Raw genomic sequence first — 439395 nt, 5'->3', positions numbered from 1 at the left:
CCCCTCCACCCTCCAGCTCCTCCACCCTCCGCCCCCTCCTCCCGTCTCCTCCCCCCCTCCTCCCCTCCCCCTCCCCCTCTCCTCCCCTCTCCTCCCCCCTCCTCCCCTCTCCTCCCCCCTCCTTCCCCCTCCTCCCCCCCTCCTCCCCCCTCCTCCCCCCTCCCTCCCGTCTCCTCCCCCCTCCTCCCCTCTCCTCCTCACCCTTGCACACCTTACTTCTCCTGATTGTCTCCCCCGGTCCTGTCTGCCCTGCCTTTCCCTTGCCACCTGAGACCCAGCACTCTGAGAAAACAAACCTGCCCAGTGGGGGCAACAAGCAACAATGCCCCTCGATCGGTGTCCCTGCGAGAGTCTGCACGCCCTCGTTCTGTGTGTGAGAGTCTGCACGCCCTCGTTCTGTGTGTGAGAGTCTGCACGCCCTCGTTCTGTGTGTGAGAGTCTGCACGCCCCCTCGTTCTGTGTGTGTGAGAGTCTGCACGCCCTCGTTCTGTGTGTGTGAGTCTGCACGCCCTCGTTCTGTGTGTGTGTGAGTCTGCACGCCCCTTGTTCTGTGTGTGTGAGAGTCTGCACGCCCTCGTTCTGTGTGTGAGAGTCTGCACGCCCTCGTTCTGTGTGTGTGTGAGTCTGCACGCCCCCTCGTTCTGTGTGTGTGAGAGTCTGCACGCCCTCGTTCTGTGTGTGAGAGTCTGCACGCCCCTCGTTCTGTGTGTGTGAGAGTCTGCACGCCCCTCGTTCTGTGTGTGTGTGAGTCTGCACGCCCCTCGTTCTGTGTGTGAGAGTCTGCACGCCCTCGTTCTCTGTGTGTGAGAGTCTGCACGGCCCTCGTTCTGTGTGTGAGAGTCTGCACGCCCCTCGTGCTGTGTGTGAGAGTCTGCACGCCCCTCATTCTGTGTGTGTGTGAGAGTCTGCACGCCCATCGTTCTGTGTCTGTGAGAGTCTGCACGCCCTCGTTCTGTGTGTGAGTCTGCACGCCCTCGTTCTGTGTGTGTGAGAGTCTGCACGCCCCTCGTTCTGTGTGTGAGAGTCTGCACGCCCCTCGTTCTGTGTGTGTGAGAGTCTGCACGCCCCCTCGTTCTGTGTGTGTGTGAGTCTGCACGCCCCTCGTTCTGTGTGTGAGAGTCTGCACGCCCTCGTTCTCTGTGTGTGAGAGTCTGCACGGCCCTCGTTCTGTGTGTGAGAGTCTGCACGCCCCTCGTTCTGTGTGTGTGAGAGTCTGCACGCCCCTCGTTCTGTGTGTGAGAGTCTGCACGCCCCTCGTTCTGTGTGTGTGAGAGTCTGCACGCCCCTCGTTCTGTGTGTGTGAGAGTCTGCACGCCCCTCGTTCTGTGTGTGTGTGAGAGTCTGCACGCCCTCGTTCTGTGTGTGTGAGAGTCTGCACGCCCCTCGTTCTGTGTGTGAGAGTCTGCACGCCCCTCATTCTGTGTGTGTGAGAGTCTGCACGCCCCTCGTTCTGTGTGTGTCAGAGTCTGCACGCCCTCGTTCTGTGTGTGAGAGTCTGCACGCCCCTCGTTCTGTGTGTGTGAGAGTCTGCACGCCCCTCGTTCTGTGTGTGAGAGTCTGCACGCCCCTCGTTCTGTGTGTGTGAGAGTCTGCACGCCCCCTCGTTCTGTGTGTGAGAGTCTGCACGCCCCTCGTTCTGTGTGTGAGAGTCCTGCACGCCCCCTCGTTCTGTGTGTGTGAGAGTCTGCACGCCCCTCGTTCTGTGTGTGTGAGAGTCTGCACGCCCTCGTTCTGTGTGTGTGAGAGTCTGCACGCCCCTCGTTCTGTGTGTGTAAGAGTCTGCACGCCCCTCGTTCTGTGTGTGTGAGTGTGCACGCCCCTCGTTCTGTGTGTGAGAGTCTGCACGCCCCTCGTCTGTGTGTGAGAGTCTGCACGCCCCTCGTTCTGTGTGTGAGAGTCTGCACGCCCCTCGTTCTGTGTTTGTGAGAGTCTGCACGCCCTCGTTCTGTGTGTGAGAGTCTGCACGCCCCTCGTTTTGTGTGTGTGAGAGTCTGCACGCCCCTCGTTCTGTGTGTGAGAGTCTGCACGCCCCTCGTTTTGTGTGTGAGATTCTGCACGCCCCTCGTTCTGTGTGTGAGTTTGCACACCCCTCATTCTGTGTGTGTGTGAGAGTCTGCATGCCCCTCGTTCTGTGTGTGAGAGTCTGCACGCCCCTCGTTCTGTGTGTGTGAGAGTCTGCACGCCCTCGTTCTGTGTGTGTGAGAGTCTGCACGCCCTCGTTCTGTGTGTGAGAGTCTGCACGCCCCTCGTTCTGTGTGTGAGATTCTGCACTCCCCTTGTTCTGTGTGTGAGATTCTGCACGCCCTCGTTCTGTGTGTTTCTGCACACCCCTCGTTCTGTGTGTGTGTGAGTCTGCACGCCCCTCGTTCTGTGTGTGTGAGTCTGCACGCCCCTCGTTCTGTGTGTGAGTCTGCACGCCCCTCGTTCTGTGTGTGAGATTCTGCACGCCTCTCGTTCTGTGTGTGTGAGTCTGCACGCCCTCGTTCTGTGTGTGTGAGAGTCTGCACGCCCCTCGTTCTGTGTGTGACAGTCTGCACGCCCCTCGTTCTGTGTGTGAGTCTGCACGCCCCTCGTTCTGTGTGTGAGTCTGCACGCCCCTCGTTCTGTGTGTGAGATTCTGCACGCCTCTCGTTCTGTGTGTGTGAGTCTGCACGCCCCTCGTTCTGTGTGTGAGTCTGCACGCCCCTCGTTCTGTGTGTGAGATTCTGCACGCCTCTCGTTCTGTGTGTGTGAGTCTGCACGCCCCTCATTCTGTGTGTGTGAGAGTCTGCACGCCCCTCGTTCTGTGTGTGTCAGAGTCTGCACGCCCTCGTTCTGTGTGTGAGAGTCTGCACGCCCCTCGTTCTGTGTGTGTGAGAGTCTGCACGCCCCTCGTTCTGTGTGTGAGAGTCTGCACGCCCCTCGTTCTGTGTGTGTGAGAGTCTGCACGCCCCTCGTTCTGTGTGTGTGAGAGTCTGCACGCCCCTCGTTCTGTGTGTGTGTGAGAGTCTGCACGCCCCTCGTTCTGTGTGTGTGTGAGTCTGCACGCCCCTCGTTCTGTGTGTGAGAGTCTGCACGCCCCTCGTTCTGTGTGTGAGAGTCTGCACGCCCCTCGTTCTGTGTGTGTGAGAGTCTGCACGCCCCTCGTTCTGTGTGTGAGAGTCTGCACGCCCCTCATTCTGTGTGTGAGAGTCTGCACGCCCCTCGTTCTGTGTGTGTGTGAGAGTCTGCACGCCCCTCGTTCTGTGTGTGAGAGTCTGCACGCCCCTCGTTCTGTGTGTGTGAGAGTCTGCACGCCCCTCGTCTGTGTGTGAGAGTCTGCACGCCCCTTGTTCTGTGTGTGAGAGTCTGGATGCCCCTCGTTCTGTGTGTGAGAGTCTGCACGCCCCTCGTTCTGTGTGTGTGAGAGTCTGCACGCCCCTCGTTCTGTGTGTGAGAGTCTGCACGCCCCTCGTTCTGTGTGTGTGAGAGTCTGCACGCCCTCGTTCTGTGTGTGTGAGAGTCTGCACGCCCTCGTTCTGTGTGTGTGAGAGTCTGCACGCCCCTCGTTCTGTGTGTGTGAGAGTCTGCACGCCCCTCGTTCTGTGTGTGTGAGAGTCTGGACGCCCCTCGTTCTGTGTGTGTGATTCTGCACGCCCCTCGTTCTGTGTGTGAGAGTCTGCACGCCCTCGTTCTGTGTGTGAGAGTTTGCACGCCCCTCGTTCTGTGTGTGAGAGTCTGCACGCCCCTCGTTCTGTGTGTGAGAGTCTGCACGCCCTCGTTCTGTGTGTGTGAGAGTCTGCACGCCCCTCGTTCTGTGTGTGTGAGAGTCTGCACGCCCTCGTTCTGTGTGTGTGAGAGTCTGCACGCCCCTCGTTCTGTGTGTGAGATTCTGCACGCCCCTCGTTTGTGTGAGAGTCTGCACGCCCTCGTTCTGTGTGTGAGAGTCTGCACGCCCCTCGTTCTGTGTGTGAGAGTCTGCACGCCCTCGTTCTGTGTGTGAGAGTCTGCACGCCCCTCGTTCTGTGTGTGAGAGTCTGCACGGCCCTCGTTCTGTGTGTGAGAGTCTGCACGCCCCTCGTTCTGTGTGTGAGAGTCTGCACGCCCCTCGTTCTGTGTGTGAGAGTCTGCACGCCCCTCGTTCTGTGTGTGTGAGAGTCTGCACGCCCTCGTTCTGTGTGTGTGAGAGTCTGCACGCCCCTCGTTCTGTGTGTGAGAGTCTGCACGCCCCTCGTTCTGTGTATGTGAGATTCTGCACGCCCCTCGTCTGTGTGTGTGAGAGTCTGCACGCCCCTCGTTCTGTGTGTGTGAGAGTCTGCACGCCCCTCGTTCTGTGTGTGTAAGAGACTGCACGCCCCTCGTTCTGTGTGTGTGAGTGTGCACGCCCCTCGTTCTGTGTGTGAGAGTCTGCACGCCCCTCGTCTGTGTGTGAGTCTGCACGCCCCTCGTTCTGTGTGTGAGAGTCTGCACGCCCCTCGTTCTGTGTTTGTGAGAGTCTGCACGCCCTCGTTCTGTGTGTGAGAGTCTGCACGCCCCTCGTTTTGTGTGTGTGAGAGTCTGCACGCCCCTCGTAATGTGTGTGAGAGTCTGCACGCCCCTCGTTTTGTGTGTGAGATTCTGCACGCCCCTCGTTCTGTGTGTGTGAGAGTCTGCACGCCCCTCGTTCTGTGTGAGAGTCTGCACGCCCCTCGTTCTGTGTGTGTGAGTGTGCACGCCCCTCGTTCTATGTGTGAGAGTCTGCACGCCCCTCGTTCTGTGTGTGAGTCTGCACGCCCCTCGTTCTGTGTGTGTGAGAGTCTGCACGCCCCTCGTTCTGTGTGTGAGAGTCTGCACGCCCCTCGTTCTGTGTGTGAGAGTCTGCACGCCCCTCGTTCTGTGTGTGAGAGTCTGCACGCCCTCGTTCTGTGTGTGAGAGTTTGCACGCCCCTCGTTCTGTGTGTGAGAGTCTGCACGCCCCTCGTTCTGTGTGTGAGAGTCTGCACGCCCTCGTTCTGTGTGTGTGAGAGTCTGCACGCCCCTCGTTCTGTGTGTGTGAGAGTCTGCACGCCCTCGTTCTGTGTGTGTGAGAGTCTGCACGCCCCTCGTTCTGTGTGTGAGATTCTGCACGCCCCTCGTTTGTGTGAGAGTCTGCACGCCCTCGTTCTGTGTGTGAGAGTCTGCACGCCCCTCGTTCTGTGTGTGAGAGTCTGCACGCCCTCGTTCTGTGTGTGAGAGTCTGCACGCCCCTCGTTCTGTGTGTGAGAGTCTGCACGGCCCTCGTTCTGTGTGTGAGAGTCTGCACGCCCCTCGTTCTGTGTGTGAGAGTCTGCACGCCCCTCGTTCTGTGTGTGAGAGTCTGCACGCCCCTCGTTCTGTGTGTGTGAGAGTCTGCACGCCCTCGTTCTGTGTGTGTGAGAGTCTGCACGCCCCTCGTTCTGTGTGTGAGAGTCTGCACGCCCCTCGTTCTGTGTATGTGAGATTCTGCACGCCCCTCGTCTGTGTGTGTGAGAGTCTGCACGCCCCTCGTTCTGTGTGTGTGAGAGTCTGCACGCCCCTCGTTCTGTGTGTGTAAGAGACTGCACGCCCCTCGTTCTGTGTGTGTGAGTGTGCACGCCCCTCGTTCTGTGTGTGAGAGTCTGCACGCCCCTCGTCTGTGTGTGAGTCTGCACGCCCCTCGTTCTGTGTGTGAGAGTCTGCACGCCCCTCGTTCTGTGTTTGTGAGAGTCTGCACGCCCTCGTTCTGTGTGTGAGAGTCTGCACGCCCCTCGTTTTGTGTGTGTGAGAGTCTGCACGCCCCTCGTTCTGTGTGTGAGAGTCTGCACGCCCCTCGTTTTGTGTGTGAGATTCTGCACGCCCCTCGTTCTGTGTGTGTGAGAGTCTGCACGCCCCTCGTTCTGTGTGAGAGTCTGCACGCCCCTCGTTCTGTGTGTGTGAGTGTGCACGCCCCTCGTTCTATGTGTGAGAGTCTGCACGCCCCTCGTTCTGTGTGTGAGTCTGCACGCCCCTCGTTCTGTGTGTGTGAGAGTCTGCACGCCCCTCGTTCTGTGTGTGAGAGTCTGCACGCCCCTCGTTCTGTGTGTGAGAGTCTGCACGCCCCTCGTTCTGTGTGTGAGAGTCTGCACGCCCCTCGTTCTGTGTGTGAGAGTCTGCACGCCCCTCGTTCTGTGTGTGTGAGAGTCTGCACGCCCCTCGTTCTGTGTGTGTGAGAGTCTGCACGCCCCTCGTTCTGTGTGTGTGAGAGTCTGCACGCCCTCGTTCTGTGTGTGTGAGAGTCTGCACGCCCCTCCTTCTGTGTGTGCGAGAGTCTGCACGCCCTCGTTCTGTGTGTGTGAGAGTCTGCACGCCCCTCGTTCTGTGTGTGAGTCTGCACGCCCCTCGTTCTGTGTGTGAGAGTCTGCACGCCCCTCGTTCTGTGTGTGAGAGTCTGCACGCCCCTGGTTCTGTGTGTGTAAGAGTCTGCACGCCCCTCGTTCTGTGTGTGTGAGTGTGCACGTCCCTCGTTCTGTGTGTGAGAGTCTGCACGCCCCTCGTCTGTGTGTGAGAGTCTGCACGCCCCTCGTTCTGTGTGTGAGAGTCTGCAAGCCCCTTGTTCTGTGTTTGTGAGAGTCTGCAAGCCCTCGTTCTGTGTGTGAGAGTCTGCACGCCCCTCGTTTTGTGTGTGTGAGAGTCTGCACGCCCCTCGTTCTGTGTGTGAGAGTCTGCACGCCCTCGTTCTGTGTGTGAGAGTCTGCACGCCCCTTGTTCTGTGTGTGAGATTCTGCACGCCCCTCGTTCTGTGTGTGTGAGAGTCTGCACGCCCCTCGTTCTGTGTGTGTGAGTGTGCACGCCCCTCGTTCTGTGTGTGAGTCTGCACGCCCCTCGTTCTGTGTGTGTGAGAGTCTGCACGCCCCTCGTTCTGTGTGTGAGAGTCTGCACGCCCCTCGTTCTGTGTGTGAGAGTTTGCACGCCCCTCGTTCTGTGTGTGAGAGTCTGCACGCCCCTCGTTCTGTGTGTGTGAGAGTCTGCACGCCCCTCGTTCTGTGTGTGTGAGAGTCTGCACGCCCTCGTTCTGTGTGTGTGAGAGTCTGCACGCCCCTCGTTCTGTGTGTGTGAGAGTCTGCACGCCCTCGTTCTGTGTGTGTGAGAGTCTGCACGCCCCTCCTTCTGTGTGTGTGAGAGTCTGCACGCCCTCGTTCTGTGTGTGTGAGAGTCTGCACGCCCCTCATTCTGTGTGTGAGAGTCTGCACGCCCCTCGTTCTGTGTGTGAGAGTCTGCACGCCCCTCGTTCTGTGTGTGTAAGAGTCTGCATGCCCCTCGTTCTGTGTGTGTGAGTGTGCACGTCCCTCGTTCTGTGTGTGAGAGTCTGCACGCCCCTCGTCTGTGTGTGAGAGTCTGCACGCCCCTCGTTCTGTGTGTGAGAGTCTGCACGCCCCTCGTTCTGTGTTTGTGAGAGTCTGCACGCCCTCGTTCTGTGTGTGAGAGTCTGCACGCCCCTCGTTTTGTGTGTGTGAGAGTCTGCACGCCCCTCGTTCTGTGTGTGAGAGTCTGCACGCCCTCGTTCTCTGTGTGTGAGAGTCTGCACGCCCCTCGTTCTGTGTGTGAGAGTCTGCACGCCCCTCGTTCTGTGTGTGTGAGAGTCTGCACGCCCCTCGTTCTGTGTGTGTGAGTGTGCACGCCCCTCGTTCTGTGTGTGAGTCTGCACGCCCCTCGTTCTGTGTGTGTGAGAGTCTGCACGCCCCTCGTTCTGTGTGTGAGAGTCTGCACGCCCCTCGTTCTGTGTGTGAGAGTCTGCACGCCCTCGTTCTGTGTGTGTGAGAGTCTGCACGCCCTCGTTCTGTGTGTGTGAGAGTCTGCACGCCCCTCGTTCTGTGTGTGTGAGAGTCTGCATGCCCCTCGTTCTGTGTGTGTGAGAGTCTGCACGCCCCTCGTTCTGTGTGTGTGAGAGTCTGCACGCCCTCGTTCTGTGTGAGTGAGAGTCTGCACGCCCCTCCTGTGTGTGAGAGAGTCTGCACGCCCTGGTTCTGTGTGTGTGAGAGTCTGCACGCCCCTCGTTCTGTGTGTGAGAGTCTGCACGCCCCTCGTTCTGTGTGTGAGAGTCTGCACGCCCCTCGTTCTGTGTGTGAGAGTCGGCACGCCCCTCGTTCTGTGTGTGTAAGAGTCTGCACGCCCCTCGTTCTGTGTGTGTGAGTGTGCACGCCCCTCGTTCTGTGTGTGAGAGTCTGCACGCCCCTCGTCTGTGTGTGAGAGTCTGCACTCCCCTCGTTCTGTGTGTGAGAGTCTGCACGCCCCTCGTTCTGTGTTTGTGAGAGTCTGCACGCCCTCGTTCTGTGTGTGAGAGTCTGCACGCCCCTCGTTTTGTGTGTGTGAGAGTCTGGACGCCCCTCGTTCTGTGTGTGAGAGTCTGCACGCCCTCGTTCTGTGTGTGAGAGTCTGCACGCCCCTCGTTCTGTGTGTGAGATTCTGCACGCCCCTCGTTCTGTGTGTGTGAGAGTCTGCACGCCCCTCGTTCTGTGTGTGTGAGTGTGCACGCCCCTCGTTCTGTGTGTGAGTCTGCACGCCCCTCGTTCTGTGTGTGTGAGAGTCTGCACGCCCCTCGTTCTGTGTGTGAGAGTCTGCACGCCCCTCGTTCTGTGTGTGAGAGTTTGCACGCCCCTCGTTCTGTGTGTGAGAGTCTGCACGCCCCTCGTTCTGTGTGTGTGAGAGTCTGCACGCCCCTCGTTCTGTGTGTGTGAGAGTCTGCACGACCTCGTTCTGTGTGTGTGAGAGTCTGCACGCCCCTCCTTCTGTGTGTGTGAGAGTCTGCACGCCCTCGTTCTGTGTGTGTGAGAGTCTGCACGCCCCTCCTTCTGTGTGTGTGAGAGTCTGCATGCCCTCGTTCTGTGTGTGTGAGAGTCTGCACGCCCCTCGTTCTGTGTGTGAGAGTCTGCACGCCCCTCGTTCTGTGTGTGAGAGTCTGCACGCCCCTCGTTCTGTGTGTGTGAGAGTCTGCACGCCCCTCGTTCTGTGTGTGTGTGAGAGTCTGCACGCCCTCGTTCTGTGTGTGTGAGAGTCTGCACGCCCCTCGTTCTGTGTGTGAGAGTCTGCACGCCCCTCATTCTGTGTGTGTGAGAGTCTGCACGCCCCTCGTTCTGTGTGTGTCAGAGTCTGCACGCCCTCGTTCTGTGTGTGAGAGTCTGCACGCCCCTCGTTCTGTGTGTGTGAGAGTCTGCACGCCCCTCGTTCTGTGTGTGAGAGTCTGCACGCCCCTCGTTCTGTGTGTGAGAGTCTGCACGCCCCTCGTTCTGTGTGTGAGAGTCTGCACGCCCCTCGTTCTGTGTGTGAGAGTCTGCACGCCCCTCGTTCTGTGTGTGTGAGAGTCTGCACGCCCCTCGTTCTGTGTGTGTGAGAGTCTGCACGCCCTCGTTCTGTGTGTGTGAGAGTCTGCACGCCCCTCGTTCTGTGTGTGTAAGAGTCTGCACGCCCCTCGTTCTGTGTGTGTGAGTGTGCACGCCCCTCGTTCTGTGTGTGAGAGTCTGCACGCCCCTCGTCTGTGTGTGAGAGTCTGCACGCCCCTCGTTCTGTGTGTGAGAGTCTGCACGCCCCTCGTTCTGTGTTTGTGAGAGTCTGCACGCCCTCGTTCTGTGTGTGAGAGTCTGCACGCCCCTCGTTTTGTGTGTGTGAGAGTCTGCACGCCCCTCGTTCTGTGTGTGAGAGTCTGCACGCCCCTCGTTTTGTGTGTGAGATTCTGCACGCCCCTCGTTCTGTGTGTGAGTTTGCACACCCCTCATTCTGTGTGTGTGTGAGAGTCTGCATGCCCCTCGTTCTGTGTGTGAGAGTCTGCACGCCCCTCGTTCTGTGTGTGTGAGAGTCTGCACGCCCTCGTTCTGTGTGTGTGAGAGTCTGCACGCCCTCGTTCTGTGTGTGAGAGTCTGCACGCCCCTCGTTCTGTGTGTGAGATTCTGCACTCCCCTTGTTCTGTGTGTGAGATTCTGCACGCCCTCGTTCTGTGTGTTTCTGCACACCCCTCGTTCTGTGTGTGTGTGAGTCTGCACGCCCCTCGTTCTGTGTGTGTGAGTCTGCACGCCCCTCGTTCTGTGTGTGAGTCTGCACGCCCCTCGTTCTGTGTGTGAGATTCTGCACGCCTCTCGTTCTGTGTGTGTGAGTCTGCACGCCCTCGTTCTGTGTGTGTGAGAGTCTGCACGCCCCTCGTTCTGTGTGTGACAGTCTGCACGCCCCTCGTTCTGTGTGTGAGTCTGCACGCCCCTCGTTCTGTGTGTGAGTCTGCACGCCCCTCGTTCTGTGTGTGAGATTCTGCACGCCTCTCGTTCTGTGTGTGTGAGTCTGCACGCCCCTCGTTCTGTGTGTGAGTCTGCACGCCCCTCGTTCTGTGTGTGAGATTCTGCACGCCTCTCGTTCTGTGTGTGTGAGTCTGCACGCCCCTCATTCTGTGTGTGTGAGAGTCTGCACGCCCCTCGTTCTGTGTGTGTCAGAGTCTGCACGCCCTCGTTCTGTGTGTGAGAGTCTGCACGCCCCTCGTTCTGTGTGTGTGAGAGTCTGCACGCCCCTCGTTCTGTGTGTGAGAGTCTGCACGCCCCTCGTTCTGTGTGTGTGAGAGTCTGCACGCCCCTCGTTCTGTGTGTGTGAGAGTCTGCACGCCCCTCGTTCTGTGTGTGTGTGAGAGTCTGCACGCCCCTCGTTCTGTGTGTGTGTGAGTCTGCACGCCCCTCGTTCTGTGTGTGAGAGTCTGCACGCCCCTCGTTCTGTGTGTGAGAGTCTGCACGCCCCTCGTTCTGTGTGTGTGAGAGTCTGCACGCCCCTCGTTCTGTGTGTGAGAGTCTGCACGCCCCTCATTCTGTGTGTGAGAGTCTGCACGCCCCTCGTTCTGTGTGTGTGTGAGAGTCTGCACGCCCCTCGTTCTGTGTGTGAGAGTCTGCACGCCCCTCGTTCTGTGTGTGTGAGAGTCTGCACGCCCCTCGTCTGTGTGTGAGAGTCTGCACGCCCCTTGTTCTGTGTGTGAGAGTCTGGATGCCCCTCGTTCTGTGTGTGAGAGTCTGCACGCCCCTCGTTCTGTGTGTGTGAGAGTCTGCACGCCCCTCGTTCTGTGTGTGAGAGTCTGCACGCCCCTCGTTCTGTGTGTGTGAGAGTCTGCACGCCCTCGTTCTGTGTGTGTGAGAGTCTGCACGCCCTCGTTCTGTGTGTGTGAGAGTCTGCACGCCCCTCGTTCTGTGTGTGTGAGAGTCTGCACGCCCCTCGTTCTGTGTGTGTGAGAGTCTGGACGCCCCTCGTTCTGTGTGTGAGATTCTGCACGCCCCTCGTTCTGTGTGTGAGAGTCTGCACGCCCTCGTTCTGTGTGTGAGAGTTTGCACGCCCCTCGTTCTGTGTGTGAGAGTCTGCACGCCCCTCGTTCTGTGTGTGAGAGTCTGCACGCCCTCGTTCTGTGTGTGTGAGAGTCTGCACGCCCCTCGTTCTGTGTGTGTGAGAGTCTGCACGCCCTCGTTCTGTGTGTGTGAGAGTCTGCACGCCCCTCGTTCTGTGTGTGAGATTCTGCACGCCCCTCGTTTGTGTGAGAGTCTGCACGCCCTCGTTCTGTGTGTGAGAGTCTGCACGCCCCTCGTTCTGTGTGTGAGAGTCTGCACGCCCTCGTTCTGTGTGTGAGAGTCTGCACGCCCCTCGTTCTGTGTGTGAGAGTCTGCACGGCCCTCGTTCTGTGTGTGAGAGTCTGCACGCCCCTCGTTCTGTGTGTGAGAGTCTGCACGCCCCTCGTTCTGTGTGTGAGAGTCTGCACGCCCCTCGTTCTGTGTGTGTGAGAGTCTGCACGCCCTCGTTCTGTGTGTGTGAGAGTCTGCACGCCCCTCGTTCTGTGTGTGAGAGTCTGCACGCCCCTCGTTCTGTGTATGTGAGATTCTGCACGCCCCTCGTCTGTGTGTGTGAGAGTCTGCACGCCCCTCGTTCTGTGTGTGTGAGAGTCTGCACGCCCCTCGTTCTGTGTGTGTAAGAGTCTGCACGCCCCTCGTTCTGTGTGTGTGAGTGTGCACGCCCCTCGTTCTGTGTGTGAGAGTCTGCACGCCCCTCGTCTGTGTGTGAGTCTGCACGCCCCTCGTTCTGTGTGTGAGAGTCTGCACGCCCCTCGTTCTGTGTTTGTGAGAGTCTGCACGCCCTCGTTCTGTGTGTGAGAGTCTGCACGCCCCTCGTTTTGTGTGTGTGAGAGTCTGCACGCCCCTCGTTCTGTGTGTGAGAGTCTGCACGCCCCTCGTTTTGTGTGTGAGATTCTGCACGCCCCTCGTTCTGTGTGTGTGAGAGTCTGCACGCCCCTCGTTCTGTGTGAGAGTCTGCACGCCCCTCGTTCTGTGTGTGTGAGTGTGCACGCCCCTCGTTCTATGTGTGAGAGTCTGCACGCCCCTCGTTCTGTGTGTGAGTCTGCACGCCCCTCGTTCTGTGTGTGTGAGAGTCTGCACGCCCCTCGTTCTGTGTGTGAGAGTCTGCACGCCCCTCGTTCTGTGTGTGAGAGTCTGCACGCCCCTCGTTCTGTGTGTGAGAGTCTGCACGCCCCTCGTTCTGTGTGTGAGAGTCTGCACGCCCCTCGTTCTGTGTGTGTGAGAGTCTGCACGCCCCTCGTTCTGTGTGTGTGAGAGTCTGCACGCCCCTCGTTCTGTGTGTGTGAGAGTCTGCACGCCCTCGTTCTGTGTGTGTGAGAGTCTGCACGCCCCTCCTTCTGTGTGTGCGAGAGTCTGCACGCCCTCGTTCTGTGTGTGTGAGAGTCTGCACGCCCCTCGTTCTGTGTGTGAGTCTGCACGCCCCTCGTTCTGTGTGTGAGAGTCTGCACGCCCCTCGTTCTGTGTGTGAGAGTCTGCACGCCCCTGGTTCTGTGTGTGTAAGAGTCTGCACGCCCCTCGTTCTGTGTGTGTGAGTGTGCACGTCCCTCGTTCTGTGTGTGAGAGTCTGCACGCCCCTCGTCTGTGTGTGAGAGTCTGCACGCCCCTCGTTCTGTGTGTGAGAGTCTGCAAGCCCCTTGTTCTGTGTTTGTGAGAGTCTGCATGCCCTCGTTCTGTGTGTGAGAGTCTGCACGCCCCTCGTTTTGTGTGTGTGAGAGTCTGCACGCCCCTCGTTCTGTGTGTGAGAGTCTGCACGCCCTCGTTCTGTGTGTGAGAGTCTGCACGCCCCTTGTTCTGTGTGTGAGATTCTGCACGCCCCTCGTTCTGTGTGTGTGAGAGTCTGCACGCCCCTCGTTCTGTGTGTGTGAGTGTGCACGCCCCTCGTTCTGTGTGTGAGTCTGCACGCCCCTCGTTCTGTGTGTGTGAGAGTCTGCACGCCCCTCGTTCTGTGTGTGAGAGTCTGCACGCCCCTCGTTCTGTGTGTGAGAGTTTGCACGCCCCTCGTTCTGTGTGTGAGAGTCTGCACGCCCCTCGTTCTGTGTGTGTGAGAGTCTGCACGCCCCTCGTTCTGTGTGTGTGAGAGTCTGCATGCCCCTCGTTCTGTGTGTGTGAGAGTCTGCACGCCCCTCGTTCTGTGTGTGTGAGAGTCTGCACGCCCTCGTTCTGTGTGAGTGAGAGTCTGCACGCCCCTCCTGTGTGTGAGAGAGTCTGCACGCCCTCGTTCTGTATGTGTGAGAGTCTGCACGCCCCTCGTTCTGTGTGTGAGAGTCTGCACGCCCCTCGTTCTGTGTGTGAGAGTCTGCACGCCCCTCGTTCTGTGTGTGAGTCTGCACGCCCCTCGTTCTGTGTGTGTAAGAGTCTGCACGCCCCTCGTTCTGTGTGTGTGAGTGTGCACGCCCCTCGTTCTGTGTGTGAGAGTCTGCACGCCCCTCGTCTGTGTGTGAGAGTCTGCACTCCCCTCGTTCTGTGTGTGAGAGTCTGCACGCCCCTCGTTCTGTGTTTGTGAGAGTCTGCACGCCCTCGTTCTGTGTGTGAGAGTCTGCACGCCCCTCGTTTTGTGTGTGTGAGAGTCTGGACGCCCCTCGTTCTGTGTGTGAGAGTCTGCACGCCCTCGTTCTGTGTGTGAGAGTCTGCACGCCCCTCGTTCTGTGTGTGAGATTCTGCACGCCCCTCGTTCTGTGTGTGTGAGAGTCTGCACGCCCCTCGTTCTGTGTGTGTGAGTGTGCACGCCCCTCGTTCTGTGTGTGAGTCTGCACGCCCCTCGTTCTGTGTGTGTGAGAGTCTGCACGACCCTCGTTCTGTGTGTGAGAGTCTGCACGCCCCTCGTTCTGTGTGTGAGAGTTTGCACGCCCCTCGTTCTGTGTGTGAGAGTCTGCACGCCCCTCGTTCTGTGTGTGTGAGAGTCTGCACGCCCCTCGTTCTGTGTGTGTGAGAGTCTGCACGACCTCGTTCTGTGTGTGTGAGAGTCTGCACGCCCCTCCTTCTGTGTGTGTGAGAGTCTGCACGCCCTCGTTCTGTGTGTGTGAGAGTCTGCACGCCCCTCCTTCTGTGTGTGTGAGAGTCTGCACGCCCTCGTTCTGTGTGTGTGAGAGTCTGCACGCCCCTCGTTCTGTGTGTGAGAGTCTGCACGCCCCTCGTTCTGTGTGTGAGAGTCTGCACGCCCCTCGTTCTGTGTGTGTGAGAGTCTGCACGTCCCTCGTTCTGTGTGTGTGTGAGAGTCTGCACGCCCTCGTTCTGTGTGTGTGAGAGTCTGCACGCCCCTCGTTCTGTGTGTGAGAGTCTGCACGCCCCTCATTCTGTGTGTGTGATAGTCTGCACGCCCCTCGTTCTGTGTGTGTCAGAGTCTGCACGCCCTCGTTCTGTGTGTGAGAGTCTGCACGCCCCTCGTTCTGTGTGTGTGAGAGTCTGCACGCCCCTCGTTCTGTGTGTGAGAGTCTGCACGCCCCTCGTTCTGTGTGTGTGAGAGTCTGCACGCCCCTCGTTCTGTGTGTGAGAGTCTGCACGCCCCTCGTTCTGTGTGTGAGAGTCTGCACGCCCCTCGTTCTGTGTGTGTGAGAGTCTGCACGCCCCTCGTTCTGTGTGTGTGAGAGTCTGCACGCCCTCGTTCTGTGTGTGTGAGAGTCTGCACGCCCCTCGTTCTGTGTGTGTAAGAGTCTGCACGCCCCTCGTTCTGTGTGTGTGAGTGTGCACGCCCCTCGTTCTGTGTGTGAGAGTCTGCACGCCCCTCGTCTGTGTGTGAGAGTCTGCACGCCCCTCGTTCTGTGTGTGAGAGTCTGCACGCCCCTCGTTCTGTGTTTGTGAGAGTCTGCACGCCCTCGTTCTGTGTGTGAGAGTCTGCACGCCCCTCGTTTTGTGTGTGTGAGAGTCTGCACGCCCCTCGTTCTGTGTGTGAGAGTCTGCACGCCCCTCGTTTTGTGTGTGAGATTCTGCACGCCCCTCGTTCTGTGTGTGAGTTTGCACACCCCTCATTCTGTGTGTCTGTGAGAGTCTGCATGCCCCTCGTTCTGTGTGTGAGAGTCTGCACGCCCCTCGTTCTGTGTGTGTGAGAGTCTGCACGCCCTCGTTCTGTGTGTGTGAGAGTCTGCACGCCCTCGTTCTGTGTGTGAGAGTCTGCACGCCCCTCGTTCTGTGTGTGAGATTCTGCACTCCCCTTGTTCTGTGTGTGAGATTCTGCACGCCCTCGTTCTGTGTGTTTCTGCACACCCCTCGTTCTGTGTGTGTGTGAGTCTGCACGCCCCTCGTTCTGTGTGTGTGAGTCTGCACGCCCCTCGTTCTGTGTGTGAGTCTGCACGCCCCTCGTTCTGTGTGTGAGATTCTGCACGCCTCTCGTTCTGTGTGTGTGAGTCTGCACGCCCTCGTTCTGTGTGTGTGAGAGTCTGCACGCCCCTCGTTCTGTGTGTGACAGTCTGCACGCCCCTCGTTCTGTGTGTGTGTGAGAGTCTGCACGCCCCTCGTTCTGTGTGGTGTGAGTCTGCACGCCCCTCGTTCTGTGTTTGAGAGTCTGCACGCCCCTCGTTCTGTGTGTGTGAGAGTCTGCACGCCCCTCGTTCTGTGTGTGTGAGAGTCTGCACGCCCCTCGTTCTGTGTGTGAGAGTCTGCACGCCCCTCATTCTGTGTGTGAGAGTCTGCACGCCCCTCGTTCTGTGTGTGTGTGAGAGTCTGCACGCCCCTCGTTCTGTGTGTGAGAGTCTGCACGCCCCTCGTTCTGTGTGTGTGAGAGTCTGCACGCCCCTCGTCTGTGTGTGAGAGTCTGCACGCCCCTTGTTCTGTGTGTGAGAGTCTGGATGCCCCTCGTTCTGTGTGTGAGAGTCTGCACGCCCCTCGTTCTGTGTGTGTGAGAGTCTGCACGCCCCTCGTTCTGTGTGTGAGAGTCTGCACGCCCCTCGTTCTGTGTGTGTGAGAGTCTGCACGCCCTCGTTCTGTGTGTGTGAGAGTCTGCACGCCCTCGTTCTGTGTGTGTGAGAGTCTGCACGCCCCTCGTTCTGTGTGTGTGAGAGTCTGCACGCCCCTCGTTCTGTGTGTGTGAGAGTCTGGACGCCCCTCGTTCTGTGTGTGAGATTCTGCACGCCCCTCGTTCTGTGTGTGAGAGTCTGCACGCCCTCGTTCTGTGTGTGAGAGTTTGCACGCCCCTCGTTCTGTGTGTGAGAGTCTGCACGCCCCTCGTTCTGTGTGTGAGAGTCTGCACGCCCTCGTTCTGTGTGTGTGAGAGTCTGCACGCCCCTCGTTCTGTGTGTGTGAGAGTCTGCACGCCCTCGTTCTGTATGTGTGAGAGTCTGCACGCCCCTCGTTTGTGTGAGAGTCTGCACGCCCTCGTTCTGTGTGTGAGAGTCTGCACGCCCCTCGTTCTGTGTGTGAGAGTCTGCACGCCCTCGTTCTGTGTGTGAGAGTCTGCACGCCCCTCGTTCTGTGTGTGAGAGTCTGCACGGCCCTCGTTCTGTGTGTGAGAGTCTGCACGCCCCTCGTTCTGTGTGTGAGAGTCTGCACGCCCCTCGTTCTGTGTGTGAGAGTCTGCACGCCCCTCGTTCTGTGTGTGTGAGAGTCTGCACGCCCTCGTTCTGTGTGTGTGAGAGTCTGCACGCCCCTCGTTCTGTGTGTGTGAGAGTCTGCACGCCCCTCGTTCTGTGTGAGAGTCTGCACGCCCCTCGTTCTGTGTGTGTGAGTGTGCACGCCCCTCGTTCTATGTGTGAGAGTCTGCACGCCCCTCGTTCTGTGTGTGAGTCTGCACGCCCCTCGTTCTGTGTGTGTGAGAGTCTGCACGCCCCTCGTTCTGTGTGTGAGAGTCTGCACGCCCCTGGTTCTGTGTGTGTAAGAGTCTGCACGCCCCTCGTTCTGTGTGTGTGAGTGTGCACGTCCCTCGTTCTGTGTGTGAGAGTCTGCACGCCCCTCGTCTGTGTGTGAGAGTCTGCACGCCCCTCGTTCTGTGTGTGAGAGTCTGCAAGCCCCTTGTTCTGTGTTTGTGAGAGTCTGCACGCCCTCGTTCTGTGTGTGAGAGTCTGCACGCCCTCGTTCTGTGTGTGAGAGTCTGCACGCCCCTTGTTCTGTGTGTGAGATTCTGCACGCCCCTCGTTCTGTGTGTGTGAGAGTCTGCACGCCCCTCGTTCTGTGTGTGTGAGTGTGCACGCCCCTCGTTCTGTGTGTGAGTCTGCACGCCCCTCGTTCTGTGTGTGTGAGAGTCTGCACGCCCCTCGTTCTGTGTGTGGGAGTCTGCACGCCCCTCGTTCTGTGTGTGAGAGTTTGCACGCCCCTCGTTCTGTGTGTGAGAGTCTGCACGCCCCTCGTTCTGTGTGTGTGAGAGTCTGCACGCCCCTCGTTCTGTGTGTGTGAGAGTCTGCACGCCCTCGTTCTGTGTGTGTGAGAGTCTGCACGCCCCTCGTTCTGTGTGTGTGAGAGTCTGCACGCCCTCGTTCTGTGTGTGTGAGAGTCTGCACGCCCCTCCTTCTCTGTGTGTGAGAGTCTGCACGCCCTCGTTCTGTGTGTGTGAGAGTCTGCACGCCCCTCATTCTGTGTGTGAGAGTCTGCACGCCCCTCGTTCTGTGTGTGAGAGTCTGCACGCCCCTCGTTCTGTGTGTGTAAGAGTCTGCATGCCCCTCGTTCTGTGTGTGTGAGTGTGCACGTCCCTCGTTCTGTGTGTGAGAGTCTGCACGCCCCTCGTCTGTGTGTGAGAGTCTGCACGCCCCTCGTTCTGTGTGTGAGAGTCTGCACGCCCCTCGTTCTGTGTTTGTGAGAGTCTGCACGCCCTCGTTCTGTGTGTGAGAGTCTGCATGCCCCTCGTTTTGTGTGTGTGAGAGTCTGCACGCCCCTCGTTCTGTGTGTGAGAGTCTGCACGCCCTCGTTCTCTGTGTGTGAGAGTCTGCACGCCCCTCGTTCTGTGTGTGAGAGTCTGCACGCCCCTCGTTCTGTGTGTGTGAGAGTCTGCACGCCCCTCGTTCTGTGTGTGTGAGTGTGCACGCCCCTCGTTCTGTGTGTGAGTCTGCACGCCCCTCGTTCTGTGTGTGTGAGAGTCTGCACGCCCCTCGTTCTGTGTGTGGGAGTCTGCACGCCCCTCGTTCTGTGTGTGAGAGTTTGCACGCCCCTCGTTCTGTGTGTGAGAGTCTGCACGCCCCTCGTTCTGTGTGTGTGAGAGTCTGCACGCCCCTGGTTCTGTGTGTGTGAGAGTCTGCACGCCCTCGTTCTGTGTGTGTGAGAGTCTGCACGCCCCTCGTTCTGTGTGTGTGAGAGTCTGCACGCCCTCGTTCTGTGTGTGTGAGAGTCTGCACGCCCCTCCTTCTCTGTGTGTGAGAGTCTGCACGCCCTCGTTCTGTGTGTGTGAGAGTCTGCACGCCCCTCATTCTGTGTGTGAGAGTCTGCACGCCCCTCGTTCTGTGTGTGAGAGTCTGCACGCCCCTCGTTCTGTGTGTGTAAGAGTCTGCATGCCCCTCGTTCTGTGTGTGTGAGTGTGCACGTCCCTCGTTCTGTGTGTGAGAGTCTGCACGCCCCTCGTCTGTGTGTGAGAGTCTGCACGCCCCTCGTTCTGTGTGTGAGAGTCTGCACGCCCCTCGTTCTGTGTTTGTGAGAGTCTGCACGCCCTCGTTCTGTGTGTGAGAGTCTGCACGCCCCTCGTTTTGTGTGTGTGAGAGTCTGCACGCCCCTCGTTCTGTGTGTGAGAGTCTGCACGCCCTCGTTCTCTGTGTGTGAGAGTCTGCACGCCCCTCGTTCTGTGTGTGAGAGTCTGCACGCCCCTCGTTCTGTGTGTGTGAGAGTCTGCACGCCCCTCGTTCTGTGTGTGTGAGTGTGCACGCCCCTCGTTCTGTGTGTGAGTCTGCACGCCCCTCGTTCTGTGTGTGTGAGAGTCTGCACGCCCCTCGTTCTGTGTGTGAGAGTCTGCACGCCCCTCGTTCTGTGTGTGAGAGTCTGCACGCCCCTCGTTCTGTGTGTGAGAGTCTGCACGCCCTCGTTCTGTGTGTGTGAGAGTCTGCACGCCCTCGTTCTGTGTGTGTGAGAGTCTGCACGCCCCTCGTTCTGTGTGTGTGAGAGTCTGCATGCCCCTCGTTCTGTGTGTGTGAGAGTCTGCACGCCCCTCGTTCTGTGTGTGTGAGAGTCTGCACGCCCTCGTTCTGTGTGAGTGAGAGTCTGCACGCCCCTCCTGTGTGTGAGAGAGTCTGCACGCCCTCGTTCTGTGTGTGTGAGAGTCTGCACGCCCCTCGTTCTGTGTGTGAGAGTCTGCACGCCCCTCGTTCTGTGTGTGAGAGTCTGCACGCCCCTCGTTCTGTGTGTGAGAGTCTGCACGCCCCTCGTTCTGTGTGTGTAAGAGTCTGCACGCCCCTCGTTCTGTGTGTGTGAGTGTGCACGCCCCTCGTTCTGTGTGTGAGAGTCTGCACGCCCCTCGTCTGTGTGTGAGAGTCTGCACGCCCCTCGTTCTGTGTGTGAGAGTCTGCACGCCCCTCGTTCTGTGTTTGTGAGAGTCTGCACGCCCTCGTTCTGTGTGTGAGAGTCTGCACGCCCCTCGTTTTGTGTGTGTGAGAGTCTGGACGCCCCTCGTTCTGTGTGTGAGAGTCTGCACGCCCTCGTTCTGTGTGTGAGAGTCTGCACGCCCCTCGTTCTGTGTCTGAGATTCTGCACGCCCCTCGTTCGGTGTGTGTGAGAGTCTGCACGCCCCTCGTTCTGTGTGTGTGAGTGTGCACGCCCCTCGTTCTGTGTGTGAGTCTGCACGCCCCTCGTTCTGTGTGTGTGAGAGCCTGCACGCCCCTCGTTCTGTGTGTGAGAGTCTGCACGCCCCTCGTTCTGTGTGTGAGAGTTTGCACGCCCCTCGTTCTGTGTGTGAGAGTCTGCACGCCCCTCGTTCTGTGTGTGTGAGAGTCTGCACGCCCCTCGTTCTGTGTGTGTGAGAGTCTGCACGACCTCGTTCTGTGTGTGTGAGAGTCTGCACGCCCCTCCTTCTGTGTGTGTGAGAGTCTGCACGCCCTCGTTCTGTGTGTGTGAGAGTCTGCACGCCCCTCCTTCTGTGTGTCTGAGAGTCTGCACGCCCTCGTTCTGTGTGTGTGAGAGTCTGCACGCCCCTCGTTCTGTGTGTGAGAGTCTGCACGCCCCTCGTTCTGTGTGTGAGAGTCTGCACGCCCCTCGTTCTGTGTGTGTAAGAGTCTGCACGCCCCTCGTTCTGTGTGTGTGAATGTGCACGTCCCTCGTTCTGTGTGTGAGAGTCTGCACGCCCCTCGTCTGTGTGTGAGAGTCTGCACGCCCCTCGTTCTGTGTGTGAGAGTCTGCACGCCCCTCGTTCTGTGTTTGTGAGAGTCTGCACGCCCTCGTTCTGTGTGTGAGAGTCTGCACGCCCCTCGTTTTGTGTGTGTGAGAGTCTGCACGCCCCTCGTTCTGTGTGTGAGAGTCTGCACGCCCTCGTTCTGTGTGTGAGAGTCTGCACGCCCCTCGTTCTGTGTGTGAGAGTCTGCACGCCCCTCGTTCTGTGTGTGTGAGAGTCTGCACGCCCCTCGTTCTGTGTGTGTGAGTGTGCACGCCCCTCGTTCTGTGTGTGAGTCTGCACGCCCCTCGTTCTGTGTGTGTGAGAGTCTGCACGCCCCTCGTTCTGTGTGTGAGAGTCTGCACGCCCCTCGTTCTGTGTGTGAGAGTCTGCACGCCCCTCGTTCTGTGTGTGAGTCTGCACGCCCCTCGTTCTGTGTGTGAGAGTCTGCACGCCCCTCGTTCTCTGTGTGAGAGTCTGCACGCCCCTCGTTCTGTGTGTGAGTCTGCACGCCCCTCGTTCTGTGTGTGTGAGAGTCTGCACGCCCCTCGTTCTGTGTGTGAGAGTCTGCACGCCCCTCGTTCTGTGTGTGAGAGTCTGCACGCCCGTCGTTCTGTGTGTGAGAGTCTGCACGCCCTCGTTCTGTGTGTGAGAGTCTGCACGCCCTCGTTCTGTGTGTGTGAGAGTCTGCACGCCCTCGTTCTGTGTGTGTGAGAGTCTGCACGCCCCTCGTTCTGTGTGTGAGAGTCTGCACGCCCCTCGTTCTGTGTGTGTGAGAGTCTGCACGCCCCTCGTTCTGTGTGTGTGAGAGTCTGCACGCCCTCGTTCTGTGTGTGTGAGAGTCTGCACGCCCCTCCTTCTGTGTGTGAGAGAGTCTGCACGCCCTCGTTCTGTGTGTGTGAGAGTCTGCACGCCCCTCGTTCTGTGTGTGAGAGTCTGCACGCCCCTCGTTCTGTGTGTGAGAGTCTGCACGCCCCTCGTCCTGTGTGTGAGAGTCTGCACGCCCCTCGTTCTGTGTGTGTAAGAGTCTGCACGCCCCTCGTTCTGTGTGTGTGAGTGTGCACGCCCCTCGTTCTGTGTGTGAGAGTCTGCACGCCCCTCGTCTGTGTGTGAGAGTCTGCACGCCCCTCATTCTGTGTGTGAGAGTCTGCACGACCCTCGTTCTGTGTTTGTGAGAGTCTGCACGCCCTCGTTCTGTGTGTGAGAGTCTGCACGCCCCTCGTTCTGTGTGTGTGAGAGTCTGCACGCCCCTCGTTCTGTGTGTGAGAGTCTGCACGCCCTCCTTCTGTGTGTGAGAGTCTGCACGCCCCTCGTTCTGTGTGTGAGAGTCTGCACGCCCCTCGTTCTGTGTGTGAGAGTCTGCACGCCCCTCGTTCTGTGTGTGTGAGTGTGCACGCCCCTCGTTCTGTGTGTGAGAGTCTGCACGCCCCTCGTTCTGTGTGTGTGTGAGAGTCTGCACGCCCCTCGTTCTGTGTGTGTAAGAGTCTGCACGCCCCTCGTTCTCTGTGTGAGAGTCTGCACGCCCCTCGTTCTGTGTGTGAGTCTGCACGCCCCTCGTTCTGTGTGTGAGAGTCTGCACGCCCCTCGTTCTGTGTGTGAGAGTCTGCACGCCCCTCGTTCTGTGTGTGAGAGTCTGCACGCCCCTCGTTCTGTGTGTGAGAGTGTGCACGCCCTCGTTCTGTGTGTGTGAGAGTCTGCACGCCCTCGTTCTGTGTGTGTGAGAGTCTGCACGCCCCTCCTTCTGTGTGTGTGAGAGTCTGCACGCCCTCGTTCTGTGTGTGTGAGAGTCTGCACGCCCCTCGTTCTGTGTGTGAGAGTCTGCACGCCCCTCGTTCTGTGTGTGAGAGTCTGCACGCCCCTCGTTCTGTGTGTGTAAGAGTCTGCACGCCCCTCGTTCTGTGTGTGTGAGTGTGCACGTCCCTCGTTCTGTGTGTGAGAGTCTGCACGCCCCTCGTCTGTGTGTGAGAGTCTGCACGCCCCTCGTTCTGTGTGTGAGAGTCTGCACGCCCCTCGTTCTGTGTTTGTGAGAGTCTGCACGCCCTCGTTCTGTGTGTGAGAGTCTGCACGCCCCTCGTTTTGTGTGTGTGAGAGTCTGCACGCCCCTCGTTCTGTGTGTGAGAGTCTGCACGCCCTCGTTCTGTGTGTGAGAGTCTGCACGCCCCTCGCTCTGTGTGTGAGAGTCTGCACGCCCCTCGTTCTGTGTGTGTGAGAGTCTGCACGCCCCTCGTTCTGTGTGTGTGAGTGTGCACGCCCCTCGTTCTGTGTGTGAGTCTGCACGCCCCTCGTTCTGTGTGTGTGAGAGTCTGCACGCCCCTCGTTCTGTGTGTGAGAGTCTGCACGCCCCTCGTTCTGTGTGTGAGAGTCTGCACGCCCCTCGTTCTGTGTTTGTGAGAGTCTGCACGCCCTCGTTCTGTGTGTGAGTCTGCACGCCCCTCGTTCTGTGTGTGTGAGAGTCTGCACGCCCCTCGTTCTGTGTGTGAGAGTCTGCACGCCCCTCGTTCTGTGTGTGAGAGTCTGCACGCCCACGTTCTGTGTGTGAGAGTCTGCACGCCCTCGTTCTGTGTGTGTGAGAGTCTGCACGCCCTCGTTCTGTGTGTGTGAGAGTCTGCACGCCCCTCGTTCTGTGTGTGTGAGAGTCTGCACGCCCCTCGTTCTGTGTGTGTGAGAGTCTGCACGCCCCTCGTTCTGTGTGTGTGAGAGTCTGCACGCCCTCGTTCTGTGTGTGTGAGAGTCTGCACGCCCCTCCTTCTGTGTGTGAGAGAGTCTGCACGCCCTCGTTCTGTGTGTGTGAGAGTCTGCATGCCCCTCGTTCTGTGTGTGAGAGTCTGCACGCCCCTCGTTCTGTGTGTAAGAGTCTGCACGCCCCTCGTTCTGTGTGTGAGAGTCTGCACGCCCCTCGTTCTGTGTGTGTAAGAGTCTGCACGCCCCTCGTTCTGTGTGTGTGAGTGTGCACGCCCCTCGTTCTGTGTGTGAGAGTCTGCACGCCCCTCGTCTGTGTGTGAGAGTCTGCACGCCCCTCGTTCTGTGTGTGAGAGTCTGCACGCCCCTCGTTCTGTGTTTGTGAGAGTCTGCACGCCCTCGTTCTGTGTGTGAGAGTCTGCACGCCCCTCGTTTTGTGTGTGTGAGAGTCTGCACGCCCCTCGTTCTGTGTGTGAGAGTCTGCACGCCCTCGTTCTGTGTGTGAGAGTCTGCACGCCCCTCGTTCTGTGTGTGAGAGTCTGCACGCCCCTCGTTCTGTGTGTGTGAGAGTCTGCACGCCCCTCGTTCTGTGTGTGTGAGTGTGCACGCCCCTCGTTCTGTGTGTGAGTCTGCACGCCCCTCGTTCTCTGTGTGTGAGAGTCTGCACGCCCCTCGTTCTGTGTGTGAGAGTCTGCACGCCCCTCGTTCTGTGTGTGAGAGTCTGCACGCCCCTCGTTCTGTGTGTGAGAGTCTGCACGCCCTCGTTCTGTGTGTGTGAGAGTCTGCACGCCCTCGTTCTGTGTGTGTGAGAGTCTGCACGCCCCTCGTTCTGTGTTTCTGAGAGTCTGCACGCCCCTCGTTCTGTGTGTGTGAGAGTCTGCACGCCCCTCGTTCTGTGTGTGTGAGAGTCTGCACGCCCTCGTTCTGTGTGTGTGAGAGTCTGCACGCCCCTCCTTCTGTGTGTGAGAGAGTCTGCACGCCCTCGTTCTGTGTTTGTGAGAGTCTGCACGCCCCTCGTTCTGTGTGTGAGAGTCTGCACGCCCCTCGTTCTGTGTGTGAGAGTCTGCACGCCCCTCGTTCTGTGTGTGAGAGTCTGCACGCCCCTCGTTCTGTGTGTGTAAGAGTCTGCACGCCCCTCGTTCTGTGTGTGAGAGTCTGCACGCCCCTCGTCTGTGTGTGAGAGTCTGCACGCCCCTCATTCTGTGTGTGAGAGTCTGCACGACCCTCGTTCTGTGTTTGTGAGAGTCTGCACGCCCTCGTTCTGTGTGTGAGAGTCTGCACGCCCCTCGTTCTGTGTGTGTGAGAGTCTGCACGCCCCTCGTTCTGTGTGTGAGAGTCTGCACGTCCTCCTTCTGTGTGTGAGAGTCTGCACGCCCCTCGTTCTGTGTGTGAGAGTCTGCACGCCCCTCGTTCTGTGTGTGAGAGTCTGCACGCCCCTCGTTCTGTGTGTGTGAGTGTGCACGCCCCTCGTTCTGTGTGTGAGAGTCTGCACGCCCCTCGTTCTGTGTGTGTGTGAGAGTCTGCACGCCCCTCGTTCTGTGTGTGTAAGAGTCTGCACGCCCCTCGTTCTCTGTGTGAGAGTCTGCACGCCCCTCGTTCTGTGTGTGAGTCTGCACGCCCCTCGTTCTGTGTGTGAGAGTCTGCACGCCCCTCGTTCTGTGTGTGAGAGTCTGCACGCCCCTCGTTCTGTGTGTGAGAGTCTGCACGCCCCTCGTTCTGTGTGTGAGAGTGTGCACGCCCTCGTTCTGTGTGTGTGAGAGTCTGCACGCCCTCGTTCTGTGTGTGTGAGAGTCTGCACGCCCCTCCTTCTGTGTGTGTGAGAGTCTGCACGCCCTCGTTCTGTGTGTGTGAGTCTGCACGCCCCTCGTTCTGTGTGTGAGAGTCTGCACGCCCCTCGTTCTGTGTGTGAGAGTCTGCACGCCCCTCGTTCTGTGTGTGTAAGAGTCTGCACACCCCTCGTTCTGTGTGTGTGAGTGTGCACGTCCCTCGTTCTGTGTGTGAGAGTCTGCACGCCCCTCGTTTTGTGTGTGTGAGAGTCTGCACGCCCCTCGTTCTGTGTGTGAGAGTCTGCACGCCCTCGTTCTGTGTGTGAGAGTCTGCACGCCCCTCGCTCTGTGTGTGAGAGTCTGCACGCCCCTCGTTCTGTGTGTGTGAGAGTCTGCACGCCCCTCGTTCTGTGTGTGTGAGTGTGCACGCCCCTCGTTCTGTGTGTGAGTCTGCACGCCCCTCGTTCTGTGTGTGTGAGAGTCTGCACGCCCCTCGTTCTGTGTGTGAGAGTCTGCACGCCCCTCGTTCTGTGTGTGAGAGTCTGCACGCCCCTCGTTCTGTGTGTGAGAGTCTGCACGCCCCTCGTTCTGTGTGTGAGTCTGCACGCCCCTCGTTCTGTGTGTGTGAGAGTCTGCACGCCCCTCGTTCTGTGTGTGAGAGTCTGCACGCCCCTCGTTCTGTGTGTGAGAGTCTGCACGCCCACGTTCTGTGTGTGAGAGTCTGCACGCCCTCGTTCTGTGTGTGTGAGAGTCTGCACGCCCTCGTTCTGTGTGTGTGAGAGTCTGCACGCCCCTCGTTCTGTGTGTGTGAGAGTCTGCACGCCCCTCGTTCTGTGTGTGTGAGAGTCTGCACGCCCCTCGTTCTGTGTGTGTGAGAGTCTGCACGCCCTCGTTCTGTGTGTGTGAGAGTCTGCACGCCCCTCCTTCTGTGTGTGAGAGAGTCTGCACGCCCTCTTTCTGTGTGTGTGAGAGTCTGCACGCCCCTCGTTCTGTGTGTGAGAGTCTGCACGCCCCTCGTTCTGTGTGTAAGAGTCTGCACGCCCCTCGTTCTGTGTGTGAGAGTCTGCACGCCCCTCGTTCTGTGTGTGTAAGAGTCTGCACGCCCCTCGTTCTGTGTGTGTGAGTGTGCACGCCCCTCGTTCTGTGTGTGAGAGTCTGCACGCCCCTCGTCTGTGTGTGAGAGTCTGCACGCCCCTCGTTCTGTGTGTGAGAGTCTGCACGCCCCTCGTTCTTTGTTTGTGAGAGTCTGCACGCCCTCGTTCTGTGTGTGAGAGTCTGCACGCCCCTCGTTTTGTGTGTGTGAGAGTCTGCACGCCCCTCGTTCTGTGTGTGAGAGTCTGCACGCCCTCGTTCTGTGTGTGAGAGTCTGCACGCCCTCGTTCTGTGTGTGAGAGTCTGCACGCCCCTCGTTCTGTGTGTGAGTCTGCACGCCCCTCGTTCTGTGTGTGTGAGTGTGCACTCCCCTCGTTCTGTGTGTGAGAGTCTGCACGCCCCTCGTTCTGTGTGTGTGTGAGAGTCTGCACGCCCCTCGTTCTGTGTGTGTGAGAGTCTGCACGCCCCTCGTTCTCTGTGTGAGAGTCTGCACGCCCCTCGTTCTGTGTGTGAGTCTGCACGCCCCTCGTTCTGTGTGTGTGAGAGTCTGCACGCCCCTCGTTCTGTGTGTGAGAGTCTGCACGCCCCTCGTTCTGTGTGTGAGAGTCTGCACGCCCCTCGTTCTGTGTGTGAGAGTCTGCACGCCCTCGTTCTGTGTGTGTGAGAGTCTGCACGCCCTCGTTCTGTGTGTGTGAGTCTGCACGCCCCTCGTTCTGTGTGTGTGAGAGTCTGCACGCCCCTCGTTCTGTGTGTGTGAGAGTCTGCACGCCCCTCGTTCTGTGTGTGTGAGAGTCTGCACGCCCTCGTTCTGTGTGTGTGAGAGTCTGCACGCCCCTCCTTCTGTGTGTGTGAGAGTCTGCACGCCCTCGTTCTGTGTGTGTGAGAGTCTGCACGCCCCTCGTTCTGTGTGTGAGAGTCTGCACGCCCCTCGTTCTGTGTGTGTGAGAGTCTGCACGCCCCTCGTTCTGTATGAGATTCTGCACGCCCCTCGTTCTGTGTGTGAGAGTCTGCACGCCCCTCGTCTGTGTGTGAGATTCTGCACGCCCCTCGTTCTGTGTGTGTGAGTCTGCACGCCCCTCGTTCTCTGTGTGTGAGTCTGCACGCCCTCGTTCTGTGTGTGTGTCTGCACGCCCTCGTTCTGTGTGTGTGAGTCTGCACGCCCCTCGTTCTGTGTGTGAGAGTCTGCATGCCCCTCGTCTGTGTGTGAGATTCTGCACGCCCCTCGTTCTGTGTGTGTGAGTCTGCACGCCCCTCGTTCTGTGTGTGTGAGTCTGCACGCCCCTCGTTCTGTGTGTGTGTGAGTCTGCACGCCCCTCGTTCTGTGTGTGAGAGTCTGCACGCCCCTCGTTCTGTGTGTGAGTCTGCACGCCCCTCGTTCTGTGTGTGTGAGTCTGCACGCCCCTCGTTCTGTGTGTGAGATTCTGCACGCCCCTCGTTCTGTGTGTGAGAGTCTTCATGCCCCTCGTCTGTGTGTGAGATTCTGCACGCCCCTCGTTCTGTGTGTGTGAGTCTGCACGCCCCTCGTTCTTTGTGTGTGAGTCTGCACGCCCCTCGTTCTGTGTGTGAGTCTGCACGCCCCTCGTTCTCTGTGTGAGATTCTGCACGCCCCTCGTTCTGTGTGTGAGAGTCTGCATGCCCCTCGTCTGTGTGTGAGATTCTGCACGCCCCTCGTTCTGTGTGTGTGAAAGTCTGCACGCCCCTCGTTCTGTGTGTGTGAGTCTGCACGCCCCTCGTTCTGTGTGAGAGTCTGCACGCCCCTCGTTCTGTGTGTGTGTGAGTCTGCACGCCCCTCGTTCTGTGTGTGAGTCTGCACGCCCCTCGTTCTGTGTGTGTGAGTTTGCATGCCCCTCGTTCTGTGTGTGAGAGTCTGCACGCCCCTCGTTCTGTGTGTGAGAGTCTGCACGCTCCTTGTTCTGTGTGTGAGAGTCTGCACGCCCCTCATTCTGTGTGTGTGTGTCTGCACATCCCTCGTTCTGTGTGTGAGTTTGCACACCTCTCATTCTGTGTGTGTGTGTCTGCACGCCCCTCGTTCTGTGTGTGAGATTCTGCATGACCCTCGTTCTGTGTGTGAGATTCTGCACGCCCCTTGTTCGGTGTGTGCCTGTACATGGATGGTGCGTGGCATGCTGTGAACACACACCTGTGTGAATGTGTGCACAGGTGACTTGTGTGATCACATGTGTGTTGCCTGGAACACAGCACACACGTGTGTCTTGTACATGCATGTCTGCCTGCCCGCGTCTACATGTCTTCACTCGTGTGTGTGCATGCACAGGCAGCGTGCTGTGCCACGCCCGGGCCAGCTGAGGCACATCAGAGGACTGTGTGTGGCGGGTGTGGCTGGGGTTCCCAGTTGGGCAGCCCCCTCTCCTTGGCATACCTGAGGAGCAGCGTGTGAGCAGACAGACCCCTCCCCGAGCCTCAGCCGCGGGATGGGCTGGTCCTGGCAGGCCGATGCACACTGGGTTTCCTGTTGCCTTGCTAGCCACAGGCCAGGGCCTGCAGGAAAGCCTGAGCGCAGCCTGAGCTGTCCGGTCTACAGATGTTCAGGCCCAGGCAGTGGTCCGAAAGCCCAGAGGCCCCAGCAGTCAGCCAGACAGAGGTCAGTGCAGCCCTGAGCCTCGAGCCACAGTCTGCCCAGCAGGCCTGGGTGCTGGGTGGACTGCAGCACATGGCTTCCTCCCATGCCTGTGTGGTGAGAGCGCCGGGTGCCGGGGCACTGGGAACAGACCAGGGAGAGTTCCCAGCTCCTTCCAGCCTGCTCCCTCTGAGGGCGAGGAGCACAGCGCTGGGATTCGGCCTCCCATGATTCTGCAGCCTGAGGGCTCACTCCCCTCCCCAGCCCTCAGCAGTGACCCCAGGGGAGCCCTCCCACCCCGATGTTCCCACCATGCTGCCCCCTTCCCACCACACAGCACTCCTTTTTTTTTTTTTTTCTTTTTCTTGCCAGTCCTGGGGGTTTAACTCAGGGCCTGGACACGGTCCCTGAGCTTCCTTTGCTAGCACTCTACCACTTGACCCACAGCGCCACTGCCCACTTTTTCTGTGTATGTGGTAATGGGGAATCGAACCCAGGGCTTCATGCATGCTAGGCCAGCGCTCTACTGCGAAGCCACCCTCCCAGCCCCACAGCAGTCCCTCTTTAAACTTTTATTACAATTTTTTTTTTGGTCAGTCGTGGGGCTTGAACTCTGGGCTTGGGTGCTGTCCCTGAGCTCTTCAGCTCAAGGCGAGCGCTCTACTGCTTGAGCCACAGCACCACTTCCAGTTTTCAAATGGTTTATTAGAGATAAGAGTTTCTCGGTCATGCCGGGCGCTGGTGGCTCACGCCTGTAATCCTAGCTACTCAGGAGGCTGAGATCTGAGGATCGTGGTTCAAAGCCAGCCCGGGCAGGAGAGACCGTGAGACTCCTATCTCCAATAAACCACCAGAAAACCGGAAGTGGCGCTGTAGCTCAAGTGGTAGAGCGCTCGCCTTGAGCTGAAGAGCTGAGGGACAGGGCCCAGGCCCAGAGTTCAAGCCCCACAACCAAAAAAAAAAAAAAAAAAAAGAGTTTCTCGGTCTTTCCTGCCTGGGCTGGCTTTGAACCGCAATCCTCAGATCTCAGCCTCCTGAGTAGGGGATGACAGGCGTGAGCCACCGGCGCCAGGCTCCTCTTTAAACTTTTAAAAGCAGATGGGCTTATCTGCTTTCTGTGAGGATGGTGAGTGACAGGGACTGGAATGAGTAAGGTACAGGAGTCAAATAAGCGTAGCTGGAGAAGAGAGCGTGGCAGAGGAACAGCATGTACAAAGGCCCTGTGGTGTCACCTCCCCAAGACCTTCACATGCACGGCTCTGGACTTGAAAACTGCAGGGCCAGAGCGAGGCCACCCACAGGTCCATGGGCCATCCATTGCACAAGGAAACCAGGGTAAGAAACCCAGCCATTTGCCACCCACACCTGCCTGGGGTGAGGAGCCCCTTTTCCCAAGAGTTTGTCTACCTTTCACGAAGGCATAGTATGGTCAGGCTCTGGCGGCCGCTGGGCTGGCGGGAACACACACCGTGTGCACCAGGAGGGGCACGCTTGCCGTAGTACAAGCTGCCCTAACCTGGCCATGTGCGATGGCGGGTCTCCGTGGCTGCAGGGCTCTGGGCCGTCCTTGTCCCGGATGCCGGCCACAGTGAACAGAGAACTGCTGGTTCCCACACACGCACTCACATCTCGCTGTAACACAGGGCGCCCAGCCAGGCCTAACCCTCTGGCCCAGACCGCTCTCCCCAAGGGAGGGACGGGTGGTATCTGGGGACAAGGCAGCCTCTGGGGTCAGTGCCATTCCCACAGACAACACCCACCTCCGCGGGTGGACACAGGACTGGAGGGAGAGGGACATGGTGCAGCCCAGCCACAGCCCACATTTACAAACAAAAGTTTCCATCCAGTGTGCCTCGGGTGGCCCCCGGGGCTGAGATAAAGAGCGTCGAGAGGGATAAGGAAGGGAGACAGACTGTTCTGGCGGCAGTGTGGGAGCCAGAAAGGGGATGCTGTGACAATGTGCCAACAACAAGCACCCGGTAAGCCTTCCACACACGGGGGGGGGGGGGGGGGGGAGGGCGTAAGCCTTCCACACACGGGGGCGGGGGAGGGCGTAAGCCTTCCACACACGGGGGGGGGGGGGCGTAAGCCTTCCACACACGGGGGGGGGGGGCGTAAGCCTTCCACACACGGGGGGGGGGCGTAAGCCTTCCACACACGAGTGGGGCGTAAGCCTTCCACACACGGGGGGGGCGTAAGCCTTCCACACACGGGGGCGGGGGGGGAGGCATAAGCCTTCCACACACGGGGGGGGGGGCGTAAGCCTTCCACACACGGGGGCGGGGGGGGAGGCATAAGCCTTCCACACACGGGGGGGGGGGCGTAAGCCTTCCACACACGAGGGCGGGGGGAGGGCGTAAGCCTTCCACACACGGGGGGGGCATAAGCCTTCCACACACGGGGGGGGGGTTAGCCTTCCACACACGGGGGGGGGCGTAAGTCTTCCACACACGGGGGGAGGCGTAAGTCTTCCACACACGGGGGGGGCGTAAGCCTTCCACACACGGGGGCGGGGGGGGTAAGCCTTCCACACACGGGGGGGGCGTAAGCCTTCCACACACGGGGGGGGGGCGTAAGCCTTCCACACACGGGGGCGGGGGGGGGGTAAGCCTTCCACACACGGGGGGGGCGTAAGCCTTCCACACACGGGGGGGGGGCGTAAGCCTTCCACACACGGGGGCGGGGGAGGGCGTAAGCCTTCCACACACGGGGGGGGGGCGTAAGCCTTCCACACACGGGGGCGGGGGGGGCGTAAGCCTTCCATACACGGGGGGGGGGGGGCGTAAGCCTTCCACACACGGGGGGGGGCGTAAGCCTTCCACACACGGGGGGGGGGCGTAAGCATTCCACACACGGGGGCGGGGGGGGGCGTAAGCCTTCCACACACGGGGGGGGGCGTAAGCCTTCCACACACGGGGGCGGGGGGGGCGTAAGCCTTCCACACACGGGGGGGGGGCGTAAGCCTTCCACACACGGGGGGGGGCGTAAGCCTTCCACACACGGGGGGGGGCGTAAGCCTTCCACACACGGGGGGGGGCGTAAGCCTTCCACACACGGGGGGGGGGGCGTAAGCCTTCCACACACGGGGGGGGGGGGGGGAGGGCGTCTCCAGACCTCAGGATGCCGCCCTGTTTGGAAGTGGTGTTTTCACAGATGTCACTAGTAAGATGTGGCCACACGCCAGTCAGGCGGCTTGAACCTGGCAGGAGATGCACAGAGCGAAGTCACAGCAAGCCGAGGCCACGCGCCCAAAGTTCCCAGGACCCCTGGAGCCAGGAGGAGTCAGAGGATCTTCCTGGAAGGACCTGGGCCCTGTCCACACCTCAGCACCTGAATCCCTCCTGAAAGACATCAGGCTTGGGGCACGTGATGATGACCCCAGACACACTAACCAACTAACGTGCAGTAGCCACCCCTCAGCAGTTAGGACCGGGTGAAGAGCTTTGAATTCAGTCCAGTGTGCTTATGTAAATTAACGTTAATTAGTACTTCAGAACAAAGTCCGAGAAAGAGAAAGGAGTTTACAGCTCTTCTCTCCTGGTGTGGGATGCAGCTCCTGGCAAAGCTCTTTGCCTAGCAAGCGCAACATCTCAGGTTCAATCCCCAGAACCAAAAAAGAAAACACTGAAAGAAAAAAAAGTACAGTTTTGCAGGGCACCAGGGGCTCACGCCTGTGATCCTAGCTACTCAGAAGGCTGAGATCTGAGGATTGCTGTTCAAAGCCAGTCTGGGCAGAAAACTCCCCATGAGACTCTTGTCTCCAACTATCTACTCAAAAACCTCTAACCACTCAAAAAAGCTCTGTGGCTCAAGTGGTAGAGCACAAAGAGGCTCAGGGACAGCGCCCAGGCCCTGAGTTCAAGCCCCACAACTGACAAGAAAAAGAAATTGTACTCCCCAGAACGTCATTACTAAAAATAAAAACACAGAGTTTATCGTGTTGAAGGTGGATCTGAGTCCTGATGCCCGGAGAAGTAGGGCTGCCTGGGCTCAGACCCCAGGCTGGAGAGAAAGGGCTGCCTGGGCTCAGACCCCAGGCTGGAGAGAAAGGGCTGCCTGGGCTCAGACCCCAGGCTGGAAGGAGGCAGGGCTGCCTGGTCTCAGACCCCAGGCTGGAGAGGAGGGGCTGCCTGGGCTCAGACCCCAGGCTGGAGAGGCAGGGCTGCCTGGGCTCAGACCCCAGGCTGGAAGGAGGCAGGGCTGCCTGGGCTCAGACCCCAGGCTGGAGAGGAGGGGCTGCCTGGACTCAGACTCCAGGCTGGAGAGGCAGGGCTGCTTGGGCTCAGACCCCAGGCTGGAGAGGAGGGGCTGCCTGGACTCAGACCCCAGGCTAGAGAGGCAGGGCTGCTTGGGCTCAGACCCCAGGCTGGAAGGAGGCAGGGCTGCCTGGGCTCAGACCCCAGGCTGGAGAGGAGGGGCTGCTTGGGCTCAGACCCCAGGCTGGAGAGGAGGGGCTGCCTGGGCTCAGACCCCAGGCTGGAGAGGCAGGGCTGCCTGGGCTCAGACCCCAGGCTGGAAGGAGGCTGAGACCCTTTTGTCACAGGTGCTTCAAAGCCGCTTTTGCCAAGAAGCACTGACTCCTCACTTGGCCCACGGAGAACCGAAGGCAGGACACTTCGGCCTCCAGCGCACCTGTGCGCTTAACTGGCCTCCCTGCAGCCACCTCAGGATCCAGGAAGGACAGGACTTCCTGATGATTGGACACAGCTCCCTCCCCCAGCCGGGGGCCCCAGGTTGACACCCCCCACCTGCACACCTGCCAATCTCCTGCTCTCCCTGCTGCCCCACCTTACTGCTCTCCGACCACCTAGAGGGCCCCAACCTCTGTCAACAAAGACATTCAGGGATCCAGTGTCTGTAAACTGGGAGATACACCGGCCTGGGTCATGCACTCCTTCACGTAATTTATAGCTGAGCCCCGGATTTCCCCCTGTGAACATTTCTCTGACAGAGCCTTCAGCCTTCAGGTATGTGGAGCTCCCTGCCCTCTTCTTGGCCCAGGCCCACAAGTAAGAGCAGGATAAAGCACGCAGCCCTACCTGCATTTTTCATGTTTCCTTTTGCTCTGAGTGTCTCCCCTCCTGGGATTCTGGGGATGGTAGAATCAGACGGAATGACTGAAACTACTTTCAAGGAGCCACAGAGCCTTGGGGGCAGACCCTCTTCACCCACATAAGGCCAATGACTTATTGTCCCCCGGGGTTTGCTGCCCCCTGGAGCTGGACCCATAATCCGGTTCAATCTGATCAACCAGACTGCTCCCCTCAAGTGATGAGGGGATCCTTCAGTAGAACCAGAATGGAAATCATTATTAACCTGGCCACAGGTTGCCTTGGCATTGCTGGATTATGTGTGCCTCTCGCTCCACGCCACCATCCTTCCCCTGTCTAAAGCTAAGACCAGCACCCTGAAGGTGGGCTGACAAACTTTCTGCCCTCTTCCGCAATCTGTTTTCTGCCCTTGGCCCCCATGCCACTCTTTCCTTGGAGGACTGAGTCACGAGGTCCTTGTCTCAACCAGGCCAGGCCTGTGTCCTAGGACACTGGTTAGACAGAAGCCCCACTCTCTCTGAACAGCCTGCCTCCTAGTCAGCCTCCTGGATTGCCTCCCACCTCTGACTCTGCCTGTTCAAGATACCGTATGTAAACAGACCCACAAGGTGTGCGGACTCTGAACCTCACACGTTTCCGGGCTCAGAACTCCCTTCCGTCTCAGGCCGAGTCTGATTCTCCTGGGGAGACCAGCCGGGAATCGTCATTCACCCAGGCCGGGGCACCTGGGGTGCCTCTCCTTTGGGCCACGGTGCTGAGGCTCCTCTTTGCACACAGCCTTCATTCCTCACCCATCCCAGGAGTGTCTTCGCTCAGCCTGAAGCATGTGTCTTCCACCCAGTGCCTTGCTGAGCCTCCCAACCGTGAAGGCCTTGGGAGCTTCCCGCCTCTGTGTCTTTGTCCCCAGTTCTCCATCCCTTCTGCCTCCGCTGGGCCACCCTCAATCACCACACGTGAGAACCAGCCCATCGCTTTCTTACCGTACATGTAGTACAGCAAATGCTAAGTCATATGCGGTAGCACCTTTGGCAAGGAGTGTGTTCTCAGCGATCCGATTTCACGAGGCCTCCCTGGCCACTGTCCCTCCTGTGGCTTTGAGTGTGGAATTATACCAACCTTCAAGACATTATCTCTGGGAACAGCAGGTTGGCACTTCAAAACATCCGAACCAACCCCCAAAAGCTCCGGCCCCAGAGGGCCTACGGACTTGTCCTGGTCAACATCACAAAGGTAAAGCTTGCCAAAGCACACAGCTACTGCACAATGTCTCCTTCCCGAGGCAGCCACTGGGGGCCGGTTAAGTCCCAGGAGTGTGGCTACAAAACCAGACCTGGGGACCACAGAGCATCAACTGCCCACAGCACCTGGGGAGAGGGCAGATGAGTAACCAACGTTTGCTTCTGGGTTTTGTCTGTTTTCTGACACAGGGCCTCATTATATAGGCCAGGCCAGCCTGGGACTGACATCCTGCTTCAGCCTTCCACATGTTGGGCTTGAAGGGCTTCGAAGGGAAGCCAAAACAAGTAATGCCCAGGAAGATGTAAACAAAACCTTCCCTGGGTTTCTTGCCTTGCTGGAGGCTGGAGGTCTAAGGCTACAGGGGTCAGGGCTGGTTTCCCGAGACTGGTGCTGCCCCAGCGTGGGAACCATGGATGGCCCCCGTGACCACAGGAGAGCTCCATCATCCTCTAGGACCCCAGAGCCAGAGATTAGGCTCTGCCCCTTCTCTGCCTAAAGCACAGGCTGCAACCAATAATCTCAGCTGTTGAGACTGGAACCTGCCCTGCAGGCAGGTGCGTGCTTCCCTGTCACTGCAAACCACCACAGAGCCCACGGCTGGTCCCCTCGGCCTGGCTCTTCAGCTTTTCACACGGCCTAGCAGAATGGTGGGAGATGGCAGTCTAGACAGGAGAGGAGCTTACCCTAGTCAGATTCCTGAACACATATTCCCCTTGCTTCTCTCTCTGGTCTGGCTCACTGAGCTAGAAGAGGCTAGTTCTGTCCTCATTCCCTGACTTTGGCGTTTATTGAGCATTGAGCTTCAGCTGTGTGCCAAGCCGTCACCAGTGAGTATCACGAGGGCATTTAGAGACTGTCATTGGTGTCTGAGGCGAACACACAAATGTTCAGCATCCTGGGGAAGTGCTCCTGGCTCAGGAGGGATGACAAGGGGCTGTCTCTGAGGACATTTCTTCTCTGAGAGCTGGAGTGTCCTTCCTTCCTTCCTCTCTTTCTTTCTCTCTCTCCCTTCCTTCCTTCCTTCCTTTCTTCCTTTCTTTCTTTTTTTTCTTTCTTTTCTAGTCCTAGAGCTTGAACTCAGGCCTGGGTGCTGTTCCTGAGCTTTTCTGCTCAAGACTGGCACTCTCCCATTTGAGCCACAGCTCTACTTCCAGCTTTTTTTTTTGATAGCTAATTGGAGATAAGAGTATCATAGACTTTCCTGTCTGGGCTGGCTTTGAACTAGGATCCCAGATCTCATCCTCCTGAGTAGCTAGGATGACAGGTGGGCCTACTGGCACTCAGCTGGATGCCTAAACACATACTCCCCTTCCTTCTCATCTTCCTACTGCCACATGACTGCTAAGGGACGAGCAGCAGCAGATGTCAGAGGCCATGACAGGAGTAGTCATGGTTCTTGAGTTAGCAGGTGCCTGACATGGGATGGGATCTGCCCGTCTTGGTGGAACTTGGTCCTTGAGTTAGCGTGCCTGACATGGGATGGGATCTGCCCGTCTCGGTGGAACTTAGTCCTTGAGTTAGCAGGTACCTGACATGGGGTGGGATCTGCCCGTGTCGGTGGAACTTGGTCCTTGAGTTAGCAGGTGCCTGACATGGGGTGGGATCTGCCCGTCTCGGCGGAACTTAGCCAGCACTGTGGCTGCAGCCTTCTGTCTGTCCCCATCTCGTCTTACACCTCCTGAAACCAGTGGTTTGGAGTGATCTGCCTCTCATGTAGTGGTGACAGTTCCTCAGAGTGCCTGGAGTCCCTCCAGGTGTAGCTACAGCACTCCCGTGTGCTCAGGGTGCCTGGAGTCCCTCCGGGTGTAGATAGATACAGCTCTCCCGTGTGCTCAGGGTCCCTGGAGTCCCTCCGGGTGTAGATAGATACAGCTCTCCCGTGTGCTCAGGGTCCCTGGAGTCCCTCCGGGTGTAGATAGATACAGCTCTCCCGTGTGCTCAGGGTCCCTGGAGTCCCTCCGGGTGTAGATAGATACAGCTCTCCAGTGTGCTGAGGGTCCCTGGAGTCCCCCCGGGTGTAGCTACAGCTCTCCCGTGTGCTCAGGGTCCCTGGAGTCCCTCCGGGTGTAGATAGATACAGCTCTCCCGTGTGCTCAGGGTGCCTGGAGTCCCTCCGGGTGTAGATAGATACAGCTCTCCCGTGTGCTCAGGGTCCCTGGAGTCCCTCTGGGTGTAGATAGATACAGCTCTCCCGTGTGCTCAGGGTGCCCGGAGTCCCTCTGGGTGTAGATAGATACAGCTCTCCCGTGTGCTCAGGGTGCCCGGAGTCCCTCCGGATGTAGATAGATAGATAGATACAGCTCTCCCGTGTGCTCAGGGTCCCTGGAGTCCCTCTGGGTGTAGATAGATACAGCTCTCCCGTGTGCTCAGGGTCCCTGGAGTCCCTCTGGGTGTAGATAGATACAGCTCTCCCGTGTGCTCAGGGTGCCCGGAGTCCCTCCGGGTGTAGATAGATAGATAGATACAGCTCTCCCGTGTGCTCAGGGTCCCTGGAGTCCCTCCGGGTGTAGATAGATACAGCTCTCCCGTGTGCTCAGGGTCCCTGGAGTCCTTCCGGGTGTAGATAGATACAGCTCTCCAGTGTGCTCAGGGTCCCTGGAGTCCTTCCGGGTGTAGATAGATACAGCTCTCCAGTGTGCTGAGGGTCCCTGGAGTCCCCCCGGGTGTAGCTACAGCTCTCCCCTGTGCTCAGGGTCCCTGGAGTCCCTCCAGGTGTAGCTACAGCTCTCCAGTGTGCCTCCATGGGCATTGGGCCATTTCCCTGTGCTATCTCTAGGATAAATCTAGGATTTAGAACACATTCAATCCAGAAACCTTATTATGTTTTCCATTACACCTGCCAAGGCACTATTTCTAGGTGAGGTTCTGGGGGCAGGAACTGAATATGCCCTTATGGGAGACACAATCATACCAGAGACATCCTCCTCCCTCTACCCATGGCCGGCACCTCAGCCGCCCAGTGGCTGATTCCACACTACCCCTCTACCGAGGCAGAGGCTTTTGTCTTCTCAACTGGATGCTGTTAGATTCAACCCAGAAGCACTGGTGCAACAACTTAGGGGTCAAGTAACAGAGCCTCAAAATGCTGGTGAGGTAAACTTTCACTCATTTTCATACCAAGGCATCTGAAGGTAGGCTGGTTTAGATGACCTTCCAAGCCCCAGAGCCTCCCATCTATCTGTTCAACCATTTCAGAATGTGGCTTTTTATCCTCAACTTGTTGCTGCATGGTTCACAAAGTCTGGTCCCTAGTCCCAGCAGGTGGCTTGGGTAGGAAGTCAATTCTCAAGTTTCAGGTCAGACTCAGGAGTGAGGAACTCCGAGGTGGCCAGAGAAGGATGGCTCTATTTCCCTCCTCACTGTGATCCTTCTCTCTCTCCCTCTTTCCTCCCTCCCTCCTTCCCTCTGTCTCTAGCACTCTTTCTCTCTTTCTTTCTTCTTTCTTTCTCTCCTCTTTCTTTTTTCTAGTCCTGGTGCTAGAACTCAGGGCCTAGGTGCTGTCCCTGAGCTTCTTTTGCTCAAGGCTAGTGCTATAGTATTTGAGCCAGAGCTCTACTTCTGATCCTTTGGTGGTTAAATGGAGGTAAGAGGCTCATGGACTTTCCTGTCTGGGCTGGCTTCAAACTATGATCCTCAAATCTTAGTCTCCTGATTAGCTAGAATTGCAGGTATGAGCCTGGTTTAAAAAAATTTTTTTTGAGGGCTGGGAAGGTGGCTCAGTGGTAGAGCGCTTGCCTTGCATGCTCGAGGCCCTGGGTTCGATTCCTCAGCACCACATAAGCAAAAAGAAAAAAGCCGGAAGTGGCGCTGTGGCTCAAGTGGTCGAGCACTAGCCTTGAGCTAAAGAGCTGAGGGATAGTGCCCAGAGTTCAGGCCCCACAACCGGACCCAAAAAAAAATAAATTTTTTTTTTGAAAGTCTTGGGGCTTGAACTCAGGGCCTGGGCACTGAGTTTCTTTGGCTCAAGGCTAGTACTCTACCTCTTGAGCTACAGCGCCACTTCCAGCTTTTTCTGTGTATGTGGTACTGAGGAATGGAATCCAGTGCTTCATACATGCTAGGCAAGCACTCCACCACTAAGCCACATTCTCAGTCCTTCTTTTTTCTCTTTTGGTGATATTGATTTCTTTCTGGTCTTGAGAAGCCAAAACATATTCATATTAAATCACAGAAGGAAGCCCTTCCTTCATTCCACTGAGGGGACAAATGAGGCCTAGAGAAGTTAAATCTTTGCAAAGTATTTTCAGAGGGTAGAACTTCTCCTTCCTGCCCAGTCCATGCAGAGGCACAAGGGAGTACCTAATCTTAGGTTGAAATTACAAAGTAAGATGTAAAATCCAGCTACCCACAAGTGGCTCATACCTGTAATCCTAGCTACTCAGGAGGCTGAGATCTAAGGATCTCAGTTCAAAGCCAGCATAAGCAATAAAGTTTGTGAGACTTGTATCTCTATTAGCCACCAAAAAAGCTGGAAGTGGAGTTGTGGCTCAAGGACAGAGCTCTAGCCTTGAGTACAAAAGTTCAGAGACAGTGCCCAGGCCCTGAATTCAAAGCCCAGAACTGGCACACAAAAGATGTATAATCTAGTTCTTCAGTCATACTACTGTTCAGTGTTGCAAGAACATGTGGCTGGAGCCATAGTCCTAGACATTTTGGCTCCTATTCCTCTCCAGGTTTGGGGAAGAAATGAGTGTGCACAAATCCAATTCAGAGCACGTCATCTAGGCCAGGAACTGCATAGAGAAGCCAGTGTGTAGGTGGCAGGATTATCACACAAGTTCCAGTGGGTCCTGGCAAGCCTCAGGAAAATTCAGCTATGAAGATGAGCTTCCACTGAGGTAAACCTGCTCTGTTTCATGCTGTCTCCGGTTCCAGTCTCCCTTCTTGCTGTATCCCAAGGACAGAAGTCAGCCCCAGAAGTTCTCTACCCACAAGGAAGATGCCCCAAAGCAAGACCTGTCTGGGGAAGGGTAGGGCTGTGGTCCCCAGAAATGGTGGCTGGTCCTCACAATGGTCACCCAGACACTTGGAAATGAACCAGAGACCAGGCACCTAGGAAAGTTAAGCATACTGGGAAGAAACTCCCAAAGGAAGTACCAGAGACCCTGTTCTTGGCTGGAGCTGCACAGTTGAGCATCTTTGGAGAAGAGATGAGCAAGGAAAGGGCCAATTTTTGCACTTGAAAACATTAAGAGGGCTGGGAAGGTGGCTCAGTGGTAGAATGCTTGCTTGGCACACATGAGGCCTTGGGTTTGATTCCTTAGCACCCCATAAACAGAAAAATCTGGAAGTGGTGCTGTGGCTCAAGTGGTAGAGCATTCACCTTGAGCTGAATAGCTGAGGGGCAGCACCCAGGCCGAGAGTTCAAGCCCCACGACCCACAAAAGAAAGCAAGAAAGAAAGAAAGAAGGAAAGAAAGAAAGAAAGAAGGAAAGAAAGAAAGGAAGGAAGGAAGGAAGGAAGAAAGGAAGGAAGGAAGGAAGGAAGAAAGGATAAGAAAAGAAAAAGGAGGAAGGAAATATCAAGAGCAGAGCTTCTGCCGTGGCTGGTTGCTCTGAAGGCAGTGGGAAGGGCTGTTAGAGGAAAGGCCTCAGAAGGCCCCAGAAGGCTGTAGGTTGGGCAGCCTAGAAGCTAGTCCCAAAGACCAGAAACAGACCAGTACCCTAACAACCAGAGGCTCGGCAGGCACCTCACCTACATTTTTGGGCCTAAGTCCCCCAGGCTGGAAGGGAAAACTGTTCTGCACCTTTCTCAATCAAAAGGAAGTTTACTCTGGAGTAAAAGGGTGTTTTCATAACAAAGCCTGGAGGGGTGGGGGACTCCGACCCCCGCCCCAGGGCGGGGGTTAGGGAGCTGCCTTCCCCCACCCTCCCCTTCCCTGGGGTGAAGAGGGACCAGCCCTGGTGTTCATGCCTTCTGGCTGTGTCCTCAGCTTGAACCACAGGTTCCCATCTCAGAGCCTGGGGCAGGGGCGCGCTCTGCGGTGCCTCCTCCTGAGTGTCTTCATCTTGGTAAGACAGGAGTTAGACGTGAGCAGGGGTCTCCACGCTGCCCAGGCTGAAATGGATCGGTCTTCACATGCTTGCAGGCTCCCGGACACGGGTGGACGCCGGTCAGGCTCCGCACAGCCCCGTGGGCCTGGGCGAGGGCCCGCGCCGCTGAGGGCCGCACAGCCAAGCCCAGGCTCGGCGCCTCTGGGAGCCCGCAGCTCCAGGCCTTCCGGTGGCCGCGGCTTCGCTGCCCGGCGGGCCTGGGGCCCGGAGCAGCCGGGGTGACGGGCGCGGGCCTGGGGCCCGGAGCAGCCGGGGTGACGGGCGCGGGCCTCGGCGGGCCTCGGGCCGGGAGCAGCCGGGGTGACGGGCGCGGGCCTCGGCGGGCCTCGGGCCGGGAGCAGCCGGGGTGACGGGCGCGGGCCTCGGCGGGCCTCGGGCCGGGAGCAGCCGGGGTGACGGGCGCGGGCCTCGGGCCGGGAGCAGCCGGGGTGACGGGCGCGGGCCTCGGCGGGCCTCGGGCCGGGAGCAGCCGGGGTGACGGGGCGGCGGCGCCTCTGCCGTCTGGAGTCGAGGCCCAGGGGACGTGCGGCGAACGGGGGCCTCGGGCCCCGCGCCCTCCTCCGGCCCGGGCCGCCCGGCCGCGCGTGCGGTGGCCGGCCCCGCACCTGAGCTGACCGGAAGCCGGCAGCGCGCGGGGCCTCCACCTCGGCCAGACGCCACGCTCTGGGTCTGAGAGTTCGTGGGTCGGGCCCGGCTGTCCCCTGCGCGGCGATGACGCCCCGTGGGCGCCGAAGCCCCGGGCCCGGAGGAGGCGGTGGGCCCGAGCCCCTGGAAGGCGGGAAGCCGAGGGGGCCACCGCGAGCTTGCCGCGGGTGGCCGGCGCGGTGGGCGTGGTCAAAGGGGGCGGAGCTGCTCGTCAAAGCCGCGGCGTCTGACCGCAGGGGCGGGGCCTGTGGCGAGGGGGAGCTGGCCGGAGCGGAGGGGCAGGGCCTGATTTAACGGGGTGGAGCGATTGGCTGATGGGCGTGGCCAGGTCTGGATGGGCGGGGTTCCGCGGAGCCGCCAGGACGAGGAGGGGCCTGAAGGTGGGGGCGTGGCCAGGTAGATCGCGGCCCGGTCCGTGGGGCGGAGGCCGGGATGAGGTTCAGGGAGGAGGACCGCGTAGGGGGCGTGGCCTTGCGGTGGGGGCGGGGTCACACGGAGTGAGCGGAGCGGGACCCAGCCGGAAGGGCTGGTCAAGGGCGGGGCCTGGGTGGGGCGAGGCCGGGCGGGCGGGCTTCTGCAGCAGCGCCCACTTCCTCTGGAGCTTCGGCCTGGCGGAAGTGCGTCAGTTGTTATCCGCTCCGGGCACCGCTGCTCCCGCGGCTGCCTCACGATCCCGACGCCCGGGAGCTCGGCCGCCCGCCGCCGCCGCCGCCCGCCGCCCACCATGGGGCGCTGCCTCCGGGGCCCGGCCGAAGGCCCCTGAGCGCCGTCCGTCCGCCAGCGCGTCGGGCCGGGGGCCCCAGGCCGCGCGGCGCCCGGGGCTGAGAGCCCGCGCCCGGCATGCCCGGCCCGGCCCTCCGTCCGGCCCGGCCCCGAGCCCGCGCGGCGACCTCGCAGCCCGACGGCGCGGCGTAGCAGGCGGCGCGGGGCGCCAAGGTCACCGCCGCGGTGCCGCCATGGAGGCCAAGGTCCGGCCGAGCCGGCGCTCGCGCGCCCAGCGGGACCGCGGCCGGCGCCGGGAGGCCGCCCGCGACGCCCGTGCGCAGAGCCCGTCGTCGGGCGACGAGCCGGAGCCCAGCCCCGGCAAGGAGAACGCGGGTCTCCGCGGCGCGCCGGCCCCGCGCCCCGCGCCCCGCGCCGCGCGGCCCCCGAGGCGGCGACGCCGAGAATCCAGCTCGCAGGAGGAGGAGGTCATCGACGGCTTCGCCATCGCCAGCTTCAGCACGCTGGAGGCCCTGGAGGTAGGTGGGCACGGGGGAGCCCCAGGCCGCGCGCCCCAGCCTCGGCCGGAGGAGTCCCGCGGCCCCGCCGCCCGAGCCGCCCCTGGGGTGGCGTTGTTGCCTGCTGATCTCTGCGTCCCCAGAGCGCGGGGCAGCTCGGCCGAGTGGGCTGGGGAGGCGGTGACTCCATGACCACTTGGGATCCTCCCGTTGAGCCCCCCTGGCTCTGTTCGGACTTCTCTTGTTGGGCTGCCCGCTGCCGGGAAGTGTTAGACGGGTGAAGGCTGTTGGTGTCTGGCTGAATTGTCCTGGACGATACTTGCGGAGCACATACCAACTGCCCATCTTGTCTGAACTCGGGTGGGCGGGAAAGGAAGTGAAGCGCTGCCAGGAAGATAGCAAGCGGGATGGGAAAGGAGCTGCTGTGTCCCACAACTCAGGTGGGCCGACATGCTGCCAGGCCCTGGGACACCTCGAGGCCTCTTCCTGCCCTGCTGGCCCCCAGGAACGCAGAGACCTCCATCTGGGTGAATACTTACTCGGGAGTCCTGCTGGGCTTTGGGGACCAGGGATCACTGTCCAGCCCTCCTCACTCCCTGGGGGCCTGGCAGGTGGCCAGGGATTCCAGTTTCCTGGGTAAGCTTTGGGGAAGGGATGATGCTCACTTCATGTCCCTAATGGAAGTTCTTGCCAAGCTCAGGCCGACTCTGGAGTCTTGCGGGGTCTGTAGAGAGCCACAAGATTAGGTGTGACAGTCTCGGGGAGTAATCTTGGGACCACGTTGGCACTTTCTGTCTAGACAGAGATGTGAGGTGCCTGTGAGTGGAGGACCAAGCAGGGTCTAATAGCTTGCACTCTCCATGCTATCCAGTGGTCTACACCGTGCACACCTTGGAAACGAGAGGGGTCCTGGACACACAAACCAGGGGTCCTGGGATAATCGGTGGGATAGCCCATCTCCAGTATTGACCCGCGCTGATCTGAACTGAGGAAAAAATGGCCCAGGGTTTTCTGCCTTCATGATAATTATGGTGGGAATTTCCTCATATTATAGCCAGACCTTGTGCTCTTTCTCTGTAGCTTACAAGACTGCCAATACTGTCCCATGCTCCACATGTGGGACTGCATACCTGCCCCACCTCTTTTTTCTGCCAGGAGGGGAAAAAATAAAAACTAACCATGGCCCAAGCTTTGGACACTCAGCACTTTCTCACCCCTTCTGCTCTTCATACATTATTCTCTGTTGGGTGTCTGGCCTCACAGCCACCTCACTTACTGTCCTGTGCCTGAGTACTGTCTTCTGTGGTTGTAGTTTAGCCCAGGTGTTGCTTTGAACCTCATCTGGAGTATCCCTCCATCCCTCCCATCCCATGTACTTTGTTCCTTGTCATCCCCATTCTGTGACACAGCACTGGTGTCCCCTTTGCCTCTCTCTATGAGAGCTCATTAGCTGGAAGAAAATAGACTCTGTTCCTGTTTCCTGTCAGCTATCAGTGTCCAGAACAGAGCTCAGTTCATAGGGAGTACCTTGTGCACATTTATGCAGTGAGGGAGGGTGTGAGAGAGGAAAGGAATTGCCTTTCAGGAAGGCAGGCTACTACTGTCGAAGGTCAAAGCACATCGTCATGAGCTGAACCCATTTGGATTTAAGTGCTCTAGCGGGGCGGCTCACCTGCTCCCCAGGCTGTGGACAGTTGGCCTGGGGGACTTCTGCAGGCTCAGACCAGCCATGCTCCATGCCTGTCTGAGCTCACTTCAGAAAAGTACAGGACTTCTAGGCAAGTCACAATGTTCATTTTGGCCAGAGGAGGCTTGGTCGGCCTTGTTTCTTACTAAAGTATAGTGATTCCCTGTCCCCCCTCACCCCACAAGTCCAGATAATGCATAATCACATTAATTGTAATATCTGAGTCAGTGATATTCACTCTGCCAGTCCATTTTTATCAACATGAATTTATTTATCTTTCAAATGACCCTAAAAGGAGGCTGGTCAGCCTCACTCCACAGATGGGAACATTGAGTCATAGTGCGTTGAGTGCTAAGTACACAGCCTGCACAGTCAGTGTGTGCTCCCTGCGGCACGCATGTGGGAAACTCAGAAGGAAGATGCCGGCTGCATGCCCAGGGGCCACAGTCACTCCACTTCAGGCCTAGGGGCTATTCTAACCTGTTGGTACTGTTTGAGTATAGCCCCAAAGGCAGCTCATCCAACCTTTCCAGGGACAGCGATAGGTACACAGCCGCAAAATAGCAGGTCAGATCTAGGAGAAGTGAGTCTTATGTATAGAAGTGTCTGTTGCCTTTGAGCTGAGTGGGTCAATACAAGCCCCTTCTTATGCAGGCCCCTTGCTCCGGGTTCCTTGAGCCCACATGGCCCTCATCCCTCTCCATACACCTGTGTTTGCCCTGTAGGGGGAGCGGTCCCTTTGTACTTGAGTGGAGGCCAGCAGGAGCTCCCCCAGTGTTATGGCAGAGGTTGTCAGCTGAGGGGGCCTAGGGTGGCAGTTTAGTTACCCACTGGCTCAGATCAGAGTGTTCATGGTGGTGGTACTGAGGATATGTTTGCAGGTAGATTTCACAGGTGCTTTGCAGGCCTGAGCCTCGTCCCTTTAGACCTTCTCCGTTAGGGTAGGAAGGTAATTCAGGACTAAAGTAAGGAAACAGGGACACTTGGCCAGTTTGTCCCTCTTTCCTGTGACAACTGTGTCCTAGTTGTACTGACAAGAGGTAACTGAGGGCCCCTGCTCTCCTCTCTCCCCAGGCAGTGGGAGTGAACAGCTGGAGCAGCCATTGCTCCTGCCTAGGGAGCACTTGTGCTAAAAGGAACTCCTAGGTTGTGCCAGACAAAAGGAGCTGACCTCAGGCCACAGAACGGGTTATGCTGGTACCTGTATCCCCTGGGAGGCAGGCCAAGCCCTGCTTCCAGCCCCAGGCAGACTTGTATCTTCCAGGCTGACTGGTCCTACATAGTGCCTCTCCCCGCCCCCCCACCCCCCCCTCCCCGCCTTGATTCACAGTGCTGTGATCCAAGCAATGGGAGGCAGCCATTGCTTGGGAGTACTTCTGCTACTGGCCTGGATAGAAACTACCTTCTAGTTTGACATTCCTGTAATTGTTTCTTAAAATTTTTTCTTCTTAATTGTTCTATTTCAACCAGCAGACTAACTCACCTGATTCAAAAGTGAAACTGTGGAAAGATGGATGAAAAGGTGACTTTGAGACACCTCCATAGAGTTCCTGTGTGGGGACATAGCCAGGTACAGCTGTACTCCTTCCACTTAGGGAAGGAGTCATTTCCTGTATCCTTGTACTGGGGGTAAAGTTGGAAAGGAAAATGCCTAAAATACTAGCTGTAGTGCATTTATGTATCTCTCCATTCTCAGGTCAGTATGTTACTTTGATAACCCACAAAAATCAGCACAAACCTCAAGAATTCCACATTAGCTGGATGTCAGTGGGTCACGCCTGTAATTCTAGCTACTCAAGAGGCTGAGCTCTGAAGATTGTGGTTCGAAGCCAGCCTGGGCAGAAAAGTCCCTGTGAGACTCTTATGTCCAATTAACCACTCAAAATCCGGAAGTGGTGCTGTGGCTCAAGTAGTAGAGCGCTAGCCTTGAGCACAAAAAGATTCAGAGACAGTGCCCAGACCCTGAGTTCAAGTCCCACAACTGACCAAAAAAAGAGAAAGAAAGAGTTAATTCCACATTAGCCTTTCCAACATGCATCCAGTCCCCACTTCAAGTCTGTCCTGGATGAGCTGGCTCAGGCTGTGACTAGCAGAGCTTATCATCCAGCAGCAAACGGGGTGCAAGCCAGGAGCCCACAGGTTCTTGAGGGGCTGCTGAGATTTGGAGGTGCCCTCCCTGGGCTGCGTTCTGGAGGTTCTGGGGGTGGGTGCTCTGAGGGGATGGTACACTGGAACCTGGCCATCCTACATGGACAGGAATGGAGCTGCAACATCAGGGTATCTGGGCTCATTATTAGTGAGGAAAGCTCTGGCAAAGGGCTGTTTTCCATTTAGGAATCTCAGTCTCCTGATCTCTAGGTGGGGAAACTGAGCCCCGTGAGGCAGTGTGCTTTGGCCACAGTCATGGAACTGCAGCCTACAGCCTTGCACAACCCAACCAGAGGAGCTGTTAGCCTCAGCCCCTTCAGAAAACCACAGTGGGTAGAGACTGGTCCCTGTATGTGTGTGTGTGTGTGTGTTAGTCGTGGGACTTCAGTCTGGGCCTGGGTGCTGTCCCTCAGCTCTTCAGCTCAAGGCTAGAGCTCTACCACTTGTGCTACAGCGCCACTTCCGGTTTTCTGGTGGTTTATTGGAGATAAGAGTTTTACGAGCTTTCCTGCCTGGGCTGGCTTTGAACCGTGATCCTCAAATCTCAGCCTCCTGAGTAGCTAGGGTTACAGGCGTGAGCCACCAGCACCCGGCTGGTCCCTTTTGAGAGAGTAAATGGACATGGCATGTAAAAGCCAGAGCATCCCTGGTCTCTAGATGGTCATTAATGCCCACCACACCCTGAGCAGCCATGTAGCACCAGATTCCCTGTTGGAGCCTGCAGCTCTTGGCCTGACTTGGCTAGCACTGTGGTAGAACAGGGCCTGCACCTGCTCTCTCCCCCCCCCCCCTTCCCTATGGCTCCCCAAGAGGTCTCACTCCCCCCCCCCCCCCCCCCCCCCCCGTGTGCACTGCATCCCCAGCAGCCCCCTGCCCTGTGTTGCAGCCTGACTTCTTGGGCCTATCACCTCTTGTCTGGGGTTTCCAGAGCTTGCTGGGTCCCTACTGTGGCCACACTGCCTCCTTATGGTTCCTCCTCACACTTGGGCCTTGGAATTGGTCTGCTGTGCCCTGAAGGTTCTTTCCCCAAGCGTGCCTGTGAGCTGCACGCCTGACTTGACTGCCTGTTCTACTTGAACTCTTCCTGTCAGGCCGTGGTTGCCTGGCAGCAAGCAACTTTCTGCTGTGTCCAGGGGACACTTCTGTTTGTAGAGGGGAGGGTACTGTGTTGCAGATACAGAAGCTCTGTATTTATGAGCTTCCCTAGCATCCTGGCTTGGTCACGTGGTCACTTGAGCCATTGCCTGAGAAGATGTGTATGAGATACACTCCAAAGAGAGGCGTTCCCTCTTGATTTTTTTTTTAACCTTTAGTGTATTTAATTAATCATTTTAAAAAATCTTTTTGTGCCAGTCCTGGGGTTTGAACCCAGCATCTAGGCACTGTCCCTAAAGGGCTTCTTTTGCTCAAGGCCTGGTGCTCTACCACAGCTCCACTTGGGGCTTTTTTTTTTTTTAAGTTTATTGAAAATTAAAGTGTCATTGACTTTCCTGCCCAGGCTGGCTTCAAACCACAATCCTCAAATCTCAGCCTCCTTAGTAGCTAGGATTACAGGGTGAGCCAAGAATACTTGGCTTGTTTATTTATGTATTTGTTTTCAGATTTATTTTATTTTTAAATTTGTGCAAGTACTCAGGGCCTTGTGTTCTTGCTGGCTTTTTCGCTCAAGGTTAGACTACCACCAGCTGAGCAATGCCTCCCACTTCTGACTTCTACTGGTTAATGGAGATACCAGCCTCCAGTTCATCCGATCTCAGCCTACTGAGTAGCTAGGATTATAGGCTGGAACAGGCTCCTGTTCACCTTGGTATTTTATGTGTGTTTGTTACTCTTGAGTAGAAACTTTGTTGCACTTATTTTCTTTCTTTTTTTTTTTTTGGCAGTAGTGGGACCTGATCCCAGGGCCTGGGCGCTGTCCCTCAGCTTTTCAGCTCAAGGCTAGCGCTCTACCACTTGAGTCACAGCACCACTTCTGGCTTTTTCTGCGTATGTGGTGCTGAGGAATCGAACCCAGGGCCTCATGCATGCAAGGCAAGCGCTCTACCACCAAGCTACCTTCCCAGCCCCGCTACACTTTATTTTCTAATAATGATTACTACTGTTCTTACAAGAATTCTATTTGCCTACGTGTTATTTGCACCAAAGTAATCCTCTGAATTCTCTTTCCTACTGATAGCTCCTAGAGGGTTCTTTCTCCCTCAGGCCACTGTTGGCCAGTACTGTAGTGCAGGGTTTCCTTCCATGTCTTCCTGTATTTGTTAGCACTTCCAAAGCTGTTTGTGAGCATCCATACATCTTGGTTGAAGAAGTCTTTCCTGCTTCTGGTTACAGTGTCTCCAGTGGACCTAGACAAGGAAGCCTCTGTCTGGGCCTTGCTCACTGAGCTGGGTTTTCTCTCCTGTGTCCGCAGCTACCCTCACACCTGGGGCATAGTTGTGTGTGGCCTGGAGAGCAAGGTCCCTCCCATTCCAGATTGCTGTGGCTGAAGTGTTTTTTTTTTTTTGGTCCTGAACTCTGGGCCTGGGACTGTCCCTCAGCTCTTCAGCTGAAGGCTAGCGCTCTACCACTTGAGCCATAGCACCACTTCTGGCTTTTTTCTTTTTGCTTATGTGGTGCTGAGGAATTGAACCCAGGGCCTCGAGCATGCAAGGCAAGTGCTCTACTACTGAGCCACCTTCCCACCCCCTGTGGCTGAAGTTTTGCCACCACATGCCTACAGAGGTCTGTGGCTATCTTGTTCCACTGGCTATCATATTCTTTTTTTTTTTTTCTTTTTTTTTTTGTCGGTCATGGGGCTTGAACTCTGGGCCTGGGCGCTGTCCCTCAGCTCTTCAGCTCAAGGTGAGCGCTCTACCACTTGAGCTACAGCGCCACTTCCGGTTTTCTGGTGGTTTATTGGAGATAGGAGTCTCACGGTCTCTCCTGCCCGGGCTGGCTTTGAACCGTGATCCTCAGATCTCAGCCTCCTGAGTAGCTAGGATTACAGGCGTGAGCCACCAGCGCCCGGCTTGGCTATCATATTCTTGTTGGGAGCCACTCGTTGTCTTTTGTTTGTTTGTTTTTTGGTCTGGTCGTGGGGCCTGAACTCTGGGTCTGGGCGCTGTCCCTCAGCTCTTCAGCTCAAGGCTAGTGCTCTACCACTTGAGCCACGCCACTCTTGTCTTTTGTTGTACTCCGTAAAAAAGTGTGACACACCTGCTTTCTCAGAACTGACCAGAGAGCTGGGCACTGTGGCTTACACCTGTAATCCTACTACTCAGCAGGCTGAGGTCTGAGGATCCCGTTTTGAAGCCAGCTGGATAAGAAAGTCTGTGAGCCCGGTGCCAGTGGCTCATGCCTATAATCCTAGCTACTCAGGAGGCTGAGATCTGAGGATCGCAGTTCAAAGCCAGCCTAGGTAGGAAAGTTGGTAAGACTCTTATCTCCAATAAACCAGTAAAAAACCAGAACTGGCACTGTGGCTCAAGCAGTAGAGCACTAGCCTTGAGCTGAAGAGCTGAGGGACAGAGTTCAAGCCCCATGACTGACCGGCCCCCCCCCCCCCCAAAAAAAAAAAAAAAAGGAAGTCTGTGAGACTCTTACCTCCAATTAACCACCAGAAAACAGGAAGTGGAGCTGTGGCTCAAAGTGGTAGAATGCTAGTCTTGTGCAAAAAAGCTCAGGGACAGGCCCAGATCCTGAGTTCAAGCCCCATAATCAAAAGCAAGAACTGGTCGGTGTTCTCAGATCCTGGTGTACAGCCTTGTTCGCTGGTGACTGGTTAAGATGATTTTTGGTGGAACAACAGATAATGGGGGAGACTGGAACATTTGGCCAGAACAGGTGAGGGCTGATCAAGGAAGGGAGAAACACAGTCTGGATTTTCAAGACCAGGAGGTCCCTTGAAGAGGGGATCTGTGGGCTGAAGCCAGGATGGAGAGAGTCCTGTCGTCTGGGCCAGCACTGTCCATGTGAAAGGCTCGGGTCAGTGCTGCCTGGTGCAGTCCCAGTCGTCCAGGAGGAGCCCCGTCTGCCCAGGATGTAGCGTGTCTCTTCCGTCTGGGCTGACCCTCAGCACTTCTCCCCTAACTCGTTCCCTCAGCGCCTGTGTACCTCAAGTAACCACAGGCCGCACAGGCCCTTCAGCCTCCCCAGGCCAGAATTCAGGCCCAGGGTTGGGCTCGGACCCACTCTCTCTCCTCTGCTAGGACAACCTGAGCCCTTCTTAGTGAGCAGAGGGCAGACTCTGACTCCTCCCATGGTGCCTGTGGCACCGTCCTTTCCCCCTGTGTAAGGGACAACATCCAGGGAGCCTCTGGGTCCCTGAGTCAAGGCCAGGCATTCATTGCATGTGTGTGTATGTGCATCTATCCTCCAGATACCTCAAGGCTGACACCACTGCCCAGACCCCAGGGCTGCAGGATCCTGTGATGTGTGGAGGGGGCACTTGGCACATGACAGGGGTGGCTTGTGGCTGACCTGCCTCCTCTTTTCCTGTAGGCTAGGTGGGCTGCTCTTTGTAATAACAAAGGTTATGTGACAAGGTGGGGTGGGGAGCAGAGGCCCCCAGCTGATAAGAGCAGCTTGGGCCTGCCACCCTGAATATCCTAGCTGCTTGTAGCTGAGCAGCTATACATGACCAGGCAGGCTGACGAGGCTAGCAGAATCCAGTTCTGCCCTCATTCCCTGTCTTAATTGTTCCAGGCCTACTCACCAGTGAGTGTCAGGAGGGCAGTAAGAGGCTGTCGGTGTCTGAGGAGAACACACAGATGCTCAGCATTCTGGGGAAGTGCTCCTGGCTCCGAAGGGATAGAAATGAGGCTCCCTGAGGACATTTCTCCTCTGAGAGCTGGAGTAGGCTTTTTTTTTTTATGGTGCCGTTGTTAGTTTGCTTGCTTGCTTGTTTGTTCTGTTCCTGGGGCTTGAACTCTGGGCGTAGGCCTGTCCCTGAGCTTTTGTGCTCCAGGTTAGCACTCTGTCACTTGAGCTTCAGCTCCCCTTCTGGCTTTTTTGGTAGTTTAGCGGAGATAAGAGTCTCACAGACTCTCCTGTGATTCTCAGATTCAGCCTCCTGAGTAGATAGGATTACAGACATGAGCCACTGGTGCCCAGTTGCCAGGAGCTTTTTGGTGTATCTGTGGAAAGCTGAAATGTGGATTTTTAGTCCTCAGTGCTGTGCTCAAGATTGAGGGGGCTAGGTGATAAGCCAGTGCTGGGGAGTGTGTCAGCTTGCTGTTTGCAGCATGGAACAGCACACATGTGTGCGTGCAGGCATCGGGATACCTGGCCAGCCTGGAAGATAGCGTCTTCAGGTCAGGCTATTCAGGGGGAGGCACAGTTTCTTGGCTTTGGGAGCAAGTAGCCAGGACGTGGAGCCACACATGCAGCTTAGCTGGAGGTGGTGCTTGCTCACTTGGCTTCTCCAGCTGTAAAGAGGACAGTGGCAGCGTTGTGTTGCTCACTCACAGCCTCATGGAATGGCTCCACCTCAAACCCAGGCCAGTTCCCCATAGACGATGCTGCCAGTTACAAGTGAGTGCTCAGATGGCAGAAACAGGAATGCTGGCATTCGTCGGATGTAGTACCACCCCTGGTGCCAGGTGCGCCTCTAGGACTTGGGATGTGTTAACTGTCGTATCCTCAGCAGCCACTGAAGAGGATGCTGTTATTCTCATCCTGCAGGCACATGTGAGATACCGTCCAAATCGACAGTGCTGGTAATTGGTAGTGTGAGAATGCAGGCCTGGCTCCCTCCCTCTGGGCAGGCCCCTCTCCCCACCCCACCCTCACGATGGCCCTCCATTCCCACAGCTTCCTTACGCTCACAGTCTGCGCTTCTCTCTCCCTCAGTAACACGAAGATTCCTCATAGGACCACACTGTCCAGTCAGAACCCCAGTCTTGGGCCTGAAGTGCTAATCATATCTCTAGCCAGACCTTGCTTTCCTTCTGCCCAACACTTCCTGTGCCCCACATTGCCTGTCCTTCCCACATCGGGGTTGGGATGCCCCTGAGGCCTGTACTCCTAGCCCAATCCCAGGAACCCCAGCCACTACTCAGGGGGAGCTGGCCCCAGTGTGGGTGGAGCAGCACGGTAGCCACACAGTGCCCCTTGGCATGGACGTGCCTTCCACAGCCTCAGACACTTCTTCCCTGTGAACTCCCGGAGGAGTCTGTCAGACACAGTGGAGGCGTATATGCCAGTTCTTTCCGTCTCCCTGGTCCATGGCTGGGCTCTGCCTGTGCTTGCCTCCAGGCTCAGGGAAGGCCTTAGTACATTTCCCAGCAGGGCAGCCATTCTTTCCCAAGCTCCTGGACTTCTCAGCTAGCTGGGCCTAGGAGACAAATGTCTCCTAGATGATTGTCTGTCTAGATGATTGGCTCAAATCTATAGGTTTCCCTTACCATACACTTGTATAGTCCTGTGTATCTCTGGGCCTTGGTTTCCCCATCTGTGGGAAGGATGAAGAGGTAAAAATATGCCTCCTCTCCTGCCTCCTGATGATGGCTCAAGGGTTCTGGAATAGTCTGGAATCCTGTTCCCCTACACCTTCCTTGTTTGCTCTTGCAGCCTTGCCCTGGGCTTCTCTTCTCTCTAAGCCGGTCCAGCCCCAGTCCTGCTGGACCTTGTGCCCACACCTTGCTGGTTAGTACTGGTGGCAGATGCAGGGGTGGCCCAGCTTCAGGCATCATCTCTGCCTGTCCCGTCCTGGCTCACCCTGAGTCTTGAGTGAGACACTTAGGTGGCTACCTCTGTGCTCCAGAAAGGCTCTAGGGAAGCAGGGTCGTCCACCCCTGGTGACACCTGAGCAGCAGCTGTGCTGTGATTGGGAGGGGCCTAAAGTGGGACCAGAGTCAGACCTGAGCCATCTCACTATGGGGATCCATTGCCTAGGGCCTTGGGGGTGTAGAGCGGCTGTGACTGCGGGCAGATAGATGGGTGTCCGTGGCCCCACCGTGGGCCCCTGCTCCAAGGCCAGGGATGGTGAGTCAGGTAACACAGGCCCCAGAGTGGATTCCCCGTCTCAGAAGTACTGATGTACAGAAAGGGCCTCAAGGGGCCCAGTTCCCAATAAACAGACATTGGCCGTATATATTGCTCTGTTCCATGAGGCCAGCTACTCGGAACCCAGTCTGCAGTCCCCGCTAGCCTCCTCTGGGTCTCCCTCCTGGGACCAGCCCTGCTTGTCCTGACTCCGCACCTAATGCGCTCCCGTGGATCATCTGAATCTAGATGATCTCATTTCTTTCTCTGTGGATCATCTGAATCTAGATGATCTCATTTCTTTCTCTGTGGATCATCTGAATCTAGATGATCTCATTTCTTTCTCCCGTGGATCATCTGAATCTAGATGATCTCATTTCTTTCTCCCTTTCCTTTTTTTTTTTTTTGGTTGTTGTTGTTGTGCTGATCCTGGGACTTAGCTTTAAACCATGATCCTTAGATCTCAGCCTACTGAGTAGCTAGATTACAGGCGTGAGCCACTGGTGCCCTCTGGATACCTAAACACATATTCCTTGGGCTCCACCCCACCCCCCTCTCGTCGATCATGGGGTTTGAACTCTGGGCCTGGGTACTGAACTCTACAGCTCAAGGCTAGCACTGTACCACTTGAGCCCCAGCACTACTTCCAGCATTTTCTGTTTATGTGGTACTGAGGAATCAAACCCAGAGCTTCATGCATGCTAGGCAAAGCACTCACCACTGAGCTACCTTCCCAGCCCTTTCTTTCTCTTTTTAGCTGTGGAAAAGCTCATGTGTTTAGATCATGCAGAACCTAGATCCACGAGAAAGCTGGGTAACATCATGGGTCAGGCCTGGAAGGCTACCTACCAGTATTCCACCCCTGCAAATTGTCACCCTTGGGGGATTTCCTTTGTCCTGCTCAGCCTTGAGCCAAGAGAAATTCTGCCAAAAGAAGATGCTGGGATTGAAGGGCAAGTTGGAAGTGAAAGAAAAAAAAACTACATTAGGCTCAGAGCACAGAGACTGGGCTCAGACCCCAGAATCACTTGCCTGGATGGACATTGACTGAGGCAGCAATCTGTAAAGGTCCCCGTAGGGCCGGACAGTGGCTGATTCAGATACCAGGCCACTGTCCCCTGTGTTGCCCCACCTGACTTTGGCTCCTGTCTAGGTAGCACTGCCTGTAGCCATCTACGTTTTCTCCAGGTGATCCCTCTAACCAGATGGTGCTAGGCACAGTGCAGGATCTAGACAGAGGTTTGAAAGAATGAAGGCCTTTCACAGGGCCTCGCGGGGGAGGTATGTGAGTGTGCAGTTTACAGCAGTACCAGCTATGCCTAGGCCTCTGACACTCTGATGTCCTGCCCCAGCTGGACCCCAGCCTAGTGGTAGTGTGGGCAAATGTGTCACTGCTTCATGTGGCAGCCCTGCTGGGTTGTGGGTATGAGGGTGAAAGCCAAGAGCCAACAGCAGAGTCCTAGAACTGGGACATAGCCAGCGTGGTCTGGCGCCTTTGGAGTAGGTGAGGGGTCAGTGAGGCCGTGGGATGTGACTCTGGAGTGCATATGACACATAGTAGCCAGTTGACACTGGGCGCATAGACAGGGGCCGCCACATGGTATGAGCCAGGCAGAGAGACGGGTTTGGGTGGAGAGCTGGGATTCATTCCACTTTGCTTGGCTGCGGGAGCACTTTGCCCCTCACCGGGGTGGTGGGTGGAGGCTGCCTTCGGAGCTGCTGTGCTGGGACAGGGGCAGATGAAGGCCTCCAGACATCTGATGGAGCATGCATGGTACGTTGTCTGAATGGAGGCACACCACAGTCCAGAGAAAAAGCAAGGGGGAAGGCAACTTCAAGTGAAGTGGCAGGTGGGGGAAGCCAGCCATGCGTGCGAGAACAGAGGCTAAGGCCCTAGGGGCAGATAGGAATGAGATTGGAGACTGCATGTTGTCCAGGTGGAGATGCATTTAGGCCAGGTAAGAACTGGCAAGAGGAGCCTACCAGGTGTGAGGGACAGAGGCCCTGAATTTCCTCCTGAGCTCAGAAGTGTGCCCCCCTCAGGGTCCTCCCAAGTGATAGGCTTTCCCTATCTCTCCCTGCAGAAGGATATGGCCCTGAAGCCACACGAGCGGAAAGAGAGGTGGGAGCGTCGCCTCATCAAGAAACCCCGGGAGTTGGAAAGCTGCCCATCTGCAGAGCCCAGCGAGAACAGGCAGTCCCTGGAGATGGGCAGCCCAGGGCAGGACTTGGATCCTCAGTGTGATGAAGGGGCCAGGAAGGTTCCACTACAGCCCTCCAAGCAGGTGAGTGCCTGGTCCCTCCCCTTGGGCACTGTGACTGGGTCTTCCCCGAGGCCGCACAGCACCTGGACACTAACCCATCAGAGTCTCACCTGCCTGGCAACACCCTCCATCGTTGTCAGGCTCAGGGCAGACAAGCAGGGGCTAGGCTGGCTGTAGCGGTGCAAGAACTTGCCCCGGCCCCGCTGGAGAGGCCTGCTGGGCCAGTGCTGCTGCCTTTCCCAGGCTGTCCAGAGTAGGTGACAGTGCCAAGTGGCTAGGCTGGCCCCGTCTCCCGCTGCGTCTGTCAGGTTCCGCCGACTAGGTATCCAGGGTGCCCAGGCTGTCTGTAGGAACGTGGAGGTTGGGCACAGTTCTAGGCACAGTTCTGGGTCCCAGGCTGTGCATGTTGTGCTGTCTGCCAAACCTTGGCAGGGGAGAAGGGCTGTTGAGGCACAGGACTTGTGGTTAGTGGTCCAGGTGCGACCAGGAAAGAGGGCTGTTTGCTGGATGGGTTAGGGCTGAGACCAGGAAAAGACTGCTAGGGAAAGTAGAAGCTGGGCTAGCGCTGCCCTGAGCCCTGGGCCAGGCCCGGGCACGACTCATTGCTGCAGCTGTGTTCTTCATGGAGACCTAGAGTCCACACCTTTTCTTCAGAGAGGGGCTCAGAGTGTTGCAGGCTCTACTTTGAGCTCTCTTGGGAACTGGACTCTGCCAAGGGAGCAGCATGTCTCAGGGACCTGGGCTGGACGGGGGGTCTGCAGGCACACCTGCCCAGGTGGACACATGCTCTTTCTTCCATGCAGGTGTGCTCCCCAGAAGGGGGGCCGCTCCCAGCCAGCCCTTGGCATCAGAACAGTCCGGCCCAGCAACAGCAACAGCGCCAGCCCAGCCAGCCCAGCCAGCCCCAGGGGCCCCTCCCAGCCCCGTGTCAGCGCTGCCAGCCCCGTCGGGCATCCCCGGACCCTGGGGAACCCTGCCAGCCACAACAGCCACCCCTGGGTCAGCACAGCTGGCCCCAGCGCTCACTTCTAGGCCTGAAACAGCCTGGCCAGCCCCGGCGGTCTCTTCTGGGCCCCGGTCAGCACTGCCGGCCCCAGCGCCTGGTTCCAGCCCCAGATCTGCTCTGCCAGGACCAGCATTCACGCCTGGCACAGCCCTGCAGGCCCCTCTGGGCCCTCCCAGGCCCTAGGCTACGCAGCCAGCGCCTGCGGTCCCTGTCTGCTCCCGGGCACCGCTGCCGTCCACTGCGGTCCCTGCTGACCACCTGTCACCTCTGCCGCCCACTGCGGTCCCTGTTGCCTCCCTGTCACCCTTGCCGGCCCCAGATGGCCGAGTGGCATTGCTGCCGGCCTCTGCGGGCCCCAGTGGCCCAGTGCCGGCAGTGCCGGCCATCACAGTCACTCTTCATCATGCACCCATGCCACCAACCTGCCAGATCCTTTGTCGGCCAGTGCTGCTGCCCCCGGCAGGCACTTCTAGCCCATCGTCGGCATAGCCAGCCCCAGAGGTCCCTCCTTGGCCACCCCCACCCCCCCCAGCCGTCACTGCTGAGCCTCAGACAGCCCCAGCAATCAGTTGAAGGCCCAGAGCAGACTATCCCTCCCAAACCTTCCCTAATGGGCCCCAGACAGTCACACCAACAGAAACGACCCCTCCTGAGCCCAGAGCAGCCCCAGACGCCCAAGCGGCCACTCATGGGCTCAGAGAATCCCTGCCAGCCCTTGCGCTGTCTTCTGGGCCCAGGCCAGCCCCGAAAACCACAGCCATTGCTTCCCATCCCTGATCGCCCTTCGCTTCTAGGACAGCCAGGCCTGTCCCGTCAGCCTCTCCTGAGACCCCTGTGCCAGCCAAGGCGGCAGTCCTTGCTAGACCTGGTGCCCACCCGTCAGTCCCAGCCTTCACTCCTGACTCTGGGCCATCCCTGTCGGCCCCTGAGGTCTCGGTGGACTCGATACTCTGCCCCAGGGGTGGTCCGCCATGCTCCATCTGTAAGCCCTGGAGCCTGATGCCCACAGGTACTTCCCTGGATGAATTTTGCAGGCCACCTTGGGTGAACCTTGTTCATGGGGTCCTTAGGGCCAGCGTCCCTAGCCCTGCAGGCTAGAGATGCTTTGCTGGACTGACCTGAGGCAAGGACCCCAGCTGTGCCAATCAGGAGAGAGGAGATGTATCCAGAATCTTACCACCCCCACCGCCACCACATGTCAGGGCCTCTTGGTGTCACCGTTTCCCCGTGTGTGTTGCTTTGTGATATACACCCTCTGGGAAAGGACACACAGCCACCCTCAGGGCTGGAAGCCCATTGAGCCCCTCAACAACTCTCTGTGCCTCTAAACTGCTAACACTGTCTCTGCATCTCTTGAGTCTTCATATGTGTGTAGGTATGCAGGTATGCGTGTGTGTGTCTGTGTGGTGTACCAGGGCATGTTGACATGTGTGATGGGCGAGTCAGCCCAGGACTCACTTGTCTGGGCCCACTCTTTCTGGCCTCTGCACCCTCTGCCTCCACGTAGAATAGCCTAGGTGAACTGGCCAACAGGTGAGCTCTGAGGACCAGGTTTCAGGCCACAGTGCTCTTCTGGCACCTGCCTGAGGAGGGTTCTCCAACTGCAAGATGGGCGGGACCAGGTCTGCCTCTTGGGGGGCTGCCTTGGCCCAGTGGGGCAACAGTAGAGCAGCTGCCGGAATCTTCAGGGCAAGTTCCACTCTCTCCAGACCTCGTCCTTGGCTGTGTTTGGTTCTGTTCTTGGCTGCCCTCTTTCAGACTGGCCTTACCTGTAAAGGTTGCTCCTCAAAAGACTGTCCTATACCTGCCTGTTCACAGCCTGCCACCTGTAGTGAGGGTTACCTACTCCTGCCCAGAGCCCTCCCCTGCCCCAGAGCTCCACTCAGGTCTCCTGGAGTCTGCAAGGGTGTGCTCAAGAGGAGCTGGTGTCCAGAGGATGGGGGGCCTTCCTGAGACTCCCCAGGCCCTGCGGGAGCCCACAACGTGCTGTTGACAGGCAGAAGACTAGGGATCCCCGGTTCTGTGCCCGTGCACTGCTAACGCTCAGCTTTTCCCTTCCCTACTTGTGAGGACGCTAGGCCCTGCAGCCTGGCCCCATCCCCCAGCCCTGGCAGCTCTGAGCCTTGCCCACCCTGGCTAGGTCCCCTTTCTGGTGCTCACCTAAGGCCTCCATCCCATGAATTCAGGGCTTGTTTTTTTGATTAAAGAGAATAAAAAGTGCCATGTGATTATTTTTAATAGTAGTGTTTGTAATTTAAAAAGAAAAAATTGTGTCCTCTTACAGAGGAGCTTCTACGACTAGATTTGGCTCCTGGCCATAACTTCTCAGCAGAGGAAGCTCCAGGGAGCCCGTCCTGTGCCCCTCTGGCCTGGCTAGGGAGGGCCGTCCACTCGGTGGTACTCTTACTTCAGCCTTGGGTGGGGGCACCTGTGAACGGTGGTGGAGCCCAGGTTCCCTCGGCGCCTGCCCCACAGTGGCCAGTTTTGTGCTGTTTAGCAGTGTCCACTCAGCAGGACTGTGCTCCCTTTGGGTGTGCATGGGGGAACCTAGGATTTGAATCATGGCCCTGGCAGAACCTGACTTGTCTGTCCATCTGGGGGTGGGCTGGGGAGAGTCTCTGGCAGCTGCCACTGACACAGTTGGCTAGCTCTGTTGTACCAAGAGTAGTGAAGCATGCACCGTGCCTGCCCCTCCCCAAAGACAGGGCTGGTGTAGTCTGAATGTGTGGGCCTGAATGACTCAAGAGGGCAAGGGGCAGAATGGCCACAGGCCTGTGCATTTGGGGCTGGCAGTGTCCCCTGGTTGCGACGGTGGACAGCTCTTCAGGGAGACAGGCGGAAGCCTCTGAAGCCTGCTGGGTCCCTGTGACCTGAGCAGAGTAAGCCATGCAGGCGCCAATTGAACCAAGAGCAACTTAAGAAGCTAGACCTTGATCACAGTGCTCATAGCTTCCCACTGCAAGGCTGGACCTTGTGAGCCATATCCTTGAGGAAATATTTCCATGTGACAACCAGTGACCAAAGCAACCTCCTGCCCTTGGGGTGGGAGTCGGGAGTAAACCGAACTAACGTGGTGGGGCAGGGTGTGGCTGGGCATGATGGTACATGCTTCTGGTCCCTTACACTCAGGGAGCCGAGGTAGGAGGATCGTGGTTTATGATCGCAGGCAAAGTTAGTGTGAGACCCCAAAAAACACTAAAAAAACAAAAGGCTCGGCTAGGCACTGATGGCCCAAGCCTGTAATCCTAGCTCCTCAGGAAGCTGAGCCTGAGGATTGCAGTTCAAAGCCAGCCCAGACAGGAAAGTCCATGAGGCTTTTTATCTCCAACTAACCACCAGAAAACTGAAAGTGGCACTGTGACTCAAAGTGGTAGAGCACTAGATTCGAGTGAAAGAGCTCAGGCACAAGGCCCAGGCCCTGGGTTCAAGCCCCATGACAAACAACAACAAAAGCCCAAAGGAGTAGCTTAAGTGGTGCCTGGCAAGCCCAGGCCCTGACTTCAAGCCCCAGTACCGCCAAAAGCAGCAGCAAGGAGGGTCGTGGGGCCAGTGGTTACAGGGTGACCCACCTCACGTAGGGCTCAGCACCTGAAGTCTAGGCGAAGTTGGATGCCTGTGGGGGACAGGTGTGAGAGTCAGCACTGTGCTAAGCATGATTAACAGAATAGACATGGAAAGCACCATGGTTAGGCCTTAGGGTGGCTAGGCCTGTGGGCATACCAGGCAGGCGGTTCCCAGCAGAATGGTGAGTTCATCCCTGTGCTGCATGAGACCTCAGGGAGGGAGCAATCAGGGCAAGGCCTAGGGCCCTGCACTCAGTTTGGTGAGGAGCCAGGCCGGCCAGGACCTGCGCTCAGCTTTGTGGCATCTGTGCCAGGGTTTAGAGAATACATGAGAAGTTGGGGCTCAGGCCTAGGAAGAGCAGGGTGGTGAGGCGGAGCAGCAGAACACTTTGGGATGGTCACAGCTCAGCTCCTTCCAACATCATGCTGCTTGGCCTAAGACGGGGGAGCTTGGGCAAGTCTCTAAGCTGCACTTCAGGGGTACAGCCCCTGGAAGGCTCCTGGTGGGTGACCATTGTCTATAGCAGGCCCAGCAGTCTCAAGTGCTCTCAGAGTTGGAAGCAGAGGTATGCGAGGAATGGCGGGGAGGCCAGAGCACGCGTGTCCATGCACGTGGAACATGTGTGTGCAGCATGCTGTGTTGTTTCTCTTGTGTCGCTCGGCCTGCTTAGAGGGGCTGTGAGGTCCAAGGGGCCATGTATACCCATGCAAGTGCACAGAGCAGGAGGGCAGATGCTAGAGGAACAGCGTGGACAACAAATGGTGTTACCCATAGATTTTATGGGCATGTATATGACGGTATGTGTGTACTTCGTGTGACTGGGTCTGTGATTGGGATTATTTCTAGGATACAAGATTCAGCTTTGCAGAATTGTATAGGGAGTAGGGCCTTCCGACAAACAGTCATCTAAGGAAGAGCAACAGTCCACAGCTCATGCCACCTGCAGGGCTCCATTATTGAGTCGGAGTAGGGACCTGCCTCCATGTCCCATTGGAGGGAGGGGGCCCCTCTCTGTACTGCGAAGCAGTGTCCTGCTAATTGTAGGAATGGGTATTCCGCTCATCCTTCCTCCCCTGTGTCCTTGGGCAGCGAGCAGCCCCGCAGCTGTACTCAGCAGCTTTGTACCAGATCTTTGGTGCATGTAGTGACTTTGGTCCAACCTTTCTTACCCCCCCCCCCCCCCCATTCCCCAGTCCTGGGGCTTGACCTCTGCGCCTGGGCACTGTCCCTGAGCTTTTTTGCTCAAGGCTAGCACTCTACTACTTGAGCCACTGTGCCAATTCTAGCCTTTTCTGTGTATATGGTACTGAGGAATCGAACCCAAGGCTTCACGCAGGCCAGGCAAGCACTCTACCACTAAGCTACATTCCCAGTCCTGGGTCCAGCTGTGCGGGTAATAGGCAGGAAGACCTTGAACATGACTGGCATTGCCAGGGTTAGCACTGGGGTAAGAGGAGAGAAAGCCTGGTGGGGTCCGGGCAGGGACAAGAGGAGTACTGGCTCCCGAGGTGGCTCAAGTTCAGCTGCACTCTGGCCTCTACCCTGAACACAGACCGGAATCTCTTCTCCCTGGGGCCCTGTCTGCGTCTGAACGGCTCTGGTTCTGTGTGGGCCTTGGCAGTCTGCCGGCCTCATGAGGAAAGGAGTGCTGAACTCCTGGAATCCCAAAGCCCTTGGGGGTGGGGCTGGGGGACTCTAGCCTGACCTCGGAAATTGGCAGACATGGGGAGTTCTGGCGGTCCCCAGCCAACCAGACTGGTTCCTGGATAGGTTTCAGGGCTGGCACGTGCTCGTGTCAAAATGACTGGACTCTGACCACAGACTTGGCCGAGCTCTACAAGTGGCTCTAGGGAGGTGGGAGGCGGCACCCGTCCTGCTCCTCCACATGGCCCGTAGTGTCTCTCTGGCTGGAACCTGTGCTCTCAGCATGTTTGTAAGGAGACCAAGCACACGAGAGTGCTCAGCCTCAGCAGCTGGTGACAGAGGCAGCTTGCTGTGTAAGTGAATGTCTGGGATGGCACATTCACACTGGGGCCTGGTATTTGTCATTTTCCTCACTTTTTTTTTTTTTTGGTCGGTCATGGGGCTTGAACTCTGGGCCTGGGCGCTGTCCCTCAGCTCTTCAGCTCAAGGCGAGCGCTCTACCGCTTGAGCCACAGTGCCACTTCCCTATCGCTTGAGCCACAGTGCCACTTCCCGTTTTCTCACAGACTTTCCTGCCGGGGCTGGCTTTGAACCATGATCCTCAGATCTAAGCCTCCTGAGTAGCTAGGATTACAGGTGTGAGCCACTGGTGCTGGCTCATTTCCCTCATTTTTGTGCAGGTGTGAAGTCATTTTCAGGTTAAAGGTGCACACAAGCAGTGCTCTGGGTCTAGCCCTGCCTGGCTGCTTCTCCTCCCCAGGCCTGTTTCCTGTCTATCAAGTGGAATTGAAGGGGCTGGGAAGGTGGCTCAGTGGTAGAATGCTTGCCTCACAGGCATGAGGCCCTGGGTTCAATTCCTCAGCACCACGTAAACAGAAAAAGCCAGAAGTGGCGCAGTAGCTCAAGTGGTAGAGCGCTAGCCTTGAGCTGAAGAGCTGAGGGACAGCGCCCAGGCCCAGAGTTCAGGCCCCACGACCAAAAAAAAAAAAAAAAAGGTGGAATTGAAAATAGGTTCTTGTCAGGGCAAGCGTTTACCCATGCAAAACACTGAGGCCAGAATATGCCATTCAGCTGGCCTCACGTGCTTGTGCCCACAGCACTGTGTCAGCTGTTTTACAGACAGCAGGTTGAGGTACAGAGGAGCCACCGTGAGGGGGTTGTAGTGCCAACTGAAGGAAACACTGGGCACTGAGTCTTGGTAGTGTCCTTATGACAGCTTCCTAGGGAGCTGACTAGGGAGGAGCTGCCCAAGTTGGGCAGCCTTGGCAGGAGGAGAGCCAGGCTGTCGTGGGGACAGGAGTCCTCATGGTCTACAGGATATCTTTTAAGTTAGGGGCTTGAGAAAATGAGAATAGCTTGAATAGCACCTTGAATACACTTTACCAAAGGCATTTCTCTCCCATCCCATCCCATGGAACCAGCCAGTCAGTGAGCTTCCCTGCTCTGTAGCGCTCTGCCCCTCTTGCTTTCCTTCCATCTGACTCCAGGTCCACGGCTTGGAGATGGGGGCAGGGGGCAGTGTCCACCACCCCCAACTGGCAGATTAGGCCCTAGAACCTGTTGGGTCCCAGTGGTTGAGGGAGGCCTGGGGATGGAGTAGGATCAGGTCAAGTGCAGTGTTGTGTGTGCCAGGAGCCCTGCTACAGATAGGTAAGGGCAGGTTTGCCTGAGGCTGTCTTTCCCTGTCCCCAGACAAAGGTTGCCATGTCCAGAGGGGGTGACCAGAACAGCGACGAAGACAGTGTCCTCGAAGCCACCAGCTCCCAGCGGAGCAGCTCCCGAGACCAGCTCAGCGACGTGAGTACCCAGTGCACCCCAGTATTACGGGTGGAGTCCTGCTGAAGGTCTCACTCCGGGCCCTAAAGTTACATGGAGGGAGCTCATGGGCACTGGCCATTTTGTGGTTTCGTACTGATTAGGGCTTTCCCACTGAAGTTATCCATAGGGACGCCAGTCTGGGACTGACGTTGGCCACAGCAGGGTGGAGGTCTGGCCGTCTTGTTGTGGGTGCATAGGTTGGAGGTATAGAGCAGAAACGTTCCTGCAGTGATCTCAGTTGGAGACACACCTTCAGGGTCACTGAGAGCCCGGGACGGCGCCCGACGAGCACAGCCAGGATTGCTAGGTTCTGACTCCAGACTTTGCACAGACCCCTCCAGGGCTGGGGTGGAGGCCGGGAGCTCTCCAACCCAGAAGGTAACCACGCTGACACCCGTACCTTGCTCCTGAAGATTGAATGAGACCAGTCTCATTATCATCTAAATGAGGGTCTGGGGGTGCAGCCTGCAGCCCTGAGGGGAGCATAATTGTCAGGCTCTGATCTTGTTGCCATAAGATGGGAAAATAGGCTGGTAATTGTCTAGGGCTGTGGGCTGCCCTAGTTAGCATGCCTTTAATTGCTGCCCAGGATGAATGAAGACACATTCTGAGCACAGCCAGCTTAAGGCTGACAACTCACCAGCCACAGTCCCACCCCCACCTCATTAGCCAGGGTCTGGGCCAGAGTGCCGGGGTTCCAGTAGACTCTGTCTGACAGCACCCCCTCCTCCCCCCGTTGGCCCGGCCATGGCAGCCACACGGTGGGATGGGCGGAGGTCCCCCGTTCTGCAGGGGTGGGGAGGAGGTGGCAGCTGAGCACGCCAGCCCTGCTTCCCTCTGCTGACCCTCCTCCAGCCTCTGCACCCTGTCCCCTGACATGCCTGCTGACATCATCCCTGCCCCTCCCAGGCACCAACCAGCTGCATGCCCCTCTACAGCTCAGCCCTTTGCCCATGCCCTGCTGGCCACAGCCTCTTCTACATGGCTGCATGTATGGCTTTGTCCCAGTGGAGCTTAAATGGCCACTCAGACCATGCTGCCAGGCCCTCACCTGGACCTCTCATGACCACCAGCTGCCTTTCAGCCTCCTATTGTGACCTTCCTTCAGAGTCTTGGTCCACTGCAACTCCAAGAAGCTTTTCTGTGGACTTAGGCAGAGAAGGGGCACTGAAGGAGAGCCCAAGTTCTCACCTTAGGCTGCACACGTGGGTGGGAGGTAGGGCCTGCCTTCCAAGGTCTTTTTGCTTCATGTTGGGGTGATGGTCAGTGTCCTTGGCCCCTGGAGGGGCTGAGGATCGTCCACAAGTGTCTCTGTGTGGCAACCTCTGCAGGATGGTGCCCCCTCCTGAGCCTCCTAGAGGCCAGGAACAGCTACAGGGGCTGTATTGCTTTCAGAAAGGTCCCAAGGTGGGGCTGGGAAGGTGGCTCAGTGGTAGAGCGCTTGCCTTGCATGCCTGAGGCCCTGGGTTCCATTCCTCAGCACCACATAAGCAAAAAGAAAAAAAAAGCCGGAAGTGGCGCTGTGGCTCAAGTGGTAGAGCGCTAGCCTTAAGCTGAAGAGCTGAGGGACAGCGCCCAGGCCCAGAGTTCAGGCCGCACGACCGGACCCAAAATGAAAGGTCCCGAGGTATCCCTGGTACGACAGCCAGCCATGCCTGGGTCTGGTAGTCGTGCCCCAAGTCTGCCGGCCTGTCTGAGGCCGCACTGCTGGAGCTCAGGCTGCGGGCGCTTGGGCTGGACATCAGCTGTCACTAATGTCTCCTTCTTCCTCCTGCAGAGCTCAGCACAGGCCGTTTCCGGGAGAGGCTACTCTGTAAGTCTCCCAGCTCCCCCTTCCTGCTGCCCTTGTCCCAGCCACGGGACCACCCCAGCGCGCCTGCCTAGCAGCTCTCCACCTGGTGCTCCACCACCCTGGGACTTGTCCTTCCAGAGCCTGGATGGTTCATACCCAACGGCTGTGGGGCCAGTGGCGGGTAGACATGTCTGGCAAAAACTGGCCGGGAGCATACTGCCCAGGAACACTCTGAGGGCAGGGCTCCCCTCACAGGTGCCAGGAGCTGAGGAGCCAGGCTACCTGTGGGTAGCAAGTACTGGCCTCGGGTTCCACGGGGACCTGGAAGGTGTTCAGTGTCGAAGATGCCATCTGGGATGACATCCAGGGAGTGGCACTACTTGTGGGAGATGGGTTGGAGATGGGCATGCAGCCTGAATGGTGGGCTGTGGCTCATGGAGAGCCAGGTGCATGCTTCCTTCATCTGCTTTGCAGGAGCTTAGTGTCCCTATATCTGCAAGCACACCCAGGCCCACAAGGGGCATGACACCCTGCTCATTTGCCGTGTGGATGGCCTCAGAAATGGGAGCTGGAAGCTGGGTGCCCGTGGCTCACGCCTGTCATCCTAGCTACTCAGGAGGCTGAGATCTGAGGATCGCAGTTCAAATCCAGCCTGGGCAGGAAAGTCTGTGAGACTCTTATCTCCAATAAACCACCAGAAAACCAGAAGTGGCGCTGTGGCTCAAGTGGTAGAGCGCTCGCCTTGAGCTGAAGAGCTGAGGGATAGTGCCCAAGCCCAGAGTTCAAGCCTTACAACCACCACCACCAACAACACCACAAAGAAATGAGAGCTGGGCTTGTCTGTTATGCTTGAGATGGCAGTGGCTCCTGGCACTGGTACTCATGGGCCTTCAGGAGTGGCCCCCATGCCTCCTCATGACTTAAAGTGTCAGGAGGAACATTAATGACATCATAAAACCCAGAGCTCCGTAAAAGCCGTTTCTGTAGATTTACAGCATTTTGGCTCTTTGCAGGCCAGGGCTTAGACCTGCCTGCCTCACCTCTGCAGCCTCTGGTTTACTGCCAGCTATGGGGCCTGCCTGGCCACTCTAAATCACACTGCTTTTATGGAGTATGTAATTAACCCATTAATTACCCAGTGGGACAGCCCCTACAGCTTCACCCTGGGGCTCCTGCTGGGTACTATAAAGGAGACCAGGGGTGAGCCAGAGTGGGGACCCTGGCTTACAAGCTTAGTGAACTCTACAGAGGCAACTTGCCTAAACCAAGAGTAGAGCTTCATCGGGTCCCTCCCTCCCATATCCTATACCCCTGCTCCCTAGTCTTGCACCCCTGTTGCCTTCCTAGGATGCATAGTACTTGGGCTCCTCTTAGACCCCAGCTGCGATGGGCCTGGGCATGACCTAGGGTGTGTGAACACCTCTGGGCAGTGATCCCTGGAGGTGGCTGTCCACGGGCACCTTCCTGGAAAACTGATACCCTCCTTGGTAGTGTGAGCCACAGGCAGCCTACCTCTGCCTGTACGTTGGGATGGCAGCCCCCTTGAGGGTGGTTGGGAATGCGCTGGCTGTGATGGGCTTCCCCCTTCGCAGTATCTACCGGGCACAGGTCTTGTGAGCAGTGCTGTGGTCCGAGCTGTATCAGATACTGGGCTGAACAGTTCTGACCCAGGCTGCTGTGTGGCAGCCTGACGCTGGCCCTACCAGGACAGGCCAAGCTGGCAGGAACCACCTGCAGGCGGCAGGGTCAGCCATCTGCATTGAGGAGGCTCTTGGGAGAGGCGGTGCGATCAGAGCCCCATCTCTGTGCCCTAGTTTCCTAGGGCCCTGGGGTTTCCGTGAGCAGGAAGCGTGTGTGTTTACATGACAGGGGCATGTCAGCTGACCCAAGCTAAATGAGGGCCAGCCTTGAGCCCTTGGAAAGGTGCTCAGTCACCGGGGGGTACATCCATGTTCTTCGGGAACCTCAGTGGTTCCCACCCCTCCCAGTCCCCCAGGATAATGGGTCTTCCAGCCCTGAGCTGCTATTACATCAGTCTATCTTAAGTCTCCATTTGTCATCCAGGTTGTCTCTCCCAAGCCCTGCTTTCCCTATGTTTTGAGCTAGCCAGCTGCTTACATTTTAACCCTGTGGCTGCTGTGCAGAAGTGACAGATGGTGGCAAGAAGGGACTCCTGGCTGATCTATGGCTACGAGTTCCATCCGAGCCGGGTGCCCTGAGGTGTGTACACACAGAACCCTGGCATGTGCAGGTGTGTATGTCAGCTCCTACATACGTGATGGGCCTCCAGGGTCCTGCTGGGAGCCAGGGCAACCCTGGCCCGTCACCAGTGATCAACGCTGGCCCTGTGGCCCTGACACCTGCAGGTTGTCCCTGAAGACATCTCTTGTCCTCTTGGCCTGTGGGCTCAGATGCGAGCCAAGCTCCAAGCAGACAGCAGGGAACAGTGTCCAGCCCTCCCTGATGGAAGCCCCAGAGGTGCTGGAGGACCCAGAATCAACCAGAATGATCTGGGCCTAGATAATTCTGGACAGAACCAGCTGGTCTGAGTTGAGGGCAAGTTGTAATTCAGCCTCTTGGTTAAGACTTCTTGGAGGGCCCTCAGGCCTGAGGTGCATGGGCGCTGACGGTGTGCATAGTTACACGTGTGTTTATGCCTGTGTGTGCGTGGTGGAGGGGCACCCATCCCTCTGTGGAGTTCATATGTGTCTGGGTATGACTCTGTGCCTGTTTGGAAGTGTCACATAACAGCTCTCTTTGGGTTCTATTTGTGAGATTTTCTCCGTGTGTGTGTGTGTGTGTGTGTGTGTGTGTGTGTGTGTGTGTCTATGTGTCTGTGTGTCTGTGTCCATCCATGTCTCTATGTCCTGTGGGCCATGTATTCCTGCATGTCTGTGTTTATGCACACACGTGTGCCCCTCTGGCTTCTCAGGGCTCTGTGTGTGTGTGTGTGTGTGTGTGTGTGTGTGTGTGTGTGTACTTGTGGTCCCATGACGTGTATTCCTGCATGTCTGTGTTTATGCACACACGTGTGCCCCTCTGGCTTCTCAGGGCTCCGTGTGTGTGTGTGTGTATGTGTGTGTGTGTATGTGTGTGTGTACTTGTGGTCCCATGACGTGTATTCCTGCATGTCTGTGTTTATGCACACACGTGTGCCCCTCTGGCTTCTCAGGGCTGTGTGTGTGTGTGTGTGTGTGTACTTGTGGTCCCATGACGTGTATTCCTGCATGTCTGTGTTTATGCACACACGTGTGCCCCTCTGGCTTCTCAGGGCTGTGTGTGTGTGTGTGTGTGTGTGTGTGTGTGTACTTGTGGTCCCATGACGTGTATTCCTGCATGTCTGTGTTTATGCACACACGTGTGCCCCTCAGGCTTCTCAGGGCTGTGTGTGTGTGTGTGTGTGTGTGTGTGTGTGTGTGTGTACTTGTGGTCCCATGACGTGTATTCCTGCATGTCTGTGTTTATGCACACACGTGTGCCCCTCTGCTTCTCAGGGCTCTGTGTGTGTGTGTGTGTGTGTGTGTGTGTCTGTGTGTCTGTGTGTGTGTGTACTTGTGGTCCCATGACGTGTATTCCTGCATGTGTGTGTGTACTTGTTGCCACGTGACGCTGTATATGGGTATGTTCATGTGCACCCCTTATAGGCTCAGGTCTAAAAGTTCCTCACAGCGCACAGTCCCCATCTTGCCCTTCCTTCAGTTCCATCACATGGGGTTCAGGCTGGGAGGTAGGGCCAGGCCGCTGCAGGCTTCCTGTAGTAGTGTGACTGGGGGCAAAGACCCTGTCTTAGGAGATACGGGGTATGAGGAGACAGGGAGGCGGGCGGGGGAGCTGAGAGACGGATGCAGTGGCAGGGAGCCTCTCGGGGTCTGCAGCGGGATGGATGTGCTTGGCCGAGGCCCCTGCCACACCTGCCAGAGAAGCACCTCTCACGCCAGGTGCAGTTAGCTGCGATAGGTTTGACTGGCTTTGAAGAAGTTATGAAGAGCCCGCTTACCTCCTAGCACGCCCCGGCTGCTCTGCTCTGCCCCTCGTGTGTCCCTGCTGTGCTCTGCACTCCAGCGTGGAGAAGTGTAGCAGCGTGCTGACCAGCCGTGTCAGCTGGAGACACCCTTGTCTCTCAGGCGGTGCGTGGGTAGGGGCTCTGCAGTCCCCACACCAGAGGCCTCTCAGAACAGAAAAAGAGGTTTCAGTTAGTGCACTGACTACCCCAGTAATGGCTCCACGTAGTGTGGGAAGTTCAGGAGTTCATGGCTGCCTCTGGCACCCGAGCCCCCTGGAGCCTACCGCTTAGCCCGGTACCATCAGTGCTGCTTTCCTGCTATAGCCTGTGTAGTGCACCGGCGTGGTCCTTTTCCCTGAACATGGGCCTCTCTATGCAGCCTCTCTTCACTGCCTAAGGAACTCACTTTGTGAAGGCTGAGCCTACAGCCCCCTCAGTACCTCCAGATGAGGGATTGTCCCTGTAGCAAAACCACAGCCTTGAGCTGGGAAGGTGGCTCAGTGGTAGAGAGCTTGCCTAGCATGCATGAAGTCCTGGGTTCGATTCTTCAGTACCACATATACAGAAGAAGCTGGAAGTGGCACTGTGGCTCAAGTGGTAGGATGCTAGCCTTGGTGGGCGGGGGGAGGGGGCGTGGAGAAGCACCTCAGGAACAGTGCCCAGGCCCTGAGTTCAAGCCCCAGGACTGGCAAAAACAAAACAAAACAAAAAACCACAGCCTGTGCACATCCAAGGTATGGGGAGCCGGCTGAGAGATTCGAAGCCTGTGAGATGGTCTAAAGGCCCTGAGTGGGCAGCCACACAGCTCCCTGTGAAGTACCCCTTGGGCTGAAGGAGGGGCAGATTCCATGTGCTCCTCACCTCCCCAGGCCTGTCAGGGTGAGGCTGGTGGGGAAGATGGGTGGGCAGCCAAGGGGAAGGCTGCCTCTGTAGAAAGGGGCGGCAGGCCTGTGGGCCCCAGGCAGGCCCTTGCCAGCCCGAATCTGCCCCGTGTGGTTGAGCCCCAAGGCTTGGAGGGGTGGGCCACTGGATGAAGGTGTCGCACAGCTACCCAGTGTAGAGTACAGACCTGCCAGAGCTCCGAGTGAGGCCCCATTGGTCCCTGACTCTTCACTCTTCCATCCCATGAGCAGAGCTCTGGGTGAGACCATCAGTCCTTAGCTCTTCACCTTGACGCCCCTTCCGTCCCCATCCCATGGCCTGTCCCTCCACTGAGGAAAGCCTCCACCCTTCCCACTGGTCCCATGTTGTCTCTCCAGCCTAGTTCTGGGTCAGGGAAGGGAGGAGAGGGGCTTGGGGTGACCACACACTGCCCCCTCTGCTGTCTGGAGCTTTCAGACTGAGGGTGTACCTGGCCTGCCCTGCAGATGGCTGTGCTCACGGCTTCCTGACCTCCTGCCTTCCATCAGAACCAGTTGTAGCCTGAAGTGCACATTCCAGAATGCTAGAGCACAGCTGAGCCTCTTTGGGCCAGGACTCCTGTGGGACGGCTGCCCTTTCCCATCCCACCATGTGGAACTGCATTTCCCTAGCCAGTACTGAGATCACGGAGGAGCAAGATCCAGGACATGCCTGGATCTGTGAGCAGCTGGGTTCCAAGCCTGGCTCTGTCCCTCTCTGCCAGGCCTGGGGCTCCACTCTGACCCCCAAGCCTTGACTTGCCCATCTGCATGCACCCTGGGAAAGCGCCTGCTTCCCCAGCACAGCTCCACTTACTGGCTGACAGTAGAGTCGGGCAAAGGGGCAGAGACAAGGCCTCCCTGTGTTGGAGAGAGGGCAGAGCCACATTTCCTGATAGTCTTGCTGCTGCCTCCCAATTTGTTCCTGAACTTGGGGCACATCTCAGAGAGGTGTGGTGTGCACTTAGGCAACTGAGATGTCAAGTAGGACAGCCTGGCTGGGGAGGGATTCTAGAGGCCATGCTACTACGGAGCCCTGACCAGAAGCATGGGGGAGCTTCCAATCTCCGCTCGCTCCTGCCCCTCAGCCATGTCCAACGGCAGAGTGAGCTGCCGCCGCCCTGGCTGTTGGTCACACACCCGCCGTGCAGGCTGTCTGCGAGGCAGGTTTGTGACATTCATTTTGCTGCTCCTTGGGACACTGGTGAGCAGTTGTAATTGGCACAGAAGCAGTGAACTTCTACTAGTCTCTCTGGAGCAGAGATCCACCTTCTCATCTGAACCTCTGCCACAGGGGAGCCCACAGGCTGCAGGGTGGCAGGGGTGGCCCTGGCACGCCCCGCCCCGAGCCGTCATCACCCCCGCGTGGCTGAGTGCCGCCCTGGTCGTGGTGTGGCAGACGGTAGCTCTGCCCTCCCACAGGGGCCTCAGAGGCCAGGAAGTACGCGCAGCCGCGTTGTGCTAGAGGACAGCCACCTCCAGGAGGAGCCAGCGGCGGATGTGGCAAGGGCCCCCAGACAACGCAGGCCTTTGTGTTCAGGTTCTACTGAGCGAGGGAGTGAGAGGGAGACAGGTGGTCGGGAGCCATGCGGGCAGCACCCCGGCCAGGCTAGGTAATAGAGACTGCACCTCACAAGGTAGGGGAATGGGCTTGTTCCAGCCGCCCAAACACAGCGGCATGGCTGGCTTGCCTCTGAACAGGCCCCGCTGTGGGCTCGCCAGGGACTGGGCAGGAACTGCCTGACCTAGGAGGGAGCCACTCCACCTCGAGCCTTAGGATAAGAGACTGTGACATGCAGACCTGTGTATTCCCTGACAGCACGGGGTGGGCACATTGTGAAGTGGAGCAAGTGTTCACACAGACACTCAACTTTTGAGGCATTTTCGGTTGTCTTTGGAAGCTCGCCGTTACCCTGTAAGAGCTGTTGCTAACTTTGCAGATGTAGGAGCTGAGGCACAGGTGTGAGCCCCTTTGCCCGGTCACCATCCTGGAAGTGGCATTTCCCCAGGACAGGCTGTCGTGGTGGGGCAGTGGAGCCGCCCTCCTCGGCTGCCCTACTTTGCCCCTTGAGACAGAAGTGAGCTTTGCAGGGACCGCCCCAAGCACTGACAGCCATGGGTGCCCTACGCTGTGCTGGGACACAATGGCTGCTTTTTTTCTTTTTTCTTTTTGTCAGTTGTGGGGCTTGAACTCTGGGCCTGAACATTGTCCCTCAGCTCTTCAGCTCAAGGCAAGCGCTCTACCACTTGAGCCAAGCACCACTTCCGGTTGTTTTCTGGTGGTTTATTGGAGATGAGTCTCATGGAAGCCAGGCGCCTGTGGCTCACACCTGTAATCGTAGCTACTCAGGAGGCTGAGATCTGAGGATCTCAGTTCAAAGCCAGCCCAGGCAGGAAAGTCTGTGAGACTCTTATCTCCATAAACTACTAGAAAACCAGAAGCGGCACTGTGGCTCAAGCGGTAGAGGGCTCGCCTTGAGCTGAAGAGCGTAGGGACAGCTCCCAGCCCAAGAGTTCAAGCCCCATGACCAACCAAAAAAAAAAGAAAAAAAGAGTCTCATGGACTTTCCTGGCTGGGCTGGTTTTGGATGGCAATTCTCAGATCTCAGCCTCCTGAGTAGCTAGGATGACAGGCTTGAGCCACTGACACCTAGCAAAATTGTTTTTATATTATGACTCGGCTTTGCCATTAAGTAACTTCTACCCCATGTTGCAATAAACGGAGACATTAGCCAGTGGCTGGACTTGAGCCTGCATGCCTAGTTCCTGGTCAGGGTCCTCTCTGTGGCAGCTTGAGCCTTCAAGGGGGTCTCCCAATAGGGTACCCCAGTGTCTCCAGGTTGCTAGAAACCAAGGTGTTACAGTCACCCCGCTTCCCAGGTCAGCCCAAGTTCAAGGAGAGTTGGAGGCTAGCCCTGCTCACGATCCGACCCCGTTAAGGACCTCTCCCTCTGTGTGCCCTGCCCTGCTCACCATCCGACCCCGCTAAGGACCTCTCCCTCTGTGCCCTGCCCTGCTCACCATCCGACCCCGCTAAGGACCTCTCCCTCTGTGCCCTGCCCTGCTCACCATCCGACCCCGCTAAGGACCTCTCCCTCTGTTTGCCCTGCCCTGCTCACCATCCGACCCGGCTAAGGACCTCTCCCTCTGTGTGCCCTGCCCTGCTCACCATCCAACCCCGCTAAGGACCTCTCCCTCTGTGCCCTGCCCTGCTCACCATCCGACCCCGCTAAGGACCTCTCCCTCTGTTTGCCCTGCCCTGCTCACCATCCGACCCGGCTAAGGACCTCTCCCTCTGTGTGCCCTGCCCTGCTCACCATCCGACCCCGCTAAGGACCTCTCCCTCTGTGCCCTGCCCTGCTCACCATCCGACCCCGCTAAGGACCTCTCCCTCTGTGTGCCCTGCCCTGCTCACCATCCGACCCGGCTAAGGACCTCTCCCTCTCTGTGCCCTGCCCTGCTCACCATCCGACCCCGCTAAGGACCTCTCCCTCTGTGTGCCCTGCCCTGCTCACCATCCGACCCCGCTAAGGACCTCTCCCTCTGTGTGCCCTGCCCTGCTCACCATCCGACCCCGCTAAGGACCTCTCCCTCTGTGCCCTGCTCACCATCCAACCCCGCTAAGGACCTCTCCCTCTGTGCCCTGCCCTGCTCACCATCCAACCCCGCTAAGGACCTCTCCCTCTGTGCCCTGCCCTGCTCACCATCCGACCCCGCTAAGGACCTCTCCCTCTGTGTGCCCTGCCCTGCTCACCATCCGACCCGGCTAAGGACCTCTCCCTCTGTGCCCTGCCCTGCTCACCATCCGACCCCGCTAAGGACCTCTCCCTCTGTGTGCCCTGCCCTGCTCACCATCCAACCCCGCTAAGGACCTCTCCCTCTGTGCCCTGCCCTGCTCACCATCCGACCCCGCTAAGGACCTCTCCCTCTGTGTGCCCTGCCCTGCTCACCATCCGACCCGGCTAAGGACCTCTCCCTCTGTGCCCTGCCCTGCTCACCATCCGACCCCGCTAAGGACCTCTCCCTCTGTGTGCCCTGCCCTGCTCACCATCCAACCCCGCTAAGGACCTCTCCCTCTGTGCCCTGCCCTGCTCACCATCCGACCCCGCTAAGGACCTCTCCCTCTGTGTGCCCTGCCCTGCTCACCATCCAACCCCGCTAAGGACCTCTCCCTCTGTGCCCTGCCCTGCTCACCATCCAACCCCGCTAAGGACCTCTCCCTCTGTGTGCCCTGCTCTCTGCTTCACTAGGCATTCCCTGACTGGAGCACTTTCCTTGTCAAATACTCTGGAACTAGCCACACCCAGCCTGCATGCTCAGGGCATCTACTAGTAGTAGTGTCCATGGGCACGTGCAGCAGCTCTCTTGGGCTGGAGGCTCTGCTGCTCCCCTGGGCATCCACAGTGTGGCTGGGCATGTACAGGGGGAGCTGCCAGGCTGTTGGGAAGCTTGGCCTCAAACCTCAGCCATGGTCACCTGCTGAGCCCACTTGGCAGGACACTGAGTGGTGTCATGGGGCCTCCAGCGCCTCTCACCCTGACAGCAGGGCACGGACCATCCGGTTCCATTTCAGCCCCGCAGATAGGCAAGAGGGTCACCAAGGAGATGGGGCATGCTTCCCAGAGCAGCTCTGACTCCCTGCTCCCTGTCATCATCGGTAGCCAGTTCCCCTGTGTCCAGGTCCACTCTGCTCACAAGCCCTGACACCACAGGCCCTGGTTACTCAGATCAGCCCAGGGCTGTCTGTGCCCCAGAGCCTCTGCCCTGACTCCCCCACCTCCAAGCAGCATGAGCCAAAGCTTCCTTCTGGTGACGGTTATAGGCTAAGACTGGAGAAGGCCTTTCTGTCCCAGCAGAAGCCACCGGGTGGTGGTTCTGTGAAGGTGACCCCATAGGAGAGGGAGTGAGGCCAGAGCTTGAATCTGCTGAAAGCTGAAATTCAATTATTCAGAACAGGCCAAGCTACCATGACACAGAAGGTTAGGGATTAATGTTAACAGGGTTTCTGGTTAAGGTTTTGTGTTGATAAATAATTCATGAGGTAGTTAGCACTCTGAGTCTGACAACATGAGAATATATTTAATACAGTCGACTCTGAGAAAGGTCAGCCACGTACAGCAGTCCTGGCCATCTTTTTTATTCATTCCCTGACACCAGCTCGTTAATTATCCCAGTCAGCCGGGGCTGCACAGAGAGGTGTTAATGAGAGAGGGGTGCGGGGAGCCTGGGAAATTCTGAAGATGAAGGCTGGTTCGTCAGCGATGGTGAGAGGACAGCCGGGCCTGGGGGGCAGGGATCCTAGCACGGGCCCTGCACATGGTATGGTTGACGCTGAGATGAGATGATCTGGAGGAAGGGATGTGAGGGAAAAGGGGAAGAGCATGAAGTCTATGCAAGTAGAGAGGGAGAAGTGGGGTGCAGAGAGCGCCACTAGGCTCAGCGTGCAGGGGGTGGGCCAGGCCGCGCGGGCCCAGGAGCCCACCTGCCTGTGATGTGTGCCGACAGCTGTCTATACAGATGACTGTCTGAGTGTGCCCGCGCATGCCTGTGACATCATGCTTGTATGTGCCCATGACTGTGTGCTTGTGCATGCATATGATGTGTGCCTGTAGCTATAAGTTTGTGTGCACACAACTGTGTACATATAGTTTTGTATGTATGTGCCCATGACCTTGTGACTGTGCGCCGTGTGATTGTGGGTGCGTATGACAGTTGGATGTGCATTCATACCTAACTACAGTCACATTGAGGTAGGCAAGACTGGGGGACAGTTGTTCTCAAGGGCTACTGTCTAGTAGCGTGAGGTGGACAGAGCTGGGACCGTAGGATCTCCAGGCAGGGCTGAGGAGCCTTGTGCCATTACTTAGGTTGAAACCCAGAGGTCATTTAGCCTACAACACAGAGTCAAAAAGAAGAAATGAATGGAAACAAGAAATGTGCTAAGGGAAGCTTCTTGTGTTCTGTGAGTGTGTCAACGCCAGGCCTGAGTTTAGGAAGCAGGGCTGGTGGATCCTAAGGAGCCGGTGGGCAAGAGCATCTGTAGCACGGTTCCAGGTGTGGCGCCTGCCACGCCTGTCCACATTGTCCTTGTTACCTCTGCAACTGTGGTCCAAAAAATACTAAAAATAATAGCAGTTGGGTTCAAGGATCTGGTGATCCTCCCATGTTTCCAGCTAAGAACATTCTAGAGTGGTGTGAGATGCGAGCTAGTCCTCCTTGTACAACTGACTGTCCCTGTGTCCCCGTCTGCGGCAGCAGGACTGCCCGCCCTTTATGCCGTCAGTGGGCATCATACGGCAGTTCACACATCGTCCAGTCCTGTTGTCCACTGGGCCCTTGGCTCGGGGGTGAAGCTGGCAGCATTGCTGGGAGGATTGAGCTTGGTGTAGGAGCTGAAGTGGATAGCATTGCTAGGCTGGAATCAAACCCTGTCTACAATGAATGCATGCACGGACGGGGCTCTCACTTCACACATAGCTCAGAAAGGCTTCTGCTGAGCACGGCGGAGAGAGAAAGGGACCAGACTGGCTGGGACTCTGACGGAGCTTTGGGGAACTGCCCATCTGAATATCTGGTCAGGCCCATTACCATGCTGACTGTGAGCTACGCGGTGTCTGCAGAAGCCACTGGAAAGACCAGGACCAGGGCTGGGAAGGTGGCTCAGTGGTAGAGTGCTTGCCTTGCATGCATGAGGCCCTGAGTTTGGTTCCTCAGCACCACATAAGCAGAAAAAGCCGTAAGTGGCGCTGTGGCTCAAGTGGTAGAGTGCTAGCCTTGAGCTGAAGAGCTGAGGGACAGTGCCCAGGCCCAGAGTTCAGGCCCCATGACCAGACCCAAAAAAAAAAAAAAAAAAAAAAGCATGAGAGGCAGAGGTCTGGAGTCCTGGGTGCCATGTGGGATTTGGGTCCTGGTTAGTCTGTGGAGCTGTTCTCACCCTATCTGGGGAGCCGTCCTGCCTGAGCGCCCATGGCCTCTGCTTAGCCGCCACATAGCTTCAGAACTACCTCTTCTGGGCTCACAGAACCTAGGAGGGGCTGTCAGCAGTGCTGCCCCCTCCAGGGGCCATCCCCTGGCCTTCAGAGGGCTCCCTCAACCCGACGCCACTAGGCCTGTTGCCAGTGATCTGTCCACAGTAAACCCCTAACTGCTGGGCATCCTTTTACCTATGAGGTGAGCCAGCAGTGCCAAGTGCATATGGCCACAGCACCAGCATCACCCAGCCCAGAGCATGCTAGGAGCTGACCTAACGTAAGTAAGTCCGTAAGTGCAACCCAAGGCCCCAGATAGCAGGTGTTGTGTCTGTTCTCAAGACAAGGCTCTCAGAGTGGAGACACCTCTCCATTAGGTGTGAGTCAGGATTCTCAGCCCTGCAACTCCAGCATAGCTTCTGGCTTCCCTGCCCAGGATGGTTATAAGCCCCCGGGCAAGCGCCAGACAGGGGGGCTGTACATGAGGCCAGCAGCAGTCATGGGCAGCATGCCCCAGCTGCAGAGAGCAAACACATTGTCCCCCAACCTCACTACAGTGGTTGACATTGCGGCCTGGCAGGAAGCAGAGGTGTGGAAGCCATGTGCTCCTTGCAGTACTAATTTACACATCAGGCATATGTAGAAAGACAAAAAGTGGGTATTGAGATGACCTCACAGTCTGGTTATCAGAGCATCTTGAGAGCTTGCCCTCGACTGAAGACCAGTCCTCTTCAGCTAGCAACGCAGCTGTGGGATGGACGCACAGGGAGTGGTGAGGGAGAAATAGGAACCCGCCTTGCCGGCCAGGTCGAGCCAGATCACCCTCACATCCTTGTAGTAAAACTCTAGCTGTCTTAGCTCTGCGTTGGAGACTGAGCCTATGTTGCACAAATGAAGGTGAGCACCTTAGTGGCTTATATCAGCGCAGGCAGTGGATCTCCTGGGACAGGGGTGGCTGTGGCCCTTGCTCCTTCCAGTGTCACTCCACCAGACTATTCAGGAGCTGGAGTGCACCTGTGGGAGGCCAGAGATAGCCATGCATCTGAGCAGCCATGTGTCCCCATGAGGCTAAAGCAGTCAGCAGAGTGCTCAGCGGGACGCGGGGAGGATGTGCAGGGAGAAGCCCTTGATAGCGAGACCTCGGCAGGTCACATACACCAGGCCTGGACGTGGGCTCGTGGCAGGCACACTAAGGTACTGCTACACACAAAGAAAGGGGCTGTACAAGCTCTCCTGGGTGGCCTTGTACTCGTTAGGAAATCCCCGTTCGTGTGGAGGGTGGAGCATCTGTACCCCTCAGCCCCACGGGCATGGCCCAGCAGGGGCGTGAGCACTGGATGTGCCAGGGGCTCAGGCCCCCCTGCCTGAGGACAGGCAAGGCTGAGTGGAATATGCCAACTCCTTCCTGCCCAGCCTTAGCCCTGCTGTGTTTGATGTTGCTGGCTTCTTCATGGTGTTTGGTATGCTTCTCGGACCTCTGCAGGGGCCCTGTGCAAGCCTGACCCTGTAGGCAGCAGTGTCTCTTACATGGGAAGAAACCACCCCACACTTGCCGCCTCCGCCACCATAGTCCTGCCCTGGCTGGAGTGAGGACGCTGGAGAGCCAGACCACCAGGACTGTCCTTCATCCCTGTGCCCCTGCCCGGCCTGTGGACTCATGGGGCCGGACGCCCCGCCCCCTCACCTCCAGGCCCAGCTGCTGAGTTGATCACTAGGAGTAGCAGACCCCAGCAGCAAGGTCCCCTGCTCATGAATTTTCATGCCTTTGTTTGAGCAGTGGGAGACAGGCAGCCCTCTGAACACAGCTTCTGAGCAGTAATTAATGTTCACACTGAGAAGAAAAGGCGTGTTTCTATTGCTGCTTAATAGCCATGCTGAATTGTGTCTCTTGATTTGTGGGGGTGACAAGCACCACCGCCACTCCAGCAAGCAGCTGGCTGAGCTTCTGTAGGGGCGTGGAAGCCTGGGCGGCAGAGACCAAATGCTCCTGACCTGTCTTACAGAGGTTTGGGGCAGGGGAGGAGCACCGTCAGGTGACAGGCTCAGATACCTGCAAGGGGAGGGTGTGTGTACACAGTGCTCTGAGCACTATCCAGACCATCCTAGTGCTTCGCACGGGTTCACTCCTTACACGAATCATCGTCCCTGTTAGACGCATACACGAAGCGCTCCAGGGACGGACCCACAGCTGCTCAGTGGGCAGCACAGCAGCGCCATGGCTTGGCCTCCAGCCACAGTACCCCTGCCCCTTAGCCTGAGGTATCCACATCCATACCCTGGTGTAGATCCCAGGGGTCACCTCCCTCAGGCAGCTCCCAGAGCCCTCCTCACCCTGGGGATTACTGTACTCAATTCCAGCGTCACCACAGCTGACTTATCAATTCAGTAGCCCGTAATCACATGAATTCAGTTCGGCCTTGCCTGGGCCTCAAGACCGTGTTGCCAGACTGGGGCATGTTCTGTCCTAGGCTCCCTTGTTGATGTATGTTGAACAGCCTCTTTAAGCTGCCTGTCCCAGCTGCTCCAGCCTTGGACTCAGAAGTCACGGGTGTGTTTCTGGCCTGGGTCTGTGTGTCCTGCTAGTTCATGGGGTCCTGGTACAGCCATGGCTGAGGCAGGACTCAAGGGCTGAGCACTGGCTCCAGGCACCCAGATGACTGGCAATCTTCATCCTGGCAGGTTAGTGGGGCTTCATTAAGCAGAGATGCTTCAGTTGGCCTCAGCTGAGGTCCCAGAATCCCGAGGGTCAGATCAGATAGAGCAGCCAACAGCCCCTCCCCAGTATCTCTGCTACAAGCTGCCTGCTCCCTCACCTCACCGGTCGCACATCCCTCCTGAGGGGCCACTCACGTCAGCAACTCCACCCTCTCCCCGCATGCCCACCTGTCCGGTACATCGCAGCCCCTTTGTCTCTGCCCTGCTACCTTCCTTCTAGGCTCCCGCGCCCCTTTCTCTACTACCCCACCCCACCCACATGCTGTTCTACCAAGTCTTGCCTGTCACACAGATTGAGGGACCCAGGGCACCTTCCACGAGCCCCGCACCTCAGGGACACAGAGGGACACAGAGCCAGGCTAGGGCAGGGACCTGCCGGACAGTGCTGTTTTTTTATCAGCTTCCTGGGAGAGGTGTGGCCAAGAGTATGGCCAGGAAAGACCCCTGCCACCTACAGCAGCCAGAGCTTGGTGCAAGGCTGTGGCCTTGTTCCTGGCCCAGCTGCTTCACATGCTATTGTTAGCCGAACTGGAAATGGTGTGTCTGGCTGCAGTGAGTAGCTGGCAAAGTGCATTTTTATACAACTCTGTGAACTTTGTCATTGAAAACATTATAGCCTTCAATTTGGGGGCCTAGTGGAAGGTAGTATAATTTGATTACCTGTATTAATCAAGTAGAGTACAACATATAAAACCAGCAGTGTACACGTCTGACTGGAGCCGGATCACCCTCTTGTGCGTCTTGGAGAGATTTATTTCCAGCAGTATAATTCATTTGACATGAACGTATCATAATTGCAGTTGCTGGGAAGGGTCTTTTTTTTTCTTTTCATTCTTTTAAGGGAAATTTCATTGTTCCTCTAGCACTGTGTCCTTTCCAAGGCTCTGCTTACTGAAAATGGAAAACAAAAATTGTTTTTATCCATTGTGATCTTGCATTAACCACTGACATGCAGACAGGTCCTCTGAGAGCACTGCTTCCACCCCACGCACTGTGGGTCAGGCTGCCTTTGTCCTCCACACTCACCTTCCCACCAGAGGAGCCTCTGGTGAAGTCCCTAAATCTGAGAACAGAAGAAGGAGCAAGGGCTCTGAGGGTGGCAGTGCCTCTCATCAGCCTTCCTTGGGCCTGCTGGTGTCTGTGGGGCCATCGCCACGCTGCCCTCTCCTCGAGCTGGGGCGCCCACGCCAGAGGGGCCCGCGGGGCCACCCGGGTCACGGCAGCTGTGCCTTCCATATCCTGTTCTAAGGGGTGCTGGCCACTACAGCCTTTTCCCTGGCCCATCGGAGGCAAGATGGCCGCTGGTGTCCCTTTGTGCATCCCTGTCCCTTCTTGCTGCCCCCGCTCAGCTTGCTAGCGTTTGCCTCTCCAGGAACCTGGTGAGGGCCCAGCTGAGGTGTGGCGCGTCCCCTGTGGTGTGAAGGGCCCTGGCTCACCCCTTTCTCTTTGTCTTCCCTACAGTGTGACAGCGAGAGTGGCGTGGACGACAAGGTGAGCTGACTCTTTCCTCCCCTCCTCCTGGATTCTCCTGGGCGTCCTGTGCATCCCTCCACCCTGACCAGAGCAAGCCTGAGCCCTGGGGTTCCCCTGCCAGAGGGGTGGTGTGGGAGGTGTGGCTCCTCCGGTGTCGGGGACTCACATGCTAGGAGGCGTGTGCCATAGGCAAACACCCAGGCTTCCCAGCGGCTCCCTGAAGAGTCCTCCAAGAGCGCCCAGGCCGAGCGCCGAGACGGGCCCCACCTGCGTGGGTAGAGGGTGGGGCTTGGCCAGGCAGCTGCAGGAGCTTCCAGAATGAGACTTGGAGAGGGTAGCCTGTGGGTCACGATAGGCCCCCTGCCTTTCAGGTCACTGTCAGGGTGACCTGCGGCGGTTACAGCTTCCTGGATTCCTGAGCCCTTCGGGTGGGGAGGTGAGCACCCCCTGGAGATCACACCCAGGGCCAGCCGGGGCAGCTGGGGCAGCCTGGCATGGGTTCTGGCTGGTGCTCTCTGCAAAGGAGGGGCCGGAGTGCAGGTGACCTGAGTGCATGCAGCGTCCTCTGGCAGGAAGGGGGACACAGCCCTGGGCACAGGAGAGGGTCAGGAGCTGGACGCTGGCTTTTGTTTGATGAAAACTGTCATAAACAGAGGTCTATGTGTTGTGCTAAGGTGTATGGCATGCTTGTGGTCACATGTCTGACCTGGGCAGGAACTGCCACAATGGAGGTCTTGTAGGACAAACACAGGGTGACCTGGTGGGCTTGGGTTTGGCAAATTCAGGAAGTCTAAGTTGCCCAAGAACAGGTACCCTGGCAATGCAGGGACTGCGGCCCATACAGTACCAGTGAAGGGAGCTGTGTGTCCTGTGCTGTCACCCAGCTGACTTCTGATCCCTCTGGCGGGAAGTATCAGGGACACAGCCCTGGAGGTCCCTCTGCCAGCGGGAAGCCATCAAGTCCTGAGCTGTGGCCCCTGCTACCCACAGCCGGTGCCCAGCGCTCCCCCTGGCGGCCTCCGCTGCCGCCTGAGGCGCTTGGACAGGGCTCGCGGTTCAGCAGGTGGGGTCCCTGTCCTGACCTTGTTAATGAGACTAGATCACACATACCTCGGAGGTGCTGAGCCAGCAGGTCCCTCAGCACTTCTTTCAATTTAAAACCAATTTTCAGAGCGTATGCTCTGTGCAGCTGGGGGCAGGGGGGAAGGGAGGGAGGGAAAGAGGGAGAAAGAGAGGCTCTGAAGAGAGCAGACAGGAGGCAGGTGCGGAGGGCTCAGTGACTCCTGCATACCCACTGGCTTCTAGAGGTCTCCTAGAATCCAAGCCACCACCCTGTGGAAGACAGGTAGCAAGGGTGCCACTCCTGCACTCAGCAGCCCTCGGTTCGCTGTCCGGTCCTGAGCCCAGGACTATGCCTGGGTGCTGTGGTCCCCTCCTTTCAGGAGGTTCAGGAATGCTCTGTGGGAAGTGCTGCATGTGTGCTGTGGGCTCACTCCTTACAGTCCCAGGGAGAATGTCGGGACAGCGCCCTGCCTGTCTCCAGGGCTGGCAGACATGCCCATGCATGTGGGAGGGGCCTCCTGGGCTCCTGGCTGCATGGAGGGACAGCAGTCAAGACAGGTGGGAGAGCCAGCCTTCAAAGACCTCCAGGAGGAAAAGCAGGGAGAATGAGCAGAGGCCCAGAGGGCGGCCAGACAGCTTCCTCCATGCTTCAGCGTCCCTTGTCAGTGAGGGCCTCACGGGGGCTGCAGAGAAGCTGACGGCAGACTCTGTGGGCTCTGTCAGGAGAGGAAACAGGCTGGAAGGGGTAGGGGCCCTCAGACGCAGGACAGCCTGAGCTTATGGGGACCTTGGAGGCTCCTCGTGACCAGGGAACTCACACTTTACATGCAGGCCAGCTGATTTCTTGTATTCCTTGTCACACAATGGCCCAAGAGAAGCTAACAGTGGACAAGGCCTTGGTGATGGTGTCTGGACCTGTAGTTGGGCAGAAAGCTCAAGCGTGCAGGGGCCCTGGCACAGACACGCTGGGCACAGGGACAGCCCTGTGATGTGAGGTGGAGCTAGAGACCCACCTGGGCAGGACAGCTGCTCTGCTGGACTCACTCCTCACCTTCCTGCCCAAAGAGCAAGGCTGCCTGTACCTTCCAGGCCACCCCACCCTGAGGATCTTCTTGGTTCTGCTCTGGCTAATATACAGACACTCTGGGGCCTTCAAATAGAAGGATGGATAGGAAACCTCTTCCCTGCACCTGCCCAGCAGATCTCCCCATCACCCAGCCCAGTGCCGTGGGGGCCACCCGCCCTTCCCACGGCTCTACCACAGTAACTAAAGGAAACGGGAGCAGTACCAGCAGGCTCAGAAGCAGGTGCCAGATGGCCCCTCTGAGAGGCAGTGGTTGGTATCTGATGGCTCTTTTATTGGGAAAAGTGTGGGTTAAAAAAAAAATGTGTGGAGCTCATCAGTCAGCCTGCTGGGCCTTCAGTCTGAGTGGCCCAGCCAGGTGCTGTCTGGCCAGCCTCCAAGATGTTTGTCCGTCTGCAGCCCATCTGCAGACACCCTCCAGGTGATGCTCTTGCTCTCAGGCTTGAAAGGCTCCCAAGAGGACCCCTTCCTGAGGAGCAGACCCACGGTGCCTCTGTCTCCCATCTGTAGAACTGGATCAGAGTGGTGCCTGTGGCCTGGACAGAGGCTAGGACATTGAGAGCAGACATAGGCCCTTGACCTCCGGGATTGCTGATAGTTATGTTGGGATAGACAGGCCCTGACCCCTCCCTCTCTGCCAGCTCCCCTCACCTTCCTCCTAACCGCCTCTCCCAGAGGGAGCTCTGTGTGTGATTAGGGTCTTCTCGGAATCTGTCTTCTCCGCTCTCAAGCAGGACTCGTCAGTCACACTCTCTGGACTCTTGTTCTTTCCAGCTACACAAGACAGGCACTGCTAGCTGCGTGGACACGGGTGGGCAGGTGGGCCCAGCATCTAGGGCGAAGGTCCTTGCAGTGCGGGCTTTGCTCCCCTTGCAGTCCCACTGGACGCTGTGGTCCCAGGGAGTGGCTGCGGTGGCTCCTCAGGAAGCAGCCCATGTCTCCATGTGCACAGCCCCGTATGCTTCTGAAGTGCATCTCCCAATGGAACAGGTGGGGCAGTGACCAATGCACAGCAAGTGACATGACACCTCCAAGGTGACAGTCTTACTGTCAGGAGAGACATCTGAGGAACAGAAGGTCCCCTTGGGAGCCCAGACACTCAGAGGAAGTGATCAGGTAGGGGAGATAAGGAAGGCCAAGGAGTCCAGAGCCAGGTGGTGACAAACCCCCAGCTCAGGTGGTCCAGGGGCAGAATCTTTATTGGAGAGAGGGCCCTTTCCTAGTGCCTGGATCCTTGAGTCCCGGGGGTGTCCTCACGAGCCTTGTGTGACTCCTGTCCCAGCCCTCATGGCTCTAATGGGCATGGACACCAGACAGGCAGTAGTTGCTGAGAGGGCTCTTAGGTAAGCACAGAGGTGCTCAGGCTGGAAACAGCCGCTGGCGTCCCGCAGAGAACGCTGGGTGGATGTACAGGCAAAAAAGACGCCAGGAGCCTCCCTCAGATTGGGGCATCCTAGGAGGGACTCTGGCCCTGCTGCCCTAAGCACATGAGTGATGAGGTAGGAGCTGGTGTTCACTCTGTGCTGTAGCCAGAAGCGGAGGCCAGAGAATTTAATTGTCACAAGTGCAGCCCTCAGGGGTTGAGGAGTGATAAGGCCCCTTGAGGGTTTTACACCGAGCAGGTGCTAGCAAGAGGTGGTATCAGAAGTCCCTAGTGTGAGCTGGATGCCAGTGCCTGGCTGCTCTTCTCCCTTGGGTTCTATACTGGCACCTTGAGTTGTGCGTAGTCCACACACTCCTCCAAGTGCTCTGCCCTGAAGGTGTATTTTTTTGTTTTTGTTTTTTTGGGGTTTTTTTGGGCGGGGGGTCCAGTCATGGGGCCTGAACTCTGGGCCTGGGCGCTGTCCCTCAGCTCTTCAGCTCAAGGCTAGCGCTCTACCACTTGAGCCACAGCACCAATTCCGGCTTTTTTCTTTTTGCTTATGTGGTGCTGAGGAATCGAACCCAGGGCCTCAGGCATGCAAGGCAAGCATCTACCACTGAGCCACCTTCCCAGCCCTGAAGGTCTATTTTCTAGTCTGTAAGTGGGGCGGGGCATGACTGGGTGCTGAGTTTCAGCTGGCTCAGTGAGTGACTCTGGCTCCTCTGTCCACACTCCGGATGTTGTTGGCAGTGAGCTTTTCCTGCCCTCCCACTAGCTCAGAAATCCACACCTATGGGACGCGCAGTTATAGCTACACTTCTCGCATGGCTGTTGACTGACAGACAGTGCGGTGGACAGGGAGTCCACACCTCAGCCAGGACTCCGGAGAGGCGTCAGCATCCCGGGGCCACTCTGCATCCGTTGCTGGTAGCTCACCTGCTAAGTGGCAGCCTGCAGGAAGTGGGCCCTGCTTCCAATGGCGGCAATAATAGAATCACGGGGCGTTGAGGACACCCAGTTACTAGCTGAGGCCACGGTGGGTTAGGGGCACGTCAGGACCATGAAAGTGGTATAGCCACGAGACGGCCATGTGCTCCCTGCATCCCTCTTTCATTCGGGAACCCACCGTGATGGCACAGAATGATGACAGATGCAGTTATAATGTCAGATGTTGAACTATAGGCTTTGGATAAATGTGCCTCTGAACACCACCCTGAAGTCCCTAAGTGGATTATATATATTTGGTTTGGAAGCCTGATATTTAATATCTGTGTGCTCTGGCGGCTGCCTTTATTTCTCTTGATAATCTATTCCCACTCCACTTCCTTCCCGATTTCTAACCTCATTAAATCTCTCATATCACAGCTACGTTCCTTCCTAAACAAGATTAAAGACAGGCTTGTCCTAGGTTCTGAGTCTGATTTTTCCTGACACCAGGGCAGGGGCTGTGAACAGGGCGCAGGTGGTGCCGGACCCTGCTGTGTTTTAGCTGCTTTGAAGCATCCCTTTGACTCAGGGCCTGAGGTGGTCTCAGGAGTGGCAGGAAATGAAAACTGTTTGTTACCCCGGGATTCTCCATTCTCCTGTGGTTTGGGTGTGTGGGTAGAGGCGCTCCCGGGGAGAGATGCGGCTTGCTGGAACTCGCACCGTGGTCAGAGCCATGCTTGGGCCTTGTGGCGCCTGTCAGATTGAGACCTTCAATAGAGGGCTTGCGTCTGCCCCCGGCCCCCGCTGAAGTGGGGAGAGGGGAGAAAGCCTGGCTGAGCCCTCGGGTTGCTGGGCTGTATGTCTGGCCTTCCATCTATAGAAGGAGCCTGGGGCCTGAAGTGTCAGGCCCAGACTTCAGGCTCAGAACTGTCCACGCCAGCGAAACCAGTACTGGGTAGGTGCATCCTCTCCCCAGCGCTTCCCTGGACGCCTGTCCTTGTCCAGGGATGGTGGAGGCTAGGAAGGCTCCAGGACTTGAGAGCGAGGCCCAGGACTTGGTTGGGGAGGGCACAGCATGATCTGGGATGGCTTTGCGTCCGCCTTTGGCTGTGTCAGATTGCGCTCAGCCTGGCACTGGTGGCCATGTTTTCTGTACTGTAGCGATTTCCAAAGGTGTGGCTATGTGCTGTGTGTGTGCATGTGTCTGTGTGCGTGCGTGTGCACATGGGTGCGTGTCTGCACGTGCATGTGTACATGTGTGCGTGTCTGCGCACACACGTGTCTGTGTCTGTGTGTGCGTGTGTCTGTGTCTGTCTGCGTCTGTGTGTCTATGTCTGTGTGTGTGTGTCTGTCTGTGTCTGTGCCTGTGTGTCTGTGTGTCTGTATCTGCATGTCTGTGTGTCTGTCTGTCTGTCTGCGAGTCTGTGTGTCTGTCTGTGTCTGCATGTGCGTGTATCTGTGTCTCTGTCTGTGTCTGTACGTCTGTCTGTCTGTCTGTGTGTCTGTGTCTGCATGTGTCTGTGTCTGTACATCTGTCTGTGTGTCTGTCTGCGTGTGCGTGTGTCTGTCTGTGTGTCTGTGTCTGCGTGTGCGTGTGTCTTTGTGTGTGTCTGTGTGTGCATGTGTCTGTACGTCTGTCTGTGTCTGTGTCTGCGTGTGTCTGTGTCTGTCTGTCTATGTCTGCGTGTGCGTGTGTCTGTCTGTGTGTCTGTGTCTGCGTGTGTCTGTGTTCGTCTGTCTGTGTCTGTGTCTGCGTGTGCGTGTGTCTGTACCTCTGTCTGTCTGTGTCTGTGTCTGCGTGTGTCTGTGTCTGTACATCTGTCTGTCTGTCTGTGTGTCTGTGTCTGCGTGTGTCTGTCTGTCTGTGTGTGTGTGTGTGTGCGTGGCCTGGTTTCCCCCGGGTCTGGTGCTGTGCCGGGCCCAGCTCCCCTGGGCTCATGGATGGCTGAACCTCCCAGGTTTTCGAGGGCTTCACAGGGGAGGGCGGGCCGGGCGGTCCAGTGCTGTGCTGCGGAGGGGGACCCCGCCCGCCCCGAGGGGCCCCCCTCCCAGTCCACTGCCACCTCCGCTTCTCCCCCCCTCCCGCCTCTCCCCCCCCACCCCCCCCCCCCCGCCAGCGCCTCTCCCCCCGCCTCCCCCCCCCCCCCCGCCGGCCCGCGCCTCTCCCCCCCTCGCCTCTCCCCCCCTCGCCTCTCCCCCCCCCCCCCGCCTCTCCCCCCCCCCCGCCTCTCCCCCCCCCCCCGCCGGCCCGCGCCTCTCACCCCCCCCCCCCGCCTCCCCCCCCCCCGCCGGCCCGCGCCTCTCCCCCCCTCGCCTCCCCCCCCCCGCCTCTTCCCCCCCCCCCCCCGCCGGCCCGCGCCTCTCCCCCCCCCGCCTCTCCCCCCCCCCCCCCGCCGGCCCGCGCCTCTCCCCCCCTGCCTCTCCCCCCCCCCGCCTCTCCCCCCCGCCTCTCCCCCCGCCTCTCCCCCCTCCAACCCCGCCTCTCGCGCCCCCCGCTCCTCCTTCTGGGCGGGACGGGCCGCTTGGGACTCAGTTTCCCGCTGTGTGAGCGGGAGCCCAGGCCGGCGGATCCGCGCCTCGGGGCTGGATTAGTCGGGCCTGCCCGCGCCCGCCCCGCCCGCCCGAGGCCCCGCCCGCCGGAGGCCCCGCAGCCGAGCCGGCCGGCCCCGCGCCCAGCCGCGCTCCGCCGGTCCTCGGGCCGGGCCGAGCCGCTGCGCCGCCCGCGCCCGTGCGGGGCCGGATTGCGGCCGGAGAGCGGGCGATCGCCCGCCGCGCGCGGGACGGGGCGCCAGGTCAGTGCCGCCGCAGGCCGGGAGGGAGGGCGGGCGCCCAGGAGCGGGGAGGGAGGGCGGGAGGGCGGGAGGGGAAGGAGGGAGGGCGGGAGGGCGCCCAGGAGCGGGACGGGAGGGAGGGGAGGGGAGGGGAAGGAGGGAGGGCGGGAGGGCGCCCAGGAGCGGGAAGGGAGGGGAGGGGCGACGGGAGGGGAGGGAGGGGAGGGGAGGGGAGAGCCAGGTACTCAAGAGCGGACAGGAGGGGAGGGGAGGGGAGGGAGGGGAGGGGAGGGCCCCCAGGAGCCCAGGAGCGGATGGGAGGGGAGGGAGGGGAGGGGAGGGAGGGGAGGGGAGGGCCGGGTACTCAAGAGCGGACAGGAAGGGAGGGGAGGGGAGGGAGGGCCCCCGGGAGGGGAGGGGAGGGGAGGGGAGGGGAGGGGAGAGCCAGGTACTCAAGAGCGGACGGGAGGGGAGGGAGGGAGGGAGGGAGGGAGGGAGGGTGGGCCCCCGGAGGCGGGCCCTGGTGTGTCCCCCGCCCCAGGCCAGGACGGGTGGGGTCCCAGTGTCAGCCAGCCCCCTGGGCCCGGTTGGGGCGGGGCGGGGCAGGCTTGGCTGCAGGAACATCTGCCCCCCCCCCCCCACTGGCAACAAGGCCGCTGTGATCCCAGCTGCCCGGGTTGGTGCCCATTCTCCACCTGCTTGCACCAACTACAGGCTGCCGCCTGAGGCCCTGGAAGTAGGTCCAGGAAGTTACCAGCACAAGCCTGGCAGCCCCTAAGGCCCCTGGTCCTTAGGGCCAGCCAGCCGGGCCAGCTCTGCGGTCCTGGCAGGAGGGCGCCCAGCAACGCCCAAGGCCAGCACCAGAAGAGGTGACTGCCTGCTTTTGGAGCCTTCTGGGTGGGGAGGACCACCACTGGCCAGGTGTCCAGGTCTTCACTGGTGAAAACTGGCCCTGCAGGGGTCCAGGGCCCTGGGCAAAGGCCTCTGATGTGGCCAGCCCGAGTCAGTGGGGTGGACAGAGGAGAGTGGGCTTTTCAGGTCCTGCCCGGTGATGGGCAGCACACCTCTCCCTGCCCTCACCTCTGCTTGGCAGGCTCTCTCCTTGTTGTCTTGGAAGCCAGGGCCCCATCTGTGGTTTCCAAGAGCTCAGCGTTGCAGCCTGGAAAGTTGAGCTGAACTCAAAAGAAGGCATGTCTTCCGTGTTGCCCCTGCCCCGGGTGTGGTGGGAGCCAGGCTGCCCTGGAGGCCAGGCACGTGCTGGTACTTGTTAGAGGCAGCTGGACAAAGGCCTCAGACTGGGCTGGGGACTTGGGCCCTCTTCCCCAGACCCCTCTCTGCTGCTGGGCGCCCAGGGAGCAGAGCAGGTACCCTGTGCTTTAGAGGCTGCCTTTTGTGTGGCGTGCTGGCTGTCAGCTCAGGCCGGTGGGCCGGTCTCCTCTGCTTACCCGGAAGCCTCAGAACCCCTCCTCTGGCTAGTGTGCAGATACACTCCCTTGTTGACTGCTGTGATAAGCTGTGATGTGAAACCCTCATTCTCTGGGACCTTCAGGGTCTCCTGTGCAGTCAGCATACGCCAGCGGCTCTGAGACTGTCCACTGCTGCAGATAATGAAGACTGGGCAGCCTTGTTAGAGATGATGGCTGCCATCTCCTAACCCCTTAGGGGCAAAGATGCCCAGCCAGGCTTGTGACAAGGATGATCAAATGATAGGGGCTCTCGGGTCAGGATCCAGGAAGGTCTTGGGTGGGGCTGAGGCCTGGTATGGAACAGGAAACAGAGAGATTGGTGGGTAAACCTTGGATCCAGGGTCTCAGGTTATAAAGCCCTGGCAGCTAGAGATACATTCAGGCTGTGGGCTGAGGTAAGGAGGAGAGTCTGGAGTATTCTCATTTAGGGGTAGCTTGTTCCCGTGCAGCAGCTGTTGTAGGGGAGTTTTGTAAGAGCTAACATCATCCAGATGTTCTCTGGAGCCTGGAGTGACACCAGTCACTCACATGAGGTGGGTCCAGGAATCCTAGGCGTGGGGAGCCCCGGCACACAGACAGCTTGCCCCCGTCCTGGCTCACATCCGATCGTGCCCCTCCTCACTCTCCTCACGGCCCTGAGGAGCATTGATAACCACGGATATGGCCAGAGGGGAATGAAGGCTCCGTCGGGCTGCCTGGACTCCTGCCTCTCCAAGAGCCCAGTGTCCCATCGTCAGGCAGCAGAGGCCTGCCCAGCACATCCTTCTCCTCCTTGGGTCTGAGTTGAGCAGGGGGGTCAGCCACCCCAGCCCTTGGGGTCCTGGGCTCTGCCGCCTCTCCTCAATCCCAGGTTAACTTCAGGTAGGGGCCAAGGGGAGAATTAGAGTTGGTAGAGGGGAGGGTCCCTGTCAAAGAGGATGGCATGAAGCAGGAGGGTCACTAGGCAGCGTGCTGTCAATAGGTGGGTGACCTGGAGACCACTGGAGGGGTCACCTCATCTGAAGTGGAAGTCCCCTCCTCCCTGCAGCAGCCCCTACTTCCCGCTCGGTGGCTGAGATTCACTTTAGATTAGAGCTGGAGATTGGCTGCCTCCTTCTGTGCCATGCCTCCCCTTGGAGAGTGGAGTGAGGACCGCAAGCCACCTACAACTCTGCCCCAGAGCCAAAGCCACAGTAAGTCGCTCAGCATATGTGGCCCCTGTCCAGTGCCCATGTTCTGGTGCTTTTAACTCACCAGTCAGAGAGCAGGAGATGGACCCTGGCTTATCTGCGTTCATAAGTGACCCCAGGGCAGCTCCTGCAAGGGCAGTGCCTGGGCAGGCAGGCAGCTCCTGTGATGTCATGGGTCTGAATCTGATGCCTCTTTACTGTGGCTCAGTCTTACAGGGTGGGTGGAGAGAGTAGGGTAGCAAAATGAGCACTCTCGGGGGCCTGTCACAGTGCCGCCGGTCTGAGCCTCATAGGTCTGTCTGTGGTCTCTCTGGGATTTTTTTTTTTTTTTCGGTCATGGGGCTTGAACTCTGGGCCTGGGCGCTGTCCCTCAGCTTCAGCCATCGCTCTGCCACTTGAGCCACAGCGCCACTTCTGGTTTTCCGTTAGTTCGTTGGAGATAAGAGTCTCATAGCCTTTCCTGCCCAGGCTGGCTTTGAACACAATCCTCAGATCTCAGCCTCCTGAGTAGCTAGGATTACAGGTGTGAGCCACCAGCGCCCGGCTTTTGTCTGGAATTTTTTGACATGGGAGATGAAGCAGGAATGTAGTTAGCTTTCTGGTTTTGTCAAGCAGAAGTGGCGTCCTATGAATGCAGCACCCCAACCCACACCAAGTTCCTGCCTCTCCCTGGGTCTAGCCTTTAAAAAAAAAAACAACCAACTAGAATACAGTAGTTGTATGGGGGTGTGGTTGTGACATCCTATGCATGTAAATGGTGTTAAAATCAGCCTCATACCTCTATCACGCTCCCTGCTCTCACGCCTCCCCTCCTTTTTGTGTTGTTGGTTGTGGGGCTTGAATCCAAGGCCCAGGCAGGCACTGTCCCTGAGCTCTTTTGCTCAGGCTACAGTGCCATATCCAGTTTTTGAGGTTAATTGGAGATAAGAGTCTCATGGGGACTTTTCCGCCTGGGCTGGCTTCAGACCATGCTCCTCGGATCTCAGCCCGCTGAGTAGCTAGGATGACAGGTGTGAGCCCCTTTTTTGTTATTACAGTGGTGATGTACAGAGGGGTAACAGTTACGCGCGTCAGGCAGAGTTCATTTCCTTTCATACCGCGTGACCTGTGTCCTCATCCTCTGCCAGTCCCTCCCTCCCATCTACCCACGGGTTGTTTTTGTCACTTGCTCCCCTTTTCCCCTCCTCCCAAAGATATACAAACGAATACACAGCCTACAAGGTAAAGAAGACAATCATCAAAAACAAAAAGTCTTTTGTTGCCCTTTCTTGGGAGTTCGCTTCGTCTGCATATTATTTTATGAAAAGGCGCGTAGGCATTGCACGTTTGTGCTTCTCTCCTGAGAGTGTCCTCTGTTGGTCTCACTGTAGGTATCTGGAATCCTGTGTAGTTTGTCATATCCATGTAGGTTTTAGATCTAACTTGGGAATATCAGAGAGAACATGCACCATTTGTCCCTCTGGTCTGGTCTTTCCTCACTTAACATGATTTGTTCTAGTTCCATCCATTTCCCTGCAAATAACATTACTTTATTCTTTCCTTTGTTTTTTTGGTCGGTCATGGGGTTTGAACTCTCCTCAGCTCAAGGCTAGCGCTCTACCACTTGAGCCACAGCGCCACTTCCAGCTTTTTTTGTTTATGTGGTGCTGAGGAATCGAACCCAGGGCCTCATGCATGCAAGGCAAGCACTCTACCACTGAGCCACCTTCCCAGCCCCCTATTTTATTCTTTCTAATGGCTGTGTAAAATTCCATTGTATATAGGTACCTCAGTTTTTGGATCCACTCATATATATGTGCTGTTTCCATATCTTGGCTATTGTGAATACTTTCCCCCTTCTTAAAAACTATTTCAGCAGGTTTCCTTCATGTATGTATTTAGCCTGTCCTGGAGCTTGAACTCAGGGCCTGGATGCTGTCCCTGAGCCTCTTTGTGCGTCAGGCTGGTGCTCTAGTTTATTGGAAATAAGAGTCTCATGGATTTCCCTGCCCCGGTGGCTTCAAACCATGGTCCTCAGACTTCAGTGTCCTGAGTAGCAAGGAGTACAGGCATGAGCTACCAAGACCTGGCTTTGTCCTTTTGTTCTTATATATGAGATTAAACTACATGGGCCATTTTCATCCTCGTTCCTGTTCCCTGCCCCACCCCCCACCCCATCCTCAACATCGCCTGACTCAGCTTCAGTGTGTACCAGCACACTCGCTGCCCCAGGTCTCATCTGGATCCTCCTTCTGTTCTTGTCTTTGCACCACACCTTTTTGTTGCTTTTCCGGGCTGTAATTTGCTATCCAGCCCGCTCTGGATGCCCTTCACTCCCTGGAGTGCTGGGAACGCCTCACATGGCCCCTCGCCCTCTTTTCCTGGGGCGTTGGCTCTTGTTGGGGCTCACCCCTATCGTGTGTGCATAGCTCTTCCCGGTCATGGGGATCAGGGCCCACTGTGGGCCTTAGCATGTTGTCCATCCTCGCTCCCTGGACGCTTGTGCTCTGGCCTAGCTACAGGGTAGCCCTGTGCCAGGCCCCTCCGAGGATTTGTGGAAAACTGTCCACATAGGGCTGGTCACTTGTGGATTCCAACACTGTCTGGGTGAGGCCAGCTGGAGTGCAGCAGAGGCGGTGCAAAGGCCCCTGCAGTGTCCTCCTTCCCAGCCTCCAGACCCAAGCTGAGCTGTCTACCCCAGTGACCGGCATCCCTGCTGAGGCTGGTGGCTACTTTTGCTATTACTGTATTTTGCTTTTATAAACAATAACTGCATTCATTCTCCTTCCTGTTTTGTTGTTGTTGTTGTTGTTGTTGGTTTGGGGACCTGAACTCTGGGCCTGAAGAGCTGTCCCTCAGCTCTTCAGCTCAAGGCTAGCCCTCTACCACTTGAGCCACAGCACCATTTCCGGCTTTTTCTGTTTATGTGGTGCTGAGGAATCGAACCCAGGGCCTCTGGCTTGCAAGGCAAGCGCTCTGCCACTGAGCCACCTTCCCAGCCCTCCTTCATACAATGAGAGTGGGAGCTCTGTCTCTGGTGAGCTCTCAGGCCCCACCGCTGCCCTTCTACCAGGTAGACTACTCCCTCCCCCAGCCCTTCCCTGTACTGACACGGACACACGCACACAGAATCGTGCACTCCCATATATGTAAACACATTAGCGCATGTTTGCACATGTTCCCACACGTGTACACATGCAGATGATTGTGCTTTTGTTACGTATGTGCCTTATAAGCATGTACCCATGTGCACATCTATCCACAGGCACTGTGTGTTGTCCTGGAGATCTGTCTAGCAGGCATGTAGCAGTGGAGTGGACCTGGAAATTTCTACTCAGTGGAAGAAGATAGGCTACAGGACAACAGGAAAGGCAGAGACAGTCCTGGACTATGGCTAAGGGAATCACAGGGTCAAATGTAAAATCTAGAAAGTGTGTGTGTGTGGCTGTGTGGCTGTGTGGCTGTGTGGGAGTGTGTCAGAATCTTACTTTGTGGCCCAGGCCGGCCTTGAACTCCATCTTGTCTCTGCCTTTTAAGCGTGTGTACCTAGTTTAGAGTCTATTTGAGGAGTGATGAAAAGGTTCTTACTGTTTATCGTGATGGACCACTGCTCCATGAGTGTCCCAACTTGCAGGAATTGTGTGTATGCTTTACTAGGTGTATTATATGGCATGTGGAGTTTTACTCTGACTTGATCTACCCAGGCTACCATAGTCAAATGCCCACAGGCTGGGCCCCTGTTCTCTCCTGCTTGGCGAGAAGTCCAAGCTGAGCACCAGGCATGCCTGCGTGCACCGCCTCCTGGTCCACAGAGAGCAAGAGCAGCCGGCTGGGCTTCCGTTCAAGGGCACTCACCTGTTCACCTAGGCGCCACCTCCTCTCTGAACCATCACTTTAGAGACTGAGTTTCAACATAGGTTTTCAGGGACACATTGAGTCCAAAACTCAAGGAAGCTGTTTAGCAGGAAGAAAGATTATTAGGGCCACTCTTAGTTAGCTAATTCTCTAAAACTGCCCACCCCTCCAGAGTTCCAGGTCCTCCACACCTTTGCATGCCACAAAACTGCTGTGGATACTCTGCCAACTGTGGGGAGGGGCGTCCTCTAGAGAGATGGAGAAGAGCAGAGCCTGGTCCTCATGGAGGGTGCTCTAGAGAGATGGAGCAGAGCAGAGCCTGGTCCTCATGGAGGGTTCTCTAGAGAGATGGAGAAGAGCCTGGTCCTCATGGAGGGTGCTCTAGAGAGATGGAGAAGAGCAGAGCCTGGTCCTCATGGAGGGTGCTCAAGAGAGATGGAGAAGAGCAGAGCCTGGTCCTCATGGAGGGTGCTCTAGAGAGATGGAGCAGAGCAGAGCCTGGTCCTCATGGAGGGTGCTCTAGAGAGATGGAGAAGAGCAGAGCCTGGTCCTCATGGAGGGTGCTCTAGAGAGATGGAGCAGAGCAGAGCCTGGTCCTCATGGAGGGTTCTCTAGAGAGATGGAGAAGAGCAGAGCCTGGTCCTCATGGAGGGTGCTCTAGAGAGATGGAGAGAGCCTGGTCCTCATGGAGGGTGCTCTAGAGAGATGGAGCAGAGCAGAGCCTGGTCCTCATGGAGGGTGCTCTAGAGAGATGGAGAAGAGCAGAGCCTGGTCCTCATGGAGGGTGCTCTAGAGAGATGGAGCAGAGCAGAGCCTGGTCCTCATGGAGGGTGCTCTAGAGAGATGGAGAAGAGCAGAGCCTGGTCCTCATGGAGGGTGCTCTAGAGAGATGGAGCAGAGCAGAGCCTGGTCCTCATGGAGGGTGCTCTAGAGAGATGGAGAAGAGCAGAGCCTGGTCCTCATGGAGGGTGCTCTAGAGAGATGGAGCAGAGCAGAGCCTGGTCCTCATGGAGGGTGCTCTAGAGAGATGGAGAAGAGCAGAGCCTGGTCCTCATGGAGGGTGCTCTAGAGAGATGGAGAAGAGCAGAGCCTGGTCCTCATGGAGGGTGCTCTAGAGAGATGGAGAAGAGCCTGGTCCTCATGGAGGGTGCTCTAGAGAGATGGAGAGAGCCTGGTCCTCATGGAGGGTGCTCTAGAGAGATGGAGCAGAGCAGAGCCTGGTCCTCATGGAGGGTGCTCTAGAGAGATGGAGAAGAGCCTGGTCCTCATGGAGGGTGCTCTAGAGAGATGGAGAAGAGCAGAGCCTGGTCCTCATGGAGGGTGCTCTAGAGAGATGGAGAAGAGCAGAGCCTGGTCCTCATGGAGGGTGCTCTAGAGAGATGGAGCAGAGCAGAGCCTGGTCCTCATGGAGGGTGCTCTAGAGAGATGGAGAAGAGCAGAGCCTGGTCCTCATGGAGGGTTCTCTAGAGAGATGGAGAAGAGCAGAGCCTGGTCCTCATGGAGGGTGCTCTAGAGAGATGGAGAAGAGCAGAGCCTGGTCCTCATGGAGGGTTCTCTAGAGAGATGGAGAAGAGCAGAGCCTGGTCCTCATGGAGGGTGCTCTAGAGAGATGGAGCAGAGCAGAGCCTGGTCCTCATGGAGGGTGCTCTAGAGAGATGGAGAAGAGCAGAGCCTGGTCCTCATGGAGGGTGCTCTAGAGAGATGGAGAAGAGCGGAGCCTGGTCCTCATGGAGGGTGCTCTAGAGAGATGGAGCAGAGCAGAGCCTGGTCCTCATGGAGGGTGCTCTAGAGAGATGGAGAGAGCCTGGTCCTCATGGAGGGTGCTCTAGAGAGATGGAGCAGAGCAGAGCCTGGTCCTCATGGAGGGTGCTCTAGAGAGATGGAGAAGAGCCTGGTCCTCATGGAGGGTGCTCTAGAGAGATGGAGCAGAGCAGAGCCTGGTCCTCATGGAGGGTTCTCTAGAGAGATGGAGAAGAGCCTGGTCCTCATGGAGGGTGCTCTAGAGAGATGGAGAAGAGCAGAGCCTGGTCCTCATGGAGGGTGCTCTAGAGAGATGGAGAAGAGCAGAGCCTGGTCCTCATGGAGGGTGCTCTAGAGAGATGGAGAAGAGCAGAGCCTGGTCCTCATGGAGGGTGCTCTAGAGAGATGGAGCAGAGCAGTCATGGCAGGCCCTATGGAGTGTGGTAAGGTTCACACCCCTGAGAACATGCATACCTGTATGCCAGGCCATCTCAGTACAGTGCTGGGAATGTGACCCACCTGGACCTTAGCTGGTCCAGGTTAGAGAATAACGTGGCACAGGGTGGATGGGCACCTCTTTGACCTGTCAGGTGGCTCTTTGACCCTTGCTAACTTGCCATGTCAGTGTCCTGGTCAGGCGAGAGACTCAGGCAGTGTTTTTCCTCTTCTGCCCCTAGCCTGCCAGGGTTCAGGCCCCGGGCACAGAGGTGGGCCACGCGCTGGGCAGTGACGTTCTCAGCTCAGACTGTGCCCTCCAAACGTCTCCACACTTGAGGAAGATTGGTGCTCTGAGCAGAGAAGACCCCATCTGCCACCTTGGTGAAGATACACAGCCCCAGACCTGAGCCTGTTCTCCCTTGGGGAGCATGCACGAGGCTCTTGGGGTCCAGCCACCACAACGTGGGTTGTGGGTATCGGTCACCCCAGCCCCACCTCTTTTATCTTCCCAGGCATCAGTGGGCTCCGAGAAGCTCTTTGCCCCAGTAGCAGACAGAGGTGAGTACATCCCTGACCAGCTCCTGGTCTCTGGCTCTACAGTCTGGCAGGAAGGCAGAGATGGAGCAGCCGGAAACTTAGGAGGGTCTTCTATGGGCAGGGCAAAGGAGAGCAGGAACAACATAAGGGAGCAGCTTCTCTTAACCACCTGGAGGCTTCTAGAAAGAGGAGGTAGGGTCTTAGAAACCAAGGAGATGAGCCGAGGGCAGGCAGGTACCAATCACTGACATACCTTGGTCGTATCTGTAATGTGGGTTTACAGCTGTACAAACCCTGCGATTCTGTGGGGCCTAGAGCGCCCCGGAGGCCCTGGCTGTGCATCCTTGCATAAAGCACAAGGCTTCTGGGGAAGATGGCGGTGTGACCACAGGAACCCCAGTGGGCTGCCAGGAGTATTGGTGGGCTTGGGCACTCAGGGGGCCAACCCAAGAGTACACCTGCCTCATCCCTGCCCTCCCTCTGCAGGTCCAGCAAGGGGTGAGGAGTCTGAGGCCAAGGCGGGAGCAGCGCCCAAAGTGTCTGGCCTGGAGCGAAGCCGCGAGCTCAGCGCAGACCCCTTCCTGCTGCCTGCGGCACCCCTGGGGCCTCTGCCCACCGCCCAGGCCGGCCCCCTGGTGAAGAGGGAGTCGCCCGCGGTGGCCCTCCACGGCCCGCAGCCCCAGTCCATAGCCCCGCAGCCCCGGGGCTCCCTCCCAACGCACGTGCCTCCCTCCCTGGGCGCCTTCTCCGGTCCCGGCCAGGTGGTGCCCGGCGGCCTCCATTTGCACAGCCTCAGGTGGGGAGAGGGCCTGGTCCTGGGTGGGAAGAGGCGGTGTGCCCGTGGGTGGGGGCAGGCAGGGAAAAGGCCTGCGGCACTGTGATGGAGGGAGAGGGAAGGCCTGAGGCCCGGGACCGGGGCCGGCCAGTCACCTTGAGCCCTGTGTCCCTCCGCAGGAGCAGCACAGGCAGTGGGGGTCCCCCGGGCCTGGCCAAGCACGTGTCACTGTCGCCGCTCGGGCCCCGCCCCCACCTCTCTACCTCACACCTGGCGCTCCGGTCCCAGGTGCAGCACCAGCACCACGCAGCGGCCATGTTCGCCGCCCCCCCAGCACTGCCCCCACCCCCAGCGCCTCCCACCAGCAGCCTGGTCATCCCAGGACACCCAGCCGGTAGGTGTCAGAGCCAGGAATCCGCTCCCCTGGGGCAGGGAGCGGAGCCCCTGGGAGGCCCTTAGTCTGAGCTGCTACCCACTCAGTCCTTCTTGGGGCGGCAGCAGGCAGCCCTCCACCGTGCAGCGGCCCTCCCTCCTCCCGTCGGGCGGCCTGCAGGGCTCTGCGCCCCCTCCCGCCTGTGACTGACTCTCCCCCCCCTAGTCCCCCCCCCCCGTGCCCCAGGGTGGTGCCCGCTGGGGTGTAGGACTAGTCCCGAGGGATTTCTCCCTTAGCCCCGAGAATCAGCCTGGGGAGACTGCCTGTGACAGGGACTCCGGGGCGCGTCCACTCCAACCCTCCAGAGCCCTTCCATGGAAGCAGAGGGACCCAGGGGCGGGGCTCACCAACTTCTCTCTTGCCTCTAGATGCCAGCCTGTTGATCTCATTCAACCAGCCAATCATGTATTGCCAGCCTCATTCGGGGATTCTGATTGGTACTTGGTCACAGGCTCCTCTCTTCCCTCCACCCTTGGGCCCGCACATAGGGAGCGGCCACCACGGCTTGGCCTGCCGAGTCCAGGTGACTATCCGCCTCGCCCGCCGGGAGCCCGCGGCCAACGTGCCTCTCTGTCTCTCTCTCTTTTTCTCTTGTAGATCACGAGCTGCTCAGGCAAGAGCTGAACACGCGGTTTCTGGTGCAGAGTGCGGAGCGGCCTGGCGCCTCCCTGGGCGGGGGGGCTCTGCTGCGGGCCGAGTTTCACCAGCACCAGCACACACACCAGCACACACACCAGCACACACACCAGCACCAACACACATTCGCCCCTTTCCCCGGGCTGCCCCCGACGCCGCTGGTGCCGCCGGCCGCACCCCCGCCGGTGCGTAGGCCCACGTGCCAGCAGGGGCGGGGCGGGACCGCAGCAGGCACACACAGACTCACACGCGCAGGCACGGGGAGCACACGCGAGGTGGGGCGCCCCCCCCCGTGGGTCTGTGTCCAGACTCCCTCCCTCCCCCCCCCCCCGGGGCCCTCCAGCCGGGGTGCCAGACCATCGGAGCTGTCCTGTGCTTGGACAGATGCCCGTGTCCACAGGTGGGGCCGGCTGCCCCCTTGCTGAGTCCCCAGCATGTACCTGCAGCCGGACACCAAGTCTGGAAGCCACACAAACTGGGCTTGAACCACCCCCATGTGCCAGGGGTTCACCCCCACTTCTGAGCAGCTGCTGTGAGGGGCCGTATCCTCGGTCGGCAGCCTGGGTGCATCCTGTAGCTTGTTCCCAGCCAGCACTTTAGGCCTTCCACTGCCCGTGACCTCAGCTGCCCTCTCCTGGGGCCTTGAAGGCTACCCGGCAGTAGGGACTGTGGAGAGGAGGACACCCCACCCCGGGGCATAGCTCACAGCTAGGGGCCAGTACTCCAGCCTGGAGACAGCTGGACATAGGCTGTCTACTTTAGAAGGCACAGCGCCCATGCAGGCTGCTGCCCAGTGGGTGGGTGAGGGGCCCACGGAGGGTGGACAGCAGGTACGTGAAGCCTCACCTCATCTTTTTTTCCCTTGCAGTTTGATAAGTTCTCACCCAAGCTGGACAACCCCTACTTCCGACATTCCAACGTGAGTAACCCTGTGCTTGGGCCCTGCTGGGGGGCGGGGAAGCTGCCCCTGGGCTCTGCCACCTCCTGGGTGTGGGGTGGGGTCAGGAGGCCTCCACGGGCCAGGAGCCCTCTGCCCAGAATGCTCTCTCTTTTTTGCAGCTCTTCCCGCCCTTCCCTCCCACTGGCCCAGGGCTGCCTGCCCTGCTTGCACACTCTGGCCCCTTTGGGTCCCTGCAGGGTGCTTTTCAGCCCAAGGTACAGGTGCTGGGGGTCCAGGGCGGGGCTCACGTGGGAGGAGGGCTAGGGACGCAGCACCAGCCCATCCTGGAGCTCAGATGTGTGGCTGCCAGGCAGGAGCCTGTCTACAGTCTGCTGCACTGTTTCTGAGCAGGGCAGGGTCCGAAGCATGTACCTGAGAAGACGGCCAGGTGGCACAGTGCCATTGCCGGGCCCTGGCGGGAAGGAGCGGAAGAGCCAGGGTGCTGGGCAGGAGGGGCCACAGCCTCTCCCGCACAGCCTGGGGGCCCGCCTCCCTTCAGCTCTCTCCAGGGCTCCAGGGAAGAGGACTAAGCCTCACATGGGCCATACTCCCTATGGCATCAGTACCGGGAGCCCCTTATCTGCCTGGGCAGAGGCCCCCTGGGCGAGCGGCCAGGCCACAGCATGGAGGACCCCACGGGAAGGCCTGGGCCCAGCCCGGAACCAGGAAGCTCCGGCTCCTGGCCTGGCGCTTAACTCCTCCCTCAGCAGAGGGGTTACTCACCCCCTCTTCCTCTCTGCTTGCCTCCTCAGACTTCAAACCCCATCGAGGTAACAGGCCGGGCCAGTGCAGTTCACACTCTGCTACAGAAAGCCCCTGGGGTAGGTGTCCCCAGTCATGCACCCCTGCCCCCTGCAGCCCTCCAGCGCCCCTGCACCTGTCCTGCTGCACAGCCTAGATGTGACCACTGCTCTCTCTGTCGACCACAGGTGTCCGACCCATACCGGACAGCAGTCAGGGTAAGTGTGCTCACCTGGGGAAATCACACTGGACCCTCCTGGTTGGCCTTGGGTGGCTGTGATGGCAGGACTCGGGAAGGAAAGGGCTGGGAGAGGCGCTGGCCCCACTGAGCACACCCCGGTCCTGTCGTAGAAACCAGGGAAGTGGTGTGCCGTGCACGTGCAGATCGCCTGGCAGATCTACCACCACCAGCAGAAGATGAAGGTGAGGCTAGGCCAGGTGGGCACACCGCTAGGGTCTCTCCAGTGGGACCATCTGGGAGGCTCCAGCCAGCATCCTGAGGCCATAGCAGGCAGCGCGTGGGACCGCCTGCCTGCAGCCTGGCTGGAGCCTTGCGCAGAGTGGTGGAGGTCAGGAGTGAGCTGGTGTGTTCACACGTGTCTACCCAGGTGTCTTGTTTGAGGCAGGCAGTTGGGGTGGGGTGGAGGGTAGGGAGACCCCTTCCAGGAGGCTAGCATGACCGTTGGGACCCCCGGCCCTGTTTTCACGATGGTCCTGTGGTTCTCGGAGCCTCTGGGTGCATCTCCTGCATGGTATGTCCTAAGTGCACTTTGAAAAGTCGGTGGAAAGGGATTTGTCACAGAGTACTGTCTGCATATGCAAGGTGGAGGGCTCCCTCAGGGGGCTGGGGTTATTGCCTGACTACGTCTCTAGTGATGGCAGTGGGGGAGTAGCCGTGGCCATCTCCCGAGATGGGGAATGGGCTGCACAGCCCTCCGGCCTGACCCCCACTTCCTCACGGCCTTCCCCAAGCTGCAGGGCCTCGCAGCCAGCCCCGGGGACAGCTGGTGCACCTGCCAGCACCAGCCGGTGCGGCTGCCAGAGCGGTCGTCTCCGTTTTACTTAATCTTAATAAATTCAGCTTTTAAAACACAACTGTGTCCTTGAAAAAATCAATTATTTGGAACAACAGGCCTGTGCATGTACATTTTCAACTGAATTTTACAAAATCTAAGTTCAGGTAGACTTTTTCATGATCAGTACTTCCAAATTAAGGTCCTAAACATAAGGCACATCCTTATGTTATAAAAAAAAAAAAAAACATTTCACAGGTAATAGAAAAGGGCAGGCATGTTGGCTCATGTCTGTAATCCTGTTTGGGAGGCAGAGATCAGGAGGATGGTGGTTTGAGACCAGCCCAGGCAAGACGTGGCACCCCATCTCAACAAAAAGGCTGAGCATGGTGGTGCACATCGATTATCCCCACTCTGTGGGGGGCCTAAGTAGGAGGACCTGTCAGGAACTAGGCCTGGGCATAAACATGGGACCCCACTTAAAAGTAACGAAAGCAGAGTGGCCTGGCACGTGCTAGGCCCTGCATTTGAACAGAGTGGAGTGGGAAATACCTCATTATTGGCTTTCCATTTTGTTCTTATGGTAACATTTGAGCTTTCTGTTCTTTTTTTTCCGTTTTTTTTTTTCTTTGCCATCAGTCGTGAGGCTTGAACTCAGGGCCTGGGCACCGTCCCTGAGCTCTTTTTGCTCAAGGCTAGTGCTCTACCACCTTGAGCCACAGCTCTATTTCCAGTTTTTTAGTGATTAAGAGAGTCACAGGGACTTTTCTGCCAGGGCTGGCTTCAAACCACAATCCTCCGATCTCAGCCTCCTGAGAGTGAGTAGCTAGGGTTGCAGGCGTGAGCCCCTGGCACCAGCTGGAGCTCTCTTCTTCCGACCATCAGCCCCCTGAGCCCCCTGTGAGCCCTGGCCAGGGCCCCCGAGGTGGGCCGGCCTCCGCAGGTGGTCCCTGCCCATGCTCTGTCCCTCAGCAGATGCAGCTGGACCCTCCCAAGCTGGAGGTGGGCGCAAAGCTGGACCTGTTCAGCAGGCCCCCAGCGCCAGGCATGCTCTCGGGGTTCCATTACCCACAGGACTTGGCCCGGCCCCTCTTCTCCGGCACAGGTAAGACCTCTCCTAGGGCAGCCTCCAAAGATAGCTTTCCTTTTAGTACAGGGAGCGGTTCCCCATACACCCCTCTCACAGAAACATGTGCTGTCCTCTCAGTGATAGAGCAGTTAGCAGAGGGGAGGGGAAGGCAGAGGCAGAGGGAGAGGCGGTGGGGGTAGACGCCCTGTCGAAGGTTAGGGGCAGGCACCCGCCCGGCATGCTCAGCGTGAACACTAGAGGGCGCTGTGCGGACCAGGTGTGGGCACTGTTCCTCAGCCATGGGTGTGGTGGGAACCTCCTGAAACCCAGAATCTGAGCCTGCGTCTCCCAGAGGAGACATCTCCCTCGGGCCTTGCCGGCCAGATTCTGCACCTGCCCTTTCTACAGGAGCCCTCTTCCACAGTCGGGTCCCTAACCCAAGGCCTGACCCACGTCTGTCCCCACATCTCCCTTGCTCAGGCTTCCCAGCTGGCGGCTCTCTGCTGCCAGATCAGATAGACAGTACACAGGATGTAGGCAGGTGTATCTGTTCACTGGACTGATGCATGCTGGCCCCTCTTAGCTCTCTCCCACAGAGAGCAGGAGTATTCCCTGCAGCCTGGCTCAGGCCCAGGACACCTCCCAGTGCTCTACCAGGTGTCCTGTTCTGCAGCTGCCTTACTCCATCTCTGACAACTGCCTCCTTCTAGCTACCACGTCCCTTGTGCCACTTTGCTTTCCCGCAAGAACTTGAACCCACCTCCTAGAGTCACTAAAAACTCAGGGTTCTTACTGGGACTGGGTTGAACATATATATGGACTTGAATTTATCTTCCTCGAATGTCTTCCTACCTGTAAGCCCAAGCCCCAGCTACACAAGTAAACTTAAGTCACGGAAGAAGAGAAGAACCCCAGAGTAGGACTGGAAATTGAAGTCTTTAGTGGATTGTTGCTAGAAAGCAAAGGTGCATGTCGATTTTGAGGGAAGTGTAGCTGTCTCTCTCCTGTACTTCCCAGCCTTGCTAACCCTGATCCCTACAGTGTACAAACCTTCTCTCAGCCTGAGAGACCCAGTAACCCTTAAAAAAGAAAAAGCTGAGCCGGGCGCCAGTGGCTCACGCCTGTAATCCTAGCTACTCAAGAGGCTGAGATCTGAGGATCGCGGTTCAAAGCCAGCCCGGGCAGGAAAGACCGTGAGACTCCTATCTCCAATAAACCACTAGAAAACCGGAAGTGGTGCTGTAGCTCAAGTGGTAGAGCGCTCGCCTTGAGCTGAAGAGCTGAGGGACAGCGCCCAGGCCCAGAGTTCAAGCCCCATGACCGACCAAAAAAAAAGAAAAAGCTTTGTGAATCTGCATGTCACCCTAGTGAGGGGCCATGCGAGTCCTCTCTACCACCCCAGTGTTCCTGTCCATGTGCTTTGTTTCCTTGCTACAGTCTGGTCTAACTGGAGGGGGAGCTCAGCCATTCTCACTGTGTGCACTGATGCTTATCTCTGGATTGATGATAGGCTGGGTAGGCTGTGCCCATGGCTAGTTGGGGAGTATGGGGACACATCCCGTGGGTGCCCTGTGCAGAGCGAACCTCTGCCATGGGCGTGCGTGGCGAGAGCCTTCCTCCTGACCTGCGGAACACGCGCCCCATGTGCGGATGGACTCAGGCCAGTAGCCCCAGCACTACTCTCCATACTTGGTTCTGGGTGCCTCAGCGATTGGTCAGCACGGTTGCCATTGGGGACCCTTGTGGGCTGGACCCTGTGTACAGGGTCTCTCAAACAAGACAGACATGTTGCACACACAAGACCAGGATCCAAGATCGGGCCCTTGCCTTGAGTAGCCAGGATCATTTCTGGCTGGTGGGCTAAAAGCTCCGGTTACTGGCCTTAGGAGCAGCTGTATTGGCTCACTCGACTTGGGCCTTTGCCCTCAGTCTCTGCCCCAAATCCCAGCACTTTGAGGGAGCCTTGGCACAGTTAGCACCCTTGCTGCACCCCCCCCCCCCAGGTCCCAAATAGTTGTCACCAAAGTCATGTCAACTCCGGCTCTGGGGAGGGGACTGACCTCTGCCCCTGCCCACTACCTTCACAGGGGCTGGGGGGCTTGGGGCAGAGGGGCCAGCTTCCACCAGTGACTGGCACTGCAGGCTGGACATGCCAGGTACACCTTCTGGGGTTCTTTTAACCTGGCTACCCAGGGGCTGGGAAGGTGGCTCAGTGGTAGAGCGCTTGCCTTGCATACATGAGGCCCTGGGTTCGATTCCTCAGTACCACATAAGCAAAAAGAAAAAAGCCTGAAGTGGCGCTGTGGTTCAAGTGGTAGAGCGCTAGCCTTGAGCTGAAGAGCTGAGGGACAGCGCCCAGGCCCAGAGTTCAGGCCCCACTACCGGACCCCCCCCCAAAAAAAAGATTAACCTGGCTACCCAATACTCAGGTGCTGCCCATCTGGCTACTGATCCATTTGGACCTTCGACCCATCCCAGCAGCTTCCTGCCAGCTGGTCACCTGACAGGTGGGTGCCGGACCCCGTGCAGCCTGGCCGGGGGGTGGGGGGCTCTAGGAGGTGAGTACCGGTGGTGGTACCGGTGTCCCTGCCTGCCCAAACCCTCTGGGGCCACCCCTGCCGGCCTTGGCGTCCTCCTGAGCCCCCTTTCCCTGCAGACCCCTTCAGTAGAGCAAGCACCTTCGGGGGCCTGGGAAGCTTGGGGAGCCATGCCTTCGGCGGCCTGGGCAGCCGTGTGCTGAGTGAGTGACCGGGGTCCCCCGCATCCTCCTGCGTCCTCCTGCATCCCGTGTCCCCTGTGTCCCCTGCGTCCCCCCGCGTCCCCCCCGCGTCCCTCCCGCGTCCTTCCCGCGTCCCCCCCGTGTCCCGCCCGCGTCCTCCCCCCGTCCCCCCGCGTCCTCCCCGCGTCCCCCCCCATCCTCCCCGCGTCCTCCCCGCGTCCCCCCGCATCCTCCCCCCGTCCCCCCGCGTCCTCCCCGCGTCCTCCCCACGTCCCCCCCCATCCTCCCCGCGTCCCCCCCCATGTCCTCCCCGTGTCCTTCCCACACCTGTGGTTGACCCTGCTTCCCCCTGGTCTCCCCTGTGCCGCTCCTGTCCAGGCCGCACCCCTATGGGGTCTGGAGAAGCTGCCCCGGGACAGGAGCCCCACACTCACCCCACCCGTGCCGTGCCCCTCCCACTGCAGCTCCCGGGGGCAGCCTCTTTGCCCCCAAGGAGGGCTCCGTGCTGCACGGCCTGCCCAGCCCCCACGAGGCCTGGACCCGGCTACACCGCGCCCCGCCCTCCTTCCCCACGCCGCCCACCTGGCCCAAGCCTTTGGACGTCTTGACCAGCCCCGACAGAGAGCTGGACAAGGGCAGAGAGGACTGCGAGCGGTGAGTGGGCTGCGCCTCCTCTGCCCCGCACCTCCCCTACCTCCCCAGCTCCCCTCCTCCCCCTGTGCCTCCCCAGCTCCCCTCCTCCTCCCCCTGTGCCTCCCCAGCTCCCCTCCTCCTCCCCCTGTGCCTCCCCAGCTCCCCCTCCTCCCTGTACCTCCCCAGCTCCCCTCCCCCCTGTGCCTCCCCAGCTCCCCCTCCCCCCTGTGCCTCCCCAGCTCCCCTCCTCCCTGTGCCTCCCCAGCTCCCCTCCCCCCTGTACCTCCCCAGCTCCCCCTCCTCCCCCTGTGCCTCCCCAGCTCCCCTCCTCCCCCTGTGCCTCCCCAGCTCCCCTCCTCCCTGTGCCTCCCCAGCTCCCCTCCTCCCTGTGCCTCCCCAGCTCCCCTCCTCCCTGTGCCTCCCCAGCTCCCCTCCTCCCTGTGCCTCCCCAGCTCCCCTCCTCCCTGTGCCTCCCCAGCTCCCCTCCTCCCCCTGTGCCTCCCCAGCTCCCCCTCCTCCCTGTGCCTCCCCAGCTCCCCTCCCCCCTGTGCCTCCCCAGCTCCCCCTCCCCCCTGTGCCTCCCCAGCTCCCCTCCTCCCTGTGCCTCCCCAGCTCCCCTCCCCCCTGTACCTCCCCAGCTCCCCCTCCTCCCCCTGTGCCTCCCCAGCTCCCCTCCTCCCCCTGTGCCTCCCCAGCTCCCCTCCTCCCTGTGCCTCCCCAGCTCCCCTCCTCCCCCTGTGCCTCCCCAGCTCCCCTCCTCCCTGTGCCTCCCCAGCTCCTCCTCCCCCTGTGCCTCCCCAGCTCCCCTCCTCCCTGTGCCTCCCCAGCTCCCCTCCTCCCCCTGTGCCTCCCCAGCTCCCCTCCTCCCCCCTGTGCCTCCCCAGCTCCCCTCCTCCCTGTGCCTCCCCAGCTCCCCTCCTCCCCCTGTGCCTCCCCAGCTCCCCTCCTCCCCCTGTACCTCCCCAGCTCCCCTCCTCCCCCTGTGCCTCCCCAGCTCCCCTCCTCCCCCTGTACCTCCCCAGCTCCCCCTCCCCCCTGTGCCTCCCCAGCTCCCCCTCCTCCCTGTGCCTCCCCAGCTCCCCTCCTCCCTGTGCCTCCCCAGCTCCCCCTCCTCCCCCTGTGCCTCCCCAGCTCCCCTCCTCCCCCTGTGCCTCCCCAGCTCCCCTCCTCCCCCTGTGCCTCCCCAGCTCCCCTCCTCCCCCTGTGCCTCCCCAGCTCCCCTCCTCCCTGTACCTCCCCAGCTCCCCTCCTCCCCCTGTGCCTCCCCAGCTCCCCTCCCCCCTGTGCCTCCCCAGCTCCCCTCCTCCCTGTGCCTCCCCAGCTCCCCTCCTCCCCCTGTGCCTCCCCAGCTCCCCTCCTCCCCCTGTACCTCCCCAGCTCCCCTCCCCCCTGTACCTCCCCAGCTCCCCCTCCCCCCTGTGCCTCCCCAGCTCCCCTCCTCCCTGTGCCTCCCCAGCTCCCCCTCCTCCCTGTGCCTCCCCAGCTCCCCTCCTCCCTGTGCCTCCCCAGCTCCCCTCCTCCCCCTGTACCTCCCCAGCTCCCCTCCTCCCCCTGTGCCTCCCCAGCTCCCCTCCTCCCCCTGTACCTCCCCAGCTCCCCCTCCCCCCTGTGCCTCCCCAGCTCCCCCTCCCCCTGTGCCTCCCCAGCTCCCCTCCTCCCTGTGCCTCCCCAGCTCCCCTCCTCCCTGTGCCTCCCCAGCTCCCCTCCTCCCTGTGCCTCCCCAGCTCCCCCTCCCCCTCCTCCCTGTGCCTCCCCAGCTCCCCTCCTCCCCCTGTGCCTCCCCAGCTCCCCTCCTCCCCCTGTGCCTCCCCAGCTCCCCTCCTCCCTGTGCCTCCCCAGCTCCCCCTCCTCCCCCTGTGCCTCCCCAGCTCCCCTCCTCCCCCTGTACCTCCCCAGCTCCCCTCCTCCCTGTGCCTCCCCAGCTCCCCTCCCCCCTGTGCCTCCCCAGCTCCCCTCCTCCCTGTGCCTCCCCAGCTCCCCTCCTCCCCCTGTGCCTCCCCAGCTCCCCCTCCTCCCTGTGCCTCCCCAGCTCCCCCTCCTCCCTGTGCCTCCCCAGCTCCCCTCCTCCCTGTGCCTCCCCAGCTCCCCTCCTCCCTGTGCCTCCCCAGCTCCCCCTCCTCCCCCTGTGCCTCCCCAGCTCCCCCTCCTCCCCCTGTGCCTCCCCAGCTCCCCCTCCTCCCTGTGCCTCCCCAGCTCCCCCTCCTCCCCCTGTGCCTCCCCAGCTCCCCTCCTCCCTGTGCCTCCCCAGCTCCCCTCCTCCCTGTGCCTCCCCAGCTCCCCTCCTCCCCCTGTGCCTCCCCAGCTTCCCTCCTCCCCCTGTGCCTCCCCAGCTCCCCTCCTCCCCCTGTGCCTCCCCAGCTCCCCTCCTCCCCCTGTGCCTCCCCAGCTCCCCTCCTCCCTGTGCCTCCCCAGCTCCCCTCCTCCTCCCTGTGCCTCCCCAGCTCCCCTCCTCCCTGTGCCTCCCCAGCTCCCCCTCCTCCCCTGTGCCTCCCCAGCTCCCCTCCTCCCCCTGTGCCTCCCCAGCTCCCCTCCTCCCTGTGCCTCCCCAGCTCCCCTCCTCCCTGTGCCTCCCCAGCTCCCCTCCTCCCTGTGCCTCCCCAGCTCCCCTCCTCCCTGTGCCTCCCCAGCTCCCCTCCTCCCCCTGTGCCTCCCCAGCTCCCCTCCTCCCCCTGTGCCTCCCCAGCTCCCCTCCTCCCTGTGCCTCCCCAGCTCCCCCTCCTCCCCCTGTGCCTCCCCAGCTCCCCTCCTCCCCCTGTGCCTCCCCAGCTCCCCTCCTCCCCCTACCTCCCCAGCTCCCCTCCTCCCTGTACCTCCCCAGCTCCCCTCCTCCCTGTGCCTCCCCAGCTCCCCTCCTCCCTGTGCCTCCCCAGCTCCCCCTCCTCCCCCTGTGCCTCCCCAGCTCCCCTCCTCCCCCTGTGCCTCCCCAGCTCCCCTCCTCCCTGTGCCTCCCCAGCTCCCCTCCTCCCCCCTGTGCCTCCCCAGCTCCCCTCCTCCCTGTACCTCCCCAGCTCCCCTCCTCCCCCGCCCTGAGGTCACAGAGGAGCCCAGGGGGAGAGGGATGGCAGCTGGCGCCACTCTAAGTGTGGAGAAGGTGGACGCCCCGCCCCGCCTCGTGGCTCCGCCCCCTCCAGCCCCGCCCCACCCGTGGCCCCGCCCCGTCAGGCCCCGCCCCCGGCGTGCTCGCGCGGCCCCGCCCCCGGCGTGCTCGCGCGGCCCCGCCCCCGGCGTGCTCGCGCGGCCCCGCCCCCGGCGTGCTCGCGCGGCCCCGCCCCCGGCGTGCTCGCGCGGCCCCGCCCCCGGCGTGCTCGCGCGGCCCCGCCCCCGGCGTGCTCGCGCGGCCCCGCCCCCGGCGTGCTCGCGCGGCCGCCCGCATCCCTGCCCGACGCGGCGGCCCGGGTCACCCCCATCCGCGGCCCCGATGACCCCTTTCCGGTCGCGGCCTGACCCCCGGCCTCCGCCCTCCGCCCGTCGCGCAGGGAGCTGCTGGAGAAGCCGCGCCTGCTGAGCCGCGCCGCGCCCGCCGCGCCGGGCCGCGCCCTGGGCGGCCTCCCGCCGCGGGTCAAGGAGAGCCTCTCGCCCGCGCTGGAGCCCCGCGCGCCGTCCCCGCGCGAGCCCCGGGGCGACGTGAAGGTCAAGGAGGAGCGCGGGGAGGAGGAGGAGCCGGCGCCGGGCCCCGCGCGCCCGCGCCCCGCGCCCGCGCCCGCGCCGCCCGGCCTGGGCCTGGGCCGCGAGCGCCTGGGCCCGGCGTGGGAGCCGCTGCGGGACGCCTTCCGCGGCCTGGAGGCGCCGCGCCGCGCCTTCCCCGCGCCCGCGCCGCGCCCGTACCGCGACCGCGAGCCGCTGGACCGCAGCCCCGAGCGCCTGCGGGAGCCCGAGGCCGCGCCGCCGCCGCCCGCCCGCGCCGCCGCGCTCGGCGCCCCCGCCGCCCCTGGTGGCCGCCGCGGGCCCCGCGCGCCCCCGCGCCGCGCCCGACTTCTCCCCGCCGCCGCCGCGCAACCCGCAGGAGGTGGAGGCGCGGTAGAGCGGCCGGCGGGGGGGGGGTCAGCGGCGGCCCGGCCCGCAACGCGGGAGGTCAGCCGCCAGGCCACCCCGCAAGGCCGCCCCGCAACGCGGTCAGCGCCCCGCCACGCAAGGCCGCCCCGCAACGCGGGAGGTCAGCAGCCAGGCCACCCCGCAAGGCCGCCCCGCAACGCGGGAGGTCAGCGGCGGCCCGGCCCGCAACGCGGGAGGTCAGCGCCCCGCCACGCAAGGCCGCCCCGCAACGCGGGAGGTCAGCGCCCCGCCCGCCCCGCAACGCGGGAGGTCAGCGCCCCGCCACGCAAGGCCGCCCGCACCGCAGCGTTTTTAACGTTTTGTATCTTTTGTTAATTTCGGGCTCCTCCGACGCTGAAAAGAACCAAAAACACCCCGGCGGCCCGGGCGGCGGCCCCGGGGCTCGAACCCGCGGCTCGGGTCCTGTGCCTGGGAAGATCTTGTGTCCCGCGCGAGGCCCGGCCGCAGGGAGGCGCAGAGGCTCCGCCGGAGTCACCAACCCTGCGCAGGGCAGCGGCCGCCCTCCCCGGGACGGAAGCGGAAAGGGCCTTTTTGTTTGTTTTTAATGATAAACACGTGTAAATAGTCTGTTAATATAAATACAAAACATTATTAAATTCTTAACCTGGTAATCTTTTGAGAAGTTCCCAGGCACCGCGCTGGTTATTCCGTGACTCCTTCACAAAGAAACAAACACCGGGCCCAGAGGCCCAGCCGCCACCCAGCTGCTCAAGGGTTAATCACAGGAAAAGCCAGAAGAGCAAAAGATGCTCAGAAACCGTGCTTAGGCCCAGAGTTCAAGCCCCAGGCCTGGCAGAGAGAGAAGGAGGGGAGGAGAAAAACAGGGTTGCTAACCGCAGCAACCACCCTCGAGGATGCCAGGCCGAGTCCTCTGCCCTGGGAAGAAAGCTGCTGAGGGACTTCAGCCCCTGCTGCACTAGCTCACGCTGCCCGTGAAGGACGGTGGTCCTCCAGGCTTGCCCCAGTCCACCTGAGCGTGTCAGGTCTACAGCTCATTAGAGTGGACTTCGGGACTGGCCAGCTCCCGTTACAAGGACAAGTCTGTGGACTCTGTGCTCAGTGCACTGTTCTCCAAATGCGTCTTCCAGACAGAAGCACAAAAGGCTTCCAGAAGGATAGGAGGCTGCCCACCTCAGCGCTCTGCCATCGCTTTTGCTCACACTGCTTCTAGAGTGTTCCACACGAAGATGCCCACTTCTGCTTGCCAGGCTTCTGGTTCAGGATGGCCGTCTGCTTTGTTCTTATTTTCAGTTCTATCTACATTGTGTTGTCACTTTTTTTTTTTTTTTGTCCATCATGGGGCTTGAATTCTGGGCCTGGGCGCTGTCCCTCAGCTCTTCAGCTCAAAGCTAGCCCTCTACCATTTGAGTCACAGCATCACTTCCAGTTTTCTGGTGGCTCATTGAAGATAAGAGTCTCTCAGACTTTCTTGCCCAGGCTGGCTTTGAACTATGATCCTCAGATCTCAGCCTCCTGAGCTAGGATTATAGGCGTGAGCCACTGGTGCCTGACAGTCCTGGGATTTTTTTAACTCAGGGCCTGAGCACTGTCCCTGAGCTTTTTTGCTCAAGGCTGGCATCTACCACTTGAGCCACAGCTCCACTCCCAGCTTTTTTTTTTTTTTTTTTTTCCTGAGTAGTTTCTTGGAGATTAGGGAGTTTGGGATTTTCCTGCTGGGGCTAGCTTAAACTTTGATCCAAGGATCTCAGCCTCCTGAACAGCTGGGATTACAGGTGTGAGCCACCAGTGTGAAGCCTAGCTTCACTTTATTTTAGATCAGTTGATGAGGACAAACACAGCCTTGACTTGAGTGAAATGTGGTCCAGTGTGATGCGGAGGTTGATGATCATCCTGCAGGTCCAGCCACCGCCGCCCCCCTTCCACCCCCACCCCCCACCCCCCGCATGCTGCTGCTGCGCTTGGAGGCCCTGCCGCTCGGCAGAGCGTGGCAGGAAGGAGTTTGTCCTTGCTCTGTGGTTCGCTTTCCAGCTGTGCTAAAAACCTGGCTCCTTCCTGTCTGTGGGGGGGGCCTGCGACCACGTCTGAGCAAGTCAGCCCAGGTTGACCCGCCAAGCCAACCCCGGCCACCGCACAGCCGGCTCCCCCCTCAGAGCCTGCTCTTCCACTGCCCGGTTGGTGCAGGTCGGTGGGGTGCGGGACAAGGGGGGGTCTGCCTCCCGCCTACTGCCAGAGAACCCTCCCTGAGGAAGCAGAGCTGTCCCTGGGCGGGGAGCAGCAGCCATCACCGCCTCCACACACGGGGCCCAGGACCCCCTGCATCTGACTTCCATCTGAGTGTCACCCCTGTTTGATCTGTGTCCGAGGTGGGGTCTGATGTGTCCCTGGGCTGCCTGAGCCCCAGACCAAAGTCTCGTACCTGCAGTGATGTTGCAGAGGGGGACACCCCCGCACCCCAGCAGATCCGTGTCCACGTTATCTGCATGGCTTTGCTGCAGGGCCTGTTCCTGGGTCAGGAAGCCAGGCCCTGTGTGCAGCTGCTGACAGTACCTGCCTGCCCCGGTCTTCCTTTCAGATTTGAGTCACCTCCATCTCCGAGAATGCCTAGGTCCCCTCGTGTTCACCAGTAACCCGGCCGGGCAGTGTGCAGGCCGCTCGCAGCACACAGGGCCCTACAGATGAACAGTTCAGAGCTTATCCTGTGGATGAGTGGGTGGCAAGCCGGGTTCACCCTCACTCAATGCCGGTGGGAGAGCAAATTGCCCAAGTCACCGCACAGAGCCCTGCTCCCCAGGGAAGGGGCAGCACGGACACCGCACTGCGGAGCAGTGGCCCCTGGGCAGTGTCTTCCTGTGGTGGAGCCATCCGAGCAGGGCTGAGATCCTCGGTGGCGGCTACATCTTGGGAGCTGTGAAGGCCCTGGCCAGGGTCACAGCCTCCAGCTGTAACACAGCCATGGAGTGGACTCGACACAGTGTCGAGAAACAGGACTGGCCACCAACACCTAGGATACACAGCACAACTCAGCTTGCCTCTGTGCTGCAGGGTCCTAGATCTGACCCACCGGCATGGCTTCCCCGGCACGGCCTGGCCCCCACCCACGTCCTGATCGGCAGCCACCAACCCCAGTAAAGATAGACTTCCAGGCCAGGGACCTGGCCAGGGAGGAGGGGGCCAGCTTCAGGGGAAGGCAGAGCCAGGAGGGAACATGGCACAATTTGGGGCCTGTGGGCATGAGCAGGGGAGGAAGCCAGTCTGTGTGAGGAAGTGAATGTGGCCGGAGCAGAGGGGCTGTGGCCTGTGGGCAGGGGGGCACACCCGTCCATTCACGAGCCCCCTGTGGATAGCTTGTGTCCTAAGTCCTTCGTCTGAGACGAGGACTGAAGTGTGTGAACCCTGGGATGCACCCTGGAGGCAATGTTGGTGACCGCTGCACAGCCACCGGAAAGAGGTCAGCTGTGAGCTAACACAGGGCTGTGTAAGGTTGCCATGCAATGGGCTGGGGGCAGTAGCGCACGCCTGCGATCCCTGCACTCAGCAGGCAGGGATGGAGGATGGCTGAGCCCCAGGGCAGCCTAGGATCACACACACACACACAGCCCCCGCAAGGCAGGACGATGTCCGTGTGCGCTCCCTCAGCAGCACCTGGCATCCACGTGCCCCGCTGCAGCCCTTGCTGCCCTCCAGGAGGACCCCACACTCAGCTGTGGCTCCCTGGACACAGAAATCTGGACAGACAGAAATCTGGTGTCCAGCTTGAGCACAGGTCCCAAGCTGGTTTGGTGGGCACCCCCAGCCCTGCTGGGGGCCGCCCCGGCCTCTGCCGGCCAGGCACCCTGGGAAGCCTGTGCCCGCTCCGCCGCAGGTCAACTGCTGGTCAATGGCTGGTCCTGCTGGGACAGGAAATGTCGGGGCTCAGGTGCCTACAGCCTCTGCGTTCCTGAGGCCAGGCCGCCCTCCCGTGGCTGGCCACGGAACTGCATGAGCCCAGAGCGCTGGCAGCCCTGGCTTTATCCCATCCCGCAGTTCTCAGAAGACGGCCTCCCCCCCCCCCCCCCCAACAAGTTCCCGAGGTATTAACTGCTTCTCTGGGGTATTCCAGAAACTGGCAGTTGGCCGCAAAGCTGACAGGAAGCTTGACAATGCTGCCCTCGATAGAAAAGAAAGCCCTGGGGCTGGGAAGGTGGCTCAGTGGTAGAGTGCTTGCCTTGCATGCTCAAGGCCCTGGGTTCGATTCCTCAGCACCACATAAGCAGAAAGAAAAAAAAAAAAGCCAGAAGTGGCACTGTGGCTCAAGTGGTAGAGCGCTAGCCTTGAGCTGAAGAGCTGAGGGACAGAGCCCAGGCCCAGAGTTCAGGCCCCACAACCGGACCAAAAAAAAAAAAGAAAAGAAAGCCCTCCCCATGACCATCCCTGGTTTTGATCTCCAGCCGTGACCCTGATCTGGTCCTTGTGTAAACACTCCATGTACCCCAGAACTGAAGCAGGCCTCAAGCCAGAAGTCCTCTGGGGGTGGCCAACGCCCTCAATAAAGTCTGTCCCCCCAAGACTCATCTGTCAGGTAAGAGCTTTTCTAGGGTATGAGTTCAGGGCCTTAGTTCATAACGAATATACAAATATGCTGTGAGCTATAAAGACTTAAAAAATCAGTTTATAGGGCTGGAAAGGTGGCTCAGTGGTAGAGCGCTTGCCTTGCATGCTCAAGGCCCTGGGTTCGATTCCTCAGCACCACATAAGCAAAAAGAAAAAAGCCGGAGATGGCGCTGTGGCTCAAGTGGTAGAGCGCTAGCCTTAAGCTGAAGAGCTGAGGGACAGTGCCCAGGCCCAGAGTTCAGGCCCCACAACCGGACCCAAAAAAAAAAAAAAAAATCAGTTTGAAATAATTTTTCTGTGAGTATGGGGTCTTGAACTCAGAGCCTGAGCACTGTCCCTTAGCTTTCTTGTTCAAGGCTGGCATTCCACCAACTATCTTGGGGATTAAATGGAAATAGGAGTCACTGTAGCTGGCTTCAGACCCTCATCTTCAGATCTCGGTCCCCTGCGCTGCTGGGATTATAGGCATGTGCCACCGGTGTCTGTTGAGAAGTTAGTTTAAAGCTGGGAAGTTTAAATCTCTCCTCTTAATTTTCCACGTTCTCAAACACGTTCACTTAGACCTGTGACGGAAGGAATCTGTGGTGTTTTGCTGCCTGTATCAGAGCACCTGGGAGTGAACTTCTAGTTCCTGATATTGGTCACAGATGGCGTTGAGGCTTGGAGAGAAGAGCCCCGCGCCCCCTGCAGCCGCCACCCCGGGAAGGGGGGGTCACCGCCAGGCTGGTCAGTGGGACTCGGTGTAGACTTTCTAGGGGAGCTGGGGAGGGGAGACACACACAGTCAAGTTATAGCAGAGGAGAAGAATGGGTTCAGGGGTCCTCAAGGCCTGCCTGGCCCTGCTGAGCTGTGTGGAGTCCCTTGCTCAGCCCTGCCGGGTGCAATCAGCAGCCACTTCAGGGCAAGGGCCTTTCTAGGGCAGACGGGACTGGGGGTAAGGGAGGTGACACCTCAGGGATTTCTCCAGACAGGTACACATGCCAAGGTCATGGTCCCTTCTGGCTCCTCCCTTGAGCGTTGCCTCTCCTCCATCCTCACTTCAGCCCTGGGCTCCACATGGAGGCTCAGCCTGAGATCCCTGCCTCCACCTCTACTTCCAGAGACTTGCAATGAGTCTCAGGGGTGACCGGAGACTCGGGCCAAAGGCAGACTCCCCTGCAGGCAGTAAGTGGAGGCCAGGCCAGGCCCTGCCCGGGCCAACCGTTCTCACACTGCTACCAGTTAATCACATGCACAGGAGGATGAAGAAGCCACTTCCTGAGCCCACCAGGAAGACAGAGAAGCAGGGAAAGCAGCTATGGCCCGGTATGTAGCCAGGAGGTGTGGTCCACTTCCCGTCCTGAATTTGGGCCTGAGCGATGAGTTCAGGGAAGACTTCTCCATATGGAGCAACCAAGTGACCATTTTTATCTGCAGTGACAAAAACTGCAGAATTGGTGTGGAAAGTCCCTCTCAGGAGGGCTCGAGCCTGGGGCCTCACACAGCCCTGCATCCCGGCCCCTCCGCAGGCTTCCCAGGAAGGAACTGCAGTTCAGCCCGCCCACCCTCTCTCCCTTCTTTTTTCTTTCTTCCTTTCTCTCCTTGCTTCTCACCACCTGGTTATTTTGGAGACTGCCCAGGCTAATTTCCAACTAAGATCTCCCTACTTCAGCCTCCTTAGTAGATGGAATTTGAGGCATAAACCACCAGTACCTAGCAGTCTTCAGGTTTCATAGAGTGCCATGACTTTGGTGGGGGTTTTTGTTTGTTTTTTTGGTTGGTCGTGGAGTTTGAACTTGGGACCTGGGTGCTGTCCCTCAGCTCTTCAGCTCAAGGCTAGCACTCTACCACTTGAGCCACAGCGCCACTTCCGGCTTTTTCTGCTTATGTGGTGCTGAGGAATCGAACCCAGGGCCTCATGCATTCAAGGCAAGCACTCTACCACTGAGCCACCTTCTCAGCCCATGTTTGTGAAAAACAGTGTTTGGACTCTGGTTCATTCAGCAAGTGGTGTTTATTTGTATGCAGTCATTGTGGCACCTGAGCCATTTGTTCTCACAGGTGTAAGGAATACATCTCACAGAGTTCATATCAACAGCAAGCAACAGGTGTCTGTGATGCCCACAGCTTTCCAGAGCCCCGGAGAGCAAGCAGGGAACAGAGCTCGACCCCTGTCAGGTCCTCCAAAAATATCTCTGCAGTCCAGGTCTGTGTCTCTTCACTAAAGGACATGACAAAGATTAGGAAATGGTTGTGCGGGGTGGAGGGACGGAAGCCACCTCCCAGGCAGGTCGGACCCCTGCGCACACCGGACGGTGCTCCAGCCCCACCCCCTCAGAACAGCCGGTGCTGACCCCCAGTGGGGCAGAAGGGCACTGGGGGTACCAGGGTGATGTGGGGTCTGAAGAACCGCCTTTCACCAGAGAAACCTGCCGGGGTCCCTGGAGCTAGAACTGCCAGCAGGCTGTCCTGACCCTGGGCCTGTCCTGAGCTGAGGCCTGTCCTGACCCTTGGCCTATCCTGACCCTGGGCCTGTCCTGAGCTGGGGCCTGTCCTGACCCTGGGCCTGTCCTGAGCTGGGGCCTGTCCTGAGCTGAGGCCTGTTCTGACCCTGGGCCTGTCCTGACCCTGGGCCTGTCCTGAGCTGAGGCCTGTCCTGAGCTGGGGCCTGTCCTGACCCTGGGCCTGTCCTGAGCTGAGGCCTGTCCTGAGCTGGGGCCTGTCCTGAGCTGAGGCCTGTCCTGACCCGGGGCCTGTCCTGACCCTGGGCCTGTCCTGAACTGGGGCCTGTCCTGAGCTGAGGCCTGTCCTGAGCTGGGGCCTGTCCTGACCCTGGGCCTGTCCTGAGCTGAGGCCTGTCCTGAGCTGGGGCCTGTCCTGAGCTGAGGCCTGTCCTGAGCTGGGGCCTGTCCTGACCCTGGGCCTGTCCTGAGCTGGGGCCTGTCCTGACCCTGGGCCTGTCCTGACCCTGGGCCTGTCCTGAGCTGAGGCCTGTCCTGAGCTGGGGCCTGTCCTGACCCTGGGCCTGTCCTGAGCTGGGGCCTGTCCTGACCCTGGGCCTGTCCTGAGCTGGGGCCTGTCCTGACCCTGGGCCTGTCCTGAGCTGGGGCCTGTCCTGACCCTGGGCCTGTCCTGAGCTGGGGCCTGTCCTGACCCTGGGCCTGTCCTGAGCTGGGGCCTGTCCTGACCCTGGGCCTGTCCTGAGCTGGGGCCTGTCCTGAGCTGGGGCCTGTCCTGACCCTGGGCCTGTCCTGAGCTGGGGCCTGTCCTGACCCTGGGCCTGTCCTGAGCTGGGGCCTGTCCTGACCCTGGGCCTGTCCTGAGCTGGGGCCTGTCCTGACCCTGGGCCTGTCCTGAGCTGGGGCCTGTCCTGACCCTGGGCCTGTCCTGAGCTGGGGCCTGTCCTGACCCTGGGCCTGTCCTGAGCTGGGGCCTGTCCTGACCCTGGGCCTGTCCTGAGCTGGGGCCTGTCCTGACCCTGGGCCTGTCCTGAGCTGGGGCCTGTCCTGACCCTGGGCCTGTCCTGAGCTGGGGCCTGTCCTGAGCTGAGGCCTGTCCTGAGCTGGGGCCTGTCCTGACCCTGGGCCTGTCCTGAGCTGGGGCCTGTCCTGACCCTGGGCCTGTCCTGAGCTGGGGCCTGTCCTGAGCTGGGGCCTGTCCTGACCCTGGGCCTGTCCTGACCCTGGGCCTGTCCTGACCCTGGGCCTGTCCTGAGCTGGGGCCTGTCCTGAGCTGGGGCCTGTCCTGACCCTGGGCCTGTCCTGAGCTGGGGCCTGTCCTGACCCTGGGCCTGTCCTGAGCTGGGGCCTGTCCTGACCCTGGGCCTGTCCTGAGCTGGGGCCTGTCCTGACCCTGGGCCTGTCCTGAGCTGGGGCCTGTCCTGACCCTGGGCCTGTCCTGAGCTGGGGCCTGTCCTGAGCTGGGGCCTGTCCTGAGCTGAGGCCTGTCCTGAGCTGGGGCCTGTCCTGACCCTGGGCCTGTCCTGAGCTGGGGCCTGTCCTGACCCTGGGCCTGTCCTGAGCTGGGGCCTGTCCTGACCCTGGGCCTGTCCTGAGCTGGGGCCTGTCCTGACCCTGGGCCTGTCCTGAGCTGGGGCCTGTCCTGACCCTGGGCCTGTCCTGAGCTGGGGCCTGTCCTGACCCGGGGCCTGTCCTGAGCTGGGGCCTGTCCTGAGCTGGGGCCTGTCCTGAGCTGGGGCCTGTCCTGACCCTGGGCCTGTCCTGAGCTGGGGCCTGGTCTCCTGACACCGCTATGGGTCTGCTCAGGGAGCAGGATGGCAGGTATGGATGTTGCAGTTGCTCCCTCCAAGAGGGACCCACCCCCCGTGTGGTGGTTGGGGGCCCGCAGCTGCACTTACCAGTGGCAGGCACTGTGCCAGGAACCCTGTCCGCGGCCAGCAGCGCGTGGGGCTGGACTCACCCACCTGGATGCAGCACAGGCTCCAGCACTGGTTGTGGCTGCTGCACAGGTCTCTGTCGGGCTGTGGGGAGGCTGGGTCAGGGGGACCGAGGCCAGCTCCCCCGGGCTGCCCTCCCCCGCCCCCCTCCCCCGCAGCCCACCTTGCGCCAGGCCACGCACTGCAGCATGGTCTTGGTGTTGCAGAACATGTCTGGCTGCCTGCCAGTCTGCACGCAGCAGTCGCTGTAGCAGTCCTTATGGCTGGAGCACCGATGTCCGTTGGGCTGCGGGAGTGGCCACACCAGCTCCAGATGCTGGGCCCAGGCCAGCCTCACAGCCCCCTCTCCCCAGTGGACCCCCTCCCCCAGTGGACCCCCTCCCCCGCCAGACCTCCCCCTCCCCCTTCAGGCCCCCACCTTCCGCCAGGGCAGGCACTGCTGGAAGAGGTTCTGGGTGGTGCAGAACTTCTGCGGGTTCAGGCTGGTGCGCACACAGCAATTGGTCTGGCACTCGGAGTGCTGTCCGCAGGCCTCCCCATTCTCCTACAGCGGGGCTGGGGTGACCCTGCTGCCACACCCGCCACCCCAGCCCCAGAGGACTCGGCCTGGGCCCCGGGCAGCTGCCCCAACCGTCGGGGCCCCTCCCCCCCATCAGCTGCCCCGACCGTCGGGGGCCAACCCCCCAGTCAGCTGCCCTAACTGTCCAGGGCCCCCTCCCCCCCCCCAGTCAGCTGCCCTAACTGTCCAGGACCCCCTCCCCCCCAGTCAGCTGCCCTGACAGTCCGGGGCGGGCACTGCCCCAGCCAGGCCTGGCACTGTGGGCTGTGTGGGGAAACGTCAGGGAGCCGGGGGGGGGGGGGGGGCAGGCTCACGCACTCACCTTGTGGGACAGGATCGCAGACCCTTTCCTGCTCTGCAGGGACGCGGGCGCCTCCTGGGGCAGCAGCAGCCCCAGCAGCAGCAGCAGCATCCCCGCCGCACCAGCCATGGCGCAGCCTGTGGGGCACGGACGGCGTCACCTGGCATCCAGGCCTCGCAGCTGTCCCATATCCTTCCTTTGCAAAATAGGTTTTAACTAAAACAACAAACTTTATTTTCGGAACAGCTTTGAGCTACTTGAGGAATCACACAGAAGACACAGATCTCTACCTGGGGCTCCCTTGCCGGCTCACTTCACACTGGCAGGGCATCTGCTCGCCAGACACAAGGCGCGCTTGTGCAGGACTTGCTGGGTTCGGGCAGATGCAGAACGCCACGCTCACCAAATCCCACACAGTGCCACCCACTCGCCCACCGCTGCAGCTCCTGGCAACCACGCATCCTCTTCTTGTCCTCAGTTTGGCCTTTGCCAGATGTCATGGAGGTAGAACTACAGAACCTTTCAGACAGGCTACTTTCACTTGAAAATATGCAGCCAGGGGGCTGGGAAGGTGGCTCAGTGGTAGAGCGCTTGTCTTGCATGCCTGAGGCTCTGGGTTCGATTCCTCAGCACCACGTAAGCAAAAAGAAAAAAACTGGAAGTGGCGCTGTGGCTCAAGTGGTAGAGTGCTCGCCTTGAGCTGAAGAGCTGAGGGGCAGAGCCCAGGCCCAGAGTTCAGGCCCCACGACCGGACCCAAAAAAAAAAAAAAAAATAACTAAAACAATTTCTTTTTTTTTTTTTTTGTCAGTCATGGGGCTTGAACTCTGGGTCTGGGCGCTGCCCCTCAGCTCTTCAGCTCAAGATGAGCGCTCTATCACTTGAGCCACAGCGCCACTTCCAGTTTTCTAGTGGTTTATTGGAGATAAGAGTCTCACGGACTTTCCTTCCCCTTCCCCTGGCTGGCTTTGAACCATGATCCTCAGATCTCAGTCTCCTGAGTAGCTAGGATTACAGGCGTGAGCCACTGGCGCCTGGCTACTAAAACAATTTTTTTTTTTTGTTTTTTTTTTTGGTCCGGTTTTGGGGCCTGAACTCTGGGCCTGGGTGCTGTCCCTCAGCTCTTCAGCTCAAGGCTAGTGCTCTACCACTTGAGCCACAGCGCCACTTCCGGCTTTTTTTTCCTGCTTATGTGGTGCTGAGGAAGCGAACCCAGGGCCTCAGGCATGCAAGGCAAACCCTCTACCACTGAGCCACCTTCCCAGCCCCAGGATTCTGTATTTCTAAAAACAAGTGTTTGTTCATCTTAGTAAGCAGTTTTGGGATTAGACTGTCCCCTTCAGGAGCAGGGGGCCAGCTGATGCTTGGCCCTATCCTGGCCCTGAACCAGGGTGGACAGTATCCTCTCAGATGGGGAGCCTGGCATGCCAGCAGGGGCCACCAACTCTGGGAAGAGAAACTGGTATAAGATCCTGGAATGGGGGGCTGGGAAGGTGGCTCAGTGGTAGAGCGCTTGCCTTGCATGCATGAGGCCCTGGGTTCGATTCCTCAGCACCACATAAGCAAAAAGAAAAAAGCCAGAAGTGGCGCTGTGGCTCAAGTGGTAGAGTGCTAGCCTTCAGCTGAAGAGCTGAGGGACAGCGCCCAGGCCCAGAGTTCAGGCCCCATGACCGGACCAAAAAACAAAAAACAAAACAAAAAAAAAAAAGATCCTGGAATGGGGAAGTGGCGCTGTGGCTCAAATGGTAGAGCGTTTGCCTTGAGCTGAAGAGCTCTGAGCCCAAACCCAGAGTTCAAGCCCACGACCTACCAAAAAAAAAAAAAAAAAGATCCTGGAATGAGCTTCGGGAAGGGATGGCTGAGGTGGAGGAGCAGAGCACACAGGAGCTGGTAACACTCCCCCTGGCACCAGAGCTAGGACCCAGAGCCTGGAAATGCACAGACGCCCCTCCCCCGCCCTGTCCTCGGACTCCGCAGGGGTGGTGAGAACCCCCCAGGTCTGCTCTTGTTCTCACGTCTAGGTGCACGGTGTCCTCTGTGGACTTAGGTTATCTTTATTAGAATCTGCAGAGAGAAGAGCCAGTCCAGGCAGTGCAGATCAAAGGCTGGGAAGAAAGATGCTGTTCCCAGGCTGCGCCACCCACGGCGGGGGACAGAAGCTCCCAGACAGCGGCCCACCTGGAGGTCCTGGCCCACCAATGTGAAGAGGGAGCTGTCCGTGGACCCCAGGGGTTTTTTGTGGCCTGTGGCCTTAAAGATGGGACAGCGGCCACGTGGGTAGAAGTCTGTGGCAGCACTGATGCAGCAGACAGACCTGGTGCAGCAGAAAGGAGATTCTCCCTGCATGCTGCAACCCAGGTGAGCTCCGAGGCCATTGTGCTACACGGAGGAAGCCAGCGATGCGTGGATAAATACCTGTAGTCCCACTTAACTGAAGTCTCTAGAGTCATCCAATCTGCACCGCGGTAGACGCCCCTGTGCCCTCAACATTGTGAAAATGGTCAGCTTTATGTGCACTGTATTTTATGAAAATGGACCAATGCCGTCAGCAGTGCCTGAGGCAGAGTTTGTACTTGGAGAGCCTTCAAGCTGCCCCTCACATCCAAACGTCCCTGCAAGAAGGCTCTCCTTTGTAGACGACCACGACCCCTTAGAGCACACTTCTCTTTTCATTTTGCACCAGCCTCAGCTTGATCCAAAATGACCTCAATCTTCTAGCAAAAGTGGGATGCCAACAGCATCACAGTCTCAGTGAGTGGAATCTGCGCGTTCCTGCCCCGCGAGATCAGCACGGCAGCAACATCGGGTGCCACCCACGGGGACTCAGCTCCTGGTACCCCTGCTGGTGACCTCTCAGATGCTTATATCCAGAAAGTCAGGGGGGAAGGTCACCAAGCACTTGGGGCGCACGGTTGTTTCCCAAGCCATTAGAAGGGGAAGACCCACAGCCCTCACACCAGGTCACCGGGATCACAGTGGCCTTACCTTCTCTCAGGTCCACCTGCTCCTCTGTGTGAGCATAAGACTAGCCCTGCTGCAGCTGCCGGAGCAGACACCAGCCTGGCTCAGAGAGACCTTAGGTTAGCTGGGGGCACAAGGTGGCCCGCGGCCCACGCCGCCGTCTGTGCTCTCTTCCATCCAGCCTCATCCTGTGTGACAGCCAAGCGCGCACAGCCACGCCAGCACACACACCCCAGGGGGCTCCGGCCACCTCCCAGTCTCTGCAGCAATTGCCGGTGCCACGGATGGCAGCTTCCCTGGGTTCTGCCCCATGTCCAACTCAGGACCAACCAGAGGCTGCCAAGTGTGCTGCTGACCCATTGCACGCAGCGCCCTCCAAGGCACCTGTGGTCTGCTTGAGATCTGCAGGTGTGAGAGCGCCTCCGTCCTGTGGCGTCTCCGACAGACACACGCGGCCCTTGCTTGCTACTTTTCTTTTTGTGTGAGTTTACACTGGGGATGAAAACCAGCCTTGCAGATGATAAGCAGGTGCTCTACCACTTTAGCCAGGAACACGGGGCCCGGAGGGTGCTCAGCGGTAGAGCGCTAGCCTTGAGCTGAAGAGCCGAGGGATGGCGCCCAGGCCCAGAGTTCAAGCCCATGAACAGAGGGAGAAGAGAGAGGGGGAGAGAAGAGAGAGGGGGAGGGGGAGGGAAGGGGAGGGGGGAGGGAGGGGGAGAGAAGAGAGAGGGGGAGGGGGAGAGAAGAGAGAGGGGGAGGGAGGGGGAGGGAAGGGGAGGGGGAGGGAGGGGGAGAGAAGAGAGAGGGGGAGGGAGGGGGAGGGGAGGGGAGAGGGGAGGGAGGGGGAGGGAAGAGAGAGGGGGAGGGGGGAGAGAAGAGAGAGGGGGAGGGGGAGAGAAGAGAGAGGGGGAGGGAGGGGGAGGGAAGGGGAGGGGGAGGGAGGGGGAGAGAAGAGAGAGGGGGAGGGGGAGAGAAGAGAGAGGGGGAGGGAGGGGGAGGGGAGGGGGGCGGAGACCCGACAGGCTAGGAGGGGCGCGGGTGATGCGGGCGGGGAGGGAGCCGCCCCGCCCCTGCCTCTTCCCGCACACGCGGCTCCCGCCGGTCGCGGGCGGGCGGGGCGGGCCACGCCCGGGGCGGGGCGGCTCCTCGGGCGGTGTCCGGCCGCGACCTCCGCACCGGGCGCCATGGCCGCCGCGCAGCCCGAGCTCCCCGGCGGGGCGGCCGCGGCGCGGGGCCGCTGGCCGCCGTTGCGGGGGCTGCTGGTCGGCCTTCTGGGACTACGAGACGCCCAAGGTGGTGGTGGTGCGCAGCCGGCGCCTGGGGCTGCTGTACCGCGCGGCGCAGCTGCTCATCCTGCTCTACTTCGTGTGGTGCGTGTGGCGCGTGCCGGTGCGGGGGTGCGGGACCGCGGGGCCGGTGCGGGGCGCGGGGCCGGTGCGGGGCGCGGGGCCGGTGCGTGCGGGGCGCGGACTGCGCGTGGGCCCTCGGGAGCCGCCGCCCGCCCCCGCCCCGCAGGTACGTGTTCATCGTCCAGAAGAGCTACCAGGACCGCGAGGCCGGGCCCGAGAGCTCGGTCATCACCAAGGTGAAGGGCGTCACCGCGTCCGCGCGCCGCGTGTGGGACGTCGAGGAGTTCGTGAGGCCGCCCGAGGTGCGGCCCGGCCTGGGGCGGAGCCCTCCCCCGCGCCCCGCGCCCCGCGCCCGGGCCGGAGTCACCCCCCCAGCACCCCGCGCCCAGGCCCAGGCCGGACCCCCCCCCCCCCGCGCCCCCGCGCCCAGGCCGGAGTCACCCCCCCCCGCACCCCGCGCCCAGGCCCAGGCCGGAGCCAACCCCCCCCCCCCGCACCCCGCGCCCAGGCCCGGGACGGAGCCACCCCCCCCGCACCGCGTGCCCAGGCAGGAGCCACCCCCCCCCCCACGCACCCCGCGCCCAGGCCCGGGACGGAGCCACCCCCCCCCCCCACCGCACCCCGCGCCCCCGCGCCCAGGCAGGAGCCACCCCCCGCGCACCCCGCGCCCAGGCCCAGGCCGGAGCCACCCCCCCCCCCCACCGCACTCCGCGCCCCGCGCCCAGGCAGGAAGCCACCCCTCCCCCCCGCACCCCGCGCCCAGGCCCGGGACGGAGCCACCCCCCCCACCGCACCCCGCGCCCCGCGCCCAGGCAGGAGCCACCCCCCCCCCCCGCACCCCGCGCCCAGGCCCGGGACGGAGCCACCCCCCCCCCCACCGCACCCCGCGCCCAGGCCCCGCTCTCTGCGCCTAGGGGGGCAGCGTGTTCAGCATCATCACCAGGATCGAGGTCACCAGCTTCCAGACGCGGGGCACCTGCCCGGAGGTGAGGCGGGGCGGGACCGGGGTCGGGGATTGGGGTCGGGCGCCGCGCAGGCCCCGCCGACCGCAGTCTCTCCCCAGAGCCTCCGCGTGCACAACGCCGCCTGCCACACGGACGACGACTGCGCGGCCGGGGAGCTGGACCCGCTGGGGAGCGGTCAGCGGGGGGGGAGCGGTCAGCGGGGGGGATTGGTCAGCGGGGGGGAGCGGTCAGCGGGGGGGAGCGGTCAGCGGGGGGGAGCGGTCAGCGGGGGGGAGCGGTCAGCGGGGGGAGCTGGGCCCGCTGGGGAGCGGTCAGCGGGGGGGGGAGCGGTCAGCGGGGGGGGAGCGGTCGGCGGGGGGGAGCTGGGCCCGCTGGGGAGCGGTCAGCGGGGGGGGAGCGGTCAGCGGGGGAGAGCTGGGCCCGCTTGGGAGCGGTCAGCGGGGGGGAGCGGTCAGCGGGGGGGAGCGGTCGGCGGGGGGGAGCTGGGCCCGCTGGGGAGCGGTCAGCGGCCGGTCGGTGTCCGGTCGGCGTCCGGGCCGAGCCCCCGCGGCGCGCGTCCGCCCGCTCACCGCCCCGTCCGCCGCAGGCCTCCGCACCGGGCGCTGCGTGCCCTACTACCGCGGGGCGGCCCGGACCTGCGAGGTGGCGGCCTGGTGCCCGCTGGAGGATGGCGCCGCGGCCAGGTGCGCCCCGCCCCGCCCCGCCGCGGCCCCCGTGGGGTGCGGGGCCGGGCGCGGCGTTGGCGGGACTCAGCCGTCTGTGCCTCTCAGCCAGTTTCTGGGCGCCACGGCCCCCAACCTCACCGTGCTCATCAAGAACAGCGTCCGCTACCCGCGGCTGCGCTTCTCCAAGTGAGCCGGGGCCGGGCCGGGGCGCGGGGTGTCCGTGTGTCCGTCCCGCGCGCACGCTGCAGCCGCCCCTCCGCCCCCAGGGGCAACCTCGCGGGCCGGCGCGGGGACTACCTGAAGCGCTGCACGTTCGAGCGGGACCGCGACCCGTACTGCCCCATCTTCAGGCTGGGCTTCATCGCAGACCAGGCCGCTTCACGGAGCTGGCGCACGGGGTGCGGGCCGGGGGTGGTGGGGGGTGGGGCCGGGGGGTGGTGGGTCGGGCGGGGGGGGGGGGGGGGGGGGGCTGGTGTGCGGGCCGGGAGCGGGTCAGGCCCCGGCCAGGGCGGGCCCGTGGCCGCGTGAAACGCCACCTCCCCTCTCGCTACCCTCTGACCTGCGCCCCTCCGCCCTCCCGGCCTTCCTGCAGGGCGGCGTCCTGGGCGTCCTCATCAACTGGGACTGTGACCTGGACCTCTCGGAGGCCCAGTGCAACCCCCAGTACTCCTTCCGGAGGCTGGACCCCAAGCACGCCGCCGCCTCCTCCGGCTACAACTTCATGGTACCGGCCGGGCCCGGGGGACAGCAGGGGACAGCAGGCCCCTGGCTGCGGCCGCAGGACCAGCGCGGGCTCTGCGCCCAGGGACGGGAAGCCTGGACACGGCCCCTCGTCCCTTCCACCCTAGGTTTGCTAAGTATTACAACATAAACGGCACCACCACCCGCACGTTGGTCAAAGCCTACGGGATTCGAATCGACGTCATTGTGCACGGACAGGTGCTGGGTCCCTCCCTGCGGGGTGGGTCCCCTGGCCCCCCATGCCCATGCCCCAAGGTCTAAAAGCAAGCCTGTCCTCCACAGGCAGGGAGGTTCAGCCTCATTCCCACCATCATTAACCTGGCCACCGCTCTGACCTCCATTGGAGTGGTAAGGGGCCCGCGTGTGTGCACGTGTGCGTGTGTGTGTGTGTGTAAGGGTCCTTCCAGGCTCTTAAGCACTGGTGTCTGCTGGCCTTAGGGCTCCTTCCTCTGTGACTGGATCTTGCTAACATTCATGAACAAAAACAAAGTCTACAGCCGTAAGAAATTCGACAAGGTGTGTACACCAGGCCCGGAGGGCCAACCTCAGGACAAGGGGCAAAGCTAGGCCTGTCCCCACTTTGTCCCATCCAAGCAGATAGTGGACACTCTCGGCCAGCATGTACGGAAGAGATGTTCCACCTGTGAGCACCCCCAACAGGACCCCGCACCCACAAACCCCAAAGGTTAAGCCCAACTTGGACCTGCCTGGGCCCAGTAGAGCTCAGAAACAGCCTTAGCTGCCCCGGCAGCTACAAGGACCTGCACACCCCCAGTAGCCAAGTGTCTCCATGTAGGGGAGGGAGAGCCCTGTGGCCTCCAGGAGTACCTTCCCCCTCCCCAGGGGCCACAGGCAGAGGCAGGCTTCCCAGGCCTTTCCTGCTCCCTGGGCCTCAAGTGAAAGCAGAATGCCACCCCACCCCCGCGCCCGCGCCCGCGCCTCCCGTGTTTATAGCTGCTCAGACCTTTTCCTTAGCTAAAGCTCAGAATCCAATAAACACATGACAAAAGACCTTCTGGCTGCTTCTTGGGGAAGCTATGACCCCAGGAGGGCATAATGCAGGGTGCACATCCAGACAGGCCGAAGGGGACTGGGCAGACTTGGTGATGGAGAGTAGGCACAGCTGAAGCCAGGGCTGGAGGACAGCCGGGCGCTGTGTCCTTGGCGGCTGCCGGGGGGGTAGTGCTGCCTGGGCAGACTGCTAGCAGCCCAGAACTTGGTGCCCAGGTGCGGAAGCACACCTGGGCAGTGCTGTGCTAGACTCCAGAAGGCATCCCGTGTACCAGGCCAGCGCACCGAGTCTCAGGATGCCCAGTGGGAGCTCCTGGTCTTGTCAGTGAGTGGAGTTTGCAGGTAGCTTAAATGCTGTCTCACAGCCCTTACCGCCCCCCCCCCCCCCCCCCCGGCTTCCACAGGTCACAAACACCTGATCTCTTTGGGTTTAACACAGGTATAGCTCTAGTTTTGCAGAAACCAGTCTCTCTAGTTGGATTTCTGGACACAGCTAGGCTCTGGTTTCTTATTTCAGTGCCTCTAAGCTGGTCTGAGTGAGCCCAGGCCTGTTGACGCCAGGGGCTGTGCAGAGCCACTGGGCAGCCTTGTTGGCTCCCCTCCCCCATCCTCTGCTTCTGCTTCCAAGAAGCCTGGTGAGCCAGTGCCTTCCACCTCCCCACCGCCTGATCTGATCTGCGCTCCACTCAGAGGTCCCAGCTCAGTCCACATCCCAGGCAGGCGGGTCCTAGTGGTGTCCAATTTCTCCCCACAGATGCTTCTAGAGACTAAAGATCACAGTACAGACAACACTGGCATTCTAAGCTACTGCAGGGTCTTCCGAGTGAGCTCATGGTGTCTCTGTCTTCTGAATCTGTGATACACGCATTTATCTAGTGTCCTGCTAACACTGGCCTAGGCCAGTAAGGAAGTGAAGGCCAAGGACCACATTTAGCTGAAAGTGAGGCGTGTCGTCTCATTTCCAGGGACCTGAGGGGCACCAAAGGGGACCCCGCAGAGACCAGGAGGGCTCATGGTAGCTACGTCAGCTACCAGGTTCAGCCCAGCCAGACTTCCAGGCTTTACTGTGGACGTATGGAGCAAGCAAGACACCCCCTGTGACTGCTCTGAATGGGTCCAGAGATAATGAGAAGAAAACGTCTCCTGGTATCCCCCCCCCCCCCCCCCCCCCCGATTTTGGATCTGTACTTCCTGGGAAATGACTCAAATCCTGTTCTCACAAGGCTGCAGAGAGGAAACATTTCTCCATAGAACAAGTGCGATTCCAGCTCCTGGAGGGCCACTTCGGCACCCATCCTCATCCACTACCTTACCTCAGGCCCAGTCTGAGGCTCTGAATGAGAGGAAAGAAAGCTGGGATGGGGCCAGGGTATTCTGGTGACTATTCTAGGTGACTTTCTGTCACCTAGCAGGGTACAGAAAGCAGATGCCTAAAGCACGTTTATTTGTGGGAAAAGACCTTTTAGACGCTTCTTCCCTCCGCTCACGGACGTGCTTCACAGACGTCTATTGATAGAGCCACTCCCTACTTCTGCGCTAGTTGGTGCCCCATCTGAGCTCCCTACATTGTTCATTGTCTGGAGTCTGGAAAGCCAGGTGGTCAGGTACACAGCCACTTGGAGCACAGGGTCCCTGATGCAGATGCCAAGATGTCCTCAGCGTGGGCTTGCTAAGAGTTGGACAGAGGACCTGTCTGCAGTAGCCACTCCAGGGTCTCCTGGAGGTATAACATGCCATAGTGCTGGGCAATGTTCTGGAAGATTCCAATTTGTTCCATGAAGATCTGTGGGAACAAAGAGATAGGAATGATGCTGGTCCCACCTAGAGAGGAACAGCAAATAGCATGTATTCTAACAGAGAGAACCACCCACCTGAGTGTGGATGGTGAGGGCGAAGTCCCCTGCACAGCTGCAGTACTCAGGCATATGGGTCTCCTTCACACCACGACACTTCAGGCAGATCTGAAATGAGGGAGCAGCACGGTGAGGGCCGTGCTGTGGCCCTGGGGCTGTTGAGGAGGAATACATCTCCTTGTGTAGTGCACTCTCTAATGGCGCCTGGGCATGTCCTGCAGGCTTTTGCTTAGGGGTCCACAGCAGGACTGTCTTGTGGCTGGCAACACTACTCTTCTGCTGCTCTCTTAACTGTCGCTGTGCCGTCTACTTCTCTCTACTGGATCAAGTGCCATGAGCCTGCTTCTGCCCACAGTGCAGGTGCCAACAGGCGTTGACAGAAGGAGTCGGCAGGGCACGTGGGCAAGAACACTTTCCTGCAGCACTGGGCCCCCGAGCCCCGGCCCACTGAGGGAGCTTACAAGGTCCTGCAGAGTGAAGGCCATCAGCTTCCTCTGCAGAGCTTCTACCAGAGCTGACTCAATGGCAGCTGAGTCGTAGGCAGCCTGACAGTTGGAGCAGAACCACTGAGGAAGAACGGTTCCATCCTAGAGGTCAGGGAGGGGTAGCCGGTCAGTGTGTGGAGTGGACACACCACACACCACCACAGTTGGCAGCATTTCCAGTAGGGGTGCTGGGGCCAAAGGAGAATCAGCACTTACGGCTGCACCCATGCTGACCTTCATCACGCCAGCCAAGTGGCCAAGGGAAGGGAGCAGGTACAACTCACAGGGTGAACACAACAGGCGCTGCATGGCGGCCCCACCTGCCTCGGCTTTGCAAGTGCTGAGCCCAACCTGAGAGAAGGAGGCGTCTTTGCACAGGTCCAGGTCTCGGCAGAAATTACAGCTGTGGCAGATCACCTCCGGGAGCACGTAGGAGCGGCAAGGGTCTCTGAACTGCGCTTCCTCAGAGAACTCGCCAACGTCCACCAAGCGAAGCAAGTCTCTGCTCAGCTTGTTCACCTGGTTTGTGATGTTTGTGTCCAAAGACAGTACCTGTGAAGACCACAGCCCATCAGGGAGCATCGCCCAGGGCCCCCGTCCAGATTGCACTCCCTCACCCCCAGGCCCCTCCTGCCCTCTCCTTCCAGACTGCAATCCCTGCCCTCCTTCCAGACTGCAATGCCTCCACCAGGACGCATCCCCCAGCCTCTCCCTGGGCTTAATTCGGACTGGAGCCGCTCTGTAGGCTCCTTGTTTCTCAGTATCACTTAGTTTCTTCTTCAAACCCCTTGGACTATCAGGGGCCACTGTTTCTATGTAGTACAAGTTCCCTGCTGGTGGGTGGAGGATTCACTACGGAATTTACCATTTATCAAAAGAGACACCACTTAGTCTACACAGTATCTTCCAGAAATTAGGGGACCCTGACTCATCCTACAGGCACTAGCCATAAACACTGGCAGAACTCACCAATATACAAAGAAGTACACAGTTCAGAAACTGACTTGCACAGAAACGGACAACCAAGTTTTGAAAATGATGCAAAGATCCTTCAGTAGAAAAATCTGGAATCCTCGGCTTATGGCACGCACATAGCACAAAGATGAATTAAAAATGGACCACTGACTCAGGGTAGAACCCAAAATGATAAGACTTGAAGAAGAAAACTAGGAAAAAAAATCTCTGTGTCCTTAAAGCCCAAACTACTGAGACATGACCCCAGAGACATATATGATAACATAAAGGAATATATAAGGGACTTTCAAAATACAAAACAAAACCACAAAGAACTTTCAACAGCAAGAAAAACAAAGGGGCAAGAGTGTGGGCAACGTCCTAGTTAGATCCCAGCAGCACAAACACAAAAATTCCCCCAATTTTTAAAAATGGAGAAAAGATTTGGACAGCCACCCAGGAAATGGACAACCAAACCCAGGAAAAATTATGCTCTGCACCATTATGCATCAGGGAACTACAAATCAAAGCCATGAGATTCTACTACACAACTATTGGAATAGCTGAAACTTAAAGCCGTAATAGCACGCTCTGGTAGAAGGCATGGAACTCTAGTCATATACTGCTTATGAGAGTACAGCACCGCAGCCACTGCAGAAAAGTCAAAGTCAAAATACACTTTCCATACTACTCGGCAGTATGGGGGAAAAAAAACCCAATGAAATTTATGTCTACACAAAGACTTATCCGTGATTGTGTATCGTATCTTTGTCATTAGTTATCAAAAAATGCGTGTAATTGATGTCTTTCCCCTGGAGAAGGGGCCAGTGTGGGCGCTCCTGTACCACACACTACCATGCAGCAGGAGCTGGCCCACGAGTGCATTCTGCAAGGGGAAGAAGTCTACATAAGGTAGGGTACGTGCATATGACATTCAGTGTCTGAGCCCTGAGGGGATCAGGGCACATTCAAGTGCAGCATGATATGGCAGTTCCACCCACTCTGAAAAGCCTACAACTGTGACTGCGACACAGACATACTCCGGGGCAGAGGACAGATCAGAGGCTGCTAGGGACTGGGGGAAGAGTAGGAAATGCTCTACCTCTAGATTCTGGTAGAAGGAGAGTGGTCATGTGCCTTGTCAATCTCACAAATGAACAACTATTTTAATAAAAATAAAGCATTTTAAAGCAAATGGGACTTAACAGTGAGCTGAGAACGAACCAACCTATCTTTTTTCCTTTACCTCCCTCCCTCCCTCTCCTTTCTTTCTTTTTTGGAAGTACTGAAGTTTGAACTCAGGACCTTATATTTGCTAGATCGATGGTTTAACACTGAGTTACAACCTGTGTGCTAGGCACATTTCTTCCCCACAATCAAACCTTAAGCAGTCACATGATCTTTAGCAATCAGGTGTGAAGGCTGAGCCGTTCAGGTAGCGTGATGGCCAATCTACGCGCTAACAGGTATGGCATGTGTTTACTGTCTGGTAGTATGAGTCCCTCACTGAACTTCAGACCTGCCTTTCCTCCTATGGTGTTGGAGCTCAACTGTGGTTCTGTGCTGCTTCCTTTGTCTTCTGCCTGTCACAGCCGTCACTCACACACCAGCTCTCCCACCGGAACCAGGCCCTCGGAGGCCTTCTCTGCACAGCACCGTCTGAGCGGGCCTGCCCTACTGGTGCCCAGTGCCTCAACAGCATGTAACAGGGAAATGACCCACGCGAGGGGGGGACTGAGGGACACAGGTGGCTCTCACCTTGCAGACATATTTGACGAACTCCAGAGCAGGGTTATTGAGCAGCAAGTGTGAACCAGGCAGGACAGGAAACATCTCTGAGGGCTCAGTTGAGTTCCGAGAGCCGGTGATTTTCTTTTGAATCTTCTGAGTGATGGTGAAGAAGCTGTGAGTGAGCTCGTTTGCCACATAATCTTGAGAGAAAGTGATCATTCCTGGGAGAGGTTAAGAGTGCAGAGGGAAAGATTTGACACTTGGAACCTTCCACCCATCAGCGATGCGTAGCAGGGTCAGGTCACGGCACAGCAGGGACTGTGTGACTGACAGGATGCTCACCAGGAAGGGCTCCTGCTGCCACCTCGGGCTCCTGGGAGAATTGGCTGGCCCCCCTCCTCTTCACAGGGGTGCTGCCTGGGGCACTACGCCTCAGCTCATCCTTCATGCTGTGGTACACAGCCACAATATATGCTGCAAAGAGAGACAGCACAGGCCACAGCGTGGCTAAGAAATGCTCCAGAATCCAAGGGAGCCCCAGGACTAGTTTGCTAGCTAGACATGGCTGAAATGTCAGTTTTAGAGACAGCTTTATTTGCCCTCAGATAAACCCAAAGTCAACTGAAGAAATAGACACAAGAGGAGAACTTGCTGATATCTGAGTTCATGCTTAGAAAGAGCAGTGGATAACTTCATACTGGACAGTGAACAAAAGTGACTCCCTTCAGCAGCAGAGACTATTGTCTGAAAGGGCCTTGGAGCCCACATACCTGCAACACTTAGGAGACAACTTGGAAAGACTTAAGGAGGGAGGTAAAGATATAAGTAATCAGTACAGCTGTGGGGGTACATTCAAACACGTGTGTGTGTGTGTGTGTGTATCTGATGACAACTTAACTTACCATGCTCAACATTATTTAACAAATGGCCCTGAGTTACAAAGGGGTCTAATTTATATGCTCCTCCTATAAGCTAGGTAACTTGGTTTGCAAACACCAAACAAGACCCCTTAGCAAAAAGTGAGGCTCCAGAAGCCAGCATTGGGACTGGCTTTGTTACTTGAGTGTATGCACACTCCTGCCGGCCCCCCCCCCAGGAATGTATGCCGCTGTGCTACTGGAAACAGACCTTGGGAGAACTGAGAAGGCCCCTCGTGAAATCCCCGGGGAGGCTGCTCCTGGGGCCTCCAAAAGGACTAAAAGGAGATCAGAGACCTCCACTGTTTCTGTGATGGACCCCTACACTAGAGCCTTCCTTTCCACATCTCCCTTTTTCTTTCTTTTTTTTTTGTGGGTTGTGGGGCTTGAACTCTGGGCTTGGGCGTTGTCTGTGTTCTTCAGCTCAAGGTGAGTACTCTACTACTGTTTGAGCCACAGCGCCACTTCCAGTTTTCTAGTGGTTTATTGGAGACAAGAGTCTCTTGCCTGCCCCCGGGCTGGCTTTGAACCGCAATCCTCAGACCTCAGCTTCCTGAGTAGCTAGGATGACAGGCGTGAGCCACTGGCGCCCGCTACACCTCCCTTTTTCTACATCCTCTGGCCAGAGCTACTTTCATTAACTTAGTCAGCTGCCCTGCCACCCTGGCTCTGGGCTTACCTGAGATGATCATGAGGAAGTAACTTTGGCAGGACGCTGCCTGTGGCAAAAACTGCAAAATATTCCAGTTGCTTTCCAGTAAGTCTTCCACCTCGGATTCCTCCACCCCCTCCTCTTCCTCTTCCTCTTCGTCTTCCTCCTCATCCTCCTGCTTATCCTCAGCTCCTTCCCCAGCCTGGGAGTCTTGCTGTAACAGAGACAATCCCAGTATGCACCGTGGCATCAGCACTCAGTGGCAAGACACTTGGGTCACAGGACCAGAGTCTTATCAGCACTGCGAGAACCAGTGCTCTGCACTTGCTGGTGGTCTTGAGTGGTTGGTGGACTATGATTCTCATTTGCCTTCTCTCTTTTTGGCGCCAATCCTGTGCCTTGAACTCAGGGCCTGGGCACTACCCTGAGCTCTTCAGCTCACAGCTAGCACTCTACCATTTGAGCCACAGCACTACTTCTAGCCTTTTCTGTGTATGCGCTACTGAGGAATTGAACCCAGGGCTTCATGCATGCTAGGCAAGCACTCTACTGCTAAGCCACATTCCCAGCCCTCATTTGCCTTCTTGGAAGACACTTGAATCCCTTCCTCAGCCAGGTATGGTGCCATGTATCTGTGGTCCCAACACTCAGAAGGCTGAGGAAGGAGGATCACTTAGGAGCTCAGGACCACCTAAGTAAGGACCTATGTCAAAGGGAAGAGAAAACCTTTTTTCTGGGATGGGAACAGTTCTGCACAGGCCCTTGTACCAACCACAGACATCCATTCAGCATGAGGTCTTCCTGACATTGTAAACTCACCTCCAAACGTAGCTAGCAACACCCCTGCTGTCTTCACTACCTGCAGTGACTGACTCTAGGCTGTCCTGTGCTGTCATCCTTTCTCCCTACCTTCCAATCAAGTCTGTCCCCTAACCTAACCCACCCAGAGCTACTTCTGCTGAGGCCTCTCAGGAGCTGTGGTGTCCAGTGCTGCTTCAGGTCTCACCTCCTACCAGGAAGAACTCTCCCTCTGTGTCCTTCAGGAGGACACAGGCTGTGTCCTAAGCCTGCTCCCTGGGAGCTGTGCTGCCAGATGACTGTGTCTCAACTCACCCATCAAACGTGACTTTCCCCGCCATGTGCCTCCTGGAAGTTACTGCCATTCACCCTAGACATACACCCACCTGGTCATTGTCACACAGAGCAGCCCCCCCCCCCCCCCCCCCCCCACCGACCCAGGTCCTCTTACCAACCCCCTACCTGGAGTCCTCCCCTGAGCTGACACTGATTGGGTTCTACCTGTCTTGGTCCTCCTGTGGTAGACTATCCTCACAGGAGCCAAGTGGAAGCTAAAACCTTCTATCCCCAGTAAATCTGAGCCCATCCTGGGCAATGATGCCCACTCACTGGCCAGTGTAAGCTCCTGACTCCCTGGGAGCCTGCTGTACTGCAGGAGGGGCACAGCTACTGCATACTTCCTTCCCTGCTGTGCTGCTGTCTCTCAGGGCTGGTGTTTCTCTTCCTCCTCCAGGTTTTGCTGGAAGCCCATTCTGGTACACTCTGAGCAATCAGGACACACAGCCGTGTTTCTACTGCTGCTGGCAGGATGACCTGCGCACATACTCCATCACAGGGTGAACATGGCCCACAATCACTTCAGAGTTGACTCAGCTCTCTTACCTGTCCACAGTGAATACTACTCGGAACTTTCCCTTTGATTCCACCATAGTTAGATGGATCCATCCAGAGAAGAAATTCCCAGCATCGGGAGAAAGAAATCGTCAGGGAGTGGAAGATCTCTTTAGAATGGATGCTGCAAAGAAGCAAACAAAAACAAAAAGCCTGCTTAAGGGGCTGGGAAGGTGGCTCAGTGGTAGAGTGCTTGCCTTGCATGCATGAAGCCCTGGGTTCGATTCCTCAGTACCACATATACAGAAGAAGCTGGAAGTGGCATTGTAGCTCAAGTGGTTAGAGCGCTAGCGTTGAGCTGAAGAGCTGAGGGACAGCGTCCAGGCCATAGTTCAGGCCCTACGACAAACCAAAACCAAAACCAACAACAACAGAAACCTGCTTAAGTGTCTCTTGTTCTGCATTTCCCTTCCTTTTCTTTACAACCATCTTTTACCTCCCCTCTTACTTTCTTCTTCTTCTTTTTTTTTTTGGTTAGTCATAGGGCTGTCCCTCAGGTCTTCAGCTTAAGGTGAGTGCTCTGTCACTTGAGCCACAGCACTACTTCTAGTTTTCTGGTATTTAATTAGAGATAAGAGTCTCACAGATTTTCCTGCCCAGGCTGGCTTTGAACCGTGATCCTCGGATCTCAGCCTCCTGAGTAGTTAGGATGACAGGCGTGAGCCACCAGCACCCGGTGGGGTCTTATATGTTTTATTCCAAGGCTGACTAAATTTAGACCATGAAATGCCTACCTGTGCCTAACGCGTATGTGGGATCACAGTCAATAAGACCCTATCAGGCATGATGGATGAGATAAGGTTTTGATAACTAGGCCCCCTAGAAACAATCTTCCCGATCTTTGCCTCTGAAACAGCTGGGGTCACAGATGTGAGGGTCTCTCTCCAAAGTCACAGCAGCTGCATTGTAAGAAGCCCTCTACCCACCTATTGGTAATGTACTCTACATAGGCAATGGCGTCCTCAGTCCGGCGCTTCTTTGTACAAAGGATGATGCGGTTAAAATTGGCATAGATGACTGATGACCCCAGGCGCTTGAATTCAGCAACAAGCCTGTGGAGCAAGTTCATTATCAATGCAGGAGGCACCATGGTCCAAAGTGAAGCCAGAGAAGCCATGAGGCACTCTGGTGGTCTTGAAGCCCCGCACTTAGAACCAGAAGCAAGAGAGCGCAGAGACTAACAACTAGAAGCAATGAAGAGATCTCTTTTTTGTTTTTTTTGGTCAGTCATAGGCCTGAACTCTGGGCCTGGGGGCTGTCCCTCAGTTCTGCAGCTCAAGGTGAGCGCGCTCTATTACTTGAGCCACAGTGCCACTTCCGGCTTTTTCTGATTATATGGTGCTGAGGAATCGAACCCAGGGCCTCATGCATGCAAGGCAAGCACTCTACCACTGAGCCACCTTCCCAGCCCTGAAGAGATCTCTTTTATTTTTTGGGATGGGAGTCTGACTATATTGTCCACACCAGCATTCAACTTCTAGAATGAGGAGATGGTCTTGCCTCCATAGGTCCATGCCAGCATGCCCGACAGAGCAAAGGTTTCCATATGGCATAAGAACCCACAAAAGTAAAAAAACAAACAAAAAAAAAAAAAACAAGGGAAAAAAGTGCAAGTTCTAAAATGGCCAAATCTCACACAGAGAATTAATTCAATGTTTAATGACAAAACTGAACAAACTTAAAGAAGAATGGGCAGAGTACATGAAGAAGTTTGACTTCTTAAAAAGCCATAAAGTAAGCTGGGTGCTGGTGGCTCACGCCTGTAATCCTAGCTACTCAGGAGGCTGAGATCTGAGGATCATGGTTCAAAGCCAGCCCGGGCAGGAGAGACCGTGAGACTCCTATCTCCAATAAACCACCAGAAAACTGGAAGTGGCGCTGTAGCTCAAGTGGTAGAGCGCTCACCTTGAGCTGAAGAGCTGAGGGACAGCGCCCAGGCCCAGTGTTCAAGCCCCATGACCGACCAAAGAAAAAAAAGAAAAAAGCCATAAAGTGAGTGTAAGGACCATTCCTGGATGGTGAACAGACCCTGTCTAGTACCTGCGTTACCTAGGCAACTGGGACACCTGGAAGAGGTCACATCTGCATCCGCAGAGACACTCTCTTTTTGCCAGCCTCGTGGAGTGCCAACCTTGCCTGGTCTCAGCTGGTATACTAAATAAACCTACCCCTTACCTGAATACCACATGCCGTGGTGTGGTTCTTACTCGGCTACCTCTTTTTAAAAACCTAACAGTGAGGACCTGAGAATATGGCTTAGTGGTAGAGTGCTTGTCTAGCATGCATAAAGTCCTGGACTTGATTCCTCAGTATCACATAAATAGAAACAGCCAGCAGTGGCGCTGTGGCTCAAGTAGTAGAGTGCTAGCTAGCTCCGAGCAAAAGTAGCTCAGGGACAGTGCTAAGGTCCTGAGATCAAGTCACAGGACTGGCAAAAAAAAAAAAAAAAAAAAAAAAGTGAGAAGAAACTTGCTAGGTGCCAGTGGCTCATGCCTATAATCCTTCAAAGCTAGCCCAGGCAGGAAAGTTTGTGAGACTCTTATCTGATTAACCACCAAAAAGCCAGAAGTGGAACTGTAGCTCCAGTGGCAGGGAACTAGCCTTGAGCACAGAGGCTCAAGGACATAGTTCAGGCCTCTGAACCAGCACATGAACGCACACACGCACGCACACACACACAGATACTGAGATATCATTTTCATCCTATAAAGTTGGCACATGGATGGTGTCAGAGGTGGGACAAATATTGTCACTCACAAGCATCTAGAGGAGCCCCCTTGCAATACTGAACAAATTGTGCTGTCCCTGAGCTTTTCTCCTCAAGGCTAACACTCTACCACTTTAAGCCACAGTTCCACTTCTAGTTTTTTGCTGTCACAGACTTTCCTGCCTGGGCTGGCTATGAACTGAGATTCTTAGATCTCTGCCTCCTGAGTAGCTAGGATTACAGGTGTGAATCACCAGTGTCTGGCAACAGATTGTTATTTCTAACAGTATAAGACTAGACATAGTATGAATGTCGATTAGTATGTTACATCCATGTATAGCTCTCTAACATTATTATTATGATGATTACTTTTTTTTTTTTTGAGGGGGGGGGTCCAGTCATGGGGCCTGAACTCTGGGCCTGGGCGCTGTCCCTCAGCTCTTCAGCTCAAGGCTAGCGCTCTACCACTTGAGCCACAGCGCCACTTCTGGCTTTTTTTCTTTTTGCTTATGTGGTGCTGAGGAATCGAACCCATGGCCTCAGGCATGCAAGGCAAGTGCTCTACCACTGAGCCACCTTCCCAGCCCATGAAGATTACTTTTTGTGCCAGTCCTGGAGCTTGAACTCAGGGCCTAAGTGTCTTTAAGCTTTTTTAGCTCGAGGCTTGTACTCTACCACTTGAGCCACAGCTCCCCTTCTGCCTTTTGGATGGTTAATCAGAAAAAAGTCTCATGGCCTTTCCTGCCCAGGCTGGCTTTGAACCGTGATGCTCAGATCACAGCTTCCTGAGTAGCCATTGTTATCCAGTTTCTAACATGCATTATCAACTAGTACAAACTAAAGCAAGGAAGTGAGCCATAACACACAGAGTACCACGGAGAGGTACAACTCGATGCATGGCCAGACCTCTGGACAGAAGTCTGTGCAGAGCCACTGGGCCAGCTGAGCTGCCTTTCAGCGTCGTGCGCCCGAACCCAGAGTCGGGCTGGTGTAAAGCACTCACTGCAGGAAGAGCTTCTTCATCATGCCGTGCAGCGTTCGGTGCAGGGCAGGGTCGTGCAGCAGGGAGCATGGAGACCGGAGCCAGCGGTAGAAGTGCATCACCTGGTTGTCTGCATAGATGTTGTGGTACTGGGTGATCTCCTTCACCCAGCCGACCACCATGCTCTTTAGGATCCTGAGAGGAGTAGAAAGACATCTCACTGATTTCACTACTGCCACCATCCAGAATTCACCCACTGGCCCAATGCTTCGTCAGCTTTTGTGTCCTATTAGGGTACAGCTGTCAGCTGCTCTGGCAATGGAGCCCCAGTTCAGTGATGTTTTCAATTTTCTACAACTTCACCACGGTCAGTAACAGACTTGCAACAGAACCTACACGAGCATAGTGCAGTGCTGAGGCCTTATTTGTTGCAGTTCCCGCAGCTACATGAAGGCCAACCTTTCCCTTGTGTGACTGTCTGTCTAACCTCATCTGTCCCTCAAGATTGAACCATTTATGCCATTTTCTGCCACAACCATATGCCCCTTACTCCGCCCTTCCTAGATCTTGCTCCAAGCAACTCCTTTTACCTATCCTTCCATGCAGAGGCAGTAGGGCTATGACTGAGGCATACATTCTAGAATCACTCACCCACTCGGCAATACATCAAACCTTGGCCTCTCTGATCTTGTTCTCCCTATCTCTAACAGGGGTGGTGACTGCACTGCTGTGTAGGGCTGCTACGCCTGAGTCCACAAGAAGCTCTCTACATGTGCACTGTTTTCCTGACCACACAGGAGTTCCTACAGACAACCTCTCATCATACTGAGAAGCATCTGTGTGTCAGAAACTGCTTTGTAAGAAATGCCTCTGGCTGTAAGAGCGTCAGAAGGTGGCACCCGGACCAGTCACTGATTTCTAGGGAGGACACCTCCTTGGGGTCTGCAGACACTGACTAAAGTAAGAAACATGGCATCACAATGGCTTGCTGTCTCAAGCCTTAGTTTCCAAAGTCAGGGAAGATGTTAAGGCCTCTCCATGGTCCTGTCTGAGAGGTGGGTACCTGAAGGCACTGGAGCAGAGGGCGGTCTCATCGTAGCTGGCTGGAGCACTGGAGGCCTGATTTCCTGTGACCATGTCTTCCAGAGAGGCCTGTTGGATCACGTCAAAGCTGATGCCCATGCTGCCAGCCCCTTCCATATCATTGATGTGGTGAGACTGGAGGATGGTGTTGACTGCCAGGTTTTGGATGTCCAGCTCCACACACACTGCAGGAAGACACTGCTTATCCACACATTCCAGCATCATCTCCCAAGGCCTCCCTGTGTGGCCAGGACAGGCCCGGTATGCGCCCAGTCAGTGCCGTGCAGTCAGGGGAGGAGATGGGAGGAGGTCAAGGAGGGGCTGAGTTTAGTCAGGGTATATTGTAGCACATAAGGAAATGCCATAATGAAATCCCCTTTGTAGAGCTAATATCCTAAAAACTAACATCCTTCAAAAGAACCAGTATCCTTAAAAAAGAAGGGCCAACCTCACTCTGTCTCCTCTTACCAGTGGAGTAACAGCCAGAATTGTTGATCTCTACAGTGGCTCGGTCATCAAATTCCATGACAAGGCGGCTGTCATCTGCCTCCTTCCCTCCCAGGTCAGGACGCGAAGTAGGGGACAGCCAGAGCAGGTGGTTGTGGCGTTGCAGGTGCCGTGCAAAGAAGAGGTCAGAGCCAAAGGTGGAAATGTCTTCTGGCAGATTTCCAATGGGGATGTGGAAATACCTGCACAGAGGCACAGGGTCAGCCTGCGAAGACTGGTTAGCCTGTGCACTGTAGGCATTGGGCCTCGGCCTCACCTACTCATCTCAAAGGCCTGTGACAGGCAGGTGTCAAGGTTGAGGTAGTGCTGGATCATGCGGCGGGCTCCATGGCGCTGCCAGTCCAGGACTCCGTAGCTGATCTTTTCGGCCACTCGGACAGGCACTAAGGGGAACTCCTCCAAGACAGGGACCTCACTGGCCAGCCTTCGCAGCTCCCAGTTGGAGTGGACAGCAATGAGTGTGGGCCCCCGGCGTTCCTCCTGGGTTATGTAGAAGACAGAAAGGCCCCGATGAAACCCAGCTCAGGGTGGTACTCCCACAGGGGGTCCCAACTTCCCTTACCTTGTAGGCCAGCAAGAAGCGCTGAATGGCTCTGCAGATGGTCTTCAGGTTGGTTTCAGCCCGAACTTCAAAGGTATGTTTGGGGGGAGGCAGGAGTTCAGGTCCCATCTTTTCTAGAAGCTGGCTGTGCTCTGCTGAGTACAAAGCACTGAGGCTGGGCATCTGGTTGCTACGTACCTAAGCAAATGTCAGCCATGTGAGTCCTTCCAGGTGCAGGACCAAGTAGGGTGATCTCACCATTTTGTCCCCAATTCATGCAGGAAGAATTCTCCTTCCCAGGATCTTGCCCAACCCATACACTCTCACATCCTCTGTGCCCAGCAACTCACAGTGTCCAACACAAACACAGATGCTCTGCGCTGTGAGGGGATGAAGATTCCGAAGAGGGCTTTGTGGCCCTGTGCGTGGTGGTACAAGTAGATGTGGCGGATACTCCCTGCAGAAGGAAATAAACTTATCACCTCAGATGCCTGAGTGCAGAGTGACTGAGAGGGCTAAGCTAGCAGGGCTATACCTGGTTCCAGGTAGCTGAATTGAGCCAGAGAACGCATCTCCAGGTGTTCAAGGGCAAAAGTTTCAGCTTCCCAGCCTGAAAGGTGCCTTACCAGCTGTTTGTTGACCACACACACACAGCCCAGCTGCACAAGAGCTCGGAACAACAATGGGACCTGAGGAATGGGTAGATGGGTGAGTTAAGGCCAACTGGAGGGCTCTCGAACCCGTGGCTCACGCTGCAGACCCAGCATCAGCAACCCACGGGCTGCCTTTGGCAGAACTGCTGCTGAGACCCACGTTCCCATGGGACAGAGCACACAAGAGACCCTTTGCCCATACTCAGGTGGGCTTCTCTCCTCTACCATATCTACTCTGCCCTGGCTTGTCCCCATATGGGCTTCTCTCCTTTGTTATCTGGATCAACAAGTGGCTGAGAAGATAGTCACCTGAGTCTCATACACGCCCTCGATGTCTGGTGCGGACAATTCTGTGTTGATCTCATTGATGTGTTCTTGGTACATATCTTCCGGTACTGAATACTCATAGAGATTGTAGACCATGTTCGAACGAGGGAGAGCCCGATTTACCTAAGAACAATGAAGTGGGGGCTGGGAAGGTGGCTCAGTGGTAGAGCGCTTCCCTTGCATGCATGAGGCCCTGGGTTCGATTCCTCAGCACCATAAGCAAAAGGAAAAAAGCCGGAAGTGGCGCTGTGGCTCAAGCGGTAGAGCACTCACTTTGAGCTGAAGCGTGCAGGGACAGCGCCCAAGCCCAGAGTTCAAGACCCACGACCGACAAAAACAAAAAACAAACCTGCTAGAGATATGTCACAAGGAGCTGAGAATCATCCAGAGAAGCCCTACTGGTCTAATAAAATGAGCTCAAAAGACAGTGACTGCCAAGTGTTGCAGTGCCAGCCTTGAGTAAAAAGCTAAGGGAGCAGGGCACAGGAAGCTCACGCCTGTCATCCTAGCTACTCAGGTGGTTGAGATCTGAGGATCGCAGTTCAAAGCCAGCCGGGGCAGGAAAGTCTATGAGACTCTTATCTCCAATAAACCACTAGAAAACGAAGTGGTGCCGTGGCTCAAGTGGTACAGCGCTCACCTTGAGCTGAAAAGTGCAGGGACAGCGCCCAGGCCCAGAGTTCAAAGCCCCACAACTGACCAAAAAAAAAAGCTAAGGGAGAGTACCCAGACCCTAAATTCAAGTCCCAGTACTGGCACAAAACCGAACAAATCATACTAAGTGGAAGACTCTTAGGTGGATAGTTTCATTTTAATTAACTATCTAGAAAAGGCAAATCTCCAGAGGGTTTGAAAGTAGTTGCCAAGGGCTGGGGGGAGGGCCAGTGGTGGTTGAGGGGTGTAAGGCTTTTTTTGAGAGGGTAATGAAAATGTATTGAAATTGACTGTGGCTCTAGTTCTGCCACTGAATTCACTAAAAGTATTGAATTGTACCCTTGAAATACATATGTTGTATGGAGTGTGAATTTATATCCCAATGAAGCTGTTAATAACAACAGTGCCTATGGAAACAATTTGCAAGCTCTAACAAAGGTCTGCGTGGTTCCACTTGTACTTCACAGACAGCACAGATGACCACAGTGCTAGCTTACCAGTGTAGCGAAAGCAGCTGCTGTCCTGAGCAATGGCTCTGACCAGGTTCTGCTCAGCATTCATAGGCTTTGTTATATAACTCTTTTAAGGGCTCAATGAGACACTGAGACCTCGTGCCTACAAAGCCTATAAAGTCTGACCAGCTCTCTATATGGCATCCATTGTATGGAGACATCTCAGAGGTAGTTAGCAACTTCAGTAGTCCCCTACCTTGCGATATGAAGGTCCCTCCTCCACTTTGGCCACCCTCTGGTTCACGTAGAATACTCGAGGGATGCTCAGCTTGATGCAGTGCAAGTCACTGCCGATGATGGCCCATAGTCTGAACAGGCCAGCCTGGTTGGTCTCACTGATCTGAGAGGAAATACAGAGCACACAGCTGATCATACACCATGCTGACATCTGTCAATGGCCACTTCCCAATCCTCTTCCCACCAGCAGCAAGCATAGGGTCTCAGGACCCCAGAGAAAAGTAGGAAGCCAAACACCTATTTCACCATCCAGCCCAGGGCCAGCCTGACATCCTCTCCCTGGGCCCATAAAGGCTATGTATGCCTCCAGAGAGACTTCCTTCTCCTGGATCAACGTCCCTACCTGCACAATCTGCCACGGAAGGTCCAGGATGCTGCGAGCAGTTTTTCTTAGGAAGCTCCCCAAACCTGTGACAGGCCCCTCTCGGACGGTTCCAGGCCTTAGTGAGCCCTCTGTCAGTTCCAGACGCTGTCTCTTCCTCCGGACCACACGTTGCTGGGCCTGTAGCTGCCATTTCTTCTTGTGGAACCCAAGCCAGACCAGCCACTCTTCCTGGAACAGATGGTAACCCAACCCATGGCACAAGTTTGAACATAAACCCTCTCCAAGTGCCTACTTCCTGACCCTCAGCAGCCTTCAGGTGCTCTGTGATGGTTGGGTATTTTCACAATGAACAATCCTGGGCCAGGATTTGTTTGTACATGCAGTATACCCTTTGGAGCCAGACAATGCTACAGCAATCTTCCAGTCCTTCTGGCTTCTTCCACTTCTCACCTGAGTTGTTCCGAGGATAGGAGGCTGACCCAGGATCTCCTTCCAGGGAACTGTCAGCTCAAGGTCCTGAGAATCCTGTTGGCTCTCCCAAAGAACTCGCTTCCTCTTAGTAGCAACTGGAATTGCTGAGTGGATTTGTTTTGTGAGACCAAAGTCCTCCATGTCAGGAGCAGTTGGCCTTGGGCTGCCTTCAGGGATTTGGGCCGTCACAATCTGGAAGGACCCAAACAAGTCCTCAATTCAGGATCTCGTATCTGCAAATCCTACCCTTTAGCAATTTAACACAGCGTATCACCTGAAGTGGAACAATTTACAGACTGAATTAAGTTAAAAGATCAAACAAAAAGTTCAGAAAATGTCACTCAAGCTATCACAAGTAGGCAAAGGTCCACATTTTGCCATGACTGCTGAAGAAGGCTCCTTTTTAAATAAAAAGTGAGCTTCAGGAAGTAACAGCTGTCTTCCTCTCTCCCTCTATGTTCTTGTTGGCAGCAGCACCATTCTCCGCACTGTTATACTTTAACTATATGACCGTAAAAATATCATTTTATAATAATAGTTTCTGGTACACATCTTCCTGCAATATTCAGTCACAGAGTAGCATGGTCTATTCATTTTTAATTGTCATAAACTATTCCATCATACAAATAAACAGCCTACCATTCATTACTTTCCAAATAAAAAGTCCATTATAATGGACTTTTCTTCCCCAGCTGGCTTCGAACCATAATCCTCAGCCTCTTGAGTAGCTAGGATTACAGGCGTGAGCCATGGTGCCTGGTGCCTGGCTTCTCAACCTTTTTCCTGTGCCCTTATCTAATAAGTATAGCTCTTCCAAGAAAGACACAGTCAAAAGACAAGGTCAAAAAATCCAATCTTTACATTGAGTTGAAACTCCCTGGAGCAACTACTACCATAAGGAGAGCCTTTCTGCTGCCCTGGCTTATAACTCATTTTAAAATCTTCTTTTTCCTCTTCATAGTGATCCAGTCCAGGTCACTCAGTCTAACTCACACAGTCCAAATTTATCAATAATACTGTTCCTCACCATAACCTGACGACTCACAAAAATCAGTCTTGGAGCAGTACAAAATTCACTACAAATAAAGTGCCAAGGTGTACATTAAGGGAAAGAAAAACCAGAGGGGAACAAAACAAAAAAAACTCACTTTAGAGGCAGTATTCCAACATTAAGGAAAGCAACTCATAGCCCTGAGCACCCTGAATATTCTGGGTCACCCATCACCTGTCTCCTGCCCTCAAGGACAAAGAGGTCACTGATTTTCTTCTGCTTGTAGACGTCGTTCTTCTCCAGTAGTTTTCTGTGCAGCCAGTCTGGGTGCTTGACACGCGGTACTGGGTTTCTCACCTGCAGGAGGGTGATCTGGCTTAGGGAGAGCCCGGGCTGACCTGCGCTGTGCTGGCTCATCCATGGGCCTCATGCTCACCTGCTGCAGAGCTGCAGGGATGGTGATGATCTTCTGGATGGCACTCCCCAGTCTTTCAATGTAGTAATCCCAGTCTAGAATCTGACCGTGCAAAAAGAAACAACAGACTAATTCTTTGATACATCTTAGTCTGTGTTGAGCACTGCTAAATGCTTATATCTTATTTAATTCTCAAGAAACTCCACAATATATAGTGCCCATTTCAGAGGAGAAACATGGAAGACCTTAAAGAACCCCAACGACCACAAGCTAGCAGGTGGTTAAGGAGTACTTCAGCCTCATTCCAGGCAAGAGAGCAGCTCAGGGTCCTCTCTGATATGATCTTTCCAGTGCCCTAGAGTGTCAGTATCTCATTTACTTAGAAAGGACGGTGTCAGCACTGAAGCGCTGGACAAGACAGACGATTCAAATGAAATGCACTCCTCTCTGACTAGCTCTCTTTCTTAAACCTTTTTTCCCTCTAATGAATTTCTAGAATTCATTCTTTCATCATCCTCCTTTCCTAAACTTTTGATAGTACAAAAACAACTGGCACTCACCGTCCGTATATCAAAATCTTGAAGGGACGAGCTCTTTAGCCATTTTCGAAGGAAGTGTTTCCTCACTGTGGGCTCTGCTTGGAAAATGGCAAGTGGGATGGCTCTGAAAAGAAGAAGCAGAATCACAAATAATCAAATGTACATTTAAGTAACAGTTATAGCCTAGCTTGTAACTTACACTTTAAAAACTGTTATTTATTTTGTACAAATCTTAAGCCTATTTTGTTTTGTTTTGCTCGTCCTAGCACTTGAACTCAGGGCCTGGGCTGACTCTGAGCCTCTTTGTGCTGAAGGTTAGTGCTCTACCAGTTGAACCACAGCACTACTTCTGGCTTTTTCTGAGTAGTTTATTAGAGATAGGAGTCTCACAGACTTTCCTGCCCATGCTGGCTTCAAACCACAGTCCTCAGATTTCAACTTCCTGAGTGGCTAGGATTACAGGCGTGAGCCACCAGCACCTGACTACAAATCCTATCTTTTCTAAGATGGTTATAATGTTCAGTGTCTAAGTAGTACGCTATAAAATACACATTTACTTACATGTGTACAAGTAGACATTCCTAATATACTGCTCATGGGTAAATTATGTAAGGGTCAAGATGCTTTCTTTCTAGGAAAAATAAACAATTCTTAGTACCTCTCTTTAATGAACAAAATAGATTTCACTGTAAAGTATTATAAACATAAACTTGTGAAACAAATACCTCTGCACTTCACTCAGCTTTGGTAAGCTACAGCGCTCTGCCACTGGCACTTTCTGTAGGAATACCTAAGATGAGTAGTGGACCAGCCCCGTGCAGCCCCAACCTGCTTGTCCTCATACAAAAAGCTACATGACCTCCACTCTGGTGGGTCTTGGTCCTGTACATGTCACTATGCTATTCTCATTTGGATGGACTTATTCAGAAAAGGCAAACCAGGTGTCAGTGGCTCACGCCTGTAATCCTAGCTACTTAGGAGGCTGAGATCTGAGGATCACGGTTCAAAACCAGCCCGGGCAGGAAAGTCTGGGAGACTCTTATCTCCAATAAACCACTAGAAAACCGGAAGTGGCGCTGTGGCTCAAGCAGTAGAGTGCTTGCCTTGAGCTGAAGAGTGCAGAGACAGCGCCCAAGCCCAGAGTTCAAGCCCTATGACCGACCAAAAAAAAAAGAAAGAAAAGGCAGCAGCCAACATTTTTAGGCTTTGCAAAGATCTCAAGCTCCTGTATGGTCATCTGTGCTATAGTTTAGTCCTCTGAACTCCCAAGTATTTTATTGCTTAAAATACATTTATCCAGCGCTAGTGGATGGACATTGATAGAGCTGAGGGATAGCACCCAGGCCCAGAGTTCAGGCTCCACAATCGGACAAAAAAAAAAAAAAAAATGTGTCCCCTACTTCTTGTGTACTACTGTTAAATCTCCTCTAAGAGCCTGACTTTGATAATTCACAGCCACGTGGTATGTCTGCCAGTCCACCTATTCCCCAATTGTTACCAGCACTATATTTCTAACCAAATAGATGCTAATAAAGTCTACATCTCAATCTGGGAATGTGTCTTAGTGGTAGAGTGCTTGCTTAGCATGCATAAAGCCCTGAGTTTAATTCCTTAGTACCACATAAACAGAAAAAGCCAGAAGTGGCTCAAGTGGTAGAGTGCTAGCCTTGAGCACAGAGAGGCTCAGGGACAGAGTCCAGGCCCTTAGTTCAAGCCTTAGGACTGACAAAAAATAAATAAATAAAAATAAAATCTACATCTCCATGATTTCTATAAGCTTGTCTATCTTCCCGTGTACTGGGAATTGTCTATTCACATCTAAGGCTTACTCTTCTGAATTCCTTTCCTCCTTGATATGTGGAAACTTTTCTCTATATATGTTTTAGCTTTCTATCAAATTTCTTCTCCTTTTGTTAAGACTCTTGGAATTTCTCTTAATAGAGATATTTATAAATATCTAGATAGGTGGGTGTCACAAGCATTATCAGGTACTTAAAACCATATAACCACCCAGCACTCAATGGACTCAGATATTAACTACTTTCTGCTCATGAGCATATATATAACCTGAGTGGTCTTAACTGTGGTAATTTCTCTTTTTTTTTTTTTTGGGGGGGGGGGGGTAAGGGGAGGAGGGTTGGTCGTGGGGCCTGAACTCTGGGCCTGGGCGCTGTCCCTTAGCTCTTCAGCTGTAGTCTAGTGCTCTACCACTTGAGCCTCAGCCCCACTTCTGGCTTTTTCTGCTTATGTGGTGCTGAGGAATTGAACCGAGGGCCTCATGTATGCAAGGCAAGCACTCTACCACTAAAGCCAGTTTCCCAGCAACAGTGGTAATTTCTTTTTTTTTTTTGTTGGTCGTGGGGCTTGAACTCTGGGCCTGGGCGCTGTCCTTCAGCTCTTCAGCTCAAGGCAAGCGCTCTACCACTTGAGCTACAGCGCCACTTCCGGTTTTCTGGTGGTTTATTGGAGATAGGAGTCTCACGGTCTCTCCTGCCCGGGCTGGCTTTGAACCGAGATCCTCAGATCTCAGTCTCCTGAGTAGCTAGGATTACAGGCATGAGCCACCAGCGCCCGGCTAACAGTGGTAATTTCTGTAGACAAATAGCTTCCTTGATGGGCAGCCGCTGGTGGTGTTGGTAGGTCTTTCCTCTGTAGAAGCCCTCTTAGCCACCATACCACCTCGGCAGGAAGAGAGCAAGCACACAATCTTTCTGCCTCTGATGGCTGGGGTTTCGTAGTCTCTTCCAGTAGGTCCCATTGGTCACTAAAATCATAGGCAGCTCAGTCTCCAACCAAGGACAGCAGACGCACTTCTCCGTGAAAGGCCCAGTGACACATTAGGAAGTATCATGGCGACACTGGAGGCTACACTGATGGGACCACAGACTAACAATCCTGTCTCTATCACTGGCTCTCAAAGCTCCCCATAGAGATGAGACAGCTTAGAGGGACTGACCTCTCCCGGCAACACTGGCGAAGGAGTTAAGCACAGCTGAAACACTGTTAAATATCATTAATCACTGTTAATGAAAGGTCTTCAGTGTACACCACTATTTCCAGCTTTGTGTTGGTTAGCTGGAGGTAAGAGCAGCACTGACTTTTCTCTGTGCAGGCTGGCTTCAAACCTCACTCTTAAGATTTCAGCCTCCTGGCTGGGAAGGTGGCTCAGTGGTAGAGCGCTTCCCTTGCATGCATGAGGCCCTGGGTTTGATTCCTCAGCACTACATAAGCAAAAAGAAAAAAGCCAGAAGTGGCATTGTGGCTCAAGTGGTAGAGCGCTAGCCTTGAGCTGAAGAGCTGAGGGGCAGTGCCCAGGCCCAGAGTTCAGGCCCTACGACAGGACCCAAAAAAAAAAAAAAGAAAAGAAAAGATCTCAGCCTCCTGAGTAGCTAGGATTATAGGCATGAGCCACTGGTGCCCGGCAATTTTTCTGGCAAAAAAAATTTTTTTTTAAAGAATGCATTTTTCCGGGCTGGGAAGGTGGCTCAGTGGTAGAGTGCTTGCCATGCATGCATGAGGCCCTGGGTTTGATTCCTTAGCACCACATAAGCAAAAAGAAAAAAGCCAGAAGTGGCGCTGTGGCTCAAGTGGTAGAGCGCTAGCCTTGAGCTGAAGAACTGAGGGACAGCGCCCAGGCCCAGAGTTCAGGCCCCACGACCAGACCCCCTCCCCCCAATTTTTTTTTTTAATTCATTTTTCCAAGTTGTCTAGGCTGGCCTGAAGTCATACTACCACAGACATAACAATCAGAATACTGGGTTATAAGCATGGACCACATGCCTAACAGGTAGCATTCAAACCTTTAAGGGAGCCTTACCTCTCAGTAACAGGGGAGCCCTCGGGTTTGCGGGAGATGATATAGCGACAGCTCAGCCCTGCATCTTTGACCATCTGGTCTCCAAGAAACTCAGCCAGGCGCTTTGCTGTGCTGATGGATGTGGACTTTTGCTCCCCATAATCTTCTAGCTTCCGAGACATGGAGCGGTTTTCTGAGATCAGCTCAAACAGCTCGGAATCAGGCATGTTAGCTGCCTAGCAAAAGGTAATGGGTAAAACACAACACAGATGTCAGAATGATCAAACCACAGACTTTGCTCTTGAGATCATTTTTGTCTGAGAACTAAAGCAGGCTCTGTGCTTCTGGAGAATGCTCATATTTCCATACAATAGTGACTTGAAACCCAGTGGAAACTGTAGGGAAAAAAAGGGTAGGAAGATATAAGTAATAGAGTAAGCAATATGTATATGTGAAAATATCACAATAAACCTTTTTGTAAAATTGACATGTGCTTAAAAAAAAGTATAGCCAGGCACAGTGACTCATGCCTGTGATCCTAGATACTGGGCAGGCTGAGACCTGAGGATCATAGTTCAAAGCCAGCCTGGACAGGGAAGTCCATGAGACTCTTATCTCCAATTAACCACCAGAAAACAGAAAGTGGTGCTGTGGTTCAAGTGGTAGAGCATTTGCCTTGAGCTGAAGCGCTGAGGGACAGTGCCCAGGCCCAGAGTTCAAGCCCTAAGACTGACAGAAAAAAAAAAAAAAAGGTACAGCCAGGTGCTGGTGGCTTATGCCTGTGATCCTAGATCCTGAGGATCCTGAGATCTGAGGATCACAGGTCAAAGCCAGCCTGGGCAGGAAAATCCGTGAAACTCTTATCTCCAGAAAACTGAAGTGATGTTGTAGCTCAAAGTAGTAGAGTATTAACCTTGAGCAAAACAGCTCAGGGACAGCACACAGGCTCTGAGTTCAAGCCCCACACCAAAAAAAGAAAAAAGGTACAAAGCCAGATGTGGTAGTATATACTTCTAATCACAGTACTGAGGAGGCAAAGGCAGCAGGTTAATGAATTTGAAGACTGCCAGTGCTACACAGTGCACAGCACATAGCTACTTAGCTTAAGCTGGCCTTAAGCTGTGTAGCAAGGGATAGGGATGTAGCTGAGCTTGTTGAGCAATGCATAAAGTCTTTTTAAGATGCATACAAAGTATAAGAAATACATATGAAGCTGGGCACTACTGGCTCATGCCTGTAATCCTAGCTACTCAAGAGGCTGAGATCTGAGGATTGTGGTTTGAAGCCAGGCTGGGCAGAAAACTCCAAGACTCGTCTCTAATAAACTACTCAAAAAATCCAGAAGTGGCTCTCTGACTCAAGTGGTAAGAGTAACCACCTTGAGCAAAAAGAAGCTCAAGGACAATGCCCAGGCCCAGAGTTCAAGCCCCAGGACTGGCAAAAAAAAATAAGCTGGGCACTGTTGGCTCACGCTTATAATGCTGTCTCCTCAGGAGACTGAGATCTAAGGATTGCGGTTCAAAGCCAGCCCAGTCAGGCTGACTCTCATCTCCAATATACCACTAGAAAACCAGAAGTAATGGGGTAGCTCAAGCGGTAGAGCGCTGGCCTTGAGATGAAGAGTTGAGGAACAGCGCTCAGCAGAGTTCAAGCCCCACAAAAAAAAAAAAAAAAAAAGAAAGAAAGAAAGAAAAAAAAATATGAGCAATAAATGCCAAGGCTGCAGAGAAATGTGTGCATGTGTGAATGGGGGGTGGGGAGTGAGGCGGGAGAGCTCATCACTTGGTCTTACCAGGACTTTAATTTAAAAATCAGGGTGCTTGGGGCTGGGAAGGTGGCTCAGTGGTAGAGCGCTTGCCTTGCATGCCTGAGGCCCTGGGTTCGATTCCTCAGCACCACATAAGCAAAAAGAAAAAAGCCGGAAGTGGCACTGTGGCTCAAGTGGTAGAGCGCTAGCCTTGAGCTGAAGAGCTGAGGGACAGCGCCCAGGCCCAGAGTTCAAGCCCCATGACTGGACCAAAAAAAAAAAATAAATAAAAATCAGGGTGCTAAAAAGAAATAAAAATTAAAAATAAATAAATAGAAGTCAGGGTGCTGTTGGCCCACACTTATAATCCCACGACTAGGAGTCAAAGATCTGAGAATCTCAGTACAAAGCCAGCCTGGGCAAAAAGTCTATGAGACTCTTATCACCAAGTAAATACCAGAAAACTAGAAGTAGCATGTGGCTCAAAGTAGTAGAGGACTAGCCTTGAGCAAAAAGATCTCAGGGACAGCACCCAGGCCCTGAAATCAAGCCCCATGACCAACAACAACAAAAAATCAAAGTTGGAACTGGAGACATGGCTCAAGTGGTAAAGTCAGCCTTAAGAAATAAAGCTGAGCAAGTGTGCAAGGCCCTGAGTTCAAGCCCCATTATAAGCAGACCTAAATAAATAAGCAAGTAAGTTAATGAAGCAGATAAGTTCTCTTATTCCTTTTATTATCATCCTATTTAAAGAAAAAAGCTCATGAAAGTGGCCTAAGCTCATCTGACACCTGGCTTTCCAAAAGCCTCAGGAACACAGGTCCCTTTCTATAGGAGTCAGCTGAGAATGTGGGTGGACTCTTACCTTACTGTACAGCACGTCTAGCCAGTAGTCAGCCACCTTGGCTACAGAGCCATACACCTCTTCTAGAGTACTACCCTTGAGGAAGGCCTCAAACACAGAAGACTGGAAAATTTTAATTAGCTGCAGCTCCCCACGGCGTTTGACCTCAAAGCCTTTTAGCTCAGCCAAGGATCCATCCTCATTGAATACAGCGTATCTAGAACAAAGATTTGGGCACTGCAGTCAGTCCTGGATGCCCGTGTTCTCTCTAGGCTCTGCCTTTCTATTTCCTTTTTTTGACCTTCCCTTCCTTCACCTAATAGGCAGCAAGCAGCACTCTATTCTCTCTCTCTTTTTTTTTTTGCTAGTCCTGGGGCTTGAACTCAGGGCCTGCCTGGGCACTGTCCCTGAGGTTCCTTTGCTCAAGGGTAGCACTCTATCACTTGAGCCACAGTGCCACTTCTTGCTTTTTCTGCTTATATGGTACTGAGGAATTGAACCCAGGGCTTCATGCATGCTAGGCAAGCACTGTACCACTAAGCCACCTTCCTAGCCCAACACTCTACTCTTGGATGCATACTTCAAAAATAGATCTGAGGATCACAGTTCAAAGCCAACCCAGGTAAGAAAGTCTGTGGAACTCTTATCTCCAATTAGCTACCAGAAAACTGAAAGTGGTGCTGTGGCTCCAGTAAGTAGTAGAGCACTCGCCTTAAGCTGAAGAGCTCAGGGACAGTGCCCAGGCTCAGAGTTCAAGCCCCACGACAGACAAAAAGAAAGAAAGAAAAAAAGGAAAAAAAAGAAATGACTGGCTGGGAAAGTGGTTTAGTGGTAGAGTGCTTGCCTAGAATGCATGAAGCCCTGGGTTCAATTCTTTAGTACTACATAAACAGAAAAAGCCTGAAGTGGGGCTATGGCTCAAGTGGTAGAGTGCCAAGGCCCCGAGTTCAAGCCCCAAGACAAGGAAGGAAGGAAGGAAGAGAAGAAATGACTTCAAAGGCCTGCCTGCTACTCTCAGAATCAGAATACATCAGGTGACAGGAAAACTGGTGCATTTCGTTCAAACTAAGTCAACGAAACAAACAACAACTCCTACCAGATCTGTTCTCATCCTGACTTCAGGTCCATTTCCCTGATTTGGGTTGTTAAGTCTAAGCCACCTCAATGCATTTCCTTTCAAAAGCACCAAGGCTCTGAGGTGCCTACCTCTTCTTCAATTTCTTTCCTTCTTCCTTGGAGGCCGGCAGGATCATGGCAAGATAGGGTCCATCAACCTCAAAAAAGATGCTGTTCTCTGAACGTGTGATATAGGTGAGTGAGGAAGGCTCTGCCAGTTCCTGGTACTGGTCATTGGTGAAGCCTTCCTGAGGACCAAGAGAGAAAAAAGTAGCCTCAGTTTTAAAGGTCACATCTGGAAACCACCTCATGTCGGCTAAGGAGCCGATGGGCCAGGTTCTTGACACAGAAGATGCAACTGGCAGCAGAAAGGAAAGTACTGCACATCAATATGTCTATTACCTTTCAGGAAAGGCAAAATTATAGCATAACACTGAAGGTTGCCCGGGTTTGGGTGGGGAAAGGGATTCCTGGGAGAACTGTCTCACTTCAGAACTAGAAAAGGGAAAACAGAAGATGAGGCTGGAGTGTTTTGAAGTACCAGGATGCAAAAAAGTGTTCCAAACACAAAGCAAAGCGTGTCCCAAGAACACATGGCAAAGATGTTCCCCAATGGCCAAGTGGATGGGGAAAAAAACTGAGGAACAAAACAAATGAGGATCACATTGGGTTAAAATACTAGGCATAATGAATGCCCACAAATCCACGCTGCTATAATTACTCAATGAGAAAGTAGGAGAAAATGTCACAACTCTTTGTTACAAAACTCGAGTAAAAGTGGAAGGAGTGAAACAGCAACACGTCACAGGCAGGAACCAGTTCCTGCAACCCTCAACGAACCACCAGTACCTGCCGAAGTATAGAGAGCATCTGACAGCAGCGTCTCTATGGGAGCTGCTAACTGCCGGGAGGTTCTAACGTATCCCCAGCTTCTCTCTGATGCTCACTCTTCCAGCAGAGCAGCTTCACCCTCCCTCCTCAGGTGTGGTTACTGAGTAAAGAACAGCAATGGACGGAAGCAGGCTGGAGGGTATATAGAAATTCTCCATACTATTTTTGTGATTTTTCTGTTAGTTTGAAAAATAGTCTGGGTATAGAAGAATCCATTCAGTCCTTTGAATCCAGCAGTCTGACCACAGACCATTAGGCAACAGGAAACGCCTGAATGGTTGAAGAAATTAGGAAGAAGAGTGCAGCATCAGGTGCTTGTGAGAGCTAGGCATCACCTATTATGAGTCCTTCCCAAGTGTCCACACTAGGGCTAGCCACTGATCAGGATGAGATGTGCCCAGACTCACCTTGACCATGATGTTCAACATGGCTCCAGGGTAGGAGATGGTCACCTTGGGCTTCTTTGTGTTGGTTGTCTTGATAACAAAATTTTCTGGAAAGCTATTGGGCAGAACACACCATATTCCATCTGTGTCCAGTTCTAAGGGCCTCCTTCATAGAAAGACAGAAATAAGGTCGGTCACATGTACACAGGTCAAACTCTCAAATATGACATCAAACCCAGCTCCATCTTCCCAGTGTGAGGGCTCCTGTTCACTCCTTCTGTGAGAGCCCTGCAGCCGACCCCAGGCCACACTCCTCACCCAATCTGTTCAACCAGCTCCCGGGCCTGGGTAATGATGTTGGCCCCAGTGAAGCAGACAATGCCAGCCATCTCCATGGAGTACCAGCGAGCCCTGGAAAGGAGACACAACCAGCAGTGGGAAAGGGTGCAGGCACCCACAGGGACAGAAGAGGAGGAGGGATGAGAGAAGCAAGCAAAACAAGTGGTGCTGTGGCTCAAGTGGCTGAGCGTTAGCCTTGAGCTGAAGAGCTCCGGGTCAGTGCCCTGGCCCAGAGTTCAAGCCCCACGACTGACCAAAAAAAAGAAAAAGAAGAAGCAAGCAACATACATTTGAAGCAGGACAGACCTAAGGTACAATTTGGATCTGTCCCTACCTCAAAGTCACCACTGAGGTTTGGGAAGTTCTGGAAGGGTCCATGTGCTACCTCACATCAGCCATAACTTCCATCACAAGATTCTCAATCCCACCACAGTCCTATATCATGTCTTTTCTACTTTCCTCATGGCTCCTCCCAAACCCCAGATCTAAAGAAACTCCAAGTTGCCCTCAGATCCTTGCCAGTCCAGCTGACCCTGCTCTGGGCTTAGCCCACCTCTCCTGAGCCTATATACCTGTCCACTCTGTCCTGATAGCACTGAACTTGTCAACACCTGCATTAAATATAATCTGCCCTTGGAATGAATCTAGGGTCCATTGCCTCTTCCTTTTCTCCAGAGCTCTAGTAGATGCCCTGTATCCTCCAGAGTCCCAACCCACAGAGATCGTTCTTCACCCTCATGTCACTGACATGGTTTCCCAAAGGTTCTGATAAGCCCTGTCCAACGACACAGCTCAGACTTCACCTACCTAATGCCTGTACTGCTTCCTGTTCTCTTTCTGAAACAGTCCCCACCCCAGCCAGCTCTGTGTTCCTTGTTGGCTGTTCCTCTATCTTCCCCTTAAATACTTCTGGACAAACTGAACCCTCTCCACATGAGTGATGGCAATCACGTTGAAATATATCTCTAGCCAATAATGCTCAGACAAGGATATCCAGCAGTGGGCATTTCAAGGACCAGATCCTTAAGTCATTAGGACCCTGGCCCCAATCTTCTGGCCTCATAGTCCCACCTGAACTTGTGCCTCCAGCATTCCCTGAGCGGATAATGCACCTGTACCTACCCATGTGCCCAGCTCAAGCCTCCAGGTGCCCTTTATTTCCTATTCCTGGCCCCTTGCTCATCCCTTCCACGTGCACAGGCAGCATTCTGTACCCCTTGCGCATGACGTAGCCATAGAAGGAGTTCAGGATGCACTTGTGAGCTAGCTGCAGTGAGTCATACAGGATCTCCATATTCTTGCAACGCTTCACCTCAGCTGCATCGCCTGCTTCCACTGCTGCCGAGAGCTTCTTTTTCCACACCTGGAACCACACAGGACAGTCTTGAGGAATTCTTAGGTTCTTCCATTTTTCTAGAAAGGTGATAGCTCTAGTTTTCAATATTTCCTATTTAAAAAATTTGAGCTGGGCACCAATGGCTCACACCTGTAATCCTAGCTATTCAAGAGGCTGGATCTAAGGATCACGGTTCAAAGCCAGCCCAGGCAAGGAAAGTCCATGAGACCCTTATCTCCAATTAACCACTAGAAAACTGGAAGTGGCACTGTGGCGCAAGTGGTACAGCGTTAGCCTTGAGCTGAAGAGCTCAGGAACAATACCCAGGCCCAGAGTTCAAGCCCTACAACTACCACCACCAACAACAAAAAATAGTATGAAGACTGACCAAACTGTTGGTATCTTGCCACATCTCCTTTATTCCCCCTCCCTTTTTGTCTTTCTCTCAGCAGATCCACTTGAGAACTGTGCTGTCACAACCCAAGGCTTCCAGACATTTCTGCTCACTTCCTAGGAATGAGGATGCTCTTGTAAGCGTGATTGATACTACTACCACAACCAGGAACTTAAACATAGGTATGACATTACCAAAGCACACATTCAGGTTTAAACGACTGTTTCTAACAGATCCCTAGAAGCCAGTCTAGCATGACATACTGTATTTGAATTGCCTTTAACCTACAACTGTCCCACATGGGATAGGAGTCCCAAAAGGAGTTGTTAAGATTAAGGACACATTGCACGTTTTCATCCTGTCTGATTAAGGACTCAGGGAATAATTATATCAACAATCCGCCTAGGTATCTTAGGCTTTGGGCTACTTTAATGGAATGCAGACCCAAAAATAAGCTGAATAAACACAAAATCAACATCCAAAGACAAGGATCTTCTTGGGGTTACCCAGTTGACCCCTACCCTAAACTTGACAAACTGATTTAGAGGTTGCAAACACCAGGACTGAGAACCTGCTGACAGGCATGTACTATCACAAACTTCCCAGAGCCAGGAGCTGATAGTTGATGTCTATAATCCGTGCTACTCAGGAGGCTGAGGTTCGAGGCTCCCAGTTCAAAGACAACCTGAGCAGACACATCCCAGAGACTCTTATCCCCAATTAACTAGCAAAAAGCTGGAAACAGAGGTATGACTCAACTGGCAGAGTGTTAGCCATGAATTAAAGAGCTATGTGAAATGCTCTGAGCTCAAGCACTAGTGCTGCCACAAATAAAAACAAAACTAAAACAAAGCAACCTACTCAGGCCTGTACAACAGACACGAAGTTAGCAAAACTGTTCCGTTCCAACTATGTGAAACATCTGGGGTGACGATGACACAACTATGTGTTTATCAACATCCACAGAACTACGGACCTACGGCAAAATCTGTCGTAAGTACAACTGAGGGAAGCTCAGCTGGAAGGTGGACACTGGGTAACAGCTGGAACTTGAGTCACACCGGCCAGAAGTAAGACTGATGCTGTGGGCATTTTTCTTGCCCAGGAAACATTTCTCTGATGTATTTCTAGTCTAGAAACTTGATAAATGCCCTGGTTCCTAAGACGTAATAGAACTTATGTAAGACCAGAAGCCTTCAGATCACAAGTACTAGGCCAGGGAGGACTTCAGATCACAGCAAAATCTGTGCTGAGGGGCCTGGGCCCACAATGTCATCTGGCCTTCAAGCTCCTATAGAAGAGGACAGAGGTGAGCTGAGAGCTATAGTAGCAGACAGAGCTGAGCTGAAGAAGAGTCCTTAGCCAACAACTAATGAAAGGAGAAATTCAAGATGGGTGCCAGTGGTTCATGGCTGTAATCCTTGTCACTCAGGAGGCTGAGATTTTAGGATGGCGTTTAAAGCCAGCTCAAGCAAGAAAGTCTGTGAGACTCTTATCTCCAATTAACCACCCAGAAAGCCAGAAGTGGAGCTATGGCTCAAGTGGTAAAGTGATAGCCTTGAGCAAAAAGGCTCAGACAGTGCATAGGCTCTGAGTTCAAGCCCCAGGAGCACCGTGTGTGCACGCATGCATGCACATGTATGTACGCGCTCACAGACACACTAGTAACAGTGCAGAGCACAGTGTACCGTGTACCATGGCAGCCCAGGACATGAAGGGACCACAGAGCAGGACCCACCAGGTCTAGGAAGGAGAGTCTTAGAAGAAAATCTGACCCAACATAAAACTACTATATTAGCCGGGTGCTAATATAGTACAGGTGGCTCACACCTGTAATCCTAGCTGCTCAGGAAGCTGAGATCTTAGGATTACAGTTCAAAGCCAGCTCAGGCAGGTGAGACTTATGTCCAATTAACCACCAGAAAACCGGAAGTGGCACTATGGCTCAAGTGGTACAGCGCTCACCTTGAGCTGAAGAGCTCAAGGTCCAGAGTTCAAGTCCACATGACCAACCAAAAAAACACAAAAACAAAAAACAAAAAACTACTATCTCTTGGTATCTTAACTTCAGTATTTAGATTGAAGGAAACAATTCATGAGCTGTCTGGTAAAAGCATTATTGTATTTGCAGATCTCTGTATTTCTTTTCATTAAACCACTTGAATCCCCTGCCCTCTTCTGATTTTTTGGATCATGTCTTGCATTTCTATCTAGGGCTAGCCCAGGTAGAGATCCTCCCACTTAAGGCCTCCCATTGTAGCTGGGCTTACAGATACAAATGACCATACTTGGCTTACTGGTTGACAATAATACTTTTTGCCTAGACTGGCTTCACACGGTGATCCTCCCCATCTCTGCCTCTCTAGTAGCTGTGACTATGAGTGAGCTACCAGGCCTGGCCCTCCATTTCTTTTTTGTACTTGCTCATTCTGAGGCTTGAATTTGAGGCCTTGCATGCTTGCTCAGCTCCTTCATGGCTAGCACCACTCCAGTCCAGGACTTTTTTTTTTTTTTTTTTGCCAAGGCTGGCTTTGAGTCTCAACCCTCAGATCTCAGCCTCCTGAGTATTTAGGATTATAGGCATAGACAACTTGTGCCCAGCCCCTAGATTTCTCTATAGGAAAGTTTAAGTTAAAATGTTCCAAGCAAAGGAGGAGGCAACAATGCTTGATAAGAAATGTACTCATTATCTTGCCCATGTAATTGTAACCCCTCTACCCCTCTGTACGGTATTTTCACAAAAAAAAAGTTTTTTAATTTTAAAAGCTTTCATTTGGGGCTGGAAATGTGTCTCGGCAGTGGAGTGTTTGCCTCGCATGCATGAGGCCCTAGGTTCGATTCCTCAGCACCACATAAACAGAAAAGGCTAGAAGTGGCAGTGTCGCTTGAGCGGTAGATGCGAGCCTTGAGCTGAAGAGCTGAGGGACAGCGCCCAGGCCGAGTTCAGGCCCCACAAAATAAAATCATTTGCAAAAAAAAAAGTTATCCCCATAAGAAAAAAAAAAAATGTTCCAAAAAACTTCACTTGTCAGTACAGTTGGTATAGTTTGCAGCCTGCCACTCTAAATAATTAGAATAATAATAATAATTCTAAATAATTAGAAATAATCAGAAACAATGGGTCAGGATGGCTCCAAGGCTACAGACCAGGGCAGATAACCTGCTTCCTTTTTAGTCATTAATTCTTGTTTTAGCAAGGTTTCACTTTAGCTTAAAGGGTTTAATGAATAATAGAGAAGAGAAACTTCCTTCTCCGCCATGCAGAACATGGGAGTTAAGGAGGCCTCTAGTCACTAACCTTTGACTGTCTACTTACTGCATGAGTATATATGCCTGCTCAGGGGACCCAAATCAACTTATGCCGGCTGGAGGCCAAGGACATCCAGACAGAACATGCTAGACCCTGACTTGAGGAACAGCTCTGCCTGGCTGGACTTCCAGTCCCCTCCCCACCTTGTGTAGCCCTTTGAACTCATAGCGCCTGTCCCGGAAAGCCCGCACTGTGTCCACGTAGAAGGAATTCTCCCGCTGGCAGATGGTAGTGAAGCGCTCCTCCACCTTGGTGACATGGACCTTCTTGTAAGCCTTCCGGCAATAATCTAAGACAATTCAGAATGTTAGGGAAAAAACGGGGACACTCTAGACACAAGTAAGTTGATTTCTAACAGAAAACTCAGATAGGCTAAGTTTATCATGGCAAAAACAGACCAGCCAAAAGCACTAAACTATGGGGAAAACATTTCTGAAGAAGTAACAAGGAAAGAACATATTTTATAGTGATCTGAAATAATGCTTGCCCTTGGGCTGCAAATGTGCTCTGCCTCTGGTTAGAATATGATCTGTAGTTGGCAAAGCTGTAGTTTTCAAAGCCAGATGCTCACCTGCCAGTCTCCGCTTTTCATACTTAGCCTGTTCCTCACGGGACAGCTCATGAAAGGCCCGGGTTGGCCCATCTGGGAACAGGGCAGGGAACTTCTCTGACTCCAGTTGGTGTTGGATCCGATGGTATTCACTGCGACTAGCAGGCACTGGGAAGGAGGTGGCGGGACAGGTTCCAAAGGAGACCAGCATCTGAAACCCCCTCCCCCACTGAACACCCTTTGGGGCCCACAACTCACTGAACTCGCCCCTCCACTGCCAGGCCATCTTCCTCTGGCAGTTTGCTCCAGGCTTATTGAAGTCACAGGCTGCACAGGTGGCCTCATCCACCATGGCAGAGGGCTGTGAAAGGAAGGGAGAGCCCGAAAGTAGTGTCTGCATTGTTAACTTTGATTCTGATGTAAGAAATGAGGTCTCACCTGTAGGCGGTTTGTAAGGATAATGTTGGGGTACATAGCCCCCACATCCAGGTGGTAGATAAGGGGACACTCAATTCGGTTAGGAACATCCTTCAGAGAAGTGAGCTTGGTCTTAATTTGTTCACACACCTACAAATTAAGTGATATTGACAGCCGAGTAAGAACTGGACACTGGAGTAACAAAACAGCAGAGCAGGACCTAAAAACAGTATGACAGCTAGCACACCAAGAGCTGAGGTGCATGAGCCTTGTAAGAAGGAACAGCGCCCAGAGCCCAAATACAGACATGCCCTTCTTGCCTTCTGGACAGCTACCTCATCAAAGTTGGTGGCTTGCTCCACCGGCACCTTCTCCTCTTCCTCAATGGCATGACGCATGGTCTTTTCAACTCGCTGCAGTAGGAAGTCAAAGGCAGCAGGATTCTGGAACGAGATAAGACGACACCGGTGGTAAGACAGGGACACGTACTTTGTGCCTCAGGGTGCTCAGAGGCCCCTGTGCACCATGCATAACGCAGAATACGCCAAGAAGTGCTTAGAAAGTACACTGCGGGACGCAGAAGCATGACTGGACTCCTGCCACAGGCTGTCCAGAGGCAGGAGCAGGCCAGAGAGACCACACTGGCAAGAAGAGCTCATGGGAGAAGAAACTATTTCAGCCCAACACTTCTGGGTCCAGCATAGAGTGGGGAGAAACAAGCTCAGGAAGACCTAGGAGGGAGGCGCACCATCCTAAACCGACAGGGGATGTCACTGCGAAAGACACCGGACTCCAGAGCTTCCACATGGCCCCCAACATAGGTCTCAGCATCCAGTACATGGCCATCCTCTGTCAGCTTGTTGAACTCCTGTTCTTGCTTGTTGGGGAAGATGATGTTGGCATGGAAGGCCTGCACCATCAGCAAGGCCTCACATAGTGTGCCAGAGCCTTTTCGAAGCACCTGCAGGAAAGAGGCCACCGTGAGCTACACTCCAGAAACCTGAGCAAAGCCCTGACTCCCAGGTAAGGTCCAAGTCACAGAAAGTCATCCAACAAGCCAGGCGCCGGTGGCTCACACCTGTAATCCTAGCTACTCAGGAGGCTGAGATCTGAGGATCACGGTTCAAAGCCAGCCCGGGAAGTAAAGTCCGTGAGACTCTTATCTCCAATAAACCTCTAGAAAAACCGGAAGTGGCACTGTGGCTCAAGTGGTAGAGCACTAGCCTTGAACTGAAGAGCTGAGGGACAGCGCCCAGGCCCAGAGTTTTTGGCCCACAACCAAAAAAAAAAAGAAAGTCATCCAACATTGACTGCCATGTGAAAAGAGAGAAAGCCAGTGGCTGCTGTCCCTACCTTCCTGAAGGACTTGAGGGATGCAACACACCCATTAGCCTTCTGGGACCAGCCACTGAGCACCAGTGCATGCAGAGAAAGCAGGGGCTCTGATAGGGGAAGCACAGGGCATACTGACCTCATCAGGTTCCATGGGAATAATGGTGCAAAGGGCGAATATGAAGGGATGGACATACTTCATGTATAGATAGTAAGTGGCGACAGCATCTGACACTGAATATGTGGCCAGAGTCTGTGGAAAGAACACCAGAGAACAGGATCATCAAGACCGGAGAGTCCAGGGAAAAGTGTGAAACAGAAGGAGGCTCAGAGAAGAGGCAAGACCTTGCCAGATGGCTCAAGCTCAGGGCAGGCACCTGTACAGGTCAAACAAATAAATGCATTCTGGAGAAAACAGCCCCACTGGGCCAGAGAAAGCTGGCAGCCATGTCCCAGGAAACACGGCTTTTCTGGTCAGGACTAGTGACCTTGCAGTTGTGTAGGACAGCAGATGATGTGGCTCACATGCCTGGGGCTGCTCTGTGGCCATCCGGCACATGTCTTCAGGGTCCAGTTCTACAGGGTCATAGCCAAGCTTGGCCTTGGCAGCTGCCTTGAGATTATGACTGCCCACCGGAAGGTAGCTGTCCCTCTTCACCCACCTGGGAAGAAGAGAATAAATGCCAAGAAATTATGCTAACAAAGGCTAGCAGAGCCAGACATGACAGAAAGATTACAGGTCCTGTAGGACCCCAGAGTGCAGGCCCCTCCCAAAGTCTGAGACATGTCTGAAATACAAAGAAATGCCAGGGCATCTTTTGGTCCCCTCATCTTATTTTTTTTTGTGCTGGTCCTGGAGCTTGAACTCAGCCAGGCTAGTACCATTTGAGCCATAATTCCACTTCTGGCTTTTTTTGAGTAGTTTATTGGAGATAAGAGTCCAACAGACTCTCCTCAGTCTCCTGAGTAGTGAGGATTACAGACATGAGCCACCAGCCCTCTGGTCTCCTCATCTTAGCTCCTATGCTCAGCAAAGAAAGTGGCCTGTCCTTTGAGAAATAAAAAGGCAAGCAACAGGAATTTGAGGGGCTCCTGCGCCCCACAGGCTTTGTTCCATAAATGCCTGGGGAGGCTCTCTCCCTCTTACACTGTCCCTTCAGCAGATCACCTTCTTTAGGAGGCCTATAGCTCTACTGTATCTCTCTAACCCTCTGCCTTTAGGTCCATAGAATTCACTGACCTCTGGAGACTGCAGCTGACCACTGGCCACAGCCTCTGTCCCAAGTGGGTACTCTCTCCCTCTGAGAACATTCCCATAGTCCCTTCCTTCTGTTCTACTTCTCACCTTGAGCATTTATCAGGGATTTGACTGAGAACCTAATCCAGGGTATACCCCCAACCACACCTGAAGTTCAGGAAGCCACACCTACCCTCTGGGCCCCTCCTTACATGTTGGAGCAGAACAGCTGTAGCTGAATCCCTTCCATCTTAGATTTGTTCTTTGACTTGCCCAAGTCCACCCACTCACCCACTGAGAAGGCCTCTATCACATATCAACAAGCCCAAGTCCCAACCTCCCTACCTACTATCTTATATCAAGACTGCCATCTGCCACCCTATGAGCTGGTCCCACCCATTTGGCCTCCCCGCTAAACCAAGTGCTAAAATAGCAGCATGAAACAGAACTGTGGTAAGGGTTCAACTGCTCCAGGGTGCCCCATGGTTGCTGATGGAGCCTGCCTCCCGTTTGCTCTGCATTTGCATATCCACACCTGCCCTCCCAGGTACACGGCCCTGAGCCACACCACCATGACGTTTCCAATGTTTGAGCTATCTTATCATATGCTTTCCTTCAGTCTGGAGCAGTGCCAAGACCTCACTCTACTGGTGTTTCTTTCTGATCTGCTTTTCCTACTCTTTTTTTTTTTTTGTCTTAGAGCCTGAACTCTGGGCCTGGGCGCTGTCCCTGTGCTCTTCAGCTCAAGGCTAGCACTCTTAGCACTTGAGCCACAGCACCACTTCCGATTTTCTGATGGTTTATTGGAGATAAGAGTCTCACGGACTTTCCTGCCCAAGCTGGCTTTGAACTGTGATCTAAGATCTCAGCCTCCTGAGTAGTTAGGATGACAGGCGTGAACCACTGGTGCCCGGCTTGCCTTCCCTAGTCTTACAGGAGTTTGCTGACTAAGCAGAGGACTAACAACCGTCAGAAAAAGCATATTCCTGGGCTGTGCCAAGCTACTTTCAAGTGACTGAGAGCTGCTGCTTGGAAGCCACTCCTATGACAGGTGTGTTAGAAGTCTTCGGAACTCTCTCCTGGGACCACCTGCTCAGTGGGAACCTACCTGAGGCAGTCCATGTGGATGCACTGTGGTGCCTTGTACTCCCCCTGGCTGTCCTTCTGGAAGCCTATCTCCTGGTACATGCTCAGGCCGTGAACTGCTGCCCTGGCTTCCACAAATGGCCTAGGGATGAAAGTGAAGGAAAACTATGGGGAAAGGTTTATCTCTAATTCTCTTTTCTTTGTTTTTCCTGCTGTAACACGGAGATTGTTCCCTGGAGACACAAGAGTGAAGCAGACACTCCTAACACCAACTTCTCTATCAGAACAGAAGGTGAGAAACTCAACTTCAAGGCTCTCCTCCCCTCCCCTCCTGGTTACCCAGATAGGAGGTTGGCTTACCAATCAAAAAAGTCCCCATTGTAGGTGACCATGATGGTGGGTTTGGTCTCCTGGACATGCTCAAACCATCTCTGGATTAGATGGACCTGGTCCCAACAAATCAGAGGTCAGCAGGTTCTATTCATTGCTCCCATCTTCTTCCAAATACTTCACCCAAGATGCAAAAAAAGCAGTTCCATGCCAGGCCCCAGCCGAGCTCTGGCCATGGAAGAGGTCTGTACCCTGAGCCCTGCCTAGGCCAATGCTTGAGTCTCAAAAGAACTCCACGTCACATGCGCCTTCCATCTTATGGCAGTCATGGAGCAGTTCCTCAGCGATGCTTCTTTACCTCATCAGGCTCATTGAAGACACAAAAGGGCCCTTCATACTCTGGCTTAGGGGTGAACTCGAAGTCTTCAATATCTTCTGACACAATCTCCCTGTTAGTGATGAGGTAGCCCTGGCAAAGTTTACGAGCAGACAGTACAAGTCAGAGACAACACAACCAAGCCACAGCCTCCTAGAAATGACAAAGGCCTTTTTTATACAAAACCACAGATCAATACGAAGGCATACGTGTATGTTTCCCAGGAGGAGGGCCTGCTCACCTGCCCATCAATCATGTAGGAGATCATCATAATCTGGTCTGTCTCAGCATCAGGAAACTTGAGGGGTAGTTTAGTTGTCTCAATGTCAAATGCCAATACCACAGGGTCCTGGAAGGATGGAACGCAGCATGAAGGCAGCTTCAAAGCCAGCCAGGGTTTGACAGCTCCTCTGTGGACACACACTGTCAGTCTATTACATCTCTGCTTGTGAAAAGCAATAGTTTAAAGGCTCCAAAAGATTCAAGAGATACACCAGGGTGACCAACTCATGTCAAAACAGGTTCTTTCGTGTGAGGGAGTGAAGACTGCATGTAAGGGACAAAGGCTAGAGCTGCCAACCAGAACACCTTCCAGAGTATTTCAGTCTTAGAGCTACTCAATGAACGGTGCTAGGCCAGACACACCTGTAATCTTAATCCCTGACACTCAGGAGGCAGAGACCAGGAGGATTGTAGTTTGAGGCAAGATTGAGCAAAAAAATTAGTGAGACCCCTATCTCAACAACGGAATATGGTAGCGAACACTTTTGTCCAATCTACAGGGAGGTATAGGTAGTAGGACTGTGATCTAAGGTTGGCTGGGAAAAAAAAAAACAACCCTGATATTCTATGGGAAAACAGGGATAGAAACGTGACTCAAGTGGTAGAGTACCTGCCCTGAGTCCAAATTCTACTACCCTTCACCCCAGCCCATCAACAAACACACTATACTACCTCAGCTAACTTTTACAATAGCCCTGGAAGGTAACTTCAGAAAAGCTGACATTTTCATATTGGAAATTTTGTGTTTCTCATTAGAAAAATAAGGACAACTTTCCCAAGCTGAGTACTGCTCAGGAGGCTGAGATCTAAGGATTTCGGTTCAAAGCCAGGCAGGAAAGATAAGTCCATGAGACTAATCTCCATTAAGCAAAAAAAAAAAAAAAAAGAAATGGAGCTGTGGCTCAAAGTGGTAGAGTGTTAATCTTGAGCAGAAAAGCTCAGAGACAGTGCCCAAGCCGAGTTCAAGCCCCATGACCAACAAAAAAAGAAGACTTTCCCAGGATCATAAAGCCATACCTGAACCAAGGCTTTTCAGTTACAAATAAACTTCTATTTATTATCAACATCTTGAGTCACAGATTCCTTGGAAGGTTTAAATCCATCTTAGCTCAAATACTATGTCACTATATATCGTACTAATGCAAAATGCAATTATACTCTCAAGCCAGAAACTAAAAAAAATAAAGTTCTACTCCACAATTCTTTTCAAAAAGTATCTGAGGAAAAAGAAATAAACTTCAGGATAAAGGAAATATGTCAACAAGTGCTTACGGGTCGTTCAACAAGGTCGTCTCTCCGAGTCATTTCCACTGGAAAGGCAGTTCCCCGGTATCTGACATTGTACCAGTGAGCCTGTGGAACATGTAGCACGTTAGCGAGAGTTCCACATGCAGAGAAGCCCACTGGGGTGAGCACTTCAGCACTGTGTCTCCTGGCTAAGAGCTTACCACGTGGATCTTAAGGTCAATGGAAAGGCGGATGTGGTAGGGAACGTCATACTCTCTCATGTCCACTATGTTTTCCAACTGGTCAGTTGTTTTCTTAGAGGTTTCTTCTTCATCAGTAATTACACTACCCCCTTGCAGAACACTGGGGAAAGAACACAAAGAGTTGCAACTACAATCATGCTCTGGGGCTGGGAAGGTGGCTCAGTGGTAGAGCGCTTGCCTTGCATGCCTGAGGCCCTGGGTTCGATTCCTCAGCAACACATAAACAAAAAGAAAAAAGCCGGAAGTGGCGCTGTGGCTTAAGTGGTACAGCGCTAGCCTTGAGCTGAAGAGCTGAGGGACAGCGCCCAGGCCCAGAGTTCAGGCCCACTACCGGACCCCCCTCCCCCCCCCAAAAAAAAAAAAGAAAAAATACAATCATGCTCGGCTAGGGGCTGGGTCTTTACTTTCCCAGAGTCTACACCAAGTAAATACAACAGGCAACAGGAGGCTGCAGTGACCAGGGTCATCCACCAGAGAACAGACCCGGGCAATCACTCAATTTGAGCAGTAGGCCAGAGACAAGGAAATTCAGAGAACACAAGATGTGTGTTTTTTCAGAAAAAGCTGGACGTGGTACTGTGGCTCAAGTGGTAGAGTGCTAGTAAAAGAAGCTCAGGGACAATGCCTAGGCCCTGAGTTCAAGCCCCAGGAATCCTACCTACTCAGGAGGCTGAGATCTGAGGATCACGGTTCAAAGCCAGCCTGGGCAAGGGAAGTCTGTGATACTCTTATCTCCAATAAAACCACTAGGAAACCAGAAGTGGCACTGTGGCTCAAACACTTGTAGAGCACTTGCCTTGAGCTGAAGAGCTGAGGGACATCACTCAGGCCCAGAGTTCAAGCCCCACAACCGACCAAAAAAAAAAAGTGTGTATTTTAAAGATATATTACACCTGGCATTAGTCAGGACAGCACCAAGTGTGGGCACTTCTGTAATGCTATCCCAGGAGGATGCACCAGGTAGGACTGATGAGAGTATATCAGGTTCCACACAGCCTGTGTATATGGTCTCTGCTGTGTTGACAAATGTGGCCCGATGTTGGGTCTTCGTCCGTCCCACGAAAGACGGACGGGGTCCGAGGAAAGGTAAGTGCGGCGCTCGCCCGTTCCCTAGCCTCCCTCAGCCCAGGAGACAATCAGACACAGCGGGGAGCCAAATCCAGCAGGTAGAAAAACTCTTTTATTAACAGAGAGCAGCCCCTTTTAAAGACAACAAGGGTGGGTGGTATGGTAAGGGAGGAAGAGGAACCAATCACTGTCAAGGTCACACCCTGTCATTCACCTGAGCCCTCACGGGCTGGTTAGGCACTGATCAGAAGATCAATTGGGGTCTGCCCACTCAACCCCTCCCAGAGCCATCTTGGCTGGCCATGTGCTCTCCAGTAAATTAGGCTCTGCCCACTCAACCCCCTCCCAGCGCCATCTTTGCTGCCCATGTGCTCCACAGCCCACCCTTCTTTTTTGGTCTGGTCTTGGGGCCTGAACTCTGGGCCTGGGCGCTGTCCCTCAGCTCTTCAGCTCAAGGCTAGCACTCTACCATTTGAGCCACAGCGCCACTTCTGGCTTTTTTCTTTTTGCTTATGTGGTGCTGAGGAATCGAACCCAGGGCCTCAGGCATGCATGGCAAGCGCTCTACCACTGAGCCACCTTCCCAGCCCCTGTGGCCCACCCTTGTAGAGCACTTCATTCAGAAAATGAGGAAGAAAGCTAGGTGCCAGTGGTTGATGCCTTTCAGGAGTCTGAGATCTGAAAATCACGGTTCAAGGCCAGCCAGGGCAGAGAAGCCTCTTATCTCCAAGTAACTACCAAAAAGTAAGAAGTAGAGCTGTGACTCAAGTGGCAGAGTGCTAGCCTTGAGCCAGAAAGCTCAGAGACAGTGCCCAGGCCCTAAGTTCAAGCCCTAGCAGTAGCATGAAAAAGAAAAAAAACGAGGAAGACAGTAACCAGCCCACCTATACCACCAAAGTGGAGTAACTACTAAGCAAAGCCAGCTTGGTATACAATGGCTGGTAAAAATCAACTATTACTGTAACAATCTCCTAGTCAAATGAGAAAACTTCTGTAGCAATAGCCACACCATTATTGTCCTACTCAGTTCAAAACTGAGTGGACGCCTAAGGAGAAAAAAATGGTAACCATTAAAGACAGATCAGGCCTCTATAAACCCAGGCTCTGGTGATGTCTTACAATATTCTGAAAAGTAATTCATGGCATCAAAATGGAGGGAAGGACTGAAAAAGGATCCAGAGTCTCAAACTCACTTCTTGTCATAGGATGTAATCAGTTCTTCTGAAAACATCCCAATTACTCAAGATTCTTTTCTTATGCTCTTACCATGTTTCTTCTTATTATACTTAAACACTTAACGAATAGTACTTGGTGTTCTGCATTTAAATTCCTCTGTATAATATCTTGGGGTTTACCTCGCAAGTAGGAAACCTTGAGTTCAATCCTCAGTACCAGCAAAAACAAAATGAACAAGCAGTTGGGCACCGGTGGCTCATATCTATAATCCTGGCTACTTAGGGGGTCTGAGATTTGCAGAATGAGGTTCAGAGTCCTATGCAATCAAATCTGGAGACTCTTTTGTTTTAATGCTTGTACTAGGGGGCTGAACTCAAGAGTCTAGGCATTGGGGCTGGGAAGGTGGCTCAGTGGTAGAGCGCATGCCTTGCATGCATGAGGCTCTGGGTTCGATTCTTCAGCACCACATAAGCAAAAAAGAAAAAAGCTGGAAGTGGTGCTGTGGCTCAAGTGGTAGAGCGCTAGCCTTGAGCTGAAGAGCTGAGGGATAGCGCCCAGGCCCAGAGTTCAGGCCCCATGACTGGACCCCCCCCCCCAAAAAAAAGAGTCTAGGCATTGTCCCTTAGCTTTTTTGCTCAAGGCTGGTGCTCGATCTCTTGAGCAACACCTTCACTAACAGTGGGTTTGGGTTTTAGGGGTTTTTTTTGTAGTAGAGATAAGAGTCTCTTGCCTGGGCTGGCTTTGAAACATGATCTTCAGGTCTCAGCCTCCAGAGTAGCTAGGATTACAGGCATGAAGCACAGTGCCTGGCTCCCTAAGACTCTTTTTTCTTGGCTAGTCCTGGGACTTGAACTCAGGGCCTGGGAATGGTCCCTGAGCTTCTTTTTGCTCAAGCTAGTGTTCTACCACTTGAGCTACAGCGCCACTTCCAGCTTTTTCTGAGTAATTTATTAGAGATAAGTGTCTCATAAACTTTCCTGCCTGGACTGGCTTTGGACTGCAATCCTCAGATCTCAGCCTCTTGAATAGCTAGGATTACAGCCATGAGCCACCAACACCTGGCTCCCCAACACTCTTATCTTCAATAATTAACAAAAAGCTGTAATTGGAGGTGTGGCACAACTGGTAGAGGCCCAGATGAGTAAGAACTTAAGGTTCTGAGTTTAAGCCCTAGCACCAGCACAAACAAAAACAAAAATCTGGGATCTCTGGAGGAGATATACTATGTAAAACTTGCACTTAATAAAAGTTGTAGATGGATTAAGGAGAGAGAAATCTCTTTAAAACATTATTTTATTGTCATAGCAATTCATCCCCTATGCAAGCCTACTCACTACACAAGAAAAAGAGGGCTAAGACATAAAGATATAACCTTGGGAAGCCACTGTGTATTTAACATGAAACATGGAAATTTCTATGTAACTGCTCCAATGTTTCTTCATTGAATAGAGCCAGTCATCACTGAAGCCTCACTGCAGAGTTTCCACTTCCTCTCTGTTCTGTCATTCCAAAATAGAAGGTGGTTTGCTTACAAGAAGGAAACTTACCTGGACAGCATTGCTGTATACGCATTGCTGGCATGGTCCTGCTCCCGGTTCTTCCTCACAGCAGGGGAAATCTCCTTCCTCACTTTGACAAGGTCTTCCACAGTGTGAAAAGACAATCTGATGTAATTCCGCTTCAAACCCACTAAGTGATTTGGCTGTAAAGGGAAGACACCATGCTCGTGACTCAAGAGAAACAGGTGAATGAGTAATGAGTTGCAGTTAGACATGCACAAGTCAATACAGGCTCTACTGCACCTCCTCTACCTCTGCTTGTGGCCAACTGTCATCAGAGTTCCTTGAAGACAGCTTTGAGGACAATCACCATCCTCCATACTGCCCAATTATCCAATAAATGACCTGAAGCCAGGCATCGTGGCTTACATCTGTAATCCTTGATACTCAGAAGGCTCAGATCTGAGAATCAAAGTTCAAAGCCAGCCCAGGCAGAAAAGTCCCATGAGACTATTACCTCCAATTAACCACCAAAAAGCTCACATGGTAGAGCACCAGCCTTGAGCAAAAAAGCTCAGGGACAGTATCCAGGCCCCGAGTTCAAGCCCCAAACTGGCACAAAAAATAAAAATAAGTAACCAGACTTCCTACTGTTCCCAGCGTCACCTGCTACAGGCAGCTAGACAGTGTCACATTCCCAAGGTCCGAGTAGAACTCACCAGGTCCAGGTCCTCTTTGGGAACAGTTTCTACTTTGGCAATTTTACCCTGAAACTTCTTGGAGAGAAAAGATGAAACTTCTCGCTCACAACCCTAAATCAGGATTAGAAGGGACTTCCCATTAGTAAGATCTAATTCTTTCATTGCCCATTTCCCAATTCTAAAGCCCATCACAGAACAAGGCCCATATTATCTGACCCGATTCTAACAAATACAGACTCACCTTTCTAGTTGCAATGTAGAAATATGGCTTATAGGTCAAGGCCACCTGCAAGAGTCATCAACCCATCCATGTATAATCAAAAATAAGAAAGGAAGACACAGACATTCACAGCATTAATCAATGAGAAGTCTCAATCCACGTCACCCTGACCTTAGCAGCTGTAGAGAAGACACATAGGCATTTTGGATCTACAGGTATATTGGGGCAAGACTCTGAGAGACACAACATTGTTCAACTTCCTGAGCTGATTTCTCTGCGGTCATCCTATATGCAGTTGATGAGCCCAAGGGGGCCCTGTTTGAGATAGGCTACAGGAAACTATTCACGAGAACCTCTCCCTCCCTTCCTAATGGACCCAGAGCTGGAGAGAGCACCTATTGTTTTGGACCATTTTCTAGTTTTACTGGTGGGGCAGGGAGGGACCTAGGGGCTTACCTTAAATCTGCTCCCATCATCTTGAATAAAGTAGTAATCCACTGCACTGACTAAGCGTTTATCTTCATCTAAAATCTCCGTCTGTAAGAAAGCCACTTGACATGGGCATACTATCTTTTTCACAGCCTAAGAAATCTTTCTGGGCTTCTCTCTCATTTCTTTTTTTTGCCAGTCCTGGGGCTTGAACTCAGGGCCTGGGCACTATCCCTGAGCTTCTATTGATCAAGGCTAGTGCTCTACCACTTGAGCCACAGTGCCACTTCTGGCTTTTTCTGAGTGGTTTATTGGAGGTAAGTCTCACAGACTTTGTTGCCCAGGCTGGCTTCAAACCATGGTCCTCAGATCTCAGCCTCCTGAGTCGCTAGGATGACAGGCGTGAGCCACCAGCGCCTGGCTTTCCAGGCTTCTCTTTGAGAAACTGAGCATTTTAAAGCCAAAGTCCTTGCATTTGGCTCTTTACTCACCATCCTTGTTCACAAGAATGGCACAACGGTTCCCAAGGGGACTTAACCTGAAGTTCTCCTTCATAGTCTTTGATTGCAAATACGACAACCCTCATCTTGGTCTCACCACAGTGGTCTGTGGCCCTCCATTATGTTAAAAAGCAAAGGACAAGCCGGGTGCTGGTGGCTCACACCTGTCATCCTAGCTACTCATGAGGCCGAGATCTGAGAATCTCGGTTCAAAGCCAGCCCTGGCAGGAAAGTCCGTGAGACTCTTATCTCCAATAAACCACTAGAAAACCGGAAGTGATGCTGTGGCTCTGTGCCTTGTGCTAAAAAGTGCAAGGACAGTGCCAAGATCCTGAGTTCAAGCTACAGGACAGGCAAAAAAAAAAAAAAGGCAAAGGACAGGTTTGAACAACCAGCTCTGCCAGACCACAAGCTCTCTTCTTCCCCATTATCTGCTCTCCAGGCAAGAACTATGCTACAAGAAAGTAAGCCATTTCTGAGGAGAGAGGTACAGGTACTCACAGGGTGCATATTGATAAGCCAGCCAGTCTTTTCACCAGGCTCCTTCAGCCTCTCAAAACCAAACCTCGAGTCCATCTTATCTGTCCACTGGCTCCTCTCCAGGCGCTTGAGCACAGATGCTGAGGAAGAGGGGCCATCATCCCTGAGTGAAAGAAAGAACTCAAACTTTACCACTCAAACACTTCCTGCCTCTTCACACTTAGCCACCTCCAAGTGTTTCCAGTATGGTACGGCACATATATTTGTAAAAAATTTTGGGACTAGTAAAAGGCTTATCAGATTTATGGAAAAAAATTTGGTCAGGGCAGGTCTTTTAAAACTTTGTTATCAGAATACTAACAAAGGGCTGGGAATGTGGCTTACTGGTAGAGTGCTTGCCTAGCATGCATGAAGCCCTGGGTTCAATTCCTCAGTACCGCATACACAGAAAAAGCTGAAAGCTGTACTGTGGCTCAACTGGTAGAGTGCTAGCCTTGAGGAAAAGCTGAGAGACTGTCCCGGCCCTGAGTTCAAGTCCCAGGACTATAAAACAAAAACAAACAAAATAGGATGAGGATGTAGTTCAGTGGCAGAGTGCTTGCTTAGCATGTGCAAGGCCCTAGTTTGACCTCCAGCACTGCAAAAAAGTAAGTTTTAAAAAGTAAAAACAAAAGAATGTAAGTACCATTTGGCACATAAAAGTGACATTAAGCTGGGTGTCGATGGCTTGTGCCTGTAATCCTAGCTACTCAAGAGGCTGAAAAAGCAAAGGATAGGGCTGGGAATATGGCTTACTGATAGAGTGGATTAAGGTTTAAAGCCAGCCTAGCAGGAAAGTCTGTGAGACTCTTACTGCCAATAAACTATTCAGAAAAAAGCCAGAAGTGGAGCTGTGGCTCAAGTGGTAGAGCGCTAGCCTTGAGCCAAAAAGCTTAGGGACAGAGCTCAGGCAGAGTTTAAGCCACAGGACCAGCATTTTAAAAAGTGTGTATGTGGCTCACACCTGTAAATCACAGCTACTTGGGAGGGGGAGATTGGGAGGATTGAGGTTTCAGTCTAGCTTGGGCAAAAAGTTAGCCTGTAATGCCAACCCCACGACAGGCCATAGAAGGGTCAATCGAATTCAGGCCCCATCTGAAAAATAACTTTAAAAAGCTGGGAGCAAGACCCAAGTAGTACAAATTAAGTAGGATGGTTAAGCCTGTGTCTTGGCTGGGGATGGGGTTGTGGCAGAGCTCTTGCTTAGCAAGTGAGATCCTGGGTTCAATTCCAGTACGGAAGGACACAGAACGGGAGGGAGAGGTGTCCTACTCAGGTAATTACTGCACAGATTAGCCACAGATGTCCACAGCTGTGGCCCACCTCCTAACCGTCTAAATAAGGCTCAATGAGATACGGACATGCAACCTTCAGCTCAGTACCTAGCTGCCATTACCGTTCACTTTTTAACCTGCCCTTTTTGCAGTGCTGGGATCAACCAGGGCCTTGTGCAGCTGTGTCAAGAATTTCACCACTGGTCTGGGAGGTAGCTCAGCGGCAAAGCGCTCGCCTGGCGGGTGCAGCGTCCTGGGTTCGATCCCAGTGCCAAAAAAGATACAGTCACCACGGAGCTGCGCGGCCAGCTCGGCCGCTTTACCGCCGTTTCTCGTTTCCCGGTGTTCCCGGCCTGCTTCCGGTCGTGGCTACTAATCAACACCCCAGTCCATGCCAGGGAGGGTCCCGCGCCAGAGCTGCTCGCGTGGGCCCGGCCACCACGGGGCTGCGGTCGGCTCCGGGTCGGCGCTCCCCGCGGGGTGGCGGCCGCGGCCCCGGCCCCGGCCCTGCGGGCGAAGGCGCAAAGGTGGCCGCGGCCAGGGGAGGCTCGGGAGGACGACGGAGGACCCCGCCCGCGAGCGCTGGGAGACGCAGCACGGGCCCGGCCCGCAGAGCAGAGGGAGCCCGGCACCCGCTCTCACCGGCTGGCCTCGCCGTCGCCGTCCGGCTCCGCGCGCCGCCGCGCGCTGTTCCTCAGGACCATGGCACCGCGACCGCACCGGCCCGGCTCCGAGAAAATTTGGCGCGCTCCCACCTACTCTCGCGAGAGACTGGAAACGTCATCCAATCAGGAGGCGCTGGGCGCACAGCCCGCTCCAATCGGCGCGAGGCTGCGGGGCGCGTGGGGGCGGCCGGCCCGAGCTGGGCTGACGCGAGCTCCCGCGCGCCCGGCGGCCCCGCCCCCTGAGGCCCCGCCCCGCCCCGCCTTCGCACTGCCCAATCAGCGAGCCCGCTCCGGGGGGCGGCCCTCCAGGGACCGGGGAGAATGTGCGGCGCGGCGCTGCCCGCCCGGCGGGGTGGCTCCGGGGCCGCGCTGCGGGCCGCGGCGGGGCTGGAAATGTCAGGCCGTCCCCGCCCCGCGCCCCGCGCCCCGCGCCCCGGGCCCTGCGCCCGCCGCGGGGTCGGAGTCCAGAGCGGCTCCGGGAAGCGACGGCGATGGCACCGGCGGCGTCTCGGCTGCGGGCCGAGGCCGCGCTCGGGGCGCTCCCGCGGCGCGCGCTCGCCCGGTACCTGCTGCTTCTGCGGCGGTACCCGGTGCTCACCAAGGCGGCCAGCAGGTGGGCGCGCGCCGGGCGGAGGGCGGGAGGCGGGGACCCCAGGGCCAAGCCGCGCACTCCGCCGCGCCCGAAGCCCCGCGTGGACTCCGCGGCCCCCCCGTCCCGCGTGGGCACCCCGGCCCCGCGCCCCCCGTCCCGCGTGGACTCCGCGGCCCCCCGTCCCGCGTGGACTCCGCGGCCCCCCCCCGTCCCGCGTGGGCACCCCGGCCCCGCGCCCCCCGTCCCGCGTGGACTCCGCGGCCCCGCGCCCCCCCGTCCCGCGTGGGCACCCCGGCCCCGCGCCCCCCGTCCCGCGTGGGCACCCCGGCCCCGCGCCCCCCCCGTCCCGCGTGGGCACCCCGGCCCCGCGCCCCCCGTCCCGCGTGGACTCCGCGGCCCCCCCCGTCCCGCGTGGGCACCCCGGCCCCGCGCCCCCCGTCCCGCGTGGACTCCGCGGCCCCCCGTCCCGCGTGGACTCCGCGGCCCCCCGTCCCGTGTGGGCACCCCGGCCCCGCGCCCCCCCGTCCCGCGTGGACTCCGCGGCCCCCCCGTCCCGCGTGGACTCCGCGGCCCCCCGTCCCGTGTGGGCACCCCGGCCCCGCGCCCCCCGTCCCGCGTGGACACCCCGGCCCCGCGCCCCCCCCCCTCCCACGTGGACTCCGCAGCCCCGCACACCCCCCCTTCCAGACCAGGGTGGACTTGGTGTCCTTTCCCAGCGGTGCAGGGCCCCTGGGACGCCCGCACACGGGAGCTGCCAGCACGGACACCAAGGCCCTGCTGCCCCCATGGCTGGCTCCGGTTTAGTTTCCGGTTCCAGAAGGCTCTATGGGAGTTACAGTGCGACTCGTGGTCCTCCCCTCGGTCAGTCACTCACACACACACACACACACACACACACACACACACACACACACGCTGGTCCGAGCTCCTCTAACTCGGTCAGTCACCCCGGCCGGTCCTCCCCTCGGTCGGTCAGTCACCCCGGGACGGTCCTCCCCTCGGTCAGTCAGTCGCCCGGGCCAATCCTCCCCTCGGTCAGTCAGTCGCCCGGGGCCAGTCCTCCCATACACACACACACACACACACACACACACACACACACACACACACACACACAGGCCAGGCCATTCCTCCCGTGTCAGGCCGTTCCTCCCGTGTACACACACACACACACACACACCCAGGCTGGTCCGAGCTCCTCTAACTCAGTCAGTCAGTTGCCCCGGGACAGTCCTCCCCTCGGTCAGTCAGTCGCCCCAGGGCCGGTCCTCTGTCTTGGTCAGTCACCCCGGCTGGCCCTCCCCTCAGTCGTCAGTCACCCCGGCTGGTTCTCCCCTCGGTCAGTCAGTCACCCTGGGCCATTCCTCCTGCTCAGTCAGGTACCTTGGGCCGGTCCTCTGGCTCGGTCAGTCACACACACACGCTGGTCCTCCCCTCGGTCAGTCAGGCACCCCGGGACAGTCCTCCCCTCGGTCAGTCAGTCGCCCCGGGCCAGTCCTCTGGCTCGGTCAGTCACACACACACGCTGGTCCTCCCCTCGGTCAGTCAGGCACCCCGGGCCGGTCTTCCCACTGATTTGACTTTTCTGAGAATGCTTTCTGTGTGCTGAGCACACCACTGTGGTCCACATAGGGGCTAGAGCCTGTCACGCAGAGGCCATCCTAGACGAGAATCAGATGACAGTATGACATTGACTGTTGTCTCCCCCAGAGACAACCTTGAACAGCCTGCAGATGAGTGAAGCAATAGCTGGAGGGTGAGAGGGCACAGCAGGTTCAAAGGTTCTAAGGGATGAACTAGCACATTTTGGAGAAACTGGGAAAGGATGGCCTTTGAGAAAGAAGCAGCTAAGGATCATTTCAAGAGGGTCCTTATATTCTATTACTAAAAACCTTGGATTTTATAGTATTTTTTTTCTTTGCCAGTCCTGGGCTTGAACTCAGGGCCTGGGCACTGTTCCTGAGCGTCTTATGCTCAAGGCTAGCACTCTGCTACTTGAGCCACAACACCACTTCCAGCTTTTCTGTGTATGTGGTGCTGAGGAATCAAACCTAGGGCTCCATGCATTCTAGGTAAGCGCTCTACCACTATACCACATTCCCAGCCCCAGATTTTATAGTTTTCAAACCTAGCCTGGGAGGGAACAACTGGACCCATCCCTGCTCTAACTAAAAACCTTACTGTGGCAGTGTCCTTCACACAGTTTTAATACAGAGATTGCCTGGAACCATGTGCCCTATTGGAAACATTTTGTTAATCATACTACAAATAATCTAGATTTTCCAGTTTTTTGTTTTTCGTAACTATTTCCCTGGAAACCAGGAACTAAGCTTTTATGAAGTGATAAAACTGATTAGCTACAGCAGATCCAGTCTCTGCTGCTAACCGGCTCTGTGAAGTATGTATTAGTTTGTCTTTTGGCTGTGGCATGATGTGCTCCTCAGGGCCCAATTAGGGTTGCTTTAGTCATTCTATGGGAAGAAGATAGATGAATGAGGCACTGAAGATAAGAGCCTGCTTCGGTTAATTACAGCCACACCTGTGCCAAGACTGGAAGGCTTGCATCCAAAGCCTACCTTGGAATTCTAGGTTCTGCAGTTGGGAATAAAGAGCAAGGTTGGACACAACTACTAGAGTACAGTTTATGGCAAAGGAGAAAAATTCAAGGCCATTGTAAACCCCAAGAGGAATGTGGTCACTTACCATTCAGACTTGACCCAGCCGGCTTGGGTGCCGGCCTCTCCTGAGAGCACTGTGAGAGGTCACTTTGGGAAGACCTCACTTCTTGGGTTCTGTAAATGGAGTACTCCAGGGAATAAGAGAAATGTATCAAGAATTGTCATGGCTGCTGGATGCTGGTGGCTCATGCCTGTCATCCTATCTACTCAGGCGACTGAGAGCTGAGTATCACGGTTCAAAGCCCGCCAAGGCAGGAATGTCTGTGAGACTCTTATCTCCAATAAACCACCAGAAAACCGGAAATGGTGCTGGTAGAGTGCTTCCTTTGAGCTGAAGAGCTCAAGGACAGGGTCCAGGTCCAGAGTTCAAGCCCCATGAACAACCAAAGAGAAAAGAAAAAAAAAATGAGGTGATGGCTGGGTGCCAGCGATTCACAGCAATATCAGTGGATTACAGTGGTGCCAGCTCAATAGCTGTAATCCTAGCTACTCAGGACGTTGATATGAAGATCACAGTTTGAAGTCAGCTAAGTAGATTCCAGTTTTTTTTTCCTGTACTTATCTATGTGAGTTTACTTTTTATTAATTATTATTATTGCTGCTGGTCCTGGGGCTTGAACCCAGGGCCTGAGCACTGTCCCTGAGCCTCTTTGTGCTCAAGGTTAGTGCTCTACCACTTGAGCCACAGCTCCACTTCTGGCTTTTTCTGAGTAGTTTATTGGCAATAAGAGTCTCACAGACTTTCCTGCTTGAGCTGGCTTTGAACCTTGATCCTCAGATCTCAGCCTCCTGAGTAGCTAGGATTACAGGTGTGAGTGCTGCCACCTGGCATGTGAGTTTGTTTCTGTACAGTTTTATTACATGTGCATACATATCCATACCATAGTCAAAGCACAGAACAATGTCATTGTAAGAATTTTGTTGTCCTTTTAGAACCACACACCTTTCTGATGCCCCAAAGGGTAGCATTCTGTAGGATGGCAGTAGCTCAGCAAGGGAAATTTTACTGTGTTAGTGTGTGTGCATGTGTTGCTGTTTGATGTTTCTACCTTCTGATGTGGGGGCTTCCCATGGCAGCTGCTTTCATGAAGATTCATCCCACCAACCCTCAACCTCAGAGCAACCCTGCTAATTCCAGGCACAGTGTGCACCTCTCCCACTGCCTGCTACTGACACGTGATTGCTTTCTGTCCACAGCGGCATTTTGTCAGCACTTGGGAATCTCTTGGCCCAGATGATTGAGAAGAAGCAGAGGAAAAAAAACTCTCAAAATCTAGATGTCTGTGGGCCTCTCAGATATGCAGTTTATGGGTGAGTGCCACAGAGGGACTGGCTGCCCACAGCAACTGACAACAACAAAGCCAGGCTCCTGACACCAACGTTTTGGAATAATCTTACTTGGATTTTTTTCAAAATCATTGAAGTAGCCTGCATAGCTGCAGTCCTGGCTGCTCAGGAGAGGACTGGAGTTTGAGACCCTATATGAAATGTAAAATACAAACAAAAGGGTTGGGGTATGGCTGAGTGGTGTGTCAGAGGGGGAGTGTTGAAGTAATCATCGTAAGAAAAAAGTCAGTTTTTTTTTTTTTTTTGTTTTTTGGGTCCGGTTGTGGGGCCTGAACTCTGGGCCTGGGCGCTGTCCCTCAGCTCTTCAGCTCAAGGCTAGCGCTCTACCACTTGAGCCACAGTGCCACTTCCGGCTTTTTTCTTTTTGCTTATGTGGTGCTGAGGAATCGAACTCAGGGCCTCAGGCTTGCAAGGTCTTTCTTTCTTTCTTTCTTTCCTTCCTTCCTTCCTTCTTTCTTTCTTTTTGGGGCTTGAGCTCAGCATGGGCCCTGTCTCTGGGCTTATTTGCTAAAGTCTAGTGCTATAACACTTTGAGCCACAGCTCTACTTCTGGTGTTTTCCCTGGCAGCCTTTGAACTCCAATCCTCAGATCTCAGCCTCCTGAGCAGCTAGGATTACAGGTGTAGGCCATTAGCACCTGGCATTGTAGTTTCCATTTTGAATGAGGTCTGAGGGCAGATGACTTACCTGAACCTACAATCCGATTTCAGGAATGAGAGACCTTGCAAGAGTCTCACTGGACTCACAGAAGGGGAAAAGCAGCTCAGATAGGGCTAATTAGATTCTGTTATTTTTCACCGTGTAAATATTCAGAAAACTAATATATCCTGAAAAGCATCACTTTCCAAACTACTTTCTGAATTCCAAAGGCAAAGTGATTCAGGATTTATTTTACTTTGTTAGTATGAGACTGGGTCTTGCTATATTACTCAGGCCCCAAATTTCTGCGTTCAAGCAATCTTCCTGTTTCAGCCTCCAGAGACCTAGGACTATGTATATGCACTCAGCTATTTTTATCAACACTCACACAAACACATGCATGTACGCATGCACACATTCATTCTAGGGACTACAGTGAATTTTTTTTATTAGTCCCTAGAGTGAATTTATTTTATCTTACCTTACTTTTGGTTGTGGGGCTTGAGCTCAGGACCTGGGTGCTGTCCCTGTGTTCTTTGCTCAAGTCTAGCACTCTATCATTTTGAGCCACAACTCCATTTCTGGTTTCTGAGTGGTTAATTGGTAATAAGAGTCTCATGGGACTGGGCACTGGTGGCTCATGCCTATAATCCTAGCTACTCAGGAGGCTGAGATCTGAGGATCGAGGTTCAGAGCCAGCCTGGGCAGGAAAGTCCATGAGACTCTTATCTCTAATTAGCCACCAGAAAAGAGGAAGTGGGGTTGTGCCTTAAGTGGTAGAGCACTTGCCTTAAGCTGAAGAGCACAGGGACAGCTCCTAAGCCCAACGTTCCAGTCCCAAGACCACCACCAAAAAAGAGTCTCATGGGGACTTTTCTGCTTGGGCTGGCTTTGAACTGCAATCTTCAGATCTCAGCCTCCTGAGTAGGTAGGATTACAGGTGTGAGCCATCGGTGCCTGGCTTAGAATGAATTTTTTTTTTTTGTCCTGGGGCCTGAATTCTGGGCCTGGGCGCTGTCCCTCAGCTCTTCAGCTCCAGGCTAGCACTCTACCTCTTGAGCTACAGCGCCACTTCTGGCTTTTTCTACTTATGTGGTTCTGAGGAATCAAACCCAGGGCCTTGCATACAAGGCAAGCACTCTGCCACTGAGCCACCTTCCCAGCCCTAGAATGAATTTTTTGTAATCATTAATTTAGATGCCTTTTTTGTATCTGCAAACATGCTGACTGGAGTTACTGTCTCTAATGCATCTAAAGCCGTGTCCTATGCCAGCGGTGTTCAGTGCCCTTAGATGGCAGCCTTACCCACCACATAGTCTTCCCTTTGCCCAAGACTTGGCTCTCTCCCCACAGACCATATAACTCCCAACAGCAGAGCAGCAAGGCCTATCAGAGAACCTGCTAGACTTTCCATATCAGGATTTAAATTCACTCAGTGCATTCCCTACAGCACTGCTTTTTGGAGCTTGGGTCTCCCGAGCTCTCTCCTCTGCGGGTGCACTCTGGAATTTCAGAGCTCCGCCCCAGAGTCACCCTGGCCCGCTTGATTAAAAGCTTGAAACGCAGAGGCACGTCCATTTCTTTATCATTGATTGCTTCTAGGGCCAGAGCCTGTCTAGGGACAGACAGACAGCAATGGACAGACAGACAAGACATGATGATGCTTGCCTTCCAGGGGATGAAAAGGGGGTATATACCCAGATAGATTTGACTGTGCTGTGCAGACCACCAAACAGAGGGAACATGTATGCCACAGCAGGCATGCACACGCACAGCTCTGCCAGCAGCAGGTATGGAGAGCTGGCCACACACATGGAGTAGGGGCCGCAGGGGGCACAGAACCTTAGGGAGGGAGGGAGGGGCTTCGTTCTGTTGAGGCTAAAACAATGGCTGACCCAATTATTTTCCAGAAAGTACATATATGTAGGCCTGTGGTTCTCTGAGCAGGGTTTAGGACCAGGATTGGCTCTTGGGATGAAGCTGGACCAGAGGGAACCAGCCTGGCTCTCACTCACCGTGGGTCTCAGGTTCTTTGTGACAGGACCACTGAGCCACTACTTCTACCTCTTCATGGAACACTGGATCCCTCCCGAGGTGCCTCTGGCCACGGTCAAGAGGCTCCTGCTAGACCGTCTGCTCTTCGCACCAGCCTTCCTGATGCTGTTCTTCCTCTTCATGAACCTGCTGGAGGTGGGTCCTGGCCTTGTGCTGGGTGAAGTTTCCACTGTGGCTCTGAGAGCTAATGTTCCAGGCAGGACTTCTGGGAGTCCTGGGAGCTTTTTACTGCTTTCAACCTAAAGTTTTACAGTCTCTCTTAAAAAGGTAGGAGACAAACCTTAGCAATATTAGCATTATTTAGTTTCCCTCAGTAGAAATCACAAGCATCTTGATTCCAAATCTCAGTTCCTATAGATTTCTTGGAGCATTAGACAAGTGCATTACTACATCTTGTCACTGGTGTTCTGACAGAGCAGCACATGTATTGTACCATAGGATTGTTTCCAAATATTCTGATAATTGGTTCCTTTGTAGTTCTGTATGCTTTGTTGTATCTTATAAAACCTGATTGGCTTCACCAAGTTCTGAAGCAACCCATAGTACAAAAATTTAAGACTCCTTTATGATACTTCAGAAATCTTTCAGTGAGAACATAATTTGTGTCTTTTCTTTTTTGGGGGGGAGGGAGGTCCAGTCGTGGGGCCTGAACTCTGGACGCTGCCCCTCAGCTCTTCAGCTCAAGGCTAGTGCTCTACCACTTGAGCCACAGCACCACTTCCAGGTTTTTCTGCTATGTGGTGCCGAGAATTGAACCCAGGGCCTCATGCATGCAAGGCAAGCGCTCTACCATGAAGCCACCTTCCCAGCCCCTGTGTCTTTTCTTTTTCCACCCCCTCTCCCTCCTTCGCCTCCTCCCTCCTCCTCCTCCTCCTCTTCTGCTTCTTCTATTCTTCCTCCTCGTCCTCCTCCTTCTCCTCTGCTGTGGAGCTTGAACTCAGGGCCTGGGTGCTGTCCCTGAACTCTTATGCTCAAGACTAGTGCTGTACCACTTAAAAGCGCCACTTCCCCGTTTTTTGGTGGTTAATTGGAGATAAGATTGTCATGGACTTTCCTGTCCAGGCTGGCTTTGAACCACAATCCTCACATCTCAGCCTCCTGAGTATCTAGGATTACAGGTGTGAGCCACCAGTACTGGTTTTTAAAGTTTTTTGTTTTGTTTTTTTTGTCATTCATGAGGCTTGAACCCAGGGCCTGGGTGCTATCGCTAAGCTTTTTTGCTCGAGGCTAGTGTTCTACCACTTTGAGCCACAGCTCTACTTCCTCAATTTGTGAATCTTTATAACATTGGATATCATTTGCTTATCGGCTACGTGTATTTCTTTTATCTGCTTTTCTTATTTTTATTAAGGTTTTATTTTTTTTTACATGTGTATTTACATGTGTTAAGAGTCCTAGGCTGGGTGCCAGTGGTTCATACCTGTAATGCTAGGTACTCAGATCCTAGCTACTGAGATCAGAGGATCCTGGTTTGAAGTTGGCTAGGGCAGACAAATCCAAGAGTCTCTTCCAGCTGAAGTAGAAAGCAGGTCACTGGTTCTCACAGCTGCCCCATTTACAGGGGAAGGGTGCTGATACCTTCGCTGCCCGGGTGAAGAGTGGCTTCTGGCCTGCGCTTCGGATGAACTGGAGGGTGTGGACACCCGTGCAGTTTATTAACATCAACTACGTACCTCTGCAGGTAAGGACGGCCTTGTTTCCCACAGCCTTGCTGGGCTTTCCTTTGGCAGGCTGTAGTTTCTCTCAAGCCTTGCTTTCGATAAAATTCCGATTCCTGGTCCAGCCCTGCACAGTGTCCAGTACCCTAACACTTGCGCTGTAGATTTGGAGCTAAGCAGTCAGCCCCATCCATTCATTTAGCAATTTCTGGGGCTTTCTGGTAATGGAAACATTCTGGGTGATTTGAGCTCAGAAACTGTAGTAAGCAAGCTGGAAGAGTAGAGCAGGGTGAGGCCTGACAGAGCAGTTCCTCTTGAGGAACTTGGAGCACAGGGGTACTGGTAGAGAGCGGCAGGCCTGTGTGTCTGGGCTCGATTTGGACGGTGGAGAACAGTGCTGCAGAGGCTGCACAGCAGCTGCCCTCTCGCCAGGCTATACCTATCGGCGTCCCCTAGACACCCAACTCAAGGGAAAAGGGCTCACAGATCAAGGCTTCCTCCTCTTCCCAGTGTTGGCTAGGGAACTCACTGGAGTTGTGCTTGGACACCAGGAGTTTTGCCAAGTTCAAAATCCAGAAGAAGGAAAGTCAGCTACATTTTTGCACAGTGCAGAGGGGAAAGGCAGGTGCCCTCATCAGGCCGCCCTGGGAACACTTCTCTGGAGGGAGCTACCCTGCTGAGGACCTGGTTGGATGGGGGAATGAGGTGGCAGGCCACTCCCCAGCCCACATAAACCATACTCCATGTACACACTCAAAACACATACACTGCACACAAACTACCTACACATGCCACATCCACCACACACTTACATTCATACCACTTAGCGCTATATGTGCACACATTCCTGTACATATAGAGCACACACATTCATGTGTCATCACATCATACATCCTAAGCAGCAGCAGAAAACCAGGGAACATAGTGCCTGACAAAGGGCTGGTCAGGCATAGTGGAAGCTGTGGGAAACTCAAGCAGAACAGAAGTGTGAGCCCAGTGACCTTATCAGCACCCTTCCTGAGAACATGTCATCACTAGATGGGTTGAAGCCAGATTCTTCAAATGGAGTGGGTTGGAGGGACACAAGAAATCACAAATCTAGCTAGGCACTGTGGTGTACACCTGCAGTCCAGGATCTTGGGAGGCTGAGACAGGAGAATCATGAAGTTGAGGTCATTCTGGGCTCCATCGTGAGACCATTTCAAGACATAAGGAGATGGGGAAAGGAAATTGGGAGAATGAGGAAGGGGAGACAAGAAGTGCATCAGTCACAGGGTCTCTGGACTGGACTGAGGGGTCGGTGCAGAGGCAGGGAGGAACAGAAGAAGGGCTGGGGTGGAGAGGCACTTTGAAGCTCAAGAGGCACAAGTGCTCAAAGAGGCGTTCACAGAATACTGCTCATTGTGGGACAGGTGGACACACATCTGAAAAAGGAGTTCCCTGGAGCCACCCTGTGGACCAGGAGCTTCCCTGACCTGAGCATGCAGTTTTCCTTAGCTTAGGGCCTTCCCTTGTGACAGAAAAGGCACTCCAGTGGGCATGGAACAGGGCAGCCATCCGTTTGTTCTGAGTCTGAGGAGTGGAGGTAGGCTGGTTAGTTGAGGGGGATAAAGAGGGGTAGTAAAGAGGTCAGGAGAGTAAGTTGATTGGTGAGAGGATTCTGGGCAGAGGGAGCCAGTCAGAGGGTTGATTTGCTCCTGGCATAGGCCTGCAGCTGGTTCACCTGTCCTCAGTCTCTGGGGAGGTAGAGATAGGAGGCAGGAGTTTTTAGAGTGCAGCCGCAGGACCTTATAGAGAGGAATCAGAGGCTTTCAGGAGTTCTGAGCCAACACAGAAGAGAATTTAGGGCTCCCAGCGTATGGAGGGGTGCAGAGGCCAGAAAACAGGGGAAGAGACATTGTGCAGCAGTATTCACGGAACAGCTACTGTGTGCTCCACTGCTCTAGACCTGTGATTAGCAAGGGAGACATGGAGCTACCTGCCAGGGATAGGACAGACAGCACCTGATAAAGGTGACAGGGGTTAAAACAAGTGCCCTGGGGCCAGAGCAGAAGACAGGTCATGTGAGAGGCAGGCAGGGGAGCAGGGACAGGCTGGGTACCATGTGGGTTTTACACAGTGGCGTGCCCCAGGGAGGGAGCAGTCCCAAGCTTAAGTGTTCAGTAAAAGAGCAGTACAACTCCTTTTTTCTGGTTTCTTGGGTAAGGTCAGGCCTTCTGCTTACCACGCCCCACCTGTTCTCTTGGCAGTTCCGAGTGCTCTTTGCCAACCTGGCAGCTTTGTTCTGGTATGCCTACCTGGCCTCTCTGAGGAAGTGACTTCACATGCACTATGGACAGAGACCTGGGGGAATCACCTGCTGGGGGGGGGGGGGGCTTCACCTAATTCTAAATCCTGATTCAAGACCCTTCAGAATCACAGGAGGAGAAACAAATGTCAATGTCAGCACGTGGTGCTTTAGAAAGGCAGCAGCTGACTTGGAAAGCAGAAGGACTTCAGCTGTCACCTTCAACCAGATGAGGGTCACAATAAAGGGTGATGCAGCTGCTTCCATGGTGGTTGTGACTTCTTAAAACATTTGCTGTTTTGGGAGAAATGCAAAGCCAGGTTTTTATTCTTTTATGTTAAAATATATACAAAGGGAAGCTTACAACTTAAGCGCAGTTAGCAGTATGCATTACCATCAGTATTGCGCAATTGTCACTGGCCACTCATTTACGTTAAACCCCAACCCTGTTCCTTCTGATCTGACAGCCACCCCTTACACTTTGTCTATGAATTCGAGGCCAGGAAACCCCTAAGAGTGGATACACATCCTTTATGACCAGCTTATTTTACTTAGTATGAAATACGACATGGTTTAAATGTGTCCCCTGGAAAACTGCAGCGTGATCCTCGTTGCAGGGATATTTAGAAGTGGGGTCTTGGGCAGTTGCTCAGGAGGCAGAGATCAGGATAATCGTTCAAGGCCAGCCCTGGGGAAAAGTTGGCAAGACACCCGTGTTAACCAACCGCTGGGCACAGTGTCGAGTCTGTTCTGGTAGGTGTGCAAGAAGTGTAAGTAGGTGAGTCATACCCAGGCCGGCTTGGGCGTAAACCTGAAGCCCTGTCAGGAGGAGGGGCCCGGCTCATACCACCAAACCCGAGTCCTTCCGGAGGGCGTCTGTCCCTCCTCGAAAGGCTGCAGAGGCCGGCAGCGCCAGCTGAATGGATGTCTACTGTGTGTCAGCGGTGCGGGCCGGGTCCCCGCCGGGCCGAGCCCCCGCCGGGCCGAGCCGGGTCCCCGCCGGGCTGAGCCGGGTCCCCGCCGGGCCGAGCCCCCGCCGGGCTGAGCCGGGTCCCCCGCCGGGCCGAGCCCCCCGCCGGGCTGAGCCGGGTCCCCGCCGGGCTGAGCCGGGTCCCCGCCGGGCCGAGCCCCCGCCGGGCTGAGCCGGGTCCCCGCCGGGCTGAGCCCCCGCCGGGCTGAGCCCCCCGCCGGGCGGAGCCCCCCGCCGGGCCGAGCCGGGTCCACCGCCGGGCCGAGCCCCCCCCCGGGCTGAGCCGGGTCCCCGCCGGGCCGAGCCCCCCCCCCGGGCTGAGCCGGGTCCCCGCCGGGCCGAGCCGGGTCCCCGCCGGGCCCGAGCCCCCCGCCGGGCTGAGCCGGGTCCCCGCCGGGCCGAGCCGGGTCCCCGCCGGGGCCGAGCCCCCCGCCGGGCTGAGCCCCCCCCCCCGGGCTGAGCCGGGTCCCCCGCCGGGCCGAGCCCCCCCCCCGGGCTGAGCCGGGTCCCACGCCGGGCCGAGCCGGGTCCCCCGCCGGGCTGAGCCCCCGCCGGGCTGAGCCGGGTCCCCGCCGGGCCGAGCCGGGGTCCCCCGCCGGGCCGAGCCCCCGCCGGGCTGAGCCGGGTCCCCGCCGGCTGAGCCGAGCCCACCGCCGGGCTGAGCCCCCACCCCCCGGGCTGAGCCGGGTCCCCCCCCGTGGCTGAGCCCCCCCCCGGGCTGAGCCGGGTCCCCCGCCGGGCTGAGCCCCCCCCCCCGGGCTGAGCCGGGTCCCCGCCGGGCCGAGCCCCCGCCGGGCCGAGCCGGGTCCCCCGCCGGGCTGAGCCCCCCGCCGGGCTGAGCCGGGTCCCCGCCGGGCCGAGCCGGGTCCCCGCCGGGCTGAGCCGGGTCCCCGCCGGGCCGAGCCCCCGCCGGGCCGAGCCGGGTCCCCGCCGGGCCGAGCCCCCGCCGGGCTGAGCCGGGTCCCCCGCCGGGCCCGAGCCCCCCGCCGGGCCGAGCCCCCCGCCGGGCCGAGCCGCGCCCAGGCCGCGCTTCCCCCCGCCTCCCGCGCCTCCCCGCGGGCCCCGCGCACCCCCGTCCTCGGGCGGGGACATTGTGAGCGCACAGCGGGGCGCGGCCTGGCGCCTCGGGCCGGGCGCGCGCCCGGCGAGGCAGCGGCCCGGAGGCTCCGCAGACGGGGCGCGGGCCCAGGAGCGGCCACCCTGGCTCCACGAGGCGAAGTCCCGCCCGCAGGACCCCGCGCGGCCGCCGCCCGCGCCCGCGCCCGCGCCCGCGCCCGCCGCCGAGCTCCCAGCGGCCCTCGCGGCCCGCACGCCCCGGGGGCGGGGCTTCCGCCGGCCGAGCGCGCGTGCGCGGAAGTATGTCCCTCGCCGCGCGCCGTCCCGCCGCGGGCCGTCCTTCCGCGCGCGGGGCGGCATGGCGTTCCGGCAGGCTCTGCAGCTCGCGGCCTGCGGGCTGGCCGGGGGCTCGGCCGCCGTGCTCTTCTCGGCGGTCGCGGTGGGCGAGCCGCCGGCCTGGGCCGGGAGCGCGCGGGCGAGGCCCGGCGTCTGGGACCCGAACTGGGACAGGTAGGCGGCCGGGGGGGCGGGCAGAGGGGGGGCGGGGGAGGGGCGGGGGGGGCGGGCGGAGGGGGGGCGGGGGAGGGGCGGGGGGGGCGGGCGGAGGGGGGGCGGGGGAGGGGCGGGGGGGGCGGGCGGAGGGGGGGCGGAGGGGGGAGAGAGGGCGGGGGGGCGGGCGGGGGAGGGGCGGGGGAGGGGCGGGGGGGCGGGCGGAGGGGGCGGGGGCCGGAGGGCGGAGGGAGGGGCGGGGGAGGGGCGGGCGAGGGGCGGAGGGGGGCGGGGGAGGGGCGGGGGGGCGGAGGAGGGGCGGGGGCGGAGGGAGGGTGGAGGGGGTGGGGGGCGGGGGCGGAGGGAGGGCGGGGGAGGGGCGGAGGGGGGCGGGGGAGGGGCGGGGGGCGGAGGGAGGGCGGAGGGGGTGGGGGGGCGGGGGCGGGGGGACGGAGGAGGGCGGGGGGGCGGAGGGGGGGGAGAGAGGGCGGGGGGGGGCGGGGGAGGGGCGGGCGAGGGGGCGGAGGGGGGGGCGGGGGCGGGGGAGCGGAGGGGGGCGGGGGGCGGAGGTGGGGCGGGGGCGGGGGGGCGGAGGGGGGGAGAGAGGGCGGGGGGCCGTGGGGACGGAGGGGGGCGGGGGAGGGCGGGGGGGCGGGGGGCCGGAGGGGGGGGGAGAGCGGAGGGGGGACGGAGGGGGGTGGGGGAGGGCGGGGGGGCGGGGGCGGAGGGGGGGAGAGAGGGCGGGGGGACGGAGGAGGGCGGGGGGGGCGGAGGGGGGAGAGAGGGCGGGGGGGGCGGGCGAGGGGACGGAGGGGGGCGGGGGAGGGGCGGAGGGAGGGCGGGGGAGGGGCGGAGGGGGCGGGGGAGGGGCGGGGGCGGAGGAAGGGAGGGGGGCGGGGGGGGGGCGGGGGAGGGCGGGGGGGCTGGGGGCCGGAGGGGGGGGAGAGCGGAGGGGGGACGGAGGGGGGTGGGGGAGGGCGGGGGGCGGGGGGCGGAGAGAGAGGGCGGGGGGACGGAGGGGGGTGGGGGGGGGACTCCAGACCGAGGCCGATCCCTCCCCCCCCCCCCCCCCCCCCCCCCCCCCCCCCCCCCCCCCCCCGCCCCGTCGGGTCGGCCGTGGGCCTTGAACTCGGCCCCGCAGCGCCGCCTCCGGGGTCCGCACGCGCCGTCACCAGCGGGGCCGGCTCTGCTGCCGGTGTCCGGCTTTTTCTTTTTCTGGGCCGTTCCTGGGGCTTGAACTCGGGGCCCGGGCGCTGCCCCTCGCCGCCTGCCCGGCCCGATGTGGCCGTGGCCGCCCGGTCCGGGCTCCTCTCCGGTGCCCGCACCGGTGCCGGCCGGTGCCTCGGTTGGGGCTTGTTTTGCTCATGGCTTCTCCCCCACGGTGGCGCTCAAGAGCTTGAGGCAGGAGGATCCGGGGTTCAAGCCCAGCTTGGGCTGCAGAGTGAGTTTGAGAAGCCTTGGCTGTCAGGAGAACAAAAACACAACAATATAGTGCACTAAACTTGAGGCCCTTTGGAGGAAAATACTTTTGAGGCCAGAAAATTGGCGTGAAGTGAAGTCCTGCTTTACCGATTTAAACTTATGATCCAAGCATTGTCTGGATTTGTGGCAGGAAAGATGGAGGATCTTAAGTCCTTTGGAGAAGGTCTCATGGCAGATAGGATTGATCAACCACGAGAAAGGGACTCAGGAGGGAATGCCTTTTCTTGTGGCCACTTGTCCAGGCTAGAAGTGCCCAGAGCTTTACGTGGTGAAGCTCTGGCCTCTCTCTCGAGTCTGTGGCTTTCTTTTTTTGTCTGTAGCTTCCAAACGTTCTCTGGTGTCTGGCCTCAGTCCTGTCAACCTTGGCTTTGGTGTGCAATTGGCCCTTCTAAACCGCTATCATCACCTTAGTGCTCTCTACACTTTCCTCTTCCACCAGTATGAATGAATTTTAACAGGTTTGATTTGTGTTGTTCCCTAACTCACACAGTTAACCTTTAGTAGCTTCAGTTCCATGAGCCCCAGCCAGTGCCGGGGCACTGTAGAGTGTGCGGTGGAGTGCAACTGTGCTCTTAGCGATGGCTTCTCCAGGTTGAGAATACTGGTCCTGGTTTTTCCCGGTCCTCCCAGATACTGAAAGGCATGCCATCTTATCTTTCCCATTAGGCGAGAACCACTTTCTCTAATCAACCTGAGAAAGAGGAATGTGGAATCTGGAGAAGAAGAACTAGCGTCCAGGCTAGACCATTACAAAGCCAAGGCCACAAGGCACATCTTCCTCATCAGGCATTCCCAGTACCATGTGGATGGCTCCATGGAAAAGGACCGGACTCTGACCCCCCTGGGTATGTGCTGGGCCTTGGATCCTGCTGACTCCTTGTTTGGCCCCAAATGTGCTTAGGGCACTGACTCTCCCCAAACCCATGCTGGCCTAGGCACCAATGGATCAAGCATATAATCGTAGCTACTCAGGAAGCTGAGATCTGGGGATGGAGGTTGGAAGTTAGCCGAGGCAAATCTGTGAGACTCTTACCTCTAATTAACCAGCAGAAAATCTAGAAGTGGAGGTGTTGCTCAAGTGGGAAAGTACCATTAATGAACGGATAAAGCTGAGCCAGAGTGAGAAGCCCTGAGTTCAAGCCCCAGTGCTGGCACAACAACAACAGAAACTCAGGTAGGAAAGTCAGAAGAGCCTTATCTTCAGTCAGCCACCAAAAGCTGGAAATGGTAGGGCACTGGTGGCTCACTCATGTAATGCTAGCTACTCAGGAAGCTGAGGTTTGAGGATCTCAGTTAGAAGTCAGTCTGGGCAGGAAAGTTCTCCATGAGATTCTTATCCCTAATCAACCGTCAAAATCTTGGAAGTGGAGCTACAGCTCAAGAGGTAGAGCACTAGCCTTGAGTGAAAATAAGCTAAGGGATAGTGCCCAGGCCTAGGCCCTAAGTTCAAGTCCCAGTGCCAGCACCAAAAAAAAACAACCCCAAAATAAAAACACTTCCCTGTGTTTGGGGGTCATCAGCCCATACCTGGATGTTGTCATTGTCAGTAAATATGCTTTGCGACAGTAGGTGCACACCACACGTGGTTGAATTTCAATAACCTTTTTTTTTTTTTTTTTGGTTGTGGGGCTTGAACTCTGGGCCTGGGCGCTGTCCCTCAGCTCTTCAGCTCAAGGCAAGAGCTCTACAGCTTGAGCCACAGGGCCACTTCCGGTTTTCTAGTGGTTTATTGGAGATAAGAGTTTCATGAACTTTCCTGCCCAGGCTGGCTTTGAACCGTGATCCTCAGATCTCAGCCTCCTGAGTAGCTAGGATACAGGCGTGAGCCACTGGCGCCCGGCTTCAATAACTTTTTTTGTACTACACATTTTTTTTTTTTTTATTAGCATCAACTAGTTATGCAGGGGATTTCTTTTGTTACTGTTTGCTGGTCTTGGGCTTGAACTTGGCCTGGGCACTGTCCTTGAACTTCTTTGTGTTCAAGGCTAACACTATCACTTGAGCCACAGTGTCACTTCTGGTGTTTTCTGAGTAGTTTATTGGAGGTAAGTCTCACCAACTTTTCTGCCTGAGCTGCCTCTGAATTGTGATCCTCAGATCTCAGCCTCCTGAGTAGCGAGGGTTACAGACATGAGCCCCACGCTCAGCTGGGGGTTTCATTTTGAGATGTCCATATATACTTACAAGATAACTTGATCAGAGTCAAATTTCAAACAAGTTTCAACAAGCTTCATTCTTTTTTTTTTCCAAAGGTACATAAAATATTTTGATACTCACTCTCCTACTCTCCTGTACCCTCTCCTCTCCCCTCTACTAGTATGCACACACTGAGCAGAATCTATTTTACATTGTGTGTGTGTGTAAACTTGTTCACAGAGGCTTCCCTGGTATTTCACACATGCATACATACTATTTTAACCAGAGTGACCACTTACTCCCACTCCCCGCCCCCCAGCCCCTTTCAGTGAGTTTTGTTTGCTGTCCTCCTTTACAATGGGTTTCAGTATCATTTACCCTCTAACATCTCTGTCCCGTCTCCTCATCTTGTAAACTTGTTCTGTCTCCCTTTACCTGTCTTGTCTACGTATGTATACATTTCCCTGTGAATGTGTATATGTGCTTATCTTTTAGGTTTAGCGTGCACACAGGAGAGAAAACACGTAACCTTTGTTCTGGCTTGAATCTGGCTTGCTTCACTCCCATGCATTTCTCTGTAATTTCCTGTATTCTTTCTTGGTTCTGAACAGTTAATGTTCTATTTAGGATGTGTTTTGGAGTGGTTCTTTTCTGGTCTGTTAGGTGACTTAAAGGCCTCCTGTTCCTAATGGCTACTTTCTCAAGATTTGGGAAATTTTCTCATTTATTGGATATGCTTTCCGTCGCTTTAGTGTGCACTTATTCTTCTGTGCCCATGACTCTTAGGTTGATCTTTTAACAATGTCTCACAGGTTTTGAAGGTTACACTTGTACTTCTTAATGTTTTCCCTATTTCTTTTTTTCTTTTTCTTTTTGCCAGTCCTGGGGCTTTAACTGAAGGCCTAGGCACTGTTCCTGAGCTGCTTTTGCTCAAGGCTGGCAGTGTACCACTTGAGCCACAGCTCCTCTTCTGGCTTTTCTGTTGGTTAATTGGTGATAAGAATCTCATGGACTTTCATGTCCAGGCTGGCTTTGAACCATGATTTTCAGATCTCAACCTCCTTAGTGTAGTTAGGATTATATTTGTGAGCTGCCAATACCCAGCTTGAGGAAATTTATTTATTTTTTGCCAGTCTTGGGCACTGTGCCTGAGCTGCTTTTGCTCTCTACTGTTTGAGCCACAGCACCACTTCTGTTTTTTCCTGTTTATGTGGTACTGAGGAATCGAACCCAGGGCTTCATGCATGCTAGGCAAGCACTCTACCACTAAGCCACATTCCCAGCCTTTTTTTTTTTTTTCCCAGTCCTAGGGCTTGACTCAGTGCCTGGGCACTGTCCTTGAGCTGCTTTTGCTCAAGGCCAGCGCTCTACCACTAGAGCCACAGTTCCACTTATGGCCTTTTCTGTTTATATGGTACTGAGGAATTGAACCCAGGGCTTTATGCATGCTATGCAAGCACTCTACCACTAAGCCATATTCTCATCCCTTAACTATTCTTAATATATCCACCTTTGCCAGGCGCCAGTGGTTCATGCCTTTATTCCTAGCTACTCAGGAGACTCAAATCTGAAGATTGCTGTTGAAAGCCAGCCCAGGAAGGGAAGGCTGTGAGACTCTTAACTCTAATTAACAAGCAGAAAACTAGAAGTTGAGCTGTGGCTCAAGTGCTAGAGTGCTGGCCTTGAGCTGAAGAGCTCACAGAAATTGCCCAGGCCCAGAGTTCAAGCCACACGACCAACACAAAGGGAGGGTGGGGATATATTCACATAATCACCTTACCAAGATCTGATAACATCTTCAACTTTTTCTGCTTTACTGGAGAGACTTGCCAGAGCTTTATATTTGACTTAAATAGTGAGTGAGGTTATCATTTTCAGAGTTTCAGGGTTTTTTTTGTTTTTTTTTCTGTCAGTTGTGGGACTTGAACTCTGGGCCTAGGCACTGTCCCTGCACTCTTCAGCTCAAGATGAGTGCTCTACCACTTGAGCCACAGTACCACTTCCGGTTTTTTTTTTTTTGGGGTCCGGTCGTGGGGCCTGAACTCTGGGCCTGGGCGCTGTCCCTCAGCTCTTCAGCTCAAGGCTAGCGCTCGACCACTTGAGCCACAGCGCCACTTCCAGCTTTTTTTCTTTTTGCTTATGTGGTGCTGAGGAATTGAACCCAGGGCCTCAGGCACGCAAGGCAAGCGCTCTACCACTGAGCCACCTTCCCAGCCCCCCACTTCTGGTTTTCTAGTGGTTTATTAGGCATAAGAGTCCCATGGACTTTCCTGCCCGGGCTGGCTCTGAACCATGATCCTCAGGTCTCAGCCTCCTGAATAGTTAGGATGACAGGCGTGAGCCACCAGTGCCTGCTGTTTTTTTGTTTTTTTAACCTCAACTCTTTATTTGTATTGGGGTTTTGCAGTTGTTTATATCCTCCGAATTCCTTCAGTTTCTATGCACGCCCCCATTCACTGATCATGCTTTTCTTCCTTCCCCATCTGGTAGTGGTAGTAACGATTCAACCCCAGGCCTTACCCGTGTGAGACAGGCAGGCTCCAGCCTCCTCATTGGTCATTGTAATCATGCTTCTGGGTTCTTTGGGCTTTCTTCTTCACTGGTCTTAGCATCTATTACTGTGAAGTTGTTGACCCTTGGAATGTATGATGCTTTGTTTTATTGTTTTTTGTTTTTTTTTAAACTGCCAGTCGTGGTGCCTGAACTCTGGGCCTGGGCGCTGTCCCTCAGCTCTTCAGCTCAAGGCTAGTGCTCTGCCACTTGAGCCACAGTGCCACTTTCGGTTTTCTGGTGGTTTATTGGAGATAAGAGTCTCACGGACTTACCTGCCTGGGCTGGCTTTGAACTGTGATCTTCAGATCTCAGCCTCCTGAGTAGCTAGGATTACAGGCGTGAGCCACTGGTGCCTGTCTTGGCTTTTTCTTTTGTTCTTGAGTTGAGAACTTTAGGATGGCTTTGTGGCCAAGCATTCACCCACATACTGAGATTATAAGGCCTCAAAACACTAGCTGGCTTTTCCTGTATTTCGTGACGTTTTCTCTATTTGAATGAGACATTTACTTTTTGTGCAGATATTCAAATATTTGATGGCAAGAGTTTCCAAGTAGCTTCCAAGCTACTCTGCTGCCTGGAAGAACTTCTGTTCCTGTACATAAACAGGAAGTAGAGAATACACATGGCCACCACCTCAGAAAATGATGTCATGGGGCATTTTCTTTTTTTTTTCTTTTTTTTGGATCCGGTCATGGGGCCTGAACTCTGGGCCTGGGCACTGTCCCTCAGCTCTTCAGCTCAAGGCTAACACTCTACCACTTGAGCCACAGCGCCACTTCCGGCTTTTTTTTTTTTTTTTCTGATTATGTGGTGGTGAGGAATCGAACCCAGGTCCTCATTCATGCAAGACAAGCGCTCTACCACTGAGCCACCTTCCCAGCCCTGTCATGGGGCATTTTCATCCAGTGCTAAAATATATCAGAGAGAAAGCCTGTGTTTGCAGTCAGTGTCTGCGTCTGCCCTTTGGTTCATTTAGTTGGTGTGTTTGGACATGTACAGAATGTAGGTGGCCCCAGCTCCACAGCTGGCAGGTTTCCAGATGACTTCTCTGTGAGGTTGAGGAGAATCTGCTCCCTGGGGCCCTGGGTCGGCCGAGGGCTCCTGAGGCAGGACCTTCACTGGCCTTTGCTCTCATTGCTGTGCAGTGTGCAGTGGAAGGCCCATGGGAGTGAGGTTCTCAAGTTGTTCTCCTTGCAGGCCGGGAACAGGCTGAACTTACCGGACTCCGACTTGCGAGCTTGGGGTTGAGGTTTAATAAAATTGTCCATTCCTCCATGACACGTGCTGTCGAGACCACAGACATCATCAGCAAGCACCTGCCAGGTGAGTGCTGGGTGCCAGTGGCAGGCAACTCGCCTAGCAAGGGCACGTTGGTTCTCAGACCCACCGCTGAGCCTGTCCCTGTCCCCCTCAGGTGTCTGCAGAGTCAGTACAGATCTGCTGCGGGAAGGCGCTCCCATCGAGCCCGACCCTCCTGTGTCTCACTGGAAGCCAGATGCTGTGGTAACAATGCTCCCCCACAGGCCTTAAGGTTGAGATATTGTCCTGCTGTCCTCAGCCACATCTTTCACACTGACCATCCTTTGCTCTGTTCCCAGCAGTATTATGAAGATGGAGCCCGGATTGAAGCTGCCTTCCGGAACTATATCCACCGGGCAGATGCCAAACAAGAAGAGGACAGCTACGAAATCTTCATATGTCATGCCAATGTCATTCGCTACATTGTGTGCAGGTAGGCACTGCCATGGACCTGCCCAGGAGGTGGAAGTCACATGCCCACAGGTCACTGGGGACAGAACGTGAATGTTGTGAACACTGTCATTCAGTGACTGATGTAGAAATGAAAACCCTCCACCTAGTGCCCTGATGCTGCTCCGTGGAGCAGCTTGTACCCTTCCTGGCCCTTGGATTCCTCCAGCTGGAGAGCTCCCGAGTCTCAGGACACTGGTGGGGCTCTGTCTGTTATGTGTAGAACATCTTTTTGTTGTCTCTGGTGTGCTTTCTTGAGCTCCTGGTGCCAAAAGGTCTTCTGGCAAGGCTTGTTGAGATGGTCCACATGCCCAACAGCTTTGTGCAAGGCAATGTGCAAAAATCATTTCCCTCACACTTGGATAGACAGCTTTTAGGATCCATTGGTAGCTTCTGCTGAGTTTGTTCACAGATTTTGAGGTGATGTCTCTCTCCATCCAGACAGTGTATGATGTTTCCCTTGTGGGTTTGGGGGTCTGTGACTGAGTTTACTGTTCAGAGTGCTCTGTTGGGGGCTTTTTTGGGGTCCTTTTTTTCAGTCTACCACAGAATGTTTTAGGCTCATGTTTTAGGTTGTATAAGACCAGCAGCTACACACTGCAGAGGGCTCTTGCTTGGTTCCCTCCTCCCTCCTGGGCCTCTTAGGAAAATACTTACTAGGGTTTCAGTAGCCAAGGGCTGCCTCTTACCAGATTACAAATAAGATTGCTAGTAACAGAAGAGCCCTAGTAGATGATGCTGCTTGAAGCTATGCACTTGGTCTCCACTCCTCAGGACCATCCATGACCCCACTGTCCATAATGGCTGCTCCCCTCAGGCATCGCATGGGGTCAGATGCTGTGGGAGCCCTGGCCTCCACATACTCCAATAAGAGCAAATTTCTTTAGGGTGGAATAGGTCTGGCTGTTTGCTGAGATCCATCTCATTTGTTCCGCTTAGCTTGTGAACAAACCATGACCTCTGTGCTTAAGTTGACACTTTTTTTTTTGGGTCCAGTTGTGGGGCCTGAACTCTGGGCCTGGGCGCTGTCCCTCAGCTCTTCAGCTCAAGGCTAGCGCTCTACCACTTGAGCCACAGTGCCACTTCCGGCTTTTTTCTTTTTGCTTATGTGGTGCTGAGGAATCGAACCCAGGGCCTCATGCATGCAAGGCAAGCACTCTACCACTGAGCCACCGTCCCAGCCCAAGTTGACACTCTTAACAGTGTCATGAGACCCGAAGCTTGTGCTGAAATACAGCCATGCTTACCTAAGTCGATAGAGCACTGTGAGGAGAGGCAGGGCTACCACTCAGGCTCATGATGCCCACTGCTGGTTTTGTTGAGGATTTGTGAGGTATAGTACTTGAGAGGAGACATTAAAAGGCAGCTTGAGCTGGATGCCAGTGGCTCAAGCCTGTAATCCTAGCTACTCAGGAGGGTGAGATCTGAGGATTGCAGTTCAAAGCCAGCCCGGACAAGGAAAGTCTGTGAGACTATCATCTCCAATAAAGCACTAGAAAACTGGAAGTGGCGCTGTGGCTCAAGCGGTAGAGCCCCTTGCCTTGAGCTGAAGAGCTGAGGGACAGCGCCCAAGCCCAGAGTTCAAGCTCCATGACCGACCAAAAAAATAAAAATAAAAGGCAGCTTGAGGGCACCAGGTAATCCTAGCTACTTTGGAGGCTGAGATCCCAGAAGTGCAGTTTTGTGACAAGCCCAGTAAAGTATGAGACTCATCTCGAATCACCAAAATAAAAGCCTGAAAGACCCACAGCAGGTAATGTTAGAGAGGCTGCTGGATCAAACTGGGTACAGCTCAAGGTTGCTTCTTAAAGCTGAAGACTTGTGCCAACATAGGCTAGGAATGTGGCTCATGGTAAAGTGCTTGCCTAGCATGCGTGAGACCCCGGGGTCAATTCTTCAGCACCACATAAGCAGAAAAATCCAGAAGTGCTGCTGTGGCTCAAGGGGTGGAGTGCTAGCCTTGAGCTGAAGAACTGAGGGGCAGCGCCCAGGCCCAGAGTTCAGGCCTCACGACTGAGAAAGAAAAATAAGTAAGAGCATGAAAATGCTCAGGATGTAGGTCACATTTCCGTCCAGGAAAAATTCTATTTTTTGTCGGTCGTGGGGCTTGAACTCTGGGCCTGGGCGCTGTCCCTCAGCTCTTCAGCTCAAGGCGAGCGCTCTACCACTTGAGCTACAGCGCCACTTCCGGTTTTCTGGTGGTTTATTGGAGATAGGAGTCTCGCGGTCTCTCCTGCCCGGGCTGGCTTTGAACTGCAATCCTCAGATCTCAGCCTCCTGAGTAGCTAGGATTACAGGCCTGAGCCACCAGAGCCTGGCTCAGGAAAAATTCTTGAATCTAATGAGAAACTGATCTAGCCCTGTGTTCAGCTTTCTCTTTATTACACTGGAAAAGCAGACATTGAATTGTATGTGATGCAGGCCTGCTCTTCCCACTACTGCCTTTTCTCTTCCTTCCCAGAGCCCTACAGTTTCCTCCGGAAGGTTGGCTCCGTCTGTCCCTCAACAATGGGAGCATCACTCACTTGGTGATTCGACCCAATGGTCGTGTTGCTCTCAGAGCTCTTGGGGACACAGGATTCATGCCCCCCGAGAAGATCACCCGGTCCTGAGGCTACCTGTGAGATCCTTTTCAAGTGGCATCCCGACTCGAGCCTTCTTTCCCTGTCCAGGCAGCACTACAGTGTCATTTTGTGTTTCAACGAAGAGGCTGGCAGGAAAGTACGCAAATGTCTCATGCTGTATTTGGGTGCTTATTTTTAGCCCACGCTAAAAAGGGAAACCATTCTGGCCAGTGGCTTCTCTACCCTATGTGCCCTTTCAGAACAACCCTGTGAAGTGTGGGGCAAAAAATTCTCAGGCAAAGGCAGGCTTGTTCTAGGGAGAGCTGGCTTCATTGAGATTTGCACTAAGGTCTTGACCACAGCTGCCCAGTAATCCCGGGTTTGATAGAAAGCCTGTCAGACAAGATGGCCTTTTGTTTCCACCTCATTTTGCTTCTTATACTCTTCATTTCTGAAAACTCTTGTCATTTAAGTATTTTTGATTTTCTTTACCTGGGGTCTTGGTATATATATGTGCAGGTAGACCTGAACCTTAAGGGAAGGAATAAAGCTGTGGAAAAGCTACGGCCTGCTCCTTTGAGAAGTCGTAGGTGGATAACTGTCCTGTAGGGTGTTTCCTGGAGCCAATAAAGTATCTTGGCCTGTGGGAGCATAGGGACTCACACTGTAACCCTAGCGCTTGGGAAGACAAGAGGATCTCAAACAGAAGTATCCAGGACTGAGCTTGCCACTGGCTTCTGTTAATCTTGTCGGTTAGAGTACTTAGAAATGACAAGTTTACCCCAAATGTTAAGAAAATCAATTTCTATATGGTAGAAATGCTCTCATAAGCATGTTCTATATCAGCAGAATTGGGATATTTGGGTGGCTCCATTTTCTTTGTAAATAACCATGTAATAAAGCTTCAGTGGTGTTTTTTATTTTGTTTGAAGAATTTGTTGTGACTATTGTAGAGAAAACAAGCGCATGCCATGCAGCTGACAAGTTGTGTCACTGCAGTCCTGTCTTTTGTCCCCAGGGCTGGCAGCACCGCCAGGTGTTCTGCTTGGAGGTCTTGCCACCAGTGGCCAGAGGACATCTTGTGTTTTGTCCCATGGTGGGCTTGTCACCTGCCTCAAAATCATTAAGGCAGGAGGAACAGGCTATGGCAGCTTGTAAGCACAAAGCTGAAGGCTTCTCACCTCTGACCTCAGGAGGCAGGGAGTTGCCCAGTCTGCACTGAGGGCATCCCATGCATGTCACAGCCCCAACAGCTGACCTAAGAAGCAGGCAGCATTTTAGGAACAAACCTTGATGTTCTCCTTGGGCTGTTTATAGGGAGGTGCAGGGGCACTCTGCACAGCACTGAGGCTGCAAATGGAAACTGGGACTTCACACAGGACTCAGGTGGGGGACACTGGGTCAACTGCCCTATCCATTCTCCCCAATCTGTCATGTTGATGACAGATGGTGCAAAGACAAAAAAGCTCAGAATCACCTGGACAGACTGACCAGTCTGGAGCAAGCAGCCATAGACCAGTAATTGAGCATTTTTTCAATTGCTTCGGCAACTCCATCCCCCCTCCATCCCCCCACCCCCCAAATACAATTCTGAAATTGAGTTTCTAGATACTCTCTGAAGTCATTGTCTGAATACTTGGTGACTACAACCTGCTTTGTTACGTAAGTTCCTTGTTAACATTTCTTGGCTGGTTCTTCTTCCAGTGGGCTTTGCATTCATGAGCTCCATGGGTAAGAGTAGGCTCTGGCCAAGTTCAGGGTGGGACTGCAGACAGGCAAGGCCTTGGCTGCCAGGACACCCCTGTTTGGATACACCGTGCCTGAGTGTGTGCTACCCACCCAGAAGGGGCCTGGCCTCAATAGGATGGAGAAGGTTCTTCCTCTGGGATTACCCATGCCCTCTGGTTTGCAACTGATGACAGGAGACTTCTCAAACGATACGTCAGACAGAAGGCCTTCGCACCAGGAATAAGCCAGGCACATTGTCACACCTGTGGTCCCAGCTACTTGAGGCGGAAGTAGGAAGATTGTTGGAGTTCTAGACCAACCAGGGCGACAGTCCTTTCTCAAAAAGAGAAATCTGCTAATCACTCACTCAGGTTAGTGTACTTTTGAAGGGCATTCCTCCCAAGCATGTAATCTCTCTCATCAGTAGTGTTTTAAGAGACACAGAGCCATGAGGTAACAATGCATTTACCAGAATAGGTATTCCCACGGTCTTGCAAATAGAATAGTCAACAGTGACTTCTAAAGCTTCAGAAAACTGCAGTCTGCAAAATTAGGGGAAAACAGTACTTTAATCGCGATCTGAGTATTGACAATAATATACTGAGACAATATGCTAAGTCTTCAGAGAAAACAGCAGCACTAAAAAGAATGTCTGTTCCAATTACCTTTTGAAAACAGAAGTGCTTTTTGGAATGTCACTGTTTTCAGAACAAACTGTATTATTTGCTTTACATCTTGATCTCATGCGCAAATGAAAATATCCTGTGTAACAAACTTTTGAATTCTAACCTGTCTTATATAAAATAAGCTTTTTAAAAACACATTTCAATTCAGAGTTTTTACAAAGAAAAAAAATATGTCTTTGCCGATATAATCATTGTATATTCTCAAAAAGTAACTTCAGGAAAATTAAAAGTGATTTACAAAAAGGCACTGAAGTTGGCACAACCAGTGGTAGTTTTTTGTTTTGGAGTAAACACTGGACGTGTCCACAAAACAGCTTGTGTGTGAGAAGCTGCTTCCAACAGCCAGGGTTGAGACCCCGCCTTGAGGCATGGGTAACAGGGTATACAAACCTTCCTGGGGATAATTAATGATGACTAAAACAATGCGAAGGACTGAAAGACTCAAACCTCCAGTTTCTCTACTGTAACAAAACGATCTTTTATAAAGAAAGTCCCAGCTGAAGTAAATTCTAAAGTCAAGACAAATTGCAAAGCTAGGGAACAATTTATATTATTTAATTATCACGCTGGCAATTAAGTAGCAAGTTCAGGTGCTGGTGAGAATTAAAGACCTGGTTATTGCTGGTGAGGATTCTGAGACTTGTATGACTCCAGCTGGCTCGGACTTTTTTCCCAAGAGAAAGATACTTCTCTTGTGAGCATAAGGCTGAGACAGTCAAGGCCCATTTACTCCCTGTTCCTTACTGTTAAAACAACTAGGATCAAGCAGCAAACACCTGGGTCTTGGCATTTGTGTACTGGGAAGCTGCTCTTCAGGAGTCCGTGTACAACCTGTCCTCATGTTGTGGACAATGGAAGTGCATTTACGTACAGCAGGGTTGCCAGCTCCCTCCAGAGCACCTGCTCAGGCCTGGGAGGTCACACACTACCTCTCAGTCAGTCTCATTTTATTATGGGGAGGGGAGGGAGTATTAGGTGTGTGTCTCATTATGTATATATAACTCATGCTAGAGGCTTCAAACTTAAAATCCTCCTTCCTCATCCTCCTGAATGCTGGATTATAGGTGGTGTACCACCACGCCCAATCTCCTTTGCTCCATTTCAAACCCAGGAATCACTACCTAAAATGTCTGCATCATTACTACATCCACATTTTGGAGAATATTTGTGCGTTGCATCTTTTGAGTATGCTTTTATTTTTCTGAAGTATTAAGTTTAAATCTGAGTTAGGACACCTGCATTTTCTAAAATACTTATGGCTTCATAGAAAGAACTAATAAATTATTCAGAATATAGTCTTTTGTTAAACTTTACCAATAAACATTACCCTTCTTTCCTTAACAATTAAGAAAGAAGTGAGCCCTATAGGGTTGCAAGTTGTGCCATGTGTGCCACTCTGCGGAGGTGGCTCCCATGTGCAGGACTGTATCGTCCGGGGCTGCCTCGGCTGGGGGATGACCTCGTGTGACCCAGTTTCCCAGGGCTGATCCCAGCAGGACCGCTTCGCCCCAAACTGCAGCAATCAAGATCTGGCAGTTGAGACTTCAACTTTCCTTTCAGTGCAGGGCTCGGCCAACTAGAAAGCCAGAAAGATATATTAGTACTGGTGGGCCATGTCTGCAGGGTAGAAATCCAAGGAAATCAAGGTAAGGATGTAGGCAGCAATCCTCCCTGGGACCACCACAAGGTACTTCTGAACCTCAAACCCTGAACCAGATCGCTTGTGGCATGCGTTTCCATATGAAACTGTCACAATCTGACTACAAATCCTGTATGCCACCAGCCTTTTCAGCCTGTCAAGATTCAGCTTAGTCTGATTTTCCACCTTACTGAAGGGTCTGCTTCTGTGCACAAATGACCATGTAGTATTAGCTTTACCAAGGGGATTGTGACTAACTTGTATACACAAACCCAAAGTGCTGTTCTTAGGGCCCCATGTCACCTCTGTCTGTCTGAGGGTGAGTAGCCCAGGACTGCACTCTTCCACCTGTGCACAGCTGGATACAGGCCAGGGTCAACATCTGCACTCTCAAGCGCTGCCAAGACATCCCGATCTAGTTTTGATGGCTCGTCACTAGAATACAGGGTGGGAGGATTAGGAAAAAGCAAATACCTGATTGGAAAAAAAAAAAAACAACTTGGAAAACACCACTGCATTTTAAAGTCAAGAACCCAATGAACAGAATATGTGGGACAATTTCACTGAGTAACCACTAAAACACACTAGGATCTCAGAGGTGTCAGCTGGAGGGACAACAGCCAGTGTACCGGGCCAGAGCAGAGAGCTACTGCCCTCAGTGTTCCACAACAAAGGCAAGGAGAGTGTCTCCAGGAGACTAGCTGGGTCCCCCACAAGTAGCACCATCAACCCCATTATTATGTGTTAACTCCTAAAATAAATTAATTAGGAAGAATGAATTCTGGTGTATTCCCTTCCCTGGATCAGCTACCGCAGAGCTGAAAGAAAACACTGTAGAGTACTAGAAGCTACACATTCAGGAAGAAGATGGGAGGGGACCTGTCAACTACAAGCAATGCCACATGTGGAAGGGCTATCACTCACCCAAAAAGGAAGAGCTTCCTAGTGGAGTTCCTAGTGGATCCAGGCACACGTGCAGCCTGGGCTCCAGGGCTACTGGGACCCTGGGACATTTCCACTGCTCCTGCTGGCATCTCCCGGTCAGTCCTGACTTGGCTGTTTCCCAGTCTGTCTGCAGCAAGGGGACTTGCTGGCAAAGCACCTTCTACTGCATCTTTTCTTGAAGTCAGGACTTTCTTATCTTTAGTTTTCCTGTTTCCATTTGATGTCTCAGAAGGATTTTTCAAGTTCAGTTTATCAAACTGAAGAGTCAAAGAAGACACAGGTGGCAAAAGGTCTGCCTCCCCAGAGGGGCGCTCTTGTCTTCCCCAGGTTGGGGTTCTCTGACTCAGAGAGTGGCTTACCCCATTTTCACTACAGTGGGGATGGTGGTATCCACCTGGGCCTTCTCCACAGTCTGCCTTCTGCCCCAGGGGAAGGGCACCATACTCCAAGTTCCCAAAAGCATCAATTGTGAGCTGGCTTTGACTTCGCTCTGTATTCTGCAGATTTTTCATTTCTTCTAAGCTCATGCCATCATCTTCATCTAGAAATGCCCCCACAGAGATGGAATTGCTATGCTTCTTCGCACTACCTAGGAGGGCAATGGAAGAGGCACATTAGGTATGCAGGTCAGAACCAGAATGATCATCCCACTTAAATGTTCTGTAAGCCCTATAACCCAAGCAAGAAATGACAAATAGAATACTGCAAGCAGAAATACATCTGGTCCCTTCTCCCTCAAATTCAGGAATTATAAGGAAAACTGAGGCCAGGCCAAGACTACGGGGAGAGGATATCCTTGTAGTTCGGTGGCTCCCTCCCCAGCTCTGACCAGCTCTATAAAGATCACTGGAAATAATCTCAAGAACCCTGTTCTGTAAGTGGAATAAGCAGAACTTGAGAGCAGCACTTTGCTGTCCAAACCCAGGGGAAGGCCCGTCTTTATCATAACAGTGGCCACTGGAACTGAGGCATGAATGAATGTGCTCACTTCATTCAACATTAACTAATTAAACACATCATTCTGTGGGGACAACAGGTGTGGCCTCCTCCCAGTCTTCCAACTTCCAGCCTGGCCCAAACCTGGCCTCCACAACCCATTGGATCACACTCAGGTGTGTACCACATCAGCTGCAGCAGGATGTCACCTGGGGCCTGCTCTGACTGTACAGAGTCAGGGACAACTTTCACAATCTGTCTTTCCAAGTTAATGTGCATGTGGCCCGCTTTCATTTTGTTGTTCCAGAAAACTTAGTTTTGGACCACAGATGCATGCCAACACACTTAGTCTAATAAGATGAGGTCTCACTAATTTCTTGCTGGGCTGGCCTCCAACTGGGACCCTCCCAATCTCTACCTCTGGAGTAGCTTGGATGACATGTGAATTACTATACCTGACCTAATTTTAACAGAGCTTACTTCTTCCATTTTATTTCTGACACTGACCAAAGCTTTTAAAGTGAGAGAACTCTCAAGAGATGATTGGTCACAGTACCAGCAGCAACATGAAGCTTCTACAGGGAAATGTAGTACAGAGGGAAAGCAAAGGACCAGGGAGAGAACGAAGAGAAACCTCCAGAGCACAGTGCCCAATCCTAAGGACCCTAAGTGTAAGGGGTGGGGTCCGGTCATGGGGCCTGAACTGTAGGCCTGGGCGCTGTCCCTCAGCTCTTCAGCTCAAGGCTAGCACTCTACCACTTGAGCCACAGCACCACTTCCGGCTTTTTTCTTTTTGCTTATGTGGTGCTGAGGACTCAAACCCAGCAAGCGCTCTACCATTGAGCCACTTTCCCAGCCCATGGGTTCCTCTTTTTTATCCCCCAACTTTTTCCAATTTATTATCAATTCACTAGATTTTAATTGAGGCATAGTCCCAATATGGTATGCTGTAATTACACCACTGTTCAAAAATTAATATTATGCTAATATCTACATGTATGTTTTCCCTCCCACTAATTATATGCATTACTGCACAGCATTCATTACAATTGTAAGCCCTTTTTTATATCATACCCTACACTCTGAAAGCATGATTTTTATTTTTATTTATTTTTTTGGTCAGTTTGAACTCAGGGCCCAAGCTCTCTGCTCAAGGCTAGTGCTCTACCACTTGGAGCCACAGTTCCAATTCTGGTTTTCTGGTCATTAACTGGAGATAAGAGTGTCACAGACATTCTTGCCTGGGCTAGCTTTGAATGATCCTCAGATCTCAGCCTCTTGAGTGGCTAAGGTTCACCATGAGCTACCGGTGCCCAGGGAAAGCATGAATTTTCATTCTGCATGAGGACAGAACCATTTATTCAGCCAATCCTCAACTATCAGAGGATAAACTATTAGTTTTCTAATGTTTGGCAGTGCTTGGGCATCTCTAATTCTTTCCTCACAAGAGACTCTGGACCAGGCAGACTGCTCAGAGCCTGGATACCACCATTACCACATCTTGATGGCAGAGTACCACTCCTACCCTCATTGTGGTAGAAGTTTACTACATTGTAGACACGTATATCTTTTTTTTTTTTTTTGGTCTGTTCGTGGGGCCTGAACTCTGGACCTGGGCGCTGTCCCTCAGCTCTTCAGCTCAAGGCTAGCGCTCTACTATCACTTGAGCCACAGCGCCACTTCCCGGCTTTTTTTTCTTTTTGCTTATGTGGTGCTGAGGAATCGAACCCAGGGCCTCATGCATGCAAGGCAAGTACTCTACCATTGAGCCACTTTCCCAGCCCCTAGACACGTATATCTTATTACTGGTGAGATGCCTTTGTGTGTGTGTGGGGGGGGGGGGGGGGGGGGAAGGGGGGGATGATTTTTCCTTTTCTCTTGTAATATTTAAGAACTTTAATATTTTCTTTTTTCTTTTTTGTCCATTGTGGAGCCTGAACTCTTGGCATGGGCACTGTCCCTCAGCTCTTCAGCTGTAGACTAGTGCTCTACCACTTGAGCCTCAGCCCCACTTCCTGCTTTTTCTGCTCATGTGGTGCTGAGGAATCGAACCAAAGGCCTCATGCATGAAAGGCAAGCACTCTACCACTGAGCCACCTTCCCAGCCCCAATATTTCCTTTTTTCTTTCCTCAATGCCAAGTTACCAAACCCAGGTCTTTCAGGCTGAGGCATGTAATCTGTCAGTGAGTTACACCCCAGACCAATGTTTCCTTTTTTAATGTTGCTAAGGTGCTATTAGTTACTTTTAAGTGTTTAAAATCAGATTAACCTTTCCTGATCATTCCATCATTGCTTTTGTGCTCAAGATGGTCTGTGCCCTAAAGGCTGATAAAATAGACGCAAGCATTTTGGAGCCTATCTTCCTTTTTCTGATATTCAATGATCCAATGAACCGTACACTTAGATAAACACTAGACCTAAAATATTGCACCTAGAAGTTTTGGAAAAACATCACCAAATGAAATATTCAATTCTAGACCAGGACCTAAGGCCAGAAGCAGCAATACCCATGGCCATGCCACTGTATTTTTTGTATCTACAAGTACATGCACATGAGATGAGTGGACACATACCTTGGGAAAGTTACCCATTTTTACAATAAAATCACATGAGGCAAAGAAGAGAAAGACATAGTCAACTCAGCTCATGTTTGCTCACCAGAAGTGAAAGCTTTGTCTTGATGGCAGGCTTCATTTTCTCTTGTTTCTTGCTGAGCCTTTCTGCCCATTTCCTGACGAGCAAGATATTCTTCTAGTCTTTGCAGGCCCTCCTGGGAAGACAGATCAACAAAACAGCCCAGAAATTCCCAGTATTCAACCCAGGGATACCCCAGCTCATGAGCTAGCTCCCTGTAAGAAACAAAAAACAATTACCAGTTGAGAAAACAGAAAAATTACCCAAAGAAAACAGCCACTTAATGTTCACAGTGTCAAAACTGATATCTGCAATATTGGGTGTAATTTTATTTTATCCTAAATTTGAAGTTAAAATTAAACATGCGTTTTCCAGCTATCCCCTAGCAGGTAAGACTGCGGTGTTCCCTGAAGAGCTTTTCTATGATGAAACAAGCCACATTTGCTCAAGAAGGGAGCCCTCAGCCAGTATACACTCGCATTACTCAAAAGTGAAATCCTATCAGTACATTTTGGACAGGCATATAAAAATCTAGGGGTCTATGGCAAAGTCAAACTGTAAACCTCAAATTAGGCACATATTTTGAAAAAAAAAAAAAGGGGGGGGCTTGAAATGTCCCAGTAAACACTCGGAACCAGTATCTTTAAGTAGCTAGTCAATTCATCATCCATCCATACACATCCACACTGCATACTACACAGCACTGAAGCCCATGTGCTCTTAGCACATCATATAAGTACCTCCCTACTCTCTCAGTGCCCCGTTCTGCATCAGACTTCCTGACACTGTGGAAGAAGCCTGCTTTCTCTCGAGGTGGAGTTTTCCAGAGTTTGCGAAAATCTTCAGCCTGGGAGAAAAAGGAAAAATTTCAGGTTATGTTGTACCTTGTTGTAGCTCACCTGGGTCTCAGAACTATCAGTACCACAGACTCAAAGGCTGTTTCCCTGCAACTTTAACAGACCACAAAGCTCTGTAGCCAAGAGAGGCAGCATGACCAAACTCAGCACTGTGCTTGAAGTGGGGAAGGGGTTCTTTGCTTCACTATTCTAAATTGTGAACATCAAATCTGGCCTAGGAAAGACAGAATGAATCTTTACTTGACAGCAAGACATCATCGAGCCACTTGCTCCCAAAGGCACAGATGCACTGCTTCCCATAACACAGAAAACAGATGATGCTCAAGGTTAGTGCTCTACCACTTGAGCCACAGCTCTATTTCTGGCTTTCTTTGTGTGTGTGTGATTAACTGGAGATAAGAGTCTCATAGATTTTCCTGCCTGGGCAAGCTTCAAACTGTGATCCTAAGATCTCAGCCTTCTGAGTAGATAGCATTACAGGCAGGAGCCACAGGTATCCGGCCTTATCTTTTTTTTTTTTTTTTGCCAGCCCTGGAATTTGAACTTAGGGAGCCTGAGCGTTGTCCCTAAAGCTCTCTGTGCTCACGGCTAACATTATACCACTTGAGCCACAGCACTGCTTCTGGCCTTTTCTGAGTAGTTTATTGAAGTGTCCCAAGGACGTTTCTACCTGGCTGGCTTCCAACTGTGATCTGAGGATCTCAAGCCTCCAGAGTTGCTAGAATTTTAGGAGTAAGCCACTGGTGGCGCCTGGCTCATCTTTTTGTTTTTGGTTGGTCATGAGGCTTGAACTCTGGGCCACTTCAGGTTTTCTGATGGTTTATTGGAGATAGGAGTCTCATGAGCTTTCCTGCCGGGGCTGGCTTTGAACCATGAGCCTCAGATCTCAGCCTCATGAGTAGGTAGGATTACAGGTGTGAGCCACCAACCCCCAGCTTTCATCTAATCTTTTTTTTTTTTTTGGTCTCCTGGGGCTTGAATTCTGGGCTTAGGTGCTGTCCCTGCACTCTTCAAGGCAAGTGCTCTACTGCTTTAGCCACAGTGCCACTTCCAGTTCTCTAGTGGTTTATTGAAGAGTCTCATGGATTTTCCTGCTTGGGCTGGCTTTGAACCATGATCTTCAGATCTCAGCCTCCTGAGTAGCTAGGATTACAGGCCACCAGCGCCCTGCTCATCTAATCTTAAACATATAATTTGGAGATCCTTTTTTTTTGCCAGTCCTGGGCTTGAACTCAGAGCCCTGAGCTCTGTCCTTGAGCTTCTTTTATTCAAGGTTAGTGTTCTATCACTTAAGCCACAGCTCCCCTTCCAGCTTTTTCTGAGTAGTTTTTTGGAGATAAAGTGTCTCATGGACTTTTCTTTGTGTTTTTTTTTTTTTGGGTCCGGTCGTGGGGCCTGAACTCTGGGCCTGGGCGCTGTCCCTCAGGCTCTTCAGCTCAAGGCTAGCGCTCTACCACTTGAGCCACAGCACCACTTCCAGCTTTTTTCTTTTTGCTTATGTGGTGCTGAGGAATCGAACCCAGGGCCTCAGGCATGCAAGGCAAGCGCTCTACCACTGAGCCACCTTCCCAGCCCCTCTCATGGACTTTTCTGCCTGGGCTAGCTTCAAACTGCAATCTCAGATCTCAACCTCTTGAGTAGCTAGGATCATAGGCGTGAGCCACCAGTGCTTGGCACTGGAGACATTTTTATAGTTGTAAGTAACTATTTAGAAAGCCAGTTATTTTTAATTTTTGTGTGTTTTGCTTTTTTATTTGGTGGGCAAGTATTCTACTGCTAAGCCAAGCCCTCAACACATTTTTGCATTGGTCATTTTTGAGACAGGGTCTCAATCCCCATGCTGGTGCATGCTCCCTCTACTTTAGGCTTGTCCAGGCTGGGATGACAGCTGTGCAGTGTCTGCTCAGCTACAGTTCAGAGGGCTCTCCTAAACTTTTCTGCCTAGCCTGTTCTCAAACAATGATCTTGCTGGTCTCAGCCTCCCAAATGGCTGGAATTACAGGTGCAAAAGCTTAGGAATGAGTATCATAATGATCTCCCTATCCCAGGCTCCCGATGACAGATGTGCCCCATCATGCCTGGAAAACTCTACCATTTGAGTCAAAGCTATACTTCCAGCTTTTTGGTAATCAGAGAGTCTTGGACTTTCCTTCCTGGATTGGCTTTGAACTGTGATCCTCAGATCTCAGCTTCCTGAGTAGCTAGTGTTATAGGTATGAGCCACTGGCACTGTCAGGTTGTTTGATTCTGGTCTTGAAAGCAGTGCTGGGATTTTAACTCAAGGCTTCATCTTCCATGACTTAAGCCACACACTTCCAGGACTTTTCTTCTATTTTTCAGACATGTTGTCATGTTTTTTTGCCTAGGCCAGCCTGAAATGTGATCATCCTACATATGCCTAGCATAGCTGGGAGTACAGGGGTATACTATGCCCTTCTTTTTAGTCAAGATGGTCTCACTATTTGCTGGAGCTGGCTTCCAACCATGACCATATAGGTCTCTGCCTCCAAACTAGCTGAGATTACAGGTATGAGCTAATATCCTTTTTTTTTCTTTTTAAATCAAGATTTCATAAATGCCATTGAGAAAGAACTGTCAATTGTAAATCTGACATAAAACATGCACAATGTCTGGCCCAGTAACCTCATCATTACAGTTACTAAACTCTCGATGTAAATGGCTGCAGCCTGGATATAAACAGGTTGTAGGAAAAAGAGATGATGCCAAGAGCTCTGACAAATTTGAGAGGAAGTATTGGGAATTGCAAGTGTGGGAAAATTCCATTTGGAAGGTAAGCTTACAAACAAGAGTTATCTCAATCACATGTTAGACTGGCAGGGGGAAAGGAGGGACAGGAAGAATGAGACAAACTGGAGGGGCTGGCCCAGATAAATCCCAGTCTGTTAAGATGTGTGGACTCCCACTACATGCACTCAGGCTAATGAGTTAGTGACGCAGCAAACATTCCAAATCTTTGTTACTACCTCATAGCAGGTGGTTTCAGACAAGAATGACCTTTGTGCTCCATAAAAGTTGGTTTATCCTGGGAGCCAGTAGCTTTTTTCCCCTGTAATCCTAACTACTTAGGAGGCTGAGATCTGAGGACTGTGAATCAAAGTCAGCCCAGAAAATGGAAGTCCATGAGACTCTTTTTTTTGTTTGTGTCAGTCCTGGAGCTTGAACTCAGGGCCTAAGTGCTGTTCCTGAGCTTTTTGTGCTCAAGGCTAGTGCTCTACCACTTGAGCCACAGATCCAGCCCATAAGACTCTTATCTCCAATTAATTAACAAAAAGCCAGAAATGGAGCTACAGCCTTGAGCAAAGAGGCTCAGTGACAGTGCCCAAGCCCTGAGTTCAAGACCCAGAGTCAATAGCAAAAAAAAAAAAAAGCTAGTTTATAATACCAAGCTCAAAATAACAGGATACAGCCCCCAGCACTGAGATTCCAGAAGACTCCTTACCCAACAGCTTACCTTGGATGGACTCAGGGGTCCAACAAATGCCCTCAAAGTCAGCATAGAGTCCTTGGGGCCAGCTCTACAGTAGCTGGCCTGTGAGGCTTCAGCTGTCTGGTCTGAGGACCATAGCTCCCCAATGACAGGCGAGGAAGTGTCTTCTGCTCTTAGAAGTGGCACATAGTAGTGACCTGAGGGAGGAGACACGTGAACACAGGCACCTGATCACGTAGAATAAGTGAGGGTTGGGTGAACAGTGGTAAAAATAATGGTGTAAGGAACCAGGTGGTCAGTTAAACTCTGGGGCAAAGACCACAGCAAAGGCCAGTTTAATTTGGGATACTTTTTTTTTTTTTGTCGGTTGTGGGGCTTGAACTCTGGGCCTGGGCGCTGTCCCTCAGCTCTTCAGCTCAAGGCTAGCACTCTACCACTTGAGCTACAGCGCCACTTCCGGTTTTCTGGTGGTTTATTGGAGATAGGAGTCTCACGGTCTCTCCTGCCCGGGCTGGCTTTGAACCTCGATCCTCAGATCTCAGCCTCCTGAGTAGCTAGGATTACAGGCGTGAGCCACCAGTGCCCGGCTGTGGGATACGTTTTTAGTGAGCCTCACTTCCTCAAGGAAAGGAAGGAGAGCATCAGATACTCTAGGAAGTTGGGGCTCAGAAGATAAAGGCTAAAATTATCAATAGCAAGAACTTAAAGAGTTACAATGAGGTCACATTTCCCTCCGCCTCAGTTCTCCACTCCTGTGGAAGATGGCTTTTCAGGTTCAGCTCCTGAAGGAAAGGCTTGCTGGAATACTGGCTTTTCATGCTAACTCCAGGTGCCTGAAATTTTTAAATCTTAAATGCTTATAATTTTTCCTGTGTGCCAGTCTTGGGGTTTGAACTCAGGACCTGGGCTCTGTCTCTGAATTTTTACTGATCAAGGCCAGTACTCTACCACTTGAGCCACAGCTCTACTTCCAGCTTTTTGATGGTTAATTGAGGATATAAGGCTCGTGGACTTTACTGCCTGGGCTGGCTTTGAAATGGGATCTTCAGATCTGTCTCCTGAGTAACTGGGGTTATAGGTATGAGGCATCAGTGCCCAGCGTATAATAGTTTAACTTTCATTTTTCTTTTTGTTGTTGTTGTTTTTTTGGGTCCATTGAGGGGCCTGAACTCTGGGCCTGGGCGCTGTCCCTCAGGCTCTTCAGCTCAAGGCTAGCGCTCTACCACTTGAGCCACAGCGCCACTTCCAGCTTTTTTCTTTTTGCTTATGTGGTGCTGAGGAATCGAACCCAGGGCCTCAGGCATGCAAGGCAAGTGCTCTACCACTGGGCCACCTTCCCAGCCCTAACTTTCATTTTTCTATTCTATGTTCATTGTAGTGTTTACTGAAAACTGTAACTAGGTTACTACATTTCACATGTCAGTGTCTAACTGGGATATAGCACACATATGGAAAAAATATTACAGGTAGTTGATTCTTTAGTGATATTCATATGCATATTTTTAAACTGCATGACAAATTTAACCAACAATTACTTATCCACATTTACTTTTTTGACATATTCAAGTCCTTTAAGAAAAGTTTTGTCAGTCATGGGGCTTGAACTCAGGGCTGAGCACTGTCCTTGAGCTTCTTTTTTCTTTTTCCTCAAACGCTAGAGCTCTATCACTTTGAGCCACAGCTCCACTTCCAGTTTCTGGTGGTTAATTGGAGGTAAGAATCTCATGGACTTTCCAGCCCTGGCTGGCTTTGCACCACAAACCTCAGATCTCAGCCTCCTGACTAGCTAGGATTACAGGCATGAGGCACTGATGCCAATTAAGGATTTATTTTAGTATATCAGAAAAAAGTAGGGAGAAATGAAAAGAACAAAAGGAGGAAACATTCCTGTTTCACACAGGGAATGTGGGTAAGAACTCTTTGAAAAACTTTTGTGGTTTAAATTTTGTTTTATTTTGGTTGCTGAGGATTGAACTCAAGGCACTGTTTATGCTAAAATATGCTAAACACAGGCTCTACCACTAAACTACACTCAGAGCTCTTAGAAACCGATACCTAAAGGGCTGGGGTGTATGAAGCTACAAAATCGGATCTTTGTTCCCTTGGTGTTTTGGGTTTTTTCTTCAGAACTGGGCTTTGCACTTGCTAGGCAGATGCTACCACTTGAACCATAACTCCAGCCCTCCTGATGTGGTCTTATGCCTGGCTTTTTATTTATTTTATTGTCAGTTTTGGCTCTTCAACTCAGGGCCTAGGCAGTGTCCCTGAGCTCTTTTGCTTAATGCTAGTATTCTACCACTTTGAGCCACAGTGCAACTTCTGGTTTTCTGATGGTTAATTGGAGGTAAGAATCTCAAGAACTTTCCTTTTTAGGCTGGCTGTGAACTTGATCATCAGCTCAGCCTCCTGAGTAGCTAGGACTACAGGCATGAGCCACTAATTCCCCTACAAAATAGACTTTAGGTTTTTTTTGGCAATGGAAATTGAACCCAGGACATTGCCCTTGCTAAGCAAGTGCTTTGCTACTAAGCTACATCTCAACCCAATGTCTGGCTTTTGAAAAATATATTTTAGCCAGGCACTGGTGGCTAACACCTGTAATACTACCTACTCAGGAGGCTGAGATCTGAGGATCACAGTTCAAAGCCAGCCCAGGCAGGAAAGACTGTGAGACTCCTATCTTCAATAAACCACCAGAAAACCAGAAGTGGCGCTGTAGCTAGAAGTGGTAGAGCAGTCGCCTTGAGCTGAAGGACAGCATCCAGGCCCAGAGTTCAAGCCCCATGACCGACAAAAACAAAAAACAAAAAAAAAATAAAAAAACATGGGTGGGGGGGAGGGGGGGAGGCTGGGAAGGGAGGTGAAGGGTAAACAAAGGAGGAGGCTGCAATGCTTGGTAAGAAATGTATGCATTATCCTGCCCATGTAATTGTAACCCCTCTGTACAGTATGTTCTCAAATAAAATAAAATAAAATTTAAAAAAAAAAACAAAAAAACAAATCCCCCCCCCAAAACCACACACACACACACACACACACACACACACACACACACACTCAGGAAGCTGAGATCTGTGGATCATGGTTCAAAGCCCGCCCCAGCAGAAAAGTCCATGAGACTCTTATCTCCAATTAACCACCAGAAAACCAGAAGTGGCACTGTGGTTCAAGTAGTAGAGTGCTCTTCTTGAGCTGATAAGCTCAGGGACAGCATGCCCAGGCCTAGAGTTCAAGCCCTACAACTGACCAAAAAAAAACAAAAAATATTTTATTTTCTCTAATACTGTAGGCATGTTTCTGGTCTGCTAGGTGCAGGCAGTATGCAGCGGTATGAGCAGTGCTACAGCATGTTCTCTGATGTCTAAGACTAGAACCCAACTGAGAAATGCTGAGCCAACAGAACACTGCAGCTGGGCTGGGAAGGTGGCTCAGTGGTAGAGTGCTTTGCCTTGTATGCATGAGGCCCTGGGTTCGATTCCTCAGCACCACATAAACAGAAAAAGGTAGAAGTGGCGCTGTGGCTCAAGTGGTAGAGCTCTAGCCTTGAGTTGAAGAGCTGAGGGACAGTGCCCAGGCCAAGTTCAAACCCCACAACCCTCCTTCCCCCCCCCCCCCACAAAAAAAAAAAATACTGAAGGTGACTCAAACCATGGCTTCCTATAGGACCTTTAGCAAAAAGAGTATGAAAGATACACAGGATTCTGTAGGGCAGAAGTACCATGTGGAGTAGACAAGTGAAGAGACCAAGGGTGGGGGAATACAGTCATAATATTCAGAGTGTGTGTGTGTGTAAATGGAACTAGGTAAATTGAGGGGATGGGTGTGGTTGGGAGAGATGGAGGATGATGATGAAAGAGGTGACACTGGTCAAGATACAGTGTACTAAAATAAAATTAAAAAAAAAAAAGATACAGTGTACTTACAAACTAAAACGATGAAGTGAAATCCCTTTGTTTTTTTCAGACTGGGATATGAACTCAGGATCTTTTGGTTGCTAAGCAGGTGCTCTTAGATGCTGAGCCACACCTCCAGCACTTGAAATCCCTTTATACTACTACTTAAGGATAACAAGTATCACTTTCTAGATCTTAGGGATGGCCAAGTTTTACAGTCACAAACAGGATGGGCCTTATCAGGGTAACACAGAATTGCTGCTAGGTGCCGTGTAGCACTACTGCCTGCAATCCTAGCGACTCAGGAGGCTGAGATCTGAGGATCTCCTTTCAAAGCCAGCCAAGAGACTCTTATCTCCAATCAACCACCAGAAAACCTGAAGTGGAGCTGTGGCTCAAAGTCCTAGCCTTGAGCAAAAAGAGCCCAGGGACAGCACCCAGGGCCTGAGTTCAAGCCACTACTGACAAAAAGAAAAAGAAAAAAAAAATGCTAATAGAAGGCATTTTTCTGTTAGGATGGTGTGAAATTCCACAGATAAATCAGGCACCAACTCACCTTTTAAATATTCTCTAATCTTCTCTTTCAGTTCAACAGGCTGGTTTTTGCTTCTTTCACAGATGACCTAGTTAAGCAAAACAGAATAAGTGAACATTGTAAACTGTAATATTTCAATTATCAATAAAATGGCCTTTGGGGGTTGGGAATGTGGCTTAGTGGTAGAGTGCTGGCCTAGCATGCATGAAGCCCTGAGTTCATCAGTACCACATACACAGAAAAAGCGGGAAGTGGCGCTGTGGCTCAAGTGGTAGAGTGCTAGCCTTGAGCAAAAGTAGCTCAGGGGCAGTGCCCAGGCCCTGAGTTCAAGCCCCAGGACTGGCAAAAAAAAAAGAAAAAAAAGAAAAGAAAAAATAGATGACCTTTAAAATAAGTTGGTGCCTTAATGCTAACGATTTCATAAAGCTCACAAAAGGGAGGAAGGGGGGAAGGAAGGAAGGTTGGTTTAAGGGAACAGGGTAGGAGAACAGACCAGGAAAGGAACAGGTAGTTTTCCTTAAATTTCCTTAAAATTTCACCATCTAGTGTGAGCGTGGGGACATAAGCATAGTTTTCTCAGCTGAAAGAGATGCGCTTCCTGGAAGCTCATCCTCCATATATAAATTTTTGTTGTGGTAGACTTGGGTTGAGATAGAGCTAGAGCTACTACCTCATGTGAAATAAAAGTAATAGTTTTCAACAACTTTTTCTGAGCCCTTATAAAATTGTTAGCAATACAAGTATTTTTGTTAAGCCAAGCAGGTGTTGCTCATGCCCATAATCCTTGCTACTCAGGATGATAAGACCTGAAGGACTGAGGCTCAAAGGTAGCCCAGGAAGAAAAATCAGAGCGATTCTACTTCTAACCAGCCAAATGCTGGATTGGAGGCTTGGCTCAAGTGGTAGAGTATCAGCTGTGAGAAAGAAAGCTGAGCAGGATTGAGGACCCTGAGTTCAAAGAATGAACAGACAAAACATTTTTGTAACAAAAGGAAAATATCCTTCAAAGGAAAGAAAAGACGCAAAATACAAAATTACTAGCTATGGGAGAAATACAATTTTGAATGCAAACTATAGATTTTAAAGTCAGTTGTGAGAAAGTCAAATGCTTAAAAAACGTCAGAGGGTGTAGCGAGCAGTGGTAGACTGCTTGCCTATCATAAGTAAAGCTCTGGCTTCAATCCCTAGCAGTAAAGGGAGAGAGGGTAGAAGGGGAGAGGGCCAGAAGGCGGCCAGAAGAAGGAGGGCGACAGGGAAAGGAGAGAGGGAGAAAGTGAATTCTTTTACTTTTGTTTTATTGTGCTGATACTACAGCTTTAACTCTGAATCTGGGAGCTATTCCTTAGCTTTTTTTTTCCCCTCAAGGGTGATGCTAATACCACTTGAGGCAGTTCCACTCCAGATCTGTACTCATAAATTGGAGATAAAAGTCTCATAGACTTTCCTACCCAGGTTGGCTTGAACTGTGACCCTCAGGTCTCTGCCTCCTGAGAAGCTAGAATTACAGGTGTGATCTAATAATCTCTTTTTCCCCAAATAACATTTTTCATTGAACAAGTAGACAAACCCATACACCGAGTTTAGTCATATATGTGGTAAATAATGGTAATTTCACAGTTGTAGAATTGTTAGTGAATTGTATTTATTTTCAGTCAGCTGTGGGGCTTGAACTTGGAGCCAAGGTGCTATCCTGAGCTCTTCTGCTCCATTTCCAGTTTTTAAGTAGTTAACTGGAGTCTCATGGGGACTTTTCATGAAGGCTGGCTTCAAACCGCAATCTTCAGATCTTAGCCTCCTAAATAGCTAGGATGCATTTTTGTTGTTGTTGTTTTGCCAGATCTGGGGCTTGAACTCAGGGCCTGGGGCACTGTCCCTGAGCTTCTTTCGCTCAAGGATGGCACTTTACCACTTGAGCCAGTGCCACTTTAGGAGCTTATTCTGTGTATGTGGTGCTGAGGAATCGGACCCAGGGCTTCATGTATGTTAGGCAAGTGCTGTACCACTAAGCTACATTCCCAGACCTGGGTTTCATTTTTACTACTGGTTGGTATACTAATAGTATAGTGTTCTCAGCGGTCTTTTTTCCTAGTTTATAAGCACAAGATTTAGCACACCACATTTTGTTCAACTGGTAAAGATGGGGCTGGGAAGGTGGCTCATTGGTAGAGTACTTGCCTCACATGCATGAGGCCCTGGTTTTGATTCCTCAGCACCACATAAACAAACAGAAAAGGCTGGAAGTGGCACTGTGGCTCAAGTGGTAGAGCACTAGCCTTGAGCTGAAGAGCTGAGGGACAGTGCCCAGGCCCAGAGTTTAGGCCCCATGACCAACAACAACAATAACAAAAAGAAAACTGGCAGACTGTGGAAGTACCACTGTAGCTCAAGGTGGTAGTGTGCTAGCCTCGAGCAGAAAGAGCTCAGGGACAGTGCTCAGGCCCCAAGTTCAAGCCCCACCAATAAAAACATTAAACAACTAGCAGACCAGGTCAACTCATTCTGTCATGGTTCTAAACAGACAGGAATCTAAATATGCCTGAAAGCAAATATAACTCATCCTGAGTTAATGGTGACCTCACCATGGCTGTGCGCATAGACTGCAAACTTACATATTTTCATTTACAATAGATACTAACTGCAGTTAAATAACTACTTACATCTTCAGGTGTTTTATCATATTTATTCCTTGGGTTTTTTGCAATCAAGGGATGTGAAGAAAGCACACTGACCACATCAACATTTCCAAATTTACAAGCAAAATGCAATGGGGTATCATAGCCCTGAAAAAGGTGTAAAAGCACAATTGTTTATTCAACTTTGTGAAGTGGTTGCTCTAAGGTGAAAAATCACTATTAAGCAGAACAAATAAAAAGGCCTCTAAACAGAAAGATCATATGATACTGCTAAATTGCAGGATTCCATCTCCTTTTGCAGAAAGATTGCACAGTGTGCTCAGGGTGGGCGTGGCAGGCACTGGAGCAGTGTCGCTTGAGGGGAGGGAGGTCCGAGGGAGGAATGGACATTCTCCTCACCGAGGCCCATTTGGGTATTAGTTAGCACCATTATTAATCTTAGGAAACCAAGAGTTTTCTAGTGACAGCAAAAGATTTATTTATTTTTTAGCCAGTCTAGGGGCTGGAACTCAGTCCATGGACACTGTCCCTGAGCTTCTTTTGCTCCAGGCTAGCACTCTACCACTTGAGCCACATCAACTTTAAGTTGATCTTATCTGGCAATTGTCTGAGCTCTATTACTTCCCTAACAATCCTAAGAGTTCACTGGAATCTCTTACAGCTCTGTAATCTGGAAGAGAAATGGCCTACAGAAGGCTCCTGCCAGCTCATCTCTGGGTCTGACCCTTTCCTGGGTCTCTGCCATGACTAGACACACAATGACACCCTCAACTGGGCAGAGATACAGGTCATCTACACAGCAACATTGGAGGGACAAGGGCATGCTTGTGCCTGGATCTACAAACATGCTCAGGATGAACACAAAGATGGAGATCCTGGGCTTGGAAGGTGGCTCAGTGGTAGAGTGCTTGCCTAGCATGCATGAAGCCCTGGGTTCGATTCCTCTGTACCACATACACAGAAAAGGCCAGAAGTGATGCTGTGGCTCAAGTGGTAGAGCGCTAGCCGTGAGCAAAAGCAGCTCAGGGACAGTGCCCTGGACCTGAGTTCAAGCTCTGGGACTAGAGAGAGAGAGAAAAAAGAAGGAGATCCTGGATCCATGACAGCCAAGAGCCTGTTTTCTGTCTCCTTTCTTTTTCCTCAGTGTCTGGACTTGAACTCGAGGTCTCATGCTCTCCCTCAGCTTTCTTGTTCACAACCAATGCTCCACCAATTGAGCCACACGTCCAATCCCGTCCATCCTTCTGGGCTAATTGGAGATAGTGTCTTAGGGTCTTTTGGGCCTTGATCCTCAGATTTCAGTCTCTTGAGCAGCTAGGATCACAGGTTTTTGTCTCGATGGGTCAGGGAAGGCCTCTCTAAGAGGAGCAGCAAGGTCTGGATGAGAAAGACTTGCGGGTCAACTTGATATAGCCAATATTCTTCTTTAAATTTAGGAAGGGCACACTTCACTCAGAGAAAGGATTAAGTCTTTTTCCATTCAACGTTAAAAAAGAAATGAGCTATGGGGTAAGAAAGTCCGGCTCATCACCAATTACCCATCAAAATAAGTCAAAAGTACAGTGTCCAGGCTGAGTTCAAGCCCCATAACTGTCAAAAAAATAAAAAAGTCAAAAGTAGAGCTGTGGCTCAAGTGATAGAGTGCTAGCCTTGAGCAAAAAGCTAAGGGACCTTGTCTAGGCCCTGAGTTCAAGCCCCAGGACAGGCACAAAAAAATTACCATAAATTGGTTGCATAAGGAGGATGTCATTATGACATTTCCACACACTATATTATAACATAGCCTCATCACTCCACTTAACCACCAAAAAAAAAAGCAAGAGGCAGAGCTGTAGAGCTGTGGTTCAAGTGATACAGTGCATATGTATTTTGCTCAGAAGAATTCTTTCTCTGGGCACTGTCCCTGAGCTGCTTTTGTTCAAGGTTAGAATTCTACCATTTGAGCCACAGCTCCACTTCTGGCCTTTTCTATTTATGTAGTATGGAGGGATCGAATCCATGGCTTCAAGCATGCTAGGCAAGCACTCTACCACTTGAGCCACAGTGCCACTTCCAGTTTTTTGGTGGTTTTCTTTTTTTTTTTTGGTTGTGGGGCTTGAACTCTGGGCTTAGGCACTGTCCCTGCACTCTTCAGCTCAAGGTGAGCGCTCTACCACTGGAGCTACAGCACCACTTTTGGTTTTCTGGTGGTTTAATGGAGATAAGAGTCTCTCGAACTTTCCTGCCCAGGGGCTTTGAACCCAGATCCTCAGATCTCAGCCTCCAGAGCAGCTAGGATTACAGGCATGGAGCCACCGCCCGGCTTTTCTGGTGGTTTTATTGGAGATAAAGTCTCACAGACTTTCCTTCCCCTTCCCCTGGCTGGCTTTGAACTGTAATCCTCAGATCACAGCCTCCTGAGTAGCTAGGATTGCAGGCGTTAGCCACTGGCACCAGGCACGCACACATATTTATATATACGGGTATATACACATATGTTTATGTCCATGAATGTCTATGTCTTTTCGGTCTAATATTCACATATATGTGACAATAGGATATTTGACCTTTTGAACTTGGCTTATCTCACTCAGTATGCTATTCTCCAATCCATTTTACTACCAAAAAAAAAAAGACTTCATCTTTTTCTTTACGGCTATATAATATTCTGTGGTAATAAATGTACAATTTGGGGCTGGGAGGGTGGCTCAGTGGTAGAGTGTTTGCCTTGCATGCCTGAGGCCCGGCATTTGATTCCTCAGCAACACATAATCAGAAAAAGCTGGAAGTGGTGCTGTGGCTCGTGGTAGAGCACTAGTCTTAAGCTGAAGAGCTCAGGGACAGCACCCAAGCCCAAAGCTCAGGCCCCACAACCGACAAAAAAATAAAAAATTAGAAAAAATAAATGTACAATATTTTCTTTTTCCATTCATTTGTTGTTGGGTAGGTTGGCTGATTCCACTGTTTGGCTATTATGAAGAATACTGCCTTAAGCAAGGGCATGAAGGTATAATAATTTACATCCCTCTGTATATGGGCCCAAAATTGGTAGCACGGTGTCATAGAGTAGGTCTATTTTTAGTTCTCTGAACCTCCCACATCTCTTACATCCCTTGCATGATGACCTGGAGTATCAATGAATAAAAGAACATACATGTTGGGAACACACACTTGAACTGAGAGATTCAAGAGGAAATACTCACCACTTTGTCGGGAGTGTTCAAGTATAGGTCAACAATGTAGTGGATACGCTTCTGAAGCATGCCTGGGTCATCATCTGGGTACATGAGCCGCATAAACACAGGGTTCTCCAGAGTCTCTAACGTCAGCTGACACAGGGAAGCCCGATTCTCTCTGGCAGCAACATGCATGACATTGTACCTACATCCTTCCTGAAATACCATGTGTTCCGAGCTGAATTTTTGTCAAAGTCTTTTTATAATAAGTACAGTGACCCACATGGCACAAATAATGCTGAAGGCAGACTTACCTGTACAATGGTTGGGTTGTCCCCGGAACCAATTAGATACCGGGGGTTACTCCAGATAAGATCCAAAAAGGTGTCCTCCTCACCCTTCTCTACAGCTTTCCTTAGCTTGGCCGTGAGGTCCTGTGTTCGAGGATTTTTGTAACTGTTTGCTCGCTCTTTGTTTACTGTTTCCAATTCAGATAAGCATAATCCATCTGTCGTGAAGAGATACAATTAAGGAATACTCAATTTCATAGCTTCTTCTTACCTACTCTGCTGTGCTAAGGGCTACAGCCTTCCAACAGAGGCTCAGTAGGTCTTGAGAACAGGTAAGAGGCAAAGATGGTAAAGGGCATTGCTGAATGGAATCAGATGGCCAAAAGCCTCTGAGAACAAGACATTATTTGGCACACTTGTAGGATCTGTTACAAAACTGGGTGAAGGAAGCCGGGCGCTGGTGGCTCACGCCTGTAATCCTAGCTACTCAGGAGGCTGAGATCTGAGGATCGCGGTTCAAAGCCAGCCCGGGCAGGAGAGACCGTGAGACTCCTATCTCCAATAAACCACCAGAAAACCGGAAGTGGCGCTGTAGCTCAAGTGGTAGAGCGCTCGCCTTGAGCTGAAGAGCTGAGGGACAACACCCAGGCCCAGAGTTCAAGCCCCACCACCGACAAAAAAAAAAAACAAAAAACTGGGTGAAGGAAAAGTCAGAAGCTATCACAGGAATTCTCCAACATGTAAGTATTCATGCAGAGTGGGAACTGCTCCAAATGTTTCATGGGTCTAATCACAATGCCTAAGTATGATTTAACTTGATTTCCTTCAGGGGAACTTTCTCAACCCGAGGGAGACCATGTAAGGTTAAGTAAGGGAACAAGAGAAAGAGGCAAACAAGCCTTTGGACAAGGGCCAGCTGCCCAGGTCAGGGCCCCTTTTCTCTAAACTTGCGAAGCCTATATCATTGTGTGGGAGGGAACTAGAACCAAGGTCAAGCTCCTCCAACAGGACCCTGGCTGAGTTGAGAAGCAGATGCAGTGAGATTTCTGGTTCCACCAGAGGAGGCCAACTCATAGATTTTTCAGATGGGAATGCATATTGATCTCAGCCTTAGTAGTACCCTGAATCTAGCTGGAAGCAGGAAGAGTGACAGGAGTCAGACAGAAACGGACAACAGTATCTTTTCCCATTTTTCCACGGTCCTCATGACATATTAAGTCAGAGGCCAACTCAGAGGCCAAATGGCTTCAGGCCCACTCAGCCTCTCCCAGAATCTTCTCTGAACCTACAATTGTATCCCTAAACCTACCTAGCCCAGCTCTTAGCTCCTTTTCCCTGGGGCTATTCACTGCCAGGACCTCAGCTCTTTTCCCTTCTGCCACATCAGATTTCTCTCACAGAAGGAGAAATGGAGTTGCCATACATTGGGAGAGAGGAGTCAAGATATTTTTGGAGTGAGTGATAGCGATGAACCACAATATGGTTTACCTTTCAACCCAACACTGCCGAAGAGTGGAGCTATCTTCACAGGAGACAGTGTTGGCACAGCTTTGCTTGGAGATGGGAAATAATCACTAATTCCTCTAGCAAATTTCTCAGCATCTTCTCTGGTTGGAAAAGCTTTAAATCGGGACCCTTTAATCATTTTGACAGCTTGTAATGCTTCGTTTTTGTCCTCATAAACATGGATCCTTTCTAATTAGGAAAAGTAACAAAAGAAAAACTAGAGATGAGTAACAGGATCTTGAATAGAAAGGAGACACCAGCTCTCCCTATTTGCATAGACTGTAATATATTTAAGAGGGTTGACATTGGGCTGGGAAGGTGGCTCAGTGGTAGAGCGCTTGCCTTGCATGCCTGAGGCATGCACCACATAAGCAAAAAGAAAGAAGCTAGAAATGGCACTGTGGCGCAAGTGTTAGAGTGCTAGCCTTGAGCTGAAGAGTTCAAGCCCCACGACCGGACCCAAAAAAAAAAAAGAGGGGTGACATTTTTGGTTTTACAGCTACTTTAGACACTTTCTTGGATCTGTACTTCTTGAGCAAAAAAGCTCAGGGACAATGCCCAGGCCCTGAGTCAAGCCTTAGGAGCTCACCAAAAATAAAATAAAAATAAAAACAGTATTCATTCATATATTTGTCTGTACACTTAAGTTAAAACATATTTATTAAAGTAGATTAGAGAGGCTGGGAAGGTGGCTTAGTGGTACAGTGCTTGCCTTGCATGCAAAAGGCCCTGGGTTCGATTCCTTAGCATCACATAACCAGATAGTCGGCAGTGGCGCTGTGGCTCAAGTGGTAGAGCACTAGCCTTGAGCTGAAGAGCTGAGGGACAGCACCCAGTCCCAGAGTTCAAGCCCTGTGCACGTGTGTGTGTGCGTGCGCGTGCGCACGCACACACACACACACACAAATTAGAAATAAAAATGTTTAAAAATATAAAATCTATAAACAGGGGTCAGGTGTGATGCAGGAAGTGGTTACATCTCACAAGTAATAGTTTTTTTCATATATGCTATATGTACTTTTTGTATTATACTACAATAAAGATTTTTTTATCTTGGGGAGTACTAGGGTTTGAACTAAGGGCTCTATATTGTGCCACTTAAGCCATGCCTCCAGCCTTGTTTTCTTTAAGGTCACTTTTCGGTAGGATCTCACATATTCACCTGGGGCTACCTACCTATACCTACCTACGTAGTAGAGACGGCAGGTGCACCCACCACGCCTAGCTTTATTGGTTAAGATGGGATCTTGCCAACCTTCAGCCCAGGCTTGCCTTGACTGGCTATCTTCTCACTCTCCATTTCCTGAGACGACAGGTGTGAGCCATAGCACCTGGCTTAACTGAGGGTTTTCTACAACAAGCTACTTCTATAGCAATAAAGACTAAAAACCCCATCACGGCCACTTCCCAACATCACTGACTCTTCACTGAAAAGATCAGATGGTTGAACCAGGGATGGATGCAGCTTGGTGGCAGGTGCTTGTCTACTACTCGAGTGCCTGGGCTATATCCTTAGCATGGCAAAAAACAAAATCAAAACATGCAACTGTACTCCACTTCATTCAATGTGCAGGGTATTTTTAACCAATCTCCCATTCTCAAGCATTACCACAAATACGAGCACAAGCATAGTAACAGCATGCAATTTATTTTTTTTTCCAGTCCTGGGGCTTGAAATCTGGGCCTGGGTGCTGTCTCTGAACTTTTGCACTCAAGGATAGTATTCTACCACTTGAGCCACAGCTCTACTTTTGGCTTTTTGTGGTTAGTTGAAGAGCATCACAGACTTTCCTGCTGCAGTTGGCTTTGAACCAGATCTCAGCCTTCCAAGTAGCTATGATTACAGGTGTGAGCTATTGGCACCTGGCTGATATTCCAATCGACATCAAGTTTCCATTATGGTTTCCAATGCTAAGTTTTGTGTAAAATCATCATTCTTTGGTGCTGATAACTTTATTTTTACACTCACTGGTCATCTGTAATCATTAATCTAAGACATTCAGGTTAAAGTTTTTTAATTTTTAAAATTTAACAAGGTAGAAGATGATTAATCAAAGTTGCTAACAAGCCAGGCACTAAGGATCTGAGGACTGCAGATCAAAGCCAGCCTAGGCAGGAAAATCTGTGAAACTCATCTCCAATTAGTCACCAAAAAAGCCAGAAGTCAAGCTGGTTCGAGTGGTAGAGCACTAGCCGTAAGCAAAAAAACTCAGGAACAGAGTGTAGGCCCTGCGTTCAAGCCTCAGGACCGGTGCCCATGTGCACGTGAGCGCGCGCGCACACACGCACGCACGCACACACACACACACACACACACACACACACACACACACACACACACACAGCCTCCAAATAGTAAATAATCAGTATTTTTAAGTCATGCATTTTAAGTATCCAGTTTCCTTAACAAATATTAAAACTTCTTCCTTAGATTTATAAAACATTTAGGAAGGTAACCAATGTCACGAACAGTTAAGCTTAGGGAGTGAGCACATTACCACTTCTCATAGGACCATCCTCGTTCCCCGGGCACACTCCATAGTATAGGGCTCGCTCCTTAGATGCTGTCACTCCAGTCTTGTGGGCGTCAATTTCCACTGAGGGGCTGAAGGGCAACAAACAGGGCTTAGATGGCATAACTTCTTCCTCTGGAGGGTTCAAGCCCACACTGTAACCAAAATCTCTGTCTTCGGAAAACCTGGTCTGTTCTGCTCTGGCACAAGTGGGGACCTGTGGTCCACTCTGCCTGGATGCTGGAGGCGCTGCTTCACTGGGGTTGGGAAGACACAGAGGCAAGGTTCCACCTTGTTCTAGTAAAGCCCGAGCCAATTTCTTCTCAAAAATGAACCTTGTGGTTGATGTAATGGGTCCACAATTCAAGCCAGCTTTGACAATTTCTTCTCTAAGGTCATCTGGATCCAGGAGTTTCAACTTAGCTAACACGACATCCATTGTCACGTCACCTAAAGTCAAGAGAGCGACAATCAACTTGCTGGGCTGGGAGTGTACTTCAGTGGTAGAAGATGGTTCCCCACAGGACCCCACCTTTCACACGGGGTCCTTATTCTGAAGTCACCTTTCAAGCTTGTCCTAGTAGTTTTAGGTTTTGTCCCAGCAATCAAGCAAACCTAAATAGAACTATATAACCTTATGTTACATCACTATGACCTCTACCAATTTTTTAAGCTCTAAGCCTTAGGTTCCCTCCCTATAAAACAGACCTAACAGCTCTACATTTAGTTTACAATGAAAATTAGATATGATGCACGTAGAGTCTGTACTATCAGTTCTGACACTGATTGTGCACAAATGTCAGTTATAATTATTAAGCTGTAAAAGAACAAAGCCTTAATATTTCAGAGTGAATAATAGCATGCTAGAAAGTCAGAATAAAAACAAAAAAACGTAAGGTCAGGCATGATGTTATATGCCTATCATCTCAGTACTTGAGAGATTGAGGCAGGAGGGTCCAGAGTTTGAAGCCATATGGGCTACAGAGGAAATTCCTGTTGGGCAATACATAACATTAAAGAAAACAAAACAAGGGATCATACCTGTAATCCTAGCTACCCAAGAAGCTGAAATCTCATTATCTCAGTGCAAAGCCAGCCTGGGCAGTAAAGACTATGAGACTCTTTTCTCCAATAAACTGCTCAGAAAACCAGAAGTGGCACTGTGGCTCAAAGTATAAGAGTGCTAACCTTGAACAAAAAAGGTCAGGGACAGTACCCAGGCCCTGAGTTCAAGCCCCATGACTGACAAAAAACAAGACAAACAAAAAATAAGTACCAAAAATGTATACTATTACTAACAGTGTATTAGTAGTGGAGTCTCTTTTTGTGTTCGTGTGTATACACAGAAACAAAGCTAAGATAGAAACTCATAGGCTTGGTTACAAATTAGACTAGGAAGGAACCAGGAAAAGAGGGTAAGGAAGAAGAGTAACATTTCTGATTGTAAGCATTTAGATATCTATTCTGATACTCAAGAGGCAAGTCAACAAAGATGGTGGAGATCCCCAAATGCAACACAAACCAAAACAAATGAGCCTAACTATTGCAATGGATAACAAGAGTGGTGGAAACTGACTCAAGTGACTCTGAAAACCAGGGTGTCTCTAGAAAAGCATTGTACACAATTACAAAAACTAATGGCTATGTTTCCCACAATAAAATGGGCAGGTATTCTGAAGTTATTTTATATTTATTCTACAATGAAGCAAATGATTAAATACATTCTTGCTTCTGACACAGAAAGGGACATGTGATGAGATCAGGGGTCAGGAAACCTCTCCTGGAAGGGCCAGAGTAGCACTTGAAATTTTGTGAGCCAGGACGCCACTCCAGCACTCAAGAACAGCTATTAATTACACATAAGAATGCAGCACTGTGCTCTAAGGAGCTTTTACTCACAAGTGGGGACCACAGTTCACTGGCCCCTGAGCCTATAATAAGCTCACTGATGCAGCACTGAAATCTAAGAGTTGGTAAAACATCACTAGTCTTGTGTAGATTGACTGACCTGCATAGACTATGTGACAGACAAGCAGGCAGAGATGTGAACTGTGCTAAGTCTGTAGTATCGACAACAGTACGGTATCATTCACTCCTCCTTCTCACAGGTGCAGTATAATTATGTAACATACTAACAAGTAGGGAATCTCAATCAATGGTATACACAATTTCTTTAAATTTTTTTATATTAAAATGATTGTAGAATCAAAAGAGGTTGCAAAACTGGAGCAGTGTTCCCATGGGCTCATCACCCAGTTTCCCTTGTAAGGTGCACATAACTATGGTACATTATCAAAAGCAGGAAAGCAACCTCACATAATACAGTGAACAAACTGTGGATCTAGCCAATCTCTACAGGCATTCTTTTTGTGTAAGATTTCTTGACAGTTTATCACATGTACAGACTTGGGTATTCACCATGAGCACACAGAAATGTTTCATCACGCCGGGCCGGGCGCCGGTGGCTCACGTGAGGATCGCAGTTCAAAGCCAGCTGGGGCAGGAAAGGCCGTGAGACTCTTATCTCAAATAAACCACTCAGAAAACTGATGCTGTGGCTCAAGTGGTCCCTCAGCTGAAGAGCTGAGGAACAGCGCCCAGGCCCGGAGTTCAACTGACAAAAAAATTTTAAAAAAATGTCCCATCACCAAAAATCTCCCTCCTGCTGCTCCTTACAGTGACATCCAACCTCTGCCACTGTCCCCAACACTGGTTATTATTAATTTGTTTCTATCACAATAAAGTTTCAGACCTTTTGCCACTGACTTTTCTCACTTAGCACAAAGCCCCCGAATGCCATCCAGGTTGTTGAGTGGACCCTGCTAAGGACCACCTCAGAGTATACATACGCCAGTCTGTTTAACCAGTCATTACGTGAGGGGCATCTGGGCTATTTCCAGTTTGGGGCAATTACAAGTAAGATTGTTCTTAACATTCATATATGAGTTTTGTGTGAAGCAGTTACATTTCTCTAGAACAAATCTCAGGAATGTATGGCAGACCTAACTTCCTTGAGATGCTGCCAGACAGGGTGATTTCACTATTTAACCTTCCTTTTCTTTTTTTTGTTGATTATAGAGCTTGAACTCAGCCTGGGCACTGTCCCTGAGCTCTTCAGCTCTACCACCTGAGGCACAGTGCCACTTCCACTATTTAACATTTCTACCCATAATGCAGGAAAGATTTGGTTTCTCAACATCTCTGACTACTTTTTTAAAGAATAGTATTTTTTTTTACCTTAGTGTAGTGGTATCTTAATTATTGCCCTATCTTCTGATAATGCCAGCTTTTTCACCAGTTCAGTTGGTTTGTATGTTTCTTTGTAATCTTGTACATACCTAAAATGCTTACAATCGAACTACCAGAAATGGGAAAGAAACTCTTAAATGGAAAAAAGATGCTGCAAACTGTAGTGTCTTAGTGCTATAGCCTACTGCAGTGCCACACTCATTCTTCTGATTCAGTGCTTCCATTCTTAGTGTCTTGCATTAAGTTTTTTGGTAGCGTTAATGGTGTAAATGCATAAATAAGCATTTTACTTACCCTAACATCTTCTTAAGGGAACAAGAGAAGGCAAAGTCCAACGTGATGGAGGGTGCTGGACTCACTGTCCACAGATCTACATTCCATCTGGCCTTTGCCTCAGGCCTGTTTGATACCAAGAGCCTGACCTTCCAGCATCTATTTCTTCAGTTGTAAAACAAACACTTGAGCAATAAATTATCCTTGAGGAAGGCTGAGAATGTAGCTCAGAGGTAGAGTGATTGCTTACCACATGCAAGACCTTGGGTTCAATACCCAGCACCACTAAATAAATAAGTTGCATATAATTCCAGTGGTATGTGAGGCCTTAAGTACTCTTAAGAACCTGTTTAGTCCTGAGTTTCGAAGGTGAGGGTTAGCAGTTTTGCTTTCTACTAATGTCATCTTCCTGGAATGTATCAGTCTTCTAGCAAGAGGGTGAATAAAACATGGTCCCCTGAAGAACACAGCGTGGTAAGCAACAACTGCAGTACAGGAAGGCTGAAGAGCTAACACAAGCTTCAGATGACACTGGGTCCAAATCAGCAAGTTCCCCAAATAACCCCAAGCCTGCCAACCTCCTAGTGAGCTTCTAGTCTTAGAACTTTCCTATCGTCTATGTGTTGAATGCTCCTGACTTTCTGTTTGTTGTTGCTGTTGTTTTCCTTTTGTGGGTCACGCGCGGGGTTTGAACTCAGGGACTGGGCACCACCCATTAACGTTTTTGCTCCAGGCCAGCACTCTACCACCTGGGCCACAGCGCCTCTTAGGGTTTTCGGGTTTTCAGGCTTCAAACCGTGATCCTCAGATCTCCGCCTCCGGAGTGGCCAGGACTGACTCCCGGGTGTTCCCTGGCAGCCCAGCCCGAGGCGCGACACCAACCCCACGGGTCGCAAGGCCCGTCTTTCCGACGCTCCGGCCGCACCAGAGCGGCGGGGCTCCCGCTCCGTCAGGCCCGGGCGGGCCGCTCGGCGACGCGCGGACCCGCACCGCACAGCCCGCTTCCGGGTCTGTTACTTCAGCTTGACGCCAGCCACCCCGCCGTCGGCCCGACGCAGTCGCCGGGCCCGCCCTCCCGCTCCCCGCGGGCCCCGACCCCGGGCCGCCCTCGCGCTCCGTCCAGCCCGGTAACGCACCGGGCTCCGCGCTCAGACGCGCCGAGAGCGCGGCCTCCTCCGCTCCCTTCCGGCCCGCCTCCCTCCGGGCCACCGGCCGCCGCCGCGCCTCACCTGAGCGGGGCTCCGGCGCCGCGCGGGGAGGCGGGGCGGGCGTCCGGCTCCCGCCAGGGCCCCGCGGCCGCTTCTCCAGCCGCCGCACCAGCCAGCGCACGGCGAGGAGCAGCACCGAGGCGCCCAGCAGCTCCCAGGCCAGCGCCGCCCATTCGGCCGCCGCCAGCCGCGGCCACGGCATCGCCGCCTCCCGTGTCCGACAGCGGCCCGGCCGCGGCTGCCCGCGTGGCTTCCGGCGCCCCGCCGCCTCAGGCCCCGCCCGGCTGCCCGCGCCGCTGCCTAGGCGGGGGCCCAGCTCGGGGGAGGCGGAGCGGCGCGCGCGCCCGGCGTCTCCCGCTCACGGGGGCGGGGCGGGGCGGGGCGGGGCGGGGCCCGCGGCGGCGAGGAGGGTCCGGTCCGCGCGAGCGCCTCAGGCAGCGGCGCGGGCAGCTGGCGCGGCTCTGACGCAAGCGCGTCGCCTGCGCCCCGGGGGGCGGAGCCGGCGGCGGCGTCCGGCCGCGAGGCCGGGCGGGGTCGGGCGGGTCTCGTCCCGCCGTGGGGTGGGGGAGCCCTGCGTGCGGGCCCCGGCCGGGCGGGACGCGGGAACGTCCGCCCGCCCCAGCGGCCCGGTGGGAGCCCCGGTGGCCCGGGGGCTGTGGGCGCGGAGCCGGTGAGACCCGAGTCCACTTTCCGCGGCTCTCGACAGAGTCACTGCCCAGTGAGAAGAGAAGGCCAGCGGGCCCGCAAGCCTCCCGGGCTGCTGCAGGTCCCCCCGTCTAGGACGGGCCCGGGGCCATGCTGGCTACTGTTACTGGCTGAAACAGGATGACAGCGGTATTAGCAGCCCACCCTGACCGCTGCCCAGAACCTGCTTTCCAGTACTTTAGAGTGTAGTCGCATAACCATTACATGAGCTAATAAAATGGAGGTGTAGGAAGAAAACGCCAACCCACTCAAATCCTGAGACTGGCTGCTTTTTGCATTTTTTTCAAACCACAGGTTTATTAATAGTAATATTTAGCTGAAAACTATACTTGGCTAACCCTTATTGATTAGGAATAAAGGACAAATGAAAAAAGAAATAAGGAGTGACAGGACTAAGATGTAAGAATCATGTGATCAGTATTAGCCTATCAGAGCCCCTGTCCCGCACACTTCTCTTCCCGTGCTGCTTGCCACACAGCCTACAAAGGAGAGACAACGTCGTGCGTCTCCTGCTTGGTCTAAAGCAACAAACCGTGACAGAACAGAATTCTCTTTCTAAACTCACTTTAACATAGGGTTTAACGTGAGATAAAAAATTAAAATGAAACTTCTCCAATGAAATATGAAAACCTTTACCAAAAATAGTTTATTGCACAAAATTTAAGGAATTCCCAAGCACACTTATATCCATAAAAAAAACCAACATGCTTTTTAAAGTTACAATCTGTGACACATGGTGACACCTTTCCTAGGAAACCCCCAACCTGAGGACTCTTTGAAGAAGGTTGTTGTTTTTGCTTTTTTTTTTTTTAAATAGAAATGAGAAACAAAACCACTGAAATTTTCAGACCCTCCTAAAGCATCAACCCAAGGATCGTATCAGACCCTGAAACCACTACAAAATGATATATATTTTTTTTAACTCTGTAGTAGGTGTATTAGATTAAGGCTCATTTTGCCTCACACCCCGGTGTTACTAATGTTACTAGAGTCTTTGGTAGAAAGACTCTAGGGCATTTTTGTTTCAAATAGACTGGTCCCTTTCACTTCCAGAATCTTTATATGACACCTTATTTTTGTTTAAGAAAATATTCATGGACATAGGAATACAGGGACTATTGGCCTTTCCCTATACCAACTGAGTGTAGGAGACCTCTGATCCAGAACTGTAGGTGTGCATAAAAATCGATGCACAAAGATGGACAGAGGCTGGAGCTGTCCCTTCATGGGACCAATGTGGCCCTGGCAATGAGACTCACACAGAATGATGGCAAGGCCTAGAGGAGTTGCCGTTTCTGAGGGTACACATACCCATACTCAGTACAACAGAGCAAAAGAAAAGCGATAAGGACAAAAGAAGAAAGGGATGAGGACAGGAGAAGGACTTTTACTTGGTAAATTAAGCAAGAATGAGTTTCTCCTAAGACAAAAGAAAAATAGTAAGCCCCACCCAAAGTCCTGAGCAGGAGGGAGAAAAATCCTGCCACAGAACAAGCCCAGGCATTATTTCTTAAAACAAGATAATACAACCAAAATAAATAAGAATGTAAACTACCATCTTTCTTTCCTATTAGGACAAGAACAATGTAGTTAAAACCATCTCCAGGAATTTAGCACCAGCTTTGAGCAAAAAGCTAAATGACAGTGCCCAGGCCCTGAGTTCAAGCCCCAGTATGGGCACAAAAAACAATTTCCAATTTAAGATAGGGTATATTTAAAATGAAGTTTTCAAGTATTATTTCAAGATTAGCCCTGTACAAATTCTATACATATTTTAAAAGTTCTGATACTTGCTAGGGGATATTTTCGAAACACCAAACATCTTTCAATCTCTTCAGTGCATCAATCAGTTAACCTTCTAACACTATATATTACAAGAGAACATAAACAACTTAAAATTCCATACTGTTTTCTCAACAAAGAAGCCACAGGTATTCTACCAACAAGGCTGATCAATAACACTTAGAAATTCACTTTCATATCAGATCTGCTTGCACAAGCCACTTAGACCTCCTTCTTTCCTTCTAACTCATAACAAGTTTTATTTTAGATCTTCTTACCAAACTAGGGGGGAACTTAAAGACTTCAATTCTCTGTCAGCACACACCTGTAGCAAATCCCAGGAAAATCTCACGAAGTAGGTGCTGGACAAAGCATCTGTCTCTAAACCTCCTGTGTCTTAGGGGATCAATACGACCTTCTTCCAGACACTATGACTTCAGGTAACACTGGCATCCTCCAAGGGCCAGGGGTCTCTCCTGAGTGCTAATACTCATACACAGGCTTGAGTAAACACCAACCATCTCATGGAGCATGGAGGTACAGCCTACTACCTGTAGATGAGTTTAAAGCCCCTTCCACTCTCCTTCGGGTCCCTGCACTCCTCAAATGTCAGTTCAGTTTGTGGGGACACTGGTGTCCTGTGTCTCCTGGTGGCCACTGAGCCCAATCAAGGGTCTGACTTAGTCTTACCTGGTGACAGCTAAGTGGGTAGTGACCACACAGGACTAGTGGCATTAACAGGTCAGTGCTATAAATTTCAAAGACATTGACAGAAGACTGTCAAGAAAAACAAAAACAAGAAACCTTTTCTGTGCAAGAATATTTGGTTTTAGAAGGTAAGTAATATTTCCTAAAACATAACTTTATGACATCCCTAAATCCTACACATAACAATTCCCAACAGCAAATTTTCAAAATGCAGTCAATAAAGACAATTAGATCCTTCCTTAAATAATATAGGCATAGGCTTTTAAAAAGACTTCCGGTATTTATGTACACAGCTTATGGTGGGATGGCTATTAAGAAGTGAGTGAAAAGCTAAAGGTAAAAGTGATACTGCAGCAAAGTAAAACTCTTACTGAGTGAAACAGGAAGGTGAGAAACATCATCCTAGCCTGCCCAGGCACTGCTGACCACACACCCTGTTGTGCAAAGTTCCAACTAGGACCTGGCTGATGGCATCACCTACCATTACTCATAAGAGGCCTCCTTCTGCAAATAACCCATCAAGCACTTCATTGAAGACTGTTTTTTAAGATTTGGTCATTTCATGGGAAAAGCTAGTTGTGATTTCAAATGACTCATCCTCGGCTCTCCTTCTGTTATTTTACTCCTTGTTAAAGGCAAAAGTAAAATTTATATGTCATCTTAGAAAAATGTCAAATAAATAATATTGACAAAAGAACATTCCTTTACACAGATGCCCACATTTGGTGGCAACAAAGAAGATGGTCACTGATTCAGCCCTCCTCTGGAAGCCCTACTTTGACCATGTGGCTCTGTGTCTCCCTTGGGGTGGGCATGCTCTCCCGAGGCAGCTTCCACCTGAGCCCATGAGGACAGAGACTCGTGCACAGTGATGGTGTGTTCCTCCATCTGGCGTTGTAGACTGTCCATCTCCTGCCTGAGGACATGAGATAAGGGAAAGGAAGATCTGGTTACATGAGGCCCAGGCAGACCAACCATCAATAGCTGCCACTAACAAACTGTGGAGTTGATGCACTGGCTCATTGGCATGTATGGTGCTTTCAGAGACTAACAAATATGTAACCAGGTAGCAAAACCAGCCATCCTCTCAGAATACAAGTGTTTTAAGCATCTGTCTTCATTTTTGGCAGAACCCAGGAGACCATCTGGCTCAGCTTCTGCTTGAGAGATACTTCTGCCAGGACCATGTTAAAGATGAAAGACAATACACCCAAGAGTCCATGCTGACCAACTCATATGTGGGAGCTATCACCTGCCCATGGAAACGTTATCTTGCATGCCCCATGACACTGGCCTCTTGTATCCTAAGCTTGGAGACTCAGTCCATGGGTGACAAATACAAAATATCTGGTTTACCAGAATAGTTCATAAAGCCACTTCCACATTACAACATGGACTTAGAGGCTCTGCCTTTGAGAAGTCCCAACAAGCAGAAGTCTATTTGGGTCCTGTTGGCACTAAATTACATGACATCTCAAAGGCTAAATAAAATGCACAGAGTACAGATCATACTTGAGCTGCTGCAAACAGCTATTCAGGTTCTTGAGAGGCTCCTTGCTCACAGCAGGCGGAGGTCGTAGCAGCTCCTCCAACAGAGAGGCAGGCACAGGGCAGTCAGGGATCTTGATGGGTGTTGCAGGGCTGGAGGAGTTGGCCTCACCTTTTGGCTCCTTCCTCTGTTTACAAAATCATTATATTGTAAGCTTCCCCACAAACAAGGCCCCCTAAGAGGCTTTTTCTATCAATACAGCCTGGTTATCACCAGACAAATTAGCCTGTTCAACAGCTTTGTTCCCAATGTGTAACAGCAAGTACAATTTATGTATGGCCCTTTGGGAGAACACAGCTAGACCCCAAACTAGAGCTCTCCTATGGGAGACCCACAGCCTTACCTCTGAGTTTCCCTAAGAAATCAAGTAGGTTATACAACTTATTGAGCTTTCTAGAACCTAAAAGCTTTTCCACCAATAGCAAATTACACTAGATAACCCTGAGAATCTGAAAGAGCGCGCATCTATTTATTGTAGACTGTGTACAAAAAAATCTGCTGGAGGGGCTGGGAAGGTAGCTCAGCGGTAGAGTGCATGCCTTGCAAGCATGAGGCCCTGGGTTCGTTTCCTCAGCACCACATAAACAGAAAAAGCCAGAAGTGGCGCTGTGGCTCCAGTGGTAGAGCGCTAGCCTTGAGCTGAAGAGCTGAGGGACAGCGCCCAGACCCAGAGTTCAGGCCCCATGACGGGCAAAAAAAAAAAAAAAAAAAAAAAAAAAAATCTGCTGGTATCTCAACACTCAGGCATAAAGTTTGGGGTCCCACCAAAGCCTACACTACAGCTGTCAACCTATTCTTTCATTTAAAATTATAATACAAGGGCTGGGAAGGTGGCTCAGTGGTAGAGTGCTTGCCTCACATGCATGAGGCCCTGGGTTTGATTTCTCAGCACCACATAAGCAGAAAAAAACAGGAGTGGCGCTGTGGCTCAAGTGGTAGAGTGCTAACCTTGAGCTGAAGAGCTGAGGGACAGTGCCCAGGCCCGAAGTTTAGGCCCCACAACCAACAACAACAACAAAGTATAATACAAAAAAGTATATTACAGCAAAATGGTATTTGGATTCATGAAAAAAGAGTAAACCATTCTATTAGAATAGGCACCAAATAAAATGATTTGGTCTACTGTCAAAGCAGAATCCTCTATAGTTATTTACTTTCATACAGTAGTTATTCAGAGTTGACGGTATCTACTTTATGTGTGAATGATTAGACACCCTACCAGCCTCTTGCCTAAACAAATCCACTCATGGGAGGCATCAGCTTAACTAGAAGGGGCCTGGCTGAATACCACCTTGGCTGTGCTTCGATGGAGATCCAACTTGAGCTGCTGGTTCTGCTGAAGTAGAGTCTTCATACTGTTCTTCAGTTCAGATACTTTGGCTTGAAGCACAAATTTATCCTTCTGAGTCATCAACAGATCTTCTTGAGCCATCTCCAACTCAGATTTGATATTCTAAGGAAAGTAAATTCAGATGTAGAAGCTTAAAAGATCTTAAGCACAATTCTAAGATCTTAAGTTTGTATGTTGGTTCTAAGACTGATTTTCATAGGACAGCTACTGAGCCATTTTCATTTAGGACAATTTCCTCACCCGTTCATATACTTTGTAAAGAGTCCAGTAGGAATCATACCCTCATCATTTTTACTCAAGTTCCTTGCCTTTGCATAGGAAACAGCATTATGTACATGATCATACTGCACAATCAAATCTAAGGATCTGTTTAAATTCCTATGTCAGCTACAAGAATAAGCGTTCCTATGAAACAATACAAACCAGGTCTAGTTTAACTGGCTCAAGTCATTTGTTTACAAGTGAAGAATCTTAGCAAGCTGTGTTTCTGATCCTTCCCATGAGTAGTAATGAGTGCACACTAATTCTCCATGAAAGTTGATCAAAATTCTGTCTCCCCCACCCCCATATATATTGTTTAAAAATATCATTTTCCTGACACACTTGACACAAGTTAGCACAGGGATGGATTTGAACATCAGATTCAGGTCCACCGGAATCTATCTGGCTGTGTGACCGTGCAGAGGTAGACTCCTTCTAAAATGGGAACAATGTCTTCAGAAACAGGGCATCCAATTTGATAAGAACTCTTGTAATGCAAGTCACACACAGCCCAGCTATAAGATACTCAGCACAGGAACCAGGAACTTGTGTCTGATCACTAACTTGTGGAATGTTGCTGAGATCCCAGGGACAGGACTTATCACTACCTCCACCCAGATCCTGGGGACAGGAATGGTACCACCTCTGCCCAGGGACAGGGACCGCACCTGCAAGGACTGTTGTGTTCCCTCCAGTTCCTTCTTGCCCTGCTGCTCTGTCATGTCCAGCTGCTGCTTCAAAGACTGAATTTCTCTATCTTTCTGATCCAACTCCCATTTGAGATTTTCCATCTAAAGGGAAAAAGGGGATTCATGACCAAGACATTTTTTTTTTGGGGGGCGGGGGGGGGGGGGGGGGCGGGAAGGGTGGAGAGTACCAGTCCTCAAGCTTGATGCTGTCCTTGAGCTTTTTTGCTCAAGGCTAGTGCTTTACCACTTGAGCCACAGCTCCAATTCTGGGTTTTTGGCAGTTAATTGGAGGTAAGAGTCTCACCAACTTTCCTGCCCAGGATGGCTTTGAACTATGACTCTCAGATCTCAGCTTCCTGAATAGCTAGGATTTATTGGTATGAACCAGGGGTACCAGTGACCAAGACAATTTTAAAGTGACATTTTATTTATTTTTTTTTGCTTGTACCAGGGCTTGAACTAGCTCAAGCTTTATGCTAGCTCAGTCTGGTAGCTCTTGGCTAGTGCTGTACCACTTGAGCCATGCCTCCAGCCTTGCTTTATTTTGCTAATCAGAAACAAGAGTTTCATGACTTTTTTGTCTGGGCTGGCTTCAAGCTACGATTCTTCGATGCCAGACTCCTAAGTAACTAGGATTATAGTCCAGCTTAAAGTGACACACTGGAAAATGACCACATTATTTATGCTAATCTTTTTATAGTAAGTTTCTTTCTGAGCTGACAGCTTGAATTGGCAGCTTAGCTATCACCTCTTGGCTTCCCACAGGTTGCTGACTCAGTTGTATGTCCAGCTGCTGCTGTAGGAGCTGGAGCCGGGTCCGGGTCTCTGCCAGTTCTGTCTGGAACTGTGTTATTTCTTGTAAATGTTTCCCTTCCCGAATCCTGCATGTAAAAAATAAAATGACAGCATCCTCCCAATGTGCTCTCCCTACTCTTAAGACTCAATGTGTGGAATGTGACTGTCCTGGGAAGACAGATTATTCACCACAGGCTGTGGACAATAATCCACCTCAGCCACGCCTATGAACTCTTACGGGAGATTTGCTTTCCCTGCACAATTCAGACGGAGGTGGTGCATACAGTGAGAAGCATAAGACTGCTGTTATGTTCAGTCCCAGACTTGCCAACCTCCATGTGGTCTGACTCAATGCTACACTAATGCGGAGCTACAATGAACCAGAATACAGCCTGGGATGAGGGCTCATATAGTGGCCCTTTCTGTTCCAGAAAGGATGAACAAGAAAAGGAGAGGGTTAGGGCAAGGGATAATCTTAGGCTTCCAGAAGTAGAATTGGATAATTCTTTAATTTGCCTCAAAAGTACTTAGTAACTTAGTAAATGATAACCCTCCATCCTGTTAAATGAGAATTAAAGATAGAAGGAGGATCCAAATAGCTCTTCTTGTACCAAGAAATGCTGTATGGCATTCTACCACTGAGGTCACTGTGATCAGCTCTGAAGATATTCCCCAGGTACTCACTGGAGCTCATCAGCCTCAGCCTGAAGCGTCTGTACCAGATGCTCCTTGGCCTGCAGCTCCTTCTTCACCTCACTCAGTTCCAACGTGGCTGCCTTAAAGTGGCGGCGGTTGTGTCCAGCTTCCATCCTGGCAGCAGCCACCTAGGAGGAAGGGAAAAAGCTAATGTGAACACACCAAGGACCAGAGTGAAGGGCTTTCCAAACCCATGAAGGTCCTATCTGCTCTTCTATTTTTTTCTTCTTTTCAAGTTTCCAATAAAGATCAAGATGCTTGCTATGATACCCAGTACCCAGTGCTCCAATAAACTACTCAGAAATAGCTGGAAGTAGCACTGTGGCTCAAGTGGAAGACACTAGCATTGAGCACAAAGAGGCTCAGTGACAGTGCCCAGGCCCTGACTTCAAGCCCTGAGACCCACCCAAAAATAACAAAAAACAAAAACAAAAAAAAAAGGGAAATTAAAAAAAAAAAACCTTTAAACTCTTATTAACAGTTTAGTGGGTTCATTAGAGATTGAAAGTGATCAGCACTTCATTTAATCTTCATCATTATTTCAGATAAGAAGCTTAAATACACTGAGAGAAAACAAATTAAGCATCACTCACAACTATTCTCAGAAAAAAGAAATCAAAGTCTCCATTTTAGTTATAAATTTCCTACTTACACCTTTTTGTAAGACAAGAATAAAATTCAAGGGCTTGGGAAGGTGGCTCAGTGGTAGCGTGCTTGCCTTGCAGCATGAGGCCCTGGGTTCGATTCCTCAGTACCACATAAGCAGAAAAAGTCAGAAGTGGCACTGTGGCTCAAGCGGTAGAGCGCTCTCCTTGAGCTGAAGAGCTGAGGGACAGCCCCCAGGCCCAGAGTTCAAGCCCACAACTGACCAAAAAAAAAAAAAAAGAAAAGATTAAAATTTAAGTGATAACTAAGCTCAGAGCAAACCACAGACTGAGGGGCTGGGCAGGAAGGTTACCTGTATCAGCACAGAACTGTTATCAGCAAGAAGTCTCCAAGCAAGATCTAGTTGTTGTAGGCCATGAACAAGTCAATCATTGTTCATACCAAAATATTTTTTTTGGGGGGGGGGGGGGGGGTTGGTCGTGGGGCCTGAATGCTGGGCCTGTGAGCTATCCCTCAGCTCTTTTTTTTTTTGGTCCAGTTGTGGGGCCTTGAACTCTGGGCCTGGGCGCTGCGCTGTCCCTCAGCTCTTCAGCTCAAGGCTAGCACTCTACCACTTGAGCCACAGCGCCACTTCTGGCTTTTTTTCATTTTGCTTATGTGGTGCTGAGGAATTGAACCCAGGGCCTCAGGCATGCAAGGCAAGCACTCTACCACTGAGCCATCTTCCCAGCCCCTATCCCTCAGCTCTTCAGCTCAAAGTTAGCGCTCTACCACTTGAGCCACAGTGCCACTTCTAGCTTTTTTTTTTTTTGCTTATGTGGTACTGAGGAATCGAACCCAGGGCCTCAGGCATGCAAGGCAAGCGCTCTACCACTGAGCCACCTTCCCAGCCCCCAAAATAGTCTTATTAAAGAGTATTAATTTTGCTGAGTGCCAGTGGCTCTTCCTGTAATCTTAACTTCTCAGAGCCGGAGATTTGAGAATCACGGTTCGAAACCATCCCTACTCAAAGTCCATGTTTTTTTGTTTTTTTTTGGCCGGTAATGAGGCTTGAACTCTGGGCCTGGGTGCTGTCCCTCAGCTCTTCAGCTCAAGGCTAGCGCTCTACCACTTGGTCAATAGCACCACTTCTGTCTTTTTCTGCTTATGTGGTACTGAGGAATCAAACCTAGGGCCTCATGCATGCAAGGCAAGCACTCTACCACTGAGCCGCCTTCCCATGAGTCTTTTTAAAAATTTTTTTTGGTCGTGGGGCTTGAACTTTGGCCCTGGGTACTGTCCCTGAGCTCTTCAGCTCAAGGCAAGCGCTCAACTACTTGAGCCACAGTGCTACTTCTGGTTTTCTAGTGGGTTTTTCTTTCTTTCTTTTTTTTTTGGGTCTGGTCATGGGGCCTGAACTCTGGGCCTGGGCGCTGTCCCTCAGCTCTTCAGCTCAAGGCTAGCACTCTACCACTTGAGCCACAGGGCCACTTCCGGCTTTTTTCTTTTTGCTTATATGGTGCTGAGGAATCGAACCCAGGGCCTCTGGCATGCAAAGCATGCGCTCTACCACTGAGCCACCTTCCCAGCCCCCTAGTGGTTTTTATTTGAAATAAGAGTCTCATGGACTGTCCTGCCTGGGTTGGCTTTGAACCGTGATCCTCAGATCTCAGCCTCCTGAGTAGCGAGGATTACAGGAGTGAGCTACTGGTGCCCAGCCCATGAGTCTTATCTCCAGTTAATCACCAAAAAAGCTGAAAGTGGTGCTGTGGCTCAAGTGGTAGAGTGCTAGCCTTTAGCAAAAGGAACCTAGGGACAGCACCTTGGCTCAGAATCGAAGCCCCAAGCTGGGAAGTTGGCTCAGTGGTAGAGCGCTTGCCTTGAATGCATGAGGCCCTGGGTTCGATTCCTCAGCATCACATAAGCAGGAAAAAAAAAAGCTGGAAGTGGCGCTGTGGCTCAAGTGGTAGAGTGCTAGCCTTGAGTTGAAGAGCTGAGGTACAGCGCCCAGGCCCAGAGTTCAGGCCCCACGACCAGAACACACACACACACACACACGAATCCAAGCCCCAAGACTGGCAAAAAAAAAACAAACCACACACACACACACAATTTTGCCAGGCACTAGTGGGTCATACCTGTAACCCTAGCTACTCAGGAGGCTGAGATCTGAGGATTTGTGTTTCAAAGCCAGCTCAGGCAGCAAAGTCTGTTAAGTTCTCTAATTCCAATACCAAAAAAAAAAAAAAAGCCAGAAATACAGCTATGGCTCAAGTGGTAAGAGTCCTAGGCCTTAAGCAAAAGAAGCTCAGTGATAGCACCCAGGCACTAAGGTCAAGCCTCAGAAACATGAACATGAACACACACATACACTCTCTCTGTCTCTGTCTCTCTCTCTCTTTCACACATACACACCATCCAAGAAATAAAGAATATTTCCTGGGCTGGGAAGGTGGCTCAGTGGTAGAGTGCTTCCTGTGTATGCATACGGTCCTGAGTTCGATTCCTCAGGACCACATACTCAGAAAAAGTTGGAAGTGGCACTGTGGCTCAAGTGGTGGAGCGCTAGCCTTGAGCTTAAGAGCTGAAGGATAATGTCCAGGCCCAGAGTTCAGGCCCATGACCAAAAAAAAAAAAGAATATTCCCTATTCTATCTATTATCATACAGATGTTTTTATAGATGTGGCAAAAATCTAGATCACAAGAAGAAGCTTTATTTTTTAAGTTGAAAAATTTGGAAAAGTAATTGTAACTTGTAAGGTAATCTAGAGATTAGAGGTAAAGTGAGGTGTTCTTTTCCATATTTCTTCAGAGACAATTACAGTTAACCCTCTCCTAGCAACTTCTATGCCCACAAGCACATACGTAGCTAGTGGCCCTGAGTGCATGTTCTGTGCCAAGCACTGGGGGTGTTTCAGCAGGAAGTTCGTATTCTAATAAAGAAACTTTGTAGAACAGGGCCTGAGATAAAATGCACATGCTAAATGATTTGCCTTATTGATCAGTAACTACATACTGTGGCTCTTTATACTGAAAACACTTTTTTGAGACTGTGCTTTGAAATGTAGCCCAGGTTAGCCTCAAATTCAGGATCCTTCTGCCTCAGCACCCTTGGTACTGGATAACAGGCCTATACCACCACACCCAGATTCTTGTCTACCTTTCCCTATTTTGCAGTACTAGAGATTGAACTCAAGGCTTTGTGTTCCAGTGCTCTACCATTTAAGTCACATTCCAGTTCGTTTGTCTGTTTTTAGTACAAACAGTTAAGTGTGCTTTTCGAACCTGGCATTACAAAGGACATGTTTTCCTAGTAATGACTAATACATGTATACACGTATGGATCAATCCACATTCCTAGGCCTGCATAGATAAGTGGGTTTTTCTGTTTTTTGTTTTTTTTTTGCTGTTGTGGGGCCTGAACTCAGGGCCTGGGTGCTGTCCTTGAGCTTTCCTGCTAAAGGCTAGTAGTATTCTATCACTGAGCCACAACTCCACTTCCAGTTTTCTAGTGGCTAATTGGAGATAAGAGTCTCATGGACTTTCCTGCTCTGACAGGCTTTGAACTACAATCCACAGTCGCTAGGATTACAGGCACGAGCCACCAGCAACCAGCTGAATGTCATTTTTAAAAATTTCAGCAGCCTCTGTCCTCACAACCCTATGATGATAACTCTCCTCCCTAGAGAAGAGTCCTGGGAGAAAGAGTTGCTTTTGTGTGTGAAGAGCATGTAACTTTGTAGACACTGAAGGATGACAGAAGGGCCTATGAATCTGAAGGTGACTAGAAGTGGTCACACACCTGCTCTTTGAGGCTGTTTACTTCCATCTTTTCTTTCTCTAATGAGGCTTGTAAGGCCTGGACAAGCTGCTTCATTTGGCGATCCTCCTCTTCTTTGCGCAGCAAAACTGCCTGTACCTAGAACGCATTGCAAAAGGATATGGAAAGAAAACTCCTTAGAGCCCGTGATACAGTGTATGGCCTCGTACAGCCAAAACTCCTCCAGAAAGTCCACTCTCAGGAACCCAGCAGGGCAATACATGTCACAGTGGGAGAGAAGTCTATCTGCTATAAGATGAGCTCAAAGGACTGCTCACATGGTCACATTTAATAACATAGACACACACATAAATCCTAAATTACAACACAAGGCAAGGCAACATATAGTAAGAATGGAAGTGGTAGGAGCTAGGGAAAAGTGAGCTAGGGAAAAGTGTAAGCTATTCAAGTCTCTAGTGACTGGACATGTTAAGGCTGACATGCAATGTGGCCCTTAGATTGTCATTCTGCAGACTTCTCTAAGCTTAGCAGCTTCTTCTCAGTCCACATGGTGGCTGTGGAACCAAAGGAGGTAAGAAAAGTATCTGCTAGTAATACTCTGGGCAGAGTTCAAATCCTAGTTGTGAACCATGTGAGAACTTCAGGTAACAACTACTGCACAAGTCATTGCTAAAACAAGAGGATAGTCCACCTCTTTCCTTCAGGAACCCATTATGCAAAATGAAATAAATAAGCCAACACACTGACTCTACAACTGACAGAACATCTGGTTTTACATGCAGAGCCCAGGTCTACTCTACAGCTGAAAGATATTGGTTTGTGAATTAAATACATTCCTGGAGCCTTGGAGCGCCCACATCCTCTCTGTAGTGGAGTGTTGTGTTCTCTTGAGGTACCTGAGGTAACTGGATATAGTCAGACACAGTATGCATGGGGCAAACAACTCTCCCTCTGTTCTGGGAAGTCTGGGTACCTGGAGATTCAGCTGCACCAGATCAGCCTCCCTCTTGGCTAACGCCGTCTCCAGTATGCTGTTGTGCTCCCGTAAAGCTGCATTGGATTGTCCAAGGCCTGTGAGCTTCCCTCTCTCATGTTCTAACTCAAGAGCCAGCTTCTTATTTGACTCTTCTAGGCGCTTTATCTTCTTTCTGAAGCCTCTGGATTCTTGAAGCTGAAACATACCAAAAGTAACTGTCAAGATACCTGTTCTAGGCGGGCACTGGTGGCTCACGCCTGTCATCCTAGCTACTCAGGAGGCTGAGATCTGAGGATCACGGTTCAAAGCCAGCACGGGCAGGAAAATCAGTGAGACTCTTATCTCCAATAAAACTACCTGAAAACCGCAAGCTTAGAATACTAAATCCTTTTGAATACTAAAGCATAACGCAAACTGTTCTCCTTGATTTTTGATGTGGGAAGGGGAAGCACCTGAGTACAGGCTGCTCTTCTGGGACCACAGGAGCTTTTGTCCAAGAACTGCTTCCAGCCTAGCCCACACCAACACAACATAGTGGCATGGAGCTTGGCTAGTATTACCAACACACATTTCAGGGTGGGACAGAGAGGTCTGGAGAAGTATGCTGACCCAAAGTGACTGGCAGTCTCCCAGGACTCTGAAAAGGGTTCAAGATAGGCCAAGACACAGGCCAGGTCAATGGCAAGAGCTCTTGATGACAATGCCAAGATGCAGTTAGCACCGTCTGGAGATACAGGTGCCTCTGCTATCTCTGAGTGTCCTTGAAAGGCTCAAGTTGTGTTTCTTATTTTCAACTAAAACTCTCTAACTGGGGAAAGCCAAGATTCACACTGGTTATCCTAAGATTCACCCATGTAACTGTCAATGATTGTCACTGTTGTCCTCACTAGTGCACTAGAAATAGTCTCTTTTGGGCTGGGAATGTGGCTTAGTGGTAGAATGCTTGCCTAGCATGCATGAAGCCTTAGGTTTGGTTCCTCGGTATTACATAAACAGAAAAAGCCAGAAATTGTGCTGTGGTTCAAGTGGAAGAGTGCTAGCCTTGAGCAAAAGAAACTTGGGACAGTGCCCAGGCCCTGAGTTCAAGCCCCAAGACTGGCAATAAATAATAAATAGATGATAGATAGATAGATAGATGATAGATAGATAGATAGATAGATGTCTCCAACAATAATCAGAAGACAACCAGACACAAGCAGCAGTGTTGAGCAATATAGGACACTGCATGGCAACATGCAGGTGTTACCTCATCTTCTAGCTCCAAAACCTTCTCACGAGACTCTTCCAACTCCTGGCTAGTCATTGCAATCACTTCCTGAAGCTCCTTCTCCAGCAGCATCTTGCTTTGGCCAACATTCTGCAGCTCCACCTCCAAGGCCTGGATCTTCTCCTAACAGACAAAACAGGATAATAAAATTGGTCACCATGCTGTGACAAACCCACGTGCTCCTCAAATCCTAGCAGAAAGCTCTGTGGTCCCACTAACGTTCTTTTGTCTGCCTGTCTAGTTTTGTTGTTGAGACCAAGTCTTATGATGTGGTCCAGGCTGGCTTCACACTAGAGAACTTCTTGCCTCAGTCTGAGAGCTAGGACTAAGTATTCTGGCTTCTTATATGCAAACCTAAACTCAAACTCCAGTTCCTCCAAATGTGGCTGGACACTGTAGAACTCAGATGATCCCAAACAGCAATTCTGCTGCCACCCTCAGAGCTGTGCTCAATGCCCTGTTTCCTAATCTGCCACCCTTATTCTGCTTTGCCAACTCTTGGCCACTGCAGTACAATCAACCACCTACTGAAATAACCTTTTCTGCACTCCCTGTTTAACCCATGGCCTGCCTACACCCCAGGACAGGAGAACAGGGCCTTTATGGTTTTCTGCACCCACCATGAGCAAAGCCAACCTAAGCTCCCCAAGCCAGCCTCCACCCAAGAATGTCTCCTCCAAAGCTTTTCAGACTCTATTAAACTCTGTCTTCTGGCCCCTCATACCCTCACCGGACCCTCAAGCCTCCTGGTGGGTGCAACCCACTGCTCCACTTCAGGCCATGCCTGCAACCCCACAAACACAAAGGAGGATAGAGTCCAGGGCTAAGACATGCCTCTACTTATCACAACCAGGAGTTGAATTTCTCTATGCCCAGGAGGCTCATGGAGAAAACAAGGCTCATGACATAGAATATGAGAGCCAAGAGATGCTGTACAGAAGTCACTGAAAGTGCACACTGAACATTTCAATCATTTCTCTCTTTAAAGAACCCTTTTACAGCCAGGCACCAGTAGCTCACACCTGGAATCATAGCTACTCAGGAGGCTGAGATCTGAGGATGCCAGTTCAAAGTCATCTGGGGCAGGAAAGTTCATGAGACTCTTATCTCCAATTAACCACCAGAAAACTGGAAGTGGAACCATGGCTCGAAGTGGTAAAGGACTAGCCTGGAGTGAAAAAGCTCAGGGACAATGCCCTTTTACAAGTCTTAGGGGGAAAAATATCCCTTCCCTACACTCAGAGTGTCCAGGACTCTGGTGGGGAGAGATGCAGCATTTGCCTACCTGTAGAGTGGAGTCGCCGCCACCAACTGCGCTCTGGGCTCTGAGCTGGCTTAGCTCTGCGTCCGCAGCCTCCTGGGCAGCCAGGGCCTCTTGCAGGCGGCGGCTAAGGATGCCCACCGCACTCTCATAGGCCTTGTGCTTTGTCTTCACCTCCTTCTGGGCACTCGTCAGGTCTGACCCTAATCGCTTCATCTTCTGTTTCTGCTCTGTGATGGCCCTGGGACACAATAAAAGATGCAGACAGAGAAAGTGAGCTCACCTCCATCACAACCACCCTGGCATGTGGCGTACCAAATACACCAAGGACGGGGTCCACTTCCAGAGCTAGACAATGTTTTGGACCTTATGCCCCAGAGAGGATTCCTTGGGTCAACACCATTTAGAGTCTAGCTGTTCTTGAGATCTAAGAAACCCTGATCCTGCACTAGTATGGCCACTGTTAGGTGAAAGGGCAACAGCAACTGTCAGATGTTCTTGCCAAGCCAGAACAAGAAGAGCTACATGAGTTCCCTAAGACATATCATATCTTCCACCACCATCAGACCTTTTTTCTTCTTAGAATGGTTTAAAAATGATCCTTGTAAGGGTAGAACTGGTCCACTCCTACCAAATAGAAACATCCCCAAAATTATTTCTGAAGGTCAACAAAAATTCAACAATCAAGTGCATGAAAGAATCACTGACTCACAAAAGACAAAAAGAAAAGGATACACCACAGTAGTAAAAAGATCCTAAAAGAGCAGGTGCAGTGGTACATGACTATAATCCCACTACTCAGAAGGGTGAGGCAGGAAGATCAAAAGTTCAAGGCCAGCCTAAGTAACAAGAGAAGACCTTGTTGGAGAGGAAAAAAAATAAAAGTAGGCCTGGTATCAGTGGCTCACTCCTGTAATCCTAGCTACTCAGAAGGCTGAAAGCTGGAGGAAAGTTATGGTTCAAAGCAAGATTAGACAGAAAAGTCCATAAAATTTTAATCTCCAATTAACCAGCAAAGGGCCAGACTAGAGAGATGGCCCAAGTGGTAGAGCACCAGCTGTGAGCAAAAAAGCCAAACAAGAGCAAAAGGCCCTGAGTTCAAGCCCAGTACTGGCAAATGAATTAATTCTTAAAAATGTAAAGGAAGCCAGGCACCAATGGCTCATACCTGTAATCTAACTACTCAGAAAGCTGAGATCTAAGGATCCCTGTTCAAAGCCAGCCCCGGCAGGAATGTCTGTGAGACTTTTCTCCAATTAACCACCAAAATATCAGAAGTGGAGCTATGGCTCAAAGCGATAGAGCACTAGCCTTGAGCAAAAGAGCTCAGGGACATTGCCCAGGTCCTGTGTTCAACCTTACACCCGACAAAATAAGGAAATAAATGTAAAGGGCTGTTTGCACTTACATACCTGTGTATGTCTGAGATTTATATTTAGGTTTATATGAGCATAAAAGATTGTGAGCCAGGTACCTGTGGCTCATGCCTGTAAACCTAACTACTCAGGAGGCTGAGATCTGAGGATCGCAGTCCAAAGCCAGCCCAGGCAGGTATCTCCAACAAACCACCAGAAAAACAGAAGTGGCACTGTGGCTCAAGTGGTAGAGCGCTCTCCTTGAGCCGAAGAGATGAGGGACAGTACCTAGGCCCAGAGTTCAAGCCCCATGACCGACAAAAAAAAGAAAAGAAAAAGACTGTGAAAGATGAAAAACAGCCTGGACGCCAGTGGCTCATGCCTGTAAACCTAGCTCCATGAGAGAATGAGATTGGGTTGATCACAGCTCAAGGCCAGCCCAAGCAAAATTTCAGGAGACCCCCCCATCTCCACCATGCCTGTCATCACAGCTCCATGAGAGCTAAGATTGGGGAAAATCATGTTTCCAAGCCAACCAGGGCAAAAAAATGCCTAAGACCACTGCCTGCACTTATACTCCCAGCTATAGCATGAGGTGTACACAGGAGGATCAAGGCCCAAGCTGACACAGGCAAAAACAAGACCCTACTTCAAAAATAGATGGAAGTAGGCTGGCAGTGTAGTTTAAGCAGGAGAGAGCATGCCTAACAAGTTCAAAGCCCTAATTCAAAACCTTAGCACCGGGCTGGGAAGGTGGCTCAGTGGTAGAGCACTTGCCTTGCATGCATGAGGCCCTGGGTTCGATTCCTTAGCACCACATAAGCAAAAAGAAAAAAGCCGGAAGTGGCACTGTGGCTCAAGTGGTAGAGTGCTAGCCTTGAGCTGAAGAGCTGAGGGACAGTGCTCAGGCCCAGAGTTCAGGCCCCACGACCGAAGCCCCCCCCCCCCCAAAAAAAAAAAAACACAAAAAAACCTTAGCACCACCCACAAACAGAATGGGAAGCGCAGCACTCAGGACGCAGATGCAAGATGGTCGAGACTTCACACTTGTGTGCACTACATGGCTACACAGCAACACCCTAAAACACAAAGGGCTGGGGGTGTAGATCAGTGGCAGAACACTTGCATGCATTAAAGCTCTGATTACTTCCTAGCACTACAAAAATAAAAATTCAATTTTTACAAAATAGGAAAACTCTTGTTAAAGGATACTTTCAAAATCAGTTTATAGACTCAGGGTTTGTTCTGTAGAAAAAGCAACTGCCGCCAGGCACTGGTGGCTCACAACTGTAACCTTAGCTACCTAGATGGCTGAGATCTGAGGATCATGGTTTGAAGCCAGCCCTGGCAAGAAAATCTGTGAGACTCTTATGTCCAGTTAACCACCAGAAAACCAGGAGGGGGAAGGGGAGGGAGGAGGGAAGGAGGAGGAGGGAGAGGAGGAGGAGGGGAGAGAGGGGGAAGGGGAAGAGGAGAAGGGAGGAAGAAGAGGGGGAGGAGGGGGAGGAGGAGGAGGAGAGAGAGGAGGGGGGGGCACCTGCCAAATCATTCTGGAACTTAGATTTAGAACTTAATGTTCCAGACTATCTTTTCATGGGCCCCAAGTGAGCTCATGCAACACAGTCCCACAGAAGTCTGACCATGTACGCTCACAGAGTCACTCTTAACTGCTCCCAGCAGAGCTGGCACCCATCACTGGTGAATGTATGCTGTTCCTAGACTTACTTCTTGGCCTCTTGCTGCAGCTCTTCTATTTGTTTCTTTAGTACTTCATTGGTCTCGGTAAGGGCAACCATCTGCTTTTTGTCAAACTGCAAAGACTTCAAAAGGGGAAAAGTATATGATAAGCCTAAAAGCCATACACACAGACTTTTGCCTTTGATCAGAGGGAAGTTAAACTGGGAGAGTACCCGCCTGCAGACCCTAGAACTACACTCCACCCAAACCCAATTGTTAGCTGAAGGGCCTCATACTCTCTCCCTTCCTGGCCTTACTGTACAGTGATAAGAACCAAACCAGCCACTGTCACCAAGTGCCTTGAACCTGCTTCAGCCCAGACCCTGATCTACCTGTCCTTTGATGCTTAGTCCCAATCCATATGCTTGCTTCACCACTACACTAGCCCTCGGGCAGCTATAGATTCTCCGGTCCCAGCATCAGGTGCCCTCCACCTACTGTCCTCACATGGATGCTGTTACCCTTGGGGCCTTAGCATTATGCCCAAGGAAGGGTCAGCAAGAGCTCCTCACAGGTTAGGGACCCATCAAGGTCACTTGTTTACCTGACTTTCAGTTTGACCCTCTCTGATACTTCTACTGTGTCAGATAAAATGGAGCCCTGATCTAGAATCTTCCCACTATTTCCTCAAATTAGTGTCCCTTGCCCAATTTCTCATCCTGGGAAACGTTCCTCAGCTGAGATACCTGGCTAGGACTCTTGTAGACTCTTATCTCCGTACTCCTTTCATCCCTCACTTCTAGCTCTACAGACCACTATCCAGCCACCCTCACCCCCATCAGCTTCACTGCACTTAGGAGACAGTCAGGCTCGGGCTCATAGTAGCATAGCTACCCAGGTGTAAGAAAAGTATCTTTTCTATAAAAATAGATTATTTTCTTTCCTTTAATCTTATAAGAATTGTTTTTCTGAAAAGTTTCTGCTTTGGTCAGGTGGTTTGGCACTTGTTAATTAAAGTTACAACCTTTTCCTGTTGCACTTTAATTAGGACATCCTGTTAAAAGCTCCATGAATTTTAGTCACATCCTGTTTATTAAGCCACATTCTTTTGAAGATTGTGAACCTGACCTCAGCCAATATGAGCAGAGAGGCAGAGCCTGCTGGGTTAGGGATAAAAAGGGAGCAGCTTGCCTGCTCTGTGTGCTTGCTTGCCAGATTTTGGGCTGATGGTTCACCCTTCTGCCAAGTTCCATTCAAGTTGGTGTTCTTATTCTTATGGAACACCCCAACACGCTGAGCCATTTCTAACACTAGGAACATGGCTAGCTCTGTGCCTTCCTCATCCCTGTTCCCTGCCTGGAGTCCAGGTCTCCATCCTGGCTTTCTGCCTAGCAATAGCTTTGTGGAACTTTAAGCTAAAATGCTGGCTCCCAAGAGCCCATCACAAGGGTGGTACCTACAGCAGCACCTCTACTACAGGTGGCATCATAGTCTGGACTTATCTGTTTGTCCTACTAAGAGTAGCTCCAGGGAGCCTTGTTCTACTGTTTCAAAAACAATCCCAGCTGGTGCCCATCCTGCCCCACCCTGCAGTGAGCCCAAGGCATACTCAAATGAACTTTCACTACTCAACAGAACCCACCCAGACTGTCCTGCTGACCTGCATCTGTGTTTCCATCTCGTCTCGCTCCTTCTGCACTGACAGAAGATGGTTCTCAAGATCTACCATTTGCTGGTGGACCAGGGACACCTCTTTTTGCAAGCGAGAGTGCTCCACTTCCATGGCTTTCTTTTCCCCATGCAGCTTGATTAGCTCCTGTCTCAGTTCCTTCATCTCGGAGTCTAGCTGCCTCTTTGTGGATTTGAGCTCGTTGATGAGCTGGTCTTTGGTGGTAGTATCCCGCCGGTAGGCCTCCACCATCACCTGTCACACAAAATGCAAGGTATAAGCCAGCATCCAAATGGGGCTTCCCCTAGGGAACAGGACAGCTTAAAAGAAAATGTTTAGCTAGGGGTGTGACTCAAGTGGTAGTGTGTTTTCCTACAAAACACAAGGCCCTGAGTTAAAACCTCAGTACTACCAGAAAAATACAATTTAAAAAAATGTTTATCAAAGCTAGAGGTGTAGCCCAAGTGACAGAGCATCAGATGCCTAGCAAGCCCAAATCCCTGAATTCAAAGCCCAGTACTGGAAAAAAAAAAAAGTTTACCATCTACTTAGGGCATAATTTTGTCTTTTTAGTGCTAGAGATTGAATCTAGGGCCTTGCACATGTTCTAGGCACATACCCTCAGCCCAAGAATCTTTTGTAAACAAAGGTAACACATTTTATCAAATCTGAGACACCATCCATTATATTTCTACTCTAGTAGACACAGCTTGTCTGAATGTCTCTGTTATACCACATGGCAATCTGCCACACCTTGGCAAATCTGGCAATTGCATGTGGTGTCATGTCAGTCTACTAGACACCTTATCTCTTCCAAGGACCTGGCAAGACCTTTCTTCAGTTGTGTTTGGCTTCTGACTGGTAGTCAATCCCTTGCGTTTCTTTTTTCTTTTTCTTTTTTTGTCGGTTGTAGGGCTTGAACTCTGGGCCTGGGCGCTGTCCCTGCGCTCTTCAGCTCTAGGCGAGAGCTTGAGCCACAGCGCAACTTCCGGTTTTCTAGTGGTTTATTGGAGATAAAGAGTCTCACGGATATTCCTGCTCGGGCTGGCTTTGAACCTCGATCCTCAGATCTCAGCCTCCTGAGTAGCTAAGATTAGAGGCGTAAGCCACAGGCGCCCGGCCCTTGTGTTTCTATCTCAATTATACACAGAAATACAATTATAGCACCGCTGTGAGTGGTCTTCCTCTCTCAGAACCTGTAAGTCATTCAACTGGTACTATGCAAGGAAGTGCAGAATCAGAGGCATTCTTTCACCAGCAGACCTTAGCTTCACAATTCACCAGAATTTTGGGCACAACATAATTTGTTTTAATATAGGTTCAGGGTACAAGTTTCCGACACTTTATACAGCAAACACAACTGGTATACTAACAACAATGCACAATATACATAGCTCATGGAAGTCATAGTAAGAGGGTGTCATGACAGGTACCATCATTGCAAGTGCCACAGGCAACTTCTGGAGATTGTTGACCTCCAGACTTTCCTGCAAAAAGGCATGCTGACCTTAGACTGTGATGAGGGAAGGAAGGTATCTTAGATTAATGGAATGCTTTCAAGAAGGAGGACATGCACAGAAATGGAGGGACAAAGGTGAACAAATGCAGCTGCGGTGCTCACTAGACACTGTTAAAAATGAATTTTACACCCTGTGAGAACACAAGAAAAAACCTGGGAGAGAACGAGAAAAGGGATGACATTGTCCAAAAAGAAATGTACGCATAGCTGGGTACAAGTGGCTCAAACCTATAATCCTAGCGACTCAGGAAGCTGAGATCTGAGGACTATGGTTCAAAGCCAGCCTGAGGACAATAGTCCCCATGAGACTCTCATCTCCAATTAACCATTCAAATACCAGAAGTGGAGCTGTGGTTCAAAATGGTAGAGCACCAGCCTTGAGCAAAAGAGATCAGGCACAGTGCCAAGGACCTGAGTCTAGGCCTCAAGACTGACAGAACAAAATGTACTCATTATTTCACTTATGTAATGGTAACCCCTGTGTACATTATCCTTATAATGAAAAAAGAGAAAAAATTTTTAAAGGAAGACATGAATGTGTCCTTCCACCTGACTGATTTTGTTCTACTGATGCAAAGGTGACTGTTAGAAGCTGTGTCTGACAGTTTCAAACAAGAAAAGCACACCTCTCTTACCTTTTGCTGAAGAAACTGTTCCTTTACCTTCTGCATCTGCTTCTTCAGGGAGGCTGTCTCCTGCTCCAAATGTTCCACCTATGGGAGTTTCACAAAAAAGGTGCCTGAGGGCTCAAGGCCTGTACCCAGTGGCATTTCCTATGAGCCAGATCTAGTCAACTCACCAAAGAGAGACTGCAACCAGACCCAGGCTGATGGCCCAAGAATTACTTAGGGACACATTACTAGCATCCTCCCTCTTGCCATGAAGACAGGTGCTCATACCTGTAACTGTTAGCTATTCAGGAGTCTGAGTTAGTCTGAAGATCATGGTTCAAAGCTAATTTGGGGGGCTGGGAAGGTGGCTCAGTGGTAGAATGCTTGCCTAGCATGCATGAGGCCCTGGGTTTGATTCCTCAGCACCACATAAGCAGAAAAAGCCAGAAGTAGTGCTGTGGCTCAAGTGGTAGAGCGCTAGTCTTGAGCTGAAGAGCTGAGGGACAGCACCCAGGCCCAGAGTTCTGGCCCCACAACCAACAAAAAAAAAAAAGAAAAGGAAAAAAAAAAGTTTCTGGGGCTGGGAAGGTGAATCAGTGGTAGAGCCGCTTGTCTTGTATGCATGAGGCCACGGGTTCGATTCCTTAGCACCACATAAGCAAAAAGAAAAAAGCCGGAAGTGGCACTGTGGCTCAAGTGGTAGAGCGCTAGCCTTGAGCTGAAGAGCTGAGGGACAGTGCCTAGGCCCAAAGTTCAGGCCCCATGACCGAACCCAGAAAGAAAGAAAGGAAGGAAGGAAGGAAGGAAGGAAGGAAGGAAGGAAGGAAGGAAGGAAGGAAGGAAGGAAGGAAGGAAGGAAGGAAGGGGAAGGAAAGGGAGAAAGGAAAGAAAGGAGAGGGGGGGGGGAGGGAAAGGAAGAAGGGGAAGGGAGGAAGGAAGGAAAGGAAAACCTTGCATCCTTGCTACCCAAAGCCTGTCAGAGATCAGCCCACTACACCATTTGGATTTTTATAGGATACACACTTTTAGCTTTAGACCAAGCTACTATGCCTATGGAATGGTTTGTGCATGTGAAATGCCATTTTGACACAGTAAAAAGGCATTTCCTGCCCCCTGATTCTGAGGATTGAACTCAGGTACAGGTTAGGCAAAAGCACTAGCTGAGACACACTCTGAGCCCCAACAAAAAATGCTTTTGAGTATGGGCCACAAGGTCTTAACTCCTAGAATCCTAGCTACTCAGGAGGCTGAGACCCAGAAGATCACAGTTTGAAGCCAGCCCAGGCAGAAAAGTCGATGAGAGTAGTCCTTAAGACTCCATTACCAATTATCTAGCAAAAAGCTGGGCTGAAGGTGTGTCAAGTGGTACACCACGAGCCATGAGCAGACAAGCCTCAACCCCTCCTCCCCCCAACAAAAGCCATGTGACACAAATGCCCTTGTGGCACCTGCATGTAGGGCACAGGACCATACTACATGACACCCAGACCTGCTGTCATGCGACAGCGTCTGGAGGCACCAGTGGAACATGTTCACTACATGGTAGCTGTCATCTATAGTTGTCTGGGATGTACAGTGGTCAGAGTGCTGTCTAGAGTCAGTGTCAGAAATGGGAAGAGCTTATTCATGGGTCAAAGCTTTCTACGTTTAAATGATTCCTAAGACCAAAGCATAGTCCTTACAAACCCCAGTGATAACTTGAGCTGTTAAGAAATGATTGAGCCATTTTCCTACAATATGGAAAATGCTTCCTAAATAATCCAGATAAAAGATCAAAACGCTGTTTGTCCCAGACAAGTCCTTCAGCCCCTTCATCCCCTTCAACTACTTTGTCACCTGCCCCTATCTTCAAAGGAGTTCCACAGAAAGAACAACAGGATGAACTAGGCAAGGGGAAGGCAAGGTCAGCAAACTTCAGGCCCCTAATTGGACAGCACTGTCTCAGAGATGCATGAGGGCACACACACACATGGTCAGTACACTTCTACATGCCAGTGTCTGAGAGGCATTTCTATTCTCCCATTAGGCTGCTTCTGACCCTCCACGGCAGGAATCAGAGTACAGAGGTAAGAATGCAGTTTCATAGTGTGATAGGAACACAATCCCACTGCGCTCTACCTTCTTACAGAGAAATAATCACAATCCAAGGGCTTGTACAAGCAGCTTTCTTTGAAAAAAAAGAGTAAAATCCCAGCATTGTCCTTCTAACCAACCTAACAGGCAATAAAGAGCTCTAATAGAGCCAGGTGCTAGTGGCTCACACTTGTAAGCCTAGCTGCAAAGGAGACAAGTATGAGGATTGGCATTCAAAGCCAGTCAGGGAAGGGAATGTCCACAAGACTGTTATCAACATAGGCAGATAGCTTGTGGGCAGCCAACAGTGTCTGTCCTGTAATATACCAAATGATTTCACAGGCCTTACACCATAGGCTAGAAATTCCCCACACCCATATGTACCATTATTGTATTCCCAGAGGGGAAACAACCAGCAATCACTCTAATCCTTGGTCTTTTTTTGGGGGGGTGGGCACGGAGGGGTCAGTCATTGGACCTGAACTGTAGGCCTGGGTGCTATCTCTCAGCTCTTCAGCTCAAGACTAGCATTCTACCACTTGAGCCATCGCACCACTTGCGGAGATAAGAGTCTCATGGACTTTCCTGCCTGGGCTGGCTTTGAATTGCAATCCTCAGATCTCAGCCTCCTGAGTAGCTAGGATTATAGACATGAGCCACTGCACCTGGCTAACCCTTGGTCTTTATAAACTAAAGTTTAAAGACATAATCATTCCTTGATATTGACTGCACCTCTGGAACACCCTTTTTACATGTCTGCCTACATCTGACATGTGCTATTATTATAAGCACATTGGCACTCCGCAAGTATGGTAGAATGCTGAGCTATGCTCTTATATACCAGGATCCTGTGTGTCCACAGGGCAGGCCCACACTGGACCTAGTGTTGGCCACGTGCCCCATTCTGTGCACTGTCTCATAATCTCTACAGGTAGAGGGAAAGGAAATCAAGTTTCCTGCAGCAATTTAAGCTGGGAAAGACATCTTCAGGAATATTTTCAAAAGACCAAACAAAACTCAGTTTCATGGGTTGGGAATTTGGCTTAGTGGTAGAGTGCTTGCCTAGTTGCATGAAGCCCTGGGTTTGATTCCTCAGTACCACGAACACAGAAAAAGCCAAAGTAGCACTGTGACTCAAGTGGTAGAGTGCTACTCTTGGGCAAAAGCAGCTCAGGGACAATGCCAAGGCCCTGAGTTCAAGCCCCAGGACTGGCAAAGAAAAAATAAAAACAAAAACTCTCAGTTTCGGGCTGGGAAGGTGGCTCAGTGGTAGAGCGCTTGCCTTGCATGCCTGAGGCCCTGAGTTCAATTCCTCAGCACCACATAAAGAAAAAGAAAAAAGCCGGAAGTGGCGCTGTGGCTCAAGTGGTAGAGTGCTAGCCTTGAGCTGAAGAGCTGAGGGACAGCGTCCAGGCCCAGAGTTCAGGCCCACGACTGGACCAAAAAAAAAAAAAAAAAATCTCTCAGTTTCAGGTCCAGGACACAGCGTAGGCTGTTGGGATCACTGCCTTAGTGCATTTTCCCTCGGTTTAATCACACTTCTAAAAAGGAAATCAAATGACCAGCATCTATTTACAACCTAACAGCACACTACTTTACCTGGCTGGACTTGATGGCCAACTCTTGTTTCAATTGCTCTAAAAGACCTGAAGTCTCCTCGGTGTCTTCTTCTAAGCGCCTTGTTCCTCTGTCAAGTTCATCCTTGTCACTCTTGGCTGCCTGCAGAGCCACCTCCAAGACAATCTTCTCATTCTGCAGGAAGCGAATTGTGTCCTCCCTAGAAGCAGCCTCTCCCTGCAGCTCCTCTAGCCTCGCCTGCAACTCATCGTAGTGTGTCTGCAGCTCATCGAGGGACTGCCCCTTGGCCTGCAGAGCCTCCTGTGTTGAGGCGAGCTGCTTTATCAGATCCAGGTGTTCCTTCTGCACTGCATCAAGTTGTTCATCTCGCTGGTGCAGCGTCAACTTCACCTGGAAACAGATGATAAAATCAACTGGTTGCCTTCAACTTGGCGGCAAGAATCAACTTTTTCCCTGTCCAGGATTAATTCTTTTAGGGAGACAGTAATGGGGTTTGAGCTCAGGGCTTCGTTCTTACTAAGCAGAAACTCTACCACTTGAGCTTGATTTAAATAATTGTGGGGGACTTCTCAGAGCATCTTTCCTAGTACAGAACAAGAACAGAAGTGTAAATCCATACCTGGGCTGATATGGCAGCAGCCTGATCCCTCAAACACACTCCAACGTACTTCAACACAAATGTGCACTTCTGATATGCCTTGACATGCTGCTATGCAGGCCATCTGTGTGCAGACCTGGGGAAGTCTCTGTGAGTATGATTTCCAGAGTGGCTGCAGCTACTTACTTGTTCCAAATGCTGCTCCAAAGATGCTGCCGAATCTGCCAACTTCTGTAGCTGTTCGCGCTCCCCTTCAAACTCTTCCAGCCTTCTCTGGAGGTCTTCTTCGACCATTGTCTTTGCCTCCCGAATCTGCACAAAAGCTGCTTCCTGATCCAACATGTCAGCCTGGGCCCAGAAAATAATATTTTTTAAAAAGTAAAAAAATTATCAAATGTATATATTTTATGTCCTTCTGTACATGCCTATGTACATAAAGGCATATTTATATTTAGTTGTTTGCATTACACTTATGAACATGTACATAGCAGGACCCAAAGCTAGATAAAAATGAGCACTGACTGCCACAGTCCTCACCTCAATGCTCTGGAGCTGGACAGCTATGCGCTCCTTCTCCTTTATGGATCTGTGCTGTGTTTCTGTCAGTTGATGGGACAGGGACACGTTCTCAAGCTTCAGGTGCTCCAGCAGGCCAGCCTGGGTCATCTGTCCAACCTTTAAAGACAGACCCAGGAGATAAAAAGCTGCTTGACATTAGACATCAAGTTCAGACCAGCCTATCCTTAGATACCTGGGTAAGGGACTCTGCCTAAGACAACTGCCAGCCGTCCCTCTCCTGTCTTCCACAGCAGGGACAGTCCCTGACTTCCTTATTGTCACACTGGACTTAGCATATAGGCCTCACTGCCACTACAAGACAGACCTCCTCGAACTTGGGAATACCTAAGAAGTGAAGGCTGGGTACCCAGAAGTCAGGTCATCACACCCAAGATCATGCATTTTGGTTAGAACCTATACAGAATTCCTATCAAAGGTGTACATCTTGTTTTTTGGTCCGGTGTGAGCCTTGAACTCTGGGCCTGATGTCCCTCAGCTCTTCAGCTTAGGCAAGCACTCTACCACTTGAGCCACAGCACCACTTCTGGTTTTCTGGTGGTTTATTGGAGGTAAGAGTCTCACGGGCTTTCCTGCGTGGCTGGCTTTGAACCGAGACCTCAGATCTCAGCCTCCTCATTAGTGAGGATTACAGGCCTGAGCCACCATTGCCCAGCTTCACAGGTGTACTTCTAAGCCAGGCACCGGTGGCTCACGTCTGTCAGCTCAGCTCCTGAGGAGGCTGAGATCTGAGATCACAGTTCAAAGCCAGCCTGGGCTGGAAAGTCCATGAGACTCTGTTCTCCAATTAACCACCAAAACCTTGGAAGTGATGCTGTGGCTCAAAATGGTAGAGCACTATCCTTGAGCAAAATGAATTCAGGGACAGCCCCCCGTCCCTGAGTTCAAGCCCCACAACTGGAGGGGGCAAAAAAAAAAAAAAAAAAAAAAAAGGCATATTTCTGAACCTCCCAGAGGAGGAGCCCTATCTAAAGGTGTTCTTTAACATAACAAGTCAGGTACTGAGCTTTGGCACAAAGTGATTTCAAGCCTACTCCTTCTTCCAAAAGCACATAAGTCTAAGAGGCTGTCAACAGGCAAGGCAGAGGTGAAGTACACACACCAAAGGGTACATACACCAACATGCCAGGTTTGCACACAGCTGGCCTGCATAGCCATGTGTCAAGCCATATCATAAGTGCATATTGTGTTGGAGTGTGTTTGAAAGATCAGCCCAGCCATGCTAATTGTTCATGTTCTGAACTAGGAAACAGTTTTGAGTCCACTAGAAAAATGAACCGGAAAGAGGAAAACTCAGGACCTGGAAAGGAGCTCACAGGGGAAAACGTGGTGACTACACAGTTCTGAGACTAAGCAGCTGGAGCAAGGTAAAGCGGTAGGGAAGAGGATGCCTGCCATACTCTTAACCCATCAAAGAACTGGGAGAGGATTCAGAGGCGGGTAAGAAGGCCCCCAAAGCCCAACAGATATGAACTTGAAGGCTGGGGTTAAACAACGAGTTACCGTGTAGACAAGGGACAGGACTAACTAGCAGAGACAGGGACATGAGACAGTCCAGAGCAAGGTATCTCAATGTTCTGTTTTATTTTGTTTTAGCAATTTAGAGTTTGAACTCAGGGCTTCACTCCTGCTAAGTAGGCACTCTATAACTTGAGTCACACCATTAACAAGGACATGTCAAAATAAAACACCGAAGCAGAATCTAGAAGGCTTCTGTGTCAGGTCATGTGGAGACTTCTATACAAGATGATATGGACTATACTGATGCTTGGTGGACATTAAAGGAAAACATCTGTGATGTGTAAAACCAGAAACGCTTGTACATGCCATCTCCCTGAATGGAGTCCCCGCCATACCTGGATGTGAGCTACTTCGCCCTGAAGCCTGACCCGAGCCTCCTGGGCCAGGGCAAGCTGTTGCTGATACCACTGCCGGGCATGGTGCAGAGATGCAATTTCAGCCTGTGATGCCTGAAGCTTGCTGGTCAGTGTCGTGCGCTCTAGCTGCACTTGCTGGAGTTGGCTCTGCAGGGCTGCCATCTGCTGCCGAAGGTCGTGCACTGAAAGTGAGCAAGCACAGCCAGCTCAGACTAAACAGCACCAACAGGAGAGCCACAGCTCTGTGTGGACATCTGACCCAAAGTCAGGTTCTGCAGAGAGCAAGAAGTACAGTTGATGCTGGCTATCTACAGTGGTCATGTTCTAAAAGTTACCACAAACCTGGCAGTGACAGACATGGAGATACATGTGTAGGTACTGGAAGCCCCTAAACAAATCCTCTCCAACAACGGATCAACACATGACCTTCCTTTATGTGTTCTTCTGTTTAAAGATATCTTACTTAAAATGTAATTTATTAACATGAGCTCAGTCAGAAGCTCTGTAAGCTAGCTACAGTGCCAGAATAGTTTCTGTAACAAATCTATTTTTTAACAAACAGCTCACAGTCTACTCACACAAAGTGTCTAGGGTCACTAAACAGCAAAATCATGCCTAAAATAGCACAAAAACTTAAGTGTGGCACTAAAGAGACAACAGTCTGAGCTGAAGATAGGACCTGAGGGCAAGCAAGAATGTCTCCTCACACTACCTTAGCTGGGAGTTTGTGCATTGAGCAACTTAAATTTCTAGCCACCCTGCAGATATCCAAGAATAGCCATGAAAAATGCTATGACTACTGACATAGGGGTTACAAATAAAATTTAAGTGAGTAGTCAAATGCAGCTGCAGATCTGTGAGGATCAAGTACAAACGATGTGTTCAAAAGATTTGTATGGACACATATTCTTGTCTCTTAACCTCTAACAATGTTTATCAGCCATAAATAAACTCAGCAAGGGCACAACATGGCTGATTCTGCACTAGCTTACTACATGGTCAGTCTTAGTATGAGCAGGGCAGGATGGAAGGAGTGTAAGACAGCAAGACAGGAAGTTATTGACAACCCAAATCAGAATACAAATAAAATAAGTCAGACGCATTTTAATTTAAAATTACAGTCCCTAGATTTAAGTATATATTCTTTCTGAGGACATTTTCCAATTTTCTCCTTTTCCTTCCTCTGTGATATAGCAGATGTTTAAACTCAGGGTCTTGTGCATTATGCATGCTAAACAAGCAATCTATTATTTAACTACACACTCAATTCACCCTGGCTACCCTACAACTTGCAATCCTCCTGCCTCCTGAGTAGCTTAAATTACCACATTCTCAGCCTACTTCTAAGCTTTTTTTTTTGTCAGTTGTGTGGCTTGAACTCTAGGCCTGAGTGCTGTCCCTCAGCTCTTCAGCTCAAGACAAGCACTCTACCACTTGAGCGACAGCGCCACTTCCGGTTTTCTGGTGGTTTATTGGGGATAAGAAGTCTCACACACTTTCCTGCCCGGGCTGACTTTGAACCTCGAACCTCAGATCTCAGCCTCCTGAGTAGCTAGAATTACAGGCGTGAGCCATTGGCGCCTGGCTACTTCTAGCTTTTTGGTTAACTGGACATAACCATCTCATAGACTTTTGTCTTAGCCAGCTTGAACCATGATCCTCAGATCTCAGTCTCCTGAGTAGCTAGGATTACAGGTACAACCATCCAGCTCAAAAGTTTTAAAGGAAAAAAAAAAACCAATGAGTAGTATAGTTTAAGAAGGTTCATGCTGAGAACCACTGGCTCATGCCTGTAATCCTAGCTACTCAGGAGTCTGAGATCTGAGGATAGCAGTTTGAAGCTAGCCTAGGTAGGTAGGTAGGAAAAGTCTGTGAGATTCCTATCACCAATAAACTACTCAGAAAAAGCCGAAAGTGGTGCTGTGGCTCAAGCACTAGCCTTGAGCAAAAAGAAGCTTAGGGACAGTGCTCAGGCCCTGAGTTCAACCACAGTATCAATACAAAGGGGTGAGGGGGGAGAAGGTTCATGACTCTGACTGTAGTACGTCAAAGCCTAGAGTGGTTATATCTCAAAAAGACGAGAGGGGTTCCTGAACCCTTCTGTACTCACATCACACAGTCAGACAGGTACAGAGACTATAACTAAGCAGTGCACCGTAAGTTGGGTCAGTGCTGCTGCCTGAAAACCACTGTCTACTGAGCGCTTGGAACCCTTAGAGATATAAATCTATCTTGGAGTTCAGAAACCTTTGAATTTTAATTTCCCTAAGACACTGGGTATCATAAAATGCTTCAAGTCTGAGAACCTAATAAAAAAGTATTTTATTCCAGAGGGCTCATTCTGTTTTGGTCTTCTCTAGGTGACGAGATCTGAAGCACAGCCTCATAGCCCCAACTGAAATGAAAGGACATGCAGATGGGGACTGGTTCCAGTGGAGACTGAAGGCAGAAGGTCTCTGTGCATAGCCAGCTGTCCCAATCCCCTGTTATTCTGATGTTGCTCTTAAATACATTAGACAGAATCTGAAATAAACAGGCATCTCTACTCCCCTAAGTAACACTGGACTCGAGGCAGAATGAATGAAAATAATGGCTAACTATACTAAGCCAATTCTTAAGACCCTGGTATACCCTCTGACACATTCACACAAAAATGTACAGAAGTTGGGCACTGGTGGCTAAATGTCTGTAATCCTAGCTACTCAGGAGGCTGAGATCTGAGGATCACAGTTCAAAGCCAGTCTGGGCAGGAAGACCCATGAGACTCTCATCTCCAATTAGCCATCAGAACACTGGAAGCGATGATGTGGCTCAAAAAATGTACAGAAAGTGGTTGCTGGTGGCTCATGCCTGTAATCTTAGCTCCTCAGGATGCTGAGATCTGAGGATCATGGTTTAAAGCCAGCGTGGGCAGGAAAGTCCGTGAGACTCTTATCTCCAATTAAACACCAGAAAACAGGAAAAGGTGCTGTGACTCAAGTGGTAGAGCATTAGCCTTGAGATGAAGAGCTCAGGGACAGCGCCCAGGCCCAGAGTTTAAGCCCTATGACCCCCCACTCCCCCCAAAAAAGTACATAAGTCCATGTCAATAAAAACTTGCATTTACTTTAGCAAAGCAGAGATGCTAGGTGGAAACTATATGCTGACATGATACTGTGGCCTCATCTGTATGACAGAACCAGTATGTCAGGTTCCAGAAGCGGATCTCAGGGCTAGGGCCTCACCTGTGTTGTCCTTGCTAAGGATATTTCTCTGCATATCCTCCACTTTGGCCATCAGTCTCTGGTACTGTTCCTCTGCCACCTGCAAGTCGTTGTTTGAGGATGCCAGGCTGGCATTTTTGGCTTCCAGCATATTCTGGAGGTCGGTCATGGCCTGCTCCAGATCCCAACAAGACTGTTTTAAAGTGTCCACTTCAGAACTGAGAGAATCTTGTTTCTGCTGGCTGCTGTGGCTGTGTTCCACCTGTGCCTGCAGCCGTGTGCTCAGGGCAGCAAGCTGGGCCTGCAGCTCAGCCTTCTCTTTAAGTGCCTGAAAATACCCCAAATAAAACAGTGACTTCTTTCAGAATAAGAGCTCCAACATATTAACAAGACTACAGAAACAAGCCAGGTGCCGGTGGCTCACACATGAAATCCTAGCTACTCAGGAGGCTGAGATCTGAGGATCACGGTTCAAAGCCAGCCCAGGCAGGAAAGTCCATGAGACATCTCCAATAAACCACTAGAAAACCGGAAGTGGCACTGTGGCTCAAGTGGTAGAGCACTTGCCTTGAGCTGAAGAATGCAGGGACAGCGCTCAAGCCCAGAGTTCAAGCCCCACAACTGACCAAAAAAAAAAAAAAAGACTGCAGAAACATACTAAAATAACAGAGAAAGGTAAAAAGTCTTACATTGAAACATGATTTTCCCCAAAATACCCAGTCACTAGGAAGTGAAGTGGCACTGTGGCTCAAGTGGTAGAGTGCTTGCCTTGAGCTGAAGAGTTCAGGGACAGCTCCCAGGCATAGAGTTCAAGCCCCACAACCGACAAAAAAAAAAAAAAAAAAAGAATTTGATAGGGGCTGGGAAGGTGGCTCAGTGGTAGAGTGCTTGCGTTGCATTCATGAGGCTCTGGGTTCAATTCCTCAGCACCACATAAACAGAAAAGGCCGGAAGTAGTACTGTGGCTCAAGTGGTAGAGCCCTATCCTGAGCTGAAGAGCTGAGGGACAATGCCCAGGCCCAGAGTTCAGGCCCGCGACCGACAAAAAAAAAAAAAAAAAAAAGACAGTTGCCCCTCAAAGAAAGTAATTTTTCCAGAGGTCAGAGAGATGAGTATAGTCCATGCTAGCAATGGATGTAACTACATTGAAGAAAACAGAAGTCAATATTCACTGTCAAGAGGATTAGAAAACCACTGGTTTGTACATGCTTACATGTACACACACATATGTACTGTAAACAATCTAGGTATGTTGAAGGATCTCTAAGAGAGAAAAAGTAGCTAAACTCATCTTTTGAGGAAAATGAGCAAAAAACATCTTCAGGGAACTGCAGAAGCTGTAAGTGAAATTTCCATGAGATTGAGCCACAGACACAAGATACAGGATTGGCCCTGTGTGACCCTAACAGCTCTTCCCAGGAAGAGCTAGGAGCAGTAATGACCAGCCAAAACAAGAAGACAGTGAGGGCTAGAGTTCAGCTCTGTGCTAGAGTACCTATATAGCTGCAGAAGGCCTCTGGGTTCAAATCCGAACCACAATGAAAAAAAAAGTGAGTGAAAGGCAAAGCAAGTCCTATTCACCCACCAGCGAATTCTGCTAAACCAGATCTATCTAGAAGTACCTGTGGGAATCCTAAACCCACACACTGGAGAAAACTGTGAAGATGACAAATTCAACAAACCGAACAAATAGCTAATACGATCAAGTTAACTGGGTAAATTCTACCGAAATGTATTAGTATCCAGAAAGAGAGATGACAGAAGGAAAGTAGTTATGACAATCTAGATCTTGGCTTGACATGACTCAAATCCAAACAAAAAAAAGCTAAGCCAGGCGCTGGTGGCTTACGCCTGCAATCCTAGCTACTCAGGAGGTTGAGATCTGGGGATCATGGTTCAAAGCTAGCCCAGGCTGGAAAGTCTGTGAGACTCTTATCTCCAATAAACCACTCGAAAACCATAAGTGGCGCTGTGGCTCAAGCGATAGAGCGCTCGCCTTGAGCTGAAGAGCTGAGGGACAGTGCCCAGGCCCAGAGTTCAAGCCCAAGGACCGACAAAAAAATAAAAATTAAAATTAAAATTAAAAATAAATAAAATAGGGCTGGGAAGGCGGCTCAGTGGTAGAGCGCTTGCCTTGCAAGCCTGAGGCCCTGGGTTCGATTCCTCAGCACTATATAAGCAAAAAAGAAAAAAGCTGGAAAGTGGCGCTGTGGCTCAAGCGGTAGAGTGCTAGCCTTGAGCTGAAGAGCTGAGGGACAGCGCCCAGGCCCAGAGTTTAGGCCCCACAACCGGACCCAAAAAATAAATAAATAAATAAATAAAATAAAATGAAGGCATCTGTAAAGCTTTATATCTAGCAAAAAAGAACCATAAGGGGTTGGGAAGGTGGCTCAGTGGTAGAGTGCTTGTCTTGCATACCTGAGGCCCTGGGTTCGATTCCTCAGCACCACATAAGCAAAAAGAAAAAAGCCGGAAGTGGCGCTGTGGCTCAAGTGGTAGAGCGCTAGCCTTGAGCTGAAGAGCTGAGGAACAGCGCCCAGGCCCAGAGTTCAGGCCCCACGACCGGACCCAAAAAATTTAAAAAAAAAAAAAAAGAACCATACATTCTTTCCAAAGATTTGGCTCATCAAATATCTCTTACCTGACTAGCTTCCAATGACAAAGCCTCCAGTTGTCCTTCAAGTCTCATTTTTTCTTTAAGAACCTGCAGCATTTCATCTTGTGTTTCAGCAAGAGAACTTTCCATAGACACACTGAGAGACAGGAAACAGGGTCACGAGGAAGGAACATGGTCAGATTGTGTTTACCCTTCACAGTCTCCAAATTCTATATACCATTGCCACTCCCCATCCCGTGTGTGTGTGTGTGTGTGTGTGTGTGTGTGTGTGTGTGTGTGTGTGTGTGTGTGTGTAAATAGTTATAATTAATTTATCCACCTATCTATCCATCCATCCATCCATCCATCCATCCATCCATCCATCCATCCTGGGGCTTGAACTCAAGGCCTGGGTACTGTCCTGAGCTTCTTTTTTGCCCAAGGTTAGTACTTTACCATTTGAGCCAAAGCTCCACTTTCAGCTTTTTCTGATTAATTGGAGATAAATCTCATGGACTTTCCTGCTTGGGTTGGCTTTGAACTATGATTCTCAGATCTCAGCTCCTGAGTAGCTAGGATGACAGGTGTGAACCACCAGCACCCATCTCCTTCTCATATATACATATATATATATATATATATATATTTTTTTTTTTTTTTTTTTTGCCAGTCATGGTGCCTGAACTCTGGGCCTGGGTGCTGTCCCTCAGCTCTTCAGCTCAAGGCTGGTGCTCTACCACTTGAGCCACAGCGCCACTTCCAGCTTTTTCTGCTTATGTGGTGCTGAGGAATTGAACCCAGGGCCTCATGCATGCAAGGCAAGCACTCTACCACTGAGCCACCTTCCCAGTCCCCTTCTAATATATTTTTAAATAAGTAAGTAAAAAGACTTAAGTAATAAGCTAAAGCTTAGCCCATGTGGCTTTCTACAGCAGGCCTCTATAGGTATCATATTACAGCTTGCTTGGGAAGTCTACATCCCTGTAAGTGTTTGTGTGGTATTAGAGCCAGGTCTGTGTAAATATGGAAAGACAGGATGCTTTAATATCAAACACAATTGCTGATCAGAGCTGACTCTACTTTCTTATAAGAAACAGAGCTGTGTGAAATGCTAAGATCAAGACTAGAAAGGCATCAGGAAAGATACACTGTTCTTTGAGACATGTGGCAGTGGTCCAGAGTGCAGTGTCAAAGGCTAGGCCACACTGTCTTACCTGCTACAGATGCTGTCTCTGCGGCTCCGTACCTCCCCATTGACTTCTAACACCTGGTCTTGGTGCTCGGCTGCTGCAGCCTGCAGTACATCCTTAATTGAAGGGAACTGGGCCAGGGCCAATTCCTGGCCATTGACCACACAGGGAGCTCCCTGTGTGCTCATGTTCACCGAGACACCACAGGCTCCAAGGGTGGAGAGGCTGCTGTGCGAGGAGCTGTCACTCTCATTTCCATCAGCCTCAATTACAGTGTCCCCAGTCAGCAAGGTGCTCTCTAGACGATCACTAGTCTCAGGAGATGGGCTGACCTCAGATATGACTGAGGTACTGCTTCTGCTTTGCTTCAGTGCGCCCCCAACAGAGGTGGCAGCAGAGCCAAGGCCACCAGAGTCACTTGAATCTTCAGTTCTATAATCTGCCAGAGACCGAATTTTGTTTGACTTGGAACTCTTCTTATCCTTAGGATGTGCCAGCAGCCCTAAGCTGCCCACCTTAGGCCCCCGAGGGACACTAGTACGCAGAAAAGAGTACTCTTTTGTCATAGCCACAGTACTGGCCCTTGGCAAGGTTTCTGGGTTTAACATGAGCTCAGGATCAAGTGTGCTAAAAAGTCTCATTTTTGATGAAGGTTGACTAGACTGAAAAGAAAAGTACCAAAAGATAATTAGAAAACAACATTCCAAGATCTTCACCCAGAGCCGGGTGCCAATGGCTCACACCTGTCCAAGCTACTCAGGAGGCTGAGATCTGAGGGTCGCAGTTCAAAGCCAGCCCTGGCAGGAACATCTGTGAGACTCTTATATCCAACTAACCATCAGAAAACCAGAAGTGGAGCTGTGGCTCAAGTGGTAGTGTGCCTGCCTTGAGCTGAAGAGCTCAGGGACAGCACCCAGGCCCAGAGTTCAAGTGCAATGACTGACCAAAAAAAAAAAAAAAATCACCCAGAAAGTATACCAGAAAGCAATTAACATTCTTTCTTTTTCTTTTTGCTGGTTGTGGGGCTTGAATTCAAGGCCTGGGTGTTGTCCCTGAGCTTTTTAGTCAAGGTTTGCACTTTACCACTTTGAGCCACAGCTCCACTTCTGGTTTTCTGATGGTTAATTAGAGACAAGAGTGTCACAGACTTTCCTACGCAGACTGGTTTTGAACCATGATTCTCTGATCTCAGCCTCCTGAGTAGCGAGGATTACAGGCAGGAGCCACCGATGCCTGGCATAACCTTCTTTTATTGGGGGATAAAAAAACAACAACCCTCAGTTCTGTTATCTACAAAAGTCATTCTAATCCCAGAGCAGGGCATAAAAGAGAGGATGAGAAGAAAAACAGTGAAATGCAGCTGGACCTATCAACAGCAAGGGTAACTAGAAAACAACAGAAAAAGTGAGAGTGAACAAGAATATCATGCCACAGGAACTAGATTCATTCAGACCTCACACAGGAGCAGACAAACCAAGGAGACAGGATGCAGCCCAGACATCAGCTCAAGAAGAGACTTACCCTCTCCTGATGACGCTTCACTCGGTACTGTCTGAGCTGCTCTTCCAGCCGCTTTCTGGCCTGAAGTCGGACCATGTCCTCCTTTTCCAGGGACAGGGAAGAGGCTGTGGAACCTGTGGGAAAATGGCCACAGAGAAACTCATAATGGAGGACATAGAGAACAAACTGGTAATAACAGCTTCGTTTGGTTGAATTTAATGACCAGTACATTTTAGTTCCTACACAATATGTAGCCACAGAGTTACAGGACAATTTCCAGATCAAGAGAAAACTGTAAGCCTTGGCCACAGACTACCAACAGATCTACCTTGTAAGAGACACACTTGTTATGTAATAAGCCTGTCTGTACTGTAAGTACAAAACCCACAAAGGATTTTCAGCTGGTAAGATAGGAGACAGGTGATAAAATAGATTTTAGTACAAAAAGAATTTGGAGAGAGGAAGGAGGGAGTGGGGGGGAGGAATGGGAAGGGGAAACAAAGGAGGAGGCAATAATGCTTGATAAGAAATGTACTCATTACCTTGCCCATGTAATTGTAACCCCTCTGTACAGTATTTTTACAATTAAAAAAAAAAGAATTTAAAATTCGTGCCAGAACTGAGTACTCAAAGGCTACGACCCTCAAATCTCATAAGCTGAGACTCTTTTCTGGATCTATATAAGTTGCTCAAATTTCTCTGAGCAGAGTATGAAAACTTGACACAATCTCAATGATATGGCACTCAATGATGACCCAGGAGAAAGGGTCACCATATTAACAATGATGCTATCCATTTCTACAGTACCAGGTATGTTACAAGTTCTGTAAAATCAAGAATGTTTAAGCTGGGGCTGGGAAGGTGGCTCAGTGGTAGAGCGCTTGCCTTGCATGCCTGAGGCCCTGGGTTCAATTCCCCAGCACCACATAAGCAAAAAGAAAAAAGCCGGAAGTGGCGCTTTGGCTCAAGTGGTAGAGCACTAGCCTTGAGCTGAAGAGCTGAGGGACAGCGCCCAGACCCAGAGTTCAGGCCCCACGACCGGACCAAAAAAAAAAAAAAAAAAAAAAGCAGTAATTTAACAACTTTTTTTTTAATGTCAGTGGTGGAGCTTGACTTCTGGGCCTTGGTATTGTCCCTCAGCTCTTCAGCTCAAGGCTAACGCTCTACCATTTGAGCCACAGCACCACTTCCAGTTTTTTGGTGGTTAACTGGAGTTAAGGGTCTCAAGGGCCTGTAATTCTAGCTACTCAGGAGGCTGAGATCTAAGGATCACAGTTCAAAGCCAGCCCAGACAGGAAAGACTATGAGACTCTTATCTCCAATTAACCAACAGAAAACTGGAAGTGGTGCTGTGGCTCAAGTGGTAGAGCGCTTGCCTTGAGCTGAGGGACAGTTCTCAGGCCCAGAGTTTAAGCCCCATGACCAAAAAAAAAAAAAAAAGACCAAAAATCTGGGTAAGTTTATAAAAGCCTGAAAAGAATCACTTATCTAGAAGGCAAGAATGAGGCTACAAAGGTAGATAAGGGCATATAATCTCACTGTGTAATATACATATATATGTATACCATAAAAAATAAGGCTCTGGAAATAGATTTGAGGTGTTTTGAGCTCACAGACTGCCAGTGTGGAACTTGCTCTATCTTTGAACCCTCAATGATCAACACAAAATAAATGCTGATTAAAATATTCATAAACCAGGAAATAGAAACATGGGTGTTTTTGGTGATGTTGGTTTTTGTTTTAGAGGATCCTTTTTTTTGTTGTTTGTTTAGTTTTGTTTCTTTTTTTGCTGCCTTTTGAGGAAATAAAGGGAAGCTCAGAAATGGAGGGGACAAGGATGAACAAATTCAGCCATGGTACTCAGTAGACACTATGTGGAAAATGAACTATGCAACTTGTGGGCAGGGATGAAAGAGGTAAACTGGAGGAAAGAGAAGGAAGAGGTGATACTCATTACCTGACATAAAACAGTAACCCTTTCGTACACATTAATACTAACATGAAATAAAAATAGAAAAATAAAATAGAAAGAACATGCATAAAGAACACTTTCAAGGGGCTGGGAAGGTGGCTCAGTGGTAGAGCGCTTCCCTTGCATGCATGAGGCCCTGGGTTGGATTCCTCAGCACCACATAAGCAAAAAGAAAAAAAGCCGGAAGTGGCGCTGTGGCTCAAGTGGCAGAGCACCAGCCTTGAGCTGAAGAGCTGAGGGACAGCGCCAAGGCCCAGAGTTCAGGCCCCATGACCGGACCCAAAAAAATAAAATTAAAATAAAGAAAGAAAGAAAGAACCTTACATTTGATCCTTTAAAAAAAAAAAAAAAGAACACTTTCAAGTAAAATTATCACCGTCACTATATTAAGACTGGAACACCTCTGCCTCTTGGACACGTGGGTAAGGAAAACTGAACTTTAATCAGGGACTCGGGCACCAGTGCCCAGGCTACATGTCAGAGTTCCAACACCCACATGTACTTGTAGTCTTTAAAAGAAAGCTACCTTATTAAACATAACATCCACCCTTCCCTCCCCACCCCAGTAATAGGCTGGCAGGCAGTTCTGACTGCTCAGAAGGGAGCAGTGAGGTACTGACTGCTGGATGCTTAGAGGAGGGGTTGAGAAGAACTGGGTGGGAACAGATGCTTACACAGTTGCGTTTCTTGCATGGGAAGACTGAGCCTGAGAGACTCCAAAGCTTCTTTTCTAACACTGCCCTCAGCACTAGTTCCCTGAGACTTCCTTAGGTTGTCATGGAAACCAGCCACACCTGGAGAGGCATCAGGACCCACTGGACTTGTGGTGGGATCAAGAGACAAGGAAGATTCTGAGAACTGCAGTGATGGCCCATTTTGACAGAGGGCCCCCTGGCCAGGTCTACTGGGGCTTCCTTCTTCCCTAGAAGCTCTGCTTACTTCAACACTGGCACCTACAAAGAAAAAGAGACTGTTGGACATTGTGGTTTAACAAGATGGAGCCATTCAGACATACAGTTATATAGGACCCAGGAACATGTGCATAGGAGCACTGAACCTCCATATCCTCACCAATAAATTGGCATTGGCCTCACCCTCCATTCAGGGGCTCTACAATTTTTTTTTTTTTTTTGGGTCCGGTCGTGGGGCCTGAACTCTGGGCCTGGGCGCTGTCCCTCAGCTCTTCAGCTCAAGGCTAGCGCTCTACCACTTGAGTCACTGCACCACTTCTGGCTTTTTTCTTTTTGCTTATGTGGTGCTGAGGAATTGAACCCAGGGCCTCAGGTATGCAAGGCAAGCACTCTACCACTGAGCCATCTTCCCAGCAGGGGCTGTAGAATTTAAATACTGTTTCCTTTTAATTTAAATAAGAATAAGAAATCTTTGGTCAGGGGCTGAGATCTGAGGATCGTGGTTCAAAGCCAGCCCTGGCAGGAAAGTCCTTAAGACTCTTATCTCCAATGAACCACTAGAAAACCAGAAGTGGCACTGTGGCTCAAATGGTAGAGCACTCACTGAAGAGCTCAGGGACAGCTCCCAGGCTCAGAGTTCAAGTTTATATTTGAGAGGGGAGAGGGGAGAATTATGAGGGAGGAGTTAACAAGGGTTTAAAAAGAAATGTACTCATTACCTTACTTATGTAACTGTAACCCCCGTTCATCACCTTTACAATAATTTTTTTTAAAGCTTATATTCTCCAGAACAAAAAATCTTAAGGCAAAGAGGTAATTTGAGCAGAAAAATTTTGCACAAATAAAGACACAAGTCTTAACTACCAGTTAAGTTAAAAACACTTAGGTTTAAACAAGTGACTTTACGCTCATGCCAAATTCAGTCTCATCCAATAATATTACTATGCATAAATGTATTTCCTTCTCAAAGAATAAGAAAATAGCAGGGCACTGCTAAGTGTAATTTAGGTTCTGAGGAGGCTGATCTTTGAGGATCACAGTTGGAATCTAGCCTGGGCATCCCAATTAACCAGTAAAGCTGTGGCTTAAGTGGTAGAGCACTAGCACAACAGCTAAGTGGCAGTCCCCAAGCTGTAAGTTCAAGCCCTAGTATAGGCACCCCTCCCTCCAAAAAAAAACCCCACAACTTTTAAAAAATTGCCTGTACCACTGGGCACCAGTGGCTCACACCTGTAATCCTAGCTACTCAGAAGGCTGAGATCTGAGGATCACAGTTCAAAGCCAGCTCAGGAAGGAAAGTCTGTGAGACTCTTATCTCCAATAAGCCACTAGAAAACCAGAAGTAGCGCTGTGGCTCAAGCAGTAGAGCACTTGCTTTGAGCTGAAGAACTAGGGATGGTGCCCAGGCCTAGAGTTCCAGCCCCACGACTGACCAAAAAATTAAAAAAAATTACCTATACCACCAGGTGCTGGTAGCTCACCCCTGTGTTCTAGCTACTTAGGAGGCTGAGATCTAAGGATCATGGCTCAAAGCCAACCCAGGCAGGAAGGTCTTATCCCCAATTAACCACTAGAAACCTGGGAGAGGAAATGTGGCTCAACGTGGTAGAGCCCTAGCTTTGAGGAGAAAAGCTCAGGAATAATGTCTAAGCCCCAAGTTCAAGCCCTAGGACCAGCACACATAAAAAGAAAAAAAGGAAAACAAAACTGCCTGTGCCTAAGTTTGAACTCAGGATTTCTGGCTTGCTCAGCTTCTTTGCACACTGACATTTTACCACTTGTGCTGTGGCTACAGGCCTGCCTTTTGCTGATTATTCTGAAGATGAAACTTGGTGAACATTTCTGACCAGGCTGGCTTAGAACTTCAATCCTCCTGATCTCAGCTTCCTGAGTAGCCCAAGATTTACAGGTGTGAGACAGAGATTTCTTATAATTAAATTACTGCAGTGTTTCCCTTGGTTGGTGAACTAGTCAGTAGTGAGGTAGGAAAGGTTCTAAAGGGCTCTCAAGCACAGCAGGTTCCAAACTTGCATTAGACCCCAAACATATGAAGAAAGTATCCAGAAAAGATCCACCAATAACAAAGATACCTCTTTGCTCTAGGACACAGATGACAGCATGTCAACTTTACTAATGGGAGGTTGGGGGAGAAGTCTTGCATTGTTATAGGTTACTTGGGTCAGTACTATTTTCTGATGGGTGAATCTCTAAACCTTCCATTTAAACACCAAAAATAATTAATACTAAGATGTCATTGTTTTAAACACAAACTTAATTAAAAAAAAAAAAAAAACAAAATAAAGACAGATGACAAAACACCGTATTTACTAGAAAACTGAGTGTCAGAGTTCAAGAGTTAGGCAAGTGTTGAACCACTAAGTGTTCAACATCTCATCTCCAATGGCATATTATATGTATCATTTCTTTTAATTTTTTCAACCACCTTGTGTATTTTCTACAGTGGCAAATTTTCTAAGACTGGCACTTTGTCTGTTCAAGAATCCATTATCTCAGGATAAAGCCTGCTTCACCTGGCATTTATGTAACAAGAATCAACAAGCTCATGTTAAATGCTCAAACATGATTTTACAAGAATTAGAATTCAGTTTATGCTAGTAAAGTAGAACATAATTTTAAAGCGGTGCTGGCTCCTGACTGAGCATGACATGGAAAATGAAAGAATAACCAGCCTCTACTTTGGATGCACAAATAACACAGTAACCAACAGAAAAAATATAATTTAGGGGCCCTTAGGTCTCTGTTGAACTTTTAAACTTAAGCAACCAGTTGGGTGCCAGTGGCTCACACCTGCAATGCTGGCTACTCAGGAGGTGAAGAACTGAGGATTGAGATTCAAAGCCAGCCCAAGAAGGAAAGTCTATGAGACCACCAAAGCCAGTAGGGGTATATGGTGCACAACCAAACAAGTAGCTTTTGTTATGTTGAGTATGGATGATACTTGATCTAAAGTTAGCACCAAACTTAAAAAATTTTAAATGTATAAGATTATTAACAAAGGGCTGGGAAGTTGGCTCAGTGGTAGAGTGCTTGCCTTGCATGCCTGAGGCCCTGGGTTCAATTCCTCAGCACCACATAAGCAAAAAGAAAAAACCCGGAAGTGGCGCTGTGACTCAAGTGGTAGAGCGCTAGCCTTGAGCTGAAGAGCTGAAGGACAGTGCCTAGGCCCAGAGTTCAGGCCCCACGACTGGACCCAAAAAAAAAAAAAAAAAAAAAAGATATTAACAAAGCCGGGCGCTGGTGGCTCACGCCTGTAATCCTAGCTACTCAGGAGGCTGAGATCTGAGGATCTCGGTTCAAAGCCAGCCCGGGCAGGAGAGACCGTGAGACTCCGATCTCCAATAAACCACCAGAAAACCGGAAGTGGCGCTGTAGCTCAAGTGGTAGAGCGCTCGCCTTGAGCTGAAGAGCTGAGGGACAGCGCCCAGGCCCAGAGTTCAAGCCCCACGGCCAACAAAAAAAAAAAAGATTATTAACAAATCCAATGAAAGTTTATGCCCTCCTCCAAAACACAAACTGACCACATCCTTGTGCACAGAAGTGAAATACTGGAAGGATGTGGAGTAATACTGGAAGGATGTGGAGTATGACTTACGCTGAGTTGAGTCTAGTTGGTCAGGTGACACTGAGCTCAGGGGCTTCAAGGGGGCTTCAGAGGCAACAGAAGTACCACTGCTGGAGCTGTCCTCCCAGAGGCCATCTTGCTTAGCTGACCCACTGTCCATGATCAGGATGGTCCAGGCTGAGCTGTCACTGAGGGGCTACAAGTGACCCTGGAGCAAGTTCAATTTCTGCCATCAGCAGTAGCCCAGAGTTCCTGGGAAAGATCTTACTCCATTTTCCATTTTTAGGGCAAGATTTAAAGTCTCATAAGTGGCTTGAAGAGAAAGCAGTCAAAATTATACCTAGTAGGAGGAAAAGAGAAAAAAAAAATGTGAGATACAAGTTCAGTTTCATTCTTGTCTCTACAATCATCAACATCTCTCATGCTTGGGGAGATTTTTCTTTTGCTTTTTTTTGGTCGGTCATGGGGCTTGAACTCTGGGCCTGAGCACTGTCCCTCAGCTCTAGAGCTCTACCAGTTGAGCCACAGCACCACTTCCGTCTTTTTCCACTTACATGATGGTGAGGAATTGAACTCAGGACCTCATGCATGCAAGGCAAGCACTCTTCCTTCCCAGACCGTGAGGAGATTTTTTTAGCTGAGTAAGGTGATGAATTGACCCTGGGTAAGCATTTAAGTATTCCAGACCACTCTGAAAAGACATTTCCATTTCAAAGGATGTTCTGTGGAAACTATTGCAACACCCACTTGCACCTCAGCTACAATCTCAGTCATTCCCAAGATATAGCTAGTGATGTATTAGTAACATCAGGATGATACTGTGAGGAAGATCCTCACAAAACAAGATCAAGCCCAAAGTGGTTCTTTCATCACAGGTTCACCACTTCAAGGACATATGAATTACAAACAACTGTGTAAGAATATACACAATAGAAAACAAAATATTTGGAAGTGGCACTGTGGCTCAAGCAGTAGAGCGCTCACCTTGAGCTGAAGAGCGTAAGGACAGCGCCCAAGCCCAGAGTTCAAGCCCCACAACCGATCAAAAAAACAAAAAAAAAATATTTTCTTACCAAAAACATAATCTTAGCACTCTGCTTTGCAGTGCTTTGCTTCTGCCCTGTGGGATAGCAATGTCAAAAATCACCATGTGCTGGGCACCGGTGGCTCACGCCTGTAATCCTAGCTACTCAGGAGGCTGAGATCTGAGAATCGTGGTTCAAAGCCAGCCCGGGCAGGAAAGACCGTGAGACTCCTATCTCCAATAAACCACTAGAAAACCAGAAGTGGCACTGTGGCTCAAGTGGTAGAGTGCTCGTCTTGAGCTGAAGAGCTGAGGGACAGCGCACAGGGCCAGAGTTCAAGCCCCATGACCAACAAAAAAAAAAAAAAAAAATCACCATGTGTTCCTACATTTTCCATATGTCCTATGTCCAATGAAAACTTACTGCAGAGAAGTCTCTGTACTGAAAATGCAAACGTCCACCTTCCACATCCACATTAGGCACTGCCTATGACATCTCTCCTGGTCTCTCAAGTAAAAAGCTATGTCCACTCCTTTATCGTTAGACTCCTTATGTGCTTCTTCTACAGCACATCACACTGCAGATGTCCTCCAAACAGAGTGTACCGTCCAAGTCTGTTGCCCATCGGCTCGAATACCTGCTACCATAGAGGCATTCAACACAGATGAACCATTAGTTCATCTCAAGTTCTAGTCCTTAACTAAGCTAATGTTTTCAAAACAAAATTAAAAAAGTATGTGAACCTTAAACAAAAACCATGCCTTTCCAAATGCAGAAAATCTACCTATACCTACCCTAAGTGCCTGGAAACTCCAGTTCCAACAAAGGACAAAAACTGGCTCTAGGATTTATAAACTAGAAGAGTAACACACAAGGGCCACAGCCTAGAGAAGTCATGTCATCTAGTGAGGGAGAGAAGCAGTATGGCATGGGCCCACACTTACCTACAGAAATAAACATATAGAAGAGAGCAGTCAAGAATTCCACAATGTGCCTCAGAGGCAAATAGTGACAAGGCTCACACCTAAGTGTTACCAGGAAAGATGAACATCAGCCAACAATACTCAAGTCCCATTGATAGTGTCACACTAAAAAGACAAATGCATCTGCTGTCCAGCCCAAGACCATCACTTACTTTGACATCTTGCTAATAAGCAAGACATCTGACTCCAAAGCAGTGCTTCCTCTCTTCAGAAATAGGATGGTGCAAGGCTCCAGAATATGGGGGCCTAAGACTGTAACTTACTCTGGTAACTCATGAAGACCATCCTGATCAGAAGCAGTTCCTTCAAAAGCTAAAACACAGATTCTGCCTAGTGTGTGGCTTTTGGCAATGGTACTTCTTTTCTAAGGGGGATAAATTGCCATTCTCTGTCTATCCTCACTATCCCTTGAGTTTTATACTTAACATAGGTCACTTGTCCAGGGTTAACATTACCTCAGACTCCAGATAAGAGAAATTTCGTGCAACGAAGAGGATCATACAGCTGCAGGTGTGTTACAGAAAGCTATTATTAGCAATATGCACTCCATTTGTCTTTTTTTTAATAAAGTGGTCAAATTCATTCCGCTATTACCTTTCACCACTTCCACTTGTTTCCTAGATGACAAACATAAGGCAAAACTATGATAACTTTTCATAACTTGCCTGATGTCAAGGGAGTTCACATGAGAAACTATCATATCAGGGACTACAGGACTTCCAGCTTCCTCTACCCAGTAGAATCTATTAATTCAACACACAAGCGTACACACACACACACACACACACACACACACACACACACACACACACACACACACCACACTCTCCAACAACCATTTAGTCTAGTCCTATGGGCAAATAGAACTGGTAAACCAAATACAAAACTTGACTTCCTGATAAAAGTATCTGGTTGAGTCTATACCACTATATAAAAGCAATTAGGGTTGTACATAATCAAAAACCAAAGGCCAGCCTTGGCCATGAACTGGTGGCTCCTACTTATAATCCTAGCTACTCAGGAGACTAAGATCTGAGGATCACAGTAAGAAGCAGCCCAGGCAGGTGATTAGTAAGACCCCTACTAATCACCAAAAAGCCAGGGGTAGATCTGTGGCTCAAGTGATACAGTACTAATCTTGAGCAAAAAGTGCTAAGGAACAGCACCCAGGCCCTGAGTTCAAGCCCTAGGACTGACACCACCACCCCACCCCCACCCCCACCCCCGCCAAAAAAAAGACCAACCTTAGGCCACTATTCAGCAGGACATGAAGGCTAGGCTTAGGAGCCTAAACATCTGCCTTACATCCTGACTCTGACAACCTGGTCATGAAAGCTTGGGCAGATTTTTGAACCACTTTTAGCCTGTTACTTCATCAACAAAAACAATGAAAAAATTAAGACAAAATATCTGCTAGGATTGACTGCAATAAGGAACAGGTCTGTGCATACCTTGAGTAAACAGTGTAATTAGTTGTTAGTTTTCCTTCAACTGCTGCAAAGCCAACTGAAGATATTTTTACTTGAGAGAGCTCAATATTTATTAAGACTTTGCATCTGAATGATGTCAGATGATTTTTATTTCCTTTTCTTGTCATTCAAGGTGTTCTTTAACCGTAAGCTACTAAAGGGTTACAAAGGCAAAGGCTACCGGTACCTATAAATGGTTTACAATGTCCTACCGACAATTTAGTACAAACTTCTTATCCTGAACTCTAAAGCCACATTCATGTGTCTCCTGCCGACATTTGCACCGGCACCATTACCACTTCCTCGTTTCTCAAAACCCCTCGGCGATATTCTGTACCCAGAAACACATTGGATCTCACAGTGCCTCCACATTGCCTGTTCTGTCGAAAACATTCTTCTGGAAAGTTCTGTAAGGCAATTTCTTGTCGTGGTCCACAACTCACCTCCTCCACAGGCTTTCCAGTAAACCCGCATACATTGAACCCACCCAACCATCACTCAGTCTCCTCTGAACAATGGCCTTCCAAGCGTGGCCTGTGTCCATGTCTAGAAGGTGGGCGAGGCAGGAACTACACGGCCTAAACACTAGCCCAGGACGTGCATCGCACAGGGCGGCACGCACCGGCGCGCCAGCACTCCGGGGAGGGACGGGCTCTGTCACCTGACAGACGCGGGTGACAGCGACTGGCGCCGTCCCACCCGGAGCCCCAGAACCGAGACGCCTCAGCTGGGGGAAGTGCCCGCCGCCAGCCGCCCTGCGGCCGCCTCGGAGCCCGCACCCCACGGGCGCGGCGGGAGCCAGAGGAAGGCTGGCCCGGGGCGGCTCCCGACCGGGCCTCCAGGACCCCGCTCGGCGCGGCCCGCGGCCCGCCCCTCCCTCGGCCTCCGCCCCGCGCACCTCGCCGGAGGCTCCCGGCCCTGCCGCCGCAGAGAGACCGGCCCGGGGCCCTCGCCGCGCCCAAGGCCGCCGACGCTCCCTCGGCGCCCGGACCCTGCGGCTCCGGTAGACGTGGCCGCACGAGGGGCGGGGCGCGGCGGGGCGCCGGCCGCGGGCTCCCCGGAAACAGCCGGGGCGCGCGTCCTCCGTTCCGGAGGGGAGACCTCCTCCCCTGCCCGCCACGGGCTCCTCGAGCCGGGCCCAGGGCCGAGCTCGCTCCGCACCTGTCAGAGGCGAACTCCAGAAAGTGACTGGGAGATTTCGCAGCCTTACTCCGCGAAAACACAACTTCCAGACGCGCCGGACTGACACGGGCAGGAAACTGGACCACACCACTTCCGACGGAAGTGGCGTGGCCAGGCTCTCCGCGTCCTCGCCCGCCCCAGCCTCGGGGCGCCGGGCGTGGCCAGCATCTCCCCGCCCTCGGTGGGCGTGGCCGCCGCGGCCCCGCCCCGCGCCTCGCGGTTCCTGGGGCGGACACCTACTTCCGGACGCCTCCCGTTCTGGGCGTGCCGCGCCCTCCGGGGAGGGCGGCCGGCCGAGGCCGCGGCGGGCGGCGGTCAGCGGGCGCCCCGCGAAGCGCCCGGTCCTCTTTGGGTCGTTGCTGCGGTTCGCGGCGAGTCTCCTGGAGTGTTCTCCCTGAACCGGGTGCCACTACATACACAGTCTCACTCACGACGACGCGGGGCGCGCGCGCGCCGCCGCTCACGACCGGCCCGGCCGGGGCTCACAGAAAGCCCTGGAAGCCGGACCCCGAGATGCGCGACTCGGGGAGAGCGCGCGCGCGCCCGGCAAGCGCAGGGCCCGGGTTCAACCCCTGGACCGCGAGGCCCGAGGGCCGCACACGCGCGTGCCTACAGAGCCGGCCGCGAGGCCCACTTCCGGTAACCACCGGAAGCGGCTGGGGGGAGCGCTGGAGCGCCAGCCTGGAACCGAGGGGCTGAGGGACGGCGCCCGGCGGCGCGGGAGACCCCGCCATTAGTTCAGGCCCCACCGCGAGCTCTGCATCCGGGGTTGTGCCAGAGGCTTTCACAGTCCCGGTTCACGCCCGCGGGGGCGGGGAGCCGAGCCTGAGTGGGGACGGAGGGTGGGCGGGCAGGCAGGCCAGCTGCGACTCCCAGCCAAGCCAGCACCGCTGCAGGCCTGAGGACGCGCTGGGAGCAGGGGCAGCTGATGGGAGGGAGGGTCCAGGTGAGGGAAGGAAAGGTCAAGAGTGACAGAAAGGTCATGCCTAAGATGGTGAAGACCCAGAAGGCAGGTGTGCATGGTGGTTTGGATCATCCACACACTGTAAAATGGGTAAGTACCCTAGGGGTTTAGACCAGGTGTAGAGTACTGCCCTCTGACTTCAATATAACTCTGGTTTTAAAAATAACGATTGTGCTTTTAACAGTACTGGCTCTCCGGTGGCCCTGTGGTAGATCAGTTAGAGTGGCTGCCTTTAGCTGGTGGTGATTTGTGGGGGTTGGGAGGAAGAGGAAGTATAGAAAATTATAAAGAGCCCATGAGTCCTATAATCAGGCAGTTCGGACCACACCCAGAAACCACTGCCCAGGCCCAAGGCTCCCTCCCATTAGAACTGGATCCAGGCTCCATTCTGACCACCATATGCTCAGAAATACCACAGAATCCCCTTGGACCAGGGATGTACTTCTCTCAAGGACAGAGGAGCAACAACAGACTCCTCAATAGCGCTGGAGCTGTCCTTCCTCTTAAGAAATATTAAGGGCTGGGAAGGTGGCTCAGTGGTAGAGGCCTTGCATGCCTGAGGCCCTGGGTTTGATTCCTCAGCACCACATAAGCAGAAAAAAAAAAGCCAGAAGTGGTGCTGTGGCTCAAATGGTAGACCACTAGCCTTGAGCTGAAGAGCTGAGGGACAGCGCCCAGGCCCAGAGTTCAGGCCCCACGACCGGACCCAAAAAAAGAAAAAAGAAATATTGAGACCTAACGCTAGATTACTGAAAGTTACTGAATTCTCTGGTTCTTACATTCATTTTTGCCTTTTAGAGATGGAGGATGAATGTTCACTTTTTTTTTTCTTTTTGTTTGTAGGTCATGGGGCTTTTTCTGCTTATGTGGTGCTGAGGAATCGAATCCACGGCCTCATGCATGTAAGGCAAGCACTCTACCACTCAGCCACCTTCCCAGTCCCTAAATGCTCACTTTTTAGAGCTCAAACACAGCAGCTCTCCCTTCCTGGCTACAGAAAACAAACCTATCTACACTGGACAAAGAGGGTTCAGTGGAATGAAGAGTACCCTGGGTCCCTGTTAGTCCCTAATAGTCAGGTTTGGGACCTAACCTGACCCCATGTGACTCATGTTGCTGTGAGACTAGAAGGCAATAAAAGACATTACAAGTAGTAATTAACTAGTAAACTTCCACAGAACCTAACTCCATTACAGCTCCCCACACAAACCCAACACAAAGGAGAAAAACAAACACAGCTTGTTTATTAGAATCAAAAAAGAGAACTTTCTCCCACAAATACAGTGCTGCCTCTCAGTTTCTATCAAGAGCAAGACAACAGTTGAAAATTGTATTCCTGAGAAGCAAAAAAGTTGACAAACATAACAGGTGATTTCAAGGAAAGATAAAAAAGAACCCCTTTTCATTTTTAACAAAAAAACAAATTTTCAAGTATTATTCCGGATTACATGGCAAACCTAATGTAGCAAGAAAGGGAGGGGAGGGGGCAGGCAAGCCTCCACAACCCCCATCAAGAGCTCTGTGGGTGGGGGTCTAACCAGGGGGCTCTTCCACCAGAAGCAGGGCCAGCCCTGTGCTAGGGAGCTGAAACTCCACTCACACACTCAGCAAGAAGCTGCTAACTTGACATCCACATCCAGGGTTAGCAGTTTTGGACAAATGATTTTTTTTTTAATAAAAACATGTTCAAGCCGGGCACTGGTGGCTCACGCCTGTAATCCTAGCTACTCAGGAGGCTGAGATCTGAGGATCGCGGTTCAAAGCCAGCCCGGGCAGGAGAGACCGTGAGACTCCTATCTCCAATAAACCACCAGAAAACCGGAAATGGCGCTGTAGCTCAAGTGGTAGAGCGTTCGCCTTGAGCTGAAGAGCTGAGGGACAGTGCCCAGGCCCAGAGTTCAAGCCCCACGACCGACAAAAAAAAAAAAAAACATGTTCATTCTTTCAAATATTATACTATCACCAATCGCAATTTGTAAATTATAAATTATATTATTTGTGCTAGTTTGTGATATTTAAATCTTATTAGAAGCACCAAACCTATTAAAATAAAAATATATAAAAGGCTGTGATATCCCAACAGCAGAATAATCTGTACATCATACAGGCTGTAAACTTAAGCTCCCTTTGCTTAAACAGTATGCTCTGATAAGCCTCCTCCTTTCTCCCATCAATCTTTTCCTGAAAAGAGATTCCCAGTTCAACTGTAGTTGTGGGAAAGGTACAAAAGCACAAATCTGCACTGTCATTGTCCCTGCAGGAGGGGAGAGCTGACAGGAAGTTTTCAGTTGGCCAAGGAGTCTCACCTTGGAGTAAAAACCACAAAAGAAAAAGTCACATCATAGTGCCTTGGCCAGACACCCCAGCACCACTTAGGGGAAACTACAGAAATGCCCTTAAAAAGTGTTTACACATGGTATCACTGTCTCCAGGACTCAACAGCTGTCTGCATATCTCCCCAATGCTCAGTTCAGATGATCAGTTCTTGAACCTCGTCTGTTCACAGATGTGATTGAATTTCCTGCAGGAAGAAAATGTCCAAATCATACAAAGAATATCAGAGAAGTGTTCAAATAAAGGACTGTGAAACTCCACACTGGAAGAACCATGTGAGAATACTAAGTGAGTATACCAGCACAACTACTTCAATTTGAAATGATTGATTTGATCAGCTATGAATAAGTGGTCATGCCACTTACTTTTTTAAAAACAGGGCAAAGATTACTGCTAAGTTCTGACCTCACAGGGCAACACAGACATTGCTGTAACATCACTTAAAGACCACACTGAAGGACTGGTAATAGGGCTCAGTGGTAGAGTGCTTACCTGGCATGCATGAGGCCCTGAGTTTGATTCCTCAGCACCACATAATTAAAAATAAATAAAGATCGCACAAAAGACACCATGGTGGTGGTGGTAGGGAGTGGCCAAGTTATACTACTCTCAAATACACTCATACTGTGAGGACCAGTTGTCACAGCCTTACGTGAATGTGTGAATAGGACCTGTAGCATAGGATGGACATTCTCAGCAACCACAGCCACTTACTTATGAAAGAGCTAACCCTGGGGCTGGGAATATGGCTTAATGATAGACTGCTTGCCTAGCATGCATGAAGCACTGGGTACTACATAACCTCAGTTATGTAGGAAGTGGCGCTGTGGCTCAAGTGGTAGAGTGCTAGCCTTGAGCAAAAGCACCTCAGGGATAGTACCCAGGCCCTGAGTTCAAGCCCCAAGACTGACAAAAGAACAAAAAAAACAAAGATCTAACCCTTGAATATATGGCAGCTGTGTTCCAGATGCTATCAGACCTGGGATAAAATGACCCCAGAGATGACAACACAGAGGTGGAAGGTAGACATGTGTACACCAATACCTCAGGAAATAAGGAGAATTTCTACATGAAGATAGTATTTTACATGCTGGGTGACTTTATAGAAGTATACGATTATTACAGTACACCCAAGTCTTAAACCAATATCAAGATCTCTACCACTGAGCTACGTCCCAGATCTCAAATTAATCCATATTTAAACGGAGTTTAAATATGACTGTTTTCATTGCCTTCCTGAATCTCAAGAACCTTTCGCTGGCTGTACCCTCAGCCTGACTTACATTGCATGGTGAGCCTTCACCTGAGTGCGGCAGTTGCGGCCCCAGTAGCAGTCAGGACGAGATGTTACAGCCACTGAAAAAGAGAAGATGCACACCCACATTAGGGATCATACGTAGCCACACAGCTAGCTAATTGAATGTGTAAGCAGAACTATGATGAACCTCTCAGTGCAAGTTTCCTCAGACCATGCTAGGAATTAAGGAAAGGAAAAACAAATGTAGCTGAAAACCAAATCTAGGAAATGAAAGTATTCCAATGATCAGATTGACATCTTTGCTTTAGAAAATTGCATTGCTTTGGCCAACAGTCTAGTCCTATAGTAAATAGCACCTTGACACTCAGGTGCCCATCTCCTTGTCATGTGGGACTTTTATTCTTTTTGTTGTTGTTGTTGTTCATCATGGGGCTTGAACTCAGGGCCTGGACGTTGTCCTTGAGCTTTTTCACTCAACGTTAGTGCTCTACCACTTTGAGCCACAGTGCCACTTTCAGTTTTCTGGTAGTTAATTGGAGAAAAAGACTCTCACAGATTTTCCTTCCTGGGCAGGCTTTGAACCAGGATCCTCAGATCACAGCCTGCTGAGTAGCTAAGATGACAGGCGTGAGCTTGGGACTTTCATTCTATGATGAGCACTGCACCAAGGCCCAAAATGAACATCTGTTATACACAGATCAAGAAGCCAATTAAGACAGACCTGGAGTTGTGGACACCTTACCTGGCAACTCAGAAGGAGGAATGTTCTGCCGATACTGATAGGTCAGCTCTCGGAAGCTGCGAAGGCCACAGCAGTAACATAACACAGTGTTTCCAGTAACTCTGTAATCTGAAGGGAACACAGCCTCATGTAGATAGAGCACACAGGCTCAAGTAACATAGTGGATGTCATTTTCTAACTAGCAGAATAAAATCAGTACTGTAAAATATGGGCTCCATTGATCCATAAATGAGGTGGAATGATGGGTTATACATTTGGAAAACAGCAGCAAAATCAATTTATTTTCTATTAGCGAAGTAATCCCACATGGATTAAAAAATTTTTAAGGTGGCTCAGTGGTAGAGTGCTTGCCTTGCATGCATGAGGCCCTGTGTTCGATTCTTCAGCACCACATAAACAGAAAAAGCCGGAAGTGGTGCTGTGGCTCAAGTGGTAGAGGGCTAACCTTGAGCTGAAGAGCTGAGGGACAGTACCCAGGCCCAGAGTTCAGGCCCACAACCGACAACCCCCCCCCAAAAAAAAAAATCCATAAATATGTTAAGAGCTGGACAATAGTGGCTCAGCCTGTAATCCCTAATATCTGAAGATTGTGGTTCAAAGCCAGTCTGAGCAGGAAAGTCCATGAGACTCTTTTTTTTTTTTTTTTTTAAATTGGCAGTTGTGGGGCTTGAGCTGTGGGCCTGGGCACTGTCCCTGAGCTCTTCAGCTCAAGACTAGCACTCTACCACTTGAGCCACAGCACCACTTCCGGTTTTCTGGTAGTTATTTGGAGATAAGAGTCTCATGGACTTTCCTGCCTGAGCTGGCTGTGAACCCTGATCCTCAGATCTCAGCCTCCTGAGTAGCTAGGATTACAGGTATGAGCCACTGGCATCCAGACCATGAGACTCTTAGCTCCAATTAACCACCAAAATGCCAGAAATGGAGGTGTGGCTCAAATAGTAGAGTACTTGAGCAAAAAAGCTCAGGGACAATGTCCATGCCCTGAGTTCAAGCCCGAAGACCAGAACAAGAAAAGAATAGGGATGGGCTGGGAAAGTGGCTCAGTGGTAGAGCGTTTGCCTTGCATGCCTGAGGCCCTGGGTTCGATTCCTCAGCACCACATAAGCAAAAAGAAAAAAGCCGGAGGTGGCACTGTGGCTCAAGTGGTAGAGCACTGGCCTTGAGCTGAAAAGCTGAGGGACAGCGCCCAGGCCCAGAGTTCAGGCCCCAAACTGGACCCCCCAAAAAAAAAGAAAAGAAAGGGGGGGAAAAAAAGGAGGAGGAGAAACTTGTAATCAGTATTTTCTCTTGAGGTTTTTTTTTTTTTTGGTGAGAATCAGTGAGAACAACTGTGGCTCAAACTCAGGGCTTCTTACCTGCTAGGAAGGTGCTCTATTGCTTAAGCCACCTAGGTCTTTTTGCTTCAGGTTTTTTCCCCCCGCTGAGCTCTTTTATCCAGATCATGATTTTTTCCTTCGTCATCTTTCCAATGAGGTGAGATTACAGATACCACCACACTTGGCATATGTGTGTATGTACCAGGACTAGGGCTCAAGCCTGGAGCTATACCATTTGAGCCACACATCCACTTCCAGTTTTTTGTTGGTTAATTGGAGATGAGAGTCTCAAAAATTTTCCTGCAGGACTAGCTTTGAACTATGATCCTCAGATCTCAGCTAAGATTATAGTTAGGGGCTTACCAGCCCCAGCTTGTTTATGAGATGTGTTACTTTTGCCTAGCTTGGACTCAAAACTGCAATCCTCTTATATCTACTTTACAAACAGCTGGGATTACAGTGTGTCACCACAATGGACCCTCTTGCTGAGAGAGAGAGAGAGAGAGAGAGAGAGAGAGAGTCTTTTGTATACCAGGCCTGGGGCTTCAACTCAGGGCCCAGGCACTGTCCGTGCTCAAGGCTAGTGCTGTATCACTTTGAGCCATCTGTGGTTGTTAATTGGATATAAGTCTCATACCCCAGGACCACTACAAAAAAAAAAAGAGTCTCATACAGCTGGGCTCGGTGGCTAACGCCTGTAATCCGAGCTACTCAGGAGGCTGAGATCTGAGGATTCTGGTTCAAAGCCCTGGCAGGAAAGTCTGTGAGACTCTTAGCTCCAAAAGGAAGTGGCACTGTAGCTCAAGCGGTAGAGCACTCACCTTGAGCTGAAAAGCTGAAGGACAGCACCCAGGCCCAGAATTCAACCCCCACAACCAACAACAATAACAAAAAGTCTCATGCACTTTCCTGCCCAGGCTGCCTTTCAACCACCAACCACATCCTCCTGAGTAGGTAGGATTACATGCGTGAGCCACCAGTGCGTTGCTTAGTGTTTTTATTTTTATTTATTCATTTATGTTGTTGCAGTGCTGGAGAGAGAACCCAGAGCATCACATATGGAGGCAAGGGCTCTGCCGTTGAGCTACCACTCACCTGAGCATTTTTATGTGAGGGTTTCCAGTGACTTATTTTAGCCTTTGCATATCCTGAAATGACTTGTTTTCTTTGTGGGCCTTTATCATTCTTGAAAAAGTAAGAATGCATTGTAAAACAAAAGGTATTCCAAGCAACTGATGGAAGTGGTAGTCACGCTAAACATGAACACTGACAGACAGGCATTCACTAGAACATGTCCTCGAGATAGAACCAGCCAAAAGGGATTTTGACTTAAGAGTTCAATCCTCTCGGGCTGGGAAGGTGGCTCAGTGGTAGAGCACTTGCCTTGCATGCTCGAGGCCCTGGATTCGATTCCTCAGCACCACATAAGCAGAAAGAAAAAAACCGGAAGTGGCACTGTGGCTCAAGTGGTAGAGTGCTAGCCTTGAGCTGAAGAGCTGAGGGACAGCGCCCAGTCCCAGAGTTCAGGCCCCACGACCGGACCCAAAAAAAAAAAACAAAAAAAAAAAAACTGCTTGTTAATATTTCTATAGTTTCCCATAATGGCAATAATCTCACTGCACAGGAACTATGTGCTCCACTAAAAGGCACAACTCTCCCAAGTAATGATCCACCAAGTGTCAGAAAATCTACAATCTGGAGACAATCATCTCTGGACTTCATGCCAACTAATGGTGAAGTCTACCCCAGCCATGTAATCCTAGCTATTCAGGAGTCTGAGATCTGAGGGTCTCATTTCAAAGCTAGCCCAGGCAGATGTCCATAGACTTTTATCTCCAAATAACCACCAAAAAGCCAGAAGTGGAGCTGTGTGTGGCTCAATTGGTAGAGTGCTAGCTTTGAGAATGAAAGCTCAAAGTCAAGAGCTGAGGGGCCCAGGTCCAGAGTTCAGGCCCCATGACCGGACCCCCCCCCCCCAAAAAAAAAAAAAAAAGCTCAAAAAGAAAGTCCCAGATACTGAGTTTAAGCCTCAGGAGTGATACGCTCACACACACACCACCACCCCCCCACCCCGCCCCACCACCACCACCCAATTCTCTGGAAAGAAGGTAAGAGGTCAAAGCTGTAAATGTATAAATGCAGACAGGTAATACAGCCTGAGTATGGCCTGTTAGATTCTCTCTGATCTGGAGGAGGCAAAACAGCCTTAGCAATTCATATCTGTTTTAGAAAGTGGAATGACACTTACCAGACAGTAGAAACACCCCTCGCTGAAGAGCCATGAGACACTCTGTCAGCATATTTTTCCATGTCAGACCCCTGGTCACAAGGTAATTCTGTCATGGGAAATCAAAAGGGCAGTGAGAAATTAAAATTAGTCTAGTGGGAGAAAAACTAAAATTACAAGAGAGGAAATTAATTCACAAGAGGCCCATGAAGGTGTTTGAAGCAAGAGCACAGACACCCCATCAACATTTTTTTTTGTTCATTGTGGGGCTTGAACTCAGGGCCTGTGAACTATACCTGAACTTTTTCACTCAAGGCTAGTACTCTACCACTTTGAGCCACAGCTCCACCTCTGGTTTTCTGGTTAATGGGAGATAAAGAGTCTCATGGACTTCATTACCCAGGCTGGCTTTGAACTGTGATCCTCAGATCTCAGCCTCAGCTAGGATTACAGGTGTGAGCCACCAGCTCCTGGCTCCCGTCAACAATTGCACAGAGCTATCAGGTAAGCTCTGGGTTAACCTCTCACAAGCGCTGTCAAAAGCCTTTCTCTGAGCCTTCACAAGGAGGGTTGTCCTTTATATGTCACCATCCTCTCAAAAATACTGTCTTTCAGAAATATGGGGCAATTAGCTCCTTTTGTGTAAACCTACAAAAAAAAGTGTCAGCATGGACATAAAAGTAAGGTGTGGCACTACTGAGCCAAGCATGCCTGCTGGTATGTCTAGGCAAGCTGAAGGCCCCACATTTTATGCTCTCAGTGGTACTGTACATAAACAGGAGAGAGAGCTCTCAGCAGTAAGGCAGAAGAACATAATTCGCATATTACAACTCTATTAGCTTCCTCAAACGTGGTAAAAGGAAGATGCCAAAGAAAAAGGCCAGCAAGCATTTACAGGAAACCTCTTTATGTTTTCAGGAGACAATTTCTATAGGTTTGGATTCATGGTGTGACCAGCAAAACTGAAACTTATTTTTGGAATATGGAGAAAAACAGCTATGTACAAATGTAATACAGAGAACAAATACTATACTGGTCAGAAAATGCTAAGAATTCTGACAATAACTATACAAGTTGTAGAGTTATCTCAAGATTTCAAACAAAACACCAGAGGTGTGTCCAACTTAACCCCAGGGAGAGAGGGAAGGCAGTACCTTTGTAATTACCTTTGCAGTAAGTACTTTTTTTTTTTTTTTTCTAAAAAAGCACTGATTTCTCATTCGAGCCCACAAATTAAAAACTGGGGGGGAAAAAAAAAAAAACAGGCTATGTAGCCAACTTTTTTTTAGTACTAAAGTTTGCACTCAGGGCCTTGTGTTTGCTAGGCAAGCACTCTACCACTGGAGAACAACATCAGCCCTTTTGTGAATGAGTTATTATTGAAGAAGTCTTGCTTTTTGCCTGGGCCTGCCTTGGACCCGAGATCTTTCTCTTTAGGCTGGGATGACAAGCACATCCCATGGTGTCCAGCCTATTCATGGGCTTTCCTGACTGGGATTGATCTTGGAACCCTCATTCTCTGATCTCAGCTTCTTATAAATCCAGGACAATAAGCATCTATCACTACCTACTCAGCTATCGCTTGAGAAGGGAGGGCTGTCTCCCAGACTTTTCTGCCTAGACCAGCCTTACACTGCAATCTTTCCATTCTTAAAAATTTTTGGGGGGTCCGGTCATGGGGCCTGAACTCTGGGCCTGGGTGCTGTCCCTCAGCTCTTCCGCTCAAGGCTAGTGCTCTACCTCTTGAGCCACAGCGCCACTTCTGGCTTTTTTTTTCTGCTTATGTGGTGCTGAGGAATCGAACCCAGGGCCTCAGGCATGCAAGGCAAGCACTCTACCACTGAGCCACCTTCCTAGCCCCAATCTTTCCATTCTATTCTTCCCAAGTGACTAGGGTTATAGGTGTGAGCCAGCAGGACCAGCTCCCTGCCTTCATTTTACAGCTATCTCCTGTGATTTCAAACTCTGAGTCATATATCTTCTTAGTTCTGCACAGACATGTTAATCACTCAAGGAGTGTCTCTCTACAATTGTTGATACCTAACAAGTCTTATCCCCCCTCATGGCTGAATGCACAGGAAATTATTTATTTATTTATTTATTGTCGGTTGTGGAGCTTGAACTCGGGGCCTGGGCACTGTCCCTCAGCTCTTCAGCTCAAGGCAATCATTCTACCATTTGAGCTACAGCGCCACTTCCGGTTTTCTGGTGGTTTATTGGCCATAAGAGTTTCACGGACTTTCTTGCCCGGGCTGGCTTTGAACTGTGATCCTCAGATCTCTGCCTCCTGAGTAGCTAGGATTACAGGCATGAGCCACTGGTGCCTGGCTAGGAAATTAAAATTTTTGACCCTGTCAAGGTCCTCCATATCAAGATTTTTACTACTCCCTTTATTAGCAGACAGTACTTACTAAAGAAAATGACCTTCAGCCTGTCACCTTCCATAGAAATGGAATGATTACTTCACAGTGGAGACCTGAAAGAGGATGCCCAGTCACTGTCCTAAATAATTCTATTCTGACCCACTCTGGCTGTGTTTTTTTCCTCTTTAACCTTTTCTTCCTGAAACTCTCACCAGCAATCATCTTGGATTCTGAGAACAAAAAGACTGATCTATAAAGTCATGTGATAAGAGTCAAATGTACCCATCGGTAATGATGCCTTTTTTTTTTTATGGTGACAACTCCCAAAAGAACCAATCCTGTGATAATGATCAACCAGATCACAGCCTGACCAAGACTGATTAACCTGTATGCTTCCTGCCTCTTTTCCTTATGACATGGAAGCTCTTTTCAGCATCCCAAAGATAAATGTGGGGTCACTGAACTCCTTGATTCTTCCTGATGTGGCAAGGCCAATTAAAGCTCCTTCTTCTGGTAGGAGTAGCCAAGCCTAGCCTTCAGGGACCACTGGAGCTCAACCTTTTGTCCTAAATCTCTGATAATGCATTTCCCTGCATCAACGTTGACCCCAGGGGGGTGGAAGGTGGCACCTGCCGTACCTTCAGAACGTCTGACTCGTAGTTGTTGTTGTTCAGCACTCCATCCAGACACTTGTCCCCCAGGTTGAGCTCTGCCAGAGGATAGGGAAATGATAAGTCTGTTTCATATTTAAGGATTGTTTGCCTAACAGGGTAACCAATTTTATTTTCCTTACTGATTACAGAAAGGAACAGTTACACAGAGATCCACCTCCTCTCCCCTTCCTCCTGTATTCCCCCTTCTCTTTCTATCTTTCCGGTCAGAATCTGACTATACATACTGAGTTCAGGCTAGCCTTGAACTCAATATGTAACCTACCAGGCTAGCATGAAACTAGATCTTCCTGCCTCCACTTCCCAAGTGCTGATGTTATAAATGTGATATATATAACTAATCCTTCCAGCATCGGAAATTGGTTTTATCCTTAAGTATTATGAGGCAAAATGAATTAGAGATTTCCAAAGCAAACCTTTGCAGTTCAGGAGGAAAAGCTAGGTATATCACTTGATAACTACCAGTAGCTTTCTCCCCTTCTCAGCATATAGCAGTACATATTCAATACTACCACCACCCTCCTCAAGTTCCCCAAGAGAACAAAGGTCAAAACAAGTGAGTGCTAAAGAATTGACATTACCACAGAATGGAGCAAGACAGCCAAAACAGCCACTCCGGCGACAACCCCAGTACAGGTGGCAGAAAGGCTGTAGGCACACTGTACCTGTGGACAGAGGACAGTGGGTAATTTGGGCCCCAGAGCTGCACCTGGACTCACGTGTAATAATTGTCAGCTCCAGATTTAGGAGCTCAACTGCTCAAAAACATTGCTTACAAAGAATTCCCATAGAACGAAGACACAGAGGCCAACACCCCAGTGCATATGCAACAGTAAAGATGACTGAATTGTTATGACTAAAAGTTGTGACTTTAAAAAGGAGCTGGACTCATGGGTCACATCTGCTCCAGCATCCAAATAGCCTGACAGGCTGCCTTCTATGTCTAAAAATATGACATACTTGCAGCAACTGCAATTATACCCCTTTTCTACTTGACACAAATGTTTTCTCTATTACCTTAGTAGACATGATTTTGTGTGTGTGTGTGTGTGTGTGTGTGTGTGTGTGTGTGCGCGCACATGCGCGCGCCTGCCAGTCCTGCTCAGTGATAGAGCCCTTGCTTTGCATGCTCGAGACCCTGGGTTCGATTCCTCAGCACCACATAAAAAGAAAAAAGCCGGAAGTGGTGCTGTGGCTCAAGTGGTAGAGCGCTAGCCTTGAGCCGAAGAGCTGAGGGACAGCGCCCAGGCCCAGAGTTCAGGCCCCAGGACCAGACCCAAAAATAAATGAATAAAATAAATAAAATAGTCATAATGGGATCAATTGATTAAGCAGGTGGGGGGAAAAAAAGGCATTACATCCTTGTTTCACATTCCACACACATCACTATCATGTGAAGCCTGAGTCATGGGGGGATGCAGGAAAGTCCTGTGGGAGGACACCTATCAGATGTACTGGCTTACTCACACTGCTGAGGGGCAAGACGGGGGTCCTGCTCACGTTCAGCTCTCCGGTCAGGCATGGGCTGGAAACAGCAAGTGCATATGGCATGGCTTCCTTGCACAGGGCACACATAATCCTGGGCTGATGAAGAATACATGCCACAGCATGTCAAGACACCAAGTAGAAGGACAGCAAACAAGAGATTTACATTTTTATTTATGTTGTCAGTTGTGGGGCTTTGAACTCTGGGCCTGGGCCCTGTCCCTGAGCTCTTCCACTTGAGCCCTACCACTTGAGCCACAGTGCCACTTCTGGTTTTCTGGTGTTTAATTGGAGATAACAGTCTCAAAGACTTTCTTTCTTTCCTTTTTTTTTTTTTAGGTTGGTCATGGGGCTTGAACTCTGGGCTTGGGCACTGTCCTTGCACTCTTCAGCTCAAGGCAAGCACTCTACTGCTTGAGCCACAGCGCCACTTCCGGTTTTCTAGTGCTTTATTGGAGATAAGTCTCACAGACTTTCCTCCCCGGGCTGGCTTTGAACTGAGATCCTCAGATCTCAGCCTTCTGATTAGGTAGGATCACAGGCATGAGCCAGCAGCGCCCGGCTCTCACAGACTTTCTTGCCCAGTCTGGCTCTGAATGAGGATCCTCAGATCTCAGCCTCCTGAGTAGGTAGGATTACAGGCATAAGCCACTGGCATCTGGCTGAGATCTACATCTTAAAAAGTAGGTGTTAAGTACTCAAGAAGAAAGTTAGGTCCTAAGAGGACAAGAAAGCATCTAAAACCGTCTAAAGTACCAAGTGACTTTCTGCCATTGAAAGTAATGGAGTTCACCTAGAGTGACAAACAGCCAAATTGAGGACTAGAGTATGTGGCTCAGCAGCAGATCTCTTGTTCAGAATATGCAAGGGTCTGGGCTCTATTCAAGCCCCATAAAAATAAAATAAAAATATAACCAAAGATTATCTTTTGGGCTGGCTGCCAGGGGTACATGCCTGAGAGCCAAGCTATTTATGACACTGAAATGAAGAGGATTCAGTGTGAGGCCAGTCTGAGGAATGCATGTGAGACCCCTTCTTAACCACAAATATAGGCAAAAAAGCAAGACTCTATTTCAAAAATAATCAGTGTAAACCTCTGCTTTCACTATATTTGATGTCGGTATAATTTGTGTAGGAGATGGGGAAAAACAAGTCACTTAAGGATACAGGTGGACCCGTTGCAACAATGAGAAGTACAAGTTGTCATGTCGAAAACGAACTTTACAACTTGGGGGGGGGGAGAATGGGGGGCAGGGAGGAAGCTGGGAAGGGATGTGAAGGGTAAACAAAGGAGGAGGCTGCAATGCTTGATAAGAAATGTACTCATTATCTTGCCCATGTAATTGTAACCCCTCTGTACAGTATGTTCACAAAAAATAAAAATTAAAAAAAATAATAAGAATCAGTGTAAACCAAGTGCTGGTGACTCACACCTGTAATCCTAGCGACGAAGGAACCTGAGATTTGAGGATCCTAGTTCAGAGCCAGCCTAAGCAGACAACCCCAAGAGACTCTTTTTTTTTTTTTTTTTTGGTCGCTCGTGGGGCTTGAACTCTGGGCCTGGGCGCTGTCCTTCAGCTCTTCAGTTCAAGGCAAGCGCTATACCACTTGGTGCTACAGCGCCACTTCCGGTTTTCTGGTGGTTTATTGAAGATAGGCGTCTCACCGTCTTTCCTGCCCGGGATGGCTTTGAACCTCGATCCTCATATCTCAGCCTCCTGAGTAGCTAGGATTATAGGCGTGAGCCACCAGCGCCCGGCCCCCAAGAGACTCTTATCTCCATAACCAGCAAAAAGCCAGAAGTGGAAGAATGGTTTAGGTGGTACAGGGCCTCATGCATGCAAAGCGAACACTACCACTGAGCTGCCTCCCCAGCCCCATCCATAGTTTTCTTGATGGCAACTAGGAAAAGGGAAACTGATAGAATAATATTAAGGTCAACTCTGTGGAATCTTGAGGCAGCTTTTGGGAACTCAGAACAGTATGCTGGAAAAAAGACAATCTCTTATTTGAGGAAGAGATATGTATAATTATCATGCTCTTTTTTTTTAATTCACTAGGTGATAGGAGCTATGAAAGAGTGGGTTAGGAAGGGACCCCATGGTGAAGTTTAGGATACTAATTAACAAGTGTGTTCATTAGGGGAGACTCAACAAATGGACATTTATCTGACTCCTTACCAACACTAATTTTCATTTATTTCATTTTTTAGAGATACTATCTCTCCAAGTAGCCCAGGCAGATCTCGGAGTCTTGACCCTCCTGCCTCTGCCTGCTGAGGACTGGGACTACAGGAAAGCCACCCCTTAACTGGCCTGATCCTGATTAAAGCAAACAGGAGGACACAGGAGGCAGGGGGACCGCAGTGAAGCAGTGGACTGGAGGGTAAGAAGGTAGCAAAGAAGAGTCAGAGAAAACATAACACCAGAGCAGTGCAGTAAGGAATCAACACAATGGAACGACTCAGGTTTGGACCTGCTGCCTCACCTGTTGGGAAGCTGGTAGAAGTTGATGGTGTGTCACCCCCAAGAGCCTGAGGGGACCTCAGCTCACTGTCCAGTGCTGGGCAGGGAAGGGGATGCACAGCTTGTCTTCTGTACTCAGGACACTGTCTGCACACGATATATGGCTGACTGCAGGAAGAGCACATAGCAAAACTAAAGCCATGGAAGAGCACGCCCCAGCAGTTCTGTCTGAGTCAAAGCTATCCAACAACTGTCTCCTGTTTCTGGTCATTGAGCCTTCATACTACAGCTCTACCACTGCTGAGCTTCTCTGCACACTGGTGTGTGTGAAGGGGAAGAACAGGCCTTTCTTACCTCCCTAACTCCCACTGTTAGAAAGCACACCACCAAGAACCACTGAGAACAGAGTCTGAAGGGGAGGACCACACCTGCCACACATGCTTGGCACCAACTTGCAGCTCAGTGCTTAGCCACTTCCCTGCTCCATTCCTCACTCCACATGATTCAGCACACTCATCTGAGGCCACTCAGTTCCTACTTGGCAAGACATGGACTCAGAGGCTCCAAGGCTGAGAGGAAACTAGGATCAAACAAGAAAACTACATCAAAGATGTTGCTGGATCATCTAATACATGTGGGTCCTCTCCTTGTTAAAACCAGAGCATAATATGCAACAGCTAAGAGATGTTCTTTACCCAGTTAACTTCCCACCTAGCCAGTAGGAACTCTGTATTATTCATCTAAATTGCCTATCACTTCCCTAAAAATACCTGACCTGTATTTTTGAATAAACTACTAGAAAAAAAAAACTGTAAAGAATCTGGGTTTGGAGGCATGGTTGGCAAAACACTAGTCAATGAGCGAAAGCATCAGGAAGCAAGTTCAGGTCCTGGTCTTGGGCCAAAAAAGAAAACAAAAGAATCCACCAGAAAGTAAATGAGGGGGCTGGGAAGGTGGCTCAGTGGTAGAGTGCTTGCCTTGCACACATGAGGCCCTGGGTTCGATTCCTCAGCACCACATAAGCAAAATGAAAAAAGCCAGAAGTGGCGCTGTGGCTCAAGTGGTAGAGCGCTAGCCTTGAGCTGAAGAGCTGAGGGACAGCACCCAGGCCCAGAGTTCAGACCCCACGACTGGACCAAAAAAAAAGAAAGTACATGAGACTCTCAATTCACTTAGAGAATCTTGAAACCTGACATCAGTGACAGGAACCAGGAAAAGGTAAGACTTGACCAGACAAAGACAAAACACAGTGACGAGATTTACAGTCTCATCTGTAAGGAAAAAACATAAATGCAAAGGACACCCCTACCCCTACGATGAGAATCCCTCATGTGTACCTTACTGAGTCACATCCGAGGGACCTTTCTGATAGGTGAGTTATACACATACCAAACGTCCAAGGCTGTGTTGACAGCTGTTCACACCTGTAATCTTAGCTACTCTGGAGGCTGAGATCTAAGGATTGAGACAACTAGCAAAAAGCTAGAATGACACTCATGAGCCTTGCTAGTGCGAGGTCCTGAGTTCAAGCCCTGGTACTCCCCATCCTTCCCCCTAAGAAAAATCTAGAAAAAGTCCAGAGACATTTAACACCCAATCACACTCTCTTTTTTTTTTTTTCTGGGTCTGGTCATGGGGCCTGAACTCTGGGCCTGGGCGCTGTCCCTTAGCTCTTCAGCTCAAGGCTAGTGCTCTACCACTTGAGCCACAGTGCCACTTCCGGCTTTTTTCTTTGTGCTTATGTGGTGCTGAGGAATGGAACCCAGGGCCTCATGCATGCAAGACAAGCGCTCTACCACTGAGCCACCTTCCCAGCCCAATCACACTCTCTTATGTGGCTATTTCACTTCTATTTACCTATCTTTACCTATATGAAATTGGGTACATATGCATAACACATAGCCTAAGAATGCCCTGCAGCATTGTTCCCAAATTCAAAATGTTGGAACTAGTTCAGAATCCCATGTACAATATGATAGGTATTTATCAGTATACAATTCTATTTTGCCTTAGTTGGTTTTTGTTTGTTTTTGGGACAGGGTCTCACTATATAGCACAGGATGGCCTTAGCCTGGTGAGTGCTGAGGTTAGGCATAGACCATGTCAGGATACATTCTGTTCTGTGAAAGCATGTAGACAGGACATACATATAAATGACAAGATGGATATACTAAAATGTTAGCACCTTGGTTGTGAGTGTAGCTCAGTAGTAGAGTATTTCTCTCATGTGCATAAGACCTTAGGTTTGATCCCCAGAATGACAGTAGAGAACAGAAGAGATGGGGAAAAGGAAGGGAAAAGAGGACAGTGCAAAGGACAGGAGAGAAGGGAAACAAAGGATGAGGAGAGGAGGGGAAGGGCGAGGAAGGAAGAAAGGGACATTTCACTGCTAAGGCTCCACTCTGTGTAGACCACTGAAAACGTAAGCACAGGGCTGACGTCCCACTCTGAGCCAACCACAGGACTCACCTTATGTCTGAGGATTCACTGTCAACATCAGACAGCTCTAGCAGGTCCTCTGAACTCCCTTCTTCATCAGAGAAAGATCTCCTGACTTTTGGCTGAAGCATGTCTTGAGTGATCTTATTCCTGGCGTCCATACTTCTCACATCTTCTTCACTGCGACTCTTATCTGAATGCAAAAGACAAAGGGTCATTCAAGGGCAGTGCCTAGGGAATATTCAAAAGCAACAAACAGGGAGATATTGAAGACTGTTCAAAGCAGAACCTGTGGCCCCAACTCCTGAAGAAAATATGGTCCAGGGGGTCTGACCACTTGCCTGGGTGTTGGACAAGGTAAGCTTCTACAAGGTTGTTCAGGATGTGGTTTTTACAGATTCGTTCCACTGGACAGCGGCAGGTGGGGCACAAAGATGAACGTTCCATCCAGCCAGAGTAGCAAGCTGCACAGAATGTGTGCATGCAGGGCTGCAAACTGGAAGACAGGAGGAACACATCTCCAGACAGAATCCTCCCAATATTTGCCTCTGTGACCCCTTGGAGAAGGTCTGCAAGCAGGCACATTCAGGGAGAAGGGCAAGCTGCATTCAAGCCATTGGACCCACTTTCAGGCCATCTATCATCCACCTAAAAATACTCCAGGGCTGATAAAAAGTCATATGGTGCCTGTTTTTAGGAGGGTCAGAGGAGAGCAGATCATGACTTCAGGAATATAAGCAAAAGCACCAAGTTGTTTGGAAATGAAAGTTGAATTGGTTCTGCCTCCTAAATTCTTCCAAGAGTAAAGAGAAAGCTACCCCTGGGATAATCAATCTATGATAAATACTATATTTCTTTAACTAAGAAGTATATAAAACTTGATATAGTTTATCTGATCTGTCTGCAAGGTAGATGGATTTGCTGGGATACCTATGAGCTATGTTAGTCAAAACCAAGGCTGACCAAAAGGCTCTTTATGCTTAGCCTCCTCCTCTCACTCATGAAGTGCTGGGTGCCAGAGATAGAAGCCTTGTCACACCTGTGCATGGGCAGAGACAGGAGCTCTTAGGGCAACAGTTCTGAGCCTGTCACCCATACCCGTGGCCTAAGGTGGCAGCAGCTCACTGGCCATAAGGCACAGAAAGAGGATGTTTCTCTCATCTTAACCTGTAAGCTAGCTCAGCTTTCTCTATAATACAGGAAACAGTCCTCCTGTTCCCTGTATGACCAAAACTGTGGGCACCTGCCGAGTGCAACTTGTTATTAATATCTTGATGTGTCCTTTCCCTTCCTTATTGAAAAAATGAAGTATAAGTAAATATGCTGAACCAGAACCTGGGCTGTCGTCAGTCCCTCAGATTTCTGGGTGCTGACAACCCATCTGGTCCCAGCTTTCTGTAAGGTTTATGTAAGTGTTTCCCTCAATCTCGTACTGTCTTCCCTCAGAGACAGCGCACTCCCAGGACCCAAGCCAGCCTTGGGTGTGAGGAAGCGTACCTCACACAGTCATGTAGCAGGTCTTGGCAGATGATACAGGTGAGTGTCTCCTCCATCTTGTCAGGCTTCACAGAGGCAATTCTGACATCCTCACAGATGGTTTGGGTATTTCTACACTGATCCGCAACCAACTGAAGGTTCAATTCGAGCTCCCCATCTGCAAGAGAAAGAGGTAAGTTCTGACTGTCACAACCAAGGAGGAAACCAATATAGGGCTTTTTTTTTTTCTCCCAGTCCTGGGGCAATGCCCTGGGCAATGCCCTGGGCACTGTCCCTGGGCATTGTCCCTGTGTGTCTATCTATGTGGTACTGAGTAAGCAAACCCAGGGCTTCATGGTATACATGCACTCTACCACTAAGCCATCTTACCAGCCTTTTCTTTTTCTAGAAATATTTTAACTGTGGGATGGGAAGATAGTTCAGTGATACAGTGCTTAATTGCCTTGTATGCATGAGGCCCTGGGTTCAATTCCTCAGCACCACATAAGCAGAAAAAGCCAGAAGTGGCACTGTGGCTCAAGTGGTAGAGCGCTCACCTTGAGCTGAAGAGCTGAGGGACAGGCCCCAGGCCCAGAGTTTAGGCCCTATGACTGGGAAAAAATATATATATTTTAACTGGTAGACACAGAAAATACTCAGACTTCTACTCTCCAGAAGCGGAGAATACACAGCTGTTGACATTTGATTATATTTATAAAGACTGACATTTGTTTACATTTATGAAGACTTTAAAAAATTTTTATTTTGGAGATACTGGGGTATATACTTCGGGTCTGTGTCACTTGAGCCTTAGCCCCTTTTGCGTTTATCTTTCCAGATAGGTCCTCATAACTTTTATCTGAGTTGGCCTTGGACTAAGATCCTTCACCTATGCCTCCCACATACCTAGAATTAATCGTTGTGTACCACCCAGCTCATTTCCTTTGTGCTTAATTTTTAAGTCAGTCATGAGGCTTGAAATCTTGGCCTGGGCTCTGTCCCTGAGCTCTTCAGCTCAAGGCCAGTGCTCTACCAATTGAACCACAGCACTACTTCCAGTTTTCTGGTAGTTAATTGGAGATAAGAGTCTCACAGACTTTCCTGCCCAGGCTGCCTTTGAATGTGATCCTCAAGTCTCAGCATCCTGAGTAGATAGGATTACAAGAGTGAGCCACCAGCACCCAGGTGTGCTTGGTTTTATTTCGCAGTACTAGAGCTTCATGCTTACTAGGCATAAACTCAACCATTTGAACTCTGCCTTTAGCCTACACCCAACTTATTTGTCTCACTAACAGTTTGCTCAGATTGGCCACAAATTGCAATCATTTCAATCTCCTGACTATTGACAAGGTAAGGTTATCAGTGTGAGCCTCCACCCCTGGCCCTTTACAAGACCTATTATATGTTGTGACTGTGTGTGCAGCTACTGGAGCACATACTCAGAGCCTGTGTGCTGTCCCTGAGCTCTTTCACTCAAGGCTAGGCCCACTAGCACTTGAGCCACAGCTCAATGTCTAGCTTTATGCTGGTTAACTGCATGCAAGAGGCTTATCCCAGATAGACTTCCCTGCTCAGTTTCTTCAAGCTGTGTTCCGAGATCTCAGCTTCTAGAGTAGCTAGGATTACACGTAGGAACCACCAGTGCCAAGCCTACAAAGTCTCTTTTAAAATGCCCCCAAATTGGGCTGGGAAGGTGGCTCAGTGGTAGATTGCTTGCCTTGCATGCATGAGGCCCTGGGTACAATTCCTCAGCACCACATAAGCAGAAAAAGCTGGGAGTGGCACTGTGGCTCAAGTGGTAGAACACTAGCCTTGAGCTGAAGAGCTGAGTGACAGCGCCCAGGCCCAGAGTTCAGGCCCACGACTGACCAATAAATAAATATAAAATGCCCCAAGTTTTAAAGTTTTTTGTTTTGTTTTGTTTTTGGTTTTTTTTTTTTGGGGTCCGGTGGTAGGGCCTGAACTCTGGGCCTGGGCTCTGTCCCTCAGCTCTTCAGCTCAAGGCTAGCGCTCTACCACTTGAGCCACAGCGCCACTTCCAGCTTTTTTCTTTTTGCTTATGTGGTGCTGAGGAATCGAACCCAGGGCCTCAGGCATGCAAGGCAAGCGCTCTACCACTGAGCCACCTTCCCAGCCCCCAAGTTTTTAAGTTTTATATTACATTATGCTTAAGTTCTGTTTTAGAGGAACAATCACTGATCTAAAAGAAGATGTTCAAGGATAAAAAACAATGGCCAATCTGGGCAATACTGGCTCACACAGGTAATCCTAGCTACTCAAGAGGCTGAGAGCTAGAATTGTGTTCCAAAGTCAGCCCAGGCAGGAAAGTCCATGATACTCTTATCTCCAGTTAACCATCAGAAAACAAAAAGTGGAGTTGTGGTTCGGTAGAGTGCTAGCCTTGAGTAAAAGAGATCAGGGACATCACCCAGGCCCTGAGTTCAGTCTCTAAAACTAGAGGGAGGGAGAGAGGGAGAAAGAGAGAGAGAAAGAGAGAAAGAGAGAGAGAAAGAGAGAGAGAGAGAGAGAGAGAGAGAGGAGAGAGAAAGGTTGGGGGGAGAGAAGAGGGAGAGAGGGGGTGAGGGGCCAAGGGGGAGGGAGAGGAAGAGAGAGGGAGAGGGGGGGAAGAGGGGGAGAGGGAGGGGGAGGGGGGAGAGGGAGGGGAAGAGGGGGAGAGAGAAAGAGAATGGACACACCTGGCCTGGCAGTATGAGCCTGTAGTCACAACTACTTGGGAAGCTGAAGTAGAAGGTCAGGACTTCAAGGCTAGCCTTGAAATAGTGAGATCTCATCTCAAAAAAGAGATCTTAGCCAGTAATCCTCAAACTGGTAATCCTAGCTACTCGAGAAGCTGAGATCTTAGGGGCAACAGTTCAAAGCCAACGTAGATGGGAGACTCTGAGAGACTCTGATCTCCAATTAGCCCCCAAAAGAGGCTGGAAGTATAGATGTGGCTCCAGTGCTAGAATGCTACACTTTTGTGATAAATTTTGGAGACTACACATATTTTTTTAAAAGCCTTGCATTTTTTTCAGTGTAATTGCTGTGAATTCTTTCTGAGTCCTCCTCAAGCCAATCCAATTTTCCAGCTCAGAGAGTCCAAGTCCTCTTCCCTTCGGACATTCCGCATCTCTCTATCACAATGCTCTCTGATCACACTGAGTTGTAGCTGCCATGTGGCCATCACTACACCACCATACCACCACATTACCACACCACCAAACCACATCACCACCCCACTACACAAGAACAGGTCACCATACATTACCACACCACATTACCACATCACTACACTACCACTTTATCATATCACCACACCAGCACATTACCACACCACACCACCAATTACCATACCACCACACATTTTTTTTCAGTCATGGGGCTTGAACTCAGGCCCTGGGTGCTGTCCCTGACCTCTTTTGCTCACTTCAAGTGACAGCATCACTTCCATGGCTTTTACTTTTTATGCTTTTTTGTTGTTATTGATTCTTGCATCAATCCCGGAACACCCTCAACCACTAAACTTTGGCTATTAAAGTATAGATTCTTAGCCAGGGGCCAATGACTCATCCCCATTATCTTGCTAATTATAAGGTTGCCACCTGGATGATCAGGGTTCAAAGCCAGCCCCGGCAGAAAAAGTCTGAGAGTCTCTATGCTCTAGTTAGCCAGCACAATGCCAAAACTAGAGCCATGTGCAGAAAAGCTGAATGAGAGGCTAAGGTCTTAAGTTCAAGCCCCAGGACCAGCACAACAAATAAGCCAACATATAGGTTTTTTTCTCTTTAACTCATCCCAATGTGAAGGTTCAAACTATCACTTAAAGATAACATATTGTGTCCGTGGCTCACATCTGTAATCCTAGCTACTCAGGAGGCTGAGATCTGAGGATCATGGTTCAAAGCCAGTTCAGACAGGAAAGTCTGTGAGACTCTTCTCTCCAATTAACTACCAAAAAAACTGGAAGTGGTGCTGTGGCTCAAGTGGTAGAGCGCTCACCTTGAGCTGGAGAACTCAAGGACAGTGCCCAGGCCCAGAGCTCAAGCCCTATGACCCACCAAAAAAAAAAAAAAAGAGAACATCTATTTTTAAAAAAATTCCTGTCATGGGACTGGGAAGGTGGCTCAGTGGTAGAGCGCTTGCCTTGCATGCATGAGGCCCTGGGTTCGATTCTTCAGCACCACATAAGCAAAAAGAAAAAAGCCGGAAGTGGCGCTGTGGCTCAAGTGGTAGAGCGCTAGCCTTGAGCTGAAGAGCTGAGGGAAAGTGCCCAGGCACAGAGTTCAGGCCCCACAACCAGACCAATAAAAAAAAAATTCCTGTCACATTAAGTCAGAAAACTTTTGGTATCAATTCTGCAACTCAGAGTGTAATTACCAGACCATAAGTATACTCTGGAAGTAAACACAGTTCTAAGCCAGGTACTGGTGGCTAATGCCCACAATTGTACCTACTCTGATCCAAGACAATCACAGCAGAAAAGTCTGTCAAACTCTTTTTTTTTTTTGGGTCCAGTAGTGGGGCCTGAACTCTGGGCCTGGGCGCTATCCCTCAGCTCTTCAGCTCAAGGCTAGCGCTCTACCACTTGAGCCACAGTGCCACTTCTGGCTTTTTTCTTTTTGCTTATGTAGTGCTGAGGAATCGAACCCAGGGCCTCGAGCATGCAAGGCAAGCGCTCTGCCACTGAGCCACCTTCCCAGCCCCATCTGTCAGACTCTTATCTCAACTTAATCAGCAAAAAAGCAGGTGTAGCTTGGATAGTGAGAGCCAGCCTTGAGCAAAAAAGCTAAAGGAAAGTGCAAGGCTTTCAGTCTCAGGACTGTCATGCACATGTACACACATGCATGTGCACACGCGCACACACACACTCATGCAGGGGTACACACACCACAAAACAGCAAATAAAAGGCAGTTTTTATCGGAATTAATGAAAACAGGAAAGAGGCCCACACTTTCACTCTGAAAACGTGAGCTGTTATAGGGCATAAACCTGTAACAAAAAGTGGGGCACCACTGAGGGCAACAACCATCATAGTACGGCACGGCACACTCTATGTTCAGTGTCTTTTCTCCAGAACTAAGATTATAGTAACGGCACTTCTTTGACATCTCAGGGAAATTATCTTATCATTTATAGCCAGGACTTATCACACTATTTCACACCTAACAGACACTCAGAAAGTATTAAATCACTATAAGAGGCCGAAGAGGCAGAGTGGCAAGACTCTAACCTCCTTTTATCTTCTTTTTAACAGGCTCCAAATTCTCCTGGTCCTGGGGTTCCAATAAGGGAAAGGGTGCTTCTTCTCTGCTTGGGAGAGCTGGAACAAGGTTGGAGAGTTCGTCACTGGCCAAAACTGAGCCATATCCTTTTGAGGAGATACCTACATCCCCAGACCCTGAGAGAGGTGACAAACAAGAAAGGAGAGAATATATCAAGAAAGTTTCACTGATTTAAATCAAGGGAGTTTGAAATCCCAAATATCATAGCTTAAGAATAGCATGTGGTGGGGGCTGGGAAGGTAGCTCAGCGGTAGAGCGCTTGCCTTACATGCCTGAGGCCCTGGGTTCAATTCCTCAACACCACATAAGCAAAAAAGAAAAAAGCCAGAAGTGGCACTGTGGCTCAAGTGGTAGAGTTCTAGCCTTCAGGTGAAGAGCTGAGGGACAGTGCCCAGGCCCAGAGTTCAAGCCCCATGACCAGACCCCCCCCCAAAAAAAAATTAAATTAAAAAAAAAGAATAATACCAAGTGGCACTGGACACCGATAGATCACGCCTGTCATCCTAACTACTCAGAAGGCTGAAATCTGAGGATCACGGTTCAAAGCCAGCCGGGCAGGAAAGTCTATGAGACTCTTATCTCCAATAAAAACCATTAGAAACTTTGTATGTCCCTCCCCCATGGTATAACCCCTGCTTTCACTGTATTTGAGTTGGTATAATTTGTGGAGGGGAAGGGAGAAAACAAATCATTTAAATAGGGATACAGGTGAATCCATTGCAACAATGAGATGTACAAGTTATGTGGAAAAACGAACTTTACAACTTTGGTGGGGGGTGGGGAAGGGAGATGGGAAGGGATGGGAAGGGGAAACAAAGGAGGAGGCTACAATGCTTGATAAGAAATGTACTCATTATCTTGCCCATGTAATTGTAACCCCTCTGTACAGTATTTTCACAATTAAAAAAAAAAAAACTAGAAAAACAGAAGTGGCACTGTGGCTCAAGCGGTAGAATGCTCACCTTGAGCTGAACAGCACAGGGACAGCGTCCAGGCCGAGTTCAAGCCCCACAACCAACAACAACAACAAAAAAGAATAGCACATGGGACAAATGCTAGTGGCTCATGCTTGTAATCCACTCATGATGCGATGCTGAGATCTGAGGATCACAGTTCCAAGCCAGCCCAGGGAAAAAAGTCTATTAAATTTTTTTTTTTTTTTTTTTTTGGCCAGTCCTGGGGCTTGAAATCAGGGTCTGGGCCCTATGCTTGAGATTCTCTGTGCTCAATGCTAGCACCCTACCACTTGATCGATAGCACCATGTCCAGCTTTTTTTTTTTTTTTTTTTTTTGGGGTCCGGTCGTGGGGCCTGAACTCTGGGCCTGGGCGCTGTCCCTCAGCTCTTCAGCTCAAGGCTAGCGCTCTACCACTTGAGCCACAGTGCCACTTCCGGCTTTTTTTCTTTTTGCTTATGTGGTGCTGAGGAATTGAACCCAGGCCTCGGGCATGCAAGGCAAGCGCTCTACCACTGAGCCACCTTCCCAGCCCCAATGTCCAGCTTTTTTTTTTTTTTTTTTTTGGGGTCCGGTCGTTGGGCCTGAGCTCTGTCCCTCAGCTCTTCAGCTCAAGGCTAGCGCTCTACCACTTGAGCCACAGCCCCACTTCCGGCTTTTCTTTTCTGCTTATGTGGTGCTGAGGAATCGAACCCAGGGCCTCAGGCATGCAAGGCAAGCGCTCTACCACTGAGCCACCTTCCCAGCCCCTGTCCAGCTTTTTTTATGTGGTACTGAGGAATTGAACTCAGGGCTTCTTACATGCTGGGCAAGCACTCTACCGCCACATTCTCAGCCCCAGGAGACTCTTATCTTCAATTAACCATGCTGAAGTGAAGCTGTGGCTCAAGAGGTAGAACACTAGCCTTGAGCAAAAAAGCTCAGGGACAGTAAGAGGCCAGGACTGGCACCAAAAGAAAAAATAACGGCCAGAAAAGCCCTGGTAACATAAACTGAGCTTACTCTGGCTGTGTGTTTCTAGACTTCTTATGGGAACTAGTTTTTCTCTTATACCCCAACTCATATTTATATTTAAGAGAATCTCTATTTACATGAAACCCACAGATTGCTATACACTGTAAGAACAGAAAACCAAGCACGCATTCTAGAAATAAAGAGTTACCTTAAAACTAGGCAACAAGGGCTGGGAAGGTGGCTTAGTGATAAGAGCGCTTGCCTTGTATACATGAGACCCTGGGTTCGATTTCTCAGCACTACATAAGCAGAAAAAGTTGGAAGTGGCAACCGTGGCTCAGTTGGTAGAGCACTAACCTTGAGCTGAAGAGCTGAGGGACAGTGCCCAGGCCCAGCAACCGACCAAAAACAAAAAAACAAAACTAGACAAAAAAAGTGATAAAATTCTACTGAAAAATCTTAAGAAAATCTGTGTGTACATATGTTTGTTTCTGGACTCAGGATTCAGGGCTCAAGAATATAAGTCACACACTCTTCCACTAAGCCCCCAACCCTCACTGCAGAATACCAATGTGCTTAAGAAAGAGGAAAAAATATTTTCATATGTATTATAAAAATATCAGGAAGTGGCACTGTGGCTCAAGTGGTAGATGCTACCCTTGAGCTGAGGAGTGCAGGGACAGCACCCAGGCCCAGAGTTCAAGCCATATGACCGACCAAAATCAACATATAAAAAAAAAATTTAACTTGAAAAACTATTTTGAAGATAATCTGGAAGGAAAACACATAGTTGGGGAACAGTTGAGAGAGTAAACTCAAAAATATATGTATTGTATTCTAACTCAGGGAATATTTATATATACAATACCTATAAGGAAACATTAGCATCACATCACACTTAGACGGAGTGAATTTTCCCAGTGACCATGGAAGAAGGGAAAAAGAGCCTAAAAGGACAAAGGCATGTAAACTGGTTTACATATCCTATGCAAGGTAAACTTTGAAAGCAGTATGTCAAGTGAAAAAAACAAGTCACAGAAGACCACACATAGTATGATTCCATGCAAATAAAATGTCTAAGAAAGGCAAATAAACACAAATATATGGAGTTCCGGTTAGATAACAGAATGTTCTGGAATTAGCGGTAATGAATGGATAATGTATAAATATACTAAAAAACACTGATGTGTACACATTAACAGGCTGATATTTATTGTATGTGAATTACATTTTTATAGTTTACATAAACTAAGGCCCTTAGGCTTTACCATTTTGGGGATGGAACAAGTTATAATTTACTACTATAGAACACTCACTAATGATAATCTTCTGTAGTGGCTCTTCAGTCTCAGTGACAACACAGATAAGGATTAAGGAACAAAAATGTACCACTGCCATGATGATCTCCATCACGCTAGAGCTTGAGGAGTGCTCTTTACCTGTGGGAGTCAGCTCTGTGGATGAGGTAGAGGCCATGGGGAAGAGGTCTGATGTGGATGTCGATGGCTGTGCTTCCTCCACGCACACCTGAGCGGCAGGCAACAACGGTATATCCTGGGAGTCATCACCCAACCCTGGAGCTGAGGTATCTTTGGTCACATGGAACACATTTTCTTTATTGGCTTCTGCAAGCCCAAAAGGAACAGAAGGAACACAAAAGGAGCTCAAGAAAATACTGCACAGGTCTTAAAACACTGTTCCTAGTATTCAACAACCCTTCACATTGTCTTTGCTACAAGTTAACTTACCAAAGGATTCTTGAGTAATGCCTTGCTTTTCATTTAAAGATTCATAGAGGTATGCCACATCTAAAAGGAAATTAATCAAATAAAAAATGGTAGCCATATCAAAAAAAAGCAGTATCTAAGACAAGTGCCAGGGGCTCACGCCTGCAACCCTATCTACTCAGGAGGCTGAGGATCATGGTTCAAAGCCAGCCTGGGCAGGAAAGTCTGTGAGACTTTTTTTTTTTTTTTGCTGGTCCTGGGGCTTGAACTCTGGGTCTAGGCTCTCTCCATGAGTTTTTTGGGTCTATTTGTTTTTTGTTTTTTGGTTTTCTTTGGGTCCAGTCCTGGGGCCTGAACTCTGGGCCTGGGCACTGTCCCTCAGCTCTTCAGCTCAAGGCTAGCACTCTACCATTTGAGCCACAGCGCCACTTCCAGCTTTTTTCTTTTTGCTTATGTGGTGCTGAGGAATCGAACCCAGGGCCTCAGGCATGCAAGGCAAGCTCTACCACTGAGCCACCTTCCCAGCCCTCTCCTTGAGGTTTTTGCTCAAGGCTAGTGCTCTTCCACTTGAGACAAAACACCACTTCAAGACTTTTTCTGAGCAGTTTATTGGAGATAAAGAGACTCACAGATTTTCCAGCCTGGGCTGGCTTCAAACTGATCCTCAGATCTCAGCCTCCTGAGTAGCTAGGATTACAGGTGAGAGCTATCACATCAGCTCAGTAAGATTCTTATCTCCAATTAAGAAACAAAAGTATAGCGGTAGGGCCCTAGCCTTGAGTGGAAAAAGCTCAAGCACAACACCTAGGCCCCAAGTTCAAGCTCCAGGACTGGCATGCACATACATGCACGCACACACAGTATTTCATCTCTATTCTCATCTTTTCAATCCTGTCATAGCTTATCTGTTGATTATCTTCATTTAGCATCAAATAACAACATCTACTGACTTAGATTCCAACACAAGTGAAGCATTCTTTTTTTGGGGGCTGGTCCTGGGGCTTGAAATCAGGCTCTAAGCACTGTCCCCAAGCTTTTGTGCTCAAGGATAGCACACTACACTACCACTGTGAGCCACAGCACCATTTCTGGCTTTGAACAAACATGACCATCAAATCTCAGCCGCTCAAGTAGTTAACATTCTAGGCAGTGAGCCACTGGTACCCAGCAATGACCTATTATTATGAACCTAAAACTATGCATATCTCAGAGGAAAAAATGGTTTCAGGCAGCAGACTAAGGTGAAGAATCTCATGCCTTGCTTATAATTGCAAGCCACTGAAAACAGGAACAGATACAAGATTCCTCTGGGGGCTAGGAATGTGGCTTAGTGGTAGAGTGCTTGCCTAGCATGCATGAAGCCCTGGGTTCAATTCCTTAGTACCACATACATAGAAAAAGCCAAAAGTGGTGCTGTGGCTCAAGTGGTAGCGTGCTAGCCTTGAGGAAAAAAGTTCAGGGACAGTGCCCAGGCTCTAAGTTCAAGCCCCAAGACTGGCAAAAAAAAAAGAAAAAAGAAAAAAGAAAAATTCCTCTGTAAGGCAATGGCCTGGTTTATGTTGAATATGACCTGAATGATATTTGTCCACCCCTTCCTTTTCCTTACTAAGAAGAGACTTTTCAAAGGATTTCCCTGACTCATGTCCTTGACTCCCACAAACACAAAGCAGAATCACCATTATGCTCTAGGCCCCTATTCCTGCACTTTATTCCTACAGTTACAATTCTTCTACTTTTACAACCCACCCTACCCCATTCATTCCTTCATACCACCCAATTTAGATATAATGCCCACAACTACATTAGCATTCTTTAAGAAAGTCTCTAAATAGTTAGCATTCAGTTTTCAATTGCTTACACCAAAAGTCTACATAAACATGTATATTAAGGTCAGGAATGTAGCCAACCCTAACTTCCCTATAGGAAATATCTCTTTCAACAAATTTTCTTTCTGAAGATGTTGGTCAGTCTCATCTGAACTTTAGTGCAGCATCTGGGCACATGTCTAACCCCAGTGAGTTTTCCTCTTACTGTGTTCCGGCTCATTCTTCCTGTACACTAAATAGATGACATCCCCAGACTGTAGAGGACAAGTCTGTTTTTTAACAACCTTCAGCTTATTGATTACTGTTCCATTGGTACTGTAAAGAAAGAAAGGAAAAGGCAAATTACCCTACTCAAAATAACTAGGATTATTAAATTTTTCTACCACTGTGAGGAAATCCGCTCAATATTATCACTGTGAAAAATAGTCATAGGAATGATGTAACTATTTAACAATGTATTCATGCAAATACCATCTGACAAAGTTCTTGAGAAAAATCTTGCTGGTCATTTCCTTACTGACAAACTAACTAGCAACACAAACCTTTTACCCAGTGTTTTACTATTTCTGCTGTTCTAATGCAGACTCTTCCAATGTGCCCCCTTGTGGATCCTGAGGCCTCAGCAGCAACAGCAGTGTACTGTAATTTCCAGCCTCTTCAGAGCTTTACTTAGAGCTATCCATAGCTTTACTCCTTCCCAACAACCATGATCCCAGTCAGTGCATGTCTCAAATAACTACTGACCCCCTTAAGGAACAGGTTCTGGGGAAGCAAAATAAATGCTGGACTAATAACTGGAAGACACCAGGACATCTGTGCTGTGCTCTAAATGGTCTGGGTTTGGCAGTGACCACACTGCTGGGTGGGGAGGTCATGGTGCTAGTCCTAGACCCAGGGTCCAGGGGTATGGGAGGAAAAACAAGAAGTGCTTTGTTCAGAGGGATTTCTGAGTAGAGACCTGATATAAAATCAGGAGGTACATGATGGGCAGAGAGCACAGTACACTGAACACATAAAATCTGGTATGTGTAGTATTCTAGAAGGCTTTCCATGTTTCTTTCTTGTGGTATTGGGGATCAAGGCCAGGTTTACACATACTAGGCCAGCCATCCTAAGCTACACCCCTAGCTCTGGCTTTTCACCTTTTCTGTATTACTTAAGTAATTCAGAAAATTAATAATTAGGGGCTGGGAAGGTGGCTCAGTGGTAGAGCACTTGCCTTGCATGCATGAGGCCCCGGGTTCGATTCCTTAGCACCAAGTAAGCAAAAAGAAAAAAGCCAGAAGTGGTGCTGTGGCTCAAGTGGTAGAGCACTAGCCTTGAGCTGAAGAGCTGAGGGACAGCGCCCAAGCCCAGAGTTCAGGCCCCACGACCAGACCCCCCCCCCCCCAAAAAAAAGAAAATTAATAATTAAAAATAAGATTTTTAAGCCAGGTGCCAGTGGTTCACACCTGTAATACAAGCTACTCAGGAGGCTGAGATGTGGGATTCCTGGTTTGAGAAGCCAACAGGAAAAGTCTGTGAGATTCTCATCTTTAATTAGCCACCAAAAGTCTGTAAGTAGTGCTGTAGTTAAGTAGTACAGTACCAGCTTTGAGCAAAAAAGGGAAGGGCTGGGCTCCGGTGGCTCATGCCTGTAATCCTAGCTACTTAGGAGGCTAAGATCTGAGGATCGCAGTTCAAAGCCAGCCCAGGCAAGAAAGTCCATGAGATTCTTATCTCCAATAAACCACCAGAAAACCTGAAGTAGCGCTGTGGCTCAATCAGTAGATCACTCACCTTGAGCTGAAGAGCACAGGGACAGCGCCCAAGCCCAGAGTTTAAGCTCCACAACTGACCAAAAAAAAACCTAAGGGAAAGTCCCAGGCCCTGAGTTCAAGCCCCAGTACCAGCACACACCTTAAACAAGTTTTGTGTTGTTGCCAGGTAGGGTGAAACATATGAATAATTCTGGCATTCAGGAAGTTAAGGCCAGAGGAGCCCAAGTTCAAGGCCAGCCTGGGCTATATATATGTATATATAGTATGTGTATGTGTGTGTATATTCATGTATGTTTGTGTGTGTGTGTGTGTGTGTATATATATATATATATATATATACACATATATATACACATATATATCAAAGTTGGTTCTATTTTTCAAGAATCTATACACTATCGATGCCTTTTTTTTTTTTTTTTTTTGGGGGGGGGGGGGTCAGGGCCTGAACTCTGGGCCTGGGCGCTGTTCCTCAGCAATTCAGCTCAAGGCTAGTGCTCTACCACTTGAGCCATAGCGCCACTTTCGGCTTTTTTTTTTTTTTTTTTTTTTGCTTATGTGGTGCTAAGGAATCGAACCCGGGGCCTCAAGCATGCAAGGCAAGCACTCTACCACTGAGCCACCTTCCCAGCCCCCTTTTAAGTTTTATTTCTGAGCCATATTTGATTTAATTAGAGGACTGGAGCCACAGGCACCAAAGCATCACTTAGGATCTCATAATGGAAATCAGAAAATTCATCTTGATGCCTTGAGAACCTAAGCACCATGTGAGAGAAAGCTAGCTGATGTTACTGTAATGAAGCAATACTGTCAGCTTGCTAAGCCACAGAGGAAACAGAAAAGATCAGAAAGTACTCACCTGGTGTCTTCCAGCATCACCTGACCAGACTTTTCATCCACTAAAATTTTACAGTGATCTCCAGACACAAGTTTATTGCTAGGGAATGAGAGGTCGCAGCCTATAACACAAAGGACAGAAGGATGCTGGACATGATTTTAGGTTCTGTGGCCATAACTATCTCTGCTTTCTCAACATATGTAACGCACTATATACATTTGCGAAAACAGCATTTAAATACTTTATGTGTTAACCCGAAGTTAGGGGTAGGGGTTGTGTCCACAACCTTTTTTTTTGCTTGAACTCTGGGCTTGGGCGCTGTCCCTGCCCTCTTCAGCTCAAGGCAAGCACTCTACCACTTGAGCCACAGCGCCACTTCTGGTTCTCTGGTAGTCAATAAGAATCTCATGGACTTCCCTGCCCAGGCTAGCTTTGAATTTCAATCCTCAGATTTCAGCATCCTGAGTAGCTAGGATTACAGATGTGAGTCACCAGCACCTCACAATCTATAACCTTTTTAAGCCTGGTCACCTGGAACACATCCCATCATATAAACACTTCTTCAACATGATTTGTGACATACACATATGCACAGCTTTCCCTGATAAAATAAATATAACCAGAACTTAAAAAAAAAAACCCAGGAGCTGATGGCTCACACCTGTAATCCTAGCTACTCAGGAGGCTGAGATCTAAGGATCGAGGTTCAAAGCCAGCCCAGGCAGGAAGGTCCATGAGACTTTTTTTTGTTTTGTTTTGTTGGTCGTGGGGCTTGAACTCTGAGCCTGGGCACTGTCCCTCAGCTCTTCAGCTCACAAAGATTACCACTTGAGCCATAGTGCCACTTCTAGTTTCCTGGTTGTTTGTTGGAGATAAGAGTCTCATGGGGGGCTGGGAAGGTGGCTCAGTGGTAGAGCACTTGCCTTGCATGCATGAGGCCCTGGGTTCGATTCCTCAGTACTACATAAGCAGGAAAAAAAAGGCCGGAAGTGGTGCTATGGCTCAAGTGGTAGAACGCTAGCCTTGAGGTGAAGAGCTGAGGGACAGCGCCCAGGCCCAGAGTTCAGGCCCCACAACTGGACCTCCTCCTCCCCCCCCAAAAAAAAGAGTATCATGGTCTTTCCTGCCTGGGCTGGCTTTGAACTGCGATCCTCAGATCTCAGCCTCCTGAGTAGCTAGGATTACAGGTGTGAGCCACCGGCGCCCAGCATGAGACTCTTACCTACCATTAGACACCAGAAAACCAGAAGTGGTACTGGGGCTCCCCAGCCAGACCAAGTGGTGAACTAGGGAGCAATTACAGATGAACGTGTTTCAAGACATGACCTTTAGGGACCTTCCAAGGTCTTGAGATGGAGGTTCAGCTACAGCCAACTTCTGGCTCTTTGGTAGTTTACTGGAGACTAAGTCTCATACTGTGAACTTCAGATCTCAGTCTCCTAAGTAGCTAGGATTACCGGTGTGAGCCTCCAGCACCCAGCTGTTTGTTCTTCTTTAAGTAGGCCAGCTACTCTTGTAGGAGCTGCTTCTCCAAGTTGGTCCTGACCAGGTCACTTATGTCAGCCTCCATGCTCAGAAGCAGGCCCTGGTCCATTCTATCTCAAAATACAATCAAAAGCCACCTGCAGCCTGACAGGTACTGTCCATCCTAAGCCTAGACTTCACATTGGTGGCTCTAAAAATCTTGTTGCACTGATCCCCAGTGGTCTCAAAATAGTGACTGTGGTCACAGGAAGACTTTGACCTTTGCTTCTATTATCAGTCTAAGATCTTCACCTCTAGTTAGAACTAGTCTGCTTCTAGACATGTATCTTATAGAGCAAAATACCACTTAGTGAGAACCTGCAATAGTGACACTGTGGTTGCCTGTCAACAGCCTGTTGGACACAAAGTGCCCACATGGCCACTGCCACCAACAGCCCTGAGAGGAGGCTAAGCATGTGCATACCTGGAGGACATAAACATGCCTTAACCATTCTAAGCCCCCAAGGAGGAAGTGGAAAATCTGGAACTCTTATACACCGTTAGTGGGAATGCACATTAGCACAACCACTTTAAAAAAAACAGTTGGCATCTTATTTTTTTTTTTGTTACCAGACCTGGGGTTGAACTCAGGGCCTAGGCACTGTCCCTAAGCTGGTTTTGTTCAAATCTACCACTATACCTTTTGAGCCACCTCTGGCTTTTTCTTTTTGTTTTTTTGGTCAGCCGTGGGGCTTGAACTCTGGGCCTAGGCGCTGTCCTTCAGCTCCTCAGCTCAAGGCAAGCGCTCTACCACTTGAGCTACAGCGCCACTTCCGGTTTTCTGGTGGTTTATTGGAGTCAGGAGTCTCACAGTCTCTCCTGCCCAGGCTGGCTTTGAACCGCGATCCTCAGATCTCAGCCTCCTGAGTAGCTAGGATTACAGGCGTGAGCAACCAGCGCCCAGCTTACCTCTGGCTTTTTCTGTTTATGTGGTACTGAGGAATTGAACCTAGGGCTACAAGCATGCCAGGCAAGCACTGTACCACTGAGCCCCATTCCCAGCCTTGGCATCTTCTCAAGTTAAATATACAATTGACACATACCCCAGTAATTCCACTTCTAGGTATTTGGGTAAGAAAAGTAAACAGGTGTATAAATAAAGAAAATATTTATAGTAACTTAACTTTTTCTTTTCTCTTTCACAGAGGGTCTGGCTGTGTAGCCTATGCTGGCCTTGATCTAGGCTTTGATTATGCATATACTTTCAAAGTTGAAATAAAAAACTGGATAGTGAGATTTATACAGTCCTCTGCTTTCCCAAAATAGATGTGCTGTAAGGTGAAAAATAAGAAGACTTTTGCTTCTACACAACAATCTTTCTCATTCTCTCTCTCTCTTTTTTTTTTTTTGGTTGGTCACAGGGCTTGAACTCTGGGCCTGGGCGCTGTCCCCGCGCTCTTCAGCTCAAGGCACGTGCTCTACCGCTTGAGCCACAGAGCCACTTCCGGTGTTCTAGTGGTTTTTTGGAGATAGAGTCTCACAGACTTTCCTGCCCGGGCTGGCTTTGAACTGCAATCCTCAGATCTCAGCCTCCTGAGTAGGTAGGATTACAGGCATGAGCCACCAGCACCCGGCTTCTCATTCTCTTTTTTAAAAGTACAGAGCCATACTGGTGACATTAATTTTCAGACAAACGAAATGCCTTTGGTGACCTAGGGCATGTCTCGGTAGAAAAGCAACAGAGGAAGTAAAATTACCAGATATTCCTTTAGATGTTCGCTAAGCAGTAAGGGTGAAGGCACTTTCTCTCACTGGTTGTGTAACATTGTTCTAGTCCTTAGCTTCTCAGATTCATTACATAAATATTCTATAAGCTGGGACTTAGCGATCTTTTGAAGTGTAAACAACTACAGCTACAAATTACCATCTAAGCATTGTGTTGCTTTTTTTTTTTTTTTTTTTTGTCGGTCATAGGGCTTGAACTCTGGGCCTGGGCTCTGTCCCTCAGCTCTTCAGCTCAAGGCGAGCGCTCTACCACTTGAGCTACAGTGCCACTTTCAGTTTTCTGGTGGTTTATTGGAGATAGGAGTCTCACGGTCTCTCCTGCCCGGGCTGGCTTTGAACCGCAATCCTCAGATCTCAGCCTCCTGAGTAGCTAGGATTACAGGCGTGAGCCACCAGCGCCCCGCCTGTTGCTTCATTCTTAAGTTTGGTATACTTTGTTTTTATTTGTCTTAAGGCTATGTATGTATCTATGTATGTATCTATGTATGTATGTATGTATCTATCTATCTATCTATCCTATCTATCTGCTGGTATCAGAGTTTGAACTCAGATCCTCACACCTGCTCTGCTGAAACCTCACATATGCCTCCAGCCTATGTCTCAAGGTATTTTCTAAATGTTCCCTTTTGTTTGACCCAGTAGCTGTATAAGAGAAATGCATAGCCAGGCACTGGTGGCTCAAGCCTGTAATCCTAGCTACTCAGGAGGCTGAGATCTGAGGATCATGGTTCAAAGTCAGCCTGCACAGGAAAGTCCATGAGACTCTTATCTCCAATAAACTATTCAAAAAAGCAGGAAGTGGTGCTGTGGCTCAAGTGGTAAAGTGCTGGCCTTGAGCTGAAGAGCACAGGGACAGCACCCAGGTCCAGAGTTCAAGTCCCAAACCTAACAAAAAAATGCTTAATTTCTAAATAAATGGATTTTCCAGGTTTTCTTTCACCAATTGATTTCTAATTTCATTCTGCTGTGGTCAGAGAAAAACCTCTGTATAGCAACGAACATGAGCTCATATTCTAGACAGCAGTTAATACAACTGCTTACCAAAGTGGTAATGAGGACTAAGAGATCTGAATGAAGGATTCAGAAAAGGGAAAAGGGAGGTAGGGAAGGTGGCTCAGTGGTAGAGTGGTTGTCTTGCATGCATGAGGCCCTGGGTTCAATTCCGCAGCACCACATAAGCAGAAAAAGCTGGAAGTGGCACTGTGGCTCAAGCTGTAGATCACTAGCCTTGAGCTGAAGAGCTGAGGGACAGCGCCCAGGCCTACAGTTCAGGCGCCATGACCAACAAAAAAAAAAAAGGGAAAAGGAGACCTGGCAGACAATAAAGTGAACGGTAGGTCTTACCTGGAGTGCACACTGCATCCCTGGCTGCCTGCCTGACCTGCCAGCACGTGGCCTGTCTGCCTGTCCACCTGTCCTGCCACCATTCGTCCTGTCCGCCTGTCATGCCAGCACCCGTCCTGTCCACCTGTCCTGCCAGCACCCATCCTGCCAGCACCCGTCCTGTCCACCTGTCCTGCCAGCACCCGTCCTGTCCACCTGTCCTGCCAGCACCCGTCCTGTCCACCTGTCCTGCCAGCACCCATCCTGTCCACCTGTCCTGCCAGCACTCGTCCTGTCCAGCTGTCCTGCCAGCACTCATCCTGTCCAGCTGTCCTGTCAGCACTCGTCCTGTCCACCTGTCCTGCCAGCACTCGTCCTGTCCACCTGTCCTGTCAGCACTCATCTGTCCACCTGTCCTGTCAGCACTTGTCCTGTCCACCTGTCCTGCCAGCACTCATCCTGTCCAGCTGTCCTGTCAGCACTTGTCCTGTCCACCTGTCCTGCCAGCGCTCATCCTGTCTACCTGTCCTGCCAGCACTCGTCTGTCCACCTGTCCTGTCAGCACTTGTCCTGTCCACCTGTCCTGCCAGCGCTCATCCTGTCCAGCTGTCCTGCCAGCACTCGTCTGTCTACCTGTCCTGCCAGTACTGTCTGTCCACCTGTCCTGCCAGCACCAGTCCTGTTCACCTGTCCTGTCAGCACTTGTCCTGTCCACCTGTCCTGCCAGTACTCGTCTGTCCACCTGTCCTGCCAGCACCCGTCCTGTCCACCTGTCCTGCCAGCACCCGTCCTGTCCACCTGTCCTGCCAGCACCCGTCCTGTCCACCTGTCCTGCCAGCACCCGTCCTGTCCACCTGTCCTGCCAGCATTCGTACTGTCCACCTGTCCTGCCAGCACTCATCTGTCCACCTGTCCTGCCAGCACTCATCCTGTCCAGCTGTCCTGCCAGCACTCGTCTGTCCACCAGTCCTGCCAGCACTCATCCTGTCCAGCTGTCCTGCCAGTACTGTCTGTCCACCTGTCCTGCCAGCACTCGTCTGTCCACCTGTCCTGTCAGCACTTGTCCTGTCCAGCTGTCCTGTCAGCACTCGTCTGTCCACCTGTCCTGCCAGCACCCGTCCTGTCCACCTGTCCTGCCAGCACTCGTCTGTCCACCTGTCCTGTCAGCACTCGTCTGTCCAGCTGTCCTGCCAGCACTCATCCTGTCCAGCTGTCCTGCCAGCACTCATCTGTCCACCTGTCCTGCCAGCACTCGTCCTGTCCACCTGTCCTGTCAGCACTTGTCCTGTCCATCTGTCTGGCCAGCCTCGTCTTGTCCGCCACCTGTGGTTCCTGCTGTCTCCTATCCAATTCCTAGGTCTCAGTTCCTAGCTCCGATCTTCTGTCCAGAGCTGCAGATCTCAGACCCAACCAGCCCTGCACACCGGCAGCCCTACGGTCCGGCCCCGGTACCTCTCCTCAGCCCGACCCCGTACCTCTCCTCGGCCCTGGCGTCCACTCCCGCCTCCTGGCCCGGCCCCTTCCGGCCCGGCCCGGCTGTGTACCTCTCCTTGGCCCGAGCGTCCACTCCCACTCCCCAGCCCGGCCTCGTACCTTTCCCCAGCCTGGGCGTACTCTCCGGCCCGGCCCCGCACCTCTCCTGGGCCCGGCCCGGCCCGGCCCGGCCCGGCCCCGCACCTCTCCCCGGCCCCGCACCTCTCCCGGGCCCGGCCCGGCCCAGCACCTCTCCCCGGCCCAGCCCGGCCCAGCACCTCTCCCCGGCCCAGCCCGGCCCCGCACCTCTCCCGGGCCCGGCCCGGCCCCGCCCCGCACCTCTCCCCGGCCCAGCCCGGCCCCGCACCTCTCCCCGGCCCGGCCCGGCCCCGCACCTCTCCCCGGCCCGGCCCGGCCCCGCCCCGCACCTCTCCCCGGCCCAGCCCGGCCCCGCACCTCTCCCCGGCCCGGCCCGGCCCCGCACCTCTCCCGGGCCCGGCCCGGCCCCGCCCCGCACCTCTCCCCGGCCCAGCCCGGCCCCGCACCTCTCCCCGGCCCAGCCCGGCCCCGCACCTCTCCCGGGCCCGGCCCGGCCCCGCCCCGCACCTCTCCCCGGCCCAGCCCGGCCCCGCACCTCTCCCCGGCCCAGCCCGGCCCCGCACCTCTCCCGGGCCCGGCCCGGCCCCGCCCCGCACCTCTCCCCGGCCCAGCCCGGCCCCGCACCTCTCCCCGGCCCGGCCCGGCCCCGCCCCGCACCTCTCCCCGGCCCAGCCCGGCCCCGCACCTCTCCCCGGCCCGGCCCGGCCCCGCACCTCTCCCGGGCCCGGCCCGGCCCCGCACCTCTCCCGGGCCCGGCCCGGCCCCGCACTCTCCCGGCCCCGTACCTCTCCGCCGCCCGAGCGTCCACTCGCGCTTCCACAGGAGGACGTGCGGCTCGCCCTCCTCGGCGCCCAGGCGCAGGAGCCGCCCCCAGGGCCGCTGCCGCGGCGGCCGCTCGCCGTCCCCGGGCCGCTCCATCGGAGCGCGTCACCGAGACCCGGAAACGCCGGCCGGGGGACGACGGCCCGACCCCGGGAGCCGCAGAGCTCGGCGCCGCCGCCCCTCGGCCGCCGCCCCGCCCAGCCCGCCCGTCGGCCGCGGCGCCTGGCCGGCCGCAGCCCCGCCCGCGCGCCCGCGCACCCCCAGCCACGCGCCGACCCCGGAACCGGCCGCGCCGCCGCCGCCGCCGCTGTCAGCGGACATCGCGGGTCCCCAGCTGATCCGCGGGCGGGACCAGGCGGCGCGTGCGACTATTGGCTGGCGGAAACGCCAGCGAGAGCCCCGGCTAGAGAGGAGCCGGGAGCGTCCGTCCAGCGGGTGGGCGGGCTGACAGAAGGAGCATGCGCAGACGAAAGCCTGAAGGCGAGGCTGCCATCTTTGATTCTGGCGGGGATCGCGGAAGTGGCTGCGGTGAGCGCCATATTATGTGGGGCCAAAGGGGTACAGCAACTTTTACACTTGTTTTGGAAAGATACAAGTGCCTTCTAGGTTCAGAAGCGAAGGTCTACTTTACCTGTAAAAAATGAATGTAAACAGAAGCCATTTTCATTTCCCATTTTCACAAATCAAATTTCAAACGTGGAAAAGGTCAGTAGCAAGGACCAAGGCCTAGGCAAATGAGAGAACCATGGTGTTAGTCAGAGGACAAATTGGATCACGTTTCAGAGAGAAATATTTGCAGAAACGAACAGCTTTCCGTTTTTTATTTTTTTACATTTTTTGTGGGGCTTGAACTCTGGGCCTGGGCGCTGCCCCTCAGCTCTGCAACTCAAGGCCAGCGCCCCACCGCTTGGGCCACAGCACCACTTCCAGTTTCCTAGTGGTTTGTTGGAGATAAGAGTCTCATGGACTTACCTGCCCGGACTGGCTTTGAACCACGAACCTCAGATCTCAGCCTCCTGAGTGTAAGGTCTGCTCCTGGATGGCTAGCAGATTCCACCCTCCTAGCAGCAAAGTCTCCACTCAGTACCTGCATTACCTAGGCAACTGGACACCTGGAAGAGGTCACATCTGCATCCCCTGAGGTCACATCTGAATTTGATGTGGCCACACCTTTCTCCGCCCACACCCTAGATAAGGCCTAGCCCAGGCCCAGAAGCTCTCTCTGCTTTTTTCTAGCTCTTCCTCTCTCCCAGCTCTCTCTCTTTCCCAGCCATGTGGAGTGCCAACCTTGCCTGGTCCCAGCAGGTCTACTGAATAAACATACCCCTTACCTGAATACCACATGTGTGGTGCTGTTCTTACTTGGCTACCTCTTTTTTAAAAACCTCACACTAAGTAGCTAGGCTTATAGGCGTGAGCCACTGGCTCTATCTTTACATTTTAAATGCATGTTTCCCTGGGCTTGGCAATCCCTTTGTAGAAAATAACAGGATCTTTCTGTGTGGCTCAAAGGAAGATGCTGAAGGATGTTCTGAAAATAAAAGGTTATCAGGGCTCAGTGGTAGAGTGCTTGCCTCGCATGTATAAGGCCCTGGGTTCGATTCCTCAGTACCACATAAGCAGAAAAGGCTGGAAGTAGTGTGATGGCTCAAGTGGCAGAGTGCTGCTAGCCTTGAGTTGAAGAGCTGAGGGACAGTATCCTGGCCCAGAGTTCAGGCCCATGAACTGACAAAAAAAAAAAAAAGATATTGGTAGAGCCTATTACAAGCCTCTGTTGTATGCTATAAATTACTGCCCCCAGGCTACAAACCTGTACAGCATGTTACTATTCTAAACATTGTAGGAAATGTAACACAATGGTAATTATGTGACTAAATATACAAAAGATAGAAAATGAATAGTAAGTGGTTAGGCAATAGGAATTTTTTTTTTGGTGGGTTGTGGGGCCTGAAAGCTGGGCCTGGGCACTGTCCCTCAGCTCTTCAGCTGAAGGCTAGCACTCTACCACTTGAGTGTCAGCCCCACTTCCAGCTTTTTCTGCTTATGTGGTGCTGAGGAATCGAACCCAGGGCCTCATGCATGCAAGGCAAGCACTCTACCACCGAGCCACCTTCCCAGCCCTGGAATTTTGTTTGTTTGTTTGTTTGCTTGATTGTTTTTTGTCATGGGGCTTGAACTCAGGACCTGGTCCTTAAACTGTTTTGCTCAACTCTAGTACTTGGCCACTTTGAGCCACAGCTCCACTTCCTGTTTTCTGGTAGTTAATTGGAAACAACAGTTTCAGGGACTTTCCTGCCAGGCTGGTTTTGAACTGTAACTCTCAGATCTCAGCCTGAGTAGCTAGGAATTCAGGCATGAGCTACCAGCACCCAGTACTTCATAATAATCTTACATATCTACTTTTGTGGAGTATAACTGGACTGGTGTCATTCTAAATTACACCATGGACATGGACTTGTACATAGCACAGTTCATTTGCTGTGAATTCTTTGATCTAAGGCAATGCTTTGTAAGTTAACCATTGTTAAAAGGTTAATCATCCTAGAAGCCACACTTTGGAATATGAAATATTGGAGTCTTTATTATACATTTAGTAGGCTTCCTGCAGCCAGTTGTTACAAAGGCCTGTGGCCCTCAAATACATATACCATAGTTAGGAAACAGGCTGGAGAGGAAAGAACAAAAATAATGCCAACAAGTTAATTTAGCTCTGATGGAGAGCTGAATTGGGAAGACATGATGACTGGAGACAAGCCAGGAGACAGAAGTGGCATTGTCCTGGTGGCTGGTCTGGTCTGGGACTGAATACTGAGTGGATCTACAGGAAATTCCCAGTCCCAGGCACTGGACTGACAGATTCAGTAACCCATCAGCTAAGTGCCTGCCCCTGCTTCCAGGGTTTGAGGCATGCCCATCATCTGGGAGGCTGGTGATAGTCAGGAGGCTTTTCCCTCCTCCAGCATGTGGCCATCCAACCATGTGGCCAATTTGGTGCCAACCAGACCTGACCTTACTTCACCATGATGGTGGGTTCTGTGAACCCAAGATTACTTTTTACAGAAGCACTGTGTACAGAGAGAGCAAGTCTATATCCAGACTGTCTATTCCAACAAGAACAAATGGTTTCCCTTTGAATGAAATTGGCTCAATGTAATCAACCTGCTGCCACCAAGTTGTTTCCATGCCAGCTGCAGAGAAATGGGAGATCAAGGAAAGGGGAATTTCTTGAGAGTATATTTAGGAATGATAGGGAACATAGGGATGGTGCCATCTACACTGGGCTTTTTTTGGTAGTCTACCTCTGTTCTGGAAGACCACCAGGAGAGACCCCACAAACATAGACTACAGACAACATAAAGTCTTTATTACAAGCCAGAACTACATTGCTTAATCAGTTGCCCAAAAGTGTAGTCCTGAGCCCCCATTTAGGGCCTCTTTTTAAGCAAAAATTTATATTCTTGGGGCTGGGAAGGTGGCTCAGTCGTAAAGTACTTGCCCTGCATGCATGAGGCCCTGGGTTTGATTCCTCAGCACCACATAAGCAGAAAAAGCTGGAAGTGGTGCTGTGGCTTAAGTGGTAGAGCACTAGCCTTGAGCTGAAGAGCTGAGGGGCAGTGCCCAGACCCAGAGTTCAGGAACCATGACTGGCAAAAAAAAAAAAAAAAAAAAATTATATCTTTGTTTGCTTAGGGGTAGAAAGTACCTAATGGTTCCTTCCTGCATGTGCAAGCCAAGCAAGAAGTTACAGAAGCATAATAGACAATGCTGTAAGCAGGCATTGAGCAAGGGCAGCATGACCTGTTTTCTATGATTGTTTATGATTATCTAGGATTGTTACTGTTAGAATCAGGTTAAATTAAACAAATAGAGTATTAGTTAGACCAAGGAAAAATGAAATTTAACTAGGACAAACAAGTTCCTGAGAAACAAAAGTACAGACCCGAGGAATGAACAAACTGAGGCCTGGCATTTACTAAAATTTGCAAAGTGAGGAAGAGTAAGGCCAAACTTGAAGGGCAGGAAAAACTCCAGGAAAGTCATTAAGAGGAAAAATTCCAAAGATAAAAACTTGAAGAAAATTGTGAGTAACAAATTGTAACAATTCCAGTAGGTTACTGGAATTTGGTAAATAGAAGTGAAACTCAGAAAGAGCCTGAAAACCTGAAAGGTGGTTTGATTTTGAGATGTGATAAGAAATTTGGATATTTATAAGATGAATTTTTTGTTGCTTTGTATGTCCCACCTCCACGGTATAACCCCTGTTCTCACTGTATTTGAGGTTTTGTATAATTTGTGGAGGGGAAGGGAAAAAACAAATTGTTTAAATAGGGATACAGGTGGACCCATTGCAACAATGAGATGTACAAGATGTTAGGTCAAAAAACGAACTTTACAACTTTGGCGGGGGGCTGGGGGTGGAGGGAGAGGGGGGATGGAAAGGGATAGGAAGGGGAAACAAAGGAGGAGGCAACAATGCTTGATAAGAAATGTACTCATTACCTTGCCCATGTAATTGTAACCCCTCTGTATGGCATTTTCACAATTGAAAAAAAGAAATTTGGAATGTGGCTTTTGCTTCAAGGACAAGGAATTACTATTTGTAATTGCTATTTCACTCACTTGCTTCTTTGATGGGAAGATTTGGGATAAGGACTTTGCCTTGTGACGTATGGCCTTGGTTACTAGAATGGCTGGAATTATAATCACTACTTTGTGATTACAGAATCTCTGCTTCTGTAATTGCTTCTTTGCCAATCCCAAAACTACCACTGGCAACCTGTGAGTGGTACCCCCCTCCCCCATGGATCTTACCTTTAAATATCCTGAGCTATTTGACTTTATTGCTGTTCTTCATTGTTTTGGTATAGTGAGGGGCAGCCGCTACAGCAATAAAGACTCCTTGCCTAATTGACCAAGTGTTGGGGTGTCTTGTTGGGAAATTGGGGTACTACAGTTACCTAGAAACATGATTGTCTCTATGGTTGTTACCTAGGAACAGAAACAAAACAGTGGGTACATATATCTTTAAATGTCAGACTATAAGGAATGAGTCTCATGGGTGGAGGTGCACTGTTTTCTTTTTCTTTTCTTTTTTTTGGTCAGTTGTGGGGCTTGAACTTTGGGCTTGAGCACTGTCCTTGAGCTCTTCAGGTCAAGGTGAACACTCTACCGCTTAAGCCACAGCACCACTTCAGTTTTCTAGTGGTTTATTGGAGATAAGAGTCTCTCTGAGCCTGGCACTGTTGAAAACTGGAAGTGGCACTGTAGCTCAAGTGGTAGAGCCCTAGAAGAGCTGAGGGACAGCGCCCAGGCCAGAGTTCAAGCCCCACAACCAAGAGAAAAAAGAAAAAAAGTCATACACTGATAAACGTGAACTAAGAAACTCAAAGGTGGTGATGGGAGGGAAGGAATGAGACTGAAATAAAAATAATAATGTCCTTGGTCTGGGAAGGTGGCTCAGTGGTAGAGTGCTTGCCTTGCAAGCCTGAGGCCCTGGGTTTAATTCCTCAGCATCACATAAGCAAAAAGAAAAAAGCAGGAAGGGACGCTGTGGCTCAAGTGGTAGAGTGCTAGCCTTGAGCTGAAGAGCTGAGGGACAGTGCTCAGGCCCAGAGTTCAGGCCCCATGACCAGACTCCCCCCCCCCCCCCCCAAAAAAAAATGTCCTGCTAGGCACTGGTGGCTCACATTGGATCTGAGGATCCAATTCAAAACTATTAGCAGGCTCTCTGTCTCAGGTACTCATGCCCTCCCAATTGATCTGGCCAAGCCTAACTACAGCTGGCCTTCAGCCCTGGCCATTACTCTACTTCCTGGAGCTGTGTTTTACACCTAACCCCCTGACTATAAATTTGACTCTGAACTAAGGAGGGGCACCTTGTCAGCCTCAACTGGCAATAAACTGCTGTTCTTGTACATGACCGTGTCCACATGGTCTTCTGGGATAGGTGCTTTCAAAAGCCAGCCAGGCAGGAAAGTCCAAGAGAATGTTTTTTTGAACTCCAGGCATGGGCCCTGTCCCTCAGCTCTTCAGCTCAAGGTGAGAGTGTTAGGTTTTTAAAAAGAGGTAACCGAGTAAAAACTGCACCAGCACGCACGTGGTATTCAGGTAAGGGGTAGGTTTATTCAGTAGACCTGCTGGGACCAGGCAAGGTTGGCAATCAAAACCTAACATAAATGGTGCCGTGACTCGGATAAAGGCTTATAGTCAGGAAAGCTGGGATTTCTCTGTTTTTTTCCTCTTTTTGTTCTTCCCTTTTTGCTCTGAGGAATACCCACAGTTCTGACGGCCTTTTGCGAACTTGTCTGTCTGCGGCGGAATCAGCGCATCCATACCATTGCTGCCTTCACATCCACGTCCACAGCACTTCTCTACTCTGGTGAGTGAAACTACTCTACGGCTCTCTGTTGCTCAGTCTCTGTCCAGACGTGGCGCCACGCCAGAGAGCTCCTACGGCCTTTAGCTGAAAGGCCGGTCACCTCTGAAGCCGAGGACACTTGGCTTTGGGGGCTTGGCCATTTCTCTCTAGAGGGCTCTGGGGGAAGTCGGGATGCCGCTTCTGCCTGGTCAGCTCTCCTTCACTCACCAGACTGACTCTACTCATTTAATGGGGTGCTACGAATCACGCCTGAGCCGTGAAACCCCTTTGAAATGTCTCCTGCGCTCCCTGGAAAGCCAGAGAGCCTCATTTTTATGCCATTCTCAGAAGTACAGTTTTTGCTACTGCAATGGTAAATGATCAGAAGTCTGTTTACTTTCGGGCTCTCTTTGCTCTCTCTCTGCCATTCATGTCCAACTTTCCCTATCTCTCCCTTTCTCTTTTCTACATTTTGGCTTGTGCCCTGAAGAGTGCGACGCAAGCTGGGTCTCAGGGACCTCCCCTCTAGGTTCCCTCTCCAAGGCTAGCCAATGTAGACTTGGTCTATTTGTTCAGGCTTTCTTTTCATTCTTTCAGAAATTCGCCATCTTGAATTTGCCATCTTGGCCACGTGGTGGGTTAAGGGTTTGGCCTCATGTGACCCTTAACCTTGCACTAAGTTTACTACTTCATCTATTCTAAGGTGCCTTGCTAACAAGTTGCTCTTTTCACAGGCCCTGGTAACTGAGGCCCAACCATCTAATGTGCTTTGTTAGCAAAGATGTCTAAACGTCAAAATTTTAGGTTTTGAGTTTTGCCTTTTTTGTTCTGTGTTGTGTATTCTACTACTGACTACATGGTACTAAAATACTGGGCATACCTATGCTAAAATTCTCATCACATCTAATGAGTTTTGTCATTGCAGAATATTTGTTGGTCAATTCTTGATAAGAACCAGGTAAGCTCTACTTATTCTACTTGATCTCCTTGTTGCTTTAATTGGAAATAATAAAGGGCTTTTGTGGCAAAGATTTCGGTTCAAAGCCAGCCCAGGCTGAAAAATCCCTAAGACTCCATCTCCCAACTAACCTGCAAAGAGCCAGGCTGGAAGCATGGCTCAAGACTCTTATCTCTAACCAGCCAAATACTGGAAGTGCTATTGTAACTCAATGTGGTAGAGCACTAGCCTTGAGCAGAAGTGCTCAGGGACAGTGCCCAGGCCTTGAGTTCAAACCTCCTTGAATATTAGTGGTACTGTAACTCAAATTGGTTCAGTGCTAGCCTTGAGCAGAAGTGCTCAGGGACAGTACCCAGGCCTTGAGTTCAAATCTTGAATACCAACTGGGACAAGCCATCCCAGAAACGAGCACCTAGACTCAGCCAGTCTGGGGAACAAGGGAACATGGAGAAGAGTAAGAGGAGATGATGTCACATCAGCTACTTTGTGCCTGCCCTTTCAAAATTAACCAGAGCCGGGAGATCAGTGGAAGTAAGAATCCTGCACATCCAATGTCTATACCTGTCTACCTATTAACTGAACAGGAATTTATATTCTTGCCTTTGTCACCTGACTTCTCTACCTAGTCGCCAGATGTCAGAAATAGCTAGGGACATTTCTACCAACATTTTCAGCCCCAAGTCCTTCCTCTTGTCATTTATTTGCTGCTTAGTATTTTTTTTTCCAGCCCCTCAATGCTCATGAGACTTCTCCAGACTTCACCTAAGGACTCACACCACCAAGGGACAGCTGCTGCTCACTGCCTTCTCTGGGAGGAGACCAAATTCCAGCCTTTTACCCCTATTGTCGACGCCCCTTGTCAGCAGGAAGTAGCCAGAGAGAATCCGCGCCCTATTTCATGATTATTAAAAGGCTGGAATGTAAGGTCCGCTCCTGGATGGCTAGCAGACTCCACCCTCCTCGCAGCAAAGTCTCCACCCATTACCTGCATTACCTAGGCAACTGGGACACCTGGAAGAGGTCACATCTGAATTTGATATGGCCACACCTTTCCCCGCCCATACCCTACATAAGGCCTAGCCCAGGCCCAGACTCTCTCTCTTTCTCTCTCTGTTCGTTTCTAGCTCTTGCTCTTCTTTTCTAGCTCTCTCTGCTCTCTCTCTGCTCTAGCTCTTTCCTCTCTCTTTCCCAGCCACGTGGAGTGCCAACCTTGCGTGGTCCCAGCAGGTCTACTGAATAAACCTACCCCTTACCTGAATACCACGTGAGTGCTACTGTTCTTACCCCTCTCTCTGCTCTTTTCTAGCTCTTTCCTCTTTCTCAGCTCTCTCTCCTTCCCAGGCCTTTCCCAGCCACGTGGAGTGCCAACCTTGCCTGGTCCCAGCAGGTCTACTGAATAAACCTACCCCTTACCTGAATACCACGTGCGTGCTGGTGCAGTTTTTACTCAGTTACCTCTTTTTAAAAACCTAACAGAGAGCTCTACCGCTTGAGCCACAGTGGTTTATTGGAGATAAACACTTTTCTGCCAGGACTGGCTTTGAACTGAGATCCTCAGATTTCAGCCTCCTAAGTAGCTAGGATTACAGGCATGAGCCACGGTTGCCCGACTCAGGACAATGTTATATCCAATTAACCACCAAAAAAGTCAGAAGTGGAACTGTGGTTCAAGAGATCTGCTAGCCTTGAGCACAAAGCAGATCAAGGGCAGCACCCAGGTCCTGAGTTTAAGCCCCAGGACCAGAAAAACGAAAAGTCCTATTGGGCTGAACTTTTCAAACATTATTTTAAAAAATGGTAATAATCCCTCCATTTTACTACTGCTTTTCACTCATTTGGGAAACTGACATTATTTTGAAAAAAGTTTCATCTAAGAATTCTTACTAGTTGTGTCTATATTTGTCCATTCTCTTTAATATTTGCTGAAAGGATCAATGAAAGGAGCTGTCACATCCATGCCAGGGGACTATGCAGAGGCAAGCAGGCACAGGAGAAAGATTATTACAAGGCTTATTAGAGGAGCCATATTTCTCCTGGAGAGAGACACATGGCAGCCTCCACTATCTACGTAGTGGCAGGGTACGGGCGGAGAGAGGAAGGGGCCAGGTGTATGGTGGGAACTCCAGGGCAGGGCGGGGTCGGGTCTGGGTGGAGCTGAGGACCAAAGGTGAGGATAATGCTTACATTTGCCATCTTCCCTCCCCACCTTCAGAACTAGGGATGAAGCCAGGGCTTTGCACACGTAAGGTAAGTGTTCTATTTCCACGACTCCAGTTTCATTGAAAAAATGTGGAGCTTGAACTCTGGGCCTGGGCGCTGTCCCTGAGCTCTTCAGATCAAGGTGAGCGCTCTACCGCTTGAGCCACAGCGCCACTTCCGGTTTTCTAGTGGTTTATCGGAAATGAGTCTCACGGACTTTTGTGCCTCGGCTGGCTTTGAACCGCCTCCTCACATCTCAGCCTCCTAAGCAGCTAGGATCGGCGCCCAGGCCAGCTCCGGCCCCGGCGTCCAGGCTCAGACTTCTCCGTTTGAATGCTGAGGTTTGATCTCGGCTCTTTCGCTTCCCAGGAAAACGCGCTACCGCTCGAGCCACGCGCCAAGCCTCCAGTTTGTGCCTGGGGCCAGGGTTGCTCTGCAGGACTCCGCGTTCTGCGCCGGCGCGTGACGCACTTCCCGTTGCGCCGCCCTGGCGGAGGGCGCGCCGGACGAGGCATTTCCGGTGGCGTCAGACCACGGCGACTGCAGCGGACCGTTCGCGGGTGTCGGGGGCGCGGCGTCCTAGCCCGGCCAGTCACGTGACCCGCGGCAGTCGCGCGCGGCGCTGGCCGGTCCCCGTCTCTCCGCTTCGGGGCCGGGCAGCCGCGCACCCTTCGCCCGCGCTGCTCTGCCCTGCCCGCCGCCGCCCGGACCCGGGCTGTCCGTGTGTGGGAAGAGTGAGGAGGCCACCGCGGCCCCGCGCGCGGCGCGGCTCGGGCCCGCCTCCTGTTCTCCTCAGTCGGTGCGATGGCCGCCAGCTCCCGGACAGCTTCGTGCTGGGTACGCAGGGGCTCTCCCTCGCCGGCGCCGGTGGCCCACCCGGCCATCCTCGCTCCTCAGGAGGCTGAGACCTGAGGATCGCGGGTCAAAGCCAGCCCGGGCGGGAAAGTCCGCCAGACTCTTACCTGCTACCAACCACCCCAAAGCCGGAAGTGGAGCTGTGGCCCAAAGCGGTAGAGCGCTCATCTTGAGTGTAAGAGTTCAGGGACTGCCTTCAGGCCCTGAACGGAAGCCCCAGAACCAGCACAGAAAGGAAAAAAAGGAAAACATTAGCTGCCTCTCGACCCCGAGGGTGGCCAGGTCATCCCTTCGGCCACAGTGAGCATTGACGCGCCCCTCCCCGCCCCTGGATGTCTTAGGGCCTCCAGAGACCGACCTTCTGGATTATTTTTGTCCGACGTCTTCCACGGTTGGACTTCGGTACTAGGCGCAGGACCTCAGTTCTGAGAACCCTTGTTCAATAGGTGATTGTCTTCAGCAGTCGCTTGGGATCTCATTGGGGAAATAATTACCCCTTTCCTTTATGCATAAGTCCATTGTCCTTTTGCATACTGGATCCTGAGACCTGAGACTGGTACTGGCTGTACGAAGATACGCACGTTTTTCTTAATTTATAGGCATTATGATCTGGAGGGTAATCAAGCGAACAGTGGAGTTCACAGTTACAGGTGGAGGATAGATAATGAGATAGAGACAAGAAGCAGTATTAGAAATCCTGGTAAAGATCTCAGTTATTGAGTATGCTGTGCCTCTGGAGGGCCATTTGAATAGGAAATACACAGATTAAAGACAAATATGCCCAAGGCCGGTTGCTCACGCCTGTAATCCTAGCTACTCAGCAGGCTGAGATCTGAGGATCACGGTTTAAAGCCAGCCCGGGCAGAAAAGTCTGAGACTCTGATCTCCAGTAAACCACTAGAAACCTGGAAGTGGCGCTGTGGCTCAAGAGGTAGAGCGCCCTCCTTGAGCTGAAGAGCGCAGGGACACAGCCCAGAGTTCAAACCCTATGACCCACACAAAAAAAGAAAAGACATATGCGCAAAGCTCAGAATATGACTAGGATCCTGAAATGGATAGAATTGAGGACTCAGTGACAAAAGAAGGACATATCATGAAAGGCTGGATCCAAGAGAGATGAGAGAACTTAAGAGGGTAGACTCTAACCTAGATTAGTAGTACATGTTTGTACCTTCTGGTAATGGTATAACATGTTAACAGATTTGAATTGCCACTTTTCTCTGAAGAATTAGGATAGATCACTACTTCTGTGATGGGTGCCAGATTAAATAATATGATTGTGAATTATGGTCATACCATAATTCCCAGTGGATCCACTTTAATATATTAGCCATATGATCTGTGATATAATGTTACTGCCTTTACTGCTCTTACCTAAACCATCTCACTTTATTAAGAACTATCTGCAGGGGAGGGTGGAACATGTGCATATACCAAATTATGCAGTTAATGTAAATCAGCTAGGTGGGAGAGCATTAGATGATACAATATAGAGTTAGAGCGTGTTGATAAGCCTGATGGGGAGGCAGATATAGGTGAGCTAGTTCTGTGGCTTAGTGAAACCTACAAACAAAAATAGGATACATATGTAATATCTTCAATTACTCTAGATTACACAGGTATAAACTGTAATTACCTTGCATAGTTTCTGTGACTATAAGCTTCCATTACTATTTATCTGATCTTTTTTGATTCCCTTTATTTTCTAATTTCCACTTTTTTCTTTTGTTTAGCTCAGTGATTTCAAACGTAATTTTCTATGCTTTGAGTGTATCTCCTCTAAACATTTAAAAAAAAATTTTTTTTTTTTTTTTGAGTCTGGTCACGGGGGCCTGAACTCTGGGCCTGGGTGCTGTCCCTCAGCTCTTCAGCTCAAGGCTAGTGCTCTACCACTTGAGCCACAGCGCCACTTCCGGCTTTTTTTCTTTTTGCTTATGTGGTGCTGAGGAGTCGAACCCAGGGCCTCATGCATGCAAGGCAAGCTCTCTTACCACTGAGCCACCTTCCCAGCACCCTCTTTTTTTTTTTTTTTTTTAATAAGTTTTTTTTATTGTGAAAATACTTTACAGAGGGGTTACAGTTATTTCTGGTTCTTCTGTCTTGTATCCAGTTGAACAGGGTATGCATTATTACAGGGACTATTGTCATTTACGGATATATCTATGGAGTTGTCCTTGGAGGAATGGCAGCTTCTGGACTCTGCACAGCAACATTTATATAGGGAGGTGACCCTGGAAAACTACAGCAACTTGTTATCAGTGGGTAAGTCTAGCATCCCAATTTAACTCAAGTCGCGAATCATAAATTGCCATTTCTTTTTCTTTTGTTGACTTACCCTAGGTCCACTGAAGTATTTAATGACTATTAACTTGAACTATAGAGGTAAATGTTCTAGTTTCTTTGGCACCTAATGGTATACTTCAACAAAGTACCAATGAACAGGGTATTTGTGTGTATGTGTGTGTACGTGTTTGTACACGTGTGTATGTGTGCCAGAACTGAGCCTTGAACTCAGGGCCTTGCAGTCTTGCCTAACTTTTTCAGTTGAGCCATACACCTCTACTTTGCTGGTTGAGATGAGAGTCTCACAGATTGTCTGCCCAGGCTGGCTTCAAACTGTAATCTTCAAATCTCAGTTTCCTGAATAGCTAGGAATCACCATGTATAGTTAGTAGTGTAACATTAGGCATATTCCAGTGGTGTCTGGTGCAGATCAGCAGTTCTGTTTAGTTACTGAGCCCTTAGTTTTATCCCTAGCAGTTTGGTTCATATCTCTTGTGATTTTCCACCAACAGGATATCATGGTACTAAACCTGATTTAGTCTTCAAGTTGGAGCATGGAGAAGAGCCATGGATTATAAATACCAAAATGTCCACACAGAACTGTCCAGGTGAGTGAGTGTAAAACTGAGATGTGGGACATGTGGAGGGTGACTGGTTTTTCTTGAGAGCTTGGCATAGGAATTGTGTTGTAAATAGAAACCCCTGAAAGTTTTTAAATTGATCTGGCTGACTCCATAGAAGATAATGAACACCTCAGGTCAGGAGGTTGCTGCCATTTGGCATATTGGGTTCTCCTTCCTACCAACTGACATACTTTTTATTTTCTTTTCCTGTCAGTACTGGGGCTTGAAGTCAAGACACTGTCCTTGTGTTTTTATGTTCAAGGTTAATGCTCTTCCATTTAAGCCACATTTTGATTTCTGGCTTTTTGGGTGATTAATTAGAGAGAACAGTCCCATGGACTTTCCTGCCTGAGAGACTTCCAACTGTGATTCTCAGATCTCAGCCTCTTTAGTAGTTAGGTTTATAGGCATGAACTAATAGTAAAAAGAGTAAAAGACCCTATTTAAAAAGTAACAGTGATGGGCTGGGAAGGTGGCTTAGTGGTAAAGTCCTCACTTTGCATGCTTGAGGCCCTGAGTTTGATTCCTCAGCACCACATAAGCAGAAAAAACCAGAAGTGGCACTGTGGCTCACGTGGTAGAGCGCTTGCCTTGAGCTGAAGAGCTGAGGTACAACGCCCAGGCCCAGAGTTCAGGCCCCATGACGGACAAAAAAAAAAAAAAAGTAATAAGTGATAGCTGGGAATGTGACTTAGTGGTAGTGTGCTTGCCTAGTATGCATGAAGCCCTGGGTTCCATTCCTTAGTACCAAATAAACAGAAAAAGCCTGAATTAGTGATGTGGCTCACCTGGTGGAGTGCTATCCTTGAGCAAAAGAAGCTCAGAAACAGTGCCCAGGCCCTGAGCTCAAACCCTAGGACAGGCAAAACAAACAAACAAAAAAAACCTAGATGAGTTTTTATGTGCATATTTGTTTTGTAGAAGGCTGGGAAGATTGGTACCAGAAAAATCAAGATGAGCTTGAAAGTATTGAGAGAAGCTATGCTTGTAATATGATTGGAAAAATTCATCTGAGCAAATCCCATGTTTCTTCAAGGCAAAGACTCCCTAAGTCTAACATACAGGGGGAATGTTTGACACAAAACTTGGGTTCAAGCAGAAACTTAAGAAAGAATCCTAATAAGTTTCATAGTAATGAAGAGTCATATTTTCTTAAGCATCAAAGTGCTTATAGCATAGAGAAGAGCTGTGTGTGTAAAGAATGTGGGAAAGCTTTTCGTTGTAAATCACAGCTCATTGTACATCTCAGAATTCATACAGGGGAGAGACCTTACGAATGCAGTAAATGTGAAAGAGCCTTCAGTGCCAAGTCAAATCTTAATGCTCATCAGAGAGTTCACACAGGAGAAAAACCCTACTCATGTAGTGAATGTGGGAAAGTCTTCTCTTTCAGGTCACAGCTCATAGTACACCAGGAAATTCACACAGGAGGGAAACCGTATGGTTGCAATGAATGTGGAAAAGCGTACAGTTGGAAATCTCAGCTTATTTTACATCAAAGAAGTCATACAGGAGTCAAACCTTATGAGTGCAGCGAATGTGGGAAAGCCTTTAGTTTAAAGTCTCCCTTTGTTGTACACCAGAGAACTCACACAGGAATGAAACCTCATAAGTGCAATGAATGTGGGAAAGCCTTTAGAAGTAAGTCCTACCTCCTTGTTCACATCAGAATGCACACAGGAGAGAAACCCTATCAGTGTACGGATTGTGGGAAAGCCTTCAATATGAAGACACAACTAATTGTGCACCAAGGAGCTCATACTGGAAACAACCCTTATCAGTGCAGTGACTGTGGCAAGGCCTTTGGGAGAAAAGAGCAGCTCTCTGCTCACTTGCGAGCCCATGCTGGGGAGAAGCCTTACGGGTGCAGTGAGTGCGGGAGGGCTTTTAGTAGCAAGTCGTACCTTGTCATACACAGGAGAACACACACAGGAGAGAGGCCCTACGAGTGTAACTTATGTGAGAGAGCCTTCTGTGGAAAATCACAGCTAATTATACACCAGAGAACTCACTCCACAGAGAAGCCCTATGAATGCAGTGTGTGTGAAAAGGCCTATCCTAGGAAGGCATCCCTTCAGATACACCAGAAAACTCACTCAGGAGAGAAACCTTTTAAGTGCAGTGAGTGTGGGAAAGCCTTTACTCAGAAGTCCTCTCTCAGTGAACATCAGAGAGTTCACACGGGGGAGAAGCCATGGAAGTGCTCTCAATGTGGAAAATCCTTCTGTTGGAACTCAGGACTTCGTATACATCGGAAAACACATAGAGAAATTCAAGTACTGAAATCAAAGACTCTTTCACAGGAGCTGCTGCTATAGAGACTCAGAAACTATTATTCAGATGGAATTAAAAGCAGTGGGTCCTATCACCTAAGTTGTATAGGAGACACCAGTCATACTTGAGTAAGTTGAAAAAACTGTAATCAAAATATTTGTAGGGCTGTCCTTGGAAGGAGGCTTAGTGGTAGAGCGCTTGCCTTGCATGCATGAGGCCCTGGGTTTTAGTCCTCAGAACCACATAAGCAGAAAAAGCTGGAAGTGGTACTGTGGCTCAATGGTAGAGCACTAGCCTTGAGCTGAAGAGCTGAGGGACAGCGCCGAAGCCCAGAGTTCAAGCCCAACGACCAACAAAAACAAAAACTGTAGACAAGAGAATGCTTGAACAGTGGGGAACAGTAATAACAAGTATTGTAGTGTCATTATGAAGATGTGGGCCATTCACACTGAGACTTTGTAAGTTTAATAAATTAAGGAAGCATTTTCCCATAGGAAGCATGTTACGTATGTGAAACTATGCTTTTATAAAATAAGATAAAGATAACTTCAGTTATAAACATGGTGGAGTATGAAGTTTTGTTTTTTCTCAATATGTAAATAAGTAGAATCACAAGGAACTTATACCAAAAGCCAGGATATATCTCATGTATCCTAGTTAACTGGATTATACATTTTGGTATTTTTTAATGGTGTGTATGTGTGTGTGTGTGTGTGTGTGTGTGTGTATACTTGATAGTTTGTGACATACCATCCCCCATAGTCTCTGTATTAAATGCTAAATAACATCACTATCTCCATGTTTTAGCAGTATAGCATGTTTGGAATTGGAAGGATACAGTTATCTAAATATTCTGCATGAGCAGGTCTGGCAGTTATGACTGCTTATAAAAGGAGTCACCATAATGAGCACTTACCTTGTATTAGTAGCTTAGTATCTGTTCTCCATTGGTAATAATGAGTTGTTTTTTTGTTGTTGGTTGTGGGACTTGAACTTGGGGCTTGGGAAGCACTGTCCCTGAGCTCTTTTTGCTCAAGGCTAGCACTCTGCCACTTTGGGCCACAGCTCTACTTCCAGTTTTCTGGTGGTTTACTAGAGATAAAAGTCTCATGGACTGGGCTGGGAAGGTGGCTCAGTGGTAGAGAGCTTGCCTTGCATGCATGAGGCCCTGGGTTCCATTCCTCAGCACCACATAAGCAGAAAAAAAAAGCCGGAAGTGGCGCTGTGGCTCAAGTGGTAGAGCACTAGCCTTGAGCTGAAGAGCTGAGGGACAGCGCCCAGGCCCAGAGTTCAGGCCCACTACTGGACCGCCCCCCCCCCAAAAAAAAAAAAGTCTTACAGACTTTCCTGCCTAGGCTGGCTTTGAACCATAATACTCAGATCTTAGCCTCCTGAGTCACTAGGATTACAGTTGCAAACCACTGGTGCTTGGCTCTGATGCTTTTTTTTTTTGTCAGATGGTGGGGCTTGAACTCTGGGCATGAACGCTGTCCCTCAGCTCTTCAGCTCAAGGCTAGCATTCTACCACTTGAGCTACGGCGCCACTTCTGGTTTTCTGGTGTTTTATTGGAGATAAAAGAGTCTCACGGTCTTTCCTGCCTGGGCTGGCTTTGAACCGTGATCGTCAGATCTCAGCCTCCTCAGTAGCTAAGGTTACAGGCGTGAGCCACCAGCGCCCAGCTTTCTGATACTTTCTTATTCAGACTCTTCACATTTCTTTCAACTAATACATTGTGTGGAGTCTTGATATTTATCTCCAGACTTTTTTCAATCATGCTTAACACCATAATCTACTACATTGCTCAAACCCCAAACCTAAGGATAATTCTGGATGCCTTGCTTTTCCTTGTACTTTAGTCATCAAATCTTTGTTCATTCTACCTTTAGGATATGATTTTTGACTAAAAATGAGTTATGAGTTTCCTGCAAATGTATTTCTTCAATTGAACTTTAAATCTTCAGACATTTTTACATTACTCGTAAACTTTATTTTTTTTTTTGGGGGGGGGGGGGCCCAGTCGTGGGGCCTGAACTCTGGGCCTGGGCGCTATTCCTCAGCTCTTCAGCTCAAGGTTAGAGCTCTACCACTTGAGTCATGGCGCCACTTCTGGCTTTTTTCTTTTTGCCTATGTGATGCTGAGGAATCTAACCCAGGGCCTCATGCATGCAAGGCAAGTGCTCTACCACTGAGCCACCTTCCCAGCCCCAACTCATCTTTATACTGCAGAATATTTTTATAACTAGCAGAATAAAGAAAATGTAGTTTCTTTTTGAAATTGAAAATAGCCCTTTTGAAGAGCACTTCTAGTAAGTAGCTAACATATTAGTAGTTACATTGTGAGGGTGTCAGAAATAGAACAATATAAAACTGACTATTCAACTGAATAGTTTAAAATACTAAAATTTAAATTTTAAAATTTTGTGCCAGGACAGTTTAGATGAAAGGGTGTACTTTGAAAACATGTTATATGAAGTGACTTTCCTCGTAAGAATGTCAGAAAATCAAAGTAGTGGCATGAGCCACTCACTTCTAGCTAATCTGTTCATGAGCCACTCACTTCTAACTAATCTGTTTATTTTTTCTTCATTGTACTTAAATCCTGTATAGGCTTTGTTATTTACTTTCTCTTTTTTTGCTCTTTTAACTTTTCCACTGAATTGAAAGTTTTTTCTTCTCATGTTTCTCCAGTGCCTCATTCTTTTTTTTTTTTTTGTCGGTCGTGGGCCTGAACTCTGGGCCTGGGCCTGGGCCTGGGCGCTGTCCCTCAGCTCTTCAGCTCAAGGCTAGCACTCTACCACTTGAGCCACAGCGCCACTTCCGGCTTTTTCTGCTTCTGTGTTGTTGAGCAATCAAACCCAGGGTTTCATGCATGCAAGGCAAGCACTCTACCACTGAGCCACCTTCCCAGCCCCATCCAGTACCTCATTCTGTTCAGAGCACAGCATATATACATTGTGTACTAAGTACCTTTTTTTTCTTGCTTATTATATTTTATGAATTGCTCACATTCTTCCATGATAAGCTTCGTTTGAGAACAACCAAAGATGACTTATCTATACTCAATTTCCTGTCATTTTCAGTATTTCTTGTGTTTTTCAATACCTGAAGCATAGGCATTCTTTTGAGATTTATTGCATACTTGGAGGCAAATCTTAAAAACAGCTCTGGGCTACGAATGTGGCTTACTTGTATAATGCTTGTCTAGCATGCATAAAGCCCTGGGGTTGATTCCTTAATACTAATAAACAGAAAAGGCTGGAAGTGGTGCTGTGGCTCAAGTGGTAGAGAGCCATCCTTGAGCAAAAGAAGTTTAGGGACAGTGCATAGGCACTGAGTTCAAGCCCCAGGACTGGCTAATAACAAAACAACAACAAACAAACAAACCATACCCACAATCAGCTCCTCCACATAGCATTTCTGGTCTTTTATTCATTCAGATAACTACCATAAAGGTTTTGTTTCCTTTATAGAAACTTGGCAATAGCTGAGCGCCAGTAGCTCACACCTGTAAGCCTAGCTACTTAGGAGGCTGAGATCTGAGGATATCGGTTCAAAGCCAGCCCAGGCAGGAAAGTCGGTGAGACCCTTATCTCCAATAAACCACTAGAAAACTGGAAGTGGCTGGGCTGGAAAGGTGGCTCAGTGGTAGAGCACTTGCCTTGCATGCATGAGGCCCTGGGTTCGATTCCTCAGTACCACATAAGCAAAAAGAACAAAAGCCAGAAGTGGTGCTGTGGCTCAAGTGGTAGAGCACTAGCCTTGAGCTGAAGAGCTGAGGGACAGCGCCTAGGCCCAGAGTTGAGGCACCATAGGGTTTCTCTCCAGTGTGTGGCCTCTGGGGATAGGAGATGTGACTTCTGAGAACAGGCTTTCCCGCATTCACTACACACACAGGGTTTTTCTCCTGTATGAATTTTCTGATGATTAGTAAGACAATTTTTCACTGAAGGTTTTCCCACATTCACCACATTCATAGGGTTTTTCTCCTGTTATGAGATCTCTGATGTCTAACAAGCTGGAATTTTCTGCAGAAGGCTTTTCCACATTTGCTGTTTAAAAAGGGTTTCTCTCCTATGTGTATCATCTACTGTGATATGAGGTGTGGTGTCTGATAGAGTGCTTTCCCACACTGTATGCATCTATGAGGTTTCTCTCCTGTATGTATTCTCTGATGATGGAGACTTGCCCTCTCTATAATTGCTTTACTACACTGACTGCCTGTCTGATGTCTAATGAGTTCTGATTTCTCAAAAAAGGATTTTCTACAGTCATTACATCTGTAGGATTTTGTTCCTGTATGGGCTCTGTGATGTGTAAAAATGTTTTGATTTCCTGCTGAGGGCTGTATCACATTCCCTGCAGTTGAAAGGTCTCTTGCCTATGGGAATTCTCTGGTGGTTTATGAGATTTGACTTTCCCACATTCACTGCATCCACAGGGCCTTTCTTCTATGTGTGTCCTCCAATGAGATTTATGATGTATTTTCTGAAAGCTTTCCCACACTTACCACATTCATATGGTTTCTCTCTGGTACATGTACTCTGATGAGAATGTGAGCTGTGATTTTGGCTACAGTCATAAGGTTTCTCTCCTATATGAGTTCTGTGATGTGTGATAAATTCTGACTCTGGGGAAAAAGTTCTGTCACATTTACAACCATAAGCTTCTTCTATGTCTGCTCTGATGTTTAAGGAGAGTTTGGGTTGTTTTTTTTTTTTTTGGTCAGTCGTAGGTCTTGGGCCTGGGCACTGTCCCTCAGCTCTTCAGCTCAAGGCAAGCGCTCTACCACTTGAGCCACACCACCACTTCCAGTTTTCTGGTGGTTAATTGGAGATGAGTCTCATGGACTTTCTTGCCCAGGCTGTCTTTGAACCATGATCCTCAGATCTCAGCCTCCTGAGTAGCTAGGATTCAGGCATGAGCCACCAGCGGCCAGTGAGTTAACTTATTACTGAAGCATTTTCTTTCTTTTTTTGGGGGGGTGGGGTGGGGTCCAGTCGTGGGACCTGAACTCTGGGCCTGGGCCCTGTCCCTCAGCTCTTCAGCTCAAGGTAAGCGCTCTACCACTTGAGCCACAGTGCCACTTCTGGCTTTTTACTTCTTTTTTTTTTTTTTTGGTCCGGTCAAGGGGTCTGAACTCTGGGCCTGGGCGCTGTCCCTCAGCTCTTTAGCTCAAGGCTAGCGCTCTACCACTTGAGCCACAGTGCCACTTCTGGCTTTTTTCTTCTTCTTTTTTTTTTTTTGGTACGGTCAAGGGGCCTGAACTCTGGGCCTGGGCGCTGTCCCTCAGCTTTTTAGCTCAAGGCTAGCGCTCTACCACTTGAGCCACAGCGCCACTTCCAGCTTTTTTCTTTTTGCTTATGTGGTGCTGAGGAATCGAACCCAGGGCCTCAGGCATGCAAGGCTAGCGCTCTACCAATGAGCCACCTTCCCAGCCCTACTGAAACATTTTTCTATATTCACTTCACTCATAGAGTGTCTCCCCTAAACAATTTCTGTGATAAATAATTATCTGTGACTTTTTATACTTATCTTTATATATATATATATATATCATACTGGTCGTAATTTAGCGAAGTATCAGTTTCCTCCCGCTTGGTGCTGAAAAATAATTTAGCAAGTATATTAAATTCATCTGATTCGATTCTTCCATAATTTCTTTGGGTGCAATGAGTGTGGAAAAATTTGGTGAGAAGTCGAGTCTTGCAACTCATCAGAGAACTCATACAGGAGGAAAAATGCTATGAATGTGGGGCATATGAAAAAGCCTCTCAGAAGTCACAGCTAAATACTCACTGGGTAATTCATACAGAAGAGAAGCCCTATAAATGCGACCTTTGCACAAAAGCATTCTTTGAGAAGGCAAAGCTAATTAGACATTAGAGAACTCACACAGGAGAAAAACCTTATGAATGCAATCAATGTAGAAAAGCCTTCAGTGAAGTCAAACCTTATACCATTCCATACAGTGGAGAAGCCATGTAGATGTAGTTGAGTTAGGAAAGCTTTTACTCAGGTGTCAGCTTGTTAACCACTAGCAAATTCATACAGGAGATAAGCCTTATCATTGCAGTGAATATGCAAAAGCTTTCAGGAATCACAACTCATTAATCATCAGAGAACTCATTTGGGAAATAAATCTTAGAAATGTAATATGAGTCTTAACAGATTACACTTCATTGTACTTCAGAAACTACAGATATGGTAAATTACAGCTAAGAGTCACACAGTTGTTTGAGAGTATTAAGGTAGACATTATAACTGATGTTTAATAGGGAGAACTTTGAGGAGAAAGGCCAGTATACATATTTATATATCAACACTGATGGAATAGAATGGACCTGTGAGTGCATTGGATCTCATGGAAAGTCAAGCCTTAGTAGAATATTATGGTATGAAGGGAGTAATACTGTGAATATAGAAGTCAGACCTCAGCTCTAGGAATATTTCCACTGCAGTCATAGAAAACGAATGGATTACATCAACCAAGACAGTACTTTTATCAAGTAATGACAGGTCACTGTACATAATAGAATGCATTTAGAAATGAAATTCTGTGAAAATACTAAATGTAGGACAATCTTTAGCAAGTAGTTCAACTATGTTTAATTTTTTGGAATTCATGTTAACAGATACTAGTAGTCCTCAGTTCTCAACTGAGATTGACAGGCATTCATGCTGAAGTATGAAGATTTTAAAATGTGTTTATAAATTGAATCATTGAAATATTGGAGTAGGAAAATTTACAGTAGCATTTACGCTTTATTTTCTACTGTCATGTATATGTTTTATATCTTGGAATTACATATAATGTTAATGGCATCAAATGTATATCCTAGTGCCTCTGATGTTTGTCAAAACACTATATACTATTGTTTTTCTATTTTAATACCATGAAAATTGAAATGGAGCATGGCTCATTGCTGAACAGGTAGATTAAGCAATAATAATTACAATTTTTTCTTATCATTTATTGGCATATACAGGGATTGCTTATTATTGACTTCTCATCACCAACAGAAATCATTTTATTAGTTTCTTGCATTCTTTTTTTTTTTTTTTTTGGGTCCAGTCGTGGGGGCCTGAACTCTGGGCCTGGGCGCTGTCCCTCAGCTCTTCAGCTCAAGGCTAGCACTCTACCACTTGAGCCACAGCGCCACTTCTGGCTTTTTTCTTTTTGCTTATGTGGTGCTGAGGAATCGAACCCAGGGCCTCAGGCATGCAAGGCAAGCGCTCTACCACTGAGCCAACTTCCCAGCCCCTAGTTTCTTGCATTCTTAAGAGTTTGGAAAACATTTTATAGAGTCTTGTTAATCAGTACATGGAGGTAAGAGCAACAGAATGCAATAGAAATATTTGATAGTGAATTACAAGAAATTTGCTGGGTGCCGGTGGCTCACACCTGTAATCCTAGCTACTCAGGAGGCTGAGATCTGAGGATCGCAGTTCAAAGCCAGCCCAGGCAGGAAAGTCTGTGAGACTCTTATCTCCAACAAACCATTCATAAACTGGAAGTGGCACTGTGGCTCAAGCAGTAGAGCGCTCGCCTTGAGCTGAAGAGCTGAGGGATAGCCTCAAGCCCAGAGTTCAAGCCCCATGACCGACCAAAAAAAAAAAAAATTGTGAACTGTAGTCCATATTACTCCAGAAAAATGGAAGAATGTGCCATGAAAACCTTTTCTCATTTGCCAGGCATGAAAGCACATACTTGTAAGCCCATCAACAAGGAGGCTGAGCAGGAGCAGCTCATGTTCAAGGCTTTTTCTCAAAACAAGACAAATCAGATCTCATTTAGTGATATGCCTCCAAACATAATATATACACATCTTAATACACTTGTATTAAGTGTACTTAATACAAGTGTATTAAGATGTGTATATAAGATGTGTACCACTTGTATTCTGATTAAATGCAGATACTTTGCTGCTACCATGTTTTCGATGTTTGATAAAATGTCTTATAAAAAGTGTCTTTAGTGGGAATGTGGCTTAGAGTGGTTGCCTAGCATGCATGCAGCCCTGGGTTTGATTCCTAAGTACCACATAAACAGAAAAAGCTCAAAGTGTCACTGTGGCTCAAGTGGTAGAGAGTGCTAGCGTTGAACACAAGAGGCTCAGGAACAGTACCAAGGCCGAGTTCAAGCTTCAGGATTGCCCCCCCCCCCCAAAAAAAAAAGTGGAGCTGGCAAGGTGGCTCAGTGATTTAATGCTTGCCTTGCATGCATGAGGCCCTGGGTTTGATTCCTCAGTACCACATAAGCAGAAAAAAGCCAGAAGTGGTGCTTTGGCTCAAGTCATGGTAGAGTGCTAGCTGAGGGACAGCACCTAGGCCCAGAGTTCAAGCTCCATGAGTGAAAAAAAGTTTTGTGGTGAGAAAACATTCTTGAAACATCAAGGAAATCTGTTTTGCGCTCCTGAACCTCTCTGTGTTAAGTGGACAAGTATCAGCAAACAAGAATTTAGTTATTTCATCATTAAAATGTTCTACCTTTCACAATTTTCATTATTGTCTTGTAAACTTAACCTTATGTGAAGTATGCTTTTGTGTAGAAATGACTGCGTTATCTCTTAACCAAGTAATACTGCCCAACAGATACTCTAATTTTTGAACCATGATGAAGTTGAGAAACATCTGATAATTGAGCTTCATTCCAAACTTAGAAAGATTAAGACTTCTCTTTTGCACAGTTGTCTTTCCAATAAAGTGCATTGCATCTTTTCTACAACAGTATTTTTTCTTAACCAATTTTGCAACATTCCTGGAAATTTAGGGTTAAGTAATGGGAATAATTTCTAAATCAACATACCAGGGGCTGGGAAGGTGGCTCAGTGGTAGAGCGCTTGCCTTGCATGCAAGAATCCCTGGGTTTGATTCCTCAGCACCACATAAGCAAAAAGAAAAAAGCTGGAAGTGGCGCTGTGGCTCAAGTGGTAGAGCTCTAGCCTTGAGCTGAAGAGCTGAGGGACAGCACCCAGGCCCAGAGTTCAGGCCCCATGACTGGACCCCTTCCCCCCCCCCAAAAAAAAAATCAACATACCAGAATTTTACTGTCCAAAGAATCTTGTCTTTCCCTATAGTCTTTTCTTTTCTTTCTTTTCTTTTTTTTTTTTTTTGATACCTGTCCTGGAGCTTGAACTCAGCACCTAGGCAATACTCCTGAGCTTTGTTTTGCACAAAGCTAGTACTCCACCACAGCTTCACTTCTGGCTTTTGGGTGGGTGAAGGGTCTCATGGACTTTCCTTGCCTGGGCTGGCTTTGAACCAGTATCCTCAGATCTTAGCCTCCTGAGTAGCTAGGATTACAGCAGTTAGCCACCGGTGCCCATCAAAGATCTTTTTTTTTTTTTTTGTCGGTCGTGGGGCTTGAACTCTGGGTGTGGGTGCTGTCCCTCAGCTCTTCAGCTCAAGGCGAGCGCTCTACCACTTGAGCTACAGCGCCCCATGACCGACTTCCCCCGCCCACAAAAAACCATTACAAGTGAAGATCTTATTGTGTTCTTAGTCTAGGAAGAGAGAAGTAATTGGTAAGAATTATCTTAATACATTTGAGAAACATACGAATAGCCAAAAGTACTCAAAATCAGCAAAATACAATTACGTGTATACATAAACATATGTACAATATATCCTAGTTGGTACTTTACTCAGCCTCCTGAGTAGCTAGCATTATAGGCGTGAGCCACCAGCGCTTAGGTCTCCTAGATTTTAGATGATAAACCCACTGTAAATCAAACTGTTGTTCCCGATGGTCAACGCATTTTTTTTCTTTTTAGAAATATAGTCATGATAGAGTTTGTAATTTTTTTTTTGGGTCCGTCGTGGGGCTTGAACTCTGGGCCTGGGGGCTGTCCTTGAGCCTCTGTTTAGCAGGGAACCTCTGGATAATCTAGAAGAATTAAAGAGCTAGAGTTGACACATAAAGACTAAGTTGAGAGGAGCTACCGAAGTTAGGGTGTGAAAGACAGCTGGGCTTCTCTCCTCCCTCGGTGGAGGGCATTGCGCGCTCAGAGGCGTCCAGGAAAGCAGTGCGCGAGAAGCTCCAAGGCGCGAGCACCGAGCGTTCCGGGTCTTTCCTGGAGAGCTCCCCGAAGCCCCCAAGCCGCGCTGGCAGGCTGACCGAAGCATCGGGGGCGGGGCCCGGGGGGCGGGGCGGGGCCCGGGGGGCGGGGCGGGGCCCGGCCCGGGGGGCGGGGCTCCGGCGGCCGCGCGCCAGCCCCGCGCCACCAAGGCCAGCGCCGAGGGCGAGCCCCGGAGTCAAAGTCCCCGCCCTGGCTAGTCGCGGGGCCGCCGCGTTTCCGCCCCTCCGCAGACGGGGCCCGAGCGTCGGCGACCGTGGGTCACCCCCGTCCGCGAACTAGCCCCAGGCCGGCAGACTCGCTCGCTCAGCGGGCATCCCTCACAGACCCGTCCCCTCGCCCTCCGGCCGCAGTGGCCTGTGGGAAACGCCGTCGAGTCTCGCGGGCTTTTGTCTCCGTGCGGTGGCTGCGGCCGCACGGCATGCCGGGAGATGTAGTAGGCGGCTCGCGCGGTCCTCCGTCAGAGCGGCGAACCCAGAGGACCGCGGTGGTCGGGCCAGGCCGGCGGATCGCGTGGCTTGCCGCGGACTGCGGTGGGAGGCGCCTCGTTGCCCCTCGCCGCAGTCGGCTCTGGGAAGCGTGGCCGAGCGGCGTGGAGAGCGCCGCGGCGTGGAGGGCCGCTCCTCGCGGGGGCTCTGGGAAGTGTAGTCGGAGGCCTGCGGCCTGGGGGCGGTTCTCGCAGGAGTCTGGTTCTGGGCCCCGTGCGCCCGCGAGCCCCGGAACGCGCGGGTGGCGCTGTGAGGAGACGCTCGTGGCCGGCGCTGCCAGGGCGGCCCCGGCGGCGCTCGCGCCCGCGAGTGGCCGAATCGCGGGCCCGCTGGCGGGTCCGCGGCGCTCTGCCGACGCCGCCTGACGTCTTCTCCCCGCCCCAGATCGAGTCATGGCTCCGGTAAGCGTGCCTTTCCCTCTCGGAAGTGCAGGTTTCGGGAGCTGGGGCCGGCCAGGCGCTTCCCAGAGACCCCTCCCCGAGGGTCGTGGCCCGGCTGCCGCCCGGCCTCTCCCTCCCGGGCTGGGGCTGGCTCTTCGCGCCCCGACCCGCAGTGTCAGCACCGCTGAAGAACTTCCAGAGTGCGCGCGGCCCGAGGCCCGCGGCGCCCGCGTCCCAGACTCCGGGCGGCTCTCCAGAAGCATGTTTTTAACGGGCTTTCCAGGTTCTTCAAGCTCGTGCCCCAGACTGCCTGGGGATGCAACTGTTGCGGGCAAAAGTTTTGACCTCGCAGGACTCATTTTTTAGACATGACATAAATTTCCTTAGCAAGAAAACCCAAAATATTGGTTGGAATACTGCTTATCTAGGGTTAGTGTTTCCCAGAGACCAGCATAAAGGCTTCTAAGTATTCTTCAGTTTCCTTTCTCTGTCCTACCATTTGAGTTCTTCTGGGAAATCTAATTTTCACTTCTGCAGATGTTTAGGAAATCACTTCCTTTGTTATAATTTTTTTTTTTTGGGTCCGGTCGTGGGGCCTGAACTCTGGGCCTGGGCGCTGTCCCTCAGCTCTTCAGCTCAAGGCTAGCGCTCTACCACTTGAGCCACAGCGCCACTTCCACTCTTTTCTTTTTGCTTATGTGGTGCTGAGGAATCAAGCCCAGGGCCTCATGCATGCAAGGCAAGTGCTCTACCACTGACCCACCTTCCCAGCCCCAGTTTTTATGTTTTAGTTTTTTTTTTTTTGTCGGTTGTGGGGCTTGAACTCTGGGCCTGGCCTCTGTCCCTGCACTCTTCATCTCAAAGTGAGCACTCTACCACTTGAGCCACAGCGCCATTTCCCTTTGTTATAATTTTTAAAACTGTAAAACATAACTGTGGCACATCTTATGGGGTTTGCTATTAGTTGGGGCATTTTACATTGCTGTTTATTCTTTTCTTTCTTTCTTTTTTTTGGTGCTGGTACTGGGACTTGAACTCTCCTTGTGGGTACTGTCCCTTCAGCTTTTGTTGGTTAATTGGGAATAAGGGTCTCACAGACATTCCTCCCAGGAACCTTGATCCTCAGATCTCAGCCTGTTGAGTAGCTAGGATTAAAAGTGTGAGCCATGGCACCTGGCTGGTTTTGTGACTCATTGAAGTGTTCAAAACTATGTTGTGAAGTAGAATTTTGTTTTATTATTTCCAGTAACCCTGAGGCAAACAGCTTTAGGTTCCATTTGGAGAAACATTATGTTTCTTTCTTGAGAAGCATGTGCACTTTATGTATTGTTTGTTGCTCATCTTTTTTTTTTTTTTTTGTCGGTCGTGGGGCTTGAACTCTGGGCCTGGGCGCTGTCCCTCAGCTCTTCAGCTCAAGGCGAGCGCTCTACCACGAGCTACAGCGCCACTTCCGGTTTTCTGGTGGTTTATTGGAGATAGGAGTCTCAGGGTCTCTCCTGCCCGGGCTGGCTTTGAACCGTGATCCTCAGATCTCAGCCTCCTGAGTAGCTAGGATTACAGGCGTGAGCCACCAGCGCCTGGCCGTTGCTCGTCTTTTTTATTGTGATTTCTAAAATTGTCACTATGATTTGTTGGAGATTGTGTTAGGGTATCGAGACCCTAATACAGCCAGTTATTACCATAAAGAAATGTTGGCCAAACCATAGACTCATATTAAGGAAAATTTGCAATGTTTACTAAACACAATTTGCACTGTTTACTAGTTAGTAAACAAAGGAATGGTCTCTACTATTCATAAAATGTAAGTTATTAAGAATTTTTCCATTTATATAGGTGTGCTAGCAGTTAATAAAATATGCATAATTTTTTAGATTGTTTAATAATTTTTTGTTGTTTGTTTGGTTTGGTGTTTGTAGGTCGTGGGGCTTGAACTCTGGGCCTACGTGCTGTCCCTCAGCTCTTCAGCTCAAGGCTAGCACTCTACCACTTGAGCCACAGTGCCAGTTCTGAATATTTTATTTATTTTTTGCCTGTCATGGGCTTGAACTCTGGCCCTAGGCGCTGTCCCTGAGCTCTTCAACTCAAGTCAAACTCTCTGGTCATTTCTGGTTTTCAGGTGGTTAAATGGAGATAATCTCACAGACTTTCCTGCCCAAGCTGGCTTTGAACTGTGATCCTCAGATCTCAGCCTCCTGAGTAGCTAGGATTACAGGTGTGAGCCACCAGTGCCTGGCTAAAATTTATTATTGTGATATTTATTTTCCTTATTTGAAATAAAATATAAATAACAAAATAATATAGAATAAAAAAAGAAGAATTTTCCCAACCAGAACAGGAAGTCTGTGTTGTTCTCATCTATAGCCCTAAGTTGTGAACAACTGCATGTCATTTCTGGGCAAATAATCCATATCCTTTTCTACTTCTCCTCTGTTGTGAAATAGAACAAAACAAAAATCCTAGGATCTTCAGGGTATCAGAATTACTCAGAATTCTGGAAACTCTTATTACCCCCACATCTACACACTGTCTACTTCATGGTGAGGCTCTAGTCATTCCTTAATCAGGCATTGTGAGGCATGGGGACTGGTTGTACAGATGCCTGTATGTTATTTCAGGGTTCAGTGACATTCAGAGATGTGGCCATAGATTTCTCCCAGGAGGAGTGGAAATGGCTTCAGCCTGATCAGAGAGACTTGTACAGATGTGTGATGCTGGAAAATTATAGCCATCTGGTTTCACTGGGTAAGTATTCCTCATCTCCTTCAAGTCATAATTAGAGCCTTAGTATGGGCCTTTTGAACTCAGGGCCCGTGTGCTGTTCCTGAGCTTTTTTTGCTCATGGCTAGCACACATTCTCTCTCTCTCTCTCTTTCTCTGTTTTGTTGTTGGTTGTGGGGCGTGAACTCTGAGCCTGGGTGCTGTCCCTCAGCTCTTCAGCTCAAGGCTAGCACTCTACCACTGAGCCACCTTCCCAGCCCATTTTTGTTTTTTAATTTTAAGAGCCTCAAGGACTTTCCTGCTTAGGCGGGCTTTGAATTGAGGTCCTCAGATCTCCTTCCCAGTAGCCAGGATTACAGACAGAAGGCACTAGTGACCAGTTTAAGTCTTGATTATCTGGCTGAACATTCACAAAGGATATATGAATTTCTTTCTTTCTTTTTTTGTCCGTTGTGGGGCTTGAACTCTGGGCCTGGGTACCATCACTCAGCTCTTCAGCTCAAGACGAGCACTTGAGCCACAGTGCCACTTCCAGCTTTTTCTGTTTATGTGGTGCTGAGGAATCAAACCCAGGGCCTCCTGCATGCAAGGCAAGCACTCTACCATTGAGCCACTCTCCCGGACCCATGAATCTCTTAATCTTATTTTTAAAAGATGGGGAATTAATCTTTGGGCATTTTTCGTACTTCTACTTGTCATTTATTTTAATAGCCTTTTTTAGGATTTAAAGACTGATTTTGAACTCTTTGTCATTTCTTGTAAGCAGGTCTCTGCATTTCTAAGCCAGATGTGGTTTCCTTATTGGAGCAAGGGAAAGAGCCCTGGCTTGGGAAGGGAGGTGTGAACAGAGATCTCTTTTCAGGTAAGTGAAATATAGGCTGAGAGGGACAGTTGTTCCTTCCCTGCCACCCCACTCCCACCTCTTACCCTACCTTGAGACTTTTTTTTTGTTGTTACGGGCTTGAACTTTGGGCCTGAGTGCTATCCCTGAGCTCTTCAGTTCAAGGCGAGTGCTCTACCACTTGAGCCACAGCACCACTTCTGGTTTTCTGGTGGTTTATTGGAGATAAGAATCTCATGGACTTTCTGGCCAAGGCTGGCTTTGAACCATGATCCTCAGATCTCAGCCTCCTGAGTAGCTAGGATTACAGGCGTGAGCCACTGTCGTCCAGCTAAATGTATATTCTTTTTTTTTTTGTCGGTTGTGGGGCTTGAACTCTGGGCCTGGGCGCTGTCCCTCAGCTCTTCAGCTCAAGGCGAGCGCTCTACCACTTGAGCCACAGTGCCACTTCCGGCTTTTTTCCTTTTGCTTATGTGGTGCTGAGGAATCGAACCCAGGGCCTCATTCATGCAAGGCAACGCTCTACCACTGAGCCACCTTCCCAGCCCCATGTCTGCCTGTCATGATAATTGTGTATGACCCTTAATGATGTTTTATATATCTAAATGGTCCTTGGCAGAAAATAGATTTCCCATCCCTATAGAAGCATAGAACCTTAGGCGGGCGCTGGTGGCTCACGCCTGTAATCCTAGCTACTCAGGAGGCTGAGATCTGAGGATCGCGGTTCAAAGCCAGCCCAGGCAGGAAAGTCAGTGAGACTCTTATCTCCAATTAACCACCAGAAAACTGGAAGTGGTGCTGTGGCTCAAGTGATAGAGTACTCACCTTGAGCTGAAGAGCTCTAGGACAGCGGCCAGGGCCAGAGTTCAAGCCCTATGACTGACCCCCCCCCCCCCCCAAAAAAAAAATAATGCAGTCCTGGTAAGATAAAGGGAGAATCTAAAAGACAGTAACTTACAATGGCTGATGAAGGAGCAAGAGATAGGTTCTCCAAAAAAACTGAGCTCTAAGTTGGGTGCTGGTGACTCATGCCTGTAATTGTAGATGTTAAGGAGGCTCAGATCTGAAAATTGTGGTTAGAAGCCAAGCCCAGTCAGGAAAGTTTGTAAGATTCTTATCTTCATAAACCATCAAATACCTGGAAGTAGAGCTGTGGCTCGAGTGGTAGAGTGCTAGCCTTGAGTAGATAAAGCTAAAGGACAGCACACAGACACTGAGTTCAAGCTCCAGTACCAGCACAAAAAAGAAAAAAACAACAACAAAAACTTTGGGCTCTTGCTATAGGGAAAGTGATGGTAATTAATAAAACATAGTAAAGAGACCACTAGAAAAAGTAGAGGAGGACATAGGAAAAATGTATTGAAGTGGGCTGATGTAATGATATTGAACAAGTAAAGGGAGGCTTCATTGAAGTATAAGTTAAAGAAGATAAGTGTTCTTTTCTAAATTAAAGAATAATAAACCATGCTGGGCATGGTGGTATAGACCTTTCATTTGGAAGGGCAGAGGCAAGAGGATTGCATCAAATTCAAGGTTAGGCTCTCCTGCAATATTAGTCCCTATCTCAAACAAGAGCAATGCATGCACATAGAAGAGACTTGAGGGAAAAAGAAATCAGACAAGTTGCTCCCAATATCACTACTTCAGCATATGTCTTACAATTTTTGCATTCCTTCCAGTATCCCTTTTTCTAATTTTTAAGATTGTGGAATATCAAACAGCAATAATGCATAAGCATAAATGTACAGTCTAACATTTTCAGACAAATATCTTTGTGACCAAAATCACTAAACAGAGCACTGCCAGGCCATTGATAGCTTTCTTTCTTTTTTTTTCCTTTTCTTTTCTTTTTTTCTTTTCTTTTTTTTTTTTTTTTTGTCGGTCCTGGGGCTTGAACTCGGCTTGGGCGCTGTCTGTGCACTCTTCAGCTCAAGGCGAGCACTCTACCGACCATTGATAGCTTTCTGTGTGCACATTGTAGTCCCTGTTATCCTTTTGTGTGTGTGTGCCAGTACGGGGACATGAACTCCGTCTGGGCTTTCTCCGTGAGCTTCTTTTGCTCAGTGCTAGTGTTCTAGCATTTGAGCCACAACTTCACTTGTAGCTGTTTTTGGAAGTTAATTGGAGGTTAAAGTCTTAACGACTTTTCTTCTCTCACTGGCTTTGAACTGTGATCCTCAATTCTCAGCCTCTTGAGTAGCCACTAGCACCCAAGTAATGTCCTTTAATCAAATTACTTAGGACCAGATTTTGACTTTTTTTTTTGGTTATATTTGGGTAGACTTTTAAAAAAGCATTTTAGTATCCTTAATTCCAAATCCGAAATTTGAAAATGCTCCAATATCTGGAACTTTTTCAGTTTCATTAGATCTCCCCCCCACCCACTCTGTCTTACTGTTTGCCTAACCAGCCTCAAATTTTGCCCAGGTTAGCCTTAAATTCTTCCTTGGTCTTTCTGCTTCAGCCTCCCCTAGTGCTAGGATTACTGCTTTGTACTAGGATTCCTGCTTTTATGTGTATGTGTGTTTGTGTGTAGGCACATGTGCATTACATTACATTTACATTAGGGATGCTCAACCTACAGTAACTTCCTTTGACTTCTAATGATTTCATCAGATATTTGTGTCTGTTTACTGTGGTTTATTATTTATTTATTTAGGGTCCGGTCGTGGGGCCTGAACTCTGGGCCTGGGCGCTGTCCTTCAGCTCTTCAGCTCAAGGCTAACGCTCTACCACTTGAGCCACAGCGCCACTTCCGGCTTTTTTCTTTTTGCTTATGTGGTGCTGAGGAATCGAACCCAGGGCCTCAGGCATGCCAGGCAAGCGCTCTACCACTGAGCCATCTTCCTAGCCCCTGTTCTCGTAAACTTAAGTGTGCATATGCTAAGATTAAGGACATGTGTGTGTGTGTGTGTGTGTGTGTGTGTGTGTGTGTGTGTGTGTGTGTGTGTGTGTGTGTGTGTGTATCGGTTGTGGGGCTTGAACTCTAGGCTTGGGCGCTGTCCCTCAGCTCTTCAGCTCAAGGGGAGTACTCTACCGCTTGAGCCACAGTGCCACTTCCGGTTTTCTAGTGGTTTATTGGAGATAAAGTCTCACGGACTTACCTGCCTGGCCTGGCTTTGAATCCTGATCCTCAGATCTCAGCCTCCTGAGTAGCCAGGTATGAGCCACTGGCGCCCAGCTGACATGAGAATATTTTTAAAAATTACTTTAGGAAATAGAGCTGTAGCACAGTGATAGAATGCAAAAAAGCTTGAGCAAAAAAGCTCAGGGACAGTGCCTAGGTCTTGATTTCAAGTCCCATGACCAATACACACACACACAAAATTACTTTATATTACAAAATCCCATTCTAAACAAACCATGATGTAGTCCATTCCTAAAATTCAGGCCTGAACCTTTTTATTAAGTGTATTTGATGAAATGGCAACAGAGCTTCATTAGTTAAGAATAAGGATCATACACAGCAGTTTTCAAAGAAATCCTTTTTCTTCTCCCATTTAGTATACTTCATTACTAAGATGTTTCTTCAGTAACAGTTCAGTGTTTTTGTGGTACCTGAGGAATACCCTGCAGTGTATATTAGCAGCATTATGAAATTGCCACTTACAGATAATTTTGGCAGCAAAACAGTTTAAATAAAGGTGAGGAAGACTGACAACCTATCTTTAATAATTACTTACCTTCCTGATAGTTCTATTTCCCTTCTTTTTCTGTCACTTGTATATAATCTTTCTTCCTTTCTTCCTTTTTTCGTTCCTTTCTTCCTTTCTTCCTTTTTTCCTCCCTCCCTCCCTCCCTCCCTTCCTCCCTCCTTTCCTTCCTTCCCTGTCTCCCTTCCTCCCTCCTTCTCCTTCCCTCCCGGGTCCCCCCTCCTTCCTACTTTCCTTCTTTTTTGTCAGTTGTGGGGCCTGAACTCTGGGCCTGGACACTGTCCCTCAGCTCAAGATGAGCATTCTTAACTCTGCGCCACCTTCCCATCTTCTTTGTCTTTTTTTTAATGTATCAGTCCTGGGTGCTATCCTGTTCTTTTTTGCTTAAGGTTGGCACTCTGTCACTTGAACCACAGCTCCGCCTCTGGTTTTTTGGTGGTTAATTGGAGGTAAGTGTCTCATAGACTTTCCTACACAGTTTGACATTGTGGATCTCAAGTCCAGATTGAAAGTAAAACTGTCTCAGACAAAAAGAAGAAATGGCCAGGCGCCGGTGGCTCATGCCTGTAATCCTAGCTACTCAGGAGGGTGAGATATTAGGACTGTGGTTCAGAGCCAGCCCAGGTGGGAAAGTCTGTGAGACTCTTATCTCCAGTAAACCCCCAGGAAACTGGAATTGATTCTGTGGCTCAAGTGGTAGGGTGCTAGTCTTGAGCTGAAGAGCTGAGGGACAGCACCCAGGCCCAGAGTCCAAGCCCCCCAACCAACAAAAAAGAAAAAAGAAAAAAAAAAGAAATGATTTGGTGCTAGTGGCTCATGCCTGTATATGTTGTTACTTAGGAAGCTGAAATCTAAGGATTGCAGTTTAAAGCCAGCTGAGGCAGGAAAGCCCATGAGACTTTTATCACCAGTTAATCACGAAAAAGTCAGAGTGGAGTTGTGGCTCGAGTGGTAGAGTGCTAGCCTTCAGCAAAAAAGCTCAGAGACAGCACCCTGGGCCTGAGTTCAAGCACCAGGACTGGCACCAAGAAAAGAAAAGGTGAAATGGCTTTTAGTTTACTCAATACATGAAAATTTCTTACTTAAAAAAAAAAAAATTGTATCTTTCAGTGTCAGATGGGAAGATCAAAGAGTTTTCTCCAAAAAACGCCATTCTTGAAGGTGACTCATCCAAGTATTTGATAATGGAAAGAATTTTAAGCCAAGGCCCTATTTGTTCCAACTTAAAGAGAAGCTGGAAGTGCAAAAATGGTACCCAGATGCTACAGGGAGACCAGGGGTTTATCAGGCAAGTGACAGTCTCTCATCAAGAATTCCTAGGTCAACATATGAGTATCAGTGATACAGAGAGGCCCTATGGATGCCATGAATGTGGAAAAAGTTTCAATCGGCGCTTCTCCCTTGTGTTACATCAGAGAACTCACACTGGAGAGAAACCATATGTGTGTAAGGAGTGTGGCAAGACCTTTAGCCAGATCTCAAATCTTGTGAAACATCAGATGATACATACTGGAAAGAAGCCCCATGAATGTAAGGACTGTAATAAGACATTCAGTTATCTTTCATTCCTTATTGAGCACCAGAGAACACACACTGGAGAGAAACCTTTTGAATGTGCTCAGTGTGGAAAAGCTTTTAGTCGTGCCTCAAATCTTACTCGACATCAGAGAATTCACCTAGGCAAGAAACAATATATGTGTAGGAAATGTGGGAGAGCCTGTAGCAGTTGCTCAGAACTCATTCGACATCAGATTACTCATACTGGAGAGAAACCTTATGAATGCAGTGAATGTGGGAAGGCATTCCGCCGTTCCTCACATCTTACTCGACACCAAGGCATCCATACAACCAAAACCCCCTATGAATGTGATGAGTGTAGCAAAGCTTTCCGTTGTCACTCATTCCTCATTAAACACCAGAGAATTCATGCTGGAGAAAAGCTCTATGAATGTGATGACTGTGGTAAAGTTTTCAGTTGGCACGCATCCCTTACTCAACATAGGAAAATTCATACTGGAGAGAAACCCTATGCATGTGTAGAATGTGATAAAGCCTTTAGTAGAAGCTTTTCTCTCATTCTACATCAGATAACTCATACTGGAGAGAAACCCTATGTATGTAAGATATGTAATAAGTCATTCAGCTGGAACTCAAACCTTGTTAAACACCAGAGAATGCACTCTCTAGAGAACCCCTATAAATATGAAAATTCACTTAATTACCACCCATTGTTTAATGAACAGCAATGATTCTCTCTGTAAGGAAGGCCTAAAAATTTATGGGTAAGTACAAACCTAAAATCTCCAAAATAATGCCTTACTTTTACTTCAGAGAACTTTTGGGAAAGAGCCTTATATGAATGTGTTGAACGTGAAGGAATGCGGCCCAGACCTATTTTACATCATGGAAACTCCAGTAATATGTGTGAAAGCTATTAGTAGCTGCTCATTCTTTATTAATATCCAAGGAAGAGATCAGTATTGAGAAGATTGTTCATTTAAAAGGAGTCCTTGCTCTCTCTATTTTTTTTTTTTGGGGGGGGGTCCGGTTGTGGGGCCTGAACTCAGCCTGGGCACTGGTCAGCTCAAGGCTAGCACTCTTCCACTTGAGCAACAGCTCCACTTCTGGCTTTTTTCTTTTTGTTTACGTGGTGCTGAGAAATCAGGGCCTCAGGCATGCAAGGCAAGCGCTCTACCACTGAGCCACCTTCCCAGCCTTTGCTCTATATTTGTAAATTCCTTCCAGGAAAGTCAGTATGCAATAGATATGAAGAAGCTTTTAGTTAGAGACCAGCCCTCATTCTGCATCTGTTGGCCTAGCCAGAATAGAATGTGTGATAAGGAAGAGCTTACTAAGGGATACTCTGTCTGCATATCAGAAAATTTATAGTGAAACAAAGTGACACAAAGTCGTTTGAGAATTTATTTGCCAGATACTATTTATTCTAAATTCTCTTGAAGGAGACAAAGCAACTTTTAAGTTAATGAATTGTGACTTTTCACAATACTCCAAAAGTTTATGAGGTAATTATATTAGGGAAAAATATCATTGTGATGAGTTAACTGAATTTTCATATTTCTATGCATTTATTCAGAGCAGAAACTGGGCAAGGGACTGATTTCCAGAGGAGATGGGATATTTTTAGGTGAATTTATAAAAGAAAGTTATGAATAAATCTTTTGGCTTATAGTAAACTAATTTTGAACTTGCTGGTTTCTTCCACAGCATATTTTAATCTGAAAATGTATCTACCACATTATTGACATCAACTGTGCATAATGCTGTGCTTTTAGAAATATTCTATAAGGTAGGCGCTGGTGGCTCACTCCTATAATCCTAGCTACTTAGGAGGCTGAAGTCTGAGGATTATGGTTTGAAGTCAGCTTGGGCTGAAAAGTCTCCATGAGACTCCTGTTTTCAATTATCTACTCAAAAACTGGAAGTGGCAGGCAGGCTGCTGGTGGCTCACACCTGTAATACTAGCTACTCAGGAGGCTGAGATCTGAGGATCGTGGTTCAAAGTCAGCCCTGGCAGAAAAGTCTGTGAGACTCTTATCTTCAATTAACCATCTGACAATTGGAAGTGGAACTGTGGCCTTGAGCTGAAGAGCTTAGGGACAGCATCCAGGCCCAGAGTTCAAACCCCATGACCAACAAAACAAGCAAACAAAGTGGAAGTGGCATGGTGACTCTAAGTAGTAGAGGGTTAGCCTTGAACAAAAGAGCTCAGCAATATTGGTTAGGTCCTGAGTTCAAGACCATGACCGAAAAAAGTATTCTATTAATATTTTTAGTTATGGTTTGAGCCCGAGTTTTGCTAACTTGTTCAATTTTGAATTTACATTGTCTTAGTCTAAAATAAAGGCAAGATACATAACAAAATGCCAATGCAGTTTCCTGAGTTTTATTCATTTTCCAATGAGAAGAGGTTTTTTTAAAAGTCAATGCATATTTAAAACTGGCCAATACCATCTTCCCAGCTGGCATAACTCACCCTAAAGTAAGTTTGCTTTCATCAGGAGAGCAAATTTATAGAAAGAATTACAGAATTAGGAATAACTTGGGCTTTAATATTATAGTAGCTGTGTTGAGGATCATGGCTATAGTAAATATTACTAAATACTTTGTAAGTGTTTTTTTTTTTTTTTTTTTTTGGTCAGTCATGGGGCTTGAAATCTGGGCTTGGGTGCTGTCCTTGCACTCTTCAGCCCAAGGCGAGCGCTGTACCGTTTGAGCCACAGCACCACTTCAGGTTTTCTAGTGCTTTATTGGAGATAAAGTCTCACAGACTTTCCTGCCTGGCCTGGCTTTGAATCGTGATCGTCAGATCTCAGCCTCCTGAGTAGCTAGGATTACAGGTGTGAGCCACTGGTGCCTGGCTTTGTACATGTGTTTTTGTACATGGTGGAAACTAGAAATCAGTTCCAAAGAGCTTTATTTATGTGTTACAGGGTTCTAATTGCATTACTGGAAGAGTTGTAGTTCAAGTCAGCATTACATATGCTACTTTACCTTTACTAAGTATCGTTTAGAAGAAGTAGATTAATTGTAAAATAGTATATAATCTTCCCCAAACATTGATGAGAAGCATACCTTGATATAGATGGGTGTCTAGTATCTGGTTTAGTTTTCTAAGGTAGTAATAAAATCAGAGTACTCTGAAGTGTCAGAAATACTAGAAAGATGGCTCTAGGTATACTCTTGAACCCTATAATGAAAATCAAATAACTGATAACATGAACATTCTCACTTAAGTCGATACCTCTTTAAGGGCATACCAAATACTTTGTATTTTCTGGTCCAGATACTGTTCTTCCTTCCTGCACTGAATAGAATCTGGCTTGTATCAATTACTAGTCCTGCATTCACAGGTAATGCATTCCAAGATTCCTGGTGCGCCTGGAATAGCATACACTACTGAGCCCTATTTACAAACACAGTAATACCTTCACAACTCATCAACATTCGTGTTCTGGAGGGGATAGACAGGCAGAGCAGGGCCTCATCAGGTTCTTAGAACAGTGTGCCACTTAAAACAGGTTGTATAGTTTTCCATTTACTGTTTCTGGGCCACAGTTGATAGTAAGTTATGGGGCGCACAGGTGAGATAGAGAAGGCCCAGTATTTCAGTAGGGTCGCTACGGTACAGCCTGTGGGTCAGTATTCAGCTGTAATCTGCCTACGGGGCAGGGTGGACTTCTGATGGAAGTCTGGTGAAGGATACGTTTGCTCACGCAGGGCAAGTGCTCTATCCCATGCCTCGAGGAAGCGCGGCGCGAAGGCACGCGCAAAACTGAAACTGAAAATTACCAAAGTGAAAAAGAGCACTGTGTGTGTGGTGATGCCAGCTTGTGATTGGATGCCTGCCCCGGCGCGGGGAGGGAGAGTGTGCGTGTGCGTGCGTGTGTGCTTAGTCCAAGACGCCTCCTAGTTCCCTGCGTGAGTCGGGCGAGCACAGACCCCAAAACTAACCTGCGCGCGCGCGCGCTCGCTCACCCTGAGCGAGGCGGCGGCGCGGCTGGGACTACATTCCCCACAGTGCACCGCGGAGGCCGCCCGGCCCCGTGCCGTCAGGCCTCGTGCCGTCTCCGGAGGTGGGGGCGGGGCTCCCTGCGAGTGCACCGCGTCTGCCGCGGCGCCTCGGTCGGTGCGTTCGGGTGGCGCGTTTCCACGGTCGCCCCGTGCCCCTGGCCCCCCCTCACCCCTCGCGTCCCGGCGTTGCCCCGGTAGGTCGTCTGCGTGCCGCCCGCCCGGCCTGTGGGCTCGCTGCGGTGCCGCGCGGGGGACGGCCGAGAAGCGCCGGCGGCGTGGGGCCGGCAGGAGCCAGGCACCGGCCGCGCCGCCGGCCGCCGGCCGCCTCCGGTGCTTCGGCTCCGCGCGGGCGTCTTCGCAGCCTCGGCTGGAGGGGCCGCGTGTGGGGTCCCGGCCGCGGCCCGCGCCGCCTTCGCTGTGATCCGGTGCGAAGGGGACGGGGGATTGCCATCTCGTGACCGGTCAGTGCGCAGATACTGAGGCCGGCGTGCGGGCAGGAGGCTGAGATCTGAGGATCACGGTTCGAAGCCAGCCCTGGACAGGAAGGCCCGTGAGACTCCTAGCTCCGTTTAACCAACAAAAAGTCAGAAATGGCGTTGTGGCCCAAAGTACCAGAGCCCTAGCCTAGAGCCGCTAACCCTGAGGACGGTGCTCAGGCCGGAGTCAGGCCCAGGACCGCACGCAGAATCAGTGCTTTGCTGCTTCTGGAAGTGCAGCGGTGTTTCCCCAAAACAGATCTTCTCATCAATGCTTTCAGTTAAGAGCACGCAGATTTGCGTGTTGTTTTTATTTTTAAGTCTTTAGTCCCCTTGCGCGCGTGCGTGTGTGTACCTGGAACTCTTGCTTGAGTTTCTGCTCACTACTGGTTCTTTACCATTTGAGCTGTATCTCGAGTCCATTTTTAAAAATTCAGATTAACTGAGGGATGTCTTTGTTGGCCCTCTTTTATTTTTTGAGGCAGTGCATAAGTTTAATTTGTATAATTTTAATTTTTTCCTCAACACTAGTTTTCTTTAGTGCATTTTGATAACATATGTCAGTTAACATCTAGTGTGACTTTTTTTTTCTTTCTTGATCATGGAACGTGAACTCAGGGCTTGGGCACTGTCCATGAGCTCTTTTTGCTCTACCACTTTGAGCCAGAGCAGCACTTCCAGTTTTTGAGTCGTTAATTGGAGATAAGAGTCTTAAGGGGACTTTTCTGCCCAGGTTGGCTTGCAGTGGTGATTCTTCTATCTTAACCACCTGCGTAGCTAGGATTACAGGCATGGGCCAACAGCACCCAGCTCTCTAACTTTTTTTTTGGTCGGGTCATGGGCCTGAACTCTGGGCCTGGGCGCTGTCCCTCAGCTCTTCACTCAGGGCTAGCACTCTACCACTTGAGCCACATACTCAGCCCTTTTTGCTTCAGTTATTTTTCAGGTAGGGTCATGTTTTTTTTTTGCCTGGGTAATCCTCAGACTAGTTGGAATTAGAGTTTTATACTATAATTCCTGGTTTATTTGTTGAGATGAGTTTTTGCTGACTTTTTGCTCTGTCTAGCCCTTAGCTGTCTCTTCTTCCCAGTATATGAGATTACTGGCATGTACCCCTAAGCTAGTCCCTCCATAACCCCTTTAAACCACCTCAGCATTAACTGTTCACTGTACCAGATCTACTTCTCTTAGGTTTTGTTACATGTGTTTCTCCATCTTGTAGAGTCTCCTGAAAGGTGAATTTCACATACTCCTGCTTTTTTTTTTTGGTCAGTCATGGGGCCTGAACTCTGCGTCTGGGCACTGTCCCTCAGCTCTTCAGCTCAAGGCTACCATTTGAGCCACAGCAGTACTTCCGGCTTTTTCTGCTTCTGTGGTGCTGAGGAATCGAACCCAGGGCCTCATGCATGCTAAGTAAGCACTCTACCACTGAGCCACTTTCCCAGCTCCACTCCTGCTTCTTTTTGAAAATTGGTTCTTTGTTCTTTCTTTCCTTAGCACGTATTTTGAGCCCTTGGCATTTTACAATCACAAGGGCAGAGATTTTAGATGCACATCGTAAATTAAGATCTGCTTATCAAGATTTAATATGAGCACTATCAACAAATTCTGCTCAGGACAATACTTAAATCCATGTGAATCAAATCTTCTGGAAACAAAGGATGCAGAGTTATCAGTATTAAATCACCAACATGTGGGGGTGGGAAGGTGGCTCAGTGGTAGAGCGCTTGCCTTGCATGCATGAGGCCCTTGGTTCGATTCCTCAGCACCACATAAGCAAAAAGTAAAAATGCCGCGGACCAGCTCTGTCGGGACAATGGAGGTCACCTAGTGGAGGAACTGGAATAGGTGAGGAGATGGCAAACAGACAACTCACACACAAGAGGAGTGGATGCTGAGTGCGATTTAATGCAGAGGATGACAAGCTTGGAATAGGTGGGGAGATGGCAAACAGACAACTCACACACAAGAGGAGTGGACGCTGAGTGCGATTTAATGCAGAGGATAACAAGCTTTTATAGCAAAAGTCTCCATGAGAAAGGGCAACAGGTTACACAATCTTGCTGCAAGGCTTCGTTCTTGGGTGGTCACCAGCTGGTCGCCTGATCTTGTTTTTTGGATGACGAACTATGATGATAGGCACTTGTTTTCGGCTTTACCTCTATTTTTAAGAAATACAATGGGTTTCGATGTTTATCACCTATTAACCATTAGCCAGAGCATATGGGCAAGGTGCTGAACAGAAAGGCATGAACTCTAGTACTTCATAGTTACTTTTGTTTAGTTTTGTACTTTATACGTTTCAAATCTTTTCTAAGCAATTGTGCTTAGAGGGTCCCCAATTTGTGGCCAAAAATCATGATATTTAGTATACTTAGTTAAATCTGGCCATATATCAAATTTAAGCTCATAGTGTCTTCTCTGTAACCCTTTCACATAATCGTTTACTCTTTTCTATAGAGGCCTTAACTGTCTCATAAGATCTTTCTTGTTCCTTCTTTAATAGTAAGCACCAAGGAGACCTAGATCTAGCAAGTCTCTCAGTAAATGAAAGAAAGTAATAGGAAGTTCTTTTTCCTAAGTAGTTTACCCAACGGTTGCCATCCTTATTATACACACCTGTAAAAGGCTATGGATCTGGGGGAAGTCTTTGGGGTTCTCTAGATAACGGAGGATCCCACCATTTTCCTCTGATAAGCCAACCTTTTATCTACCAACCTTTTAGGAATCTTATTTAGCTTTTGGTCTAAATATCCCTCTACATCTTTCTTTTTTTTTTTTTTTTTTTTTTGTCGGCCATGGGGCTTGAACTCTGGGCCTGGGCGGTGTCCCTCAGCTCTTCAGCTCAAGGCGAGCGCTCTACCACTTGAGCTACAGTGCCACTTCTGGTTTTCTGGTGGTTTATTGGAGATAGGAGTCTCACGGTCTCTCCTGCCCGGGCTGGCTTTGAACCGTGATTCTCAGATCTCAGCCTCCTGAGTAGGTAGGATTACAGTCGTGAGCCACCAGCGCCCGGCTCCTCTACATCTTTCTTATCTACAGGATATCTATATGAGTCTATGGTATATGCTTCAGGATTAAAGGGAAGTCTCCAATAGCCATACACTCTTTTTGCTCTAGTCGTGTCTACAGCTTCTGGTAAATCTCTTACAAACAATTCCTTCTGTTGAAGTGACGTCATGAAACCCCCAATACTTTTATATTTACTTATGACTTGTCTACTAGCCTCCATAAGAGGGGCTTTCAGGGTAGCACTTAACTCTGGTGAGTTAGTCATATTCTCAAGACACTCATCAGATGTTGGAGTCGTCAACACTTTTAAGAAAGAGCCTAGAATAAGAGAAAGTTGAGCATGAGTAAGTACAATAAGCAGCAGGAACAGTAAGAGATTAATAGGCGCTCCTATACAGCGAAGAAAAGAAAAACAGCAACACATCTTTCCCAGGAGCTTGCCAGCCTTTTCCAGGAGGTAGGCCTCTTTGAAGTCCCATTCTCAGATCTGAAAGCAGGTTTCCCATGTTAAGCAGACTCCACCGGAGTAGGCGTGGCATAAAAAGCTGGAAGTAGCGCTGTGGCTCAAGTGGTAGAGTGCTAGCTTTGATCTGAAGAGCTGAGGGACAGTCCCCAGGCCCAGAGTTCAGGCCCACGACTGGATCCCCCCCCACCAAAAAAAAGACTAAATCACCAACATGTATGAGAGATTTAATAACTGAATTTTTAGTGAAGTCAATGAGAAGAAAGAAATATATGTTAACATATTGCCTTAAGTTACATTTGTAAAAACAGTCAATTCACTCCAGGCACTGGTGGCTCATACCTGGAATTCTAGCTACTCAGGAGACTGAGATCTGAGAATCACATTTGAAGCCAGCGTGGGTAGGAAAGTCCGTGAGATTTTTTTTTTTTTGGGTCCAGTCGTGAGCCTGAACTCTGGGTCTGGGCGCTGTCCCTCAGCTCTTCAGCTCAAGGCTAGTGCTCTACCACTTGAGCCACAGCGCCACTTCCGGCTTTTTTCTTTTCGCTTATGTGGTGCTGAGGAATCGAACCCAGAGCCTCATGCATGCAAGGCAAGCACTCTACCACTGAGCCACCTTCCCAGGTCCCGTCCCTCCCCCCCCCCCATCCATGAGATTCTTATCTCCAGTTAACCACTCAGAAAAAACCAGAAGTGGCTGGTGCTGTGGCTCAAGTGGTAGAGTGCTAACCTTGAGCACCATGAGGCTTGGGGATAGTGCTCAGGCCCTGAATTCAAGCCCTAGGACTAGGAAAAAAAAAAAAAAAAAAAAGAGTCCCACAGGGACTTTCCTGCGTTGACTGGCTTTGAGTCAGCCTTCTGAGTAGCTAGGATTACAACTATGAGCCACTGGTGCCTGGCTAAAAGCGTTTTTTAAGGGAAAAGAATTTTGTCATTGTTAACATTTCTCTTCTGCTGGCAGCAACTCCTAATTTCTTTTGCAGTACTCTTTCTAACATGTATCTTGTTAGCTGTGGCTTTTCAGTCTCCAGCTGCAGATATGTTACAGAGTCCCTTTGACTGTGTATGATATGTATTGCTGACTTGGAACTCACTTTCCAGGGCCTCATCTTGACTTCTTTCTGTTTAGTACCTAACTGCTGCTTCATCTTCTGTGTCCTGAATTTTGATGAAAGTTGATATAGCTAAATCAAAAGATTTTTTTTTTTTTTTTTTGCCAGTCCTGGGACTTGAACGCAGGACCTGGGCACTGTCCCTGAGCTTCCTTTGCGCAAGGCGTTCTACCACAAGAGCCACAGAGCCCCTTCCAAGTTTTTCTGTTTATTGGTACTGAGGAATTGAACCCAGGGTTTCGTGCATGCTAGGCAAGCACTCTACCACTAAGCCACATTCCCAGCCCCAAAAGAATTTTATGATGAATACTTACAAAGCCCTTCATATAGACCCTACCATTAATATTTTCCTATGCCATTTTTTATTTTTAGATAAGGTCTTGTTGAGTAGCCCAGACTGGCAGCAGACTTAGGGTCCTCATTTTCTTCCTGCCTCAGCCTTCTGAGTACTGACTGAGATCATAGTCACATGCCGCCATGCTCAGTCCATCTGTCTATTTTTTCCCTCATCAATCCATTGTGTTTTTTTGCATTTCAGTGTGAACAGAAGATATCAGTATACTTTCTACTGGAAATTTTTTAGCAGATACAGTTTATATAACTCCTGTATTTTGGGAGTTTGAGTTATTGTAGATTTACTTATGGAATCCTTCTGTTGTTCCTCTCTGTAATTGGTATCTTATGTTTTAGCTTGCTGGTATGAGGGACTGACAATTTGGAGAGCCCCTCAGCACACTTTCCTCATATCCCTTTCTTTCTTTGCTTCTCAGGACTCTCCTGCCATTCAAGGAAGGCATGGAACCTGTGTTGCTGTCTGCCTATTCCCAGGTATATTGGACTGTTTTCCTTGTTACCCAGCTAGGTATTCCTTTTCACTTCTCTTGTATCAGAACTTCAGCAGTTGTATCTCAAACAGCCCTGTTTTGTTTGCTTTATTTGTAGTGTAGTTTTATTTTCCTCAATTCAAAAGAAATATAGGTTTAGCAGTAATATAGGCAAGTCAAGTGGGTGTACTTAAGGGTTTTGTTGACGTGTGTTTTACCCACACGAAGGCATTAAGCCCATAGCTGTTCACCCCACCCTTGGATGATGAGAAAGCTAGAAATTCTGGTATCAGTCAGGGACCTCTGTGATGCTGGCTGTGTGAACTGTGCTTCCTATGGGGATATCTGTCTGGAGGAGCATGGTGAGAACTTAGGTAATTACCAAGGGTTACTATACCAAGACACACAGTTCTGAGGAAGATAGGGTCCTGGTTGCAGCACCTTCTGGGAATACCCAGGTGGGAAACATTGCCTCTGCCTCCTTCTTGAGAGGGTACTTCCTGCAGGCTTGGACAGGAAGGTAGGGAAACAAGTTGAGAGAGAGCTAATGTGACATGGCTTGTGTGTGGAAGCTCAGCCCACAGCAGGAAGCTCTGTTACACGACCTGTGTGTGGACTCTCAGCTCCACAGTGGGATATTGTGATCAAGTGTTTGGGGTGTGCGTTTAACAGGAGTTAAAACTAGAGGAAACTACATTTATCTTAAAACATAAAATGATGACTTGTAATTTTTCCATATAAGTATGAAATTTGGATTTGTGAAGTTTTGAGAGCACCAGGGCGTTTTGAAGCATTCAAAGTAGCTTTAAGTAGAACTGAGGGAGGTGTGGGCACTCTGGATCTGACCACTGCCTAAACAATGAGGGGGTGAATGAGAGGTCTGAAGAAGTCACCGAGACAAAGCTAAGCAAAACTGAAAACAATCAGGTTGGTAGAACTGATAGCTCATGAAGGTAGCTGAGCCAGAGACTTTACAAAGTAAGGCTGAAAGCCTGTTATAGTGCAGCGTACCAAGGGGAGAGAGTTTTTCAGGAAGGAGACATGCAGCTGAGAAGTTACCCCAAACTGGCTGAAAAATGAGTTAAAATGACGCTGGGCACCAGTGGCTCACGCCTGTAATCCTAGCTACTCAGGAGGCTGAGATCTGAGGATCACTGTTCAAAGCCAGCCTGGTAGGGAAAGTTTGTGAGACTCCTATCTCCAATAAGCCACTAGAAAACTGGAAGAGGCACTGTGGCTCAAGTGGTAGAATACTGGCCTTGAACTGAAGAGCTGAGGGACAGTGCCCAGGCCCAAAGTTCAAGCCCCATGACCAACAACAACAAAAAAAAAAATCAATGAGTTAATATAAAAGAGAAACCACTTCTTCTTTGATTATGGACAATTTCAAAGATATATAAAAGTAGGAAAATATTGTGTATATCCAAGTGGAAAAATCTACATGACATGATCTAAAATGGACTAGGGACTAATATTTAAAGTACAAAGTGTCTCTTGATAAGCACTAAATTCAGAAACAAATCAACTTATTTTTAGGTTGTGTTAAACTTGTGTTCATCTGAGATAAAAATGCAAAGAACAAATAAGTAGTGCAACTCAGAGCTTATTTCCAGCAAAAGAATAGCACAAAAGAGATTTCTAAACAATTATTGAAATTATGATTCATAGCTGGGTACATGCCTCTGATCTCAGCACTCAGGAAACACTCAGAATCATGATTTTAATGACAGCTTAAACAACACGTGAGATCCCATGTGAAAAAAAAAATGCTATATCTTTACTACAGTGTGGTTCTGTTTGGTAGCATAATGTAATCCTCTGAAGTAGCTAGTATCATATAGCTAGGAAAACTTGATTTGGTGAAGCTAATTTGAATGAGCATTTTTTTCAACTCCAAATTAAAAAAAAAAAACTTTATTGTAAAGGTGATGAACAGGGGGTTACAGTTGCATAAGTAAGGTAGTGAGTACATTTCTTTTTTTTGGGGGGGTGTCCGGTCATGGGGCCTGAACTCTGGGCCTGAGCGCTGTCCCTCAGCTCTTCAGCTCAAGGCTAGCACTCTACCACTTGAGCCACAGCGCCACTTCTGGCTTTTTTCTTTTTGCTTATGTGGTGCTGAGGAATCGAATCCAGGGCCTCAGGCATGCCAGGCAAGCGCTCTACCACTGAGCCACCTTCCCAGCCCATGAGTACATTTCTTTTTCCTTTTTTTTTTTTTGGTTGGTTGTGGGGCTTGAACTCTGGGCCTGTGCACTGTCCTCCAGCTCTTCAGATGAAGGTGAGTGCTCTACCACTTGAGCCACAATGCCACTCTGGTTTTCTGGTGGTTAATTGGATATAAGAGTCTTTAGATTTTCCTGCCTGGGCTGGCTTTGAATCGTGATCCTCAGATCTCAGTCTCCTGATAGAGCCACCGGCGCTTGGCATATTTCTTTTTAAACACTGTAATCCCCTCCCTCATTTTCTTCCTCTTACCCCTCTCTAAACTGCCCTCCTCAAGTTGTATAGTTCATTTCCAACATAGTATCAAGTGAATATAGTAGTTGCATTAGTTCATCCTTTGTCCTGCTTTTTCTGTGATTCCCGGTCCCTTCTACAGATTGGATAAACTTATATACAAGACAAAGTACATAAAACTGAAACAGTCAGGGGTGAAGGAAATAACTGCATACAGGACATAATAAGAACCACTTTTTTCCAATTCTTGGAGTTCATGTTGATACTTCATTATGTATGGGCCTATGCACTTAGCAATTGGCTATTGAAATCCCCTGTTAACACTATCATAGAAGGGGAGGTTTGGGGGTGGGGTGAGGAGAGGGAAAGTAGGAGAAAAGTAAGGGAGAGGGTAACAAGTTTAACAAGAAATGTACTCCCTACCTTATGTAACTGTAACCCTTCTATACATTACCTTGACAATAAAATAAAGAAAGAAAGAATATAATAGAAATATTCTACTTATATCAAATGAGGGAAAGTGTGCAACCTACTTTTAATTGGGCCTGGTTTACTTAATGTAATTTTCTCCAGGTTTTCCATTTCCTTATCAATGAGGCAATGTCATTCTAATGCAAGCATAGAACTCCATTGTGTATATATATCACATCTTGATCCATTCATCTACTGAGGGGCAGCTGGGTTGGTTCCATATCTTAGCTATGGTAAATAATGCTATAATGAAAATGGTTGTGCTGGTAGCTTTATAATGGCCTTGTTTGAGGTCATTTTGGTAAATGACAAGGAGTGAGATTGCTGGGTCTATGTTTAGTCCTTTTATTTTTTGGCCAGTCCTGGGGCTTGAACTCGGTGCCTGGGCACTGTCCCTTCTTTTTTGCTCAAGGCTAGCCCTCTACCACTTGAGCCACAGAGCCACTTCTTGCTTTTATGTTTATGTGGTACTGAGAATCGAACCCAGGGTTTCTTTTTTTTCTTTTTTCTTTCTTTCTTTCTTTTTTTTTTTAGATTTATTTATTTGCCAGTCATGGGTCCTGAACTCTGGGCCTTGGCGCTGTCCCTCAGCTCTTCAGCTCAAGGCTAGTGCTCTACCCCTTGAGCCTCAGCACCACTTTTCTGCTTATGTGGTGCTGAGGAATCAAATCCAGGGCCTCATGCATGCAAGGCAAGCACTCTACCACTGCCTGGGCACTGTCCCTTCTTTTTTGCTCAAGGCTAGCCCTCTACCACTTGAGCCACAGAGCCACTTCTTGCTTTTATGTTTATGTGGTACTGAGAATCGAACCCAGGGTTTCTTTTTTTTCTTTTTTCTTTCTTTCTTTCTTTTTTTTTTTAGATTTATTTATTTGCCAGTCATGGGTCCTGAACTCTGGGCCTTGGCGCTGTCCCTCAGCTCTTCAGCTCAAGGCTAGTGCTCTACCCCTTGAGCCTCAGCACCACTTTTCTGCTTATGTGGTGCTGAGGAATCAAATCCAGGGCCTCATGCATGCAAGGCAAGCACTCTACCACTGAGCCACCTTCCCAGCCCCGTGAACCCAGGGTTTCATACATGGTAGGCAAGCACTGTACATTAAACCACATTCCTAGCCAAAGCTAGCACTCTTTTTTTTTTCTTTTGGGTCCGGTCGTGGGGCTTGAACTCTGGGCCTGAGCGCTGTCCCTCAGCTCTTCAGCTCAAGGCTAGCGCTCTACCACTTGAGCCACAGCGCCACTTCTGGCTTTTTTTGTTTTTACTTATGTGGTGCTGAGGAATCGAACCCAGGGCCTCAGGCATGCAAGGCAAGTGCTCTACCACTGAGCCACCTTCCCAGCCCATGGGCTAGCACTCTTGAACCACAGCTCCACTTTTTCTTCTTTGGGAGTTAAGTGGAGATACAGACCTTACAGATTTTCCTGTTCAGTCAGGCTTTCAACTGCAGTCCTCAAATCTGCCTCCTGAGTTGCTTGGATTATAGACATCAGCCACCAGCATCTGGCTTTGATTTTTTTTTTTTTAATATTAAGGCATAATTGACCTGTATTTCTCCTTCTGTTTTTCTGCCACGAACAAGATTCTTATTTCAACATGTTATAATCACGTGAATTAAGTTTTGGTGTGAGATTCTTCCTTCTGTACATGTTTGGCATAAACTTGATTTAAATGAAATGCTTCTGATAGTTCCTTAACCTAAAGCACTCATGGACCTTGTTTTTGGGCAATATATACCTAGGAGTCATTCATTTTCAACTTAAAAGTCCTTAAACATAAACATGACACAAGTCATGGACCAGATTCTGGTCCATGGCTGCAAGCCCATCCTCTTTCTGTTGGGGATCATGAATGGAAAGGCAAAAGTATGTATGTGGCTAAGTGCAAACTTGTTTGATATTTTAGACATTAGTGACCTTCAGGGATGTGCTGGTGGATTTTACCAAGGAAGAATGGAAGCTTCTGGATGCTGCTCAGCAGTTCATATATAAAGATGTGATGTTGGAGAATTACAAGAACCTGGTTTTCTTGGGTAAGACTGACCTTTGTTTTGAAGAAGTCACTGTATGGGCTGGGAAGGTGGCTCAGTGGTAGAGCACTTGCCTTGCATGCTCGAGGCCCTGGGTTTGATTCCTCAGCACCACATAAGAAAAAAGCCGGAAGTGGCACTGTGGCTCAAGTGGTAGAGTGCTAGCCTTGAGCTGAAGAGCTGAGGGACAGCGCCCAGGCCCAGAGTTCAGGCCTCACGACCGGACCCCCCCCCCAAAAAAAAAAGAAGTCACTGTAGTGACCTTCACTGGTACAGAGCCTGATACCTGTGTCAAATGGTGGACTTTTTGTTTAGTGACCTGATTTTGTTAGGGCATAGAGCAGGGTTTTATTCTCTGCATTTGTGGAAAAATTAGTTTCACTGGATTTTAACACTTTGTGTTTTCTTTCTTTCTTTTCTTTTTTTTTTGGGTCTGGTCGTGGGGCCTGAACTCTGGGCCTGGGTGCTGTCCCTCAGCTCTTCAGCTCAAGGCTAGTGCTCTACCACTTGAGCCACAGGGCCACTTCCAGCTTTTTTCTTTTTGCTTATGTGGTGCTAAGGAATTGAACCCAGGGCCTCATGCATGCAAGAAGCGCTGTACCACTGAGCCACTTTCCCAGCCCCACACTTTGTGTTTTCTTCACTTACATAGTCAATTTTCAGAGTGGCCACAAGACATGTGCAGTGGTGAAGATGAGCTGAACCTAGAACTCCTGTTTATTTCTGCTCTGAAGCCCTCCCACTCTTACACAGTCCTTTATCTCTCATATGAGCAGGGTTTCAGCTTCCTAAGCCAGATGTGATTCATTGTTTGGAGAAAGGGGAAGAGCCCTGGCTGGTGGAGAGAAGGATTTACCGTGAGACCCAACCAGGTAAGGATCAGATGGGAGCTGTCAGACAGTGATCCATGTGGCCCTCCCGGGGCTGGAACCTCTTGAGATAAGGTCATGACTCTCTCGGTCCTTGTTTCTGAGAGGGGTTCAGGGTTATCTACTTTCTGTTTCTCTTCACTAGTCTTTTTTCTGCACTCCTAGCACACTTGGTTTGCATTTGGAGAAAAAGGTATCTTATTTCCTCGTTAAAATTTGTTTTTCTTTTTTCTTTTTTTTTTTTTTTGTCGTCGTGGGGCTTGAATTCTGGGCTTAGGCGCTGTCCCTGCGCTCTTCAGCTCAAGATGAGCACTCTACTGCTTGAGCCACTGTGCCATTTCCGATTTTCTAGTGGTTGATTGGAGATAAGAGTCTCATGGACTTTCCTGTCCAGGCTGGCTTTGAACCTCGATCTTCAGATCTCAGCCTCCTGAGTAACTAGGATTATAGGCATGAGCCACCGGCACCCGGCTGTTTTTCTTTTGACCTATTTATGTCATGCACTTGTATGTGAATTCATTCACTTACATGACCAGGATATCTTTAAACTAATGAAGAGTAAATATGAAAATACTTTAAAAATTTTAATTTATTTAATAATTCTATTTATAGCTGGGCGCAGGTGGCTCACACCTGTAATCCTAGCTACTCAGGAGGCTGAGATCTGAGGATCAAGGTTCAAAGCCAACCTGGGCAGGAAAGTCCGTGAAACTCTTATCTCCAATAAACCACCAGAAAACCTGTGGTGCTGTGGCTCAAGTGGTAGAGCTCTTGCTTTGAGCTGAAGAGCTCAGGGACAGCACTCAGGCCCAGAGTTCAAACCCCACGACCGACAAAAAAAGAATTATATTTATTGTTATTATTGTTGTTATTATAAAGGTGATGTGCAGAGGGGTTACAGTTACATAAGTCAGATAATGAGTACATTTCTCTGTCAACAGTGTCACCTCTTCCTTTGCGCTCTCACAGATTTTCTCTTCTGACCGTATCTATAAGTTGTATAGTTCATTTTCAACATTTTCAACTGTCTAGTGAGTACTATGGCTGCATTTGTTTACCCTTTGTTCCTCCATTTCTGTGCCCTTCTTAACCCTCCTTACAGATAAATGTACTATCAAGACAAAAAGATAACACAACAAAGAAAAAAACTTTTTTTCCATCTCTGGGAAATAATATTTTGTTAAATATTATTTTATATGATTAGAGGCACAGAGACATTGTGCTTTTGTGTTCCTCCTCTAAGAGTATCTTCCTTTGGTCTCACTGTATATGAATGACTAGAGTCCTGTGCAATTTATCATCTCTTTGTATTTTAGATCTGGCTTCTGCATATGAGAGAAAATGTGCGCTGTTTGTCTTTGTGAGCTTGGCTTACCTCACTTAACATGATTTGTTCTAGGTCCATCCATGTCCCTGCAAATTACATTATTCTTTCTACTGGCTGTGTTAAATCCAATTGTGTATAGGTACCACATTGTTTTGGTCCACTCATCTATTGTAGGGCATCTAGGATATTTCTATAACTTGACTATTGTGAATAGTGCAGCAAGGAACATGGATACATGGATATACAAGTTTTTTTTTTTTTTTTGTCAGCCGTGGGGCTTGAACTCTGGGCCTGGGCGCTGTCCCTCAGCTCTTCAGTTCAAGGCGAGCGCTCTACCACTTGAGCTACAGTGCCACTTCCGGTTTTCTGGAGATAGGAGTCTCATGGTCTCTCCTGCCCGGGCTGGCTTTGAACCGCGATCCTCAGATCTCAGCCTCCTGAGTAGCTAGGATTACAGGTGTGAGCCACCAGCGCCCGGCCACAAGTCTTTTTTTTTAAAGCTTTTTATGACTGTGTACTGGTGGCTCATGCCTATAATCCTAGCTACTCAGGAGATCTGAGGATTGTAGTTCAAAGCCAGCTCAGGCAGGAGAGTCCATAAGACCCTTTTTTTTTTTTTTGGGTCCAGTCGTGAGGCCTGAACTCTGGGTCTGGGCGCTGTCCCTCAGCTCTTCAGCTCAAGGCTAGCGCTCTGCCACTTGAGCCACAGCGCCACTTCCGGCTTTTTTCTTTTTGCTTATGTGGTGCTGAGGAATCGAACCCAGGGCCTCGGGCATGCAAGGCAAGCGCTCTACCACTGAGCCACTTTCCCTGCCCCCTCCATAAGACTCTTAACTGCAGTTAATTACTAGAAAACTGGAAGTGGAGCTGTGATGCAAAGTGGTAGAGTGCTAGCCTTGAACTGAAAAGCTCAGGGACAGCACCCAGGCCGAGTTCAAGTCCCATGCCAGACCAAAAAAAAAAAAAAATGTGTGTGTAAGAAATGGTTGCTGATCAGTATCATATCATATAAAATCACAGGAATGATGATGATTATGCTAGGTAACCACAGACCATCTGTGTGGGTGCTGAGGTAATAACTCCCTTGCTTCCTGATGGTTTAATGTGTAGAGACTTTGTGTCATGCATTAAAACTACTTAAAATATTGTATAAAACTACCTTCAGCTTATGTGCATATATGCACATATGGTACATAAGTGAATTATTTGTGCTTGGACCTGAATCCCCCCATATCTCCTTATATATATGCAAATATTCTAACATATGAAGAAATCCAAACTCTGAAACACTTTTACTCAGAACAATTTTGGGTAAGGTATACGAAACATGTACAAGAAACTAAGTGACTTAAAACGAGAGACTTTGCCTCATGCCTCACAGTTCTGGAGGCTAAAAATTCAAAATCAAGGTGTCAGTGGGTCTATGCCAGGTTTCTAGGAGAGGATCCTTGTGCCTCTTCCACCTTCTAATAATCTCAGAATGACTTGTTGGCTTGTGGGTGCATTACTCCATTCTTAGTTCTCCTTCATATGGAGTTTCTCTGACCATCTATTTCTGTGACCTTCCCCTCCCCCCCCCCCCTTTTTTTTTTTTTTGCTGGTTATGCTACAGCTTGAACTCAGGGCCTGGGTTCTGTCTCTGAGATCTTTTCTTAAGGCTACTATTTTACCACTTTGAGCTATAGTTCCACTTCTGGTTTTCTGGTGGTTAATTACAGATAAAAGTCTCTTTGTCTTTCTGGGCTGGCTTTGAATGGTGATCCTCAAATCTCAGCCTCCTGATTAGCTAGGATTACAGGCATGAGCCATTGGCACCCAGCCGTTTTCTCCCTTTTTTATAAGAATACCATTTATACTGAATTAGATGTTCATTCACTGCAATCTTACCTCATCTTTACTCATTATATGATTTTTATTTCCAAAAAGGGCACATGCTAAGATACTGGGTGTTGGGACTTCAGTATATCTTCTTTCTAGGATACAGTTCAAACTCAATTATGTACTAAGACATAGTATTGTGTTAGTTGTGTTTTGTTCTAGAAATGCAATTACAATATTACATATTAAGGACACTGAAAAACAAATACAGCATTTAAGCAGGGAAATTATGTGCGTTAGCATACATAGAGAACAGACTCGTAGACCATCTAGGAGAATATGGGTAAGACTTCAAGTTCTGAGTAGTTTCCTGCAGTGTTTATCTTACCGTTGTTAATATTGATGTTTGTACTAGTCGGCTTTCCATCACCACAGCAAAATGCCTGAGATAATTGTCCTATGAAGAGAAAAGGGTTATAATACTCTGTAACCAGTGGGCCCGTGGATTTGGCCACTGGTAAGATAGTGCCTCCTGGTGAGACCATGTGGCAGAGCAAAATGTGGCTTGGGTGCTATCCTTTAACTTTTTCGCTCAAGGCTAGGGCTCTACCATTTGAGCAACAGCTCCACTTCTGGCATTTTTGTGGGTAATTGGAGATAAGAGTCTCACAGACTTTCTTCCCTAGGCTGGCTTTGAACTGGTATCTCAGAGCTTCTCAGAGCTATAATCCTAGCTAGGATTATAGGCAAGAGCCACCAGCACTTGGCTAGGTTTTCTTCTTTCTAAAAAAAATCCTGCTACTTAGCCTAGGAGGGTTTTTATAAAATTTATTTTTTTGTCAGCACTGGGATTGAGCTCAGGGCCTCAAACTTGCCTTATGTACAGGAAGCAAAGGTAAAGAGGAAGGGGCTGGATTCCCATTTTCCCCTTCAATGGCATGCCCCAAATGAATTAAATACCTCCTTGGAACTCCCTTCCCCCCTTGTTAATGCTCTTACTACCTCTCAGTAGTGCCATGGTGGAAACCAGGCCTTTAACGTGTGGATCTTCAGCATTCCAACAAGAGCAGTGTCTCAGGCCAAAGGAATCAAAGGTGACAGTAGAAAATTAGTATAAGGGTTACAATTAGTAGCTTTTTTTTTTTTTCGGGCTTGGGGCTTGAACTCTGGGCCTAGTCACTGGCCCTGAGCTCTTTAGCTCAAGGCGAGCACTCTACCACTTAAGCTATACCACCATTTCTGGTTTTCTGGTAGTTAATTGGATATAAGAGTCTCACATACTTTCCTGCCCGGGCTGGCTTTGAACCGCGATCCTTAGATCTCAGCCTCCTGAGTAGCTAGGATTACAGGCATGAGCCACTGGTGTCTGGCTATCTGTAACATTTCTTTGACCTAAATATGACAGAAACTATGATAGGCTCATTGTGTGTGTGTGTGTGTGTGTGTATGCGTATGCGTGTATGCTTGTGATTACCTTACTGACAAATACCATCATCCTTGGGTTATGATGAACAAAATGTGTTTTAGAGTTTAGTAACTTGTCTAAATTCAGCCACAGCAATAATAAAGCTTCAGTTTGACTTCTGAGTGGTTACTCTTCTAGATTATACTGTGGCCCTTCTGAGAGGGCTGTGTGTCAGGGCCTTAGTCTTCTGCTTTGGTGGTTTGACTAGAAGGGATCACTTACATGTGATTAGACTCATAGTTTAAGGATATTAAGTTTGCAGTGGTGTGAAGTGTTAGGGGACATCCTGCAACAATGTACAATTGTGTATATTAATATTTAGGAAATAGGAAGGCAGCTCTTTCTGTGGAATTCCCTTACTACTACCCCATTGAATCTTCTGGCACCATGTGTTCCTGCTTAGAACTGTGGGTGCTTCTTTCTTATCTTGTTCCTTGTGTTTTTATAGCTCAGTGTTTCCCTTTCTCCTTTTCTACTGAACTTAAGAAACCATAACTGGGGGGGCTGGGAAGGTGGCTCAATGGATAGAGTGCTTGCCTTGCATGCCTGAGGCCCTGGGTTCGATTCCTCAGCACCACATAAGCAGAAAAAGCTGGAAGTGGTGCTGTGGCTCAAGTGGTAGAGCACTAGCCTTGAACTGAAGAGCTGAGGGACAGTGCCCAGGACTAGAGTTCAGGTACCATGACTGGCAAAAAAAAAAAAAAAAGAAACCATAACAGGAAGCAGGTGTAAATATGTTTTATGTTCTTTAGTCTTATAAACAACCCAGTATTCATACTTTCTTTAGTTACACAAAAGCTTTTCGTTTCTTTCAGATTCAGAAATTAAATCAGTTTCTAGTACGAAGACTTCTGGAGATAAACAAACCTGTAATATTAAAGTTAAAGGAACTACAAGGGATGATCTGTGGTATTTCTCATTAGATGATGTCTGGAAATGTGGAGACCACATAGGCAAATATCAAGAAAATCAGAAGAGACATTTGAGACGAGTGACATTTCATCAAAAGAAAGTAAGTTACCAAGAGAAGGTTTGTGAATGTAAATATGAGGGAACCTGTCTTCTTCCTGCTCAACTCATACTGACAAAGTATTTGAGTAATTGTGATTCACAAACCAAAAGTTTAAAACATGAGTCAGAATTGAGTGGGCGTCAGGAGAGCTGTTCAAGCAACATTAATGAACGTGGTCAAACCTCTGAAAACATCCACCTTATTCAGTTTGCAAGAACTTACACTAGAGATACCTCCTACAAGTGCCTTGATAATGACAACTCTCACATTCTTGGTACAGCTCTTTGCATATCAAAAGGTAAACATAGAGAAAAACCCTATGAATGTAAGGAATGTGGAAAATTCTTCAGCTGGCGCTCTAATCTTACCAGGCACCAGCTTATTCACAGTGGAAAGAAGCCTTATGAATGTAAAGAATGTGGAAAATCTTTCAGCCGGAGTTCACACCTTATTGGACATCAAAAAACCCATACTGGTGAGGAGCCCTATGAATGCAAAGAGTGTGGACAATCCTTCAGCTGGTTTTCCCACCTGGTTACCCACCAGAGGACACACACAGGAGACAAGCTGTACACATGCCATCAGTGTGGGAAGTCCTTTGTTCACAGCTCCCGGCTCATTAGGCACCAGAGGACTCATACTGGAGAGAAACCCTATGAGTGTCCTGAGTGTGGAAAGTCATTCAGGCAGAGCACTCATCTCATTCTGCATCAAAGAACTCATATCAGAGTTCGGCCGTATGAATGTAATGAGTGTGGGAAGTCATACAGCCAGAGGTCTCACCTTGTTGTTCATCATAGAATTCACACTGGACTGAGGCCTTTTGAATGTAAAGATTGTGGGAAAGGCTTCAGTAGAAGCTCTCATCTTTTTTCACATCAGAGAACCCACACTGGTGAGAAACCATACGAATGTCACGATTGTGGAAAATCCTTTAGTCAGACTTCTGCCCTTATTGTTCATCAGAGAATTCATACTGGAGAGAAACCCTATGAATGTTATCAGTGTGGGAAAGCCTTCATCCGGAAGAATGACCTCATTAAGCACCAGAGGATTCATATTGGAGAGGAAGGCTATAAGTGTAATCAGTGTGGGGTTATCTTCAGCCAGCACTCTCCATTTATAGTTCACCAGATAGCTCATACTGGGGAGCAGTTATTCACATGTAGTCAGTGTGGGACAGCACTGGTTAGTAGCTTGTTAGTTAAGATACCAAACAAATAGTACCAGAGAAATCACTTACTAATGTATTGAATATACAACACTCTCCAGGAACAATAGCTTTACTGTGTATTGCAGAACTTCTGGAGAAATGCTGTACAAATTGATCCTACATGAAAATGCTTTCAACCTTTTTAAAATTTTATTTTTGGCCAGTCCTGGGGCTTGAACTCAGGGTTTAGGCATTGTTTTTTGTTTTTTGTTTTTTGTTTTTTTGCTCAAGGTTAGCACTCTACCATGAGCCACAGTGCCACTTCTGGGTTTTTTGGTTTTTGTGGTACTGAGGAATAGAACCCAGTGCTTCATGCATCCTAGGCAAGCACTCTACTACTAAGCCACATTCCCAACCATGATTTCAATCTTGTTACTACACTATTATATCTCACATAATTGATCCTGGGGTGGAAAACAACAAATTTCATTTCAGAACACAGACACACCAGGGTTGTTTTTTGTTTGTTTTTTTCCTTTTTGCATGTATATACCATTATGGGACTTGAATTTACGGTGTGGATGCTGTCCTGTCAAGGCTAGTACTCTATCACTTGAGCAACAACTCCATTCTGGCTTTTTTGTGGATAATTAGATGTAACTTTGAGCTGGGATCTCAGAGCTCCTCACTCTTGCCTATAATCATCTAAGTTTTCTTTTTTCTAAAAAATCCTACTACTTCACCTAGGAGCATTTTTATAAAACTTATACTGGGATTTGAGCCCAGGGCCTCAAACTGTCTAGTTAGGAACTCTTACCTGCCACTTGAGCCACACCACCAGCTCTTTTCAGGTATGGTATCATGTTTTTGCCAGGAGTCAGCCTCAGATGTAACCCTACCTATGACCTGCATAGCTTGGACCCTGCATGCACCACCACACCTGACTTCTTGAATTGATTGAGATGAAGTCTTACTAACATTCTTCTGTAGCCAATCTCAAAATATCCTCCTCCTGATTGCTATCTTCTGAGTAGCTGGGATTATAGATGAGATGCTTGTGCATCCTAAGAGCATTCTAGACCAAGCCCTAACTGCTACAATCTGACAAAAACTTGAACAGATTGAGAGAATATCTAGCCTCATTATTCTCTCCAGAAACATAAACAAATGGGTCTACCATTGTAAGTAGAATTGTTTCTGAGAACTATAAAAAAATGTAGTTGGGGTTGGGAAGGTGGCTCAGTGGTAGAGTGCTTGCCTTGCATGCATGAGGTCCTGGGTTCGATTCCTCAGCACCACATAAGCAGAAAAACCCAGAAGGGGCACTGTGGCTCAAGTGGTAGAGTGTTAGCCTTGAGCTGAAGAGCTGTTTGACAGTGCCCAGGCCCAGAGTTCAGGCCCCACGACTGACAAAAAAAAAAAGTTGGAGTTACTATACCAAGAGATTGAAAGTAATATTCCAGTGAGTTTTTAATGCTATTGTTTACTTGACTGCTAGTCTTTTGGGACACTGAGTAAAGTTTTTGTGTTTTATATGAGTTTATATATTCTAGCTATATTTTGGGTAGCAGCATAGAAAATGCTGTTAAAGGACATTTACAGCCGGCACCAGTGGCTCTTGCCTGCAATCCTAACTATTCAGGAGACTGAGATCTGAGGATCGTGGTTCAAAGCCAGCTTATGCAGAAAAGTCCATGAGACTCATTTCCAATAAAACACCAGAAACTGGAAGTGGCACTATGGCTCAAGTGGTAGAGTACTAAGAGCTGAGAGACAGTGCCCTGGCCAGAGTTCAAGCCCCAAGACCCACAAAAAAAAAAAGACACTTACATTATCCATTAAAAATGAACCTTCATGTAGTCAAGTGTTAAATAGAAAGTATCGTTAAAGGACAGAATTGATTTTTTAAACAATGGGAAATATGTGTGAGTTTTATGGTCTCATTGGTTTTGCTGAGATAATTGTAAGAAATTTGAAAGTAGTCAAAACCAAGATGTAGTTTTTTATTCTATGAAGGAAGTGTAACACCAACTGCCAGCAAACTTTCCTATTCCAAGTTGTGGCTGGAGACATGGTGGCACCGGGTCATGACAATTCAAATACAGTAATTTGGATGTTAGGACTTAGTATAACATTTGGAGTTTGGACACAACAGGAAGGGGGTCTCTGAATGATGAGAGTAGGAGTGCCTTGCAGCATTTACAAGTGTGCTGCTAGATAATGACACCCTTGCCCAAGGAACCCTCCTTTTCAAGGTAGTATTTTATAAAGGAAGGTGGTGAGTAGGAGCATGAACATGAACTCGACTAGGTTGAAATCTCAGCTCTGTCTGTAACTATCTAATTGGTCTTGGGCATGCTGTTTAGCTTCTCTATGCCTGATTTCTGACTTACAGTCTGTTATATGGGATAGAATGATAGGACATACATTGTGATTGTGATGAATGTTAAATGAGACATATGTAATTGTGGTCAGTATTAAACAAGAAAACATAGTTTAGAATAGTCTGACCTATTCTAATTCTTTTTGTTTTGGGATTTTTTTTTTTTTCTGGTTGGTCATGGGGCTTGAACTCTGGGCCTGGGCGCTGTCCCTCAGCTCTTCAGCTCAAGGCTAACGCTCTACCACTTGAGCTACAGCGCCACTTCCGGTTTTCTGGTGGTTTATTGGAGATAGGAGTCTCACGGTCTCTCCTGCCCGGGCTGGCTTTGAACCGCGATCCTCAGATCTCAGCCTCCTGAGTAGCTAGGATTACAGGCGTGAGCCACCAGCGCCCGGCTTTGGGATTGGTTTTTTTTTTTTTGTCGGTCGTGGGGCTTGAACTCTGAGCCTGGGCACTGTCCCTCAGCTCTTCAGCTCAAGGCGAGCGCTCTACCACTTGAGCTACAGCACCACTTCCGGTTTTCTGGTGGTTTATTGGAGATAGGAGTCTCACGGTCTCTACTGCTCAGGCTGGCTTTGAACCGCGATCCTCAGATCTCAGCCTCCTGAGTAGCTAGGATTACAGGCGTGAGCCACCAGCCCCCGGCTGGGATTGGTTTTTACATTTTGAGTTAGGGTCTCTGTGTGGATCAGGATGCTGTGGAGGTTGTAATCCTGCCTCAGCCTCCAGAATGCTAGAATTACACTACTCACACATTCCATTTTTAAAAAAAATCATTACTAGCTGTGAGTCTCTCATTGTGATGATTCACCCAGTGTCTGGAATCTTGTATCTTACTGAATTTTCACTTTTTTTGTGTGTCAGTTGTGGGGTTTGAACTCCTGGCCTGGGAGCTGTCCCTGAGCTCTTTAGCTCAAGGCAAGTGCTCTACTACTTGAACCACAGCACCACTTCTGGTTTTCTGGTGGTTAATTGGAAGTAAGAGTTTCACAAGCTGGGCACTGGTGGCTCACACCTGTAATCCTAGCTACTCGGGGCTGAGATCTGAGGATCTCAGTTTAAAGTCAGCCTGGGGCCGGGCGCTGGTGGCTCACGCCTGTAATCCTAGCTACTCAGGAGGCTGAGATCTGAGGATCGCGGTTCAAAGCCAGCCCGGGCAGGAGAGACCGTGAGACTCCTATCTCCAATAAACCACCAGAAAACCGGAAGTGGCGCTGTAGCTCAAGTGGTAGAGCGCTCGCCTTGAGCTGAAGAGCTGAGGGACAGCGCCCAGGCCCAGAGTTCAAGCCCCACGACCGACAAAAAAAAAAAATAAAAAAAAAAAATAAAGTCAGCCTGGGCAGGAAAAGTCCATGGGACTTATCTCCAGTAAACCACCAGAAAACGGGAAGTGGCTCTGTGGCTCAGGTGATATAGCACTTGCCGTGAGCTGAAGAGCTGAGGGACAGCACCCAGGCCCAGAGTTGAAGTCCTATGACTGACAAAAAAATTAATAAAAAGTCTTACAGACTTCCTTCCCAGGCTGGCTTTGAACTGCCATCCTCAGCTCTCAGCCTCCTAAGTAGCTAGGATTCCAGGTGTGCGCCACCAGTATGTGGCTTGAATTCTCAATTTCCTTTAGTTGTATTTTTTTCCCTTTGTCTAAATCAGAACTTACCCTGGGAAAGTCATTTTTGGGAATCAGTAAATAACTTCATATTGCATGCAAAATTTTGTTTGTACAAAGGTCTTCCTTTTTAGGGAAAAGACCCTACTCTTCAAATTATTTTACTTGTTTATGACTCTAAAATTTTTTCAGAAAGGGCTAGGAAGGTGGCTCAGTGGTAGAGCGCTTGCCTTGCATGCCCTGGGTTCGATTCCTCAGCACCACATAAGCAAAAAGAAAAAAAAGCTAGAAGTGGCACTGTGGCTCAAGTGGTAGAGCGGTAGCCTTGAGCTGAAGAGCTGAGGGATAGTGCCCAGGCCCAGAGTTGAGGCCCCACGACCGGACCCAAGAAAAAAATTTTTTTTCAGAAAAAGATCTGTTATAATTTTCTGTTTTGTTCTATAGATGAATGTTGTGTGTAGTGTAAATTGTCAAAATCAAGATGGAGTTGTTTTTTTCAACCCTAACTAAAAATTAAGACCGTGCCAGGTGCAGGTGGCTAACATCTGTAATTTTAGCTACTCTGAAGGCTGAAAGGTAAGCATCATGATTCAAACCAGCCTGGGCAGGAAAGTCTGTGAGATTCTTTTTTTTTTTTTTTGGTTGGCTGTGGGGCTTGAACTCTGGGCCTGGGTGCTGTCCCTCAGCTCTTCAGCTCAAGGCGAGCGCTCTACCACTTGAGCTACAGTGCCACTTCCGGTTTTCTGGTGGTTTATTGGAGATAGGAGTCTCACGGTCTCTCCTGCCCGGGCTGGCTTTGAACCGCGATCCTCAGATCTCAGCCTCCTGAGTAGCTAGGATTACAGGCGTGAGCCACCAGTGCCCGGCGTATCTGTGAGATTCTTATCTCCACTGAACTACCCCTCCCAAAAAAAAAAAACAAAACAGAAGTGGAGCTGTGGCTTGAGAGGTACAGCGCTAGCCTTGAGCAAAAGAAGCTCAGAGACAGCACCCAGGCTCTAGGACTGACACATCACAAAAGAGAGAGAAGAGGTTAGAATGCAGAGCTCTCACCATGACTGCTTGAGTGAGGAACTATCACAGAAAATTGCCAAATAAGCATATATGAAACACATTGCAACCTTATATAAATAATACTTGTAGGAGGTATATTAGCCCAGCAACTATCTGTTAAAACTATCTGAGAGGGATTATAATTAACAAGTGGCAGATTTACCAAAATTGCATACATTTTAAGTATCAACAGTTTATAATTTGGGCTGGGAAGGTAGCTCAGTGGTTTGGTGCTTACCTTGCATGCATGAGGCCCTGGGTTTGATTCCTCAGCACCACATAAGCAGAAAAAGCCGGAAGTGGCACTGTGGCTCAAATGGTAGAGCACTAGCTTTGAGCTGAAGAGCTGAAGGACAGCACCCAGGCCCAGAGTTCGAGGGCCATGCTTCCACAAATGAAAAACTTGTAGCAAATAGAAATTAAAAGGAATGATTTATGAGTACCAAGTAAGGTAAAACCTCAACAGGAAGGGTCAACTCATTGTGTATCACAAGAATAATTCTAATAACACCTATTAGTTTGGAAAGAGTTTCCTTTATAAATAAGAGGACTAAGGAATGTGGCTCAGTGCTAGAGAAGTGGTGTAGCATGATAAGAGTATGAGGCCCTGTGTTTTATCCCTAACACCACAAAGAATAAGCATTTGTAAGGGAAACTTTCAGGTATTCCAGATTTTATGAGGAGATTAACTATCAACAATATTAGCATACAAATTGTTTTTGCTGTGTTAATGAGCAAATGTAATGACCCAGATAACAGAAATACTTTAGACCTATTATAGAGATAATTTAGACATCTTTCTGTGTGTGGTACATAATATAACTTTGCATAGTCATTTTACTTGTAAAAGTCATACAAGAGGAAGGGGGACCAAGATGGTGACAGGGCAGTAGGGAATCGCCACAGCTCTCTCCAACCAAAAAGAGAGTTTGAGTTCCAACGCTTAATTTCCCCAAGAGACCAACAACAACAAAAAGACAAACACCCCGAGAAAAACAGGAGACGGGGAAAAAAACAAAAAAGAAAAGGAATTTCAGAAGAGAAGCACGAAGACCCCTCCCCCAACCTGTGGTCAGCCCAGCCCCGTGGGGGCTGCCAGAGTCCCAGAGACACAGGGTCATCTGCAGATCACCTGAGCAGAAGATGACCGAGGTACCAGTGTTGAACCCGCTGATTGCCACGAACAGAGAAACCTCTGAGCCGGGAGCCTGCACAAAGATCCCACCCCTACCCCTCATTCTCCTAGCAGAGAGGCGCCATCCCACCAAATCCACTCAGCAAGAACCCCAGAACTACATGGGTAGCCCACCGAACGCCAGAGCAAGAAGACCTGCAAGGTCTTCTGAGCGCAAACAAACCCCAGTGCTTAGAACCTGCGCGGAGCTCCCCCTCCCCCCTGGGCTGGAGGCCGGAGGCTCATCCTGTGGTGCCTCCCGAACAGCATCAACAAAGGCAGAGACAGGAGAAAAATGCAGAGCCACCACCACACAGCCCAGCCCACAACCATCTCAACTAAACTCTGATTGCAGCAGCAACCGGCAACTTACATCACACCAAAACAAGTAGCTCCAAGATGAGTACCCTACAGGGGACAGTATATCCCTCAAGGGAGACCAGAGCTGGTGGGAACACCCAGACCCTGACTCAGACCCCTACCCCAACAGCTTGACTACAGGACTCATTAAAACTGGGAATGTTTGAGAGCTCCACCAGCCTGTGGAGTACACCCAGCTGGCCAGGCTAGAGCAAGAGCGCCCCTGGAAGGGAGTTTAAATGCCCAAGCCAGGAACAGCGCCCCTGGGTCACAACAGCCAACAGTGGAAGAAACTTGAACTGTGTACTCCAGGCTGCGTAACCCAGGTGGGATACACAGCAGCACAGGTCCAACCGGCGTGCCCCAGGCAGGGGGCCAGGACCAGATCTGGGGACCAGTGCCTGAGCAACACAGCCAACTCCTCCCAATTGAAGTCAGAAGCTGAGCATACACCTCCACAGAGGGGGGAAAAAGGAACTGCACCCCCTGTGAATCAAGCCTATGACAGCAAAAGACCTGGGTGTCCAGGGCAAGAGACCCAGAAGCCCAAACCCCACCAGAACCCGACCCATATATCCCAGGCAGGGAATTGGACACCTGATAATAGTCAGGAGCTCAGGCTGGTAAGATGGCTCAGTGGTAGATTGCTTGTTGTTTGTGCATGAGGCCCTGGATCTGATTCCTCAGCACCACATAAGCAGAAAGGGCCAGAAGTGTTGCTGTGGCTCAAAGGTTGGGCGCCAGCCTTGAGCTGAAGAGTTGAGGGACAGCACCCAAGCCCAGAGTTTAGACCCACAACTGGCAAAAACAAAAACCCCATCAGAAGCCCATAGCAGAAACACTTCTAGACAAATTATAGTAAAAATGATAGATCTGAATAATAAGGAAACAATCTTGCATGCAGCAAAATGAAGAAGGAGCTATACTACAATGGGAAAAAAAAATTAGAATCACTGCAGATCTCTCCATACAAACACTGAATGCAAGAAAGGCCTGGGAAAGTACCATACAAGCCCTAAGAACCAATAACTGCCAACCCAGACTGATATACCCAGCAAAGCTAGCATTCACATTCGATGGAGAACTGAAAATGTTTAATAGTAAAGAAAAACTAAATGAATATATAAACATTAAGCCAGCATTATAAAGAATACTAAGAGGGGGAACACAAGCTGAAGAAAGCAACCAGGAATGGGGACCAGCACCAGACAGGCATTAATAGAAGTCTAACTGAGCAAGCACAGGAGGAAAGGAAAGAAGAACAACGTAGGAAAACAGGGAATTACAGGGACCACAATGCATCTCTCTATACTATCTCTTAATATTAACAGTCTTAATTCACCAATCAAAAGAAAAAGAACTGCAGATTAGATCAGAAAACATGACGCATCCTTCTGTTGCCTTCAGGAGACCCACCTCTCAGCCAAACATACAAACAAACTCAGAGTGAAGGGGTGGAAAAGCATCTACCAATCAAGTGCCCCCAGTAAGAAAGCAGGAGTAGCAATCTCATTGGTTTCATTAAAATCAATACAAAAAGACAAGGAAGGACACTACATATGATTAATACAGGGAGCAATCTAAGAGGAGGATTTTACCATCATCAACTTATATTCCCCAAACATTGGAGGACCCAAATATGTTAAGCAAATACTCTCAAACTTACAGAATAAAATAGATCCCAATATGATAATACCAGGAGACTTTAACACCCTACTCTCACCAAAGGACAGGTCTACCAACCAGAGGATTGGCAAAGAAGCTACCGAATTAAGTGAGGCCATACTTCAAGTGGAACTAACTGACATCTACTGAGTTTTTTACCCTAGAACAACACAGTACACATTCTTCTCAGCAGCTCATGTTGTTTCTCCAAAGGGTCTTTAGTACTTGAAGTGAGAAAAGTAATGATTTGTGAATGTGTAATTCCTGTGATGTTTTCTGGTCTCAGGATTTCTGGTTTGAAGAAAAATGATCTAGAGAAGAGATGAGAAACCTTGCATAAAAAGATATATATTGGGGCTGGGAAGGTGGCTCAGTGTTAGAGCACTTGCCTTGCATGCATGAGGCCCTGGGTTAGATTCCTCAGCACCACATAAGCAAAATGAAAAAAGCCGGAAGTGGCACTGTGGCTCAAGTGGTAGAGCGCTATCCTTGAGCTGAAGAGCTGAGGGACAGCACCCAGGCCCAGAGTTCAGGCCCCAGGACCAGACCACCCGCCACCCCCCCCCAAAAAAAAAGATATATTTGTAGCCGGGTACCAGTGGCTCACGCCTGTAATCCTAGCTACTTAGGAGACTGAGATCTGAGGATCACAGTTCAAAGCCAGCCCGGGCAGCAAAGTCCGTGAGACTCTTATATCCAATATACCACTAGAAACTGGAAGTGGTGATGTGGCTCAAGCGGTAGAGCGCTAGCCTTGAGCTGAAGAGCGCAGGGACAGCACCCAAGTCCAGAGTTCAAGCCCCACGACTGACAAAAAAAAAAAAAAAAAGATATATATTGTAACTTTGGGAAACATTGTGAAAGTGCATTTTGTCAGCCAGCTGCCAGTGATATGAAGATTGTGGTTCAAAGCCATTCTGGGCAGGAAAGTCCATGAGACTCTTAACAAGCAGCAAATAGCCAAAAGTGCTCAAGTGGTAGAGCAAACCTTGACCAAATGCTCAGGGACAGTGCTCAGGCTCTTACTTCAAGCCCAGGAATGGAACACAATAAAGTATATTTTGTCCTCAATATACCAAGGTAGGTAGATTAAAGTAAGACACAAATCTTTATTTTTAATTTTTTTTGCATATCTCATTGCTCTGTCATCTTTTTTTCATTGTGAAAATACTGTACAGAGGGGTTACAATTACATGGGCAAGATAATGAGTACATTTCTTATCAAGCATTGTAGCCTCCTCCTTTGTTTCCCCTTCCCATCCCTTCCCATCCTTCCCCCACCCCCCACCCAATCCTTCCCCCCCCCACCAAAGTTTTAAAGTTCGTTTTTCCACATAAGGACTAGTACATGTCATTGTTGCAGTGGATCCACCTGTATCACTATTTAAATGATTTGTTTTTTTCCTTCTCCACAAATTATACAACTTCAATACAGTGAAAGCAGGGGTTATACCATGGGGGAGGGACATACAAAGCAACAAAGAAATAATCTTATAAAAGTGTTAGAAACAAATCTTTGTTTAATACTACCCTAGGTTAGGTAGGTTTTAGTTTGCTATGTCATCTAATGCAATGCACAGGCAACCTTATCTAGTAGAAGCCAGAGTGCTAATATAATTTTAAAGATAGAAGTCAAATACTGCGTGTGAGAGAAAAGTGCTAGATTAGTGCTTAATGTTAAGTGAGAAATAGGTAAATATAGGAGTCATTATACAACCATTTAAATCAATAAACTTTTATCATTGGCTTGTAAGACTTTCTAGTCCCGTTCTCCTTTTCCAGCACTAGAAAAGGAAAAGATATGAAGGTTATATTTGTGAAATATACTTTTTTGGAGGGAGGGGGTCTGGTCATGGGGCCTGAACTCAGGGCCTGGGCGCTGTCCCTCAGCTCTTCAGCTCAAAGCTAGCACTCTACCACTTGAGCCACAGCGCCACTTCCTGCTTTTTTCTTATGTGGTGCTGAGGAATCGAACCCAGGGCCTCAGGCATGCAAGGCAAGTGCTCTACCACTGAGCCACTTTCCCAGCCCTACACTTTAGGATTGAGAATGATATAGCTCAGTGTTTAGAGAGCTTGTCCCACATACACAAGGCCCTAGGTTTGATCCCCAGCACTGAACAATGAATACAGCCCCCAAAATTATAGCAAACAAGGTACATCTGACAACAAAAAGCATGATAGCATTAGGCTACTTAATAGCTCAGTATCCCTTCATTACACACAGAATCACTGTATTCAAAGGGTCTGTGTTCTTAATTCAGCATTTCTCTACTTTCCTTGAAATATATTTTTGTGTTATTGAAGCAGGATAGATCAGGGAAAATAAGGCATGGGAAATAGCCAATAATTTACAGGTAAGTATTGTAGTAATGAATAGATTCAGTAAAATATACAGGCACTGTATAGATTAAGCTTTACACTACCTCAGTAAGCTACAACATTTACAAAAAGGAAAAATGAGGGCTGGGAAGATGGCTCAGTGGTAGAGTGCATGCCTTGCAAGCATGAGGCCCTGGGTTCGATTCCTCAGCACCACATAAACAGAAAAAGCCAGAAGTGGCGCTGTGGCTCCAGTGGTAGAGCGCTAGCCTTGAGCTGAAGAGCTGAGGGACAGCGCCCAGACCCAGAGTTCAGGCCTCATGACTGGCAAAAAACAACAAAAAGGAAAAATGAAAAGCAGCCCTCTCCTAACCTTGACACTTGTCCAACTAATTACTCTGCCTGGGTACACAAAGTGCTTATTAGTGCAATTCTTTTGTGATTGAAGTTAAGGACCTGAGGATTGCTAACTCTGAAGGGAATCTTCACAAACCCACACCAGCCATCAGTGATACTACCAAGTTCTGATGAATGAAAAAGCAGCAGACAAGTGGAGAGAGTACCTTGTGCCTTTTAGCCTTGCCCCTTCCACCGCAACACAGTCCATCGGCTGGGACGCGCAGCAGAGCCGGTGAGCGGGCCCTTGCTGTTGACAGCTGAGGTGCTGCCGTCCATCCCCAGTGCTGTTTAAGCCGACTTTTTTGGGTGCGCTCTCATGGTAACAACCACAACCCTATTGGAACTGGGTGTATTTATAAATGTGTATCTCCCAACACATGCTTGGACTATGTTGTCTTTTTTAAATATGAACTCCGGGCCTGGGCGCTGTCCCTCAGCTCTTCAGCTCAAGGCGAGCGCTCCACCACTGAGCCGCAGCGCCACTTCCAGCTTTTCCTGCTGTTGTGGTGCTGAGGAATCGAACCCAGCGCCTCATGCCCGCAAGGCAGCGCTCCAGCCCTAGCCACTTCCAGCGGTGTCCACCAAGGCTCCTTCCCCAGGGCCGCGTTTGGGGAGCGGCGGCCCTCGGCTCCCTTCCTTCGCTGGAAGGGCGCTCGCAGTGCGTGCTCGCGCGCATGCGCGCCGGGGGTGTTGGTCCGTGAGGCCGAAGCGTGTGGCCACGTTCACGGGGATCAGCGGTGCCAGTTCGGGGCCGTGTCGAGCTCTAAGCTCCGGGTCCTCTCGACGCTTCAACTCGCACAGCGACGCCAGAGGAACGGCCGGGTCCCTGCCGGCCCCGTGTTGAACGCGGGCTTGGGCGCTGTCGCTGGCCTGCCACTCACCGCGGAGCTCCACTTGAGTCCCGGTCGCCCGGAGGTGGGGTCCGGACTCCGGTTACCCGGAGGTGGGCCTGGGACTCCCGGTTACCCGGAGGTGGGGTCCGGACTCCGGTTACCCGGAGGTGGGCCTGGGACTCCGGTCACCCGGAGGTGGGGTCGGGACTCCGGTTACCCGGAGGTGGGCCTGGGACTCCGGTCGCCCGGAGGTGGGGTCGGGACTCCGGTTACCCGGAGGTGGGCCTGGGACTCCGGTCACCCGGAGGTGGGCCTGGGACTCCCGGTTACCCGGAGGTGGGGTCGGGACTCCGGTTACCCGGAGGTGGGCCTGGGACTCCGGTCGCCCGGAGGTGGGGTCGGGACTCCGGTTACCCGGAGGTGGGCCTGGGACTCCGGTTACCCGGAGGTGGGCCTGGGACTCCGGTTGCCCGGAGGTGGGCCTGGGACTCCGGTCGCCCGGAGGTGGGCCTGGGACTCCGGTCGCCCGGAGGTGGGCCTGGGACTCCGGTCGCCCGGAGGTGGGGTCCGGACTCCGGTTACCCGGAGGTGGGCCTGGGACTCCCGGTTACCCGGAGGAGGGCCTGGGACTCCCGGTTACCCGGAGGAGGGCCTGGGACTCCCGGTTACCCGGAGGTGGGGTCGGGACTCCGGTTACCCGGAGGAGGGTGAGGACCGTGCTGCCCTCCGACTCGTGGCTGGGTTAGGGCGGCGCAGGCTGGGAGGTTTCCAGGGCTCTGGCCACCGAGGAGCTCGAGGCCGCGTTGCCCTCAGCGCTTCAGACGGCCGAAGCCTCAGAGCTGCCGCTTGCCGGGCAGGCAGCCCGGCCTCGGAGCCCGCCTAGGCGGCCCGCGCTCAGGGTCTTGGGGCCGGGCGCTCTCCTCCCGCAGGGGTTTCGATGGCGCGGTGGGGTCGTGGCCCCCGGCCCGGCGTTCCGCCGGACCCCGCCGGGTGGATACTTTGTAGCCGTCCCGAGCAGGCTGGGGGCGCCCGCGGGCATCCGCCGGAAGGGAGCTGGCCAGCGCGGGGCCTCGCGGGGCGCGGGGCGGGGCCTCGCGGGGCGCGGGGCGGGGCCTCGCGGGGCGCGGGGCGGGGCCTCGCGGGGCGCGGGGCGGGGCCTCGCGGGGCGCGGGGCGGGGCCTCGCGGGGCGCGGGGCGGGGCCTCGCGGGGCGCGGGGCGGGGCCTCGCGGGGCGCGGGGCGGGGCCTCGCGGGGCGCGGGGCGGGGCCTCGCGGGGCGGGGCCTCGCGGGGCGCGGGGCGGGGCCTCGCGGGGCGGGGCCTCGCGGGGCGGGGCCTCGCGGGGCGGGGCCTCGCGGGGCGGGGCCTCGCGGGGCGGGGCCTCGCGGGGCGGGGCCTCGCGGGGCGGGGCCTCGCGGGGCGGGGCCTCGCGGGGCGGGGCCTCGCGGGGCGGGGCCTCGCGGGGCGGGGCCTCGCGGGGCGGGGCCTCGCGGGGCGGGGCCTCGCGGACGCTAGTGGTGTGGCGCGTGGCGCCGGCTGAGAACTGAGCTTACCTGAGCTGGCGTCGGGATCTCGGCGAACGTCGGAGCCGCACACCGACAGGTACGGGCGGCGCGCGAGCAGCCCCGCGGGGCCTCGCAGGCTCGGGCCGCGGCCCCAGCCCATCCTTCCGCGGGGTTCCCACCGCGCCCCGACCGGATCCGGTGGCGCGTCGCTGGAGGACGTGTGGGTCCTCAGAGGGCCCCTTCCCCGTCAGGGGTCGGCGGAGGCCCTGCCCGTCCCGGCCGGCGCGGGGCGCGGGGCGCGGGGCGGACCGCGGGGCGGACGGGTAGGCAGAGCGCTGCGGGCAGAGCCGCTGCGGGCAGAGCCGCTGCCGGAGCGCGCCGGCCGGGCCCGCCGCCTGCGGAGTGGGTGTCCGGCCTCTCTCCAGAGCTCAGGCCCCGAAGGGGCTCGGAGGAGGCCGGCGCCGGCCCCGAGCGCCGCGTGCGCGGCCGCAGCAGCACGCCGCCGGCTCCGTCGCGGAGTGCCCGCGGCCCGGCCTCGCCCGCGGAGCCGGCCGGCGGGACGGCGGGGCCGCCGAGGGGCGTGTGCGGCCGGTGGACGGGCGGGCGCTGCTCAGCAGGCCTTTGCCTGGCCTGCGAGTTCCGATTCCTAAAGACGTTTACCGTGAAGGGGATGAAGAGGTTGCAGCCACCTAAGAGTGCATGTGTCCCCTGGGTTCCAAACAGAACCCAGAGGAGGGGAAGGGTCCAGAGACGGGAGGAGCGAGCAGGGCCGAGGGCAGAGGAGAGGCCTGAAAGCAGGCAGCACCCGGGCGGGCCTCTGCGCGGCCAGCTGTTCGGAGCAGGGCCGGGGTGAAATCGGGGGGCACATCCGACCACCCCGCCTCGTACCCGGCCAGCTCCTGTTACCTTCGAGTGTCCCTGGGTTGACGGTCAGGCGTTACCTGTCTCCTGGCGCTGCCCCGAGGACCAGTGCCAGGACACGGGTCTGTGCTAGCGCCGTCTGCTTGCTGTGTGTTGGCAGAGCGGCTGCCTGGTACCGGATGCAGAACTTCCTGAGGCTGCTGAGGAAGCACGGGGCTTCCTGTCCGCCCCCACCGGAGCTGGTAACCCTTGCGGCAAAGCTGTGCTGGGACCTTCGGGATGACCCCACTCAGCTGCGACCTCTGGTGGCAGCTGTTCTCGCCAGCCAACTTCGTCTGCACCTTCTGGACAATGAGGCCGTGGTCCTGGTTTGTGCCCGTGTCTTGGTCCAGCAGGAGCAGCTGCAGGCAGCCTGCCAGCTTCTGGAGGTAGGACGGGATGGGAGGGGTTGCAGAAGGGGATAGAGAAACCGGCAGACTCCACTGCTGCTAGTTTAGTTAGGACAGCTCATGTAATAGCCAGCTGTGATGTTAGTCAAACCTTGGCGTGTTGAATCGGTCCCCATTGCTTCGACCATTGTTCTTTCTCTTGCTGTATGGCTAGAGGTAAATCATGGGATTTTTCTGCGCCTCAATTTCCCACCTGTAAGGTGAAGCTGAGACTTGGATTATCTGTTTCTTTGAATGTGTGTGTGTGTCCGTGTCCCCGTCATGGGGCTTGAACTCTGGGCTTGAGCGCTGTCCCTCAGCTCTTCAGCTCAAGGCAAGTGGTCTACTGTTTGAGCCACAGCACCACTTTCATTTCTAGTGGTTTATTGGAGATAAGAGTCTCACAGAGTTTCCTGCCCAGGCTGGCTTTGAACCGCTATCCTCAGATCTCAGCCTCCTGAGTAGCTAGGATTACAGGCGTGAGCCACCGGTGCTCTGCTTCTTTGAATGCTTTATATGCATGTGTGTGTGAGGACTTGTCTATTCATGACTGACATGAAGTGTCTGACACAGCTTCTGTGGTAACTGGCTGGTCTAAGGTCTGGTGGGGAATCAACGTATCTTTACTACTTGAGTACAATGGCACATTGTGGAGAAATGTGTTTGAACTCAGGTATCTGGTCTTCCCACTACTCTACTCAAGGTGGGTTGGTGTGGGTAGATAGAGGTCTCTACATGCTCCAGGGTAGGCAAGGGTAATTAGCACTCAGCAAGCTCTTCCCACAGGAGTGCCGGGTTTCAGGCGGCAGTCAGGAGCTGGTGCAGCTCTGGAATGACATCCACTACTGCCTGGCCATGAGGAGGCTAGACGTAGCCAGCCTGAGCCCTGTGCAGAAGTTCCGATGCAGAAAGAGGTACCTCTTCATTGTATTCCACAGAAAAACTTTCTCTGCTGGTTCCCTGGGCCCCTGAGAAGTAGATTTCCCATCCAAACCCTGAAATGAGGGGACAGTGGGAGGAGGTCTCAATAAGCAGATTGTCACACTGTTAATGAGCAGTAGGTCCTACTATGCTTCCATCATTACACTGCACTCTTCCTGCCACTTCTGTTAGGTGGTAGCTGGAAAAAGAGGCGCCTCTGCAGGGAGACTGAGGCAGAGCGCATTGGTGGGCATCCCACTGGACTGGCTGGGCAAGGAGCACATGGACATGGTTGATTGACTTGGAGGGCGAGTGGGAGCTGCGTCACATGTCTGAGGTCATCAGCGAATTCCCATGTCTCTGCTCCAGATTGCCCTTGTGGCTGCTGGACCCTTTAAAGAGCGGGGTGAGAACATTGACAGTTCAGGAGAGTTATGTGTCCCTTGTTTAGCCACATGCCTGGCAAAGGATAGGTGCCGAATATCTTAATGATTAACACTGCGAACATGATCATCTGTAATTAGACATTGTGTTAATATTCATCCCCATTATGACCATTTATGGATATAAACGTGATCGGGGAGTGTGGTGGACCAGCAGGGGACATCCCTGGAAACAGGAACAAAGAAAGTCACCATGGGTAAGGGTGGGATTTTTGGAGCTAAGAGGAGAGGAAAGGGCTGTGCCATCTGTAGAACAGAGGACTGTGACCAGGAGAGCCATGATGAAGAGACTGGGTCATGAGGAGGCAGATGCAGAGCATGCAGGAGTTGCAAACCAGGAGGGACCAAGGTGGCCGAGATGTTTGTCAGCATCATTAGGGCCCAGAGACAGGATTCCCAGGCAGATTGCTACAGTCCTGTGGTCAGGACTGTATGTATGGGGATGTTACGTTCCTGTGAGAGAGGCTGTGGGTCTCACAAAGTGGAGACAGAGAAAGGGACCACTAGGAAGAGGCTTGTGGGACAGAAGGACATGCTCATCACCTTCCTCAGAAGACCAGGTCCTAATCAGAGCGCAGATGCTTCTGTTCTTTAGAGCTTCCTCCACTATCCCCCTTCCCCCAGGAACCCACCACCCCCTACCCTCTGCCCCAAGAGCACCAAGAGCCGGAACTTTCCTCAAGAAATTCGTCAGACTCTGAAGGACTTTGCCTCAGGTGTGAGCACCAACCCCAGCAAGGCAGAGCGGGTAAGAACAACTGGCTTTCCTCATGTCCTCCCCCTCTATGGCTCCTTCTTCCTCTAGTTGGCTCTGCCTTTCTCCTGGGGCTCCTGTACCTTTCTCACATTTCTCTTTCTGCTTTCTCCCACACACACCTTTTGTTGGTGTGCCTCCCGGGGGGCTGGTGCTGTTTGAATTTTGCTCTCTAAGGTTTGTTTTCTTCTCATGTGAAAATCGTCCATTTCTCACCCTGAAATCTATAGAGGCCCTTAGTTCTTTGACCTGGAATTCTTAGCCAGTGAGCACTGTAGGAAAGAAGATCTCTGATGAGGAGCAATGTAGGCCTGGCCCCTCCAGGGGTTAGAATGTCTTCAGCCTGGCCCTTTTCCTGGCTTAGGGAATGGAATGCTCGGGCTTTAGCACTTCAGGGTTGGGATCAACCTGGGAGGTAAGGCCTGTGTGTCCTGTTCATGGAGACCCTGCTTTCTCTGCCTTAGGACATGCTCAGGAGACAATCCTTTCTCCAGTGTACTAATGCATGGATGGCCATGTCTGCCCTCCTTGCACAGGACAACCTGGAATCATATTCACTTTTTTTTTTTTTTTGGTGCATCTGAGCAGTTTCAGCCACCTGTGTGCAAATTATCCCCTGTAACTTGGGGTCAGAAGTCTTCTTGTTTTGGTGCAGGAGACTTTGGCTTTGGAGACAGGCTTGACAGCTAAGCAAGTACACAACTGGTTTGCCAACTACCGGCGACGCCAAAGATACCTTCTCCAGCGCGTGGATCCAGCCCAGCAGGCCATTTCAGAAGTTCGCAGCACAAAGGAGTGGGACCCTACCCTCCTGCAGCCCTCATGCAATCCCTGTGGTGACTCAGAATTGGTGGGCAGGCCTCAGTGGTCAGGTAAGCTGCCAGGACATCTGGCCTCCTTGTACTTGGGGCTGATTTATGACAGGATCCGACTGGCAGAGGAGTGGCCATGATGGGCCAGTAGTTCCCTTGTATTTCAGGTTATCATATGTTTGGGTGCCATTCTGGAAGTGAGGCATCATGTGGACAGAAGGAAAGGGATAGTGAATAGATCTGAGAAGTGAGCCAAGCTCCAGGATTGTAATACTGGACTGTTGGTGCAGACCAGAGTCTGACCCAAGGGACAGAGAACAATGTTGGGATGACGTGAGACCATGTCTATTTCTAACCAGCAGGGCTGCACTTAGTTGTTGGGCAGGGGAACGGAACACGCAGCCTCATGTGCTCTTTCTTCTCTGATCTGCTTTCAGCAGGACGTGAGGAAGGTAGGAATCTACGGTCTCCTACTCAAGCTTCGTGGCGTCCACTGTCCCTTGCCCTGGGCTTTCCTGGAGTCAACTCAATCTCAAAGCCACTGGCTGCCAGGTATGGCCTTACATTTAGACCAGAGGACCGTCTTACCTGCTTAGCCTCCACTTCCTTGGGTGGAGACAGAGTGTTGAGTGGGCCTGCGTATGCTAGGTCCTAACGCTAGGACACCTGTCAGTGACAGAGCAGGGAAACCAAGGAGCCCACATCAAGGTCCTAGAAGGGAAACTACCATATGACCTTATGCTTTGTCCCTGAAATCTGACTAAAATCTGGCCTGACCTCATGTGTAATTTTTTTAATGACATAAAATACTTAGAAAAAAATGGAAAAATATTCAGTCCAGACTTACCATCTAAAGACAAATCCAATATCATTGGGTAGTGTTTTGCCAGGTTTGTATCTTGTGGAGTTGCCGCATTGGGTGCCTCTCAAATCCTTGTGTGTCATTGTTGTCCAAGCCTCTCCTTGTTCTCTGTGCTCACTTGTGAGGAGGGGTCAACCTGATAGTGATGGCAGGACAGGAAGTGTGCCCGGTCCAGTGCCAGTCACCTCAGGCCTAGTGTTGGGGTCGGTCCAGCTCACAGTTGTCTGCTCATCCTCTGTGCCCACTTCACCCCCTTCCTTTTCTGCACAGGCTCATGACACAGCATCTCTTGGTGTTGGCATGTCTGGCTCATAACGCGGGTCTGGTACCATCCAGGTGTATGGCACCAGGCAAGTTCCTGTGACCTCTGACCTGTGAAATGGGGTTGATGATAGGGGTTGATGATAGGCCATGCATGCTGCTGGGAAGGTTGAGGGAAGGTTTAACAAAATCCTAGAAGCACATCTGACATTTGACAGCTGAAGCACATCATGAACATTTGTGGAATGCTAATTCCTTAACCTATTAATCAGTTACTGCCTAATAGTACTTTAAAGTTAACCATTGTTTATACATGATTAATGTGTCTTGCTAATCACTTTCAGTTTTTAACATTTTTTGGGCAGTCATTGTGGATAAAGGGCTGAGGTATTGTAGGCTTCAAGTAAATGGCTTTAGTAAGTCTCCAGGGTCCATAGCTATCAATGGTCAGTCTTTGCACCAACCTCAGGGGGAAGGGTCCGGGCAGCATGATGAGTGACATTCTGGGTGCCACAGTCTTCAGTGGCTGAATCAGGAGGGGAACTCAAAACCCCCGAGTTTGTTGTTTCTGCCTGCCATAGGACATTGTTTTCCACATACCTCAGATCTCTCCAAGAAGGCGAAAGGTACCGGACGGGGCCTGATCATGACCCTGCCACCCTCAGTCCCGTCGGCCTCAGCCCCAGCTTCGGCTCTCTGACTGTGGACAGCAACATGCCGGGTCCTCCTATGGCTGCCTCTGAGTCATGGATGATGTCCTTTGCACTGCCATCCTCCAAGGAAGTCTGCTTCCAGCCTGGGCAGCAAGCCCATAGCTGCAGGCTGGACTCCAGGATGCACCTACTAGGTTCCACCATGTCCGTGCCCATTGCGTCTGTTGGTGATCCTTGCCCTGCAGGTGGGTGTAGTTTTCATAGACTATGAGATTAAGCATCATTACACTACAACTACTCCAGTGTTTTGTGGTAGTATCAGGCAAGGCCATGAATTTTTGCTTGAATCTGTGTGGTTTGATGAGACCCAGAACCAGTGCAGAAGAAAGACAGATTCTTCCAATACACATCTGGATTTTTTAAAGTGTAATTTGAAGAAAAAGTACACACAAATGAAAAATGAGACAGAAAAGAGTTGAAGTGATAGGGAACAGCTGCCTCTCTGTGGCTCTGCTGAAGCTACCGTACTGTGTCACCTGTGCCTCGAGGAGGGCAAGCTCCGTAGACCACTTTCTCTTTTATCCTCAGCTCAGAATGAAATGTCCTATTTTAGTTTGTTTCTGAAGTTTCTTTGTAACTAAAAGTTTAAATATTGTTTATATATTTGTTTGTGCCTCTCCAATACATCAGACTCTTATAAGGCACTGTGGATTTACCTGAATTTTTTAGTATTCTGTGGGTATAACTTTTCAACTTTTTTTTTTTTTTTTTTGCCAGTCCAAGGTTTAAACTTAGGACTTGGGCACTGTCCCAGAGCTGCTTTTGCTCAAGGCTAGCACTCTACCACTTGAACCACAGCTCCACATCCAGCCTTTTCTGTTTATGTGGTACTGAGGAATTAAACCCAGGGCTTCATGCATGCTAGGCCGGCAAATACTCTACCACTAAGCCACATTTCCAGCCCTCAGCTTTTGTTTTCTTGGAGTTGTGAATTGCCTTTTCTTTTTTCTTTTTCAGGCCCCCCAGTCGTGGGGCCTGAACTCTGGGCCTGGGCACTGTCCCTCAGCTCTTCAGCTCAAGGCTAGCGCTCTACCACTTGAGCCACAGCGCCACTTCTGGCTTTTTTCTTTTTGCTTATGTGGTGCTGAGGAATCGAACCCAGGGCCTCATGCATGCAAGGCAAGCACTCTACCACTGAGCCACCTTCCCAGTCGCCTTTTATTTTTTCTTATGCCATCTGCTCTTATGCTCCAGTAATATCCTCTAGTGTTTTCAGTATCCCATTTGAAACTCACAGCTGGAGCCCCTTCTCCTGTTGACAAGCAAATGATGGCTTCCTAGGTCTGGGGTAAAGCCATCATGTTCAGTGCCCCCTTAATTGCTCTCTGAGTTTGTTTCCAGATTACTGTCAGTTTTTTCTCTCTTGACTCTCTTATTTTGTTAAAAAACACCTTCAGTTAGCTTTGCAAGATGGTTTTTGTGAGATAAAGGTTCTAAATCCTTTCGTGTTCTAAAAATGTCTTTAATTTTCCCTTACCTTTTAGTAACAATTTGGCAGGGACAGAATTCTGAGATGAAATTATTTTATCAATCAGAAATTTGAAGACATTGTTATTTTTTTGTAGCATTTAGTGATGAATCACATGTTTATTATTGAGCAGATAACCTCTGTTTCTTTTTTGTTGTTGTTGGTGGTGGGGCTTGAACTCTGGGCTTGGGCACTGTCTCTTCAGCTCAAGGCGAGTGCTCTACCATTTGAGCCACAGCACTGCTTCTGGTTTTCTGGTGGTTTATTGGAGATAAGAGCGTCATGGGCTTTTCTGCCCAGGCTGGCTTTGAACCCTGATCCTCAGATCTCAGCCTCGTGAGTAACTAGGATGACAGGCTTGAGCCACCAGCACCCAGCTAACCTATATATATTACCTTGGAGTTTTGAGGTTATTTTTTTACCTGGTGTTCTAAAACATACTGATGGCCTTAGATAGGGGTCTCTTTAGATCATTTTCCAGTTAAGCTTTTTGGTTTAAAGAGAAAGTTGTGGGGTTGGGAATGTGGCTTAGTGGTAGAATGCTTTCCTAGCATGCATGAAGTTCTGGGTTTGATTCTTTAGTGCCTCATAAACAGAAAAAGTCAGAAGTGGTACTGTGCTCAAGTGGTAGAGCACCAGCCTTGAGCAAAAAAGAAGCTCAGGGACAATGCCCAGGCCCTGAATTTAAGCCCAGGCACTGGCATAAAAAGAAAGAGTACATTTGGGGAAAAAAAGAAGGTTGTCTAAGCTTATGATTTTTTTTGGTAATATTCCTTGTCATAAATCCTGAGTCTCATGGATTCTGTAGGCATTTGCCATGTGGCTATTTTTCTTCACTCTGCAGAACTGCAGACATTGAATGTGGTGCTTCTGATTTTGTTTTTCTCCAGGAGAGAATTTATGATTTACTGTTTTATTACCTGTGATCTTGAATGTCCACGTTGATACCAGAGCTTTGTTTTCTCTACTCAGAATCCCTTTAAGTCTTGTGTGGATGAGGAATCAGCAGAAGTAGAGGGAGAGTCATACACCAGGTAGTCAGGAAGGGGCCTTTGACATCAGAAGGTCCTGCGCATCCATCTACCAGGTTAGGTGGTCATTCTGGTGGCTAGAAGGGAGCAAAGCATGACTCTCAACATGGTCTATGTTTCTTTGTTTGAGGCTAGGCTTTTTAAAGTCCATGCCACCCATGGACTTAGTTTAGACAGAAACAGGCCTCTTCTGTCCTACACATGTGCCTACTCAGACCTGAATGACTCTGTTGTAGGCTCTGGCACTGGCTGTCAGGAGTTCTGGAGTTGCAAAAACAGGTTGAAATGAGCATTGCCTGACTTTCATATGATCTCTGAAGACTCACAGGTTGTGAATGTTGCCGTTCCGACAGTTCTTTGCTCTGGAGTATTTAGATCCAGGCACAGTGACCGAGGACTGACTTGAGGCCATAGTTCCATGCGTGTCACGCTCCTCCTTCCCAGCAGGTTGTGTGTATGTGTGTGTTTTACCTGCAGGATTTACTGATACACATCGTGACAATCCCCAGGTCATGTACTCAGAAGAAGGCCCTGGTTCAAGTGGTGGGCAGGCAGAGGGGCGCCGCTTCCTGGCCACACAGCCTCCACTGCAGGCCTGTGAGTGTCTCATCTCCCCCAGGTGAGGCTGGAGGTCTAGTGACATTCTCTGCAGGCTATGAGGTGGGGTAGAGCTGATTTATAGACTTACCACCTTGGTCTATGCAGATCTGACCTTTTCTTTCTGGTCCTCAAAAACGGTAACAGTCCCTTCATCCTGCTTCTTCTTAAAGCAGAGTGGTTTGCCTAGACATCACAGCAGATGTGAGCATCCCATCCTTTGGATTGTGCTCAGTCACTCAATGTTACCTTGGGCCCTGTTAGCCAATTTCTGGTGTTTCTTCCCCACAGGCTATGGAATTATCTTCCAAATTGTAGTTTGGATGAGGCTTGGGAGGAGTTCAAATAGCCCAGGAGAGGTTCTGTGGACCAGGTGACAATGTCGATATTTTGGATGTTCAGAGATACAGAGATGACTAAACCACATGGGGGAATGCAGAGACCGTGGATGGTGGATGGTTGGTTCAGGGTCCTCGGGTGGAGAGATGACAATGGAGGCCCCCATGCTGCAGAACAGGACCAGGAGACTGCAGGTCGAAGAAAGGGATGGGAAAGTACGATGGTATGGTCTTTTTTTTTTTTTAATTTAATTTTATTTTATTTGAGAACATACTGTACAGAGGGGTTACAATTACATGGGCAGGATAATGCGTACATTTCTTACCAAGCATTGCAGCCTCCTCCTTTGTTTACCCTTCACCTCCCTTCCCAGCCTCCCCCCTCCCCCCCAATCCCAATCCTTCCCCCCCCCCACCGACATTGTAAAGCTGGTTTTGACATGACATTTTGTACTTCTCATTGTTGCAACAGGTCCACCTGAATCCTTAAACGACTTGTTTGTCCCCATCTCCTCCACATGTTATACTGACATCAAATACAGTGAAAGCGGGGGTTACACTGTGGGGGAGGGACATACAAAGCAACAAAGAAATAATCTTATAAATGCGTTAGAAACACATGCATGAAAGAAACAAAAACATTAAAAAACATATTTAAGGGTTCGGTATGGTCTTTTTTTTGAAGAGGACACACGTCCTATTTATGCTAGGGAGTCAGCAGGACAATGACCTCAGGATGTGGGATCCTCTTAATTTGGGAACTAAAGGTCATATGATTAAGTGGGTGCCCAGTAATGGAAGAAACATAAAGGAGTATGTAACATAGGAGAAACATTCCCCACATCAATGCTTTGCTTGTGAGATAACAGAGTTGTAAAAGAATCCAAACCACACAGATTCAGTCGCTTTTGCATTCACAGTCACAGTCAGATGGGGTATATGCTTTTTTACCGATTCCTGTATCCACTGTGGTTTATCCATATGGCTACGTTGACATTTTCTCCTGCCTGTAGTCCCCTGATGTGATGGCTGTGAATGCTTTTGTGTGTGCCAGTCCTGAGGTTTGAACTCCTGCCTCAACACTTTCCCTGAGTTTTTTTTTCTCAAGGCTGGTGCTCAACCACCTGAGCCACAGCTCCACTTAAAAACTTTCTGGTGTCTAATTGGAGATGAGTCTTCTAGACTTCCCTGCCTGGTCTGGCTTTGAACTGTGGTCCTCAGACTTTAGCCTCCTGAATACCTCGGATTACAGGCATGAACCACTGGTAGCTGGTTGAATGCTTCTTCAAACATCTTACTTGCAAGTGTGTAGTTTGAACAAGCCACAGTTTTCTCTGTGTGATTTTCACGTATACTGTGAAGCCACAGAGTCTGGTGGAGATTGTGAATGTACTTATTGCCTTCACCCAACAGGACTCTGCCACCACAGAACCACAGATCTGTTTCTGTCAGTGAAGACTAGTTGTAGTGGGACTGGGGGCATGATTCAAGTGGTAAAGCACCTGTATAGAAAAGATGAGGCCTTTAGATCAGTTACTAGTATTGTCAAAATTATTACCTGAAGCTGGGTGCCAGTGGCTAATGCCTGTAATCCTTGCTATTCAGGAGGCTGGCAGGAAAGTCTGTAAGACTCATCTCTAGTTAACCACCTAAAAACCGGAAGTAGAGCCATGGGTCAAAGTGGTAGAGTGTTAGCCTTGAGCAAAAAAGCCTCAGCGACTGTACCCAGGCCCTGCATTGAAGCTCCAGGACCAGTTAATGCACACACAAAAAAGAGAAGTGGAACCGTGGCTCAAGTTGTGGAGCACTAGCATCGAGGGAAAAAAAAGGTAATAGTTCAAGGACAGCACCCAATCCCTGGGTTCAAATGCTAGGACTGGCACAAAAAACACAAACTGTATTGTATAGAGCGTTATGTGGATAGAATCCTATACTTAGTACTCAGGTTTTTTCTTTTGCTTCCATTTTCTCTGGCTCTGTTTCGTGTAACTTTTGAGATTCCCTTTGTTGTTGAGTATATCAATGATTCACTTCATTGCTGAGACTTAGTCACAGTGTGGGTGGGTGACCTTGTAGGGCGTTCTCTTGCTGGCATTCCGTGTCTGTGGTTTGGTGAAATCTCATAGAAGGTCTTCACGGACGTTCCTGCACAGAGTTCCTCTTGCTAGCCTCCTTCATTTCCCCTGGAGCACTCCTAGGAGTGTAATGGTCAGGTCATGTGATAGTGTGTATGTGTTGGCATTGACCACTGTGCCTGTCTAGTCTCTGCTGTCCCTCCTGTTTTCCCTGACTCGGTCCAGATAGACTCTCACCTCAGACCCATCCCTTCTTTGCCATCTCCTGCTGTGAACCACATTCCCCTCCTAGCTAACCGTCAACACAGAAAGAGTGTTCGTTGGAATTGAACCCCTCAACTGGCTTATGATTTGTAGGTATATGACTTGGGGGTCTTGGCACCTTGAGCCATAACCTGTCCTGATGTGCAGATTAGAATTGTGTATGGATTCATCCCCTGATACGTAGCTTGTTCTGACCCTGTACCTTTCTTAGCTCTGCAGAGTTTGTGCCTGTGTCTACCATGGAGCTGAGCCATCCCCTGCCCTCCAGCCAGGTAAGACCTGCTTGTTTTTCTCCTAACCCCGCTACACAGCTAATGGCTGAGGAGGGCTTAATTAGTGCTTTTTTAAATGAAGGAAACAGTGGAGAGGAGTAAATATGACTCATGGTGGGACATAAGTAGCCTCAGACTGGGCAGGGGTTCTCCTGAGGCCAGAGAGTAGATTTGACAGGGTTAGAAGATAGCTGGGTAGGAAGACAAGTCTTGGAGCCTGGCAGAACACATCTCCACGTGTACTGCTGTGTTGTTTTTCAGGTGCAGTGGTCTCGCAACAAGGTCTCTTGTGATGCTGTCTGGGGAGCCAGAATGCTCCTTGAGTTTTCAGGGGGCAGCCTTTGCCAAGGCAGCCCTGGGGGTCCAAGCCAGCGCCAGAGAAGGAGATGTGGATTGCCCAGCTGTTCAACACAAGTTGCAGAGCTTTTTCCTGAATAAAATTAGAGGTTCTTCATGGATCATGAAGGGTTTTTTCCCCTGAAACTGCAAGGCTCCTTTGAATAGTTTAGTTGGTAATTGTCTATATAGAAGGAAGCATCTGGCACATATTCATGGGGTCAAGTTGAAGGAATGTCTGTTCTGTTTGTGAAGTGATAAATCGTACTTAAGCTACTGATAAGTTCTGTCAGCAAGGATTCCAGAGAATAGAATGTCCCTTCCTACTTGTCTGTGCACAAGGCCTTCCCCATCCATCTGTTATCACTGTAAGGTATGGGGAGACTTCTAGTGTTGCTGTGTTTAGGAGCATTTCCCTTGAGTACCGAGAGGAAAATGTTTTCAGGAGCTTGTCCTGGAAGGTTGGGCTCGGGTGGATTTCTGTGCCAGGTGGCACTTCATTGTGACTGCAAAAGGACTGTTTTATTCAACTATATTAAAGTTCAGTGTTTTGTATGTGTCCCACTTTCCACTTAATTATGTATCTTGACATCCGTCCAAATCTAGCATGTAAATTCATGCCAGACTCTCAGTCCTGTGCTAGTGTTTCATTATGGGGTTGTGTTGATTGATTTCTCCGCTACTCTAGTGATGGTCATTGATGATTTCCAGTGTCTGTTTCATAAACAGCATCAGACTAAGCATCCATTTTCTCTTCCCTTTGCTCTTTGCTTGGTTATTTCTTCATGCTAAATTCCTAGAAGCTGAATTTCTTGGTGGTTGTAAAAGTTAAGGAGTAGACTGTAATTCTGAGTGTCTGTGACCAGCCATCTGCCCATCTGCCTAGCTATCCATTGCAGAGGAGAGCCATGGGTGGGTTAGGTATGTTCAACAAAGCACCTCAACATCAGACCCCAGTCTTCCTTTCAGACACTCCCAAGCTGGTCTGTGAGGGACACATGACCTTCCTTTCCATTGGTTGTACGTGTACGACGTGGAGCCATTAATGGAAGACCTGAAGGCGGGGTCAGGACATGGAGAATCTTGACTGTGATAGAAAAGGGAATTTTGGCTGCACTCCAGTGGCTCACACAGGTAACCCTAGCTACCCAGGAGGCTGAGATCTGAGGATTGTGGTTTGAAGCTAACCCAGGCAGCAAAGTCTGTGAGATTCTTATTTCCACCAAACTACCAAAAAAAGCCAGAACTGGAGCTGTGGCTCAAGTGGTAGAGTGATGCTCCTGAACAGAACTGGCACCAAAGAAGAAAAGAAATTTTGGAGAGTGGGTTAAAAATGGTGCAGCTAAAGGAACAGAATCTTGGAACGCAGTGTCTGAAGGCCCTCACGCCGGTCCCCTGCCGCCCAGTGAGTCCATGAAGGGGAGGAGAATACGGACTCATCCTCCTAGAGCCACATCAGAGGGTATACTGAGTGCCTTTGTTGGGGACAGCCACCCATCTACCTGCTGGAGGAAGACTGGGCCTCAGATCCCCACCTAGCTGCCCCCCTTCATGACTTCTAGGGTGGTGGCAGCAACTTCTGTACCTTCAGCTGCCATGAGTATGCATACTATAGTTGTGCCAGGAAATCTTCCTGCTGTTGCCTATGGCCTTTCTTGTGTCCAACAGGGCCTAGATATGCAGAAATTCGGAAGCCAGTGATGGAGTTGGTCACAGACAAGTAAGCTGTTTGAGGATCTCCAAGACAATTTTACCCTTCATATTCTGGGCAAAGTCATAGGCTCTGTGAGTTCTAAATACCTGATTTAGCTAGCTGTATCATGTCTGTCTTTGGGAAAGTGGACAAGTCTGCTTGGAGCTGACACTTGTGTGGGATGACCTGCTTAGCTGTGACACCTACCTAGGCAGTGATCAGAGCCCTGTTTGTCCCACTTTGTCCCCGTGGGACAGGACCTCTGCCCTCAAGAGCTTGACAATAGGTTTTACCTTCACCTCTCCATTTTCTGGATTTGTCCCCTTCCAAAAGAGGGGTATGGATGTCCATCCTGATGTACCTTACCCATTTTAAAGGACATCTTGGAACGATGAGACTTCTTGACCTGGTAGGGCATCCTCTTTCTGAATCTTAGTAAGGTGCCTTCCCTATCCCGTTTAGAGGGACATCTTGGCTGTTCCAAACTGGAAGTCTGGCTGTGGTTAGAGACCATGTGAAGGGGATGGCCTTGTCTAACCCTGGGCTTTCTGATTTTAAGCAGTGTGAAGGTGTAGGATTTGTTGACCAGCTCCATGGAAACACAAGTGTTGCCCATCCTTGTTCTCATCTTCCCACTGGCCCCAGAAGGTTGAAAGCTGAGGCCAGAGCTTCCAGACAGACCTGAAAGTGACCTCCTAGCAGTAATCATGGCCTGGGTTTCTCCCCTTACCATCTTGTGGGTTGGGCTTGGGGAGCCAGCTAGATATAGCTTGTGGAGTCGTGGATTAGCGGAATATGCCTATATTATTTACCCAGGTCAGTCCTAGCAAGTTTTCCAACACAAAAAATTGTCTTAGCTTGGAAGTTCAGAGGTCTAGAGTTGAGGTATCATGGGATTTGTGCTCCCTTTGAAGATGCTAGGGAGGAGTCCTGTCCAGACTTGTCTGGCAGCAGAAATCCAATCTTCATAGCAAATTTTTCTCAACTGTTTCTTTACGAATCCTCCGTTTTACAGAAAAACAAGCTTGTCTTTTGTAATATTGACAGTCTTACATATGAAAAGTTTATGGATTTATGGTCCTGGAAGCCTTACTCTTCTTAAGTAGGTATTATACCACTTGAGCTGTGTCTCCAGCCCCCTTTGTGCCTGTTATTTATTTATTTATTTTTGGGTCCAGTTGTGGGGCCTGAACTCTGGGCCTGGGCGCTGTCCCTCAGCTCTTCAGCTCAAGGCTAGCGCTCTACCACTTGAGCCACAGCGCCATTTATGGCTTTTTTCTTTTTGCTTATGTGGTGCTGAGGAATGGAACCCAGGGCCTCAGGCATGCAAGGCAAGTGCTCTACCCCTGAGCCACCTTCCCAGCCCTGTGCCTGTTATTTTTAAGGTAGGGTCTTGCTTTACACCCTGCCTGGGTTGTGATCTTCCCACCTGTACTTCCCTATGTTACGTTGCTGAGGACAACAGGCACATAACACTATTCCAACCATTTGCTCAACCTGTGGCAACGTTAACAGGTGTGAGTCATCATCACCAGCCGTTAGTTGAGATGAAGCATTGTGAACTTCTATGCCCAGTGTAGCCTTTAACCATCATCCCCTTACCTATACTCCAGGCGGCTAGGGTTACAGATTTGAGCCACTGTACCCTGGTATGGACTATGCTGAGTGAATTTTTGTGTAAGGCATAAAGTTTGTATTTATTTTCTCCTATATGAGGTTGATACGGTCCATTCTCCATAATTGTTCTGTAGTCATTTGTGCCGCCAAGATAGAATCTGAGTTTCAGGGTTTAGGAATAAACTAGATATATATGATTTCCCTGTGTGCCTTGAAGAATTGCTCCATTGAAGCATCTCAGTCTGGGGTCTTAGGAAACAGCACCCAGTGACCTACTTTCTCCTTGTAGACCCCACCTCCTACTTTCTGCCACTTCTGAAGTGGTCTTGTGTCTTTCATTTGCATTTACCTTATGGCTAATGATCTTGCACGTATTATTTTTGGAGAGGGTTTCATTGTTTGGCCTTGAACTCATGATCTTGAGGGTATACAGAGGCTGCAACCAACCACTGTAGGTCCCATGGCAGGGTATGAATCAACTTGATTGCAGGGTCTTGCTGCTAGAGTATATGAAGGCATGCATGAAACCACTGGTGTTGGAGGGTAACTGAATGCACAGATCCCAGGAGACATGGAGGTGGAGGCTCACAGTGCCTGGCTCTGAGAAGACACTGTCCCTCTGGAGTGCAAACTTGCACAAGGGCATCCATGAGAATCTAGCCTCTACTGGTACTCACTGAGCCCTAGGCAAATAGTGTAGAACTAAGCCAGAGTCTGGGGTTTTGATGTTCCTGACTTGAGATGATACCCGAGGCACATCCGAGTATCAGACACTCCTCATAACCTTTGGGTCAACATAAGCACAGGTCTCACATGATCAACACGAGAGCTGTCTATATGGAGTGGGTGTCCCAAGCATGCAGTGAGCACTGGAGCCTCAGAGGCTAAGTGAAGGAGAGGGTGTCAGCAAAGGTCACTGTGACGTTTGGGCTGGACAGGTTCTATAGAGGGTAACAAATCCATAAGCCATCGAAGAAAAGTCAGATAAACTGAAATGTTTCAAAGGAAATCAGTACAAACCTCCCTAAGATTCCAAAGATAAGCTGCAAAACTGTCCAGAGACAAAAGAGATTCAATAGATCAAGAATAGACCACTGAAGGATCTGAGAGGCACACAATCCAAAGATGTCAACAAGGAAAGAAAATGTAACTAATAGTTGAAGCTCTGTAAATTATGCTAGGTGTTAGGAAAATACACAGTAGGTCTGAGTTCATCTACCATTTCCACATTCTGAACTGCATTGTAGATTTGGGTATGGGACCCAGGAGCCTCACACATGCTGGGCCTGGTACTTTATTAATGAGTTTTGTGTTCAGTTCATTTCCACATTCTCAGTTCAGAGAGTTGTTGGCATGCATTGTGGGTAGAGGTACACAAAATTAGGAAGCCACTGTAGGAGAATTCACCAAAACATGTCTTATACTATGACCCTGCCATTTCACTTCTAGGTATTTCTGTAGTAGTTGTGCTCTTCCCTGTGCTAAATGACCGATGTAGAATGTTCTCCAATGATTCAATGAGAAGGCAGGCAAGAGAATATCTGTGGAAAAATTTCCATACAGAGCCATACTGGGGCTCTTGATGCCGTCCCAGGTCCTAGGGTGCCTTCTGCTTTTTATATCGGAAATGCCAGCTGTGACATGTAAACACCACGTGTGGGACAATGTGGAAATAGGCATCCATGTTTTTTTCTTTAACCCCCCCTCCCTTTTTTGTGCTGTTTATAGGGATTGAATTTAGGGCTTTGGTGCTGTTCCTTAGCTTTTTAACTTAGGATGTAATTGTACTACTTGAGGCACAGTCCCCTTTCTGGCCTCATTTTGTCTTAAGTGGTTTTTGTTTTTGTCTCTGTGTTTTCTCGCATGAGTTTCATTAAGATCTCCTTACTGTTTCCGGAGTATTATTTGGGCAAGCAGGGATGAGGTTAGAGTGGGTGAAGGAAGGAGGCAGGGAGGGAGAGGAAGAGTACAAACTATTCTTTTTTCATTTGTGTTTGCAGTTTATGAGGGAGCATGAAAGTCCACATAGACCAACCTTGGGTGGAAGCTTTGTGAAGATGGCACGTGTCTCTGAATTCCTGGCCTCCAGTCGCCATGGCCGTTTGCTGCCTCCCTGGTTTAAATTTTTTTTTTTTTTGTCTGCTGTGGGACTTAACTCTGGGCCTGGACGCTGTCTGTGTGCTCTTCAGCTCAAGGCTAACACTCTTACCGCTTGAGCCACAGCACCACTTCCAGTTATCTGGTAGTTTACTGGAGATAGTCTCATGGACTTTTCTGCCCAGGGTGGCTTTGAACCGCGATCCTCAGATCTCAGCCCCCTGAGTAGCAAGGATTACAGGCATGGGCCACTGGCACCCGGCCTGGTTTAAATTTTTGAAGGAAAGCTTGGTCAATGGAGTCAGGAGAAGACTGAATGTTTTCATTTAAATTCATCCGTCACCAACGGGATTGCTCTACAGGTCTAGGTCTAAGGGAGACTTGTGGAGAAAAAATGTTTTCCCGGTTTCTACCAGGAGAGTGGAATAATCAATAAACAATAATCAATAAACATCCACAGAAACCCAGCTCGCCTTTCCTTGTTTTGCTCCCTGGTCTGGGCTGCCCTCTCCTTCCCTCTCCCTCTTCCTCCCTTTCCCTCCCTCTTTCCCCTCCTGTCCTCTCCTATTTCCACACCTCGCAGCAGAGTCCCGGAAGTGGAGCTCAGGCCTGGCCAGGCCGGGCAGCGGGTGGCAGGCAGGCAGAGGAGCAGGAAACTCCCAGGGCAGGACCCAGATGGGAGGGCAGGCATGGGCGGCCGGGATGGCAGGCCTCAGTGGCAGGAAGGGCAGGCCTCGTCGGCGCTGCTTGAACCCAGGCTTGTGCCTGGGTCTCTAGGTCAGAGCACAAGAAGAGTGGAGCAAGAGTGGAAGTGAGGGTCTAGGGGCCGGGCTTGTGGGAGGACGCAGGGTCTTGAGGAGGGCAGTGCACACACTAGAACACCACCTGGTGAGAACCTGAACCCCGAGTACTGAGAAGAGCATGGTGCTCACACCTAGAGCACCATCTGGTGGGAATCAGTGGTCACTGCATCTCTGGTCCTGAGAAGAGGAGCATGGTGCGCATACCTAGAGCACCATCTGGTGGGACTCAGTGGTCACTGCATATCTGGTCCTGAGGAGAGAAGTGTGGTACGCACACCTAGAGCACCCTCTGGTGGGAATCAGTGGTCACTGCATCTCTGGTCCTGAGAAGAGGAGCATGGTGCGCATACCTAGAGCACCATCTGGTGGGACTCAGTGGTCACTGCATATCTGGTCCTGAGGAGAGAAGCATGGTACGCACACCTAGAGCACCCTCTGGTGGGAATCAGTTGTCACTGCATCTCTGGTCCTGAGAAGAGGAGCATGGTACGCACACCTAGAGCACCCTCTGGTGGGAATCGGTGGTTACTACACCCTCTAGTCCTGAGGAGAGGAGCATGGTGTGCACACCTAGAGCACCCTCTGGTGGGAATCGGTGGTCACTACACCCTCTAGTCCTGAGGAGAGGAGCATGGTGTGCACACCTAGAGCACTATCTGGTGGGAACCAGTTGTCACTGCACCCTCTGGTCCTGAGAAGAGGAGCATGGTACGCACACCTAGAGCACCACCTGGTGGGAATTAGTGGTCACTGCACCCCAGGTCATGAGGAGAGGAGGACAGTACACACACCTAGAGTGTTATGTGGTGGGAATCTGGGGTCACTGCACCCTGGGTCCTGAAGAGAGGAAGATGGTGTGCACACGTACAGCACCACCTGGTGGGAATTAGTGGTCACTGCACCCCAGGTCATGAGAAGAGGAACATGGTGTGCACACGTACAGCACCATCTAATGGGAATCAGTGGTCACTGCACCCCGGGTCCTGAGGATAGGAAGATGTGTGCACACATACAGCACCATCTGGTAGGAATCAGTGGTCACTGCATATCTGGTCCTGAAAAGAGGAGCATGGTGCACACACCTAGAGCACCTTCTGGTGGGAATCGGTGGTCACTGCACCCTCTAGTCCTGAGGAGAGGAGCATGGTGCGCACACCTAGAGCACCATCTGGTGGGAATCAGTGGTCACTGCACCCTCTAGTCCTGAGGAGAGGAGCATGGTGCGCACACCTAGAGCACCATCTGGTGGGAATGAGTGGTCACTGCACCCTCTTGGTTTGTGGGAAGAACAGAGCAGGAGAGGGGTGGGGTTAGGGCGAGGGGTTTGTGGAGCAGAGCAGGAGAGGGGCGGGGTTAGGGAGAGGAAGTGAGCAGCGCAGGGCGGGGCTTGTGGAGCCAAGCAGGAGAGGGGCGGGGTTAGGGCGGGGTTTGTGGAGACGAGCAGGAGAGAAGTGTGGTATGGTATGGGATGAGGCTATGCGGATGGGCCTGGCGGAGGGGTTCCTGAGGCTGGAGAGGCTGGGCTGAGGGACCAGCGGAGGGGCCGGCGGAGGGTCTCCTCAGGCCGGTGAGGTTGGGCGGAGGGAATGGCCGGAGGGTCTCCTCAGGCTGGCGGGGCGGGGCGGAGCGGAGGGGCCGGGGGAGGGTCTCCTCAGGCCGGCGGGGCTGGGCAGAGAGGCCGGCGGAGGGTTTCCTCAGGCCGGCGGGGCTGGGTGATCCAGCTCTTTTTATGTTTATTTTTTACACTGTTAATGGTTTAGATAAGATGTTTTATGTTAAAAGTGATGTTTGAGGGCTGGGAAGGTGGCTTAGTGGTATAGTGCTTGCCTTGCATGCATGAGGCCCTGGGTTCGATTCCTCAGCACCACATAAGCAGAAAAAGCTGGAAGTGATGCTGTGGCTCACATGGTTGAGTGCTAGCCTTGAGCTGCAGAGCTGAAGGACAGTGCCCAGGCCCAGAGTTCAGCACCCACGACCCCTTCCCATGTATATCTATATATATCATGGAAAGAGCAGGACATTTGTGTGTTATTTCCCTAGGGTTGCTCTGACACACCACTGCAGACTGGGTGGTTTAGAGATCTGTGTTCATAGCTCTGAAGTCCAGCAGCATGGAATGAGTGTCTTCTGGGTCACATTCCCTCAGGAGGTACAAGGCACTGTGAGTTCTAGGTCTTCTCTCAGCTTCTGACCCTGTGAGAGCAGAGTGACATCTCTGCAGAGGATCATCCCTGGGTGCATTTCTGGGACCCAATTTCCCCCTTGTAGGGGCACAATAACAACAGGAACTGGAGTTGATCTCCTGCCAAAAGCCCATTTCCATATAAGGTCACATTCCCAGGTACCGGGTGATGAGAGCATCCATATATGAACTTTGGGAACACAACCCATTACAATGTTCCTGCTTCTCCTGGCAGCCTCTGCTTCCCTATTGACCTCGTGACTCCTCTGGGGCCCCATCTCCTTCCTGGCACCCAGCAGATCACTGCTGGCCGTGACTGCTGGCCTGAGCTGACACTGAGATAATTCAGTGAGAGCTGGTGTGGGGCGAAGGGTCTCCTAGACTGTTAAGGTCCCAGACTGTGTGAGGAAAATTAAGCCGAGAAATTGATCCTTTACTAAAAACAAAGAGAGGCCATGAAGGGAGACCTTAAAACATATTTCACATGGACTTACGCCCTATGTCATAGCCTTCCCAATTAGAGCAGTGCCTGCCGTGCAACGTTGTGCATCCCACCCCGTGATCGATTGCCTCCTGCTTCAAGGGAGTCGATGCCTCAGTGTACACATTGTGTATCCTCCTGTAGCTATCTCTGTAATAAAGCTCCTGTAGCTGTCTTTGTAACAGCCCCCAGCTTCAAGGATGCAAGGCTATATGACATCATGTTTCTAGAATATACAAACCCCAAGAGTAAGAATATCCACTTGCTTTGTGTGGGGACCCCAAATTTGCCCGCCAATTTAAGCCAGAATGATAGGTTAGTTCCAACAGTTCCTAGGAGTCGGACTGTAACCCACCGGCCACGGACATAAACATGCAACCCTTATGTGGTGTTACAATCCCGTTGGCCACCTGTGCGTGGCCAGGCTGGACTATGTGGATGTTGCCTTTAAAAACCCTAGCTTGTGGGTTGTTCAGGGTCGCAGTTTCAGCTCCCGAGTCTGTGCTGTGTCCCTGGCCGGTTAGCTCTCCACTTCCCCAATAAAGTCATCTTTTTCGTGAGGCTGTCTGAGTGGTGGACTCCTTTCCCTGTAACACTGGGTCAAGACTGCTCTGGGGTTCGGACACTACAGTTTGCAGCAGGATCAAATAGAGGCTAATCTGTCTTTGGCACTGAGGCTTTGGGACACTTCATCAGGACTTCAAGTTTTACAGTGTCCTGGGCAGAAGTAGCTGCAGCTACAGGCTAGGAGGAGGAGTGGAGCACTGTAGGGGTGGGGCAGGAGCAGGAAGTGAGCGGTCCAGGGGCGGGGCTTGTGGGACGCCAAGGGTCCTGAGGACAGTGTGCATACCTAGAGCACCATCTGGTGGGAAGCAGTGGTCACTGCACCTCTCTGGTCCTGAGATGAAGAGGATCATGTGCAGGCCTAGAGCACCATCTGGTGGTAAAGATTGGTCACTGCATCCCCTGGACCTGAGAAGAGGAGGATCATGTACACAGCTAGAGCACCATCTGGTGTCAATCAGTGGTCACTGCACCCCCTGGACCTGAGAAGAGGACAGTGAACACACCTAGATCACCATCTGGTGGGGATGAGTGGTCACTGCACCCCTCTGGTCCTGAGACGAGGGGGATCGTGTACACAGCTAGAGCACCATCTGGTGGGGATGAGTGGTCACTGCACCCCTTGGTCTTGAGGAAAAGAGGACAGTGAGCATGCCTAGAGCACCCTCTGGTGGGAAACAGCCCTCATTGCACCCCTGGTCCTGAGGAGCAAGGTGCTCACCTGTCTAGCGTGCCCTCCGGTGGGAATCAGCTATCACTGCACCCTAGGTGCTGAGGAGAGGACAGTATGCAAGCCTAGAGCACCCTCTTGTGGGAATCAGTGCTCACTGCATCCTCTGGTTTTGTGGGTGGAGCAGAGCAAGAAGTGAGCAGTGCAGGGGTGGGGCTTGTGGGAGGACCTGGGGTCCTGAGGAGAACAGTACGCACACCTAGAGCACCATCCGTTGGGAATCAGTGATCACTGCACCCCTGGCCTGGAGAAGAAGAGCACAGTGTGCACACCTAGAGTGCCCTCTGGCAAGAATCAGTGCTCACTGCACCCTCAGGTTTTGTGTGCGGAGCAGAGCACGAGAGACGTGGGCAAGATCCCAGAAGTGAGTGGCCCACGGGCGGGGCTTGTGGACTGGCAGAGCACTAGAAGAGAGGGGCAAGAGCTTGGAAGTGAGGCAGAGCTTGTGGAGGGTCAAAGCTTGAGAGGGATGGGGCAAGCGTGCAAAAGAGCAGATCAATGGGGGGGGCTTGTGGAGGGGCAGAGCACGAGAAGGGAGGGGCGAGAGCTTGGAAGTGAGCGGTACAAGGACGGGGCTTGTGGAAGAGCAGAGCACAGGAGGGGTGTGGCAAGGGAGCAGAAGTGAGGAGTCGGGGGGGGGCTAGTGGGAGGCCCTGGGGTCCTAGGAGGATGGTGTGCACACCTAGAGCACCATGTGGTGAGAATCAGTGGTCATTGCACCCCCTGGACCTGAGAAGAGGAGGACAGTGCACACACCCAGAGCGCCCTCTGGTGGGAATCAGTGTTCCCTGCACCCTAGTCCTGAGAAGGACGGTGCACACATCCAGAGCGCCCTCTGGTGGGAATCAGTGTTCACTGCACCCTCTGGTCCTGAGAAGGATGGTGCACACACCCAGAGCGCCCTCTGGTGGGAAGCAGTGGTCACTGCACCCCCTGGTGGTGAGGAGGACAGTGCACATACCTAGAGCGCCCTCTGGTGGGAAACAGTGGTCAGTGCACCCCCTGGTGGTGAGGAGGACAGTGCGCATACCTAGAGCGCCCTCTGGTGGGAAGCAGCCCTCATTGCACCCAATGTCCTCCATGGACGGTGCGCCTGCCTAGAGCACCTTCTGCCTAGAGCAGGGAAGTGCACAGCCCAGGGGCAGGGCTTGTGGAAGAGCAGAGCACAGGAGCATTTTGGGTACATGTTAGGGTGCATGTAAGGCTCACTTAGAGTACACGTTAGGGTACTTGTTAGGGTACATGTTAATGTTTACCACAAATTTTAGGGTTGAGGTACATAGGATGTTAGAGTTAGGGTACATGCTGGCGTATGGATGTCAGTCAGGGTAGATGTTAGGGTGTGAGTATGGACCAGAGTTAGGGTGTGTGATGGGTTATGTTAGGGAACATTTTAGGGTACATGTATGTGTCAGGACTAGGGCCTGTGTCAGGTTACACATTTGGGATACACATAAGGTTACCTGTATGGTTTAGACAATGTATTAGAATTTAGAGTATTTATTAGGGGATGTGCTACGTTTAGGGTACATGTGAAGTTATAGTTTGTTAGGGTACATTCAGGGTACATGTACAGTTTATAGAGTATGCGAATGGGTACTTGTTACCATATGGGTTCGTGTCCAGAGCATGTTTAGTGTATTACAGTATATTGGGAATCTGTTAGGTTTAACATACATGTTAAAGTAATGGCACATATTAGGGTATGTGTTTGAGTCCATGTTAGGGTATGTGTTAGAGTTAGGGTACTTGATAGGGGATTTGTTAGGGTTACGGTACATGTTAGAGTGTGTGTTAGGGCACATATTATGGTATGTGTTAGAGTTAGCATACTTCACAGGGGATTCGTTAGGGTGAAGGTTCATGTTAAAACTATAGCACATGTTAGGCTATATGTTAGGGAACATTGAGGGTACATGTTAGGGTGCATGTAAGGATACTTGTGTGGTTTACAGTACTTGTTAGGGGATGTTAAGGTGCATGTTAGGGTACATGTTAGGGTTAAGGTACATGTTAGGATATGTTTGAGTCACGTGTTAGGGTACATTTATTTTTTAGAGTACGTGTCAAGGTATTTGGTGTATATGTAAAGGTCAGAGTTAGAGTATGTTAGGTACATTCAGGGTACGTGTAAGGTTACCTGTATGCTTTATAGAGTATGTGTTAGGGCATTTGTTAGAGTATGTGTGTCTAGAGTATGTTTAATGTGTTAGAGTACTATTGGGAAATCTGTTAAGGTTAAAAGACATGTTAAAGTCAGGGCACATATTAGGGTGTACATTGGGTTACTTTCGGGTACAAGTTTGAGTGTATTTAAGGGTATTTGCATGGTTTTGAATAAGTGTTAGGGTCCTTGTTAGGGTATGAGTTAGTGTTTAGAGTACATGTTAGCAAACGGGGTATGTTTTGTCACATGTTTGGGTACATGTATGACTTGAAGTACATGTTAGAGTACTTGTTAGGATACATGTAAATGGTTAGAGTGTGTGTTAGAGTACGTGTTTGGGTATGTGTTAAGGTTACAGTTATGGTTTGGGTTAGGCAACATGTTAGGAAGTATGTTGGGATAAGTTTAGGGTACTTGTTAGGGTATATGTAAGCTTTAAAGTACATAATAATGGTTAGGGTCTGTGTTAACCAGTAGGGTACATGTTAGAGTATTTGTTAGGGTTTGGCTTAGGGTTAAGGTATGTATTACGGTATGTTTGGGGTACATGCTAGTTTACCTATAAGAGTACCTGCATGTATTAGAGTGCATGTAAGAGTAGTTGTTACCACACATTTTAGCATTTAGAGTATATGTTATGGCATGTGTTTGAGTTAGGATGAAGTTTATGGTATATGTCAGGGTTTGTGTTAGAGTTCGGGTATTTTTAGGGTTAAGGTATATGCTATAGTGTATATTAGGGTTATAGTTTGGGTTAAGGGCAAGTGTTAGGGTATGTGTTAAGGTGAATTCGAGGTAGATCATAGGGTGTACGTAAATGTACCTGTATGGTTTACAGTACTTGTTAGGGTACTTGATAGAATGTGACACTGTTTAATGTTGAAATAATATTTTGAGGTTAGAGCACATTTTAAGGTACATGATAAGATATGTGTTAGTTATGGTACATGTCAAGGTATGGGTTATGGTTAGGTTACAAATTAGGAGGTTAGTATGGGCCAGAGATAGGGTATGTATATATGTTAGAGAACATGTCAGGATACATGTTAGGATCACGGCAAGTTATAGGCTACTGTTATGCCATACATTTGGAGTACATGTTAGGCACATGTATTATTTAGAGTATGTGTTCATAGTTAGGCTACATATCAAGATATGTACTAACGTTAATGGTTCATGTTAGGATATGTGATGGGGTATGTGTTAGGTTTAGGACATGTTTCAGGGTATAAAGTTTATGGCTTTGTTAAAGTTAACAGATGTGTTAGGGAATATGTTAGATTACATTTGGGGTTAGAGTGCTTGTAAGGGTACCTGCATGGTTTTGAGTATGTTCTAGTGAACTAATTAGGATATGGGTTTAGATGATGTGTTAGGATTAGGGTACATGGGTAGGGTATGCGTTACGGTTAGGGCATGTATTAGGGTATTACTTAGGGTTGGAGTTTCAGTTAGTGTTAAGGTTCATTTGGGTACATATTAGGGTGCATGTGAGGGTATCTGTATGTGTAAGAGTACTTGTTATTGTATGTATTAGTGGCTAAGGTACACGTTAGTATACATGTTGGTGTTTGCCTTAGGGCATGTGTAAGGGTATTAAGGTTTGGGTTAGTTTTTGTGTTAAGGTATGAGTTAGGGTACATGTAAGGGTAACTATGGTTTACAGTACATTTTGTTAATATATCTGTTATGTATTGGGGTATGTGTTAGGATATGTGTCAGGGTATGTGTTGGGGTACATGTTAGGGTATATGTTAGAGTTAGGATAATTGATAAGGGATTTGTTGGTGTTATGGTCTGGGTTAGGGTTAGAGCACACATTAGGGTATGTTACAGAATGTGTTAGTGTTAGGGTACTCAATTGGGGTAGGGTTATGGTTACTGTTAGGGTTAGGGCACATGTTAGGATATGTGCTATGGTACATTGGCGGTACCCATTGGGGTACCTGTGTAGATTAAAATATTTGTTAGGGCATATTAGGGTGTATATTAGGGTATATCTTAGGGTTAAGGAACATGTTAGGGTATGTTGGAGGTACATGTTAGAGTACATGTATGGGCACATGTATTTATTAGAGTATGGGTTAGGATGCTTGTTAGAGCATGTGTTAGTGGCTAGGGTACATGTTAGGGTTTATGTTAAGGTCAGGATTAAGGTTTTGGTTAGAGTATGTTAGGGTACATTCAGGGTACATGTAAGGGTTACCTGTATGAGTTATAGAGTATATGTTAGGGTTCTTGTTACCATATGTGTTAGTATCTAAAGCATGTTTAGTGTGTTAGAGTGAAAATACTATTGGAAAATCTGTTATGGTTAAGATACATGTTAAAGCTAGGACACATATTAGGGTGTATATTAGTTTACTCTGGGGTACATGTTATGGTGCATGTAAGGGTTCCTGTATGGTTTTGAGTATGTGCTAGAGTACTTGTTAGGATATGAATAAGTGTTTTGAGTACATACTAGGATACATGGTATGTTTGGCACATGTTAGGGTAAATATTCTGGTACATGTGTGACTTATAGTACGTGATAGAGTACTTGTTAGGAGACACATTAATGTGTTAGATTTAGGGAACATGTCTCAGGGTTATGGTTATGATTTTGGTTAGGCAACATGTTAGGATGTGTGTTGGCATAAGTTTAGGGTACTTGTTAGGGTATATGTAAGGTCTACAGTATATGATAGGGTTAGGGTACATGTTATGTCTAGGGTAAATGTTAGCATATCTTTTAATTTTTATCTTCGGTTAGGGTATACATTAGAGTGTTTGGGGTACATCCCTCCTCCACCTGACCTCCCTCCACCTGATCCCTCCTCCATCTGACCCCTCCACCTGAGCCCTCCTCCATCTGATCCCTCCTCCACCTGATCCCTCCTCCACCTGAGCCCTCCTCCACCTGACCTCCCTCCACCTGATCCCTCCTCCACCTGACCTCCTTCCACCTGATCCCTCCTCCACCTGACCTCCCTCCACCTGATCCCTCCTCCACCTGACCTCCCTCCACCTGATCCCTCCTCCACCTGACCTCCCTCAACCTGATCCCTCCTCCACCTGATCCCTCCTCCACCTGATCCCTCCTCCACCTGACCTCCCTCCACCTGATCCCTCCTCCACCTGACCTCCCTCCACCTGATCCCTCCTCCACCTGACCTCCCTCCACCTGATCCCTCCTCCACCTGATCCCTCCTCCACCTGATCCCTCCTCCACCTGACCTCCCTCCACCTGATCCCTCCTCCACCTGATCCCTCCTCCACCTGACCTCCCTTCACCTGATCCCTCCTCCACCTGATCCCTCCTCCACCTGACCTCCCTCCACCTGATCCCTCCTCCACCTGACCTCCCTCCACCTGATCCCTCCTCCACCTGATCCCTCCTCCAACTGACCTCCCTTCACCTGATCCCTCCTCCACCTGATCCCTCCTCCACCTGACCTCCCTCCACCTGATCCCTCCTCCACCTGACCTCCCTCCACCTGATCCCACCTTCACCTGATCCCTCCTCCACTTGACCTCCCTTCACCTGATCCCTCCTCCACCTGATCCCTCCTCCACCTGAGCCCTCCTCCATCTGACCCCTCCTCCACCTGATCCCTCCTCCACCTGACCTCCCTCCACCTGATCCCTCCTCCACCTGATCTCCCTCCACCTGACCTCCCTCCACCTGATCCCTCCTCCACCTGATCCCTCCTCCACCTGACCTCCCTCCACCTGATCCCTCCTCCATCTGACCCCTCCACCTGAGCCCTCCTCATTCTGATCCCTCCTCTACCTGATCCCTCCTCCACCTGAGCCCTCCTCCACCTGACCTCCCTCCACCTGATCCCTCCTCCACCTGACCTCCCTCCACCTGATCCCTCCTCCACCTGACCTCCCTCCACCTGATCCCTCCTCCACCTGACCTCCCTCCACCTGATCCCTCCTCCACCTGACCTCCCTCCACCTGATCCCTCCTCCACCTGATCCCTCCTCCACCTGACCTCCCTTCACCTGATCCCTCCTCCACCTGATCCCTCCTCCACCTGACCTCCCTCCACCTGATCCCTCCTCCATCTGACCCCTCCACCTGAGCCCTCCTCCATCTGATCCCTCCTCTACCTGATCCTTCCTCCACCTGAGCCCTCCTCCACCTGACCTCCCTCCACCTGATCCCTCCTCCACCTGACCTCCCTCCACCTGATCCCTCCTCCACCTGATCCCTCCTCCACCTGACCTCCCTTCACCTGATCCCTCCTCCACCTGATCCCTCCTCCACCTGACCTCCCTCCACCTGATCCCTCCTCCACCTGATCCCTCCTCCACCTGACCTCCCTCCACCTGATCCCTCCTCCACCTGATCCCTCCTCCACCTGACCTCCCTCCACCTGATCCCTCCTCCACCTGATCCCTCCTCCACCTGACCTCCCTCCACCTGATCCCTCCTCCACCTGATCCCTCCTCCACCTGACCTCCCTCCACCTGATCCCTCCTCCACCTGATCCCTCCTCCACCTGACCTCCCTCCACCTGATCCCTCCTCCACCTGATCCCTCCTCCACCTGACCTCCCTTCACCTGATCCCTCCTCCACCTGATCCCTCCTCCACCTGACCTCCCTCCACCTGATCCCTCCTCCATCTGACCCCTCCACCTGAGCCCTCCTCCATCTGATCCCTCCTCTACCTGATCCTTCCTCCACCTGAGCCCTCCTCCACCTGACCTCCCTCCACCTGATCCCTCCTCCACCTGACCTCCCTCCACCTGATCCCTCCTCCACCTGATCCCTCCTCCACCTGACCTCCCTTCACCTGATCCCTCCTCCACCTGATCCCTCCTCCACCTGACCTCCCTCCACCTGATCCCTCCTCCACCTGATCCCTCCTCCACCTGACCTCCCTCCACCTGATCCCTCCTCCACCTGATCCCTCCTCCACCTGACCTCCCTCCACCTGATCCCTCCTCCACCTGATCCCTCCTCCACCTGACCTCCCTTCACCTGATCCCTCCTCCACCTGATCCCTCCTCCACCTGACCTCCCTCCACCTGATCCCTCCTCCACCTGATCCCTCCTCCACCTGACCTCCCTCCACCTGATCCCTCCTCCACCTGATCCCTCCTCCACCTGACCTCCCTTCACCTGATCCCTCCTCCACCTGATCCCTCCTCCACCTGACCTCCCTCCACCTGATCCCTCCTCCATCTGACCCCTCCACCTGAGCCCTCCTCCATCTGATCCCTCCTCTACCTGATCCTTCCTCCACCTGAGCCCTCCTCCACCTGACCTCCCTCCACCTGATCCCTCCTCCACCTGACCTCCCTCCACCTGATCCCTCCTCCACCTGACCTCCCTCCACCTGATCCCTCCTCCACCTGACCTCCCTCCACCTGATCCCTCCTCCACCTGACCTCCCTTCACCTGATCCCTCCTCCACCTGATCCCTCCTCCACCTGATCCCTCCTCCACCTGACCTCCCTTCACCTGATCCCTCCTCCACCTGATCCCTCCTCCACCTGACCTCCCTCCACCTGATCCCTCCTCCACCTGATCCCTCCTCCACCTGACCTCCCTCCACCTGATCCCTCCTCCACCTGATCCCTCCTCCACCTGACCTCCCTTCACCTGATCCCTCCTCCACCTGATCCCTCCTCCACCTGACCTCCCTCCACCTGATCCCTCCTCCACCTGACCTCCCTCCACCTGATCCCTCCTTCACCTGATCCCTCCTCCACTTGACCTCCCTTCACCTGATCCCTCCTCCACCTGATCCCTCCTCCACCTGAGCCCTCCTCCATCTGATCCCTCCTCCACCTGATCCCTCCTCCACCTGACCTCCCTCCACCTGATCCCTCCTCCACCTGATCTCCCTCCACCTGACCTCCCTCCACCTGATCCCTCCTCCACCTGATCCCTCCTCCACCTGACCTCCCTCCATCTGAGCCCTCCTTCACCTGATCCCTCCTCCACTTGACCTCCCTTCACCTGATCCCTCCTCCACCTGATCCCTCCTCCACCTGACCTCCCTCCACCTGATCCCTCCTCCACCTGACCTCCCTCCACCTGACCTCCCTCCACCTGATCCCTCCTCCACCTGATCTCCCTCCACCTGACCTCCCTCCACCTGATCCCTCCTTCTGAGCCCTCCTTCACCTGATCCCTCCTCCACCTGACCTCCCTCCACCTGATCCCTCCTCCACCTGATCTCCCTCCACCTGATCCCTCCTCCACCTGAGCCCTCCTCCTGACCCCAGTACCCCTCCCCTCACCCCTGCACAGACGCGGACTCCTCCCCCCCCCCCAGGTGTGCTGAGTTCTAGTACGGGGTCGGATCAAGCGGGTTCGGGACTTATTTGTGCTTTTCTTTTCTTCTGTAGGGTCTCGAACCCAGGTTGTGCCTGCCCGTCCAGCGCTCCGCCCGTGGGCCCTGGCGCCTCTGACTTCCAGCCACTGCCGCTGCACTGCCCTGGGCCACCGCGCCCGGGAACTCCTAGCCCCGCCCCTCCCCGCGAGCCCCTCCCCACAGCCCCGCCCCCTCAGGCCCCTCCCCTCCCCGGCCCCGCCCCACAGGAAATCCAGGCTCTGCCCGCGTGCCACACCCTGCGCCTCCAAGCCTCACAAGCACAGCAGCCACTGAGAGGGGCTTGGCGGGAAATCCCGGCCCCACCCACCACACCCTGCGCCTCCAAGCCTCACAAGCACCACCACCTTGGCGGGAAATCCCGGCCCTGCCCTGCAGCCCACCCTGCTGGCCCCGCCCACGGGCGCTCGCTTTAACCCCTCCTCCTCCCCCTCTGCCACTCCTCCTCCGAGATTGGCCGCAGGACCCCGCGGCTGCCGACTCCCATGACCACCACCAGCGCATCCTGCAGCGCTGGCCCGCCACCATTGGTCGGCTGCCAGGGTGGGCGGGGCCTCTGTGGGGACAAGGGCGGGGCCTGCGGAGTGGGGCGGGGCCTGCGGGGCTCTGCCGGACCAGGCGGGGCTTGTGGGGAGCTGGACGGAGCCAGCGGAGCTTTGCAGGAGCAGGGCGGGGCGGGAGCAGGGCGGGGCCTGCGGGGCTCTGCCAGACCAGGTGGGGCCTGTGGGGAGCTGGATGGAGCCAGCAGCGCTTTGCAGCAGGGCGGGGCCTGCGGGGCTGTGCCGGATCAGGGTGGGGCCTTTGGGGAGGGGGCAGAACCAGCGGCACTTTGCAGGAGCAGGGCGGGGCCTGTGGGGAGCGGGACGGAGCCAGCGGAGCTTTGCAGGAGCAGGGCGGGGCCTGTGGGGAGCGGACGGAGCCAGCTGCCCTTTGCAGGAGCAGGGCGGGGCCTGCGGGGCTCTGCCGGGCTAGGGCGGGGCCTGTGGGGAGTGGGGCGGAGCCAGCGGCGCTTTGCAGGAGCAGGGTGGGGCCTGTGAGGAGCAGGGCGGAGCTTGTGCGGGAGGGGGGGAGGGGCGGGACTAGAGAGAGAGAGTGAGTGGTCCAGGGGCGGGGCTTCGGGGGACAGAACATGGGAAGGGCAGAACTAGATTGGGAGTGAGCAGGATATGGGCGGGGCTTGTGGGGCAGAGCGCGTGAGGGGCGGGGCAGGAGAGAGGAAGTGAGCGGGGCGGGGGCGGGCCGGAGGGCTGGACCAGTTTTGGCGGGTTCTGTCTGAGGCGGCAGACCCGCGGGCGGCTCCGGCAGCTCCTTCCTCTGAGCGCGCGTGGTGGCCTTCGGGCCTGCGGAGCTGGGTGGGCGCACTGTGGTCTTGTGGCGGGCTGGGCTTCCGACCCGGTCCTGTCAGGCGCCGGCGGCTTTTCTCCGGAGGAAGCGCCTGGAGGATGTGGGCTCTGCACGGTCGGCTTGTCTGTGGAGAAGGCGGGACGCGGGGCCTGAGCGGACCGTGAGGCGACTGCGGAGGACGAGCGGAGCTGAGCGAACGTGAGGCGCCTGCGGAGGACGAGCGGAGCTGAGCGGACCCTGAGGCGCCTGCGGAGGTCGAGCGGAGCTGAGCTGACCGTGAGGTGACTGCGGAGGACGAGCGGAGCTGAGCGGACCGTGAGGCGACTGGGGAGGACGAGCGGAGCTGAGCGGACCGTGAGGCGACTGCGGAGGACGAGCGGAGCTGAGCTGACCGTGAGGCGACTGCGGAGGACGAGCGGAGCTGAGCTGACCGTGAGGCGACTGCGGAGGACGAGCGGAGCTGAGATGACCGTGAGGCGACTGCGGAGGACGAGCGGAGCTGAGCTGACCCTGAGGTGACTGCGGAGGACGAGCGGAGCTGAGCGGACCGTGAGGCGACTGTGGAGGACGAGCGGAGCGGACCGTGAGGTGACTGCGGAGGACGAGCGGAGCTGAGCGGACCGTGAGGCGCCTGCGGAGGACGAGCGGAGCTGAGCGGACCCTGAGGCGCCTGCGGAGGACGAGCGGAGCGGAGCGGACCCTGAGGCGCCTGCGGAGGACGAGCGGAGCGGAGCGGACCCTGAGGCGCCTGCGGAGGACGAGCGGAGCGGAGCGGACCGTGAGGCGCCTGCGGAGGACGAGCGGAGCTGAGCGGACCCTGAGGTGACTGCGGAGGACTAGTGGAGCTGAGCGAGGACGAGCGGCCTCCGGCCAGGTGCTGACAGGGCCTGGGGTGGTGCTGGTGGGGCACAGGGTGGAGCAGTGTGGCCTGCTTCTCCCGGTGTATCATTTGTGTCCTTCCTGAGGTGACTTTGGTGCATTTAGGGCCTGAGCCAGGCGTCAGGAGCTGTCTAGGCCCAGGTCTGGGTGCGGGTGTCTGTGGAAGGGTGTGAAGCAGTGCGGCCTGCCTCTCCCGGTGTGTCATTTGCGCACATTCTTAGGTGACTTCGATGAAGCCAGGCACCACGCTAGAGAGGCCACACACCAGGCCCCACTCCAGGCACACCCCAGACCAAGCAGGTTCCACACCATGCCCCACACCAGGCCCCACAGCAGGCAGGACCCACACCAGGCCTCACACCAGGCAGGCCCCACACCATACCCCACACTGGGCAGGCCACACACCAGGCAGGCCTCATACTAGGCAGGCCCCACACCATGCCCCACGCCAGGCTCCACACCAGGAAGGCCCCACACCAGCCCACACAGCATGCCCCACGCCAGGTCACACACTAGGCCTCACGCCAGGCCCCACGCCAGGCCCCACACCAAGCAGGCCCCATACCAGGCCTCACAACAGGCAGGCCCCACGCCAGGCCTCACACCAGGCAGGCCCCACACCAGGCAGGACCCATACCAGGCAGTCCCACACCAGGCAGGCCCCACACCGGGCCCCACACCAGGCACCAAAACAGGCCCCACGCCAGGCCCCACACCAGGCCCCACACCTGGCAGGACTCATACTAGGCCCCACACCGGACAGGCCTCACATCAGGCAGGCCCCACACCAGGCAGGCCTCACACCAGGCAGGCCCCACACCAGGCAGGCCCCACGTCAGGCCCCACACCAGGCAGACCCCACGCCAGGCCCCACACCAGGCAGGCCCCATGCCAGGCCCCACACTAGGCCCACCAGGCAGGTCCCACACCATGCCCCACAGCAGGCCCCATATCAGGCCCCACACCAGGCTCCACACCAGGCAGGCCTCACATCAAGCAGGCCCTACACCAGTCAGGCCCCACTCCAGGCCCCACAGCAGGCAGGCCCCATGTCAGGCCCCACACCAGGCAGGCCCCATACCAGGCCCCATTCCAGGCCCCATACCAGGCCCCCACCATGCCCCACACCAGGCAGGCCCCACACCATGCCCCACTCCAGGTCACACACTAGGCCCCATGCCAGGCTTCACGCCAGGCCTCACACCAGGGATCATGCCAGGCCCCATACCAGGCAGGCCTCACACCAAGCAGGCCCCACGCCAGGCAGGTCCCACACCATGCCCCAAGCCAGGCCCCACACCAGGCAGGCCCCACACCATGCCCCACACCAGGTCACATACTAGGCCCCAGGCCAAGCCCCATATCAGGCTCCAATTCAGGCAGACCCCACACCAGGCAGGCCCCACGCCAGGCCCCACACCAGGCAGGCCCCATGCCAGGTCCCACACCAGGCCCCACGCCAGGCCCCACGCCAGGCCCCATGCTGGGCTCCACACCAGGCAGGCCCTACGCCAGGCAGGTCCCACACCATGCCCCAAACCAGGCCCCACACCAGGCAGGCCCCACACCATGCCCCACACCAGGTCACATACTAGGCCCCAGGCCAAGCCCCATATCAGGCCCCAATTCAGGCAGGCCCCATACCAGGCAGACCACATACCAGGCCCCACGCCAGGCCCCACACCAGGCCCCACACCAGGCAGGCCTCACACCAGGCAGGCCCCATGCCAGGTCCCACACCAGGCCCCATACCAGTCCCCACACCAGGCCCCACACCAGGCTCCACACCAGGCAGGTCCCACACCAGGCCCCATGCCAAGCCCCATAACAGGTAGGCCCCACACCAGACAGGTCCCATGCTAGGCCGGCCCCACACCAGGCCCCATGCCAGGCCCCACACCAGGCCCCACTCCAGGCAGGCCCCACACCAGGCCTCATACCAGGCAGGTCCCACATCACCCCCCACACCAGGATACATGTTAGGATACATGTTAGGATACATGTTAATGTTTACCATACATTTTAGGGTTGAGGCACACTTTAAGGTACATAAGGTGTTAGGGTACATGTTTGTGTGTGGATTTAGGTTAGGGTATATGTTAGGGTGTGAGTATGGGCCAGAGTTAGGGTATATGATGGGATATATGTTAGGGAACATTTTAGTGTACATGTTAGGGTTAAGGTACCTGTTAGGACTAGAGCCAGCACTAGGTCGTGTGTCAGGTTATACATTTGTGGTACATGAAGGTTACCTGTATGGTTTAGACCATGTATTAGTGGTTAGGGTATTTACTAGGATATGTGTTAGAGTATGTGTTTGGGTTAGGACATAGGTTAGAACATACGTTAGGGTATTGGTTAAGGTTATGGTTTTGGTTATTTTTTGGGCACGTGTTAGGGTATGTGTTGGGTTACATTTTGAGTACATGTTAGGGTGCTCGTAAGGGTACCTAGGCTTAAGAGCACATGTTAGGGAACTATGCAGGCTATGATGCTTCAGGGCACATGTCAATATTGTGTTAGGTTTACGATGTGTGTTAGGGTATTGCTTAGGGTTAGTGTTAGGGTACATTTGGGGTACATGCTAAGGTGCTTGTAAGAGTACCTGATGTGTTAGGGTACTTGTTACTGTGTGTGTTAGTGGTTGGGGCACATGTTAATATACATGTTAGGATTATAGTATGTGTAAGGGTATTAAGGTTTGGGTTAGTTTTTGTGTGAAGGTGTGAGGGTATATGTAAGGGTAACTGGGTTAGAGTACATGTTAGGGTCCTTGTTACCATATTTATTAGTAGAGTATGGATTATATTTTGTTAGGGTACATTCAGGGTATACTTGCGGTTTATAGAGTACATGTTTCAGTACTTGTTACCATATGGGTTAGGGTCCAGAGCATGTTTAGTGCATTACAGTGCTATTGGGAATTCTTTTAGGTTTAATATACATGGTAAAGTAATGGCACACATTAGGCTATGTGTTTGGGTCCATGTTGGGGTATGTTTTAGAATTAGGGTACTTGATAGGGGATTTGTTAGGGTTACGGTACATGTTAGAGCACTTGTTAGAGTGTGTCTTACGGCAAATACTATGGTATGTGTTAGGGCATCTTTTAGGGTTAGGGCACATGTTAGGCTGTGTTATGGACCAATGGGGATACATGTTAGGGTGCATAAAAAGATACTTGTGTGGTTTACAGTACTTATTAGGGTATGTTAGGGTACATGTTAGGGTACATGCTAGCTTATGTTTGAGTCATGTTAGGGTACATGTATGGATACTTGTATATTTTACAGTACATGTCAAGGTACTTGATAGAATACATGTTAGGGTCAGGGTTAGAGTATATTAGGTGATTTTAGGGTACATGTAAGCTTACCTGTATGCTTTATAGAGTACATGTTAGGGTACTTGTTACCATTTATGTTAGTGTCTAGAGTATGTTTAATGTGTTAGAGTACTATTGTGAAATCTGTTAGGGTTAACATACTTGGTAAAGTTAGGGCACACATTAGGGTGTATATTAGGTTACTTTGGGGTACATGTTTGAGTGAGTTTAAGAGTACTTGCATGGTTTTGAATAAGTGTTAGGGTGCTTGTTAGGATATGAGTTATCATTTGGAGTATATGTTAGGAAACGGTAGTGTGTTGTGCACGTGTTAGAGTACACATGAATTGAAGTACACATGCCTTGAAGTACACATGAGATTACGTTGTAAGATATGTGCACGTTTAGAGTGTGTGTTTGAGTACATGTTTGAGTATGTGTTGGGGTTACAGTTATGGTTTGGGTTAGGCAACATGTTAGGATGTGTGTTGGCATAAGTTTAGGGTACTTCTTAGGGTATATGTAAGGTTTACAGTACATGACAGTGGTTAAGGTACATGTTATGTTTAGGTTACATGTCAGAGTATCTTTTAATTTCTATCTTAGGGTATACATTAGAGTGTTTGGGGTACATGCTAGGGTACATGTAAGAGTACCTGTTTTGTTCAAAATTCATGTAAGAATAATTGTTACCATACATGTTAGTATCTTGAGTATATGTTATAATATGTGTTAGGGCAAGGGTAAAATTTTAGTAAGTAGCAGGTTTGTGTTAGAGGTCGGGTATGTGTCAGGGTTTAGGTATGTCATGGTTTAGGTTTTAGGTATGTTTGGTAGGATAATGGTATATATTAAGACCACATGTTAGGGTATTGTTAAGACACATTGTTGTTTGGGTGTATGTAAGGGTGCGTGTATGGTTTAGACTGCGTTAGGGTAATTGTTACTGTACGTTAGTAATGTTAGGGTTAGAGTATGTGTTAGGATACATGTTAGGGTTAAGTTATGGGTTAGGGAACATGTTAGAGTATATTGGGGGGTACATCTTAGGGTACATGTGTGGTTTGCTGCACGTGTTCAGGTATGTGTTAGGGTTTGGGTACATGTTAGGGTTCTGGTACGTGTAAGGGTTAGCACATATGTTAGAGTATTTCTTAGGGCTATAATTTGAGTTAGGGCATGTTTGAGGCACATGTTAGTGTTCAGGATTCCAAACCTGTATGGTTTAGAGTGTATGTTAGGCAACTCCCATGGCCTCAGCTGTTGTGGGGTTGGTTTGCTCAGAGTCCTTGCCCTACCCTGCTCAATGGTGTGGGCCCTGCTATGCCCAACTTTGGGGGAGACTGGAGACTGGAATGAGCAGTCAGCTGTGCTTTCACTCTGTTCACACACCTGCCATGCATACACATATGAGGGTATGGGTGGGGGTTGAGTGCTATGTATCTCTGTGTGAAAATTGGACCCAGCTTAAGCAGGTTTGATGAAAGAAGGCCATCTACCTCCAAGCATGCAGGTAAGTCTGTTAAGTATCAGGGTGTGGGTGGGGTTGGGATTAGGTTAAGAAACTTGGGTTGCCAGGAGTCTGGGGTGGTGACAATAGGGGCTAGTGTTACTAGGGCTACTGTTGTTAGGATTGGTCAGGTTTGGGTTTGGGTTCAAGTATAGGGTCAGGGGTGATGTTAATGTTTAGGGTTGTTAGGGCTACTGTTTTTAAGGTTGGTATGATTGAGGTTATATTTCAATTGTAGGGTTTTTGATGTTATGGGTATATTTAGGGTTCATGTTAGGCTACTGACTATGTTAGAGTACTTGTTATCATACATGTTAGTGGTTAGAGTACGTTAGGGTTAGGACATGAATGTGTTATGGTATGTGTTAGGGTACATGTAAGAGTACCTGTACGGTTTAGAGGATGTGTTAGCATAATTTTTACCTTATATGTTAGGATTTAGAGTATATGTTAGGATATGTCAGTGTTAGAAAATATGCTAGGATTTGAGTTAATGTTAAGGCACGTGTTCGGATATGCATTGGGGTACATTAGGGGACACGTTAGAGTGCATGTTAGGTTTAGAGTACTTGTTCAATATGTGAAGAGTGAGGCTATGTGTTAGGGTTAAGTTACATGTTGGGGTTAGGGCACATATGAGGGTACAGTTTAGGATTAAGCCGTGTGTTTGGTATGGTTCTGTAAATATGAGGTACTTGTTAGGGTGCATGTGAGGTACAGTACGTGGTCGTGGTCAAGATATGTGTTGTGGTTAGGATATGTCTTAGGATATTTGTTAGAGTTTGCCTTAGGGTTAGAGTATATGTTAATGTATATGTTTGGGTACTTGTTAGGGTGCATGTAAAGTTTGGAGCACATGGTAGTGTTAGGGTACAGATTAGGACACACATTATGGTTTGGGGGTCTATGGTTAGGCTTTGGCTAGGTATATGTTAGGGTAATGTGCCTGTTCAGAGTATATATGAGGGTACTTGCTATGGTATATTGTAGTGTTTAGAACATGTTAGGATATGCATTAGGGTAGGATGTATTAGGGTATGAGGATTTGGGGTACATGTAAGAGTACCTGCATGGTTTAGAGTACTTGTTAGGGTACTTGCTAGGGTGCATTAGTGTTTAGAGTACATGCTAGGGTTCATATTTGGGTACATGTATGTTTAAGAGTACCTGTCAGTGTTCTTGTTAGGCTGTTAATACTTTGAGTATGCGTTTGGGTTCAGGTTAGACTGTATGGTAGAGTTAATGCACATGGTAGGGTGTGGGTTAGAGTTATTGTTTTGGTTAAGGTTAGCACACCTGTTAGCGTATATTAAGGTATATGTATGATAAGAGTACATGTTAGTGACTTCTATTAGGGCACAAGTTAGGAAACATGTAAGGATCTTTGCAGAGTTAAAATTCATGTTGAGGTACCAGTTGGGATAATTGTTAATGTTTAGAATACATGTTTAGGGTATGTATTAGCGTTATGGTACTTGTTAAGTTACGTGTTAGAGTATGTGGTAAGGTTTGTGGGGTAGGGTATGTATGTTAGGCTTTGGATGAGGGTGTGTGTTAGGGTATGTATTAAGGTACATTGGTGGTACATATTAAGGTGCATGTAAGGGTACCTGTATGGTTTAGAGCATTGGTAGGGTAATTGTTACTGTATGTCTTAGTGATTAGGGTATTTGCTAGGATAGATGTTAGGGTTCTATGTTAAAGTACACATTAGGTATGTTTTAGGTTTAAGCTGTCTGTTAGTGTTGGAGTACATTTAGGGGTACATGTTAGTGTGCATGTAAGGATACTTGTGTGGTTTACAGTACATGTTCAGGTAGTTGTTAGGGTTTGAGTACATGTTAGGGCATATGTTACTGTTCAGGTATGTGTTAGATTGTCACATGTGTTAGGGTGTCTCTTAAGGTTATTATTTGGGTTAGAGTTAGGGCATGTTTGAAGTACTTGTTGGTGTTCATGATTCCAGACCTGTAGATTTACAGTGTGTGTCCAGGCAGTCCAATGGCCTTCAGCAGTCATGGGGTTTTACTCAGAGTCCTTGCCCTGTTGTGCTTGAAGGCGTGGATCCTGTTAGGCCTAACTTTGGCTGAGACAGGAGATTCGAATGAATGGTCATCTTTGCTTTCACTCTGTTGACGCACCTTCGATGTGAGGATATGGTTGGGGATTGCATGCTATGTTTCTCTGGAAACTTTGATCCACCTTAAACAGGTTTTGTTTGGGTGATGGTATGTGTTAGGGCATATGTTAGGGTATGTGTAACAGTTAGGGTACTTGACAGGGAATTTGTTAGTGTTAATAGTATGTATTAGGGTTAGGGCACCTGTTAGGTATGTGATAGGACACAAGTTATGGTACGGGTAAGCATACTTCATAGGGGAATTGCTAAGGTACATGTTAGGGTTTGGGCACACATTAGGCTATGTGATAGAGTACATGTTAGGTGTATATAAGGATACCTGTTAGGGTATATTAGGGTGCATTTTAAGTACATGTTAGGATTAAGGTACAACTTGGGGTTACTGCATATGTGAGGAACATGTAAGGGTATATGTATGGGTACTTGTACATTTTAGAGTATGTATTAGGGTACTTTTGACAGTATGTAAGTGGTTAGGGTACATGTTATTGTATCTGTTAAGGTCAGGGTTTTTGTTTTGGTTAGAGTATGTTAGTATACATTCAGGGTACATGTAAGGGTTACCTGTGTAGGTTATAGAGTATGTGTTAAGGTACTTGTTACCATGTGTGTTAGTGTGTGGAGCATGTTTAGTGTGTTAGAGTGAAAATACTATTGGAGAATCTGATAGGGTTAACATATGTGTTAAAGTTAAGACACATTAGGATTTATATTACTTTGGGGGTACATGTTACAGTGTTTGTAAGGGTACTTGTATGGTTTACAGTATGTGCTTGGGTACTTGTTAGGATATGAGTTAGTGTTTTGAGTACATGTTAGGAATCATTTTAGGGCATTTGTGGTACTCATGTTATTGTACATATAATACATGTGTGACTTGAAGTACATGTTAGAGTACTTGTTAGGGCATGTGTTAGATTTAAGGTACATGTTAGGGTTACATTTATAGTTTGGGTTAGGCAACATATTATGGTGTGTGTTGGTATACGTGTACGGTACTTGTTATGGGTGTAAGATTTAGAGTATGTGATAGTGATTAGACTGTGTGCTATGGTTAGAGTATATGTTAGGGTATCTGCTAAGGTTTATGTTATGGTTGGGGATGATAAGAATAAGGTTTATGGTACACTGCTGGTTTGTGTTAGTCTTAGGGTGTGTTAGGGTTAAGGTATGTGTTAGGGTATATAATAAGGGCACAGGTTAGGGTATGTGTTAATACACAAAAGAAGTAGATGTTTGGGTATATGTAAGGGTGGCTGTAAGGTTGAGAGTTAGGGTAATTGTTCCTGTATGTGTTAGAGATTAGTGTTCAAGTCAGGGTTAGAGTATGTGTTAGGGCACATGTTAGAGTGCATTTGGGGTACATGTTAGGGTATACGTAGGGATACTTGTGTGGTTTACAGTATATGTTCAGGTATGTGTTCAGGGTTCTAGTACATGTTAGGATTAAGGTACGTGTAAGGGTTAGCACACATGTTCGGATATCTCTTAGGGTTATGATTTGGGTTAGAATTAAGGCATGTTTGAGGCACATGTCAGTGTTCAGGATTCCAAACCAGTATGGTTTAGAGTGTATGTTAGGCCACTCCCATGGCCTCAGCAGTTGTGGGGTTGGTTTGCTCAAAGTTCTTGCCCTATCCTGCTCTATGGTGTGGGCCCTTGGGGGAGACTGGAGTCTGGAATGAGCAGTCAACTTTGCTTTCACTCTGTTTACATACCTGCCATGCATACACATGTGAGGATATGGGTGGGTATTGTGTGCTATGTATCTCTGTGGAAATTGGACCCAGCTTAAGCAGGTTTGATGAAAGAAGGCCATCTACCTCCAAGAATGCAGGTAAGTCTGGTAAGTATCAGGGTATGGGTGGGGTTGGGATTTAGGTTAAGATGCATGTAAGGGTATGGTTTGGAGTATGTGTTAGCATACTTTTTACCTAACAACTTAGGGTTTAGAGTACATGTTAGAGTATGTGTATAGAATATGTTAGGTTTAGGATTTGAGTTAATGTTAGGGCATGTGTTAGGATATGCATTGGAGTATGTTAAAGGACATGTTAGAGTGCTTGTAAGGTTTAGAGTGTGTGTTTAGGTACTTGTCGCTGTACATGTTAGTGTGTGTAGTAGGATTTGTGTTAATAGTGAGGCTATTTGTTAGGTTATTTGTTAGGGTTAGGGCTTGTGTGAGGGCACAGGTTAGGGTTAAGCTACATGTAATGGTATTGTTTGTTACATACGATGTACTCATTAGGGTACATGTGAGGTTTAGAGTATGTGGTAGTGGTTAAGATTTGTGTTGTATAAAACAGTTAGAAAAACAAGAAAAAATGGAACCTAAAGTTACTAGACAGAGCCAGATAACCAAATTAAGAGCAGAGATTAACCAATTAGAAAATCAGAAAATTATAGCCCAAATTAACCAAACAAAAAGCTGGTTCTTTGAAAAAGTAAACAAAATTGATGGACCGTTGGCAAGATTAATTAAAAAAAGAAGAGAGGAAACCCACATTAACAGGATTAGGGATGCCACGGGAAAAATCACAACACGTACCCAATATATCCAAACAATACTAATGGACTACTTTCAAAAGTTATACTCTCAAAAGGAAGAAAAACTGGCAGAAATGGATGCATTTTTAGAGAAATAATAAGCCAATATCCTACAATGAGATACAGGAAGTTATCAAGTCTTCCAACAAAAAAAAAAGCCCAGGACCAGATGGATTCACAGCAGAATTCTATAAGACCTTTAAAGAAGAACTAATACCCATACTCCTCAAGCTCTTCAGAGAAACAGAGAAGGAGGGAGCTATCCCAAACTCATTCTACGAAGCCAACATCACACTCATCCCCAAACCAGGCAAAGACCCAACCAAAAAGGAGAATTACAGGCCAATTTCCTTGATGAACACAGATGCAGAGATCCTTAACAAGAGCTAACGGAATCCAGAAACACACAAAAAAAAATCATACACTATGACCAGGTAGGCTTCATCCCAGAGATGCAGGGATGGTTTAACATACGTAAGTCAATAAATGTAATCCAACCCATCAATAGAGCCAAGGTCAAGAATCACATGATTATCGCCACAGATGCAGAACAGGCCTTTGATAAAATTCAGCATTCATTCATGCTAAAAGCTCTGGAGAAAATAGGAATCGAAGGAACATTTCTTAAAACAATAAAAGCCATTTATGACAGACCAATAGCCAATATTATACTTAATGGGGAAAAGCTACAACCAATTCTCCTAAAATCAGGAACAAGGCAAGAATGCCCACTGTCTCCACTCCTGTTCAATATAGTCCTGGAACCCTTAGCCAGGGCAATAAAGCAAGAAAAAGACATTAAAGGGATACGCATAGGGAAATATGAAGTTAAACTATCTCTTTTTGCAGACGACATGATACTATACTTTCACGATCCCAAAAACTCCATCCCCAAACTCTTAGAAATCATAAATCGCTTCGGCAAAGTAGCAGGATACAAAATAAACCCACAAAAATCAGTTGCCTTCCTGTACACTGACAATGTACAAGAAGAGAGGGAAATAAAGGGAGCAACCCCATTCACAATAACCTCCCCCAAAATTTAGGAATTAACCTAACCAAAGATGTAAAAGAACTATTTAATGAAAACTATAAAAATTTAAAGAAGGAAATTGCAGAAAACACTAGGAAATGGAAAGACCTCCCATGCTCTTGGATAGGCCAACTTGATATAGTGAAGATGGTAATACTGCCAAAATTAATATACAAATTCAATGCAATTCCTATTAAAATCCCAATGACGTACATCACTGAAATACAGAAAAGTCCAAAAATTCATGTGGAACAACAAAAGACCTAGAATATCCAAAACAATTCTAGGGAATAAAGACAACATGGGAGGGATATCCATGCCAAACTTCAAACTCTACTACAGAGCTATAATAACAAAGACAGCATGGTACTGGCACAAAAACAGACCCAAAGACCAATGGAATAGAATAGAAGATCCAGAAATAAATCCACAGGCCTACAGCCAGCTGATATTCGACAAAGGAGCCAAAGACATACAATGGAAGAAACAGCCTCTTCAACCACAGGTGCTGGGAAAACTGGGCGGCCAAATGCAGAAAACAAAGTGGACCCCAGCCTATCACCATGCACCAACATCAACTCAAAATGGATTAAAGACCTTAACATTAAACCTGAATCTCTGAAACTACCGCAGGACAGAGTAGGAGAGACACTTGAACTAATAGGCACAGGAAGGAACTTCCTGAACAGAGTCCCAGGGTCACAACAAATTGGAGAGAGACTCGACAAATAGGACTACGTTAAAACAAAAAGCTTCTACACAGCTAAATCTATTGCAACCAAGCTAGAAAGACAACCAACTAATTGGGAAAAAATATTTACCAGCAATATATCAGACAAGGGGTTAACATTCAGTATATACAGGGAACTCAAGAAACGAATCCCTCCCAAACCTAACAAACCAATTACTAAATGGGCAAGGGAACTAAAGAGGGACTTCTCAAATGAAGAAATAAAAATGGCAAAGAAACACATGAGGAAATGTTCATCATCCCTGGTGTTGAAGGAAATGCAAATAAAGACAACCCTGAGATACCACCTTACCCCATTCAGAATGACCCACATCCACAAATCAGCCAATGACAAATGCTGGAGGGGATGTGGAGAAAGAGGAACCCTGTTACACTGCTGGTGGGAATGTACACTTATACAACCACTTTGGAAAGCAGTCTGGAAGGTCCTTAGAAAGCTAAAGATTGACTTCCCTTACGACCCAGTCATACCACTTCTAGGCATCTACCCTGAACAACAGGAACCAATATACAAGGACAGGTGCACCTCCATGTTTATTGCAGCACTGTTCACAATAGCTAGGATATGGAAACAACCCAGATGCCCCACCACA

General features: G+C 51.0%; 14 protein-coding genes across 28 annotated transcripts; 9 read left to right on the top strand and 5 right to left on the bottom strand.

Annotated features, from left to right (window-relative positions):
• Positions 1–42537: 42537 nt before the first annotated feature.
• Positions 42538–59107, top strand: Fbrsl1 (fibrosin like 1). Its single transcript, XM_042667263.1, has 3 exons — positions 42538–42822; positions 55684–55884; positions 56667–59107. The coding sequence occupies exons 1-3, from the start codon at positions 42538–42540 to the stop codon at positions 57867–57869; spliced, it is 1689 nt and encodes a 562-aa protein (XP_042523197.1). The 3' UTR covers positions 57870–59107.
• Positions 59108–63781: 4674 nt separating this feature from the next.
• LOC122096680 (fibrosin-1-like protein) lies at positions 63782–113788 on the top strand. Its single transcript, XM_042667272.1, has 21 exons — positions 63782–63874; positions 77994–78146; positions 81734–81763; positions 84666–84881; positions 98112–98157; positions 98646–98932; positions 99091–99305; positions 99942–99957; positions 100849–100899; positions 101040–101135; positions 101673–101741; positions 101850–101879; positions 102013–102084; positions 103647–103779; positions 106173–106250; positions 106400–106483; positions 106927–107116; positions 110572–110794; positions 110879–111112; positions 113473–113617; positions 113682–113788. Exons 1-21 carry the CDS (start codon positions 63782–63784, stop codon positions 113786–113788), a joined length of 2568 nt encoding a protein of 855 aa, XP_042523206.1.
• A 212-nt stretch (positions 113789–114000) lies between these two features.
• Positions 114001–121434, bottom strand: Lrcol1 (leucine rich colipase like 1). Its single transcript, XM_042667271.1, has 7 exons — positions 121362–121434; positions 120956–121071; positions 120493–120618; positions 120238–120360; positions 120036–120158; positions 114209–114284; positions 114001–114110 (listed from the first exon to the last, which is right to left on the bottom strand). Exons 1-7 carry the CDS (start codon positions 121432–121434, stop codon positions 114001–114003), a joined length of 747 nt encoding a protein of 248 aa, XP_042523205.1.
• Positions 121435–125077: 3643 nt separating this feature from the next.
• P2rx2 (purinergic receptor P2X 2) lies at positions 125078–128283 on the top strand. The gene is given in 13 exon segments (XM_042667265.1): positions 125078–125134; positions 125136–125263; positions 125409–125544; positions 126157–126228; positions 126306–126381; positions 126794–126890; positions 126978–127058; positions 127139–127245; positions 127248–127270; positions 127465–127592; positions 127718–127811; positions 127896–127961; positions 128052–128283. Coding segments are annotated over 13 exon segments (1194 nt in total). The 3' UTR covers positions 128181–128283.
• Positions 128284–130046: 1763 nt separating this feature from the next.
• On the bottom strand, positions 130047–177215 carry Pole (DNA polymerase epsilon, catalytic subunit). Its single transcript, XM_042667248.1, has 49 exons — positions 177137–177215; positions 175203–175344; positions 174229–174309; positions 173794–173838; positions 173571–173663; positions 172900–173054; positions 169067–169208; positions 168891–168971; positions 167578–167685; positions 167319–167429; positions 166991–167076; positions 166653–166772; positions 164837–164969; positions 164447–164560; positions 163724–163936; positions 163311–163418; positions 162997–163125; positions 162817–162919; positions 162580–162726; positions 162152–162297; positions 158183–158331; positions 156948–157040; positions 156651–156795; positions 155443–155600; positions 154258–154453; positions 151667–151881; positions 147871–147973; positions 147332–147412; positions 147130–147252; positions 145884–146096; positions 145452–145661; positions 145068–145211; positions 143688–143828; positions 143261–143414; positions 143076–143182; positions 142747–142923; positions 142441–142664; positions 142146–142366; positions 141658–141862; positions 140616–140789; positions 137832–137957; positions 136897–137029; positions 135244–135430; positions 133990–134121; positions 133675–133868; positions 131314–131514; positions 130939–131064; positions 130496–130585; positions 130047–130407 (listed from the first exon to the last, which is right to left on the bottom strand). Exons 1-49 carry the CDS (start codon positions 177196–177198, stop codon positions 130294–130296), a joined length of 6855 nt encoding a protein of 2284 aa, XP_042523182.1. The 5' UTR covers positions 177199–177215; the 3' UTR covers positions 130047–130293.
• A 378-nt stretch (positions 177216–177593) lies between these two features.
• Positions 177594–203483, top strand: Pxmp2 (peroxisomal membrane protein 2). Of its 2 annotated transcripts, XM_042667260.1 has the most exons (6): positions 177594–177772; positions 181627–181740; positions 184443–184605; positions 186032–186038; positions 189123–189130; positions 203195–203483. In XM_042667260.1, the coding sequence occupies exons 1-6, from the start codon at positions 177651–177653 to the stop codon at positions 203384–203386; spliced, it is 606 nt and encodes a 201-aa protein (XP_042523194.1). In that variant the 5' UTR covers positions 177594–177650; the 3' UTR covers positions 203387–203483. The 2 variants fall into 2 exon arrangements, with proteins under 2 accessions (XP_042523194.1, XP_042523195.1); XM_042667261.1 differs by lacking the exons at positions 189123–189130; positions 203195–203483 and adding an exon at positions 188378–188676 and having other exon boundaries at positions 177598–177772; positions 186032–186151.
• Pgam5 (PGAM family member 5, mitochondrial serine/threonine protein phosphatase) lies at positions 190791–202334 on the top strand. Of its 2 annotated transcripts, none has more exons than XM_042667259.1 (6): positions 190791–190951; positions 193079–193257; positions 198299–198424; positions 198516–198604; positions 198703–198833; positions 201312–202334. In XM_042667259.1, the coding sequence occupies exons 1-6, from the start codon at positions 190800–190802 to the stop codon at positions 201460–201462; spliced, it is 828 nt and encodes a 275-aa protein (XP_042523193.1). In that variant the 5' UTR covers positions 190791–190799; the 3' UTR covers positions 201463–202334. The 2 variants fall into 2 exon arrangements, with proteins under 2 accessions (XP_042523193.1, XP_042523192.1); XM_042667258.1 differs by having other exon boundaries at positions 198700–198833.
• Positions 202413–233800, bottom strand: Ankle2 (ankyrin repeat and LEM domain containing 2). Of its 2 annotated transcripts, none has more exons than XM_042667254.1 (13): positions 233565–233800; positions 228799–229263; positions 226283–226489; positions 224819–225012; positions 224532–224720; positions 221374–221496; positions 218738–218804; positions 214313–214485; positions 210724–210830; positions 210008–210198; positions 206392–207001; positions 205771–205902; positions 202413–203684 (listed from the first exon to the last, which is right to left on the bottom strand). In XM_042667254.1, exons 1-13 carry the CDS (start codon positions 233743–233745, stop codon positions 203510–203512), a joined length of 2814 nt encoding a protein of 937 aa, XP_042523188.1. In that variant the 5' UTR covers positions 233746–233800; the 3' UTR covers positions 202413–203509. The 2 variants fall into 2 exon arrangements, with proteins under 2 accessions (XP_042523188.1, XP_042523187.1); XM_042667253.1 differs by lacking the exon at positions 202413–203684 and adding an exon at positions 203693–205404 and having other exon boundaries at positions 233565–233799.
• A 1064-nt stretch (positions 233801–234864) lies between these two features.
• On the bottom strand, positions 234865–283163 carry Golga3 (golgin A3). 4 transcript variants are annotated; one of them, XM_042667249.1, is made up of 24 exons: positions 283077–283163; positions 278469–278778; positions 274619–274897; positions 271994–272106; positions 270497–271134; positions 269328–269439; positions 266708–267014; positions 263463–263665; positions 261568–261705; positions 261217–261378; positions 260454–260822; positions 256806–256883; positions 254643–254906; positions 253031–253125; positions 249975–250191; positions 248669–248812; positions 247420–247617; positions 246468–246584; positions 242068–242207; positions 241337–241469; positions 240568–240690; positions 239579–239740; positions 238251–238414; positions 234865–237654 (listed from the first exon to the last, which is right to left on the bottom strand). In XM_042667249.1, the coding sequence occupies exons 2-24, from the start codon at positions 278596–278598 to the stop codon at positions 237483–237485; spliced, it is 4458 nt and encodes a 1485-aa protein (XP_042523183.1). In that variant the 5' UTR covers positions 278599–278778; positions 283077–283163; the 3' UTR covers positions 234865–237482. The 4 variants fall into 4 exon arrangements, with proteins under 4 accessions (XP_042523183.1, XP_042523186.1, XP_042523184.1 ...); XM_042667252.1 differs by having other exon boundaries at positions 274739–274897; XM_042667250.1 differs by lacking the exon at positions 283077–283163 and adding an exon at positions 282814–282892.
• Positions 283164–285984: 2821 nt separating this feature from the next.
• Positions 285985–323333, bottom strand: Chfr (checkpoint with forkhead and ring finger domains). 3 transcript variants are annotated; one of them, XM_042667255.1, is made up of 17 exons: positions 323112–323333; positions 316204–316303; positions 313790–313899; positions 311780–311839; positions 311471–311656; positions 308072–308239; positions 302862–303018; positions 301706–301860; positions 301395–301557; positions 298948–299093; positions 296443–296559; positions 295557–295640; positions 294943–295013; positions 291963–292050; positions 288396–288503; positions 287679–287751; positions 285985–286582 (listed from the first exon to the last, which is right to left on the bottom strand). In XM_042667255.1, exons 1-17 carry the CDS (start codon positions 323242–323244, stop codon positions 286540–286542), a joined length of 1962 nt encoding a protein of 653 aa, XP_042523189.1. In that variant the 5' UTR covers positions 323245–323333; the 3' UTR covers positions 285985–286539. The 3 variants fall into 3 exon arrangements, with proteins under 3 accessions (XP_042523189.1, XP_042523190.1, XP_042523191.1); XM_042667256.1 differs by lacking the exon at positions 323112–323333 and adding an exon at positions 322299–322392; XM_042667257.1 differs by lacking the exons at positions 285985–286582; positions 287679–287751; positions 288396–288503 and adding an exon at positions 290780–290899.
• Positions 323334–333397: 10064 nt separating this feature from the next.
• On the top strand, positions 333398–338916 carry LOC122096678 (zinc finger protein 26). 5 transcript variants are annotated; one of them, XM_042667270.1, is made up of 5 exons: positions 333398–333500; positions 335654–335780; positions 336314–336409; positions 336639–336686; positions 337818–337848. In XM_042667270.1, exons 1-5 carry the CDS (start codon positions 333468–333470, stop codon positions 337829–337831), a joined length of 318 nt encoding a protein of 105 aa, XP_042523204.1. In that variant the 5' UTR covers positions 333398–333467; the 3' UTR covers positions 337832–337848. The 5 variants fall into 5 exon arrangements, with proteins under 5 accessions (XP_042523204.1, XP_042523203.1, XP_042523200.1 ...); XM_042667269.1 differs by lacking the exon at positions 336639–336686 and having other exon boundaries at positions 337805–338916; XM_042667266.1 differs by lacking the exon at positions 336639–336686 and having other exon boundaries at positions 337346–338916.
• A 10660-nt stretch (positions 338917–349576) lies between these two features.
• On the top strand, positions 349577–360198 carry Znf140 (zinc finger protein 140). Of its 3 annotated transcripts, XM_042667274.1 has the most exons (5): positions 349577–349664; positions 352259–352385; positions 353128–353223; positions 357966–359137; positions 360081–360198. In XM_042667274.1, exons 1-4 carry the CDS (start codon positions 349656–349658, stop codon positions 359102–359104), a joined length of 1371 nt encoding a protein of 456 aa, XP_042523208.1. In that variant the 5' UTR covers positions 349577–349655; the 3' UTR covers positions 359105–359137; positions 360081–360198. The 3 variants fall into 3 exon arrangements, with proteins under 3 accessions (XP_042523208.1, XP_042523207.1, XP_042523209.1); XM_042667273.1 differs by lacking the exon at positions 360081–360198 and having other exon boundaries at positions 357966–359370; XM_042667275.1 differs by lacking the exons at positions 353128–353223; positions 360081–360198 and having other exon boundaries at positions 357966–359370.
• Positions 360199–362503: 2305 nt separating this feature from the next.
• Positions 362504–392168, top strand: LOC122096683 (zinc finger protein 10-like). Its single transcript, XM_042667276.1, has 5 exons — positions 362504–362581; positions 368221–368278; positions 373103–373229; positions 374003–374098; positions 391881–392168. The coding sequence occupies exons 2-5, from the start codon at positions 368246–368248 to the stop codon at positions 391958–391960; spliced, it is 336 nt and encodes a 111-aa protein (XP_042523210.1). The 5' UTR covers positions 362504–362581; positions 368221–368245; the 3' UTR covers positions 391961–392168.
• Positions 392169–395207: 3039 nt separating this feature from the next.
• Positions 395208–408323, top strand: Anhx (anomalous homeobox; the record flags this gene model as incomplete). The annotated part of the gene is made up of 10 exons (XM_042667262.1): positions 395208–395456; positions 396243–396370; positions 397445–397568; positions 398230–398446; positions 399875–399896; positions 400175–400407; positions 403199–403340; positions 406207–406267; positions 406529–406655; positions 408272–408323. Coding segments are annotated over exons 1-10 (1355 nt in total), but the record flags the coding sequence as incomplete, so codon positions are not given.
• Positions 408324–439395: the final 31072 nt, after the last annotated feature.

The sequence above is a fragment of the Dipodomys spectabilis genome, unplaced genomic scaffold (genome assembly GCF_019054845.1).
Source record: "Dipodomys spectabilis isolate Male_0828 unplaced genomic scaffold, ASM1905484v1 ptg000385l, whole genome shotgun sequence".
NCBI classification, from domain to species: Eukaryota; Metazoa; Chordata; class Mammalia; order Rodentia; family Heteromyidae; genus Dipodomys; species Dipodomys spectabilis.
Note: the sequence above shows the minus strand (reverse complement) of the source record. Positions and strands in the feature narration are given on the sequence as shown.

What these genes read in the sequence shown, in the direction of transcription:
- Znf140 (XM_042667274.1), top strand. An exon ending in TAGCCATCTGGTTTCACTGG is followed by an intron (nt 352,386 to 353,127) that starts GTAAGTATTCCT and finishes TCTTGTAAGCAG; the next exon opens with GTCTCTGCATTTCTAAGCCA. An exon ending in GAACAGAGATCTCTTTTCAG is followed by an intron (nt 353,224 to 357,965) that starts GTAAGTGAAATA and finishes TGTATCTTTCAG; the next exon opens with TGTCAGATGGGAAGATCAAA.
- LOC122096680 (XM_042667272.1), top strand. Translation starts at nt 63,782, where the DNA reads ATGTCCAGAGGGGGTGACCAGAACAGCGACGAAGACAGTGTCCTCGAA. An exon ending in CCTACTTCCGACATTCCAAC is followed by an intron (nt 100,900 to 101,039) that starts GTGAGTAACCCT and finishes TCTTTTTTGCAG; the next exon opens with CTCTTCCCGCCCTTCCCTCC. An exon ending in GGCAGAGAGGACTGCGAGCG is followed by an intron (nt 107,117 to 110,571) that starts GTGAGTGGGCTG and finishes CCCGTCGCGCAG; the next exon opens with GGAGCTGCTGGAGAAGCCGC.
- LOC122096683 (XM_042667276.1), top strand. Translation starts at nt 368,246, where the DNA reads ATGGAACCTGTGTTGCTGTCTGCCTATTCCCAG. An exon ending in TGCTGTCTGCCTATTCCCAG is followed by an intron (nt 368,279 to 373,102) that starts GTATATTGGACT and finishes TTGATATTTTAG; the next exon opens with ACATTAGTGACCTTCAGGGA. An exon ending in CAAGAACCTGGTTTTCTTGG is followed by an intron (nt 373,230 to 374,002) that starts GTAAGACTGACC and finishes TCATATGAGCAG; the next exon opens with GGTTTCAGCTTCCTAAGCCA.
- LOC122096678 (XM_042667266.1), top strand. Translation starts at nt 333,468, where the DNA reads ATGGCCGCCAGCTCCCGGACAGCTTCGTGCTGG. An exon ending in CAGCAACTTGTTATCAGTGG is followed by an intron (nt 335,781 to 336,313) that starts GTAAGTCTAGCA and finishes TTCCACCAACAG; the next exon opens with GATATCATGGTACTAAACCT. An exon ending in GTCCACACAGAACTGTCCAG is followed by an intron (nt 336,410 to 337,345) that starts GTGAGTGAGTGT and finishes TTTGTTTTGTAG; the next exon opens with AAGGCTGGGAAGATTGGTAC.
- Lrcol1 (XM_042667271.1), bottom strand. Translation starts at nt 121,434, where the DNA reads ATGACATCTGGCAAAGGCCAAACTGAGGACAAGAAGAGGATGCGTGGT. An exon ending in CTGCGATCCTGTCCCACAAG is followed by an intron (nt 120,619 to 120,955) that starts GTGAGTGCGTGA and finishes GCCCCGCTGTAG; the next exon opens with GAGAATGGGGAGGCCTGCGG. An exon ending in AGTGCGTGGCCTGGCGCAAG is followed by an intron (nt 120,159 to 120,237) that starts GTGGGCTGCGGG and finishes GCCTCCCCACAG; the next exon opens with CCCGACAGAGACCTGTGCAG.
- Pxmp2 (XM_042667260.1), top strand. Translation starts at nt 177,651, where the DNA reads ATGGCACCGGCGGCGTCTCGGCTGCGGGCCGAGGCCGCGCTCGGGGCG. An exon ending in CTCACCAAGGCGGCCAGCAG is followed by an intron (nt 177,773 to 181,626) that starts GTGGGCGCGCGC and finishes TTCTGTCCACAG; the next exon opens with CGGCATTTTGTCAGCACTTG. An exon ending in CTCAGATATGCAGTTTATGG is followed by an intron (nt 181,741 to 184,442) that starts GTGAGTGCCACA and finishes CGTGGGTCTCAG; the next exon opens with GTTCTTTGTGACAGGACCAC.
- Golga3 (XM_042667249.1), bottom strand. Translation starts at nt 278,598, where the DNA reads ATGGACAGTGGGTCAGCTAAGCAAGATGGCCTCTGGGAGGACAGCTCC. An exon ending in GCGGCGACTCCACTCTACAG is followed by an intron (nt 248,813 to 249,974) that starts GTAGGCAAATGC and finishes TTTGTCTGTTAG; the next exon opens with GAGAAGATCCAGGCCTTGGA. An exon ending in AACCTGTGGGAAGCCAAGAG is followed by an intron (nt 240,691 to 241,336) that starts GTGATAGCTAAG and finishes TTTTCCCTTTAG; the next exon opens with ATGGAAAATCTCAAATGGGA.
- Chfr (XM_042667255.1), bottom strand. Translation starts at nt 323,244, where the DNA reads ATGGAGCGGCCCGGGGACGGCGAGCGGCCGCCGCGGCAGCGGCCCTGG. An exon ending in GAAGAATGAGCCGGAACACA is followed by an intron (nt 311,840 to 313,789) that starts GTAAGAGGAAAA and finishes ATTTCCTTTTAG; the next exon opens with ATGTGGCATACCTCTATGAA. An exon ending in CTGTCTTGCTCCATTCTGTG is followed by an intron (nt 295,014 to 295,556) that starts GTAATGTCAATT and finishes ATCCTCTGGCAG; the next exon opens with AGCTCAACCTGGGGGACAAG.
- Fbrsl1 (XM_042667263.1), top strand. Translation starts at nt 42,538, where the DNA reads ATGGAGGCCAAGGTCCGGCCGAGCCGGCGCTCGCGCGCCCAGCGGGAC. An exon ending in GCACGCTGGAGGCCCTGGAG is followed by an intron (nt 42,823 to 55,683) that starts GTAGGTGGGCAC and finishes CTCTCCCTGCAG; the next exon opens with AAGGATATGGCCCTGAAGCC. An exon ending in CACTACAGCCCTCCAAGCAG is followed by an intron (nt 55,885 to 56,666) that starts GTGAGTGCCTGG and finishes TCTTCCATGCAG; the next exon opens with GTGTGCTCCCCAGAAGGGGG.
- Pgam5 (XM_042667258.1), top strand. Translation starts at nt 190,800, where the DNA reads ATGGCGTTCCGGCAGGCTCTGCAGCTCGCGGCCTGCGGGCTGGCCGGG. An exon ending in TGGGACCCGAACTGGGACAG is followed by an intron (nt 190,952 to 193,078) that starts GTAGGCGGCCGG and finishes CTTTCCCATTAG; the next exon opens with GCGAGAACCACTTTCTCTAA. An exon ending in ACTGGAAGCCAGATGCTGTG is followed by an intron (nt 198,605 to 198,699) that starts GTAACAATGCTC and finishes CTCTGTTCCCAG; the next exon opens with CAGTATTATGAAGATGGAGC.
- Pole (XM_042667248.1), bottom strand. Translation starts at nt 177,198, where the DNA reads ATGGTCCTGAGGAACAGCGCGCGGCGGCGCGCGGAGCCGGACGGCGAC. An exon ending in CCAAAGAGGACCTGGACCTG is followed by an intron (nt 173,055 to 173,570) that starts GTGAGTTCTACT and finishes TTCCCTTTACAG; the next exon opens with CCAAATCACTTAGTGGGTTT. An exon ending in TGAAAAGCGGAGACTGGCAG is followed by an intron (nt 162,298 to 162,579) that starts GTGAGCATCTGG and finishes GAATTGTCTTAG; the next exon opens with ATTATTGCCGGAAGGCTTAC.
- Ankle2 (XM_042667253.1), bottom strand. Translation starts at nt 233,745, where the DNA reads ATGCCGTGGCCGCGGCTGGCGGCGGCCGAATGGGCGGCGCTGGCCTGG. An exon ending in GGCGCCGGAGCCCCGCTCAG is followed by an intron (nt 229,264 to 233,564) that starts GTGAGGCGCGGC and finishes TCTTGACTTTAG; the next exon opens with GTGACGTGACAATGGATGTC. An exon ending in AGACAAAGCTTTCACTTCTG is followed by an intron (nt 207,002 to 210,007) that starts GTGAGCAAACAT and finishes TTGCCCTCCTAG; the next exon opens with GTAGTGCGAAGAAGCATAGC.